Source organism: Eumetopias jubatus, unplaced genomic scaffold (assembly GCF_037043125.1).
Source record: "Eumetopias jubatus isolate StellerSeaLion01/CBP00866 unplaced genomic scaffold, mEumJub1_p1.0 scaffold_7, whole genome shotgun sequence".
NCBI lineage: Eukaryota > Metazoa > Chordata > Mammalia > Carnivora > Otariidae > Eumetopias > Eumetopias jubatus.
In genome coordinates, this window is record NW_028274813.1 from 135,049,933 (window position 1) to 135,500,970 (window position 451,038).

The following is a 451,038-nucleotide window of genomic DNA, read 5'->3' on the forward strand; positions in this document are numbered from 1 at the left end:
AGCATAAGGCTAGAGCTGGTGGGATACCTGGTCACAGAGCTGGTCTATCAGTCTGTCCTTGAGGCTTCCTACTTCCCCTACCCAACGCTGCAGCCAGGACTGGTGGCTGAATTGCTGTAATGTGGACAATACTCCATCTAGTGGTTAACAGGACAATTGCAAAAATACCTTCACGGATCACATGCCAAACTATTATTCCAAAGCTGGATTTCAGACGTAGGTTATCCCTGCCAGTGTTTGCTACACAATAAAAATCAATAGGGGAGCCTGTAAAAATCTGATGCCAGGTTACACAACATACCGATTAAATCATAATCTCTGGGGGTGGGGCCCAGGCATCAGCATCTTAAAAACTCTCCAGATGATCCTGGTCAGAGAACAAGGGATCTTTGCAACCAAAGGAACGCATTAAAATGTAGAAAAACTTCCCACATGTCTATCCTACTACACATTTCATTAAGAGTGTTTTCTGTGTAGTTGTTTCTCTCCTCCTCCTTCTTCTTTAAAATTGGATCATTTTTAAAAAATGGGATCAACATGCTGAACACCAGAGAGGTTACAAACACAGACTTGCCTCCGAGTGCTTGGGTTCCAATCCCAGCTCCACCGCCTATTGCTCTGTGACCTTTTGGTGCTACGGCTTCCCCATCAACAAACCAGGACTAATGGGAGCCCAACCTCACTGGTCAGTCTTGATGTTTCTATGAGTAAACAAATGTCTGTGAATCACTTAGAACTGACCCTACTGTATAATAAATGTTATTTTAATGTCTATTATTAAGAGTCTATAGCATTACTTTGCAACTTGCTTTTTCAACCTAAAGCTGCTATGGGCATCTCATATAGTACATACAATAGATCAAACTCATTCTTCAGTAGCTGCAGAAAACCATCTGTGAACATATGTCCTTTGAAGTATATCATCCACCAAATGGAAATGTTGGGTTAAATGGTATAAAGGTTTGACATTTTAACTGATGCTACAGACCAGTTTCCTTTACTGAAAGGAAGGAATTCACCCTCCCACTAGCATTGTATGAGACGGTCTGTTTCCTCTACAAGCCTTTTAATTCTTGCCAATATGATTGGTAAAAAAAATACTATCGTGTTGATATAAGTGGTAGTTCGCTGTCTAGAAGAGAGTGAACAGATCTTTTCAAACGTTTACCAGTTATTTTCATTTCCTTGCCTGGTCATACCCTTTGCTCATGTTTCCATTGGGTTTTTGTTTTTGTTTTTCCTTTAAATCAGCAGCAAGAGCTCCTTGTATATTAGGGATATTAACTCATCAGTCAAAAAAGTTGCAACTATTTTTCCCATTTTGTTTTTGCATTTTAACTTTGTAGAGTAGAACTTGTTAGCCTTCCTCCCTATGGATTCCCGATACTCTGTATTGTGTAAGTCTCTTTTGCCTTCCCAATCTTGAGGCTTTGCAAATTTTCTCCTAAAACTTTTCCATTGTTTTTTGGTTTATGTTTTTCGTTTCACGTTTTAATCCTTTCATTATAATTTTGGATCAATAACCAGTTATGCCAATAATGCTAATTAAATAAGCTATCTTTTCCCCACTGGACAAAAATGCTGTTGACATCATGTGTTAAATTAAATATATCCTCAGATCTTTTTGACTTTCTGGTCTTCCAATCTGTAAGTTTATTTATAAGTCAAACCATACAGCTTAAAAAATTTTTACATTAGCATTGTAGAACATTTTATACCTGGTAGAGAATTCTACCTTGATTTTCCTTTTTGAAATTAAAGAAAAAATCTTCTTTAAAAAGTTGTCGATTCTAAAACATTTAGAATTTCTTCAATATAAGTGCTAAAATGCTTTTTTTGTACAGCTCTAAGAAAACACATTGATATTCTGATTGGAAGTAACTTACGGTAAATATTTATTTGGAAATCATTAACACTTTTATGATTATCAATTCTTCCCATCCCAGGACATGTTGTGCCTCACCATTTTTTCAAATATTGTTTTTATGCCTTTAACAAAATGTTATGTCTCTCTTCAGGGAGGTCTCATAATTTTTGGCAAATTCTTATAATGAAATAAGATAATGTCCATAAAGCATATAATAACTATTTTTAAAGGTTAGCTGTTATTATTGTTGTTACTTTTTTTATCTTTATTTATTCTCATTAAATAAAATTCTAGAAAAGACAAAGCTTATAAAATTCCATACTGATGAACTCACACGGATCCTCAATATTGTAAAAATGTCAATTCTCTCCAAAACTGATCTATGGACTCAATGCAATCTCAATAAAAGTTTCAGAATTTGTGTGTGTCAATTCACAAGTTGATTGTAAAATTTATACAGCAATGCAACGTGCCAAAAATAGGCAAGCTAATCTTGAATAAAAATAACAAAATAAAAGGACTTACACTACAGGATGTCAAGACTTGTTATGAAACTCAGTCATTAAGACAATGTGTCACTGGAGCAAGATTAGACAAATACTCAGTGGACCAGAATAGACAGTCTAGAAGTACACATACATGCTCAATTTATGACAAAGGTGACACTTTTGTCATCAGAGTAATGGGAAAGGATGATCTTTTCAGTAAATAGTGCTGAGTCAAGTGGAAATCAATATGGAAAGAATTTATGTTGATCTCTATAAACACTCTACACAAAAATCAATTCTAGATGGATTGCAGATCCAAATGTGAAAGGTAAAAACAACAAAGCATGTAGAAGATAATATAGGAGAACACCTTCATGATCTTGGGATAGGCAAAGATCTCTTATACAAGGCACAAAAACATGAAACCTGAAGTAAATGATTGATAAATTGACCTATATTAAGAACCTCTGTTCACCAAAGGATACCATTAGTTGATTCAACATAAGAAGATCCATCAGTGTAATACATCATATTAGAATAAAATAGAATAGAATACAAAATAAAAAATATGATCATCTCAATAGATAAAGAAAAAGCATTTAACAAAATCCAACACTGCTTCATGATAAAAACACTCAACAAACCAGGAATAGAAGGTAATTCTTCTATTTGATAAAGGGCATCTATGAAAACCCCATAACTAATACTGTACTTAAGGTAGAAAGGCCGAATGGTGAAATGGTGAAATACCTAACATTCTCCTAAGATCAAGAACAAGGCAGGGATGTCTACTCCCACCCCTTCTATTCAACATTGTTCTAGAGGTTCTAGTCAGGAAATTAGGCAAGAAAGTAAAATAAAAGACATCCAGATTGGAAATGAAGAAGTAAAACTATCTCCTTTTGCAGATGATATGATCTTATATATAGAAAATTTTAAGTAATCCATATTAAAGAAGTCTACTAGAGATAATAAATGAGCTCAGCAAGGTTGCAGGATATAAGATCAATATACAAACCTCAGTTGAATTTCTACACATTAGCAATTTCTATGTACTAGTAACAACTATCTGGAAATAAAATCAAGAAAACGATTCCATTTACAATAGCATCACAGGAAATAACATACTTAGGAATAAATTTAACAAAAAAGGTGCAAGATTTACATACTGAAAACTACAAAATGCTGTTGAAAAAAATTAAAGAAGACCTAAATAAATGGAAAGACATCCCATGTTCATGGATTGGAACACTCAATATGTTAAGATGGCAATACCCCTCAAAGTGTTCAACAAATTCAACATAATCCCTATCAAAATCTCAGCCTCTTTTTCTGCAGAAATTGGCAAGCTGATCCTAAAATTGATATAGAAATGCAAGGGACCCAGAATAGCCTTAACAATCTTGTAAAAATCATGTACACTTTCTAATTTCAAAACTTACTATATAGTGATAGCAATGAAGACATTGTGGTAATGGCATAAGGATAGCCATATAGATCAATGGAATAGAATTAAAAGTAAAAAAAATAAACTCTTTTTTTTACTTTTACATTTACTCTTACATTTATGGTCAGGTAATTCTGACAAGGTTGCCAAGGCAATTCAGTAAGAGAAAGGGTAGTCTTTTCAACAAATAGTGTTGGGACAACTGAATATCTACATTCAGAGAAATGAAATCAGACACCTACCTCACACCATACCCAAAATTCACTCCAAATGGATTGTAGACCAAAGCTAAAAGTCAAAACTATAAAACCCTTAGAAGAAAACATAAGTGCAAATCTGTACAACCCTCAATTAGGCAATGGTTTCTTAGCTATAACACCAAAACCACAAGCAACCAAAGAAAACAATACATAAATTAGACTTCATCAAAATTAAAAATCTTGTGCTTCAGAGGACACTATCAAGAGAGTGAGAAGACAACCTACAGAATGGGAGAAAATATTTGCAAATCATATATGTGATAAGGGACTTACATCCAGAATATAAATAACTCTTATTACTCAATGATAAAAACAACAACAACAACCCAATTAAAAAATGGGCAGAGGATTTGAGTAAACATTTCACCAAAGAAGCTATACAAAAGGCCAGAAGGTACATGAAAAGATGCTAAACATCATTTGTCATTAGGAAAATGCAAATCAAAACCACTTCACATCCTCTAGGAGGGCATAACTAAAAAGATCAGCAATAAGCAAGTGTTGGCAAGAATGTGGGGAAATGGGAACTCTCATATCTTACTAGTGGGAATATAAAATGGTGAGACTGTTTTTGAGGAGGTTGGCCATTCCTCAAAAAGTTAAACATAGAGTTACCATATAACCCAGAAATTCCACTCCTAGTTTTAAATCCAAGAGAATTGAAAACATATGTTCCCAGAAAAACTTGTACACAAATGTTCATAGAAGCATTATTCATAATAACTAAATAGTGGAAAGAACCAAAATGTCCATCAAATGATGAATTGATGAACAAAATCTGTTTTATTTATACAACGGAGTAGTACGTAACCATAGAAAGAGATGAAGCGCTGGTAAATGCTACAATATGGATGAACCTTGAAAACATTTTGTTAAGTGATAGAAGCCATACACAAAAGAAGCATATTGTATGAGTCTCTTTATAATGAAGTGTTCAGAATAGGCAAATCTGCAAAAATAAAAAATAGATTAGTGGTTGCCAAGAGGGAATAAGAAGTGACATCAAATGGGAATGGGGTTCATTTTGGGTTGATAAAAATGTTCTGGGATTAGATACTAATGATGAAGGCACAAGCTTGCCCTGAAATGTACACTTTAAGTGGGTGTATTTTATGGTATGTGAATTATATCTCAATTTTATTTTTTAAAGATTTTATTTATTTATTTGAGAGAGAGAGAGTGAGAGAGTGCAAAAGCAGGGCGAGGGGCAGAGGGAGAAGCAGATTCCCGGCTGAGCAGGGAGCCCGATGTGGGGCTTGATCCTGGGACTCCAGGATCATGACCCGAGCCGAAGGCAGACCCTCAACTGACTGAGCCACCCAGGTGCCCATTTATATCTCAATTTTAAAGAGACACCATTAGGAGGAGAGAAGCAAGACCCAGAGTAGGAGAAAATATTTGCAACACATATAACCAGAGAAGTATAATCATAGATAGAATACAGAGGACTTATATCCAGAAAATGTAAAAAAGAAAACAAAAGAAATCAATGAGCAAAACACACAACCCTACAGAAAAAAATGGACCAAAGATGTTAACAGACATGTCAGAAAAGAGTAGCCAATAAATATATGACAAAAGTGTTCAACCTCACTAGCAATCACAATGTAAAACTCTAACCGTAAAACAACAGCCAGTCCAAAACCTAAACCCCTACTCATACATCTATTATAATGACTACAGTTGAAAATACTGAAAAACTCCTGGGACATTACTTTTTGTATCCACCCCCGCCCCAAACCCACAGGGAACCACAGCCCTGACTTCTAATCCCATAGCTTAGTTTTGTTTGTTTTTGAATTGCATATTTGTTTCAGTATGGCTTCTTTGGCCCAACATTATGTTTGTGAAATTAACCCATGCTGCTGCATGCAGCAACAGATCATTCATTTGGTTGCTGTGTTGTATTACCGTGTATGAATAGATTGCAATTTGCTTACTTATTATTTCTGTTGCTGAGCATTTGGGTTGTTTCCAGTTCTTGGTTGTTACAAATTAACACTGCTATGTGGAATGAAAGAAGTCAGATAGGTAAGAATGTATGGTCTATGATTCCATTATACTGGCTACACCAGTCTATGGTTTTAAAAGGGGGAGAGGGTGGTGCCTCGGAGGGGAGATGAGGGAGGCTTCTGGGTGCTGGCTATCTTCTATTTCTTTCTTTCTTTTTCTTTTTCTTTTTTTTTTTTAAAGATTTTATTTGGGGACATCTCGGTGGCTCAATTGGTTAAGCATCTGCCTATCCACGCTGGGTGTGGAGCCTGCTTAAGGTTCTCTCTCTCCCTCTGCCCCTCCCCTCCCACTCTCTCTGAAAAAAATAAATAAATAAAAATAAAACCTACTTCACAAACACAAAACTCACTTAGGATCCAACTGAGCAATATATTTCTTTGGCTGCCCGTAAGCTCCTAAAGCCACTTTATGAAGATGGGCTAGCTGGAGCTACTCCAGACAGAAGCCGGCCCTAGGGGTATTTGTCTTGCGTATTTATAAGCTTGAGTTTTCCTGCTAGGCTGACATGCCTTTTGGTTTTAGTGTCTGGGTATCCTATGTTTCCTTGATTCATCAGCTATATATAGTACTTCCTTGGATCTTCACCCCATCCTCAAAGTTGGTGGTGGTGGCTTTTCCATCCAGATGAACATAGGGGAAAGGAAGGAAAGATAAAATAAGATGAAATCAGAGAGGGAAACAAACTGTAAGAGACTCTTAATTATAAGGAACAAACAGGGTTGCTGGAGGAAAGGAGGTGGTTGGGGGGCTGGGGTAACTGGGTGATGGGCATTAAAGAGGGCACATGATGCAATGAGCACTGGGTGTTACACACAAATGATGAATCACTAAACTCTACCTCTGATACGAATAATACGCTATATGTTAATTAATTGATTTTTAATTAAAAAATTATTCATTCATTAATTGCCCCCAATTCCATCATATGACATAAATAAAGATATTTGTTCCAGTATAAATTGTTAGATAAATCAAAATGAAAATCTATATGCCAATATTATTGTAACAGGCCTTGAACCACCACACCAGTGGAACATATGAGAAAAGCTAATGACTCTACACATGGATTTTTCTCTGTCCACATCTCCACTTGGTTTTCTGATAACCACAGTGTTAGTTAAACACTATGTATTTTCATTTATTAGAATTTTTTTTGAAGCAGTGAGCTGGAAAACTGACACATGCACTGATTCGTATCACTTTGCCATATAAGGTTCTTTCTAAATTCAATGCCTTTCAGAAGAGGAGACAATTGCTTGGAAATTGATATTTACTTGATATTTAATAATATCTATTAAATTGATATTTCATAATACAACGAAGTCTCACTTGTCTCTAGTGGGGGTGTACATAGTTTTTATTATCTTACAATATTTTTAATCCCCAAATGGCTTTCAGTTCCTTGAAGCCACCCTACATCCCTCCCTGCCTGTTCATCTTCCACACTTCTGTCCGTAGTGATCCCTGACCACTTGTCGGCTCACTCCCTTCCACCCGACTCCCATCATGGCACCGAGAAGATGACACCCACTGCATCCTGTCAGGCTGACAGTGCCTACCTCAGACACTGGAAGCCATCTTGGACTGCCTTGTGTCCAATGGCCAAATATCTGGAATGAACAGACCCAAAGCTTAGCAATACTACCTCTCTTGCCCTTCTCGTCCAAGGTCTTTCTGGTCTAGATTCACTGTGACAGTTAGAAATTTCCTCTGGAATCTTGTCACTTTCCCCAACCAGTCTCCTGTCCTTCAGGATGCCCCAACTTCCCTGGGGTTCCTCTGCCAAAATCAGGGCACAGAAGCCCTGACTTGGAAACCACCCCTCTATTCCTGGCATCCTCAGCGACTCTTCTATCCACTAAGTGTGGGGACTCTTTTCTAGTCTGGGGGCCAAGGTCAGAGAACAAAAGGCACATTCTTTCTCAGGTGGAGTTCTCCCGGATCTGCTGCCTATGCCACGGCCCCTTCTATAACCCCCACGACCCACGGAAAAGCCAAGGCTGATGCCTGAATCTTTAATTTTCCTTTCTTTCTGCTGAGTCATCCCTTCCCTGAGCACTAGGGAAAGGGTTTGGCTGTTACTTCAAATGTTCTCCACTCTCACCCCCAGGATCAGCCATGAGTCTGTCATGCTTCATGCGCAATTAAATCCCAGATAAAGATCTAATCTCCACCTGACCCTATAATCATGTCTGTTCAAGCACCCTAACATGGTGTCTTGCTTTTACAAAGTTCAACATAACTTATTTCTGGGTTTATGTGTTATCTTGGGTTATCTTTGTGCCATAGCCCTCCACCAATTCAGCAGGTGAATTTTGCATCTGTTGCTCTTCACTGAGATCCCTGTGGGGACCCCAAGGGGGTCCCAGTGAAGAAACATACCTCGGACCCAAGACTTCTCCTGGAACTTGTTACCCCATGACACACTGAACCTGCTGCTAAAAACTCTGTGGCTTGGTTTCATTCCTGCAAAGTATCAGTGACATTTGCTTTCTTTCTTTGTGACAGTCAAGTTGCAAGAGTAAGGGAGATACGTGCTTCCATCACCAGTAAAACAACAGTTAAGATACCTTCACAACTATTACACATCTATCCTGAGACTCAGTTTCAGAAAAAAAATAATCCTCAAATGCTGTACAAATATAAAGAGGGAAAAACTGCTCTTTAATATACTAGAAAATGCCTACGTTTCCGTAGCTTCCTAAATTCCATTCCCTAGTATTTCCATTTTGACTGGATTTTTCTGCTCTTCATTCCACAAGCGTATCTTTATTCCATGAACAAAGGAAGCACTCATATAGGGCAGCAAAACTGTGTTCAGCCTTGGGTGGTCTAAGACTTTGAAAGACATCTCTTGGGAGGAGCAAGGGCTTTGCCTCAGTGGTTTTGGGGAAGTAAATTTGCTTGAATCCATAGGAGCACCCTTTGGACTTGAGTGGCCCCTGCAAGACTTGACCAGCAGGTTGGGCATGGAGTCAGCTCCTCCCTCAGCCCTCTGTCCTCACACCTCTTATTTTTTGCCCAGCCTCCTCCTTCATTTGGTAGCAATACCGGGACCTGATGAGGTTTCTCTCACTGTCAGTATTACTTACCGGAGAAAATACTGCAATAACAGCTGTTCAAAGAAGCAGATACTCTCAGAGGCATACACTTTCAATCTCCCAGACTCATCTCCCACCCATCCATGCCTCTTTTCCTAATTTCCTTATCACATTTACTTCCGTCCTTTCAATAACTCAGGAGTACGCGAGTGAGTCAATTAGACCTCTCGATGTGCTTTACCAGTTTCAGACATTCTCGGCCTCTTAGCCCCTTTTTACACTCCCCCCAGACTCATTACCTCCCTTGTTTTCCACTCAGATTCCTGAGGCCTTCAGCTGTTTGTTTTTCATGTGGGGCACCACCAGGGCTCCTGCCCACAGCCAGCGGAGACGCACACCTTTATTAACCATGCTCTTAATTTCCTTCCCATCCCCCTGTGTAACATGGGACCGTGGTCTCATTTTAGACAGAAAATCACTTCTTGTCACTTATTTTTTTTCTTGTTGATTTTTTAAAATTGAAGTATAGTTGACATACAATGTGATATATTAGTTCTCAGTGTCCAACACGTGATCTGACAATTCTATACATTATACAATGCTCAGTGTAATTACCATTTGTCCCCATACAACGTTATCACACTATTATTGACTGTATTCCCCATGCTGTACTTTTCATCCCTATGACTTATTTATTTTACAACTGGAAGTTTGTACCTCCTAATCCCCTTTACCAATTTTGCTCATCCCTCCACCTCCATCCCCTCTGGCAACCACCAGTTTGTTCTCTGTATTCATGAGTCTGCTTCTGTCTTTTTGTCTGTTTATTTGTTCTTTTAGATTCCACATATAAGTGAAATCATATGGTATTTGTTTTTCCTAGTCTGACTTATCACTTCTTGTAACTTCAAAAGAGTTTCCTTTTTCTTTTTTAAAGATTTGATTTTATTTATTTTTTAAAGTAGACTCCATGCCCAGCATGGAACCCAAAGCAGGGCCTGAACTCATGACCCTGAGATCAAGAGCTGAGCTGAGATCAAGAGTCGGATGCTTCACCGACTGAGCCACCCAGGTTCCCCTAGATTTTATTTTTTAAAGTAACATCTGCACCCAACATAGGGCTCGAACTTACACCCCCAAGATCAAGAGTCACATGCTCTACTGACTGAGCCAGCCAGGCACCCCTCAAAAGTCTTTTCTTAATCCAGGCTGACATGGTAGCCCCATTGCCAGGCTGTCCCCTCCAGCCTCCAGCTATTTTTCTGGAGGTGACTCAGCATGCTTCTCACTGCTGCCCTGCCTTACATCCCTTTAGGATTTCACTGGGCTTCTGGCCACCTGGGTAGACGTGCACAAGTGCTACCCCTGCTCAAGACAAGTTTCTCGAGATGAACCTGGAGACAAAAAGGTGACCTTGTACCGTGTTTTTATTCACCACTGAAGAAATGCAAATGTTGCAAAAATGAAAAACATCTGCATTATTCCAATCACCTAATTTATCTGTATTTCCACCCTCATCTGTGAAATAAAGGATTCAGTGAAGCAAAATCAACATAGCTTTGGGAACTTTTACAAACACAGATAAAATAAACATTGTTACTTAAAAATATATTTTGACATATTTTGTATTCTCTCTTTATGGATTCTAGCTGGGGTGGGAGGGGAAAGATTGACAATTGTTATAAATCAGGCTTTCCCTGAATGCAATCACTGTTATTTCAAAATAGGGACTTTTTAGGCTAATAGGATTTTAGAGCCTGAAACAGTTCATATTAGTTACCTATTGCTGTGTAACAGATGATCTCAAATCAACAAATATTTATTATCTCACAATTTCTGAGGTTCAGGAGTCCAGGCTTGTAAGCAGGCTTGTTCTGGCTTGGGTTCTTTCAAGTGGTTGCCGTCAAGCTGTGGGCCAGGCTGCCGTCATCTTAAAGATTGACTGGGGCTGGCGAATCCATTTCTGAGCTCACTCCCATGCTGTTGGCAGCCCTTCATTCCTTGAAGGCTGTTGGCTCGAGGTTTCAGTTCCTCACAGCAGGCCTCTCCAAAGGCTGCTCATGACATGGCATTTGACCTTGCCCAGAGTAGGTAATGCAAAGGAAAGAGTGACAAAGAATAACCCAAACTTAAGGGTCATTTTTCTTTTTTATTAAAAACATAGTACGTTTATTTAAACTGTTACTTTTCATAATTCACTGAATCTTATCACAGGTCAATATCTTCATTCTATTACTGAATACATTCATTAGTGTTACATAAAACTTCACATAAAATTAAGTAAGAATTAAAAGTACAGTAAGAACATAGTCATGATCTGTGTGAGAGGATTCACCATTATGCCACCCTAGACCCTGATGGGATTACTTTTTCTGTTTCATGGGCCTCTCAACCTTAAACTCCCTTTTGTTTTAAAGAAAATGAAGCAGCTCCTCTGAGCTCTATCCCACCGAGTGTCCAGCCACTGCAGTATCGGTTCATGTTGACCCAGTGGTACCTGTCCACCCGGGGGATGGCGGCAGGCCTCGGACCCTTGGGATTTTTATGCAGTGCCTGATAAGTGTTCCCTAGGAGGCCCACGTGGCCATCTGCCATATTCTTTTTGCGGGAGACATGGAACCAAGATTGAAAGGGCTGTTTCAAGTTTTCAGCTTTAGGAATGATCTGAGGTTCGTTGTTACAACACTCTTCATCAGAGGAAATGCCGGAGGAGTGGTCCAAAGTGGCTCTATTAACAGTGTGGCTGATCCGTCGGGAAAGTGCCCATCCCTCCCAACCTGCCTCCCACTCTCCCGGCAGAGTCAGGGGGTGAATAACAGAAAGGAGGACCGTTGGGAGCCGCCATGGCGGCTGGATACCACAGAACCTTAGAGATAACATAGTCCAGCTCCCTCAGTTACAGCCAAGGAAGCTGTGGCCCAGAGACGCCAAGTGAGTTGGCGAAGACTGTACCATTGGTCAATACCCAAACCAGGACTTGAACCTGGAGTTTCCATATTTTAGGACACTTCAATTTAGCAACTACTTATTTTACTTATTTGGTGATTATCAAAAGCAAGGACTGGACAAGGCAGCGTGGAGAATCCAGGGGGAAGTATATACTCAGGATGCCTGCCCCCGAGGTCATAGGAGTGGGGAGGAGCAGAACACACTAAACGGGATTACCTGGGAGATCAGAGAACGTTTCCCCCAAGTCACAACTGAAGATCCTCGAGTTCAAAGGAAGACCTGTAGTCACAGGCACCATCAGCAAAGGCTTTGTGGATATGGTGACATTTGAGTCGGGCCTGAAAGTAAGGGTGGATTTAGGCCAATGGGGACAAATGGCAGGGGGGGCTGCGCTGAGAGTCCATGCTTTGACCCTGATGTCTCCAAACCTAAATGCATGAGGTTCAAACACAGCGGTATTAGTCACAGGCCCAAGCTCTGAATCACTTTCTTGGTTACTGATGACTAAAATTTGGGGCTGTCCCCTCTCTTCTCTGGGAGTGCCACTTGCCTTAGCTGCCACTGCTATTTTTACAGTGGAGCCCATACTCTGTGATCAAGAAATTAAAGCAGTTACCTGACCATACCTATGTCATCAGACAGACCCCCAAATCCAGTGGAGAAAATTTTAAATACAGTTGCTGAGTCAGTGTCTGTTCATTTCAGAGAATCCTCTTTCCCACTGATTTACCTGCCTGTGAGTTGGTCTTTGAGATTTACCTCTGAGCAGGTGGGAAGAGGTTAGAAAGTATGGCCTGGGGTTGGGGTCTGCATTTCCCTGAAAGAACCTAGGAACCTTCAGAAAGGTGGGGGCAGAGGGATGACTAGTGGAGGTCCATTACAGAACGTTTTATACCTGACCCATTAGCCATCACATGTAGAAACACCAGAGGTGTTAACAACTGCCAGGTCAATGTTATGGATTAAAATTATAGATGGCATCCTTTCAGACGAGGAGTTTTGAAGTTATTGTTAACGTCCCATCAGTGAGTCCTAATATTAAATTTGTAGATCCAAACCAGCATCTAAGAAAGATGAAAGTACTGGAGGGATAAGTAAGGTTTTGTAGAACTTTTGTCTCACTTACTTGCAGTGTAACTGTGTTCAATGTAAACTGTATTTCCTTTCCATTGCGGTCATCAACAAAGCAGTTTGAAGGCCACTAATGGAGAACTATTTTACTCACCATGAGAGGGGAGAGAGGCAGCCAGCTCCAGCAGATCGTGTTGGATTCTCTGCTAAAATCCAACAGAGTCCACTATTGGAAACATACCATAATGAAAAGGGACATGATTTTAGGCAGATGTGGATGCAAACATGGAAAACTTTACCAATTATGTGTTTATCTAAAAATATTTTAGAAACATATAACTGACATTTCAAATGGGTGATATTGCTCCATATAAATGCCTTTTTTAAAAAAAAATCAACTTTATTTAGGTGTACTTAATATACAATAAGACCCATTCATGAGTCTCATCAATTTAAATTCAAGGAATTTTCACAAGTGTATGCAGTGGTGTTACCACCACCAAAGTCAAGGTATGGAATAGTTCTGCTACCCCTGAGAAGTTCTCTTATTGTCTTGTTTTCAGTCAAAACCCTTCTAGCACCTCCACTTCTGGGGTGCAGCAAGGAAACCAAAATATCTAGAGTAGAAGCACAAGGGAGAGCAGATCAATATGTATTAGGGAATCTATGTCTTGTAGGGCCTTGGAGGTCATAGGCGGTCAAGCCAAAGATTTGGGCTTTAGTCTAAGTGCAATGGGGAGGTGTGGGAGGGTTTTGAGCAGAGGAGTAATCTGACTTAGGTTTTAAAGAGAATACAGAAAAACTACATGTACACTAGGGTTGAACAAATAAGTTAATATACTGTAGATAATGAGAGCTAGGCTTCTCACTGTCAGAGAAGGAAATTACAAATAAGCAAAGGGGGAAAGAAGGCTATAATGAACCTTGTAGGTTGGGCATCAGTATGGACTCATGTTTGTGGATAGCAAGCTAGCCAGATGATAGAAAAATATAGATATATGTGTACACATGGGTTGTGTGTGTGTGTGTATTTTGCCATTTTAACAATATTAAGTCTTCCAATCCATCCATAAACATGGGATGTCTTTCCACTTACTTAGGTCTTCTTTAACTTATTTCGATAATGTTTTGTAATTTCCAGGGTTCAAATTTTGCACTTCTTTTGTTAACTTTATCCCTATGTGGGTTTTTTGGGGGGGAGGGGTTGGGGTGTGTGTGTGTGTGTGTGTGTGTGTGTGTGTGTATGTGTATGTTTTGTTTTTGGTGCCATCGCAAACGGAATTGTTTTCTTAACTTCATTTTTGGATTGTTCCCTGTTGTGGGTAAGAGTATTAATAGCTCCTGACATGCTGTCATGGTGCAATGGCTAAGACCTTGATGAATCGAAACAGGTTACAGGCAAAAGGGGAGGCACTAGCTGGTGTTATATTGTGGGCTTCTGCGAGGGTTGGAGGAAATGTTAACTAGAAGGACTGTGGGATCCAGTGATTTGCTAAGTGCCACTAAGTCAGTGAGAGAGGAAAAATCCATCCCAGACCTATTGCTCAGTGATTTAAAGCCAAATATGAGAGTCAGAGCACCTATTCACTTGTTCTGCAGGCTGGAGGCGGACTGAAGAGAAGACAAAACACAAGAGGTACACATAGAGGAGGCAATACTTCTGAGAAGCTTGGGTTCTCATTCCGGGCAAGTCTCCTATGTTGAAGTCAGGGCCCTGATGGGGAAGGAGTGGGACTCAGAGATTTGGGCCGGGGGTACCTGGGCACTGCAGGTAAGCACCTTGGGCCTCCCGATTCCCTTGCACCCATGAAGTGACCCACTCCCACTGCTGGAATATAAAGCCTCCTCCTGTCTCCTATGAAAAGGTGATACAGAGGCCACACATGAGGCAGCTGCCTTCCAGGACAATGCTTGCCCTTTGGGGTGACCACCACCTCCCTCCTGGCCCCCAGACCTATATCTAGGGAGAAACATCAGTATACCTGATAGGGGAGGTGCTGGGCCTTCGTAGGAAGGGAAGGATCTCCACCCCAGAGCTGCTATAGTCCCCGGCTGCCAGGAGGGATGAGCTGGGGGCTGGGTCAGTACCAGCTAGAAAGCTGGGTCAGGGGGAATCTATTGAGGTGGGGGAAACCTCTTGTCACAGGGGCCCTGGGTGACTGTGCCAGCATGCTGCTGGGCTGATCCACATTAAATGAAATAGAGATGGCAGGAGGATGGAGGCAAACTGGAGAAAGGAAACAAAAGATAGCAGAAGTGGGCATAAGACCAGAAACGCACCCACGTTCCATGGAGGCTGCATGGACACTCCATCTACCAAAGTGGAAAGGCACACACGGGTGACGGGCAACGCATCGTTGAGAAGCTCCTTGGTGGCCGTCTCCTGCAGACAAACGGTAGGAGAGGATATAGAGCTGGCTTCTCCGGTGGGGACGATAATGCAGCGGCAGTGTTCAAACTTCAACATGCATTAAAATCAACTGGAGGGCTTGTCAAAATACAGAGAATTTGTCAGTAGGTCTGGGTTTGGGGCTGGAGAATGTACATTTCTAAAATGTTCCTAGGTGATGCTGCCGGTGCTAATCCAGGAACCACTGACACACTGTGGACACAAGCCTAGTGGAGGGCCGGTGGTAGCCTTTTAAGTACCAGAAGCAAGATGAGTACAATTACCACAATGAGCTACAACTTTGGAATGGCAATCTGGGGTAGGGGAGATGACCTAAGGGATCTCCAGAGATGATTCATAGAACATGGTGTTCCTAACGGAAAGAGAAATGGGACTGCTGACAAAAACATCACTAATAAATACATAATCAAAACCACCCCTACGCTAAGTCATCACCCAATTTTCTAATGGTAAGTCATGGCCCGATATCCAGTCCTGAGTCAGTTCTCAGACGGAGAACACATCCGGCGAAGGCAGGACCTGGCAAACTCCATGGCAAATAAATACAGTTGTGTTCTCCAGGGTCATCCTGGAGAAAGGGGAATACTACTTCTTTCCAAAGTGGTTGCGTACCCACAGCCAGCTCCAAATTACCACGGATATTCAGGGACCCCAAGCACCCTTATGGCTCTCTTGTTAGAGTAGGGACCTCTGGGAGGAACCTAAGACACAACAGGCTCAAGAGAACAATCTGAGATGCAGTTATACATTTGAGGGTCACTGGCACGTGGTTGGAGTTTAAAGTCACAAGATAGGATTGGAGCATCAAGATGGAGACCAAGTCTTGCTGAGTGACGGGTGGCTGCCACCAAGGAGAGAAAGCACACACCTACAGGGGACACTGGGGAAAGACAGCATTCTTCTCCAAGCCTCTGCACTCCCCACACTGTGAGTCCATGAGCAAAGGGGCTGTGCTTCCCTCTGCTCTCTGTCCCCAGGGCCCAGCCCAGTCTCCAGCACAGAAAAGGGACTTAATAAACTAGCTTTTGCATGATCTGATCATGGCCACCACTAACGAACTCCATGGAAAATGTGTCGGTAAGGGCAATAATAGCAAACATGCTGTTCCTCTTTGATAGCAGATTCTTCTTTTTTTAGTTCTTAGGATGAAATGGGAGTCTTGTTTCTCTTAGGAAGATCAACCAGGGGAGGTCTCTTTGCCACTTGGAGCCCTTCCCAAGTTCATTTGTAATGTATATGACATGACGTCCCAAACTAAGAGAGGGAGGTTATGCAGGTTAAGTTACTGTGCATTTTTTTCATATGACAAATGCTATTTTTGTACCTTTTAAAAAGGCAGCCTATACGTATCCCCAATAAACACTTGCTGTGCTCTTATGAAACAGTGATAAACAAATGATCCGCCCTCTTGAAATAGCCAGAGAGCCGTGACAGAGTGGGGAACACTCTGGGCTCCAAGCAAGAGTGGCTGGATGCAAATCGTTTTTTGAATGAAGTGGGGCATAAAGATGGCCGAGTCCTGAAAGCCTTTATAGTCTCTTACTTAGTCTCTGTAGCGAACCTGTGAGGGAAGAGTTATCCTCACCTTACAAATGAAGAAATGGAGTCTGGGAAGTTCAAAGACTAGTCCACGCCTGCTCTCCTGGCCCCTAGCCCCATTCAGCTGTGGACTCTGTTGTGCTGTCTGTCCCCTGCATTGGCCGCCTGGGTCCTGGGCATCTCTTCCTGGCCTTCCTGAGACATACCCCTGGCTATGAACTTCTGTGTCATTCCTGGGCTTCAGGACTTGGCCCAGGAGGATGACCGATATTTTCTGGGTGCTGTGCACCAGGCACCGTGCGACAAGCATCACCCAGTATATACAACAGGCAGTCTAGTGGAATGGGTAGGGGCAGGGAGGGTTCGAATCCTGCTACTTTTTACTCGCAGGGCTTTGAGCAAAGTGGAAGGCTCTGTGGCTTAATTTCCTCATCGTTAAAATAGAGTCGCTAGTACCTACTTCATAGGTTGCTGTTAATCCACGTAAATCCCTCAGGACTGGGCCTGGCACATGGTAAGGGCTAATGCAAGGACTAGCTCATCCAACCCAAAGGCTCTCCATGTGTTATTCTGTCTTCATTGTGACATGGTGGTGGTGCCCAAAGTCATGCTGGTAGTAAGAGCCAGGACATGAAGCAGCTCAGTCTACTCTACACCCCTGTGCCCAGCCCAGCCCCACTGCATTTCCCCCACCCCACATGCTTCATTTGCCACCTAGCCAACCCTGCAGGGTGGCAAGTGTGCCTCCTAGACCAGACTTGGGTGTACAGGGAACAACAACAACAGATCTGTTTTTTGTTTTGTTTTGTTTTGTTTTTTCAATCTGATTTCTATTTAGGGCCCAGATTCCCACCAGGGTGATGAAAACTCAACCTCTATCAGTTCAAAGTTCTATCCTCCTTCCTTGGGGCTGCACTAGAATTATTGAGGACTTATCCAGTGCCAAGGCACTGAGGTTGGGGGCTACCTGGTTCTTGTGTCACCAGTCCGTTCTGGCATCCACCAACTTTCCACTCCATTCCATGGAGCCCTTGGTCTTCATCCACCCAGGCAGAGGCTGGGACAGTGGACTGCCATGGAGGAGGCTGGGACAGTGGGCTGCCATGGACAGTTGAGTGGGTTGTGCACTGCATTAAACATACCTGGCCGATGGGGTGAGCAGAAGTGAATTCCAGCCTGTGCTGTGCTTGCTAAGCTGTGGATGTAAGTGTAGGACCACTTCTACCCTGAGGAAGGGATACGTTTTCTTTGCACCAAAGGACTCTTCACTGGCCAGGCCATGTACCTCTGAGTCTTTCATCCACCTTTTTCTAATTTGTACAAAAGGCATCTTCAAGCTGGTTGTGGCCCTGCTGAAGTCACCCCTTCTCTGTCTGAATGGCTCCCTCAAGTCCTCTGCCACTTCTGGGTGGTGCTCTGGCTCCTGGCCTCACACATGCTGGGTGTGGGCACCTCCAGAAACCTTTCCTGGCCGTGACTGCAGCCCTTCCTCTCAGGCCTGCCACCCCCCCCAAAGGTACACCTGGGGAGTTGGGCACAAGGTCCCGGCTCTTGGAGCTCACGATACAGCTGGAATTTTGCTGTCTCCCTGGGGCTCTGCCCAGAAAGGGGTACAAGGCTCCTCCCTCTAGAAGCTCTCTAGGAACTACTGTGCTTTCGTCTCTCCTCCCTATCCCAGCTTAGGGAAACTTTTCTTGTTTCCTGGGAACCCCAACTTCCCTCAGCCTCCTGCTCTGCCATTCCTTAGGATTTCCTCCCCGTTTTGGTCTAGTCAGGCGTCCTCTTCAAGCTCTTAAAACTCGCCCGGAAGACATTTCTGTTTGGCTTTCTGTCTCCCCTCGGGCAATGGATTGGGGTGGGATGAACTACTTTAGGGACATCCATGAATCCTCCTCCCCGCATTGTTCCACCTTGCTTGGGAGGCCCATGGGCCCCGGGGCACTGTTCCGATCCTCCAAGGAGAGAAAAGGCCTGCTCTTCCCACTTCCCAAGCCCTACGCAAGCCCCACCCCATTTCTAGGGCTCTCCGTGAAATTCTTCTTGGGTGTCCTCTCTGCCTCCCGTCCACAGACTGGAGGAGGGAACCTTTGACAGAAGCGTCCCTGGAGCCCTTTCTAGGCTCGCCATCCTCACGCAGCGCCCCCTGCCGGGAGGTTGAGAAAATTGCCGCTCTCCTTCAAGGCGTGCGGTAAACTATAATTTTATTTTAACAACGGCTGTGTTTAACAACTGGCTCACAAAATTCCTGAAAGCTTAACATTTGGCTCTCACAAGCCGGTAGGAGCTGGCCCCAGCACACCACTGCTAGGTCCCGGTGACTTCCGGTTCCACAATGAGAGGCACGCAGGAGATGGGAGGGCAGGAAGAGAGGTTTAGGCTTTTCTTCACCTGCTCCCTCCTGGGGTGCATTCTGCAGCTCATTCTCCTCTAGGGCCCTCCCTTCCAGAGCTCCAGGCTCCTCCAGGCTCAGCCAACACTTTTCCCTCCGGCCCCCTAGAGTGCTAATGGCTTTTTGACTTCTAGCTCTTGCTAATTCCTGATGCATTGCATCCCATCAACGCCTTTGTAAATAGCCTTCTCATTACATCCCATTAATCATTCCCTTTCCTTTGAGTGTGCCTCTGTTTCCTGGCCAGACCCTGCCCGCTCAAGTTTGCTCCTGTGGTCACAACTTCTAATACTTCTGTTCCCCAATTTAGGGACTGTGTGTCCTCAGGCAAGTTGCTCAACTTCTCTGAGCTACAGTTTTGTGAGAATTAAGTGTGATGCAGCAGGACATTATTTTGAGGAATTAACCAGGGATACTCTTCCTATTCTCTTGCTATTTCCTGGTGCCCTATACCTCTTTTCCCAAACTAGGCCACTGCATCCTATAGCAGTCATTTCTCAAGGACAGGATTTAGAGCAGAAGTAGGGGGAAAGTTTTGACTTTCAAATTCTAAGATCCTGATGGGCATTGGGGCAAGGAAAACCTAATGAGTCAGAGCAAAGCATCGTGCTGGAAGACCCACCAGTCCCTGAGAAGGCCCTTCTATGCTGCCAAGCCAGGAGAGGTGGGCCCACAGAACCGCTGCTAGCCTGGCAGGTTGAAGAATTAAAAATAAATGGCTGCTGAGTCCAGGCAACTGTGCAAGCTTGAGCTTCCTCATAGTCCCCTGGTGTCCCAGTGTGGTCCCGAAAAGATGCTCATTACCGGTGGTACCCCCAGACAGGTCTGGGTGATGACATTGTAGCAGCTGTGTGGTCTGATTAGCAAGGGCCGGGTGTGATGTGCGCCCAAGTGAAAGGGAGAAGGACAAACAGTAACGGGGTCCAGAGTCCCGGCCCCACTCCCGGCCCCTTTACCTCCTCCCCCAACTTAGCCCTGGCAGAAACGGGGAAGAACTCTCAATGGAAGGATACTCACTTCTACCACCTGCAGAATGGGGTCTGTGATATGAGTCCTCTAGAAAAACGGAGGGCCACTGCTGCTCCATTTGTGGTTGGAGACTCATGCCTGTTGCAAGGCAAGCCCTGAAAGGTGTCTCAAGGGAACTTCTTTGGACCAACTTGCTGACTAACCCACCTTTCCATGCCAACTGCAAAATATCTGCCATCGGTGAGGGACTCTCCAGGCCTCCCCTAAGCATTTCTGTCCCCACCAGTCCAGGGGTCCTCCAACCAAGGGCCAGGTGTGTGTGTTCTCATGCCCCTCAAAGCCACCAGTACCGGTTAATTGTCATTTGTAACTTGAATAGCTGTCATGAAAACTAATGAAACGCAAGCGTGCAAAAGAGCTGTGGTTTCCGTGACAGTTGAGGCACGACGTTGGAAAAAAGACACCCGTCACATGAGGTGTAGCGGTGATAACTGTAAAAGTTCGGGGACATATGAGGTGTCTCGGGAAATTCTGCGCTGGGAGCACTTCACAATCTCTTTTAGTTCTCACTCTGAAAGAAAGAAACTGATATTGGAAAATGCAGACTATGTCCTTTAGGGGTAGTTTGTATAAGGCAGACGTGGAACCCGAGTCAACCCATGTCAAAAGAAAAGTCTTGGCTGTACATTGAAACACTGGCAAATGAATATGTATTTACGTATTAAGTTAAAATATACTATTTAACGTGCATCTGTGTATGTGTATGTATACTAGAGTTATATGTGTATATTATATGTGTATATATAATTTTTTAAAAATAGAACGGCCTCGGATCTTCAGGACCGCGGATGAGAAGTCTCCCGTAAGTGACCAGCTCTATCTCACTTACTGGAGGCTTCTGTTTCTTTCCAGCAGCGCCAGGACACCCGCGTGCTCCCGCTGCGCGTGTCGGGGCAGCAACTGGCACCTGTCCCCGGCATCCCTTCTCCGATCGCTGCCCAACGAGCGAGCCACCCGCCGGGCTGTTATAGCCTTACTGCCGGGGACCGGGACTCCAGGCCGCCCGGGTCCCGGGGCCGGGAGCCCGCGCGGCGCCGCTGACATTCCAGCAGGGGGCGCCGTCCGGCCGCAGTGGCCGCGCCGGGCAGCGCTCTGATTGGTTGGAGGCCGCGGCCCGCGCCCACTCCCGCCCTCCCCGTCCGCTAAGTGCCGCGGCGCGCCGGCTCCCGCCCCAGTCTGCGGGGCCTCCCGGGCAGCGGCGGGGCCGGAGCGGCTAAGAAGAGGGGATAAGACCAGGGCAGGAGGGAACCGGCCGGCCGGCAGAGCCCCGTACGCCCAGCAAGATGCTGTCCTGGCGGCTGCACACGGGCCCCGAGAAGGCCGAGCTGCAGGAGCTCAACGCCCGGCTCTACGACTACGTGTGCCGGGTGCGGGAGCTGGAGCGCGAAAACCTGCTCCTGGAGGAAGAGCTGCGCGGCCGGCGCGGGCAGGAGGGCCTGTGGGCCGAGGGGCAGGCGCGCTTCGCCGAGGAGGCGCGCGGCTTGCGGCAGCAGCTGGACGAGCTGAGCTGGGCCACGGCGCTGGCCGAGGGCGAGCGCGATGCGCTGCGGCGCGAGCTGTGGGAGCTGCAGCGCCTGGGCAAGGAGGAGCGCGCCGCCCGCGACCGCCTGGACGCCGAGCTGGGCGCACAGCGGCGCGAGCTGCAGGAGGAGCTGGGCGCGCGCGCCGCCCTCGAGGCGCTGCTGGGCCGGCTGCAGGCCGAGCGCCGCGGCCTGGAAGCGGCCCACGAGCGAGACGTGCGGGAGCTGCGCGCGCGCGCCGCCCGCCTGACCATGAGCTACCGCGCCCGCGCCCCCGGCCCCGCCGCGCCCCCGCCGCGCCTGCGGGAGGTGCACGACAGCTACGCGGTGCTGGTGGCCGAGTCGTGGCGGGAGACGGTGCAGCTGTACGAGGACGAGGTGCGCGAGCTGGAGGAGGCGCTGCGGCGCGGCCAGGAGAGCCGGCGCGAGGCCGAGGAGGAGACGCGGCTCTGCGCGCAGGAGGCGGAGGCGCTGCGGCGCGAGGCGCTCGAGTTGGAGCAGCTGCGCGCGCTGCTGGAGGAAGAGCTGCGGCGGGTGCAGGAGGACTACGGGCTGCAGGCGGAGGAACGGCAGGTCGGTGCGCGGGGACGGCCCCACCCCGGGCCGCGACCTGCGGTGAGGGCGGGGGAGCGGCGGGGCTCCCTGGAGCCGTTGCGTGCGCCCGGGGCGTGGCGCCGCCGACGGGTGGGGCCGGGCCAGAGCGGGGCCCGAAGGGCCCCCCCCCTCCGCGGCGGCTGGGCGCGGAAGGGCCCCCGCCCAGGTCTGCGTCGGGGCCTCGGGGTCCCGGCGTCTCACCAGCCGTGGAAGAGGAGCGCGGTTTGCGGGTTAGGGTGGCAGGTCCCGGCGGAGAGTCCCGTCCCTGTCATCTTGTTAGGTTGTCCGTTTCTTTAGATCTTGGCCAGGAGCGGGTGCATGCTGACAAAAGACCCAGGACCCAGCCAGCTCTAGGCGCTCTTTCAATTTCCTGTGCTTCGTGGACCGAATACGCATAAAAGTCCAGCAAGAAGCCCCCTCTGACTTCCAGAAGCGACGGCTCGTTCCTTCTCGGCTAGGTCTCGGTGTTGGGAGGTGTCTCAGCAATGTCAAGTCCTGACAGAGACAGCCCCTTGGCTCTAGGGCCGCCCTGGGAAAAACTTAAATAGTTTCCTAAAACGGTTTTTATTTTGCCAGAGTGATTTCCCAGGAGGAGGCAGCCGGTTTGGCTCTCTGGGCCACTGCCTTGTGTCTTCTTGGGAGGGGCAGTCACCTTCATGCAGAAACGAGCTCCACGGGAGATGTTTTTCTCACCGTCTCACAAGCAGACATCGGGTCTCTGGGTAGTGGAAACGTTGTGGAAAGGGGCTGGGTTCCTGTGGCAGGATGTAATATAAACGGGTACTATAAAAGTGCGCGGTAATAGAAACAGTTACTATTTCAGAGAAGCGAAGCCCAAACCTCTGACACTGACAGGGTGACACCTGTGGCCGATTATTGTCCCCGTTCAGTACTAGGCTTGGCCCTGGGCCTGCCTCCTGGAGGCCAGAGTTGAAAAATACCCCCAAATCGTACTCTCCGTGGTTCTCAGGGCGACAGTTTAAAATAACAGCCTCACAGATTCAGAAATATTTTAAGGGGATAATTTGTAGCTTGGAGTTAAAGATTTGTGGTAGAAGGATTGTGTGCTTTTTTTTTTTTTTTTAAACGCAGGGAGTAAAGGGAACACAGTGGCTTTGGCCTTGAGGACTGTGGTGATGTGACAGGTGTCCACAAATAATCAGCAAATATCTATTGACTACTCCTAGGTCCTGAGCACTGCCTTGGGGTTTCAGTATTCAAAGAGCTGGAGTCTAGATGGGAAATCCTATAAAGCACTACCATACGAAATTGTTTGGAATGTGGGTTTTGTTGGGCCTCTGCCTCATAATTTTCAAAATCACCCCCCCCCCCCCAGCCCGGGGTTGTAGGTGGAGCAAGGACAGGGACTGGCTGAAGTGTGTGCTGATTTCCAGCACTTACTCTAGACTCCGGAGTGCTTCCCTCGCCCATGATGAGGGCCAGAGAGGCTAGTTCCACAGGGCCCCATGCTCTGTTGAGCAGAAGTGAAATAAATAGCAGCTTAGTGTAGAAGAGACTTCCGTGGGGCTTTTAACCCAAAACAAGTGCCTGGAACCGCTGCTGCCGCCCCGAGGGCCCGAGCTGTTTCAGAAGGTTCGGAATCTGCTTCTTTGAGGTGTGTCAGGTGGGCCAAATCCTCACCATTCCCTTGTAGTCGGAACTCGCTTGGCTCATTTCGGACCCTGAAGCTCTGGTCACAGGGTTCTTTTTCAGGACCCATTCCCCCCTAACTAAATCTTAGTGCAACCTCAGATATGAACAGATAGAAACAGCATACTGCTCAGAGACAAAGCCCAAGTCCTGTACAGGCCACTCCCCCCCCCCCCCAGTCACCCCGCCCCAGCCACACCTGCCTCCGGGACACTATGCGCTGTTTCCATCTCAAGACCTTTGAAGGCAAGGGATTTTCTGTGTTTTGTTTTGTCCATTGCTTTATCCCCAGCACTCAAGAACCAGGCTCGGCACTCTACGTGCTCAGTAGTGGTCGGATGAATGAATGAACCGAATGTGTGTACCCTGTGAGCTGTTTTTATTACCCCTGTTCTGCAAATGGGGAAATGGAGACACAAACAGGGGCAGAGCCAGAATTCAGGCCCAGGCGGGGCGGCCAACTGATCCCCCCTCTAGACACTATAGAAACAGCAGAGGTGCGGGCTAGGGGTGTGCAGTCGCCATCACTGTCCGGCCCTCTGACACAGAGCTGGGAGGCTGCACCTGATGGGGACTAGCGGCGTAGTCCGCCTGGTGATACCTCTCTCATTGGAATTTGCTTCTTTGCCGTAAAAGTAGGGAGCAAGGAATGTTGACGGGACTTGGAATTTTTTTCACTTCCAATTTGTGTAGGTTTCATCACACTGAATGTTCCCTTATCCGTAGCTCGAATCTTTCCCCAGTTAGTTTTAAAGCCACCAAATTTCAAATTGCATTCCCAAAGATTCAACACCAAACCATGAGCATTTTTTTTTTAAAGGGTAAAAATACCAGGAGTTTTGTTAAAGAGTAAGTATCCGTGATTTAACCCCGAGCCCTTGATTTCTTCAGGTTCTACAGAAGCTCGTTCTGGGGAGACTGAAAATATCATAAAACCGGGTTTAACTGATATACTTTAGTAAATGTTTCATTACTAAGAGTTAGCCTTTATCAAGTGCTTCTCACGTGCCAGGTACCCCAGGAACCAGGCCCTTCACACGTATTCACTCTTAGTCCTCAGCGCGATCTTATGAGGTGGATACTATATTAGCCCCATTTCACAGATGATGAAACTGAGGCACATAGGTCACCTAGTGGGTAAGTAGCTAAGCCAGGGTTCTCCTCAGGTGCCAGTGTCTGAGCAACTAAAAAGGGACCCAACATTTCCTCTCTACCTTTAACCAGGATTCTCTCTGCCTTCAGAGAATAATGGTAATTGTGCTTCCTAAGGGCCAGCCCAGAGGGCCCCCATCCATCGGAAGCCCCTAAAATACTTTTTGACCCTCCCAGCTGGGTGTTGTCAGAATAGTTTTCGGGTCAGATGTGTTTCATTTACTTTTTGGGTACCCTGTGGTTTAGTGGGAACTCTCCCCTCCCCCACTCAGTGCCCACTGCCTTCCTGGTTCGGGGCCTCCTCGGCAGCCCAAGATCACCAGATGACGGCCGGGACTCTCTTTCTGGGAAAAGTGGTTCTTCCCCTAAGGCCTATGTGTTAGCCCCACCCCCCAGACCTGCCAGAGAGGTTTGCTGAACTGACATCCGAGATCACTTGAAGCCAGAGTAATAGACCCTGTCTCCCAGTTTGCCGGAAGAAGTTTGGACAAAAACTCAAGACACTTTTGGTTGACTCTAGCCTTACCCCTATAAACACTGAGATTTTTGCTTATGAAACTGAGCTCTTAGCCTTTTGAGGCTGACTATAAAAGGCGTCCAAGTCCCCAAAATGTGACTGAATGAGAACTTTCTTTTGACTGGAAGGGGGATGGGTTAGCTGCCCCACCTGGGCCTGAATTCTGGCTCTGCCCCTGTTTGTGTCTCCGTTTCCCCATTTGTGGAACAGGGGTAATAAAAACAGCGCACAGAGTACACACATTTGGTTCATTCATTCATCCGACCACTATTGAGCATGTCATGTGCCGAGACTGGTTCTTGAGTGCTGGGGATAAAGCCGTGGACAAAACAAAACACAGAAAATCCCTTGCCTTCGAAGGTCTTGAGATGGAAACAGTGCATGGTGCCCCGGAGGCAGGTGTGGCTGGGGCGGGGTGACTGGGGGGAGAGTGGCCTCTTCGGGACTTGGGCTTTGGCTCTGAGCAGCATGGGGAGCCGCTCGGTGACTCAGAGCAGAGCTGAGTGGTGACCCGACTGTATCTAAACGCAGTTTCTCTGGGAGCTCTGTGGGACAAGAGTGGGAGCAGGGAGAACTTTTTAGGGGACCTGTGTACTAATCAAGGCAGGACATGCTGGACGCTTGGGCCAGGGGCAGCAATGAGGGGCTGAGAGGGAGCTCTCCTCTGAGGTTGAAGCCCACCAGGGTCTGTGGATGGATGCAGTGGAAGAGAGGGGGAGAAATCCCAAGTCGACTCCAGTGCTTGTGGCCTCAACCACTGAAAAAAGGGAGTGCTCTTTGCTGAAGGGAGTTGGGAGCAGGAGATTTGGCCGATTTGGGTGGGAGATCAGAGTTCACTCTGAGATGCCTCTTAGATGCCCACCTGGTATTATAAGACATAATTCTGAGTCTGGAGTTGAGAGTATTATCTGGACTAGAGTTAGAAAAACTTAGCATTCCACTAATGCTTGTTATTCCAAATACATTGAGGTTTTGTGTCTCAGTGAGGTTATCACAGTATTTAAATTCCCTCAAGCTCTACCAGGCAGGATTCTGAGTGACTGTGACATTTGCAGGCTCTTCCTGTTTTGGCCGTGGGACTTGCTCAGCAGAGAGCAGCTCCCGTTGGGTGACGAGAAGGAGCTTTCTTTGGATCCACACCCCATCACGCTCTCCCTGGTACAGACCTACGTTGCATCATCACTTGTGATACCATCCAGAAGTTCCCGAAATAGCAACTAAAAAAGGTGACCTCTCTCCCCAGCTTTTATAACATTAGGTGGGACTGCTTTTGCTTGGTTAGAATCAGCATGCCGGGTCTCTTGCTCTAGTACCTCTGGCCCGGCCCACGGTTTGGAAACTTCTGGCAAAGTCAAAGCCGAGTTGAAGCTTGCTTCAACCGGCAGGATCAGTTACAGTCTCTGCGGAGACTGTTAAGAGCCAATAAGTTGTACTTACGTTCCCGCTTCCAAAAGTCAAGTAATTTTCCTGTGACAGTTTCAGGAGAGTGGAATCACACGGAAATGTGGTTGGAACTATACTTATTTTAACTGCAACACAATTTGGGTTTTTTTTTCCCCCTCGTATTTTGTGGGGTGCAGACCTATTCTGTGCCCTCTGGGAAGAGAGAGAATCTTTGTGCCTACCTCTGGTTTGGCATGACGGGGAGATCCTGACCTGCTCAGGAGGTTTGTGGATAGAGAATTGAGTGCACGTGATACTTTTTTTTCCTAAGCAGTTTAAAAATAATTGAAGTTCTCTTTAAAGAAAAAATTAGTACAGATTTCCAAGTGTTGATATTCAGGTTGCGTTTCTTGCAGTAGAAAGGAGTAATCTCTGGATGTTTATGGCTTATACTCCAACCTTAGACCTGGCATTATACTCCCTCTAAAATGGATTTTAACACCAAGACTTAACTATAGAATATCTGAATGTCATGGTTAAATTCTGGCAACCCTGTCAACTGAAATCAAGACTGAAATGGTCTGCGTTGGCGAACCTCACTGTCTACAATGCCAGTTTTGGAGGATATTAACATAGATCTACTCTGGGATACCACCCAGAGGTTCTTAAATTTACTCCTTTGCTTTAAAAGCTAAATGGTTTCAATTTTTGTTTTGAGCACGCTTTACATACACAAAGAGAACCTTAGCAGCAATCATTAGCTGATATAGAACTCTTAGGGAGGCAGGATTATTTACATGCTGATTGTGCATCTTTTAAAATGGTGGATCCAGTGTGAGATCTTAGTTTATTCGTTGGTTTTGCAGACCTTACGTATTTATTGCGGACCTTTAGCCTGGTGCCTTTGCTGGAGGGATTACAAGAGGAATGGAAATAGACTGTCTTACTTGAATTCCACAAAGATAAATGTCTAAAAATGTAGCCAGTTTAGTTAATTGTATTCAGAAATAAGGCTGTTTTCCATTACAGACCAGAAGTTAGAGAATATGGACTCATTTCAGTGTTTAAATATTTGCTCAGTTAATTATTCCCCAGAGCAACTAAAAAGTGTTGATGCAAAACTGTAACACAGAGTAATGCAAAACTATAAAATGGTACCGATGAAGCCACTGTGGTTATTAACTGAAAGATACTGTCGATTTAAAATAGCACATTTTTAAGGGGGTAGCAGGCAGTCTCTTGATCATTTCAAGTCCAGTTCACTGATTGTGTGCTGTGCGACTTCTAGGAGATGGGCATTTTTCTAGAGAGGGGGGGATGCCCGAGGTGGCAGGCCATGCCTTTCAGTGTCTCCCAGCCCAGGGGGGAGAGAGAGAGAGATGGACAGACACGGACAGACATAATTAGCCAGGTGTGAGTGGACGTGCCCTAAGGGCTGGGAGCATGACGTGAACACGTGAGGAGGGAGTGCTCATTAACGACGTCTGCTAAGTACAGTCAAGAAAGAAGATTTATATCCTGGTCCGCATTGACATTTATGCCCGGAAGATATTCCTGTTTCATCCGTGTAGCTTTTCTAGGTGAAACAAAGAGTTCTGTGAGTGTACCTGCTTAGTGTTGGGGGAAATCATGAGTGTAGGGGAAATTCTGCTTCAAATTGGAGGGACTTCGTTTTAGATATTGCAGAAGCCCTTCGTTCTGGTCGGGGCTCACTGAATAGCATCCTCATTGACCGGGGTGAGGTGTTGACTTTCCTAAGCAGCTGATGTCTGAACAGCAGAAATGCTTCCGTGAACTTCAAGGCATTCCTTCTCCCTAGAGAGTAGGAACAGAACAGCCAGTGCCCTGCCAAAATTGTCCATGTGCAATAATAATAATTAAAAAAAATGGGGAAGAAATACTGTATTTAAAATCACCCTTACAATGACTGCATCTTTTTTTTTTTTTTAAGGATTTTATTTATTTATTTGACAGAGACACAGCGAGAGAGGGAACCCAAGCAGGGGGAGTGGGAGAGGGAGAAGCAGGCCTCCTGCCGAGCAGGGAGCCCGATGCAGGGCTCGATCCCAGGACCCTGGGATCAGGACCTGAGCTGAAGGCAGACGCTTAACGACTGAGCCACCCAGGCGCCCCTAATGACTGCATCTTTAATAAGCCTAGAGATTTTTTTTTTCCATTTTGCATCCTGAACCGTTGGTACCTTCATTTGACCAGTCGGAGCTCCAGCCCTCTGATCTAAAAGCCCTTTGTTCTCTTTAGAGAGTGATCGCCTGCCTGGAGGATGAGAAGGCGGCCCTCACCTTGGCCATGGCTGACCGGCTGCGGGACTACCAGGAGCTCGTGCAGGTGAAGACCGGCCTCAGCCTGGAGGTGGCCACGTATCGGTAAGGTTGCCATACAGGGGCTGCCTGGGCGAAATCCCCCGTAGCCTCCGGAGTCCCCAGGGCTGTGTGATAGTCAGAGAGCAAACCCCTGGCATGGCCAGGCGAGGAGTCCAGGGCCAAAAAGAGAGGAGGAAGATTGGCGCCGCACTTAGACCGCCAAGCAGATGCCCCCCACGCTCCCCGTGATGGGGAGCTCGCGCTCTTGCCTGGGGTTTGTGTGTCCTGGGCACCGGGCAAGAGGTTTGCACCTGTCAACTCCTTGGATCCTAGCAATCAGGTACTGTATTTATAGGGGGACGAACTTCGTTCAGAGAAGAGAGGGAGCTAGAAACTGGAGGGCCAGGACTCAGACCCGGAAAGTTCTGCGTCCACGTGCCCGTCACACTGTGGCTTCAAATCCCAGGGCCCTGACGCCACTCCCCATGGGTTTGGCCTTGAGGCGCCGCATTTCTGCCAGATGAGCCTGGTACTCCAGGCAGTTGGCTTTGTTTGTTAAGATGATGACTTGAATTGGGGGTGAATGATCCGGATGAAAAATCTCAAAGCCCTCAAAGGGGCTGGATGCTGGGCGGGGCAGAGAACACAGTCTGGATTCCTCGGAGCTGCCTGTGGGCCAGAAAGTGATGCTACTCCTTGGCTTTTCCCCTTCCTGTCCCGGGGAGGGGGGGGGGGGCTGAAGTGACCTTTGGTTGGGGGTGGTGCCCCATATTTCCTGCAGATGTCATGCTCAGTGAGGACTGGTACAGGGGGCGCCAGATCTCAGATACTTAGAGCAGAATGACTTTTGAGACACCCACGTTCCCCACTTGTGAGGATAGTAACAGCAACTAACATCCTCGAGCATTTACTACAAGCCCTTTGCGGCTGTTCACTGCCCACGGTACCCTCGTGGGTGGATGGAAACCTCTCGCCCCTCTCACAGGTGAGGGCGGGGGGCCTGGAAGCCAGGGGCCCGGGCTGGTGAGAGATCTGTGCCTTGCCCACCAAACCATGTAAAGTGGGCACGATGCCCCCTTCATTCCCAGAGAGTATCAGAACATGAATCAGTCGTGGGTGTGACCGAGCTCTGGAAACTCTGCCTCTCGGCAGGTGGGTAAAAGACATGGTCATAATGCCATCTTCTGACAGCATCACCTGGAGGGGCTGCAAAGGGGACTAAGGTCCACTCCCTTGGTGAGAGGCAGAGCCCAGGCCTTGTTCAGCACTCCCTGCGGGCTGCCTATGCAGTCTTCTGACCATGACTTTGCTCTCAGAATATCCAAGTGGCCTGGGTTAAAAGACCGTATCTGGCTGGGGCATGCAGGTAGTCCGCCTTGCAGCCCTGGGCTAGCCTCCCTGTGTATTGCCTCAACCAGCCTCTCATCAGGGCCCTTCTGACCATCAGGGAAGAGGGAGCAGGCTATCGGGCAGTCCCTGGCCCGGGCCCCAGGCAGCCACTAAGGGGCCACCTGGTGGGCCAGTCGGTGACCAGGGAAGACACCAGTGCCTCGAGATAGAGCATGAGAGGGGGGAGGGTCAGAGGGAGAAGCAGACTCCCTGCTGAGCAGGGAGCCCAGTGCGGGACTCGATCCCGGAACTCCAGGATCATGACCTGAGCCAAAGGCAGTCGCCCAACCGAGCTACCCAGGCGCCCTCTTACGTGACTCTTCCTGTATTTCGTCTTGCTGCCTGCATTCTGAGAACAGGGAGGAAGTGCCCTGCCTAGGGCAAAGCAGCTCTTGGAAGAGCCTCCAGCTGGACGGAGGGGTGGGCAAGCCACTGGGGGCTCTGCTGGGTCCCCCTCTGAGAGCCGGGCTGTGGCTGGGTCCTGCGGAGGGGAGGGTCCTCAGAGGAGGCACCGGCCAGCTTGTCCTTCTCAAGGTCCATCTCCCACAATCTCCTTGGAAATCTCACGTGGTGGAAAAATCACAAAATGCAATCAAGCTGGGTCAGGTGATCGAAATTACTAATAAGGAAAACTTCAAAACAGGCTTTATTTGGGGGAAGGAAGCATTAATCAGGACTTTTTTCACTTACTAGTGACCGAAGCCCTTCTCAGACTGGCTCAAGCCAACAAAGGCATTTATTACTCGCTTGATGGAGAAAGTCCCTAGTTTCAGGCACAGTAGGTCCAAGCGCCGTTGACAGGGACAGTCCCTGCTGCTTTCCCTGGTCTCTTCCTCCTTTGCTCTGCCCACGCCATGGCAGGATGGGCCCCAGCCAGCTCCTGGCTTTGTCCTTGTACGCTTGCCTCCCTACTCAGAGGGAGGGGCTCTTTGTCATCCGTCTCAGCCGAACTCCTGGGCCCTGCAGTCTGGCTCCATTGGGCCATGTGCCTGTCCCTGCCCCTGGTCAGGGGGACAAAGTGCTCTGGAGCTCGGAAGGCCCCACCCTTCCAGGAGCCACACGGGTTGACCCTGGGATAGGAGGTGCCCCCAAACTGGCACTGTCCTAGAGCAGTTACGAGGTTGTCCCAGAAGACCCACATCTGTGCCCGTTTTAGGTGACATCAATGTCCCGTGACTTTTCCCTACAGAGGCAGTTGGGTCTTCCTTGTTGTAATAGTTCTGTATGTTGGATTTGGAGACTTTGATCTTGTGCTTTGTCTCTCTGGGATTTGAGCCCTTTCCTTCCTTGCTCAGTCCTGCCCCTCGTGCTCTGTCGTGAGAAGTCGGAGCGCCTGGTGGGCGTCTTGCCTGAGCATCCAGGGCCTGACTTTTTTGGGAGGTATTCCCACCCTAGCTTTTCTCAAGGGCATTGACGGGCAGCCTCTGTGCTCGTGTCGGCAGCCTGATTGTCAGCAGAGACAGTTGACGGCCTCTGTCTGTTCCTGGCATTGCTCTAACCCAATTAGGGATTGACTTGGCTACCTCCTAGGAATTTAGAAGGCCACAGGATTTCCAGGGAAGCGGGTGATTGATTTCACTGTATGTCTTTCTGACGTCCCAAGTTCGCACAGGGAAAATGAGGAGCCTGGCTGTGCCCAGCTGCAGATACCAAGCCCAGGGGTTAGAACAGCTCCATGCCTACCCACCTCCCCGCGCTCAGGATTTAGTCTGGGAGGTGCCCACAGACCTAAAAGACATACGGGCAGTGCAATATAACCCATTTCTTTGTACAAGCCGAACACCTAGTGTTTTTATCACTGCCTTGTGTCCTGCAGATAAGCCCTTGGCATCTCTTACGTGCTCTTTTTTTTTTTTTAAAGATTTTATTTATTTATTTGAGAGAGAGAATGAGATAGAGCATGAGGGGGGGAGGGTCAGAGGGAGAAGCAGACTCCCTGCTGAGCAGGGAGCCCAGTGCGGGACTTGATCCCGGAACTCCAGGATCATGACCTGAGCCAAAGGCAGTCGCCCAACCGAGCTACCCAGGCGCCCTCTTACGTGACTCTTCCTGTATTTCGTCTTGCTGCCTGCATTCTGAGAACAGGGAGGAAAATGCGTATTTGTGTTAGTGCCCTTCTGCTCGTCTGACCCCTTCACAGGGGCCCACTTGATCTTTATAAATCACGACCCACTGTCTTTGAGGAAGTTGAGCTTCCTTCCATACCCTTGCCCCAAGGAGTGCAGCAGGGAACCGTCAGCCTCTTGGGGACCACAGCCCAGGGCCCCATGCAGTGTGACTCCTCACCAGCCCTGTCCCAAGGCTGGCTGACGGTGTGGCTGACTGAGATCAGGTGGATTTGTCTCAAGGTTTTCCCTGCAGTGGCCGTTCCCCTGGTGTTGCGGAGTTGATGATTAGTATCTCATGTGTAAGGGAAGGGGCTGTGGCTCCTTCGAGTTGGAAGCACAGCCCAGTATAACTGGAATTTGTCAGCTATGCTGAGGCCAGCTCTCAAGTGTCACACATGCTTCCGAACCCAGATATTTGGCCCTTTCCGATTAGCCTTCACAGTGAAGAAGAAATACTGCTAACAGAATAGTATCATTTATAACTAAAGGTACACTTAGAGTTGATAAGTAAAGATGCAGTTTAATAAAATAATAAAATTCGAACAAAGCAAACTCCAGCATCTAAGGCTGGAAGAGCTCCTCAAACCTGGTGGGCCAGTCGGTGACCAGGGAAGACACCAGTGCCTTGTTTGGCGGGTGGGCGTGAGAATGAGCCCTCTCCTCCCGGGGCTGGCTAATGCTGAGATACCAGGGAGAGCACAGGGGAAGGTGGGCTGGCCCAGGGGCCTGGGCTCGCCCTCATTGGCCTGACCCCAGTGAAGTTACGTGGGGCTGGAGGGGCGCGTCCAGCCCGTACGTAGTCACGAGGCTATTCCTGGAGTGGGAGTGTTTACACTGGCTGGCGAGCAGGGAGAGGGGAGATGCTCTGACAGGACAGCGTGTGGTTCTCAGCCTCATCAGTACCTGGGGGTCACCTGGAGAACCTGATAAAGCATCGGCCCCTGGGCCCATTCCTGGATGTTCCAATCAGCTTGGCACAGGATGAGCCCAGGCATGGTGCTTTTGCAGCTCCAAGGAGGATGGTCAGGTGCGGCCAGGATAGAGAACCACGGGTGCAGGGCCTCACCGCTCCAGGGGCCCACAGACTGACGGCTTTGGCATCGCTGGGCGTCTCAAGCCTGTGGGAAATGCAGAACCTCGGGCCCATTCCAGACCTTCTGGTCAAGGCCGGCCCTGCAACAAGATCCCAGGTGATTCAGGGTGCACGCCACTGTCTACAGAGCATCCCGGGAGCATCCCAAAGGCACCAAGCTGGTCTCACCGTGGCCCAGAGGCGGGTGAATGATGGGCAGCCTGAGTGGTGTGCAGGGTGCTGCAGGGGCAGGGATGATGGATGAGGCCTGCAGCTCCGGCTTCTAGAAGATCACGTGGGAAGGGCTTCCAGGCCAAGGGGCCAGTCTGGGTGAGGACCTGAGGACTGAGCTCGCGTGGTATCTGTGGTAATGCCAGGCAAGCTTGGGTGTGGGGGCCTGGCCTGGAGGCATGGAGGGCTGTGTGTGATGGATGCACAAGACCAACAGATGTGAGGCCATGTTTTGTGAGTGGGGCCCGTGCGCTCAGGCTGCTCCAGAGACGTTGGCAGGCAGGGGGGCGCACAAACCTACAGCTAAGTGTGGCTTGGTGTTGAGGGTCATGTGCTGTGGACCAGGCTGCGTGGACCTAAGTCGCCCCCCGCACTGTTGGAAACAAGAAATGCCTCATAAGACACACAAGGGCAGGGTTTCTGGGGAGGAGAAGGGAGTTGTGAGAATTTGGGAACGCTTCAGGAGGGAGGCGAGATTGATCGGGGTCTTGAAGGATGGTGGAGATTTGAACAGACATGCAGGAGATGGGGAGTGGGGGTGGCACGTGGGGAGGGACCAGTCCACTTAGGTAAAAAGCCAAACCAGATGATGAAAGAAAGTCCCATAGGCAGGTCACTGCCAACGAATAGGGTCAGATAAAGACGGTTCAGAGGAGGGACCGAGAGCTTCCAGCCCAGGTTGGCAGGAGAGATTTTCCAAAGAGGTGAGATTTAAGTTGGCCTTGGCGGGGTGGGCAAGTAGGCGGCAGGAAGCGGACTGGCAGGAAGGACTCGGGAAGGAGCTCCAGGTGGATGAGTCAGATCGGGAAACAAGGGGAAAAAGGAGAGTGCAAGGTGGATGAGCAGGGGCCTGGGAAAGGGGCAGCTGAGGCGGACTTCCACTGGCAGTGGGGGGTGGGGAGGAGGGGGCTGGCGGCCTGCTCGCAGGAGGACTGGGTGCAGGGAGGCCTCGGGAGGTCCCTGCAGTCCTTGGAGATTCAGGCGGGGAGGAGCTGACACGGGGGTAGCCAAGGCGGCCTCTGCGAAGGCTGACCAAGAGCCGGAGCCCGGCAGGGAGGAGCGCTGGGCGCGGATTGGGAGGCTCCTGGATGGAACCCCTGGAAAATCTCTCCTGCCAACCTGGGCTGGAAGCTGTCGGTCCCTCCTCTGAACCGTCGTTATCTGACCCTATTCATTGGCAGTGACCTGCCTATGGGACTTTCTTTCATCATCTGGTTTGGTTTTTTACCTAAGTGGACCTTGCCGTTCATCACGTGCTCTGCAGACCAGACCACCAGAGGCCAGCCCTCCCTATGAGGCAGCTGCTCATTCACACCTGGTCCCTAATCTGAATATGGTGAAAACTGGGGCAGGGGCGCCATCCCGAACCCGCCCCAAACCCTTCCCACCTGAAGATCTGCCCCCAAAGCTGCAGGTTGGGAATTTGCAGAAGCCTGGCTAGAACATAAATAGTCTCCTCTCCTCCAGCCCCTGCCCCTGCCCCCCCCCCCAAAGAAAGAGAACAGACCCCAGTCATCAGGAGTAAGGTGTTAGAAAATGTAATGGGAAAAAAAAAAAAATTCAGATCTGAAACAAAAAAAATGCAAAAACCCAGGAATAAACCGAGCCCCAAACCCACAAAACCGTGGGCTCTGAAAACCGTGTGCGCAAGAGGCCCATCCTGGCTTTCTGATCTGGGGGACAGATGATGCATTCTCCCTCAAAATTGAAAAAAGAGGCCTTTTTTTAAAAAAATACTTTGGGGCTGAAATATATAACAGTTGTTCTAAATGTCACCTGAAGAAATGGAAAGCAGAGCCAGACCAGTTTTCAAAAGAAAAGTACTGAAGGGAGTCTTGGCTGGCCAGATAAGAAAATGTAATGCAAAGATTTGCGGCCTGGGCTCTTTCAGGCAAAGTCCTTCTTTTTAAAGGTTAGGTTGGAAACAACAACGTCAGAACACGGTCTTTGTATGTCTGTACAGCGGGGGCGTGCGAGCTTCCTGTTTCCTCTTATGCTGGCTGGGAGCAGAAACCGCACGTTTCAACTGGAGGAAATAAATATTCCATCTCTGGATCCGGACTGCTCATAAAGCAATAGAGATAACTCCTGCCAATGGCAATTTGACCGTCATGATGGTATTTCTGGTCGCTGCATTATTGTGTTAGGCCCACCTACCCCTTTTCATGCACCTGTTCAAAGGAAAACAGTTCTTTGGAATTTCCCCAGCGCTTGGAGAAATACATTTTGTTTTGCTAAAACAAAATGTATTTTTGTTTTGCTCCTGTTTACTTAACAACCGTGTTTTAACACGGAAACTCAGCTGGTTATTAGGTGAAATACTTGAAATTAATAAAATCTTGTAGTTTCAAGGGGAGGAGGCTGAGGGGGGTAACCATACATTTGTTTCCCAGCCTTCCCCACATCACTGCAGAAACGGGTTGCTCTCTGTCCGCCAGGATTTTAGGTTATCCGCCTCTCTTCCCCTCTTGGGACTGTTTCAGTCAACTGAAAATCAGCTTTCTTCTCGGGTCAGTAGATGATGATGATCATGATGATTGTGACCATGGATTGAGCCCCTGTTCTGTGACAGCCGTTGTTGTGAGAACTTTCCAGGTAGCTACCACCACACACCTGTGAATCCTGCCTATTTCAGCAATGGGGAAACTGAGTGACAGAGGATTTGAGTGGCTTGCCCAAGGTCACAGAACTAGGAAGCGGCAGGCCCAGGATTTGAATCCAGGCAACCTGACTCGGGAAGTTTCTCCATCAACCACTCCCAGGGCTTCTTATCTCTGTTTTATTAGTAATCTTGGTCTATCTGTCAATCATTTGATTTTTTTTTTTCCCCCAGTCTCTAGAACAGATGGATAGGCTTTGATAAGTGATTTAGAGCTGAGCGCAGAAGGAATGACCCGGAGCAGCACGGCCTCAGTATTACCTTCCGTACGCCGCCTGAGGTGTGGGGCAGGGCCTTCCCAATTCGGATGGTGCTGCTCGTCGTCTCTCCCTGCTTCCCTTACTGCACCCAGCCGCTCGACCCCTCCAGTCAGGGCGGCAGGCTGTCCCCCACCCTCTCTGGAGCTTGGAGGCCAGGAGGCCCTTCTGAGGCTCCTTCTGCCAGCTCCCTCCCCTTTCCTCCCACCACTCCCCACCTGTGTTTAGCCAGGAAGCACTTTGTGAGCCATCCCGGCCGGCTCCACTGGCATCCCTTCTGGAAGCATCTTCCGACTGTCCCTCTTCCCTCACTCTTGTCCACGTGTATCGGGGACATGGGCGTGCCTTGTGCCCCCAGGGTGGCATTACAGCGGACATGCCCTGAAATTCCATTAGGATAATCTATCCTGGACAGAGAGCCCCAGCCCACCCTGGGCCCTGCTCGGATGACCAGTGACGTCTTTTAGGGCCTGGAGCCTGGCCAGAGGCCACATTATAGCTCACTTACGAGCTATGGATTGATCTCAGACTCCTTAATGAGGCCAGGGACTTGGTTTTCCCGCACATGTTTGCTTATTTTCCTGCTTAAGAGGCCACCAATCTGTGGGGCTGTATAAAATGTTCACTAATAGCTCATGATTCAGGGGGTTGGCATTTCACACAGTCACCACGGCTTGGAGGCCGTTCTCCTCCAGCGCTCTCAAAATAACCAGAGAACGCTCTACCCTTTTCTTTAAAGTTGCATGAGTCTGTTCCTTAAAAATGTGCCCTTTGGTGCTTTTGAGGAACTTTCTGGCATCTCCAGAGTGATTCTGTTTGTGCTCATCCCCTTAGTCCTGTGAGCTGTGCTGGTGGGGCGCAGGACGCCACCTGTGTCACGAGAGGTGACACTAATCCCGCTAATTAAGGCGGGAATTAAATGACCGGTGCCTCGACTGTGCCGGGTGCTGGGGGGCGAGGGGAGGGGGAGGTGACCCACGCCCCTGCCTCCCAGGAGCCAACCCTGCAGAGGGGGACTGAGTTCCTCCCCAGGAGGAGCTTCGTATGCTCTGGGAGAGCCCTGTAGGGGGCTTTTGATGGAAGTCACCAAAAGATGTCGAATATGCCCTGCATTAATACGTTCAGGGAGGGGGTGTCTCTGGGCAGGATTTGTTCTTTTGAAAGTTTGTACGCAGTGCTGTTGTCTTGGGCCTGGCAGGGAGGTCTGAGCAGCTCGTGGGGCCGGGTGCCCAGGCGGCCTGGGTTCCAGTGGACTCTCCCTGATGGGGAGGGAGCTGTGTGCCTTTGGCCAAGACGCTGTCCCTGCACTCAGTCCTCTAACCCCAGAGCTGGGGATGCTTACCGTTGGCCCTGTGTGGGGGTTGCTACAAGGGCTTCCTGGCGTAGCGGAGGGGAGGGTCCGAGCCATTGCTTTGTGCCCAGTCTTAGCCAGGCCTGGTGACCAGCACGTGACCACACACACGCCCTCGCGGGGGCATGGGCGCCCACTCCTAGGTAACCAGCGCATCCTACTCAGGGGCCTGAACTCAGTCAAACTTGGATGGTGGTTAGGATTTGCCCTGAGAGAGGAACTAAAGCTTTCGTCTTTGAGAGGCGAGGGAAGCTGTTTCCCCCAGCCCCCCTGTGCTGCCCTGTCACTGAGCTCTCCGCTGACCCGGACTCCTCACGAGCACTTTCTGTCCTGGCTGGGGCGGCTCGAGGCGGAGGCCCCGTGGTCCCCGGGGTCTGCCCACTGCTGAGCGGCCCTAGGGAAGATCTGAAGTGGAACTTGGCCTTCTCACCAAGCCCCGCCCTGGACGCTGTGGCTTGCCCCCTCCTCGGCGAGCTGTCATCCTGGGGCACACACCCCCAGTGTCCGACTGCTACCCTGACCCTCCCTCTTATTATATACAGACCGCAGAATTTTCTCGGTGATGGAAGCTATTTGTGTTCCTGGAACCTAAAACGCTTGGTCATGAGGATGTGGGATTAACGGTTTGGTGTCCTGTTTCCTGGCTTCTGCCCCGAGTGGAAGGCTCTGGACCCCGGCCCCTCGTCTTCCTAAGCGTTCACACGCGTGCACCTCAGCCTCTGCTTCCGAGTGGAGTCCCACTGGCCATTGTCTTTGCTTCCTGCCGCAGAAGGGGCGCTCCCTGGCTGTCCCCCCCGCCCCGCCTGCCCGTGGGGTTCTCGCCTTCACGGGGTTCGCTGCATCTGAAGCAGAGGGAATAGAGCTCAGCGCCGGTTTGCCCAGACCGCTGAGTCCCTCCCCGCATCTGGCGTCGCTCCCCTGACTCCGTGCCCAGCTCTCCGGGGTAATATCGCTATTTCCAAGTGGGCCCTGCTTCTGGTTGCCCTTTGCCATGCACAGTGTATTCCTTGGAACCGAAGGTAGTGACGACTTCCCACTCTGCTCTAGCGACCAAACAACTGTTGTTCCCATAGCAGCCGGCCTCCTAGGGGGTCTCTCCGAGTGACTGGCCTCCGGTGCCGACCTTCGGGGCCAAAGCCTGCCCCTCCGCTCTGTCCTTGGGGCTCCGAGTTGTGCCCGTGAATGACCGCTTAATGATGAGTCTGCAGTTTTAGACTTCTAGACGTGGCCGAACGGATCAGCCACCCAAGTGCTCTTTGCTGTTTTATTAAAGGAGATAATGGGATGCTTCTCTGGTTGCCCTGAGACCCCTGGGGTGGTGCTGGTGGAAGGAGGGGGGCGGTCTGCAGCTATTCATTCTCATCTGCCTGCCCGCCTGCCTTCCATTCTCTCTCCTTCCCTTTAGCTCTAAGACGTCCCCAGGGAACCCAGCATGAAAACACACATGCCATCTGGCCGCCTTACTTACTAACACATGGCAGTCCCTGCCCTGCTCCTAGTCAGCCCCCAGCCTGTGACTCCAGGACAACCCCAGTGGGGGTTGTATTCGCTCTGGGGCCCTCTGGCCCGGGGTGACCTGCCATGCATGGGCCCCTCCCCGCTTCCCAGACAAGCCAGACCCCTGACCTCCCCTCCTGGGCCCACACCCGGTTCTAGCTCCTCCTCTTTGTCCTGGGTTTGGAAGGGCTTGCCTCTCCAAAACTTCTGAAGCCTTCGCCGCTCATTAGGTTCATCGCTCTATCCAGCCAGGCCCACCGAGCGGGCTTTGCATCCTGGTGGTGCAGTATCTTCAGACACGGGTCCTAAAACACGGGACACTGTGACAGTGTGGTCACCAACCAAATAGTACATACTGTGGCTTACAGCAGCATTTCTCACTCTTCTGTTTCCTGATGAGGTTTTGTTTGTCTGTTTGTTTCAATTATTTTTACAGAGCCTTACTGGAAGGAGAGAGTAATCCAGAAGTATTGGTCTTGACTGAGCGCCTTGAAAACGTGCCACAAGGTAAATAGAAGAAAAGCTAATTATTTAATTTTAAGATGTCTTCCATCTGAGCAGGTTCATTCCATGGCTAAATAGTAAAGCATCATTTGTCTGGAAGAATTGGGGTTAGATATAATTTTTTTTCAGGTGAGTGTCATTCATCCCTCTCTTAAGTACCAAATAGATTTTATTTAATGGGTCATGGTTTAAATAAGAATGTACATGGGAATGCATGGAAAAGTGCTTAGTAAACTCATTTATTCATCTGGCCAGTGTGAGGAGGGAGGAGAAGGTGCTGCTGCAGAGGCGGGAAGCGTGAAGGGCGAGGAGCCTGGACGGGCACTCGTGTATCACCCCCTGTGGAGGGAACGCCTTTTACAGACCGAAAACTTGCAGCTTTAGCACAAGTATGGGGCGGTATTACTTTGTGGAGCAGGGAGTCAACATTCTGGAACTTGCTCCCCCGTGAGGGGCAGAGGTGGGAACAGTTATACCGTTCGTATTACCCCGGGTTGGCCTGGACAGCTCATGTTGATGCGTGTGGTGCAGGTGTCCCTGGGTGCCCTAAGGTCTGTCTTGATTGAGGCCAAAAGCTGTGGAATAAAGCTCATATTCCCTATAGCTGCAGAACCGACAGAACACGTTAGCATTCATTAGAAGGACCCTAAGAACCTGTAGGATAACTTTAGAAAGAGAAAAAAAAAAAGCTTTTAAAGTCCTGTAGAACTTAAAGGGCTTTCTGGCTGAGGAAGGGCAGACTGAATTACGTACAGTACGCTCAGGCTGTGACTCACTCAGCAGAGTTTCAGTCTCTTTGAGTGTTACCATATTTGAAATCATGGCACATTGGGAATGCGTGTATTTGGTACTTCTATCAGGAGAATATTTGGTTAACAGCTCATCTGGAGAGATGGCAGATTCAAACAAAACAAAACACTGTCCATTTTTATTTTTCCAAAAATTGCATCCCTCTTAGGCACGTCCCAGCTTTGAAAGGTCACTGGGTGCAGAACCACAGTTTTGGTTGTAGGTATCCGTGACTGGTTCGGGTTTGGTCATAGATGGCATCTTGACAAGTTTGCTTTCTGATCTTGAGAGTAAGGTTGAAAAAAGCCAAAGATATCATTCACCCGATTTCAAGGTTTACTTAGCTACATTTTTTTTACTTGAGGGTACATGAGTCTTCACTTAGAAGGGAGAGAGGAGAAAAGGGCTGGGGCCAGACTTGGAGGGGAACCAATGGTTAGGGGCCAGGGCTTAAGGGATCACTGACAGCTTTGATCGTGGAGCCTCGGAAGAGCTCAGCAAGAGGGCTCCTGGGAGCCTGTTAACTTGTTTCATTCACTGATTGTTTTGTCAAGCTTCTTAAAGGATAGAGAGACAGTATTTGTAAACTAAATTTAGTTTGGCAATTACGGATTATGCTAAAAGCAAGTAGCATTAGGAGAAAGAGGAAGGGGCGCCTGGGTGGCTCAGTTGTTAAGCGTCTACCTTCAGCTCAGGTTGTGATCCCAGGGTCCTGGGATCGAGCCCCGCATCGGGCTCCCTGCTCTGCGGGAAGCCTGCCTCTCCCTCTCCCACTCCCCCTGCTTCTGTTCCCTCTCTTGCTGTGTCTCTCTCTGTCAAATAAAATCTTAAGACAAAAGAGGACGGGTTGGGAACTCTTTTATGAGGCTTTGAGCTTCCAGATCATTCTGTGTCCTGTACGATATACGTGCCTATTGACTGTTCACTGAATAAATGTACAGATGTGTTCCTAGATAGTGAATTTATCAGTGCTTATGAAGACACTTACGTTTCTTTTGTGATATTGTCTAGAGTAATGCTGGCCACTTGCTCACAAGGTGATAGATCCTGAAACCAGTCTGTCATCTTTCGTATTTCTCGGTGGACCTTAATTAAAAACCAGATGGTTCCTGCACTTTTCCCTGGGTGTTCATCTTCTGGGGCCTCTCTGTTTAGGGAGTAGTATGTTGATCTGAAAAGAGGAATCTTCGTAGAAAATGTCCTGGCCTCGTCTCTCTCCTATGTCCTGGGATCTGTCCCAAAGGGGCGCCTGGCTTTGGCTGCGGTGACAGGGAGACCAAGCTGGGGGAGTAGGCTTTACCCCACTCCCCCGATGGGGTGTGGCAGGCACCAGGGGGCGCTCTCCGGGAGGATGGTGCTCCTGACCACCTTCTAACCACCAGAGGCCATTCCTAAGAGCAGGTGCCCTCGTGGTGGAGTTTGGACACGCCCAAGGTAGCACCCTCGGTGGACGATCCCGAGCCAAGCAGGAAGCCCAGTGGACTGCCTCCCACGCCCAGGATCATGATATTAAAACAGACCATAGGGTTGGTGCCTGGTTGGCTTCCTGCTCTGGCTCCTTGTCAAATGAGAAGTTTGTAAATATTGAAGTGTAAAAATAGATGAAGTCAGGGAGCTTTAGAAAAAGTTAAATTCTGCAGAACTTGTTGGCCCAACATGGAAACCAGTGGCGAATAAGAGCCCATGAAATGGTGGAGGGACAGTGCATTGGTGTTTAGTAATCCTGTACTTTGTAATTATAAAGCTCTTCTCCGCTGAAATGTGTTAAAGAAACTTAGGTCAACAAAGTAGAGATGAATGTTTCCAAACTATCAGGATATTGTAAAATTTCAGCCCCGGAAATGGGCACCCCTGACCTCTCTCTCTTTTTTTTTTTTTTAAAGATTTTATTGACTTATTTGACAGAGGGAACACAAGCAGGGGGAGTGGGAGAGGGAGAAGCAGGCTTCCCGCCGAGCAGGGAGCCCGATGCGGGGCTCGATCCCAGGACCCCGGGATCATGACCTGAGCTGAAGGCAGATGGTTAGTGAGTGGGCCACCCAGGCGCCCCCAGCCCTGACTTCTCTGATATGTGTACCATGCTCTGTGATCACGCGGTCGATGTTTGTTAAGATCAGTAAGTGGAGAAAGGTATTGGCTCGAAGCGCGTGTCATGCTCTATTTTATTGTAACAGGACTTTTTAAACTACCAAAAGAAATGATTTGGGGATTGAAAATCTCTCATTTTTACAATGGCCCTTCTGCCGTCATAGTACGCTTTTATGATGACCGATGGGATTTGACCTGTGGTGATGCTTTTAAGAAGAAAGAAGGTAACGATGCCTGTCCTTTTCCGCAGAGCTCGGGAGCGCGTCCTATCGCTACGCCAGCTCGGTGTTACAGAGGGAAAATGAAAGGAATCTGTTTGCCAGGCAGAAAGCACCCGCGGCCAGCTTCAGCCACAGCCTGGCGTGGCACCCGCACCTGCCGGCCCAGCCCGCCGCGGCAGGTGCTGCCGGAAGAGGCTTCCGAGGCTCAGAATATTCTTCCCGCACCACCACCCGGCAGGAAACAACTTACGAAGAAACTGCTGACAGGCGTGAGAAAACTGCCAAGAGTCAAACCAACTTCAGAACTTTCTCTCCAGCGCACAGTCTTTTAAGAGACCCTGAAGCTCTAGCGCAGACTTTCCCCGAGAGGCCAAGAACCGCAAGTACAAAGGACGCCTCCACTCGTGAGGCCCGAGAGTCTGCTGTGGCCCAGAAGTCCTACCAAGAGCAGCGGGACAATGGGCCGGCAGGCGCTTCCAGAAGCACTTGGTCAAGTGAGAGGACCGTCATTGTGGGAAAGAAGACAGAAGCTCATGCCACGAGGGAGCAAGACAGAAACAGGCCAGGAACCGTCCAGACAAAGCGGGAGGAGAAAATGTTTGATTCCAAAGAGAAGGCTTCCGAGGAGAGAAACCTAAGGTGGGAAGAGCTGACGAAGTTAGATAAAGAAGCAAGAAAGAGAGAAAGCCAGCAACTGAGGGAACAGGGGAGAGGGAAGGAGTCGGCGCAGGAGAAAAGCGTGAGAGAGAGAGAGGTGCCGATCAGTCTAGAAGTCTCCCGGGAGAGCGCGCCACAGGCGGCCCCGGAAGCTTGCCAGACGCCCCCCCAGGAGCACGCCCGGGATGGCACTGGGAGAGGCGTGGAAACCCGGGAGGCCCGGTTTAGGCTGGGCCCCGGCGACACTGCCAGCTCGCCGAGGGGCGAGTCCACGACCGAAACCATAGCGGAAAACATCGTGTCCAGTATCCTGAAGCAGTTCACCCAGTCTCCGGATGCAGAGGCATCTGCTGATGCTTTTCCAGACACAAAGGTCACTTACGTGGACAGGAAAGAGCTTGCCGGCGACAGGCAAACAAAGACCGAGATAGTCGTGGAGTCGAGACTGACGGAGGAGGTCGATGTTTCGGACGAAGCTGGCCTGGACTACCTTCTGAGCAAGGACGTGAAGGAGGTGAACCTGAAGGGAAAGTCGGCCGAGCGGATGATAGGAGACATAATCAACCTTGGTCTGAAAGGAAGAGAGGGGAGGGCAAGGGTCGTCAACGTGGAGATCATCGAGGAACCCATGAGCTACATCAGTGGTGAGAAGGCAGAGGAGTTTTCTACCCCGTTCAAAGTAGAGGAGGTGGACGATGTGTCTCCAGGCTCCAAGGGGCTTGTTGACGAGGGAGAAGGTTATGGAGGAGCAGATACCACGTTCTCAGGTAGTCGGCCTAAGGAGACCAAGTGGCCCCAAGAGAACGTAAGCCACGTCGAGGAAGTCACGGAGGCAGGCGACTCAGAAGGAGAACAGAGTTATTTTGTGTCGACGCCGGATGAGCACCCCGGGGGGCAGGACAGAGATGACGTCTCGGTGTATGGGCAGATCCACATTGAGGAAGAATCCACCATCAGGTACTCTTGGCAAGATGAGATTCTGCCAGGGACTCGGAGAAAAATAAAGAGGGATGATGGGTCGGAAGAGACGGTTGTGAGGCCACCGGATGTCTTAGAAGCTCCGCTGGAGGAAGACGTGGGTCGTACCCACTGGCAAGAACAAGCCAGGAGCGGTGAATTTCATGCCGAACCCACAGTCATCGAAAAGGAGATTAAAATACCACCCGAGTTCCACACGTCCATCAAGGGGGCCTTCAAGGAGCCCCGACACCAGCTGGTGGAGGTGATCGGGCAGCTAGAAGAAAGCCTTCCAGAGCGCATGAAGGAAGAGCTGTCGGCCCTCACCAGAGAGGGGCAGGGCGGGCCCGAGAACGTGTCCATCGACGTCAAGAAAGTGCACACCTCCGGCGGTAGGGCCGTGACCTTGGTTGCCGAAGTCAACCTCTCGAAAACCGTGGATGCCAATCAGTTAGACCTGGAGGAGCTGAGCAGAGATGAAGCCGGGGAGATCGAGAAGGCCGTGGAGTCGGTGGTACGAGACAGTTTGGCCAAGCGGCACAGCCCGGCAGCCCCCAGGAGCCCAGACGGGGAGAGCGCAGCGGAGGCCCCGGCTGCCGGCCTCCGCTTCAGGCGCTGGGCCACCCAGGAGCTGTACTGCCCCTACGGTGAGGAGGACGACGCCGGCAGGGCCTCCCCCGGCACCGAGCCGGCCACGTCCCAGGGGCCCGTGTCGGCCACCGTGGAAGTCACCAGCCCGACGGGGTTCGGCCAGTCGCACGTGCTCGAGGATGTAAGCCGGTCTGTCCGGCGCGTTCAGTTAGGCCCCACTGGGATCTGGAGGACTGAGCACATCTCTCACGAGGGACCCACGGCAGAGGTGGTAGAGGTAAGTGGGGAAGGTGACCCAAGTCAGACAGCCGGCTCGGCAGCCCCCGCTCCCCCCCCCCCGCCCCCCGCACCGGTCTGGGAGGCACCTCACCCTGGGTCCTGATCAAAGTCAAGGGGCCAAAGAAGTCCTCCTCCAGGGATCCGTCCCTGCCTTTCAGGGGGTGGGGCGGCCCAGGAGAGCACGGCCCCATAGAGCTTTCCACAGACACGGAGAGACACAGTGTGTTTGGCTCCAAACAGTCTCATGCTAAAAGGGAAGTCATTTTTCAGGGCCCCATTTCTAAGGGCGGGGAGGGGTGGTGATTATTTTCAAACTGCAGAGTCTGTGGGTACCCCAGACTTCTGTAAAGCTCCTTCAGGTAAGCCCTTGAGGGGGGTTCCATGAGTAAATCCAGGTCACGGCCCCCCTTTCAGACAGAAGGGTGATCAGGGAATGGCAGATCCACGAGGCAAGGTCAAAATTGGGTCTCTGAGGCATCTGGCCACTGAGCAGATCATTCCCTTGCCCGGAGCACTTAGGGACTCAGAAAGCAGTGCTCGCAGAGAGGGCTCGGCAGATGGGAGCCAGGCTGCTCGTAGGTACACAGTGGGCAGGGCGATCCTGGAGAGGGCGCCTTCCAAAGGGCCGGTTCCCCGTCACCTCTGGAGGCCAGTGTGGGAGATGCATCAGGGGCAGAAGAGGCATCGGGCATGAGCAGGTGCACTGGGCGGGGTCCCCGCAGCAAGAAGAACCTCTTGTTCTTCTTGAACAACAGGTTGTCTTCCAGGGACCCGTGTGTGAAACGCTTGCACCTGCTGGCTCAGTGGGTCCCCTGAGCGAGGCGAGTTAGCAGACAGTCGCAGAGTGCTAAGGCGGGTTGCGCTGGGGCCCCAAGACACTCCGTTTCCCTTTCAGGTGGACGTGAGCAACGTAGAGGTGACCCCTCGCTGGACACGAGAGACCACGGTCTTCTTCCCCGCAGGGACAGAAGCGGCTGCGCATGGCTCCCCTGACCGGGGTGCCTGGAGAGATGGGGGCAGTGGGAAGGCCTGGGTGGCCGGCGGGAGCTCGCAGGGCTCTGCTGGGGACGGACGCCAGGTCCCCGGGGAAAAGGGCAGGGAGCAGACTGAGTTTGACAAGACGGTGCAGCTACAGAGGATGGTAGACCAAAGGTCGGTGATTTCGGATGAAAAGAAAGTGGCCCTCCTCTACCTAGACAATCAGGAGGAGGGCAGTGAGGGCCACTGGTTTTGATAAATATTTTGTTTTCAGTGGTATCTTACTTGGTAACATGGCGACACACACACAGGCCTTTACTAATTGGAAGGAGGGAAGCTCACTCTTAAGACGCCCCCTTTTTCTTTCTCCGAATAGCGCTCCAGGCGATGTCAGTTTACTCTATAATCGGTAAAGGTTTCAAATTAATTCACGCCTTTAAAGGTGTTGGAATTTTATTTTTGAGTTGGAACTTTGACAGAAATATTTTTTTATTGTTTTAGTCTTCAAAGTTCCTTTTCCTGGAGTTTTCTCTCCACTGCTAGAGACAATTTCTACCAGTTTTGCTCCTGGTCACAGAAATGTCTCACATCTGCCTAAAATTATAATTAACTATCCATAAGGTCAGATGCCTTTATGGTAACAAGGTAAAAGTAATATATTTACGAGTCAATCTTATTTGCATGTGCTAATATGAAATAATAAACTAGCACTGAAAAGGAAAAGTGTATACGTTTTTCTAAGTCTTCTCGAAAAGAAATCCTAGGAAAGAAGCAGATTGCTTCCATTTAAAAAAAAAAATAAAGCTCTAAATGATTTTTTCTTTAGGAAAAAGTTAAATTCACTTTAAGACCTGAACGAATTGCTTTCTATGTGCAGAGCTTTAAAAAAATATATATATATATACTGTTTTATTTATGGAGAGGACAGCCTCAGCCGATGGTGATATTTCAAGTCCCTAATATATTTGCTATGTTTGCACAGGTCCCAGAACCCTGCACCGGTCCTGCGTGTGTAGGGGAAATGATTCTTGGGACTAGCTTCGAGTATTTTTTTTGCAGTACTAGGTGGTCAGGTAGCGCACGGTCTAAATACTCTTTTTTGTTACAACCCAAGTTCTGGAGTAGCCAGCTCCTATCAGAGTATTCTCGAGCTTCTCTGCACCTTAGCCCTTAGCACCTAAACATTTAATTTTCCTGGTGGGAGGCAGACCCCGAAGACCATAAAGAGAACGTTGATGCTCGGATGAGAACTTGGCTTCCCAGATGGTCGTGCAGTGACCCCCGGAAGCACAGGGCGGACGATGCCTCCCGAAGAAGCCCTTTCAACCCACCTCGAAAGGGGCCAAGGTCTTTCTGAGCTCAGAGACTTCGCGATAAAAAACCACCACCAATCTCAAGGAAGTTTTTGTGTTTTTAACAGAAATGATTACAGCTGGGGTGTTCCGTTCAGGGGAGTGAATACTAATATTGAATAGAAGAAGATGTTTTAGGGGAAGAAGCTGGGCTCCCCTCTGGCTGCCCAGCATTGACGCACCCAGGAGGGGCCCCCAGAAGAAGGTAAAGGCCCTACGCTCCTGGGCCACAGGATGCTGACCTTCACATCCATACCATCGAGTTTAAGACACTAGAGCGAGGGTGCTTTATTGGGTTTGTATAATTTTACATGAGGGCATTGCTTTTAAGGCTTCCATCTTCAGAGGTAGGGCCTCATGCAAAAATATTATCTCTAGCAGCACAGCGTTATTTTAATCCAAGCTAGTTTCTTGCACATAAAGTTGAAACTGTATTTTGCCTAACACAGAATCTAGAGCCGCAGGTAGCGAGCTGAAGAATAACGATTCGAGGTGACATCAGCCTCAAGTGGGTTATGGTGATGGGGGTGGTGGTTATGGCATGGGGGGGCAGGGTCACACAGTGGCTCTCCAGCCCCCAACACCTCCATCTCCTCGGCCTCCAGAAATGGCCACAGCAGAGAGTTGAGGGAGAGTGCAATTTCTTAATAAGCCAAGGAAAAATGCAGCAAAGCTTTCAGGGTGATCTGTCTTATAAACACTGTGAATCCGGGTGTAGACAAAGTTGATTTCCAAATTTAAAGCATTGTCGGCCAGATGAGCCAGTAACTGTCACAAACTGGTACAGAGGTGACAGCTTTGCATAGACTTCTCGTTTCTGATACAGTCAAGGATGGGCTGATTTTCTGTTAGCTGTAGTGGGTGATGGTGTTTGTAGAAGTGATTTATTGGTCAAGGTGACAGCCTACCGGTTTGATGGCAAGACAGACTGAGGATGGGGAGTCTGTTCTGTGAGTCCGAGCGGGCTTAGTTTTATGTCCCTCTCCTGCCTTGTGATCTGGTAAATGAGTGCTAACAGATTACTAATATCGTGACCCACCTCTGTTTGGAAAATAAGTATCTGAGGTCTTAATTTATATTTCCATGTTAGAACACGGATCTTCAAGGAGTAGCCTGCCAAGAGTATTCACCGATATGGACTCCCACGGTTATCTTTGGTTGCTCAGTCTCTGGATCACCCAGGAGCAGGGCAGGCCCTCCACACTGTGCAGATCACCCCACAGCTCCGGGTCCTTTAAAACCAGTCGCTCTGGAGACAAAAGAAATCAACTTTGGGGGTGGGACAGAACCGTATTAACAGAATGCTTTGCACCCTCCCACTGGTGGTTTTGATATTGTGTGCTTTCAAATGTATATTTAGGATGGAATCATTGAAAAAGCTGATCTTTCTAAGCTGTTCCCTACCTAGGGAAATGTCACAAGAATGTATAAAAATAAAAATCTAAGAAAAAAAAACCCACCTTGTTCCTGGAGAAAATGAATGTTTTCTAGTAGGTGTTTTTGTGCTTTCTATTTAATTAAAACCTGTATGTGTTTATATGCATTTTTTTTTTCTTTAAATGGTGGCACAGAATCACTGGGGAGACTCTGTACGAGAAGTTCCGGTTCCTTACCTGAATTAGAACTTGGTGGTGTTCACACACAACTAGAAAGCATGGCGGACAGAGCAAAAACCAGCTGGCTTGTATTCAAACACAGACTGGACAGTTTGTGGTAAGACTGTGGTCATCACAGCCTGGAAGGCTAGTGCTGCAGGGTGACCAGCCATCTCGTTGCCTGGGATGGAGGTGTCTCCCGGGACATGGGACGTTCAGTGCTAAAACCAGGACAGCCCAAGGCACGCCAACACGGCTGGTTCACTAAAGTGCAAATTGGAGGGGTTAGTAAATCATGGCTGTTTCTTGGTGCTTGAAAAACTTGCAGTTGTTGGAGACACAGAAGAGTTATTAGATACCCTTGCCTGTGTGTAACTTTTTTACCACAAAGACCATGAATATCTATGTTCTTCCTCTCGTGTTGAAGTTAACACATGTAATAGATGGGAGACATTTGGGTGGGACATTCCTAAGTTCATTCTTTCCTGGAGTAGGGACAAAATTTTTTAAAATGCGTTTTAGTTTCTGTGATTCCAAGACCTTCTCCTCCAAGAAACGCAGAAAGGAAGAAGTCACATTAGAATTCACTTTTTTTCCCCCAAAAGCCCGGCATGGACTCCTGTCTGCTCAGGCTGCGGCAACAACAGAGCAGACTGGGAGGCTCACACAAGGGACGTTTATGTCTCCCAGTTCCGGAGGCCGGAAGTCGAAGATCGAGGCGCTGGTGGTTTCGGTGCCTGGTTGGGGCTCTCTGGTTGCCTGACGGTCGTCTTGTGTCTTAACGTGGTGAAGAGCAATCACGTCTCGTGTCTCCTTTGATCAGGGCATTAATCCCATTCACGGGGTCTACTCATGTATCCATCACCTCCCAGAGGCCCCACCCCTAGTATTTTCACACTGGGGATTAGGGCTTCATCATGAATTTTGGAGGTACACATTCAGTCCCTGGCAGACTCCAGTGTGTGGTGTATACTTAAAATGCTTATTCCACCATCCATGTTGAAACCCACATCTTCAACTAGATGGAACACTTGGTGAGTAGTGGCCACGTCTTGTGCCTTCATCCCCCCACAGGCCTACCTGGGTGAGTGGGTACCAGTGGTGGTGGCCCGTGTGGGCAGCTCACAACTTCCAAGGGGGGCCAGGGACCCTGCCTCTCTCTCTCCCGTCATGAGCCTTTTTGGTTGATTTCCCCCATCAGTTCTTGAGGTGGCATCCTGCCCAAATGGAACCAGAGTGGCTTTGGGCTTCTCACTGGGTGCTGGGGTGGAAGGGGGCCCGTGCTGCATCCTGCTGCCATCTAAGCACCAGCCTCGTTGGACCGCGGTCCATGGGATGAGGGTGGGAAGGAGAAGGAACAGCGCCACCCACAGCCCATCCCCAGCCACTGTGTACTCTGTCCACCTTTATCTCGCCCCGGCTCTCATTGCTGACAGCACGAAGAGAGGTGCTCAGAACTTCCCACTCTGCTTTTCCGTTCTCGAGTGGCGATGGCCTCCCCCCGCGGGAGACTGAGGAGCCCTGTGGGACACGAGCGCTCGTCTCACTCCCACCCTCCCCACCTCACGTGCTGAACCCAGAGAAAGCTGGGAGAGCAGGGGGCCAAGGACTGGGCCAACTCAAAAAAAAAAAAAAAGAAAAAGAAGCTCCAGAGGGCAGCCATGTTTCTCCTGCCCGGGGTAGAGGCCACAGGAGTCAGCGGTCCTCCCCTGCAGCCTCTCCAGGCCGGCCTCACTCCTGCTCATCTCTCTTCACTCCCTTACCCCTGCCTCCCCTGACCTCTGGCCCCTTTACCACCATTCACTACCTGACTCGCTCTACAGGGTCTCTCCCTCTGTTACCAACTAATTGCACCATTATGTTTAGCGTAGCGTCCATGTTGGGTGGGTGGCAAGCTCTGAGGGGAGGGGGACAGTGTGTCTTGTTTACTGTTGTGTCCCCAGCTCTCACTGGGTGTTCAGCCACATTCAGTGAATGACTGATTGCATGAGTAAAGAGAAGCTTCTCCTGCCCCTCTCTAGGCTCGGAGCAACTCTGAGGCAGGCTTCATTTTAAAAACACATACCAACCCCCAGCACTCCCAAGTTTCCTCATTAGCATTTTATTCTCAATTCCTATTAGCTTCCTATAAGAAAGGGCTTTTTTCCAGAATTTTATTGCTCCAAATCTGACTCCAGATCTGTGCCAGGGGCTCTCCACTGTATTCACACACAGGAAGTTGTAAACTTTTGAAGAGAAGCCTTGCAGCCCCAGCAGTGCTGATGGGTAAAAATTTTTGTTGGCGAGAAAAACCACTTGGGTGGTAAAAAAAGAAAAATTCTTTGTAGAAGCACCAGATCACCCTGGAGGGGATCCACTGTCCAAATGTGGCCCACAGGAAGTCTGCAAACAGCAAACCTTGACCGGCTGTCGGATTCCACCTTCTTGTTGGAGAGGTTGATAGGGGACCCTCAGTGTTGGCGCCCAGGCATGACTAAAGCTCTCTCTGGGGGTGCGGGGGAGGGGGGGCTCAGTCCGCCGCGTTGGGCCGCGCCTTCCCCAGCACAGTGTGCGGGGCCACGCCGGTGTAGAAGGCTGGTTTGGCTTTCGGGGCCTGCCTAGACTTCACAGCCACCTCTGGGGTCCTGCCAAGGAGCAGAAGGTGGGGTGAGTGTGGTGCCCCTCAGACCTCCGCACGGTTTCCGCCCCCAGCCCAGCCCTTGCTGCGGTGAAGGGAAGCCTCACAATTGTGAGCTACAGGTCACGAAGGAGCCTGGGGAGGGAACGTAAATGAGAAGAGAATCCCGGCCCAGGACTTTTTTTCTCCCTCTTTCTAATTCCTTGTGACCATTCTCGCTGAGCTGAGAGCATCAGCCCTTGGCTGGCTCAGGGAGCAGAACACAAGCAGAGAGGTTGGGGCTGGAGGCCTTGCTGGCTCAAGGCTGAAGGGGCCCCGGCTCAGGGGGTGGGCTCTGAGACAGTGCTCCCTGCTGGTTGTCTCCTTGCCTTCCATGCTTCCATGATCTTTCCTTGGCAGTCCGCCCACAGGCTCTGTGAGGTGTAGCATCTCTGCAGCAGAGTGTGTGCCTCTTCTCTGCTCACTGGCTGCGAAAGGCCTGGGGTCAGCCTGCGAGGTGAAGTCAGGGGGCTCTCAGGCCCCCCCCCCATCCTGACAGGCCAGCCGGCCAAGCTAGGGCACTGCGCCCTTGCCTTCCCGCAGGGGAGGTGACCTGCAGGTGCTGGCCTGTAGGAGGGAGAATCCCAGTGTGTGTTTCTGACATTACTCAAGAGCTAATCTCTTCTTAGTATCTGGGCAAGGGAAGCTAGTTTACAGCTGGGTTTTCAAAGGAACCACTGGTCCTGTATAGGTGATGAGTTACAGGAAGTCAGTTAGTAAAACTTCCCACGGAAAGTTCACAGAACCTTACGGAACCAACTTCCTTTGAGATCCGGAATGGCAAAGGAAACAGTGCAAGCAGAGGCCAACTCACTTGGACAGGACGTCCACCGTCTGCTGGGTGGCCAGAGTCCTCTTGTTCTGTGGCCCGTACAAGAGGGTCTGAATCTGAAGACACTGCAGAACACCAAGTAGTGATCATGAGGTTATAACAGTGTCACTGAGAACGTTTCTCAGGAAAATCAAGTCTCCCTTGAATGAAATAAAGACCCATGCCTGACAGAATTGGTGCATGCTCAGGGTTTCTCAGGGACAGACCTTCAGGGACCTTCAATTTGGATGCTCTGAGGGATCCAGGGAACACATGTAAAGTTTTAACACTATTTTACAGAACTCCCTCTGACTAGCTGTATGCAAACTATGTTTACATCCATTTTAGAAAATAAAGGTAAGAACACTGGTATCGACTGGGGATGGTCTCTAGTTTCCATTATCAAATGAGCTTTATAATAGCCCAGAAAAGTTTTTTAATGCTTTTGCTTTTTGTTGTTGTTGTTGTTGTTGTTGTTAAAAAATGCTTTATATTATATGGGCTTTTTATATTCATTACTATACAGTAATTTCTTAGGAATTAATTTATTTAGGAGTTAACTATTTAGCTTATGTCTTACCCAGGGCTAACTCTGGCTTGATTTCTCCCCTCTGCTTACTGGGCTGCCATTTATTTGGTTGCCTGTACCAGGCCAAGGCAAACTCAAGGAAAGGATAAAGATGAAAGTTGTGCCCCCAAATGGCCAAAACCCAACGATGGTTTTCATCCAGAGATAGACAAATAGATCAACAGAACATGGCAGAGAGTCTAACACTTGATAGATGACAGAAGACCCTTCCCCCTGAAGGGTCTAGGGGGAAGAGCTGAACTAGTCAAAACATGGAACTTTTGGGTGAAAACATTGAAGGTTTATCTTTATCATCTTGAGGTAGGGAAGTATTTATTACTTCCAGACAAACCAAAAGTAAAAGACTGATAAAATTTAACTGTATTAAAATTCAAAACATCTATGCACCAAAATTCACCTTAAGCAAAGTACAAAGAGGGAAAGTACAAAGTACAGTGAGGGAAAATACTCGCACAATACCGAGAAGGGATTAGTATTAAGAACATATAAAGAACTCCTATAAGGTAATGAGAAAAACAACCTACCAATAGAAAATAATCAAAAGCCATAAAGAGATTATTCAAAGAAGTTGACAACTAAGTGGCTAATAAACACACCTAAGCTCACTAGTGATCAGAAATGCAAACTAAAACTTCAACAAGGTCATCCTTTCACCTATTCTATTGCAAAAATTAGTCTGATCATGATAACACCAAGCTTTGTCAAGGTATTAAGTAAGAAGAACACTTTTATATATTGATAGTGGGTGTTGAAATTGGTACAACTTTTTAGAACAATTTGGCAATATTTAGTAATGGATAGGTAAATTGTGATATATATATATATATATATGTATTGTATATGTACAATATCATACAGATTTTTGATGTGCTTGTATATATCCACATAGATGAATCTTGTGATTATAGGCAGAAAAAAAGCAAATTGCAGATGAATGCATTATATACTTTTATGTTATATATTATTATAACATATATTATATATACCATTTATACAAAGCTGAAGCATGTAAAACAAGTCCATAGTAAAACAGACAACATGGGAATGATATCAAATTCAGGACAGTAGTCATCTGGAGGGAATAGTGGGGCCTTCAACCGTATGGGTCATGTCTTATTGCTTATATTGAATTGTGAGCTCAAAGGTGTTTGTTACATTCCTCATGCTTTTCTGCATATCTGAAATACTTTATATTTTTAAAATATTGAATTGGTTTTTCTACATGGTAACAGCTTGAGTCAAAAAAAGTGTGAGGGTTTGAGGACTTTGTACTGAAGACTGTTTATTCGTTCTGATCTGCCAGCCATTTTTAGGTCTTTGAGAAAATTAAAATGCAAGCAGCCAAAATGCTTTGTCTTTATAAGATGTGGAAAATATCAAAACTGTCTGAATGTTTGGTTCAATCTGAGGAACTGAGAATGTGGTTCTGGAATCTGAGAATGGGGCTGTCTTCTGGAGGAAAGAAATATTATCAGACGAAGATATGACACGGTTCTTTTTTAAAATAACAGATCTTCACTCTGTTGGTTGAATTATGTAACACCAGGAAGTAATACCCTGGTTCTGTTATTCCATTTAGCATATGATCCAATTTCTCCAAAATCCCACCCCCTCCATCCAACAAACCCCAGCCTTTCTGGGGCCGTGGCCAGGCCTGGCCTAGGCAACGTGCTGCTCATTCCATGGGGTTGAGCCAGCACTGTTTTAATCCACAGATAAACTGTGAACTCGGGAAATTTGGGAACCTGAGAAAGTCCTGTACTGCTTTGGGGGACAGGTTTCCAACCCTCCTCTTCTGCGTGGCTCCCCGCTGTTGGAAGCCTGGGGGTGTCTCCATGCAGGGCCCAGCAGAGAAGGTGCTCAGGAAGGGACTGCAAGCAGGAAGCAAGCAGGCTTTCCCATCACTCCTGCTTGGCAGTGAGAGACCTCTGTCCAGGGCTAACATTCTTGCCAGAATGGACTTCATTTTCTCCTACATGGCCAGAAATACCTTAACTTAGTGTAAAAGATCAGGTCTAATTTTAAACCCACCTGACTCCTCTGTTTACATATTTATGAGTGCTTCTGATGCAGCTCATTTTGAGATGAGCTGATGTCAACATGCTTTGGTGCTAACTTGTTCATCGTGACATTAGAATTTTACTGACATTATAGCGATTATTTGAGACGGTCTGAGGTCTCAGTTTACCCTGCCTTAACAGATGGCCTCCAAAATCCAAAAGTCAGGAGGAATTTCCATCCTATCCCATTGGTTACCAAAGTTTCTCTCTGGCCCCTCATTCCCTAGGGAAAGACATACTAGTAGCTAAATATTCACAGATTCCTGGGAGCAATGACATGGCAAATGACAGAGCTTATACAAATTCTCACTGGTTTTACTAACTACCTCCATTCCAGACCTTGTGTGCTGATCCTTTTCCCCGGGGAAAATGTTTGTAGAGAGAGCAGAGGTGGGAGAGAGGGTCATGATCAATACTCAAGCCCAAGAGAGGTGAGCCCCTCCATCCCCATCCCTACTCCCTAGACCCCGGTAGTCAAGACTCTTCTCTCCCTGGCATGAATAGATTTTTGTAAAGGCTACTTATCCTCATTAAGAAGATTTGCCCCAAATTCTAGCTGAAGCGAGAAGATATGTAAAGGGATGCCAGCTAAGAGAGGGAAACAGGTCCTCAGCCCCTGCCTAATCTCCTCTATGATGACAGAGCCCAGGGACGCCATACCAGGCACCACAACAGGAAAGAATCATTCACCCATTAGCTGGAATAGTCTTCAACAGCTACCTTTTTAAGAGTGAAATCACCCCTCACTGATCCTTACTAGAAAATGTTTACATAGCCGCGTATTTATCTAAGAAACGTAAATTGAATTTCTCAACGTTCTGCTCCTCTTAGCTAAATTTGTTTAAGCATTTTTGCATGAAATAGGTATTTCGATTCTTCTGTTAAAAATATAGACATCGACAGACACAAAGTCAATAAATTGTTAATTGAACCTACTGGGAGTCAGGCATTGTAAACACCTCTCTGAACTAAGTAAAGAACTCCCAAACACTGGCAACAGAACATTCAACACCATAAATAAAAGCTGTTTGGTGTCCTCCAGATTCTTCCAAGGCCAGCGCACTCCGGTCTGATATCAGTCCCTACATGGGTGTTTCTCATTTTTCTTTAAGTCGACAAAAAACCCTGAGGTTTCCAGGATCCAGATGAATTTGGGGGAGCCATGACATTACTGTATTTCTCTTTGATTTTATCTGCAGGACTTGGGAGAAGTCATTTGTGTTTCTATTATTCCTTAAACATCAAACAAGAAGCTTTCCTCCCGCCGCATAAAGACAAAAGGGGACGTTGGCTTCTACACTAGCCTGCAAGCTGTCCCCAGAGGGACCAAGTTTGTGTTGCTTGTCTTTGTGCCCCAGGGCCCTGCCCGGTCCCTGGCACCGGAGTGTGTGCCATATTTGCTAGATGAATGAATAAGGACACAAGTGGACAAGGAGGTCATCTGAGGAAATTCTTATACGGAGCCTGAAGACATGGCTGGACCACATGGCTCCAGGGATCCATCAGCTACCGAAACCTCCAGTAAGGGAACTTCACTGTGGGTACAGCATTACAAACTTTCGCCCTCCAAATCCAGGCAAGTTCAGGGGTTGCAAGAGTGCTGTTGGCTGGGTGCTCCTCCTCCTAGCAGTCATTCATGGCTGCCGGGGTCGTTAAGACACAACCTTAAGCATCTGATGTGGAATTAAAAAAATTCTTTTTGACATGACTGAGTTTGGAGAGCTAGGTTCCTAAGGGGCCCCGGAGACAAAGCAGCTGAGACAGGAGCCATCAGTTGGTGTCTTCCTAGCTCTGGTCTACCTCTGTGCCCCAGAGCTCACGCCTTCCCAGTGTGGTTGGAGGGGTGGCTTGGTGGGGGCAGCTCTGGCATGGAGGTTAGCTGACTCAGTCACTCTGGCTTTAGAAAACCACAACAGCTAAATACCCAAACTCACAAAGAAGCGTATCTTCTGGTTTGGGCAGGAATCCCTCACCTTCTGCAGTCAGAACTCAAGGCCATTCATTATTTTCACAGCAGCGCCTCTGCAGAGCTGTACTGGGGTGCCTTAGCCCTCCCTTCCGCCATCAACGTCCAGCCTTAAGTCCCAGAACTGCCGCATCCTTCCTATCAAGGAATGTCAGACAATGGAAGTGCTGATGGGACATATCCTTCTTACTAACGGAGGCCGAGCAGCAAGGCCGCTGCTCTAGAGCCAGCTGCAAGGTCGCGTGGCTCAATGATGGAAAACTGACAGACTTTGCCACGCCTGATAAGGGTCCATGCCAAGCCTGTCATGCTATCACATGTATTTTGTCTTTATATGAAATGAAGAACAAAGCCAGAGAAAGGTACATTTGTAAAGAATGACTCTAATGCTCAAGATCTGAAGTCACTACTCCTCTGTACACGTTATCTGCTGCAACAGTACACCCATGGCAGAGAATTACCCAGAAACTCATGAACTGTGCCTCTGTTTTCACGTCAGTTCTCAAGGCTGGTCTTAAGAAAAAAAGATATCAGAACCTAAAACACGTGGGAGTGCGAAATGTCTTCAAGGTTTAGAAAAACACCAATAGGCTTTCCTTTACGAATCTTTACCAGGCAGGCAGAAGTGATTTACTCAAATGATGACCTTGGGAGAACGGAAAGGACAAACCGAAACACAATTCATCAGCTCACATTTTCCTGCAGAAACCGGGGGAAAACCTGAGCCCTACGCAGGAACCAGCCTTGCCCTCACTGGGCCCACATCTTCCTCCACACCCACCCGTTCCTGTGGAGATGTTTGCAGAGCCCCTGCAATATGCCCCCGGTGTCCACCTCAGTGACAGGGCAGAGAGGGGCAGGCTGAAGGCCTTTGTGAGGTGACATGTGAGTTGAGGCTTGCAGGATGGGGGGAAGGTGGTGGTGGGGTCCCAGGCAGGAGGACTGGCAAGTGTTTGAGGAAGCATACTCTGATGCCCCTTCTCTCTCTCTCCCTCCCTCCCTCTCTCTCTGTCTCATGCATGCACACACACAGCCCTGCAGCTCCCTTAACCTGGAGACCCACTAATTCTGAGACCCACCTGCTGCATAGGTGGGTAGGCAGCCTCCCTTGACAGAAGGACAGATAAGGTCAGACCAGCGGCCCCAGGACAAGGGACATGGGAGATGAGGAAGAAAGGGGGGCCCAGGAACTGCCACTCACACAGCTGCTGAGAGTGGGCCCCATCTGCAAAGCTCTCCCCGAGTGTCTGAGTGCCAGCCTAGGAAGTGTGCTTGGCATCCTTGTCTCCCTCACTCCTCACCTCCGAGCTGCCATGTGCCGGGGCTTCTACATCTTTATCGACATCCCTCGACTCCCCCACGACTTTGCTCCATCCCCTGGCCACTGTCTTGGAGCAAGCTACCATCATCTTTCTCCAGGACAACTGCAACACAAATATTTAGAGGACAAACACATCAGTGGGACTTGCTATTGTGGGGAATCCAGCTGCGTACCCACATGTCAGTCAAAGCAGCCAGCTTTATGTATAGAAGCCAGACTTGCCCATTTCGGAGCCAGGAAGAGCAAGAGATTCACACCCTCTTCAAGCTAAGCCCTTTGGGCTGCCTTTTCATGGCCGGTTTCCCTTCTGATGTGGAGCTCAGCTGCGTTGCCCGAGTCCTTCCTGAGCCGGTGTGGTCACACCAGCCGTTCCTTTTTTAATTATTATTTTTTTTAAGATTTTATTTATTTATTTGTCAGAGAGAGAGTGAGCGAGCACAAGCAGGGGGAGCGGCAGGCAGAGGGAGAGGCAGGCTCCTTGCTGAGCAGGGAGCCCGATGTGGGGCTCGATCCCAGGACCCTGAGATCATGACCTGAGCCGAAGGCAGCCGCTTCACCGACTGAGCCACGCAGGCTGGCCCCTCACACCACCACTCTTTCCACTTGTTTAAGGTCACGCTGAATTTATGCAGGAGATTTTGCCTTTTCCTCCGTCGCTGGTCACGTGCCCATAAACTCACAGCTGTCCCGCCTCTAGTGAGGCTCTGACAAACGGCCAGTTTCGGGCCGGGACGGTCTGTGCAGACCCACAGTTCTGCGCCCTCCAGATTCTGACACCAGTTTAGGAACTTTGAAGGCACTGAGCACTCCACAAGAACAATAGTTCTAATAGTTGAGGAGCTTTCCACAGCAAACGTAGTCTTGTGTGGGGCCGTCTGTGTTTTCTAAGGGAGAACAAAGGTGGAAGGGTGCTGTGCGTGGGCTGTCCTCATGGGGCCTCTTCCTATGGCCAGCAGGGCCGGACTTCTCATTCCCACCTAGCCTATAGCGGGCAAGGGAGGCTCCACCTTTTCCCCACAGAAGGTCAAAACTGGATGACCTTGATCCCTTTAACCATCCACTCCCACGATTATCCTGTATCAACCCAACCGATGGAGTACCTGGAACGTCTTCAAGCGTGCTTCTCAACCCAAGAACAGAATTTTTTTTTTTTTTTTTTTAAGAACAGGATTTTTTTGATGTGAAATTCATGTCATGACCTTCCTCTCTTTCCAAAAAGGATGGGAGGAGACCTGCTGCAGCCCGGCAATGGGTTTAGTCAATGACCATTAGGAAAATCAGGATCAAGGACAGTAAATAAGACCACACCTGAAAACAGTGTGGGCTAACATGAGGCTGTGTGGGGACTCCAAACTTGCTCTGGATTTCCTGGTATCCGGGGCAACCAGGAAAACACCACACGGGCTAAAGGGAAAGTAAAACTCAGTGGTCGGCTGACAGAATGACAGTGCGTGAATTATGTATAAAAGACAGCTGTCAACCAGAAGGCTCTGGGTGCTTGGCCGGCTGGAGGAACGGCTGGTCTTGGGTCTTGATCCATGATCACATGAGACCCTTCCAGGGATGGCTTTCTCATCTACAATCTATGAATAAAAACCATTTTCCTCTGCCTTTCTTCAAATGATTCATCATAGTGGGTTTTGAATTTCTTGGAGAGCGGTCACTCACGTAACATCATGTTATTCTTTTATGGAAATGTTTAATGTTGGAAGCTGTGAAGCAGTCAGGCAGTGGACTGACCCTGAAGAGGAAAGTACTCACTAGGGAGGCCAGATGAAGGGGGGAGGCCACCCCAACTTCACCCTGTCACTGGGTCCAGGGTGAGTCCCGAGAGGCTACTGCCCTGGGAAACAGTCTTTAGGAACGCTTTTTTGCAGCCTTTCCCCTGGATGAAAATGTTGGCAGTGACGCCCATCCTAGAATCAAACCAGGTCTCTATGTTGCAAAAGCATACGGAACTTTTGCTATGGAAATTTCCATCTGGAGCCAACAGATTTCTCCCATTGCACCCTGCAGGCAGATGCCTTTGAAAAACAGATCAATAATATGGTTTTCCTCTCAGTAATTTAATCCCATGGTCTGCTTTGTTTCTCGTGCCTTCCTGTTTTCTTTGTGCCCACAGGACCATGCCCAGGCCATTCAGCACATGAGGGCACATCTGGAAAAGCCAGTGTTCACTGGATTTCTGTTCCAGAGTTGAAAACTTGGGGAACAGAGCTGTTGTTGTGATAAAAAGGAGAGAAACACTCCGCCTGTAGCTTTACTTTAGAAAGCTGCTGCCGGCTCCGCGGAGCCCGGTGCTAAGTACGGCAACTGAGAAAGTCGGGCTCAGCAGCACAGACGTGCAGGACGGGTTTTAAGTCTTGTGTGCGTGCCCCAGCGTTCACAGCGTGGCCAGCCCTGTCCTCAGATGGGCACACGCAGAGGAGTGTCAGTGGGGACCACGTGCACGTGGACCACAGCACGCGCGACTGACGGACATACCAGTTTCAACCCTTTCTTCCCGCATTCTGGCAAATGGCCCGTTAGCTTTAAAATGTCAAAGCCATGGTGTTTGGGACTGATGGTTAATGAGGCCAAACTAAAGGGAAAAAATTTCACTAACTTCCATGGCAGTCTTTGGGAGTGATGAAATTTGACAGTTTCTTGAGGCTGAGCTGATTTTAAGCCCCGTGGGTGGGCATGGGGCCCAGAGCAGTGATCTCAACCTTCCCCCAGAAGCTAAAATGCAGATCCTTGGGCCCAGGGACCCCTGCCCCAGAGTCGGATTCAGAAGGTCACCCTCATGCAGGGCTTTAACATCCCATGCTTGGTGAACCTTACTTAAGAGGAACCTGCCCATATACAACTTACTTGTTTCCAGGTGCCTCAGGCCCCTTGCCAGTAAGACAGGGCTACTAAGGTCTAACCTGCTGGGCTGTGAGGATTAGGAATGACGTACGAGCTGCCCTGGGCTGCAGCCAGCCTGGCTCTGAGCCTGTGATCGGTCGTGGTACCTGCCCCACCCCACCGGGGACAGCGGGGGGCCCTCATGAAGGTCCCCGTGGCCCCTGCTCAAGTTTCTTGGGCATCTGCTAACATTTGCCAGCTTCCGCCATTCCTGGGGTCCCTCCCCGGCCCAGAGTTGAGTGGCTAGGCTGAACCCTCGGAAGAGGAATCACAGTGGAGGCTCCCAAGGCAGGCAGTGTCTCGGCCAGGAAAGTTCTGTCCTCTCCTTCTTCTGGTGCTCTGTGGCCCCCTGAGCCCCACTGGATCCTGCGACTCTCAATAAAGCAGACTCACTTCCCTCCCCTCACTCTACCCCTGGGACAGTGTAGGGGCAAGAAAGTCTGGGTGTTGCTGTTACCACCATTTCACAGAGGTTTCTCATCTTTCTCAAGCCTCTTGCCTTGATTCTTGGCCCATTCCAGTCCATTCTCCACACTGTCCTCACTGTTTCTTTTTTTTTAAATCCAAAGTACAAATATAGACCTGTGGTGCCCTGCTTAAAATTCCCTTCACTGCACCCAGCTGCTTAGAGCAATGTTCAGAAAACTTTTTCTGCAAAGGGCCACACGGTAAATACTGTGGGCTTTTGTCTCTAAATATAGAGACAAACATTGAGGCTTACTGTATAGGCACATATGTAACAAGAGCAAGAGCAAACTTCCTCGAGTTTGTTTTATCAATGAAACTACGAGTAGGTGTTTTTGTAATCTAGTGTTAGGAGAAGAATAGGTTTCTTTTTTGGCGCAGCTAAGATTTCACTCAGTGGGGGCTCAGTTTATGTTCCCTATACTCCAATCAATTTATGATCACCTGTACAATGATGACAGGTTTTATGATTATCTGTGAAAACCATTCTTAACTTGACTTATATCCTTAACTGTAATGAAATAAACACAGGCAGTGAACTGGTCATTGTTTGGGACCCCTGCTTAAAGGATCAAGTCTCAGGCCCTTAACCTACAAACAGGGCTGCAGAGACCTGCCCCATGTCTTTCCCAGACGATTTCCCGACAGACGGTCAGCCCTAACTGGTTTTTGCGTCTTTTTTTTTTTTTTTTAAAGATTTTATTTATTTATTAGAGAACGAGCGAGAGAGAAATAGCATGAGAGGGGAGAGGGTCAGAGGGAGAAACAGGCTCTCCCCTGAGCCAGGAGCCTAATGTGGGACTTGATCCCAGGACCCCAGGATCATGACCTGAGCCGAAGGCAGTCGCTTAACCAACTGAGCCACCCAGGCGCCCACTAGTTTTTGCTTCTTAAAGAGGCTTCACTCTCTCGCCCCTGAACCTCTTCTCCCGCCCCTTTTCCAACCTGGAAATTCCTATCTCTGCTAGGCTACACTCTTTTTCAGGACTACTTATCTATGGACACCTTCCCTAAGCCCCTTCCCTCCCATAGAGCCCAATGTGGACCGGGAGAACTCAGCACACAATACCACAGTTGGGGGTTTACAATCTGCAACTCCCTCACTGGCCTGGAATATTCTCAGGGAGGAAGGTACTGGATGCCTACTGGGCTCATTGCACAGGCTTCAAAACCAGGAAGGGGCTCTAGGGACCCTGTCCCAGGTCTTCTGACTATGGGACCGTGTTTACCGCACCATCTCCACGCTGGGCCACCCAGCTGCCTTGAGGGCACCATGTTCTTACATCCTGCCACACCCCCGGCTAACTGATCCAGGGTGAGCACTTGATTCAGGCCAGATCTATAGCCCTTTCCCTAAGATCTTTCAAGCTATGACTGAGAAATGGCACAAGAGTAGGAAGTAAAACTCTGGAGGGCGGGCAGCCATGACCTCCATCTTGAAGGGAGTGACTACCATGACACAGGAGGAGGAGGATGTGGAGGGAGAAGCAGGCAGGAGTCCAGGCAGAGACAGCCTTGGAACATTCTCCTCAGGCTCAGCTGCATCCTGCTCTGCTAATCATCTGCCTATTGGCCCTTCCCTGGAGACCACAGGACAATGGATACCTCTTTATACCTGAGCTAGTTTGACTGTTTTCTGTCAGCGGTAATCCAAAGACTCCTTTTTATCCTGATCTTGGCATTCTCCCCACTGTGTCACTGGTTCTCAGATGTTTTTTAAGGATAGGAAGCCCTCGTTCAAACAAAATCTTACTGAGAAGCCCGAGATGTGAACTGGGTGAAGTGCAGGATAGATCGCATAGCCCGTACTCCTTGGTGCCAAAGCCCCACTCCAACAACTCCTGACCTTGCAATCAATGCTGAGACACTTAGCCTTTTAGCCTCAGTTTTCCTCTTTGTAAAAAACAGTAGAGGTATCCGACTCTTCAGGTTGCTAAAGGGTTTAAATAAGTTAATATATGTAAATCGTTCAACACAGTGCCAGGGATATAACAATCAGTCAATAAGTATGAGCTCATAAGTGGAGGATGGAAGAAAGCAGTATGGAGGTTCCTCAAACAGTTGAAAATAGAGCTACCATACGATCCAGCAATTGCACTACTGGGTATTTACCCCAAAGATACAAATGTAGGGATCCGAAGGGGTACGTGCACCCCGATGTTTATAGCAGCAATGTCCACAATAGCCAAACTGTGGAAAGAGCCAAGATGTCCATCGACAGATGAATGGATAAAGAAGATGTGGTATATATACACAATGGAATATTATGCAGCCATCAAAAGGAATGAGATCTTGCCATTTGCAACGACGTTGATGGAACTGGAGGGTGTTATGCTGAGTGAAATAAGTCAATCAGAGAAAGACATGTATCATATGACCTCACTGATATGAGGAATTCTTAATCTGAGGAAACAAACTGAGGGTTGCTGGAGTGGTGGGGGGTGGGAGGGATGGGGTGGCTGGGTGATAGACACTGGGGAGGGTATGTGCTATGGTGAGTGCTGTGAATTGTGCAAGACTGTTGAATCACAGATCTGTACCTCTGAAACAAATAATGCAACATATGTTAAGAAAAAAAAAGAAGAAGAAGAAGATAGCAGGAGGGGAAGAATGAAGGGGAGTAAATCGGAGGGGGAGACGAACCATGAGAGACGATGGACTCTGAAAAACAACCTGAGGGTTCTAGAGGGGAGGGGGGTGGGGGGATGGGTTAGCCTGGTGATGGGTATTAAAGAGGGCACGTTCTGTGTGGAGCACTGGGTGTTATGCACAAACAATGAATCATGGAACACTACATTAAAAACCAATGATGTAATGTATGGTGATTAACATAACAATAAAAAATTAAAAAAAAAAAGAAAGAAGTGGAGGATGGAGAAACCCAGGGCAACTGCCACCTCAGCTTCCCTCCTCCATCTTCCCTCAATCATATCTTTGGCACATGTATAATGTTTAAATTATTTGAAATGATTAGTTTAACATATCTTCCGGGTTAGGCTGGAAAGTCTTATGGAGACAAGAAGCATATCTGTCTTGATCATTGTTTCCCCAAGTCTGCAGACCACAGCTACTGGCGTACAGAAGGTGACCGATAACTGCCGTTGACCGTGTGATAACAGGTATATGTATCATCTTGTTAAAAACTAGGCACCACACGTCACCAAACCTGATGCCTTCTGCCACAGATTCAGAAAAATCGTAAGGGAAGAAGGCTCAACGCACAGGGCAGCCCACTCAGAACTAAAGTTAATTTCTTTTGGTTTGGTCAGTTATGTTACTTAGAGGTTCCCAGGTTTTCCCCATTTTAAAACTAATTCATGTAATGAAAACACAACATGACAATATTTATGAGATGCATCTAAAGCAATAAGAAAAGGAAAAGTCACAGCCTAAAACACTGTCTCAGTAAAAATGAAAACAAATGAATTCAATTCCCAAATCAAAAAGGAAAAACTCCAACAAAGTAAAACAAAATAAGTCATGAGAAAAGAAATAATAAAGATAAAATCAGAAATTAGTAAAACAGAATAGGAAGGCTATTGACCTATGGAGTTTGAAAAATTGACAAAATAGACAAACCGCTAACTGAGTCAATGAAAAAAGTGAGGAAATACAAATACAAAATGAAGAAATTACAATGGGAAGATAACTATGAAAAAAGTGGAAATTTTAAAAATTCATGAGATTACTTTGCAAATCCCCATGCAAATCAATCTGAAAATGATAGTGAAATAGATAAATACAGTTTACTAAAATGACCTCATCGGAGATAGAAAGCTTCAACAGAGGCAATTTTTTATAGAGAAATAGAGAAGAGCGTCAAGAAATTTCCCACCATTCAAATTAACACCAGACCTAAAGAGTTTCACGGGGGTACAAACTTTCAAAGGCTAGATAGTTTTAGTGCTGTATAAATTCCTTCAGGCATAGAAAATAAAGGTAAACGTCCAAATTATTTTTATGAAGCAAATATAACATTGTTACTTAAACAAATATCACTTACCAATACTGGTGCAAAAAAATCCTAAAATAAATGTTAGCAAACAGAATCAACATTGTATTGAGAAAATAGTTCAATATGACTAAGGGGATTTATTTCAGGAATGCAAGGTTGGTTCAATATTATAATAAAATATACCATATTAAGTAATCTAACAATAATCATATGATTATTTCCATTGATGCTGAAAAACTCTTTAATAAAATCCAGCATTTATTTCTAATAAAAAACACTCATGAAAATAGAAATTGATGGATGTTTCCTTATCATGATAAAATATATAAACCTTGGTCCAAAGCCAGCATTTACTATATGAAGAATCACTAGAGGCATTTCCACTAGGATCAAAACAAGAAAAGGATGCCTATTATCTCTACCCTTACTTATTACTGTACTAGAGGTAACAGTCAATGCAATTAGACAAGAGAAATCAATTAGAGTCATAAGAACTGGAAAACAGAAAGTAAAATTATTTGCAAATGATGTAATAGTACACTGAAAAACCTGAAAGAACTAATGCTCAAATTAACTCAAAGAAGAAAAGAATTAAGCTAGCAAAACAAAAAATAACAGAGAGAAACCAACAGTTTGCACACACATACACACATATACAGTCAAAAGGTATAATACTAGATAAAACTCCATTTATAACAGCATTAAGGAAGAGGAAATGCTTAGAAATCCGCCTAATAAGAAATGTGCAGAACTTATATAGGGAACACTTTAAAATGTGCCTGAATGATACATAAGTAGACATGAACAAATACAAAGACATCCCTTGTTCTTGGGTAGAATGACTGTACATCATAAAGGTGTCAGTCTTCCAGAAGTTTATAAATAACACGATCCTCCAAAAAATACCACCAAACTTCTTATGGAGCTAGACAAGTTGATACTAAAATTCATGTGGAAAAATAAATATGCAAAAATGTCTAGAAAACCTGATACTCTAGGGAGATAAAAAACCATGAGGGGAGTCGAGTCCTACCAGCTATTAAATCATGCTATGAAATCTCTATAATTAAGACAATGAGGCACTGGAATTTGAATAAACAAAAAGACAAATGGAAGAGAACAGAAATCCAGAAATCCACTCAAGTATATATAGAAGTGTAGTACATGATGAAAGTGTTCTCTCAGATCACTGGAGCACAGATGGGCTCTTTAATAAAATGGTGCTGGGCAACTAGGTAGCCATTGGAAAAAAAGATAACATTAGATCCTTACCTCACACCTTCCACACAAACAAACCCCAGATTTTAAAAAGAAACAAACATATAAACACCAGAAGAACACACACAAGGATTCAAGAATTCCTCCATAAACTGTACAAAAAAGAGTACAATAAAATAAAAGATGGATAAATTGCCCTAGGCAAAAACTTGAAAATATCTGCATGGTAAAAAATCATTGATAATTCATTTAACAACATATGTGCATATTAGGATGACTATATCATTCTTCCAAAAAGTGTTGGCTTAGCTTGACTGCAAAAGTGACGTCATCTTACTTAAATTAGCCACTGATAAAGTTTCATTTAAAAACAGCATGGTGGAGGGAGAAAAAGTGCCCTGTGGGGAGAGTTTTCTCCACGTTAGTACTGGCTCCTGCTTTACCTTCTTCAGTTTCTTGTGGGCCCCACTGTGGTTCCCCTGTGCCAGGTCAGCCCCACCCAACAGCCGGTAGGTCTCCGCCACCTCGGGACTGAGATCACCAAACATGGCCACTTTAGCTTCCAGGGACTCTCTCAGGATTGAGGTTGCTCTCTGTGAAAGGAACAAAGATCAAAGTTTGGTTGGAAAGTTCAAAGGCTGATAAAGATCAACGCCCCTTAAGGCTGGGTGGCTCAGTCAGTTAAGCGTCCGTCTTGGATTTCTCTTGGATGTTCTCTCCCTCTGCCCCTTCCCCAACATGCGCACATGCACCTTCCCTCTCTCTCTCAAAAAAGAAAATGATGTAACTGATGTGTATTTTCACTTTTCAGGGATTGGGTTTGGGTAGTGTCTCATGAGCTGAGCCTACTTTTCTCTTTAAACAGGACACGGGAAATAGCATATACGAGGGCAGGGAGGTGTTAACCATGGAGACAGAATGCATGAAGGACACCTGTAGAACAAAGCCACCTCAGGTATTACAGGAATTCATTTTAGCTGAGTAGTTAAGACAGAAGCTAACATGTATCGCATCCTTTAGGTGCCAAGAACTGCGCTGAACAGTTTACCTGCCTGAGCTCATTTAATTCTGTCTCCTTTAGATAAGTACAATGTTAATCCTCACTGTCCAGAGGAGGAAACTGAGGCACAGAGCAGTCGGAATTTCGCTCAGGATCAGACAGTTCCCCTGTGTTTGACCTAGGATCTGAATCTGGCCTGTAATTTTAATCCTTTTCAGTTGCAGGCTCTTTTTCCCTCTGTGCACAGTGACGTTCTTATGTAAGTGAAAATTAGAGTTTCCTGGCAATTTATGTACTTACAAAACATCCAGAATATATTCCGGGGGTTTCTATTTCTCATAAGAAATAGTTTAGGAAACCAAAAGCAAACATTCTAACATGGCAAAAAAAAATTAAATATATTTGACATTTTGTGTGGTTTATCAGATTTATTTACACCAATGTGGAATAAAAAACATGAGTTGGTCAGAAACCAGGATCTTCTGACATTAATCTCTTCAGTCAGACCCCAAGACGTACAGAGGGAAAGTCCTGCCTGTCCATTCCCCACATTTCTTCTGAAATTCTTCCATGGCCTTGTACTTTCATGAAAGCATGATTATGGCAATGGAATACAAACGCTGAATTTGAGAGCCAAATAAGGCTGGAACCCGTTAAAGGGCTTCCCCCACCAAACAGCCCTGAAGGCATCCTGATAAGCGCTCCATGGGCAGAAGGAGCTGACAAAGCTTTACTCAGTTTATGGGCAATAATATGAGTTAAGTGCTTGGGGTGGGGTGTGGGGTGTGGAACAGCGAAGGCATTGATAAGGCAGAAACAATTTCTTCGTGGAAAGATGAAACACCCTAGGAGCACAGCAACTGTAAATTGTGAAGTGTGTGACCCACCTTGGTGTGTGGGGAACCTGCCTGATGCTGAAGCCCACCCCCGGCATCTGTGAGCAAGGATTTGGCAAGGTGCAGGTGCTGGGCTTGGCAACTTGTCCATGGAAACTGGTTGTCAGGTTTTGAGGAGCCAATGATGGAAAGAAGAGCCAGACTCTTTTTGCTAAATGAGGCTTTCGATGCCATTTCTAGCCTGGTGGGGGAAACTAGAGAGAGATGTGCATGAACTTGAACGGCAGGTGGAGATGGCAATGGAAGAGATGTCACATGGGTGGAAACAGATGGCGTCAGTCTGTGAGAGGTAGAACAGCGTAACGGACAGGAATGAAGGAAAAATAGGACCCGGGTGGGCTGAGGAGAGGGCGCATGGGAAACTGGGAGCCCAGGGGTGAGGTGGGAGAAGGGCAGGGCCAGCCAGCGGGCTCATCTGACTGCAGCACAGAGTAGGAAGGGGAGCAGGGGGAGATGAGGCAGGAGTTGCAGGCAGGGCTGGTGGTTGGTGGACGGCCTTCATGCCAGGCTCGGGAGTTTGGATTTTCTTATGGGGAATAAGAAGCTGGAGAAGGTTCTGGAGCAGAAAACTAGAAGAGAAGCCCCACACAAGTGTCTTAATCTGTGGCAGAGTGACCTTCACTTACATTTTACCTTAAAAGTCATTGTCCTTCCCAAAGATCACCTTCACGCTAGCACAGGGCTCTAGCCCATGCAGGGGCAATGACCGCATCTGGGGTGGTCTGAGCACAGGGCCGTGCTCATGCCTGGGACTGTCCTCGGACCCAGCCTTGTTGGCCACCTGCGAGAACCCATAGGGAGAGGGCTGCAGCCAGGGTGAGCACCGTGCAAGGCTGCCACGTCCGGTTGGTTGAGTTGTGTCATGCACAAGGACAGGAGAGCGAGGACAGCTGAAATCCAGCCTGTGTGCCACTCTCCAAGCAATGTGCTCTGGCACAAGCTGCGTCCACCTGAGGAAGATGCAGCTTTTTCTGTTCTTGCCAGGGCACTAGAAGGGCTGGCAGGGACAGAACGGAAAGAGCCAGTTTGCTAAAATCTCCAAGGGAGGTCGAGGGGAGCAAGGTACATCTCTAGTTCAATACCACTGATTTGGGTGACTAGGGCAAGGGCGGTGAAGTGTGGCATCGGTGACAGATACCAGGGCAGGAAGCCAGACAAAAACGGGGGAGAGGGTAGATGCCCTGTGGTAGCTGGAGCAGTCAGGCGACCCACAGCCAAGAATCCACCCACCCACCTGCTCATGGCTCCCCACCAGGAGCAAGAGGGTCCCTGCTCTCACGGAATTCGGTCCAGTCAGGGGAGAGAGGGTACACATCCACACATAACTTACTATTCTTATTATGTTGTTACGTTATTCCTATACTGTGCTTATCATATTTTTTTAAATTATCTGAGAGAGAGAGAGAGAGAGAGAGAGAGCGAGTGCATGTGTGGGAGGGGCAGAAGGAGAGGGAGAGAGAGTCCCAGGGTGACTCTGCGCCCAGCGCAGAGCCCAACATGGGGCTCGAACTCACGATCCCAAGATCATGACCTGACCCGAACCAAGAGTTGGACGCTCAAGCCACTGTGCCACCCAAGCGCCCCTTATCCTATTATTATGTCAAAAATGATTCTATACAATAATGGGAAGAATCAAATGAAGACTGGGGAAAGGAATTAGTCAAGCTGATGGGTCCTCAAAGATGGATCTGTATTAGCCAGGTGATCAGTGAGGAAGAGCCTTCCAAGAGCAGGAAACGAAAGTTGGTACTTCCTGGAAGTGAGGATTAGAAAAGGTCAATGTGGCCAGAACAGATTGAGGGAAGGGGGAAAATAAGACCGGAAATGTCAGCAGAATCCAGATTGCATTGAAGGTATTGTGAGACATACAGGATTCTGATTTATTTTAAGGGCACTGAGAAGCCATTGGAGTAATTTGAAAATGGGGGTTCACTGACCAGATCTGCGTTCTGAAAAGATCGCCATTGCTTCCTTATTCAGAATGGACAAGAAAAAGGCAAGAGTGGAAAAGGCAGCTGGGGGACCAGAGTCTGTTCGAGTGGTCCAGGCAGGAGGTGATGACTGGCAGAGGTGGACATGATAGCCAGTACATTCTAGAGGTAAAAGTGACTGCTGAGCTGGAAGGTGTAGGCATGATGTGGGCAGACTCCCCTTCTTCCCCTCCAGACTTCTGACCTGAGCGCTCTCCACAGAACTTCTCCAGATATTCTAGAAGCTGAGGCCCCTGGAAGGCCCCTTTCTACTTAGTTGGGTGATCCAAAAAAATATGGGAACTCCATTTGTTATGGTTACCGCAGTCCTACTTTGGCCTGACGAACATGGGTGCATCTAGATTAAAAACTCACGTTCCTTAAGCTCATATCAATTGAGAGAAGGGTGAGGGGTTAAGGGCTAGGGCAGAGCCGTGGGGGAGGTCTACAGAATAGCAGAGGAAATACAAGCTTTTCATCTCAAGGATTTGCCTTGATAGGTTAAAGTTGAACAAAAAATCTATATAAATCAAGCCACATCAACTGGCTTTCTGGTAACTGTTAGGCTTTGCATGGAATAAGTCCCCAAAGGTTTATTTAATTGCCAGTGAATATAAACTCTGGGTCTTGTTCCATTTTTACAAGCCATAAGAAACGCATGCTTGTCTGGTTCAATGGACTGTAAGCTGTAACTTCTGTGCTGTGTAGCTCTCATTAGATATGTAAATTCCTTCCATAACCCAAAATAAGGAGAGAGGAATCAGTCCCATTAACTGCCTTCCTCTATCCTAGCCAGAACCACAGGCTGTGAGAAGCAGGGTTTGCCCACTGGGTTTTCAAGGTTTCTAGCCCTTTAGGATCCCTTGTGGGGAGTCGGGGGCTACGGCATCTACATTCTTATAAATAGTTTTTGTTTCCCAAGACTGAGTATCTGGGAGCTGCCTAAGAGAGGCCACCTGGGTTTATTTATCCCTATTCCTATGCGAGCCTGGTACATGCCTTAGGCTTAATGGATGCTTGCAAAGCGAAGGAGTAGCACTTCGGATATTAATTCATGTAAACAGTCAACTCTGGGCCAAACTCACTTACCTCTTTTTGTCCAGTGACTTGTAGAAAACGGCAATAATCATCTTGAATTGAAAGAAATCTGGCTTTTCCCGTCCCTTCAGCATCCTTAAGATTAGCCATGCTCTCTTGAAAATACTGCTCGGCCACATCTGAAGAAAAGCATCAAAACAACATTTGAAGAGTTGAAATGGAAACAGGATAAAAATGCTTTTAGCGGTGGTGAACTATTTGAAGATAGTATTTAGACAAGAGGACCTAGTTAATGTGCCTGTTTTTCAGAAAAGATTTAGGTCTCAGAGGGATATGGCTTTCATACATTTTAGCTCTCCCAGCAATACAGTAAGCAAAGCTAATGCAAACGTAAAATATTCCCCAGACCTGAACACACTGGTAACGTTTTCTGGTTGATTAACCATTAATTCTTCCTTTAACTTGGGTTGCTGCCCACTGAGGGTATGGCTTCAAGGATCCACTTACTTTAATGGACTCTGTTATCTTAGAACCTAGTTTTACAACATTAAAATTTGGGAAAATATGGCTGACATGCCACTGAAGGAAGGAACCCAACCATTCCAAACACATAAACATAGTGGTCATAATATAATGAACATATTTTTAAATGTATGCCAACCTCGAAAGCAAGAAAAGGAAAACCTCAGGTATAGAAAATGAAGAAGGAACTAGAAGCCAGAGCAGTGAGTGGGAGCCGAATGTTCCATGAGGGTATTAGAAAACAGGTATATTCCATAAGGATGAGGACTAGAGATGAGGCCTGAGGACTGGGTGTGGTAAGAAGATGGAATAGAGCTCCGTACAACAAGCCAGTGTGGTAGGCAGCATTCTAGGATGGCGCCATATGCCCTTCACCTTTGTCTAATCCCTCCCCTGTGATGATAGGTGGAACTTGCCGATATGATGAGATATTACTCCTGTGATGAGGTTTTGTGATATGACATGGTTGACTTTAAGAAAGCGAGATTATCCCTTGGGCTTAACCAACTCACCCGAGCCCTTTAAAAGCCGAGTTTTCTCCACTCGGTAACAAAAAAGGCAGCCAGAGAGATTCAAAGCACAAGAGGGATTTGACAAGGAGGTTCTCCATTGGTGAGATGGAAGGAACCATGGTGTAAGGACCCAAGAGTGGTCCATAGATGACGAGAGAGGTCCCTGGCCAATAGCCAGCAAGCAAATGGGGATTTCAGTCCTACAACCGAAAGGAAGTGAATTGTGCTAATAATAGGAATGAGTTGGGAAAAGGACCCCATGCTCCAGAGGAGAATGTAGCTGGCCGATGGCTTGCTTTTAGGCTGACAGCTTGATTTCAGCCTGAGCTCGATTTAAGCCAGCCTTACAAGACTAGACTTCTGACCTACAGAACCAAGTTAATAAATGGGTTTAAGCAACCATCATTGGTTATGCAGCAGAAGAAAACTAACACAGTCAGGAATCCCTACAATGGAGATAAAAGCAACTGTATTGGTGTGAGGTGAGGCCTCACAGTTGTCCCACCAGAGGCCATCCTGGCTAGAAAAATAGCATCTAAAACGGGGACACCATATATGGGGCAGGCACACATGTGAAGTCTGAATCTACATCAACTACTTGGTTCGGTAATTCTGAACCGAGAAATTAACTAGGAACGAGTCTGAAACTGGAGAAATCACAGGGCTCCGGCATAGGGGTCAGCAAAGTTCTTCTGTGAAGGACCAGATGGTAAATATTTTAGGCTTTGGGGAGCACATGGGCTCTGTCTCAGCTATTCAACTCTGCTGTTGAGGCACAAAAGCTTCCATAAATGAATGGTAACACATAAATGAATGAGCGTGGCTGTATACAGTGGCCAACTGGACATTTCCTTTTGGAAATCTCATGTGTATCATGTAGTGCAAATACATACGAGCAAAAAGATAAAACATAATCTTCTGCTTCTCTGCATTTCCTCTGCATTGGCTTATTTCCCCTTTATCACCTCCAATTTTGTATTTGTGTGTCCTTGCTATTTTCTTGATTAGACCAGCTAGTATTTTCTCTATTTTAATACCTTTTCCAAAGAATCACCCCTTGAATTCATTTTTCTCATACTGTGATATGGAGTGCCAGGTGCTTCCAAAGAGGCCTGTATGAATACAGCATTCCGGAAGTCACAGAGGAACAGGAATTGGGTCAGCCTGTGCAGAGAGGGTGGCTGTTCCTGAGGCTGCACTCGGGAGATTGCCCGGGTTCGGGCTCTGACTTTGCTGCCTAGTTCTAGCTGTGTAAGGGTTAGACCTCAAAGCCCTCATCTGGAAAGGGGGAACATAACACTAGTGCCTTCTTTATAGGGTTGTTGTCAGGAGTAAATGGGTTCATGCATATAAACAACTGAGGGCATGCCTAACACCTAGTCCATGCTCAATAAATGGTTATCATTTGAATTCGGGGACAGCTTTGAGGATCATGGTTATGGACCTCTCTCGCTCATGCGTGGCTGACCAGGAGGGACACAGGAAGTGGAGGTGGACATTGAGACATTAACAGGACGGGAGCACTATGAAAAGAAGAGTGGTCAAAAGGCACAGAAGGGCTCATCTGCACCTCAGGCACATCTCGAAGAGTTTTGAGAGCATCTGAAATTCACCCTGAGCATGCTGGGTCTCAAGAAATGATTCAAGTATACTCCATGTGACCTGTTTTAGAAAGGAGACACCTGCACAGTGTGTCTTTCGAATCTAGTCAATCAAGAGAAAAATTAGGTCTGAGAACAAGTAAGTTTCATTTCTCTGCAAGATTTACTTTGCTTGGAACCTAGGCCGTTGCCAGAAAGAAGCAGGAATTCTGCTGTGAGGTCAAGTCTTCTGGAGAGGTCTCAGTGCCCACTGCCCCCCGAGTTTGTAGCGAGACAGAAGTTGGATTGAATGGGAGTCCCCTGTTCCTTTCTTTCAATGGGGGTCTGTCCACTGCTGGACCAGCAGATGGATTTCTAGGGTATTTACTCAGAATTTTCTCTTGGTAGGAGAAAATTCTGCCAAGTAGAAAATGTCTTTACTTGTAGTGGACTCATGGGAGAAAGCATTACAGATTTAATGAGCAAACTAAGTATCAATTTTGGCTACTTTGATAATCTCATGACAGTAAATGTGGGGATGATGTGGCATTTATTTTGTTGATTTTAAAAGCATTACAGAGATGAACATTCCAGGTCTAAAAATTAACAAGGATATTCAAGAGTGGAGCACTCTTGCTATTTTAATTTTCTGTCTAATTGGGAATTAACCAAAGAATGCAACTGAGCCCTTCTTTAAGACTAGAGATCTTTCATGAGTCTCAGCCTTGTTCCCCTGAGATGAGCCCTTACCATAAAGACTGGCAGATGTCAAGCATGTGAAGGAATTGGGGCTGGACAAGCAGGGACTGAGTTTCAGGCCCTGGGCTTTGGCAGAAGTGGTGCCCTACTCAGATAGAGGAGGAGGCAAAAGAGATGGGTAGCATTTCCCTCGCCTTCCTGAGTAAGGAGCTGGTCTCTCAGACACAGGAGGACACAGTGCACTTGATAGCTTTCTAGCCCCATGTCCTGTTACCTCTTGGTATCCCTTCTCCCAGCAGTCACATGCTGACCAACTGCAGGTGCCCTAGACCCAAGTGCCACCTACTCCTTTCCCTTAGTGCAGCTGATCTCACAAAGATGCTAGGAGAGAGGGCGCTGCTTGGCCTAACAAACCAGTGCATAAATGGCTCAACCTCTAACTCAGGGAGGCGTATTCATACTTTCCAAAGAGGATGCTTGTTAGCACACATGGATTTCTGGAAGAGCGAGTGAGAGTGAGGGAAGAAGGAAGGGAGGGGAAGGGAGGAAGGGATTTATTACTGAAACAAAGGCAGCAGGGTTACTGAAGTGAATGCAAACCAGGGGTGGTGGTGGGACGTCGGAGATGGGCTCTGCCCTGGAGTCTGCCCTCTGAAGGTGCTGCCTGCAAGGTCGCTGGTCAGATGGGGTGAGGGCGAGGGAGGGGTTCTCTGACGGTTGTTGGCCCATATAAGTTGGCCACATGTTGGACATCCTGGCAGGGCCCTTGTAGATCAGAAGAGCCTTGAGTCTGGGAACAGAGGAAGGTATTGGGCATCCACTGCGGGTGCCTTCCCTGCCTCTAAATTTGAAACTACTTTTATCTTTACCTGGGATACAGGAAAACTCCTTTACTGTAAGACCCTGATGTATTTCCCTCACCTAACCCCCAAATTAGGTTTCTGAAGTGGGAGCCACATGATCAGTCTTCGTGGGGAGAGCAAATTTGTCCTGTTACTACAGCTAAGGAGTGACTCCCTAATGAGCAGTTTGTTCTTCTGGGGGTGGACACCCCCCTGGAGGTCCATGGCGGACAAATGATTTCCAGAAAGATGGAAGGTCAAGCAGGGTGAGGAGATGCCATGCCCCAGCATGGACCTGGTGCCCTGAAGCCGGGTGTGGGTTCACAAAGAGCCAGCCATTTCAGTGAGCTCACAATGGCCACCCCCAACTTTGAAAACCTCTTCTAGAATCATCTGCAACCTGATGCCTGTGGCCTTGGCAGAAGATGAGGTCATTTTCTAAAGCACAGAAGCATGACTTAGCTTGTGAATCCGAGCCCCGGTGGCACAGGTGTCCCAAGGCCATGGGTCCTCTCCCGTTTCCACTGCAACACGGTGATTAGGCTGTCTGTGAGTGAGCACGAGGGCAAAGTGTGGCCCAGTGTGCAGGGGGGCTTAATGTCTCTTGGAGGCCCTGCCAGACTCTGTTTGGTTCTATGTTCATATACAGGCAAAAACAACAACAACAACAAAAACAAAAACGGGCTTCGTTCAAAGAGCAAGAGGAATGTGGGGTTGCACATTGACACGCTGGAGGTTAGGAGGCTTTTAATTAAAACAAATGCCGGTAACCCTGGGCTCATTTTCTTGAGGCTGTCCTAAGGCAAGAGCTGAACAGTGAGGGCAGCTTTCATGAAGAGGGAGGCCTACATGTACAATGTGACAATTATCTTTTGTTAACAGTCTTGGGAAAGAGTCTGTACTATGTACTCACAGCAAAAGCATTAAGGACCGCAGGGAATTTAGCCTGACATTAACCCCAGAGGAGGTCCATCACCCAGCAAACAAACAGACTGGACCCATTTAGACCCTGTTGGGGGCTGCTACAGGCCCTGCACAGGCAGCTGCCCCGAGGCCACCTGCCAGCCCTGGTGGGAGTGGGGGCAAAGGGGGGGGATGAGGACTTAGGAAGCCCAGGTCAGGCTCTCTCCTCACCTCAAGGCCTTTGGTGGTCCACACTGGAGACCCTCTTTGGGAAGAACACTTTCACAGGCCCTGGACACGGCTTCTGGGAGAGGCACACCTGCTGCTCACTAGCTGTGTGATCCCAGGAAGTCCAAGGCCATCTCTGGGGGGCAGGTTTGCATCAGTAGCATAAGGTGACCAAGATGGCAGCAGGCTGGGTGAGGCTTGCGTGGAAGAGCATAGATAAAGTGCGCGCACAATGCCAGGAACCCACAGGCCCAGTAAGGGGCTCGGTCACCGTGGGGATCTGCTTGCCTCCAACATCCTTGCCACCAGGAAGCTGACCCCATGTCTACCTCCCCACCACTCATAGTCCCACCCACTAGTGGACCCCCAGGGGTGGTCAGGTATCCAGCAGCCTCCAGCCCGTTACCTGTCTTGGTGAAGTATATATGTTTTCCAGAAACTGCCCTAAAAATCTTTTTTGAAGCCAAGTCAGGGTATAAATAACATAGGTTTTTCTGAAAAGTTCTGAACACAAATTATTAGCCAGTAGAAGAGTGAAAAATGGGATATCACAGAGGGCATGTATTTCATCGTCCCTAGCAGAGGAGTGAAGCCACAGACTTTGTTCTCAGACACAAAGATGAAAGGCAGTTTGTAAGCTAGGCTTGATGAGGTTTTAGTTTGCCCCAGGTTGTCCCTTTGTGAAGAGAGACCAACATCACAGACTTGGAGGGAGGAAGAGGCCACCCCTTCTAATCCTCTGCTGGCCCCAAGAGCGGCCGACCCTGCAGCCCCCACCTGTCCGTTCTCTGGGCTCCCTGGACTTCTGGGGACAGTGTCACTCACTCTCCAGTTCCGGAGTGGGTTAAGGAGTCTGTGGTTGGCCTCTGTCTAAGCCTTGCTTTGCCTCTACCTTGCAGAGTGACCCTGGACATGCCCTGGTCCTTGGTCCTCTAGATGGGATGTACAGTAAGGTACTTTCCAGAAGTTTCTGAGACGGGGCCCTACTAAAATGGTGGGAGACAGGGTAAGGGTTCTTCTTTGGCCTCACCCAACCTGCTCTCTGCAGCTTCTCCTTCCTCACCTGGCCTCTAGAGCACAGAGCAGGCATGGATGCTGACATCTGCTTGCGGAGCTCAGAGGCAGGCCAGGCTCAGGCTGGCTGGGCATTTTGTAGCAAGAAATGGGCCTTGCCTAGGAGCTGAGGAAAGGTCTCTCAGAGCACACGGGGCTCGAGGGGGTTTGGGAAGGCTAAGGAGGAAGGAAGATGGAGAGGGAAGAATGAAGAGGAAGGGAGAGAGCTGGGTAGGTGTGGCCAGCCGTGGCTTACACTCATTTCCACCAGCAGGGCTGTACCACAGACCCCACCCAGAGGCCTCCCCAGGTTGGAGGTGGGGTGAGGGAGCCAGCTGGGGCAGATGAGGAGGGCCACAGGCAGGTGAAGGCCACCTGACTGTGGCTGCTCCTGGGTGGCCAGGTTACCACTGTCAGGAGTCCACTGGAGCTGGGCGTGTGCGTGTTCCAGAGCCTGTCTGACTTCCTGTCTCTGTCGGACACACAGGGCCCAAGGAGCATCGATAACTCAGTGGGCGGGGAGTGGGCTGGGGGTGGGACAGGACCCAGCAGAGGGGCAGGCTGAGAAGGCAGTCCACAGGAGGAAGAGTTGAGAAAAGGGAGGATCATGGAGGTATATAAAACATGAGACTTCCTCAAGAGGCAATGCCTAGCTTCAGGTGCTTATATATTTTATGTCTACTGTGCAAAATGTGGGGGAGAGCCTAGGATAAGTGGGGGCCAAGGAAATATATATCTTTGTGCATGGGGAATTACAGCTTGGGAATGCACCTACACCCATGAGTCTGGTTCCTATAGCCAGGGATCCCACCGCCAGCCCCCAAGGCTCTGACAGGGCCCCTTCCATCCTGCTGGGTCCGGACCCTACAGAGCCCAGGCTGTAGATGGAGCCACTTCCAAACAAGGCCGCCTGTGCTCGGCAGCCTCTGCCTCTCAAAGGTTTACACTGAAATGTACTTGGCTTCCGCCCATTTCATTTTAATATCCTTTAGGAGAAGAGTTATGAAGGCAAGGCCAATGCTCTGAACACTTAGCAGGGTTGGGAGAGCTGTTAATACCAAGTTTGTCTATGGCCGCTCCGGGAAGTGGGCCAGGCTCAGGTTAGTGACATTCCAGGAGCCTGAATTGGAAGTCCTTATGCAATCACAATCCTTCGTGACTTCTAGGGCAGTTTTGTCTGCATAAGGAATGCAGGAAAGGCACAGGGCAAAGGGATTCGCTTGAGCGTGGAGCCTGAAACATGCTAGCTTCTTGGCCAGTGGCATTTTGTTTATCAGAGGGCAATGCCTTCAATGGGCATTTATCGAGCAGGCTATGGAGAATCCCCAAATGAGAAATTTTTCTCATTAATGATTCTTAAAAAAAAAAAAAATCTACTCTACATAGACAGGTTTAAGCACAGGGAAGCAGAGCTGAGGTCCCCATGCCTGTGGATTTCCATGGCACTGGATGGAATATGCAGATTTTCCCCCAGGGGATCTGGCTGGGATTACTACACTCAAAGTCACTAAGGTCCAGTGTGTGTGTGTGTGTGCGCGCGCGCGCGCGTGTGTTGCGAGGTGGTCTCCCCTTAGCTCTGCCGTCCTGGGGGAAAGCCAACCAGTGTGTGTGTGTGTGTGTGTGTGTGTGCGCGCGCATGTGTGTGTGTGTGTTGCGGGGTGGTCTCCCCTTAGCTCCCCTTAGTTGCTGGAGGCAGCAGAGGCCTGGGTGGGTTTCCCTCATTCCCACTGTGGGGGGCACTGGCCTGTGAGGGGGTCACAGAGAGATGACTAGAAAACCCAGGCTCCCTGAATGCGCCCACCCACTCCCACTGCAGCTCCTGGCTGGGCAGGGCCCAGCTCATTCCTGCTTCCAAAGGCACACTGACTCCATGCCTGTAACATGGGTCCCCTCGGCCCACACCACACTTAGGCATTGTGGGTAAGAGCCAGAACAAACTCTGGATCTCACGATGCCGGACGATCAGTTGATTTGCCACAGCCTTTTCCACGTTCACCACCAAGGGAACCAGGATTCTGACAGATGCAGTTTTCAAACTGGTGAACACAGTAGGAAGAGTTTGGGGTTTCTCCTTGCTTGTGTTTGTTTCTAACATGCCCATTTAGACGACTTGAGGCCTTAGGGATGGGGGCTGGGCTCCTCTCTGCACCTGTTCCCAGGATTCATGTTGCTGCCCAACAAGCAGCTGTTCTGATCCCACGGTTTCACTGCCCAACCTCACTTAGCACTGACTCGCCTTTAAGGCTTCAGTAAACTTTCTTCCTAATGTCATCTAGGTGCAAGCCATTTCCACTGTCTTCTGATGTGCAGAAGCTGAGCCTGAGAAGGGCTCATCTAGAGGCACCCTACAGACGGAGAGGGACTATGTCCTTTTTGGGTAGAGCAATGAGTAGACAGAATATAGATGGATGGACTGGGCAGGGATGGGGAGCTGGCTGTGTTCGCTCACTTATAAAATTCAGGCTTGTGAAAAGGATTAAGTGAGCACGTGTGTGAGAGTTCCAGCATCTGCAGACAAGGCCAGCTCGATTCCTGCTACTAATTGTTACTAGTAACGCTATGCTTACCATGATTCCTGCTGCCTATGTTTCTAGCAACCAATCCACTAAGCCTCAAGCAGAAGTGACCCCCTTCCCTAGTCTGTAAAGCCAATTGCAGCTCCCTGCTCCTGGGGGGAAGTTTTCTTCCTTCTTTACACTCCTCTTGTAGTTGAAATTCTGACTGTCAAGGCAGCTTGCAGGGTTCAGGCTGCCAAAGACAGAGGGGGAACCGAGAGCCCATGTGTGCTCCTGGACTGGCCCCTGCCCCCTGGCTCTCCCAACCCATCTCTCTGGGCTGCCTCCGCTTTTCTAGTCCTTTCTCTGTCCCAAATGCCGTAGACTCCTCGGCGGGCCTAAGCGGGTGGAGGGTGGCAGGGCAAGGAAGGAAAGGTGGTGTTTGCAGACCTTTTAATGTAACAAGGAGGTCAAGAGCCTAGGTTCAAATCTGCTAATCCCGGGCTATGCGCCCCTGGGGAAATTGCCTAATCTCTCCGTGCCTCCGTTTCTCCACCAGAAACTGGAAGTACTTATACCAACCTCATGGAGATGTTGTGAGGATTAACTGAGTTAATAAATGTAACTGGTTAGAACCATGCCCATATGAACCATGTAAGCATTAGCTGTTACTACCATTATTACTGTGTGAGGTCATTAAATTCTCACAGATCTTATTATGGTATCACTGTCATTCTCAATTTATAATACCCACACTATATGTAGACTAAAAACTATAAATAAAAATATAGGTATATATATATTTGGATTGTCTGATTCTGTGAGTCATGCAAAACGGAGTGGCTTAACTTTGCAGTTAGAGGGGAAAAACATTTCAGGACACAAGTTCTATCGGTCCTCACCCAATACATACAGTTTTTAACTAGCGGAGATGCTGGCAAATGGGAATCCCTCTAGGCATAGAGGGTCTTTGGGCCTTGGTCTCCTAGCTGTTTGGTATTCTCTCTCTCTCTCTTCTTTTCTTTAAGAGAGAGAGATTGAGAGAACAAGTGGGAGGAGGGGCAGAGGAGGAAGCAGACTCCCCGCTGAGCAGGGAGCCCGATGTGGGGCTCAATCCCAGAACCCCAGGATTATGACCTGAGCCGAAGGCAGCCGCTTAACTGCCTGAGCCACCCAGGCGCCCTTAGCCGTTTGGCATTGTCCTGGGAATACCCACGACTCCCCGATCCCTAGCCCACCAGTTTAAATGCTCAGAACCCTCTGGTTGTCTGAAACCCATGAGGCCTTGAGGAAAACAGGAAGAGTCTGACAAGCATTCATTATACACCCGCTCTCCGGGTCAGAAGTTATAGGTCTGGCCCTCACACTGGTTTTGCCCCACTCAGAGTCTGAAACATATTTGAGCTAGTTAGCATCAATTACACATAAAAATCTAGATTTCTGCCTTCTCTTGAAAAAGCAGATCTGCCATAGAAGCCTGCCTTCCACTTGATGGTAATGGGCGAAAGTGAGAGGCTGCTGCTCACTTTCCATGGGGTATGGCTTCTCCAGTTTGCTACAGTCCTCAGCACTCCGTATTGTCTTGCTGCTGTTACTGTATTGTCATGATTATCTGTGTCACTCACACGGCTTACTTGGTTCCTACAGACATGTAGATTTGTGACTCCTGCTAGTCTAGGAATTTTCATCAAACCTGCATTGGCATCTTAACTGTCTCAATAGTTGGGAGTGGAAGGTTCTTTTCCCCCATTAAAGAAATTTTAAGCACCAATAAGCTGGTCAAAAAACTGCTAGCTCTTTGAAGGTTTTGAAGTTGATTGTTATATATGGAGTGTTCCAGAGAGAGGGGATCTGAAAGTTTGCCGGCCTCTGAAAGGTGCTCAAAGCTCCAGGAGACCAGAATGAGGAGTCTGTAAGGTGGGATGGACAGATGGATAAACTCCAAATCCCCTTCACCAGCTCCACCCTGGACTTGAGCCCCTGCCTGGCCTGGGGATCTGTGCAGACCAAGCTGCTCATAGAGGTGCCCCCCTCATCTTTGCCTACCCACCAGCCTCTACATCATAGCCCAACTCCTCCTTCCTGAACCTCAATTATTTTGGATCTCAATTTTAGGCTTGCTGGCACATTGGATCTTATTTTACTATAGTACATGATTATTTTTATCTGATATTTTGGAATATACCCCTAGGTCTTCTTCACGAGTTATACTCTGTTTCTGAATATTCTGAACCCCCCCCCAAAAAAAAGTCACTGGAATGTGTGTTCTCCATCAACAGAGGCATATGGTATGCTCGGAGTCCAGAAGGGTGGGTTAAAGAACTCCCCAAGCTCGCTCCTCTACCTATTACATGGGGCTAAGAAAAACCATATGAGTCATAAATGGCAACTTCCTCTTGGACTCCTGAAACCATGTAAGTTCATCCTGATGGAAAGCCCGGTGCTGTGAAAGTCTGTGGGCTGGGTTCTGACAAGCCAGATCTGTTGCCACAGTAGCTCCACAACAAATCTTTAAAAATAGATCACCTTTGAAAGCAGAGCAGATTTTCCCGTTAAGCCCAGCATGGATTCTCTTGGGCTCTTAATAGCTCCGCTTGGAGGAAGATTCCCTGGATTTGAAAGTAAAAGACTGGAGAAAGGCCGAACAGGATAGAAACCAAAAGACACTGGCGAAGCTGAGGGAGTGGCCCAGCTAGGAACGGCCACATAAAGCCGCCAAAGCTCTCCAAGGGGCTTATGTCCCAGCTCCGCCACCTGCTGGCCTGTCCTAAAGGCAGCTGGTTACAGACCCAGCCACGCCTGCGCAGACAGGCAGGCAGCGAGCCCCGCCCACAGAGGGTTTGAGCTCACCGTGGTGCTCGGTCCTCCCAGAAGCGATGCCAGCGTGGGCGACAAAATGTGCGGAGACTGCTGCCTCCTCTTGGGAGGGGCTTCTGCTCAGCACGATGAGATGCGCCTGTCACCAGGGAAAGAAGAAACACGTTCGTTTACCTGCTTGGCGGCAGCAGTAGGGAACTAACCGTTCTTGCAGCGATAAGCAGAAAGTTAAGGAACTTTCTAGCCAGCTAGACAATATGATTTATGTGGAAGCACAGTCGATTCTTAGAAGACCTGGATCTTAAAGGCATCATGAAGTGGAGAGGGAAAGGCTGGGTCCAGATGGCGTGAAGCTGTGACCAGGGCACATCGCTAAGTAAATCATGTAAAAGTCTCTGCTCCTAGGAGTGTGGTAGTGTGGTGTCAGCCGAGGGGGCACGGGGAGGCGGGGAGGAAGGTTTCAAGAAGGAGATGGGTTACCAGGAAGTGGGCGAACCCAGCCCCCTGCCGGCGCTCAGCCCAGAAAGGGGGATCCCCCCGCAGGTGTTCGCAGCCTCCCCAGGGCCTGATCCACCAAGCCCATTGGCCTGCACGCTCTTCAAACCGGCCCATGGGGCTGCCTGAGCACAGAAAACAGCTCAGTTCCTTGAAAATAAAACCCAATTTAAAATTCTTTAAGAGGAAAAAAAAAATAAAACCTATGATCCTGTGAATATAAAATAATAACAGTCCTCTCAAATAAAATGCAAAATATGTCTCTCCAAATAAAAAGATAGTAAATAAAAAATAAATGAGAAAATAAAGCTATATTCATCTGACTGTGGACATTTAAAGTTTTAAAAAGCTATCAGTAATAGGTTTACATTCATTCAATAAACATAATTATTGATCGCCTATGGCAGGAGGGGCCCGGTCTAGAAAGTGTGGGCAGTAGGGAAAGGAACAGGAAGTGAGCATGACATCATACAATGCACTAATGCGAGATGGTAGGTAGTTTGCAACTAAATGCCAAAAGGGTGACAGAAATACTAAAATATCGCAAACCTAAAGGAGAAATGCCAGACTGGGATAGGCAAGACATGCTAACAGCAAGTAAGATTTCTTTCTCATTTGTGGTATTGATTTTAATTTTCTTAAATTTTTTTTTAAGATTTTATTTATTTGTCAGAGAGAGACAGAGAGGGAACACAAGCTGGGGTGGGGGGGGGAGCGGCAGGCAAAGGGAAAGCAGACTGCCAGCGGAGCAACTGACTGCTCAACTGACTGAGCTACCCAGGCGTCCCAATTTTCTTAATTTTTGTTATCCATGTTTTGTAGATGAGAAAGCTGAGGTTGCAGAATGGGTGACTTGCCCAAGATAGCTCACACCTAATAAAGGCTGGAGATAAGACTCTGACCTTGATACTCTGACTTCAGATTTGCTTTTTATTCCGCCCTGGCCCCTGGTGCATCACTAATTGATGCCAGCATACTCCGCACAGCCCCCAGGAGCTATGACTGATGCATGGGATCTGGCCTAGGAGATAAAGCCATACCATTATAACTTTTTAGTCCAGGGGCACCTGGGTGGCTCAGTCGGTTAAGCGTCTGCCTTCGGCTCACGTCACGTTCTCCAGGTCCTGGGATCGAGCCCCGCATCGGGCTCCCTGCTTTGCGGGGAGTCTGCTTCTCTCTCTCTCTCTCTCTCCCTCCCTCTGTCCCTCCCCACTGCTCCTTCTCTCTCTCTCAAATAAATAAATAAAATCTTAAAAAAAAAAAACAAACTTTCTAGTCCAGACCAAACAGTGAGACGGCAAAGACTTAGAGACTTGGTCCGCTGATGATCAGCTGAACCCATTTCTGAGCTGATAATCAGGGTAGACGCTAGACTGTCGCCTCATTTGTCATATTTAAAATCAGCTGAGTTACTAGCTCTCGGCTTTTTATGATAGGGGTTATTCCAAATCAAGATTGCTGGCCATAACTTTAATTGTTATGTTAGAACAACCAGAATTTCATATTCATAAATGCTAACAATATCCTCTGTTTTAAAATTACTTTTCTTATTATAGGATATAAATAAATATATAAATTGAACAAGTAATTTCAGTGACCTCCCAATTAGTCATTATTCTCAGTTTGGCCTGAAGCTCTGACTGGAAATGGTTTTCAAATAATGCACACTCCAAAAAGTAAAGACAATCGGAGCCACAGGGATAGAGTCAAAGCATCACGTGGTCAGGGTTTGCAGAGAGGAAAAAAGAGAGAGGAAAAGCCTGCCCCACCCCAAATGCAAACTGAATCCTGTTTACTTGGGGTTTTCCCCTGGCTAACTATCTCTACAATCCACCACTGGGGACAACACCCAGCGATGCAAGAAATGATTTAAATCACATTGTCACAAAGACTTTTAACATATACAGTACTTTAGATTGGTTAAAACCCAAATTCAAATTAAAAAAATTTCGTATGTAGTTTCCACTCAATATTATAATTCAAGGCAATGTAAAAGATAGATGTCTACCAAAATTATTTTCAAATTAATAATTACACGTTCTGAAAGTTCTGTAGGTTGCCTTTTGCTTCTGGAGACAGGAAGCAAAATCTTCCAAGAGCAGAAATGCTCACGATATCAAGAAAGTGGATCCTGAGAGCTTAAGGGGATCTGAATTTCACAAAATTGTCATAACCTCAACATTTTTCTGTAATTAGTGAGATACTAATATAAGCAAACATTTATTATTCATTTTTCAGAAACTCCATCCCTGATCTAATTTATATTTGATGTTCTTGAAGCTTCTAAAAACCATATGCTGGTTTAACATTGAGGGAGTTGGGGTGGGGGAGGAAAAGGGAACCATGATGTTTAAAATGTGCAAGATTAGCATCTCATTGACCAGATTGTGTCCTCCATCACACTTGGGGCCTTATCATGGCTTATTCTCTGCTACCTCTGGATCATGCAGCTGACAGACCCCCTTGCCCTATCACGTCCTGCCTCGATCACGTCCATGCAATTTCTAGTCCTCTATCCACTCCCCGCTTCTCACTATCCACCTGCCCCCTCCTGCTGTCTCTTCCCTTCCTGGCCAGCTCGGAGATCACCACCTCTCACTCTTGATATAAAAAAAAAAAAATGTCCTCAACTTCACTGAGGCATTATTTCAAATGGTGAAAAAGGGGAAATCATCTAAATATCCATGAGAAGGGGAATGAAATATTATGGTGTATTCATACAAGGATTGAACTCTACCTAGGTATACCAACATGGTTACATTTCAGAAACGTACCAGTGAGGGGAAAAGTAACTTACAAAAGGTTGTGAACATCATGGCACCACTGAGTTTCAAGTTTCTGTTCTGAAGCAACCCCCCCCCCAAAAAACCCTTTCATTCCAAATAGAATCTTCCATGTTCTCTAAAGTGCAGAGCAGGTAAGAGTGGAGCGGCTGTCCCTGAAGCAGGTGGAGAGGGCCTAGAAGTTTACCCAGCTGCGCCCACCCAGCTGTGCCCTAAAGACCCTCCATGGAACGTGAGGGCTCCGGAGGATGCAGACTGAGAACCACAGCTCAGCAGGGAACAGGAGGCCCCCTTAGCAAGTAAGTACAAAGGCAGCTGACAAAGCTAGTGATTAGATTACCCAATTCGCCAAACTAAATCACTGTTCACGATTCTGGAACAACACTCTGTTTGCTAAGAGAATATAAATACCCCTGTTGTATACATCTGAGAGCATTTAAGGACTAGTTGTTAGTGTTAACAGAATTATAGGAGCTAGGCTTGCCTCTCTGGCTTTATGCAGGAGCCCAAGTAATGGGCCCCGCTGGGGATCTGTGGCTTGACTACACTCGCTCCTCATTATTTATTAATCTCCCAGGGCTCAAATCTTTCCTCCCGTTCTTTGTTGTCTTCAGTATCTTATGGTTATATGTTTATCAACTGTCATCTTGAAGCTGAGAGGGAGTGTTTAATATTCCTAAATCTCTTGAGCTGTTAGCGTGTTGTACTGGGTTAATAACAAAAACAAAAACCAAACCTTTAATATCCCATATTGAGCAAGGCCCTTAATTGAAAAACCTCATTCACCAGACAAACCACCTCCAGCCCTGCCAAGGTACAGAGCAGCTGTTGCCTTCTGGTCCTTCTGCGCGTTTTTGGGGGAAACCACCGAGTCCGCAGCGCCAATCCAGCTGTCAAGAATTGGAGCTGGCAGACTCTTATCGAACTGAGCCTGTCCCCTTGGATTTACGAAATGTGTAATAGCTCTTGAAGAGAAAACTTGATGACTAGTAAAAAGGATGTTTCTATTTATGCAAGCAGACCCCATCATGTGAACACTCAACTTAAAACATGCATGGTTCTGACGGCAGAACCCCAGCTCTTGGCAGAAGGGAGGGACAGATTCTTTTCCCATTCGGTAATAAGTAGGGGATCACTGACTCAGAGAGAACTCTCTCCCATAGCCAAGCGGAGAGTACACAAGTCGTTCAAGGAACATTTGTGGACCTAAGCTGGGTCTCTTTACCCTGGGGACATGAACACTCATGGGGAAGGCAAGAAAAGTCTCCAACTCAGTAACTGCCAGGATCTCTTTGTACAGCTGAGGGCTAGCACTGGACAGGACAGTGGCAAGGCGGAAACTCACACTGATTCAGCACCTACTTTTGTCAGGCGTAGTGCTATGTGAATTATATACACCAGCTCGCTTAGTCGCGGAAGGAGTGGTTAAGAGTGATGTCAACAGCCCAACTGATAGACGGGAAAATGAAGCATCCAGGAGATCAAGCAACTAACTGAAGGTCATATAGAGGGGTCCGTGGTAGGACAGGGATTCAAACCAAGGCCTGTGATTCCCAGTTGCATCCTTTTCTAGTCTAACATCTGGTTTTCAAGAGAGTCGAATTTACAGAATGATGATTTTCTAATCAACGTAATGAAGTATTATTTGAGAGTCAGAGAAATAGTTGCTAGGTAGTAGGTTTGGCCCAGAAGTTGAATGGGCTGGCCAGGGGGAGACCGGGCTGCCAATATGTGGATCCCGAAGCAGCTTCTGAGAACTAACCGCAGAGGGACGACACCACAGTAGGGAGTTAGGCAGTGGGTGACGGATGGAGATGATAAATGTGCCTTCCACCACGTGTCTGTGTGTCTGTTTTGATTCAAGTTAGTGCCTCAATTCCACTGAAGCTCAAGTCCCCTTGTCACTGTGAGGTGTGAGCTTGCTGTGTTTCTTCTAGAACTGACCAGCCGTGTAGTTACATGGCTTTCCCTCCTGGCTTCGCCGGAGCTGGCCATCCCCACCCTTCAGCTTTGGGCTGATGGCCTTGTCCAGGACAGGGTCATGCTGCAGCTTGAGGTTGACACTTCCTTTTCTCTCCAATCTCTGGCCAGGAGGGAAGCCTCTCATGGCTACCCACACCGCAGGGGCCTGGGGCAGCTGGGAGAGCCTTGGCAAAGAGAAAGATGTTGCTGGAGCTCCCCGGGGGTGGGGGTGGGGGTGGGGAGTAGATGAAAGGGAAGTCACTGGGTGCAGAGGGCAATGAAAAATAGTTCCGAGGGCCCCAGAGGAAGCCAGTTTCTTTTAATAGAGAGAGTCCTCTGTGGCAGCTCTCCAGTTGTCAATTATAGCTCCTCCAAAGGGCTGGGGGAGAAAAGGTCCTGCTCTCCGTAAGGGTTCACACCAAAATAGATATGTTGGGAACTTAGATTTTCATCCTCTCTTGGTGATAAGTGTGTGTTTTCTTAAAATGTAGTGGGATTTTTTTAGATTTATAGGAGTAATACCACTATATAATTTTGAAAGATCCTAAGTGGTAAGTTAAAACGCCCTCTCCCTTCTGTCTATAAGGCTCACCCTCTTCTCCCGATTTGCAGTCTGATGCCTTATAGCTATCACTATCAAGTTTCCCGTGTGTCCTCTTAGAAACACTGACATGTTCATACAAACGCACAGATGCACAGACGCGCATGCGTGATCGTAACCTGACTCTGCCCTGCCCTCCTCCCCCAGCTTTATCTGCCACCATCCCCCTGGGCTCTGCCACAGGGGCCCCGCTCCCCTCTCCTCAATCTTTGGGGTGTCCCAGGTCACTCTGCTGGGAGCTCTCACAGCACTCGGTACCTCTCCCCATGTGCATGTCACAGTTGCCTTTCACATTCATCTGGGTGACTATTCAGCTAAGACCTATGTCACTCCCTAGTCTGCTCCTCGAGGGCGGGACCCTCCATCATAGTCCCAGTGCGGGCCACTGTGCCTTGGCACGTTGCCGGGTCTGACCAGTTGTTGACTGAGTAAACATTCTGGTCTACATCTGGCTTTTTAAAAATAATAATGCACTCCAGGCATCTTTCAAGTGAGAACATACACATCCATCTCATTCTTTTCAGTGCTCCTATGGTGTTCCACCACATGGGTATATCATCATTTCATAACCAGTCCCCTATTAATGGATTTTAAGAGTATGTCTAATTTCTAAAGGCTTGCTTTTGCCAGTGACACAGTTTCACTGCTTATACATCTTCGCACATGTGTACACATCTATCTGTTGTATAAGTTTCTAGATGTGAATTGGCTGGTCCAAGGGTCAGTGCATTATAAAATTAGAAAGAGAATATCAACTGTTTTCTCCCAAAGTGGTGCCAATCCCCACTCCTTCCAGCAGTGCACAGGGATGCCGGCTTTCTTGTACCCTTGTCACCATGGGCATCCTCAAACTCTTTTATTTTGCTCACAGCAGGTGAAAATGGCCTTTCTTCAATTAAAGTGCCTTTCTTAAATAGCAAATGACATTGACGATTATTTTTGTATGGTTATTGGCTATTTGTAGTTCTTCTGTAAACTGACCGTTCCTGCCTTTTGTCTATATTTCTACTGAGTTGTCTTTTTCTAGATTTTTTAAAAAGATTTATTTATTTATTTTAGAGAGAGAGAGCATGAGCAGGAAGGGCAGAGGGTGAAGGAGAGAGAATCTCAAGCAGACTCCCCGCTGAGTGCAGAGCCCAACACAGGCTCCATCTCAGGACCCCGAGATCATGACCTGAGCTGAAACCAGGAGTTGGATGCTTAACCAACTGAGCCATCCAGGCACCCCTCACCTAGCTTTTATAAGAGCATTATTATTTTATAATAATAAAGAGCATTATTATTTTATAAAAAAATAGTTACTTAAAAAGAAACAGTATAGCACCTGGATTTATGTCATTCTTAGAAAATTTTTATAATGCACAGAATCATAATTGCATTCTGCACCTTTTCTAATTTTAAACAAGAAAAGGCTAGTATTTTCAGAGCTTTGGGAAATTATAAATAGCATATTACAGCAAATACACAGCGATGAACCAGAACCAATCAGAGGCGTTGCCATTTGCCGTGTGGTCTGAAGCTGGCAGAAGCCCAGTGTGAGCACCTGTCAGCCGTCCCCTGGGCCTGGCCAAGGCTGATAACCTGCCCAGAGGAACCTGAAGCCACATTTTCTGACCTCCAAGTTTATGGTAGAATGACTGATAAATTAGTTCGCAATACTCCGTGAATCCAACTGCCCCCAAATCTGGGAACTACTGAGAGGCAGAGCTGCCTTGAAAACTGAAAAGAAAGATAGACAATTCAACTGTCAGAGATGTCAAAAAGCAGCCAAAGCTCGTGGGGCGTTAATTTATCCCCCCTGAACACATACATCCATGAACATCCTCACAGAAATGAGATCCTGCGGGTTTTCTTTTGGATGGGCAAACACGGGTCTCTTGCCCAAATCTGCCATGAATAGTTTAAACAATCACGCCTGCAGGCTGTCTCGCAGATCCCTGATGCAGGGGGACCAATGGGGCCCAGAGCAGTCCGGTCACCAGCCCCTGGGACCACCGCTTTCCCCAGGTGGTGGGCTCATGGGGCTTGGTAGTTTTCTCCACTTGAATGGCTTAGTTCCTAAAATACTTTAGGAACTTGTCAACATTCTACAGAAAATAAAAGGTCTTTTCTCTCTGGGCGTTTCTCTCACTCCAAAGGAATGAAGAGTGGAAAAACTAGAGGGGGAAATAACAAAACCCCTTTTCTTTGTGGGTACTTACTAAATGGCTTTTAGGCAAGGGCTCCCATGCGGAACTGCAGCGACACTGTATCTTTCTATATCTAGGTAAGTCTCTGACAGAAAAGAGGGGCCTTGATAAATGTTTAATAATTACTGTTAATAAATAAAAGGAGCTTATACTGACAACATGCCTAATGGTTCATAAAGCACTTTCCATTTTGAACCTTGGAGCAGTTCTGAAATAGATAGGGCCTTTTGTAGGACTGTTCTTTTTTTGTTTTGTTTTTTGCTTTTTGGAGAGGTTAAATGACTTGTATAATCAAACTGCAGACAAAGAGAAGAATCTGGACTCCCACTCAGATTTTCTGACTTCACACCCAATGCTATTTCAACTTCACAAAGCTATCTCTTTAATAATGATTGGTAACCGTTTATTTAAACACTCTCCAATCTTTATTAAACTCAAGAATAAACAACAATAAAAGTCACCGATTAAACTTTACAAGTATTATAGAAATGAGTGAATTACTCTATAACTCTAACACAGAGAAATCCTTATAAAAGATTCAAAATCCAAACGTAGTGAAAGGAAATGTTGAAAATGTGAAAGCTTTTGCATGGCAAAAAAGCATTATGAATCTACAAAAAAAGATATTAGAGCTAATGAATGAGTTCAGCAGGGTTGCAGCATGCAACCATTTGTATTTCTACACACTAAAAATGAACAGTAGGGAGAAGAAATTAAGAGGAAAAAAAAAAAACCACTTTTGTTTCTAAGAGCATCAAAAGAAAAAAATACCTGGGAATAAATCTCCCAAAAGGAGTATAAAACTTATACTACAAAACATAGTTGAAAGAAACTAGGGAAGAACTAAATAAATAAAGGTATCTTATTTTCATGTATTGAAAGCCTTAATATTGTGATGATATCAATACTTTCCAGTTGAAATAGAGACTCATTGTTTTTTTCCCAGAAATTGATTAGCTTAACCTAAAATTCATATAAAAATGTAAGGAAGCCAGAATAGCCAAAACAATCTTAAAAAAGACTAAAGAAGTTGGAGATGTCATACTTACGGATTTCAAAACTTACCATAAAACTTGTACATTAATGTTCATAGTAGCATTATTTATAATATCCATAAACTTACCACAAAACAACATTGATTGAGAGTGTGGTGCTGGCATAAGGATAGGCATATGGATCAATGAAATAGAATCAAAAGTCCAAAAGTAAACCCTTACATTTATGGTCAATTGGTTTTGACACAGGTCCCAAGGTAATTCAGTGGTGGAAAGATAGTCCTTTTAATAAATTATTCTGGAACAACTGAATATTCACATGCAAAAGAATGAAGTTGGAGCCCTACATTATATCCTATAAAAAATTAACTCAAAATGGATCCAAGACTTAAATGTAAAAACGGAAACTATAAAACTCTTAGAGGGAAACAGATACAAGCCTTCATGAACTTGGATTAAGCGATGGTTTCTTAGACATGAGGCTGAAAGCACAAGCAACAAAAGAAAAAAAGGATAAATTTGACTTCAATTAAAAAAAAAAAAAACTTTTGTGCTTCAGAGGATGCGATCAAGAAAGTGAGAAGACAACCCACGGGATGGGAGAAAATATTTACACATCATGTATCTGATAAGGGTCTAGTATCTAATATCCTATATGAAGGACTCTTGTAAGTCAACAATAAAAAGACAACCCTATTTAAAAAATGGGCAAAGGATTTGGATAGACATTTCTCCAAAGATGGACACATGGTCACATGCATATACACAGAGGCAGAACATCATGAGTCAATAGAGAAATTCAAATCAAAAGCATAGTGGAATACCACTCCACATTCACTAGGATGGTTGAAATAAAAAGGACAGATACTAATGCGTATTGGTGAGGTTGTGAAAAAGGTAGAACTCTAAGGCATTGCTGATGGGAATATCAGATGCCCGATGCCGGACTTCTCCGCCTCCTTCACTCCCCCAACTCCTAAACCCACTGTTTCTACTCTCTATGCATCTCTCAAGTCTTTCCACGTTCTTTATCCCCATGACAACACCTGAGTCCAAGTGTCATCATCCCCTACCTGGTCTGCTGCGGCCGTCTCCTGATACCTCCCTGATTACTTCTCTGTCATCCAGTCCATTCTCCATACTGCGGAGCGACCCTTCTAGACTGATAATCTCATGATGTCGGTCTCCTTGCTTGAAAACCCTTAACTCCCCTCAGGATGAAGCTCAAATTCCTTAGCATGACTTTCAAAACCCTACTTGAATGATAGCGAACTACCACCTTCACCATCCCCACTGCCCAGGCAGAGGGAACTTGGTTCGGTTCCCTGAAGTCAAGCTACATCTCACTTTCAGACTTTTGCACATGCTCTTCCCTCTGCCTGGGCTGGTCTTCCTCACCTCTTAGTACTTTGTGAAATAGGTATCTATAATTAACAACTCAGGAAACAACAGATGTTGCTGAGGATGTGGAGAAAGGGGAACCCTCTTAACACTGTTGGTGGTGTTGGAAACTGGTGCAGCTACTCTGGAAAACACTATGGGGTTTCCTCAAAGTTAAAAATAGGGCTACCCTATGACCCAGCAATTGCACTACTAGGTATTTATCCAAAGGATACAAAAATAGTGATTCAAAGGGGTACCTGCACCTCGATGTTTACAGCAGCAATGTCCACAATAGCCAAACCATGGAAAGAGCCAAGATGTCCATCGACAGATGAATGGATAAAGAAGATGTAGGGTATTTGTACAATGGAATATTACTCAGCCACCAAAAAGCATGAAATCTTGCCATTTGCAACGATATGGATGGAACTAGAGGGTATTAGGCTAAGTGAAATAAGTCATTCAGAGAAAGACAAATACCATATGATTTCACTGATATGTGGAATTTAAGAAACAAAACAGATGAACATAGAGGAAGGGAAGAAAAAATAAAATAAGAGAAAAACAGAAAGGAAGACAAACCATAAGAGACTCTGAACTCTAGGAAACAAACTGAGGATTGATGGAGGGGAGGTGGCTGGGGGGATGGGGTAACTGGGTGATGGGGATTAAGGAGGACATGTGATGTAATGAGTACTGGGTGTTACATGCAACTGATGAATCACTAAATTCTACCCCAGAAACTAATAATATACTGTGTGTTAAAAATTGAATTTAAATTACAAAATTAAAAAAAACAGGTACCTATGTTTATGACCTTTGCTTCCTCACATCTCACTCACCACACAATCTGGTTTCTGCCTCTTCACTGCCCCAGTGTTTCCCTTGACCAAGTCATCAAGGAAAGAAAAAGAAAAAGGAAAGGAAAGAGGGGAATTTTTAAAATTCTGTGTAGCACTATGTATCAGGCACTGTGCTAAGCACTTTATGAATACTCATTCATTTATTCTCCCAACAGCTCTGTGTCCTTCATAACAGCAAAAGGTATCAAAAGACACAGAAGATACCACTTTCACTTTTACTCATGTTTTTCTGCCAAATTCTTCTCTGCTTTCTTTGCCAGGTTACCCTTCTTGACTTGACCAATGAACACTGAAGTTACTTAAGGCTCTGTCATGTCCTTTTCTCTTCTGACTCAATAAACCCCCCTGGTGATCTCATCCTCTCCCAAGGCGACCACTGCGTATAAGTAGATGACTTCCTGACCTTTTTCTGAGCTCTAGTCCTGATTATCTAACTGACATTTCCACCTGTATGGGCATCTCAGACCTGCCATTGAAACCTGAGCTCACCAGCTCTCCATCACCCGTCAACACCTGCTCCCCAACCACCACTGTACCTGGCACAAACATTCATGCAGTTGTTCAGACCAGAAACCCAGGAGTCATCACTGATTCTTCCCCATTCCCTCTTTTCCCCACATCCAATCTATCTCCATACCTCATCAATTCTACCCACCTGCTTTGCTTCATCCCTACTATCATCATCCTTGTCCAAGGCATCATCACCTTTAGCCTTTGCTATTTCAGTAGTCTCCTAACTGGTCTCCCTACTTCCACTGTTGGCACATTTTTCCTGGTCCATTCTCTTACAAAGCAGCTAGAAAAATCTTTCTAAAAACAACTGGGTTTGAATCTGGGCTATGCCATTTATTGGCATCAATCGTACTCCTAGGCATATCACTCAACCTCTCTAATTCTTGACTTCCTTATCTATAAACTGGACATAATACTATGTCACAGGGTGATAGTAATTAAGAGAGATAATCCAGATAGAGTGACAGAATGGGACATTCTAAAAACTATGCATGGGCGTATACACGGTCCGACAATTTTAAAAAGAAAGAGCAATCCAGGGGCGCCTGGGTGGCTCAGTCGTTAAGCGTCTCCTTCGGCTCAGGTCATGGTCCCAAGGTCCTAGGATCAAGCCCCGCATTGGGCTCCCTGCTCGGTGGGAAGCCTGCTTCTCCCTCTCCCGCTCCCCCTTCTTGTGTTCCCTCTCTCGCTATGTCTCTGTCAAATAAATAAATAAAATCTTTAAAAAAAAAAAAAAGAAAGAAAGAGCAATCCAGAACTCTTAGTCCCATGTCATTTCATCTCATTTGAAATAACAAGAATGAGTTCAATCTATATTTTACAGTTTTAACAGGGAAAAATTCAGACAAAACAATTTAAAATGTGCTCTTAGCAAATGCTGCAATACAAAACATCAAACTCACCGTGAGGGTTAATTTTATGTGTCATCTTGGCAAGGCCATGGTGCCCGGTTTTTAGGTCAAACACTAGTTTAGATGTTTCTGTGAATGTATTTTGTAGATGTGATTAACATTTACAATCAGACTTGGAGTAAAGGAGACTGCCCTCAGTAATGTGGGTGGGCCTTAGCCAATCAGTTGAAGGCCAAAAGAGCAAAAAGCCGAGGTTTCCTGGAGAAGAAGGAATTCTGTCTCCAGACTATAATACAGAGATCCTGCCTGAGTTTTCAGCTGGCCTGCCTACCCTATGGATTTCAGACTTGTGCGCCGCCATAGCTGTGTCAGCCAATTCCCTAAAATCAATCCCTCTCTCTCTTTCTCTCTATATATCCTATTGCTTCTGTCTCTCTGGAGAACCTTGACTGACACACTCACAGAGGACTCCTATGATGATAAAGTAGATCAGCAGCTAACAAATGACAACTCTAAGTGGCTTCAAGTGAAGATTTTAGAATATAGTAGAAAAGAAACCTAATCAGTTTGATAACATAAGCTCTAAATGGATAAACGTGAAAAGATAAAGAACTTCAGAAAATAAAACTTGAATCATGCCACTAACATGAGAAAAGCTGTCTTCAGGGAGTCTCGGGCTATCTGAGGACATGCACCTGGTAACAGAGGACCCCTATCCCATACTCATCCACTCGGACATCTATAGGAAGATGTTTATTGAACATCTACTCCCGGCCAAGTGTTCTTATCCAGAGCAAATAACAAAACCAGGCATTCTCAGAGCTGCTATTCCACTTGTATCTATGAAAAGCACTGGGTCCAGAAGAGCTTTGGGGGCCAGCATATTGCAGCTTACCTGTAGAAAATGGTTGATAGATGCGTCATGAAGTCCCAGGGCTTGCTCAACACCTGCTAATTCCCTCAATATTGGTACACACTCAAGACTTTTTTCACCTCTACTGATCTCAATATATTCTAAAGCCTCTTGGTAGTGGGGCAGAGCTTCTTTTGGTTTCTTCTGACTTTGATATATCCTAAAAAAAAAAAAATATCAAAGAGATTATTTCTTAAATAATTAGAAAACATATAGGTGGGAAAATATATAGGTCTGGTGGTTAGGATTTGGCTCTCTGACCCCTGTTGTCCAGGTTCACTTCCTAGCCAGCTAGGTTTTTGTTTCCTCCAAAGAGGCAGCAGGGCATGATGATCAAGTGGATAGACTTTAGAATAATGAGGAAGTTTTGAATCCTGGCTCCACTAGCTACCAGATGTGTGAATTTCCAGTTGCTTCACAGCTTTCTCATCTCTAAATTAAGAATAATAACAGTGCCTACTTTATTGGGTTACAATGAAGATTAAATTAGTTAATACTCATAAAAACACCTAGAACAGTCTCTGACACATAGTAAGTGCTATGTAGGTATTGGTTTAAAGAACATAAAATACTTTAACAAACAATAATAGCAACCACACAGGATGCCGAGATGCTGATAACTGATCTGTTGAGAAATTATAGAAATTTCCCAGTATTGGTGAGGGTATAAAGCACTCTCATGAACTGTTAGAATATAATTTGAGCATAAACTTTTCTATATCAAGATTATACATATATAAGTACACACATATTTCTGCTAGTGGCACTTTATTAGTTTATCATAAAGAGATACTCTGGCAGGACAAGAAGATATGTACAAGAATGTTTACCTAAGCACTCTTTGTAATAGTGGAAAAGTACAAAGCACTTAAAATACACAAATAGGAGATCATCAAGCAGATTACAGTAAGTACATCTATACTGTGGAATGCCACATAGCCCTTAAAGTTAATGTTGATCCAGATTTACCAACATAGAAGTATAAAAGGCAGAATACAAAAATGCTTTGTATAGTATCTCATGCTGGTGAAAATGTTACATTTAATCTATATATACACATATGCATCAAGAGCTATCTAAATGAACAGTAAAATGTGAGCAAGAGTTATCTTTAAGGGGTTGGCTGTGATTTTATTTTCCATTTATGCTTTCTAAATTTCCCATTTTTTTTCTATAAAATGATATTACTTTGACATTAGAAAAATGTTAATTTAAAAATTGTAAGTTAAGGTGGCGGGGCAAAGGTTCTTGTCGCTTTTCAGGATAAAATGCTGTCACATTAAAAAATATATCGCTTTATTTTATTCAGAAAACATAACAGCAGACATTTAAAAACAATCTTCTCTAAAATATTTGTTAAGAAATAGAAACATTTTCTTGCATGGAAAAACTTTATACATAAAATTCATCATGAAAGGTTACCAACCCTTTCTATTGTTACCCTTTACTCTAGAATCTTTACTACAAAAAGGTCTTATAATTCCCATCTGCACATCAGTAAACAGAGACATAATGTGAGAAAGTAACTAGGAAACCACAAAAAAAGAGGTCTCATTTGCAACTCAGTCATTGGAATTTTTTCACAACCATTTTTGTTCTCTAATAAATTTCAAAGGAATTGATTGATAGAAGTAAAGATGTTCTTCAGATCTGTGGTTCAGATGGCCACAGTGAAATAAAATCCTGACTGGACAGCTTATGAACTGGGATACCTTCTCCAATCGGAAAGAGGTTTAAAACATGGGCAGCAGTCAGCGATATGTTCCTAGACCAAATAGGGTCCAGGTTGCAGCTTGCAGCAACTCTTCATCTTAGAAAGGAAGAGATAAATAGGTGACTGAGTAATACCGGACTTGCTTTCTGATTCTTACCAAGCTTTGGATGTTGTGAGTAATAATTAGCTTTGTAAGTATCATATTTTATTTTTGAAGAGAAAATCCACTAGCATCTTGAGGTGATAGAAAGAGGCTTTGAAACATATGGCTGATAACAAATCACTCAGGCAAAAATTAGTTCCTGGTAGACAAATGTTTCAGAACAATTGAAAACAGGAGTCAGCAAACCATGGCCTGTATACCAAATATGCTCACTGTCTATTTTTGTAAATAAAGTTTTATTAGCACACAGCCATGCCCACTTGTTTACGAATTGTCTCTGGCTGCTTTTGCACCAATGGCAGAGTTGTGTAGTTGCAAGACACCTACAAAGTCTGAAATATTTACTGTCTGGGCCTTTACAGAAGAAGTTTACTAACCTCTGGTCTAGAATCTAGAGAAAGCTACATACTTTCAAAATGACTTCAGATTTTTTTCTGTCTAATTTAGCCTAGAGAACTCCAACAATGCCACAAATATTTGAGCAAAGGAAAAAAAATCATCTTCCTTTCTCGGGTACATAAATGATGAAGCCTGTGCCAAGGAAATAACAGGTCTTTTGTTTGCAAGGCCGCTGTAAAAATCATAGAAGGGTAATAAAGCAAATACAAATGTCAAGATGACTTCATTTGAGGAACAGCTTTAAAAGAAAGAAAGCAATATTCAAAGCTTAGTGATCAAGCTTATAAATGAAAAAAAGTAAACAATAACAAGACATAAGTTAATTCATATAATAACAATCGTTCCTTTCCTGAGATAGAGCATGAAAGAAAAGCATTTGAGAGTTTGTAATGGTGGAAAACAGGGACAACTTGTAGCCATTTACCTACTCTTAGCCAAAAGCATGGCATATTGCTCCAGGTTGACACACTTTTTCAGGTATCAGAAAGTCATCCTTCAGATACCTGACCCTTGGAGACAATTTTATAAAAAGAAGAACCCAGGATGAGAGGCAGGACCATCAGTTACAAGTACTGCAGCAGGAGTAGAAAACCCAAACTGTAGGTTTTTTTGTTTTTAGGAGAGAGAGAGAGAGTGCAAGCCACAGAGGGAGACACAGAGAGAAAATTCTAGCAGGCTGCATGCCCAGTGTGGAGGCTGATGCAGGGCTCGATCTCATGAGTCGGATGTTCAACCAACTGAGCTACCCAGATGCCCCCCCAAACTGTAGTTGGAGCATCCTTACAGACAAGACTGTACAACCTTGGGCAAAAGCATAATGTCTCTGACCCTTGGTGTCCAATACAGTTGATGTAGAACCAAGGAAGATGTCTGAAATGATTTGCAAACTGAGGCAAGTCATACAGATTGGTATTAAGTGCCTATACGTCATCATACCTTTTACCCCTTCCCCTCCCAACCACTGGTCTACATGGAACTGAGTGCTACAGCTTCAGGTTGGGTTCTTCTTTTGAAATGGGCTCCACTGTGGTTTCACACTCACCATATAAGATTTTGGAAAGTCCAAATGATAAGCATAATCAGTCAAACTCATGTGCCAGCTGAGCTTTTAAAGAATTTGAGAATAATTTATTATAGGAATAATACATATTCATCATTAAAAGAAAAGATACAGAAATTTATATATATGTATATATAATTGCAATAACCAAAGATGAGTACTGCACACCTTGATATATATGCTTTCAGATGATTTTCTATGAATATTTTTTTAAATGGATCATAATGTTTGAGAACCTGCTTCTTTCACTTAATCATATAACAAAATGTGGCAATGAATGCTATCACATCACTTTTAGTGGCTGAGTGGTGTCACGTCAGATTTAATTGACCACTCATCTTCAAAAATAGTATTAGTTAGGAAGTTTAAAAAATGTTTTGTGGAAAATTTTTACCAATCATATTTCTGATGAGGGACTTACATCCAGAATATATAAACAACTCTTGCAACATAATAAAAAGACAACGCAATTTAAATATGAATAAAGTTTCTACGTAGTCATTTTTCCATAGAAGATATACAAATGGTCAATAAGCACATAAGAAGATGTTCATCATCATTAATCATCAAGGAGATGCACATCGAAACTACAGTGAGGTACTACTTCATACCCACTAGGACAGTGGCTGTAATAATGATAAAGAAAGATAGTAACAAGTGTTGGCAAGGATGTGGGAAAACTGGAACCTTATGTACTGCTGGTGGGAATATAAAATGGTGCAGCTACTTTGGAAAATAGGAGCAGTTCCTCAAAAGTTTAAACATAGAATTACAGTATGACCCATTAATTCCACTCCTATATATATGTCCCCCCAAATGAAGACATGTATCCACATAAAAACTTGTACACAATGTTCATAACAGTACTATTCATAAGAGTCAAAAAGCCCAAACAACCCAAACCTCCCCGAAGGAATGTTCATTCTGAGCAATGAGTAAATAAAATCTGGTATATCCATACAATGGAATATTGCTCAATCATCAAAAGGAAGTACTGATACATGTTAAAGTATGGATGAACCTTGAAAAAAGTACGCCAAAGGAAAAAGGGCAGTTACAAATAACCTAATCTTATACCTAAAGGAGCTACAAAAAGAACAACAAATAAAACTTAAAACCAGCAGAAGGACGGAAACAAGATGAGAGCAGAAATAAATGATGCAGAAACTAAAAAAACAACAGAACAAATCAATGAGACCAGGACCTGGTTCTTTGAAAAAAATCAATAAAATTGATAAACCTCTAGCCAGACTTACCAAGAAAAAAAGAGAAAGGACTTGAATAAATAAAATTACAATTGAGCGAGAAGAAATAACAACCAACACCACAGAAATACAAACAATTATAAGAGAATATTATGGAAAACTATATGCCAAGAAACTGGACAACCTAGAAGAAATGGATAAATTCCTAGAAACATATAAACTACTGAAACTGAAATAGGAAGAAATAGAAAACTTGAACAGACCCATAACCAGGAATGAAACTGAATCGGTAATCAAAAAACTCCCAACAAACAGAAGTCCAGGACCAGATGGCTTCACAGGAGAATTCTACCAAACATTTAAAGAACAGTTAATACCTATTCTTCTCAAACTATTCCAAAAGTTAGGAAAACTTCCAAATTCATTCTCTGAGGCCAGCATTGCCCTGATACCAAAACCAGACAGAAGACTCCACTAAAAAAGAGAACTAGAGGCCAATATCCCTGATGAACACAGATGCAAAAATCCTCAACAAAATACTAGCAAACCAAATCCAACAACACATTAAAAAATCATTCACCACAATCAAGTAGGATTTATTCCTGAGCTGTAAGGTGGTTCAATGTTCACAAATCAATCAACTTGATACATCACATCATTAAGAGAAAGGATAAGAACTAGATGATAATTTCATAGATTCAGAAAAAATATGTGACAAAGTATAACATCTACTCATGATAAAAATCATCAATAAAGTAGGTTTAGAGGGAATATAGCTCAACATAATAAAGGCCATATATGAAAAACCCACAGCTAGCATCATCATTAATGGAGAAAAACTGAGAGCTTTTCCCCAAAGTCAGGAAAAAGACAAGGATGTTCACTATCACCACTTTTATTCAACACAGTACTGGAAGTCCTAGCCACAGCAAGAGACAACAAAAAGAAATAAAGGTCATCCAAATCAGTAAGGAAGTAAAACCTTCACTCTGTGCACATGATATGATACTGTATATAGAAAACCCAAAGATTCCATCAAAAAACTGCTAGAACTGACAAATTCAGTAAAGTTGCAGGATACAAAATCAATGTACAGAAATCCATTGCATTTCTATACACCAGTAATGAAGCCATAGAAAAAGAAATGAAGGAAACAGTCCCATTCACAATTGCACCAAAAATAATAAGATATCAAGGGATAAACCTAAATAAAGAGGTCAAAGACTTGTACTTGAAAACTATAGAATACTGATGAAAGAAACTGAAGACAATACAAAGAAATGGAAAGACATTCCATGCTCATGATTGCAAGAACAAATATTGTTAAAATGTCTATACTGCCCAAAGCAATCTGCACATTTAATGCAATCCCTATCAAAATACATTTTGATTGCATTTTTCACAGAAGAACAATCCTAAAATTTGTATGAAACCACAAAAGACCCCAAATAGCCAAAGCATTCTTGAAAAAGAAAAGCAAAGCTGGAGGCATCACAATTTCAGACTTCAAGTTATATTATAAAGCTGTAGTAATCAAAATGGTATGGTATTGGCACAAAAATAGACACATGGATCAATGGAACAGAACAGAAAACTCAGAAATAAACCCACAACTGCATGGTCAATTAATCTTCAACAAAGCAGGAAAGAATATCTAATGGAAGAAAGACAGTCTTGTCAACAAATGGTGTTGGGAAAACTGGACAGCAACATGCAGAAGAATGAAACTGGGGGCACCTGGGTGGCTCAGTTAGTTAAGCATCTGACTCTTGGTTTCAGCTCAGGTCATGATCTCAGGGTTGTAGGATCAAGCCCCTCACTGGGCTCCGCACTGAGTGCAGAGTCTGCTTAAGACTCTCCCTCTTCCTCTGCCCCTCCCCCTGCTTGTGTGCACGCTCTCTCTAAAATAAATAAATAAATCTTAAAAAAAGAGAGAGAATGAAACTTGACCGCTTACTTACACCATATACAAAAACAAATTAAAAATGGATTAAAGATATAAATGTGAGACCCGAAATAAAAAAATCCTAGAAGAGAACACAGGCAGTAACTTCTCTGACATTGGCTGAAGGAACTTCTTCTCAGTTATGTCTCCAGAGACAAGGGAAACAAAAGCAAAAATAAACTATTGGGACTGCATCAAAATAAAAAGCTTCTGCATGGTGAAGAAAACAATCAACAAAACTAAAAGGCAACCTAGGGAATGGGAGAAGATATTTGCAAATGACATATCCAATAAAGGGTTAGTATCCAAAATATATAAAGAACTTATAAAACTCAACACACAAAAAATGAATAATCCAATTATAAAATGGGCAGAAGACATGAACAGAGATATCTCCAAAGAAGATACACAGATGGCCAACAGACACATAAAAAGATGTTCACCATCACTCACCATTAGGGAAATACAAATCAAAACCACAATGAGATACGACCTCACACCTGTCAGAATGGCTAAAATCAACAACACAAGAAACAACAGTTGTTGGTGAGGATGTGGAGAAAAAGGAACACTCATGCACTGTTTATGGGAATGTGAACTGGTAGAGCCACTGTGGAAAACAGTATGGAGGTTCCTCAAAAAGTTAAAAATAGAACTATCCTACCATCCAGCAATCCCACTACTGGGTATTTACCCAAAGAATACAAAAATGCTAATTCAAAGGGATACATGCACCCCTATGTTTATAGTAGCATTAATTACAATAGCCAAATTGTAGAAACAGCCTAAATGTCCACTGATTGATGATCGTGATGTATATATTAATGGAATTTTATTCAGCCATAAAAAAAGAATGAAATCTTGCCATTTGCACTGACATGGATGGAGCTAGAGAGCATAATGAAAATGCTAAGCAAAGTAAGTCAGACAAAGACAAATACCATACGACTGCACTCATAGGTGGAATTTATTTTTTTTTTTTTAAAGATTTTATTTATTCATTTGACAGAGAGAGAGACAGCGAGAGAGGGAACACAAGCAGGGGGAGTGGGAGAGGGAGAAGCGGGCTTCCCGCGGAGCAGGGAGCCCGATAGGGGGCTCGATCCCAGGACCCTGGGATTATGACCTGAGCCGAAGGCAGATGCTTAATGACTGAGCCACCCAGGCGCCCCTCATATGTGGAATTTAAGAAACAAAACAAACGAGCAAAGGGGAAAAAAAAAAGAGAAGAGACAAATCAAGAAACGGACTCCTGGGGTGCCTGGCTGGCTCAGTGCGTAGTGCATGTGACTCTTGATCTCGGGGTTGTAAGTTTGAGCCAAATGGTTGGTGTAGAAGATTAGTTAAAAAAAATCTCTGGGTTCCTGGCTGGCTCAGTTGGTTAAGCATCCGCTTTTGGCTCACGTCATGATCCCAGAGTCCTGGGATTGAGCCCTGCATCGGGCTCCCTGTTCAGTGAGGAGTATGTTTCTCCCTCTCCTTCTGCCCCGCCCCCTGCTTGTACTCTCTCTCGCAAATACATAAAAATCTTTAAAATAAAAAAAATTTAATTGTTTTTTAAAAATTAAAAAAAAACCAGACTCTTAACTCTAGAGAACAAACTGATGGTTGCTGGGGGGAGGTGGGTGGGGGACGGTTAAAGTAGGTGACGGGTAGAAGGAGTGCGCTTGTTGTGATGAGCACCGGCTGATATACGGAAGTACTGAATCACTCTATTATACACCTGAAACTAACACTGTGTTAAAAAAAGAAAATGGAAAAAAAAAAAAGCCAAGTCACAAAAGGCCACACATTGTATGATTCCATATATATGAAATGTCCCAAATAGGCAATTCCACAGAGACAGAAAATAGATTAGTAGTTGTCAGGGGCTGGGGGAACATGGTAACAGAGATTGTTAATGGGATGAAAAAGCCAAAATGATTGTGGTAATGCTTGCACAACTCTTGTTAATATACTGAAAACCACTGAATTGTGTATTTCAATTGGGTGAGTTGTACGGTATGTTAATTACAGCTCAATATATCTGTCCTTTAAAAAAGTTTGTTAACAGGGGCGCCTGGGTGGCTCAGTTGGTTAAGCGACGGCCTTCGGCTCAGGTCATGATCCTGGAGTCCCGGGATCGAGTCCCGCATCGGGCTCCCCGCTCAGCAGGGAGTCTGCTTCTCCCTCTGACCCTCTTCCCTCTCGTGCTCTCTCTCTCATTCTCTCTCTCAAATAAATAAATAAAATCTATAAAAAAAAAAAGTTTGTTAACATTTGGAAGCGAAACTAAATATAGGTGAGATTTAGCGGTACCCGTAAAGCTAGTAATTTTTGTTTAAAAAATAATTGTAATAATGTTAAACAAAAATCAAAATATTTTTCTCCTAATATCATTCTTGGGCCAGTCATAGCTAACCAGCACAAAGCAGTTCAGAAAAAGATGTGTGCTGGCTTTAAATTGGTCCTGCATGATTAGGCGATCCTACCCATCTGTTTTAGGGCAGAGGATTAGGAGAGCAGAGAATGCTGTGGGTCCTGATGCACCTGACACTCAGCAATGGGCATTCCCAAGGGGAGGCCATAAATTGGGCTTGGACACTGAGCTACTGGCTTCACTCTAATCTTTCAGAGCTGTAAGCATACTTCCTGATGAGCTCTAAGGCTAGGGTCTCCTGGGGGAATGCCTAGGTCTATGAAAAGTATAATCCTAATGAGAAAGCAGGAAATTCATGGAGAGAAAAGCCATAGAAAATCATTCTTAACATTGTATTCTGGTAAATACTCCGTAAGCTGAAATATGTTCATATATTTCTTATTATGACCTCTGCAGAATGCAGATATGGAAGAATCCATTAACTGGTGATAAACCCAGAATTTTTTTCCTTTGGCTGATTGTGTCAAGCCAATAAGCTGAGGTTAAGGAAATTAGTTGGAGGACCGGTGAGTCATAGAAGAAAGGTAAGTTCTACATAGCTTCCAAAGTTACCCAGATGAGCGGAATTCAGAGTGTGTCAAAGATGGGCCAGAATAGAAAGGCCAATCCCCCCGCCAAGTCAGTGCTGTCCCCCAGGCCATCTGGGGGCACAGTTTTGGAGTACTGGTCCAGCAGTAAGGAGCTCAAACTCCTGCCTGCAGGGCCTGGCTCTGCACCCACAGCCTCCTGCTCCTTCCTCTGTGCCTAAGTTCTGATGGACACCTGCCCGAGGGGGCAAATGGCAGTTTCGGTTCAGCCCATGCTCTGCAGAATGAGCTGTGCACTTAGATACAAGGCTATCTTTGCCTGGAAGAGAGGGCACCCTTTCCAATTCTCGCAAAGACTCTGTCCCTCATCCAACCATGCACAACGGTGGCACAGAGGTGACAGTGACTTTGCTGGGACCTGACTTTCCCTGGACTTGATGAGTTCAGATGACTCTTGAATGTCACCTAAACCTTCCCCTCTGGCTTCCCTGATGCCAGCCTCCTTTCAGCTCCTTCTTTGTGTCTTGTGGCTCTTTCCCCTGGGTGTTTGCTGGAACTTCTAGCTGGAATGTTCTTTCTTTCTTCCATCTCTGCCTGGCAAACTTCCATTCATCTTCTTAACTACTGTTCCTCTTTTAGTTTTAGCTTAGCAGTCTCCTCCTTTAGGAAGGCTTCCCTGACAAGGGCGAGGATAAGAGTGCGACCATGGAGACACCTAGGACACATCATTGAAGGTGGCACTCATTCTCAGGGGCAGGCAAGTGTAGGGTGGGCATCTGAGAGTAAGTGCCTCCTTAAATGGTGTGGCTTGGGCACTTAGCTTTCTCATCTTAATCCCTGCTCTGTTCCCTGACACCCCAGTCTAGGTTGGGTGCCTCCAAGAACACCTGACTGCGCTCCCATGGAGCTGTGAACCTTCCCTGCTCAGGAAACATCCCCCATGCTATAGTATAAGTGCCTGGTAACTTGGTGCCAATCCTTTTAGTGCTGGGCTCTATGAAGGTAGGGTCCAAGGCTGCCTCCCTGGTCTTGGCAGCCCAGCACCTTGCAGTACCTGACACAAAGTGCACGCCAGCTGCCTGATGGAAGGAAGGAGGAGAAGCTGAGGAGGGAGGGAAGAAGAAACAACCTACAAATACAAATCCATTAGCTTAGAGACTCTGAGGCTATAGTTCATAACTGAATTTTCATAGATTCCAGAATAAAGTTTATGACAAAAATCTTCACACACACACACACACACACACACACACACAAAAGCACATATTTTCACATTGATTTGGTAGCAAGAATATTATAGACTACTGATCTAATTAAAGGCTGGAGAAGTTGTTGATATTTTATAAAAGGTGGAATAAAAGAAACCTTGTAGGAACCTAATAGGGCTTGAATTGTATCCTCCCACCCAAATTCATATGTTCAAGTCCTCACCTCCAGTACTTGAGAATGTGACTTTATTTGGGAATAAGGTTGTTGTAGATATAATTAGTTAAATTAAGAAGATGTCATACTAGAGTAGGGGGACCCCTAATCCAAAACGACTGGTGTCCTTACAAAAAGGACACAAAGACACAAACAGAGGGAGAAGGCCACGTGAAGATGAGGCAAGATTGGGGTCATGCATCTATAAGCCAAGGAATGCCAAAGATTGCCAGGAACCCCCCAGAAGCTGGGAGACAGGCCTGGAACAGATCCTCCCTCACAGTCCCCAGAAGGAACCAATCCTGTCAACACTTTTATCTCAGATTTCCAGCCTCCAGCACTATGAGAGAACTTTCTGTTGTTCACGTCACCTAGTTGGTGGTACTTTGTTACGGCAGCCCTTGCAAACTAATATGGAACACCCCTCCCCGCCCCCGGCCAACTCCAGGCCCAGAGATTTCTCTTCCTTCAGCCCCCTAATAGAACGAACACTGGGTATACTCACTCAGAGCAGCTACTTTGACATGGGAGCACCATTTTTTTTTTCTCTTTAATCACACTATGCTCAAGTCCCACTTTGTATTATCTCCCTGCCTAGAAATTTAATTTGAATATTGCAGGGAAGAAGACCCAGAAGCAGGCAAATTCAGCAGGAAAAAACACGTGATTTTCACTGGCCATAGTTCTGCCTTTGAAACCAGAATGTCCAAATGAAAGCACATCTCACGAATCCCATGACATCCAGCCAGCTGAACTTAGCAGGGAGCCAGCCCCAAAGGGACACAATCACACACAAGGTGTCCATATTTGAAGGTGACCTGTTGCCATTTCTGAACACACTAAACTTAAAAGATTTTTTTGTCAGCCTATTATTGGCCCCAAGTTTCAAACCACTGAATTCTTCAAACCCTGAGTCCTTCTTTCTCTTGTAGCTGAAACGACTTACCCCCTTACTTAGGTCATCCACAGGGGAAAAAAATTAGATCCCTCACATTATGTACACAAGGGTTCTAAGTGGACTAGAGAGGCCTAAATTTAAAAAGCAAAACTGTGATATGTTTGAGAGAAAAATATAAGAAAAAGTAATTTCATGACTTTGGGAAGAGAAGGATTTTTTTAAACAAGATACAAAAAAATATAAATCAGAACAGAAAAGTTGGGTATATTGAGTCACCTTAAAAATAAAAACTCCCAGGGGCACCTGGGTGGCTCAGTTGTTAAGTATCTGCCTTCAGCTCAGGTCATAATCCCAGGGTCCTGGGATCGAGCCCCGCATCGGGCTCCCTGCTCAGCAGGAAGCCTGCTTCTCCCTCTCCCACTCCCTCTGCTTGTGTTCCCTCTCTCGCTGTGTCTCTTTCTGTCAAATAAATAAATAAAATCTTAAAAAAACAAAAACAAAAAACTCCCGTACATCAAAAGTCAACATAAAGAAAGTGAAAAGCCCAAACTATGCCCGCCCTGGGAATACATACAATATATGTAAGCATCAAATAACCTGTGAGAAATATGAAGAATGTCTACAAATTAATAAGAAAAATACAAACAGCCCAATTTAAAAAATGAGCAAAAGATATGAATAGACAATTCACAGAACATGATTTCCAAATGTCCAGCAAACATATGAAAAGATGTTCAAACTTGCTATTAGGGAAATGCAGTTAAGGAAACCATACGATTGGCACAGATAATAAGTCTGACGGTATCGAGTGTTGGCAAGGATGTGGAGTATTGGGGAATTTCCATATCCTACTGGCGAGAGCATAGATTGGTGTTTGGCAAACCTGGTAAAGTTGAGAATGTGGATATTTGTCAAGTGAGGAACTCCACTCCTGGGCATAGACCTCAGAGATAATCTTGAACGTGTGCCCAAAGAGACATGTACAAGAGTGAAACTGGAATTTCATCTCACTGAATTTATAGGTTTGCCCTGTGAACACTGATGATTAAGTTAGGGGAAAATAGATGGATAAAACACAATGTGTGGGTTTAAAAGCAAAAGACTAGAAGGGAGCCTGGGTGGCTCAGGTGGTTAAACACCTGACTTGATTTCAGCTCAGGTCATGAACTTGGGGTTGCGATTCAAGCCCCGTGATGGGCTCCACACTGGGTGTGGAGCTCTACTTAAAAAAAAAAAATAAATAAATAAAATGAAGAGATAGAGATATATGTAATAGCTGACATGGGTACATCTCAAAAATACAAATGTAATTGGGGGGGAGCAAGCTACAGAAGGAAATATACATAGAAAGTTTGAAAAGTGAGAAATAACACTGCATATTTTCATGGCTATATATATGTATATGTATATATACGTATTTCATTCAGAGGAATGAAAAACACTAAATTAAGGATAATAACTGCCTGTAGAGTTAGGGGGTGGGGGGAAGGACACAGAACAGGCTTCCACGTACCTGAAATGTCCTATTTGGTAAGCTTGGAGTGTGTATGTATTTGCCTAACAACATCTGTACTTTTATGCTATTCCAAAGATGAACAAATACAACCCTCTCTGGTTTAGTGTATGCAAAGAATGAAGCACGTTCTAGGCCTCGCCCCTTGAGGCTGCTGCCGGCACCCTGATCCAGGGTCCTGGCACCCACAAGACCTCCAGAAACAGAGGCTTATCAAGCTAACATCATCTCCAATGAGGCTTCTGGAGCTCATCAAGGATATGCTGTTCATGTAAAAGAAAAGACAAAATAGAAAATAAAATTACTTTAGCTTCACAATATATTTAATAAAAAAGGAATGGAGGAGGTACGGTCTCCGGAAATGCCTACATAATTGCCTTGTCTTTGCTGCCAACTCCCTTAAAGCCTCAGTCAATTTCAGGTAATCTCGACTGTCTCCTTGTGCTGCTAGTAATGTTTGGGATGTAACATTGTCTCCTTTCTGCTTCCCTCTGCCTGCTGGGAATGCTTTGAGGATTTATTGTCTCCTTGTGCCCATAATATGTTTAGGCAGCTTTAGGAAACACCAGACAGATGAAAAGATAGAGAGTTTTGAACAACAGAATGTGGCAGTATGTGAATTTGGCTGGTCTGCAACTTCAACCACAACATATTTTATTGAATGAAAATACATCCACAGTAATTCTCCAAAGCGCGTGATGAGACACTATCTAATTTCAGATGGGCTTCAGAAGAGCTCACAGGGACGGAGACTTGTTTCAACAGGCCATAGACAAATGCAAGCTCTTTGGTATTACCAAGACAACAGAGAGTGTCTTTTTAACAGCTCTGGAATTTGGGGGCACCTGGGTGGCTCAGTTGGTTAAGCACCTGCCTTAGGCTCAGGTCATGATCCCTGGGATCATAAGTCCTGGGATTGGGCTCCCTGCTCAGCAGGGATTCTGCTTCTCCCTTTCTCCCTGCTCTCCCCCTACTCATGCTCTCTCTCTCTCAAATAAATAAATAAAATCTTTAAAAATAAATAAATATTTGCAATGACGTGGATGGAACTAGAGGGTACTATGCTAAGTGAAATAAGTCAATCGGAGAAAGACAAGTATCATATGATCTCACTGATATGAGGAATTTGAGAAACAAGGCAGAGGATCATAGGGGAAGGGAGGGAAAAATGAAACAAGATGAAACCAGACAGGGAGACAAACCATAAGAGACTCTTAATCACAGGAAACAAATTGAGGGCTGCTGGAGTGGAGGGGGTGGGAGGGATGGGGTGGCTGGGTGATGGACATTGGGGAGGGTAGGTGCTAGGGTGAGCGCTGTGAATTGTGTAAGACTGATGAATCACAGACCTGTACCCCGAAACAAATAATACATTATATGTTAATTAAAAAATTAAAAATAGAAATAAATAAATAAATAAAAGCTCTGGAACTTGGCAAGAATATGGAGCAACAACGAAAAGCAAAGGTTGCTGATAATTGAAATCTGATGAGAAATCAATCCGGAAAGAGGACAAGTGGGATTTTCCAGAGGCAGAGGGAGAAAAAGCTTACGTCTGGATCTCTTTGTCTACCCTCTGGCACACACAGCTAAAGGCTTTGCTCTGTAGACTGTATTGTAAGGTGTCTGTTCTGCACAGCGAATGTGATCTGGGCCGTGGTGAGGAGCTGGGGCACCCAAGTTTGGTAGACCTGGCTCTGCTCTGCCATTCCCAGCTGTGTGACCTTGGGAAATGACCTCCCTTCTCCTCGGTTGCTCCATTTGAAAATGGTACTAGGAAGAGTGACCAGCACATAGGACTAAATGAGACCAGATCTAAAAGGCACCTTGCAAGAGCCTGACACAGAAGGTGGTCAAGAGTTAGTAGCTGGTGTCATTGCCTAAAATCATCGTTATCACTTGTAGTTGTGTAAGGAAATATGTATTATAAGGAGGTAGTGTTAGAAAGGGAAAGAGAAAAATATAGTGCTCTGAAATTTAAGACTTTAAGGGACTGAAGAAATAGAAAGCAGATAAAATATATGAAGGTAATCTGTGCCATGTAGGGTTTGGTGCTTCTCCACATTAAAAAAAACCCTGATTTTTCAAAAATCAGATTTTGTGTAAGGGTAGCACATTTCTTTAATCAAAGGAATACAGGACAAAGAAGAGCACCAGAAAAAAATAAATCATTTCCTTCTTTGTGAAACAAGCATAAGGCATGCCAGGCAAATAGTGTCCATTGGGAGGAGCTGACAGGAGAAACATCTTGGGAGAAGAACAGGGCATTTCCCAGAGGAGGAGAGAAGCAGGGCTTTGGACACATGAGCATTTGTCAGAGCCTTTATACTCAAAAAAGAGATGTAGAGAAGGTGATTTTTTTTTCGTAAGATTTTATTTATTTATTTGACACAGAGAGAGAGACAACTAGAGAGGGAACACAAGCAGGGGGAGTGGGAGAGGGAGAAGCAGGCTTCCTGCTGAGCAGGGTGCTCAATGCGAGGCTTGATCCCAGGACCATGGGATCATGACCTGAGCCAAAGGCAGGTGCTTAACAACTGAGCCACCCAGGTGCCCCGAGAAGGTGATTCTTTAAAGACACACATCGACAGAGGTATAAGCTTAACACCAAGGACCTCCACATGATGGTATAAACTTAAAAACAAAACAAAACGGTTGAGTCCTGAAAGTAAGATTTAGAGATTACTGAACACCGTAGGACCTAAAAGCAAGAGAGTAAAGATGATTACTGAAGTATCAAAAATTCTCAATAAAAGCCACTGGGGATGCTTTATGGGGAAGCCCATGGAACTAAGTCGAATTTCAGCATCCCAATGACGTGGTAGCAGGTAGATACACATGAGGTCCCACATACCGTTGTTTACTCCATTACCTCTACCCCTTCCCAGGAAGTCCTGGCCAAGGGAGGAAACTTCCTCATCTCCTTTCCTCTTGGGAAAGCTTATGTTAGAATCACTTTCCAAATCTCACGGCTATAATGGATCAAGAAGAAGCAAGACAAAGAAACAAAGTCAAGCTTAAAAAAAAACAAACGTAAGACTATCTTAATTTTAATGTAGGTGGTTCACAAAAGTAAAGACAAAGAGTGCTTAGCCTTTCCCAAGTCACAGGATAAGAACAGGAAAGAATATTGCATTCCAGGGGCAGTCTGGAAGTATAGAATCTTAGTCTGCGATATAAGCACATGCTTTAAAACCAAATTGTTTCTGAGATGAAACTGCACAAAGAGAAATGTTCCACTGGATAGTAACTATAATAACTACTTTTTAAAAAGGGTCTACCAGGGCTCCTGGCTGGCTCAGTCTGTAGGGCATGCCACTCTTGATCTCAGGGTCATGAGTTTGAGCCCCACACTGGGTGTAGAGATTACTTAAAAAAATAAAATCTTGGGGCACCTGGGTGGCTCAGTTGGTTGGGCAGCTGACTCTTGATTTCAGGTTAGGTCATGATCTCAGGGTCATGAGATCCAGCCCTGCCTCAGCTCCATGCTGGGCATGGAGCCTGCTTAAGATTCTTTCTCTTCCTCTCCCTCTACCCCTCCTCCTGCCCCCTTCCAACTCCCCCCGCCACCACTACTTGTATACGCATGCGCACTCTCTCTTAAAAATAAATAGACAAAGTCTAAAAAAAAAAAAAGGTCTACCATGTACCCAGATGCTTTAATGTGCGGTCTATTTCGTCATCACAGCAAACCTTGGAGGTCTGATCATTCCTCCCTTAACAGGAGAGGAGAGTGGGGGACTTGCCCATAGTCCTACAGCTGGGAGGGTGGAATGGATGCTGATTTGAACTCGGGGCTACCTGACTGTAAAGCCGACACTGTTGACTACACCACTTCCCATTCCTTTGAGATACAGGAGATATCCTGTTGATGCTCTAGTTACCCCAAGTGCACTGAGAGCTAGTCAGCACAGCAACACCAGGCCAAGTGCTCACCAAGCAAGCTGTGGAGGACTCCAAAGATGACCTGTCACACAGTCCTAGGGAAAACCTAGACAGGTCACACGTTCTGGAGCAGCAGTAACTGGGGCAGAAAATAATTCTTAACACAGGAGAACGGTGTGCCCATATTTACTAGCGAGTTTCTTGATCACATTTAGAAAAACAAGGGGGTTTTTTAGGAACACGTTTTGGACTTAGTCTCCAAAGTTAATGAATGATTAGTGAATAGGAAGTAGTGCTAGAACGGAGGAGGGCAGGTAAAAGGGACAAAGCTTCAGCCCACAGTTAGGGATAGAAGGCACGGACCATGAGTCACCGGCAGCATTCATCTATCAGCCCAAGGAGAAAAGAACCAGCCTGGCCTGATGGGCACCATAAAAGGTGAGGCAGAAGGAGGGGGAGGATGCATGAAAGATGTTTTCTTCCTTTTAAGAGGAACACAAATCCCATGAGAGCTGCCTGAGACATTATCCTGGTCTTCTATGACCAAGACCTGGTAAAAGAAAAGGACCTTGGGGTTGTGAATATAAGCTGAAATGTACAAAAGCAAAGCCTCATACATTTCTAAAGCGGCTCTGTGTAGGCAAAATATTCATAACTCAATGAGGAAACGAGGCAGAGTGATCAAATGAAAACCATGCTGTTGAAACACACAAGTTCCAGTGACTATGTCACTGCGAAGAACCAGGACTGAAAGAAGTTAAGTTTAAAACAACTCAGCTAGACACAAAGTAACTTTGTACAACAGCTGGAAACATTGACTTAATTCTTTTTTTTTTTTTTAAGATTTTATTTATTTATTTGACAGAGAGACGGCGAGAGAGAAGGAACACAAGCAGGGGGAGTGGGAGAGGGAGAAGCAGGCTTCCCGCGGAGCAGGGAGACCGATGGGGGGCTCTATCCTAGGACCCTGGGTCAGGACCTGAGCCGAAGGCATACACTTAACGACTGAGCCACCATTCTTGGTGGGTAGATGTGTACGAGGCGCCATCTGCTGGCAAGATTTAGTACTGCTATTTGGAAAGAAATCTTAGAGGAGATGCCCCATTCTGGCCAAGGAGAGTTTACCCTCTTTTTGTAGTAATACCGCTGGACATTAAATTCTCATAACACTGGTTAGGTTTCAACAGATGCAACGAGTATCAGATCTGGGACCTCCGAGTTGCTTCTTTCCTCTCTTCCAATACAAGATAGAATACCTACTTCTGGGCGGGAAGAAATTCTGGACTGACAGGTCCTCCCAGTGATTCCTCTCTTTGGGTCTGGCTTCTTGCACGACCCATTATGTTTGTGAGAGTCATCCCTGATGTGAAGCAAAGGGGCAGTCTGATTATTTCCTTTGTACAAACAGATCACAATTTTATCTATTCTGCTTTGGTGAACAGTTGGGTTGTTTCTGATTCTTGGCTTTTACAAATAATGTAGCTTTGGACATTCTTGGCTGTCTTTTGGTGAACATACATGTGCATTTCTGTTCTATTTATGAGTGATACTGCTGTCATAGAGTAGATGAACATTACAATTTTGAAGATAAAGCCAGTTTTCTAAAGTAGTTATACCAAATATATTCACAACAACAACATATGAGAAAGCCTCTAAGAGCCTGACATCCTTACCAACACTTGATATTATTATCAGTCTTTTAAAAAACTTTAGCCAACCTTACGACCCAGCAATTGCACTTCTAGGTATTTACCCCAAGGACACAGATGTAGTGAAAAGAAGGGGCACCTGCACCTCAATGTTCATAGCAGCAATGTCCACAATAGCCAAACTGTGGAAGGAGCCGAGATGCCCTTCAACAGATTAATGGATAAAGAAGATGTGGTCCACATATACAATGGAATATTAATCAGCCATCAGAAAGGATGAATACCTGCCATTTGCATTGACATGAATGGAGCTGGAGGGGATTATGCTAAGTGAAATGAGTAAAGCAGAGAAAGACAATTATGACATCGTTTCACTCATATGTGGAACATAAGGAATAGTGAGTGCGGAGGACCATAGGGGAAGGGAGGGAAAACTGAATGGGAAGAAATCTGAGAGGAAGACAAACCATGAGAGACTCTGGACTCCAGGAAACAAACTGAGGGTTTCAGAGCTGAGGGGGTCGGGGAATGGGGTAACCTGGTGATAAGTATTAAGGAGGGCATGTGTGGTGATGAGCACTGGGTGTTATATGCAACTAATGAGTCGTTGAACACGATTCAAAAACTAATGATGTGCTATATGTTGGCTTATTTAACATAATAAAAAAAAGATAAAAAAAAAACTTTAGCCATTCTAGTGGAGCTGTAGTAGTGGCTCATGACTTTAATTTTCACTTCCCTGAAGACTGATGAGGTGGAATATTTAGAATGCTTATTAGCTATGTGGGCATCCTTTTTTTTTTTTTTGTGGTCTCTTGCCCACTTTTCTATTGTTTGTCTTTGTTTTATTGATACATAGGAGTTCTTTACAGATTCTAGATATGAGCTCTCTGCCAGTTATGCATGTAATAAATATCTTCTTCCTCTCTATGGTATGAAATACATGGTGATTTAAACACAGAGGAGGGGGTCCAGGAGAGCAGACAAGAAATAGAAAGTCAAGAGAATGACATCAGAACTCTAGGACCCAGGGGTGGATGTGTCAGCACCACATTATTTAGTGAACAGTGTCACTGATGGGGACGCCTGGGTGGCTCAGTTGGTTAAGCATCTGCCTTCGGCTCAGGTCCTGGGAGGAGCCTGCTTCTCCCTCTCCTCCTGCTCTCTCTCTCTCCCCCCCCTCTCTCGTGTGCGTGTGCACGCGCTCTCTCTCTAATAAATAAATAAAATCTTTAAAAAAAATGTCACTGATGTATGTGCCTTGGTTGTGGCTGCTGTGACATGACCATGGTCCTCTTTTGCTTCTGGACAACAGCCATGGAGAAGCCACGGACACAGCATCGTGGAGAAGCTCCTTCTGCTTGAAGACAGACTGTTCTGGCAGAGAACCTCCGGCCATGAGGTATCCAAAACGTCCTAAACTGGAAACTTACTGTGCAGATGACAATTTGATCCGTGCTTGAATTTCTATCCATTCCTCCTTTATAATCCTTCCACACTGCAGCAGCTCCTTTGCAAGTCGCTCTGCCTTTGACAAATTCTCTGAAGCTTCCTTAAATCTGGGCTGGGTTCAGGAAACTTCACACATGGCTCTAGATTCTGGGCCCCCAGTTCCTGGACATCCTTGGCTCTGAAACTTCCCATCACCCATCCTGAGCCATTTGTCACTTTTTGATTTGGCCTTGAAAATGAGGGGCCTCTGGGTGGCTCAGTTGGTTAAAAGCGTCTGCCTCCGGCTCAGGTCGTGATCTCAGGGTCGGGCTCCCTGCTCCGCGGGGAGTCGGCTTCCCCGTTGGCCTCTGCCCCCTGCTCATGCTCTCTCTCTCTTGTTCTATCTCAAAGAAAGAAATAAAATCTTAAAAAAAAAAAAGAAAATTAAATATAAGCATTATGGGGGTCTTTTCTAGGTGGAAATATTGGAAACAGAAGGATACTTTTGAAGGGAGAGTAAGGCTCTCCCCATGGTATGGAACAGCTCGATCGAACACCTGAAAACATCCGTATTGTCGTCATAGGGAGGCACAATGGAGCTGGTAAGGATTTCTTTGGCTTTTTCTGCATGTTGCTTTGCTTGCAGTGACAGTCCTGTGGACAAAGAAAAAGCGGTCTCAGTTTCTCTTTCACTATAATTACCTCTGGCTGGGAAACTGAACGAAGTCTCCTTCACATATTGACAAGTGACACATAGAGATGGATCAGGGTGACATGAAATATTGTCCCGACTGTAAAAACCAAAGGAGTGGTTTACACCTAGTACTCAAGATAAATTTTTCCCCAAATGGCCTTTCTAGAAGTAAACAGAACGAGCAGGAACTGAACAACTTTGACACCTCACCAATATCAGATATAAAATATGTTCTAAATAATTATAAAAAGCAAGGACTATAGATAGCATTCTGGGCAGGAAATAAGATATTCAATTCTGGCTTTGTGACAGCGATCTTAATGAAATACTAAAAATTCTGAATCTTCTGCTTGTCTATAATCACAACTTCAGAGAGTTATTTTAACAGAATACAAATACGGTGATAATCTACAAAAATTTACAAATATAATTTCAATGACAGAATGGGCTAATAGGCTACAATCTCTTATTCCTACAAGGTTATCGACTAACATGAAACAAAATGGGACAACAATGAGAAAAATAATCACTACCAAGCTCTAATTCCCCAGTGCGCTCCAGAGTTCTCCCATGGGCTTATTAGTTTGTGGTAAGGGTGACATGGGGGGTCACCGGTTAGGTTTCAGGGCTTTTCACTTCCCTACACTCCCATCCTCCTCTCCCACACCGACATCCTCTCCCACCCACATCCATACACCCCTGGTCTTATGTTTTTCCATTATATGAAATTGTATCTCAAATCTCTAAAACAGCTGCCAAAAATCTGAAATTAATTCTGTTCCTGTGTCTATAAAACGTAAGAATACATCTTCACATGGAAAAAATCCAGGGTATGTTCTCCATGTGGGAACTCTTAGAGAACTTTGTCTAATTTTTGTTTGTTTGAATGTTTAATTTAAATTCAATTTAATTAACATATATTGTATTATTAGTTGCAGAGGTAGAATTTAGTGATTCATCAGTTGCATACAACACCCAGTGCTCATTATTTCAGAGAATTTTGTCTAATTTTTTTAAAGCACACATTTAATCAACCTACAAGAAATTTATTAGTGCCAATTACACATGCAATATTACAAAAGATAAAGGCACGCTGTATTATCAACTTTGGTACATTCCCTCAAGGAACTCAGGCAACAGGAGGCAGTGTGGGTTGAGGTTTAAAAGCACCAGCTCTGACCTCAAACTGCCCAGAATGAGTTCCCTGAACTACCACTTACTCCGAAAACATTGGCTTCAGCTTCCTCAGCTGTAAACAGTGATGATAATATTACCCCCCTTATAGGACTGTGATGAAGAATGAATGAGAACATGCATGGGAGATAGTTAGCATGATGCCTGGCATTCAATAAGACCTTAAGGAAGGGGCACCTGGGTGGCTCAGTTGTTAAGCGTCTGCCTTCGGCTCAGGTCATGATCCCAGGGTCCTGGGATCGAGCCCCGCATTGGGCTCTCTGCTCGGTGGGAAGCCTGCTTCTCCCTCTCCCACTCCCCTTGCTTGTGTTCCCTCTCTCGCTGTCTCTCTCTCTCTGTCAAATAAATAAATAAATAAAATCTAAAAAATAAAAAAGACCTTAAGGAAGAGTAGATGCTGCTTTCACTTTAAATTGAGAAAGAAAGACTATCATGCAGAAAGGTAGCAGGCTGTGGAAGAAAAGCATCATTTGAAATCCCAGATGCCAGGCCACTGGCGCTGGCGTGCAAAATCTAAGGTCTAAGCCTCGGATCATCTACTTACTAACAATGTAAATCGGGGCAAGCTGTTTCAGCTCACTCGTTCCCTCTGAAGCTAAAAATATAGGAGGGGGTTAGGGTTTGAACTAGATGATCTCCAGGGTCCCCTCTGGCTCCAACAGTCTTTGATCTAATAGGTAGGACCAGCCGATAATCAGATTTAGCCAAATTTATTGGGTGGCAATTCTGTGCTGAGCATTGCGGTGTTTTCTACTTCTTGTTATTTTATGTATTCACTGGATCCATGCTGGGAAGTTAAGTACCACCATCATCATTATCATTGCTTTTCAGTTGAAGAAAGGAGTAACGGAGATGTACTCTTATACAGCCATCCTAGGATGCCTAGTCAAAAGGAGAAGACATGCTATCCTTCCCTGCGTCTATCCCCCTTTCTCTGTTTTCTTCTGGGGACACCTGGCCCCTGCATACCCGATCCATTCGATTTACCAAGGCCAGCTTGTCCCCCAGGATCCAGTGGAGCCAAAAGGCAGATCTAGCCAATCAGACTATTCCTTGCCTTTGACATACCATCCAAGTCAGCCCAATTAGAACCCCCAAATCCTGAGATTTGGGGGGAAAGATGTTCTTTCTTTCCTGGGAATGCTGATGAGGGAAGGTTACAGCTTCTGCAAGACTTGCTGCTGCCACGTGGGCAGAGCCTGGGTAAAAATGAAGTCCATACAAGGGCACCTGGGTGGCTCAGTTGGTTAAGTTGGCTGCCTTCAGCTTGGGTCATGATCCCGGGGTCCTGGGATCGAGCCCGACAGCGGGCTTCCTGCTCGGCGGGGAGCCTGCTTCTCCATCTCCCTCTGCCTGCCTCTCTGCCTACTTGTGCTCTCTCTCTATCTCTCTGTCAAATCAATAAATAAAATCTTAAAAAAAAAAAATGAAGTCCATACAGAGAAAAACAGAGCCAAGCAGTGGGATAAGAGAGAAACACGGAACGATGACATTGTTTGAATGCCCGGATCTGGCTAAGTCTACAGCAAGTTTTACCCTTGGCTTTTCAAGTTGTATAAGCCAATACATTACCTTTTGTTCACTGCCAGCTTGATTTAGTCTCTTATTTATGTATTTTGCGGGGGGAAGGGGAGGGGTCACTTACAGGAAAGTGATTCTCCATCAAAACAAATGTGGATGGATCCTATTTTAGGCCCCTACTCCATGCATTGGGCCCCTCCTACAATGCCTTCCAAGCTAACAAATTCTCTTCCAAGAACCTTACATTTAAGATCATAAAAAAAGGGTCCGACAAAAAAAAAAAGACAAAACCAGAGAGGGAGACAAACCATAAGAGACTCTTAATCATAGGAAACAAACTGAGGGTTGCTGGAGGGGAGGAGGGGGGATGGGGTAACTGGGTGATGGACATTAAGGAGGGCATGTGATGCAATAAGCACCAGGTGTTATATAAGACTGATGTATCACAGGCCTCCACCTCTGAAACCAATAATACATTATATGTTAATTAATTGAATTTAAATTTTCAAAAAGGGTCCTCAAAAGCCATCCAAAGGGCTAAAATCTTCCTTCTCTTTTTTAGATATCACAGAAAAAATCTCATTGACTCTTTCTGAAAGGAGATGGCTCTTCAATGTGTGGACAGGAGAATATTCAAGAAAACCTAATGAATCCTTCTAGGTAAGTGGGAGTCAAATTTCCATGAAAGAGCAGAAACCCATGGACTAACCTCCCCCCACCCCCCGTCTGAGAGGAACTCACCTTTCAGCTGGAGGTAGCCCTGAGCCAGATTAATGTGTGCCTCCGCTAGTTTCCAATGGGAGTCGCCATAGCAAATTCTTGTCAGCGCTATGCAGCGCACCAGCTCATGGACAGCCTGTTTATACTGCGACGGAGAGAAATTGGGCTTTACTAGTCAGCGACAACTGAAAATGGAGAGTGACAAAGCACAAAGTCAACTTGCACTTTAATCCAGTGTGTATTTCCTGAGTGCCTACTATGTGCGGGACGTGGTTGTAAGCACTTGGGATCCATCAGAGAACAAAACAGGCAAAGATCTGTTTTGGGTGGGGTGAAACAGACAATAAATGGCAGAAACAAATAAAACAAGAAACAAGTAAAATTTATAGTACATTTCAATTTCTAAAACATTTAAGCTTGTAGTACATTATGAAAAATATAATAAATCAAGAAGACATAGAAAAACTAGAGCAGACTTGTCACCATTCCCCAGGGTTTCCAGCTGCCCAGCTATGAACACCATTCAGGCACCAGTGGGCAAGTTGGTAGTGGGTTTTGAAATAACACTCGCTAGTTCTCAATTCAAATACCCTTCTTAGCAGCCTAGGATATCAGCATGGCAATGAGGTTGGCAGGACTGACAAGCAAATTTCACTAAAGGAGTGAGAAGTCCATTTATATTCCGTGTCAGAACAAAGAGAACAGGGAGCTGGCCCCTCCAGCTCCAGGTCAGCTCAGAGTAACAATACATTCAAAGCGAGGCTGGTAGTTTTAAAATGTCACTCCAGAATTCCCTGACTCTTTCCGTCCAGCGGTGGGGGTCTAGGTCTCCTTCCCTTTGAATCTGGGCTTTATGACTGACTGATGGAATATGGAGGAAATGATGTGGTGCCAGGTCTGGGGGCCCACACTTTAAGGAACTACAGGCTTCCAGTTTCTGTTTCTATTTAGAACCTTTTATGGGCTGACTTGTGTGCTCCCATTCCCCAAACCCAAATGTTGGAGGCCCAAGTACTTCAGAATGTGACAGTATATGGAGAGAAGGCATAAAGTTGATGTTTAAAGACGTCAGTTGAAATGAGGTCGTTACAGTAGAGCCTTACTCCAATGTGACCAATGTCCTTATAAGACAAGGAAGAGACACCAGGGAGAGGCACGCACAAAGAAAGAAGTGGGGACAGTGAGAGGACACCCTCTGCAAGCTAGCCCTCCAAATGACATCAACCTTGCCAACACTTTGATCTTGGACTTGCAGCCTGTGGAACTCTGAGGAGATAAACTTCTGTTGTTGAAGCCACCCAGTCTGAGGTATTTGGGTATGGCAGCCCCAGCAAACTAATAACCTTACCACCATGCCATGAGGAAGCCTAAGTGGTCCCACGGAGAGGCCCAGGTAGGAAGGCATCAGCAGCTAACACCAATCAGTCAAAAATCTTGGCAGTGGATTCCCTCTTGGCAGATGGAGCCCAGCAAATGCTGGGAGTTAAGGGAATAGCTTCCATGGGGAGACAGCAAATGAATAGTGTATGAAAAAGAAAGAGATGATGAAAACATTGGGGAGTCTAGAGAGAGAGTCTACCAAAAAGAGAGAGGACCTGATCTGATAATGGGTCTATCCAACCACAGATTTCTAAGAAGGGGGCTATGTAGACCGGAAGTCAGTCCCCCCCCACCCCCCTGCCCCCCAATCATAGCCTTGGTCCTCACTACCTGCAACTGGGACAGGGGTAGAGAAGAGCAGCCTGTCCTCCCCTCCACCTTCTTACTTGCTAGAACACAAAGTTCAAGTGTCCCTTTGGCTTTCTGATCTTTATTCTGCCAGTTCCGGTGGCTTCATCCAACAGGCATGGGGAGGAGGTAGAGAGGAGAGAAGTACAAGTAGGCAGACAATTTCATAACTGGGATGAGCCTTGGAAATAATATAATCTGATGGAGCAGAGCATGGATTTAATTTTTTTTCTGCCAAAGACATGATTGTGATAATTTGAGAAATATGGATAAGGTTTATAGATTAGATGATAATACTGTACCAATGTTAGTTTCCTAACTTTAATCACTGTACCGTGGTTACCTGGAGAGTATCCTCCAAGATATTCAGGGGGTAAAGGACCGTAATACCTATAATTTACTCTCAGTTCAGAAAAATAATGACACACACAGAGACAAATAAAGCCATAATGCAAATGTTAAAAATTGGTGAATCTTATAGACTTTCCTGTAAGTCTGAAAATATTTTAAAATTCAAAAGTAGAAAAAAAATGGAAATTTTAAAAAGCCAATTACATCATGTTAATACTTTCCTGCAAACACTTTTAAGGCCTCCCAAGACACTCAGCTGGAGACCTGTGAGGTCCTAAGTGAACTCCCTGCCTCTCCAACTGCATTTCACATCAGACCATGGTCTCTTCTTTTACTCCAAACACCTCAACTCGTTCCCACCTCATAGACTTTACATGTGCTGTTCCCTCACCCTGGAACTCTTTTCGCTTAGCTCCTCCACACTGGCTCCTTCACTTCTTAAGGTCTCAGCTCGCCTCTTTATAGACCGGCCCACTCTTTCCTTAACAGCACTTGACACAACCTCTAGCTCACTAGTGTATTTACAATGCTGATTGCCCCTCAGCAACATGAGGGCATTCAACCTGTCCATGCTGTTCACCACGGTATCCAGGGGTTCCTCACCTGAACTCCAGAACACAGAAAATAATTTAGTACCACTCCAGATCCACAGAAGAGATGTTACTTCTTTATGGACAGTAAATGATTTGGGGCATTCAGGCTTAATTCTCCTGCAGAACTCTGGTTGAGAAAGGCTGCCAGCCTACTGCCTACCTAGTACAGAGCTTGGCACGTAGTGGGTACTGAATAAATATGTGCTGCATAATGAATAAGCACATGTTCAAAACCAAATTCATGTCTCCTCTCCATAATCCTGCTCTTCCTCCTGTATTCATTACAATGGCAAAGGCACTGGCAAGCTTCCCACCACCCAAGCTGACTGAGACATAAGTCATGAATTGTATACACCCTCTGTGATTGGCTCTTGCTTCTACAACTCCTATGTCCCCTTAATCACCAGGCCCCACTGATTCACGTTTCCAAATTCCTGTCAGATCTTGGCATCTCTACTGCCTCTGTTGTAGTTCAGGCTCTTACAATTCCTTGCTGGGATTATTATTTTTTAAAGATTTATTTACTGGGGTGCCTGGGTGGCTCAGTCGTTAAGCGTCTGCCTTCAGCTCGGGTCATGATCCCAGGATCCTGGGATCGAGCCCCGCATCTGACTCCCTGCTCAGCGGGAAGCCTGCTTCTCCCTCTCCCACTCCGCCTGCTTGTGTTCCCTCTCTCACTGTGTCTCTCTCTGTCAAATAAATAAATAAAATCTTTAAACAAAATAAATAAAGATTCATTTACTTATTTGAGAGAGAGAGAGAGACAGAGGGGGAAGGGCAGCAGGAGAGAGAGAATCTCCAGCTGACTCCTCACTGAGAAAGGAGCCCTCCATCCCAGGACCCGGAGTCAAAATCAAGAGGTGCACGCTCAACCAATAGAGGACCTGACATGTAAGTGGTGGTAGAGAAATGCATATTGAATGAGCGAGTGAATAAGTAAAACTTTGAGGAGAGAATGAGAAAGGTGTATGAAGAAAACAAGAAGATCAAGAACATAAGAATTGTAAGCTCTATAGAAGTTTCATCGGCTTTGTGTTAGATTCCAGTGCTTAGACCCGGCACTAGGGAGAGCACAATAAATGTGTATACACTGATGGAAAAAGACTGCAGTAGGTCAAACCTATAACCAACTGGTCTAGTATATGCTTGCCAGAGGTCAGGGTAAACCTGTTTGTTCATTTGTGCATTCATTCTGCAAGAATGATGTTGACTGTGCCAAGTGCTGTGCCTGGAGCCCTGAGGGGCTACACCCACTCATTCTGTGAGAAAGTGTAGAAATGTAACCTAAACTCTCGTCAATTACCAGAGTGCAGGTATAGAAAATGAAGGGTCCTTACTTCGTGACTGCTGGAGTAGGACTTCGCTTTCTCTTCACAGAGGTGTAGTTTCTCTCGAGGAGGCTGGAATAGCGCTGTCTGAGGCAGCTTGTTTTGGATCTTCTTTCTAGGCGTTATGCTGATAGCAGCAACAATTTCATCTAGGTGACTGGATATGGGGGTTTCCTTTGATTCTTGCATATTTTTATATACATTGTCCTCTAATTTTTAAATAAGAAAATAAAGGTGTTAAATGATAATTTCTGTACTTACTTATACAAATACACATTTTTCCTAGAGACTGATGCTAGATCTAGGAAAATTTCAACACTCTACCCATGAGTTCTTTGAAATTAGTAGCACTCCATCCAAAAAGATCCTGATAACTAGTATTAACTTCTTTGTAAAACTTTCAGGCTGATTTCCACTTTTAACTAAACCAAACATTCCTTGTTCATTAAAATATACATATTTATATATGTATTTTATATATGTATATACAGGAGGAATCAGGCAAGCCCAACCAACTCTCAAAGAACCCAGATTAGATCACCTGAACCCCAACTAACCTTGAAGCAGTGAAAAAATGACTTATTAAACTTTCACTTCTTGTCAAGATGGGGTAATAGGGACCAGATTTATTCTCTTGCCTGAAATAGCCAACCAACCAACAAACACACAAAAACAAAAAACAGCAACAAAAACTCCACACAAACAAAAATATTATGGAACAATGGTTTTCAAGAGACAGGATATCAGATTTGATCAATGGAAAAAAGAAACAAAGTGTGGGCGCCTGGGTGGCTCAGTTGGTTAAGCAACTGCCTTCGGCTCAGGTCATGATCCTGGAGTCCCAGGATCGAGTCCCACATCGGGCTCCCTGCTCAGCAGGGAGTCTGCTTCTCCCTCTGACCCTCCCCCCTCTCATGTGCTCTCTCTCTCTCTCATTCTCTCTCTCAAACAAATAAATAAAATCTTTAAAAGAAAAAAAAAAGAAACAAAGTGAGACCCATGATTACCCCAGCTTATCACTTTGAGAAAGTTTCTAGGACATGCAAGGATTGGAAACACAGAAGTAACCAGGTAGACTCTCTGAGCTGAAGAACTAGAGCTGAGGATCTGGGGAGAACAAGGTGGCTAGAGTTCATAGGATAGCTTACTGGAGAGGATAGAGATGTACTGAGAGAGGATCCTGGAGATTAGGAGAGGGATCCTCACAATACGGGGAGAAAATACTGATCAGCATGTGTATAAGAAAAATATTTCAGTCTGGGGAAAGAATCCTTTAATAATATTGACAGAACAGTGTCTGGCATTACTCAGGGCTGGCAATGCCTGTCCCCACCAAACTGACTGGAAAACTCGTAATTCATAACATTGGGTAAAGCACTCAGAAGGGTTTTGTTTCAGTAGTGTGAAATTATTACCCCTAGACTGAGCACTGCTTAGACTCACCTAACAAAGCATAAAAATAAGACCTAAAAGGATCAGCCCATTTCTAAGTAACTTAACTGCCCCATAAGACAAAACTCAAGGATGTATAGGAATACAAAAATAGCTAGCATGCAACAAGGTAAAATTCACAAAGTCTGACATCCAATCAAAGATTACAAGGCATGCAAAGGCACAGGAAAACATGGGCCATAATGAGAATGATAATCAATGACTCAAAACCCAGAATTGACACAGATATTAAATTAGGAGAAAAGAGTATTAAAATTGTTATTATAATTGCATTCCATATGCTTCAACAGTTAAGTAGAGACATAGAAGATACAAAAAAGGCCCAAATTGAACTTCTAGATATGAAAAGTATATGTGAGATGAAAAATACACTAGATGGGATTAATGACAGATTAGATATTACAGATGAAAAGATGACTGAACTTGTAGACATAGCAACAGAAACTATCTAAAAAAGATCACGAGGGGCGCCTGGGTGGCTCAGTTGTTAAGCGTCTGCCTTCGGCTCAGGTCATGATCCCAGGGTTCTGGGATCGAGGCCCGCATCAGGCTCCCCGCTCAGTGGGAGGCCTGCTTCTCCCTCTCCCACTCCCCCTGCTTGTATTCCCTCTCTCCCTGTGTCTCTCTGTCAAATAAACAAGTAAAATCTTTAAAAAATAAAAAATAAACAAGATCACGAGCTGTGAAACAACTTCAAATTGCCTAATATATATGTAATTTGAGTCTCTATAGGAAAGCAGATTGTAGCAGGGACAGAAAAAATATTTGAAGAAATAATAGCCCAAAATTTTCCCAATTTGAGGAAAAGTAAAGAGCTAGAGACCCAAGAAGTTCAATGAACACTAAACACAAGAAACAGAGAAAACTACACCAAGACACATCATAAACAAACTGCTCAAAACCAAGGTAAAGAGAAAATCTTAAATGTAGGGGGAAAAACATATTAGTATGAAAAAATAAAGATACAGATGACAGCAGATTTCTTGGAGGAAAAAAGCACATGAAAAGGGAGTAAAACATACTTAAAGTATGGAAAGAAAAAACTGTCAAGCTAAAATTCTGCACCAGTGAAATTATCTTTCAAAACCAAAAACTGAAAGAATTAATCATCAGCAGATTTGCACTCTAATGTTCTCCACAAATTATTAAAGGAAGTCTTTCAGAAGGAAGGAACATGATAGCAAATGGAAATCTAGATCTACACAAAGGAATGAAGACAATGGGAATGATACTTACATGGGCAAATATATAAGACTTTTCATATTACTTAAATCTCTTTAAAAGATAATCAACTTTTTTTAACAAAAAAATAATTTACTGTGGGGCTTATAACATGTATAAGTGAAATGTAGAACAGTAGCATAAAGGCTAGGAAGGAAGGAATGGAATTGTGAGTTCTTACACTGTATGTGGAGTGGTATAATATTAATTGAAGGTAGACTTAGTCAAAGATGTATAGTATAAACCCTAAGTAACCATTAAAATAACCAAATAAAGAATTATAGGTAATAAGCCAACAAAGGAGATAAAAGGACTCATAAAAACAATCCAGTAGAAACTCAAAAAAAGTGGGGAAAGGGAACAAAGAACATATGGGACGAATAGAAAATAAATAGCAAGATGACAGACTTAAATCTAACTATATCAGCAATCACATTAAATGTAAATGGTCTAAACACCCCACTTAAGAGATAGACATTGCCAGATTGGATAAAAATGCAAAACCCAACTGTATGTTGCCTACAAGAAATTCATTTCAAGTAGAGAAAGACAATTAGATTAAAGGTAAAATGATGGAAAATTATATACTAAAATTAATGAAAAGCAAAGCTGGATTGTCTCTATTAATATCAAAGTAAATTGTACAGCAAAGAATATTATCAGAAAAAAGGTCATTTTATAATTATAAAAAGTCAATTACTCAAGAAGATATAATCATTCTGAGTGTTTATACACTTAATAACAGTTTTGCAATACGGGACCCCAAACTGATGGAATTGCAAGGAGAAATAGATAAACCCTCAATTACAAGTCTGAGATTTAAATACCTTGCTCTTAGTAGTTGATACACCAAATAGGCAAAAAATCAGTTAAGGATACATAAGACTTGAACTACATCATCAACCAACTTGATTTGACATTTACTAGAACACTCTACTCAAGGAGAGTAGAATAACATTCTTTTCAAGTGCACATGGACATTAACTAAGACAGGTTCTATTCTGGGTCATAAAACAAGTTTTGGTAAATTTATAAGGATTTAAGACATACAAAATATATGACTACAAAGGAATTAAATTTTAAATCAATAACAGAAAGATACCTGGAAAACACTCAAATATTTGGAAATTAAACAACACACTTCTAAAAAAAAAAAAACAAAACCCAACCATAGTTCAAAGAAGAAATCAAAAAAGAAATTTGAAAGTAGTTTTAACTGAATGAATATAAACACAACACATAAAAATTTGAGAATGCCACTAAAGCAGTCCTTATGGAGAATTTTATGACATTAAATGCCTATATAAGAAAAGTAGATTACCTCTCAAGTTCATGACCTTCAGCAACTAGAAAAAAAGAGCAAATTAAATTCTAGGTAAACAGAAGAAAAAAATTAATAAAATAAATAATAAAGCTCACCTCACAAATCAATGAAATAGACATAGAAAAACAAGAGAAAAAGCAATGAAACCAAAATTTGCTTTGTCCCTCTCCCTATGTAGATCCTTCAAACTCCAATTCTATTATTTACTACAGATAAATTATTTCAAATTTCACCTTATTATCATTCATTCATCAAATATTTATTGAATTCCTACTATAAGCAATGCACTATGTGGAAAACAGTAACTCCGAGAAATGTAAAATCCAGCAGGAAAAAAGATCAGGTACACAACTACCATGATACTGGGTGGTAAAAAATGCTGGAAGAGCAGAACATGGTAAGACTTCAGAAATAGGAACCATTACTGTTGTGAGAAATCAGTTTGCTTGGTTGAAAAGATTTTGAGAACAAGGGCAGAGAGGAGAAAGCACCCCAAGTAGAGTGAATAATTAGCAAGGGCTTAGAAGCGCAAGGTGAAATGGGTATATAGCTAGCTATGGGTGGTTCAGTTTGGTTGGTATGTGTCGGGGGTTGGGGACATGGATATAGAACAGCATATTCCAAACCAACCTCTCTAGTACACTAGACCTAGAAGACATTAAGGCACCATCTATAAGAAAGGGTTATTCACAATGATGATCAAGGAAGCTGGTAAACACAAACATTGTTTCTAGAAAAGTAGGGTTCTACCATAAACATGGACAAGTTTTATTACCTCAAGTTTTCTCAAAGGCTTTAATGTCGTATAATTCCTTGTGAATATACCTCCAAGGGATGTAGTATGCAATGCTTTCCCTAACTTTTCTGGGACACTCATTAAATCTTATGCAGCTGGTACTTTTTGAGCAGTGTTTGGGAAGCCAGGAGGTAGAGGAAAACTGGAAGGCTGGAGCCAGGTTTAGAAGACATTGATTTTAAGCTAAGAGTTTGATTGACTTTATTTGGCAGGGAGTGATGAGCCCCTGAAGGTTTTATCAAGAAAGAGAAATGAAAATACTGAGACTGATCTGTTAATTAGTAGACAAATATAATGGAAACTAGGGGGGCAAAGTGGCCACTGATTTTCAAACTTTACATAGTCTCCTACCATCTTGATGACTGTTAGCATATCTGTGATCTGCCTACAATATTAACTTTTTCTTTAAGACTACAACTTTTAAAAAACCTAATACTTACTTCAGCTTCACCCTAATAAATAATCACTGATATTATGGGTTTGATGTCATATTTTCTCCAATGCACATTAAAATAAAAACAGAAGTATTAATATTTTAAAAGTTGGTCTGTGTTCCACCTAATATCACATTAGGCATCACCAATTGTAAACACTGCATACCTTGGGAAATTCTAAATTTGAGCAATGTCTGATGACCATTTTTAACCATGATCCACCATCTAGAGAGATTTCATCAGGTTTTACTTTCTATAGTTTATATTCTGACAAAGTAGGCATTTTCCCTAAAAATAAAATTAGAATATTCTATATGCTTCTTAAAACTTCTCCCTAGAAATTCTGGTACCCTCTTCAATAAGTGGGTATGGTCCTGCAGCCACTCCTTACCACCAGTCAAACGAATCACTGAATATTGCACAGAATGAATTCAGGTGCATAGTAGAAGCGAGAAAGGAAGTGAAGGGAAGGATAAGAAGAATTACTGAAAGAAATAATTACAACTTGAGAGCTGCTTGGATGTAAAAATTAAAGAAGGGAGATAGTCAACACTGACTCTGACATTTTTTTTTTTTAAGATTTTATTTATTTATTTGACAGAAACATACACACAGAGAGAGGGAACACAAGCAGGGGGAGAGGGAGAGGGAGAAGGAGGCCTCCTGCGGAGCAGGGAGCCCGATGTGGGGCTCGATCCCAGGAGCCCGGGATCATGACCCGAGCCGAAGGCAGACGCTTAACGACTGAGCCACCCAGGCACCCCCTGACTCTGACATTTTCATCCAGGAACTCTAGATAGGCATCGGCACACTACGGCATGGGCCAAGTGCTGCCCACTGTTTGTTTTTATAAATAAAGCTTTCTTGGAACACAACACAATAATTTACATATTATCTATGGCCACTTTTGTACTACAACGGCAGAGTTGAGTATTTGTGACAGAAACCTTATCGCACCTAAAGTGTTTACTGTCTGGCCCTTTACAGAAAAAGTTTACTGATCCCTAAGACACAGTGATGCCATGGACAGAAGCAGTGAGTAAAGGGGAATGGTCATTTTGATAAGACAATTTGGTTTCCCAGGTTGAATTTGAGGCTGTGGGAGAAAATTTATATAAGAATGTCCAACTTAGAAGTTAGAAATATACTGGGTCACCCGGCTGGCTTGAACTCAGGGTCCTGAGTTCAAGCCCCATGTTGGGCATAAGGCTTACTTAAAAAAATTTAAAAAATAAAAAGTTAAAAATATATCACTAGTTCTGAGTGACATCTTTTTAAAGATCGTATTTTTTCCTTTCCTTTTTAAAACAGTTAGTAACTTATTCCATGCCTACATACAAATAGGATTTGAGATGGCTAGAGGTGAGTGTTGGAGCAGTTAGACGGGACATAGTTACCAAGGTAAAGTGTGGCCACTCCTTAATAATCCAAAATAGAGCTTTACAGTTTAACCAAGAAGGAAGAAAGTGGGAGCTTTTCTTTCCTTCATGAAATAATATAGAGTGAAAACATGAGAGAGGGAAGAAACTAGCTGAAGGCCAGGCTGTGAGAAAGTTACAGAGGCCAATCTATCCCAGCAAAACTCATTCCTGGGTAGCCCTTCAAAACGTGAAAGGCTAATCTTTTCATTCAACATCTAAGCTTTGCTTAAATCCCGCTGTACAGAGACTCCGTGTTATCGCTGATGCCAAGATGGTGGCTGACTTTTTTTCTAATACGTTCTTGACTTAAGCTTTCTCATCTATTCATCCCACTGGTTGATGATTTGATCATTTCAGTTAGTGTTGTGGTCTATAAAAAGAGCAGGAGATTGGGAGGGGGAATCTGAGATTGTGGAAGCTGTGCCAGCCCAACTACTCATGGAATTTGGGCAATACCAACAACTGATATTTATGTAACACCTTATGCTTTCCCATATTTTACCTTCTGTGGTCCTTACCACAGCCATGTGAGGTATGGAGGAAGGTATGATTTATCCCTATTTTATAACTGAGGACAATGAAGCTGACAGAAGCTAAATTACTTGTCCAATGTCACACAAGCAGAATCAGGACTTGGGTCTTCCAATAATTTGGTGGTTTCTCACCACATAATCCTGACTTTCCAATGAAAGTCGTTAGCACTGGGAAGCAAATACTCTTGCTTTGGAAACCTAAGACTGCACTTTAAAAAGTAATCATATGCTTTTATAACCAGGAGATGTGACCTCTTCAACAGATTTAACCACACTTTCTTATCTTCTACTTAGGGGAGGCAGAGATGAAATTTTAGAAGATACGCAAGTAATATGTTCTGTAATATTTGCTATTCTGGGCCTTGAACCTAGTGCTAAACTTTGAAATTGAGCTGATTTTTCTTTCTTTTTTGGCTTAACTGTAAAAAAGTGGTTTGTCTCATGTTGCCTATAATATTAAATCCTTAAAACAGCAATTATTATCCAAGCACTCATAGACTGGATCTAACTTGCACACACTTTTTTTTCCTTTTTGGCCAGAGAGTGAAAAAAATTAAGCCATTATTTTAAAATTAGAAGTTTCACAGACCCGTACCTCTGAAACAAATAATATATTACATGTTAAAAAAAAAAAAGAAGAAGAAGATAGCAGGAGGGGAAAAATGAAGGGGGGGAAATCGGAGGGGGAGATGAACCATGAGAGACTATGGACTCTGAGAAACAAACTGAGGGTTCTAGAGGGGAGGGGGTGGGGGGATGGGTCAGCCTGGTGACGGGTATTAAAGAGGGCACGCTCTGCATGGAGCACTGGGTGTTATATGCAAACAATGGATCGTGGAACACTATATCAAAAACTAATGATGTAATATATGGTGATTAACATAACATAATAAAAAAAAGTTTCAAATATGTGTAAAGATCTAGCTTTTGGGATTTCTGGCTTCCTGTGAAAACTCAAAACACCTTCCACACTGGGCCTATGTCATCACAGGTAACACCAGCGAGGGGGGGAAGGCAGAAGCCTAGAGGTAAGGTGTCAGCAGCTACCACTCCCTACCACTCCTAGACACGAGGCAGCAAAGTAATGGCCATTTGTCATTGCTCCTGTGTTGCTTTTTTTCTCATTGTAGAGAACCATACCTGGTTCTTTACATGGTGAAAGGCTGACATAAAGGGATGTGGTTTTCCCAGCCCATGTCACTTGCCACTCATTTCCTAAATTTAATCTAACCTAAATTACCATCACTTACATAAGATTATCAGATACATCACTATTTTATAACCACTAAGAATAGAACAACACTGCTACTGCACGATCACTTACCGTCCAATGTAACATGCATTCCAATTTCAGAGATGTTTAAACACCAAAATGTGCATCTCTGAGCCCATTAAATGAATCATGTTACCTGCCTGGCTTCTGGAAACATTTGAATCCAGGACCTTGCTTTTAATTATGGGTCTGTTTCCATGTGTTGCATCTTATAGTAACATCTGTAGCACAAAGACATACTCTTCAGTTTACTTACTTGGAGCTACATGCTTATCATCAGCCACTTTTCTTATCTTTGTAATAGCCATAGCTGGGGGTTAAATTTTCATTAGAAATCAGCCCAGGCCCCACAAACCAGCCCGCTCCCTGCCAGCCTTGGGGAGAGCTTCCCAGGCCTCTCAAATCAGTGCCCACAACTGCCAGTCAGACATATCCAATCAATTGATGCTATTCCTTCTGCCAGACCTGTCCAGTGGAATGCTGAAGCACATGATCAGCCTCAGATCAAAAGGGGAGGAAGAAGTCTGAAGTAGGGTCTCAGTCTTCCATTTCCAAGAGGTGATGTTCAAAAACTTAATAACTGGTATAGCAGGAGGACCAACCAATCTATATAGATGGCAACTATGCTGGAACTAGGTTCAGAAGGTCCCCTGCTGTTACAGGTGTTAACCATTAGGTGCTGACTTGTTGTGGGGGATGCAGGGAGGCTTGAGGGAGGGGCAGGAGTCCCCAGGGCAGTGGCTCCTGTGAAATAACCATTGTGACTGTATGACAGTGTACTAGTTAAAAAGCAACGTTGCCCATATGTAAGCTGAGGCATCAAAAAGCCATGAGATGGAAAAACATCCTAGAAGGATACAAAATACCAAAACTGAATTAAAAGGAAATAAAAAATCTGAGTGGAACTATAACAAGTAAATAATTTAACAATTTAAAATATTTACACAAAGCTAAGCCCAGGCCAAGATGGCTTCAGTGGTAGGGGCACCTGGGTGGCTCTGTTGTTAAGTGTCTGCCTTCGGCTCAGGTCATGATCCCAGGGTTCTGGGATCGAGCCCAGCATCGGGCTCCCTGCTCGGTGGGAAGCCTGCTTCTCCCTCTCCCACTCCCCCTGCTTGTGTTCCCTCTCTCTGTGTGTCTCTCTCTGTCAAATAAATAAATAAAATCTTTATTTTTAAAAAAAGATGGCTTCAGTGGTAAATCCTACTAAATCTTTAAAGAAGTAATATGAATCTTTTGCAAACTCTATCCGAAAATAGAGGGAATCCCTTCCAACTCATTCTGTGAGGCCAATATTACCCTGATACCAAAGCCAGACAAAGATGTAATAACACAATAAATCAATATCTTTATGATTATAAACACAAAAAGTCCTCAACAAAATATCAGAAAACCAAATCAAGCAACATATAAAAAGGATTACACATTATGACTAAGGGAGATTTATCCCACGAATGTAAAGTCGGTTTAACATCTGAAATCACTAATGTAATACACCATATTAAGAGAAGAGAGGGCAAAAACTGTATGATCATTTTAATAAATGCAGAAAAAAACATTTGGCAAAATCCAACACCTACTCATGATAAAACTTCCTTAACCTGATAAAGGGCTAATAAAAACTTTAAAAAAAACCTAATGCTAACAACACACTTAATGGGGTATGTTTGAATGCTTCTCTTTTAAGACTGGGAACAAGGCAAGGATGTTTGCTGTCACCACTTGTATTTAAGACTATAATGGATATTCTAATCAGCGTAATAAAGCAGGAAAAAGAAATAAAAGGCAAGCAGATTAGAAAGGAAGAAATAAAATTTTATTATTGGGTGGTATGATCTTATATGTAGAAAATTTTAAGGGAGACACCACACACACACACACACACACACACACACACACCCACACACCCACCCCAAAACAAAATGAAAACAACAGCAAAATCCTACTAGAACTATTAAACAATTCCAGCAAGGTCACAGGATACAAAATAAACAAAAACTGAATATCAATCTGAAAATGAAATTAAGAAAACATTTCCATTCACAGTTGCATCAAAAAGAATAAAATACTTAGGAATATATTTCACAAACGAAGTATAAAACTTTTACCCTGAAAATTATATAACATTGCTGAAAGAAATCAAAGGAGACCTGAATAAATGAGATACATTCTATGTTCATGGACTAGAAGCCTTAATATTATTAAGATAGCAATACCCCCCAAGGTGATCCATAGATTTTATATAAGCCCTATCAAAATCCCAGCTGTCTTTTTTTTTTTTTCAGAATTTGACCTTAAATTTATATGGAACTGTAAAAGACCTAGAATAGTTAAAACAGTCTTGAAAAAGAACAAAGTTGGAGGACTCACACTTCCCATTTTTAAAACTTACTACAAAGCTACACTAATCAAAATAGTGTGGTACTGGCATACAGACTGACATACAGATTAATGGAATAGGATTGAGAGTCCAGAAATAAACCTCTATGTTTATAGTCAATTATTTTTTGACAAGAGTACCAGGTAATTCAATGGGGACAGAATAGTCCTTTTAATAAATGATGTTGGAACAACTGGATAGGTGCATGCAAAGTAACGAAGTTGGGCCCCTACCTCACACTATATGCAAAAATGAACTCCAACTAGATTAAAGACCTAAAAGTAAGAGCTAAAACTGTAAAGCTCTTAGGAAACAAAGGGCTATGTATGAGCTTGGGTTAGACAAAGATTTCTCATGTACAATACCAAAGGCACAACTGATAAAAGAAAAAGATAAACTAGACTTCATCAAAATTAAAAACTTTTGTTGTTTCAAAAGACACCATATGAAAGTTAAAACAACTCACAAAATAGGAGAATATATTTGCAAATATTTGTAGATATAGGACATATTTGATAATGGGACTTTATTTTTATTATTTTTTTAAGATTTTATTTATTTATTTGAGAGAGAGAATGAGAGAGAGTGCACATGAGAGGCGGGCAGGTCAGAGGGAGAAGCAGACTCCCCGCTGAGCAGGGAGCCCGATGAGGGACTTGATCCAGGGACTCCAGGATCATGACCTGAGCCGAAGGCAGTCGCTTAACCAACTGAGCCACCCAGGTGCCTGATAATGGGACTTTAATCCAAAATATGTAACAAACACAATTCAATAAGACAAATAACCCAAGTAAGCAATAGGCAAAAGATTTGAAAAGACAATTTACCAAAGATATATGAATGACTAATAAGCTCATGAAATGTTCAAAATCACTAGTCATTAGGAAAATGAAAATCAAAACTATAAGGAGAACTACTTACACCCACCAGAATGACTATAATCAAAGAGACAGACAATAAGAAGAACTGGCAAAGATGTAGCAAAACTGGACTCTTCAAACATCACTCATGGAACGTAAAATTGTATAGTCATTTTAGAATGAGTAATTCCTCACAAAGTCAAACATATATAGAATTACCCATAAATCAGCAATTCCATGCCTAGGTACATACCCAAGAGACTGAAAACACCTGATCACACAAAGACTTGTACACAAATTCAGAGAAGCATTATTTATAATAGCTAAAAACTGAAAGCAATCCAAATGTCCATCAACTGGATAAATAAAATGTGGTATATCATATGTATGGCACAATATTATTTGGCAGTGAAAAGGAATGTACTCATACAAGCTACAACGTGGATAAACTTTAAAAATGTTATGCTATAGGGCGCCTGGGTGGCTCAGTTGGTTAAGCGACTGCCTTCGGCTCAGGTCATGATCCTGGAGTCCCGGGATCGAGTCCCACATCGGGCTCCCTGCTCAGCAGGAAGTCTGCTTCTCCCTCTGACCCTTTCCCCTCTCATGCTCTCCCTCTATCTCCTTCTCTCTCTCAAATAAATAAATAAAATCTTTAAAAAAAAAAAATAAAAACGTTATGCTATGTGAAAGCCAGACGCAAAGACCACATATTGTATGATGTCATTTACATTAAATGTCCAGAAAAGGCAAACCTATAGAAACAAAGTTTAGTAGTGATTGCCTGGGCCTGGGTAGGAATAGGGAGTGCCTGCAAATGGGCACAAAGAATCTTTTTAGAGTGATGCAAATTTTCTAAAATTCGAATGTGGTAATACTTGCACAACTTTGTAAATTTTCTAAAAACTCATTGAGTTGTAGCCTTAAAATGAGTGAATTTTATGGTATGTAAATAACACCTCACTAAAGCTATTAAAAATAGCCATGAAACCACAAAGCAGTTTTATGTGTAATTCTGGCTTTTAAATATCTATGACTACCTGACTTTTATTTATTTATTTATTATTTATTTTATTATTTTTCTTAAAGATTTTATTTATTCATTTGAGAGAGTGAGGGAGAGAGAGAGAGTGAGGGGGAGAGAGAGAGAGAAAAAGAATGAGTGGGGGAGGGGCAGAGGGAGAAGGAGAAGCGACAACCTGCTGAGCAGGGAGCCCCACACAGGCCTTCACCCCACGACCCATAAGATCATGACCTGAGCCAAAGGCAGGCGCTTAACTGAATGAACCACCCAGGTGCCCCATAAGACTTTTCTAAGTTAGGTCAGCCCCAATTCCCAAAGATAATGTGGCAGAGGCTCCCAAATCTTGAAAACCAATCCTAAATTAATATTACGGTTCTATGAATAAATAGATCAAATGCATTAGTGCCTGGCACCTATTAGGCCTCAGTAAATGTTTACTGGATGAACAATTAAACAATCTTCCTGGTGTGATTTTTCTCTCCAAATACCTCATACACCTGATACCTGAAACTCAGTTACTTAGGGCAATTTTTTTTTTAAACTAAAGAAAAGTTAAATAAATGCAATGTCCCGAGGAAAACCTGCTAACAGTCGGGTGGGCAGGATTCGATGGGCTAAAATGAGGTAACATATTAACTCCTTCATGCTACTGACTCACTTGGTTTAGGAGTACGGCTTGGGGAGTGGGAATGTGTGATTCACAGAGTGACTCAGAGATCCAAGCTGACCAGGCTTTAACAAGCAGGTGTCAGGGCAGACCAAGAGATTGGAAATCTGTGGATGAACTTTTCACCACCATTGGCCAGAAGTGACACAGGCCACCTGTGCTAACATTTTTTTTTTCCCCTGCACTGCAGAGGGCTAGGATATACAGGGGAGTAAAGAGATATTTGAGTAGATTTGATGAGCATTGCAGCCCACCACATCAGTCATCTGCAGCAGGGGACCCTGTCTCAGAGTTCTTTGCCAGAACCAAAGATTCCTCCTTCTGGGTCCACCTAAGTAAGAACCACTGATCAACAACTTAGGATCCTTTGAAGCAAGTTTTGAGTCAGGAGACAAACACCTTGCTTGGTGTCTCTGAAGCACTCTGCTTTTTTGCGGGGGAGCTAATCCTTGATTCACTTTTATTTGCCCAACACTAAGGAAAGTATCTGGTACATGGTGGCAACTCACTGAGTGTATGTAATTTAGTTTCATCTCAGAGAAACAGGTCAAGTGAAAGCCTACCGTCTGAGTAAGAACTCCTCCCATCCTACCATGGCGTTCTTCAATCATAAGGTTGTTTTTTTGCTCTTTTTGTTGTTGTTGTTGTTGTTGTTGAAATTCCTTCAATTCAGTTAGATAGAACAAGAAACACACTTAAATCCTGAGGCAAAAGGAGCAAGAACGGATCCAAGGTAAATAAATAACAATCATGGTTACTGTGTTAACTGCACCACCACTACCACCACACTTAGTAAAATTTGTATTTGTACCACTAAACAAAAAAATAAGCTCAATGCTTTAGAAGAATACAAGGCAATGCCTTAACATCTGTTAGTCCACCATGGGAAAGTGAAGTTACTTGGATAACATCTCTTATGAGGCTGTGACCAATCTGTAGTCCATTATCTACAGTATTTAATCCTTTAATTTCCAGTCTCTGTTCTTGGAACCACCTTAATTTACATTATCAGTTTAATCTTTTCCCATTACTACTTTCATTAGGTCTCACTCCTGCTGAAAACCCAGGACCAAACCCTTTAACTCTAGCAATTTTGACTCTTCATGTAACTTCTTACATCCTTTTTGCCTTCAACAACAACAACAACAAACCAAGGCCCCAAATGAAGTCTGTGCTGCAGTCTGAGCCAATGATTTTTTAAGCTTGCACATATTTGCTAACAACTCATCCACTACCTGGGATGCCACATCCCTTCTTTTCGATCTACTGAAATTTTGCCTATTGCTCAGGACTGAATTGGTCGTAAGCTCACTGTGAAGCTCACCCTGAATAGTTCAGCTCACACTGACCTACACTCTTGAAGCACCTGTGGTCTACAATAGGCATCTATGCATCAAGAACTGTCCAGAAGGGGTGCCTGGGGGCTCAGTCGGTTAAGCGACTACCTCCGGCTCAGGTCGTGATCCTGGAGTCCTGGGATGGAGTCCCAAATAGGGCTCCCTGTTGGGTGGGGAGCCTGCTTCTCCCTCTGGCCCTTCCCCTTCTCATCCTCTCTCTCTGTCTCTCTCTCTCAAATAAATAAAATCTTAAAAATAAAAAAAAAGAACTGTCCAGAAGTTTTGAGTTAAATGTTTTGAGCCTCATTTTCCCAGCTAGAGTATGAGCTTGAGGGACTTAATTTTATTATTTTATATCCCCATATAATAGAAGCCATTCAAGAAATATTTATTGCATATCTACTATAAGTTATGCCCTATAGAGATATAGATGTGCCACTAGGTATATTTGTTAGTTGAATTAATACCTGAAGAATCTTTAAGATGCTGTATTTTGGAATTTTATATTGGGCCGAGTCCTAAAAAAGTATTATGTTGCTATTTCAAATATAAGTTATTCTTGTTTATCAATATTTTCCTGAACTTTCATGTTTTAGTTTTAATGAAAATCTCATTTTGAAAATATAAATGGATTTCTTTTTTGAGAATTTATCCTTACATTAATTACCTACCGATTCTGCTTCATATAACAGTATTATGTTTTCCTTGGTCATTAGCAGATTTGTCTCTGAATTTCCTAATCTACAAATATACAAAATTTGGATGCAAAGCTGATTCTAATTTTCTATCTTCTGATAGATGAATTGTCTATTATGCTAGGTATAATATACAAAAATACCCATTTCACTTAAAAATTACAATAATATGACTAAGTGTCCCTTTAAATTCGTATTAATGCAACAACAACAAACCACGGCTTTTTAGGGTATATAATAATCTATAATTATTCTTATTACCTTGTTCCCTTTACCATTCAAAAATCCAGATTTGGAAATAACATTCTTCCAACCTCACCCAAAAAACACTTTCTGAAAACTCCTCTTCCTGCCACTCTTAGATTATTCTGTACGTTAAATTCTCCTTTGACGCTTATTCCTTCAAAACTATCGAAAAACCGGAAAAGTTTCTTTAACTCTCAAATCTCTGTGTCGTAAAATCCTTTGTTAAATTTACCCCGTACGCAGGAGAGGTTCTCCATTTCCAGCGAATTACACAGTCGTCTCGGCAGCCTGATTTGCGTTTGGTTCCCGCTGTATCAGTTTGTGATTCTTTGTACAAATTAATAACCATGAAAAAGTCTAAAGCAGGGCAGTTCCAGAGTAAATTACAGCAGTCTTTTCCCGTAAAGCAACCTGGTACTTCACCAAACTCCGGCGAAGAACGAATGATAGAGCATGCACCAATAGGGAGTGGAGAACAGTATTTTGTCGAAGTTTGCAACCCAATCCTGGGGAGCCAGAGGTGGGAATTTTAAAATGGGGTTGTTTTTTCCTCGGAATTTTCTTAAAGTGGTATCGCTGCCTGTTGATGTTAAAGTTTGTCAAAGATTGCAAAATCGCTAGCTTAAAGAATTTTGAGTAACTGTTTTGAGTGAAGCAAGATGTGAAAATAGACACACACTCAAATGGCCATTCTGACACATAGAATCACTTGGTTATTTTTGTGTCAGTTTCAGGGGCCTAGAAGTTATTGTAAGATGTTTCATTTTTTGTGATCAAACATCAGATGTTAAATTAATGCGTTAAAATATTTCATGTTTTTAAGAAATGAAAACTACGTGGCTAACATTGATTGCTTTAAAAATTTGTCATTCTATTGTCAATCATTTTGGGAGTCACTTTCCAAGATTAGGAGCAAGTTTTATTATTTGGGTCGATCCTTAACACCCTATTTTTGTTTTTACACAAACTTTAGGTTTCCTCATTATAAGCCTAGCAAAAAGTTCTTAAGTACTACAAATTCTTAGGTATTTAGAAATGTGTATCAAAGTTCTTAGAGCTACATGACATTCCCCATGCCATATACTTCAGTAACTTCTGGAGACCAGGTTTAATAAACAGGAAATTAGTATTTCATTATAACTCGTATCTTGTTTTGGAGTACGTGTTATTCTTATTTAGTATAACTGCTTTTTAGATTATTCATCTCTAACAGTAATTAAATAAACCAACGGGAAACTAGTTATAAAGTCAAGGTTGCTCGACAATGCATCGCTAATAAATTAATCAACAGCAAGCTTTTCAAAGAACAATGACAGCAGTTTGAGAGGAAATTTAAAAAACTCATTTCAGAAAGTTGCCATATTAACAAAATATTTAAAAAATAAAATGTTTTTAAAATGTTCCCTAACAATGTTTGGAATTCTTTTCTTTTTACCAGCATAAAGCTCTCTTCTTTGATGTCTCCTTCCGCTGACATAGGAATTTTCGTCTTGAAGAAATATTTATTGACGGCCTACTCAGTCATGCTAGGAACTGAGGTAATATTTAAGCTGTTATTGTCCTTTTAAGCGATGGTTTCTCACAATAGACCTCAGGTATTTCAAGAGTAGAGACTAGATTACCCGCCTCATCGTTGGAACAAACCTGTCAGCGCGCACAGTGAGCCCTTAAATCCTATGCTTAGGCTCACCACCTGATACTAACCTTGGCCATATTACAAACCCACCAGACCTCAGCTTTTCACTCGTTAAACGAGTGTAATAATAGTACCTGTGTCATGAGATTGCTGTGAGGATTTAGTGAGAATATGCATAGCTCTTAGAACATTGCCTGGTACACAATAAGCGCTCGGGTGTTATTATTGTTGTGTGCCCCCAATGCGTACAATGAATGAGAGCGGGAGTGCCTGAATGAATGTATGAATGAAAGAACACATCAGTTATTGGCAATGCCTGAGGTTGGAGGGGGCTAAACGGCCCCCACAAAGAGCAAAGCAAAAGACTGCGATCAACATAGTAAAACTACAGCCGCAGCCGGAAGCCAATGTTGAGCGGGGGGCGGGGCCAGTCTGGAGGAAGTCGCGCTCTTGGCCAATAGGCACATCGCTTGGAAAACGAACTTCTCGTCCGTGCAGTTTTGAAACCGCGAGAACAGGGACGACTTATCGCGATGCTCCGTCTTTCTCTCCGCAGCTCCCTCTGCCCCCACTCTCCGTCGTGCGGGTTCCGCCCCGTCCCGCCCCGCCCCTCGCCGTCCGCCCTCGCCCCGCCCCCCAGGCTCCCCGCCCCTCCCGCAGACCCTCGGCTTGCAGTCCAGCGCCGCCTGCGTCCGGAGCGCTGGTTCTGCCGGCGCCGAGGTGAGTGCGGCCGCCTGTCGCGTCGGTGGCTCGCGAGGTTAAGGGCCCCCCTGGCCCGGCCCCCGGCCAGCACGCCGGGTCCGGCAGAAGCGTCGGGGCAGCGGCGAGTGGTTCCTGGCCCGAGCGGGCCCGTCCCGGCCTCGGGTCGCCATAGCTGCCAGGCCCTCCCCGCCCTCTGTGGCCGGAGAATCCCGACACCGGGTCTGTGAAATCCCTACCACTGGGCTCGCTGCTTCCAAACCGTAACGACCTTAGTGTTTGGTTAACTCGGGCAAAGCGGCAGGTGTTTTGCTTCAGACTTACTGAGAAAACAACCTTTTACAAATGCTTTTAGTGTACAGTTTTTAATTCTCTAATCTCCAATGTTAGGAAATTGGAGTGGGTGTTCTACTGAATTAAATATGGAAGTCAGTTTGAGGGTCTTTCCTTTTACACACACCTGCTTAAAATGTATGGGATTTTCTTAGGGTGGGAGGGTTTATTTGTTTTAAACAATAAAGTGGCTTGGTGTTTACATGTCAGAAAACTTGTGGAGGTTCTGTTGAATATGTTCAGTTAATATTGTTAAGTATACCATTTATCTTTAACTGTAGATAAGAGGTAGTGAAGGGAATTTATGTAAGAAAATTACCCATCCTGGTAAGGGCTGTATATTGCCAATGAATGCGTTTTGGAAAACCATTAGCATTATTTATTATTGGCAGCTTTCAGATTTCATTTGTGTAGATTTTATCTCCCAAACTGCCTTGGTAGCCAGATGCATTTTAATAGGGTGTAATGATGTTTTAAAGGCAGCCGATTCCCAGCCGTCAGGATTCAGAAGAAAAACAATTAGGTTACACCAAATTCTCTTCCTGGATCTTCCATCAATGAGTGTGGGTTTTGGATATAGTTTTGCTTTGTAGTCTTACATTTGTATAAGCTTCACCTACCACTTAAATGATGATGGGGAGAAACACAGGCCCCATTGAAGTGCCTGAAAGGCTATATTGTAAGGCAGGGCACCAGCTTTGGAGTTGGTCCACCTGGGTTAGAATTCTGGCAAGTTACCCTCTGAGAAACTGCTTCCTTATCTATGAAACAGACTGAATACTGTCTATCACAATGCAGGGTTGTATGGATTAGGGATCTTTATGGTCCATAGCAAGCACTTGGGATATAGTATCTACAAGAGGACCATAGATTACAGAGTGAAAAATATTTACCTTGTAGTATTACATGTCCTACTTTCATCAACTGTTTGAGGGCCTGCTTTGTGCTAGATACTGTGCACAGGCAGGTATACAAGAGTGAAGAAAGCAAGATCTCTGCCCTCAGGAGCTTACAGCCTCTTGGCTAGTTTGACAATAGATGGGTACACCAATAAATATTTAGATTACAGGTTGGGAGGAGTCCTACATATAAAAGAAATAGGTTTCTCTGAAAGAATAACAGAATAGTTTTGGATAGGGAAGTGATTTTTACTTAGAAACTCAAAGTTGACGGGACAGTGCTTTCCAGGCTAAAAGGAGACCTGCAGCTGGTGTGAAGAGTTTGGCTCTTGAAAGAGACTGGAAAAAAAGGCCTAGAGAAGCCCAGGAGCTTGATGAGAAGCCAGGGAGGGTGCTGCCGGATAAGGCTAGAGAGGTGCATGGGGCCAGACTGTGAGGAGCCCTCAGTGCCTGATCAGAGTTTGGTTTTCTAAAAAAGCTTTTGAAGGCTGTGTTTAGTTGATATGTGTGCGCTAGGGAGTGAGTTTACCCGAGAGAGGTATGGGATTTACATTTTAAAGGCTCCCTGCTAAGTGATTAAGGTATTAGAATATGACTAGAGTGGCACCAGGAGACCAGTAATACAGATGGCCAGGCAGGAGATGACAGTGGCTTTTGGCTGGAGGGAAAGATGTCGATGGATTTGAGATGTGTTTTGGAGCTGGAAACCGCCAGCGTTAAGACAAATTGGAGTGCGCAGGTGAATGACAGGATGGAATCATTCATGACTTCCAGCTCTTCGGCTTACACAGCTAGGTGGATAGAGGTGTGTGCCATTAATTGAGATGAGAAGCACTGGGGAGAATTCGGATCGGTGATGCAGATAAAATGTGTTAAGTTTGAGGCACTTGTGAGACTTCTAACCTGCTTCAAGTTTACTACTTTGAGTGAACTGTAACCCGGGAAACTTCTCTTTCCACACAGAATCATTGATATTATTTCTAGTTTAGTTCCCCTTTGCTTTACAGGTGAGAGAATTAAGATGTAGAAAGATTGAGTGTGTTGCTCAAAGTCACATATGTCTCACAAAAATAGGTAGGTGTGTAGGTAGAATCAGTATGGGAAAGTTTTGAATTCTCATGTTGCATTGGGAATATTATTGACTATTCCATGTTGTCTGCTCTTTTAGATAAAATGGCAAGTCCTTTCTTATTAGCTAGGAGTTGGAGTTTGGAAATAATAGAAAATAACCAAAAAAGTTATCAAAACTACTTATCAAAAGCTTGTTACTACATTTTGCACTAACTTGGTGTTAATTCCCAGTGAAAATAGTTTTTCTTAAAAAAAAAAAAAATTCTGTTTGAAAGGTACTTTCTATTGGGGAGTTTGAGAAAGGATGCCCAGGAAAATGAGAGTAGAGTCATGGAACAAAGCTCAACTTTTTAGTGTTTTCACATTTCCTTAGTATCCTGTGGAGGACTTTGAGTCTATGTATGTAAAGAACCCAGGCTTTAAAATCACTGGACAGCCTCTTTACCCCAAGGGGGGAAAAATCCTTGCTTTTATCCCTTATGAGCTCTTTGACCTTGGACAAATTATTGAAGCTCTGAGTTTGTTTCTTACGTTAAGTGATTGTGAATGAAGTTTGTTTCTGCTCTGTGCCTAGTTGGTAAGATGGCAAATGTTATTTCTCTTCCTACCCTGTCACTTTCAGAGCTAGGAGGGAATTTAATCTGTTCTGGGTTCTGGCCTTTACCAATAAATTGCTATCTCCATTGCTTTTAGGCAACTGAGGCCTGGAAAGATTGTAATAATACAAGTTTCTTATTTCCTAGTCAGTATTTCTTCTTTCATTGAAATAATAAAACCATATATTCTTGGACATGCTTCTTTACTACTTCTGATAATCTACAAAGCTAGGAAGAAAAAAAAACAAAGAGATAAAAGAAAGAAAATTAGAATATAGGACAATATAGATACTAAGAAATGAAGAAAATGAAGCTGTTAGTGATCTAGATATATTTTGTATGTGTTTATCAATATTTTTGAAATACCTTAAGGTAAACATAAAATGAGGTAGTTCAAGAAGGAAATGGGTTTGCTATATTTGATTTTTCAGCTTTCTTTGGTTGCAGGTTATGAAACTGGTCTCTGTTCTGTTCGGCATTCCTGTCTCAAATTCAAGACATATTTTTTTCAGTTAGGACTGTTGCTGCGAAATGCTAAGTAAGCTTAAATAGTGAGGGTATTTTTAATAGTTGTCATTTTAATCTAAATATGTGTGATAAACTTAGTTGTTAGAAAAGAAAAATAATAGGGATTGAATGTGTAATTCTCTTTTTAATGTCTGCAAATAGCTATATGTGCTAACTGGTTTATTTGGTAATGCATATGAGCAGTATCATAATTATTCAATTTTCTTGTTCTCTTTAGAAATGGACCAATTTTGACAAGATGTAGTGCTGCAGTGTGCCTGATGGGATATGTTCAGTCATGGCATCTGAACTCTGTAAGACGATCTCTGTGGCAAGGCTGGAAAAACACAAGAATTTGTTCTTAAATTATAGGAATCTGCACCATTTTCCATTGGAGTTACTGAAAGATGAGGGACTACAGTACTTGGAGAGGCTCTATATGAAAAGGAACTCCCTTACAACCTTGGTACAGTATTATATTGCATTTAAAAAAATCATTTATAATTTTACCAAGATATAGTTTACATATCCTAAGATATCCAGAGCAAGATGTACATCCCTCTTGTTATATAAACAGGTGATAAAAATGCAAATACAGGGGGTTCTCATTAGCTGAGGATTCATTATCCAAGTCCCTGCAGTATAGGGTTGTGGGAGGAGTTGTATAGGAAAGCAAAATATTCGCTCAATATACCACTCATAGAATTAGTCTCCATTCCAAAACCCCACTTCACTTAGCCTGTGCATCTTTCTCTGCTTTCTTTGTGTGATAAGCTTCCTAGATGATTTTTGGATGTTACCATATCCAGTGGACCAGTTAAAAAGTAAAGAAGAGAAAGGCCAACAAAGATGAATGACCCTGAGTTAGAGGCATTTAAAAAGAGATGATTTGAAGATTAAAATATTAAGACAGGCATTTGGGAAGCTTGATGTAGCCTTTCTCTTTGGGGGGAAAAAACATAACAGAAACATCCTCCCAAACCAAAAAACCTTTATGATTGCACTGTGAAAATCAAATGATGTTGAATTGGACTATCATCCAGTTTGTTGAAAAAATTTTTGCCACAGAAGCAACATTTGATTCACTTTTCATGTTGTAAGAATAAGCAGTTATCATTATAACCTGATTTTTTTATTACATATAGGGCTTTATTAAATATTTTATTACATATAAGATTAAGTTTTATTACATATCAGATTAAAAAAACTTTAAATTTTTTTTCAAGAGAATTTGTTACTCTGGCTTCTTATTTCCACTCATTGTAAAATTTGGTCTCTGTTTTAAATGTATGTGCTTTATGTGGTCTTTTCTGGTTATCACTTAACCTCATTTGAGTCTTATGCTTGAATTCTTATTCTTACTCCTTTTATGATGACTTCTTTGTGAACAGACCTATTTTTCATTCCCTTCTCTATATTGGACCATCCCAAAGATCTGAAAGTATGCTTTACTGGCTTCATTTAGATGGAGTGTTTTTGTGGAAAAGTTTTATTTAATCTATCTAAAATACCTCCAATGAGTAGAAAACATAAAATTTGGTTATCTTTGCTGTATCTGATAGTAAATGGAAATACGCCTTTCATTTTTAGTGTTTGGCATTTTGGTGTATATGTTATTTTGAGTGCCTAGTTAGGTTTTTTTTTAAGTAGATTTTTCAGTTTTAAAATTCTAATTATCTTACTAATCAAACTTTAATAACACAATTATAGTAATCCTTTTGGCAAAATCATCATTGCATGAGGTAAAACCACATTTACTAAGTGTTTTTCCCCCCCTTTGAGGAAGAAGTGTTGTGAGAAATAATTTGTTAAGGATTATAGCCTAGATTTTCCCTTGTTTGTTACTGATGTACAAAGGAACAGTTGTGAGTGGATTATTTCTTAACTATTAGTCAAAGTCCACTGGAGTGAGTTTGTTCAAAGAAATCGACCTTCGTTTATAAAAGTTACAGTGAGCTTTTGGTTTTGTGGCAGTTCCTCAGCTGCAGTTTTCAATTTGTGAAAGTATTTAGGTATCAGCTCTACAGTTGTAACCAATAATTCATAATGGCTCACAAGCACACATTTCAAGTTCGTGCTTTGCCACCTTTTTTTCATCAGAGGTTAAATTGTTGCATATATTTACAATGACAGGTGTATGTGTTTTATTTGAATGTCTTTTAATGAGCTGGAGCATTTGATTCATGTGTATCAAAGAGCTTTTAAATTGTAGAGTGCTATACAGATATCAGAGTGGTAGGGCTTGTAGCAGCCCGGCCATCCCATTCCCTGACGGTACTGATATCCAGCACAGCCTAGGAGTGGCTTACCACCCAGGGTTTGAAAGCAGATGAAGAAATACTTACCCTAGAGTGCTCTAAACTCGTGACTTCAGGCTTTTAGAATGTTTGCTGATGTTATTGATAAAGTATATTTCCTAAAGAAGATTTGGTTTTTGGAATGTGACTTACGACTACAATACTGTCCAAAGGAAAAACAAAACAAAACATGTTATTGGAAACAGATGGTATCTTAACACCATTATGGGTTAATTGGCCCCCCTTTTTTTTAAAGGAAGCTTGGGAATCTGCCAATAATTTTCATTTTCACATTGTTTTATTATTATTTATTGACATTGTTTTATTGTGTTTAAATTCCTTCTCCTCGACATTCACCCTCCCTTCTCTCCCCACCCCTCACTCTGTGAAGCCTTTCTGTGTAAAGAGAAGTCACTAATGCACCACCTCTGCCCTTCTTCCTTTCCCCGCGTCAAGGTGCTTGGTATAGCACAGTGGTTTATATTTTGCAGGATGATTGTATGTTAAATACTCAGAATTTGGAGAATGTCATATTAAAACTAAAACAGAGCAAAAGCCTTTTTTATACATTTAAAAGACTAAATTTCTCATATTTTAAATACAAAAACGATACATGCCCTAATATCAGTGAATATAGAGGAACACATGGAAAATAGTTGTCTCTTCATCCAGTTTTATACTGTGGAGTAACCAATGTTAATAGTTTGGTTGTGTCCTTCTGCTTTGCTTGTATTTATGTAATTATATCCTTTATCCCCTTTATAAACAACAAAATAGAATCATACTACGTGTATTTCTTTGCAGATTTCTCTTTTTACTTTACGGTATTCTCATTCCATTAACCTCTAGGCCAGGAGATACATATACGTCCTTATATATACATGTGTGTTTGTGTATAGGATCCGGTCTTAAAAGTAGGATTAATGGGTCAATGGTAGGCACATTTTACGTTTTAAAGTACTTTAAAAAAAAAAGATGTAGCTATTTATTTGAGAGAGAACGAGCACAAGTGGGAAGGGTAGAGAGGGAGAGGGAGAGAAAATCTGAAGCAGGCTGAGCGCAAGCCCGAGACCACAGGTCAAGCTGAAACCAAGAGTCAGACGCTTAACCAACTGTGCCACCTAGGCACCCCGTTTTAAAGTACTTTTTATCAGTACAGTTGACACTTGAGCAATGCCAGGGTTGGGGTGCCGACCCCCTGCTCAGTCAAAAATCCACATATAACTTTTTTTTTTTAAAGATTTTATTTATTGAGAGAGAGAGAGAATGAGAGAGAGCACGAGAGGGAAGAGGGTCAGAGGGAGAAGCAGACTCCCCGCTGAGCAGGGAGCCCGATGCGGGACTCGATCCCGGGACCCCAGGATCATGACCTGAGCCGAAGGCAGTCGCTTAACCAACTGAGCCACCCAGGCGCCCCACATATAACTTTTGATTCCCCTAAAACTTAACTAATAGCCTTCTGTTGACCTGGAGCCTTCCTGATAACATCAGCAGTTGATTAACACATAGTTTGCATGTTATAGGTATCATATACTGTATTCTTACAATAAAGTAAGCTAGAGAAAAGAAAATGTTATTAAGGGGGCACCTGGGTGGCTCAGTTGAGCATCTGACTGTTGAATTAAACTAGGGTCATGATCTCAGCGTCATGAGATCAAGCCCCATGTGGGCTCCATGCTCAGCGGGGAGTTGGCTTGAGATTCTCTCCCTCTACTCCTCCCCCCTAACCCCATGCACGCTCATGCACACTCTCTCTCTCTCAAATAAATAATAGTCTTAAAAATAATAAGGAATAATCTTAAAAAAATCATAAGGAAGAAAAAATACAGTGGCAATTATACTGTATTGAAAAAATTCGTGTTATTAGTGGACCCATGTATTACAAGCCTGTGTTACATAAAGGTCAACTGTATTTCATTATGCAATATTACCATTTATTTGTATAACTGAGAAATCTTAAAAAAATTTTTTTTAAAGATTTTATTTATTTGAGAGAGTGAGAGAGAGCATGAGAGCAGGGTGAGGGGCAGAGGAAGAAGCAGACTTCCCGCTGAGCAGGGAGCCTGATGTGGGGCTTGATGTGGGGCTGGATCCCATCATGACCTGAGCCGAAGGCAGCTGCTTAACTGACTGAGCCACCCAGGTGCCCCTTAAAACTTTTTTTAACATTAGTCAATTTATATAGGAATTCAGTTATGTAATGAATAGGTGAATAAGTAGTAGTTAGGAAACATGATTTTGGTTCCTAACATTTATCTTAGAAAAATTTTTTTAAAGAATTTGTCTGTAATTATTTTAAATGCAGCTCAAGAATTGTGAAGTCTTTTTTTTTTTTTTTAAGATTTTTGTCTGTTTATTTGTTTGAGAGAGAGAATGAGATGGAGAGAACATGAGAGGGAGGAGGGTCAGAGGGAGAAGCAAACTCCCCACTGAGCAGGGAGCCTGACGCGGAACTCGATCCCGGGACTCCAGTATCATGACCTGAGCCGAAGGCAGTCGCTTAACCAACTGAGCCACCCAGGTGCCCCAAGAATTGTGAAGTCTTACCTTCATGGAAGTTAGAAGATAATTAGAATAGGAGATATAGGTTCTTTGTCATGTGACAGGTATTCACATAGTTGTTGAATAATAAATGAATATAAAGTAGATTAAGATAAGGACTATTAATACAGGTATAAGAGTCCCAGACTGAGAGCCTTCAAGGGCAGGGACTCTGTCTTAAATTCTGTATCCCTATGCCTGGCCTACTGCCCAACATTTGTAGAACACAGAATCTAATTCTCTGTAGCAGGATTGTAGAAGATTTTTTTAAGAAGATGCTTTTTGCATTGACACTGAGGAATGACATTGGCAGGAGTTTGGAAGGAAAAGTATTCATTCAGCGTGTACTTATTGATTATTTACTGTGTACCCAGTACTCTTCGAGGCACTGATTTGGAACAAATTCTTGTGGAATTCTCATGGAATTTTTTATTTGTTGACATCCCAAGCTGAAGGGAAAGTATGAACTAAGACTCAGTGGCAGAAGGTTTAGGGGACAAGTCTAGGCACCTGTTTTGCATAGAGCAGTGTTTCTGTTTTTTTGTTTTTTGTTTTTTAATGTGTTCTTCAGAGCCTGAGGGTTCCTAAATAGAGCTGAGGTGGAGAATTATGGGGAGATGGAGCAGTAGTGTGTCTCCACTTCAGCCAGAGCAGCTCTCCATCTGTTTGCTTTGTATATTGGTGCTCTCTACACCAACCCCCACATGGGTGGGATGTGTTGATCTGGTTAATGTTTTCAGACTCCTTTTAGCAGAACCATTTATTCAGAAAGTTCACTAAATAGGTAGAACTGGAATTATTTTTATTTAGGGGATGGGATTGGCGAGAATCTTGCCCAATCCATACCTCCTTCCCTTCCAAGGAGCTGTATGGATTGTCTAGGAAACCACAGAGTGGAATAGAAAGCCACTAACTGAGCACAGCTGACATGAGAATTCTGCATTCTGCCCGGCAAGGCCATCTGCTTGGGAACTGAAGATTTGTAGAGAATGCAGGTTTGAAATGATGTGAAGAATCACATGGCAGTTTGGCTAGAGAAAGGTAGTAGGATTGTTGGCATTAGTCAGCAGGCTGTTGGTTGCTAGGCTTATGGTGGAACCATCTGCTTATTTAGGGTATTTTCTCCTGCAGTACCCAACTCTCTGAGGTGTGAAGAAGGTGGACTGTTGCATTCCTGCAGGCTTAGGTTTTTTCCAGGTGGATACAACACAAGTGCAGAGGGACTAAGGAGGTTCAGGAATTTGGCAGGAGTGTTTGGGGACATGGAGGATGGAATACGGAATGTGAGCTGGATTGGAGGCAAAGAAAGAAAGGAGGAGCGAATGGACAGGGAGAATGGAGAGGGGGCCAAAGGACCCACTGACGTTGAAGAATTGTATTGGGCATGACTGAGCCAGCCATCTAGGGGGATGGGACATGTGGTTGTGGAGGGAGACTTCAATTGTGGAGAAGTTTCAGATGAAGGCCAGATATGAGTGTGCAGGATGTAGGAGGCTGAGGGGAAGCTTCCTCCTTTCCCCCCTCCATACCCCCACCAGAAGAAGCTGGAGTCTTTCTAATTGTTGGAAATTGCTTGGAAGCAGCAAGCACCAGTTCGGACTCTAACCTGGGGGTTCATGAAGGAGGCAATCAGCAGTGGAAGCATTTGAGGACTGCGGTCTCAGGAAGGGGGTGTTTCAGTGTTTGGTAGCAAAACCTAATATTAGGAGATAACAGACCCCCAGGTTCTTGTGCTTAACCTCTTTGGACTTCAGTTTTTTTTTCATTTATAAAATAAAAGGCCACAAGAGCCTTGAGGGGAAGAAAAGAAATCTCAGTGTGGAAGCAAAATCACTGAATGGATCTGCCAACTTCTCTTAATGAGAATAGCGGGCAGGAGGTTTTCCTGGGGACCTACCCAAATGCTAATGGAACTCTCACCAGTTGCCAATTTTACTTATACATATGAATAGACAAGGAAGAGACATCTAAATTTTAATGAAAGAGGGGAGTTTGGCTTATGTCTGAGCAATAAGAGCAGATAGATCTTGATTAATCAATTAATCTATGCAACAAGAGAGAACTTAAGAGTGATATCCTCCTGGGACTGAGGGGAAGAAGAGGCCTGTTCACTCCCCAGATCGGGGTGGGGCATAAGACGGAGAGGATGCAGGACCCGGGAGAAGACATTCTTTTTTTTTTTTTTTAATTTTTTATTGTTATGTTAATCACCATACATCATATCATTAGTTTTGGATGTAGTGTTTCATGATTCATTGTTTGTGCATAACACCCAGTGCTCCACGCAGAATGTGCCCTCTTTAATACCCATCACCAGGCTAACCCATCCCCCCACCCCCCTCCCCTCTAGAACCCTCAGTTTGTTTTTCAGAGTCCATCATCTCTCATGGTTCGTCTCCCCCTCTGATTTACTCCCCTTCATTCTTCCCCTCCTGCTATCTTCTTCTTCTTTTTTTTTCTTAACATATATTGCATTATTTGTTTCAGAGGTACAGATCTGTGATTCAACAGTCTTGCACAATTCACAGCGCTCACCATAGCACGTACCCTCCCCAATGTCTATCACCCAGCCACCCCATCCCTCCCACCCCCACCACTCCAGCAACCCTCAGTTTGTTTCCTGAGATTAAGAATTCCTCATATCAGTGAGGTCCTATGATACATGTCTTTCTCTGATTGATTTATTTCACTCAGCATAACACCCTCCAGTTCCATCCACGTCGTTGCCAATGGCAAGATCTCATTCCTTTTGATGGCTGCAGAATATTCCATTGTGTATATATACCACAGCTTTTTTATCCATTCACAGGAGAAGACATTCTTGACCTTCCCTATAAAATATAAACAGGCAAATCATAAAAGAATATAGAGAGTCAAAACACAAAAAGATGTTTTCTTCCAATAGAAGGTAAAACATTGATCATCCTTTCCTACTAGATTAGCAAAAACTGGTATCTAGTGTTGAAGATACTTGATGTGGGAGACTAAGAAGATACTCTTACACACTATCAGATGGAGCGGAACTGGCTGAATATTTTTGGTGGGTGGTTTGACCACATCTGGCAACATTTTGCATAAGTATGTGTTTGAATCAGCATTTTTCACTTATAAGAATTTACACAATGGAACAAATGTCAAGTGAACCAGGATGTTCATCACAGCACTGGATAGAATGAAAAATTGTGAAAACCTAAATGTTCATCATTATGGGATTGGTAAAAATCTGATAAAATGATCTAACATCATTTGAGTCTTTAGTAAGTTCCAGGTACTGTCTTAAGTAATTTACATGTATTAAGATTAATTAATCCTCAAGACAATCCTGTGAAGTAGGCACTATTATTATCCCTACTTTATAGGCAATAAACTAAGGCATTGAAAAGGACACAGATCCAACTTAATAGTGATTGTAGTTGTGGATGAGGGGCAGGCAAGAGAGTGGGGGTGGGAGCTGAAGAGAAAGAGCCTTACTTAAGTATGTAGAGTAAAAAGGAAAGACTCTATTAAGTTTGGTTTATATTTTTTCACTAAATACTTATTTTTACAATTAAAAAAATCAATTAAATGAGATTATTGGGGGTGCCTGGGTGGCTCAGTCGGTCGAGTGGCTGCCTTCAGCTCAGGTCATGATCCCAGGGTCCCGGATCGAGCTTATCCTGCTCAGGGGTGAGTCTGCATCCCCTCTCCCTTTGCCCCCCCCCCCCCGGTTGTGCTCCCTCGCCCCGCTCAAATGAATAAATAAAATCTTAAAAACCCTAAAAATGAAATTGTTGGAATATAGTACTGCTAAGATCTTAGCCGGCTCTCAAGTCGTATTAATCAGTGCGTCTAGCTATTTGATTTACAATGATGGGATGCCTGCCCTTATGTTGACATTGATGGCTCCTGCAGCTGGTGGCTGGGTTGAGGGTGAAAAGGGTCAATGTCTGGGAAAGTTACATAGCGGTGCCCTCCACCCCCTTGGAATTTGGTAAGAGTAGGATCTGGATTAAATGAACATCAGAACACCTTCAAGGCAAAACAGTAAGGAAATGGTAAAAGAGCATCCTGCCATCAAGTGTGGCAGAAAAATCTGGGAGAAAGAATTAAGTTTTGTTTTTGTTTGTTTGGTTCACTTTGAATTCCAACATAAGGGGCTTCTTGTTTTTCTGTAACTTGTTGGACCCTCCCAGATTTAACCACTGCTGGGGTGCAGGGCCTCCATAATCATTGCAATTGCTCTGTCCTTGAGCTAGTTCTATTTAAAAGCATCTTAGTTCTTTCCTTTTTTAAGATTAAATTATTTGAGAGAGAGAGAGGGAACAGGGGGAGGGGCAGAGGGAGAGGGAGAGGATCTCAAGCAGACACCCTGCTGAGCATGGATCCCAGTGCAGGCTTGATCTCTCAACCCTGAGATCGTGACCTGAGCTGAAAGAGTCTGACGCTGAGCCGACTGAGCCATCTAGGTGCCCTGCACCTTAGTCATTTCTTAAATTGAATATGTGGAAATGGTATGTCAAGTGGTAAAGCATTCAGATACTCTGTGTTTTAATGCTGATGTGATATGTAATATGTGATACAGTCCTGTAAAACATTCATTACAAATATATCCTGTCTTAGTAATCCATATATACCTGAAGAGTATAAGTTTTATTATAAATCAAAGCTGCTTTTCCTATTTGATTTTCAGATTTCATTGTTTTTCCCCTCATTGTTACTGGTTAATTGACAGTAGTTCCCTGTCAAATAGTTACCAAAGTATTTGAAATAGTTTGGAAAATGAAAGTCTGACCTATAACCTAATTCTGTTTATTGAATCATAGAATTTCAAAGCTGGATGGAGCTTTATAGATAATTTAGGCAATTTTTCAAGGGAAGTAAGCTTAGAAAAGGTTAATGGATGGGTCCAAAGTCACTTTTATGGCCAGTTAGCGCAAATACCAGGTCTCCTAATTGGTCATCTGGTCAGTCTTTCATTTTCCTTCTGCAGGTGTTTATTGATGACCCATTTCTAGCCTAGCACCATCTAAATTTTAACCATCTTTATTCACTGAGGAGTATTGAGGTGTTCCATGTTAAAGTGAGTTTTCTTAGTTACCTCTGTGAAATTTACCTTTCAGATCCACCATGTAACTTTTCTTGATAGAAATGTTTTTAAAACATGTATCATTCTATGCTTTCTTAAATAAAATATGGGGAACATGATTTAGCCTACTCTTTGTGACTCGGTTCTGCCTTGAGAGTTAGGAAGAGAGGGTTTAGGAAGAGGTGGCAGGGATAGAGGTCTTCCCTTTACACGAGACCATATCCTTGTGCACTGGAAGGGTTCTGTTTGCAAGCAGAAGCCTCAAAAACCATTGCTATGTATGTGTTTCCACAAGTTGAAATTCATTTTCAAGCATTCACTATACTAAAATGAGGCATCTGTGCATTAAAAATGAGATACCAGTTTCTAAATGTTAGCCCCATCAAGTCAACAAATACATATATAAGTGAGACACTTGAAATATACATTGAGCTTGAGATATCTCCCCCCACACACAATAAACAATTATGTCTTAGTCTTATAGAATTATTCATGCTAGGTGTAATTTTAATGTTTCATCTGGTTTTATGGGAGTAAGTGTTCAGTATTCTTTTTTGTGTGTACTTTCCTGTTGCTTTGAGAATTCCATTCATAAAATGATACTTATTGGATGCATATTAAATAGGTTTTCAAAAAAATAGAAACTAGGGGCAAATGGTTCTCTAACCTTCAACCCTTGTTTATGATATTTATGTAACTTGCATTTTTAAACAAATATTGTTGAGATTAATACTTGAAGAAACATTTCAGTAATTTTTGTTTTTCTTCTTTTGAAAAATGTTTTCCTTGGTAATTAAATTTTTATCACAATCCAAATGCCTATTTCAGTTTTGTAAATGTACTGGATATACAGTCTTTAAAATTTTTAGCGTATTTTCTCTATGGGTGTTTGCTAAGGAAAAAATATCAGTCTTTAGATTTTACATTTTGGCAGTAAAACCTTTGCAGTTTTGTAGATACTTAAAATACTCTTATTTTCATTTTTTCAGAACATGACAGTTTTATCCTCTATGAATGCCAAATAAATATTTCATCATTTCTAAGAAAGATAATTTAAAAATTTATCATTTATACAGTTAAGTAGTTCTTTTTCATGTTTTACATCTAAAAGAGCTGAGTTTACGTGAAAAATCGGTAGTATCAAGAAACAAATTTTGTACTGATTTGATAGCTGCCAACACATGCAGCTATTAATGTTTAAATTATAATGAAGCGGTATTAAAAATACAATTCCTTAGTCATTATAACCACATTTTAAATGCTTGGTGGCCACCATATCAGACAGTGTAAGATAGGGGATATTTCTATCATTGCAGAAAGTTCTATTGGACCAGTGGTGTGTTTGGGGAAGAGAAAGAATGCATTAAAATCAATAATGCCCAAATGTACATCGACTGATGAATGGATAGAGAAGATGTGTGGTGTATACACACACACACACACACGCGCACGCATACATATACACAATGGCATATTACTCAGCCGTCAAAAAGAATGAAATCTTGCCATTTGCAATGACATGGATGGAGCTAGAGTGTATTATGCTAAGCGAAATAAGTCAGAGAAAGACAAATACCGTATGATTTCACTCATGTGGAATTTAAGAAAACATGAACATAGGGGAAAAGAAGAGAAGCAAAGCAGAAAATAGACTCTTAATATAGAGAACAAACTGAGGGCTGTTGGAGGGGAAGTGGGCAGGGAGATGGGTGAAATGGGTGATGGGCATTAAGGAAGGCACTTGTGATAAGCGCTGGGTGTTGTATGGAATTGATGAATCACTAAATTCTGCACCTGAGACTAATACTACTGGAATTTGAATAAAAACTTGATAAAGAAAAAAAATCAGTAATGTCATTTTTATCATTTTTGTCATGGAAGTCCAATTGCAACTATAGTTAGTGCTACATATTTTTAGTGCAAAGCAGGGAAGAAAAATTATCTCAGGGTTCTTTTTAGGCACCTCAAAGACAACTTAAGAAACAAAAGAATTTGTCCACATATTTGAAAAATTTTCTGTACCTCATTTTCCTCCTTTCTTTCCCTTTTGAAGTGACTGTTAATATTTGTAATGCTTTGTATTCAAGCATTCCATGAATTTCCAATGGAATTTTTCTTTTAACGAACTTGGGACATAAGATGCCTATGATTATTTTGGAAGACATACGCCAAGAAATTTGGATATTTGCTGCAGATTTTTCACTGCTTTCCTTTTGGATAGATTAAAACAAACAACTAAAGATGTTATGCTCACATTTCCGAATAATCATAATTAGTATTTTCCCATAAAACTCTGACATATTTTGGATTATCTTTTTTGTATTGCTTATGAATAAATTACCTACATTTGCATTTGCATATTTGCACAGCATAGTCACATTTTTTTTCTGGGAAACAGGATGTCAGTGGTAGCTTACAAAATGTATATAAATTTGCAGTGGTACTTGACCTATCAGTGATTGCACAGCCCTTCCTAGGAATGGTCTTCTCTTCGCAAGACGGGTTAATGAGCTGTTAATGCTCTCGAGCGCGTTTCTTCTCGACCCCTTCTCCCTCTCTCTAGCAACCCCTTTCCTCCCCTACACCTCCCTCCCCAAAAAAGTATATAATGCTTCATAGGATAATTCAAATGAAAACCATAGGTAATACCATTCCTTCGTGCTGCTCATTTCAGAAGAAATTAACTTCACCACCAGAGATGTGATGTTGGTAGATGCAAGTATTGAGAATCCACTGTGTTTTTCTGTCTCCAGGAAACACCAAGGAAATAGGACAAGCGTTTAAGCAAGACTGATGCTTTTTTGGGTCATTTAAAGTTTATTTGGAGAGAAATTTAAAAAGAGGAAAATGAGTAATTAACAGGAAGTGAACCAAGAGACAAGTGGGTAAATGGTAATAGACATTAGGGAGCAAATGGTAACAGGTCTCCGGAAAGCCTTTATAGGACTGCGGAAGAGGAAAGGGTGTGCTGGTTATCTCTCTGTTCCCATTAGCATGCTAGTTAGCGTCTGACTCCTCTGTGGAGAAGTAGTGCTCTATGATAAATATTAAAAGGGGGCGCCTGGGTGGCTCAGTTGTTAAGTGTCTGCCTTCGGCTCAGGTCATGATCCCAGGGTCCTGGGATTGAACCCCGTGTCGGGCTCCCTGCTTGGCGGGAAGCCTGCTTCTCCCTCTCCCTCCCTCCCTGCTTTGTGTTCCCTCTCTCAACTCTCTCTCTCTCTGTCAAATAAATAAAATCTAAAAAAAAAAAAAAAAAAAAGACAAGAGGATGAATGGGTTATGCTGTTGGCAGCAAAAGAGGTCTACCTTATTTGTTCCCATACAGTCACCTAGTACTTAACTCACACCAGTATACTTGCTTGGAAACAGTGACATCAAATTACTGATTCAACTAGGAAGCTTGTTGAGTAATGTTGTGATGGTTTGTAAATGAAGTGCTTTTTTTCCTTCAATACCAAAACTTGATTAACTTTTTTTTATTAAAAAAATAATAAAGGGGCACCTGGGTGGCTCAGTTGGTTAAGTGTCTGGCTTTGGCTCAGGTCATGATCTTGGGGTCCTGGGATCAACCCCAAGGTCCCTGTTCAGGGGGGAGTCTGCTTTTCTCTCTCCCTCTGCCCCTCCCCCTGACCATGCTCTCTCTCTCCCTCTCTCAAATAAGTAAAAATAATAATTTTTGAGGTGAAATGAACTTAATGTAAAATTAACCATTTTAGAGGGAACAATTCAGTAGTATTCAGTACACTCGCAGAGTTGTACGACTACTGCCTCTGTCTAGTTCCATACATTTCCATCACTGCAAACTAAAACCCCTTGCTCATTAAGCAGTTTCTCCTCATCCCCTTCTAAACCCCAGCTCTGTAACCACCAATCTGTGTTCTGTCTTTATGGATTTATCTATTCTGGATAGTTCATGTAAATGGGATTATTCAATATGTGACCTTTTGTGTCCGGCTTCTTTTCACTTGGCAGTGTCCTCAGGGTTCATCCAAGTTGTATTGTATATCAGTCCTTTATTACTTTTTATGTCTCAGTAAGTTCCCATTGCATGTGCATACCACAGTTTATTTACCCATCCATCTACTGATGGATGTTTGGGCTCTTTCCACCTTTTTGCTGTTGTGAACAGTGCAGCTATGAATATGGATTACAGTTACATGTTTGAGTACCTGTTTTTAATTCTTTTGGGTATATACCTAGGTGTGGAATTATGGGGTCATATGGTAACTCTAATTTTTTGAGGAACTCCTGAACCACTTTACCAGCAAGGTACAAGTGTTCCAAATTTCTCCATATCTTCACCAACACTCGTTCTTTTCTAGTTTTTAAAATATTATTATTACAGTGGGTTGAAGTGGTAGGTGTGAGATGATACTGCATTGTGGTTTGGATTTGCATTTCCCTAATGCTAATGATGTTGAACATCTCTTCATGTGCTTGTTGGCCATTTGTATATATTTAGAGAATATTCAAATCCTTTGCCCATTTTCCAGTTGGGTTGTTTGGGGGTTTTTTGGTAAGAGTTCTTTATATATTCTGGATGTTAGACCTTGAACAGATACATGATTCATAAATATTTTCTCCCATTTTAAATGTTGTCTTCACTTTCTTGTAATTCCTTTTTTTGGTACTTGATATGTATTTTTTAAATTATGTTAGTCACCATACAGTACTTCATTAGTGTAATTCACTTTCTTAAAATATTCTTTGTTGCACAAAAGTTTTTTAATTTTGGTGAAGTCCATTGTATTTATCTTTTCTGTTGCTCCTCATGCTTTTGGTGTCCGATCTCTGAATCCATTGCCAAATCCACAATGATAAAAGATTTACTTCTATATTTTTTCCTGTGTTTTATGGTTTTAGCGGTTATATTTAAGTTGCTGATCCATTTTTAATTAATTTTTGTATGTAGTGTGAGGTAGAGGTCCAGCTTCATTCGACTTTTTTATAAATGCTGTAAAAACTAAAATACATTTAATTCATGACTTCTTTTAAATATGTTTTTAGAGGTCAGAATGGAGCAGGTTTTGCTGAACCCTGAATCCTAGTGGTTTTTAACAGCACAATTATTTCTTTTACTCATACTGCATGACTCTCCTGTTGCTTGGGGACTCTGGTTTATGGTATCCACAGTCAGGGATGAAGGCTGACAAAGCTTCCATCATGTGGTCACTATGAACTTTATGAACTTTTATGTAACTTTTTGTATTTCACCTCAAAATTTTATTTTTTTAACTAAAAAAAATAAGTTTTGGTACTGAAGGAAAAAAAACATTTAGTTTACAGACCAGCACAATACACTCACTAAGCTTTCTAGTTTTTGTAACAACACCTCTCAAAGTCATGAATTAAGTGCATTTTAGTTCTTATAGCTCAGGCTCTTTAAGGCTACCACTTCAACATAATTTCACTCACCAGAGTAAGTCATTTAGCTATATCCAGCTTGAAGAGAAAAATGCAATCCTACCAGGTGCCCAGAAGGAGAAGAAGAAAAAAATTGGTGGTGCACAGTGCCCACCAGATAACATCACTGAACTAGTGTTTGCAACATATTTGGAAGTGTTGGTTCCAAGATACACAATTGAGAAACATTCCCATTTAAGGGGGTTGGCAATTTTTCTTAAAAGGGTATAGTAAAACATCATTGATTCAAAATTAGAGGTAAATTTTATGTTTAACTGTGCTTGCTGAAGTTTACTTTTACATTATTTGGAAAGAAAAATTATTTAGCTAAATGTAATGTGGGATTTAGTGATGAGAATTTTGGCTTAATTTAGAAAATAATTTTTAACTAGTTTAATAGGAAGTAATTCAGTGATGCTTACCAGTAGGTGTCAGCCACAGCCCATGCAAAGTGCTGCTTATTTGTCAAAGCTTTTTGGACAGGTACTAATAAGGGGTTGGGTTTTTTTTTTTCCCCACCCAGTATTCTAATGAACAGTTTTCTTAAGGTCAACTTGCTTATTTTTAAATAAAAACAGAGTGTATCTACTCGTTAATAAAGATAGGGTAACACACCATTAGCAGGAGAAACATTATTCCGTGCTTAATTGCGTGTGGAGCTGTATAGCTTGAAAGAGCTAACTAAGTTCTCATGGGAAGATTAGAATAATGTTTGATGGCACCAAGTAGGCATCTGGAAAGAATGACCGCAGGTCCTATGAGTCAGCCAGATGCGATACCAATTGTTGCAGATAGAACAGATGAGGTTTTTTTTTTATTGGATAAGTCTTTCCTTTTCAGAGAAACAGCTGTTATTATATTAAACCTTTTATTGAACCCCCCCCCATATTCCCCCATCCTCAGCTGCCTAGTTTGCCTAGGAAGCTTTGTATGTATGTCCATAAATGGAAGTGCATATTCTCCTTAATAGAGGAGATACCAATACTAAAAGAAACATTTTGAGGATTTGGACAGATCAAAGAGTAACATATGAGGAAAGACTTGTTGTGAAGGATCTCATTGCATATATTAATATCAAAACATATAAAACAGGGGCACCTGGGTGGCTCAGTCGGTTAGGCAGCTGCCTTGGGCTCAGGTCATGATCCCAGGGTCCTGGGAGCGAGCCCCGCATCTGGCTCCCTGCTCCGCGGGAAGCCTGCTTCTCCCTCCCCCACTCCCCCTGCTTGTGCTCCCTCTCTCGCTGTGTCTCTCTCTGTCAAATAAATAAATGAAATTTTAATATATATATATATAAAACAAAAAAGAATCAGCATTTGAAAATGAAATACAAGTGATTTTATAAAAAATGAGTACTCAGTAAATGCTTCTTTGTCTTCATAACAATATTTGTATTCAGTATTTGGCTATCAAAAGGACAAGGGTATATGTATATATAAGCAGCTTTGGATGCTGTTGTGATGTATTTAAATACATCAGTATATCAACTGAAATTAGTGATGTCATTTCCTTGTTTAAAATAAACAGTGGATTTTTATTGTGTTCAGAATTTTTTTAAAAAGTTTTCCCATAGTATAAGATATAAGCTCTAATGATGTTTTCCATGCCACTCTCTGCAAAATCATTATAGACCTTCGTACCCTATGGCCCAGACATAACAAATTAATGGTATTTCTCTTACTGAGTGTTTATAGCCCAAATTGGATAAATTATGATTGATTACTCAATTATGGAGCAGTTCATGCTGTGGGTACTACATTTTTTAATTTTTAATGTAATGTTTTTCAATTATATGAGACATAACATGCTTACCATTAAAAATTCAAATTATACTAAAGTAGATGGAAAATAGCAACCCTAGTCCTTTCCCTAATGATAATCATTGTTACTAAGTTTCTGTATGAAAATTTACTTTCTTACAAATATAAAACTGTCTAGTCTTTCACTTTTGTTTTTCCATTAACACGACTTTTTTAGAGGTGGGTGGGGCAGAGAGAGGGAGAGAGAGAAAGAGAGTGAGAACCTTAAGCAGGCTCCATGCCCACCGAGCCCTACACAGGGCTCTATCTCACAACCCTGAGATCTTGACCCGAGCTGAAATCAAGAGCTGGACGCTTAACCGACGGAGCCATCCAGGTGCCTCTAACACAATTGTTTTTATGGCAAGATTTTTGAAAATGAAAGATCTGTTGAGAAGTACTATTAGGGAATTAAAGCAGAAGAGATTGTATTTGCAATTTCCCAGACATACCTCCCTCTCTCACCTTTTCTGTTGCTTCTCGTGCTTAGAAAGCTAACGGGAACTCTTCCTCCCTGCCCCACAGCACCCTCTGAAAATTTGTCTTTCAGGACTCAAGCCACACCTAATTACTACTAAAAAACTATTCCTGATTCTTTGTTGTTGATATCTAGCCTACGCTACAGTATGTTTGAGTGTAGAATAAAATATATATACATATACTTTTTAAAAAAATATGTAAGTGTATATATATATATATATATATTACTCCTGACTCAGTATGCTCCTCTAGTCTCAGCAACTCCTGTCTTTGTGTAAATTTGAACTGTGTGTGTGTGCCCGTATGCACGCACACATGAGCGAGAGAGAGAGGGGAGAGGCTTTCAGTTACTTGTAGGAGGCTTTTCCTTTTACCCAGTGCCTTCAGCAGAGACCTGCTTGCAGTCTGTGAGTGGAATTTCTGATCTTTACATGGAAGGGCCAGTCCTTCCAAAACTCAATCTTGTAAGGCACCTAGATTCGTCCCAATCTGTCTTCCCAATGGCCTGTTTCCTATCCCTGCCATACCACACCCCTTAGGACCTGTGGCAGGGTCTGCCACTCCTCTGGATCATGAGCTCCAGCTTACTCTGGTTACCCTGAGCTTAGTTAGGTCTTGGTTTCTGGCACCTGGGGATTTCCCTTATTTTTTTCCGAGGCACGTGATTTGCGAGTTTGGGGGGGGTGAGTGTTAGTTTTCTAGGGCTGCTTTACCAAATGACACAGGCTAGGTGGCTTAAAACAGAAATTTATTCTCTCACAATTCTGGGGGCCGGAAGTCCAAAATCAAGGTGTGGGCAGGGTGGGTTCCCTCTCAGGGCTCTGAGAGAGAGAATCTGTTCCTTCCTTTCTCTTTGCTTCTGGTGGTTGCCAATGATCATTGATGTTCTGTTGGCTGTGTCACTCCATTATCTGGCTCCATTGTCAGATGGCTTTCTTCCCTCTGTGTCTGTTAAGAACAGTCTAGTTTCTTCCATGACTGTGGTGGAATACAAGGTTTCTGGTTTTTCCGAGAGAGATTGATTTTTAAATGTTCAAATGTATAGGTTTAAATTATAGTATGAGCTATGTAAGCATAAAACCCAGACCTGCTGCTTTATTATTTTTGCATTATTTTCTCCAAATTTACAACCCCCCCCAAAGATAGTACTTTGTGTTTAAGCTCATTAGAAATGTTTATACATTTTTCAAAAATAAAATTTAATTCTGAGTTTTTAATTTTCAGCCAGAAAACCTTGCTCAGAAGCTTCCAAACCTTGTGGAACTGTGAGTCTGTTTATTCAAATTTTTTAAAAAAACAAGAATGAAAATAATTTTAAGTTATTTGAAATAATAGGATATATCATTTTAATGTATTATTTTTTGGTATCATGGTCATAGTGTTCATGTAGGTAGTTCTGCTAAACCCAATAATATTTTAAAGTATTTTACCATTTAAATTTGTGTTTTAAATATCTCACCTTAAGGTAGTAAAGATAAACTTTTTAAAACTATGAAAGATACATTTTTTTCTCGGTGCAGCCTCTTGGTCACAAAATCCTTCTGGACAGTCAGTGTAATTGGAAAAGTTTATTGCTGTTACTACTACTATATTTGTTACTTGATATAAACAGTTCAACAGTGTTTAAAAGCGTTAACGTAAAGAGTGAAAACCTACTTCCCTGTGTCCTCCATACCTCATTTGTTTTTTAGTTCTTTTGATGATCACCTCCATAATGCTAAATAATATGTTTACACCTTTGTTTTTTAGTGCATCAACTTTAAGTATCTATTGATTTCCCTCTAAGGAGGATATTTAGAATCTTTCCCTTCTTTCCAGCTCCCTCCTAATTTTGTTGAAGGAGGAGTTTGCTTTGCCATTTCTTGTTCTCTTTATTATTTGGCATGATTTTCAAAAGGTAAAGGAAGGAAAACTAACATTACACCTCCATCTTTAAGCTGGGAGTTTGTCATTTCCACTCCCCCCCATCCTTTTATTTTGAAAAATTTCAAACTAACAGAAAAGTTGAGAGCATAAGACAATGAATACCCATATATGCTTCATCTAAATTTAACAGTTAACATTTTGACACATTTGCTTTCTCTTTCTGTCTGCTCTCATCTTCCTCCCTCCTTCCCTTTCCAGTCCTCTCCCGTGCACACACACACACACACACACACAAATTTCAGACATTATGATACTTTACCCCTAAATATATCAGTATATATCTCCCAAGAATAAGGGCAGTCTTGCACATAATTCTAATATTATCACACATTAATATTAATTCAGGGGCACCTGAGTGGCTCCGTCGGTTAAGCATCCTACTCTTGGTTTGGCTCAGGTCATGATCTCAGGGTCGTGAGATCGAGCCCCGTGTAGGGCTCCACACCGGACGTGGAGCCTGCTTAAGATTCTCTCTCTCCCTTTGCCCCTCCCCCTGCTCATACTCTCTCTTTCTCTCTCTCTTAAAAAAAAAAAGTAGTATGAGTTCAGTAATATCATCTAATGTACATTGCATATTTAAATTATCCAAATCTCTCTCTCCCCCACCCAGTGTTTTAAACTACTGTACAGATTTGTCTGATTTAAATATCTTTGGTAATTTTTCTACCCCACTGCTTTATCAAGTTTTTAATTTCATTCTTTTTATATATGTGTATATATATGTGTGTATTTTTTGAAGCTTTTGAGAGTGTTGCATGCATCATGTTGGTTTTTTTTTTTACCTCTAAATTCGTCAGTGTATATTTTCAAGAAGAAAGAGGTCTTAACATTATTTTAAGTCTACTTTTTGTTTTTATAGGTTCTTTACAGTTTCCTTCATACAGGTTTTGAACATTTCTAAAGTTTATTCCTAAACATTTATATATGTTTTTTGCTAGTGTAAATGAATTTTCCTACCTGTTACCTCTTTTAAGTGGTTATTTTTGAATATATGAGCACTGTTTGTTTTCATGTGTTAACTTTATATCTTGCTACTTTGCTGAAATCTTATTATTTGAGTTAGTTGTATGGTTGATTCCTCAGGGTCTTTCAGGTATACTCTCTTCTGAAAATATAATGTTTCTTTTTTTCTAAACCTTATGCCTTTAATTATTTCCTCTAGTCTGATCGCATTGGCTAGTCCTTCCAGAACAGTGTGAAGTTAAACTTGAGACAGTGGGCATCCTTGTTTCTTTCTGACCTTAGTGGGAATGCCTCCAGGGTTGCCCCATAAGAAAGATACTGGCTTTACAATTAATGTATATGTATTCTATTGTGTTAAGTAAATACCCATTTGTATTAATCTATTGCTGCTTAACAAATTATCCGTAATATAGTGGCTTAAACTGTGGGTAGGGGTGCTTAAAAGAATAAATACTTATTATCTCATATTTTCTGAAGATCTAGAATCGGGACTTGGCTTAGCTGGGTGTCTTGGCCTCAATGTCTCTTTCAAGGCTTGCAATCAAGGTTGTTGCGCAGAGCTGCTGTTTTCCCTAAAGGCTCAACTAAAGAAGTGTCCTCTTTGTTTACTTATGTCGTTGTTGGCAAGATTCAGTTAATCTCAGGTTGTTGGTCTGAAGGTTGACTCAGTTCCTTGCTGGCTGTTGGCCAGAGGACTGACTCCCTTACTTCCTTGCCATTGGCCTCTCTGTAGTGTCGTTCCCAACATGGCAGCTGGCTTCCATCAGTGCAAGGAAAAAAAGAGCAAGAGAGGGTATGCAAGACAGGATCCACAGTCTCTTTTTAATCTAATCATGAAAGTGACATCCCATCACTTTTACTATATTCTGTTCATTAGAAACAAGTCAGTAGGCCCAGCCCACACCTAAGGAGAGGCTACTACCCAAGGGCTTAAATGCCAGGTAGTGGAGATCAGTGGGGACCATCTTGGAGGCTACCTACCACACCATTAATTCCTACTTTCTCAAGAATTTTTTATTAGTAATGGATGTGGAATTTATTCAAAGCCTTTTTCAGACTTTAAAGAAAAAAATTCTTGAGGCCTTCAGGCAAAAAAGTGAAACAATCATGAAGATGAAGAAGACTGCAAAGTAATACTCCAGACTGTATTATGTATACAGTGGTGGTTGCATTCACACTTGACAGTGTTTTTCTTTGAGCGCTTTAAAAGTATTTTTATATAATATATATGTAATTAATTATATATAACATTTGTTTTACATAAGAAATAACAATACGTAAATATATTTGTTATAAATAAGTTATATAATATAAATGAAAAAATAATGTATAATTCTGTGTTATGTATATTATATATAATAAATTAGGGGGATTTTAATCATTTTCCACATGTGTTAATATATCATTTTTCTATGGCTACTTTCAAGATTTTCTTTTTTGGTTTTCAGAAATTTAACTATGATATACCTCAGTATAATTTTGTTTGTATTTATGTTGGAGTTTGCTGAGCTTCTTGAATCTGTGAATTTATGTCTTTTCCCAAATTTGAATATCTTCAACCATTATTTCTTTGAATATTTTTTATGCACTATTCCCTTTCTCCTTCCTGGGCACCGTTTACACATCTGCTGATGTCCTGTGTTCCTCTAAGGCACTGTTCATGTTTCCTTAGTCTTTTTTTCTCTCTGCATTTTATTTTCTTTTAAGATTTTAAAAGAAGAGAGAGAGAGAGAGCACAAGCAGTGTCGGGGGGGAGGTGGAGAGGGGCAGAGGGAGAAGCAGGCTCCCTGCTTGATGTGGGGCTTGATCCCAGGACTCTGGGATCATGACCTGAGCCAAAGGCAGACGCTTAACTGACTGAGCCACCCAGGTGCCCCTTCTCTTTGCGTTTTAGATAAGATCATTTATATTGATCTTTCTTCAAGTTCATAAACTCTTTCCTTTGTCATATTTTGTTATTCAGCTTTATCAGTAACTTTTTTCAATTTTAGATCTTTCTTTTGTTTGTTCGTTCATTCATCTCTCCATCCTTCCTACCTCCCTCCCTTTTTTCCTTCCTACCTAAATTTCCCATCTTTACATTACAGGCATATTTTACTTTAGATCACTAGGTATAGCTGTAATAACTACATAAAAATTTCTTGTCTGCTGATCCCAACATCTTGGTCATCTTGAGCTTGATATCTATTGTTTGTTGTTGTTAATGGATCACATTTTTTTGTGTTTTCATATGTTGAATAACTTTAGATTATATCCTGACAGTTGGGAATGTTGTGTTTTGGAGACTGGAATCTGTTATATACGTTCAAAGGGTGTTGATATTTTTGCTTAGCAGGCAATTTACCTGGTTTGACTTAAGCAGTAAATGTTTCCTGGAGGGCAGTTGAAATCACAGTGCACTTCTTTTACCTTTAGCTGGAGTTTTTTCTATATTTGCATGGTTCTGGGATTGCCATTGATTTAGGCAAAGTTTAGAAATAGAATTTGGGGTTCCCCTTCCCTGGCTCTTTTTTTGTGGTATTTTCCCTTTATTTGCCAGGTTGTGGTTGCCCTGAACTCTGTCTTCCTGTTCTTTAGGCTAGTAAGACTGAAGTTTTCTATCAGAATTTTAGCTGCTTTGCATGGTAACTGTACCCTGCCTTAAACTAAATCTCTTTAAAAAACAAAACAAAACTCAAACTCACCCAGTGCCATTCCTTCTTCTAAGTTTAGACTCTTCACCAGAATTGGCTTGTTTTTGTTTACTCTGCAGTGTAGAGTCGTGTGTGTGTGCGTGTGTGTGTGTTCTTTAGCATTTTAGTAGTTATCTGCCAAAGGATCAGTCCAGTAGGAGTATATTCTGCTGTACTGAATTGGAACTTGCATTCTTTTCTTTTAACCGCTCTGTGTCTTTATAATTCAAGTGGGTTTCTTGAAGTCATCATTAGTTGGTTCTTTGATTTTTGACCAATCTCACAATCTCAGCTGTTTAACTGGAGTGTTTAGATCATGTTCCATTTAATGTGATTACTGTTATGATTGAGTTTAAGTCAACCATCTTACAACTTGTGTTCTATTTGTCTCAGCTGTTGTTTATTTTTTCCCTCTTTCTTTCTTTAAAATTATTTTAGTGTTATGTAGGATCCCATTTTACTACCACTATTGGCTTATTAACTATTTCAATGTTTTAAGGTTTATATTGTGCTTCTTTAGCCTGTTACAGTCTACCTTCACATAATATACCACTTCACATGTAACATAGGAACCTTACATCAGTACTTCATTCTTCGTGCTATTGTACATCTTATGCATGTGTGTGTTTGTAGGTATCTGTCAGTATACATATATATGTACTTATCATGTGTATGCCAGTCAGGGTCCAGTTAGGAGATAGGAACCGTATCTGTAGCTTAAACAGGGAAAATTAATATAAAGAATTGCTGACTAGTAAAATGTTATTAGCTACTAAAAGAAGATAAGAGGACTCTATGGTATTCAGAATTAGTAGTACAAAAAGCAGGTATTACTTTTGGGCTGACGGAAAGTAGGTAATGAAAGGACTAGTGACTTAGGAGAGCTCCATCCCCTAGGTTGATATTTAGACCTCTTCAGTGGAGGTCTGGTTGCCACAAAAACATACAGCCTGCTGGTGGTGAAGGAGCCTGCCAGATGATTTAGGCTGGAGCTGCTCTGTGATACCAGCTCACTGTTGCAGGAAGGTTTTGGTAGTCTGAGCTGATCTGTAGAAGCAGCCTGGCTAGTGGGGAGACAGTTGCCTGAAGTGTGAGCAGAACTACCACAGAAGTGGCCACAGGGTGGTAAGACCATTGCCTGAGGCTAGTTGAAGCTGGTCTGTTGTGGTACATTGCTGGATGGGGGAGAGTGTGGCCTGACTGTGCCACCAAGAACTGCTACAGAGCTGGGTGGGGAGTTCATAGTTTGAGAATGTGGCTTGAGGTTTTCCAAGAGGGCTGCTGAGGTGAGTGCTTCTGGGCCTTGGCCCCTGTGCTAAATAAACAATTGAAGGGGAGCTGGCCCCAGAAGGGAGGGCCTTCCTGCGTCTGTCATCTGGCAGCGTCACTCCAGTGCCCTCTTTTGACAACCTAACATTAGGCCAGTTGACAAAGGAGACGGGTTGTCAGGATCCAGCACTAGCAGGCAAAGAAGGTAGATTTGGAGCTGACAGACTAAACTGATAAGTGGCAGAAGTCATTTTAATTTTGAATTTAGATTGTTAATTTAAAGAAATTTAAAATGAGAGAAGTTATCAAATAAGAAAAGTTGTTTTATATTAATTCCGATATTACTCTCTCAGATTTGGTTTACCTGAATAAAGCCTTTATTTCTCCATCTTTTTTTAATGAGATTTTTTACTTTGAGATAGTGTTGGATCCACATGTAATTGTAAGAAATAATACAGAAAGATCCTGTGTACCTTTCTAGTTTCCAGCACTGTTCACGTCTTACATAAACATAGTACAAGGTCAGCACCAGAAAATTGACCCTGGTGTTATCTTACTCGGTGTTCATCATTTTCTGTGTACTCGTGTGTGTGTGTGTGTGTGTGTGTGTGTGTTTTCTGTGCAGTTTTATCATGTGTGTAGATTTGTGTAATCACTACCATAGTCAAGGTGGAGAGAGTACTTTCATCACTGCAAGGATTGCTTGAGCTACCCTTCTATAATCACATTTCCTGTCCCCCAAACCTTGGCAGCTACTACTCTGTTCTCCATCTCTATCATTTTATTATTTTGTTGCTGAATTCTATTTCATGGTATGGATGAAATGCAGATTCTTCAGTCGTTTACCCATTGAAGGACATATTGGCGGTTTTGTTTTTATCTGTAATAAATAATGCTGCTTGGTGCATTTGTATACATTTTTTGGGGGGAGTAAGTTTTCATTTCTCTGAGATAAATGACTAAGACAGCAGTTGCTGAGTCATATGGTAATTACATGTTTCATTTTGTTGTTGTTGAGATATAATTCACATACTATAAAATTCGCCCTTCTAAGTATACAATTCAGTGGTGTTTAGTATAATCATAAGGTTAAGCAACCATTAGTACTATCTAATTCTGGAACATTTTCATCACCTCAAAAGAAACCCATTTAGCATTCATTCCTCTCTTCCTTCAATCCCTAATAACTCCTTGGTGACCAGTGATCTGCTTTCTATTTCTATGGTTATGCTGTCCAGGACATTTCATGTAAATGGAATCATACAATATGTGGCTTTTTAGGTCTTGCTGCTTTAACATTGCATGTTTTCAGGCTTCATCTATGTCCTAGCATGTTTCAGAATTCATTATTTTTTATGGATGTGTAATGTTCCATTGCATGGCTATACCATGTTTTGTTTATCCAGTCTCTAGTTGATAAGACATTTCAGTTTTCACACATTTTGGCAAGTGTGAATGCAGGTGTGAACATTCATGTAGGAGTTTATGTATGAACATATATTTTCAGTTCTTTAGGGTTTATACCTAGGAGTGGAATTGCAGTGCTAACTGTTTAACCTTTTGGAACTGCCAAACTGTTTTCCAAAGCTGCATCATTTTACAGTTCCACAAACAATATATGAGGATCCTAATTTCTCCACATCCTCATCAACATTTGTTATTATCGCTCCTTTTGATTACAGTCATCCTAGTAGGTGTGAATTGGTACCATAGTTTTGATTTATATTTTTCTGATTAATGATGTCTTTTCATGGATTTACTGGCTATTTGTTTATTTGTTTGGAGAAATGTCTATTCAAATCTGTTGTCCATTTTAAAATTATAATATTTGTCTTTTTATTGAGTTCTAAGAGTTCTTTGAGTGCTTTAGATATTTGTTTTATATATTTGAGATAGCTTTATATATTTGAGATATATAATTTATACACTTGAATGCTTTATATATTTGATACTTTATCAGGTACATGCTTTTCAAATATTTTCTCCCATTCTGTGGTTTATCTTTTCACTTTCTTGATAATTTTTTATCTGGCAGCTTGTGTTCTGGTATCATATCTAAGAAGCTGTTTTTAATCTATCATCATGAAGATTTAATTTAACTTTTTCTTACTCAGGTTGTATAATTTTAGCTCTTGCATTTAGGTCTTTGATCCATTTTGAGTTAATTTTTGCATATGCTGCAATATAAAGGCCTAACTTCTGTTTTGCGTGTGCAGGTCCAAATATCTTAGCACAATCATTGAAAAGGATACTCTTTCTCCATTGAATTGTTTCAGCACCTTTGTCAAAAATCATCTGGCCATGGACATGTGGGCAGATTTCTGGATTCTCAATTTTATTCCATTGATCTATATGTCTTTTTGCCAGTAGTACACAAGCTTGATTACTGTAGCTTCATCGTAAGTTTTGAAATTGAGAAGTGTGATTCCAGCATTATTCCTGTTTTTCAAAATTGTTTTAGCTCTTCGTCCCTTGCATTTCCATATGCTTGTCAAGTTATTAAAGAAAAAAGTCATCTGCAATTGATGATAGCGATTGCATTGAATGTTTAGATCAGTATGTAGTGTTGCCATCTTAATAATATTATATCTTCTAATCTGTGAATGTGAGATGTCTTTCTATTTAGGTCTTCAGTTTCTTTCAACATTCTTTTGTTTGAACATTGAATACTTTTCAGTGTAAAAATCTTGAATTTCTTTTGTTAAATTTATTCCTTAGTATTTATTCTTTTTGATTTTATTATACATAGAATGATTTTCTTAATTCATGTTAGAATTACTCATTGTCTAGTATATAAAAATGCAAGTGATTTTTGTATGTTGGTCTTTTATTGTTCAATCTTGCTGAACTCATTTATTAACTCTTTTTTTTGTTGTTGTTGGCGGATTCCTTAGGATTTTCCATATACAAGATCATGTCATCTGTCAATGAAGATAGCTTTCTTTCTTTAAGATTTTATTTATTTGAGAGAGAGAGCATGAGCAGGGAGAGGAGGGAGAAGCAGTTTCCCTGTGAACAGGGAGCCTGACCTGAGGCTCAATCCCAGGACCCTGAAATCATGACCTGAGCCGAAGGCAGATGCTTAACTGACTGAGCCACCCAGGCACCCCAGTAGCTTTATTTCTTACTTTCCAATCAGTATCCCTGTTATTTCTTTTTCTTGCTTAATTTCCTTCGCTATAACATAGAATGTTGAATAAATGTGGTGAGACCAGATATCTTTGTGTTGCTCCTGCCTAATGTTAAGGGAAAAGCTTTTGGTCTTTTGCCATTCAGTATGATGATAGCTTTAGATTTTTCATAGGTACCCTCTATGTAATTGAGGAAATTCCCTTCTACTGCTTGCTTCTTGAGTGTTTTTCACACAAAAGGGTGTTTGATTTTGTCAAATGGTCTTTTTTTCATCTATTGATGATGATACATTTTTTTTCTTTATTCTGTTAATATGGTGTATTACATTGATTGATGTTTCTATGTTGAAGGAACCAACCTTGCATCAGTGGGGGTAAATCCCATTTGGTCGTGGAATATAATCCTTTTTATGTGTTGCTACATTTGACTTACTAGTATATTGTTGAGGAATTTTGCTTCTGTTTTTTTTTTTAAGATTTTATTTAATTTATTTGAGAGAGAGAGAGAGCATGAGAGGGGGGAGGGTCAGAGGGAGAAGCAGATTACCTGCCAAGCAGGGAGCCCGATATGGGACTCGATCCTAGGACTCCAGGATCATGACCTGAGCCAAAGGCAGTCGCTTAACCAACTGAGCCACTCAGGTGCCCTGCTTCTGTATTCTTTTTTTTTTTTTTTAAAGATTTATTTATTTGAGAGAGCCAGAATGAGAGAGAGAGTACATGAGAGGGGGGAGGGTCAGAGGGAGAAGCAGGCTCCTCGCCAAGCAGGGAGCCCGATGCGGGACTCGATCCCGGAACTCCGGGATCATGACCTGAGCCGAAGGCAGTCGCCCAACCAACTGAGCCACCCAGGCACCCCTGCTTCTGTATTCTTAAGGGAAATTGGTCTGTGGTCTTCTTGTGATGTCTTTGGTTTTGGTATCAAGGTAATATTGGCCTCATAGAATGAGTTGAAAGAGTTCTCTCCTTTCTTTTCCTTTTCTTTTTTCTTTATTATTATTATTTTTTAAGTATCTTCTCAGTTACCTTAGTGGTCAACTAATGATTAGGTAGAGATTTCCTTAGCTGCCTGAATCCAGTAAGTCTCCCAGTCTTTCCTGAGGAGCTTTATTTTTGTGTGGCGGTAGGCCTCCACCTCTCAGCCTGGCATTTGATAACTTTGCCTTAGCCTTCGCTTGCTTATGTAGGAGCCTCCAGTTCAGCAGAGGTGATTGCTTAGGGTCTTTTCAACACTTTCCTGTGCACTTGCACATTTCTGGACCTGCCTTAGACCTTCTTATTTCCAGAAATATGCCAGAGCTTTCAGAGCTCCTATTGACATCTTACCCAACTTTTCCATTTAAAGTTTTTGGTTGTCTCTTGTTTGCTCCAGCTGTTATCTATTGGCTCGGGTGGCTGTGAAGTTAAACAATTGCCCATAATTTGTTTCACCTGGGTAAACGGCAAGTTTCTAGTCAGATCCAATTAAAAATAGTATAGCAAGTGTGGTCTTCCAGGGAACCATGAAACAAGTCAAATGATGACAGTTCTCGGAGTGAGCTCTACCCTGGTTCTGTCCCTTCAGATGTTAGCCAGGCTGCTGCTTTTCACTTTGATTGGGAGCTAGGTTTTTTGTTGGTTTGTTTGGTTTTGCTTTTTTTTTTTTTTCTTTCCATGCTTCTGCAGAGCTGGAGAGTGAGGGATAGAATTAGAGGAAGTGAAGATGCCCCAAAGTTCACAGGTCACTGCGCTTATTGAGATTTTGCCATTTTTCTTAAATTAACCCTCCCTCTCTCACTTTGGTTAATTTCCAGAGTTTTGTACATAAGCTTCTTACCATTTTTGCCAATATTCTTGTTGATTTTATGTAAAAGAATTTTTGGAGGTCCTTATTCTTTCACTTTTGCTCTGGATTTGTAGTTTCCTAAGAAATTGCCAAATAATTTTCCAGGTTGGCTGCACCTTTTTACATTCTCCCCCAGCAAGATGTGCTTGTTCTCATTTCTCATTGTGGCTGTCATTTATTTTTCTCTAGTGGTTAAAGATACTGAACATCTTTTCAAGTATTTATTGGTTATCTGTATCTTTTCTTCAGTAACATGTGTCTGTTGCTCATATTCTTTTTGGATTTATTTTTAGTTTTAAGAGTTTTTAAATATTATAGAAACCAGCTCTTTGTTGTATATTTTGTTTACAAATATTTTCTCCCGATGTGTAATTTGGCTTTTCATCTTCTTTATATTCTTTTGCAGAGCAAAAGTTTTACCTTTTGATGAGGTCCAGCTTATCGATTTTTGCTTTTATGTATCATGTTTTTAGTGTCAATTCTAAGAACTCCTGGTCTAGCCTTAGGCCCTGAAGGTTTTCTCCTGTGAGAAAAATCTCATAATAGTTTTTTCCCTGAAAGTCTTATAGTTTTTGTTTTACATTCATCTTCATAGTTTTGAAGTTTTGTTTAGGTCTTCTGAAATTAGAATTCTTTTTTTTTTTTTAAAGATTTTTATTTATATATTTGAGAGAGAGAGTGAGAGAGAGAGAGCACATGAGATGGGGGAAGGTCAGAGGGAGAAGCAGACTCCCTGCTGAGCAGGGAGCCCGATGTGGGACTCGATCCCGGGACTCCAGGATCATGACCTGAGCCGAAGGCAGTCGCTTAACCAACTGAGCCACCCAGGCGCCCTGAAATTGGAATTCTTGATGACTTTTTTTTTCTTTCAGCACTTTTATGATGTTCATTATCTTCTGGCTTGTATTGTTTCTGAAGCGGCATCTGCTGTCGTTCTTATATTTGTTCCTGTGCATGTAATGTATTTTTTTTCCTTAGGCTACTTTGAAGATTTTTATTTTTACACTGTTTTTCAGGGATTTGATTTTGATATACCTTGTTGTGGTTTTCTTTTTTCTTATGCTTGACATTCATTGAGCTTCTTGGGTTTGTCTTTATAGTTTTCATCAAATTTAGCAATTTTTGGACATTATTTCTTCAGATATTTATTTCTATACTCCTCTCTCTGGTCCCTGTTTCCAGGACTCTTACATGTTTGTTAGATTAACATTTTCGCCTAATCACCGACATTCTTTTCAGTCTTTTTTTCTTCTCTGTGCTTCAGCATGGACAGATTGTATTTCTCTGTCTTCAGTGTCTAATTTGCTGTTAACCCCATCTAGTGAAGCTTTCACTTTGTTCATTTTATTTTTGATCTCTAGAAGTTCTGTTTGGTTCTTCTTCATACCTCAACACTTCTCTGGCAATGTTCATATTTTGCTTTAAATGCCTGAATATACTTTTTATAGTTGTTTTTATGTCCTTGTTTGCTGATTTTATTGTCTCTGTTCTACTGGATCCACTGGTGTTGACTCTTAAATCATGGTTATTGGTCACATTTTCATGATTTATTGGCATGTCTAATACTTTTTGATTGGACACTGGACCTTACAAGTTTTACATTGCTGATCTCTAGACTGTTTTCTTTCTTTTTCTTGTGCCTTATTCTGGCATGAGGTTATTTGCAATTTAGTTTGATCCTTTCATGGCTTGTGTTTACATTTCATTAGGACAGGTCTGGAGTAACCTTTTAGGGGTAGTTTAGCCCTGTAACTAGGGCATGGCCTTTATAGGATCTGATTTGAACGTGCCAAATAATCAACAGGGACTTGGTACACTTGCTGCTCAGAACTTAAATGCCTCCAGCCCTGTGTGAGCTCTGTGGACCCCCCAGCTGATAGGTTTTCCGTCACTTTTTGCCTAGGCTACATTTTAGAATTCAGCAATGAGTCAAAGTATCCTTACTTAAATTTTTAAAGGTTTTTTTTTTTCCTGTAGCATCCTCTCCTCCAGAACTCCAGCCCACTGCCCCACAACTTCCAGCTGCCTCAGTTTCCCTGAATTCTGACTTGTGTCTCCATAAGTCAGTGAGACTTACATACTTTGTTTGGGATCCCATTTATGTACCACAGTTCACAGTTTGCTTCCGGGTAGAAAGCTAGGGACATTGTGTGGCTTGCCTTGTCCCTTCTTTCTCAGGTAACATCCTAATTGCCTGTTTTTTATATCTGAAAATAATTGTTTCATGTATTACATTCAATTTTCCTGTTGCTTATAGCAGCCAGGTAAATCTGGTCCCTATTATTCCATCATGGCTGGAAATAAAAGCCCTGTTCTTTTAATTAAAAAAAAAATTCTTTATTTTGGAACAATTTTATATTTATAGGAAAGTTGTAAAGAGAGTAGAGAGTTCTAGACATCTCTCACCCAGTTTCTCCTGTTGTTAGTATCTTAAAATTCCATGATACATTTGTCAAAAATAAGCTGACATTGGCATATCACTATTAAGTAAATGTCCATATTTAATTTTATTTAAAAAACTGCCAAACTACTTTCCAACGTGACCATATTGTTTTGCATTGTTGCCAGCAATGAATGAAAGCTCCTGCACTGTAGGAGAACATGATGAAAACTAGTCACGTTGAAACACCAACATTTCAACTACTTTGAAATTACAAAAAACAAGTAAAGAGACTTAAAATTGCTAAACCTTTGATTATAGATGACTCACAATAACTATAACAGTAACAACGGCATTCATGATCCTCTGATCTAAGAGCTTTACATTTATTGATTCATTTAATCCTTACAATATCCTGATGTTGTTGGTGTTACTATTCTCTCCTTCTATAGATTATGCAAGGGAAAAGTTGAGTAATTTTCCCTTGGGCACATGGCTACTGAGGTGCACTCATTTCCGGCTCCAGAGCCTGTTCTCTGATCCATCCCACCAGTGATGATTATCACTTGCACATCAGAATAACTTGAGTTGAGATGGTGTTTCACTTGGTAGGGATGGCCCTGCACACCTATGTTTTGTAGTTAGATTGGGAATATTCTATTCTTTCTGTAGACTGTATCTTGATTTTAGTGTAGGTAAATTTAATATGTTAAAATATATATTTAATTTCCTTCATAACAATGATACTTTAGTTCATGTTTTGATTTGGGCATTCATTTTAAGGTCCTTTTGCATATGTAGAACTTGAGTTTAGGCAAATATTTTGTGGGTAACTGAAAAATCAGTTGTCTCTTTATTTTGGTGTCCAGGCACCTTGGCTTTTGTGTAACAAATGCAAATATGTGTATATGTGTGTGTGCTTACACATTTATTTACATATGGTCTTTTGGCACCAAAGAAATTTTAGGGTCATCTGATAAATCAGTTAGGTATTCCTTCCTAAAATTAATGCTTAAAGAATATTGATTTTAAAATGTGAAATCATTTTATATACACAAAGCAAGGAATAAAATATAGAATGGAATAATTGTTTAAATTGTGTAGACCCAGCAGGTTAATACCTACACAAAAATCTATTTAGTGCAGCATTAAATAACCTTAAATGTATTACTTTTGTGTCTTTCTTTTGTGTCAGTGACATTTGAACATTTGATGTTAGGCTTAAAAATGTAGAAAAATTCAAAATTCTTTTAAAAATATTTTATGAAGATTTATGAGGTATAACAAATACAATGATAGATTTGAAAACATAAAAAAATCTAGGTCTCTTGTCTCAGAATCAGTGATATAAATTTATTTTTAAAATTATGTGATCTCCTGTTGTCACTGTTGTTCTGCTCTGAATAGTTGGCTGCTGCTGATTGCATAAAGTCTCCACCAGAGTGTGCTAAAGATACTTCAGTGGGGAAAGTGTTATTTACTAGGCTTGTCTGGACTTGTCAGCGGGGTAACTTTTTTTTTTTTTAAGAAAAGAATTTGATTCTTGTTTATGAGATTCCTTTTGCTGTGAAATAAATTATGTAGCTTGACAGTTGAGTATTTTTACAGATACTGTAAATGATCGGTATTTAATCTCTCCATTCTTCGTTCTCAGTCAGCATATTAGCTGGAAATAGCTTTGATTTATTTTGTGAAGTTATTCTTTAGAAATTGAAAGTTGCATTTTCATTTACGTAACAAGTGTTGATTTTCTTTACCCAATACGTGTTTTTCTGAAAACCTGAACACTTTAAAATGAACTAGGAAAACTAGTAATTTGTTTTATAAGTTTAAAAAAATACCTCAAAATATATCCATTGTGCATGCTTTTATTTTAAAATAACTTAAATCAGTAAATGGGTTTAATATTTGCAATTCCAGCATAAAATATCATTCTCAAGCTGTTAGTTATCTGTGATGACCGCAGGTTTTGTGTCGTGCACTTAGAGTAGGGTATGATAGAAAGCTTTGGTTCCTTTATGTTTGATAAATTTCTAAGTGAGCATTTTACAGATTGGTTATCTAGCAAAAGTACTGGATGATAGCAAGTTTTTTTTTTCTTCTTTCCCCCCAGGTACCTTCACTCGAATAACATAGTTGTGGTTCCAGAAGGTAAGTCCACTTCCAATTTTTAGTTAGGAGGTACCATAGTTTATGCTTTCCTTTATAATAGTAGAACAAATTTTGATGAGTATTAGGGAATTTTACTTATAAAGCATCTTTATTAGTTTCAAAGATTAGTAAGTTCAGTTTAACAATTTTGATTAAATAGTAAGTCTAAAATGGTTATAATGGTTAGGTAAATTATTATTGGATAAATTGTTAGGTAAATAATAAAATGATAAATTCAAAAAATTTTTATTTTTAATCTATTTTTATTATTTTTTAAGTATTTTGTACACCCAACATGGGCTCGAACTCACAACCCTGAGATCAAGAGTCATATACTCCACTGACTGAGCCAGCCAGGCACCCCAAAATTTTTATTTTTTTTAAAGATTTATTTATTTTAGAGAGAGAGAGAAGAGCACAGCATGTGTATAGGGGAGGCGCAGAGGGAGAAGGAGAGAGAGAATCTCAAGCTGACTCCCTTCCAAGTGTGCAGCCCAACATGGGGCTCAGTCCCACAACCCCGAGATCATGACCTGAGCCAAAATCAAGAGTCGGTCACTCAAGTGACTGAGCCACCCAGGCGGTCTTTTAAGTTTTAAATTGAATAAATCCAGCTAAGAATTTTGTTTAGACAGAAAGACCTTATATATCGTTTCATCATTTATTTATTTAAGCAATGCTTTACAGTGTAACATTTTTATATGGGCTTTTTAACTTATCATATTTTATATCAAGGTTGAAGTCTTATCACTCCTATAAAATTTACTTTGATCTATGTTTTTACTATTTTTGCAACAGAAGCAGGGATATTAAGATATTATAATTAGCAGTACTTGCGTTAAAGATTTGTCATAACACTTGGGTCAAATTAATTTTGCCTTTTCTTTTCTCTTTGAAGCCATTGGATCTCTTGTAAAACTCCAGTGTTTGGATCTTAGTGACAATGCCTTAGAAATTGTTTGCCCAGAAATTGGTCGTCTGAGAGCTTTACGTCATCTTCGATTAGCTAATAACCAACTGCAATTCCTACCTCCAGGTAATCCTAGTCTGTAGCACACAATAGTTTGTCTATTTACAAATCTGTTTTTATTTCTGTTTCTTGCTGTGTGTCTAGGCAGTGAGCTTTGGGTGTATTTGTGATATGGGATGGTCCATTTGTTTCAAGATGAAACTAAAGAATGTGGGTGAAATGTGTCTAAGGGTATTTTACCTGATATGGACATAAAAAGGTGGCATTTATGTTTTTAGCTACAATTACTACAATTATGCATTGCGATCAGTGCCCCTTCAAGTCACTCCTCTGGTGAAATATTTGTACAAAAAGGTAATTCAGTTCTGGATATTTTACATAAGAGAGTTTAGATGAACTTTGCATGATGTAATCATTTTAGTACCCAAAAAGGAAATACAGTGTTTTCTGTCATTCTCTAGTGAGATAAATGATGTACAGTAATTTTGATTTAATCTTACTAGAATTTCATAGTAGAATTTAAATTTGAATCCTAGAACTAATTGTCAGTTCTGCCTACTGAACATCCTCCTAGAATGTGATGTATATATGTATAGTACTGACATTCTGCGTTCTCCTGAGCTACCATTAAACCCACTGACTTTCTTACAAGGGGCATAAAGGGGCCTTCCTTTGTGAATCCACACATTTGCAAATTCTGTCATATGTCATTTCCCATATTTAAAAAAAAAGGTGAAGTATGTTAAAATAAAAAAACTTGTGCCTTAAATATTATATGAAAGTTACTTTGCATTCAAGAATGAGCAGAGAAAAATGCAGATGTCACATTGTCGAAGATTATTTCTACTTAGTAACTTAGGAACACCAACCAGTCTCTTAGTGTATCCAGGTGAAATGTGTGACTCAACCAAAATTACAAATTACTACCTGCTGTGGAACTTCAGGGTCACATGAGAATGATAAAAACTACTCATGCTTAACCCATGAATGAAAAAGTCTGTAATATTTCTTTGTGATATAAAAAAGACTTTCTCTAAAGTCTTTTAAATACAAACATTTCTAAGTGAAACACAGTAACTCATTAATTTTTAAACTTTATGTGCGGCCTTAATAATATAGGTTCAATATTGTTTACAAAAATAGTACAGTCTGCTTAAAAAATTCTTTAACCCTATATAATTACTGTCTTACATTTTCCAACGATAGTTAATACAAAAATTTCAATATGGTGTAGGAATCTGATCTTTCTTTTAGAGTTTATTGTATGAAATCAGGCTCAGTGGTGTTTTATCATTCTAGCTTTCATCAAGTTTATATATTCAGATACTCAGGAAATTAGATTCTCTTTGGGAGATTGCCTAGGAAATGTATCAGTAAAGATAATACTTTGGGTTTTCGTATTTTCATATATGAAACTTCTACAAGATCTCTTGTAAAATCAAGATACATGGATATAATACTGTATTCAGAAGCCCCTTTTTATATATACTTAAAGAGCATATGAGAAATACACTTCTGTTAAACCATTGTTCTTTTATTCTGTTTTTTCCTGTAATATAAGACCATTTTGTGGTAGAATGTGGTCATTTCCTTCCATTATATACTCTTAGAGGTTAAGGATGTGCTACTAATATCATTGACTACTTCCTAATGACCAGTGAAGGGTATAGGTTTTCTGACTGCTTGCTTCTAATTTTTAATTTATATCTCACGTGTTGCATAATAGATTTTAAGCATTTACTGCTGGTTTTATTTCCATAGCTTTCATCTGTTGTATATGTTTGGTTTTGTCTGTTTTGGGTAAAATTATATACAGTAATAGCTGTACTTTGAATAGAAACTTTTGACTGAGCCGTGTGTAGATTTTTTTCTTTCTAGGCCATCATCAGTAGCAGTGGACTAGACCTTACTCATTATTTGATTCACTTTATTTATCTCTATGAGGTAATTTCATATGTTATGATTTGAATGGGAGGGGCTAGGTACATATCCCCCAGGTTTCTGATCATGTTGGGCATATAAAATGGGAAGGTAGTCTAAGTGTAGCAAAAAAAAAAAAAAAAAAAAAAAGTGAGGGACTCCCGTGTTATCTCTATTTGATGACAATAGACTCCAGTTGATATTTGATTGTTAGTTAGCCCCTTCTACCTAGTCCAGGCTATTATGTATAGACTTCTACTTCTTGAAAGACTTAACATTTCATTATGTGCATTTGTTGTAGTTGAAAAACCTTTGAATATAATTTCATTCTCAATATTTAAAATTTTGAAAAATTTTATACCAGTATTTGAAAAATCTGAAACATTTGAAAAATCCAGATGCATATATAGAGAGTTTTAAGATTAGGCTCTAAGAATGAATTGTAGGGGTTTCATGAATGCCCTGAAATTTGCACATAGTTTGATATTTATGAGTATGTCCTTGTTGCTGTGACGAAGGTCGAGTATTTTCAACAGTTTCTCAACCACATGCATGACTCATATGGTTGATTCTGTTGAGTTGTCTGCCAGTACCTACCTGGTAGCAGCCATGTGGATGGGACCCATTTTCTGGGATGTCCCTTTTCCCCATTCTGTTAGCTTGAATGTACTGCCTTTTTCCTTCCTTGTGACATGGCTTTATCTCTACAGTTGATTAGTGCTGGTGTAGGTACCTGATGCAAACAGAACAGTTCTTATCCTGGGAATTTTGGAAGAGGCTGGTGGGGGAGAAGGAAAGAAAGTAAGACACATCAGGGGAAATGGGAAAAAGAAAATCAGTCTCTTTTTCTCTCTGGGCTATTGCACAATGCTGTGTAATCTTGTGAGGTGCTGGGAAGTAGCCATACAGACTGGGAAACAGAAAAAAGGAAGAAAGATGAAGCAGATATACAGAGAGAAGATGGAGGCAGACCCTTACTAAGTTTTCTTTAGTATCCCAATCACTGGTTGTGTCCTTAAGGCCCATAGGCTCTGTGCTTATTAAGATAGCTCTACAACATTCTTTGCACCCTTTTTCTTAGATGTTCTCCCCCCCACCACCACCTCACACTGAGCACAGGTAGTTTTTTGGGAGGAACAGAGAACACTGGTGTGAAGTGGTGACAGGATAGAGGAATGTAGAGACAGATTAGAGTATGTTACTAAGCCCGTGTAGGGGAGGTACAATTTTTCCTCTGCGCTCTTAGGGTCTCCAGCTGGGCCCAAGAATTAACTAACAGGTCAGCAGGAGAATTAAGACAGATCAACAGGAGGGCGCCTGGGTGGCTCAGTTGGTTAAGCGACTGCCTTCAGCTCAGGTCATGATCCTGGAGTCCCAGGATCGAGTCCTGCATCGGACTTCCTGCTCAGCAGGGAGTCTGCTTCTCCTCTGACCCTCTTCCCTCTCATGTGCTCTCTCTCTCTCTCAAATAAATAAATAAAATCTTTAAAAAAAAAAAAAAAGATCAACAGGAGAAAAGTATACAAATTTTATTTAGTAATTTTTACCTGTGCAAAGGAAGCTTTATCAGAGAAATGAAGACCCAAAGAAGCAGTTAAAGCCAAACACCTATACACTAGGTTGGACAAAGAGTTGTAGTTGTGAAAATGTGGTAAGACAAAGGGGTTTGGCTTAGGGCAGTTAATTGTGAAACAGTGACTAGGAATGTAAGGGTTGTTTAACAAGGTTGGTTGGTAAGATCTCCCTTGGCCTCTACTCTCCATCTCTGGTGATAAGAATGTCTTCCTTCCTCCTGGTACAGGGAAGACACCTTTTACATGGGAATTTTATTTTGTGCTTTTAGGAAGGGAAGGTCAAAGTGCCTTCTTGCATCTGCCAGTTTTCAGCGCCTTTAACTCAAAATAATTAATATGCTAGACTGGCATATTTTGGGGTGGCACGCTCTAAACTCCTCCACCAGCCACCATAGTGGGCACTGAGAGCTTAATCCTGTGTAAAACACAAGGAATCATCCTGCTCAAGTGTTAAGAGGCCTAAGCATTTAAACATCAGCTCCCAAAAAGTATTGGTTCAGAGTTGCTTAGATGAGGGGGTACTTGTCCCTACACATGTGGTGGAGCAGCAGCCTTCTGTAGAGAAAGCCTCAGCCCCAGAGGTATGGATACTGGCAGCGGAGCACTGACCAGAGAACACCCAAGGGGTAGCTCCGAGTCATCTGTGCGTGGGGCTCCAACAAACTCAGACAGACACGCACCTTGGACTGAAGAAAGGTTCTTGATACACCTGCTTTAAATATCTTCCTGACTTAGTCCATAATCCAGCCTGAAAGATAAGGCTAATTTAATAATATGGATTTAACTGGTTCCAAGAAGAATAAATAATCATCACTCAAAAAAAATCTCCCTGGCTAAAATTATTGAGTCATGGTTTATGGTATAAGAACTTTGGAATCTGGAAGTACTTTTTCTGAGCAGGCCTCATTCCCCTTTTAAAAAGTTACTATTTTAATAACTTTGTATTTTGTTTGGCAATGAGTTTTGTAGGTTTGTATCCAAATACCATAAGGGAAAGGTTAAATGAATATTTTTTTTACTGTGATATTTAAAATTTTTACTTTTGATCTTTATTTTTCACACATAAAAATCATATTTTTACAGTATGCAACGTTTTTTTGATATGTGTATACAGTGTGAAATGATTACCACAATGAAACTAAGTAACATACCCATCACCTCCTGCAGTTACCCTGTGTGTGTTGAGAACACTTGAGATCTACTCTCTTAGTAAATTTCAAATATACAAAATATTGTGTATTAATAATACATTGCACAATACATTAACTTAAATGTATTAATACATTATTATTGCCTTTGCCTTTAAAAAACTTTTTATTATGGAAAATTCGAAATACAAAAGTAGACAATTGAATGATGAATCCCCGTATACCCAACACTGAACTTGAACAGTTATCCTTGAAGACCCTCTTGTATTTTTCTTTTAATTTTTGTTCTTCATATTTTTGTCTTCTCTTACAGTTTTTTTTAATTGAGGTAAAATTTACATATAGTGAAATGCACAGATGTACAATTCTGAGTTTTGACAAATGTATATACCCATGTAATCAGCATCTTTGTCAAGATATAGAACATCTCCATTACCCCAGAGAGTACTCTCATGTCTCTTCCAGTCTGTTTGCCATAGGTGAACACTCTTCTGATTTCTGTGACCACAGATTAATGGGATCTGCTGTTGAACATAGTATAAGTGGAGCCATATATTCAAGATGCATCCATTCCCTTACATGTATCTGTAGTCCATTCTTCTATAATTTGCAGGGTAGTATTCAAATGTTTGAATATACAGTTCATATATTTATTTCCCTCTTGATGGACATATGGGTTTCTTCTAACTTTGGACTATGATGAATACAGCTAATATTAAACATTCTTGTGTAAGGCTTTTTATGGATATATGTTTTCATATATATATACTTATTACAATTTACTTAGGATGTTGTACCACTTAATATAAATTTTAAGACTCTTCCCAGTGGTATACTTCCATTTACCCTCCTTGTGTTCTTATATAGTATTTTTCCTTTATGTTATGAGCCCTACAATATAGTGTCAATTTTGCAACAGTCAATTGTCTTTAAAGGAAATCAAGGTAATAAAAAAGATATTCTTTGTTTTTAACCCAGATATTTACTATTACCCATGCTCTTCATTCTTTCCTGTGGATGTATTTTCTCTTTGGTATCATTTCTCTTCAGCCTGAAGTCCTTCCTTGTAGTGCAGGTCCTCAGGCAATCAACTATCTCAGTTTTCTTTATGCAAAACTGTCATTATCTTTGAAGAATATTTTCTCTGGATATAGAATTCTCAATTGACAGGATTTCTTTCTGGCACTTTATGAAGGTGACCTTCCATTGTCTTCTGACCCCATTGTTTCTAATGAGAAATCAGTTGCAATTTGTATCATTGTTACCTTGTATATAATACCTTTTTCTATGGCTCTGTTAAAATTTTTCTCTTTATCTTTTGTTAGCAGTTTGTTTAGGATGTGCCACAATGCAGGATTTTAAAAATATCCTGGTTGGGGTTTTCTTGATTCCCAAATTGGGAAGTTTTCTGTCATTATTTCTTCAGATATTTTTCTGCCCCGTTTCCTCTCTTTTTTGGGAGCTCTAGTCACACACATGAAATCGTTTGATATTGTGTCACAGGTCACTGAGGCTTTGTTCTTCTAAAACAATTTTTTTCCTCTTGATCTGAACGTTGCATGATACATCTGCTGATCTGTCTTCTGCTCACTGACTCCTTTTGCTCTCTCCAGTATGCCATTGATTAAGCACTTTTTCACCTCACAGTTTTGTCCCCTTTGCTCCGCTGTCCTACATTTTCCGGCTGCTTCAGCTCTCCAGGTCGGATCTCTGGTCCTTCTGCTCTCTGAGACTGCTGAGCTCCGCCTGGGTTCCACTTCCCTGTGCTGTGGCCCAGAGTGCACCCCTTGGCAGAAAGCCACATTCCAACACAGGACTCACCTCTTCAAGGATCAAAGGTCTGTGTTTCCAGTCTGTTGCTTGAACACAGTTGCCTCATCTGTTTTTGAGTAGTTTTATTGTATTTTGGTGGGGAGCAAGTCTGGTGTCAGTGACCCTGTCATGTTTGGAAGTGGGAGTCCATTACATTTTCTTTGATTTCTCATCTGATTGCTAACCTGCATGCTTTCATATATATGAATTACATACCACTTAAACATTTATATGTTGCCTTCTACTTGGAAGAGTATTTGTTAGAGAACAAATTTAAACTCATTTTATTCCAAAGACTTTTTCTAACTTGATCAAGTAAAATTATGTATGTGATTTATTAGGAAGACAAATACCATGCACTTGCAAATAAAGGAATATTAAGGAAAGATTTCCATCAGTGCAGAGCTGCTTGCCAAACATTTTGTGATTCACCCTTTGGTAAAGACCACAAGGGCCAGTGGATATTAGAAGCATCCGCTCACTCCTGATAGTCAACAGAAGCCTGATGCTTTTGTGATTTGCTGTAAACTCCCATGAGAGAAGATTGTGGTAACAAACAAACAACAAAATGTAACCAGGAGTCAGAAAAGATGTTGCTGACATCTGGCATAAAAATCAGCCTATTTAAAAAAAAATTTTTTTTTATCCCTGAAAGTTGTTTTGCATACCAAAAAAGGAAAGACTTTTAGTCCAAATTAAAAACATTAAAGCAGTCTATGTTGTATTTTAATAATAAAAATTTTAAAAAATAGTGAAAGCACACAAAAGCACATATGTCTGCAAAAATAAAATACTCAAACACAGAAATATGTGCTACATATAACTAGCCTGAATTGTTCCAAAAACTCAGCCTTCAAGTATGGTCAAGTTTGTTATTTTTTTCTTAAAATGTGTTTTTCTTCTAGTTGAGCCTCTCATTGCTTTATTGAAATGAAATTTAGTATCTCTTCTTAGACCCGTCCTGTCGCCACCTAAATTGTTTTGAAATTTTTGTGCTCATTGGTCTAACGTGGAGGCAGGGAGGAACAGATCAGCCTTCTTCCTGGAGAGCACACAGCAGGAATGGAGCCTGGTCATGCTAGGCTTCCACTGTTGCTCACACCCCGATTGTTGAGACGTCATTGGTGTACTCTGACAGATGATAGCACAGGCTGTAGTGCTTCTTCAGAAGTGCCGACCCCGTTCCTGTGGGTATAGACTGGTCACTGGTGATCCACATTGGCGTTCCCTGGGTTAGTTTCTAGGGATGCTGGGTGGCTTCAGGAACATGGGGGCAGCCCTGGTTTCATTGCCATCTCTTCGTGCCTGCCACTCAGAGATCAACTCAAAGGGAATCCTCAAAACACAAAGGATCTTATTGTACCCCCTTCCCTCAAATTATCATGGCTCTTCACCCTCTGTTACCCTCCTTGGTGGCTACCATAGTAATTTGGGGGTAATTTACCCTCCTAGGGAGACTCAGCTTTTCACTGATTCCACATCAGTGCTGGTAAATTAACTAGCTAGCACATTTTTTCACTAATAAAGAATCTAAATAATTAATCTCTGGTAGAGCACCCCTCTGGTGTCACCAGGCCATATATATATATATATGGTCAGCATTATATATAAATAGACTTTATTTTGTAGGGTTATCTAGATTACCTGGGGCACTGACTTACTGTTCATCTGCCCAACAAAAAATATTTGTTGGTTCAAAGTACCATGCTATGTACTAGAGGAAGTGGAAATGGTGAAGGTGCACAAAATCTAGACCCAGATTTCAAAGGAGCTTATGATGTTTTATTGTCTAATACTTTAGGCTAATATTTGTACTTTCAAGGAAGAGAGTAGACAGGATAGAGAAAGAATTATTGAGTGTGTTTAGTACTGAGTTATCTGGGTACAGTACAGAGTGGTTAAGTTACCTATTTGACAACTAATGGACAGAGGGATAAAATCTAACAATTTACCCATCCTCAGCTTGCTAGATGACCACGGGGTAATTGAATAAATTGTCTACCAGAGTTCTAAACTCATCTTCACAATCTGTTCTTTCATTGTCTCTTATAGGCATATAAATTACTTTATTAGTATCTTTGTTACACATAACACTCTATTAGTAAGATAACTTTATACCATAGCTAAATACATATTACTTTATAGAAACATAAAGATTTTTTATTCAGGTTTTTACATAACATTATCTCAGTATACTAAAATGCATGGGTTTCTCAGAAAAAATATTTTTATATTTGATACTATTACATATTGTACAATCTGGTTACAAATGGAGCTAAAACTTTTAAAGTTTTATTTACAAACTTTCCCAAGATTTAAAAATTGGGCAAAAACCTTGGAATAAAAATGGCCATTAAGATTCTTCTAAAAGAAAAAAAGTTTTGTTTTCTGGACCATGCATCCTTTTCAGTGTCAAGTTAATACAGAAAGTACTCCTTTTTAGGAAAGATGTGAAGGGAATTGGCGGAACACATGCCAAGCATCTGAAAAACAAAAGTTCATTGTGATGATACTTTTTAAAAAAAGGCAAAAGGAGAAAAGTTAGTCCTTCAGACTTGGAAAGCCTCTCCCATCAATCATACTACTGGCTAAGGGATGTTGAATTCCTTTCCATGGTCCATTCCTTTGTGAAAAGATTTAAAAGCAGCTAACATCATAATAGCAGCGACCCAATTTGAAATCCCAAGGGGAATACTTCCAAATTTACTTTACATGCAGTACTGTTATTCTTCCCTTTCTGTGTACAATTAATTTTCTCCACCATGGTCTATTATGAGCATGGTGCTGGTGGGAGCCGTGGAGACAGTGCAGAGGTCAGCTGAAGAGGATTTAAGGAAAAGTCATGCATAACGTTGAGAGACTGAGCTGATGTGTAAGTGGTGTTCAGGATCCAATGATTTGGATTCGAGTATTTCCCATTGTTTTATCTCTGCAATATATTCAACTCCTAGTCTGTCACACACACTCCTTTTGGGATTATCTTTCTAAATTACAGATTTGAAAAATGACTTCGGCAGTTAAAATGCTCCACTTAAATAATTTGCCAAAAGTGTTGTGGTTGCAGTGAGAGAAGCCCATAATGGGTTCATAACCATATGTTTATCATGAATACCAGGAATTGGTATTAAAAGCTGATGAATATAAATGATCTTAATCTTTTGGAGTGAATGTTACTGAGAACTTATAAAATGTATTTTTTTAGGCACAACTTAATGGGAATTCAGAGATTGAATTGTTATTTTTGGACATAAATCAACTTGCAGTACTTTTAAGGTAGTGTGAGTAATTTCTATCATAGCTTTGATATCTTGGCAAAACTTGGGGTTCGTAGTTCATTTTTACTAAAGAGCTTTTGAGCATTAAATATGTTTTTTTATATTTTAATTTGTATTGTATTTGCGATTTGATTTGTATTTGTGAACCAGTCTTGGAAAAGACAAGTTTTAAAATAGATACATTTAAAAAGATTATATTTTCATTGTTATTTTATAGCTGTCTTTTTTTTTTTTTTTAACCTTGATTTCAATATGCTGTTTTAGGTCAAACTGTATATAATTGTGGAGAAAAACTAACTGGTAGAATATAGGTTATATGCTGAATAGGTATTTCCTAAAAATATTGTCTTCAGGGTATAAAACCTTTATTTTGTTTCATATTTTATTTGAACATACTCATTGCTTACTTCATCTTTACATTGTTTTAACCTGTTAAAGGTTTTAAGTCATATTGTCTACTGTACAAGTAATTTTAAAGGTAATGATTGTTTTAGTAAATGAAAAGCTTTATGATTTGCCAAGGGTTGATGTAATGAGAAGTAATTAAAATTTAGTTTGATATGGTTTGTTACCAACTCCCTGACACACAATTGACATCACAGTTCTTTGTTTAATCCTCCTATTCCTTTTAAAAAAAATCAAAATCGTACGCAGATATGTTGTTTTTAAACGACTTGTGTTAGTTTTCATTGTGTATTTATTTGTAAATGAGGAAACTTGAAGTAAAAACTGGCTGTTGAAGTGTCAAAGGATTTTAAAAATGAATGTCCATTAGCTGGTTTTATATATTCTCTGTTTCTTCACTAGATTTGCTGACATTCTGAAAGAGAAAGTCTGGCAGGTCTTGTTTTGATGACTTTTTTATTTTTAGTTTCAAAAGTTTGGCATTCATTACTTTAGTGTGAACTTACAGTATCAGTATCAGTGTCTTAGTATTTATTTTTTTGGGAGTAACAGCAGGTTTTGTAGAAGTCATATTATTTACTTATACATTTAGGTTCTTAACACGAATCTGTTGTCCTTAAACGAGTTTTTGCTGTAATTTTATAGTCATTTTGTAAAATGTTGAAATAATCGAGTTTATTGGAAATAATAGCTGAAAGATACACATGGATGTTTAATCTCAGAATTTTTTTTCCCGTATCCATTTTTGCCTCCTTTTAAAATTTAAATGTATATTTTCATGAATGAAAGTTTAAGTTTTTATAAGTCGAATAAGATTAAATTGAATTATTAAGTCTTCAGTTGAGTAACCAAAGAAATATTTTTATGATTTTCTCTTTGCATGACTTGAAAAGGATGTTTACTCTAAAGCAGAGCAAATATAGCTTGGAAAACATTTTCAAAAAGTAGGCACAATTATGCATATTGTTGTATATATCCCAAACCCAAATTATGATTTCTGTGGTGCAGTTCTTCATATTGCCTGCTCTCTCTAGGTGACTGAATATTACCTATTTGAGTATGTGAGATAACTTTTCTTTACTAATTTTTCTGCATAATCAGTGGAGAGTCACAAATACTGTCTTATATACATGGAATATTGTCTTACAGTCTGTATACACACAAGAGGAGCTGCTCTTGTTCAGAGATAAATTTCCATGCTTTGTTCACTTAAAGTGAAATGATCCAGTGGCATAATTGAAAATATATTTCACACATATCAAATCGCTGAATTATTTAGCAGTTTAAGAACCAAAAATTTATATCACATTTAGTGAGTGATATATTAAATATAGACTATAGAATACTGTTAATTTTAAACGAAAGAGAAAAATGAAAGTTTTAGTCTGTTTGTCTTTTGAGATTCTTAACACAGTAGATCAAATCAGCTTTGTAATTCGACAGTTAGCACAATCTTACCTATTCTGTACTTAAGAACTTTTTTCTAAAGTGCCAATCATTGTGTCTATTTTATTTGAATGCTCTTGGTTTGCCTATGATATCCTGTGAAATTGCTTTTGGACTTTATGGCTAAAGCTATTTGAATTTCCTACAGTTAGAATTCCATGGAGCTTTAAGAACTGTGAACTTTCAATAAAGCAAAAGCCTATAAACTTAATGTCACTGAATCCCTATGTCTCCATTTTCTTACTCAGCGTGGTACATAGTTTTAACTTGATGGGTTCTAATATACCTTCTACCACTAAAATCCAACATTCTTAAATTTATGCTAATGCTAACAGGTTTCATTTTATGAAGGGCATGGAGTGAGTGTCAAAAATCTGTTTCTGATGCTAAAAGACATGACATAATACAAGGCATGAGCATTTGTGTATCATGTCTGTTTATCTCCTATTGATAGTTTAAATTTCTAACTACTTCTAAGTCAGAAACTCTGTAAAGTTATGATATAGAAACAGTAAAGCAAGAAATGGCACCTTGATTTCCTTATCTCCAGAGCTCTCTGTGTAATCAATTTACAAAGTGTGACCCGTACACAACTTGTTTTCCTCCACATCACTTTTTTTTAAAGTCCTCTAAGTAGTATCTTGTTAATCTTTATAACAATGTCAGTAATGTTCCTGGCATGAGTTACTAATTTATTTAAACTACTGCCCATTGATTTTTTAAAAACATCTTTATAGAGGTATAATTTACACAGCATAAAATTTACCATTTTACATGTTCCATTTGATGAATTTTATTTAAATGTACACAGTTGAGGAACCCTCATCGCAATCGAGTTCTAGAATTTGTCCATTGTCCCCAAAAGTTCCCCAGTTCCTGTTTGTCACCAGCCCCTGTTCTTACCCCCAGCCAACTGCTCATCTTCCTATAGTTTCACCTTTTCTAGAAATTACGTATGAATGGAATCATGTAATATGTAGCCTTTTGTGTCTGGCTTATTTTACTTAGCATAATGTTCTTGTATACAGTTTTGTGTTTTAGTAGTTTGGGTTTTTTTTATTGCTGAGTAACATTTTATTGTATGGATATGCCATATTTTGTTTATTCACTAGGTGATTGACCATTTAAATTGTTTTTAATTTGGGCTGTTCTGAATAATATTGCTGTGAAGCTTTGTGCACAAGCTTTTTGTGGGCAAATGTTTTCCTTACTCTTGGGTAAATGCCTAGGAGTAGAATTGCTGGGTTGTGTGATTAACTATATTTTTCACTTTGAAAGAAAGTGCTAAGCTGTTTTCCAAAGTGGCTATACCATTTACATTCCTGCTAGCAATGTATAAGGGTTCTAGTCCCTCCATATCCTTGCCAGCATTTGGTATTTTCAGTCTTTTTATTGTGGCTGTTCTAGTAGCTGTATAGTAGCAACTCGTTATGATTTTATTTTGCATTTCCCTAGTAACTGAAGATTAAGCATCCTTTTATGTCCTCACAAATTTCGTATGTTGAAATCCTAACCCCCAAGATGATGGTATTAGGAAGTGGGGCCTTTGGGAGGTAATTAGGTCATCAGGGCAGAGCCCTCAAGAATGAGAGTAGTGCCCTTATCAAGGAAGCCCAAGAAGGCTCCCTCACCCTTTCCACCACGTCAGGTCACCATGAGAAAATAGGTGTTAATGAGAAAGCAGGCCCTCACTAGACACTGGGTCTGCCAGCACCTTGATCTCGGCTTCCCCAGCCTCCACAACAGTGAGAAATTTCTGTTGTTTTTAAGCCACCCTATTTATGGTATTTTGTTATAGCAGCCTGAACAGACTAAGATGGTATCTTTTTCTTGTGCTTATTTGCCATTTCTTTGGTGAAGTATATCTATTTAGAAATCTTTTGCTCAATTTTGTTGTGTTCTTTTTTTTTAAAGATTTATCCATTTTAGAGAGAGCGAGCGGGGTGGGGGAGGGGCAGAGAGAGGGAGACAGGCAGACTCCCTGCTGAGTGGGGAGCCCAACAGGGGACTCGATCCCAGGACCCTGAGATCATGACCTGAGCTGAAACCGAGAGTTGGACGCTCGATCAACTGAGCCACCCAGGTGCCCCTAAGTTGTTTGTGTTCTTATTAATAGTTGTTAAGAGTTCTTAATACGTTCTGATGTTAAAGGATAGTTTTCACAAAAAAAAGGTAAGATCGTGATTTCCATACAGATATAAAAATTTTAAAATGTATTAAACCTTTAATTTAACCTGTTAATAAGGAGACTGCTAAGGTATTATAACCAGTTCAAAGGAGGATGCAAAGAACAGAACATTTAGAGATTAAGAATATTGAAATGGGAACAAAGCTGGTTTTCTCCACAGGGACAGAGGGTTGTCTCTCCATGGGAAATAATTTATTTTTGTGTTTATGAACAAGGATTATTTTACATTGCTATCAGTGATCTACAACTTACAGAGTTGTGAAATTGCTCTCATAGAATGAGAATCAGCTAACCTGGAAGGAGATGTTAGAGACCAGGGGTTAGCAAACTCTGACCTATGGGCCAAATCTGACCCTCCACTTGATTTTGTAAATAAAGTTTTATTGGAAGACCGCCATGCCCATTCATACACATATTGTCTATGGCTGCTTTTGTGCTACAGTGTCAGAGTTGAGTAGTTGTGACAGTGACTCTATGATTCACAAAGCCTAAATTGTTTACTAAGTGGCCCCTTAGAGCAAGTTTGCCAACCCTACTCTTGTCTGAATGCAAGTCCTTTATCAGAGGTATTATGTATAAATATTTTCTCCTAGTCTGTGGCTTGCCTCTTCATGTTCTTTTATTTTATATATGGGATATTCAGTTGTTCCAGCACAATTTGTTAAAAAGACTTTCCTTTCTTTGTTGAATTTTCTTGGTAACTTTGTTGAAAATCAGTTGTCTGTAAACATATGGGTTGATTTCTAATGTTCTGTTAGTCTTTATGTCTCTCCTTATGACAACACCACATTGGCTTGATTAGTGTAACTCTATAGGAAGTTTGGAAATACCATGTAGGTCTTTCAGTTTTGTTGTTTTTCTTTTCAAATTTCTTTTGAAAAATAAATTTCATTGATTTTTTACAACCAGAGAAAATCAATTTTTCCTTCTTTTTGGGTATTTCATCTATATACATGTTTCTTTATGTTGCAGTAAGGAGGTAAAAATGAGGGCCTGGAAGACCTTTTACTGCACTGATCAATGGGGATTATTATACTTTTGAGTATAATTTCTGATCAATCTATTACTTGCTTTTTATTTATGTAACTTATGACTTGAAGCTTTTGTCTCTAATTTTACTGTGCCTCCCGCAGCATTGTGCCTCTTATCAATAATATAGGGACAGTGAAGGGCCAGACAAGGGGGCCAGATGGACATGGTTTGCATTGTGACTTCAGTAGGATGGACAATTGAAGGATGCCTTGAGACTGAGGGAGATTGCTTCTGCTTGTCCAACCCCTGTGGACCTGCTTCTGCTCCTCACTGATGGCCAGATCGTGGTGGTGGGAGTTAAGCAAAAAGAAGAGAAAGACTCAGGGTTTTGTCTCACACCAGACTACCTAAATGCATTTCGTTGTTGAATAAAAATCATGGAAATATGTGTAAAAAGATTAGTTGAAAGGATACCAAACAATTAGGATGGTTACTAGAAGAGTTCTCTTTGTGGCTTCTTTATAAATATAAAAGTCTATATTGCTTAAGGTTGGGAAGTAAACTGCGAACATCATTTTCTTTTAAGTCATATTTTATAATCAAGCCTTTCAGGGCCTATTATAGTGCTCAAATTTTAATCTTTCTATAAATGTGTAAATTCTGGTATTTATGTACATTTCATCCATATAAAATATAGATTTTATAGCATATATTTAAATTTTTAAGTTCTTGCATAGAAGGAACTAAAGTAAAATAAATACTACTTTGAAATGTCTCAATATTTAACAAAATGTTTATAAGAAATATCACTCAGATATTGCAAGAACTAAAGTTCTACCAGCACCCTTCGAGTCAAGCTTTAGCTTTTGAGAAAGTATCAGGTGTGTTTAAAATACTTTAAGGAATGTTATTTAACAACTATCGTCTTTTGAAACACCCTGATATGCTAATTAGGGGAAAATGAAATTTGGAATGTGGAAAATTGGATTTTCCCTTCTGTATTTTTCTGTCATTCTAAAATTTGTAAATAAACAAAGTGATTTTGTTCTTTTGAAATCCTGCTTTGTGTTCCTTTACTCAGGTCTCTGAATGCTCCACTTAGTTTCTCTAAACAGTGCTCTACATAAAGTATGTTAGTAGATCTTTGTAAAAATTGTGATGAATAACTTCCTATTTCTTCCTCACTGCTTAAAAAAATAAGGTAGTATTTCAGTAGCCATCATTGAGACATTAAGCCTTGAATGGTAGTAGTTTATTTTCAACATCATTAAGGCTATTCAGAAGAATACTTTGTTAAACGTTTGTATTTCTCCCTTTGTCTTCATTTAATTATTTCTTAGTATTGCTCCTTATTAGGCTAAATTATTTTGGTATCTCTAATTAAAAATTAAATATCTTATAATGATCTGGCTTTTAAGAAGACAAGCCGACTAATGATGCCGAGCCTTTTCTCTTTGCTGTTGGCCCAGACATTGCCCGCTTTGGTTTCCTAATTTAGTAACAGAAATAAAACTATGCACGACTGGGCAGGTTTGGCATGCCGGCATCCAGCCAGGAAGCATGGGTTCTTAAGTAAGTAGACCGATGGGGATTTGCGGAAAACACAGATTACGTTACATGAGCTTTGCGCTTCGCAAATCCCTAACTATTTAAAGGAACTCAGCTAACCCACGGCCACCGAAATAAAAGTCCATTTTGTTTAAACACACATGTACACTAAATGATGTATTGTTTCCTTTCCCAAAATTACCCTTCATCTTTATGTTTTTAACTTCTTACCTTTGTAAACTTAAAAAAAAAAAACTTTCCTTTTTTAGTAAATAATACATCAAATTTAGTTAACTCCATTCAGTTATTTTATACATTTGTATTGCCTTTCAAAATAGCATACTATGAAAGAGTTGGTAATATACATACGTAATGTGCTTCTGTGTGAGGAAATGAAAGAAAACTCTGAGATGTAAAAAAACCAAAAAAACCCAAAAGGCTTGATTTTAGACAGCATGTCTGGCCCCTGCTTGCTGGATGTCTCTGCTGCACGGTGTGGGCATCATAATTCTCTGCATCATGCAGTGCTCCCTGTCCTCTCAGTGGGTCTGCAGTGGCTGCTTGCTTGAATATTTGAGCACTGGCTGCTTTTCCTCCTTGTTGGGGCCTCTTGTCTGGCATATCCGCAGTCGTCTTAAGTCTGTTGCCTCTGAATTTAGAGAAGAGCCTTGAGGCCTAAGGATTTTTTTCCCCCGCTTTTTTTCTCCTTCAAACTTTTATGTATTTCTTTTAGGCTCTGTCTTTCATTGTCAGATGAGGGCCGGTTATCCACCCTCGTGATCTTTTTTAAATTGGCTTTAGACTGTATGGAAACGCTGGAGGCAGGTAATTCTGAAGTATGTTTTCACGGAGAGAGGGAGAGACTATCTCATCCCTTATAAGGCTTTTGACAAATAGGGATGAACAATTGACTCTTTATTCACATTTGGGAGGATGTGGGTAGGGTATGGAGGAGAATATAATGTGCGTGCTCCAAATTATACTAAAGCTTTATTAGTTGTAATATGGAACAAAATGGATTTAATATAAATTTAAGTTGTCAAATTACATCAACTTTAGAATCAGTAAGATTTCTCATTGTAAAAATGCCATCTAAAAGAAGAAGAAAGAGTACTGATACGTCACAAACTTCTTGACCAAAAGTGGTCAGAAGGTTATTAATGTATAAAAAACATTTTCTAAAATGGCCTGTTCCTCACATCAGGATTCCTCCCTTGTTCTTCCCTTCCCTATCTCATTCTTCTGCTATTCAGTTATTCCCGTGCTCTTAACATCCACATTCTGGGGCGCCTGGGTAGCTCAGTTGGTTAAGCGTCTGACTCTTGATTTTGGCTTAGGTCGTGATCTCAGGGTCGTGAGATCGAGCCCCGTGTCGGGCTCCATGCTCAGTGGGGAATCTGCTTGAGATTCTCCCTCTCCCTCTGCCCCTCACCCCCACGTGCTCTCTCTCTTCCTTTTTCTCTCTAAAAATAAATAAATCTTCTAAAAAAAAAAATCCACATCCCATGGAGACTGACTGACTTTGCTTTCCTGAGAGAGGGGGCACTGTTCTAACAAGGTTTTGGCTAACTTAGAGATGGGCGGAGGGGAGGTCTCTGTTGTCAGAGACAGAAAGTGGTATCTAGTGGTTACTGTGTAATTCTGAACATGAGTGCAATCTGGTATGTAGTTATTTTTGCTTAGTAAATTTAATCTTTTAAATGCATTGGACTCATTGTTACTGCTAGTAGTACTAGTGGTAGTAATAACAATAATAATATCTTAACAGTTACTCTAAAACGTGGTATATTTTGCTCCTTCTCCATATAATCAAGAGATTATTGTTATTGGTGGCACATTTACTAAGTATTTAAACTAGGCCGGGCATGCTATTAAGTGCTTAACTCTGTTTTTTCTGTTAATTTATCAGTTTAATAGTATGGGATAGGTATTATTGTTTTTTTACTTCTTTTTAAGATGAGGAACCTGCAGCTTAGATAGACTGTCTTGCTAGAAATTACACAGCCAGTAAGTGGGGGGATCAAAGATTCTAATCCAGTTCATTCATTTTTTTAATGTAAAACAATGTACGTGTAGAAAAGTATACAGATTAAAAGTATATACATTGGGGGGGAGTGCCTGGGTGGCTCAGTTGGTTAAGAATCTGACTCTTGATTTTGGCTCAGGTCATGATCTCAGGGTCATGAGATTGAGCCCCAGGTTGCACTCCGCACTCGGCAGGGAGTCTGCTTGGGATTCTCCACCCCCCTCATCCCCCCAAATAAATAAATCTTAAAAAAAAATAAAAAGCATATTCTCAGTGAGTTTTCACAAAATAAATATAACTTTGTAACTAGCACCCCAATCAATAAATGAAATGTTACCAGAGCTCCACAAGCACCCTTGTGCTTCTTTCTAGTCACTGTTACCCCTTCCAAGGGCACTCTTCCAAGGCACCACTATTCTGACTTCCATTACCATTTCAGTTGTAAAGGTAAGTTAAAGATACTGCAATTGAGAATCTTGCTAAGGTGCAATATACTGTACTTATTAACAGTAAAAGACTTATTATGTCTGACCGTGGTCATTATGGACTTTTATTCCACATGTGATGCAAAGTCACTGGAGGATTCTGAGCAGAGGAGTGAGATGAAGTGACTTAAGTTTAAAAGGATCACTTAGGCGTCTGTGTACAGAAGGAGCCCAGGACAAACACTAGGAGTCAAGTTAGGAGACCAAGGAAATAACCCAGGTGAGAGATGATGGTAGCAGAACTATTGACTAGAAGCCTTTGGATTTGGGTTTATTTAGTGCTTTATAACTTTCACAATGTTTCACTCATTTTCTTTTATTCTCAGGGCAGGTTTTATCCCTGGTTATAGGTAAGGAATCTTGAGGCACGGAAAGGTTATTCAGGTACAATCAAGACTTACACCAGGTTCTGATTCTCAGTCCAGTGTTTTTTCCAAGCTGTTAGCAGAAATACATAGTAAATTTTTTAGGCATTGTACTAACCTGTGGTACTATATTAGTTATCTATTGCTGCATAAAAATTACCACAAATTTAGCAGTTTAAGAAAGCCCATACATTTCTTATGTCAGTGTCTGTGGATCAGGGGTCTAGACAGAGCTTACCTGATCCTCCAGCCTAGGATCTCACAAGGCTGCAGTCAGGGTTGGGTGAGCCATGGCTGTGGGCTCATCTGAGACTCAACTGCAGAAGGGTATGCTTTTTACTAAAGATCCATTAATACTGTTTCTTGTGTGTGAGACTGGAACAAAAATGGCTGAAGTCATATAGTGAATCTCATATATTTTTGTATGTTAGCCATCTAACAAAGGAGTTCCTGACTATTTTTGCTGCTCAAGGGAGAGAATCCTAAAGGTTCTTGAAAGAATGGTGCCCTTGTCTTTTTTTTCTGTAGGATCCTTCCCTTCTTACATCAGCTTTAGATACATACACTTAGCATTTGGAGTACTAAAAACTTGTTCGTTACAGTCTGTAAGAATCTTAGCGTCCAGACAGTGTGTTGGTGGGTGTTACCTGACTCCTCATTTTGCTGCCACTCCTAAACGTACTAATTAGGCCTGTTAATGGTTATTTTCTGTTTTGCTTCCTAACTGACTTTTACTTTTGCTCTTAGTCCAGTGTGAGGGTGATATTTTGCAGATTCTTAAGCTGATGAATTAAGAAAACTACCTTTGGAACCAACCTCTGGGTTCAGGAACAAAACCACTCTGAACCAAGATCTGAATCTCCAGTCCTGCAGCTTTTCTGAATTCTGTCACAGCCAGTTGATTATTCTGAACTAGGCTTTCTTTTTATGGCATACAGCTGAGGGAAGCTGTCTGTAAAAAACTTTTTGGTACTCTCCTTCACAGATTTTTCGATTAGTCTGTTTCCTTATGCTTTTTGCTTTACTTATTTGAAGAAGAACTTCTGTTTACAAGATTGACAGACTGGATAATTCAGCCCAACCCCCTTTTAAGGACAATTAGAAAAACTGGATAGGGGGAAAAAGTCTGTTTTGAAGGCACTGCTGAGCTCACAAGGTGGTAGAGAATTCCCACACCAAAGAGACTGCAATCTTTACAAGCTATTTCCCATAGAAACAAACCTGAGTTGCTTGGTTGAGGCACAAGACATGTGCCTGAAAACAGGGAACTAATCAAAGACTGCTGGGGTCATGTGAAAATAATACAGAAGTCAAAGGTAGTTTGACCATCAAAGAGAATGATAATTGAAATGGATTGAAATGCATCAGATATATAAACTTTTCTGTGTTCATAATATTGCTCTTTAAAAAAAACAAAAAACTTATTGGTAAACTCCAGAGGTTGGTAGGATACCAACTTGTTCTTTGAAAAATTTAAAGGGAAAGAATTAAACATTATTCTGCCTTTTCTAAACTAATTATATTTCAGGGTAACTAGTTGAATGAAGGAGAGTTTTTCTATATGGAACAATTAGAGCTAATAAATATAGAATGTTGAAATTAGGAAAATCAATACTTTGTAGTATCTAGCAGCAAAGATGATTAATAGCTTCCTGAACCACTAGGTAAAAAGTCGATAGAGAACTTTGTATTGGATGGATCAGGCTGGTGACACCTAGATCCATTAATTAATCTTGACATCACTGAAAGTAGGTCAAGCAGACATTATATCCTTCCCAGTGTGATGCAACTGGAAGTAGATAGCCCTGCCCTTAAGATACAGTCTTACCAAAGAAAATTGAACCTGGATCTATTTAAGCTTTTCTAACTATCATTTTACAGGGAATATAAGGGATAGGTAAATATTTTAAATGACACCATGAAGACACAATAAATCATATTTAGAATGCTGGAAATTCTGGAATAGATATCAAGTTTTTTTAAGATTTTGTTTATTAGAGAACACGCACAAGCAGGGGAAGCAGTGGAGGCAGAGGGAGAAGCAGGCTCCTCGCGGAGCAGGGAGCCCGACGTGGGGCTCGATCCCAGGACCCCGGGACCGTGACCTGAGCCGAAGGCAGACGCTTACCTGACTGAGCCACCCAGGTGCCCCTTAGTTATCCAATATTTTAAATGAAAACATGAAAAAAAGCAGGAAGGAACTATTATAAATCAAAAGGGACTTAAGAATCCTATCATCCAAATGCAGTTATTGGGCTTTCTTTGGATTTTGATTTAAATGAATTTGGCAAAAAACATGTTTTGTAAATACCAGGGCAAGTTGATCGTGGATAGTGTATTAGACAATATTAAGAAATTCTTGATTTTTTTAAGGTATAATAATAGTATTGTGGGTTTATTTTTAAAAAGTCCTTACCTGTTAGAATATATACTGAGGTATTTTTGCAGGTGAAACACTTCATAAGGTGAATCTGAAAGAAAGCCTTTGTATGGACTGCAGCCCAGCTTCCAGTCACCTGGGCTGTCAAAACCATAAAACTTCCTGACATTGCATTCAGATTGCTTATGTCCCCAAGTGCCTGACAGCAGCAAATAGAAATTTTCTCAGGCAGAAGATAATATTATCCTAGGTCTCAAATTATTTCTGTAACCTGTTTTTCAAATCTAAAGCTCACCTAATGGAATGCGTAAAACATATTCTGCAACTGAAGAATACACATTCTTCTCAAGCACTTGGAACGTTTACAAAAATTGAACAGGAAGCGGAATACCATCTTTGTCCCAGCCACTCTGCCATTGTAGCCTGAAAGTGATCAAGGACAATGTGTTAATGATGCATATAAATAATAAGGGAAACTTTGTATAGAAACTTGGATGGTGGGGCACCTGGGTGGCTCAGTCGTTAAGCGTCTGCCTTCGGCTCAGGTCATGGTCCCAGGGTCCTGGGATCGAGCCCCACATTGGGCTCCCTGCTCCGCGGGAAGCCTGCTTCTCCCTCTCCCACGCCCCTGCTTGTGTTCCATCTCTCGCTGTGTCTCTGTCTGTCAAATAAAATCTTAAAAAAAAAAAAAAAAAAAGAAACTTGGATGGTCAGCCAGAATTGACATGGGGGTGGTGGACAGAGTTTGCTGCTATTTGACATAGATGGTCAAATAATGAAAAGGTAAGTCTCACCATGGGAGAAAACATTTGCAGTACATGTAACTGACAAAGGCTTATATCTGTAGTGAACTCCTACAAATCAATATTGAAAAAGACCAACAACCTAGCTTTAAAAATCACCAGGAGTCTTAAATAGATACTTCCCTAAAGAGGAAATCTAAATGCTTAATAAATGCATGTTAATATGTTGAGCTTCATTAATCACCAGGGTCATGCAAATTGAAACCACAGTAGGATTCCACTAAATAACAACTAGACCCCAAAAGGTTGACAAAACTAAGCATTTATGAACTCGTAGAGCAATAGGGACTGTCATACCCTATAGTGTTGATGATGTTCATATATAATGAGCCAAAAGACAGGTATTGTAATGTCCATTAAGTTCACAAGATTCATAATGGCCCCAAACAAGAAACAACACATGTCCTTTAACAAGAAAAAAGATCAAAGTGGTTAATTTAGGCAATGAAATATTATACAACAGTGAAAAGAGGCAGGCAGCTACATTTCACAGTATGTTTAAATCTCACAAATAAGCAAAAGAAGCCAGTCACAAAGAATGCGTGGTATATGATTCCAATTATATAAAGTTATAAAATAAGCAAAACTAAATCGTAGTCTTCAGGGATGCTTACTTGGGTGGTAAAAGTGAAAGGACAAGTGAAGAGGTGATTTTCATAAAAGTCAGGATTGTGTCTTTTAGGGACTTCCAACTTCCAGGGAGGTTATAGTTAGTTGAGTCAGGCAAATGATTCCACTGTTTTTTTAAAAAAAAAGAAAAAAAGGAAAAACTGGGCAACTTTCAAAAATCCTATTTTTAGAAGTATCAGAAACCATAGAAGCAATTTGAGACATTAGGTGATTAATCTTACTTATCTTTGTATCTCCCACAGCTTTTGGTTCCCTGCTTTTCACATGGGTAGTCAATTAATATTAAATGAATGAAAACAAAGTCAGAGGGAAAAGGCACATATCTGGAAAGGAAGATGGAGAAAAATGTTTGCTGCTTCCTATAGTCAAAGTTTAAGGAGAAAGGACTATATTATCTGGGCACCCAAGGGAGAGAGACTTGTCACACTTGATCCTGCATGGGACCCAAAGATATCATGCTATAAAAATTTGACAGTCCTGTTTCAGTCATCTGATAATATGTATGTGTGTGATATATGATATGCCTTTAAAAACATACCCATTATTGGGGCACCTGGGTGGCTCAGTCGGTTAAGCATCTGCCTTCGGCTGAGGTCATGATCCCAGGGTCCTGGGATCGAGTCCCGCATTGGTCTCCCAGCTCAGCAGAGAGTCTGCTTGTCCCAATCTCTGCTCCTCCTCCCCTTGCTCTTGCCCTCTCTCTCAAATAAATAAATAAAATCCTAAAAAGAAAACAAAAAGCAAAAAAAAAAAAAAATACCCATTATTTCTGTTTTGGGAAATTAAATTTTTCTGTCTTGTAGTCTTACCTCTTATTATCTTTTGTAGTTTTCTTCCTAGGGAGATTTTGGTGAAGCCATGATACTGATTTGGAATCCTAGAGTCTTAGCACAGGAATAGACCTTATATGGAACATGCTATTTCCTCATGATTAGATTGAGGTTATATATTTTTGGCAAGAATACCACTAAAGTGATCTTGTGTTCTTCTCAGCGCATTATGTTCGGGGGTACAGGATATCACTGTGTCTTATTACTTGTGATTGCTGGTGATTAACCTTGATCTCTCGGTTAAGCTGATGGCTTTTGGGTTTCTCCACTTTTCATTTTCCCTTTGTAATTTGAAAAGTATCTTGGAAATACTTCAAAACTATGTCATTAAGCTGTTTCTCCTCAGACCTTCACTTTCTGATTTTAGCATTCATCAGCATTCTTGACTGCAATGGTGATTACTGTGATGTTTGCTTAATGTAACATTTGTATTTCCCTTGTTTCTTCTACATCTATTAATTGAAATTCTTTTTTTAAAGATTTTATTTATTTAAGAGAGAGAGAGAGAGCACGAGCTGGGGGAAAGGGACAAACAGACTCCCTGCTGAGCAGGGAGCCCAAGATGGGGGTCATGGGATCATGACCTGAGCCGAAGTCAAAGACTTAACTGACTGAGCCACCCAGGTGCCTATATTAATTGAAATCTGTAAGGAATTTTCCCTCTTTTATTTCTTCACGCCAGTAAGAACTCATAGATATTTATTTTATTCTATGGGTTATAATCCAGTGCCATTATTTTGTTGTTCAAATTGTCCTAATGTTAGCCATTGGGAGCTCCTTCTGGTTGGCTCCTGTGTCTTTTTGACATTTCCCCATCCTTTTTCAAGTACTTCCTTATTTTGTCCCATCACAAGATGTTTCAGGCTTATTTTGTATTTTCTGTGTCTCAAACCTGGTTTCTTTCATTGGAGAGTGATACTTAGAAACCCAGATCTGGGTTGTTTTTGCCAGTAATATTTTGTCTAAAGCTTGGCATTGTGAAACTGATTTTTTTGCTAATAAATGGGTATGAAATCATTTTCAGTCATGATTTTATCAGCTGTCAAGTTACCTGTCCCTCCCACTCTTAAATCACTTACACATTGGAAAAGCAAGTCCTCTATCAAAGTAATGTATAAAAATGTCTAATAGCATAGAGGCATACAGAAGAAACCTGTAGTACTTTCTTTACCTTTACATCAAGAATTTTAATGCTGCAATCTTGATGTACTATGATTATGGTCTTCTAGTAACCTTGTCAAAAAGCAAATGAAGTTAGATTGTTTTAGTTTATTCTTAATAGCTCGTCTATATTGGTTCCAAATTCATACCACGTTCCTTTTTGTAAACATTTCTAAACAGATTTATTGTATATTTTACTGCATACCATAAAATTCACGATACAAGGATTCAGGGTGTTTCAAATGGGCATTGTAAATTCTAAATTTTTGGTAAACTTTGCAGTTGTACCACCATCACCATGATCTAGTTTTAGAACACTTTCATCCTCACAAAAAGTTTCCTCATGCGCAATTGTAATCTGTCTCCACTCCCACTCTAAGACACAGATAGGTTCTGATCTGTTTCTCTAGTTTTGCTTTTTATGGAGATTTCACATAAATAGAATCATACAATATATAGTATTTTGTATTTGGGTACTTTTACTTAGCTTAATGTTTTTGTTGTTAGTTTATGTAGTTGTGTGTCTTGGTAGTTCATTCCTTTGTGTATATCTGATTTATATTTTGTTGTGTGGATATATAGTGTTTTCTTTGTGCATTTGCCAGTTGATGAGTTGTTTGCAGTTTTTGGCAATTATGAATAGTGTCGTTTAGGGACATTTGTGTACAAGTGTTTGTGGGACATACCTCTTAATTTTTCTTGGGTAAATACCTAGAAATAGAATTTCTGAGTGTATCATAAATGTAGATTACCTTTTGAAGAAACAAACTCTTTCAAAGTAGCTGTACCATTTCACATTCCTACAGCAACGTGTGAGGGTTCTTTTTTTTTTTTTTTTTTTTGCCATATACTCCCCAGCACTTGGTTTGTCAGTCTTTTGATTAGTGGGTTAGGTAGTGATGTCTCATTGTGGTTTTAAGCTGAACTTCCCTAATCACTAATGATATTGAGCATCTTTTTACATGATAATTTTCCATTTCTGTGTGTTCCTAGGTGAAGGGTGAAGTATCCATTTCTTTTTTTTTTTTTTTAAGATTTTATTTATTTATTTGACAGAGAGAGACACAGCAAGAGAGGGAACACAAGCAGGGGAGTGGGAGAGGGAGAAGCAGGCTTCCCGCGGAGCAGGGAGCCCGATGTGGGGCTCGATCCCAGGACCCTGGGATCATGACCTGAGCCAAAGGCAGATGCTTAACGACTGAGCCACCCAGGCGCCCCGAAGTATCCATTTCTTAATTGTGTTGTTCCTCTTCTTACTTTTACAAGTTCTTTATTGATTTCAGATACAAGCCTTTTATCAAATGTATGATTTGCAAATATTTTCTTCCAGTCTCTGGCTTCCCTTTTAATTTTCCTAATGTTGTCTTTTGAAGAGCAAAAATTTTCAATTTTTATGAAGCCCAGTTTGTAAATTTTCTCCTCAATTCTCTTGTAGGATTCATAGTTTTATCTTTTACATTTAGTCTGGCCAATTTTCAGTTGACCTTTTTGTGTGATGGAGGTTATGTCTAAGTTCATTTGTTTTTGCATGTGGATATCTACCTATTCTAGCACCATTTGTTAAAAAGCAAACTATCTTTACGTCATTGTCTTGGTACCTGTATCAAAAATCATTTGGCTATAATTACAAGAGTTTATTTCTAGACTCTGTATTAACCCACTCATCTGGCATTATGTCACTATCACACTGTCCTGTTTACCGTGGTTTTATAGTAAGTCTTAAAATGAGGTAGAACCAGTTCTCCAACTTTTTTCTTCTTTTCTAAATTGCTTTACCTATTTTGGGTGCTTTCTTTTCCATATAAATATTAGGATTAGGAAATTGTTAATTTTCTTTAGGATCAGTACTGTTTATAAAAAATTGTTTGAAAAAATTTACCTATGAAGCAATATGTGCTTGGCTTTTTCATTGTGTAAATATTTTAAATTACTAATTTAATTTCTTTACTTGTTATAGCTCTATTAAGATTTTCTATTTCTCCTTTAATCTCTTTTTTAAAAAAGATTTTAAGTAATCTCTGTACCCAGTGTGGGACTCGAACTTACAACCCAGAGATCAAGAGTTTCATGTTCTACTGACTGAGCCAGCCAGGCACCCCATCTCCTTTAATCTCTCTCTTTTTTCTTTTTTTAAAGATTTTATCCATTTAATTGACAGAGAGAGACAGCGAGAGAGGGAACACAAGCAGGGGGAGTGCAAGAGGGAGAAGCAGGCTTCCCGCCGAGCAGGGAGCCCGATGCGGGGCTCGATCCCAGGACCCCAGGATCATGACCTGAGCCAAAGGCAGTTGCTTAACCAGCTAAACCACCCAGGCGCCCCTCCTTTAATCTCTTTGATAATTTTTAAGGAATTTGTCCGTTTCATCTACACTCACTGGTTTTTCGCATGAAGTTATTCATAATGTTCTCATACAATTATTTTAATTTCTGTAGAGTTATTCCTAATTTTGGTAATATGTGTTCTTTCTCTCTCCCTTTCTTGCTCTCATTCTCTTTGGTTAGTCTAGCTAAAAATGTTTGCCAATTTTGTTGTTCTTTTAAAAGAACCAACTTTTGGTTTCGTTGGCTTTCTCTGTTATTTTTCTGTTTTATAATTTATGGATTGTTACTCTGATTTTATTTCCTTCAACTTTGGATTTGATTTACTTTTCTCATTCTAGCTTCTTGAGGTGGAAACTTATATATTTTTAGATCTTTCTAGCTAACACAAGCATTTTAAAAAGTATAAATACGCTTATTAAAGCACTACTTTTGCGGCTTCTCATGAATTTTTAGTGTATTTTTTTCATTCAATTCAAGATATTTTCTAATTCTCTTCATGATTTCTTTTTCACTCATGAGCTATTGAGAAGTGTGTTATTCAATTTCCAAATGTTTGGGGACTTCCCAAATTTCTCTCTTGATTTCTGATATAATTCTGTTGTGGTCAGAGAATATACTTGCATGTCTTTCCTTTTCTTTTTTTTAATTTAATAAGACTTATTTTATAGTCTAACACAGGGTTTGGGAAACTATGACCCACAGGCCAGTTGTGGCCTGTGGCCTTTTTTTAAAATGGCTTACAAGATAAGAAAGGGTTTTAAAGGGTACTTTAAAAAAAAAAAAAAGGTTATTATATAGTGTTAAAGGTGTAAATACATCAAGAAGATATAATAATTGTAAATGTTTAATGGGTTCAACAGTAGAGCACCCAAATATACAAAGCAAAACCAACAGAGCTAAAAGAAATAAACAGTAATAAAGTAATATTGGGGACATTAATACTCCATTCTCAATAACGGGTGCATCATCCAGACCGGAAATCAAATAAGCTTCAGATTTGAACAACACTGTAGACAAATGGACCTAACAGTCATTTACGGAAAATTCTATCCAACAACAGCAGAATACATTTTCTTCTCAAGTGCACATAGATCATATGTTGAGCCACAAAACTAGTCTTAGAAAATTCAAGAAGATTGAAATAATACCCAGTATCTTCTCTGACCACAATGGCATGAAACTAGAAATCAACCAGAGGAAAACTGGAAAATTCACAAACACATGGACATTAAGCCAGACTCTCCTAAATGCGCAGTAGAATAAGGAAGAAATTATAGAAGACATTCAAAATTTGCTTGAGAGAAAAATGAAAATACAACATAACAGAGCTTATGGGGTGCAGTAAAAAGCAGTTTTAGGAGCAAAGTTTGTAGCAGTAAACATCTACATTAAGAAACGGTAGGGGCACCTGGGTGGCTCAGTTAGTTAAGCACTGGACTCTTGCTTTTGGCTCAGGTCATGATCTCACAGTCCTAAGATTGAGACCTGAGTCAAGCTCTGTGCTCAGCAGGGAGTCTGCTCTCCCTCTGCCCCTCCCCCTGCTCTTGTGAGCTCTCTCTCTCTCAAAATAAATAATAAACATTTTTTTTAAAAAGTAGAAGGTAGAAATAGTAAAGATCTAAAATTTCTTAGAAACATACAACTTACCAAGGCTGAATCAGGAAGAAATAGAAAATCCAAATAGACCAATTAGTAAGGAGATTGATTCTGGAATCAAATGTCTCCCAGTGAAAAAAAGCCTAGGACCAGATGCCTCCACTGGTGAATTTTTCAAACATTTAAAGAAAAATTAACACCAACCCTTCTAATACTCTTCCAAAATATTGAAGAGGAGAGAACACCCCTTACTCATTTTACAAGGCCAGCATTTTTCTTTTCCTTTTTTTTTTTTTAAAGATTTTATTTATTTATTTGACAGAGAGAATATAAGCAGGGGGAGCAAGAATGGGAGAAGGAGAAGCAGACTCCCTGCTGAGCAGGGAACCTGACGTGGGGCTCGATCCCAGGACCCCGGGATCATGACCTGAGCCAAAGGCAGACGCTTAACCAACTGAGCCACTCAGGCGCACCAAGTCCAGCATTTTTCTGATACCAAAACCATAAAAAGGACTCTACTAAAAAGGTAAACTACTGGCCGTTATTTCTGATGACTATACATGCAAAAATTCTCAATAAAATACTAGCAAACCAAGTTCAGCAGCACAGTAAAAGGATCATTCACCTTGATTATGTGAGATTTATCCCTGGGATGCCAGGATAGTTCAACATACACAAATCTGTCAATGTGATACATCACATTAATAAAATGAAAAAAAATCATAATTATCTCAATAGACGCATAAAAAGCATTTGCCAAAATTCAACATCCATTCGTGGTAAAAACTCTTTAACAAATTAGGCATGGAAAGAACATATTTCAAATGATAAAGATCATGTATGATAAGCTCACAGCTAACATCATACCCAACGGTGAAAGGTTATAACTTTTCCTCTGAGATCAGGAAAAACACAGGGTTGCACACTTTTACTACTTTTATTCAACATAGTACTGGAATTCCTCACTAGAGCAATAGGCAAGTAAAAGACATATAAGTTATCAGAATTGGAAAGGTAAAAATAAAATTTCTATTGGCGGATGACATTTTATATAGAGAAAAATTTAAAGACTCAAACTATTAGATCTAATAAAGGAATTCAGTAAAGTTGCAGGATACAAAATTAGCATTAAAAAATCAGTAGCATTTCTATACACTAATAAAATTTCTGAAAAAGAAATAAATAGAACCCATTTACAATAGCGTCAAAAACAATAAATACCTAGGAATAAATTTAACTAAGGAGGCCAAAGATTGCTGTACTCAAAACTATAAGACATTGATGGAAGAGATTGAAGACTCATATATAAGTAGCAAAGTATCCTGTATTTATGGTTGGAAAAATTGCTATTGTTAAAATGTTAATACTATTGAAAGTCAGCTATACATTCAGTGCAATCCCTACCAAGATTCCAGTGGCATTTTTTACAGAAGTAGGAAAAACACTCCTAAAATATATGGAACCACAAAAGATCCCAAATAGCCAAAGAAATCCTGAGAAAGAAGAACAAAGCAGGAAGTATCACACTTCCTGATTTCAAGGTATACTATAAAGCTCTAGTCATCAAAACAGTATGGTACTGGCGTAAAAACAGACAAATGGACCAATGGAACAGAATTGAAAGCCCAGAAATAAACCCAAGCATATACAGTCAACTAAGGTATGACAAAGGAGCTAAGAGTACTCAATGGAGAAAAAACATTCACTTTATTAAGTGGTGCTGGGATAATTGGATAATTGGATATTCACATATAAAACAATTGAACTCAGCCATATTTTACACCACTTAACAAAAATTAAACTTGAAATGAATTAAAGACTTAAATGCAAAACCTGAAACCATGAAACTCCAAGAAGAAAAAATGGGAATAAGACCATGGACATGGGTGTTGGTAATGATTTTTTGGATATGACACCTAAAACTAAAGCAATAACATAAAAAATAAACAAGTGAGACTGATTAAAAAGCTTCTGCACAGCAAAAGAAACCATTAACAAAATGAAAAGACAATCTACAGAATGGGAAAAAATATTTGCAGACTTCATACCTGATAAGGGGATAATAAGCAAAATATATAAAGAACTCCTACAACTCTATAACAAAAAACCCAAATAACCCAATTTAAAAATGGGCAAAAGACCTGAATAGCTGTTTCTCCATAGAAGATATACAAAAGGCCAACAGGTACATGAAAAGATGCTCAACATCACTAGTCATTAGGGAAATGTAGTTTCCTTAACCATAATGAGATACCACTTCATGCCTGTTACAGTGGCCATCATGAAAAAGGCAAGAGATAGCAAATGCTGGCCTGGATGTGGAGGAAAGGGAAACCTTGTCCACTGTTGGTGGGATTGTAAGTTAATATGACCACCCTGGAAAACTCTGTGGAGGATCCTCAAAAAATTAAGAATGTAAATACCATATGATCCAACAAAAGAAATAAAAATTCTAACTCGAAAAGGTATCTACCTTTATATTCATAGCAGTGTTATTTACAATAGGCAAGACATGGAAACAACTTAAGTGTCCATTGGTGAATGAATTGATAAATTGTCGGGTGTGTGTGTGTGGGTGGGAGACCGATCTGAATATTACTTAGCCCTAAAAAACAAGGAAATCCTGCCACTTGCAAAAACATGGATAGAATGTGAAGACATTATGCTAAGTGAAATAAATCAGACAGAAAAAGACAAGTGTGTATGATCTCACTTCTCTGTGTAATTAAAAAAAAAAAGAAAACTCAATGAAACAGATTAGACTTGTTACCAGAGTCAGAGCATGGTAGGAGGGGGAAATGGAGGAAGATGGTCATAAGGTACAAACTTGCAGTTATAAGGTAAATTGAAGTACCAGGGATGTAATGTACAACATGATGACTATTGCCAACCCTGCCAAATGATTTATAAGAAAGTTGTGAAGAGTCACTTCTAAGAGTTCTCATCATAAACATTTTTTCCTTTTTTCTCTTTTTAAATTTTATCTATATGAGATGTAGAATGTTAGCTGAAACTATTGTGGTAATCGTTTCACAGTATATGTAAATAAAACCATCATGCTGTATGTCTTTAGTTTATACAGTGATATATATCAATTGTTTGATAGATAGATCATGTACTATGCATAAAACAAGTCTCAGTAAATTTAAAAGAACTGGATTCCTTCCTGTTGATTTTAGTAACCATCTGGTATCGTTTTGTTTCAGCTCTACACACTTTCTTTAATATTTCTTACAGGGCGAGTCTACTAGCAAATGGTTTTTTCACTTCTTGTTCATCTGAGAATGTCTTTATTTTGACTTTATTTTTGAAGGATAGTTTTACTGAATAAATAATTCTTGATTAGATTTTTTCAGCTTTTTAAATATGTCATTTTAGTGTCTTCTGACTTCCATGGTGTCTGATAAGAACTCAGTTTTTGTATTGTTCTCTATGTTTGAATCATTTTTCTCTTTTGGCTTTCAAGATTTCTTGTTTGTATTTATCTTTCAGGAATGGGACTATTATATGTCTTAAGTATGGATCTTTTTATGGTTGTCCTACTTGGCATTAATTGAACTTCTTGGATATGTAGATTAATATTTTTCATCAAATATGGGACATCTTTGGCCATTGTTCTTTCACATTCTTTCTACCACTTTCTCCCATTTCTCTCCTTCTGGGACCCCCATTATGCATATGATAGTATCTCACAGGTCTCTGAGGCTCTGTTCAGTTTCCTTTGATTTTTTTTCTCTGTACTCCAAATTTGATAATTTCTGATGATATGTCTTTGAGTTTATTGATTCTTTCCTCTGCCATCTCAAATCCACTCCTAAGACCATCTAGTACATTTTTCATTTCTGTTACTATATTTTCACTTTTAGAATTTTTCTTTGGTTCTTTTTATGGTTTGTATTTTTATGTTTAAATTCTCTATCAATTGAGTCATTGTCATCATATTTTTCTTTAGTTTTTTGGACATGGTTTCCACTGATTCTTTAAACATATTTATAACAACTGCTTTGAAATCTTTGCCAAGTTCAACATCTGGACTTATTCAGAGTCGGTTTCTGTTGACTGCCTAAAATTTGTTTTCTCCTGGCGGTGGGTCACATTTTGCTGTTTTTTTCCATGTCTTGTATTTTGTTGTTGTTATTGTTGAAAACCGAAAAGTGTAGGTAATATATTGTGGTGACTTTGGATTTTGATTGATTTTTCTGAGAGTTGTTTTTATTTATTTGTTTATTTTTTGTTAATTTCCTGGGTTTAAATCACAGAAGCCCCCCCCCACACACCCGTGGTATAGCCTCTGAAGACTCCACTCAGATTTTAGTCTTATTTTTATTTTTTAACCTGGATTTGTAGCTGTTGCCACTGTGTATAGTTTAGGAGTAGTCATTGATTTGGAAAGAGCTTTGCTAAAACATTTCAAGGCCGTAAGACTTCTGTCTTCTGCTGACTGAAATGTGTTTGGACTAGAGTGTGCACTCAAAGGCAGTCAGTTATCACATCTACCTTGGCTTTTACTTTCCATGGATTCTCTTGGGTTCTCCTGCACTATACTTAGTTTCCCGGTTGTCAAAGGACTTGTGGAGAACTTATCAAACACTTATTTGGCTCTCATTTCCAGAATCTCTTAATTAAATTTCTGGCTGTTCAACCACTTATTCCAACTGGGTCTGCAGTCCCAGGGTAACAAAACAGATGCTGTTTATTTTCCTCATTCTTTTCCTATAGTTTGACTACTTGTAGCTGAAAAAAGCTGTGGAATTTTGTCCACTGCCCCAAATCAAGGATGCCCTCTCTGACTGCCTGGCTGGTGGTTTTCAGTCAGCCCTGCCTTGGTATAAACTAATGTTCTTGAGATTGAGCTTGGTGGTAGGATGGGATAGGAGCCACCTCAAGCAAGAAAAGGCTGCAGGCTCCCACTGTTCTTGAATGAAGCTTTAATAGGTTTTCAAGAACAAACTTTTCCGAATTTATTGTCTGCCTTTGATTGATTTCCAGAGCCCTGAAATAGTTTTGTTTTTTAGTTTTGTCCAGTGTTAATGCTTGGTTTTGGTGGAGAGACTGCACCAAATTCTTCATATCACAATAGGTGCCCCACTCTTTTTAAATATTCACAAGCCATTTATTTAATTAACTGTTTAAAATGTTGAAGGGGCTCCTGGAGCTGCAGACCTGCTATTTTTATAATGCATTTTGTGGCAATATCTTTCTATTCCTGGTTCTCTGGCACTTATATTCTAAAGTTACTGGACAAGGTTCTGTGTCTATAGTTATTGATAAAAACAGTTGAGAATATACTTTTTATATTCTTTCAGTATCTTGGGATGCTATTTCTCTGGCTAAATAAACTGCTTTAAAGTGTGTGAAAGTCTTCATAGCTCCTTTACCCAACCTGGGCTTTAAGTTCCTCTCTAGGATAAGTTTGAACAACACCCTCTTTAGTGGAAAAGGTGGAATTTTGTCATGTGTTACCTAATTATTCTTGCTTCAAGCATAGCTTGAGAAGTCTTTTTGGTATCCTTAGTACTTTTCTGAAGTGTGGCTCATCTGGGACAATGGAGTTTGCTCCATTCTTGCGGGTAGATTCATGTCTAAAACTATTATCATAGACAAGTGTAAATCTTTGATTATAGTTTTCTCAGAAAGCAGTAAGATATATATATAACTTCAGACCTTGGATTTTATGTACTTAGGGCACGATTGATTGATTGATTGATGGTATTATTTAACATCAGTTTTTATTCCTTTTTACTCCAAAAGAATAAAGTAATAATAGCTGGAAAATGGCTTTTGTAGATTTTCCGCTTTTCAGAGAGTGAATAGATTAAAACAAGTAAGCCTGCAATTCGTGTAATAATTCCCAGAAGAGCACCATATAACTTTATTGTTGGCTATTTAACACACAAAGCATTATTGAGTTATTGAGGACAACAGCAGATCAACAGACAATAGTATCCAGGCAACAGAAAAGTAAATTCATTCATTTTATTGTTTTAGGTGCTACTATTCCTGTATTGTTCCTGTGATGCCAAGAGTGTTTTGGTGTTTTGAATCACTAACCTAATTAACTTTCTTACAGTCTAATTATAGGCTGAACTTGCAGTGCAAAGTTGCTCCTATCCTAAAATGTTTGTGGTGGGAAACAGTTCCTACATCCCATTGAAGTGCCACTGGCAGTCCATATGTTTGTTTGCTTTTTTGTTGAAGTTTTAATTTTGAGATAAGTATAGATTCCCATGTCCATATGCTTTGACCCAATCATATTTTTCTTTTTAATTTTTTCCAACTATTACCTAATTTTGCAAAAACTGGCTACTGCTACTTTGTGTGTAATGAGAAAGGGTCATGTAGAAAGGTTAGAAGTCTGAAACTCAGCGACCCTCATTTTGTTAAGCACCAACTAGGACAATGGTCATGATTAAGACAAGGTATTAGAAACATCTTTGCCTACTAGTAGTCTGTTTCCTATCCATGAAACTTTATTTTAAAGTATGAATTTGTAACAAAAAATATTACATTTTGAAAAATTGAAGAAAGCACCAAATTAGCAACTTTTATGTGCCATTAATGGAATGTGCTTATACTTTCTGCAAATGTTAATACTGTACAGGTGTAATTAAGTTCTAATGCCATATTGGCTCAAATAGTAAGCCTTTTGTAAAGTTTTTAGTTACTGTGTTGACAGTTTTTCTAAACTTCAAAGTTGCTTAAAAATCATTTTATTCATAGTCACTCATAAAAATGTAACTTGTGTGATATATACTGTTTTTTTATAGATTTTATTCATTTATTCATGAGAGACAGAGATGTAATATATACTGTTCTTATCTGTTAGTGAAAGCAAATACAGAGGGAATAGAAAATTATTGGATCAGTAGTTATACCCATATTTTTGTTGGGTCATTTCAAACTAGAATGGCCTTTTTTCTCCTTTGATTTCATTTATTAGTATTCCACCTGAAACTTTTCTGAAGAATTTCTACGGTAGAAGCCATTTCTCTAGGAATAATGAAAATCATATCTTTGTGAAAGAATTTGAAGGGTTATGGATATGGTTTGTTCCATATGTTTTTAGTAACTTTAAATTACTGCTACTGTAATGGCAGGATTGGGCATGAAGGGCTAATGCCTGTTTGCCTAGTAGGAAGGAAGCAAAAAGTTGATATGTGTTGGGAAAGAGTTATAAAGACAGATGGGAGGTAAGATTTAATTTTAAAATTCTTTGAACATTCTTCAGAAGGGCTGCAAGGATAAAATAAAGATATCTGCAAAATTGTATTGAAAAGCCCATGGCTGATACAGGCTTGGACCTCAGGGCAGTGTTTTTTTAAGCAGACAGCCTGTAGTTATAATAATCAAGAGTCTCACAAATGTCATATGTACATATAAGTGTTACATTGACCACTAGTATTAAAATAAAGCCAGAATTTCCTATCACATCTTTATTTTCTTTCTCTTCAGCAGAGTTCAAGATAATTCCTTTTTCTTTTCCGATAGTACTAAAACTTAGAGTGCTAGACTCTTCTTATGGAGTAATAGGAGAAAACATGCCTTAAATGTTGATGATCAGCATTTTCTAAACTTTCTCTACATACTTTGTGAAAAAAGTGTGCCATGGCCAAATGAATGGGAAAGTGTTGGTGTATCACAATTAAATGAGTTTCCTTCTTGATAACTCTTCTTTAACATGCTAAAGTGCATTTGATAAACAGTTTAGCATATTGTTTTTCCTAAACTTACTCAACCGTGGGAGCATTGCTCTAAAGTAGTATTCTTGTGAACATATTTGGGAATAAACACTGCTCTAGATAAATGATATTCCAGAAGCTCTACCACAACTATTATTGCAAACATTTGGTTAAGATAAAATTAATGGAAAAAGTAAATATGGGTTTTTTTTTTTTTAAGTTGCTTCTAGGGTGTTGTTTTGACATAATTTCTTATTTTTTACTAAACTGCCACTTCAAACAATTAAATGAAAAACATATAAATATAAATTAATTTAGAAAATATTAATATTCTTGGAAATTTTATGTGCAACTAACTCATTTCTGAAGGAAATACAGCTTATAGGGCACAAATTATCTGTTCATATTGAACTCTTTGGTACTCTTTATGTGCTTATAAGTTTTTATTGTTCTTTGTTCCACTGTTCTGCTACTTCTTGTTATTGAGGGGCATTTGAAAGATTTCTTAATGTAGCACACAACAAAATATTTATAGAGTACAATCAAAGGTTTTCAACTCCGATGTATATTGACTGGCTTACAGCAAAGCAGTGGTACTACTTTGTAGTATTTTTCCAAAGGGTTAGGAATATATGGAAATCTGAAGAAATATATTTTTGTGTTTTCTTTGGAAGGAGCATACAGTTTTGTGTAATACTTCTATTTAACAGAAACTGTTTAAACTTTGACTTTTTTCATTTTATAATGAAAGAATTTATAGGACCCTCAGCAATATAGATTTGCATTGCAGCAAGTATATATATATATATACTTACTAAAATTTGGTTTTTATTGCGTTGTATTTTAGTGAACTGAAATGTCATTAGGAAGTCCACATTCTTAGAATTTGAATCACAGATCTCTGTGTGATCATTCCTAGCCAAAGTAAACACAACTAAAAAAATGTATATCTATATTACAGATGTTTAGAATTGTTGCATCTCTTGTTCTAAGGAATTCCAAAGTGTGTGATGTAGCATTTAATTTTATATTATTATAAAAGTGACATGTGAGCATAGAAATAAATAATTAAACATTATAGGAAAGTTTAAAAATGAAAAGTTAACATTTTTCTGTGCCCTCATTTCATCTGTATCCCCGATATTAATCACTATTGGGTACTTTTTGTTTTCATTCTGCTGGTGATTTCCACTAGAACTCTAAATAATTGCAGGTCATAAATCTAGAAACTTGTTGCTTTTCTATTAAGATTGACAGCGAATATGGCCAAATTCAGAATTCTCTAATGTCAGATTTCTCATATTGATAGTGATAATGTAAGTTTCTTATAAAGGGTGCACATTTAGAAATCAGAGTTATAGTTTGAATTTAATGTGGAATTATTTTAATTAATGGAGAATTTTTTTAAAACTCAGGTTCACATGTCCATGACATGTTTTTTCTGTGGTTTCTAAGTGTTCTGTCAGTATCATTGGAGGTCATTCTTTTTATCAACCATTTTCTATTTTTCAAGGTAGTTACTTTTCTTATGGGAATTTCAAATAAACTGGAATGGATCAATTTGAAATGTATACACACTAACATTTTTCTCTTTAAAATTTTTCCCTCTTTTAATTTGAGTTTAGAAAGTGAGATGAAAGCAATCATTATAATAATATCCTTTTCAGGTAGTGAAATATGGATTGCTTTTAGCTATTCTCTGCAAAGTAGTAAAATAAAAAAATAAATGTTTATTCTGGATCATGATGCTATGATATTTATGCCAGCAGTGGTCACCTAGTGACTTCATTCAAAAACCCCATTCTGCTACCTCAGTGAAGAGGTACAAAGCCTCACTAGAAGAAATCTGTGAAACAGGCAATCACTGAAACATAACATAAAAGGAAGATCTGCATATGTTGTCTTCATGACTGCAGAATGAGGCAGATAAAGGATTTTTCCAAGTAGTAATCCATGTACTGACATAAAACAGTAATAAAGATGTTAAGTTTTAGAATAAATGCTCTTAAGTTTTAAAGACAATATATCTGAAGAAGAGCTATATGCCATTTCTTTCTGGCAGTTAGTTATAATTGCCACTTAGCAAGAATACTTTCTAGATACTTTTTCTTCTACAAAATTCTCATTGACATTTTCCTAGCTACTTCAAATGCCAAATTGACTATTTGGTTAGATAACCGATAAACACCTGGTAAATTACTTATTTTGAAGAACATTGAATTAGAGTCTAGTGTATAATTTAATCACACACAGAGCACCAGGTAAAATGTTAAAACAATGTTATTTTATACTGTCTTTAACATTTAAAAATTTCTGTTGGGAATTAATTGGCAAGCTTGACACTCAGACATAAATATTTAAGTCAAATCAGTTTCTTTTGTGTTTTTCAGATGTCGTATGTTTCAGAGCATTTTATTTTAAAGCTCCCAAATAACACTTAATTATTTTCATAACTAAGAGAAGGTCTTAACTTTAAAAAGTTCTTGTATATTACCTATACTTTCTGGTATTGTTAATTTTATTCTCCATTGTGATTATGTGTTATTAAACATAACCTGCCACACATTCAGAGTTATATATAGCAAGCTCCTTATGATATTGGACAGTTTTGTCCTATACTGGAAGACCCTAAGTCATGTATTACAAAGGGTATTAAAAATGTTATTTATAAGTTCCTGTTAATTTGTAAACCGTTTTCCCTTGGAAATAATATAATTGGTGAGTAGGTTCTGAAGCAAGTCTCCTAACACTCATTTAGCTCATGGTGTCCTAGAAATACATTATGCACCTGCATAGGAGGGAGCGTGTGCACGTAAGCATGCAACTGCAGTGTGATAGGATAAGAGTGAAGATGGAGAAACACACTGGTACTCTTTGGGTCCCCAAAATAGTCACTCCCCTTCAGTCTTTATCCCGACGCGAACCAAATTCAGGCTGTTTCTGGTCCATCAAATGGACGAATTAAGGAATGGATTTAGTTTTTCCAAACCGGGTAGATGTGATTATGTCTTGCCAAATGTGAAAAGGATGTCATACTTGAACAAATCTACCCAGATTCTGAACTCACGAAGTCAAATTATTGTTAATTCCTTCAAATTAATTATCTTAAAGACACACTCATTCCAACAAGAGTCTGTGGTTTCTAAGTTTAAATAAGATCTGCTGATAAAGTTTTTAAATAATTTCCAAAAACATGAAAGCAGCATTGTTATAAGAATGCCCCTAAGCTGGGGCGCCTGGGTGGCTCAGTCATTAAGCGTCTGCCTTCGGCTCAGGTCATGATCCCAGGGTCCTGGGATTGAGCCCCACATCGGGCTCCCTCCTCGCCAGGAAGCCTGCTTCTCCTTCTCCTGCTCCCCCTGCTTATGTTCCCTCTCTAGCTGTCTCTCTCCCTGTGTCAAATAAATAAATAAAATCTTAAAAAAAAATGCCCCTAAGCTGTCATTGGACGTATTCAACGTATGTGACTCTGTGGATGCCAATCTTATTTAAATTTTTTTTTCCTTTTGGCTATGCCTTCAGAGTTTGAGGCATGTTCATAACAAAATTGGTGATGGAAAATTCTACCCTTTTTAGGGTGGATTTGAGTCCTGGATTTCATGAAGCAATTCTGTATCAAGATCTTAAGACAATTCCAAAACAGGAATTTCAAAAGATATGAGTGAAAACATATAATTGGATTTGCTTTGCTGGCTGAGGACCTTGACTGACAATATTTGCTTATATACCTTCTGAAATTTTTGCTGAAATTTTAGTTACGTTATTTCATGATCATTCTTTGTAAATTATGTATATTATATTTCTCTACAATTGTATCAACTATAGGAAATCATACATAAGAATTTGAAGATGCTTAATAGTCTGGGGCTATTTAATATGTGAGTTGCTAGTCCTTCTGTCAGTAATTTCTCTTACCGGATATTCCCATCACTTGCATCCACAGAGATAATTATAAGGCACTAGGGGGAATTTAAATTCTCTTCAACGTGTGATAAACCTCTGGCGGTCTTGGATTTCACATTTTCTTTTTCAAGGATTTGTGAGTCGTCTCGAAGTTCTAAAACAGTTGTAATTTTGATAAACAAATTGAAATCATAACTTGTGAGGGTTTTCGCAGCTGCAAGTCTAGTCTGTGGTTGCTTAACAAGTGAGACAGTTTAAGGGATTCATTAATTAACTCAAAGAATATTTACTGAACACCTACCTTGAATTAGAAACCGTGAGGTGCTCAGGCTATGGCAGTAAATAAGGCAGTCAGTACTCCTGCTCTTGTGTTTATTTTCTAATGGGAGGCACTGACTGTGGTTTAATAGGTGAATCAATGAATAAAATAAGTAAAGATCGTGGTAAATGCAGGGAAGGAAATAAATGGGATCCTATAATTGAGAAAATGTGGTCCTGTTTAATTAGAGTGTCCAGGAAAGCCATTGTGAAAATATCATGAAGTTCCAAAAGACAAGAATGAGCCCACAGTTTGAGGAGCTGGGCAAGGGATATTCCTGGCAGAGGTAATAGCCAATTCAGAGTCTCTGAGGGAAGAAGTAATTTGGATACTTTCTTGGGCCAGAAAGAAGGTCAAGGTAATTGGATTGTCAGAGGTGGACAAGAGAGGCAGGCCAGGGGCTGATGGGGGGACTTCACTGCTAGTGACATGGTATGTAAGATTTGATGCATTGTACAGTAGGGAAGCCAGGGCAGAGTTTTGGACAGGGAAAGAATATGATCTGGCTTGCATTTTAATATCACCTTGGCTTCTGTGCAAAAAATTTATGGGAAGGGGGCAGAATGGAAGCAAGAAGGCGAGTTGAGGCTGTTGGGTGAATTCAGGCAGGAAATTATAAGGTGCTGAGCTCAGTGCAGAACAGTGGAGGTAGAGAGAAGACATTTGGGCAGATTTTGCAGTGTGGCCTGTCATAATTACTCAGCCTTTGTTCTCTGTTTATCTCTACCCTGTGGAGGAAATGACAGCTTCTAATGGTATTCCCAGATTTGGCCATTAGCCAGTTCATAAAATATCATCGATAGTAAAATAAAAGGCTTTATTAAATCATTTTTTGTTCTAGTAAAAAAAAATTTAAAGGGTTTAAAGGGTAAACTTTCTTTTTATCTATCTGTGAACATGTTTCAGCCCACCTGTGGAAAGCAGGCCATTTCTCTAGACAGACTGCTTATTGGCAGGCAGAGTGATCAGTCTGCATTTAAAAAAACAAGTACAGTATTCAGTGTTAAAGAATTCTAATTCTCATGTCAGATAAGTGGGTTAAGCTTCTTCTTATGGAAATATTAATTTGCATGTTTGTTATGACTTTAGAATATATGAGAATTTGACCCCAGTTGTCACAAGTAATATCTAAGTCGTTGTATCATTTGGTAATTGCTGTTAACCCAAGAGGATGAGACATCTGTATGCTGTTGTTAGCCCTTCTTCAAAATGGACTGATAGGTGATGGGAAAATGAGTTGGTTTTTATTTTTTTATTTGACCAAAAAAAGTAGTCCTGCCCATTTCCTTAATCTCCCTCCTTAGAGTCTCTTTCTCTGTGCTAGACATAACAAACACACATACTGCGTTTGCAATTGTTTCTGTGACAAAACTACATCAATTTAAAACATTTATATTCAGGATTTACGCTTAGAATGTTATGTGATATAATGAGCTAAGAATTATATTTATTGTTTTCTGCCATGCATTATTGAATTGTACTGGATATTTCATTTAATTACTTGAGGCGCATGTTCTTTTATCATTTCTTTTTACAGATGATTTTTTTAAACATCAAGCCAGTGATCTAAATATTTGAGTAAATAACCCAAAGTTGCACAGCTGATAAATAATAGGATTATGCTTTAAACCTGTACCTACATACCAGAGTATGTCTCTTCCTTCAAGAGAAAGAGAATGAATATAAAGAGAGACACTTACTGTATATAGAATGGAATTTGGCATTGCAATATTGTCTTTTATTTCTCTGTATGCTCTTCCTAACCCAGTGTGCTTTGGAGCTCAAATTAGAGCTGTTTCTCATGGTACCGGAAAAAGCCAGTGCTTGAAAACACCAAGCCTTGTTATTGACTCTCTGTGGTCATTGGCTTGGCATGGAGTGGGTGGCTTCCTTCCCATTCCCACTTAAATTTTAGGTTAGGTCAGTGTGTATCAGCAGAGAGTGATGATTTAAAGGGGACTTACTGTTTTTTCTTTTGAAATTGGCACTCTAATGTTATTCTTATGCTTAGTATAAATAATTACTATGTGGCAATAATGAAATTATTTTCAGGATATTCTATAAGTAGCTGAGAAGTTTTAAGGTATTGTATATTTAGTATAAAAGTAAAGAGTAGGAACAACTGTGAAGGTAGGATTATTCTAGGTACATTAAGGAAATAAAGTGTACACACTGATGTTTACTCCCTGGGGTGTGGTGTGGGGACAGGGAGACCAGCTGAAGAGTCAGATTTTACTAGTATTCCAGAAAGAATGCCTTGTAACCCTACATCAGTAATACTAGATTAATTTCAAGATAACCTAGCAATAACTATTTTTGAAGGTGTCCATGTTAAATGTATTAATGATAAAATTATAGAAATGTTATTAAAAGGGAAATGTAATAATGCCATATTTTTAAAAAGCCTTCAGAAAAATGCAAGTAGCACATTATGAGAAATAAAAACAGCTAAGGAACTGATTGAATTATATAAATTTTATACCAAGGATAATTATTCTACTTATTTCTAATGTCCAGAAAATCAATACTTGGAATTTTTAAAATTTTGCTTTAATATGCATTTTATTTTTAACTTTTAGAAAACTTTATTTTTGAAAATGTGTTACTGTTTTAAGTTTTTATTTTAACATATGTGAACATTTACCCTTGAGTTATGTAACCACCACCAGAATCAAACATGAAGGAGTTCCTGTATCCCCTAAGATTCCCCTGTGCCCCACGTATACCAGCCTTCACCCACCCCGTAGGACCTACATAACTTTTTTTTTTATGTTTTATTATTTATTTTCTTCTGCTTACTTTGGGTTTAGTTTTCAGTTCTTTTTCTCATTTCTTAAGGTGAAAGCTTAGGTAAGGATTTTGAAACTTGCTTTTCTACTGTAGGCATTTAAAACTTTAAATTTTACACTAAGCCCTTTCTTAACTGTGTCCCATAAATTTTGATATGTTGTATTGTTTTTATTTAGTCAAAAATGTTTTCTAATTTTCCTTGTAATTTCTTTTATTCATGGGTTATTGAGAAGTGTGTTGTTTAATTTCCAAATATTGGTGATTTCCCAGCCTCCTTCCTGCATACATTGTATGATTTCAATTCCTTTAAATATAAGATGTGTTTTTTGGTCTAATGAATGGTCTGTATGGAGAATGTACCATGTACACCTGGAAAGAATGTGTATTCTGCTATGGTACTCTGTAAATGTCAAATTAGGTCCGTGTGGTTTAAGTCTTTCGCATTCTTGCTTACGTTCTGACCAGATGTTCTATCAGTTATTGGGAGTGATGTGTTAAAATCTCCATCCATCATTGTTGAAATGTCTACTTTTCCTTTTGGTTCTGTCAGGTTTTGCTTTATGTACGTTTGGGTTTTTAGGGTGCATAAAGTTATAAATTGTTATATATTCCAGAAGCATTAATCACTTTACTGTCATGAAATGTTCCTATTTGTCTTTTTTTTTCCTATTTGTCTCTTAATAATATTTCCTGTCTTAATGTCTAACTTTTCTGATACGAATATAGCTAGTCTGTCACTCTTGTTGTTTTTTGCATGGTATGTATTTTTTGCATCCTTTTTACTTTCAGCCTATATGTACAGTTACATCTAAAGTGTGCTTCTTAGGGGCATCTGGGTGGCTCAGTCTAAGCGTCTGCCTTCGGCTCAGGTCATGATCCCGGGGTCCTGGGATCGAGCCCTACATCGGGCTCCCTGCTCCAAGGGAAGCCTGCTTCTCCCTCTCCTCCTCCCCCTGCTTGTGTTCCCTCTCTCACTGTCTCTCTCTCTCTGTCAAAAAATAAATAAAATCTTTAAAAAAATAAATAAAATGTGCTTCTTAAAGATAACATTGTTTTTTAGGGCCATCTGACATTCTTGTTAGATTTGCATTGTTTTGTTTGCTACATTTACTGTAATTGTTGGTATGGATATATTTACATCAACCATTTTGCTATTTGTATTTACACAACTCATATCTTTTATGTTCCTCTGTATCTCCTTTATTGCCTTCTATTATTTTAATATATTTTCATCTTTAACTGGGATGTAATTGACATAAAACATTGTATTAGTTTCAAGTGTACAACATAATTATTTGATATTTGTATATATTGCAAAACGATCACCACAATAAGTCAGTTAACATCCATCACCATAGTTATAAAATTTTTTTTCTTGTGATGAGGACTTTTAAGATTTACCATCTAGGGGTGCTTGGCTTGCTCAGTCAATGGACTGTGCGACTCTTGATCTTGAGGTTGTGAGTTCCAGCCCCATGTTGGATATAGAGGTTATTTAAAAATAAAATCTTTAAAAAAAAAAAGATTTACTCTCTACAAAGTTTCAAATATACAATATAGAATTATTAACTATAGTCACCAATGGTGTACATGAAATCCCCATGACTGATTTTATAACTGGAAATATGTACCTTTTGACCCTCTTTTCCCATTTTGCCTAACCTACCCCTACCCCCAGCCCTACCACTCTTCTCTGTATCTATGAACTTTTCTTTTTTTTAAGATTCCACATATAAGTGAGATCATATGGTATTTGTCTTTCTCTGACTTACTTCACTTAGCATAATGCCCTCAAGGTCCATCCATGTTGTCACAAATGGCAAGATTTTTTTTTTATGGCTGACTAATATTCCATTGCACATTTTCTTTATCCATTCATCCATCAATGGATACTTAGGTTGTTTCCATATCTTGGCTATTGATGTGGTGAACATGGGGATGCAGATATCTTTTTGAGTAAGTGTTTTTGTTTTCTTCAGATAAATGCCCAGACGTGGAATTGCTAGATCATATGGTAATTCTATTTTTATTTAATTTATTTCTTGAGGAACCTCCATACTGTTTTCCATAGTAGCAGCATCAGTTTATATTCCCAGCAAAAGTGCCTGAGGATTCCATTTTCTTCTCACCAACACTTGCTGTTTCTTGTCTTTTTTGATAATAAGCAATCTAACAGGTATCAGGTGACATAACATTGTGGTTTTGACTTGCATTTCCCTGATGATTAGTGAAGTTGAGGATCTTTTCATGTGTCTGTTGTCTGTCTGCATGTCTTCTTTGGAAAAATGTTTATTCCAGTCTGTCCATTTTAAAATCAGATTGTTTGGGATTTTTTACTCTTGAGTTGTAGGAGTTATTATTATTTTTTAAAGATTTTATTTATTTATTCGACTGAGAGAGAGAGAGACAGCGAGAGAGGGAACACAAGCAGGGGGAGTGGGAGAGGGAGAAGCAGGCTTCCCACGGAGCGGGGAGCCCGATGCGGGGCTCGATCCCAGGACCCTGGGATCATGACCGGAGCCGAAGGCAGCCGATTAACGACTGAGCCACCCAGGCGCCCCGTAGGAGTTATTATTATTATTTTTTATATTTCCCCCTTACCAGATATATGACTTGCAAATATTTTTCCCACTCATATGTTGCCTTTTCATCCTGTTGACGGTTTCCTTTGCTGTGTAGAAGTTTTTTAGTTTGATATAGTCCCACTTGTTTATATTTGCTCTGGTTGTCTTTGCTTTTGGTGTAAGATTCAAAAAATCATCACCAAGACTGATGTCAAGGAGCTTACCGCCTATTTTCTTACAGGAGTTTTATGGTTTCAGGTCTTACGTTCAAGTCTTAATCCATCTTGAGTTTATTTTTGTGTATGGTGTAAGATAATGGCCAGTTTCATTCTTTTAAATGTGGCTGTCCAGTTTTCCCAACACCATTTGTTGAAGAGACTATTCTTTCCTCATTGTATATTCTTGGCTCCTTTGTTGTAAATTAATTGACCATCTATGCATGAGTTTATTTCTGGGCTCTCTAATCTGTTCCATGGATTTATATGTCTGTTTTGTGCCAATACCGTGTTTTTTGATTACTATTGCTTTGTAATATAGCTTGAAACCAGGGGATGTGATACCTCCAGCTTTGTTCTTTTTCAAGATTATTTAGGCTTTTTGGGGTGTTTTGTGGTTCCATACAAACTTCAGGATTTTATGTTCTATTTCTGTGAAAGATGCCATTGATATTTTGATAAGGATTCCACTGAATCTGTAGATTGCTCTGGGTAGTATGGACATTTAAAAAAATTTTTTTTTAATTTTATTTTATTATGTTAATCACCATACATTATATCATTAGTTTTTGATGTAGTATTCCATGATTCATTGTTTGTGTATAACACCCAGTGCTCCATTCAATATGTGCCCTCTTTAATACCCATCACCAAGCTAACCCATCCCCCACACCCCTCCCCTCTAGAACCCTCAGTTTCTTTCTCAGACTCCATAGTCTCTCATGGTTCATCTCCCCCTCTGATTCCCCCCCTTCATTTTTCCCTTCTTGCTATCTTCTTTTTTTTTTAACATATAATGTATTATTTGTTTCAGAGGTACAGGTCTATGATTGAACAGTCTTACACAATTCACAGTGCTCACCATAGCCCATACCCTCCCCAATGTCTGTCACCCAGCCACCCCATCCCTCCCACCCCACCCCCACTCCAGCAACCCTCAGTTTGTTTCCTGAGATTAAGAATTCCTCATATCAGTGAGATCATATGATACACGTCTTTCTCTGACTGACTTATTTTGCTTAGCATAATACCCTCTAGTTCCATCCACATTGTTGCAAATGGCAAGATTTCAGGGTTTTTTATGGCTGCATAATACTCCATTGTGTATATATACACCACATCTTCTTTATCCATTCATCTGTCGATGGACATCTTGGCTCTTTCCATAGTTTGGCTATTGTGGACATTGCTGCTATAAACATCGAGGTGCATGTACCCCTTCGGATCCCTACATTTGTATCTTTGTGGTAAATACCCAGTAGTGCAATTGCTGGATCGTATGGTAGCTCTATTTTCAACTGTTTGAGGAACCTCCATACTGTTTTCCAGAGTGGTTGCACCAGCTTGCATTCCCACCAACAGTGTAGGAGGGTTCCCCTTTCTCCACATTCCCACCAACATCTGTTGTTTCCTGACTTGTTAATTTTAGCCGTTCTGACTGCTGTGAGGTGGTATCTCATTGAGGTTTTGATTTGGATTTCCCTGATGCCGAGCGATGTGGAGCACTTTTTCATGTGTCTGTTGGCCATTTAGATGTCTTCTTTAGAAAAATGTCTGTTCATGTCTTCTGCCCATTTCTTGATTGGATTATTTGTTCTTTGGGTGTTGAGTTTGATCAGTTCTTTATAGATTTTGGATACCAGCCCTTTATCTGATATGTCATTTGCAAATATCTTCTCCCATTCTGTCGTTTGTCTTTTGGTTTTGTTGACTGTTTCTTTTGCTGTGTAAAAGATAGGGATTGCATTAAATGTGTAGATTGCTCTAGGTAGCATTGACATCTTCACAATATTTTTCTGCCAATCCATGAATATGGAACGTTTTTCCATTTCTTTGTGTCTTCCTCAATTTCTTTCATGAGTATTTTATAGTGTTCTGAGTACAGATTCTTTGCCTCTTTGGTTAGATTTATTCCTAGGTATCTTATGGTTTTGGGTGCAATTGTAAATGGGATCAACTCCTTAATTTCTCTTTGTTCTGTCTTGTTGGTATATAGGAATGCCACTGATTTCTGGGCATTGATTTTATATCCTACCACTTTACTGAATTCCTGTATGAGTTCTAGCAGTTTTGGGGTGGAGTCTTTTAGGTTTTCCACATAAAGTATCATATCATCTGCAAACAGTGAGAGTTTGACTTCTTCTTTGCCGATTCGGATGCCTTTGATTTCTTTTTGTTGTCTGATTGCTGTGGCTAGGACTTCTAATACTATGTTGAATAGCGGTGGTGATAGTAGACATCCCTGCCGTGTTCCTGACCTTAGGGGGAAAGCTCTCAGTTTTTCCCCATTGAGAATGATATTCACTGTGGGTTTTTCATAGGTGGCTTTTATGATATTGAGGTATATACCCTCTATCCCTATACTCTGAAGAGTTTTGATCAGGAAAGGATGCTGTACTTTGTCAAATGCTTTTTCTGCATCTATTGAGAGGATGCTTTTTCTGCATCCCATGGTTCTTATTCTTTCTTTTATTAATGTATTGTATCACATTGATTGATTTGCGGATGTTGAACCAACCTTGCAGCCCAGGAATAAATCCCACTTGGTCGTGGTGAATAATCCTCTAATATACTGTTGGATCCTATTGGCTAGTATTTTGGTGAGAATTTTTGCATCCATGTTCATCAGGGATATTGGTCTGTAATTCTCCTTTTTGATGGGGTCTTTGTCTGGTTTTGGGATCAAGGTAATGCTGGCCTCATAAAATGAGATTGGAAGTTTTCCTTCCCTTTCTATTTTTTGGAACAGTTTCAGAAGAATAGGTATTAATTCTTCTTTAAATGTTTGGTAGAATTCCCCTGGGAAGCCATCTGGCCCTGTGCTTTTGTCTGTTGGGAGGTTTTTGATGACTGCTTCACTTTCCTTAGCGGTTATAGGTCTGTTCAGGTTTTCTATTTCTTCCTGGTTCAGTTTTGGTAGTTGATACATCTCTAGGAATGCATCCATTTCTTCCAGATTATGTAATTTCCTGGCATATAGTTGCTCGGAAGATGTTCTTATTAATTGTTTGTATTTCTTTGGTGTTGGTTGTGATCTCCTCTTTCATTCATGATTTTATTTATTTGGGTCCTTTCTCTTTTCTTTTTTTTTTTTCTTTTCTTTAAAGATTTTATTTATTTATTTGACAGAGAGAGTCACAGCGAGAGAGGGAACAGAAGCAGGGGGAGTGGGAGAGGGAGAAGCAGGCTTCTCGTAGAGCAGAGAGCCCGATGTGGGGCTCGATCCCAGGACCCCGGGACCATGACCCAAGCTGAAGGCAGACGCTTAAAGGACTGAGCCACCCAGGCGCCCCCTCCTTTCTCTTTTCTTTTTGATAAGTCTGGCCAGGGGTTTCTCAATCTCATTCATTCTTTCAAAGAACCAGCTCCTAGTTTCGTTGATCTCTTCTACTATCATTTTGGTTTTTATTTCATTGATTTCTGCTCTGATCATTATTTCTCTTCTCCTGCTGGTCTTAGGCTTTATTTGCTGTTCTTTCTCTAGCTCCTTTAGGTGTAGGGTTAGGTTGTGTATTTGAGACCTTTCTTGTTTCTTGAGAAAGGCTTGTACTGCTCTAAACTTTCCTCTTAGGACTGCTTTGCTGTATCCCAAAGATTTTGAACAATTGTGTTTTCATTTTCATTTGTTTCCATGAATTTTTTAAATTCCTCTTTCATTTCCTGTTTGACCCATTCATTCTTTAGTAGGATGCTCTTTAAGCCTCCATGAGTTCTTTCCAACTTCCCTCTTGTGATTGAGTTCTAGTTTCAAAGCATTGTGGTCCGAAAATATGCAGGGAATGATCCCAATCTTTTGGTACTGGTTGAGACCTGATTCGTGACCTAGGATGTGATCTATTCTCGAGAATGTTCCATGGGCACTAGAGAAGAATGTGTATTCTGTTGCTTTGGGATGGAATGTTCTGAATATATCTGTGAAGTCCATTTGGTCCAATGTATCATTTAAAGTCTTTATTTCCTTGCTGATCTTTTGCTTAGATGATCTGTCCATTTCAGTCAGGGGGGTGTTAAAGTCCCCTACTATTACTATATTGTTGTCAATGTGTTTCTTTGATTTTGTTATTAAGTGGCTTATATAATTGGCTGCTGCCATGTTAGGGGCATAGATATTTACAATTGTTAGATCTTCTTGTTGGAGAGACCCTTTAAGTAGGATATAGTGTCCTTCCTCATCTCTTATTATTGTCTTCGGTTTAAAATCTAATTTGTCTGATATAAGGATTGCCACCCCAGCTTTCTTTTGGTGTCCATTAGCATGGTAAATGGTTTTCCACCCCCTCACTTTCAATCTGGAGGTGTCTTTGGGTCTAAAATGAGTCTCTTGCAGACAGCATATTGATGGGTCTTGTTTTTTAATCCAATCTGATAGCCTGTGTCTTTTGATTGGGACATTTAGCCCATTTACATTCAAGGTAACTATTGAAAGATATGAATTTAGTGCCATTGTATTGCCTGTAAGGTGACTGTTATTGTATATTGTCTGTGTTCCTTTCTGGTCTATGTTACTTTTAGGCTCTCTCTTTGCTTAGAGGACCCCTTTCAATATTTCTTGTAGGGCTGGTTTTGTGTTTGCAAATTCCTTTAGTTTTTGTTTGTCCTGGAAGCTTTTTATCTCTCCTTCTATTTTCGATGACAGCCTAGCTGGATACGATATTCTTGGCTGCATATTTTTCTCATTTAGTGCTCTGAAGATATCATGCCAGTCCTTTCTGGCCTGCCAGGTCTCTGTGGATAGGTCTGTTGCCAGTCGAATGTTTCTACCATTGTAGGTTACAGACCTCTTGTCCCGAGCTGCTTTTGGGATTTTCTCTTTGTAAGTTTTACTGTTAGGTGTCAGGGTGTTGACCTATTTTTATTGATTTTGAGGAGGGTTCTCCGCTCTGAAGGAGCCGAGAACTCGGGGCCGCACTCCTCAGTGAGCCCCCAGAGAAAAGCAGTCAATCACTTCTGTCTCCCCAGTCTCTGGCTGCAGTCCGTGCTCACCCAGCCTGTGACCGAGCATTTCTATCTCTGGCACCTGACCCTGTTTGGAGTCTCCAAACCCGGCAGATTCCTATGGTGCACTGCTGCATGGCTTCTCCCAAAGAAGAAAGGGGAGTCTCCCCGGGTCTGCCGCTTGTTGGGTCCCTGCTGGAAGAGCAGTGGCCCAACTGTACCATGGTCATGGTTTATGGCAACCCCAAGCTCCGAGCACATTCCTGGGCTCCGTCTTTGCAGCGGTCTCCCTGCTCTGATACCTGGGAGCTCTGCCGCACTTGGGCACCCACAGTCTTTCTGTGACCCCGAGGGTCCTGAGACCACACTGTCCCAGGGAGGGTTCCACCCCCCGCTTAGCCACTGGAGCAACGTCCCTCAGTGGAGCAAACTTCTAAAAAAAAAGTTCCGATTTTGTACTCCGCTGCTTTATCACTTGCCGGTAGTCGGCTGACAGAGGCTCCCTCCCCCCACGATCTAGCTTCCCAAATACCGCCTCAGATTCACTTCTCCGCATGTCCTTCCTTCCAGAAAGTGGTTGCTTCCTATTCAGAGAGTTGCTGCTATTCTTTTCTTCTATCTCCTGTTGAGTTTGTAGGTGTTCAGAAAGGTTTGATACCTATCTAGCTGAATTCCTGGGACCATATGAAATTTAGGTCTCCTACTCCTCTGACATCTTGCTCCTCCCCTCTCTAGTATGTTCATTTTAACAATATTCTTTAAATTCATGAGCATAGTATATCTTTCCATTTATTTGTGTCTCCCTCAGTTTCTTTCATCAGTGTCTTACAGTTTTCAGTGTACAGGCCTTTGACCTCCTTGATTAAATTTATTTCTAGGTTTTTGCTTTTTTATGCAATTGGAAATGAAATTGTTTTTTAAATTTCTCTTTCTGATAGTTCATTATTCTTCTGGATTGTCAAATTTGTTGTCATGTTATTGTTCATAGTAGTCTTGTATGATCTTTTGTAGTTTTGTGGTATCAGTTGTAAGTCTCTTTTGTTTCTGATCTATTTATTTGAGTCCTCCTATTTTTTCTTGGTGAATCTAGCCAAAGGTTTGTCAATTTTCTTTACCTTTTCAAAGAACCAGCTCTTAGTTTCATTGATCTTTTCTATTTTTAATCTCTATATCATTTATTTATGCTCTGATCTTTAATATTTCCTTCTTTCTATGAACTTTGGGCTTCATTTGTTCTTTTTCTAGTTCCTTAAGATATAAAATTAAGTTTGTGTATTTGAGTTTTTTCTTGTTTCTTGATGTAGGCATTATTTGCTATGAACTTCCCTCTTAGAACTGCTTTTGCTGTGTATCATAAGGTTTGGTATATTGTATTTTCATTTTCAGTTTTTCATTTTTTAAAACTTGATTTCTTTTTTGACTCATTGGCTGTTCAGTAGCATGTTTAATTTCCACATATTTGTGAATTTTCCAGTTTTCATCTTGTAATTGATTTTTAGTGGGGGTTTTTTTTTTTGAGTCACTGTCATCATACTTTCCTTCTTTGAACTTGTTCTTTTTAGTTCATTCGTTCATTCCTTCCCTCCCTCCCTCCTTCCTTCCTTCCTTCCGTCCCTAGGCCCAATGTGGACCTTGAACTCATGACCCTTAGATCAAGAGTTGCATGCTCTACCCAACTGAGCCAGCCAGGCGCCACTCTTTTTAGTTCTTTCAGTGTGTTTATTATGGCTGATTTGAGGTAATTGTCTGCTAAATTCAACATCTGGATCCACTTAGAATCATTTTCTATTTACTCCTTTTTTTCCTGAGTATGGATTACACTTTCTTGTTTTATTGAATGTTTTGTAATTTTTTTAAATGGACATTTTAAATAATATAATAGCAGTAACTCCGAATTCTGATTTTTTCCCCTACCTGAGGATTATTGCTATTTCTTTTTACTTATTTGATATTCATAGTAATTTGCCTGGACTAAAAATTTGAAATCCTTTTCCTCCACAGTATATGACCATTGATGTCTCTGTGGGTTTTTTTTTTTTTCTCCTTATTTTTGTTTAAATTTTTAAGCCTAGCTTATTAGGAATTATTCCTGTTTCTGTATAGCTTGGCAGTTGAACACCTTGAGGTATGACTTCTGTCCTCTGTCAGTAGATCTGTGTGTGGGTTTAAGAAGCCCATTTAACATTTAGGCAGTTTTCAGATGTACCCTATTTTTTTTCTCTTAGGCTCTGTCTTTTCTCCTCTATCCATGTGTGCAAGCTCTCTGTAGATCTAGAATTTGTAAATTGCTTGAGCCCTCTCTGGTCTCCCCTGTGTTTGCTCATGACTTCCTCTCAGTCTGATATATGTAGAGAGTCTATCAAATATCTTCCTGCTTCATAGCCCATACCTCCTGGTTAAATTTCTGGCCTGTCTGCCCAATTCATTCCTTGCCTCAACCAAGAACATCCCTTAGCCTCATAAAATCATTAGCCTCTCATTTCACTTGCAACCAAGATTTTACTAATTATTAAGTACCGGGTGTGGGTTTTTCACCTTTTGTTCTAAATCATGTCAGCCCCCTCCAGCAGTGAAGCTGCTGGTTGTTTGCACTCTGCCCTGCCATATTAGAAATGTTGTACTAACCAAGTGGGGTAGAAGGATGCGAGCCACCCCAAGTGAGCTTGTCACATATTTCTGCTCTTCTGATTGGAAGTGTCGTAGTTTTTCATGAATATATGCTTTTCCATTTGTTGAAAACTTTTGGTCAGTTTCCAGAGTACTGAAATGTTTGCTTTTGACAATTTTCTGTAATTTTATAGTTACTTTCTGGGCAGAGGATTTGGCAGCCTCCTCACTCCATCACTGGAAGGTCCAGCTTTTCTTTTTGTTTCTTTTTTGGCTATGGTTTGCCTGGCATATGTTTTTATCACTTTATATTTAATGTATCCATGTATTTATATTTTAAATGGATTCTTTTTATACTAGGATCTTCTATTTAAATCCAGTCTGGTAATCTCTTTTAATTGGTGTCCTCAGGCTATTTGCTTTTAATGTTATTGTTGACCTTATTAGATTTAGGCTTACTGTTTTATTATTAGTTTTCTGCTTGTCGCCTCTAATTTTGTCTCTTTATTCCCTCTTTCCTGCCTTGCTATTATTCAAATATATTTTAGTATTTTCTTTGAATTAATTTATTGGCTTTTGGGGCTTATCTCTTTTTATTTTATTTATTTTTTGAAGATTTTATTTATTTATTTGAGAGGGAAAGAGCACACAAGTTGCGGGAAGAGCAGGGGTGAGCTGAGTTTGGAGCCCGACTTAGGGCTTGACCCCAGATCATGACCTGAGCTGAAATCAAGAGTTGGACACTCAACCGACTGAGCCATCCAGGTGCCCTAGGCTTACCTCTTTTTAAGATGTGTTTTATTTTAGTTTTCCCATTAGAAATTACATTATACATATCTTTCAAAATCTACTTGGAAATTCCTTTTGCTTTCCTCCACCAACCTTTGTGTTATACTTATCAGAAGTAGTACATCTATATACATTGAAAATCTTACCAGATAATGCTATGATTTTTGCCTTTAGCAGTCATGCATATCTTGAAACACTTAAAAGGAGAAAAGTAAATAGTCTGTTATATTTACTCAGTTATAATAACTCTTATATTTGAAGACATAATGGCTTAACTGAGAAAATTTGGTGAAAGATATAAATTTATAGATTTAAAAAGCTCAGCTAAGAGGGCCTGGCTGGCTCCATCAGTAGAGCATGTGACTCTTGATCCTGGGGTTGTGGGCCCCACATTGGGTATAGGGTTTACTTAAAAAGCTCAGCTGACCCCAACTAGGATAAATTCAAAAAAGTCATTTACAGGTACATCATAATCAACCTGCTAACAACTAAAGTTAAAGAACAAATCTTGAAAGCACCTAAAGAAACAATGATTCAAATGGCTGTAGAGTTTTCCTTGGACACCATGGAGGCTGAAGACAATAGAACAGCATCTTTAAATTACTGAGAGGAAAACATGGTCACCCCAGAATTCTGTATCTAATGAAATTAATCTTTAGGAATCACAATGATAGGAGGACACTCCCAAGTGTAGGAAAACTAAGAGAATTTGTTGTCAGCATACCTGCTCTATGAGAAATGCTAAAAGTTTTTTAGTCTGACTGAACTGATAGAAGAAGGAATCTTGGATTTTCAGGAGTGAAGGAAGAGTTACTTAATGAGCATCCGGTTGTCCTGGCCTTGGTGCCATCTTTAGACTTGACCACTTTTGCTAGATTTACGTTTGGCTGAGAGTTTTCAAGTTTTTAACTTGAGCCCACACTTTGGATTCTCTTTCTTTATTTCTGCCTGATATATTGCTACCCCAGGCTTATTTCCTATTTTTTTTTTAAAGATTTTATTTATTTGAGAAAGAGAGAATGAGAGATAGCACGAGAGGGAAGAGGGTCAGAGGGAGAAGCAGACTCCCTGCTGAGCAGGGAGCCCGATGTGGGACTCTATCCCGGGACTCCAGGATCATGACCTGAGCCAAAGGCAGTCGCTTAACCAACTGAGCCACCCAGGCACCCTGATTTCCTATTTTTTTGTATTTAAGTTAGAATCTTAGATAAATTTTGACTCAATTGCTTTCTAAAAATGTGCTTCCACTACCCCCACCAAAAAAAAAAAAAAAGGAAGGAAGAGAGAGGGAAACAAACTATAAAAGATTCTTAGAGAACAAACAGAGGGGTGCTGAAGGGGAGTTGGTGGGGCATGGGCTAGATGGGGGATGGGTATTAAAGAGAGCACTTGATGTAATGAGCACTGAGTGTTGTATGTGGGTGATGAATCATTGAATTCTGCTCCTGAAGCCAACATTGCATATGTTATCTAACTAGAACTTGAATAAAAATTTGAAAAAAAAATGTATTTTTGTGTTGGCTGAGCTTAAGCAAGTATATTTTTTAATAAATTATTGAAGTTAAGATGTCATATGTAGTCCTAGATTTGAAGCCTGGTGTAAAATGGTCATGAAAATTATGTTTAATTGAGTCTACCTGAGAAGCTATTTAATTTTTATTTCTCTGTTTCCCACATACTTTCACAGTTTGACAAAATCATTAATTTTCCAATCACATTATAGACAGTATTCAACTCAATACTTTAATTGGAATAATAGTTAGCTTAAGTTTTTTTATAACAATTGAAAAGGCCAAAATAGTAAGCTACTGAGAATAATGTCCTTTTGTTGTACTCATTCATTTAATATGTGCAGTCCTGCATGTTTCAGATTTAATAAAATGCTTTTATTCATCTCACATAGGAAGTAAGAAATGTCAGCTTTTCGTTCTCCTTCCCATTCCTCAGTACTTTGACCTTTGGTACTGACATTATGTGTTTCCCCTTTTTGGTCAAAAGTGTTATTAATTTTAGTATCTGAAATATGTGTGCATGTCTGCCAAAGCAGAGTGGAAATATTGATCTGTTACCACTGTAAAAAGTAAATCATCACGTTATGGAAAATTTAGAATTATAATCACATATTATTTCCCCATCTCACAATACAATAAGGCAATGCTGAATTGAAATGGTGGGCAGTTGGGGCGCCTGGCTGGCTCAGTTGGTTAAGTGCCCGACTTTTAGTTTCGGCTCAGGTCATGATCTCAGGGTCTTGGGATCGAGCCCTGTGTAGGGCTTCTGCTCAGCGCAGAGTCTCCTTGTCCTTCTGCCTTCCCCTCTATCTCTCCTCCCACTCGTGACTGCTCACATGCTTGCTTGCACTTTCTTTAAATAAATAAATAAATAAATAAATAAATAAATCTTTATTAAAAAAATAAGTAGTGGGCAATTGCAAGCTTTAGTAATTTTTGCAACCACATCAAAACACTTCTTTACACATTTAATTATTTTGTAACTAATGATTAAAATAATTTCTTTTGCTTGCTCCCATGTGATTTTTAATGGATTTTTCAAATTTCTTTCAATATGTGGTTTAATAGATACTGCAATTCAGAATTATTGATATAATTTTAATTTTTTCATAAAATTAAGTTTTTAGCATTGGCATCACCATACTTAGAGTATAATAATCTAGAAGCACTAACATTATCTTTGACCATTTTTTATTTTACTATTTTCTGTTTCTAGTCAAGTACCCCTGATGCTTTTCTTAAAATATCTCTGGAATTCTTTAAATTTGTCACACTGCCTCTGTTCTAGTCAAATGTCTACTTGTTTTCTCAGCCTAGAATCTCCTTCCATTCCACTGCTGCTTTATATATCCATCATTCTAGTTTTTTCAAAAGAGTGCTGTTATTCTGTATGAATCTTCAGGAGATGTCATATTCTCACTGCTGTGAGTCCAAGTCTCTCTACCCAGAATTCATTATCACTCACATCTGCATGAAGGCCTTCATAAGGTACTTATTTCCTACCCTTCTCCCATGGGCATCTTTGATACTGGTTGGGCTCCAAATAGCCCGTTGTGCATGCTGCATTTATATTTTCACTTACATGCCTTTCCTGATCTTTCAGCCCCACCCCCAGCCCCTGCTGGCAGGGCTGTATCCATTTTCCTTTTCAGTTTTTCAAGTGCTGGTCTTCTCCAGTACATTTTGCAAAAGTTTCTCCCACCCCTCATCTACCTCTTCTTTCTCTGACCTTCCTATCACACATCATCTTTTTTTTGTTTTTTAGGATTTTATTTATTTTACAGAGAGATCAAGAGATCACATGTGAGTTGGGGGAGGGGCAGAGGGAGAGGAAGAGAATCTCAAGCAGAGCAGACTCTGCACTGAGCCCAGAGCCCAAGGTGGGGCTTGATCTCATGACCCTGATATCATGAGCTGAGCCACCCAGGTGCCCCACACATTGTCTCTTATATGTACTGGGATTCTCAAAGGTGGAGACCTTATCTTATTCTCTCTGCACCTGGCCCCGTGGTGTGTAGCTGATTCGTCGCACTTCTGTCCCATTTCATTTCTGTAGTAACTTTATAAAGCGAGGTGAGGAAGGTTTCTTGTTGCTCTTTATCCAGTGCTAGGACATGATGATTCTTCCCTCAACTGCCTCACCCCACACATCCCAAATTAGAGGCATTTTTTGTGTGTGAATTAGATAGGTAGATTGGCAAGCATACCTAAATGAAACACTGTGCTAATGGAACCAAGAATGAAATTGACTCCTGTGTGCATCAGTTAGGTTCAAATAGAACAAAACTCCAATTAAGCATCACAGACTGTTCCCTGAATCCTTCCTGCCCATATTCAAATGCATATGTTGCTCAGTATTGGGGAAATTGGGCAATAAAGTATGAATTTCCCAGCACAAATCCCTTATAATATTATAAAAATAACTAGAAATTAATACATTTTGCACTTGTATTACTTTCATTAAAAATAGTTACTAAAAATGCTCTGGGTAACAGTCTCTAACAAAGATTGACAAACTTTTTCTGTAAATGGCAAGGTAGTATTTTTAAGCTTTGCAGGCCACATATGGTCTCTGCTACATATTCTTTTTTGTTTTTGTTTTTGCTGTTTTTTTGCCACCTTTTAGAAATGTAAAAACCAGTCTTAGCTTGCAGACAGTATAGAAGCGGGCCACAGGCCAGATTCTCCTGTGAGCCCTAGTTTGCCAACCCGTGGTCTGTAGCAGTAAGAAAAGGTAGTCTGTGTAATTGGGCATCCAATAGGGCAGAAGATGGTCTGTCCGGTAGAGAAGACATTGCTAATACTAACCCAACCCCTGAACAAACTGGGATGTGCCCAGGGGGTGCAGTAAAGTGGCCAGAACGTGGGAAACCTTACCCTGAGGGGAATGGCTCATGGAACAGGGTCAGGATTAGAGAAGGCCAAGAGACAGCCTCCGTGGACTTCAACTTAGAAGTTCCATAATGTGGAAGAAGTAGATTTGCCCTACACAGTGCTTCCTGTGGAACCTTGAGTAGATGGTACTATCTTCACAGAGTAAACGTCCATTCCCTAGAGATTGCTTAGCAGAGCTTACTCGGCTCAGAGAGGCTTCATGGCAGTGATTTTTCCTGAAAAGAATGGAGTACCTTGTAAAGAACTTCCCAACCTTTAGACTTAGTGATTTGGTGTAATACAGGGACATAATTATAGTCACCATGGAACAGATTACAACTACAGGTAGCATTAATAAGGGAATATTAAAGTATAAATGGAAGGACTTCATTTGGATGAAATTAAATCTTCATAAGATGTGTATACTTTGAGTGGGTTTTTAAAAAAAGAACAATATGGCTCAACAGTATCCAAAAAATATTGCCTACCAACAATTTTATCTTACTATATTCTTCGCCATTGTGAAATTTTCCAAAAGACATCTTAACTCTCAGTCCAGATATTTTTCTGTCTAGTTCATATAAACAAGGTACACTTGGTGGGATACTATAATTTATTTTTAAAGCTCCCACTCTTTACTTAGATAGAAGGTAAAATCGCAAAATTATCAAAGACCAGGTACCTGGAAGTGACTATAATTGTTCTTTTCCCACACTAGCAACAACTTTTGATTCATCAAGCATCAGAAACCGGGGTATCAGACTTCTGGCTCATATTCACTACTTTGTGTCTCCTTTTTCTAGGCGAGCACTCTTCTCCATTAAAAAAAAAAAATTCCAGCAGGCTAATTAAAGACAGCTACCTCTGTTGGATTATTTGCATATTTCGGCATTCATGTCTGTGGAAATTGCTACAGCTACTGATTTTATTTGTTTTGAACTGTTAACAGTATTGATTCATTTTATTTAATTTAATCAGGATGCGATTTATCTTAATTTTGATTTTGGTTGTAGAGGTTGGCGATTTGAAGGAGCTGCAGACACTAGACATTTCTACCAATCGTTTGCTAACTTTACCCGAGAGGCTTCACCTGTGCCTTTCTCTGCAGTACCTCACCGTGGACCGCAATCGTCTACGGTGCGTGCCGCGCCATCTCTGCCACCTGCCCAGCCTCAATGAGCTCTCCATGGCTGGAAACCGTCTCGCATTTTTGCCACTTGGTAAGTGATCGTATTCATCTGGCAAAGCAAAAAAGCCAAAGACTAAGACGGAAAGCCTTTGTGTCCTTGACTAGGAAGGATAGGGTAGTTGCCTTCTTTCTGTTTATCCTAAATTGCCTCTCTAAATCCATTTTTATAGTGAACAAAGCATCAGTCCCAGTTAACAAAGTTTATTTCAGTCTGGAATTTCATATTTTAAAACAGAAATCTGTGCATAAATGTTGTTTAGGGACAAAATATAGGCAATATGAGATGATTTGCTCTAAAAAAGGAATGAAAACGTGTGTATATATTATATATATATGACCGTAAAATTGATGGGGGGTATTGAGCAATATGAAAGGACAGCTGCTGGTACAAAGATACCTGTCTAGATGTTGAATTCTACAGAGAAAAATTTGTATTGGGTATCCTAATGATTAATATTGTCAGATAACCAGACTACACAATTTTAAAAACTTTACAATTGGCCGAACTGCCTGCTGAGCTAGAAATGTCACACTGGCTAACAAATAACATATTATTCACTGTAGGTTTCTGTGGCAGGCCCATTTTAATAAAAGAATACATTTATTTTCACTGAGAATTGAATTATTTTGTTAACTTGTAAGAAACAAAGGTGCCATTTTAAAAAAATTAAAATATGAGGCCCCACAGAACCCTAAGCTGTCATAGTAAGCCTCCTATGATTTTACTCATAAAAGCATTTTTTATTAATGAATAATTTATTCCTGATGGCAGTGAAGTGAATAATTTACTAGTCCCTGAGAAGAAATATTTTCTACCATAATACAGTACACATATTATTTTCAACTAAAAATAACTGGGAAATGTGAAAATCAATTTGAATAATACCAAATAATTATCCAATTTAAAAAGATTACTTTTCTATAAATATAATTAAATTCTATACTTATAAAATTAACAAAATGAAATAAAACCATTTCAGAAACAAGTTACATTTCTCAGAAACCAGAGCTTTCTTTTAAGTGAGAAAAATGTCACATATAAATAGATTAAAAAAATAAAAGTACCTGCTGGTTTAACCACAGGTTATAAAACAATTACAGCAGTCAAGCACTAACCTACAAATTGAGAGATCCAGGTTCTAGCCTGGTTCCCCCACCTCACAGTGCATGACCTGGAGTAAATCACTAAAACCTCTCTGAGCTTCATTTACCTTATCCATAAACCAGAAATAATAACATTTATCCTGTTGACTTTAGAGTTATTTTGAAGTCCAATAAGATAGCGTGTATGTAGGAACTCTGAAGCACTGTACAAATGCAGACGACTCAACTGAGGAGATAAAACTTGTGGATTATCATATCCTGCTTTTTTAAAAGTTCCATCCTCCTCCTCATATTCATACCCTCTGTAGTAACCACCAAACTTGTGTTTCCCACTTCCTAAGAGCTGTTGCCTGTACCAGTGCTGACTCCCTGCCAAGGGATGGCGAGGATGGCGCAGTCAGTGCTGATTGGTGAATCAGGGAAGGGAGGGCGGAGGGAAGTAAAGGATGTGACAATTTGATCTGCGTGGTGTAGAACTCAATGGTCTAACGTCAGCATTCAAGGTAAAGCTGGACGTCCCATTATAGGCAACCATGCTTTGACTCTCAGGTGTTCCCAGAAACAGATTCGCTTGTTAAGTCTGGAGTTGCCCATACTATTGTTCATAGAATTATTTTTATTACTGTTGTTGTTACTACTGACCACATCTATAAGGAGTGTCTCCATGAGTAATACTACTGCAACTCTTTGTAAGAACAATCATTTATTGAATTAGATATTCTGTTAGGCACGGTACAGAGGCTCTCTAATTTAATCATTACAGAGCCTGTTATTACAAAACCTATTGACAACCTGTTTACAGATGAGGAAATTGAGATTCAGAGAATCACAGCTAGTGAGAGACAGAACTGAGTTTCAGAATCACAGCTAGTGAGAGACAGAACTGAGTTTCAGACTCTGTCTGATTCTAAACTCCACATTTTTTCCACCTTGACATGCTATCTCCACATCCCAGGCATGATCCCTCTGCGAAGGGACCTCATTTGGAATAGGGCTGAACTTGGGGCGCCTGGGTGGCTCATTTGGATAAGCACCCAACTCTTGATTTCAGCTCAGGTCATGATCTCAGGTTTGTGAGATCGAGCCCCACGTCAGGCTCTCTGCTGGGCATGGAGCCTGCTTAAGATTCTCTCTCTGCCCCTCCACCTACCCCTCTCTCCCTCCTCTAAAAACAAAATAAGAAAGAAAAGAAAAAAGGAATAGGGCTGAACCATACTGAGCATCTTTCTAATTGTATAGCCACCTCCAGTGTCAAATTTGGGCAGCCATTTTGTATTCAAATACTCGTATGGACACTCTAGTTGGCCCAATTCAGTCTCTGTCTCTACTCACTTAGGAGGGTCTGTCTGCCAGGGGGTATAGCTTTGTCTCACCTACCCACTCTGGACATCAGCCAGGTGCTCCCAGTTACTTATTTCTAATCTATCATCAGCAGGTTCTACAACAAGAAAAATCTTATAAAAGCTTAGGCCAGAGACCTGTTACCTAGTTCTTTCTTGGTGTTAGCCATTCTTCTTACTTTGCCTGGCCCCTTCAACCTCCGTGGAGTTCCTGATTCCTTACTTTTGTGCTGTTCACAACTTGTTTTTCTTGTCTTCTTGTTTCTTCTTTCAGATATGCTTTGTCTCAAGTCTAAACCATTCATCAGCAACTGACTACATGCTGCCTGTGGCTCTGATCCACAGCCCTGTTCTCATGTCCAGAGGTACACTTACCAGAATGCCATCTAGCTCGAGAGCCCGGGTTCTGCCTAGAATCCCGTATACAATCGGACTTTTTAAACTACATGAATCTTGTTTACCAGTCTTTAGCCTGTGGGTCCTGCCTCAGGTCCAGCCAGGCTCCATGCCCTTCATCTTACCTGTTCTCCCTACCTCACTGTAGTTCATCCAGCCATGACTCCTTATTACCATGGTCATTTGCCACTCTTCTAACCTGTCGTTTTAGCAGTGACACAGCCAAGCATGTGCTGTGGTGGCAGTGGCAGTGGTGTTGGGAGAAGAGAGAAGCCATTCCAATAGGAACTTGATGGCTGTTGGTTTGTAGTGCCGAGGAGTAACCTTGTGTATCATGCTGCATGCCTACAGCAGTAGATGGCAGGCGTGGCAGTGGCTGGTGCAAGGTGATACAAATGATCATTAGGTAGAAGGTAGAGTCCACGACACATTGCCTTGCTGCTCTTCTGCTTTGGCACCTCAGTCAGTTATTTGCTGGGGCATCTTCTGTGTGCCCTGTGGTAAGTGCTGGTGTGGGCGAGGATGTGGGCGTCTCTTCTTCAGCACTGGGGTTCAGTGGTGAGTAGAGCCTTGCAGATTGGTCTCTGTCTCTAGGGGTCTTGTCAACCCCAAAACCTTGCCTCTGTGTTTGGAGAGATTTTCCTTTGTGAACTGGTCGATATGGTGTCAAAGAGCATAAGAGGCAGGAGGATCTGCTCTGGGTTCTGAGGAGGGTCCCTCGCAACATCAAGGTGACCACAGCTCTCCAGCCTGGGGCCACAGAGAGCCCAGGAGATAGAAGCAGTTTCACATTCCTCTGGGTGCCATCCCAGCTCACAAGGCTCCTGGCCCTGGCAGGACACAGACCTGTGGGTAAGGGTTGATTTTACCAGAGAAAGACATATAAGCAAGAGGAGGAGGAGAAAAATTGTCCACTTAGAAAGAAACAGGCTGCCTGAAGCAGTGCTCAGGCCTGGTCTCAGACTGATTCTTTGAGAACAGCAGGAGCCCAAGGTTAGGAAGCAAATATGAGCACTAGTGGCCTTTCTCCCCTGTTACACTGCGTGAACCTTTGTAAAGAAGTGGGTGAGACCGCCAGAGAGGGCTTCGGGAGATTGGAGACAGGATAATCTGTGAAGATGATGAAAATGAATCTGACAGAAATATCAGCAATCTTCTCCATGTTGTTTTTCGGTTTTGTGGGAGTTTTTGTTTTCCTTTTTGTTTTTTAATACCACGAGGGTGGCTTTGGAAAGGGGGTTCAACTAGATCTTTCGGAGAAAAATAATTAAATCCATAGCTGTCTTTCCACAGAGTTTGTGCACTTGAAACATTTCTTTGAACTCCTTTCTGATAAACAAAAGCTGTCTAATGCTATGAACTATGGCGGACAGAGTCAAATGAAGCATGCGGCTGCAGGCACTGCCTTTCCTCAGACAACTGAACTGTTCTTGGAAACCTAGCAAATAAGGATGTCTCTTTACAGTAGTTAGGAGATACTGTGTGTATACATGCATGCACACACACAACTGAAGTTTTCAAATAGAAGTCTCTTATGTTTAAATGTGATTCTGTGAGCATAGTACAGGAACTTGAAGGCTTATGAAATGGGTGCTATAATATCTCTGCCTGGGATTGAACGTAGGAATCCTATTTTGGGGAGTTACTTACTGAATTTGGTTGCTCACCAAAGAAGGTTGGCTTAGAAGAAAAGCAAGTTTTTATCTCTGGCTTCATGGGGGGGGGGGGGAAGAATGTCATATTTCAGCATCTTCAGAAAGCAACTACAGAAGGTATATATAGGGTGACTTAAATAATGTGTAAGACTAGCTAAGCCATAACACTCTTCGAGGACATTCTTTTAAAGATGAAGAGATGCATCAAGAAAGAAGAATGCTCCTATTCTAACGATATCATGATAATTGAGTGACAGATCAGTCTACAAACAAGCTTTTTCCACAGTGGTGACTATCGGTGAGGAGGAGAGGGAAACTAATCACTTGAGCCTCATGCTATGATATTTACTAGAGGTTTTGAAATGAGAGTATTTGTTGTTGATTCAATATAGTTCTGCATACTAAATAGTTCTCAGAGTTGTGACTCACCTCTGGGCTTCTGAAAGGTAGGAAAATACAAAGGAAAGGGTTTTTTTCCTCTAAGTCTTTTTTACCAGGTGTTCCTGGTCTCTCTTGTATAATTAAATAAGCCTGATTATTCAGTAATGTTCACAACTTATTTAATGATGAATAATAGATATAAGTACTGTGAGGTTGCCCAGGCACAAATTGGCTATGGAAGAGCATCCTTTAGTTAGCCCCCAGGAAGTGCTGTGTCATCTAAACTCAATGTCAGTAACTCCTGTAGTTTAAGAAAATGAGAAGACAAAAGTTACCCCCACGTGAGAAGGTAGAATTTTTTTAAAGATTTTTATTTGAGAGAGAGAGAACATGGGTGACAGGGAGGGGCAGAGGGAGAGAGAGAAGATTCCCCACTGAGCAGTGAGTCCAATGTGGGGCCTGATCGCAGGACCCTGAGATATGACCTGAGCTGAAGGCAGACGCTTAACTGACGGAGCCACTCAGGCGCCCCACCAGGTGGAATTTTTGCCTGTTAGAAAAACAGTGAACGAATTCTTAACGAAGAACATTTGGCAAATGACACTGAGATATATAGAATATTCTAGTACATAAACTACCATGTACTGAAGCCAAAACTTAGTGGAGAATAGCTTCCTACTAACAGGAAACTGTTTCGGTTTCTAAACCAGTCCTAGAGCCGGTCCTTGGAGATTCTGGTAGTGCAGTGTGTATTTTCTCTGGAAGAGTTATTCTGTGTGACTGTTCCATTGTTGCTATGGGTCATATACCGTGACTTTGATAGGGAGGTAAAACTGGCCTTTTATCCCATAACAGGCAGTCACTTCAGTTTTCTGTAGTAGTTGTAGTTGCTTTTTCCTTTATAGGGTTTAGATACCTTGTCTAGAAAAAACAAAATGGTTTATAACAAGTAGGGTGCAGTTTGAGAAAGTAGCTTCTAGGCATTTTCAAAACTTACGCTGAAGTCCCTTCTTTCATTGCAAATGGCGTATTAGACACAAATATGTTAACTATACTTGGTTTTTCTATTGCTTCTTGTTCTATTTTGCTCTGTATCAGCTTAGAAAGTCAGGAAGAGAATTGCTCTTTCCTATTTTTTAAGAAAATATTTCAGTCCAAGCAAAGCCAGTATGGAAACTAGATGGAAACCAGGTAATAATTCTGTAATCTCAGACTTCGAGATGCAAACTGTACTTTGCTGAACCATGAATGTATTTGATCTGCAGTTTGAAGAACTACTGCCTTGAGGTCTTTGTTTAATGGGAACTATTTGCAAAGTTGTGTAGCCTTAAATAAGTCTCCGTGCTTAAAACGTTTGTTCTAGTACAGATCAGAAATCCCAGTGGTTGGAACTAGTCCTGTGTTTGAGTAGAAGTCATGATGACTGCTTTCCAAGGAGAGACCCGAACATTCCACTAAAATCATGTTCTGTTCCGTGTTCTGTGGGGATTGTTGGGTACGTCTCTAATCAAAGGCATAATGAACAGGGAGGAAAAAAGGGTTTGAAAACAAGGCTCAAAAATTGTAATGGGAAATAGTGAGAGTTATTCTGTTAATTAAAGCCCATGCAGACCTTGTTTCAGGAATAAAGTTATGACTCTTGTATTTCTTTAAGAAAATGGATATTCAGTGCTCTTTTTTGGACTCTGTCTTCTTGCAAGTATTTGTAACAAAAATTGTTTATTTGTCTTTGTGCTGCTTACTCATCTGACCCTTTTCCACTGTCTTAATGATACCTCTGCTTTGTTTTTCTTTCATCACATTGGGTCTTTGCTGTTGCCTTAAGGTTTTCTTAGGAAGTTAGTATGGTTATTTAATATGGCTTCTGTAGCATGGGCCAACATTGACTGTACTGTGCTAATGTGTGAAGAGAAAAGTCACCTAGAGTATATTTTTTCTCTAAAGTTTTGGAATAGGATTTGGGGATGAGGAAGTGATTAATACGAAAAAGCCGTTTTCTTAAATACCAGTTTAAAACAAGAGAGAACTGCTGCTCATTCTTTAAAGGGTACAAATGTGATATTGTTCTAATGTCCATACCACCCAAAGCAGCCTACAGATTCAGTACAATTCCTATCAAAATACCAATGGCATTTTTCATAGAACTAGAAAAAATTACCCTAAAATTTGTATGGAACCACAAAAGACCCCAAATAGCCAAAGCAATCCTGAGAAAAGAACAAAGCTGGAAGTATCATGCTACCTGATTTTAAACCATGTTACAAAGCTGTAGTAATCAAAACAGTATGGTGCGGGCACAAAAACAGATGCATAAATCAATAGAATAGAATAGAAAGCCCAGAAATAAGCCCACACTTACTGGTCAGTTAATTTTCGACAAAGTGGACAAGAATAGACAGTGAGGAAAAGATAGTCTCTTCAAGAAATGGTATTAGGAAAACTGTATAGCAACATGCGAAAGAATGAAACTGGACCACTTTCTTATACCATATATGAAAATAAACTCAGAATGGATTAAAGACTTAGATATAAGACCTTAAAGCATAAAACACCTAGAAGAAAACATAGGCAGTTAACCCCTTTGACATTCGTTTTAGTGATTTTTTTTTTTTGATCCGTCTCCTCAGGCAAAAATAAACAAATGGGATTATATCAAACTAAAAGCTTTTGCACAGTGAAGGAAACCACCAAAAAAAAAAAAAAAAAAAAAAACCAAAAAAACAAAAAACCCTGAAAAGGCAGCCTACTGAATGGGAGAAGATATTTGCAAATGATGTATCTGATAAAGGGTTCACATCCAAAATATACAAAGAGCTCCTAAACCTCAATATCAAAAAATAAACTGATTAAAAAATGGGCAAAGGGCCCGAATAGACATTTGTCCAAAGAAGACATCCAGATGGCAAACAGACACATGAAAAGATGCTCAACATCATTCATCATCAGGGAAATGCAAATCAAAACCACAGTTTGATATATCACCTCACACCTGTCAGAATGACTAGCATCAAAAAGACAAGAAATAACAAGTGTTGGCAAGGAACATGTTAGATGTGGAGAAAAGGGAACACTGTGCACTGTTGGTGGGAATGTAAATTGGTGCAGCCACTCTGGAAAACGGTATGGTGGTTCCTCAAAAAATTAAAAATAGAAGTATCTTATGACCCAGCAATTCCACTTCTAGATATTTATCCAAAGAAAAGGAAGACACTAATTCAAAAAGACATATATACCCTTATGTTCATTGCAGCATTATTTACAATAGCTAAGATATGAGAGCCACCTAAGTGTCTATTGATAGATGAGTAGATAAAGAAGATGTAATATGTACATACAATGGAATATTAGTCATAAAAAAGAATGAAATCTTGCTATTGGTGACAACATCGATGGACCTAGAGGATATTATGCTAAGTGAAATAAATCAGAGAAAGACAAATACTGTATGAATTCACTTATATGTGGAATCTAAAAAACAACACAAACTAACAGTCTAACAAACTTATTAACTGTCTGAGTTTTGTTCATAAATACAGAGAACGTGATTGCTACAGAGAATAAACTTATGGTTGCCAGAGTAGAGGGGATGGAGTGATGGACACAATAGGTGAAGGGGATTAAGAGGTACAGTCTACCAGTAATAAAATAAATACACACAGTGATGTAATGTACAGCATAGGAAATATGAGATTTTATTTATTTTTGAGAGAGAAAGTGCGCACACAGGCATGGGGCATAGCAGGCAGAGGGAGAGGGAGACACAGGCTCCCTGTTGAGCAGAGAGCCTGATGCAGGGCTCCAACCCAGGACCCTGGGATCATGACCTGAGCCGAAGGCAGACGCTTCACCAACTGAGCCACCCAGGCGCCCCAGCATAGGGAATATAGTAATACAGATGTGAAATTCAGAAAAATAAATAGGAGGGCTAGATCTTTGAGCAGAATCTTTGCCAGCAAAGTTTTCGTTAATTTGATTGTGGAACTCAGAGTTTTTAAAATAGTGACAAGAATGTACAGTCCTAGAAAAATCTGGAAGATGTCAGTGGACTCTAAAGCAAACACCTGGAGTTTCTATCAGTCATAGTTTTTAGTAAAAGTCTTCAGTTTTGGGGGGCAGGAAAAAAACAGGTATAAGTCCAGCTGGGCAACAGCTCAGGATGAGATGCAAAATGAGGGCATTGTTTTCTCCATGCCGGCGGCCACGGTGCTCAGAGACTCGCTGTTGTAATTCCTGAGTCTGCTGGACAGTCAGCATGAAGTCTCCTACTCTGAGGTCTTCTCTGAGGGAATTCTTGGTATTTCTTGAAATTACTGCTGTAAATCTGTAAGTTAGAACTACCCTCACCAGTTTTCTGGTCTTTTAAAGGGAGCAAAGGGGAAAAAAAAGATAAAAAAATAAAGGAAGCAAAGGGATATTTTGTTCATCATGTATCTCCTTGGCAGTATATCCTCACATCACACCTGGATGCTTGGGCACAGTGCCTGTCCTCTGGCACCCACACCACCCACACCCATGCAGCTTGCTGGGGAGTATCGCCTCCTCCGTGATGTGGGAGTTCCCTGCTTATATGGAAATGATGTGTTTGGGGAGGCTGTCGAGCTAACATCATGGTGAACCAGGCCATCTGCTTTTAAATTCTGGGCCTGCCATTTAATTGCTGTGTGATCTTAGGCTTAAAAAGGCTAATTAATCTGTCTTAAGTTTTAGGAACAGGGCAAAATGAATACCTACTTCATAGCACTATTGTGAGAATTAAATAAGATCCATTTAAAACACTATCACTCATAAGTACTACGTAAGCATGTGGTCAACGTGAGCTATTTTTATTGTTTTGCTAGACCGTTAGAAAGAGTTGGGCGCCTGGGTAGCTCAGTCGTTAAGTGTCTGCCTTTGGCACAGGTCATGATCCCAGGGTCCTGGGATCGAGTCCCACCCACATCAGGCTCCCTCCTCGGCGGGAAGCCTGCTCTCCCTCTTCCACTCCTGCTGCTTGTGTTCCTGCTCTTGCTATCTCTGTCTCTATCAAATAAATAAATAAAATCTTAAAAAAAAGAAAGGGTTGGGACTGTGTGTGTCTTCACTTTTATACCCCAAGCATCTAGTACAGTGTCTCGCTCGTTGCTCATTATAATTTCTCTGTCACCTGAACTATGCAACACAAATAGAGATGCTGAAAAAAAAAAAAAGAAAGAAAAAAAAAGAATTAGAGATGCTGATGCTTGAATATTTAAACCAACAGCAAAAGAAGCCTTCAGTCATTCAAATTCATTAAAATCCATTTATTTTAACAGTTGTTGATGATCTATGTAGAAAGCATCTTATTGAATTATAATTCACGGTGAAATCTTTGTACAAGTTGAGTAGATCGGAAAGAATATGGTTATGTAAAAGATTTAATGGAGTATGTGTGCATATGTTTAAAGAAACTAACACTATGTCAACTGTGCTTCAATAATTAAAAAAGAAACTAACACTTAAAAAAAGTCATTCTTCTGGAAAAGTGGTTGAAAAGTTCTCTTCATAAAAGCCATATAGGTAAATTTTTAAACTTGTTTTAAAGACAGTTTTGGAATACACTTGTATATTAGTCTGAATTCATTGTAAAGAAACCCACACTTTATAATTACATTTAAAAATGTAATCGTGACTAGTAATACATCTGACTGATTGAAGTACGATACTTGATGTGACATGGACAGTCTTGCAAACAAACTCTGTGGGTCTGTGCTTTGATGTTGTAGTTTCTGTTACCCCATCATTTTGTGGAAGAGGATGCATCATTCACCTTCTGATAAAATAAATGAGTTTCATACTGGTAAGTGTGCAGTAAACAGATCCTGTGAAGTTCTGGCCCATGCTGGCATCCCGCGCCTGCTTTTACAGTTTAGTTAAAAGAGCAGTAACCTAGATACATAGGAGCTTTTGTTCCATCTTCAGCCATGTGGACTGCATATGCCAGGGCCTTGAAGTTGAAAAAAAAAAGAATTGGAGTTTGTGCAGGACCGCTAGCTTTTGCTAATTTCTAAGTTAACAATACTTTGATCTGTGCGTCTGGGAAAAAAGGGGAAACATTTTAGACACAGTACAGCCCTTTTAAAAGCCACATGAAAAAGTTCTTTGTTGCTTTAGCATCTATGCATATGGGCAACTTCCTTGCTTTATAAAGTTCAAGTACTGAGCATTTTTGCACAGGAACTTTAAAAAATATTATTACCTGGTATATTTATTGCAAGGTAGTAGTATATTAAAATTAACAGAAGGAAGAAAACAAACCAGCTTGTTAGCTAGTACACAAATGGCCTCTTCCAAAGTTAATTATCGAGTGAAGGTTTTTCTCTCTTAAAAACAGAAGAAATATTTCAAACTTTTTCAGAGAGAAATACTTACATTTCATCCTCATTATGATTATAAAATGCCATTCCATTGTGCTTGGGGTTTTGCCAGTGGAAGGGTCTTTGGCCGAGAGCATGCCCTCATGAGACTGTCACAGCTCTGCCCGGACAGCCTGTGATCTAGCCGGCTGTTTAGGGGTCTTGGCCTGGCCATTAGGCTGTGCTGGGTCAGCTAAAGCAAGAGTTGCCTGCTTCTCTTTATGATCTTGCACTCTGTTTTGTGATCTTCTCTTTACATTCAGAGGACAGAGGTAAAAGACTAAGCTATATCGAGAACCAGTTATTATGCAAGGGATCAGGCTGGTGTTGTATACATTGTTGAGGCTTCTTGACAAGCCTGTGAGATAAGTATTACTGTCTGGTTTTGCAGAGGAGGTAACAGGCTAGGAGCGTTTGATTTGCCCCTGTCCCTGTGTCTTGAAGCAGTTAGAAAGTAGAAAGCCAGGATTCAGACTCCGTTCTGACTCCTAGCCCACCACATCCTGTACTCTGTATGAGATTGTGTTATTTGGAAAGGTTAAGTGTTTATATTAAATATTCATGTCCGTGTGGTGTTACACTTACTACTGTGTGATAGATTTGATCACAACTGAGTCATGTTTTCTTTCAGCTTCGGTAGAAAATCATTCATTCCATGAAGGGCATATATAAAAAAGAACATTCCCCAAAGTGGTCAGGAGATACAAAAAGAATTCTCTGGACTATCGAAAAATCTAAGATAAGATTGAAACCATATAGTATTTTTAAATCACTGACTCTTCATTTTTTCCCCTATAAAACTAGGGTAGGAAAGAAGACAAAACCATACAGGAAGTAGCCAGTGTCAGCTTTTATTTAATTTTGTATTATGATCCTTGCATGTAGCCTCTTTTCATTTGCACAAGCTCTTTTGTGTGTATTAGAGGGGAGAGGTGCTTCCTCTGTCATGTCCCATTTTGTGTCCTTGACTCAAGGGGATGAATCACTGTCTCTAGAGGCTGTTGCCTCCAACTCTTTTCTGTGCAATTAAACTATAGAAAAGTGTTAGTGCCTTTTGCTGCATGCCAAGGAGAATTCTCTTAATTGGCCTTCTGCTATAGGGCCACTCTTCCAAATATGTCACCTATTAATAATGAGAATAATAATAATTGCCATATATGGGGGAAGGTGTATGCCAAGGATTCTGCTTGATAATCTAGAAACTTTGTTAGTAATTCTTACCAAACTTAAGAGACAGCATTATTGGGGCACCTGAGTGGCTCAGTTGGTTGAGTGTCCAACTCTTGGTTTTGGCTCAAGTCACAGTCTCAGGGTCGTGGGATCGAGCCCCACGTCGGGCTCTGCGCTCAGCAGAGAGTCCACTGGGGATTCTCTCTCCCCCACCTTGTGTTTTCTCTCTAAAATAAATAAATAAATCTTTAAAAAAAAAAATAGAGCATTATTTTCTCCTTTATATGGTTAGGGAAACTGAGGACACCCATTTAGTAAATAGAAGAATGGGGATTCAGACCCAGGTTGTCTGACTCCAAGACTGTTCTTACTCCATTAATTAGTATCCTACACTCTTCACTGCTGCAGAAGCTCAAGTAAAGAATCTTTCCTCGAGTCCCATAGGGACTCTGAAAGGCAAATCTGAAACCAGAGCTTTTTGCGTTTTATCAATGTAGTTTCATTTTTTGGAAAAATTCCAGTTTTCTATATGCCTTTCAAGTCTACAGATGTCTATTTGTGATGATAGGATTTGTAGTAACATCAGAGAAGTAGTGAAGAAATCTAGAAGAGGAATTCTTTGGGTAATGTTGAGGCCTTTTTCAATGCAAGTGGATTCTGTATTTTTATCTCTATTTTTTCCATCTATGTTCTATAAATTTATACCCTTTTATGCCGGCAGATATGTTTCTACACATTTACTAATGTAAGAGTATACATTATTTACATGTAGTATATATTCTTATGCTTCAAAAAATATTGTGTAGTGATTTAACTTTCACAGATTACATTCACATTCAGTTGTCATAACAACCTGGTAAGGTTGAGGGGCTAGGCACTGCTGTGCCATTTAACGTCTCACAGACTGAAGCTCTGCTCCCGTGGCTAATAAGTGAAAGAACAGACACATAAACTATGAACAATTCACAAAAATATATGTAAAAATGGCCCTCAGACATATTTGAAAACGTTCACACTCATAATTAGAGAAATGCAAATGAAGACAATGCCAAGGTATCACTTCTCATCTATCAGAATGACAAAAACTTTTAAATAGGATAACATGTTTTGAAAGTTGAGGGTGTGAGAAAGGCAGTGCCTTCATACATTGCTGGAGGGGAAGCAGATTGGTAGAATCCTTCAGGAGGGAAGTACCAGGAATCCACCCATCTTTTGACCCAGCAAGTCTACTTCGAGGGATCGATGCTGAGGGTATGCCTCCAGCAATACCGATGTAGATGTATATGCAGATGCTTATACTTCCATATGTTTTATAGGTCTGTCCGCTAAGAGATTCTAGAAGGAATGGCACTCCCATAGTAATGAGCACACACAGCACTCAGATCATGGTTTATAAACACTTATGCCCCAAGAAAAGGAATCAAGACTCCTTGAAGAAAGTAGTTGATGTCAGGGTTTGAGGAGGGAAAATACAAGCTGAGCTTGGGACATCTTGTGCCAGAAAGTAAGGAAGTGCTCAAAAAGGGATGAAAATTTGTTAAAAGAACGTAAGAACCAACCTTAAGCTGCTCCTAGTTGCCAAAACTGGAACATTTTGACTGATAAAATAAATCATAATGGTATTGGGTTTTTAGTCCTTATGATAAAATAAATATCCATGAATCCATACTGATATAAAAAATAAATGGGAAGGAAGGGAAGGCTCTTCCTTACAGAAGGACGGTAATGAGAAATCACTGTTAGATAAATACCATACAGTAATTATTGCAAACAAGATCCATTGGTGGATGCTAAAATTAATATGCAAGATTTTGAGGAGGAACAGAATATTTACATAGGCTTGGGACTGTAGTAATCAGAACACTTCACCTGGGGTGGGGGTGGGGAGCTGCTTCCAAGATGGCCCCATTTCCTCTCCAGAGATCTCTGGGAGGGCCCTCATGACCAGGAAGTTGTCTTCTTCCAGAATGAGTGATCCAAGGCAGCAAAGAGGAAGCCACGTTGCCTTCTGTGGTTTACTGTCTGAAATCACGCACCATTTCTGCCTATTCTGTTTGTTAGATCTTGTTAAGCGACCACACTGGGGAGGGGCATCTCTAGCCAGTAGCCCGGAAATTATTTTTTCTCCCTGAGAGTTGCCACTTCCCCTTTTGATGCCTCCCAGCACTCCCAGCTTTGGTTCCTCTTTTTGTGTCTTGCTCCTGTGCTAGTCCTGGACAGGATTATCAGGCTCATTGTGATAGGACGAGCGGTGGGAAGGAGGCGGCTAGATGGACCCTTCCCGCCCTCTCCTGCGAGGAACCCTTCTTCACCTCAGTCTTCTGTCACCCCTCCCACTTTCTGTAACAGATTGTCCAGAACCCACTGTGAACCCATGAGACTTTCTACAAGCCTCCCTAGAGCAGTGATTTTTATCATTTTTCCTGCCTGTCTACATCTATATTATATCATATTCATATCTCTATCCTTAAGGTCCTTAATGGGTAAATGGGTTTCCTTTTGAAATGTAAATATTTTGAAGAACCTCCTAATTCAGCTATCTGGGCCTCTGTCTTTTCCCAAACTGTGGGTCTAGAGGGAAGAGATGTCCTTCAGCCTATTGCCTGTTGGCACAAGCAAAACTCCAGAAGATTTTTCCAAGATTGTGTTCTTGATTCAGGGAGTGGAGGGTTTAGCAAGGCTGCAGAGGACTCTGTTCTGTGACAGTGAAGACAAAGAGCCCCACACAGTGAGCACTAGGAGTAGAAAGGAAAGCTGGTGGAACATTCTTGGGCACACAGTAGGCAGGAAGGGATGACCTCAACACTTGGAAGTGTCTCTGACTGCTGCCTGTGTTGGCCAGAGATCGCCTTCAGTACTCCGTGCTTGTCTCTTCACCGAGTCCTCCTCCAGCCGTTGCTCCCTCATTGCCCGCTGCTTCTGGAAAACATCTGGATTCTCTCTCTTTCTGGCACACCTGTTCTTGTTGCAGACCCCTCTTTTTGGACCCCCTTTCTTACCTCTTCCCATCCCTCCTACATACTGTTAAATAACAGAAAGTCAACTGAGTACATTTGAAGAGCTAATTGGCTTTATTAAGTGATAACGGGGCAGCATTCCACCTAGCAAGTCGAAAGGAGCTCCGTCAAGCTGCAGAAAATGAAAAGTTTTTAAAGGCAGAGAGGGCGCAGTGAAAAGGAAATTATTAGGAAAGAATGCATTGTTTTAGGCAAGGTAGCCCTGCTGAGGGGAACAGATGGGGTCTAGCAGTAAATTTCTTAGTGCTTACCAGGAAATTCCATGTTGACCGGTTAAAGGTTACATTCCTGAGGGAGGTTGAAACTGTAATTAGGTTAGGTATTAAGGCCTGGTTTGGTGACGTGGCCTAGCATAAGTGACTCCATTCTGGGCCTGTGGTCTTCTTTGTAGCAATACCCATTCCAGTCCTTACTCACTGGCCTGCAGGAATTGTCCACCTCATCTTCACCCCTCACTAGGGGACTGGGATTTACGGTTCCCTTTGCTTCTTCCTCCCCCTACAGCCTTGGGCAGTCTGTCCTTTCCGACACTGACCTAGCTCCAGAGACTTCAGCCCAGCCAGGGCCTGATCCCTAGCCCTCCCTCACCTCTGCTCCCCTCTCTGTACCCGGGGGAGGTGAGACGCAGTAGGTGATACAGGGGTAGAACTAAGCCGGGCTAGGCTGACCAGTCAGCTTTGTTCATATCACCTTTTTTCCATTGGAGAAAAATGAAACTGAATGCAGACCTACAACAACCACTATTCTTAAATTAAAATTGTCTATAAAAGGTCACAGAATTTTTAGGTGGGAACTCTATAATCATATTCTCTTCCCAGTTATCTCATTTCACAGTCCAAGGAATCAAGTCCAGGTGGGTTAAGTTATTTTTCTACAGTCACGTTTTCTGATGCAGAGTCTAATATTCCAGCTGACATAATTTCACACTCAGAGTTCAGTTAAATCTATAACAATTTATCCTCCAGAATAGAAATTTTGACGTATTCTAATATTATGGATTACATTTTACATTTCACATCGTACTGGTACATATTTCTAGGAATTATAGTACTTTTCTTTCTAATCCAGATTTAGGTCGATCTCGAGAACTACAGTATGTGTACGTGGATAACAACATTCACCTGAAAGGCTTGCCGTCCTATCTGTACAATAAAGTCATCGGGTGCAGTGGGTAAGGCGGATTTCATTTTTTTACGCTATAGCTAAACTCTTTGCCACATTCATTTCGATTTTATTTTTTGGTCCTAATGTAACTTAGAAATAGGTGAACTACTTTGGATCATCCTGGTCAGTTCTGTCTTTGGCCTTACTTTGCTAAACCAAGTACCTTTAGAAGCTAAGAATATTGAGCACGCGATTTACAGTATTATAGGTCGAGTTCAGTTAGTAAGCAAGTTGTTGATCATTTTCCAGTCAAAGATGAATCCATGTATACCGTTATAAACTCCATAGTATCAGTCACTGAAACTGGAGGAATCGGCATGAACTTAAAAGCTTTCCTTTCTCTGCACTCCACTACAGTGACAATTCTATAGGAATAGCTTTAGTATCTAGAACTTGACCATTTCGAAATATTTAGAATGCAACACTTGAAATATCCTCTTAATACAACTCATGATTCTAGCAACCAAAACAGATGTTTCAGTTCAAGGGAAATAATAGGCTTTTATTTTCAGAGCAGCACTAATCTTTCCTTCTCAACCAGGCTTCTAGAAAGGTGTTTTCAGCTGCTCTGTCTATAACTTTGGGACAGAACCACCTTAAAGGGTTTCCAAGGGTGGTGTGAGATTAATAAAAGACAACTCAACTACCAGAGCCTGCTTTTAACTGGCCTGCCCTTCCTCACATAAACAGCCGAAGGATACTTGGGATACATTCAAGGCCACTTAGCCAGCATATTTGACTCTGTCCTTGTGATGCCAATACCCTGCATCAGCTGGCTCATACTATATGTAGTTCTGGCAAGAAGAGAGCTGACCATAAGCCTGTGTGTAGAGGACAGCCACTCTCCTGTTGGCCTGGCTCCAGGGGATGGGCCCTGAGCAGCGATTACCCCAGAGAGGGCATTCCTTGGAGCAGTGGCCTTCCCTTAGGAAAAATTATACCATTGTTATCTTGGAAGAGCCTTCGATGACGCTTCAAAGTGCCTGTATAGGCTGACAAAATGCAACCCCAGAGATGTATTTCAGAACCTTCCGTGAAACAGATAATAGAACATGCTGTGGGGTTTTTAGCTCAGTGATTTTTCGACAGCTGGTTATGTGACTGCTGTGGTACTCAGTAGTACTCAGTCATTAATCCTAATGAGTTCTTTTTTTTTTTTTTTTAAAGATTTTATTTATTTATTTGAGAGAGAGAGAATGAGAGATAGAGAGCACGAGAGGGAAGAGGGTCAGAGGGAGAAGCAGACTCCCTGCTGAGCAGGGAGCCCAATGCGGGACTCGATCCCGGGACTCCAGGATCATGACCTGAGCCGAAGGCAGTCGCTTAACCAACTGAGCCACCCAGGCGCCCAATCCTAATGAGTTCTTAAAGGATCTGTAATACAGCCTAATTCTTCCAAGTAGTAAGTTAAATACCCTCCATCACCAAGATACACGGAACAATGCAAGCAAGCTCCAAGGCTGAAGGCAGTTCTTCCCACATCTAAGCCTTCAGAGACTGCACTGAAGTCTCTACCACAATTAATGAATAGCTTTTACTTAAGATAAAGAGCCTTCTACTTTGTTGTGTAGATATGGATGTTATCGATGGCCAGAAAGTTCTATACGTGCTGAGTAGAGAGACATTTTTTAATCCTTGACTTGGTATCTGGTAGCAGGAGTAACGAATTTTATAATTAATTTTCTTTGAGAAAATAAATAGTAGGACAAAATATGCAAATTATCAGCTAGTAGTCTAAAGTTATTATAATTTATTATAACATCTTCCTTTGGAAGTAGTAATAAGAAAATAAATAATTATTCAAAGAACAGTATCAAACAATTGGTTTTGTAATATTAGTCGTTTTTGGAATAGAGGCAACCCCACTTACAAATGAACTGTGATACAAAAGGCATTTTTAGTCTTGTTGGTTTAACTCAGAATACATTTCTCTTTAGAAGAAACTCTGGTGGTTATATTCCTAGCCAGCTCATTAAAACGTCATTTAACCCATTTTGCACCCCCAAAATTATATTTTATGGCAAAACATACTCTGAATTCTAATAGATGGTGGCTACTAAAGGCTTGGCAACAGAATTAAGGGGCCTCCTTTGATCTCCTTTATCTCTCTTGATGAAAGGGTCTCCCCCATTCCAAATCAAAGCGGGGGCTGCTTTGGGAGAAGGAAGGGTCAGGAGTAGAGCAAGTTTCTGAGGTAAACCTAATAATAAAGAGCAAAAGGGTACTTGAGGCCTAGGAAGTGCACTTCTTGATTCTAAACAAGGATCTTGGTTCACTTAGTTCATTCAGTGAATATTTATTGAGCAACTACTCTGGTCACTATGTTAAACAATGGCCATACAGTGATGAGTAAAGCAAATTCTTAGTACCTGGCCTTGTGGACCATATAATCTAGCCAGGAATCCAAATAAACAAATAATTGATCAAACCTGGTGTCAGTTCTCTTTAAGGAGATGATATTTAAGCTGAGAACCTAAGGATCAACATACTTGGTTCTCCACTGCTCTCACATGTTGCTTCTTAGATGTAGGCCTAGAATATAAGAACCCACTAGCTTCTGCTGTACTGTACCATCTCTGAAACAATTACATTACTTATTCCGATGGGGAGTCTAAGAGAATTAGAGCAACAGAGCAAAATAAACACAGCTTTAGGGACTGTGGCACAATATGAAAAGTTTGCTGTAATTCGCATCTTCAAAGGAAAATGCAGAATCAGATATAAAACTGTAAACAAGTATAAATATAGCAAATAACAAATGTACAGTTTCAAGAAACCTTAGAAGTCTCACATAATTATCTTTGGTATTCATGGAAATAAAGTTAACACCTCCTTATTACGTGTTCACTTATTTGTCATATAATTATTGAGCATTAACTAGCAAGTCAGCACTATGCTGAGAATTGTGGAAAAGACAAAGATAACTTAGATGTTTATCCTAATATATAAAAATAACTGTTAATACAAAAAATAAATAGCTCAAGAGAGGTAGAATGATAGAAATTTAGAGCCTGGGACTATCTTTTATGACCTAGCCGTGAAGTTATACACTGTCATTTCTGTTATACCCTCTTGATTACACAGGTCAACCCTGTTCATTATGGGAGGAGACTATGAGTACTAGGAGGGGAGGCTCATGGGTGCCATCTTAGAGACTGGCTAGCACAGCTTCCTTGCATCCAGTGCTCTTTGCCAGCTTCATAGAGAAGTAGGATTTTTATTTTGTCTTTGACTTTCTTACTATTAGTATAGAAGTAAATGTCTTTAGTTCTTCCGTATTTTACCCAGAAAGAGAAGTCCTTCCTGTTAGAATTTTAGAGAATGGTAATTGGCACATTTGTTTCCTTAGGAGAACTTAATGGTAAAAGTGATCCTATACCAGTTATTTTTTTCAGTTGTCTGATTTTTTGCAGAAAAGAAAACTGAGCCATTGCTTTGCTTTTTCTTATGTAAATAAGCAATTACAGCTGGATTTGGTACAAATTGGTTAAATGACTTGATTAAATGGTTTGTTAATATAACCACTTAAGGTAACAGAGTTGTTTTTATGAGAAATGCATTCTGAGTTCTGAGTTAAACCAGCAGTCTGAAAAAAATAGCCTTGGGGCACCTGGGTGGCTCAGTTGGTTGAGCGTTGGACTCTTGGTTTGGCTGAGGTTATGATCTTGGGCTCGGCGCTCAGCGCAGAGTCTGCTTGAGATTCTCTCCTTCTCTCTCTTCCCTCCTCCCCCTCAAATAAATAAATAAATCTTTAAAAATAAAATATTAATAAATAGCCCGTACATCATAGTCTGTTTTTTTGTGGGGGCTGCCCCCCATCTAATAACAAGCAATATTAGATACCTGAACCCGAACCACACCTCGTGGGGCAAACACAAAGCAGTGTGGCTACAGATAAAAATACTAAAGTATGACTTGAGCTGTCAGTTGAGAGACAGAGTTTGCAGTTTGATTCCAAACAAAGTAATTGTTTATTAAAACAAAAATATTAACACTCCTTTTAAGTTTAAGAGGAATGTAACAGAATCTAGCATCTTTACAATATAACTTTCACAGTGTCCAGGATGCAACCCAAAATTACATGACATATGAATAATAAGAAAAATGTGGCCCATTCTCAAGGAAAAAGACAGTCAGCAGAGACTGACCTGAGAGGACCCAAACTGTTGGAATTGACAGATGAGGATTTTAAACCAACTATTCACAATGAAGTAAAGAAAAGTAAGTTTGCAGTGAATGAAAAGACCAGGAAAAAAAAAAAAGAAACTGTAGGAAAGAAACAAGTGGAAATTCTAGAGTTGAAATACAGTATCTGAAATAAAAATTTTTCTTGATGGGCTTAACAACCAAATGGGTATAACAGAGGAAAAGTCAGTGAGCTTGGAGGTAGATCAATAGAAATGATTCAGTGTGAAGAACACAGAGAAAAAAGATTGAAAAGAAAAATTAACCCAGCATCAGGGATCTGTCAGACAATATAAAAAAGCCTGATAGCAGTATAATTGGTGTCCCAGAAGGAACAGAATTTTCTTAATTTTTCTCTTTTCTAAGAGAAATGCAGCAAAAATGTTTGAAGAAATAACGTCTGAAAATTTTCCAAATATGATGAAAGACTTAAGTTTACATTTTCAAGAAGCTTAGCGAACCGTAAGCAATATAAATTACAAAGAAAACGATGCCTAGGCAAAGCTGCCGAAAACCAAAGATAAAAAGAAAATCATGAAAGCAACCAGAGAAAAATGACAAATTATGTACAAAAGACTGTTACCTTCTCATCAGAGACTATGAGGGCCAGAAAACAGTGGAACAACATTTTTAAGGTGCTAAACAAACAAACAAACAAAAATTGTTAACCTAGCAGCCAGCAAAAATACTTTTCAAGAATGAAGGCAAAATAAATGCGTTCTCAGACGGAACATAAGTAAGCCTTAAATGAGGCCCTGCCAAGATGGCAGACTCTTTATCCAGACCAGGGCCATCCTCTGGGTGGCATAGTGTCCACTTCTCCCGTTCCATTTCCTGTAACTTAAGCCGAAGAAAAACCTTTTTGTTAAAAGGGAGGGTAAGTCTAGTAGCAGTTCCCACAATAGTGAACAAACGGATGACTTCATGTGCTTTCTGAAGAATTAAAAGATAGTTATTCGGGTGCTTTCAGTAAGAGTATTTAATTCTTTTAACATGCTGTTAGGTGAAATGGAAAGTGTGAAAACGCACGTGAGTTAATGTGCTAAATAACACATGTTCTGGAGCACAATCTTAGTGGCAAAATGTTGTCACTATTCACTTTGCTTTTAGGGTTAGATGTTGAATGGCAGCTCTGAAAACATTGAGTTGAAAGAAAATCGTGTGATAATTGTTATAAATTATTCTGCATAACTAAGCCCAAAGTACTAACATTTGTAACAGATTTCAACTCATTTTTATAACTCACTTAAGGATTCAGATGTACAATTTTTTGGTAACCACCCTGGCATTTAATCTAAAGTCATAAAAACTACCGAGTTGGAAGTCAAAGACACCAAGGCTCAATAATTGCCAGCTGATAATGATTTCAATTCATTGTGAACAGAGGCATATATGGGGCTTCCATCCCTCCTTGCTAGCAATTCATTTCATAACTACTTTTTCTGGAGATGAGTGACCCTAGCTTCCAAGGCAGATACCTGTCCGGCCTGCTCCCCCGCTTGTCATTCTCTTCCATGTGCCAGACACTGGCCAGTAGGAACTGTTGAACCACCCTGTACCCTGCGCATTCACAGAGCTGAATCCCTGTTCTGTTTCCCTGGAACATCATCATGCTGATGTTAATTCGTAACAATAGATTCCTTCATGGCAACATCTTAGACCGGTGTTTTGTTTTGTTTTTAAAGATTTTATTTATTTATTTGAGAGAGATATTTAGTGAGAGAGACAACACAAGAGGGGGGAGAGGGAGAAGCAGGCTTCCCGTGGAGCAGGGAGTCTGATGCGGGGCTCAATCCCAGGACCCCAGGATCATGACCTGAGCCGAAGGCAGACACTTAACCAACTGAGCCACCCAGGCATCCCTGGACAGGTATTTGACCAAATGTCTGTGTACTGTGATCTAGGCAAGTTGAATCAGAAGTTTAACCATCATACACTGTATTGTAGCAGATTAACAAGACTCATTTACTCTAACAGTAGAAAACAAGAACAGCTATAAACCTGACTTACCCGTTACTGTGTGCAAGGCAGTGTGCTCAGGGATTTATCTGCATATTGCATGTAATCTTCCCAGCAATCCTTGTGATGTTGTCCCCATTTCAGAAATGAAGAAACTGAAGCTCAGAGAGATTATGTAAACTATCCCAGCTCACCAAGCTGGGCAGCGGTAGATTTGTCATCTGCTTCATTGTCCATACTCTTAACCGCTCTCTCCTCTTTGGTCTAGAATCACCTCTGTATGTTTGAGCCTCTCTGCTAGCTCCTTGAGAGCAGAGACGGAAAATACCTTTCTCACTCCTGCATCATTTTGTGTAATAGGACTGGATATTTCATCTCTGATGAGGTCGAGGGAGGTTGGCCATGACCAGCAGAAAGATCCCCTAACTCGTGTGAATTCCTCCCTTCCAGTCTGCCTTCCTCATATAGCTGAGGCTCTTCTCCACTGTGAAGCAGAGAAGGCATTTAATAGACATATCCTAAAATGAATTTAATTAGCCCTTTATATCCAGTGGTGAAGAGTAGGAACTTCTGCTGAAGGAATTGTCAAACGGAAATTAGACCTTGTATAAAAAGAGAATCCACTTACTTGTTAATGTGAGCCTTTTCAGTGGTTTTAGTCAGACACCTGTCTTTTTAATTATGGGAGATGAGGAAAGCATTAGGAAAAATCTGCCTTTCAGTTCCCTCAACCTTTATTTGTTACTCTATATTGTTAAATTCCTTGGGCAGTGTCCATGTACAGTTCACGCACAATTGTATTAAGAAGCAGCAGCTGTTAAGGCAATAGCAGTATGAGGTAAATATTCACAAATGACTTGCTAGGTTTTTATTCTGCATTTTCATTGTTTTATGGTTTTGCTCAGGGTTCTTACACTACAGCATGGCTATAAAGTTTGAAAACAAATAATATTATTTTACCACGTACATTAGTCAGGGTTCTCCACAGCAACAGATCCAATAGGATGTATGCGGGGGTGAAGGGGAGAGGGAGGTTGATTTATTTTGAGGAATTGGCTCATAGGACTGTGGGGGCTAGCGAGTCTGAAATCTGCAGGGCTGGCTGGAGACCCAGGGAAGAGTTGATGTGACAGCTTGAGGCTGAAGGCAGTTTGGAAGGGGACCTCACTCAGTCTTTTTCTTTGAAGGCCTTCAGCTGATTGGATGAGGCCCACCCACATGGTAGAGGGTGATCGGCTTTATTTACAGTCTACCGATTTCAGTGGTCATCTCATCCAAAAACTACCTTCACAAAAACACCTAGTCTGGTGTTGGGCCAAATATCTGGCTACCGTGGCCTAGCCATCTTAATACAAAAATTTAATCATCACCCCATGTGTTGTAGTAGATCATCAAAAGAATCATTTATTGTGTGTTTGCCTGTGTTTCCACACTTCATGGCCACACTGCGTAGTAGCATTTTGGATATGATTCCCTCATCTTAATTTTCTTTGTATTATGAAAGAAACAGTCATTATAAAGTGAACTTGAGATTCATTTCCTCATCTTCACAGAATGGTTCATAAGCTTAATATCCTTCCCACCCACGGAAATATTCATACCAAGCCACAGGTGTGCGTCTACAAACTCTCGTGCTGATGTGATCACACAGGCTGAACAGAGGTTTTGAAAGCGAGAGGGATAAAGGCAAAGTCAACATCAAAGGCAAAAATCGCAAGAATTTGTCTGTAAACTTTGACATGATTTGACAGGCCAGTGTGTAGCTGATTTGCCCCATGCACCCATGCCGGCTGTTAGATTATTGACAGTACTGACGTATTTCTACCCATGTTGGTGAAGAGCTGTTGGGCTAAGTCCCCCAAATCCCCCAACTTCCAAGTCGGCCTCTCCCTAAGGTCTCATAATCCACAACAAAAGGCTAATGACTAACAGAGCAGAGGGCTCCAGGACCGTGCCCCAGCAGCATGATACTGTTTGTTTTTGTTTTAATAAGGTGTAATTTACAGACAGTAACATTCACACTTTTTAGTGAACATTTCTGTGAATTGTGACAAATGCATGCAGTCATAAAGCCGCAACAATAACGAAGACACAGGACAAGTCATTCACCTCAAAAATGTCCTCCGTGTCCCTTTGAAATGAACCTCCCCCCTTCCACCCCAGCTCCTGGAAGCAGTGGTCTGTTTTGTGTCCCTATATTTTACCCTTTCTAGACTGTCCTATAAAATGAAGTAATAGAAACTTCCATAAACATTCATATATGGGGTTTTGTGTGAACATAAATTTTCATTTCACTTGGATAGAATTCCTAAGAATGCATTTGCTGGGTCATATGGTAGGTGTATGTTTAGTTTTATAAAAAACTGCTGGACTGCTTTCCAACGTGGCTGTGCTATTTTGTATTTCCGTCAGCAACTTAAGAGAGTTCTTGTCAGTTTTTTTTAATCTTTCAGACATCCTAATAGGTGAATAATGATATCTCATGGTTTTAATTTGCGTTTCTCTAATGACTACTGATGTTGGACCTCTTTTCATTTGCTGATTTGCCATCCATCTATTTTCTTTGGTAAAGTGTGTTCCAATCTTTCACTCACTTTTTACAGATTGGATTGTTTTAAATTATTGACTCTTGAGAGTTCTTTATATATTCTGAATACATGTCTTTCATCAGATAGGTGATTTGCACATATTCTGTCCTGGTCTGTGGCTTGTCTATCAATTTATCCGACTTAACTGGTGTGTATCGTGGCACTTCATAGTACCCACCCACCCAACACACATGACTCAAGATACATTTAATTTAATCCATAAATAAGACACTTTCCAAAATCCTGTTTGACAGATTACTGTCATTTTTCCTATATAATCATTTCCTTAAATGTAGTGATCTTGTAATGTAACCAAATATAGATATTTGTAATGCTTAGGAGGTCATTAGCACATCTCCTGGTCCTGAGACTTCTGATGGACCCCTGCAAGCACCCCCAGCTTATTTCCTTTTTGGCAGCATGTAGATGCCTTGGTATTCTTTTTCCCATTTCCTTTTTATCTTTTCTCTTTCAGACTTCTTTATCTATGTGTGATGACTCAAAACAACCAATCTGTGTTTGGAACTGCTTAGCAATCGATATGGAAACTGCTAGATAGAAGAGAAAATTGAACACGTTAGATGAGTTCACAGCAAAAGAACGCCTATAATACAGTTAGAAAATGTGTGATAGAAACTTCAAATGTTGTGGTAGATCATTGGTAAGAGAGGATATCAGGGAAGACTTTATAAAAGAATTAGATTTGGGGATGAGTAAGATTTGTATTTGGAATGCCCCGATGTAGAAATTTTCAGGCCCAATTTGGCCTGTAGGCAGGAGTGGCCATGATGCATTTTAATAAAGACAGCATTGCCTAGAGTAAGGTGTGTGATTCAGAATCCACAAGGAAACGGTAAAGCCACACACATCCATAGGCACCTCTCTGCTTACGTTCTCCTCCTTTTGAATCAACTAAGGGAAGAGGGTCATTTCTTAAAATTTGGTTAGAAGGCTTCCATATTTTGACCCTGCACATCAGTGTAAATTTCATTAGCTTACCAAAGGAACATTACCAATAACTTTGAAGTTCCTGTATCCCCCTTTCCAATTGTATGTTCTTCCCCAAGGTTAGCCACTATTCTGAATTTTATATTTATCATTCATTTATACTTAGTTATGATTTTGATATATGTAAATATCTCCCCATATAGTATATTGTCAAGTTTTGTATCTTTGTGTAAATGGATCATGCTGTATGTATGCTCCTGTGACTTGCTTTTTTTCATGTAACATTTTGTTCTTAGTGTTCAGCTTCTTCCCCATTTTTCTGCTCCTTTTTAGAGAAAAACTGTTTGAAAGAGATGTCTATACTTACTGTCACCACTTCCTTCCATTCTCACATCCACCTACACCGGTTAGGCTTTGATAACCCAATTCTACACCAAAGCCAGCATTTTCAGTGTCACTAGTCCCTTCCACTTTGCCAAATTCACTTCTCAGTTCTAATCTTTCTTGACCTGTCCAACACTTGATCAATTTCTCCTTCTTGAAACACCTTCTTCACCTCACTTTCAGAACACCTGGCTTTCAGAACACCATCTCTCTCGTTCCGCTCCTCTGTCACTATGCACCCCTTCTCAGCCTTTTCTACTGGTTCATCCTCATTCCCCCGTTCATGACATACTGGGCTCAGGACTCAAAACTCTTCTCCATCTGTATCCAAAAATTGCAATTCTCCACTCCAGGGTATTTGGAAATGTGTATAATTTGGGCAGGGGGTTGGCTTTAAGACTGGGTCTCTAGTGACATTTGGTGGAATGCTAAATATCTTGCAACACACACAGAAGTTCTAAACGATTATGAATATGTGTCCCCCTAAAATGCCAAGAGCGTCTCTGATGAGAAACATTTCTAGGTTGGTTATTTCATACCAACATGATTATGCTTTAAATATTACACATGCACGACTCCCACGTACAGAGTTTCAGCCTGGAACACTCGCCTGACCTCCAGATTCCTACATCCAACAGCATCCAATTGGCATTTCCACATGGATGTGTACAGTTAAATGTTAACATGTCCATAATTAAATCCCCCAACTCATTCTTCCACAATCTGCTATACGTCAGTTGATGGAAACCATTCTTCCAGTTATTCTGCCTAAAAGCTTGGGGGTCGTCTTTGATTTCTCTTTCTCTTGCATCCACAGCCAACTCATTATATAGCCTGTTGGCTGTACATTCAAAAATATATCTGGGCTCTTGCCACTTCTCACCACTTCTATTTACTATATCTCCTTGACCTAAGTTACCATCATCTCCCAACTGTATTATAGCAGTCGTCTTCTCACTTCTGTCTCAACCACCTTGAGTCTATTTTCTACATAGTATCTGGCAATCCCAGCCAGGTCATAACCCAGATCCAGTTATCTCTATTCAGCCATCACCCTTGGTATTCCATGTACTTAGCATAAGAGCCAGAGCCCTTCCAGTGACCTGTGAGCCTGTACATGACTTGTCTTCTAGGTCGTACCTTCAAACTCTTCTCCTACCACTCTCTCCCTTCCTACCTCCACTTCAGCCATATTTACCTCCTCCCTTCTTCTGGAGCACACCAGACTCCTGCCTCTTTGCATCTGTTCCTCCTCTATCTGAATACTGTTCTCTCAGATTTCTTCATAGTCTTAACACCACAGGTATTACAGCTTCCATCAGAATTCGCAATCTTAGCACTTATTAGACATATTAAGAATGGTTATTGTAAAATTTGTATCAGATAATTTCATCATCTGGCATCTTTTTTAAAAATTCTTTTTTTAATATCTTGTTTCTCTTGATTTTCTTTTAGGCTGTTTTATCTACCCTTATACCTCGTTAGTTTTTTTTTTTTTAAGATTTTTTATTTTTAATTTTATTTATTTGACATAGAGACAGAGAGAGAGGGAACACAAGCAGGGGGAGTAGGAGAGGGAGAAGCAGGCTTCTGGCTGAGCAGGGAGCCCAATGCGGGGCTCGATCCCAGGACCCTGGGATCATGACCTGAGCTGAAGGCAGACGCTTAACCATCTGAGCCACCCAGGCGCCCCATACCTCATTAGTTTTGATTGCCTACCAAAATTGGTATATGAAGAACTGTTATATTATCTTAGGCCTCAAATTATATTCTCTCCCTGTAGAGCAGCCTCAAGTACGTGTGTCTTTTTATCAGTCTGTTGCTTCTCAACTCTGAATCTACCCTTTTTCCTGGAACTGGCTCCTATAGAACTTTCTCCTTTGTCATGTGGATTAATATAAGGTTTTTTCAGTAGAGGGCCATGGAGGGATACATCAAGGTCAGAAGAGGAGGAAGGCATTTCCCTTCTTGCTTCCGGGGTGCTGTTTTCTGCACAGTGGCTGGCAAAGGGAGACCTGGGAACAGTGATGCTGAAACTCACACTTTCCAGCCAGTTTCTCTGTTCCTTGGCAGACCACTCTTGCAGACCACCTGGTCATCTGCCACCCAGGCAGCTGATTCTGTGACCCAGCTCTAGCCCCCAGTATGTTTTCCATCCCCCAGCAGCCGGCCAGCTTCTCCAGCAAGTTTCTCCGCTACCTGGTGGGCTGCTTCTGTGGACTGCCTCCACAGCACTGCGTGTTCCTGTGGCAGCCATGCCCCCAAATAGGTCTAGAGGGGGGAAGCTTTCCAAGTAACTTTCTTGTTCATGCTCCCTACATTCTGGAGATTTCTTTCCGCTTAACAATTCTTATAATTTTCCCTCTTCAAATTCCTGGTGTGGTTTTGCCTCCCGACTGGACACTGACCAATACAATGACCTTCTGGCCGTTTGGGAGGCTCTTTTCAGTGGCTGGCAGTTTCAAATCCATTTCAGGAATTGAGAAGATTTGAAGTTAGGCTTCAGTCCTTGAGATGGCCGCTACCTTCAGTTCCTCCTTACTCTAGGGGCCCTTTGTGTAGATGATTTTTCAGTCCTGCATCTGCCTTAATGGGCTCTGGATGCCAATATTTGTCCCTGTAGGTCCCTTTAGGCGGTTAAATGCTGCTCTGCTTCAAGCAGTCTTTTCAGTAATAATTGACAAACACCCTTAGGAAAGAAATAGCCCCAAATGCCGGTTTGTTCCTCAGGTTCTATCTTGTCTTGGATCTTGGCTCTATAATTTTTCCTGAATGTTCTCCGAGGCCGTGAAGCAGATATTTCATCCAGCTTTTGATATTGTCTTCAGTTGGTTACTGTTACCTGGCTTGCCATCACAAGAAGTGAAACTTCTTTATAAATCTGTTCATCTCTTTCATATCTGTCTTACTAGTTCCTCTTTTATTCTTTTTTTTTTTTTAAGATTATTTATTTGAGAGAGAGAGAGTGGAGAGAGGGAGAGGAAATCTTAAGCAGACTCTGCCTTGAGCATGGAGCCCAACATGGGGCTCCATCTCGTGACCCTGAGATCATGACTCTGAGATCATGACCTGAGCCGAAACCAAGAGTTGGGCGTTTAACCGACTGCACTACCCAGTTGCCCCAGCTGCTCTTTTATTCTAATGTTGTATATTTTTAATTTCTCTCTTTAATCAGTACATGCCAGGCATATTTTTTTATTTGAAAGAATGAGATTTTGGGTTTATTTATACTTTCTATTCTTTTCATCAATTTCAGCTCTTAGGTTTTTCAATATCCTATTCATACTTTGTATTTATTTTGCTTTGCTTTTCCGGGTATATATATATATATAGCACGTGCGCATGCACACATATACACACACACCTCTGAAACCATCAGTACAATTAAGATAATAAACATATCCATCACTCCCAAAGTTTTCTCATGCCCCTTGGTAATCATTCCTTCTGCCCCCATCCTATCTCCGGACAACCACTGATCTGTGTTCTGTTACTGTACATTAATTTGTATTTTCTAGAGTTTTATATGAATGCAATCAAACAATATATTCTCTGTTTTGGTCTGGCTTCTTTCACTCAGCGTAAGGATTTGGAGATTTATTCATGATGTAGTGTGTATCAGTAGTTCATTCCTTTTTATCGCCATGTAGAATTCCATTCTATGGATATACTACAGATTACTTCCATTCACTTGTTATGGACATTTGTGTTGGTTCTAGTTTTTTACTTCATTACAAATAAAGCTGCTGTGGACATATGTAGACTGTCCTTTAATGGTCCTAGTCTTAAATTTACTTGGATAAATAGTAGTAGAGAGTCTGGATCATAGATATCCTTAATTTTTGAAGGAACTGCAAACTTTCAAAAAATAACTACCATTTTGCATTCCCACCTCAATAGAGAGATTTTCAGTTCTTCCCTATTTTTGCCACTTTTGGAATAGTCAGTCTTTTAAATTTTATCCATTCTAATTGTTCTGCAGTGGTATTTCATTATGTTTTTAAATTATATTTCTCCAGTGAATAAGAAGATTAACATAACATAAAAAAAAAGAATGCACATCTTTGCTTGTCTTATTTGCCGTCCATATATCTGCTTTGACGTAGTGTCTATATAAGTCTTTTCCCCATTTTTTTCTTGGGTATTTGTGTTCTCATAGAGTTTTGAAAGTTTTTTTTATAGATTCTAGATACAAGTCTTTGTATATATACTTCCCACATATTTTCTCCCAGTCCATGGCTTGTCTTTTCCTTGTCCTAATAAGGCCTTTTAAAGAGCAGACATTTTTTATTTTGATAAAGTCCATTTTATCAATTTGTGCCTTTATGGATCTTGCCTTTGGTGTAACCCAAATCACAAAGGTTTTTTTCCTGGGTTGTCTTCTAGAATTTTTAAGGTTTGGGTTTCCATTTTGATCTGTGATTCATTTTGAGTTAATTTTTTATATGGTACAGGTATGGCTGAAGTTCCTTTTTTTTCACATATGGATATACAGTTGTTCCGGTACCATCTCTTAAAAATACTATTCTTTCTCCACTGTATTGCCTTTGTACTTTTGTTGAAAATTAGTTGTCCTGGGGCGCCTGGGTGACTCAGTCGTTAAGTGTCTGCCTTCGGCTGAGGTCATGATCCCAGGGTCCTGGGATCGAGCCCCACATCGGGCTCCCTGCTCGGCGGGAAGCCTGCTTCTCCCTCCCCCACTCCCCCTGCTTGTGTTCCCTCTCTCGCTGTGTCTCTCTCTGTCAAATAAATAAATAAAATATTAAAAAAAAATAGGAAAGAAAATTAGTTGTCCTTATAATGTATGGGTCTATGTCCAGAAACTCTCTTTGCTCCATTGATCTATTGGTCTGTTTTGACACCAATACCACATTGTTTTGATGACCATAGTTTTACTGTAAATCTTAAAATTAGGTAGTGTTAGTCCTTGAAATTTTTTTTCAAAGTTGTTTGGCTATTCTAATTGTTTAGCATTTCCCCATAAATTTTAGAATCAGAGTTTCAATTTATATTTTTTAAAAAACCTATGGTTTTGACTGTTGAATCTGTAGATCAATTTGAGGAGAATTACTATCTTAGCAGTTTTGAGCCTTTCAATCCATGATCACAATACAAATCTTCATTTCTCAGCAGTATTTTGTAGTTTTCAGTGAACAGGTTGTGGGCATCTTTTGTCAGATTTATCCCTAATTATTTTCATATTTTTCATTCTATTGTATATGGCATTTAAATTTTTTTTCAATTTCCAATGATTATTGCTACCATATAGAAGTACAAATAATTTTGTATACTGACTTTGTGTGCTCCAGACTTGCTAAGTTCACTTAATAGTTCCAGTAGTTTTTTGTTGTTCTTGTTGTTTTGTTTTGCTTTTTGTTTTTTTGTAGATTCTGTTGGACTTTCTACATACACAGTAATGTCTTTGGGGAATAAAGGCAGTTTTACTTCTTCCTTACAAACCTGGTTGCCTTTATTTCTTTTTCTTTATTACCCTGGCTATAAGCTCTATACAATGTTAAATAGAAGTAGTGAGAGAAGACATGTTTTTCTTGCTGAACTTTCTGTGAAAACAGTCTTTCACCAGGTATAATATTAACTGTTGTTTTGTCGTAGATAGCTTTTATCAGATGAATAAATTCCCTTCTATTCCTAATTTGCTAAGATTTTTTTTGAATGGGTGTTGAATTTTGTTAGACAACTTTTCTGTATCTGTTGAAATGATTATGTGATTTTTCTTTTTTTAAAGTTTTAGTATAATGAATTACATTGATTTCTAATGTTAATGCAATCTTAATTGGCAAGATAAACCTCATTTGGTCATACTGACTTGATACATTGTTGAATTTAATTTGCTAAAATCTTGTTTAGATTTTTTCCAACTATGTTCAACAGTGATGCTGGGTTTTTCGGGGTTTTTTCCTCTTATAATGTGTTTGTCTGGTTTTTGTATCAGGATAATGCTGGCTTCATAGATTGAGTTGAGAAGTATTCCAACCTTTTAACTACAAGTTGAGTTGAGAAGTATTCCAACCTTTTAACTACAAATTCAACTTCTTTAATAAATATAGGGCTGTTCATCTTACCTCTCTCTTGAGTGAAGTTTGGTAATCTTTGCCCTTCAAGGACTTTGTATTGGCATAAAATTGCTTATTGCCTTTTTGTTATCTGTAGAAACTGGGCAATGTCTCCATTCTCATTCCTGATAGTAATAATTTGTGTCTTCTCTCTGATTAGTCTTGTTAGAAATTTATCAATTTTATTCATTTTTTCAAAGTTCTACCTTTTAATTGATTTTTCTTTATTACTATCCCGTTGTCTATGTCATTAATTTTTTTAATTCTTTATTTAAATTCAATTTAGTTAACGTATATGTATTCTTAGTTTCAGGGGTAGAATTTAGTGATTCATCAGTTGCATATAACATCCAGTGCTCATTATATCAAGTGCCCTCCTTAATGCCCATCACCCAGTTACCCCATACCCCCAACCCACCTCCCCTCTAGCAACCCTCAGTTTGTTTCTGATAGTTAAGAATCTCTTATGGTTTGCCTCCCTCTCTGTTTTTATCTTATTTTATTTTTCCTTCCCTTTTCCTATGTTCATCTGTTTTGTTTCTTAAATTCCACCTATGGGTGAGATCATGTGGTATTTGACTTTCTCTGACTTATTTTGCTTAGCATAATACCCTCTGGTTCCATCCACGTTGTTGCAAATGGCAAGATCTCATTCTGTATGATGGCTGAGTGATATTCCATTGTGTGTGTGTATCTTCTTTATCCATCTGTCTATGGACATCTGGGCTCTTTCCATATTTTGGCTATTTTGGACATTGCTGCTATAAACATTGGGGTGCATGTGCCTCTTTAAATCACTATGTTTGTATCCTTTGGATAAATACCTAGTAGTGTCATGAATTTTCTTGATGCTCTTTATTTCTTTTCTTCTATTAAGTTTTAATTTGCTCTTTTATCTCCAGTTTCTTTAGATGAGAGCTCTGTATGTAACATGTCCTTGTTCTAGGCAGTGATTATAATTATTATTATAATGACCTTTACTGCCAGTTCTGTCAGTCCTTGGTTGATTTCACTTGCATGATTTTTCTCATTATAGGTCATATTTTCCTGTTTATTGGAAAGTCTGGTAATTTTTTTATTGGATGCTGGATGGTGTGAATTTTACCACATTGAGTGCTGGATGTTTTTGTATTCATACAACTATTCTTGATATATGTCCTAGGACACCATTAAGTTCATTGGGAACAGTTTTAGCTTTTAAGATAGGGCTTTTAGGATTTGTTAATGGGAATTAACAAATGGGAATAGAATAGTGTTCAGTCTAGTGCTAATTATTTCCCACTGCTGAGATAACACCCTTCCATGCACTCTACCTAATGCATCATGAACTGTGAGGTTCAAGTCTGATTGATAAGAACAAGCACTGTATTCAACCTTGCATGAAAAAGATAAACCTTTCATCTTTTCAACTGGTTCTTCCTCCAGCCCCAGACAGTTTCCTCACATGGCTGTGCTGATCAGTACTCATCTGAATACTCAAGGGGGACCCTCTGCAGATATCCACAGTTCTCTCTTTGTGCATCCCTCTACTCTGAGGTTCTCTCTCCTGCAACCTCTAGCTGCTTTGGACTCCCTGAGCTCTTAGTTCCTTGTGCTCAATTTAAGGTGCCTGTCATCCTGTGACGGAGTTCCTCTTCCCTGATTCAACTGTTCTCTTCAGTTGGGTCTCTGCTCAGATGTCACCTCCTCAGAAAGACTTACTTTGATTAATACAGCTCTCACTCCCCTCTCACTCTGTTTTATTGTAGATTTACCTTTTCATCGTCTGGCTCTCCTCACTATAAGAAGCCCAATTCTGATCTTACATATGTACCTAAAAGGACTGTATGCTCCTATGTATCAAATAATAGACACAAAAATGTTCATAAGAGCACAACACTAGAAACAGTCCGAATGTTTATCAGTTACTACACAGCAATGAAAAGGAATAAACTGTAGTACATGCAGCAACATGGAGGAATCCCAGAAATATAATGTTGACAAAAGGAGCCAGATACAGAATGCGTCATGCTGTTGAAAAAGGCAAAACCAAACCAGAATGTTCGCATTTGAAATAGTGGCTCCCTTTTAGATATGGGTTTTGCTCAGGAGGGTGTCCCAAAGTAGTCTTCTGAGGTTCTTTCTTTTGAGCCAAGTGGAGAAATTGGTTGGGTGAAGTCAGTTGTGTCAGATATTGTCTCCTCTGCAAAATCTTCCCTAATTCCCTGGGTGGTCGGTCACTGTCTTCTCTGACCCAACATTAGACCAATGATATTGTAATTATTACATTTTCCAAGGGAAGGAGTTATTTTGTTTTGGTTTTGGTTTGGTTTTTGTTGTTTTACTTTAAGTATCTTTAACTGGCTGGTGTAGAGCTGATGCTCTGGAGACATTTTCTGGTGGAAGGAATGAGCAAATGAAGGAACCTCAAACACACAAGCCACAGGCTTCTGCAGCCCCAGCCTGTGCCCTCTCCCTCATTGCCAGAATTCTAGTGGAGGGCAGAGAGATTACCTCATATTGTATCTGGAGAGCCAAAGTTTGTTGGCACCTGTTTGTCCTTAGAGAAGAAAAGTCTTAAGACTTTTAGGTAACCTGGTGGTCTCAGAGAGGAGGTAGGATGAGGTCGGACTGCTTAGTTTTGGCAACCATGCAGCTGTAGGAACAAAGCTGCCTCCGCCTTCTTTCCAGTTATGAGTGGCTACAGGGGCTAGGCTACAGGGGCTAGGCTTCACTATGAATCTTTTCCCACAAGTTTATGGAAGGATCCGATAAAGTTATTTTACACCATTAAGAATCAATTTGCTTTGTGGGGTTTCTTCCCCTGCCACAAAAATTCAGTTAAACCAAAGTGCTATAACTTAACAGAGTACTCTTTTTGCCTTTTCATTTTGAAAATTTCAATAAGCATGAACTCGGAAAGGGTAATAAAATGAGGATAAAGGGAGCTTCCAGAGCAAATTGTGCAGATCTCCTGAAGGAAAGTTCCCTCAGAGTTTGTCCTTACTGGAAGTAACTGACCCTCAGCAATGCTATAGCTGAGTTCCAGCTGATGAGTTTACATTTCTGTGCCAGGCTTTATTAAGGAACCCAGGCTAGCATCTGTTCACTTTGAAAAGGATTCTGGCAATTCAGCAGTGTCTTAAAATTTTAAACGTATATTTTGATTAACACATTTTTATTGGCACATGTATTCTTTTCCTATTTTGCTAATACTACTGTGAATGTGCCTTTCTGTAGCTGTGGTGCTCCCATTCAAGTTTCCGAGGTGAAGCTGCTTTCTTTTTCATCGGGGCAGCTCACCGTTTTCCTCCCTGCCGAGGTGAAGGCCATAGGGACCGAGAATGATCACGTCCTGCCTCTGCAAGAGTTGGCCATGAGGAGTCTCCATCACACCTACCACAGTTTTCTTAAAGGTACATGGGACTTTCTTTCTGCCTCTTACTCGGTGACCTTAGGAATTGTGCTTCATGCTGCCTATTGGGGTGTCCGTGTTTGTTATTGTGGTGAAATATACATAACATAAAATTTGCCATTTTAACCAGTTTTAAAATGCTCTGTTCAGTGGCATTAAGCACATTCACATTGTTATGCAATGGGACTTTTTTGTCATTAAAAAAAAAATTTTAATATTTTATCAACACTGATCCTTCTGCACCAGCCCTAAAGGACCGAGGTTAGAAGTTAAACCATGTGGTTTAAATGGAGGAAATTGGTGTTTGGGCATGTATCTGGGGGAAGTGAGAAGGCTGGCAGAGGCACTTTCTTGAGGAGGGAAAAAAAAATGCCAAAGGCTTATCCTTAAAGCAAAGTTGGGTCCCTTCCAGCAGAGCAGGTTTTTGCCATGCGGCCTCCTCACATCTGAGAAATTATAGACCTGGTATTTCGGGAGAAATACCAGGAGTTTCAGGCAGTATTGTAGATCTCGGAGATGCTTTAAGAAAGCAGTAGGCAATTTTAATAAGGTATGTTCCAAGTGTTTTTAAAACTGCTAAATGTTTAATCTTTGCTCTAAAAAAAAGAATAAAGATCCATTCAAAACATCTCCTATTAACCTTCTAGAAATGCCTAACACAAAGTTATTTTTTAATACTAAAAAAAGCCCTGTAATTATTCACCTATGGAGAAATTCCATTTTTATAAATGGTTATTGATAAAGTCCAGACAGATATAAAGGATGATAACATCATTTGTAGTTCCTTCCCAAAGATGACTCAGTAATTTTTTTAGGTTTCACCTCAGTGTGACCCATTTCCCTCTCTGTCTTCTGGATGTTTACCATCCGTGGCAATCCAGTGGACACTTGTGCTCAAGATTGCCTGGGCCACTGGGATGTTTTGCTTTAAACGTTTCTCTTGTATAGCTCAGGCCAGGCTGACAAGGAGGCACCCTCTCTATAAATGACAGCTCGCGGGAGTGAAACAAGGAGAAGCTTGGTTTCATTATTTTTCTTTTCCTTTGATTTCTTTGTTTCCCATTTTCATTCTTTTCAGTAAATATAATTTAGCTTGAGTAATGCTAAATGCCCAATCAATTTAGGAAGAATTTAATCAAGGTCAATGTTAGTCTTTGGTGCCAGTCCTTTTTTATTCTCGGTCTCCCATAGAAAGTTTTACAAACCCTCCCTGGGTAAATCAGTGCCTTTTTTTAAATCTTTGTTCCTAAAGAATATTTGGTCATATTCTTTTCTTGCTTCTACCTCAGGACAGCTTCTGTTTGCTCTTAAAAGAGTAGATTTAGGTTTTTCTCTTAGTATCAAAAAAGTTAAAAAAATCTTTCATTTCCAAATAATTCAGTGCCTATCAGATAATAGTATTTTCAACATGCAATACTTTTTAACTAACCGAACTGACTTAGTAACAAAGAAACATATTTTAAGCCTAGTTGAAGGAAATCTGATTTTTTTTTTCATGCATGTTTTTTCTCTTGTGTTCCAGATTTGAACTTTCTGTCTCCAATCTCATTACCCAGAAGTCTCCTGGAGCTGCTGCACTGCCCCCTGGGGCACTGTCACCGGTGTAGTGAGCCCATGTTTACGATTGTCTACCCCAAGCTCTTTCCCTTGAGAGAGACACCGATGGCAGGGCTGCACCAGGGGTAATCACGCTTAAGTGGGCACCAGGGCTTACACCTGGGCAATGGGGGGAGGGGGAGGCCATGCATGAAAGTATTGTTAGGTCAGCAGCTGTCAAGGTGCATAGAATGCTTCCTGAGATACAGCTGAACAAAACAAAAGCACATTTTCAGTATCACGAGAAAACTGGACTTCCCTTTATTACTTTTTTGATCATATGCAGAACAGTTTTATTGTATATACTATTTAGAGTAGCTCATTCTTTGTAGGAGCATTTTCCTGCTATTCCCCTATTCACAATAGACTTTAGGCAATAAGGAATGTAAGAAGAAAATATTTGTTATATAATGGGACCAGCCCAGCCCTTCTATTTAATTGGCGTGGCTAACTGAAAGTGCATGGCTGAACATCGTGTGTGTGTGTGTGTGTGTGTGTGTGTGTGTGTGTTTGTGTGTGTGTGTGTTTCTGTTTTGAATTTCTAACACTTCCAAATGCCATTCTCTTGCCACTCTCTATTTCTTGGCACAGTGCCTTGAATTTGCTAAGAATGTTCACCAAGTAAAAACCCCTATACTGGTAGTTTAAAAAAAGAAAACCAGACAATTAAAATTAGGACATCAAATGAAAAATCCCCCATTGGCACAACCTCAGCATATAGATATTCTAAATTTAGGATTTTCTAAGTTTACATTTTTTAAAGTTTAAAAAAAAACTCTAACACCTCACTTATCCATCAGCTGGTATTTTGGGTTAGTAACTTTTTCAGATAACTTGTTACCCTATTCAGTGCCAAGAAGCGTTTCCTTTGTAAGCATTTTTATAGCATGAGGAGGGAGCCTGGGCGGGGTGCTGAACCTTTCTGAGCCTCAGGATGGGAATAGAAGAGCCTGCCGGAGGAGGGGGGGCATCGTGAGGATTAGCAGACGGTGAAGGTAAAACCTTGACCTATAATGGGTGTTCAACAAACGGTAGTTCCTTCTACTATCTGTCTACCCCACTCCCTTGCAAAACTGCGTTTATCTTGTTCCTACCCTGAATAATCCTGTTTTGTTAGACTTTTCAGTTCCCATTTCCCCTTTGTGTATTTTTAATGTCTCCTGCTTCATTGTGCCTGCCCACAAGAAGCCTTCTTCCAAACCTTTCTAAATTTGCTACTTCCAGTCCGAGGTGGTCACATCGCCAAATGTGGTGGAATGCCATTTAGAATAGAGTTAAAAGCACTGAGTCAGCGTCTGAGGGTGTCACTCCACGAATAAAAGGAACAGATGAAATCGGCACGGTGCCTAGCAGTCAGGTGCACAATCCCTGACTCCCACTCCTCCACTGGGAGCCTTTGGGCCAGGCACTTAACATCTCTGAGCTTCAGCCTCTCATTAATAAAGTGAGCATAATAATAATATCTACTTAATAAGGTCATTGTGAGGCTAAATGAGATCATTCATGGGAAGAGCCCAGGCATGTAATAAATACTAATATTAACTATTGTAATCTATTTTTTTTTTTAGCTCAGAGACTTTTTGAAATTTCTTATATGTGTTTAGCAAATGCTCTTCATATCAGTAAGATACCATCATAGGATAATCTTACCTAATTCATTAAACTATAGTAAAACCCTTATGCATTATTGTATAATTTTCTATTGAAGACGTTTTCTTACTGAAAATATGAAAATGAAGACAATTCCGTATGGTCAGGATACGCTATCGGTAGCTGATAAAATTCTGAATACCTATATTCAAAAAGTTAGACTCTCTTTTTATCATGGTAATTAATTTGTGAAAATAAAGTAGATCCTTCAAATGAAGTCATTTTTTTGTGTTATCTTTATGTGAAATTTGGGGAATGTATTCAGTATTTGAATATTTTATTTGCTGTTACTTATTTCTCTGCTACAACCTAGAAATTCAGTGTGAATAATCTTATATTGTTTCAGAACAGAAATATAATAGTATTAGCTTAATAAAATGAATATATCCAGTACATAGGACTTAGGCAATGCCTGTTTGTTGAGCAAAGCCAGAAGTGCCTGTGTTTATAGCAAAGATGAAATGCCAAGATATAAACATGGCTTTCTGTGGTGAGTTAATGCTAGGGTTGAAATTGAGAGTTTGTGGCTTTCATTTGGTCCACCAGACTTTGTTCCTTCCCATGTTGCTATGGAGATTGTATTAAAAGCATTGACATCAGTTTCTATCATAGTCTTTAAAGTACTTTCTTTTGTAACTGAAAACCAAATACTTGAATTCAGTAGCTTACTGCTGAAAATAAAAGCAGCATTTTTTAATATCATAAACTCTAAAAGGTCTTGATAATAATATTTTTAAGTTTTATAATATATTCAGTTTAGTTTGCATTGCTTGTCCTAAAATAATACATTGTATCAGCCAATATCTAAATTAATGTGGACATCTGGCATTATTTTAAAAGAACATATTGGATATTCTTCTAAAATACCAAGCCCCATACAAGTGTTAGTTTCAACCTAAATTTAATACAGAGTGCAGTAAAAAGAAATTATAGTATTTTGCCTAAACAATAAATACCCAAACCTTCAAATATCCGTAACAGAGAAGAATGACTAGTATATTCATGATTTTGAATCCTTATAGTCATAGCAAATGTTCATTCCCCAAACTTACGTTCATTTATTAAAATGGAGAACATCAACACAGAGGGTTATTTATTATGATAATAACGTGTCTGGCTTCTCCTCACACAGTCATGGTTTACACAAGTTCTGTATTTCCCATTAGGAATTCAGGTTACTCAAGGTTTCTCAGATGTATGCATTCGTTTGCTAGGAATGCCACAACAAAATGCCACAAAACTGGGTGACTTAAATAAAAGGATATCTGTTGTCTCACAGTTCTGGAGGTGAGAAGTCTGAAATCAGCATGTTGGCAGGGCCAGTTCCTTCTGAGGGCTGTTGAGGGAAGGGTCTGTTCCTGGCCTCTCTCCTTGGCTTGGAGATGGCTCTCTTTTCTCTGAGTCTTCACATCATGTTCTCTCTCTCTATGTCTGTCTGTGTTTACACCTCCCCCCCTTTCTAAGGACACCAGTGATACTGCAGTAGGGCCCAACCTACTGACTCATCCTCCGTTCACTGATTACACCTGCAATGTTCCTGACTCCAAATAATGTTACCATATTATTCTGCTCAGGCTCCTGTAACAAAATACCATATCTCAGTGGCTCAACCAACAGAAATTCATTCCTCGCAGTTCTGAGGCTGGAAGTCTGAAATCAGGGTGCACGTGGTCAGGGTGTGGAGAGAGCTTTCTTCTTGGTTTGCAGATGGCCGCCCTTTTGCTGCCTCGTGTGGCAGAGAGAGTGTGAGCACACACACACAAGCTCTCTGGTGTCTCTTCTTTTTATAAGGGCACTCATCCCATTATCCCTGTCCTCATGACCTCATCTAAACCTGATTATCTCCAGAAGGCCCCAACTCCAAATACCATCACATTGGAGGTTAGGGCTACAACATACGAATTTGGGAGGATACAGTTCAACCCATAACAATCTGGTCCAAAAATTCATGTCTTTCTTACATGCAAAATAAATTCATCCCATCCCAGCACCCCCAAAATCCTAACCCATTCCAACATCAACTCGTAAGTTCAAAAATCTCATTTCAAAGATCTAAATCAGGTATGGGTAAAACTTGGGTATAATTCAAGCGGGACTCCTCTGCAGGTAATGAACCAAGTTCTCTGCCGCAATATGTAACGTTTGGACAGGCACAGGATAGACATTCCCATCGCAAAAGGGAGAACATCGGAAGGGAAAAAGAGGTAATGAGTTCCAAACAAGTCCAAAACCTAGAAGGGCCAATTCCATTAGATTTTTAATGCTTGAGAATCATTCTTTGGCTAGATGCTCTGTCCTTTGGGCCCGCCACAGTGGTGCCTCCTCCCCCCACCCCAGCCTTGGGTGGAGCCCTGCCCTCTAAAACCAAGAAAGTTGCCCCATCCCTGGGCTCATTCTTCCCTTTCCCTGATAGCTCTCTTGCCCCTTTCCTGGTGGGAGAATTCCAGAAGCCTGACAGCCTTTCTTCACTCTGTCCCATCTCTGTCCCCTTCAGTCCAAGCTGTCAGCATTTCTGCTGATGTGGTTGATCGTGTAAACAGTTGTCCCTTGGTGTTCCCCCCCAGAGCAAGCTTTCTCATTATTTATAATACGGATAGGCTGAGAACTTTCCAAATCTTCAAATTCTGCTTCCTTTTTGCCTAACAGTTCCTTCAGTTTTAGTTCCCTCCTCTACCATTTTACTGTAAGCGGCAAAGAGGAACCAGGCCATTTGCTTTTGCTTAGAAATCTCCTCAGCTAAACATCCAGGTTCATTGCTTACAAGTTCTGCTTTCCATCCAGCAGAACACAATTCGGTCAAGTCCTGTGTGCTTTATGACCAGGGTCACCTTTCTTTCTAATAACACATTCCCCCTTTTTGCCCAAGACCTCAGCAAACGCACCTTCAACACAGCCTTCTGGTGATGCAATGTATGTATTCTGTAGGACAGTTAGAAGCTCTGTCTACAGCTCCGCTTTCCTTTGTGAGCCTCACCAGATACTCTTTAATATCTGCATTTCTACCAACAGTTTCTTCAAGGCAGGATAGGCTTTGTCTACCATGCAGCTCAGAATTCTTTCATCCTCTACCTGTTACCCAGTTTCGAAGCCACGTCTAGATTTTTAAGTATTTGTTACAGCAGCTTCTCACTTCCCAATATCTATATCTGTATAGAGAGAGATCGATTTATTTTAAGGAATTGACTCACACAGTTGTGGGGGCTGGCAAATCCAAAACCGTAGGGCAGCCTGGCAGGCCAGAAATTCAGGAGCTGATGTGATCTTGAGTCCAAATTCTGCAGGGCATGGGCTTGAAACTCAAGCAGGTCACTGCCTTAAAGAAAAGTCCTTCCACCTCTTTACTTTTTCTGTAAGGTCTTCAACTGATTGGGTGAGGCCCACCCACACCACGGAGCGGAATCAGCTTTATTCAAAGCCTACTGAATTAAACGTTAATCGCATCTAAAAACCACTTTGGCAACGGCATCTAGATTGGTGTTTGATCAAATAATCGAGCACCGTGGCCCAGCCAAGTTGACAACTAAAATTCATCATCATAGACCTTCAAAAGGTTTCATTTAAATCCCCAGAATGTTTTGGGGCAGGAATACAAATGGCCCAGAATCCCAGTGGTTCTTTGCATACCACGGGGGGAAGGTTCGGCTGTAGCAGATACTGCGGTGCACACTCAGGTAGCAGTGCCATGGTGTCTCTGCTTTTGTACTTTGATGCTCGAATGGAAAGAACTTCCTGCCCTTAGGGGTCAGGAGATCCAGCTTGGAAGCTGAGCTGTGTTACTTCTCTAAGTACTATAAGATAGGTCTGTTATTAGATGGAATCATAAAAAAAAAAAAAAAATTTAATAAAATTTAAAAACTTGAAAACAAGATTGGATCATAGCAATCATGTGCCTTGGTACTTACGTGTGGTTCAACCTAATATCATCTCCATTTTATAGAGGCTAGAGGGAGGTGGGACTGAGGCCCAGGAATATTAGAACCTGGGCCAAGGTCTCATAGCAGAGCTGGAATTTGAACCCTAGCAGTGTTGCTTCAAATCTGTGTTTCAGACGCTATGCTGCAGTTAGCTACTAATTGAATCACCATATAGCATGAAGAAATGTTGAAGCAGTATTCAAATACAAAATGAAGATACGCTCCAATATTCTGAACAAGATAACTTTTGAAAGATGGGTGTGTGTGCACTAAGAGGTCCAGCAGGATATATATCTAACTCTTAACTATGGTTGTCTTGGGAGGGAGGAATGTGGGGTTATAGGGTAGTCAGGGGGGACTTTAATTTTCAGTTCTATATACTATAGAATCATTTGAATATTGTTAGGGTATATTTTTACAAATACACAAAACCAACGATTTGAAAAATATAGAGGGATTTTTAAAAAAAAGCTTTGGCTTAAAACTTTATACAGGTTAAAGAAGAAAAGATTCTTTAGCAAAAATTTTTCAGTTTAGTTAAAAATGTTTTTTAGGGGCGCCTGGGTAGCTTAGTTGGTTAAGCATCTGACTCTTGATGTTGGCTCGGGTCATGATCTCAGGATGGTGAGATCGAGCCTCAAGTCAGGCTCCACATGGGGCATGGAGCCTGCTTAAGATTCTCTCTCTCCCTCTGCCCCTGCACCCCCCACCTCCCTTTCTTTAAAAAAAAAAAAAAGTTTCAAACAGGTTGCATAGTGTGATCCAATGTTTGTCAAATAGGGGTATGAATATATATATACTGTATATAGTAAAACGTGCTTTCAATGTAACAGTGGTTTCATTTGAGTAGAATTGAGTTTTTACAACAAACTGGTATTGCTTTAGAAATTAAAAATATGTTTAATTATTAAAATATTAGTAGACCGGTGGTTTCTTTTTTATTTTTATTTTTTGGGTGGGGACAAAGTGTATCTGTTCAATTCATACATTATCATTAAAGCAAAATTAGAAAATACAATTTTGCAAAAGGAAACTATTTCAAATGGAAGTACTACCACTAGAAATGACCACTGGCAATATTTTAGGTTAAAGTAGAATCTCTCTCAATTGACTTTTTAACTAAGGATCCATTGAATCAGATGATTGGTACTCTCTCTATACTTGTGTTGTTTTTGGTTTTTGGTTTTGTTTTTTTGCTTGTGGTAAGAACATTTAAACATGAGATCTAGCCTCCTAACAAATTTCCAAGGGCACAGTACAATATTATTCAGCTATAGGCACTCCATTCCACAGCAGCATTCTAGAACTTGTTCAGTTTGCGTAACTGAAACTGAACAGCTCCCATTTCTTCCTCCCCCCAGCCCTTGGCAACCCCCATTCTACTCTCTGCTTCTATGAGTTTTGCTTTTTCAGATACCTCATAAAAGTGAAATCCTGTCCCTCGGTGGCTGGCTTATTGCACTGAGCCAACATCCTGCAGGTTTGTCCCTGTTGTTGCCTATGCCAGGACATCCTTCTTTTTTTAAGTCTAAATAATACTCCATTGTATATTTATATCCATGAAGACATTGTCTACACTTAAGTTGTTTTCATACCTTGAATATTGTGAATAATACCATAATGAACATGGCCATGCAGGTATTTCTTGGAGACTGATTTCAATTCTTTTGGTTCTGTACTGAGGAGTGGGATTTCTGGATCATATGATAGTTCTATTTTAACTTTTTGAGGAACTGCCATACGATTTTCCACAGCAGCTGCACCATTTTACACTCCCACCAAGAGTACACACAAGATTCCAGTTTCTCTACATCTTTTCCAACACTTATTTTTTGTTTGGTTGGTTCCTGTTTTTATAATAGCCATCCTAACAGGTATGAGGTGAGATCTTGTGGTTTTGATTTGTATTTCCCTGATGATGAATGATGTTGAGCACCTTTTCATGTACCTATTGGCCATTTGTATGTCTTTGGAGAAATGTCTGTGTAAGTTCTTTGCCCATTTTTAAATCAGAAATTTGTATTTTGCTATTGAGTTATAGAAGTTTCTTATATTTTAGATATTAACCCATTATCAAATGTGGGGCCATTAAATATTTTTCCCTATTTCCTAAGTTGCTTTTTCCTTTTGTTGATTGTGTCCTTTGCTGTGCAGAAGCTTTTTAGTTTGATGTAGTCCCACTTGCCTATTTTTGTCTGTTGCTGTGCTTTTGGTGTCCTATCCAAGAAATCATTGCCAAGTCCAATGTCAAGGAGATTTCCCCTTATTTATACCACATTTCTTCTGGGAGTTTTATCATTTCAGGTCTTGCATATGTCTTTGATCCATTTTGAGTTGATCTTTTTATGTACAGTATAGGATAAAGGTCCAGTTTCATTCTTTTGCATGTGGTCCAGTTCCCCACCACCATTTGTTGAAGAGACTGTCCCTTTCCCATCGTGTGTTCTTGGCTTCCTTGTGAAAGATCCGTTGACAGTGTGTGTGTGGGTTTTGTTCTAGGCTCTGTGTCCTGTTCCATTTGTCTGTGTATCTGTCTTTACGCCAGTACCATACTGTTTTGATTACTGAAGCTTTGTAAAATACTTTGAAGTCAGGAAGTGAGATGCCTCCAGCCTTGTTCTTTCTCAAGATATGTTTGGCTATTTGGGATCTTTTGTTGGTTCCACGTGAATTTTAGAATTTTTTTTCTATTCCTGCTTAAAAAGTGTCATTGGAGTTACTTCCAAATAGCTCAGAATAACTCACCCACTCGTTTATTAATTTGTCCAGTCAGTCAACAGATACACAGTGAACCTCCCCTGCAAGCAGGTAGGTAGGTAGTGACGCCATGGCTTCAGTCCGCTGCTTTCAAGCTCAGAGTTAGAGTTCGGTTTTCTTCAGGAATTCTCCTTGGTCTTTTACGCCAGAGTGATGACACAAGAGAGCCAGATGCCTGGGTGACTGTTGTGCCTTGGGATAGAGGCCTGTTTGTGAGAGGCATGTAGAACTCTTTGTTTTATGGCTTCCCTCTGTCTTTAGGAACAGCTTAGCACTCCCTTCTCCCACATACTATAGTTTTATCTGTAAATAATCTCTTCGGATGCTTTTATGATCAAATTGCTTATGAGATGTTTCTCATTTCCTTACCCTTGCTTTTTATGGCTATTACTTTCTTCTGTGAAACAATTAACATCAGTTATACTGACATTATTTGCTCACTTGTGTTTGGGATTTTTGTGTTTCTCTCAGCAGAAGTCTTCACTGGCACCCTCCTAAGGTGACTTATGAAATTTTGCACAGGCAAAATATTCTTCAAGAAATGAAGTAAATTGTTCTTAACTGTTTTTTTCCTCCTTGTATCACTCAACAATTATGTATTGACCGTGTGCTATGTGCCAAACTCAGTACTAGGTCCTGGGGATTCAGCTATGACCAAATCAGCTGATACTTCTTTCCCCATACATATTTCACCCCTAACATTCTAGGGCATGGACCCATCAAGTAAAGAAGCCAATATGTAATATGTAAGCCTCTAGTTCTGCATGCAGGATCTTCCCATGAGAGACAGTCACTGTTAATATAAATGTAACAAGCAGTTACATATATGTAACAAGTTACAAATGTAACAAGCACTGTTAACACAAATGTAAGTGTGTCGTAAGATGATTCTCCCTTAAGTTAATATGTGCACAGCCTTGGGATGTCATCTGATAAATTCTGTCTAATAAGTATTATTTTTCTTCTGGCCTGAATTTCTGTATGAGTCAAGTCTATGCTTTTTGTTTCTAATCAGGAAACACGTTTGCAAAGAAAATACCATATTTCTTGTGATATTTTGGGCTCCAGTATGTGCCAACCACATTGTGATTTTTTTTTTTAAGAATAGTGGTATTTCTGTCTTTTAAAACTAAGCTGAAATGCTCTTTTTCCTGCCTCGCCTATAAATAAGTTCAGAGATTCTAAAGCAACAAATGTCATGGCTGATGTTCTTTGTAGAATTTACTAGCATCTTTTTCCTAACTATAGAGTTTATTGCTTAGCTCAGAATTTCTCCTCTAAAACTATCATGTCTCTGGTGCCACAGTTCTGGAATTTGAAAGGATCAAACCAGCACCAATCCATTCTTAAGGCAGTAGATTTGGTGTACTTGTAACAACTTAGATCATTAATGCAACAATCAGTACAATGAGTTGTTAGATGTATCTCCCAAATGTAAGAACACAGAGCTGGGATTTTTTTATAGCACAAATATTACACCTCCTCGTTACCCACCCTACTCCTTTGAGCATCATAAGGAGTTAATGATTCCAGTGGGCATGATGCTTCAGTAAGTTAAAAACAAAACAAACAAATCTTTATGGGTATTAAAGAGGGCACATTCTGCGTGGAGCACTGGGTGTTATGCACAAACAATGAATCATGGAACACTACATCAAAAACTAATGATGTAATATATGGTGATTAACATAACAATAAAAATTATTTAAAAAATCTTTATGGAGTTGGATTCTTTTGCTAAGAACCTTTATTTTTAAAAACTCAGTGACATGAAATATATTGCTTCTATGAATGATTTTCACATAATTATTTTTTTAAGAAAAGGAGAGTTAAGTTTGATTAGCTGATCCTCAAAAATCCACTAGCAATTTAAGATTATTTTGTGTCTGAGTTTCATTTCAGTTGTGATATATACAAATATATACACTCTGGTGTAGCAAATTATCTGAAATAGGGTTCTAACCAACTTTAATTTTTTTAAATTAAGGTAATACAATGTATCTAATGACTTAAAATTTATATAGTTTCCTGAATTGAGGAAATCTCAAAAGTGGTGCTTGCCTTTCCATTTTCTTATGAGTGTAATTTGCAAAGCAGAAGGTTTTAATTTTGATCGAGTCAAAATTTTCCATTTTAATTTTATATTTAGTGCTTTTTGTGTCCTAAGTAATCTTTACTTACCCCAAGATCATAAGGATGCTCCCTATTCCATTCCATTGATCTGTGTCTGTCTCTTAGTGCCAGACTGTGTTGATTCTGTAGTTCTATATTAGGCCTTAATATCAGATAAAGTGATATTTCTACTTTATTCTTCTCTTTCCAGATTGTATCAACTATTCTAGGGCCTCTGCGTTTCCATATACATTTTAGAATAAGCTTATCTTTGTCTCAAAAAAAAGACCCTTGTGCTGGATTGTGAAAAGAACTGCATTCAATCTATAGATCACCTTGGAGAGAATTAACATCTTTGCTATGTTGATTCTGCCAGTGTATAAATACTATGACCCTCCATTTATTTAGGTACTCTTTATTTCTCCCATCAGTATTTAATAATTTTCAGGACTCAGGCCCTTAAATGTTTTGTTAAATTTACACCCAAATATTTCACTTTCTTTGTGACTATAAATGATATTATTATATTTTTAAATTCCAACTTCTATGTGTTCATTACTGGTATGTGGAAATGTGATTTATTTTTGTGTTTTGATCTAATGTGCCTGCAACCTTGTTGAACTTGCTTAAGAGTCTAGGAGTATTTTTTGTAGATCCCTTGTATTTTCTATGTAGACAATCATATCATGCCATCTGAAAGTAGAAATAGTTTTACTTCTCCCCTTTCCAGTCTGTACGCCTTTTATTTCTTTTTCTTGCCTTATTGCAGTGGTTAAAACTTCAAGTACCACATTGCTTAAGGTGGTGAAAGTAGACATTACTTTAAAGTGTGATGTTAACAGTAGGGTTTTTTTGTAGATTCTAATTATCAAACTGAGAAAGATTCCCCTCTGTTCCTAGTTTGCTGAGACTTTTTATCATGAATGGATGTTGTATTTTGTCAAACGCTTTTTCTGAGTCCACTGATACCATACACATTTTTTCTCCATTCACCTGTTGAAATAGTGGATGAAATTGATTTTCAAATATTAAACAGCCTTACATACCCAGAATAACTCCCATTTGATCATGGTGTGTAGTTCTTTTTCTACATTTCTGTATTAATTTAGTTGAGGATTACTTTGTTGAGGATTTTTGTATCTATGTTCATGAGAGATATGGTCTGTAGTTTTCTGGATTTTTACTCTTTGGCTTTAGAGTCAAAATAATACTGGCCTCATAAAATGAGTTGGGAAGTGTCCCTCTTCTATTTTTCTGCAAGACATTGTGTAAAAATTCCTCTTAGCTCTTCTTTAAATGTTTGATAGAATTCTTCAGTGGAAATTTTTTTAATTACAAAGTCAGTTTCTTTAATAGTTATAAGACTATTCAGGCTGGATATTTCATCTTGGTTGAGTATTGGTAGTTTGTAGTTTTCAAGGAATTCATCAATAGATGAATTCTCAGTTCACAAATTTATGACTATGAAGTTGTTCATAGTATGCTCATTTTTTAATGGCTTCAGGATCTATACTGATATCACCTGTTTCATTTCTTATACTAAGAGAGTCTTCCCTCTGTTTGTCAGTCTTGCTGAAAATGTATCAATTTTATTGATCTTCTTAATCCTAGTGAAATTTTCAATTTCATTGATTTCTTTATTATTTCTTCCTTCTGCTTGCTTTGGGTTTACTTTGCCTTTTTGGGGGGGTAGGGGTTAGAGTAGAAGCTCAGATTATTGATTTGAGACCTTTCCTTTTTAACAAGCATTTAAGCACTCTTAATTTCTCTCTCAGCGCTGCTTTACTATGTCTTAAAAATTTTAATATATTTTATTTTCATTTCCATTCAGTTCATGTAAATTTTTATATCCTTTGAGACTGCCTCTTTAATCCATGGGAAAGTAGTCATGTGACCCATGGGTCAGAGAAAGTCAAAGAACTGTGTTATTTTATTTCCACATTTGGAGATTTTCCTCTTGTGTTTCTGTTATGGATTTCTAATTTGATTCCATTATGGACAGAGAACATGCTCTGTGATTTTTACTTACTTTTGACTTCCTTCATAAATTGTTCTGCATTCTCTGACTTCCTGATGGAAGCTCAGGTTATTGATTTTAGAGCTGTCTTCCTTTCTAATACATGTGTTTCATGTGCTACGAGCTTCCCTTTAATACTGCTGCTGCTGCATCCCACAATTTTTTGATCAGTTGTATTTCATTTTCATTCAGTTCAAAATATTTTTTTAAAGATTCTTTATTTTTTTTTTGAGAGAGAGACTGCACACGAGCTGGGGGAGGGGCAGAGGCAGAGGGAGAGAGAGAATCTCAAGCAGACTGCACGGGGCTCAATCCCATGACCCTGAGACCATGACCTGAGCCAAAATTAAGAGTTGAACACTTAACCAACTGAGCCACCCAGGTCCCTCAGTTCAAAATATTTTAATTTCTCTGGAGACTTGTTCTTTCACCCATGTATTATTTAGAATTGTTTAATTTTCAAATATTTGGGGATTTTCCACCTGTCTTTCTATTACTGATTTCTAGTTTAATTTCAGTAGTGGTCTGGTAACAAAGTTTGTATGATTTCCTTTAAATTTTTTATGCTGTGATTTTATGTCCTAGAATGTGGTCTGTCTTGCTGAATAATGTTACACGGGAGCTTGAGAAGAATGTGTATTTCTCTGTTGTTGGATAGAGTATCTATAAATGTCAGGCCCGGTTGATTAATGATGTTGAGTTCAACTATATTTTCTCTTATTTTCTGCTTTCTGGATCTATCAGTTACTTAAAGAGGGGTGTTGAAATCTCCAGCTCTAATAGTGGGTTTGTCTGTTTCTTCTTAGAGTTCTATCATTTTGTGCTTCAGATGTTTTGATGCTCTGTTATTAGGTTCATACACATTGCACATTGTTATGTCCTTTTGGAGAATTAACACCGGTATCATGATGTCATGCCCCTCCTTATGTCTGATACTTTTTCTTGTCCTGAAGTTCACTTCATCCAAAATTGATATAGCTATTCCATCTTTCTTTTGATTAGTGTTAACATGCTTTATCTTTCCCCCTCCCTTTACTCTTAACCTGTCCGCATCTATATGTCTGAAGTGGGTTTCTTGTCCACAGCATAGTTGGGTCTTGTTTTTTCATCCACTGATATAGTCTCTGTCTTTTAATTGGTATAGTTAGACAATTCAAATTTAAAGCAATCATTGATTTAGTTGGATTAATATCTACTATGTTTATAATTGTTTTTTATTTTTTATATTTGTTCTTTATTCCCCCCCCCATTTTCTGCCTACTCTGGTTTTAATTGAGCATTTTACATAATTCCATTTTATCTCCTCTCTTAGCATACCAATTATACTCCTTTTTCAAACATGTATAGTTGTTTCCATAGAGTTTGCAATATACATTTTTTCACTAAAGCTCATCTTCAAAGGACACTATATTATTCAATGTGTAGTACAGGTGTCTTGTGACAGAACATTCCACATTGCTTCCTGTCATCCTTTATGAAATTGCTGTCGTTCATGTGACTATCCATCTGTGGTACTCATACTATACGTTGCTACCCTTATTACTTTAAGCAAATTATACTTTAGATCAATTGAAAATTAGAAAAAGAAAGTATTTTATGTTACCTTTATTTATTCCTTCTTCAGTAGGCTTCCTGGTTTTTTTTAGATCTAAGTTCTGACCTATATCATTTTCCTCCTCACTGAAGAACTCTTCCTTGCAGGGCAAATCTGCCTGGTAATGAATTTTGCTCAGTTATCATTTTGTCTGAAAAAGTCTTTATACTCCTTTACTTTTGAAGGATAATTTTACTGGGTATAGAATTCTAAGGTAGTGATTTTTTTTTTTCCTTTGAGCACACTAAATATTTTACTCCACTCTTTTCTTGCTTGCATGGTCTCTAGTAAGTCCACTGTAGTTCATCTACTTGTTCTTCTATAGGTAAGGGTTTTTTTTCCCCCCCTCTGATTTTTTAAAAATGTCCTTTTTCTTTTTTTCTAGTTTGAATATGATATGCCTGTGTGTTGTTTTGAGGTTGTTTTGTTTTTGATATTTATCCTGCTCAGTGCTGTTACACTACTGGATCTGTTACTAATTTTGTAAAGCTCTTCACCATTACTACTTCAAGTTTCTTTTCCTTTCTGTTCTTCTTCTTCTGGTATGCTAGTTATGCATATGTTGCATCTTTAGAAATTGTCCCCCAGATCTTGGATTTTCTGTTCTACTCTTCAAAATTCTCTGTCTGTTAATACCAATATCTGTGTCATATCTGGCTCTGGTTCTGAAGTTTTGTCTATTCAACATGTGCTTTTTCTTGCCTTATGTCATGTCTGTAATTTTCTGTTGAAAGTGAGCCATGTTGTAGTGGGTAAAAAGAACTGAGGTAAATAGTTATTTTAGTGTGAAATTTTATATTAATCAGGCTAGGAGTTGGGCCGTGTCTCACATTTGCTGAAGCTGTAGGTGCCAGAGGCTTCAAATGCAAATTCTTTTAGTGTCCTTGTTTTAGTCTCCTCACTTGACTTTGGGCTGCCCTGTGCACTCCTCAGAGAGTCAGCATGTTGCAGGTGTTTTATCTGTAATCCACTGTTCTTATGCTGGGAACCATTGCTCCAGTGCTAAGGTGTGAGGTAAGGAAGCGTTCTGAAACTTTATGAGTATATCTCAGTATTTTAGTGGGCCTGTATATCTGCGCTGTGACTTTCCCAAGTCTCCCTCATGTTTCATAGCTTGCTTTTCCCCCTTAGGTGTTATGGGTAGACTAGAGGGGGCTGGAGTAGGAACAGTGTGCCCTTCTCCAGCTGGGACAAGGCTCTGATAAACTCTTTTCCTCTGGAGAGCAGTCCTTTGTTCTGGACGATGCTCTGGGCATATTACACAGTTACTACTTCTTTCCTCCTCCTGACTGAGCTGCGAGGGGATTTTTTTTTTTACCATAACAGCCTATAGGGTTTCTTTTTTTTTTTAAGATTTTATTTATTTATTTGAGAGAGAGAATGAGAGAGAGAGCACAAGGGGGGTGGGAGGGTCAGAGGGAGAAGTAGACTCCCTGCTGAGCAGGGGGCCTGATGTGGGACTCAATCCCGGGACTCCAGGATCATGACCTGAGCCGAAGGCAGTCGCTTAACCAACTGAACCACCCAGGCGCCCGTCAGCCTATAGGGTTTCTGTAGGTAAAACCCAAGAATGTGTGGGACAATGCTAAGATTGCAGCCCCAGGACTATCTGATTCCCAGGCTAGCCCACATTCAGCCTCCAGCAGTTCTAGTGTGTTCTGTCCAGGTGAGCAAATCTCAGCTGTGACTCTCCAGATTCACCTGTCTCTCCAGACTTTGAGGTTGCTCTTTGCCCTACACCCTCAACTCCCTGGTGGCTGAAAGAAAAGCTGTTGATTTTCCATTTGTTCAGCTTGTTCTTGTATGAACAGGAGTGACAACTTCTACGCTCTTTATCAGGGATGAAACCTCATGTGTCCTCCGTATAATTTTAGTCCTTTCCAAATTGTTGAAATATGTTTTATAGCCAAGGATACAGTCCATCCTTGAATGTCCCATGGACATTTTTGGGGGGTGGGAAAGTATATTCTGTTGTTGGGCAGAGTGTTCTATATACATCAATTAGATTCTTTGGTTCAATTGAGTTGTTTGGTTTTTCTGTACCTTTGCTGATTTTCTGTCTGCTAGTTCTGTCAGTTGCTATGAGTGGGATGTTGAAGTATCCACTCTAATTGTGGATTTGTCTATTTCTCCTTTCAGTGCTGTTATTTTTTAAACAGCTTTAATGAGATGATTCACATACCATACAATTTACCTGTTTAAAGTATACAATTCAGTAGTTTTTACTATATTCATGGATATGTGCAGCCAGCACCACAGTCCATTTTAAAATATTTTTCTCACCCTACAAAAAACCTTGTACGCTTGAGTTATCACTCTCAATCCCCCCATACCCAGCATGAAGCAAGTACTTACTTTGTCTCTAGAGATTTCTCTGTCCTGGTCCTTTGGCTAGGGGGAACAGGCTTTTCTTGGAGATTTTTTTTTTTTTTTTAACCTGTGCCTGTTGGTGGTTCTGAGTTTCTACAAGCATTCTATCTAGCTATTGGGGAGGCAGTAAGAAAACCTAGGGAACTCACCACTGCTGTGTTGCCCCTCAAGTCCCAAGGTCCCTAAGCTGTCCACCTTTTTTCTGTTCTTCAGAGCCTTCCTATACTTGTTTGTTGTGTTATGGCCAGTTTATTGTGTTTTAATGTAAGAGGAAGGACCTGGAAGAACTGGACTACTCCATCTTGGCAGAACCAAAAGTCCCCACCCAAATACATTTTGCCCCGAAAATCCAAAGGGACCCACAGTGTGTATCAGTTTCTTCATAGTGCAGTTCCAGATGTCACTCTTCTGAAACTTTACCAATGCAGCAGACACCTGACCTTTCAGAGGATTTGGAGGATTTCTCTCTCACCTCTAGTAGGCGTGTGTCATATTAAGTATCAAGTGTGTGTGCTACTTCCCCTCATCAATACATACTTTTGTGTCTTGGTGAAGGAAATGCCTTCCTGGATCTCCCAAAGGTTTTCAGGAGGTGGCTGAGCAAGTTGCACCACATTGGATCCACTTCAAAGTTCCCATTTCTCTAAATCTTTGATCTCTTCCCTCTAGAGTGTGCAGTGGGAGTTTCAGCATCGCTGTTCCCTTGCCTGTGGGCCTTTACTGACTCAGGACTTCTGTCAACCATTACAGGTGCTCAGGCTAACACGTTAAATCCTGAGGCATATGTGAACACTCTCGTTGGCCTGATCCAACCTTAGATTTAGTCTTGCTGGCTAATTAGAATCCATTTGCATGCTTGCTCTCCAGGCTCCTGCTAATAAAATTTGGCAAGATCCTGCCACTTCTTGGTGTATGTTCTCTCCCCCAGTAGCAGGCCTTGCAATGAATTCTCTGGATCATGCTGGGATTTTACACCTTTCACGGCCCTAAAGACAGTGACTGTTGTTGTTGGTGGGTTCTGAAGAGAATAGGCATTTCCTTTTTAGGTGAACACCCCAGATGAAGTCAGTGAAATATTGTTATGCAAGGAAATGCTTGTTGTGTCAGAAGGTAAGAAAGGCTGTTTCTGATGTGAAGAAATATTTAGAGATATTAGAAGTTCAAGGTTCTTAGCTTTGTGTCTGGACAGAGCTGTGAATTTCAAGTCTCAAGGTCCTACCCCTTCCCAGCTCGCACCTTTACCTTAGTATAAGAGACTCCGCATAAGGGTACTCTTACCCGGATGGCATGGGTTCTGTACCTTGTATGTTCAGGCTTCAGACATGTCCGTCCCATAGCTTCACAGAATAATTCCTTTAGCCACCACAGAAATGTTGATTCTCTACCTATGGCTTGAGTTGAGAGTTCAAGCCACTGCGCTTAACTGGGGGTGGGGATGGAGATGGGGGCGGGGGAGCGATCATCTCATTAGCCGTCAGAAGAAAGCATCTCATGCACAATCTCTGAATTCACTGTGATGCCATAACAACCAAGTACCACAGCCGCTTGGCCTCCCAGCGCCTTACCCTCTCCCTTGGCAGTCTGCTCAAGTGACACTTTTGAGTGTTCGTGATGCCACACCACACTGCATGCTAGCAGTGTCCCATTTTTCCCTAGTAAGAAGGCCATTCATGCACTGACCAACCCAGTTCCAGAATTCCATCTGGATGGACTGTTTTCTTAGGCCCCTTCTTGTAACACTTACTAAATCAGTTGGGAAACTGGCTGGAAAACACACATTAGCTGGGATTTTGAAGAGAAAAGAATGGAGAGGGACTATTTGCAGAAGCTGAGGCAGAATTCAGAGCACCCACAAGGATGATAAAGCCCCTGGAAACTTACAACAGTAGGAAGCTTTACCATCCTTACCCTTTAGGCCTGAAGGACAAGGGGCTCTGGAAGCTGCTGAGAACCAGAGCCAACAGAAGGGCTGCCCAGTAGGAGCTCTAGTCAGAGAGGTAGAGATGGAGTACAAATACTCAATCTTTCCACAAAAGCAAAGAGAAAACCAGCAAAAATGGTCACAATCAAATTTTCCAGAACTCTGGAAATTAACAAAAGCCTTAAACAGCAGTCTGGCATGCATTTACTCAAGAAGAGTGGTGAAATCTCAGAACAGAGACCTTTGTGATGTGATAAGCTCTCATAGCCCCATCTTGTAGTCTTAACCTTGAAAAGTGAGAATTTGCAATCACAGGTAAAACCAGCCTTCTGGCAGCAACTGAAAAGGGGCAGAAGGGGGCTAGGGCTTCTTCAAAGGTCCATGGCCAGAGAGCACTGTCCTTGTCCTATCTGGTGGTTCACTGACAGCCTATCTTTATTTGACTTCAGTCAAAGCTCACCAGTGCAATAAGCCTCTTCTCTGAGGGTGTTTGTCAAAAATTGTCAAACCAGTTATAGGCAACTGCTTCACATCACAGCTGCCAGAGGCAGTGAAGAACTGTTGGGGCCAAAAATAGACTAACCATAAAGCTGAAAAGGGGAATTGGGGAAATGAGGGTTCTGTAGGGGCTTTAAGAAGCACTAACATATCCCTGGGAGTCTGGGTGGCCATATGCATGCATACAGGGCTGAGCATGCTCAGGGAAAAGCCAGGAAGGCCCTGAGCTCTTGCTGATGTTGCGGCCCTTTGCAAGCAGGAAGGCAGGGTGGGCACCACCCAGCTGGGTGCTGAAGTGTTACTGGAGCCGTACAAGAAGGGCCACCCAGGAGAGCGTTATCCTCCCGTCAGCCAAAACTAGCTGGAAGCCAGCTGGTAAGGGAATCCAGGATTGACCCAGAAATACAAGACAAAAGTATCCACAGAGGTAGGGCTAGCTCTTGCCTTGAAGGCATTTATCCATCAAGATGAAAATGGTAGTAAAGCTTCTTTTGGAAGACTGTCAGAGCGTGCGCAGGGAAAAGTAAATCAAAACCCACAGAGAAACAAAATGCCCAGTGGTTGCCAGAGACTTGGTGGGGAGCGGGTTGAGGAGGGGGGCGGTGGCAGTTGGCTGCAAATGACAACAAGGAACTTTGGGGAATAAAAAATATTTCCTATCTTGATTTTGGTGTTAAATAATTGCATATTTTTCAAATCTCAACTGTGTACTTAAAGCAGGTGAATTTTCTCGTATGTACGTTAATATACCTCAATTAACTAGACTTTAAAAAGAGGAAGAAAAGAAAAATACTCAGCTTTTCTCTCTTCCTGCCCTTCATCCTCTGCTGACCTAATCCGGTCAAAAACTACCCATCAGGCTGCTTTCCTGATAGGATCTGTAGAGGTGACCTTCTTGGGCAACAGAGAAAGGCAAAGACTGGATTAAGGGGTGGGGAAACAGAAGACAGTCAGCACAGGAGGTCTTGTGGAAAACAACAGTAAACTATTTTCTCCTCACCAGAGGCTAGGACTTATGGTGGGAAAACCAGGCCTCTCGTAGCTGGAGCTGTGCAGAGTGGGTCAGAGGGCTCATGACTCAGTATGGAAAGGTGCCAAATGGGAGTTTGAGATGGGATTCCTCCGCTATCTGGGAAGAAGACCCTCAAATTCTCTTACTGAGATTCTGAAATTACCTCTGCAAACAATCCTGTGCTGGATAAAGTCCTTAAAATCATGTTGTTGTTGTTGTTGTTTAAGTTCTTCAATAATATTAAGTGTTCTAGCTAAATTGGTGATGTTTTCTGTGATGTGATTTTTTTCATAATGTATTTCAAATTCTATTATTGCATTGTTGGTTCTAATAAGCAGAATTCAGACCATAACATGGAAAAAGCTTATTTTTTTTCCCTAGCTGCCCACTTGGGGGATATTATGTAATTTGAAAACCGCTAATAAAGTGAGTCCACGCATACCTCACCTGATTCCAGCGCTCAGTTTTAAAAGGAAATTTACATTTCTGTGGTGTACTTTTTTTGGCCATGCCTAATTCTTTAACAAAGAAAAAGACTGCCTCTAATGGAAAGAATCCTGAGACTTGAACCGTGGCCTCACAGTGTTCTCTCCCTTTTCTCCCTTTCCAGGAGGACACCGGTTAGTTTTGTGGCTTACTGCTGCTCCGCCCGGTGCCTGCAGACGTTTGACCTACTGAGTTGATAAACACTCAAGAGCCTCAGGAGTTTTGCCAACTTGACACTGCAGTTGCCTGCACATCGCACACTGTTTGTGTGGCAGAGGGACGGGACAGTCCAGCCTAGCGGAACAGGCCCTCACACCCTGTCCTGTCAAGTGCGGGGCGGGGCGGGGGGCGGGGGGAATGCAGAACTCTCTGGAAATGTCATGAGTGAGCCTCAGAGCTGACATGCCTTCACCCTTCCCTCCAAGTTGGAATATATCCCCCCCCCAAATTAAGGACCCTTTGTCTTCTGTGTTTTTCTTTTCATGTGAGTGTGTCTCATAAGCAAACTATTTAGTGTGATGTGCCTCCCCAAATCCTGAAAGCCAAGTTTCTGTTCCCTGAAGAACTCTAATTTGATAACAGAGCCAGATTAACTTTTGAACACATATACCTTCAAGATACTTTTATTCTTTTCCTCTTTTTTTTTTTTTTTTAACCCAGGGAATTATTTCCCCCAGAGATTATCCTCCCATGTTTTTGCCAAAGTTCAGCAAACTCTATGGCCTCCATAATATTGAATAACAGGCCCTCGGAGGGGATGGGGGGGTGGGGGGAGGGAAAGAGCCTGAGTTGGCAGCCAAGTTAGACTCCAGTGGAGGCCCTGCTAGGGTCCTTGCATACACCCTCCAGAAAGTTACAACCCTGTTTGTAAGTTTTGCAGCAGATTAAGAGAGCTTTGTGAGGGTTTTTAAATATAAAAATGTAGATGATAAATGAAATACACTCTTATTTTGAAAGGCTTTTTCGAAATGATTTTTTTTTTATATGAGAAGAGTTAGAGGAATATTTGAGGCTTTACAAGATCTGATCTTTCTAGATTTAAACATTTTTCTGGCTAATGAGAAAGGGAGAGATAAAACACATCAAAATATGTCCTCCGGTGCTTCTTCCTAGATGGGCTTATGATTAAATTTATATTAACTTTGAAATATTTTTGTTACATGTGAAAAACAGGCCCCAGCTACTTCTCCCAGTTTTTCACCAGGTGATTCTAAGTATAACCTGTGCACATTTATTTAAATACCTGGTGCATTAGATTATCCTCATTTTGACCCTAGATTTCTTATGTGCTTAACACACTATTGTCCAGATATCACTGAGAAAATACAGAAAAACTCGGGTCCAAATTCAGCCTTGGACTTTAAAAAAAAAAAAAAAAGACCATAAATGGAAAGTCTGTGAGCTTATTCTCTGACAGAAGAAATGCTCTTAATGGAAGAGCCACATATTTGCTCTTCCTTTGAAAGGAAAGCATTTTAATGTGGCTTTGCTGCCAGATGTTCATCTGGTTGCTGCGAAGCGATTCTTTTTTAATTTTAATTATACAGAGTTTTCTCTAGCGCAGAACTAAAAGGGGAACCAAGAAGACTTACTTGGTAGGAAAATGATTTCCAAAAAATTTCAGACTTGTCAAAAACTCGGTCTCTGGAATTTTATTAGCTGCCCTAAATCTGTAATGCTAAGCTCTAACAGTGCTAAAAATCCTACACGGTTCCTGACAAATGTGTGATCTTTTCAGTCACACCACCTGCTGCCCGGAAAGCAGACTCCCTCCCCGTAGAACGGCGAAGACAGAACGTTACCGTGTGTGCCCACTGCATTTCCACTGTTCTTCCTTCCTCTTGTCCCTTTCATAACTTGGCCTGGTCAGCCCTCACATTTCAAAGGCTTTTAGTATAATAGGAACTGAAGATCTATATCAAAATATAACACTTCTTTCATCTTTGGGATAACTGAAGTTTTAGCGTAACCTCTACATGGATATAAGTTGGCAGCGGAAAAATGCGGCATGAAACTTGACAAATGTCACTGGGGCTGAGTGGCAGCTGCCTTCTCATTTAAGTGACAGTAAACACACCGCAACATCTTCTGTTTGACCCTTGACGATCCTGTGTCTTAAAAACGGAGCTCTGAAAGGCGCTAACCCAATGTTCAGGATGTTTGATGAGGTAAGGATATGTAACACTTCTGCCTTAACTTGTTTGAAACTTTACAAAGACGCTCAAACAGTCCGAGCATCCTCTCTGTACCCATTATGTATGGCGCGCATCCCCCAACCTTTTAGGGCAGTCTCAATCTCAATCCTCGGTGCGGCCCCCAGCCTAACTGATGAGAAATGGGATTTGTAATCTGGCTTCTTCCTTGGTGCTGTTGAGTATGAAAGATTTTGTATCGCAGTCGCTGATGTCATTCTGAACCCTCTGATACTCTAAAGGAATGTTGGAGACTGGAGAAAAGTGGCCCATGTGCTACGTCTTTGAATTGAGTCCAGAGCTTTGCAGAAAACTCTAAAGTTAGTATGTATGTGTTTTCTTAAGTAACAGGTACACTAGGTGGAGAAATACTTTATGCAATTATAGGAATGCAAAAAAAAAAGTGACTTACTTGGAAAATATAGTCTGTTCGGGTAAGTTTACCTCAGTAATCTGAGGTGTGGCTCCACGTGGGGCTCAAACTCATGACCGAGATCAAGACCCGAGCTGAGGTCAAGAGTCAGCCGCTTAACCGACTAAGCCACCCAGGTGCCCCTTAATGGTAAATTTTTAAATCTAGGATACCCTGATGGGTATAGGCCTTCTTATGACACAGTGCAAAGCGGGTCCATTTTAAGTGTATTACCCTATCAGTGTTCCTCAAAATGCCTAAGTGTTATCACACCAAAATCCTTGATTACATAACATTGTGTAGATGAAATGTTGCATCTTCAGTGAATAAAATATATATTTTGAGCACACTTTAAAAACTTTTAGGGGCGCCTGGGTGGCTCAGTTGGTTAAGCAGCTGCCTTCAGCTCAGGTCATGTTTCCACAGTCCTGGGATCGAGCCCCACATCAGGCTCCTTGCTCTGCGAGGAGCCTGCTTCTCCCTCTGCCTGCCGCTCCCCCTGCTTGTGAGCTCTCTCTGTCACTATCTCTCTCTGTGTGTCAAATAAATAAATAAAATCTTTAATAAATAAATAAATAAATAATAAAATAAATAAATAAATAAGTAAAAACTTTTAAAACAGAAGAGCTCTGGCTGGTGGATGAGCCACTCAGGTTAATAGAGAACAGTGATGACCTCCTTTGTTATCTGGCCCTTCTCTTCCAGAAAAGCGAGGTTCACATTAAATATCTTGGTCAACGTACTTACCACTCCCTAAAACCTTTCATATCTGGCTTGTCTGACTAATGTGCATCTCACTTCTTTTCCACATTTAGCATTATGAATTAAAATGTTTACAGTCAGAAAAATGACTTGAACATCAGTTAGCTATGAGGCTTTGCATATAGGTTTTCCTAAAATACATACCTATTTTGTAATCTCTGAGGACTTTGACAGCCAACTTAAAAAATTATTAATAGTAAAATTAGGTTTCTCTTTCCTGAATTGAAAAATCAAACATTTTTATCTTTACTGCGGAAAGATTAAATTGATGCATTACTTTAGCAGAAGTCAAAACATTTTTATTCCGATGATTAATGAACATGGATTCCTAACTGGGCCAACACTAATGCAACCTGATGTAATTAAATATTGAGATGTAAATTCATTTCACAGACTTGTAAACACACTCTTTTGAGGAATCTTATTTAAAAACGTATCCTTACATAACCTTGGCCATTTTACTATGCTTTTATTATTTTTGTGGTTTCCACTGACTCCTGCTTACTCCTAATGAGGTTCTCCTACATTTCTCCAGGAATTCAGTGAATATCTTGCTTGCCTTCTCTTAAACAGAGGGAATTTTTTTTATAAAGTCTGTATTTTTGGAAAATACCTCCATGTCTATCTACAAATCATTCAAGTCTCACTGTCCCTACCCAGAAAGTACCTCCCTGTGTCATCAGCTAATAGAGCTGAATGTAATGCAAATGTCTCTAAAAAAGGGACCATCATAGCTCAGTGACTGGTATCCTTGGTTAGGAAAAGAGATTGCTTTACAGCCTAAGATGTTCTCTTTGAAGCATGACTATATGGTCCCTTGTACTTTGGAGACACAGAAATACTGGCTGCCCTGTGTGGTGGCTGGGCAGAAGGTAGAGCATTTAAATATCATTTCTATATGTAGTTAAGAGACGTGCAAGGATTGACAAGTTTTTTTTTTTCCACTCACCTTACAGTAGAGTGTGGAGTATTCTTGCTACCTGTGTTAAAGAATATCAGGTTTTGTTTCTCATAGGATTTTTGAGACTAATAATCCATGATTGATCAATCTGTCTTCCTTCCTTTTTTCTTTTTGCATATGAAAGGATTTTTTAAAACTCTGAGTCTGTCTACTGCAAAACTATGGCAGTATTCACTTGGACTGTGGACATTTGCTAAAACTTGTATCCAGTTTGGTTGTTCTCACAGCTATTTCTGTTTATAGAATAGTTAAGCTTGAATCATGTGGATGCCTAGAAATGTTGATGATGGTGGCTTCATTGTTGTAGCCAGATTAATTTTGTTAAAAATAAAAGGGCATTAAATGCTTAAAGCCAGCAAAAATGATGGAGTAAGGACCTCCAAAAATTCTCCCCTCCATAAAAGCAAGGAGGAAATTGTCAAAACATGTCAAAATCAACTTTTTTTCAGAACTCTGGAAATTAACCAAAGGTTTACAGCAATCCAAGGAATATTTATTCAAGAGAAATAGCTGAATCTCAGTAAGAACAGTAAGAACATTCTGATTTGCCCATTTTCCATCCCACCCCCCAACTCTGCTATATCCTTGAAAACCAACAATCTACAATCAAGGTAGAAGCACCTGCGTAGAAGCCACTGGAGGAGATGGAAGGGGGTTAGAGCTCCTTCAAAGCCTCATTTCCAGAGAATTGTCACTATTTAGTTTGTCTGGTGACTCCCTGAAAGATCTCATTTGCAAGGCTGTCTTTATATTGCCTGAGCAGAGCTCGCTGGGTGTGAAAAGCCTCTTCCACAAGGACATTTATTAAAAAAAAAAAAAATCAGAGGCGGGGCACCTGGGTGGCTCAGTTGGTTAAGTGTCTGCCTTTGGCTCAGATCATGATACCAGGGTCCTGGGATTGAGCCCCCACATCAGGCTCTCTGCTCAGCGGGAGCCTGCTTCTCCCTCTGCCTCTACCTGCCTCTCCCCCTGCTTGTGCTCTCGTGCTCTTGCGCTCTCGCTCTCTGTCAAATAAGTAAATAAAATCTTAAAAAAAAAATCAGAGGCAGTTGTGGCTGCCTGAAGCAGTGGATAACCATCAGAGCAAACACTAGGCTAACTAAAAACTTAAAAGGAAAAGCTGAGGAATGAGATATCCATAGCAGCTTTGAAAATCTCTGACATTCTCATGAATTTGGATGCTAATGCTCATGCATGGAACTTTGCACAAGCCAAAGGTTATATGCCTCAGGAAAGACCTGAGAACATCCTAAATTCTCACCTGAGGTTTGAGGATCTGCACAAAGTAAAGCCTAAGTGAACATTCCTGGCTGGATGTTGAAAGATGTCCCAACATGCACACAAAGCCCTCAACAAAGACTAGGAGGATTATTGGTTTCAGGTTCCAATCATTAGCTCACCACAAAACCACCCAAGAGAAACATAAGTGACCATCATTACAAAGAATATAAACTTACAGAAATGAGTCCCTATACAAACAAAACCCAACAACTTCATCCAATCCTTGGCAAAAGGTAAACAAATCTAATTTCCAGAGTTCCCCCATTATTATTTAACATATCTCGTTTTCCTCAAAAACTCATGAGACATGCAAAGAAACAAGAAGCTATGTCCCATATACAGGGGTAAAAGTGAATAAACTGTACCCGAGGAAGTCCAGACATTGGACTTTGTAAACGAAAACTGTAAGTCAGCTATTTAAAATATGTTTAAAAAGCTCAAGTATGGAAATGATGTCTCACTAAATAGAGAATATCAATAAAAATATAGAGATTATAAAAAACCAAATATAAATCCTGGGATTTATTGAGATATAATAACTGAAATGAAAAATTCCTGAGAGGTGCTCAGCATCAGATTTGAGCAGACAGAAGAAAGAATCCACAAACTTGAATATAGGTCAATTTGAGGAACAGAAATTGTAAAAGAATGAAGAAAAATGAATAGAGCCTCAGACACCCATGAAATACCATCAAATGTACCAACAGGTATAATGAGAGTCCCATCAAGGGAGAAGAGAAAGATACAGAATATTTGAAAAAATGACTAAAGACTTCAAAATATAGTGAAAAACATTAATTTACATGCCCAAGAAACTCAATGAATCCCAAGTAGGATGAACTCAAGAGATCCATGCCTGGACACATAATCACACTGTCAAAAGATAAAGACAAGGAGAGAATCTTGAAAGCAGCAAGAGAGAAGCTATTCATGTACAGCAGATTCTCATCAGAAATCATGGAGGCAGAAAGCAGTGGGATGACATACTCAAAGTGCTAAAGTACATGACTATCGAACAATTCTATATCCAACAAAACTATCTTTCAAAAATGAAGGCGAAATTAGGACATTTCCAGTAAACAAAAAATTCATCATTAGCAAGCCCTCCCTACAAAAAATAATAAAGAGAGCCCTTCCAGCCAAAATGAAAGGATAATAGACAATAACTCAAATCCACATGAAGAAATAAAGAGCACTAATAAAGGTAACTACATAGGTAAATATAAAATACTCCAGAAATGCATTTTTTGTTTGTAATGCTTTTTTTCTCTAATTTGAGACAACTGCAAATATATATCTGTTGATGGGCACAAAGTGAAAAAACACAAAATTTGTATGACAATACCAGTACAAAGGAAAGGGGAGGGAACAAACTTATATGGGAACAAAATTTTTGTATACTGCTGAAATTAAGTTAATATTAATCCAAACTAGATTGTTATACATTAAGATGTTAGTTGTAATACTCAGAGAAACCACTAAGAAAATAACTAAAGAATATATAGCAAAAAATATAACAATGGAGTTAAAATGGTACACTAGAAAATATCAACACAACAGAAGGCATGGAAGTAATGGGAGAATAGAGGAACAAAAAGACAAAATGGCAGACTAAATCCTACCTTATCAGTAGTTCCATGAAAAATAAATGGACCAAGCACTCCAGTTAAAAAGCAAAGATAGCAGAATGTGTAAAAATCATGATCCAATTAAATGCTGTGTATAAGAGACACATTTTTTTTTCAATGACACAACTAGGTTGAAAGTAAAAGGGTGGAAAAAGATCTACCATGCAAACTAAAAGCTGGAGTGTGTATATTAATATCAGACAAAATAGACTTGACAAAAATTGTTACTAGAGACCATTATTACATAGTGATAAAGGATCAATCCATCAAGAAGTAATTATGCACATATATGCACCTAACAACAGAGCTCCAAATACATGAAGCAAAAACTAATAGAATTGAAGGGAGAAATAGGCAATTCAATAATGGCATTTAGAGACTTTAGTGCCTCACTTGCAGCAATGGATAGAACAACTAGACAGAAAGTCAACAAAGAATTAGAAGACTTGAACAACACTTTAAGCCAGGTAGGCTTAACAGACATCCTTAGGACATTATACTCAATAACAGTAAAATGTACATCCTTTTAAAGTGCACATGGAACATTCCCTGGGGCAAATCATATGCTAGGTCATTAAACAAGTCTTAATATTTTTAATAGGATTTCAAATCATACAAAATATGTTCTCTTACCACAATGGAATGGAATTAGAAATAAATAGAAGATGGAAATTTGGGAAATTCACAAATATGTGAATATTAAACAATGCATTCCTAATTTAACCAATGGATCAAAGAAGAAATCACAAAGGAAATTAGAAAATTCCTTAAGATTAATGAAAATGAAGACACCACACATATCAAAACATATGGGATCCAGCTAGAGCAGTACTTAAAGGGTAAAATATAGCTATAAATGCCTCTGTTTACAAGATAAAGGTCTTAGATGAATAACTTAAGCTGCAACCTCAAGAAACCAGAAAAAAATAGCAAACTAAACCTAAAGGAAGCAGAACAAAGAAATAATACAGATTTTAGTCAGAATAAATGAAGTAAAGAGTAGGAAAAATAACAGAAAAGTGAAACCAAAACTTCAATAAAAGAATAAATAAAAAGAACAAAAGTTGGTTCTTAGAAAAAAATCTACAAAGTAGATACGCCCTTAGGGATGCCTGGGTAGCTCAATAGGTTAAGCCTCCAACTCTTGATTTCAGCTCAGGTCATGATCTCAGGGTCATGAGATCAAACCCCACATCAGGTTCTGCACTCAGCGGGGAGTCTGCTTGAGATTCTCCCTCTCCCTCTACCCTTTCCCCCATTTGTGCTCTCTCAGTTAATTAATTAACAAATAAATAAAATCTCTTTCTTTACAAAAAGAAATGCCCTTAGCTAGACTAGAAAAAAAATAAAGAAGACTCAAATTACTAAAATTAGGAATGAAAGGTTACTACCGACCCTTTAAAAATAAAAGAATTATAACGGAATTTGTATGCCAACAACTTAGGAAACTTAGATGAAATAAATAAATTTACAAAAAGACACAAACCACCAAACTGACTCAAGAAGGAAAAAAATTAAATAGATCGAGAAAAGATCAAATTAGTAATCAAAAAGTTCCCATAAAGAAAGGTCTGAGAATGAATATATCTTCACTGGTGAGTTCTATAAAACATCTGAAGAATAATTAACACCAGTTATTCACAAACTCTTGTAAAAAATAATGTAAAACCCTGCATTAGTAGAATGAAGGACAAAAACAACATGATTATCCCAATAGATGCAGAAAAAACATTTGATATTTGACAAATGTTTTAACATTAAGATATTTAACAAAGCAAAACTAGAAGGGAACTTTCTCAACCTGATGAAAGACATCTATGAAAAACCTATAGCTAACATATTGGCAGCAGAATGTTGTAAGCTTTCACCCTGATATCAAGAACAAGACAAAGCTATCACCTCTCACCGCTTCTAATCAACTTTGTAATAGAGGCTCTACCCCAGGCAATAAGCAAGAAGAAGAAATATAAAATCCTTTTGGAAACAAAGAATTAAAACTATATTTTCAGATGACATGATCTTGTATATACAAAATCATAAGGAATACACACACACACACAAGTAGAGCTAATAAAAGTTCAACAGGACACAGAATTAACATATGAAAGTTAATTGATTTTTACACATTAGCAATGAACAATCCGAAAAGGAAATGGAGGAAATTAAATTACATTTACAATAGTATTAAAAAGGATAAAATACCTAGGAATAAATTAATGAAAGTAGTATGAGACTTACCCACTGAAAACTACAAAGCGTCACTGAAAAAATGAAAAACCTGAAAAAATATAAAGAAGTGCTATGTTCATGGATTGGGAAACTGCCATATTGTTAGGATGGCAATACCCCCCAGACTAATCTTTAGATTCAGTGCAAATCCCTATCAAAATACCAGCTGCCTTTTTTGCAGAAATGAATAAGCTGATCCTAAAATTCATATGGAAATACAAAAGACCCAGGACAGCCAAAATAATCTTGAAAAGAGGAACAAACTGGTAGGACACACACTTCCCAATTTCAAAACCTCCTACACAGCTACATTAACTAAGACTGTGTGGTCCTGGCATAAAGATAGACATGCACCTCAGTGGAATAAAACTGAGAATCCATATAAACCATTAACATTTATAGTTAATTTTTGACAAGTGTGCCAAGACTACTCAATGGGGGAATGAATAATCTTTTTAACAAATGATGCTAGAACAACTGGATATTCACATGCAAAAGAATTAAACTGGACGATTACTACACACCACCTGCAAAAATTAACTCAAAGGGATTATCGACCTAAATGTAATAACTAAGATAAAAAACTCTCAGAAGAAAACATAGGTGTAAATCTTCACAATGTTGGACTAAGCAAATTTCTTAGATATGACACCAAAAGCATAAGCAACCAAAGAAAAAAATAAATAAATTATACTTCATCAAGATTAATATCTTTTGTTCCTCAAAGGACACTGTCAGGAGGATGAAAAAACCCCCACAGAATGGGAACTATTATTTCAAATCATATATCTGATAAGGCCTAGTGTATAAAGAAGTCTAACAACTCAACAATGAACAGAACTCCAAATACAAATTAGGTAAAGGATTAGAATCAGCATTTCTCCAAAAAAGATATCTAAGTGTCCAATAAGCACATGAAAGGATGCTCCACATCATTAGTCATTGATTTTGACATGCAAGTCAAAATCACAATGAGATACCACTTCACACCCACTAGGATGGCTATAAACAAAAAGGTGGCCAATAACTTGGGTTGCCAAGGACATGAAGTAACTGAAACGTAATTGCTGGAGGAGATTATCAACTGTACAATGCTGACTCAGCTGTTTTGGAAAACAGATCGTCAGTTCCTCAAAAGGTTAAACACACAGCTACCCTATGACCCAGCAATTCCACCCCTCTGTACCTAAGAGAATTGCAAACATACATCCACACAAAAATTTATACATAGATGTTTATATTCACAAGAGCCAAAAAGGAGAAGGAATCAAATGCCCATCCGTGAATGGATGGATGAATACCATGTGGTCTATCCATGTGAGGAAATATTACCAGCCATGAAAAGGAATGAAGTACTCACACATGCTACATCCATGGCTGAACCTTGAAAACAGGACAAAAGCCAGACACAAAAGAATACATATTGTATGTTTCCATTTATATGAAATGTTCAGAATAAGCACATTCATAGAAACAAAGGGTTGCCGGGGGTGGGGGGGAGGGGGAAATGGGTACTGACTGCTAATGGGTGTGTACTTTCTTTTTGGGGTGATGAAAATGATCTGGAGTTAGTGGTGATGGTTGCACAACTTTGTGACTATCCTAAAAGCCACCGAGTCTCACAGTTTAAAGGGGTGAATTTATGGTATCTGAATTTTATCTCAGTTTTATTTTATGTATTGATTGATTTTGAAAGCATGCGCGTGTGGGTGCACAAGGGGGTGGGGGATGGAGGGGCAGAGGGAGAGGGAGATTCTTCAAGCAGACTCCACGCCCAGCACGGAGACCAACTTGGGCTTGATCTCACAACCCCGAGACCATGACCTGAGCAGAAATCAAGAGTCCTGACACTTAACCGACTGAGCCAGACTGAGCACCATAATTCAGGCACCCTGAATTATATCTCAATTTTAAAATCAAAGACAGTGATGCAACTTTACAAATCTGTCAATAAACTATTTTTAGATAGACCAGTAATCCTTCCAGAAGCCATGAATGGGAGTTGCTGTCCCCATGGCTGTGAAATGGATGGACACTCAGCATTAACAATGTATCAAGTTTCAGAGTCTGTCCTTACTGGTTAACACCGACATCAAGCCACTGCTGCAGTAATTAAAAAATTATAGTTGGTAAGCCTTCCAACTCACTTAATTCACTGATCAGCCACCATTCCAGCACGGACCCCTCAGACCAAAGCCCAGTGCAAGTTAAACACCATGAAATTAATGTGTGAAAATACAGTCATGTGGAAAATTCTGTAAAGTACTAGGAAGTCCTATTTGCTTTTTTCCTGGTTTGCAGTATTGTCTTGGTACCATTCTTTACCTCGAACAAAAATGTACGGGAGGTATTCTTTCCTAAAGGTCTTATCTTTTAAGCATAGTTATTAAATATTTGTGTTTATTTTATCTGGTATTCCAAAAATACCTTAATCCAAGGCTGTTCATAATTCTCTGAAACTGATAAAAGGCACTGTTAGATTTATTGGCCAAATAACTATCCCCTCTTTGAGGATATGCAGTCTAATTTAGTAAACCAAAACTATGTCTAAATTTTAAATAAAATATAAGGAGTTTTAAATGCTATGTAAGAAATAGTACTTACATCTTGCTCTCTCCGGATATATGCTCTTTATTTTTAGTTGATTGGACTGGTAGAGAAAAAAATAGAAAATCCAATTGTAATATTGTTAGTATGATCTTACTATTTGAAATAATCTGGGTAAATTGTGTTTTGAGCTATTACTGATGAGTCCTGTACATTGATTAGATAATTCAATCACGCATAAAAGCACTTGGTAGACTTTCCTAAAAGGAAAAACCTTCTCTTTTTTACTTACCATAGGAATACCCCTTAATCTCAGTCTTCCTGAGAGAATCCTCTATACATGTAATTTTTTTATAGTTTATAATTCATATTAGTCTTTTTCTGATTACAAAAGCAACACGACAGGCTAAAGGGAAGAAGCATCCCATCCCAGGAACCCTCCAACCCACGCCAATCTTTGAATGAATATTTGTCTACCTTTTTATTCAGAAATTGTCTATGAATCCCACACATACACATGTGGGCTTACTTACATGGCATCTTAGTATACATACTGTTTTATAACTTGCTTTCTTCACCTAATATATTGTGAAAACCCACATCGATAAATACAGATATATATAATCACTCACTGTATAGTATTCCATTTCTACCAATATTATGTAATGTAACACACATATTTAATGTGAGACAAAAATATATTTTTGTTTCTACTGTAGTTGAAAATAAAACATTTTTGCAGTTTCTTTAGGACCAACTCATTTGGGAAAACATACGGAAAGTGACCCTTCTCTAAGCAGGCATTTGATTGCTACTAGTCTTATAAGCACACATCATCAGTTTAACTCTTTGCAACCAGAGCAATCTTGGAAAACTTCACCCTTTTATTTAATGTCACATTCTCTGGGACTAGAGACCTGAAATAGGGTTTAATTCAATATGTGCTTTTATTTGTGTCACTAATATGCCACGGCCACTTACAGCTTTCAATAAAGAGGTTTCCCCAAAACATTGCCATGTGGCTTATTTTGTTTAGAAAAACGACAAAAAATGAGCTGGAATTTGACCAATTAAGCTGTTGTTTCATATGAAATTCACAGCCTTTACATCCGATTCACAACCAAAATATTTACAGTTAGCCTAATAATCTGGGGTCACTGCAAAAATAAGATCTGGAATCCAGCTTTCAAACCAGCAACTTGCAGACAGAGCTGAACTCCTGGCAATGAGAAAAAGGGCATCGAAAAGACCAGGTAGCAGCAAGAGGGGCGTGAGTCAGCCGCGGAGGAGCAAACCACGCCCTTTGGGGGAGTTTTCCGGCTCACGTCCAAGTGACAGGAATTCTAGAGATTTAGGAAGTGTAAAGAGCAAAAAGATTAGATTAAGGAGAAAAGAAAACGGGGAAAATGATGAAAAATACCACCGTGTGGGGAAGAAGGCATTACTTAAAATGTAGGCATATGGGCATCATTTTACCAGCACCTATGTTTTCTTCTCATACTCTTTTTTAAAAAAATATTTTATTTATTTATTTTAGAGAAGTGAGAGAGCACAGCGGGGGTGGGGTACGAGGAGCAGAGGGGGGAGCGGGGACGGAGGAGGAAAGAATCCCAAGCAGACTCCCCGCTGAGCGTGGAACCTGACTTGGGGCTGGATCTCACCATCCTGAGATCATGACCTAAGGTGAAACCAAGAGTGATGCTTCACCGACTGAGCCACCCAGGGGCCCCTCTTCTCATCCCTTTTTGCTTTAACAATATGTACCCCGCTTAGTGAAATAGAGTCCACATTTAAGGAAGGAAATTGCATTTAACGCCACTGGTATTCTCTGCCTCTGGCAAACCACGGTGCTGCTAAGACTCGCAGGACCCTGTGCTGGGGCCAGGTGCTCCCCTCCCTGAGGCTGAGACTGCTTACAGGTGGGGGTGGGGGCGTGGGGGGTGCCCTGCAGGATGTCTTGCTGGCTCTGTGGGTGGCAGCGGCTCTCCTGAGTCACTTGGGTTCGGTAATTCACCTTAGACAGAAAGGGAGCGTGTCTCCCTGTACCCAGGAGGAGGCTAAGCCAGGGGAATATCTGAAGATGAGAAGAAGCCTTGACATTTTTGCAGGTCTGTGAAACAAGCCCTACTTGAATGAGGTCTACGATTTCAGAAGAAAAGGTGCATGATCCTTTCCAAAAGGTTCCTGGATTTGTAGCAGAGGAAGAGGGATGGGGGAGTTCTGAAACTCACTCTAAAGGCAAGCGTGGGGGGCGCCCGGGTGGCTCAGTCGGTTAAGCATCTGCTTTTGGCTCAGGTCATGATCCCAGGGTCCTGGGATGGAGCCCCATATGGGGCTCCTTGCTCAGGAGCCTGCTTCTCCCTCTGCCTCTCCCTCCCTGCCGTTTGTGCTCTCTCTCTCTGGCAAATAAATAAAATATTAAAAAAATAAAGTAAAGGCAAGCGTGGAAATGTGGCTTTCAGGAACAACAGCATCTGATACCATAACTATCAAAAAGAACAAGAAATGACTTGAGTTTTGCCTGTGCCCTGTGGCCACCTCAAGGAGTTGTCTTCACATGCCACCTTCCGTTGGGACAGTCTTGCCCAGTCCCGTATCTTTGCGTGGATCTCACGGATGGATCTGAACCGGCAAACTCATTTCAGAGAATGTGGAGAATTCCTTAAATAGAATTCATCGTGCCCCACCCCGCCCCACCCTCAGGTTTCTCGCACGTTCTTCTCAGCCCCGTTGCCAAACTCGTGGATGATTTATGCCAACGTGGATCACGTCTACTTCAGATCAGTTACTCTATTTCTGTTAGATGATTCCCATTATTTGCACAGAAATATTTCATTGATCCTAACCAGGAGTTGTAGTGGCCATAATTTGCAAACTGCATTTTCCACATTATCAATACTAAAATCACCTTTACTCTATTTGGATACCAGGAGCCTTTGCGACAAATCTGAAAGTTTATTTTGGGCCACTGTTTATGTCCTGTTTTTCACTAGAGGCTGAAAGGTCCAATCTAGCTCGAGCCTTCATCTGAAAACATGCCATCTGGTACTTTGTCACCATAAGTTGCTGAGACACCGCACACTTCGTAGTTCCAGTTAAGTGGCTGCTTTCTTTTTAACCAGCAGCTCCCTCAGACCAAAACTTTTTAATGTTGTTTTTACTATTCGAAGTAACATACAAAACATTCGCCTCTACGTGATATCCTGGTTCCTCTCAATAAAAGAAAAAAAAAATCAGACCGAAAGCTATGAAGGGAGCTCACCCAGACCAGCAAACCCAGAGGGAATTGGGGGGGGGGGAAGAAAGAAAATAAAAACAAACAAACAAACATTCAATGCCGGCCAACTTTGTAAAGCATTTAAAAAAATTCTCCTCTCAACCCCACCCCATCTTGTACTTAGGAAGAAAGAATGCAGGGTATAAATAATGAATGAATGGAATAAGTAGATATGACAATGATGATGTGTGTAAAAACAACTGGTCATACTTGGGGACTTGTGAAGTCAACTCTTCAGTTATGTTTTGCCCTAGATAGAGGCTTAAGAATATTCATATGTGTATCTGTTACACGAAATAATCACTTCAGTTCTAAAAATACTCTCCTGCTACTAACTCAATTAAAAAAATAAAAGTGCAGCAGGAAAGCTTAATTAAGCTTTCTAGGTTGTTAAAACTCTGCTTCCAGAAAAAAAATATACTATTCTTAGAGTCCCACAGTCCGATTGCAAAAAACAGCTAATGTATTATCAGTCAAGAAATGGTTTCTTTCTTGTGCTTAGCACTGAGACCATTGCCTAGGATTTTAATCGAGTAATCCCAGACTGTGCTGGGCTGTGGACGAGAACCTTGTTCTACTAGTAACGTCAGCCTCAAGAGAGGAGAATTGATGAGAGGCCAAATTCCTTCAGGAAATTTGGGACTAGTTGAAACCATCCTACCCCACCTTGCTTTGATGATGGCGATTGATGATAAGTTTAATTTTTCAGCACCTGGTGTTAATAGCACAGACTCCACGGCTCCAAAATAACAACAAAGAAAGAACTAAAACATCATTGACAGATGGGCAACATGTCCCAGAATCCACAGAGGGAGCAGAAAGTGGCAGGGTGAGGAGAGAAACTTGATTCCCTTTCCAGACAGCAGAAATGAGAAAATCCAACCTGCTGTAAAACCGCACCAAAGAGTCAAGAAGTGAGATGTTTGGCTTCTGGGAAAGAAACCCCCAGGCAGGGCTGGAAATGGCTTTGGGTGGCTTCAAAGGACGTGCCCCCAGGAGATGCAGCCTGGGGGACAACACCACCTTTGGGTTTCAGGCCAGACCCCCTGTGGTGCGGGGCACAACTTGGTGTGGGGATCCACAGGGGACCAAGTCTGCGAGGACAAAGAGCCCCAAGATCAGAAGAAAGCCAAAAGTCTTTCCCATGCCCTAAAAAACCAGCCAGAGCCACACAACAATACAGCAAAGAAGGTTCTCTCCTTAGTGGTCCTGAGAGATTGGGAGGGTGGATATTTTGGCCCACATCTGTCATAACAGGAAAGCGGTGCCAAGGAAAACTATGAGATACAGTTAAGGTTTCTCCATCCATTCTTTCGATCGCAGGACGCACTTCTAAGGGGCAGGCATGGTGCTAGGCTCTGGGGATTCAAAGGTGAACAGTCCGGAGCTGGGGCCTGTCTCCAGGGAGCTGATAGTCTAGTGAAAGAAAATAGACAGTAAAACAAAAATATACCCAAATGGCAAGTGTCAGGAAGGCACACAGAAGGTACCAGGAAAGGGGCTAAATGGACCGGTCCCGCCAGGGAGTCTGAAAGATGAGAAGAAACCAGCCATGGGAAGAGCTGGGGGAAGTATGTTCCAGTCAGAGGAACTGCATGGTGGGGAAGCGCCTGGCTCGCTCCGGGAGGGACCGAGGGAAGACCGGCGACTGGAGTGCGGTGAGCAGACTGGGCAGACTGGGCAGGCAGGCGGGCGGGCCGGGGGCCCACGGAGAAGCAGGACCGCTGGGGTCTGGCAGCAGCACTACTAACACGACTGAAGTTCTCTCCCAGGGACCGTGAGAAGCCGTGAAGCAGCGTTTGGGGCAGGATGACATGTCATCACACTTCTGGATGCCACATTGCGGACAGGGGACTGGAGGAGGCCCAGGGGAATGGGGCAGGCCCCGGGGTGGGGGTGGGGGAGGGTGGCGGTGGTGAGGAAGAGGCCGGTTTGGAGATGAAGGGAAATGGATGGAGGGGAGAGGACAGCAGGAGGGAACTCGGCCAGGACTGGTGACGAGGGCGGGGCTAGGGAGACCGAGGTGCCCAGGTTTCTGTGACATCTTCCCGTTCCCGCTCCATCTCCATCGGCCTCTCACTCCACTCTCGGTGGGGGCTGGCCGCCCACCTCCCGCACTGCAGCCACCCAGCCCTCTGATCTTCCTTCTGCATCACCTGTGGTGTCACCCTCGGTCTCTGGCCCGATAGGCTTCTCCTCCCACCTCTTTCTGTCCTTGGCTCCTCCTTCCCCTTCCACTCACAGTCAACACAGTGTCCAAGGCGTTGAACTAAGGGTCTGCTCGGTACTCTGTCTTGACCATTCTGCATCAACCACCGCAAAGAGCTTCCACCTTCGCCTTAAACAAAGGGCCTTCTCAACTCCGCATCCACCCCGGACCAGGTCCCTGAGGCCTGACCTGACCACGCCCCGAGGCGTAGGCCGACCACGCCCCTGAGGCAGGCTTGACCACGCCCCCAGGCCTGACCAGACTCCGGGGTCTCAGGAAAGCTCCAGGGCTCATTAAAACAAGGTTGTGGTGATAGCCGCGCAACTCCGTACATACACTAATAACCGCTGAATTCTACACTTGAAAACAGGCGAGTTTTATAATATGTAAATTATCCTTCAGCGAAGCTTTAGGAAACAAAGGGAAAAGTCCAACAGCACCCGGCTCTGGCCCCCCTCCCAAACTTCCATATCCATGCCCTTGTCACCAGGGAGCCCCCCCCCCACCCGCTGGCCTCAGACATGAATCACGCTTGACTCCTCCCTCCGAGTAATTTCCCAAGTCCAGAAAGTTACCAGCCAGCCAACTCTCACCCACCAGAATTCCTCAGATCAGGTCCGCCCCATCCTCATCCCTCCTGAGCCCCCACCATCACTCCACAAACTCCCCCCCGCCCCCCCCCCCGCCAGGGAGTGGTGGGACGTTTGGCAGAGTGCTTCGGCGTTGTCCTGTGGATCGGAGGCGCTGGGCTTTAGTGGGTGCGAAAGGAGGCTGGAGAGCTTCACGCATCAAACGTCCGCGGTCCTACAGGACTTTAGACTGTCCTCGCCACTCTGTTACCTACACACAAGTCTGGCCGGCTGTTACTTCTCCTAACGCTAAGTCATTCTTGTATCCACTTGTTCTTCTGTTCTTTGTTTTCCTGAATTTTCTTGTGCAGAATGCCTTCTTATCCCTTTATTTTCTCAAATTCAAAATTACTCACTCTGTCTAGATGTCAGCAGCTGATGACCTCACCGTGTCTTTACAATGAAGGAGCAGGGCAGTCGACAAACACTCAGGCTCTGCTGCTTGGACCTGGAGCCCGCCGGGCCCCGGGCCCCCTCCTCCCCAACTAGAGGGGCTGCCCCCAGGGCTCGGCCCTTCCCCGGGGACAGGTGGTTTCTCTGCACCTTTCCTGGGCCCAGGATCTCCAGTTGCCAAGCAGCTGGTGCTCCCAGCCTACTCCTACAAAGAGCTGGCCCTACAAACCAGACTTCCTGGCACCAAGAGGCCTGGGTACTCCCCCTATAACGAGGCTCACATGGGCCCTATAAAAAGGGAGAGTAACAGGAGGAGGGAGTCTCCACCAGCACATCCACCTGCCAGGCCTTATCCCGCGCTGTGTGGGATGCAGGAGGGTAGGGTCATGCCTCCCCGTCTCTGGCTGACCCTGGCTTGGTAAGGGTTTACATCCCCAGGTAAGGTCTGTTCCTTAACTGAGCTGGTGACAGTGACAGTGTAGAACCCAACCTGAGCCCTGGGACATGCACTGCCTCGCTTTGCTTACTCTGCTCCCTGGGTCAGATGCCTTAGGACTTCTTCATGGCCCCCTCCTCAGGGGCTCAGCACTACTGGTCAGGGCGAGCTCTCCCTTCCCTGACTCAGAACATTTTATTCATAGCTCTGTGAGGCTATAGATCACTTCCTTCTTTCCATAGGAGCGTTCCATTCCTCCCACGGCAGTCCTTCCCATTCAGGGTCCTATCATTGCAGAAATATTTACTGAGTAGCTGTGATATTTAAGAGACTATTCTAGGCCCCGCAGAGACTCGTCCCTAGGGAATGTGGCCCGTACCTTTGAGAAGTTCGTAATGTATTCATGTATAGCCCTTGGAGCGAAAAGACCTCAGTAGAAAAGGGAAATGGAGAGAGGAAAGAAACAACATTTATAATCAGATAAGGATAAATGTGACCCTGTTTAAATCCATTCTGTGCTCCCGGCCAGGACATTGCGACATGGCAACTAAGCTAGGGAGTCTGGGGGTGCTGGCCATAGCAATCCTCCCCAGGAACGCCCCCCCCCAAGCTCAGCAAGGACAATATTCCATCCTGTGGGCCTCATGAAGTCCCCTCAGTACTGCCCTGTGCTGCTGGATTGGAGAAAGCAGTTTACTTAGGGGAGGAAGAGAGCCCTCCATGAGAGTCTCTGGGGTCCTCGCTTCCTTCTTTCTAAGACCCAGATGGGGGAGAGGGGGAGGGGCAGCTTCTGGCCACGACAGAGGGAAGCCCAGCTGCCACCCCTCTAGGGACCCCTACCATCCTGGCTAACGGCAAAGGCCAGGCAAGCGTCTTCTAGAGTGAACGAATGAATGAAGAGAACAAATGAGAACATAAATCATATGAAATGAAATGATGCCCGCCGTGCTGGGGCATGGGCTTGGGCTTCTGGCTGAACACTCATCGTCCCACAGCATCACGTCACTACAAAGCAAAAGGGTGGACTGGGCCCAGGGGAAGGGAGGAGAGGCCCCAAGAAACTTCTCTGTTCTTTGGCAGACATTGCCATTTCCAGCTAAGGCATGCTGGGCATCTGGACAGGCTGTGGCCAGAGGAATTGGTCATAACATGGTCAAGGGACAAAAGGCACCCGTGCTCATTACTGGGAAGTGAGAGAAGCTAGATAGGACACTATCAGACTGAGCGACATGCATCTCCTGGGCTATGTGATGCTTGCAGATATCAAAAGGTGGCATCAACATCTTCTTGCTCAGAAAAGTAATCCTTGCCCCTAAAAATGTTTCAGTCAAAAAACATTTGCTTTGTCCAGAGGCATTCAGTGGGCTTTACAGGGCCAGAGGTTTGTGACAAGAATGTTCATCCTTGTTCTGAAAGCAATGGCAACCTTCCAGGTGTCCTGCATGGCCCTATCCGGTCTCCCCGGGCTCCCCACCAACTGTGACTTGGATGTGCCAGGGTTAGCATCTTAAAAATAAAGACTCCTTCCCAATGAAAGATAGAACAGACTCAGTGATATTTCTGCAGACAAGAAAGAGGAAAAGAGCAGATTCTCCAAAAAAACATGAGTCCTGATGCTTACCCAGACCTGACCTAGGGAGCTGGATGGTTCCATAGGCTCAGGTTATCCCTCTCAATTTCTCAGCTTCAAATTGGCAGTGTCCCCACCTTCATCCGGCACGGTGCTGCGTGTTGCTCTGAGAAAGCTTTCAGTCCATCCAGGTGGACAGCTGGGAGCGGATGGACAAACACACACAGCGGGAGGCACCCGGATTGGGTGGACAGGGTATGGAACCAGCCAGCTCTTCCCTCCCATCTGGTCGGGCATGCTGTGTGGGGCCTGCCCACCCTGCCCCATGTCACATACCTCTCAGCTTCCCCGCCGGGCGGTCAACAAGTCTGTACGGACGTCCATCCTGTGCAGATCCCTTGCCTGGCTGGAACCGCAGGGAGGCATGAGGGCCAGTGGTGAGCAGCGAGAGAGCAGGAAGCTTCCAGCCACAGGCCAGTGAGGGCTCAGAGAGACCCTCTGATGTCTGTTCCCCAGGACCCAACCTGGTCTCCATGTGCCTTAGAGATTCATTCCAGGCACACAGGTCCCGGGGTGCCTTGGAAACCTGCTTTTATTAAGTAACAACGGTTTTATTGTTCCATGTTTCTCGACAATCTTCCAGCAGAGCCTCAGGTCAGGCTGAGTGGCTTGTGGGTACATGTAAAGCCCTCCTAAAGCAGATGTGCGTGGCCTGTGACATGGGCACCCATTTGCCTCTGCTCAATTCATACTCCCCCAAGCCCAGGGCCACCTTCCCTTTCCTCCTGCTTTGTACTTTGGAGACACTTGGCCTGACGTACTTCTAACTGCTGACACAAGTTACTTGGCTGCCTTGAAACCCCAAACAAGGTCAGACAGCAAACCACATCTGCCTGTGCTGCCAGGCCTCCACTCCCGCCAACCCCAGGAATGACTTGGAAAGAATAAAATATTAGTGACAGTATTAATACTGTGCCCTCCCAAGACTCTGGCCCCTTCAACAGGGGCAGCCTGTCTTGTGAATGTGGTCTGGAGTTTCTCTGCCGCTTTGTCATATGTTTACCAACAGGAAAGTGCCACGTGCGATATGGTATGGTTTTGTGGGCACTGTGGGGATAATATCACTCTTCGACCATTTCCTTCACTTACTTGGCTTTGCTGAGAAGGAGCCTGTCAATCCATTTTTGCATGTGGTTCTCCTGAGCTCCTGGCTGCCGCCTGCACCCCCAGAAAGGACCAGCGTGTGCTGACTCTGAGGCTAGGAGTCTGGCCAAGTTGCCACGTGGCTCCTTCCACACCACAACACGATCATTTTAGTGATAATGATAATGTCACATAAAGAAATAAGCAAGTTGCGGTTGCCCAATTTGAAGTTGATGGTGGGTTCTGCAGGCTGCTTTGGGGGGCACAAAGGCCTTCAGAGCCAGCGGACACCTAAATGACACTGTTTCCAGATCTGGTGACAGCCCCAGCCCCCTGAATAGCACCCGTGCCTCATCCTGGCCAGGAGCAGAGGGAGCTTGGGAGCCCAGGGGAGGTTGGAGACTGATGCTTGACCTGCTTCTCCTGCCTCCCCAGCTGCTGCCTTGTTTAAACACACCTTTAATCTGTACCTGTCAAAAGCATTCCGCAGAGCACTGGTCTGATAGCCAGCAGGGGCTCCTTCCATGCCATCAGCCCCCCTGATAAGCCGGGCCCCGCTTAACAGGCAATCCTTCTAGAAAGGCTCTATGAATGGTAAATGCCCCTCCAACCCGGGGGATGTTGGCAGGAGGGTCCTCAGTGAGGATCCAGGCCTCGGCCAATCAGCACACGGCATTACCCTGGGCCCCAGAACTGGTCCTCGAATGGTTGGGTGAGACTATGTGACCCAGGTGGAGACAATGAGATGTGAAAACAATTCTTCCCTCCTAACAGCAAGCAGGGAAAGAAACACCTTTCCTTTCTCTGGATATCTGGGCATGTGGGTGTGAGGTGTGGGACTGTTACCACCATTTTGCCACCCTGAAGGAAGCCAGACTGAGGATGAAGCCCATATAGTTAGGGAGGGAAAGCAGAGAGAATCACTGAGATATGGGGCCAGAGGCCCTGGATTAAGCCAGCCCTGACACCCACCCTAATACTGGCATTTACTTATGTGAGAACAGAGTTTCCTGTGGTTTGGCGTCTTCATGGAGGCAGGTTCCTTTGAATGTAGGTGAGCAAGGGCTGGGGGCCTCCTCAGGGCACTCCCCCCCCAACACACATACACCCATAAACTCACTTTCTGGCAAAGATACCTTCTCTGAGTAGTCTGGGTGACTCGGGGATCACTGTTGTACATTGATGCCATGGACCGGTTTGCCTGAATTAACAGGTGTGTCAAAGTTACCTTTGGCCCTGGCTTTGCCCATCCTGGATCTCTCTCCAAATGCTCCTTTCTGGCTCCTGTGAAGACCCTCAGCAGAAAGACTGAGGGCAGTGAGTTCTAAGATCAAAGAAGAGAGTGAAGGCCAGCCTCCAGTCCCTGGTGAGAGCACTCTCTGATCGTAGGGAGGAAGCCCAGATTCACCACTTGGCAATCCCAGCGCAGGCTGTGTCTCTCTTCAGAGAGGCCAGAGAGCAGGTCAAATGTTGCAGGCTACCTGGATTCAAATCCTAGCTCTGACCCTTGTTAGCTACTTGACCTTGGACAAATTGCTTGTACCACTGTGCCTCAGTTCCCTCACCTGTAAAATGGGAGTAATTCTGGCCTCATAGAGTTGTTGTGAGAACCCATTGAGTTAATTTTTTGTAAGAAACTTAGAACAATGCTAGAAATATAGTAAGTGGGCAATCGAATTTAGTGATTATTACTTATAGGAATGGAGACTCAGTTGAGTTGCATTCTTTATATTTTTTCGTGATGCTAATTTGTTTTCTTCCCTGGGGAGAAGTGTCTGAAAGACCCGGGCAGTGGACATCTGAGCCCTCCCAGCTATACGTGGAGGTGTGAGGCTTGCAGAACTCCTCCACTCGTCCGGATTGGAAGGAGGACATGAAGAGAAAGACAGGCTGGGGGCCAGGATCCCCCTACACCCAGGGGCGGACCAATGACACAGAGCTGGGACCCCTGCGCCTCCTGAGGCAGAAGTCCCCAGATGACTGCAGTCACATTCTCTCCAGCCCGGCATGATGAAGCCTGGAGCTCAAGGTAAACTGATCAATAGAAACTAAAATGCAGACTTCTTCCACCCCGAGTTAACGCCCAGCACGTGGGTATGAATCACGGCATCGATAATCACGGAGGACTTGAATGCCCTGAGTCCCTGTGTTTGTTTCACGTTCTGAATCCCCCCTGGAGGTACCTTGTGTGGAGATACATTTCATTCCAGCACAAAGGTTAGAAGAAGTCTTAGAGGAGGAAACTTGCAGAGACACAGCAGGGCCAGTAAGTGGGGACATCACAGAAAGCTGACAAGGAGTCACCACTGGAGGGACCTGAGCTATCTGGGGCAGACACCCCACACCCTGCACCGCCTCACACCCAAGCATCCAGTGCAGGGAAGGCCCTCTCCTCCTCACCTTGCCTGCACCTGACGCACTTCCCAGACACACCCCTGTCTGTCCTCACTCCCCTCGTGGGGCCCGCCCTCTTTGACCCAAAGCAGTCACATGACCTTGCTTTGGCCAATGGGCTATTAGCAACTATGATGCAAGTAGAAGCTTGAAGAGTTTTGGCAAAATGGAGCTTGCTCATTCTGCTTCTCTGGCACGGCCACGAAAACGTGCCTCACCAGCCTGCTCGTTGCAGAGACATGTGGAACAGAACTAGTATCCCCAGTTGCCCCAGATGAGGCCACCCTAGACCGGTCAACAGCCGGCGTGATCTCCAGACACGTGAGCGAGCCCAGCCTAAGTCACCAGCCTGCAGACTTGTGAGATACATAAATGCTTATTGCTTCAGGCCACTGAGTTTTGGGCTGATGTGTTACCCAGCATCATTGTGTAATAGTCACTGATACAGGAGCCCGGGCCAGCGCGGGGGGGGGGGGGGGGGCGTGGTAGGGAGGAGGTGTGGCGCAGTTCCCACTGGTGCCACGAGGCGGGGCTAACTCTTACCAGAGAGGAGCTACAGGCAGCCAGCCTGGAGCATCAGGAAGTGGGTGGCCCTTAAATTAAGGGTCTCCAGGCACCCTCCAAGGCTGATCCTCACACGCGGTCATTACCAAAGTGCACAGAAAGTGGCAGGAAACGAGGAGGCAAAGACAAACGCTGGTCATGAGCACCTGCAATGGGCAAAGCTCGGTGGAGGGGCCACGGACCCCCAGGGATGGGTCAGATCCAGGCTCTGCTGCTGGAGCTCATCTCCCTGAGGTTCTGGGCTCACCATGAGAGTCCACCAGACAGTGTCCACTTCCATCCCTTCCCTCCTCTGCTCCCACAGACGGTGACTTCCTTCCCTTGCCACCCTGCACCTCCCTGGCCAAGCCACGAGGCCTACAGCTCGGGGAAGGAGAAGCCTAGAACCTCAAGGTCTGTGCTGCAGAGCTGCCAGCCCTCCAGGCTGAGGAGAGCTGCCTTACCCAAGGGCGTAGCCCTTTTGAAGGGCAGCCCACATCTAGTGACTGATCCCCTTAGGATATAAACCTTGGCCCCCTCACCCCCAACTTGGGACAACCCCAGCACCAAACCACCCGGAGACTGTATCTCAGTTCACCTTCTCCCTCTGCCTAGTCCTGCTCTGTCACCTTCCCTTCCTTCCACCAGGCTGACCCCCAGAGGACACCCTGACAGCCTTCCTGCAGGCCAATCTCCACCTCACAGGCTTCCCTGGGAAACCAGCTGTGGGAGGTTTCTGGTCAGGGGGAGACTCAGTGTCTGTCTCTGTCACCCTTTCAGTCCCCTCAGAGTTGGGAAGAAGCCCACAATCTCAGTGCTTCCCAGGAAGGCCTCAGATGGCACCTGTAGGGAGTGAGGTGGGCCAAGTCTGCATGGGGACAAACAGGTCCTGACCGAGCCACGGTGGAAGAGACTCGAGGTCTCCAGGGCTCAGCAGAATCCCAGACTCAGGACCGACCCACCTCACTTCAGCTGTCACCCTCCCAGGGGTGAGACATCTGTCTTTGCCCCCTGCTATGGGAAATGGAGAATCTGTATAATCTTTGCCCACCTGAGGGGAGTGTATGTCAGTTGCCTTGACACCATAGTAGGACTGGTGTGAGGGCCGTCACATCCGAGAAAGTAGGTCTAGCAGGGACAGTGCTACAGACTGAATGTTGTGTCCCCCCAAAACTCAGTTGTTGAAATCCCAACCGCCAATGGGATGGTGTGAGGAGGTGCGGCCTTTGGCAGGTGATTAGGTCCTGAGGGGGGAGCCCTCATGAAGGAGATTAGTGCCTTCACAGAAGAGACCCCAGAGAGCCCCCTCTTCCTTTCCAACACGGGAGGACACAAGGAGGAGACAGCCGTCCGGGAACCAGTAGCCGAATCAGCTGGCACCTCGATCTAGGACTTCCAAGCTCCAGAACTGTGAGAAGATAAATGTCTGTTATTTATAAGGCACCCCGTCTGTGGTATTTGGTTATATCTGCCCAAATAGACCAAGACAGAGGGTAAGAAGGGGATCCCGGGGAAGTTCTCTGGGGTCCCAATGGCTTGCCCATGCCTAGGGAGCCACCAGTTTGGATGCTGAGCTTCAGAGACCTACTCTGTAGTAGAAGAGATGGGATTTAGACACCCCAACTCTAATTCCATCTTTGGATACCTCCTAGTGCCAAGAGCCAGGCTGGGCACTTGAGGGACGCTAGCTGACCCCTTTAAACTGATGGAAAGTCACCCATGTGCACCTTTATCCCTTGTTCTGGTTCGATTCTGCCCACGGCTCAGTGGACAGAGAGCACCGTCCCTCTCTCTGCCTTTGCTCAGGTGTCCCCCCAGACTGACCCACGACAAGGACTTGGTTGCGGATGATGTATTTTATTTTATTTATTTATTTTTTCTTTTTTTCTGCTGCCCCCATGGGTGATTTATTTTTGAGGTGATCCCAGGTGCACCGGGAAGGGAGATGAAGGAGGGAGGGTGGGGGACCCCAGAAGAATGTACAATGAGGTGTGTCCCCCTGCCAGCAACAGGATCAACCCACTGGACCCTAGAGAGAAACAGGCCTCCAGTGGGCATTTATCCCTAAGCCCCCATCCCCGTGAGATGAGAGACCATCGGGAGCACGATCCGCCCTGGCACTTCTGGACGGTACATGTAGTAGGGGGATGGACCTGGGACACTTCCCAAGATGGCGGGGGAGAAAAGAAAAGTTGCCAGTAGGTGTCTCCTGCCCAGTGGAGGCTGGACAGGCATCACAGCCTCTGCTCTATGCTCCATCAGGGAGGCCTCAATTTCCTTGTCTGTAAAGTGGGGCTGGAGGGAGTAATCATAAACACACTCCCTGGCTTACATGCAAGGGCTCTCTGAGCACTGGCTGCGTGCACGGCATCTCCTTAAGCAAGGAAGGCATCTGCTGTGTGAGGATGGCTGGGTGTGACGCGGGGTTCTGTTATCTGTCCTGCCACCCGCCCCCCCACGCCCTGCTCCTGCACTGCCGGCAGCCCGTGGCTAGGCCCTGTGCTGAGGTGTCCCAGCACGGGGGTGGGGAGAATGCCATTGGGCATGCCGTCTGTTCCGTGTCCGCAGCCGGGACCCGGACGGATCTGCAGAGTCACTGCCACCCACCTGTGCCCGCAGGCCACGTCACTTGGCCCTCTGGCCTGAGCAGCCACCTGCTTCCGGCCATGGGAGGCCCAGCACCTGACCTTTCCCTCCCAACATCATTTTCCATTCTGTTGCGTTTTTGGCCAGGCCTGAAATACTTCTCTGGGAGCCGGGAAGGATTGTTCCAAGGCTTGTCATTGTTTCAAGATCAGGTTGCCTGAGCCTCAAGAATCTGACAGAAACCAGAACCTCCTCTGAGTCACTGACACCCACAATGAGGCCTTGGGTGGATGGCGGGGAATTGGGTGGAGGGCGGTGGGCGGCTCCCCGGCCCCCATCTGAGCCCCGGGTGCTTTAGCAGTGCCCTCCCCGCCTGCAGTGGAGCTTGGATTTTCTAGCTCAGGCCAAGTGCCAAATTGGCACGAGGGTCTGGCCCCCAGCCTGGGCCTTGCTCTTCCTTAGCCAAGAGGGGAAGGTGGAGGCCCCTCTTGGGCAGGGAGAATGCAACTGGCCCACCACGGAGCCAGGAGGAAGGAGGTTTCCTGGCCTGGAGTTGATGTGGCCAGGCCCACGGGAAGCCCTTTGCCATTTTCCTGGCGAGGGCATGGGAACTCCAGAGCCCCAGGACTCATTGCTGCTCTGTCCTGGAGCCTACTGACCAGGTCTCCATCCGTCACCCTGGCGGGGCAGTCCATCACTTGGGCTCTCTCTAAACTGTCTTCTGGACATCTGTGTCCCACATGTACTTTGAGGAGGGGAGGAGTTGTCCACTGGGGGTGCCCAGCCCCTCCCCCCAGCCCCCTCCCCCTGGAAGAAGTAGCTCTAGAAGTTAGCTCCTGGGTTGGCAGGCAGCAAACGAAAGCTCTTCTCGTCGTCTGCCCCACATTCCTTCAGGAACCTGGGAAACATCTGTGGTTCCAGGTGTGTGCCATTCGGGGGCCCAGCCCCAGCCCCAGCCCAGGCTGCCTGTCTGGTTATTTCAAGCTAAGGCACACTGTTCCAGCCACTTCTCTAGCCAGTGGGAGGCCGAGCTCCGCTTTCCCACTGACTTCCTGGCCTCTCCGAATGTCCTCAGGTGGGGAGCGCAGACCACTCCTCCTGACACTCCTGGCTTCCCGACCAGGAAGCAGGCAAAGAAGCGGCACTGTGTCTGAGCCAGCGTCCCCGAGAGCAGGGCCACCTGTCCTGTCTCTGTCACTCCCTTGGCCTTTCCTGTGGTGTTGCCTCTTAGCACCTCAGCAGAATCTGACCTGCCCACCCTTCGGCCCTGCTTCACGGTCACCTGCATTGATTAAGTACCTATTGTGTACCATGAAATGGAGCAGACGTAAGCGGCAGGGGCCTTTCGGTCACAGCACGGGCATCAGAAAGACATTTCCGGCTTGACACACATTCTTTTGGTCCTATGACTCCCTCTGGGTACCGAGTTTATGAAATCTCCCATTTTCCAGGTGAGGAAAGGGAAGCTTGCATGAGGTCACATGATCGTAGAATCAGAATCGAGCTGTTTTGAGCCATCATCTTTTCAACGATGCCGAGTGGCCTTTCTTTTTTCAAGGAGTTTATTGGTGAGTTTGAAGAAAACGTGTCCCCGGTGAGAGCTCCCTTGGGCCACTGAAGCTGGTCAATAACCCATGCAAGCGTAATCATAACCATGGGCCTTCCAGAGGACCTTGCTGGGAAGGGTCCCTGTCATAGGGTCTGGCGGGGAGAAACAGGTGCAGCCCAGAGTACAGTGCCCAGCCGGGCCGCTCTCAAGGGAGGCAGGGGTGGGACAGCCCCACGCACACAGTGCACAGGTGGGCCGGCGGGCTGCAGCCTGTGGCTGACCCGGCTGGGCCGTGGTCGAGGCTGGAGTGCGGGCTGAGCGAGGGGTCGTGACTCCCCAGTAGATTTTGATCTGGGAAACGGCCCCCCATATGTGCCTGGGCTGGAGTAACCTGGGAGTGTGGCAGAGGGGAAAGGTTGCTGGTTAGAAGGATCACTTGGGCCACAGGAAGGTGACAAGGGCCTGGAAATGGCATTTTAAAAGGGGGAGGCAAGCAGATAATTTGGTAACAAGCTTGGCACACCTTACTCGTAGGCACCACAACCATCTGGCTCAGCAAATGTCCCCATAGGCTTCAAACTCTTTTCTCTTCCCACTCTTACGGAGAATAATGTCACCCTCTAGAGTGGCAGCTCCTCAACCCATGTCCTCTGTCAGTGGGTCTGGCAGGCCCCCACTCACCCCCACTCTGCACTCAGCAATGAGGGCAGCCCCACACCTGCCCTGGTAGGCTGTTCTTAGGCCTCCCAGACTCCTCTCTAGATGGGGTCTTGGCAGATGGTCAGTTTTGCTCCATCAACTGTGAGTAAAGCGACCACCCTCTGTAGCGTCAGCTTCACTGTTCTGTGCCACTCTCTTCCGTGTCTCCTCTTACAACTTGGGCCCCTTCTTCTGATCAAAATCTGCTCCCTGGAAGGATCAGAGAGCCATCATTTGTTCTCTTTTCGAACCAACATCTCAGCTTGGTCATCACTGCATCTTGAGTTGATACACATAGCACCTGGCATAGAGTAGATGTTCAGTAGGCTAGAAGAAGAAAGGGAAAATGTTTCTGGAATGGACGGATGCATGGATGGATGGATGGATGGCTGCTTGGATGGATGGATGGATGGATGGATGGATGGATGGATGGATGGATGGCTGCATGGATGGGTGGATGGATGGATGGCTGCTTGGATGGATGGATGGATGGATGGATGGATGGATGGATGGATGGATGGATGGTTGGATGGCTGCATGGATGGGTGGATGGATGGATGGCTGCTTGGATGGATGGATGGATGGATGGATGGATGGATGGATGGATACATGGAGGGATGGGTGTGTGAATGTGCGAAGGCTCTGCTAGGCGGAAAATCAACTGAAAATGTCCCCTTGTCTTGGAGACAGGTGGGGGGATGGTCCTGTTGGCTGCTTCACCTGTCCCCTCTTGAGTGTTACTCTTTGGGCTTTCTGGATTGTGAGTGGCAGGAAAGTAAGTTGACTAAGTGACTCACAGTCCCAGGTAGTAATGTGTGGTCTGGGGCTCTGGGTCAAACTGAGGCAGGGCGCAGCAATCCCAGGGGGACCTGAGTGTGAATGGATGCTGCAGAACAATGCATCAGATATCGCTTTGCAGGGTCCCAAATCCCCCCAGATAGAGTGGAAGTTGGCACCTCCCTATTCTAGCCAGTGATACTAGACATCTTTGACTTCCTGGCCCCATGTTTATCTCCTGGTCGTCTGCCTGATGAGACCTAGACTGGAGCAAGATGGTTTCCAGGGCACCTCCACTGTCCATGGACTGACCCTTGGGTTTCATGGGCCACAGTGATGAAGGTACTTGGATTCCACATTTTCTCAAGAGCTGCAAGCCAGACCCAAAGGAAAGCTGCCGTGAAATTTTTAAGATTTTATTTATTTATTTGATAGAGACAGCATGCGTGTGCACAAGCAGGGGGAGCGGCAGAGGGAGAGGGAGAAGCAGGCTCATCACGGAGCAGGAAGCCCGAATTCGGGGCTCCATCCCGGGAGCCGGAATCATGACCTGAGCTGAAAGCAGACTCTTAACTGACTGAGCCACCCAGGTGTCCGTGCTATGAAATTTTTATAGACATATAAAGTTTGAGGTCTTTGAAGACCTTTGCTGAATGTGTGTACATATGCATATATATATACATATATAAAACAAATGTATATGGTGTGTATACACACACACACATATACATATATAACTTTTTTATAAGAATAAGAAACAAGGTACATTAATCCCTGGAGGTCTGAGAACATTTTCAGAAGCTCGCAAGTGAATGTCTGAAACAGGAAGCTCATAGTGGTGGCCCTGCCAGGGGGTTTGGAGCAAGCTTGGCTCTGAGCTCCAAAATCAGATCCTGACGTGGGCTGTTGTGTGGCTTTGTGGTGGCAGGAGGGCCTGAGCAGCTGAGTAGGGGGTTTTCCTGGTTGAGTGGAGTCTGGAGCAGGCTGAGGGTATCATAAGTGCTGTCAACCACCCAGTAATTGAACACCCAGTGGGCTGCCTTCCTGACACCCCAGTGTCTGGGGAGGACCATGGCACTAGTACTGGCCAATGATCAAAGTGACCTGTGACACTTCCAGCCTTATGCATCTGAATGCTGGTGTGAGACCTTCCAGAGGCCCCTTTCCCTATGAAACAGAAGCTGGCAGAGTTCAAGATGGTGCTCTCCCATCAACCTGGGCCTGGAGAGACAACAATGGTCAATAATCCCCCTGCCAACCATCATGGGCATGAGCCGTGAGCAAGAAAGAAACCTTCGTTGCTATTAGCCACCAAGGTTTGGGGGTTGTTTGTTACTGCAGTGTAACTTAGCCTATCCTGGCAGGTTTGAGGTCCAAATATTCTCAATAATCCCAGAAAAATCGCCTGACTCTCCTTCCAGTCATGGCCAGAACATTGCTGGTTCTCAGGTTCTTCTTGGTGGATCTGGTCTAGTTTTCCTGGCCAATCCCTGCACTGTTTCAACACGTCCACCACAATCCTGACTCGGAAAGCCCCCCAACTGCTCACTCCGGGGTCTGGCCTCATCCGAAACAGTTCTTGCTGAGAGGGCTGTGATTTCAAGCCAGGCTGAGCAATGGCAGCGAACGGGTGACCTCCAGGGAAGGCCTCTCCTGGAAGTGTGGGCCCCAGTTGGCATAAAAAGCTGTTTTCACACTTGCCTTATTTTTTGCTGAGAGCTGCTGGTCTCCTCTGGATGTGAAGCTGGCAGGGAGAAATCTCTCTCCCCGGAATGCTCCCTGTTAAGCAGGGAGCGGAGGTGTGCGTGCATAACCTTGCGGGTGCAGCCCTGTCTCCTCGTCCCTGTGAACCCCATGCGCATGCTCTGCACACCCTGTGTGGACCAGCCCTATGTGCCCTCGGGCTGGGCAGCCCACAAAATGAGCATCCCTCAGCTCCTGACTCCGGCAAGCTCGATGGGGAGGTGGTTTTTAACAGCCTCCTGCTTATCGATTTCTGTGTGGTGAGGTCAACTTCAGCTCCCTCTGCCATGGAGGGAGGCTAGAAACCCCATCTATTTCCTGTGGGCTCTTGGCAGTGTGACGAGCTCCTTGCTGGCTGTGTGACCTTGGGCACGTCACCTCACCCTGGGTCTCAGTGGCTTCCACCTCCCTGTCCCCTGGTGATGTCATCTACTGAAAGCCCACAGGGCACTTTCTCAGTGGCCGACATGCAGGAGCATCTTACCTCCTCCCCACACAGGTGCGACTCTTACCCACTCCTGTTTTGCCAGATGAAGATATTGAGGCACAGGGAGGTTAAATGATATAATGGAGGTTGCACGGCTGGTGGCACTGGATGAGAGAAAGCGCTGATGCCGTGCTCACCTCTGAGGAGGGTTCAGTAGCTGACAGCTCACCACCCCCTTTACTTGGGGCACCACTTTCCCAGCGTGCATGCCCTGGCCCCGTTTGCCCCTGGCCTTTGTTATCACCTCCCCGACCTCATTCCCTGATGGGGAACAGCACCAGAAGGCTGTGGCCGGCTGTGTCCACAGCCACACGGAGACCTGACTGGCCGGCCTCCCTTCGGGCTTTGGGACCTCACCTGGGACTGGGCAGAAGACTGTGGCAGGCAGATAACAGGGAGCCAGGGCACCCACCGACACAGCGGGGACCACCCCACACACCCCCTCCATCCCCCAGGCGGCTGCCCCTCAGTCTGATTCCTGGGCTTCGCCTCTGCCTGTCCAGCACCCACTTGGGCCCCGGCTGAGAGCTCACGGCTTCTCCCAGTCCTGAGTCCCTCCGAGCAGCCAGCTGCCGTCCCATCTGCCGGGTGACCCTCCTCCCAGCTGCCCCAAGGTGGGCCCCCAGCACGTGGCACAGCCTTCAATCATAGGGAGCCCCATGGGGGCCAGGGGTGGCCCCCGCAGGTGAGCCCAGGACATGAACATGCCCCTGAGACCAGGAAGGGATGCCAAAGACAGGTTTCTCGGCCACACTCGTGCCTGGATCTGGTCTGTGCCCCGCTGGGGTCTGACGGAGTCTAGACACCAGCCAGGGACCCAGGTGTGCTGGGCACAGTGACACTCTGGTCACATCCCCTTCTCAGGGCCCCTGCCAGCAAGACACTGCCATCCCCTCCCAGTGGTGAAGTGATCAGTGAGAGGAGCCCCAGGCCGGAATGCGGGGCAAGGACCTCACCGAATGCGGGTCTTGACTCCTGGGGAAAGCGGCCCTGCCTCTGAGAAATCCACTCAGCCCCAGAGGATGGAGAACAACGCCCAGCGTGGGTGTTCGGCCTTCAGCGAGCACCACGCCCTCCCACCCCCTGAAAGCTATTTCTGCAGCTTCCTGGCTTGGTTCCTCTCATTCCACCCCCACCTCCGTCCTGGGTTAGACCTGAACGGATGGAAACAGAGGCCCCCAGAGGCGGCATGCAGGGCAGGCGCTGGCGAGGAATGGAAGGGGCCCCCTTGTGGAACAGCATGGGAGGGGTGTCAAGAGGCCCCTTGGCCAGGTGAAGACCCGATTTAACCCCTGGGATGCCAGTTAAAAGGGAAAACTGGGAGAATCAGAACAATCGTAACTCAATCCGCCTCTCTCCATCCGAGCAGAACCTGCTGGGGCTCCCCCCCGGCTCTTCCCTGGGCTCTGGGGGTTTCTGGTAACTTCTCCCATGGCAGGGACCTTACAAAGCTGCAGGGGCAGATGACCGTGTGCAGCCATTCCCCGTGGCTGGAGGGGCCAAGCACCTGTGACAGCCTCTATCTTACTTTCCCTAGAGCAAGGTGGAGGACCAGGAAGGCACCCCATTGTCAAGGGGACGAGCCGTGGGGATCATTAAATGACACCACAGACCCAAAGGTCCCAGCCCAGAGCTTGTCTCCCATCCCCACCACCTGCGAGCCCTGGGACAGCCTGACCACCACTCCTCCCCCCACCGTACCCCATGGCAGCCACCATGCAGACCCACCCTGGTGGCAAGCATGGGAAGAATGAGACCCCTCCCAGAGGGGTTCATGTTTTTGTCACACATTCAGAGATTATTTCTATTCGTTTTTTCTCTCTGCCTTTGACTCCTGTAAGAAATCTACCTTCTAAAAGTCCACCTGGGATCCTTGGGGAACTTCATGATCACCCTATTTAAAATAGCACCCCCTACCCCCATCTGCCTGGATTCCCAACGTCGCTCTGCTGCTTTATTTTTCTCCATGGCATTTGGCGCTTAAAACACACTCTGTGTTTATTTATCTTGTTCAGTATCCGTTCCTGTCCCCACTCCCAGTAGCACAGAAGCTCCCTGAGGGAGCGCTGTGTCTGCTTTGTTTACTCTGAATCCTCAGAACCCAAAAGCTGCCTGGCATGCCACGCAAGGGCTCAATCGATACCTCGGGAAGGAATCAAAACGATCCTTTCCTCAGAAGAGGTGGCACTCTCTCAGCAGGTTGGGGAAGGAGGACCTTGGGGTCCCCGTAGCTCTGGGATCCCTCCAGGCCGCACCTGTCCTGGGCTGGAGTCAAGTGCACCCCCATCCCCATCCTCACTGCAACTTGGGGGGCCCTGGGCCTGGACCTCCAGGTGGGGGGTGGGGTGGGGGGGCTTTCTCCAAGCTGCCCAGCAAGCGTTGGCTTCTGACTTCCACCGAACTCTTCCTCACCCCGACCAGACCGGCGCCCAGCAGGTGGTCAGCCACCCAGAGCCTCCAGCTCCGCCCCGGACCCGTGGCGCCAGACTCTGTGTTTTAGCAAAATCCCTGCGTCCTGCGAGTGCACGGTTCCGTTTCAGAAGCCCCGGTGGCCTGCCCGCAAATGTCCTCTTCTCCCAGGCTCAGGGAAATGCTTTGCTGAAACCATCCTGATTTTTATTCCCCCCTCTGCAGCTACCAAAACAGCGCCTGGAGCTGGGAGGGATGAGCCTTAGTGTTACCGCAGGCGGAAACGGTGAAGGGCAAACCCAGCAATTAGCCGCGGAGAGTGGGGGGCCGAGGCGGGCACGCTGGAGAGCCGAGCGCCAGGGAAGGGTAGCAGCCATAATTGCAGGGTGTGCCAGCCGTGGGGACGGGCAGGGGGAGGACGTATTGAGAAGGCAACCACCTCTGCTGGAGTGTCTGTCGTGAGGACCCGGGGGGATGGCAGGGGAGGAGTGGGTGACAGAGCTGCCGGAGAACGTGTGAACCCTGCGGCCCAGGGGCCTCCTGGGGCCTGCACCCAGCCCTTCCCCCAGGGGAAGGGCTTTGTTTCTGCTCGGCCGGACCCCTCGCTGCCCCACCCTCTGTGGACGACACCCAAGGAACGATACCCCGGGTACCTGCAGAGACCTGCTCCAGGCTTCTTGACGGCTGAGGGTCAGGCTTCCAGCTGGAGGCTCTGTTTGCCGCATCTGAATTGGTTCCAGAGAGTTCTAAGCCTTCAGAGTGATATTCAAATGGGAGGCCCCAGCACCCTGGGGGTTCCATGGAGGGGTGTGGAGGCAACCACCAGAGCAAGGAGGCCAACCTGGGGGGCTTCCTGCCCATCTTCCATGTGGCACACCCCAATTTCACCCAGGAAGCTCTGCTCTTGTCTGTTTTATATATTGGAATTCTGAATGAGGCTTCACTTCAGAAATAAGTTCCCGCTACTTGTAAAAGGAGAGAAGGAAAATGTGTTAATCCCATGCACTGTCTCCTTTTACAGATCGGAAGCGAAGGGCCATGCCCAAAGTGACTTGGTAAGAAGTAAGGTCTACCCTCCTCCCTCTACTTCGTGGCCACAGAGAAGGGAAGCCCACGTTTGTCTCCCCATGTAGATGACCAAACCTGCTCGTCTTCATTGCCTAAAAGAAGAGGAGGGTGCTATCTGGATAGTTAACTCCCCCAAAGGCACACAGAGCTTGGAGGCCCTTCAGCCTCTTCTTGCTCTCTCGACCCAGCTTTGCTTCATCCACTGCCCATCAATCATGGGGAGGGGGGCAGGCACCACGCTGGGTGCAGGCACCAAGGTGCCCCTCACCCTGGGCCACCCAGAAGTGGCCCTCGTGGGGCTTAGAGTCCCACAGGGGACCCAGACAGGAAACAAAAGTGGATTTGATTTCACCCGTGATCAGGGCATCCAAGAAAAATGGAACCAGTTGGGGTCAGAGGGGGTTAATCATCTACAGCTCAGGCTGCCCCTCGTCCCAGCCCCCAACCCGGGACCTGTCTGCCATCCCGAGGCCGTACAATCCAGTTCATCCTTCCTGCTTCCAGGTAAGGACCACTGCTTCCAGCAGCCTTCCCTGTACTCCCAGCCGCAGGACACTGCCTGCCTTGAGCTCCCAGGATGGCTGCCCCTCCCATGAAGAGGACCCCCTTCTGCCCGTCCGCACACTTGGCAAACCCTTTCTGCCGTGTACACAGGAGGCCCAGTCGGCCCTCTGTCGTGTTGAGCTACTGTAGGATGAGCCTCTGAGATTAATTTGAGCGTGACCTTGGGGAGATATGCAACTCCTCTGGGTCCCCCAGTCCTTGGCTGTAAAATAGAAAGCACCAGAAGATCTCTCAGTGACCTGACCTCTGTGGCCTGATGCTCTCCCTCCAGGGCCACCTTCATGGAGGTCGTCAAGTCATAGGGCCACGTGAGGACACTGGCACTTGGGCCACCCCAAAGGGGACTGTCTTCTGTTCCCCAGCGTTGCCCCAGTCACCCCCCTTCTCCCTACAGCATGGGTACATATCAAAGTCCCTCCGTGGCATCTTCTACCTGGCACTAGGCTGGAGCAGTAGAAGCGAAGGCCAAGGGCAGTCAGCCTCCCGAGTCTCCCTTGCACCCTGCTCCCAGGAGAGCTTGTCTCCAGTGGGAGAGTGAGGGACACACGCAGGCAAGGACAGTGCCAAGTGATGGAGGCAGCGCCAGTCAAGGCAGTAAGTCTGGGAGACCCGTGTGGCCTGAGCCGCGTCTTGCCAAAGGCACTCCGGCGCTCCCTGCTGCCTCCTGGCTTGGCTCTCCCTCCCCGACCCCTCCGATACCTGCTTTCTCTGCATCTTCGTGGGATGGTGGGCAGCCTGGTTGGGACAGCAGGAGCCACTGGCTTTTCCATGTCGCCCTCCTCGTGCGCCAAGCCTCATGCCAGGGCTATGATTTGGACCCATCTGGAGTGGGGCCTGGGGGTTGGGCAGCAAGGTGAGACCACGGCCCATGGGAGAGGAGCAGAGCTGGATGGAGAGATCAGCCCCATCACTGCCTGGGAAGCCCTCAGCCACAGCTCAGGAAGACCAGGGAGGGAGATGGGACCAGCTTCACAAAACCCCAGGATACAAGGCAGGCAGATGCCCTCGGGGCCAGAGACCCCACAGGGCTTCCTGGGGCCTCTCCCTATCACCCCTTCTGGCCCCCAGTTCCCAGGATCCTCCCCATGGACCCACTCCGATCACTGCTCCCCGCCTCACCCCGCCCGTGGCCCCCTCCGGCCATGAGGAAGCACCTGGCATCTGCTGCAAGCTGGGAGAGGCAGGAAAGCAGCCAGCCTGGAGCCTGGTGCCTGGGCTCTCACCAAGGGCCGGGCTTTCCTGCCTCCTTCATTTGCAATGACTTCCCACGTGGGAGGTACCCCGATGCCTGGAGTCAGGAGGTGAGGAGCAGGTTCAGCACTAGGTCACTGAGTCCAGGAGCCTGCCTCACCATCCCTGGTTGTCAAGGTTCGTTCCCAAGGGAACAGCAATCTTGTACAGTGGTTCCCCGAGCCACCCCCCACCCCCCAGTCTGTGGATTCACCTTCCACGGTTTCGGTTACCTGTGGTCAACCATGTTCTGGAAGCAGATGATCCTTCTTCTGACGTCATCGAAGGTCAGTAGGAGACTAATGCCATGTTGTCACTCACTTCATCTCATCAGAGGCAGCCCGGAGGCCCAGGATGACTCAGGAAAAGTCTCTGGACTTTAGGGTGAGATGCTGCTCATCACGTTAGCTGGGAAAAAGCACTTACGTTCGGCTAAAGGTGCTCTGAGAGGCAGGCCTGGGTCTGGAGTCCAGTAGACCCACCTTATCCACGAGGGATCCGTTCCAAGACCTCCAGTGCCTGCCTGAAACCACGGATTTCCAATACATACGTATCTACGATAAAGTTGAATTTATAAATTAGGCCAAGTAGGAGATGGACAACAGTAACTAATAATAAAATAAGGCAATTATAACAATACACTCTAATACAAGTTACGTGAATGTGGTTTCTGTCTCAAATTATCTTACTGTACTGTATGCAGCCTTCTGGAGATGACCTTTGGCTCAGGTCATGATCGCAGGGTCCTGGGATCGAGTCCGACGTCGGGCTTCCTGACCAGCTGGGAGTCTGCTTCTCCCTCTTCCTCTGCCCCTCCCCCTGCTCCTGCTCTCTCTCTCTCTCTCAAACAAATAAATAAAATCTGTAATAAATAAATAAATTTAAAAAAAAGGCCAAAGGCAGACTCTTAAGGGACTGAGCTTCCCAGGCGCCCCTCATCATGCAGGCATTTTTATCATCTCCAGAAGGCTGCATACAGTACAGTAAGATCATTTGAGACAGAAACCACATTCACGTAACTTGTATTAGAGTGTATTGTTATAATTGCCCTATTTTATTATTAGTTACTGTTGTCCATCTCCTACTTGGCCTAATTTATAAATTCAACTTTATCGTGGATACGTATGTATTGGAAATCCATGGTTTCAGGCAGGCACTGGAGGTCTTGGAACGGATCCCTCGGGGATAAGGTGGGTCTACTGGACTCCAGACCCAGGCCTGCCTCTCAGAGCACCTTTAGCCAAACGTAAGTGCTTTTTCCCAGCTAACGTGATGAGCAGCATCTCATCCTAAAGTCCAGAGACTTTTCCTGAGTCATCCTGGGCCTCCGGGCTGCCTGGAAAGGCCGTGTGGCTAACACAGTCCTCCCTGTCACCCTCCTGCTGCATCTGCTCCTTGCGTGATGTGGGGAGCCTGGGTCACGCTGCTAAGTGGGCTGTGTGACAATGATTTATTTTAACATCCAGATTTCCACCCAGTTGCACCAACTGTGTGATGACCGTCTCTGTGAATGCACGTTGCAAAGGAGGTGGCCAGGCGGCTCCCCGATTTGGGGATGGGGAGGGGTACCTGCACCATTATTGCTTTCCCTGGACTCATCTCATGCCCGACTGCCCAGATAAAAGCAGCCCCTTCACGATCCCCCAAACCAGAGCTGGCCTAAGACCAAGCGTCCTCAGACCCAGGCTGTAGGTCCCCATCTGGGGCGGGTTGGAGGCTCCTGTCCTCCCCACCCCCACCCTGGCCTCTAAGAAGTTCTGACATAATGAAAGGAGGTAAGGGGGGGTAGGTACCCAAAATAAAGGCCTCTGAGGATGAAAGCCCGAATCCAGTCTTTCCACTGAAAAAAGACTTCCATTTGTTCTTGGGTAGAGTTTAAAGAACAGAGTATTGTCCTTGTAAAATGGTTTCATTTTAAGCCTTTACTTTGGGGGTTTGTTCTGGTTTTGTGCTTTCTCTCCTCCCTGTGGCAGCTACGCATGAAAGGCCGGGGTCAGGCCAGGCATGTTGGGGGGCGGGAGCTGCCGGCTTCTCTTTGATTTGCCCAAGAACAGCGGGAAGCTCGTTCTACCTGGAGATGTCTGGCTGTCTCCTTCGGGCCGGTCCCAGACTTTGCTGAGAATAATTCCTCCTTGAAAAAAAACATAACAATTCCCATTAAATGTTTCAGATCGTCCACGCCAAACTCAAAGCTCAGAGAGAGGGCTTTGAAGGCTTTTCACTGAACAAAAATAAAACCCTTTGCAGACATTGGAGGAATGTTGCTGAAATAACTCCCAGGTATATAGGAAAACGGCCGAGATATGGGTGTGGCAGAACAACAGCCCCCCCGCGCCCCAGGTGGGGAAGTCTCGATGAGCAAATGGTAGAAACGAGGAACGTGGCTGGGAGACAGCCTGCTTCTCGGGAGATTTCAGTTTTTATGATTTGATCCAACACTGGGTCAGTGTTGCCACTACTGATTACCTCCATTAATGAGGGAAGCAGATAATCCTAAACAAGGAGTAATCCCCACGCCCGAGGCTCACCCCCTTTCCCACCTCCCACCTTCTGAAAAGATGGCTGGGGAGGAGGGGTCCCAGCCCCAGGGGAAACCCTGTAGTGACACAGGGCAGGGTCTGCGAGGTAGTTCTGAGCCTGGAGCCTAAACCAGACACACCCAAGTTTGGTTCACTCATCCATTGATTCATTCACTCAGTAAACATTTATTGAGCATCTACTCTGTGGCCAGGCATTACTCTAGGGGCTGGACATACGGTAGTAAACAAAAAAATTCCTGCCAGCCACGCTTGTAGACATCGGCTGCCTGGTCCAATAAACTCAGAACACCTGATGGTCTTCCCTCCAGAGCCCACTTCTCAAACTGAAGGTGCAGACAAATCACATGGGACTGTTAGAAGCAGAAGCAGAATCGGATCCGGAGCTGAAGAGGGGCCTGAGGCTCTGCACTTCTAACCACCTCCCAGGCGCTGTCGTGGCTGTTGGCTCATGGTTAGAGCAGCAAGCTGTCTGGGCTCCATCCCAGCCCTGTCATCTGCTGTGTGAGCTCGGGCAAGCATTTCAACCACAGTGCTCTCCTCTATACAAGAGAGGTTGAAATTGTCCCCACTGCACAGAAATGCATTATGGAAATAAATTTCCTTTTTTTTTTCTTCTTTCCTTAAGTATGCTTGAAACCTGCTTTTTCATCATTATACATAGGCTCAGCGATGCATCTTTGGAGCTTGGTCTTGCGCTGAATTTCCCTGTCTTTCCAGCCATACCACTACATCTGCTTAGTTCAGAAGGCTCCTTCCAGACCCGAGAAGGTGGAAGGGTGCACAGCTTTGTCCTCGAATGCCACCACTTGGGGTGGCTGGGCAAGGGGATGGGAGGGCTTCTCCATAACATTGGTGCAGAGAATTGCATCATCCACATCCACCTAGCCACTGGCAAACCAGAGCAGGAAGCTGTGGACGGCAACATCACACAAGGCCCACTGGGATCTCCCAGAAAGATGGAAGAGCAGAGGGTTATTCAGCACCCAGGATCTGGGGTCATACTGCCTGGGTGCAACTCTTGGCTCTTCCGCTGAAGATCTGGGTGATCTTAGGCAGGGTGCTTAACCTCCCCACACTTCGTTTTTCTTTTGGGTTAAATGGGTTCATACTAGTGCCGATTCCCAGGCTTGGTTGGTCCTCCGTTTCTCTACTTTCTTGAGACCCAATTTGGAAGCAGGTCTGCTAGGGATAGAGACCTCTGTCCCAGGTGGGTGGCATTTTGATTTGGAGCTTCAGCCTCCTGAGTGGGTGGGTTTGTGATGTGGATGCTCACAGTCACGGTCATGTGGACAAGGCAGAGGCACTCACTGATGCCAACCTCTCCAGCGGTGACAGTTCCAAAGGGGAAAGAATGAAGAGGAACCTAACGCTCGTGATCCCCTGGGCAGGGCAGGGCACACGTCATCCAGTGATGCCTGGGGATTCTTCATCTGAGAACCCGAGCTGGAGTCAGGAGCAGGCAGAATCAGCTGCTTCTCCCTGCCTTCAGCATCTTCCTGGGGTGCAGAGCAAGAGCCCCCCATCTCAGTGGGAACCCAGACCTGGCTCTGGTTGGGGGGCAACTACAAAGACACCGGGTAATTCGTTCAAGCCCCCTGGCTCTTGGGTTTTTATTGTATATAACGAGAACATTGGGATGCTGGCTCCAAATGACAAGGAGACCCTTGTCTCCTGTGGACCAGGGTCTGGAATATGGCTGTAGCGTGTGGGGGAGTTCACCTTGGTCTAGTCCCACCTCAAACCTAGGTGGAAGCTTCCTCGCCTACAGAAACACCATGCAGTATTTAAGACATACTCACACTTAAAAAGTATTACTTGTCTGAAATTCAGTGTTAACCAGCATCCTATATTTATTTGATTTGGCAACCCTACGGCAGACCCCATGCTCACCTGGAGTCTCCGCCCCCAGCTCCTCAGCCCCACCCCCAGCCCTCGGAAGCCCCGCCCACCCCGCCCAGGTGCCCCCCTCCCCGGTTAGGGAGAGAGGATGTTCTGTCTTGCCTCGACACTACTATTAACATACAAACTCTGTGCTTTTCTTGGGCTCCCTTTTGGATTTGCAAAAGCTATCTTGGATTTTTGTTGCTGCTGTTAAACACGGTGCCTATGTTCTGCTGTTTCCATTCCCACTAGAACTTTCTGAGAGTATTTCTGTGACTTCTTTTTTTTTTTTTTCCTTTTTTTTTATTTCTGTGACTTCTGAAAGTAATCAGTGTGTGGCCGCCTCCGACTGACCACAAGGGGAAAGGTTGGACGGGAGGACTTGAGGAGAAAAACAGTCCAGGGATGAATCCTTTGAGCCACGTCTCTCGGCATGAGCCCCCTACGAACGGCCGAAGCTGCCATTACTGTGGGGTGCGGTGGGGGGATGGGAAAGGAAGGAGTCATGCTGGCCACCCAAGGTGGGGGAGGACCAGATTTAAACGTTCTAAGGACATCTTGTTTGGAGTCCAGCTGCGTGCATGGGTGAGGCCCATTTAAATATTTAAAGTAATTAATAAGTTCCTTTTGGAACTGGAAATGCTTGCATGTCCTTTTTTTTTACTCAAACAGGACAAAGTGGAATTTAGTGAGGCCTCACTCCCACCCCATCTCCAAGCTCTTTGTTTATTCTCTGGAGGCCAATGCCTTTTGTCCAGCCAGACCCAAATCAAGCACCCTGGGGCACGTTTGCTCCTTTGTGCTTGGGTGTGTGTTGTGCATAGGCTGTGGCTTAGAGTGGGCATTGTTCTGCTTCCTTCCCTCACCCCCCTATCCTGGAGAGCATTCCACCCGCTCGCCCCCTGCCTCTGAGGTCATCTGCAGATGTGTCACCTAAGGCAGCAGGGAAGGTAGCCTCAGTGTCTACCCTGGGAGAGAACCTGGCACCAGACATTCGTGAAACACTTGGATAGGCCCAGGGAATGCCACCTCTTTTCTGGAACTATTGGTCCAGATCACTAATTAATATTTACAAGAATAACTTAAAACTTAACTTTGCATTCAGAAGAGAGTCCAGCCCATGGCATAGCTTTGAGATTCCATCTGATCTTTGTTGATGTACTTAGAGCTGTTTCTACACACTTTTAATTAGTGTACACACGCCAACTTTTGTTTTTGCCCCCCTCATAAACATTTCCCTGTACTAACACAAGATCATATCTTTTTGATTTGCAATGGAAAAACTGTGTCACTATTTTTTTTTTCCCCCTCTCTCAAGCATCTATGGAGTTGATCTTATTGCCAGGAGTTCTCACTGGTGTTTGAATACAAAAAGGAATGTGAAATATGTCATCTGAAAACTGATTAATCATTACAATGGCTCAGCTCTCATTTGCTCTACCTCTAAAGATTACAAGTAATAATCGTCACGTGGGCCCCTCTTCTGCTCCAGAGAACGGCAAGCAGAGGAACAGCCCACCCCATCTTCGTCACACGCGCCCTTCCTTGCAGGCTCTTGGCGTGGAAAGGATTAGCAAACTATGTCGGAGGCCAGGAGCCAAACCTCACACCACACACTTGCCAGGAAGACACACCCCTCCCCAGGCTGTGCCCTCTCCCCACCAGCTCCAACCGTGTTTTTCACTGAGCAGAACAGTGGGTGCTTTGGTGGCTAACTCTCCCCTTCATGAAATTTGCTTAAGTACTTACTGGACCAAGTTGGAAAAGAGCGTGTATGGTTTCTCCTTGGAGGATGACGAGGCTGAATCCTTAAGACAGATTGCCATGGGAAATTTTATTTAAAAATGGATCCTGAGCTCGGTGCAGACACGGGCAACAGGAGATGGCATGTCATGTGCTTAACCCTGGAGTGGGAGGGGCATCACCCAGTCAGAAGACGGGTCGGGGGTGGGCTGGTGTGGGATCGTGGAGTCCACTGCCTTGCGGGGGAAGGGGTTGGTGGGATGCAACAGGTGTTAATCCTTTAGATGTGGGTACCTGGAAGGGGCCCTGAGGCCATCCTCAGCCATCCTGTGTCTCACTCAAAGATCCAACTCCATAGCAGGTTAATAAAAAAGAGGTAACATACTGAAGATTTTAGGGGATCCAGGAGAGATCACCACCCAGCCTGTAACGACGCGTGATTCCCCAGGATCCATGGCCACTCTCCTGCCACCAGTGGCCTCATGTGTCCTGTCCATTTCTCTCACACACTCTCTAAAGTCCTTCCTAGTGGTCCTGAGCGACTCTGCTCTTACAGCAGTGGTCACATAATTTACGGTTCAAACCAGGGTGCTCTGGAAGTGAACAGGGGGCTTTTAGTAACCACACCAGGTCCAAACCCGGCGAACCATGAACTTCCGCCTCCTGGGCTCTGACTTATACACTCCACTTGGTGCAACAAAAGCCAGTGGTTTGCTAAATAGGTTTGCTATTTCCCCCATTCTCCTTGGAGACGAGAACAGCTTTCTCCCCATGGGTCGATTGGGCTGCTAAGAAAATATTTCCTCCCGAGCCTTCCATGTACGTTGTCAGAAGGAAGAAAGGAAATTTTAAAATGGACATTTTACGGGCAGTCTTTGTGTGCCAGGAGTTCCACGTTCAGTCCCCATTTAACTTAAGCCTCAGAGGCCTGGGGGAAGGTGGGAATGTCCCCATCTTAGAGACAAGGACACTGAGACGTAAGGAGGTCCCAGCCTGCTGGTGGCAGGGCCAGGATATTAACCAGCTAACCAGCTCAAAGAGGACACTTGGTCAATATTACTAAAAGGGAAGAAGGGAGGAATATTCAGAAGGGCCATCGACCCTAAAGCACGTGTTCTTCATAAAGGACTCCGCTTTCTGCCCCTGACACTTCACATTTTCCTCCACAGACCTATTTCCTTTCTCGCATTTGACCCTTTGGAAATTTTCTTCATCAGTGGGCTGTTTCTGCCGGGTTTTGATAGCCCCATTTTTATTTACATGCAAATTCACAGCAAGCAACTCGCATGCGAATACTATTCTAATTATTGAACTTCTATGGCTCATCAGAATGCTGTATCGTAATTGGCTGCAAGATTGTCGATAACCCACAATAGCCTGATTTGGAACAGAACCAATTTTTGCATCTGCATAATAAAAGGGAACAGGAGACCGGGAGAGTATACACCTATTTTATATGTGTTTCTTCAAGGTCAAATAATCTTTTATTCCCTTCCCAATCTACATATTCATAAAGACCTTTGTACAATTAATGAGACAGAAGATTAAATGGTTGCAGATTAAGAACAAACCCTACTGTTCTAATTAGAGTAAAAGTTACTCAGTCAATCAGATTGGAATTCCAAAGTCAAACCCGCTAACGCAGAGGTATAACCATGCCAACATTCACATTGTCTTTCAATCGGGAGCATGTGTGCAGCTGCCGGAGCCTGGGGAGGAAAGCGGGGAGCCCTGGTGATTGTTTCTACCTCCTGCCAGAGATGGACCCCGGTGGCTAAGTGCCCCCAGTGGTAGATGAATGGAGGAGAGGGGGGACGGAATCCCATTCATATCTCAGCAAGGCAACGTTGCTTGACCCTGTTGGTAATAGAAGAAGAAACAAAGTCTCCCCACCTTGGCTGGGTTGTAGATTTTTCCGGGGACTCCTCCTCTGGGAATCTTAAGGAGTTTTGACAACCTGGAGAACTTAATGGGGCACTGGGGCTGGATACAGAAAGAGTTAAGCTGAGGTCCCTTCTGTCCGGGAGCTTGTGACTTCCTTTGGGACGTCAAGTTCTGTACATCCGAAAAGGCAACAAATGGAGAGGGAATTTGAAGCAGAGCCTTCACTGGGGCTTCATGACTCCTCCAGTGGTGTTTCTCAAAGTTCCCTTCTGGAACCAGTGTCCCAACAACCTGGGACCTGGCCAGAGTGAAGATTCCTGGTCCTACCCCAGATCAGCTGGAAAGGTCGGGATGCCTTTGGTTTTGACAAGCCCCAGATGCTTCTGATGGACACAAAGGAAATCACAGGCTTGGAAGATCCATGGAGGGGCTGATTTGGAGAATCCATTAACTCCTAGATATGGAATACAACATTTTATTTTTACATCTTTCATCTGGAAAGACTTTGATAGCTTCCACGGGGTTCTCAAAAGTGGCCATGCATCCAAAAAAAAAAAAAAGGTAGGACTCCCCTGGATAGAGGAAAGAGATTAGGAGAACAGAATTTGGCCAAGCAGGGGACACTGGCGACCACACAATCCAGGACAAACTATAGAACTTCCCCCATGCAGTGAGGTGTTAGCCGTTCTTTCCTTCCAACCCCAATGGTGCCGGTGGCAGCCCCACACTCGTTCACGAGAGAGAGAGAGAGAGAGAGAGAGAGGGTGACAGGATGGCCTGGACGAGAGCCCGTCCCAGCAGAGGAGGGTTCATTTGGTCCAAGCAGGAGGGTGCATTGGGTGGGGACGCCGCGCAGAACCTCACAGGTGGGAATAGGCACGCCCAGGGGAGGAGCCAGCCGTACTCTGCCAGCCCAGGGAGCTGAGTGTTTTTCTCCTTCTTGGTTAAGCACGCCCAGTGTCCCTGCCGATCCCTCCATGATCTCCCACAGACTTGGAGCTTGGTCCCATCTGCACCTGGAGCAGACATTGCACCTTCTCTGGCTTGGAGCGCCTCCCCCACCCCAGAGAGCACGGAGTCTTAGTCCAACCTTCCATATGATCGCTCATGAGATCACGTCTGCCTCTCGGGGAAGGGGCGATTATCCTGCTGCACTGGGTCATTAGCTTTACAAGTGGCGCTCCGCCTGCCCGGCTATTTGCTTGCCCCGGGCCACACACACCTGGCTGGGGCCGGGGCAGTGGCTGACAGCCACTCCTCGGCAGCTGGCTTGCGAGCAGAGCAGACGTGGCCTTCGTGGTGGGCAGGGATGGGGGGAGGGTAGCACCCAGGCCTGTCTGGGCCTCGGCGCCAAATCACAGTAGGACTGACTGGCACATGTCCCACCATGCCATGCCCAACCTTGCTCAGCCCTGGGAAGCAGGTGGGGAATCAGCAGGCCCTCAGGGCCAGGGAGGATTCTTACCTATGCAGAGGTCCGGGTGTAGTAGAGTGGCCGGGCCCCCATCTTGCGGAAGGTTCCAGAAGCTTCTACCTTGCCCTGCATGGAGAAGCTTCATCAGAAGCCTGCAGGAATAGTAAAGGGGAGGCACCAACGGTCTCTTCATTAATGAACTTGGCCAGCAGGCCTGTCCTCCACACAGACGTGTTGTCCTCCAGCTTGTGGACGGACCCTCACTGCCACCCCTGATGCCACAATCCAGCTTTCCCAGATTGCCCTGCCTGTCCCTGTCCTTCCTCTCGGTTTGGCTCCCTCCCCATCTGGGATCCGGGTAGCCAGCTTGCAGGGGTCAGAGGAAGGGGGACAGACGCAGGAACATTCTGGTGGGGCTGGGGACATGACTGCCGCCCACAGAAGGCCCTGGCAAGCCAGGACGACCAGAAATCTCATCACAGGGGCCACACTGTCTTGTCCCCATCACCCCTCCCCCACATTAACCTCTGTCCACCTTCGTGTGCCGTCCACCCACCACGGGGCCTGTGGGGGCTGCCAGTTTCTTGTGTCCCCACACCTGTTTCTGCCACAGCTGTCAGTGGGCCTCAGGGGGTCTGCGGCGGGGGGAGCCACTTTCAGGAGGTCCCCATGGATGTCCCTGTCCACACCCGGTGACAGGAGGGTCCTCACGCTGTGCCTGAGCACCTCTCCCCTAGCTTTCATCTCGGTCCAAAGCCAAAGCCTCACATACTGTCTTTCTGGGAGGGCAACTGTGAGGGAGAAGAGAAAGCTGACAGAACAGTTGTCCACAACTGGGTCATGGTCTTCAGATCCGGGAAGGGGTACACGAGACCCCCAGATAACCCTCACCCCCACCTGGGGCCTGGAGAGTCACAGGCCCGACCTGGACTGCCCAGAGCGCATCCCCTGTGAGCCCCTGTGCCCGTCTGCTTGGGCACCTATAATAAAATAACCACAGACACCAGATTTAAACAGCAGAAGGTTGGGGACCCCTGGGTGGCTCAGTCTGTCAAGCGTCTGACTCTTGCTTGCAGCTCCGGTCATGATCTCAGGGTCGTGGGATCGAGCCCCACATCAGGCTCTGTGCTCAGCAGGGAGTTTGCTTGAGATTCTCTCTCTCTCCCTCTGCACTTCCCCCCACTCGTTCTCTCTCTCTCAAATAAGTAAATAAAAATCTTAAAAAAAATACAGCAGAAAGTTGTCTCCTCACAATTCTGGAGGCTGGAAGTCCAAGATCAAGGCATCTGCAGGGTTGGTTCCTTCTGAGGACCCCGAGGGAAGGATCTGTTCGGGATGGCCATCTTCTCCTATGTCTTCACATGGGCTTCCTTTGGTCCCTGTCTGTGTCCAAATTTCCTCTTCTTAGAAGGACACTAGTCATATTGGATTTGGGCCCACCTAATGACCTCATTTAAATTTAATTCCCACTTTGAAGGCCGTATCTTCAAATATCATTATGTTCAGAGGTCCTGGAAGTTAAGACTTTAATATGTGGCTTTTGAAGGGGAACATAGTTGAGCCCCTAATGGCATCCCAGAGACTCACAATTTCTCTGGGGCTTGCTGGCCTCCAGGACAGAACTGCTCCCTCTCCTGGGAGGTAGACAATCCATGGTGGAGGAAACAAACATGGAGCCAGGCTCAAGAAAAGCCACTCATTCTTCAAGCTGGGGGATCCTGGAGCCATCTCCTCCAGCCTCCTGTTCCAGTGGACCACCAGTTAATATTTCTGGTTAATCTGGAGCTTTTTACCTTCTTTGGGTTGAAAATGTGAGGAGAGAAGCACACATTCAACCTGGTTTGATGAAGTAGATGCCCTTACTCCTACTTTAAAGAGAAGCGAAGTGAGGCAAAGGGTCACCGTGGAGGTGGAAAGGCTGGGATTTGAACCCAGACTGTCTAGTCCTGGAACTCACAGCCTTACCCAAGAACTTGAAGAAAACGTAGGAAATGAAAAAAAAAATCTCAAGGTGAGAAAGACTTTTTAAAGCATGACAGAAATCTAGACGTATTAAAGGAACAGACTGATATATTTAACATTCAACAAAATTCCTTCATGGCCAGGGGAAACCACATGTAAAATGTGACAATTACCGGTCTCCTTAATATATAATGAGCTCTTCCAAATTAATAAGAAAAAGTCCAAGAACCCAAAAGAAAAATGGAGGCAGGGGAGGGAAGAAAGAAAGAAAAGCTGTGAACAGGGAGTTCACAGAAGAAATACAAGTAGCTACTCACATGCAAAGAGTCACCCAAGAGCACTCACAGTTAAAGAAATGCAAATCAAACACTGAGTCTCCATTTTTCACCTGTTGAGCAGCAAAAGGAAAAGGTTTTACAATTCCAGTACTAATGAGAGAGTGGAAAAGGGAAATTTTTCTATATTTTGGAAGGGAGTATAAGTTGATGGAACCTGTTTAAGAGGTACCTAGGGTCTGGCAGGATCCCAACAAGATTGGCATTGCAAATACCATTCTGCTCAGCAATGTTGCAGGGAGGTAGAGTTATCCCCTGCTTTCCGAAAGTTCACGTTACACCTCTTCACTTTTACGAAAGACCTATAAGTAACTGTTTTTGAAAAAAAAGAAACCTGAAAGGGTTTTTGCTTTTACTTGAAAAACAAAAATAACATCCAGTGTTTGTTTTGCAGCAAGCCCTTATAGAGGCAGTGTGCACCCCAAGCAACAAGGATGGCCCCACCATACCCCTTCCCTGCCAATTACACTCAGCATCTCAACAGCAGACCACCAGAGCTTTGAACTTATCTGGGAGCATCTGTGCCTTAACTCAATTTGTTCCTTGCATCCATTAGCATGATATGTCCTAAGGTATCCGAAAACCTAAGAAAGCTTTCTTTGGGGTCTGGGAACCCTCAAACAATTTTCCACATAAAGGAATGCTCATTGCTTCTTTGCTTTATGCCATTTGGGGCTTATGAAATGTTTCATAGGAAAAGCTCTGATTTCTGATAGTGGGGAAAACCTGTCTGTCTGCCCACAGATTCTCTAAGAATGCTCACTACACCAGCCTTTGAAATAGTAAAAAATCTAAAAACAACCTCAAAGCACTGATAGGGCAATGATTGGATGACATATGCCCCTCGCTCCCTGGAATGGAATTCCACCCAGGTGTTAAAAGGACTGAGGTTGCTTCATGAGTTCCGTGTTGGGGTGGGAGTGGGGGTGAGTGACCCAGGATATATTTATTAAGTGAAAAGGTGAAGTGCTTTCAGGAGCCCTGTGTAGAAGCCGCCTCCCATTAGTGTGAGAACAGGAATTGAGAAAGGTTCCCTCAGGGGAGGAGCACGGAGGGCAAGAAGTTGACCTTTACTGTCTCCTTCCATCTCAGTATGCTAGGGTTCTCAGAGTCTCAGGTGCATCGGGAGCCCCTTGGGGGGGTCTTGTTCAAATACAACCTGCCGGCCACCCCCAGCGTATCTGAGGAAGCAGGTCTAAATGTGCGTTTCCAACACGTTTCCAGGGACCGCATTTGAGAAACACTGTTGCACTGTATGAACTTTGAGCCATGTGAGGTACTGGTTTTATAAATTTTTTTATTAATAACTTATGAAGATAATCCCTGGCCTGGGACCAGGGCTGGCCTGTCCCTCTTCTGTACAACCCACGCAGCGATTAGTTTTCACCTTGTTGGTCAGCAAAACACTCACTGCCAGTGTCTAAACTCGGTCTCCTGCCTTCATCGGCACAGCCTCCCCCTCCTACCGTCCTGCTGGAGACAAGGAGCCAGGGGACCCTGCCACTGGAGGCTTCTCTCTAAGATCAAAGCCCCAAATCCCCTCACTGTTAGAACAGCCCTGTTTTGGTTGTGTAATTCCAAATCATGGAATCAGCGAACCTCTCTTCTCCCCCTCCCCTGCCCCCACCAAGTTAGAGGCAAATCATGGAATCAGCGAACCTCTCTTCTCCCCCTCCCCTGCCCCCACCAAGTTAGAGGAAGGCAAAAAAAGGAATGGTTGACACCTGTCCCTGCAGAAAGGTGACAACCTCACTGTGACAAACCGGAAACCTCGGAGCCTGAATCCTGGAAGCCTGGGGCGCCCAGAGACCCTCAGCTGTCAAAGCAACTGATTTCCCGCACCGGGAAGAGAGGTGCTTGCTAAGGAAGGCCACATTTACTGAGGAAGATGGGGTTCTCCTTCAGAAGGCTTGCTCTGTGTGATGAATGTCGTTTGGAACCTTCCCGCTGTGACAGCAAAATCGGGGTCCTTGAGACAGCCCCCAGGTCACCCCCAGGATGAAGGGGCAGAGGCTGTGACCCAGATTCCCTGCTCGGAGGCTGTGAATGCTCTCTGCCTCCTCCCTCCTAAATAAGTGGGATCGCATCACACCCACTGCCCCCTCCCTGTGAGGCAGAGCCCCGAGAAGGACCCCCCACCCCTGCAGATCACTCAGTAAGTAACACAATGCCTTGACCACACACCTGCTGAGTGGAGTGGCAGGGACCCTTGGCCACGCTGTCCCCTCTGCTGTACTTCCCAGCCTCCCAGGAGAGCTGTCCCCAGCCCCCTCCCACGCGCCCTCAACAGAGGGGCTCTCCCCCTCCTCACTCCCTCTCCTCCCTGCCCACCAAAGCTGTGACCTTGGTCCCCTCTCTCCATCCTTGCCATTCTCACTCCATTTCTGTTTTCAAAAGGGGGAGAAAGCAATTTGATTATGAAGCATTTTCAGGCCTGTCTAGGTTTGCCAAGTGCTGGGTCTTTGTTTGCCTTTCTTTCCCTGCCCCCTCCCCCCACCCGGAGTTGAGGTAACGTTAATATCTCCTCTTGACAGGTGAAGAAGTGCTGACTGAGGAAGGTCCCCGTGTGGGCCAAGGTCAGACAAGGCCAGGCACGGACACTGAGCGGGGAGCCTGGGGTGGGTGTGCAGGAGGAGGCTGCGGGACTGAGACCCCAGTCTGGGGGTGGGGGGTGGGGCTGCCGGGCTCCGGAGACACTAAGACACCAGCTCCCCCCACTCCCCCCGCCCAGCTCAGAAGAGTAGAGGACATGGATGCAAGTCCTACTGAGCAGGGAGGGTGGGGTCTGAATTGAGAGGCTCTGAGAACAAGGGGGGCAGGAAGTGGGTGAGTCAGGGTTTAATGCCTGGCGTTTTCAACCCTTCAGTCATGATCTTCATTGGATTCTTAGAAGTACCAATGGGCAGTCAGGGACCATCATTGAAATCAAGACTCCTGGGCACAGGGACATGTCCCAGAACACTCAGCTCATCCTTGGTGACCTCAGTGAGCTTTCCCCAGTGTCTTTCTCCCGATGGCACAGTCTGTCTGGATGCAGCCTGGGCTGTATGGGGCCACTCCCGGGCCCGGAAGAGCGGGAGGCTCTGGTCTGCCCCACAGTGGTCTGCGTGACCTCCATGCGGAGGCAGTCCTGGCAGGTGTCACAGCCCACGGTGACCAGCCAAGAGCCGACTCCACCTCTACCTCCTGCCTCCCTGCCTGGATCTTGTTTCAGAAAGCTGCACCTCCAGCTTCCCCGGTAGCTGGGACCTGCATGTGTTCGAGGTCACCAGTGTGACTGAGGTTGCCAATGAGTCGCACGTGGCAGGGTGCTGGGATGCGGGGGCGGGGAGGGGGGATGAGCTGGTTCCAGACACAGTCCCCGCCCTGTCTCCTGGCTGCTTCCTGCTCTTCCTGCCTGAATGCAGAAGCGAAATCCGGCCCAGGGTGGCCGCCTGGTGACTAAGGATGGCAGAGCCCAGAGCTCAAAGGAGTCTGGGACCCTGGTGCCCCCCCCCCCCGACAGCACCACCAGCCCTGTCGGCTTCTGGCCTCGTTCTGTGAGAAAACAAAACTATCAGGCGAAGTGGCTGTGGTCGATTGTGTTCAGGGGCAGCTGAAGAGAATCCCGAGTCCCGAAGGTGGAGGAGCCCATCAGAAAGGAGGGCCCCCCTGGTTACCTATGGCCATTGCGTGTCAGATCTGGCTCTCAGAACCTTGCACCTGCCCCCGCCCCCAGCACTCATCCCAAAACCTGGTTGGGGCCCACAGCCCCTCCCTGAAGCTGCCAGGAGCTGTGAGCCGTGCCCACCCACTCAGGTTCTGCTCGTTCAGCCACGGCTCCCTCCACCCCTGCGAGGCACTTTTATGAAGGACTTCCGTGTGAGCTCAATCCCAGGCAGACAGGGGGACAGTCCAGCAAACCTTTACCTCTGCCTTGCCCTCCACAATGATCCAACTTGACCGTCTCCGTGTGATCTCGGGACAACCCTAGGTCACCAGGCAGCCGCTGTTTACTCCTCCCCAGGCATATTTGAGCCAACAGTCGATGCCGTGACTTGCTGGAGACATGTGACTGGTGAATGGTGGAGATGGAACCAGAACCAGGTTTTCCTGACCTGTGGTTCTCAAAGGAGGGCTCCTTGAGCCCACGTCCCAATTGCCGGGCACTGCTCGTCAGGCAAATCCCTAGGTCCTACTCCAGACCCCTTGAATTAGGATCTGGGGGGAAGGTGCCCAAGGGAATCTGCATCAGCAAGCACCCACTCCCCCACAGCCTTGGCATGATTCTGGTGCACCCCAAAGCCCAAGGACCTCTCTCTTTGCTGAGCTGCCTCCCCAGCGTGAGGGTCAGACCTGTGACGCATCAGGTGCAGCTTCCACCTATGGACTGACCCACCCTCTGGTTCCAGATGACTCTGAGCCAAGGCCTTCAGGAAATGGAGTTCTCACCAGGGAAGCAGTGCAAGTCCAGATGCTCGGGCTGAACTCAGACCGACGAATACCAAATCTCTGCAGGTGGACCCAGGCCATCGGCAATTTTTGAAGGTCCTCAGGTGGTTCCAAGGCTGCGAGCCGGCTGTGCCCACACTGTGTTGAGTGTGGGGACCACTCAAGCTGGCAGACACTGGTACCCGCCAGAAAGGCAGCTGTCCAATGCAGGTGGCCGGCCCCGCCCGGGAGCGTCAAACTCAGCAGGCCTTCAGAGGGCCCAAGAATTTGTATTTTCGACTTCTCAGGTGCGACTGCTTCCGTACTGGGCAGCACACTCTGGGAGCCACTGGAATAGAAAACAGAAGGGGCAGAGGGAAAGCGAAGAAAGGTTCCACTTGGCCATTACTTACGACTTGCTCTATCGCGCGGGACCCACCTGGGCTTATTGTCCTAAGTGCTACATGTGGCTCCCCAGGGGTGGGTTCTCCGAAATCCACCTGCTGAGGATGGGAATCTGTCTCTTGTAACATAATTACAGCCATATAGATGGAGAATTGGGACCTGCACCTGGGGCCCCCAGGGAGGGCTGGGCAGGTTGTGCACTATACAAACCCAGGGACCACCAGGCCCATTGATGTGAGCTGTTGCCTCCCGGTACCGTCAAGCCCTACAGGCTTGCTGCTGAAAGCTCCGAGTGTCACCATGGAGATTTCCACTCAGTGCCTCAGAAATTGTGTGCCGACATTGGCTTTACCTTGTCTGCCCTGTACCTCTCTCCGTTTCTGCAGAAGCTTCGCCTCCCTTGTGGGTACCAACCCCGGAGCGACTAGGGCTGGGACTGATCTGGCTTGTGTGGGGGTGGGGGCCTCTCCCCTACATGGGCTCGCCAGATGCCCCCAACCCTGGTTCTAGAACCAGGTTCTCCCGGAAGCCCGGCTGACCCTGGCACAAGCCGTTCTATCTGCTGAGGCAGGAGTGCATGGCCTCCTTCGGTGGCCACTTCAGGCTGCCGATTACAGGAGATAAACCTGCTTGAGGAATTTATTTTCTCTGACAACAACACTGCTGCATCCCACGGACTGCAGGCTGAGTCACCAGCGCCAGTTTCCTGTGAGCCCCCCCTCGGCCCCCCCACCCCCACACCCTGTGGCCTGTGCAGGCTTCTCCCTTTCATGAGGCACCTCCTGGCCTGACATACGTGTGCTGGGTGTTTCTGTCTTGTGATTGGGGCCCAGCTGCCACTGCATTCCTTCCGTGACACTTGGCCTATGTGGGTGGGGAGCCATGAGTGGGCTGGAGGGATCTTATCGGAGGATGTTCTGTCTGGGGCCCAGACACACTGCCTACCAGCTTGCTTCTCTGCAGGGAAAGAGGGCCAGGTGGGGAGGGCACCCAAGGGAGTGAGCTTCTAACACACCGGAGGGTGGGGGGCGGGGAGCGGGGCCTTTGCCAGGTATGAAGTAGTTGGAGAAAGAATGTCCAAACCAGCTGATGCCTCCCAGCCTGGCCCTCTCCGCTGAACTCTGGGCTTATAAACCCACTGCCTCCTCCCCAGGCCAGCACTCCTGATTTCCACCCCCAAAGCTACTCCTCCTAATTCCTCAGCAACTCCGTCCTTCCTTAGCTCAGCCCAAAAGCCATGATGACGTCCTTGACTCCTCTATTTCTCTTACTGCTTATATCCAAAGCCTTGGCAGATTCTACTTGCCTTTGCTTCTTCACACCTGAGTGGGACTATGTCACCAAAGACTCTGGCCAGGGCCACAGGGACATCGTGAGAAGCCCTCCCTCTCTTTCAGCTTCTCCCCCAAGACAGAGAGAAGAACCTACAGTCACAGGACAGAGGCGGCCCACGGGGACACTCATGGTCCTGGGGTGGGACAGAGGGCTGGTGACATCGTTCGTAAAGTCCCGCGTGTGGGGCAAGGCCTAAAGAAGCCCCCTGGCGGGGCCACCTCCAGAAACTTCCTGAGAATGACTTCTCAGGTTGCTGTGCTCGGGCCAAGAGGACCACCTTCAGCAGACGTTGTTCTGGAGAGGCCAGCCTCCGCAGTGCCCTGCGCTGGGCAGGGCTGATGGCGGGCAGCCCCCTTGGCCTCAGCCAATGAGCTGAAGCCTAGCCAAGTGCCAGCAGAATGAGGCCTGGCTCATTAAAGCCAAGTCCCGCATTTCGCTCGATCCCAGGATGGGAGGCGGGAGTGTCAGAAGGGACGAGGCATACAGACCGGGTCCCCTGGCAGTCCCTGAAGCTTCGGAGCTGCCACCAGCTGCAATTAGTTCCTGCTGCCTTTAATTTCATGTCGAGAAGCCACGGGTGATGGAAAAAGAAATTGGTCCCATGGGCAGGATGCTTTTCCGATATGCATTTATTAGCAGCTCTTCTGAAGGTGTCACGAGCCGAATGTGAGGCAGCTGCGGCTAGAAGTGAGACCCACATGCGGGGTGAGAATGGTGGATGGGAGGTCACGGGGAGAGATGCTTGGGAAAAGACTTCTGTTAGCAAGGGACCTCTCTCTTAAGGTCTTAAGGGAACACTGCTGCAAGTACCTTCCTCCCCTGGCAGCCTCCTGAGCTGTCCCGCCCTTCAAATCCAGCAGTGCTCTCTGAGGGCCCATCCAAACAGCTGTTCTCCAAATCGCGAGCCCGGGAATTTTGGTACAGGTGCACCTTGCTTCATACAACCGATGTTAATTAGCTTTGTTATAAATCAAATGCTGTTTTAAATGCACCACGATGGTCTGATATTTTAAGATAATTCTACAGCAAACTATTTTCAAAGGCTTTCAGAGCCAGTTATACTCAAGTTCATGTCTCTTCTCCTGAAAGCAGCCTGGAAATGGGGCTGGGACATTTTATGATTCACACCAGACATTCACAAGTGGAAGGCAACGCAGACATTTTCACTGTGGTTCCCAAATGCCACCTCCCAACCCTCTTAGCCATGGAGCTACTTCTTCAAATGAAATCATATCCAGAAGCTGAGAGAATAGGACAGAGAAAAGGGGGAGCAGTTTCATTTGAATCAGGGTGGAGAACCCAAAGCCCCACCAGCCTAACACCTCATACAACTCCCTGTGAAGTCCCTAGCACCCCATGGACTTCTCAGTTTGAAAGCATTGCTCTCAAAGGACCATGAGAATTCTCTCTTACCTTCAGCGCTACCTCCAAGAATCTAGATCCTCCCGCTGGAGCACAAATGTTTCGCACAGCTTCATTTATGACAGCAATTTTTAAAAAAGGAAATCAATTTAGCTCTCTGCGCTCTGCATTGACAGTGGAAAATATAGGAAGAACCTAGACTTCGGCACCTGCTTGGCAGTAGTGAGGCATCCCTCCCCCTCCCTTTGGGGTAGTACCAGTGGAGACCTAATAGGGAATTGGAATTCCCACCTTGGACCAGCAGTCACATGGTACCCCCTCCGTCGAGGGTTAATAGAGACCAAGTCAGGGAACCTGGACTTCCATTTCTACCTGGCAGCAGTGAGGCAGCATCCCTACATTTGTTGCTGGAGCAATCTCAGAAGCCACCTAAAATCAAAAGCCTAAATAGGATCCAGAATCTCACAACATAATACCCAAAATGTCCAGATTTCAATTGGAAGTCACTTATTATATCAAGAACCAGGAAAACCTTAGCAAAAGGAAAGAAGACAATCAATACATGACAATACTGAGATGAGAGATATGTTGAAAGTATCCGACAAGGATTTTAAAGCAGCGATCATAAAAATGCTTCAATGAGCAAATTATAAACACATTTGAAACGAATGAAAAATAGAAAATCTAAGCAAAGAAATAAAGAAGTGCCAAATGGAAGGGGTCCCTGGGTGGCTCAGTCGGTTAAGTGTCTGACTCTTGATTTCAGCTTACGTCATGGTTTCAGGGTCATGAGATTGAGCCCCAGGTCAGGCTCCATGTTCAGTGGAGAGTCTGCTGGAAATTTTCTCCCTCTGCCCCTCGCCCTGCTTGTGCACATACGCATGCTGTCTCTCTCAAATAAATAAATCTTTAGAAAAAAGTGTCAAATGGAAATGTTAAGACTGAAAAATCCAATAACTGAAATAAGAAGCTCAGTGGAGATTGCAGAATGGAGAGGACAGAAGAATCAGTGAACTTGAAGGCAGAACAATAGAAATGGCCCAATCTGAATAAAAAAGGGAACACAGACTGAGGAAAAAAATGTGCAGAGCCTCAGGGATCTGTGGGATTATAGCAACAACAACAAAATCTCACATTTATGTCACTGAGGTCCCAGAAGGAAAGGAGAAAGCAGAAGGAAAGGAGAATGTACTTAAAAAGTACTTGAAGAAAAAAATAGCTGAAAACTTCCCAAATTTGGCAAAAGACTAAATATACAGATTCCCGAAATTGATCAAGTCCTAAAAAAGATAAACTCGAAGAAATCTTGGTATAGACACATTATAGTGATACTTCTGAAAACTAAAAGCTAAGGAAAAATCTTGAAAGCAGCAAGAGAGAAATTACACCTACTTACAGGAGAAAAACAATTCAAATGACAGTAGATTTCTTATTTAAAAAAAAAAAAAAACCCAATACCCAAGGACACCAAAAAAAAGTGTCACTACATTTTCCAAGTGCTAATAGAAAAAAGTTACTACCCAGAATTCTATATGCAGCCAAAGTATCCTTCAGGGATTAAGGGGAAATCAAGACATTCTTAGGTGAAGGAAAACTAAGAGAATTTGTCACCAGAGGCTTAAAAGAATGGGTGGAGGAATTTCCCTAAACAGAAAGGAAATGGTAAAAGAAGGAATCTTGGAACAACAGGAACAAAGAAAGAACAATGGAAATACATAAAATATAGGCAGATACAATATGTTTTCCTTCCCCTCTTGAGTGTTCTAAATTGTGTTTGACAGTTAAAGCCAAAATAATAACACTGTCTGATGCAATTCAACATGGATGTAGAGAACATATTTAAGACTATTATATTATGCATAGGGAGAGGTAAAGGATATAAAAGGAAGTACAGTTTCTAAACTTCCTCCTAACTGGTAAGATGTCAACACCAGTAGACTGTGATAAGTTAGATAGATCCAATGTAATAACTAAAGCGACCACTAAAAAAGCTACACAAAGAGATTCACAAAAATACTGCAGAAAAATCAAAATGGGATTCTAAAAAATGTTCAAGTACCCACTGGAAGATGGAAAGAAGAAAATAGAGAAATAAAAACCAGAGAGAACAAATAGAAAACAAAAAATAAAAATGGCAGCCAAGCCCTTGTTGGCCAATAATTACATTAAATATAAATGTTCTAAATGCACCAATTACAAGACAGAGACTGGCAGAGTGAATCTGACTATTTGACCAGACTATATGCTGTCTACAAGAAGCTCACTTCAAATGTAATGATATAAGTAGGTTGAAAATAGGATAGAAAAATATATGTTGTGCAAACATCACTTAAAAGAAAGCAGAGGTAAAAACTAATACCAATTGCTGTGGACCTTTTAAAAAACAGGAACTCTCATTCATTTTTGGTGGGAATGCAAAATGGTATAGCCAGTTTGGAAGACACGAAGTTTCTTATAAGGCTAAACATGGTTTTACCATACGATCCACAATAATGCCCCTAGTTATTTACACAGCAGACTTGAAAACCTCTGTTTACACAAAAGCATGCATGTGGATGTTGATAGCAGTTTTACTCCTAATTGGCAAAAACTGGAAGCAATCACGATGTCTTCAATAGGTGAATAGATAAACCATGGTACATCCAGACAATGGAGTACTATTCTGTGATACAAAGAAATTCGTTGTCGAGCCACAGAAAAATGGATGAATCCTAAATGCACATTGCTGATTGAAATAAGCCAATTTGAAAAACTGTATAAGTTCATTTATATGACTTCTGGAAATGGCAAAACTATGGATACAGTAAACAGATTGCTGATTGCTGGGGTTTTGAGTAGGAGGAGGGTTGAATAGGTGAAGAACAGGGTATTATTTTTAAGGCTAAGAAAGTATTCTGTATGAGACAGTAACGGTGGGTTTCTGACACTGTGCATTTGTCAAAAACATTGAACTTTACAGCACAGAGTGAACTTTAATGTATGCAAAATTTTGAAAATCATTTAGGAGGTCAAGAGATGCCAGGATGGAAGGCAGACTGTGACAAAACAATATAATTGTATTACAAATGCATGAAACAACATCCCTAAAGGGGATGGGGGAGAAGGTGCTGACCTTAGTAAGTCTGAGAGTGAATGGAAATTATATCACCAAAGGCAATAAGAACTGTATACAAGCACTGTACTTTCATTGATCAAGTTATTTCCCACAGCGATATGGGTTAAACATTCCTAAACAAATATACATGAATACTGGAATTGAACAATTACGTGAACGGATGGGTGGATGTTGGAAGTCAAGTTTCTCACTGTTGGAGTGGGACATTACAGACAAGCGAAGGGAGAAGGTTAGAACGATCCATGGGGTGATAGATTAGAGTTGGAAATATCAGTGTGAAATCATGTTTAACTTAATATAAATACAGACGCACACATATAGAAATATTTATAGATACATGTATGTATACACACAGATTAGTATAAATAAGTTTCAGGGATGAAAAGTAGAACATAGGGAATACAGTCAATAATATTGTCATAAAGTTGTATGGTGAAAGATGGTAACTATGCTTATCACGGTGAGCATTGCATATGTTTCAAATTGCCAATTTACTATGTTGTCTACCTGAAACTAATACAACATTGTATATTGACTATACATCAATTAAAAAAAAAAACACAGGTTAGTATACACACATAGACTTCCCTGCTCTCTCAGCCAAGAGGGCCGAGAAACACTGACATCCTGGGAGCACACCTAGTGCCCAGATCTTGGCTTCTAATACCAGTCTCCAGTGAAAGGAAGCAGAGTTCCCTGGAGAAATGGCCAATTTTACACCTGGGCAGGGAATATACTAGATGATCCTTGAGCATCCTGTAGGGCCAAAAAGTAAGTTAACCAAATTAACAGAAATAAAACACAATGATAGGAGTATGTCAAAGGGACACAAGAGGTGACTGAAAGGATTCCCAAGAACTAAAGCTGGAACAATTTGAGCAACAAAGTAAATCAGTCTTGTATTATAACCCAGAGTATAAAACAAATATCCTTGAGTCCATACAGATATAACAAGAATTGAATACAGGGGCACCTGGATGGCTCTAACTCTTGATTTTGGCTCAGGCCATGATCTCAAGGTCATGAGATGGAGCCCCGTATTGGACTCTGCACTGAGTGCAGACCCACCTTAAGATTCTCTCTCTCCCTCTCTCTTTGCACCTCCCTCCCCTTCTCACTGTCTCTTTCTCTAAAAAAAAAAAAAAAAAAAAAAAATGAATACACAAACAGAGAATATAGAGAAATGTCCCAAGCAGAAGAATTCTAAATGATTTGTAGATAACTCAGTCCTCAAGGAAGTAGAACATAACTCTCCACTCCTTAGGTGTGTGCTGTGCATAGTGATTTCCTTTTCAAAGAGGACAGTATGGAAAGGGAGTGAGGTGGGGGGAGAGTAACTTTATAATAAAGAAACCTGACAAACATGATCTCAGCTGGGTGATCAAGGTTAACATCAATAATAAATCATGTTGATAGTATGTACTGTTAATATGGTATGATGAGAATAGTACTTTATCTCCAAGATCTTCCTCCCCAAACTCATAATCCCAGTCTAATTATGAGAAAAGCATCAGACAAATCTCAACTGAGGGACATTCTATAATATACCTTTCTGGTACTCCTCAAAACTGTCAAGGTCACCCAAAACAACAAAGGTCCGAGAAACTGTCACATCTAAGAAAATTCTAAGGAGACACTGTGACTAAATGCAATGTGGTAACCTGAATGGAAAATGCTAGACAGGAAAAGGACATTAGCTAAAAACTAAGGAAATCTGAATAAAGTATGGACTTTAGTTAATAATAATGTATCAATATTGGTTCATTATTTGTGACAATCATTCTACACTAATTTAAGATATTAATAAGGAAAACTGGGCATGGGGCATAAGGAAATATTCACAACTCTTTTTTAACTCTAAATCTATCAAAAAATCAAAAGTTCATTTTTTAAAAAGAAAGCAAGAGTGGCCCTCTTATCAGATAAACTATACTTCAGAGTGAAGGAAGTTACCAGCCACAGAGAAGGACATTACATAAGGACAAAAGGGTAAATCCACCAAGAAAACATAATAGCCCTAAATGTCCCTGCACCAAACAACAGAGCTACAAAAATGTGAAGCAAAAACTGAGACAAGTGAGTGGAAAATAGACAAATTCATAATTACAGTTGGAGATTTTAGCACTCTTCTCTCAACAATTGATAGCACAATTAGAATTCAGCAAGCATATGAAAGAACAACATTATTGACCAGGAGGATCTCATGGATACTTATAAGGCATTTAATTCCACAAACAGCAGAGTATACATTATTAACAATAGCCCATGAAACAGATGGATTATATCCTGGGTCATAAAATAAGCCTCAACAGAACTAAAAGAATTGAACCCATACAGAATGTGCATTCTAACCACAACAGATCAAACTATGAATCAATAGTTTGATAACAGAAAGATAACAGGAAAATCTCTAGATACTCAAAAACTAAACCCACACTTTTAAATAATCCGTGGGTCAAACAAGAAATATCAAGGGAAAAAATTTAAAATATATTGAACTAAATAAAAATGAAAATACAATACGTCAAAATTCATGGTATACAGCTAAGGCAGTGCTCAGAGGAAAATATATAGCATTAAATGCTATATTAAATAAAAGGATAAGTCTCAGATCAATAATCTAAACTTCTATCTCAAAAACTAATAAAAAGAGTAACAACAACAAGAAAAATAACCAAAGTGAGAAGAAAGGAAATTATTAGGTCATGAGCATAAATCAATGGCATTGAAAACAGAAAAATGAGAGAAATTCAATGAAACCAAAAAGCTGATTCTTTGAAAAGATCAATAAATTGACAACTTTCTAGCAAGACTGACAAAGAAAAAAAAGACACAGACTAACAATATCAAGAACAAAATGGTAACTATCCCTACAAATAGGAAATAAACACTGTAGTCATCAAAAAGATAATAATGGGAGAGCATCAACAGTTCCAAAGATATAAATTTGACAACTTAGGGAAGTGGACCAATTTCTTGAAAAGTAAAAATTACCACAACTCATCCAATGTGAAATAGATCATTTGAATAACCCTGTAACTATTAAGAAAAAGAAATTCTTAATTTTAAAAATGCCCAAAAAAGGGATCTCCAGACCCAGATGGTTGCACCACAGAATTCTATCAAAACTTTAAAGAATTAACACCAGTTCTAAACAATCTCTTCCAGAAAACAGAAGAGGGAACACTTCTGAATTCATTTTCATAAAATGAAAGTAGTATGAAGCTACTATTAACCTGATACCAACACCAGACAAAACAGCATAAAAAAATAAAACTATAAAACTAATGTCACTCAAGAATGCAGTTGCAAAATTTTAGCACATAGAATTCAGCAATTCAATACACCATGATCAAACATATATCCCAGATATGCAAGGCTGGTTCAGTATTCAAATACCTATCAATGTAGTTCACCATGTTATAGGCTAAAGAAAAATCATATGATTATATCAATGGACTGAGAAAACACATTAGACAAAATACAATACCCACTCGTGGTTTAATCAAAAAAAAAAAACCCTCTCAGCAAACTAGGAATAACGATAACTCCCTCAGTTTATGTTTTTTTAGATTTATTTATTTATTTTAGAGAGAGAGAGAGAGAGAGAGAGCACACAAGCAGGGGGAGGGGCAGAAAGAGAGGGAGAGAGAGTCTTAAGCAGACTCCCCGCTGAGCAGGGAGCCCGACATGGAGCTCAATCTCATGAACCTGAAATCACGACATGAGCTGAAATCAAGAGTCAGAGGCTCAACCTACTGAGCCACCCAGGCACTCCACTCCCTCAGTTTAATAAAAAGCACCTACAGAATACCTACAGCTGATACTATACTTAACCATGAAAGACTGAACACTGGGAACAAAGCAAGGATATCCACTCTCATCACTCTTATGCAGCAGAATACTGGAACTTCTATCCACTGCAATAAGGCAAGAAAAGGAAATAAAAGGCATACAATTTATGAAGAAAGGAATAAAAATGTCCCCAATCTAAGACTATTAAATAAAAGTGACACAGATTAATCGCACGCAAAAAATAAAAATGTACTTATTTATAAGCGATGTAGAAAATCCCAAGGAATCTACAAAAAACCTTTTGGAACTAATAAGTGAGTTCAGAAAGGGTGCAGGATCCAAAATAACCATATAAAAATCAATTGTATTTATATATACCAACAGCATTAGCAATTAAAAATACAATACAATTTACAATTGCTCAAAAAATGAAATCCTTACATGCAGATTTAACAAAGCATAAAGACTTACATACTTTAAACTATAAAACTCTGATGAAGAAACCAAAGATCTAAAAAAAATGGAGAAACAAACCAGATCTATGTGTTGGAAAATTCATCATAGTAGACATCAGTTCTCCCCAATTTGATACACAGATTTAACACAGTTCCCATCAAAACCCCCTCACAGCTCTTTTTGTAGGTTCTGACAAAATTATTCTAAAATGTATATGAAAGGCAAATGAACTTCTAAGAATAGCTAAAACAATTTTGAAAAGAAAAGAGTAAATTATGAAAAAGAAGAGTAACCGAGACTGTGCAGTACTGGCAGAGAAATAGACAAATAGATGAACAGAACAGAACAGAGAACCCAGAAATAGACTCACACAAAAATGTCCAACTGATTTTTAACAAAGATGTGAAAGCGAGTCAATGGAGGAAGGATAGCCTTTTCAACAAAGAGTGCTGGGGCAGTTGAACATGTATAGGCAAAAAGTGAACTTGGACCCAAACTTCACACCTAATTCAAAATGGATCATGGGCTTCATGTAAAATGTAAAACCCTAAATCTTTTAGGAAAAAAAATAGGAAGAAATCTTCAGGATTTAGGGTGAAGCCAAGAGTTCCTAAGCTTGATACCAAAAGTGCAATCTATAAAGGAAAAAAACTGATAAATGGGACTTTGTCAAAATTTAAAATTCTGCTTTACACTGTACCTTGTTAAGAGAATGAAAAGACCAGCTAGAGACTGGGAGAAAATATTTGGAAACTACATATCTGACCAAGAATCAGTATCTAGAATAACATACAAAGAACTCGCAAAACTTAACTGTAGAACAAAGCAAAACAAAAGCCAATTAGAAAACGATACAAAGAGACATTGCACCAAAGATGCTCAACATCATTAAGCATTAGGGAAGTGCAAATGAAAATGATACCACAATAAGGTATCACTACATACCTGTTAGAATGACTGAAATAAAAAAATAGGAACAACACTGAATGTTAATAGAGAAACTGGATCACTTACCCATTGCTGGTGGGAATGGAAAATGGTACAGCCACTCTGGAAATCAGTTTGGTGGTTCCTTATAAAACAGAACATGCATATGCCATACGACCCCCTATTTGCACGTCTGTGAATTTATCCTAGAGAAATTAAATTTCTATTCCCACAAAAACCTGGACACAAATGTTTGTAGCAGCATTATTGGTAATATCCCCAGACTGTAAGCAAAAGGGGGCCCTTCTACCGTGAATTAAATAAACTGTGGCAGATCCGTCCCATGGAGCAGTACTCAGCAGTAAAAAAGAACAAAATACTGATACTTCCAACAAGCTGTGTGGATGTTCAGGGAATGATGCTAAGTGGAAAAAAACAATCTCAAAGGTGATATTCTGTATGCTCCCATTTATATAGTATTCTTGAAATGACAAAATTGTAGAAATGGACGGGTTCGTGATTGCCAGAGGTAAAGGATGAGGGATGAAGGGAGTCGGGGTGAGGATGGGAGGGAAGTAGGTAGGGCTGAAAGGGGGCAAAAGGAAGGCCCCTTGTGCGGATGGAAATCATCTGCATCTTGAGTGTTACCAAAGACAAGATCCTGGTGGTGACGTTGTACTAAGTTTTGCAAGAGGCCACCACTGGGGAGAAGCTGGGTAAAGGGTACACGGGATTTCTCTAGTATTTCTACAACTGCACGTGAATCTACAATTATCACAAAATAAAAACTTTAATAACAAAAATATTTTAAAGGGAAAGAGTTAAAAAGTCTATTGTGAAGAACCAAGCTAAACGGACTCTGGATCATTCATATGCAGCAAGGTAAGCGTCAAACGAAGGAGCATCAAATCCATTGGGTGAAAACAGCAAGGCATAGAAGAATATGTATATGGGATTCTTTTTGGACAAAACGCGATAAAATTTAAGTATTTTGTAAATGCACAGAAGAGGTCTGGGCAGGTACATCCGAAAGCGTTCGCAGTGATTGCTTGCAGGGAAAAGAACTGGTTGGGAGACACACTTTCACTTTTAACAACAAACTTCGGCGAAACAAACAAGAAAAGACTTCATTTTGTAGATTAAGACACTGAGGTTTCGCAGAGGTGAAATTAGTGGCCAAGGTCACCCCGCTGGAAAGAGGTTCAGAGCTTGTCTCTGAACTCAGACCTTCTGACTCAAATCCAGAGAGGCTGAGGCAGGAAATCGGCAGGACGGCTCGTCCGGGCGCACTGCTGTGCACTGGACCGTCCTCAGATAAGGAGCTCTCCGGAGAGGAAGAGCCCGGGACAAAGAAGATCTGTGCGGATGTGGAGAACAGGAAATGGCGCCAGCTGGGGTTTTCCCAGCCTCCCGAGGCAGGCAGCACCAGGAACCCAGCAGAAGGGCAGGCGGGCAGGAGCGTGGACTTCCGGAGCCGCCCAGCCACTGTGTCAGGCTCTGTGCAGGATGCTGGGCAACCGAAGTCCCCACTCTCCAGGATCTCACCATCCAGGCAGGAGGCCCACTGCGTTCAGGTCACCAGGGTGGAATGAGATCCTGAAATCACAGCTGCTTGGAGGTCGCCGGGAGCCTCAGAGGAGAGGCCACATTTGACAGGGTCCCTGAAAAAGGATGAACAAGAGTGAGCTGGGCGGAGTGGGAAAGAGGTGGTTTTCCAAGAAGGAAAGCATGAGAGTGGACCAAGGCATGGAGGCAGAGGGTCTACCTGTGGCTGAAACCAGAAGTGGGGGCATGCCACCAGCAGCAAGCTTGGGGTCCCATGTCGACATTCTCTTGTTCTGCAGGCGGTTGGGAGCCATGGGAGTTTTGTGAGCAGGAGGGTCACAAGGCCAGTGTGTGTTTCTGGAAGTGAGTCTGGCAGCTGGGTGGAGGGGAAGGGGAAGAAGCCCAGGAAGCTGGGAGGGCCTGTGCTGTAGCAGGTTAGGAACCCCTATGATAAGGTAAAGGCCAGGGAATCAGTAAGGCAGGAATGGTTTTGAGAAATATATTTGAAATATATCCGAAAAATACTTTGTAGGCAGAATAAACAGGACTTGGCATGTGGAACTGTGTTGATTTTTAGTTACCCAGCAGCCATGGTCCCCGACTCTGCTCGCAGAGCCATGATTTCCTTTGGTGACGTCTTGGAGCGGTTCTCAGTCAAGGGCCCTACTGCAACCCAAGCTCTTCCATCTTTACGTCGTGTCATGAGACTTTGATTCTTGAGAGGGGGGAGCAGATGTAAACGGAGCTGGTGAAATCCGTGCCCCTCCTCCCCTATTGCAGAGCTCTGAGTCTACATCTCCAGTCTTCCCTTCAAGCCCATGACCTTCCTTTTCTCAGTGGCCCCCTTGGTGATGGGCGGGCTGTGGCCGTACTGGAGACAGGATGGAATCCCCTTGGTTTTCAGTTCTAACCACTTTGAGAAGATTCTTTAGAAATTCTCCTGGGTCTTGTGGGCTTCTTTTTTCATTCTTTCTATGTGGTCTGATTTCTGCTAGGTTTTTGAATCCTCTATTAACACTGACTCATTTGCTCAACACACATAACTGAAAAATTAAAGAGTTGCCATGGCCCAGCCTCTCAGACTATGTCTCGGATGGTGGTTTCAAGGGAATGTTGTATCCATTCCACTCTCTGAGGCATGGGGTCAGGATGGCCTGCTTGACTACAAATGAATGAGCCTATTTAAATATTTATGACAGCCAATTATCCCATGTACCTGAACACACCTGAGTGATAAAGTCTAAGTCAACTTGTAGATGGCACTAATTGCCATAAGGACTTGGGCTGAAAGTCGCCCTGGTCGGGAAGGCACGGGAAGAACAACAATGTTGTCTTTGGAAGACCTCCAGTGGTAGGGAGGGGATTTAGGGGGCTGAGGTGTGTTGATCTCAGGAACAGGACATATCCTTTTTCAGAGTGTCTGACCTGCTCACAATGTCTGTTCTCTGAGTGCTGAGCCTTTTCATCCACCCACCCACGGAAGCGGGGGGTGGCGGCGGGGGCTCCTGGCGGCCATATCTAGACACACAACCCTGCCCTCCGGACCCCAGAGGGCTGGAACAGGCATGAACACTTACACCAGGCTGGACCGATTAGTGCTTGGTGATGGTGGCTAGTCTTTTGAAGAGAGGAAACTCAAGAGGCTTTGCAATGACCACCTTCTACCTAACCACATGCGACCCAGAAGACAGGTCAGTGGAAAGAAGCGGAGGCAAGAACAGGTGCAGCCCTGTGACAGAGACAGACAGGAAGTAGTTTCCTGCATTCTTGGCACCTTCTAGGCCTGGTTCTACCTCTCGGGGGGCCCAGTTGTTTGATTTCACCTTTGATTCCAAGGAAGCACCCAATTTCCTGCTAATAAATTTCATGGGCTTGTTTGAAGTCAAATTCTGTCACCTTTGACCAAAAGTGTCCCCTGACAGTCCCCGGTGAGGAGGATGTATCCTTTTGAAACACTAGACTTCTATTCCTCCAGGATCTTCCCCAAGGATCTCAGAGGGGCTGGGGAGAGAGGGGACCAGCCCGGTGGTGGTTGATCTCCTCATTCTGACATTAGGTGAAGGGAAACAGTTAAACTCCAAGGACATTTATCACAATAATTAAGCCCTATCAAAATTAAGCAGGCATCACTCTCCCTATGATAACTGAACCTTTCAATGTCAACTCCAAGGACTCATACACAGCTTCTGGGTGTAATTCATCTGTCGAGACTGTTCTGTATTAACCTACTAATCTATGTACGGCTAATGACTCAGGACTGCATGTTGACCTTGACTTCCGTTGAAGGTTTTCATCATAGCTGCCCTTGCAAATAAAAAGCAGGGATTGCAGGTAAGTAGCTTGTCATAACACTTTTTTCTCTTCACAACTTAAGTACGTAAAGCATTCTGTTTTACCTTTTGCCCAAAATTCCGCAATCCCTCCTTGGATCTTTCCTCTAATTCAGAGAACTCATGGTCCCCCCGGTGCCGGCTCTGCCAAGCCCTCCACTGTGACAGGGACATGCTTTGCTTTCCTTCTTCGGTCGCCGACTCCCCAAGACCCAGCCATTTCTAGCACCATATGCCCAACATGGGAAGGAGGCAAAGCAGCCTTCCCCTGGTTCCATGGGGTGGGGGCCCTCCCAGGAGCTCTGACACCCCCGTCAGCATTGTCAAACTTTGCTGGGGAAGCCAGTGGTGGCAAAAGGGCGTAAGGGATGGGAGGGCACGGGAGGGGTAGAGCTGGTCTGCGTCACCCTCTCCGGACCACTTTTGCAAAGGAGTGACCAAGAGGGCACGTCCACTGCTGCCCGAAGCAAGGTGCCTTCCCCTTTTCCTGCTTGGTCCCCGGGGTGGCCACCGTACAGAGGGTCCCGAGCAGCTGCGTTTTCCAAGGCTGTAGATCAAGGCACCAACACTGCTCGTGCTGTGACCAGAGGCCCGAGGATTGCCCTGGGTTCAGTGTGTGTAACCTCAAAGCAAAGACTTCGCCTTTTATCGGAAGCCCCACGCAAATCACAAGCCTCCAGAGGCATTTATTAAGTGCCTGTTTCTTCTTTGTCTACTTCGATGCTAGACCAAAGAGCTTACATTTTTAAATTTCATGGACTGATTTATACCCTGCCCATTTCCAAAACGGATGACAATAAAACCACAGGTACAGGATGGCCAGGAACACTGACTCAACAAAGGAGGGAAACAAAAGCGGAGAATTATACCCAGCCTCAGCCTTTCAGGAAGGAAAAAATCTAAGATTTCATTCTCTGGGTGTCTTTAAACTTCCCCAAGATGTAAGGGCGACTTTCATTTACTTCTGGAAAGCTCCTCCATCCCCCATCAGAAAGGCAGCACGCCCGCCCACCCCTCTTTCCCTCTGTGGCTTTGCTCTGAGGGCCCACTTGGAGGAATTGTTCCCACTTGGAGGAATTGTTCTGTTGCAGGCTGCCAGGCTGCAGCAGCTGAGGCCGAGGTGGGTTTTCTGCCCCATCACTGTCACTCAGCAGTCTTCTGCATGGCCAGCCACCTCAGCCCCGTGGGCTGCAGCGCCGGAAGCCTGGGTGGGATTGCATTTCTCAGCGAAGTCTCCACGGCCAGGTCTGCGGTGCATCCACATCTCCCTTATGGAAATCAAGGTGGAAAATGAGAGGGAGCACCCCGCCCCCATGGTAGTTCACTTTGCCTGGCACCACAGGCCCCAAGATGAGCACAGTAATCTGTCTGCCCTTGTGGGAGGCAGGCAGAGACCCAAATAGTGTCCGGAAGTGAAAGGGGAAGGGGAAGGCGGTGGAAAGTGCTGAGTGTGGGCTTCGGATGGAGCCCACCCACCATCTGCAGAGTTCCTGCAGGAGCCCGGAGCCCAGAGACATCCGGTGGACAGGGCCACTGGGTGGGCATCGCCCACTCGGGCAGAGAGGCGACAGGGGACCTTGTCGAATCTCCATTCCTTTCTGTTGACTCTCCTTGAACCTTCAAAACAGGAGACACAACACTCTCATTTCAGTCGGTAGAGCATGGTGAGATCTGTGATCGCGGAGAGGCCCGCCCAACACCACGGCTGTGTCCTTTTATTCCGTGGCCGTTGCTTGAAGGCACATGGAACACAGGGTTTGAACTTCTGTTCTACCACCTGCTTCCTGGCTTTAGTTTCTTCCGACCTCCTTCGGTCTCATTTTTCCTTACTTTTCAGATGGGGATAAACAATATAGCCTCTACCCAAGATCTTGGGAAATTAAATTAAATAAAAAAATACAAGAAATAAGTCCCATATATGTGTGTATATGCATTCATATTCATATATATATGTATCTCTACCCATATGCACTGCACTCTGTGTCCCCTCCCTGCAGAGCCTGGAGTACTCCCTGGCTGGGGTGTGACTCAGGTTCTTAGAAGAGGACAGCTGCCCCGGGGGCCCGCTTCTCTCCTTGCTTCCCCACACCCCTGCCTGGTAGCAGCTGAGGCCAACTGGGATGGGCCAAAGTTCCGGCAGCTGGCCCTGGACGGGAACTTGGAGGCCTGACCACGGGGGAGGGTGTTCCCTGTGTGGGCCCCAGACCTGGAATGCCTGCTTGTGAAACTCTAGCCAGCTGACCTTTGGGGCAGGGTAAGAAGCAGAGCCTGCCTGGGCCGCGGAGGCGGGGCATGGGGGTGGCGTGGCGGGATCCGACGCCCCCCCCCCCAATTGCAGTGTTGCCGTGTGCCCTTTACCCCTTAAGCTGCCTTCCTCCCAGCCCCTTCTTCCTTCCCTGGAGCATCTTCAGCCCCAAGCATATTTGCCCACTGGCAAAATCATAACAGTGCTCACGGTAGTGAGGACGTTTCCTGAGCTTCCCACGGTGTGCAACCCGGGACTTGTCCCTCCTCTTGCTCACGCTCCCTGGATCCCTCCTGCATTGCTGCCGGCGCCTTCTCGGCTCCCGGGCTGGACCCCCTCATTTCCCTGCTGTACGTAGCCCAAGAAGGCAAAGCCCGCCCGAGGCTCTCTGGCCCCCACCTCACTCTCTCTGTCTTCCGCTGAGTCCTTACCACCACCTGACGGGTGACGTATGCAGATGCTTGTGCTTATTTATGCAGTGTCTAGAATCTAAGTGCCAGGGGCGCGGGCTGGACCTGACAGAGAGGGAATGCTCAGAAAATAGGCACTAAATGCATGAATAGACGAGGACACGGGCTCAGAGAGGGTGAATCATTTGTCCAATGCCACAGAGCTGGAAAGTGGTGGAAGGCAGGCTTAAACTCCATTGTCTCTGAGTCCTGGAGACCCCAGGGTCTGAACTGTCATCCCCACTCCTCTCTGCTATTCAGAGGCCCCCTTCCCTTGCCCCTCACGCCTCTGCTATCGATGTCACCCCTTCTCCCACACCCCTACTCAGGTAGCATCACCCAGGGGTACCCCTGTGGGCTGAGGAGCCCCACCGGCCCAACTGGTGGCCTTTCCTAAGCAGACAAACCTGCTGAAGAAGAAAATGACCATGTCATCCACAAGCAGGGAGGGCCCAAGCAGGAACACAAGACAGCCACCTCCCGCCAGCTCCTTCCAAAACCCGGGAACCCCGGACATTGGCAGCCTTTTGAAGACAGGCGAGACAGCTCTACCTGTCCTGCAGATTTGGAATCTAGGTCATTCTGCTGCATCCTTTCCTGCTCTGGAAGACAAGCAGGATTTCTCCCTAGGGTCTCGGAATGAAACAGAGGGGACCACGGTTTGTGGGGGGGGATGTCTTAGTAGAACCCACACCCCGCCTGCCGCTGTCAGGAACATTTCATTTGGAGGCAGTATAATTTATGAGATGCAAATGGATTTAGCCCAAAAAAAAAAGAAAAAAAAACTTGGAAAAGGTACAAAGTGCACCTCACACCCTAGTGCTGAGGCGTGTTTGGGGCCTCATTAATCATCTCAGACAAAAGAGATTTAATCTGAGGCGAGCCGGCTCGAGAGCCCCGCATCTCTCCCGGAGCAGGGAGCTGCAGGCGTTGGTGGCGGGCCTGGCCTCCAGGGCCCGGCACTTGCGCCTCGCTCTGGTCTGAGTCACGCAGGAGATGAAATTACAGAGGTTCCTGCACATGATGAATCAGAAAGCAGGATCAAGCCAAATATTTGGACAAGCCTTGCCCCGCGTGGAGCAGGAGGGAGACTTAGCCAGCCGGCCAGCAGTCTGCCCAGAGATCCTTTCTGACCAAGCGCCGCCGTGGGGCAGGCTGCTTGCTGCTTCGGAGGGAATTCGCTCAGATCCCTAAAAGCACGCCGCCATCGGATCCGCGCTGGGGAAAGGGGCCGGGAGCCCATGATTCACCCGCACCCTTGGAGGAGGGGGTTCATCAGGGCGGCAGCCGTGCAGGGTTGCGGGGGCGTGGGAGGGGGGAGGAGATGGTACACTTTGAGTCACCCGGTCCGCCTTCTCTCTCCAAGGAGTCATCAGGGTGGCAGGCTGAATGTTTCCTGCACCAGCGAGGAAGGAGGAGGCCACGTGGCCCTCCCACCACTCCTGCCCATGCCCTGGTCGGCGACACAGGCAGACACAGTGGCCACAAATGGGGAAGGAAGTGAAGCCCTTTGCCTCATGGCCAGGCTTTTACTGCGGGGATGACTTTCACAAGAAGCCTAATTGCTACTCTTTGTAGCTTCAGAGCTACGAGGTTTTCAAGGCTGTTTGGAATAATAAAGCCAGTAATAATGATGCTACCTTAGGTTTGTCTGGCATCTTTTTTTCTTTTAGATAACTTTTGAAAGAGCTCAGCATTTGCGGGGGGCGGGGGAGGGGGTGCGTATTTTAAGCTACCTTCTCCTTTTTGCAGGGAAGCTCCCAGGAACTCCCCTCGTGGGCTTTGAACAGAGCAAACAAATTCCTACAGGCAAACAGTTGGTGTTGGGGAATGGGAGTAGTAGCTCACATACGCTGAGGGCTGACTCTGTGCTGGGTCCCAGCTCGATGCTTCCCATGAGAATATCCCGACTGAGCCTCACGAGAACCCCTACGAGGGGAGTGCTATTATTTTCCCATTTTGCAGATGAATAAACAGCCTTAGGGAGCTAATATGTTGCACGGCCAGGATTAAACCTGGGCAATCAGAGGTCCAGATTACAGTCGACCTCTCGGCAGCTCTCCTAGTTTACAAACCTATGAGCAACATGACCGTGAGAACAGCGGCAAGCAGCACCCACAGTTTGAGCCGTCAACCTAGGGATCAGACCTCGGAAAGACCAGACTTGATGGCAGCCTGTGATGCCCTCAAGCTTGAAGAAGGCTGAGCATAGCTGGCTTCCTCAGGGGCCAGACAGACCTCACTGGTTAATCAGAGTCTAGCCAGCCTGCTTCCTCGGAGACAAGACTCAGCAAAGACCTTCCTACCCAGACACACTCTGAGACAGCAAAGCTGCTGAGCTGGCTTCGGGGAGTAGAGCAAGGCCTGCATTCCTGAGTCACAGAGCCCCAGCTCTGGCCCTCACAGGCCGTGTGACTATTTCCATTTCCCTTGCTGTGTAAAGCCTCAAACCTTGGTGGCAGAAGAAACCTATTTTATTTTGCTCGCAGGTTCTCTGGGTTGAGAACTCAGGGATAGGGAATGATCCGCTTACTAGGTAACACTGGGCGCCTCATCTGGACATGGGTGGGCAGGGGTTCACTAGTAACTCTGTAGGTAGTGGGGGGGGTCATCTGGGGATAGCTTGGCTCATGTGTCTCACATACTGGCTCTCAGCTGGGACCTCAGCTGGGGCTGTCGCCAGAATACAGAAATGGGGCCTCTCCATGTGGCCTGGGCTTCCTCACAGCATGGTGGCCTCAGGGAAGTCAGGGTTCTTATATAAAAGCTGTTTTCGTTTGCGAGGACTGTCATAACAAGGTGCCACAAACTGGGTGGCTTAGTACAACAAAAATGGATTCTTTCACAGCTCTGGAGGCTAGAAGTCCAACTTCGGGGTGTCCACAGGGCCCCTTCTGAGGGCCATGAGGGAAGGATCTGCTCCAGGCCTCCCCTTGGCTTGTAGATGGACTTCTTCTTCTCATGTCTTCACATCATCTTCTCTTTATGAACGTCCCCGTGTCTGAATCTCCCCCCTTTCAAAGGACACTAGTCGTATTGGATTAGGGCCCATTTTACTGACTTCATTTTAACTTGATTACCTCTATAAAGATGCTATTTCCAAAGAAGGTCATATCCTGAGGTAATGAGGGCTAGCACTCCAACATATGAATCTGGGGGATAAGACACAATTCAACCCATCACAACAACTCAGGGCTCCAAAGGCAAGTGTTCCCAAGGGAACCAGGCAGACACCCACAGAGTCTTTCCTGAGTGGCCTTGGAAGTTGAGCTCCACACTGCTAGTCACAAGCAAGTCATTAAGGTCAGCTCGGATTTAAGGGGAGGGAATAGAGCCCTCCCCCCCCCCCCCTTGGCTGGAGGAAGGTCAAAGGATTTGCGGACTTTTTTTTTTTTTCAGTTGGTATTATTTCTTTTCCCCTTTTACAGACAGAGGAAGCACTTCTTAGAGGCAAGGAGTGTCTTGCCCAGGGTCAGTCAGTGGATGCAGGGCCCGTGTTGGATCTCGGTGTGGATGTGTTTTAAAACTCCCCCAGTGTCCTTGCACAAGTTACTCAACCTCTGTAAGCTTTGATGGTCCCAACTATGAGATGGTGATAATGATCCCCAATTCATAATGTTATTTCAAGGACTGAATGAGATAAGTTAAGTAAATTGGTTGGCACATTGTAGGAGCTCAATCAATGGTAGTTTCTCTCCCCCTCACACCAGCTAGCAGGGGACCGAACTCAGATTTGAACTCATGCTCCAATGCACCCTATGGCACCTCTATACCACCCCACTTCTGACGAACCATCTGTAGTCTTTTTCCAGCTATAAAAATATAGAACCCATAAAAATGTAACGACCCATGTAATAACATAATGATCCATGTTCTCCCGTGGGTAAAGATTCAACTTCATTTATTTTTCTAGACCTGAATCTATTTCCTATCTTCCATCCCTATTTCTCCCTGATGACAAAAATTGTAACCTAGTCATTTTCATCAAAACCCTGTAGAATTCAGTGATTTCTCAATTTAGGTTAAAGCTTGTTGCAATGTAGGGTTTCCTCCCTGGGATGACATCTCAGTTTCACGGTGGATTTATGGATTGTCATGTCCTGGATATGCCTGGTTCATGATGGTGGTAGAGACAATATGAGGCCTTCCTAATTCCTGTTTCATTTCGCTCCTCCTGGGCACAAAGGGAGGCTGCATTTCCCATCCTCACTTGTAGGTAGGTGGGGTCATGGGATTAGTTTGGCTGGAGGGGTTATGAGGGAGAATACATCTGTCATTTCTTTGCTAAGGTGATGAAAAACCCTCTGTGTAACTTGCCAGTCCTCTCTTCCCCTGCTGAAGACACCCCAGAAAGTCATAACTAAAATACAGCCTATCAGACCCCTGAGCTGTCACTTGGAAGGGAGCTACTCAGGAAGAGCTCCAATGGATCAGACTGAAATGAAAGAGAAGCAAACTTTTAGGGACTAAGCTACTCCAGGTGCTTGGTTTTACTACTATAGTCTGTTAGTAGAGTCTAGCCTATCCTGAGCAGGACAAGAGCCATCTTGTGCTGGCCCCCACTGTCCAATGTTAACTATCAACATTGATTTCCACCAATATCTGGAAGCAACCAACACTTCCTCATGTCAGTGTCTATGGGACTGAACATATGCCCATCTGGCCTCCGGTTTGTATATGGCTCAATCGGCCACTGATGACTGTGTCTTCTTGTCACACCCCTGGCATCTTTTGGGCCACCAACTTCCCCTCTCTGCTTACTGCCATATGCATCTCAGGGGCATACAGGGTTTTGGCTGCTCTCCCAACCTCTGTGGGGCTGCAGGAAACCCAAACCAGGCTCTCACTCAAATGTCCCCACACCACGGGCTCAGCAGGATGTCTACTTCTCCCTCTCCCACTGCTCCTCGCCCCCTTCGTGCTCTCTCTCTCTCTCGTTCACTCTCTCTTTCAAATAAATAAATAAAATCTTTAAAAAAAATGTCCCCACACCCCTCTCTTCTTGACTGTTCTCCTACCAGGAAGCTGGTGCAAGATTTCCCCAGATTCATCTAGGAGTGTCTTTATCTTCCCTGGACCCCGAGCCATCTTAGCAGGACAGGGAAAGTCACAGGCTTCTCTCTTGCAGCTCCTTTGTGCTTGGCCTTGGGAACCTGAATCTGGTCTACATGGCAGGTGGCTTATTTGGCTTCTTCTGTCCTCTTCCCATTCTACTATTTGGGGAATAAACCTTATGTTGCAATTCTTAAAATTCTTTTGTTTCTCTTTGAAACTCAGCAAACACCACCCCCCTCCAAAAAAGCTTCACTCTTTATAATAGTTAACTTTATATATGTCAACTAACTAGACTGGGGCCATGGGATGCCCTGATACTTGGTCAAACATTATTCTGGGTGTGTCTATGAGGATGTTTTGGATGAAATTAATTTTTTTCAAGATTTTATTTATTTATTTGAGAGAGAGAGAGAGAGAGAGAGAGAGAGAGAGAGAACAAGCGGGAGCTGCAGAGAAGAGGGAGAAGCAGACTCCCTGCGGAGCAGAGAACTCAGCAGGGCTCAATCCCAGGACCCTGAGACCATGACCTGAGCTGAAGGTAGAGGCTTAACTGACTGAGCCACCCAGGTGCCCTTGGATGAAATTAATATTTGAATCAGTAGACTCAGTAAAGCAGTTTGCCTTCCTTAATGTGGGTGGGCCTCACCCAATCAGTTGAAGGCCTGCATATAGAACAAAAGACTGAGAAAAAGGGAACTCCTCCAGCCTGACTGTTGAACTGGGCCAGTGGTCTTGTTCATTCCTCAGGCTAGAACTTGGCTAGAAATTACACCACCTGCTTGCCTAGTTCTCAGTCCTTCAGACTCAGATTGGAATGACACCATTGGGTTCTCTTGGGTCTCCAGCTTGCCAACTGTAGATCCTGGGGCTTTTCAACCTTCATAATCACATGAGCCAATCCCTTATAAATCTCAATAGGTAGATAGATAATAGATAAAAATTGAGATATCAATAGATAGATGATAGATTTAAGAGAGAGAGATCATATACATATATATATATACATACCCTACTGGTTCTATTTCTTTCTCAGGAGAAAGCTGACTAATAAACACTCTTGCATAGCAAAAAGTCTAGATTCACAGGACTATCTCCTCTTTTATAAGTTTTAAAAGTTGATCTTGAAACTTCAAAGCCAAGAATTTGATTCCTTGGTATTTATATTCTGTGGCACCTTCTCTTTCACAGGGAAAGGAGACCTGTGGAAGAATCAGGGCAATAAGAAAATGTTGGGGGGTGGTAGAAGGAGGACACTGAATTTTTATCTCTAACCATGATCGTGCGATGATAGTAAGGAACATTTGCCTCATGCTGATGTGCCTTACTCCACTTACAACTCACCACAGCCCGACATGGAGAATCTAGCTATCTTTAACAAGTAAGGAAAGGGGCTTAGGAACTTCAAGTGCCTTGTCTGGGATCAAGCAGCAATGCCTGGGCCTGGGGAGGATGGTCCTTCTTCAGGACATGTCAACACAGCTAGGAAACGAGGCCTCCACGAGGAGAAACCAAAGCCAAATTCATGGAGCCAGCGCAAGCTGGGGCAAGATCCAAGTGTGTGACTGTGCCTGAGGAAACCTCAAGAATCCTCAAGGCTAGCGTGTTTACAGGCACCCATTGCTACGTGAGTCAAGCAAAGAGAAAGGAGGCTCCAAGAGCATAGAAATTCTGTCTGGTCAGTGCTGTACCCCTGGGCCCTAGAACCGCGTCCGGCCCCCAGCAGGCCCTCCGGTGACGTTTATCCAATGTGTGAATGAAGCAAAAGAAATAGGTTCTACTCTCAGGTTTCTTGTCATTTGACCGAGAAAACCAATTTCACGAAGACGGGAAGTAGGAGAGATACACAGGCCAAAGAAACTCTAAGGGAATATGGATCCGAGGGAGAGAAAAAAAATCAGGATGTGGGTGAGGCCACCTGGCCTTCATAAATGGCACACATCTGTGTCAAGGACAGCCTCTGTGTGACTCTGCCGGAACCCTAACGCCTGGGAGTTCCATTTTCCGTTAGTAGCTGACATGAGAACTCCTAAGGAGAGGCTCACTTTGTTGGGAAAAGTCTGTTTTTACGCAAATCGGGATAAAGGGTGATTCTAAAGAGTGTGCTCAAGCCGCAGGAGATGGCTACTCCAGAAAGGGATGAAGGGTTGGGAATTTCTCTGAGGAAGACCTCATGAGGGAAAGGCCAGCAGGGTCAGATCCTGAAAGGAGATGGGAGGGGTGTGCCAGACGTAGAAGAAACCCCACAGTTGGGGTGAGGGGGAAGGCACTCTAGAGAAGAACTTTGTCTTCTGAGGCTTTTTCAACTGAAAATAATGTGTGTGCGATGCTCTGCACCACATACCACTGATGCGCCAAGGAGGTCAACAGAGTGCTCCCCTCCCCCGCTGAGAGGTTGGATTTCTTGTGGCAATGATGAAAGACGCAAGACTTCTAGTTCCTGGCTAAAGAGGAGCTGACCCAGAGTCCAATGCACATGACTATATCTCTCTCACAGGGATAGGGCACGTAAACAGTTAGGTTCTGGAGGATCCGGACCTGAACTTTAGTCCACTCTGTATAATGTCTAACCCAGTCATGGCAAACTCATGGCACAGATGCTGTCCTTCTTCCAGGCTGTGCCCATGGCAGACATTACTAATGGATGGCAGCACTTTGTCTCATGGAGGCCAGACTCACACTCAGAATCCTTCTCAACCTTACACTCGGTATAGCCACTACCAACGGAATGCTGACTTAGGAGATTCAGTCATTCTGCCTTTTCCTTGGCCTGAGCCAGAGGCCAGATGTGGATGGCGATAGGATAGAGGCATTTTTTCCTCACATAAGATTGTTAAAAGGTTTGAATTACTTGATGACAGTTTTCAATGGGGAAATTTCACATAGACATCCAGATTTCTGGTTTCTCTTGAAAAACAAGAGTGTCTGACAATACTGAGGCATTCCCTTGCATGGTAACAATGGCCTGAGGTTGAGCCGGTTGAGTGTGGCAAGACTCTGAAGATGGCCTGAGTTCGGGTCCCGCCTCTGCCACTTCTTCATTATGGGACTTTGGCGAGTCCCTTATCTTTAAGGGGCTTTAGCTTTCTCAGCTGTAAAATGAGGTTAACAGTAGTCCTTACCTCATGAGGTGGTTGTGAAGAGTAATTAGAACGGGGCTTGGTACCCAGGAATCACTTGAATAAGTTTAGTTCTCTTTGTTCAGCCTTTGCAGTTTCTATAAACACCCAAGAGCCTGTCTAGAATGTGGCACCATACGTCTTGCCTCACAGGTGAAGAATTGAGGCACAAAGGGGCCTGACAGTGTCCCCAGATATCGGAGGACTCAGGGTCCTTCCTAGAGGATAGTCTCTGAGGCCCACCTCAGGACTAGGGAGCAGCCTTCCGTGAGTATCTACAGTGCTTGGGCGCACTCAGGGTATGGGGGTGTATATTTGAGCTCAAGAAGATGAAAGAAAACTCTTGTTATTTGGATTTGCTGTTCAAGGGTTGGCCCGGAGAATGCTCCTGTCTAGGAAGAGTTAAAAAGATGAAGTTAATTGGAGTAGAAACGTTGGCTGGAACTCATACGCGAAGCTGTTGGAAGAGCGGTCAGGCCTTCTTCTCTTATGCCATACTTCAGTGGTACGGAGATAAAAAAACAGACAAAAAACCAAAAGCGAAAATAAACAAGCAAACAAAACCCCATAGCACCAAGGCAAGCCTGAAGAGCAAACGTCATCCACTTCTTCCCCTCAGCTCACTTGGCAGCTTCCTGTTCCCTTCTGAGTGACAAAGGGGAATGCCTTCTCTCTGATCCTCAGAGACCTCTGTCCCTCACTGAAAGACCCCTGGGTCTCACAGCCCCTCATCCCAGGGACATCCCGCTGCCTCTAGGCAAACTTCCAACAGCTTTGCGGGGCTCAGAGTGCTCGTGTTGGCCTCTGAGGCCCTGGGGGAGAGATCCTGGGGGAGGACACGCCTGGGTGGGGGCCTGGGCAGCCTGTGGTGCGGGGAGTGGACAGCCGGGGATGCGGGGGGCGGGGGGGGGGGGCGGACAGAAGGGTCATGCAAAGAAAGGGGTGTTTTAGGAAAAGGAACAGATCTCTCCTCCCTGGGGAGACTGAGCCCAGACTGCTTTTAAACTGCAGCCCTGTTCTCCTTTCTCCTTTGGAGAAAAAGGTCCCTGGTTCTTGTGGAAATTCAGCCGAATGGGTCCCTGACTGCCCGCTGGGCCTCACATTCTGCCCGCTGTGCCAGCCGGCGGTTTTGCAAGGGAGAGGCGCAAGGGACGCAGATCCTGCAGATTCTGCAAGTCGTCCAATCCCGGGGAGCACCCAGCCACGCTCCTCGTGTGCGGTGCTCGGTGGGCCAGCCTGGTGGCAGCGCGCGCAGCCCACCTCCCCAAGTTCTGGCTGCAGGAACCAAGTGCTCTGAGGTTGCCGGGGCTCCTATGGAGCCCGCCTTCATCTTCCTTCCCCTGCCTGCGTGTATTTCATGACAGGAGGGACATGCAATATCCAAGTACTTTTCCTGGAGACGGAGGGAGAGTTGGCCTGGTGAGGGGGGCAGGGGAGAAGAGAGGGTAGGAGGGGGGCAGGCGTTTGCGCGGGGTCTGAGCGGTGGAGGAGGTGCGGGGCCTGCGTGCGCGCTGCGCATAGCTGTCAGCAGTCCGTGCAGCGTGTGCGTGTGGCACACTGCCCAAGGGAGAAATCTGAAACAGCTTTCTACGTGGAGCTCCTGCTCCTGCATGCGGGCCCCACCCAGCTCGGAGCCAAACAGCCAGGGAAGCTGAGGGAAGCTAGCCTCAAACCCCTCAGGGGAGATGAAAACCTCTCTTGGGCCAGGGTATTTGTAGCGGGTATAAAACTGACAGTGACTCAGATGCACGGGAAAGTAACACTCCTTATTTTCTCCAGCAGAACTCAGTGTATTGGAGAGCTGCGTTCCTGCCCAGTAGTGAGAAGATGAACCTAATCCCTCCAGGAGGGCCTGGTCACAGAGTTTACAACCGAGCTCAGTCTCTATGGAGAAATGCTCAGCCTTTCCTATTGGCACTAGGAGCATGGGGACATCCGTGGACCATCTTATCAAAGGCTGAGCTTCTGGTTGGCATGCTGGCTTCCTTTTGTTGGGAGGCGCCAGGCAAACTCCCTCTATTCTGGGATTCCAAGCCTGCTGGGGGGTCCCTATCCTTCCTCACTCCAGGGACAGTGGATACAGAGGCCACACACTCAAGCCTCCACACTCTCACTTTCCCTCTTCCCTTTAAGAATGAAGGATGAGAGACGATGGACTCTGAAAAACAAACTGAGGGTTCTAGAGGGGAGGGGGGTGGGGGGATGGGTGAGCCTGGTGACGGGTATTAAAGAGGGCACGTTCTGTGTGGAGCACTGGGTGTTATGCACAAACAATGAATCATGGAACACTACATCAAAAACTAAGGATGTAATGTATGGTGATTAATATAACAATAAAAAAATTTTTAAAAAAAGAAGGAAGGGTGAGGAAAGAGATCTGGTGACCAAAGTGGCAGCTAATCTATTTTTTTAATCTTTAAATTTTTATTGTTATGTTAATCACCATACATTACATGCAGCTAATCTATTTATTTAAGAACTTACAGCACTCTGGGGCCCCTGGGTGGCACAGCCAGTTAAGCTTCTGACTCTTGGTTTCGGCTCAGGTCAGGATCTCAGGGTCAAGAGATCGAAACCCAACATTGGGCTCTGCGCTCAGCACGGAGTCTGCTTGGGATTCTCTCACCCTCTCCCTCTGCCCCTCTGGCTCGTGATCACTCACTCTCTCTCTAAAATAAATAAATGAATCTTAAAAAAAAAAAAGAACTTGCAGCACCTTGCCCTTCATTTCACTCAGCACCGGAAAGATACCATTCCATAGTCTGCCAACTCTTATAGTGTATTAGTTTGCTTTTGCTGCTGTAACAAATTACCACAAACCTAGAACCTAAAAAAATTAGATTTATTATCTTACAGTTCAAGTCAGAGGTCTGAAATGGGTCTCACTGGGCTAAACTCCAGATGCCGGCAGGGTGATGTTCCTAAAGGAAGGTCCAGGGGAGAATCTGTTTCCTTGGCTTTTCCGGCTCCTCAAGGCTGCCCACACTCTTTGCCTCCTGGCCCCTTCCCAGCAGTCACCCGACTCTGACCTCTGCCTCCATCATCACATTTCCTTCTCTGACTTTCTGCCTCCCTCTTATAAGGACACTTGTGAAGACATTGGGCCCACCTGGGCTACCAAGTGTCCTCTCCCCATCTCAGAATGCTTAACTTAATCATATCTGCCATCTCCCTCTTGCCATGTAAGATATTTATAGGTTCAATGATTAGGGCATGGATGTCTTTTTGGGGCCATTATCTGACTGCTACGTAGAGTTTCTGTTGAAAAGTCGGCCTACATCAGCCTTGGAGGCCCTGCTGGTGCCTACCACCATCACTCCAGCATTTGTTACGGGCCAGGTAGGTGCCTGTGGGTGAGGCTGTGCTCCCCTCTCTCTCAAGAGAACGTGAAGCAGACCCATCCCCACCCCCAAACGCACCTAAGGTGCAAGGAAAGCTGGGAAATGGATTCTTTTTTTGATTCAAGAATGGAAACGAGAGAAATGAGGGTGAATTTTAATGATATGTTGTTTGCCACGCCAGATTGTTAGCTTTTCCTGAGCAACTGCCATCAGCGGAGCTTGTGTTGGACCCGGGGAGGGCAGCACCATCAGCCCAGTTGTGTTTCATCCCACAGGTGGAGACGCCCCAAGTCCTCAGGTGGAGGGATGCCGCATCTCCCCGAGGAGCCCTTTGCCTCCAGAGAAATGCCCGCACTGGCTCACTCAGAGCTGCCCTTGGCCTCTCCCTCTACTGCCTCAGGACCATTAGGCCATGTGTTCAGGAGCACCCACTGGGCCTTACCCCCCAGGGCTGATTTCTGGGGAGCCCATCCACAAGTCAGCGGCTGATCCCGCTATCTCAGTATGGCTGCTTCACCCACTGGCTTCCTTCACCATTCCAGAAAAGCTGGCTTCTTCTCAAGAGTGGGGCCCCGCTGCTGTCAGCAATTACGACCAGGTCAGGTGTGGGATGCCCCTCACCAAGGACCCAGCAAACTTGAATGAACAACAGAGAGACTAGAAGTTCCAAGAAGATGAGTTGGGCTCTGGAAAGGAAGAGCCTGGCCCAGTGCTCAGCAGATGGACCAAGGGTGCTCTTCATTCCCTAAAGGGGGCTCAGCTTGTATCCGCAGGAAGGATGGCAAGCACCCAGCTTCCAGCCCCAGGTCAGCCCAGCCCACCAAGTCCACCGGCAGAGCTGGGCCGTGCAGGCAGGGCCTGGATTAATGGACGTCCAGTTTTGCTAGCTGGGATGGGGAGCAACCCTCAGAGGCTGAATTGGTACATCATTGGAGGGTGTGAGCCTCAGAATTCCTACAGTAAAGGAGGCAGGGGCTCAGAGCCATTGAGATTTGAACACTGACGTCAGTTATCTTTGTCGCCTGGGGCTGGTGACATGGCGTGCACTGACCCCGTGGAAAGGTCCACTCCCCCGGGAACCGTTTACACACTGGAACCTCCCACACAGACCCACAGGCTAGAGGGAGTGAGCCCAGCTGCCAAATTATGCTTCTGGCAAAGGGAGGCAGAGGGGAACCAGTGCACTTTCAACAAAGTGACCGAGCCCCAGCACCATGCTTGCCACACAGAGGGTGGGCACAGCTCTTCGTCTTGGGGGCAGGCTGATGGTGGCCGCTGGCTGCACTTGAGAAACAAGGAGGCAACCCAAAAGAGGCCGGTCCAATCCTTCAAAACAAGGAGATGTCCACATTTGTAATTGAGATGAGAGAGGGAGCTGCATTATTTATGAAACAGCTGAGCCTGGAGTTGACAAGGGAGGAGGAGGCCTTTAGAGGAGAAAGTGGTTTCAAAGGCATCCGTATGTCGCTGAAAAAAAACACACACAAACTATGATTTAGGGTGTGCTGAGGTTTCAAACCGGAGATGACTCTAGTGCAGTTGGAGACCATGGATGGGGGATGAGGGTGTGGGCAGCACTGGCTGAGGGACAGGGCGGCGGCGGGAGGGGGCGTGATCCTGCAGGCTCCCTACGAGGGAGGGGGCGTGCTGTGGGGCTACTCACGGGGGCTAAAGGGGTACGTGTGTGCGTGGGTGTGAGTGCGTGTGGACCAAGGGACAGAGGGAGAGAAGGTACACCCCCAAAGCCTCAGAGCCTTCTGAGACTTGTATGTTAATTCTGTTTGCCTGGCTAATTTGCTGTAAGAATTTGGGCCAAAACTGAGAAAAGAGTCTTTTTGAATATTCTTTTTTTTTTTAAATTAAAGTATAATAAATTAAGGTATAAGGTAGTCAGTTGGATGAGGTTTGATAACAAACTGCTACCAAAACCAAAATATGGAGCATATTCATCATCGAGAATGTTCCCACATGCCCCTGCCCACTTTCTGATTTGTGTCAACACAGATCAATCTTGCCTGTTCTAGGAACTCATACAAATGGAATTGTACGGTATGTACTCTTGTGTGTCTAGCTTCTTTCACTCAGCAAAATGTGTTTTGAGATTCATCCACGTTGTAGGTTTCACAGTAAATGGTTCTTTTCATTGCTGAGTAATATTCCATTAAAGGGAAATACCACATTCTTATCTGCTCAGTTGATGGGCGTTTGGGTGGTTTCCAGTTTTTGATTCTTATTCATATGATTACTATAAACAGTTGTGTACATGTTTCTGTGGAGACCTATGTTCTCATTTCTTTTGAGTTAATACCTGAGAGTGGAATTTCTAGGTCATGTGGAGATACACGTTCACCACTCAAAGAGACTGCTAACCAGTTCTTCATCCCCTGGATTATGAGTTCTAGTTGGCCCACATACTTCCCAGCCTTCACCGTAGTTTATTTTAGCCGTTCTGGTAGATGTGAAATGGTGTCTCAATGTGGTTTTAATTTGCATTTCCCTAATGGCTGATGGTGCTGAGCACCTTTTCATGTGCTTATTGGCCATTCATGGGACTTCTTCATGAGAGGCCTGTTGAACTCCTATGTCCACTTAGAAAATTGGGCTGTTCATCTTTTTGGTGTTATTGATTTATCGGCCTTCTTTATATATTCTAGACCCTCCAGAGGAAGCTTTGTAAATCAGTGGCCACTGATCATGCAACCCAGGTTCCTTAAGTTGAATAACTGCCACCCATCGGTCCCACTTCATATCATATCTCTTTGGGTGGTAAACTGAGTTTAAAAGGCACCCACTGTGACCCAAATGGCAGAAAGGCTAAATTCTTCTTAATCAAACTCAACTGCCTCATGAGGCTCTGTTTTCTCCTGAAAGCAGAAAACAAAACAAACGAACAAATAAAACAACTATTCTTACTGCTTGGAGGTAAATTCCCTCCCGTTTAACGACTTAATCTCTTTTGTATAATTACTCAGGTGATTCAGGATTTAATTTAGCCGAACAAAGTTTAAAGTCCCTTTTAGATTTCCATCCTCTCAAGAGTCTTTTTGTCCCCACAAAGGATGATCAGGAAGTGGCTTATACTCCTCATGGCAGCAAGGTTAGGCATACCTGGTCTGTTCTTTGTCCTCCAATTTTAAGTTGGATTGTATGGGGAGGGGCTTGTGGTCAGCCCGGCCTTGGTCTCTGGACAACAGCTCCCAACAGGACTCATGCTACAACTGACCATGACCTGGCCTTGGCCTCTAGCTGTAAGCTCTTGTCTCCTACCAGGCTACCACTTCCTCCTGTTCCCCCTGCCCGCTTAGCACATGACTTCTCCCCATTCCCAACCTCCACAGAAAGTTCTGGATGTCGTGCAAGCCACACGCTAGATGCAGGGAGCCTGATCTATAGGATCTCAGATTCCCTCTCTCCTAAACGTGCTACACCAGCATTTCTCTCTGCTGAGGTCACTCCATGTGGGTATAGGTTGCCCTGCAAGGCGTTGTCTGTCTGCCTGGAATTCTAAACCACAAGTAGAGCACAAGCTTTTGGACCTTTCCTCAGACTGTCTGATATAACCCCAATCTCACCCTGAACCCTACGAATAATATCTTTGTCTAATTTTATTGACTAAAAATATCTCCACTCTGCCCTCCACATCGCCATCCAGGAAGGGCAACCCTTACCTGTGAGATTGAGAACTTTTCTTGCCCATCCTTCCCTACTCTATGATACCTGGTAAAAACTTCACGTTCAGCCTCCAAGATCGTTATATTTAAAAAGAAGTCTATTTGGATTTAGGAAAACCTTTCCTCTTTCAATGGCCTGATCTTGCAGCTGAAAACTTGGCTTCAAGTCCCATTGTTTCTGAGCTTGTTTGGATGTCTGAAGCTGAATATTCTTTCTTCATTCCAGTCTCTCCCCTCTCCTTCATTCCAGCTACACTTGTGAAAGTAATGAAAACTGTGGCCAAATAAGGGGAAATAACAAGGAAGAAGTGAAAAAAGAAAGCACATTAATATAAGTCAAGGTCTTAATTCTAACACACTTACTTCAGTGGCAACTAGGAAGGACTTACTCCCTCCAAAAAAAAAAAAAAAAAAAAATCACGTGTTCCTGTACTTAGCTCCAGCTGTCATTTCTACTCTGCGGACTCTTACGTTGGCTGTGCCTCTAGATATTCCAAGGCCTTGGGTCCTCAAATCCCACTCTTGACTCCCGTTGTTCTGTTATTTCTGTACCCAGCATTGTTCCATGTCCCACAAGGATTTTTCTCTAGTATCCAGCTCCACGGGACCCATCCACTCTTGGGCAACAAAGCAGAAGGCCATGAGTGGAAACGCACTGTTGAGAAATCCCCAAACAGATTTCTCGGTAAGGCAGGTGAGCCTAACTAGATTTGGCCCGGGAGCCCTGTGACAGCCAGCCCCTAAGATGGCCGCCAATGAGCCACACCCCCTAGTATCTTGCTCTCGTACCCTCCCACAATGATCAGGGTTGGTCGGTGTGACTGATGGAATAAGGCACAGTGACGTATGTCATTTCTGAGGCTAGGTTAGGAAAGCATTGTGGTTTCTGCCCATCTCTCTCAGGTCCCTCGCTCTGTGGGAGGCCAGCAGCCACATTGTGAGGACACTAAAGTAGCCTTGTGGAAAAGTCCACATGGCAAGGAACTGGGGCCTCCTTTCAAAAGCCACAGGAATGAGCCATCTTGAAAGCAAGCCCAGAATCACAGTGGCAGGCTAATGTGGTAGACAAGGCTTATCCATCCAGCCCCATCAGCTCATAGCAGAGAAAGCAGAAGCCTACAGAGACTGGAGAACCCATCAACGTCACGTATCTGGTCAGTGCCTAAACCACACCCTGACTCATCCTCCCATTTTAGATGAACTGATTGATCTTTAGCTCACGGTGGTTTCTCAGACTTCACCATTCATGTTTCCCTTGTGCCCTGGTTTCTGTGTCCCGCTACGCTTTGTCATTAGGAGAGCCCAGGACATCCTCTTGCAGTAGGTAGGCTGGGAATGCAGGCAGAGGGTGATGGGCGTCTAGGTGGGAGGAGGCAACATGGCGAAGGCACAGGTGAGAAAACGTGTAGCTTTTTGGAGGTGAGTAAGTTGTCCCCTGCAGTGGAAGGCTGATGTTGTGTGACAGAGTTCCTTGAATATTGGTGTGATGAAGTGAGGCTCCTGAAGAAGTGAGCCAAGGCCACCCAGGACACCTGTCAAAACCCCTGCCTCGAGTTAACAACAGGCAGGGTGTCCATCCTCAAAGGTGGAGGGCGCCAAGCACCACGCACACAAAGGAAGATGTGTATCATCAGCCCAAGCATTGTGAAGTCTAAGGAAATGTGCGAGTAAAGCAAGGGCCATGGTGGGGTCCACCTGTCCACTTCTACTTGATCAGAGATGTTTCTAGAACAATGTGAAGCTGGAGGGCACAGAAGAGGGGCCCTGCAAAGCAAACTGGGGCTCTGGGACTAGCTCTGATGACCTAGGAATGCTGATCTTTAAAAAAAAAAAAAAACAACAAACTTGCTCAGCGGGCTCTCCACAGCCTGAGTCTGAACTTCCAAAAGCAGAGGCTGAAGTGGTGAAGGCGGAGGGAAACGTATCGATTTCTTTGGTTTTGTTTCACCTCGTTTTCATCGAAGGCAGCGTTTTCTTCCCAGGAAAGCCGAGAATTTCCCAGAATAAGGGTCCTGGCCCTTCTAGATGACCTGTCGGGAGGCATTACTTCTCAAGGCCAATTTGCAGTCATGGGCATCTTGCCAATAAGTTCAGAAATGTGACCACATCAGGTTCAGAAAGCCTGGAATTCTTAAGGAGAAAGACATAACTGAGTTGGCAGAAGGATGGGTCTCTAGCCCTAAACGCCATGCCCTTCCAGAGCCTGGCACACATCAAAGCTAGGGTATCCACAGATGCCCTTCGCCCCAAAATTCTTAGCAGCAAGCACCAGAAACCCATTATGGCCAAATTATGAGAAAACGAGTCTGTTAAAAGACTATATGATAGCCCACAGAATCATGGAGAGAACTAGAAAAAAGGTTCAATGCTGATCTTTGAAGAACAAGTTGAGCCACCACACAGAACAGGGCTGATGGAAAAGCCCACCACTGCCACGGAACACCACCCACCCTCTGTCCCAGGACCTGGGCTTGGCTGCCACCACTGAGGTGGCCACCCCTGGCTCTTGCCCCCTGAGTCGCTATGCTGCTGCATTTGCCTGGCAGAGGGGAGGCAACCTGCTTTGAGCCCCAGTTGCGAGGCAGGCTGGGAAAGGAAGCATCTGACCATGACAGTACCTATGGGAGAGGTGGTTTTGCTCCTCACGGACTCATATCATCGGCAGTTCTCCAAAGAAAGATGCTAGAAAAGCAAAATGAATGACCAGGGTCCTCTTTTTACATGAGAAACACATGAGAGGTGGGCTGAGAAGGTTCTCTCACCCGAGGATGGAAGCCAGCCAGCAGGTGGGAGGCTGAGGGCACAAAGACAGTCGGCCTTGGGGAGGGGACTGCTGAGGCGTGACAAGGGTCAAGGGCATGGGGAGCGGTAGAAGAGATGAGAACCGTAGTGGAAGAGCTCACCTGCTGAGGAGCCCTCCTCTGAGAACTGGCTGGAAGATACAACAGACCTGAAGGAAACACCATTGTGCCCAGGAGTGCTTGACTGGCCAAGAGTAAAGTTATTTAATAATAGACTGCACCCCCCCATTACTCAGGGTGAAACCAGTTTCTGCCAAAATAATTAGGGCCGGGCAATGCGGGGGGAGAGGCAAAGACCTCAACTTTTGGATGTGAATGTCAGAGACCCCCCCCTCCCATCCACCCCGAGAAGACGAGGAAGGGGCAGTCACTCCAAGGCTGAGGGACCGTAATGGCTGCATGTGGGGACACGAGGCAGCTCCCTGGGTTTCCACGTGGTGCCCTTTAGCCTGTGGCCTCTTGTTCCCAAGGATGGTATTTCCACTTAAAGTTCACCTCTCCCCTCCCCCCCCCGCCCCCCGCCGCGGGGAAGCAATCATTTCTGTTTTGCAGCCCATCGGGAAGCTCAGAGAGCAAGCCCTCAGGAGCCAAAGAAGACACAGGGCAGGAAGAGAAAGAATCAGTTCGGGGCGCTGGTCTGGCTGGTCCTCACCCATGGGAGCAGCCGATCGCCAGTGGAGACGGCTCCTGGCCCTTCGTCCAGCTGTCATCCTCACCCTGTGCCGGGGATTACCTTCCTTGCTGTTACCACCGGCTTCCTTTGGTTAGAAACAAAACAGCCCCATCAATTCAGGTTGCTGTTAGGAGCTTTTAAGAGAGATGTCGGTGGCACTTAATACACAGTTGGGGCCAAAGTAAAAGCTGGGGAAGTGCCCAGGCTATTCAGCTGGAAATTACATCCTGCTCAGGAACATAAATGTCACACTCCTCAGGCCCCAACACAGGCAAACGGCCTCACAGCGCCGGTTCCCCAGGACTCCAAATTTTCTGACCAATGGCCCTGTGCTTGCCTTCAGACACAACCTGTCTCTGTTAGGAAAGCCAAGCCAACAGGAAACACAGGAGCACTATCATCGACCTAATCTTTTTGTTTGGGAAACCAATCCAAATGAAAATGCATCACTTCAGAAAGTCTATAAAGGACGAGCTCCGTGAATTCTTTCAAAGGTCATCTTAATAATTCAAACCACTGGCATGACCAGGAAAAAATGCTAATCTCATATGGTTGAAAACACCCACAGGCAGGTGCTTATTGCTCAGGAAAATTAAGACCCACATGTCTTCGGAGCCTTAATTCCGAGAGATGGTGGGATGTTTACAGGTTTGTCCTTTTGTGGGCCTCATCACGCTGTTCCTTTTACTGGATGCAATCATCCCATGGCAAACCGAGTAAGTGAAATCAGAAACACAGCCCAAGAGAGATTTACAGACAAATTGGGAAGATGTTTCCTTTGGTTACACAAGTAAATCAGAGCCAGAAATGCAGCAATCTGAGGAAGACTGAGTGTGGCCATTTCTTCCAAGGATGAAGGAATCCCACCAAGTTAGTCCTTGGCACCCTCAGCCTCCCTTTTCTGAGGCCTTCCCATCTTTGGGTTCCCTTGGGGCTCCCACTCCCACTCCCACCACCATAGAGCAGAAGAGCCCAAAATTTATTCTCAGAATCATTTGCACTCAAGTGTGAGTGACCAATATTCAAATCTGAAAGGAAGAATCTTCCAGAGAAACTTCCTAGATCCTTGCTGGGAGATGGAGGGTGCGGGGGACTAGCCCCGGGAAAGTGTTCTGGATAGTCCTCATTTCCATGAGGTGACAGAATGACCAGACTCACTGGGTCTGAATAGAAACTCCAATTCTGAACCTTCCATCGCACTTGGCCTTGGGGTGACCACTTGGGGTGCTTCTAAGCTTCCTCATTACACCAACAGAAAAGGAGAAACCCTATAGACCTCTCAGGCTGGGGATGAAGTAGGACCCTATTTGTGAGGGTGTCTGGCACATCATGGTTTTCCCAGGACTTAAGAACCTGTACGAAGGTACCTGTGGCCAGAGCGGATCAAGTTCTGGTGGAAAACTTCGTGTCGGTCAAGGACCGTTCAGAGGTTGATGCTAAGGGACCCTCACACAGCCTCTGGGAGCTTCTGGGACCCATCATAGCAGTGTCTCTCGCTTCCACGGGTCCTGGGCATTAGCTCTCTTCATGAAATATTTATTCACTGCCCTCCTGGAGCTCGTCCCTGGAGGCCTGGCCTCAGAATGAGTCAGATTATGCGACACCCAGCTCTTTTGTTCAGAAGTGATACAGAACACGGAGTTCCCACGGAATTAGCTCAAAATTAATTTAGCCACAATGGCTTATTATTAGATTTAATTATAAATGAAATGATTCGCCAGGGAATTTTTACTTTGTAAACAGGCACCTCAGAGTCAGAAGGGAATTTGTGTGTGGCTTTTTTCTTTGTTTGTTTTTCGGGGTTTTTTTTTCTTCTATTCTCTAGTCTCTTTGCAGATTTTCACAAAATTGTGGCCACACAGAAAAAGTGATTGGGATGCGGCTTTGAATAAGAGACCATTGCTGTCAGCCACCCTTTTAGGGGTCCCTGCTTTTGATAGGAGGTTATCTGCTCCCACACAGCAGGCTGGGGCACAGGAAGGTGCTCTTTGCTGCAGTGAATACCTTGTCCAAAACTCATCCCGACTTCCCTCCAAAATCCCCTGTGCTTCTGCAGAAACATCAATGCTGCTGAAATTAAAGAGCCCAGGGGCACCTGGGTGGCTTTAGTCAGATGAGCATCTGACTTTTGGTGTCAGCTCAGGTCATGATCTCAGGGTCCTGGGATTGAGACCCGTGTTGGGCTCCGAGCTCAGTGGGGAGTCTGTTTAGCATTCTCTCTCTCCCTCTGCCCCTCTCCTAGCTCGTGCACACTCTCTCTCCCTAAAATAAGTAAATAAAATCTTAAAAAAAAGAGAGTCCAAAGAATAAGTCCTGGGCAGTCCAGACTATAGTTTCCTGCAGAATGCCTGTTACCAGGTTTCTTGGAACACGGTGCTATGCTATACCATTGGTGGAACATAAAATGATTGCAGACATCTGTTTCTTATTTTGATGGTGATGTGTTCATTTTAAGGCATATTAAAACAAAATTCACTCCTCAAAGCTGTGATTTCGTGGTAATACACATATATTGAAGCTAAATGCCAAGTCAATTTGAAGAAGAGTATTAGCTCAATAATTAAAAAAAAAAAAAAGATAGCATGCGACAAAAACCATGATGCAAGTCTGCTAAATCATGTCTTGGAGGCTAGCTTCTCAGAAAGTGGTCATCAGCATCGCTGGCATCGCCTAGGAGCTTGTTAGAACTGTGGCATCTCAGACCCCACCCCAGACTTACTCAATCAGAACCTGCATTTTTAACCAAGTCCCTGGGGGATTAAAATGCAAAGCAGAGTTTGAGAAGCGGAGCCTAAGAAAGCCCTGGGGTAGCATTCCACGGTGCGACTATTACTTGATGGATCAAATACGTCCAGTTGAGCCCCTTCTGGCGAAACTGGGTGAACGTCTGTCCAGCAGAAACATTAATTTTGAATATGGGTGCCCCCTCCTCCCCTATTACAGTAAGATGCCTGTGTTCCCAGAGCCCAAGGCTTCCCCATTGACTTCCTTTTGCTGCACAGAATCGTGAGCCCCACTGGCCCCAGAAACTGAGCCCAGAGGTGGTCTCACCTGCGAGTGGGCCAAGGGGCCCCTGGCAGAGGACAGCCTGGGATGGCCCAGGACGTGGCCGAACCTCAAGTGGAGGCCTCAAGGACCCATAGGCAGGCTGCCAGCTACAGGGGCCAGAAGATAAGAGTGTTAATTTAGCCTGGCCAGCGTCCAAAAAGCTGAGCAAAGCTAGGCCTCCAAGCTAAGGGTATAAATAAATAAATAAATAAATACATAAATACATAAATACATAAATAAATCGGTTGGCAGATGTTTACGCTTCCCTTTGTAACACTAGCTGCTTTTATTCGGCACATCCTATGTGCCAGGCACCGTGCCAGGACCTTTTTTTTTTAATTGTCATTCTCTGTCCCTCACCCAAACCCCCTGCAGGTCAGCCTTGTCGCGACCACGTCCCAGTGAAGTCGATGCGGCTGCAGCGGTCTTTAGCCTGTGGTCGCCCAGCCCTTCACTCACCCCCACTGCTTTCTGCTGAGAGCCTGCTCTGGGCAGGAAATGGAAACACTCCGGTCATTTTTTTTTTCTTCTTCTTTTTTTTTTCAAGGCAGCAGCCTAACCAGTTTTCCCTAGCGGATTCTGGATTGAAAGAACTCTCGGGTCATCCTAATAAGGTTTCAGAACAGAAAGGAGTGTCTTTATTGCGCTCAGCTTTGCCAACACCACCTCACCAACCCTCTCTGCACTTTGATGCAGGCACAATGGACTGTCAGCTTTGCACCTGGAAAGAGGGTGCCAGGCAGTCGCCAAGATGCCGGTCTTCTGGCGGGTGCATTGGTGACGAATAGCCCGAGACGCAGCACCTCGCTGGGATGCCAGGAGGAGGAGATGGGGCCGTTTTGGGAAAAGGCACCCGGTGTGCCTGATACAGAGTAGGCATGCAGTACGTGGGTGGCTCCCTCCGAATGCGGCTGACCATTTCGTGTCATATCCTCTGGGCACCCCACAGACGGCTGGAGAGGGCAAGTCAGCCTCCCTCCGGATAGGAATGGATTCTGCTGCTGGCAAGACAGCTGGAGAAGTTCCCTCTTCAAATGCTGTCCCTCCAATATGTTTTAATCCATGCCCCATTTTGATAAATGTAAACACTGTATGCCCTTCTTTGCTGTTATTGGAAACTTCACATCATATGAAATACTGTGCTTCAAAGCAAATCAAGTGAATCACATACTTGAACATGCTTTGTGAAAACTGCCTCTACCCCCTGAGATCCTGATAGGACCCTCAACAAGGGAAAGCCGGCTGCTCTCAGCTGAGTTTTGAGAGATTAAGCCATTGTCCGGGGTAAAAGACTTGCCCTTCCTCCCCCATAGATGGGCACACGGCCAAAGCCAGGCCCATCATGGTGCCTCACCTGCCCCTGGCTGCAGGGATTGGCCCAGGGTGTGGGCATAGGACCTAACCCTCCTAAGACTTTTCAAATTAAAAGGGTGGGGGAGAGGTAGAAGGTGCGGGGAGGGGAGGGGAGGGGAGGGAGTGGGAGAGGGACGATGGAATGGAGAGAAGTTTCCCTCTCTGGTCTGGAAGCTGGAGCAGAGAACCTAAAGCCCGGGCGCTGAATCTGCTGCCACAGGGAGGAACGGTCTGAGCCAGCAAAGCCCACTCACACAGAGAGGCCAAGATGAGAGGTAGGGGCAGTGCTGCGGGGCAGTGGACTCTCATCTGGGTCCTGGCTCCATTCGCCGCCACAGTTTGGCGGCTGGAGGCAGTACATTTCTCTTCTTGTAACTAGAAGTTGTTCACTTACGGTTCTTTCTGTGCCCCCAAGCAAGAGGAGCCTGACTAAAACAAGAAGTGTTGGGGAAGGTTCCAGAATATCCCTGGGCACTGAGGCAATTATCTCTGAATGCCAGGTAATTTGCGCTGACCCTTCCCTGCACAGACGCGGTTTTCTTCCTCTGCCTTTTCACACATCTCCCTAGATCTCACAGCCCCTTTCTTGCCATCATCCCCACACCTCCCCTAATTCTCTTCCTTTTCACTGCCTACTTTTATCCACCCAACACTTTGACTGCTATGTACTTTTGGCTGTTGGCTCATACCTCCCATAGTATTTTTTTCCCCTGGAAATGAGGGCGCCCATATGTCCTTGCTCCTGGGGCTCTCCCAGGGCTCCACAACTCTGCGCTGCTGGGCTTCTGTCTGGGCTGGACCCCCCCTGTACACCCAAAACACACTCTCTGGCCTGCTGTGCCTTGCTGGGGGTGGGGGAGGCTAAAGCCACAGCAGGCTTGACAAATGCACACAGGAAGCAGCCCCATTTCCTCAGAAGCTGCCCGAACTTCTGTGATACAATTTTAGCATCTGGCTAACCAAGCAAGTTGGGCCTGATATATTTATAAAATCATTTGTTGAAGAAATTATATTCTAGAATCCCATCTGGGAATTTTTTTTTTATTTTCTGTGTGGTGTTACACATGTTTGGGAGGAGAAGTGGATAAAAGCCGTCCTAATTTAATCTAAACTCACCTAAAGACAAGATATACCAACAAGCGACAGGGTATAAACCCAAAGGTTCAGGTAACAAATGCAAATGCATGTGAATGGCTGTATTATTAACTCTGGTGTCAGTGAGCCACGGGTTCCAAATCCCATTCAATCACATCAGCTCAGACAAGTTCCTTAACTTCTTCGAGCATCTTTTTCCTCATCTGTAAGCCAGTGGATACAGAACTTTGCTTGTGTGAATTCGAGGTGAAGTGAGACACTGACCCCATCGCTGTTATGGTCCTAGGCTTGCTTATGCTTCGTGTATGAGGGCTGAGGGTCAGATCAGGGATCCAGAAGCAGAACCAGATCTCAATTTCCAACTGAAGTGGAGCTCGTTGGGTTCAATAATGTCATAACTTGGGTGAAAATTTCTGTTAACCACATTGTGTTATATTACATAATGCTTTGTAAAGTTTTGGGGAACAGTAACTGTGCTCCCATAATTCAGCCTGCAAACAAACACCACATTTGAATCAAAGAATTAGAGAACTTTCTAAACCACTTGCCATCCAAGAGGAGTACAAACTTCCCATTTGTGTGGGCACTGACAGATTACGGATTCATTTGGGCTTTCCCCTGCATTTGGCACTCTCTTTCTTTGCATCTTCGTTAAGAATGGGTTTTAAAAATTTCCAATTGTCTAAGTAGCTAGAACTTTAAACCAATTAATTTTTCATTAAAAAAGAAAGTCTCCTAAGGTAACGGTAAATAATAAGACTAAAGTTTTCACTATGGCAGAAGGGAAAGAAAGCCTCATTTTAACTACTGCCCCTTTGTAAATTTTTTACACATTCTTCTAAAAGGCTATTTTTAAACTCCAGGGCTTAGAGTTAGTGAATATGCCCCCCCTTTTTTTAACAAAATATAATTTTGTGGTGAAATAACCAAATGGCTTAGGAGAAAAATAAGATCTTGTGAAGAAAATACTAGACTTCTAATAACTTTTCTCTGAGATCCATTCATATTGCTGACTTTTTATAAGTTAAATGTCGAATTCTAACCCACCTACGTACACCCTGACTCTATAAACACACACACACCTAACATACTTCTAAAAGAAGTAAATGTGTGCTGGGAAAATATTGGAACAATGAAGTTCCTGAGAGGAGCTTGTTTTTTCAAGTTATTAAAAGAAGGTGGCAAGCATTCATGAGGATATGAAAATTTAATGTCGTCTGAAGGAAACTCTTGAATATGGTTAACGTTGCTGCCAAAAAATCTCAGCTATGTTATGTCAGAATGTTCAATTGCAAGCTACACTTTAATGAATGGAAAGATAGGGTAACGGCAGGAAGTCTCTGCAGCAGCACACAGCAACCTGGAAAACCCAGTTCCCAACGTTGAACTCAACCGGTCAGGGGGCGCCGCCGTCAGGTCACGTGACCTCCGGGTTAACTATCAGGGGGACCAGATGCCCGTGAGTGCGGAGCCGAAAGAGCAGGAACAGTCTGCCCCTCTCCACGTTCTCCCAGACACGACTTCGATGGAAAATAAACTTGCTTTGCTCTTTCCGAATAAGTAGATGTTCCAAGAAACACAGCTCTGGACTCAGGGGAAAAAAAAAAAAAGTCAAATACTCGATTTCCCTCTTTTCCATTGCAGCTTGCTTGCAGTAGGATGTTGCTATTTTTATCAGCTCTCTTCAACCCAGCTGTTGCTTCATGTTAACATGGCGAATAGTGTGAAAATCCCAGCAGAGGCGCGTGAATCCCAGAGGGGCCTGTCTTCTGTCATTTCTAGAACAGATAAAATGTCATGAGCTTCAGTGGTGGTATGGGTCAGGGACATTTCACCAACGGAGGCAATGAGAACATTTCTGACATTTAAGTGATGTGAAGCCAGGAACCAAACTTCCTCCTTATCAGCCTCAACCAAAAGCGTCCATGTGCGCACACACGTCTAGTGGCCAATGAAGTACCATGGAGCTGCGAAGAAAAATTGGAAGCAGGAGTCTTCACACTTGAGAGGCAGGCCACGGCTGTCCCAGGTGCTGGATGTGTGGCATCATGAGGTTGGTAGGACGGCAGAGTCCAGCCTGGAGGTTGCCCCAGAGAACCCACTTCCTTTTTCTGACTTAAAATGTGACTTGTAATTTTAAACCCACTCTTTGTATTTCCTCTGTGAAAATAACAGCATTTTGGCGAGACTGTGTATAAGAGAAAAAAGTGCCACATAAAACTTGAGACAGTTTAAAAATACAACTCTAATTGCAGGTTTGTTTTTCCATGGTTTGGCAAATTAGGGGGGGCAAATTGGAGGGGCAGTTGGAATTTGCCCCAGGCATAAAAAGGCTGCTCAGTTACCCATCTAACATTATGGTCCATGAACTCTTTCAAAAGCCTATGAAAATATGATTTTTTAGGAGCTTCCTTCTAGAATAGCAACTGCTTTCTACTCCGGGATATTTTGTGTCTGAGTGCCCCAATTCTGAATATGAGTTTTGGGGATTTCGATTTCTCTCGTTTTTCCTTCTCCATTTTTAGTATGAGGACAACATGATATCCCTTATTCTCGGATTCTCAGATTCTCTTAGGTCTGATGAAATTCCATAAAGAAACCAATACTTCACAAAGCCCTTTAGGATTTGCAATCTACAGGAGACTGAGAACCATAGTTAGAGCTTCTAGATTTCGATGCAAATCTTGATCTGATGTTACTGTATAATACCTTGAAGATTAAGAAATAATTTAAAGGGTGGCTAAGGCAAGAAAGATACTGTGGTCTGGCATACAGTCCATTTGGCCCCCCTTGTGGGCCTTCTGTACCTCAAGCCTGGAGATCTAACAGTTGCTTTTTCCAGGATCCCTTACAGCTCAACTTTTGGATATGACTTCATTTTGGCCTTTTGAGAACGCTTGCATGAAGTTTGGGAGGCAGACGTAACGTGGACACCATATCTTTGTTGTTCTTGCTGACAAATGCCGCAGAAGATGTGTTAGATTGTCCTGAAGCATAAGCCCATCCATTTTCAATCTTGACCTCCAGAGACAGAGAACAGAACACTCAGTTCTTGCTGGTGGATGTCCTGAATCATGACTTGGCTTGAGAGCCAGTTTTGCAGTAGCTTTCTGAGCAATGGATTGCAACTAAAGAATTGCAACTGGATTGTGACCTACCCTACCGGCAGCATGTCTAGGACAGCTTCTGGATGCCCATTCCTCCTGTTTGTGGCAGCCCTCCGGCACCAGTCATGCCTTGATGTTCTGGAAATTGTTCCTCATGGCCCATCCTGGACCCTTCCAATGAATTTGTAAGCACTTTGTTCCTTGTATTAAATTTCTTCCTGCTCAACATAACTAAGGTGGTTTCAGATACCTACAAGTGAATCCTGACTTCGAAAGTGGGCATCTTAGGACTGTAAGAAATAGGGTCCCAGTCCCCCCCGTATCCTCGCTATTTGGGGCTGGTTGCCCTCTGCCAAATCCTTCCAGTGGCCGGGTCCTCTTCCCTGTCAGACAATGTCGTGGCCTCTACCTTCACAGAGAAAATTTGGGAAAATTAACTCCTTCCACTTTCAATTTTCACCGGTGACCAAACGAGTTTCACATCCTTATACGTTCCTCCATAGTCTAAAAGAAACAAATCTATCTCCAAAAATCTTTACAAGTAATGTAGAACTTTTGGTGTTTTCTAGAGGGTGCGTTTCTGAGCTTTCCCAGCAGACACCACAGAAAGCTTTCCCCAAATGCAGGCCCTTGTCGTCCTGTGGTTTCTTCCCACCACACAGCCCGTCTTCCTTCTCCTCCCCTCCATGGTGCTCTTTCCCCGAGGTTGTCCCCTCAACCTGTGTCATCCATCCATCGGCCCCACAGACGGCTGGTACCCTTTTGGCACCATATGCCTTGCCCCTCCTTCACCTCCACGTCAAGGAAGCTCAGAAAAGTCCAAAGCTTCTGAAGTAGAAGTTTTTGTATTACTCTGACTGGTTTTCTCACAAGAAAATTTCTGGTAAACCGCATTCCCTCCCTAGCCATATAACTTGATTGGAAGAAAATACATAAAAACAAGGTAGGTCTTTTCTAAAGCAGATGCCTGTAATCTAAAAAGGCAAGAGAATGTACTCATTCATTTTTTGTTTTTAAATGGACTCGGGTGAAATTCACAAAGCATAAAATCAACCATTTTAAAGTGATCATTCCAGTGGCATGCAGTACACTCACAACATTGTACAACCGCCTCTTTATTTGTTCCAAAACACTTCCATTATTCCAAAGTAAAACCCCTCACCCGCTAAGCAGTTATCCCTCACCTTCTCCTCCTCCAGCCATTGGAAACCACCAATCTTCTTTCCGTTTCTATAGATTTACTCAGTCTTGATATTTCATGTAAATGGAATCATACAATATGTGATCTTTGGGGTCTGGCTTCTTTCACTGAGCATAATGTTTTCAAAATTCTTTCACATTGTAGCATATATCAAAACTTCAAACCTTTTTATGGCTGAGTGATATTCTATTGCATGTGTATATCATAATTCCTTCATCCGTTCATCCACTGTTGGACATTTGGGTTTTTTTCAACCTTTTGGCCATTGGTAAGAGTGCTGCGTGGACGGTCATGTACAAGGATTTGTTTGAGAGCCTGTTTTCAATGTTTAGGGGCATATACCTCAGAGCAAAATTGCTGGATCATATGGTAATCTTATGTATGAAGTGGTATCTCAATGTCGCGTTGACTTGCATTTCCCTAATGACTAATGATGTTAAGCATCTTCTCATGTGCTTATTGGTCATTTGTGTATCTTCTTCAGAGGAATTATCCATCCATTTCTTTTAGTCTAAAAAGTTAACGGCCTTTGGAACTAGAGAGACTTGAGTTCCAATAGGTTCACAATTTAGGAGCACTGTAACTTTGTGCTGAGTACTTCTCAGGCTTCATTTTCATCCTCTGTGAGAGCACAGAGTAACTTCTCATTTCTGGCTCCTTGGCATCCTCCACATCTTGGCTTAAACTGTTGACTCACAGAGGTTTTCCTGATACTCTTCTTTAAAATAGGTTCAGGTGTTATTCTGTCTCAGTATATAATTCTTTCCTTCACAGCACTTGACACAGTCTGTGTTTACATACTCATTTGTTTGTAAGTTTTTGTCATCTGTTTCCTCTACCAGGTCATTCACTCTTTGTGATTAAGAACATCAACTACTTGTTCACAACTGTATATCCATATAGCACAACATTTAGCATGTAAGAGGCGATGTGATGTTTGTTGAATAAGAAAAAAAATAAATTACTAATGATATGTATAGGGAATTTAGCAGAGTGCCTCACACATATTAGATCAGTGGTTCACAATGGGAAATTTGGGGAATGTGGTTGGGGGTAGAGGGGAGTGTTTGTGGTTGCAACAATCATTAGGAAGACACTCCTGGCATTTAGAGGGTAGAGACCAAGAATACTAGCAATGCCTATGGGGCAACAATGCAATGCAAAGAATTGTCCCTCACCCCACACAACTTTGGAATATCCTCCCAGACGTTGATGTAGGGGGAAAACCTGTCTGTAATTATCTGCATTTGTAATACTCTCTTTTACATATAAACAGAAAGTAACATTTGCACATTTTAATATGCACTGAATTTTCCAGGAATGCAACTATCACATAAATTTAGAAAAGACTGTATTTCATTTTGTTTGAAACTCCATTGAGAATTGTTCACCTTTTCAGAAGATCACATCTCCATTAGCAGCACTGTTTATGTTATTCAAACCCTCAATATAACACTTTAGGCTCAGGCTGTATTTGTAAGTGTGATTCTACATATTGGTGCAAAAAAACTGATTAGTTCATTATGTCCCTCTAGCCTGGACATGCCTGAGTATCTACATATTGAAATGCATGCTATTTTATTATAAATTAATTTCTTCTTTCTTTCTTCTTTATACTGTATTTATTTACAGCATGCTAATCATTTTGAAATTATGTATATAGGTTATCCATGAATTTTATTGCAGGATCTTAAGAAAAGCAAAATTTTTGTTTTAAAGGAAAGCAATGAGTCTAATAGGGATTAGAACCGCTGTCTTAGAGACACAGTTGGTTAAGCATCCAACTCTTGGTTTTGGCTCAGGTCATGATCTAAAGGCCGTGAGATCGAGCCCTGTGTTGGGCTCCACACTCAGCATGGAGTTTGCTTGGGATTCTCTCTCCTTCTCCCCCGCCCCTCCCCCTCACACACATGCATGCACTCTCTCTCTCTAAAATAAATAAATTTTTTTTTTTTTAAAGAACTGCCACTGAGTATTTTTTCCTGCTTTGTCAAAGAGTATTTGACCATAGAGTTGAGGGTCCATATCTGGGGTCTCTACTCTGTTCCATTGGTCTATATGTCTGTTTTTGTGCCAGTACCATAATGTCTTGGTGATCACGGCTTTGTGATATAGCTTGAAATCTGGCAACGTGAGGCCCCCAGCTTTTTCTTTTTCAACATTTCCTTGGTAATTCGGGGTCTTTTCTGATTTCATGTAAATTTTAGGGTTGTTTGTTCCAGCACTTTGAAAAATGTCATTGGAACTTTGGGATGGTGTTGAAGGTATAGATTGCCCTGGGTAGCATAGACATTTTAACAATGTGTATTCTTCCGATCCATGAGCATGGAATGTTTTTCCATCTTTTCGTGTCTTCTTCAATTTCTTTCATGAGTGTTCTATAGTTCCTAGACTATAGATCCTTTACCTCTTTGGTTAGGTTTTTTCTGAGGTATCTTATGGTTTTTGTTGCTATTGTAAATGGAATCGTTTCTCTAATTTCTTTTTCTACAGTTGCATTGTTAGTGTATGAGAAAGCAACTGATTTCTGTGCATTGATTTTGTATCCTGCCACATTACTGAATTGCTGTAGGAGTTCTAGTAATTTGGGGGTGGAGTCTTCTGGATTTTCCACATAAAGTATCATGTCATTTGTGAAGAGAGAGAGTTTGACTTCTTTTTTTGCCAATTTGAATACTTTTTATTTCTTTTTGTTGTCTGATTGCTGTTGCTAGGACTTCTAGTACTATGTTGAACAATAGTGGGGAGAGTGGGCATCCTTGACATGTTCCTGATCTTAAGGGAAAGGCTCTCAGCTTTTCCCCATTGAGGATGATATTCGCTGTGGGTTTTTCATAGATGGATTTTATGAACTTGAGGAATGTTCCCTCTATCTCTATACTCTGAAGAATTTTAATTAGGAAAGTATGCTGTATTTTGTCAAATGCTTTTTCTGAATCAATTGAGAGGACCATATGGTTCTTCTCTCTCCTTTTATTAATGTGTTCTATCACACTGATTGATTTGCGAATGTTGAGCCACCCTTGCATCCCGGGGATAAATCCCACTTGGTCATAGTGGATGATCCTTTTAATGTATTGTTGGGTCCTACTAGCTAGGATTTTGTTGAGAATTTTGGAATCCGTATTCATCAGGGATATCGGTTTGAAATTCTCCTTTTTGATGGGGTCTTTGCCTGGTTTGGGGATTAAGATAATGCTGGCCTCATAGAATGAGTCTGGAAGCTTTCCTTCTGTTTCTTTTTTTTTTTTAAGATTTTATTTATTTATTTGACAGAGAGAGACACAGCGAGAGAGGGAACACAAGCAAGGGGAGTGGGAGAGGGAGAAGCAGGCTTCCCACGGAGCAGGGAGCCCGATGCAGGGCTTAATCCCAGGACCCTGGGATCATGACCTGAGCCGAAGGCAGACGCTTAACAACTGAGCCACCCAGGCGTCCCCGTTTCTATTTTTTGAAACAGCTTCAGTTCATGGCAGCAATGTCCGCAATAGCCAAACTGTGGAAAGAACAGAGATGCCCTTCAACAGATGAATGGATAAAGAAGATGTGGTCCATATATACAATGGAATATTACTCAGCCATCAGAAAGGATGAATACCCAACTTTTACACAAAAAACTAATAATGTGTTGTATGGGGACTAACATAACATAATAAAATTAAATTAAATTAAAAAAAAAAGAACTGCCCCCTTACACCAGTTAGAATGGCAAAAATTAACAAGGCAGGAAACAACAAATGCTGGAGAGGTTGTGGAGAAAGGGGAACCCTCCTGCACTGTTGGTGGGAATGCAAGTTGGTACAGCCACTTTGGAAAACAGTATGGAGGTTCCTCAAAAAGTTAAAAATAGAGCTATCCTATGACCCAGCAATTGCACTACTGGGTATTTACCCCAAAGATACAGAGGTAGTGAAAAGAAGGGGCACATGCACCCCAATGCTCATAGCACAATAACCAAACTGTGGAAGGAGCCAAGATGCCCTTCAACAGACAAATGGATAAAGAAGTTGTGGTTTATATATACAACGGAATATTACTCAGCCATCACAAAAGATAAATACCCACCATTTGCATTGACATGGATGGAGCTGGAGGGGATTATGTTAAGTGAAATAAGCCAAGCAGAGAAAGACAATTATTACATGGTTTCACTCATATGTGGAACATAAGGAATGGCATGGAGGACATTAGGAGAAGGAAGGAAAAAATGAAGGGGGGGAATTGGGGAGATGAACCATGAGAGACTATGGACTCTGGGAAACAAACTGAGGGTTTCAAAGGGGAAGAGGGTGGGGATATGGGTTAGCCCAGTGATGGGAGGGCACTTATTGCAATGAGCACTTGGTGTTATATGCAAATAATGAATCATGGAACACTGCATCAAAAACTAATGATGTACTGTATGGCGACTAACATAACATAATAAAAAAATTAAAAAAGAACTGCTGTATTAGATGCTCTCTTTCTAATAATAATAATAATAATGGAATTGTACAGCTTTGTCTGAGGTGAATGGCAAGAGAAACAAGATCTTTCTTACTTTTGTTCTAAGATCTCACTTTCTTATTCTTATTGCCAAAATGCTCCTTTACCACATGCCCAGGGACACTTTTCATAGTTTGTGCACTCCAAGTCTTGGAACCTAAAAGGAAAAGGTGCATTATAGGACTTGTGAGCAACATTTCTATACAGTCACCCAAAGTGAGGTTTGTGCAGCAATAGTTATACAAAGTTGGGCTAGTGTTTGAGAGGCATGTGGTATAGGAGAGAGTTCTAGAGCTTGCACACTGGACAGATATGGGTTTAAATCCTAAATCTACTCTTGAGTAATGGCATTACCTCAGACTAGTTGTTTAATTCCCTGAGTTTCATTTTCCTCAGCTACAGAATGGAGCCAATGACAGTTGACTCCAGAGTTGCTAGGTCATGAAATGGGATCCTGTGTACATGGGACCCTGTCCCATGCAGCTGTGTGGTAGGTAGGTACCCCATGTTAATTTCTTTCTTCATCCTCTAATCTCCCAGATTGTTCAAATAGTTACCACCCAGAGACACAGGTTCTATATAGCATATCCTGAATATGAACTCATAGAATGATCACACATGCTGACATCACTGGCTTGGAATAAACAAATATATTTTTACACTACATTTTATGCATCCTGCTCAATATAAACCTTAGTCCAAGGTTACTAAAACTGCAGTTTGCTGAGAAGCATTTTCCAGGAAATCCCTAGCTCTCATCATTCTGAAGGGGGACTGCAAGCTCCACAGGTTAGAAATAACCACCTTTGACAAAATTGCTTCATTACCTTTGAAGCAATTGTCAGATGAGCAAATTATTTTTTACTTTTACAGATACTTAGGAAGTATGTTAGATGGTAGTCAGCCACCAAGACCAACCACTGTCCATTGTGTTGAATCCTTCGTGGGTTGTTGGAAGAAACGAAAACATTCTCTGGCTCAAGGAACTGTTGAGTGAGTTTAGGAGACAAAAACTTCAGGCAGCTTCAGAACATTTAGCTGGATATGGTTCAAAATGAACATGTCAAAGCTGAAGACATTCAATGAGGAGAAGAATTCATAGAGAAACGATGAACTTGGAGGAGACGGGGTACTCGTGGCATCATCTGTGGATATGGATCTGGGACTTGCATGTATATGAAGAAAAAGATTACAAAGATCTCTTAATTGAATCAAATAAATATGTTACTGTATTGTGGTCAATTCAATCTTACTAGTAGAAACCGTAGTTGAAGCCAACACATTTTTTTTATGATTTTATTTATTTATTTATTTAAGAAAGAGACAGAGACAGAGAGAGCACAAGCAGGGGGAGAGGGAGAAGCAGATTCTCCGCTGAGCTGGAAGTCAAATGTGGGGCTCCATCCCAGGGCCTGGAGATCATGACCTGAGCTGATGCCCTACCATCTGAGCCACCCAGGTGACCCCAACTCATTGGTTTTGATGGAGGATTCATGCATTCATTCAACAAATATGTGTTGAGTTCCTGGTATATGTCAAGCACTGAATAAGAAAGTGGGGATTCCATCTGAGCAATCAGCCACAATCCCTGTCCCCAGAGAACACACATTCTAGAAGGGTAGATAGACATTCTCTAGTTATAAGTGTGCAGCTGCCTCCTGCAATACAGAAAAGAGCCAGGAGCTACGGGAACATAAAGCTGCACCAAATCTAGTCTGAGATATCCAGAAAGACTTTCCTGAGGTAGCGATGGCCCAGCTGAATTCTGAAGGATGAAATGAAGTTAGCTGCATAAGGGGGAAAAGAACACTCTTGACAGAAGGAACAACATATGTAAGGGTTATATTACTTTTACCTTTTACTATTTTTAAAGGTATCTGAAAGAAGACTTAAGATGTCTGATCCAGATAATTCTGTACAATATTATATATAATATCCATAATATTATAGGTATAATAATTCTGCAGAATCTAATTTTTCATGGTTTCAGTGTATTAAGAAAATATCCCCCCAGTTTTTTAAAATACTATCTGAGGACTCCAAAAAGACAACGGCGTAGAGTCCATAAACCATAAACGTTGTTGGGACAGGGATAACTGATATGACAAAACACTTGACTGGATCTTTCTCCAAGATGGGGACGTGGGTTGGAGAGAGGCAGAGAAGTTAGTCTTGGGGCAAGGGTTATCAGGATTCAGTAATGGTGGCCTGTAAACAGTGACGGAAGCTGCTCTTCATTCACTCTGAGTGGTAGCCAACTAGAGGCAACAGAGAATCATGGAATTTTAGATCCAGAAATGATCTGAGAAATATTTTTTTTCTCTTCTCTTTTACTCTCAAATAGCCAGATCTTTGTTGTACCATGCCATCTGGCTAAGAACTTTTTGTTACAACTTTTTAAAAGGATAAACATAATGCATATATTTATTTTGAAAATTGGAAATTATGAGAAAGAACGAAGAATCAAAAAAGCACTCATAATCTTTTTTTAAAAGGTATTTATTTATTTATTTATTTATTTATTTATCCATTTGCACGCACGTGCAGGCAGAGAGGCAGGCAGAGGGAGAGGGAAAAGCAGGCTCCCCACTGAGCAGAGAGCCTGATATGGGGCTAGATCCCAGGACCCTGGGATCATGACCTGAGCTGAAGGCAGACGCTTAACTGACTGAGCCACCCAGGTGCCCCAGCACTCATAATCTTAAACCTATTTTATTCCACTATGGAAAATACAGCCATTTTATAAACCATGTCTCTACTTGTTTTTTGGATTATCAGATCGCTTCTTTTTATTTTCCTTTTCTTTCCCTTTTCTTTCTTTTTCTTTCTTCTCTTTCTTTCTTTCTTTCTTTCTTTCTTTCTTTCTTTCTTTCTTCTTCTTCTCCTTCCTTCCTTCTTTCCTTTATCTTTTCTCATTTTTCTTTTCCTTTTCTTTGCTACTCAAATAAGGCTGCAACAAACATCTTTCTTCCTAAAGTTCTATTACATATAATATTATTCCCCCTTAGAATACATTTCTAGAAATTATATTTGGACTTAGAGAATTTAAGTACTTTTGATACATCCTGCAATGATTGTCAATGGGTGCTGAAGTCACAAGATGAAATGTTGATGAAGAACTTTGTAAAAGATGAATCAGGCAGAAAACAACTAAATATACTGACCAATCTTAACATCACTAAAAATGTGACAGCCAAACATTGGGTTCACCCCTTGATTTGATGCAACAGAAAATACACAGCCCCACCTATGAAATATTCTTGCCAAAAGTAAAAACAAACAAGCGTAAGAACTGAACAGAAATCAGGTTGCCTCAGTCAGTTAAGGTTCCAACTTTTGATTTCAGCTTAGGTCATGATCTCAGGGTTGTGAGATCAAGCACCACATTGGGCTCTGCACTGAGTGTGGAGCCTGCTTATGATTGTCTCTCTCTCCCTTTCCCTCTGCTCCTTCCCCCCCCACCCCCTGCTCATGCTCTCTCTCTCTCTAAAAAAAAAAGAAGAAAGAAAGAAAGAAAGAAAGAAAGAAAGAAAGAAAGAAAGAAAGAAAGAAAGAGAAAGAAAGAAAGAAAGAAAAAGAAAGAAAGAAAGAAAGAAAGAGAAAGAAAGAAAGAAAGAAAGAAACTGAACAGAAATCTATCAAGCTTCTAGGGTCTAATCCCAGTTTACAGGACAAATGAGAGGTAAAGGAATAAGTAAAACAATACCACAAAGAAATAATCAAATACAGAATCTGGGAAAGTATACTTCAGTACAAATAGTTCAGGTTTTTTTTTCAACAAATGGCATAAAGCAAAAGGAAGAGGGGGTTGCCTGGGTGGCTCCGTCAGTTAAGCGTCTGCTTTCAGCTCAGGTCATGATCCCAACAACCTGGGATCAAGTCCTGTATTGCTTTTCCCTCTGCCTCTCTGTCTCTCATGAATAAATAAATAAAATCTTTAAATAAGAAAAAGGAAGAGGGAATTCTTATGGATTAAAAGAGTTAGAGAGACATAACCAAATTCAATCTGTGGCCCTTTCATGGACCCTGATTAAAACAAGCAATTAATAAGGAGCATATTTGAAACAATGGGAGACATTTGATCATGGTCTGGGTTTTTGATGACCCTGGAGTAATTTCACTAGGAATGAGAATGGTATAATGGATGTGCAGAGTAGTCCTTATCCGTGAAAGATTCATATTTAAGAATATACAGGTGACATTAGATAATGTCAGGGATTTTATTTGAAACACTCAGGCAAAAAAAAAAATACTGATTGTAGGGGTGGATATATTAAACATGTTTGTCAAAATGTGGATAAATGGTGAAGCATACATGAAATTCACATTTGCCCATGTTGGAAATTTTCTATAATAAAAAGTAAAAATAAGGGTGTTAATAGGGTAGTGCTAAAAGAGTGAATTTTGTTTTGGAACTTAAAGGTTGGAACCTATTTTAGTTTTAAGGAGCAGCATTTTCTGCAAAATTATTTCATGTGTCTTTGGAAACTGGACTACAAGGAAAGCACTTTTTGCATAGCTCTGTGATTGCTGTGGAGGTCTAATGTTTGTCACCCCATACTGTGGACATCCCCAAGCTGCTGCTAAAATGAAAACTTGAAATGGTTCCTTCTTTAAGAGAACACTACATCAAAAACTAATGATGTCCTATATGTTGGCTAATTGAATTTAAATTTAAAAAAAGAGTAAATTCCAGATTATCATTGTGATCTATAGGTTCAACACAATCAAAGGTCGAATTCTTAGAGGAAATCTAAAGTATTTGGGGAGTACAAAGAACAGAAATAGTTTCCTGAATCTCTGTTGAGTGTTATAGATGCCCGAGTCCATACTGGTCCAGGACTGGTTCTTCATCCTTAAATGTCTAAAAAAGGTCAAATGAAATATCTTCAAAATGTGGGTGGCACACTATTTCTGAAAAAGTTTATTTGGTCAGTATATTAGACCAGGAAAGTAATGACCATCCTACAGGATTAAACTTGGGAGCTACAAGCTGAAGCCGACAGAGGGCCTTTGATTTGGGCATTTACAAAAACCAAGGATAAGGCTTGAAAGCATTACTCTAAGTGAAGTAAGCCAGACACAAAGAACAAACATTATATGATTGCACTTACATGAGATACCTAGACTAGACAAAGTCATGGAGGCAGAAAATAGAATAGAGTTTACAAGGGGTGGGAGAGGGGAGGAAATGGGAACTTGTTTCACGGGGACAGAGTTTCAGTTTAGGATGATGAAAAAGTCCTGGAGATGGACAGTGGTGATAACTGTACAACATTATGAATGTGCTTAAAATCGGTGAAAATGGTACATTTTATGTTATGTACATTTTACCACAATCAAGAATAAATAAACAAGTGTGCTGACAGAGGAGAAGGAAAGAAGTGTAGTGGACAGTGGAAAAGTTTCCTGCCTCACCTCATTTGCCCCACAAATGATGTCCTTTGTGATTGTGCCATGAATAACAAAGTATTTCTAGCTTGTGCCTATCAAACCACAGTCTATTTTATAGTCCAGTGCTTCACAGACTTGAGCGGGCATCAGAATCACCTACCTGGTTTGTCAAAACACAGGGTGTTTCACACCCAGATCTTGGGATTCAGTAGATCTGAGGTGAGGCCTGGGGATTTGTGTTTCTGCTAAGTTCCTAGTTGATGCTGATGCTCCTTGGGGACAGCTCTTTGAGAACCTCATTTCTATATAAAGAATCATGTATTCTTTCCATTGTTTAAAAAAAAGTTCCAAAATGCTTCCCTAGATGCCTGTCTACAATAATTGAGTCTTTCAGATGTAAACAGAGAAAATTCAACCCAAATGATCTAAAGTAAAAAAAAGATATTTAGTAACTCCAATAACTAAAAAGTCCAGCGGTAGGGCAATCTTCAGGTACTGTTTGATTAATTGACTCCCTCTTCTCAGAGTGAGGGCTCCATTTTGAGTCAAATCGTGTCCTCCCCCACCAAAAAGATACGTTGGAGTCCTAAACCCTGGGGCCTTAGAATGTGACATTATTTGGAAATAGGGCCTTTACAGAGGTAGCCAAGTTAAAATTAGATCACTGGAGAGGGCCCTGATTCACTATGACTGGTGTCCTTATACAAAGGGGAAATTTGGACATTCACACAGGGGGAACACCATGTAACGATGAAGGTAAAGATCAAGAAGATGTATCTACAGGCCAAAGATTGCTAGCAAACTGCCAGAAGCTAGCAGGAAGCCTGAAACAGTCCTCCTCACAGCCTTTCAGAAAGAAACAACCCTGCCAATACCTGGATTTCAGACTTCTAGCCTCCAGAACTGTGAGACAATAAAATTTTGTTGTTTAAGCTACCCAGTTTGTGGCACTTTGTTATAATAGCCCTAGGGGAAGCTAATATAGTTTTAAAAAGATTTTCTAGCTTGGCCTTCTGTGGTTAACTTTATCCCAGGCCAGCTCCCTTCCAGGTAGTAGCAATGACTTCAGCACATTCCAGACTTCACACCCTCACACATATCCTCAAATCCACCATCAGGAGGAAGAGTCTGTTCCCACAGGAGAGAAATGAAACTCTTTCCCAGAATCCCCCAGAAAACATCTCCTGAGTTTCATGTGTTCAAATCAGACCATGTCCCCATCCTGGAACCAATCACTGTGGTCAGGGGAATAGAATATGCTAACCGACCCAAGTCAATTCTTGAAGATGACTGATAAGAGGAAAGGTGTGCTTCCCCAGAGAAAAACCTGGTTGGTGGGAGAAGGGAAGCTGTGGAGACATAATTATATTGTCATCTGAGGGAATGGAGAAGGGATTAACATTAATGAGTTCCTGAGCTGAAGAAAAAATTAAATACAACTTTTTCTTCTTTATTGAAGTATAATTTACACACAATAAAATTCAGCACTTGTAAGTATACAGTTCAATGAGGTTTGACAAATATAACCACCATCACAAGAATGATCTAGAACATTTCTATGACCCCCACAAGAAGTTTGCTTCAACCCTTTTGCAATCAATTTATCTGTGTTGTTCCAGGTATCAGTAGTTTGTTACTCTCTGTTGCTGAGTGATAGTCTATTGAATGGATATACATGATTTGTCTAAACTTTCACCAGTTGATGGACATTTAGGCCTTTTCCAGCTTGGGAGCTATTATGAATAAAATTCCTATGTACATTTCAGTACCCATATTTTTGTAGAAATATATTTCTTTAGCTGGGTAAATATCTAGCATTGCTAGTTTTGTATGGGTTGTATGGTAAATGTACGTTAGCAATATAGTAAACTACCAAACTACTTCTTTTCCGAGTATCTATTCAATTTTGAATTCCTGCAAGCAGTGTGTGAGAGTTCCTATTGCTCCAATTTGGCATCGTCAAGTTTTTTCATTTTAGACATATTAGATGGTATGTAGTAGAATCCCATTGTGGCTTTAATGAATAATTATATTGAGCGTTTTCTCATGTACTTATTTACCATTTATATGTTTTTCAGTGATGTATCTGTTCAAATCTTTTGATCATGTTTAATTGGGTTATTCATCTTATCCTTACATTGTAAGTGTTCTTTATATAATTTGGATACAAGTCCTTTATCAGATAGATGTTTTGTAAATATTTTCTTTTAGTCTGTAGATTGCCTCTTCATTTTTTGAACAATATCTTTGAATAGCAAAAGATTTACACTTTGAGTAAGTTCAATTTATCATTTTTTCATTTATGTCTCATATTGAATGTCTTATTTAAGAAATCTTTCCTTAACCAAAGGACACGAAGATGCCTATGTCTCCTTCTAGAAATGTGGTAGCATTAGCTCTTATATTTAGGACTCTGATCCATTTCTAGGTAATTTTTGTGTATGATGTGATAAAAGGGATCTAGGTTTCTTTTTTGTATATGAATAGCCAATTGTTTCCACAGCATTTATTGAAGAGTCAGTCCTTTCCTTATAGGATTACCTGGTACCTTTGCTGAAATTTAATTGACCATATATGTATAAGTTACCTTATGGACTCTCTATGATGCTCTGTTGAAATATATTACTATCTTTAAACCAATAGCATGCTATCTCAATTACTGTAATTTTTTACTAAGTTTTAAACTCAGATAGTATGAAGGCTCAAACTTTGTGCTTTCTCAAGTTTGGCTACTGTGGATCCTTTGAATTGCCATATGTTTTAAAATCACTTAGTCAAATTCTACACACACAAAAACAAAGCCTGCTGGGATTTTAATTCATACCACGTTGAATCTATGGATTAATTTAGAAACTGTTAACATTGTAACAATGTTCCTATCCATGAATATGGTATATCTCTCCATTTATTCATGGCTCTTAAAATTTTCCTTAGCAATGATTTGGAGATTTTAGTCTACAGTTCTTTCATATATTTTGTAAATATATCCTTATTTCACATTTCTAGTATTATTATAATTGGTACTATCATTTTAACTGCCAATTTTATTTATAAATATAATTAATTATTTTTACATTGATTTTATGATACATCCTTGCCAAATGGATCAAATCTACACAACTTTTATCTCTTTCTCTTGCCTTATTGAATTGACTAGGACCATCAGTGTGACATTGAAAGGAAGTATTAAGAGTGAACATCTTTACCATGTTCTCCATTGTGATGAGAAAATGGCTATTTTGAGTTATTGCCTATGTATTTTACAGTATGACAACTCTGCTCACACCCAGAGTCTGGACATTTAGATAAGGACCTGAGATTAGGATTTCTACCATAAGTTCCCACTTTGCTTTCTCCAGAGCACCTTTTAAAATAACATAGAGTTGAGCCCCCCCAAAAGTTAATGACCTCCACCCCAACCACCTTATAAGTAATAGGTGCTTGCTACTCTGGTTTCTATCTCCTGCTCAATCATATCCTGGGATGGAGGACTACCCTTTTCTGGCTCATTGTGCCTCCCTTCCCCCATTTCTGGGATATGTAAGTAATAAATCTTGTGACTTTATTTCCTTTGTGTGAATATATTGAAACTGTACTTTCAGTTTTCACTTGCCCAAAGTGACAACTCAGATGCTGAGGGAGCTACCTTCTAACCCAGTGTGGGTGGTTTCTGCCTTCTCATTCAGCAGATCATAATCTGCATGTTCTTAATTTAATACACCAGCTATGCACTCTCCTACACTCTGATCTTAAGGGTAAGAATTCAGTCTTTCACAATTAAATATATTAGCTATAGGGTTTTTGTAGATTTTCCTTCTAATCCTAGATTACTGAAAGATTTATCATAAATGGAAGTTGAGTTTTTATCAGATACTTTCCCTAATTCTCTTGAAAAGATTATGAGTGGTTTTTTTTCCCCTTCAAACTGTAAATATAAAGAATTACTTTGGTTGAGGGGTACCTGGGTGGCTCAGTCAGTTAAGCATGTGCCTTTGGCTCAGGTCCTGTGATCAAGCCCTGAGTCTGGCTCCCTGCTTAGCTGGGAGCCTGCTTCTCCTTCTCCCTCTGCCATTCCCCCTGCTCATGTGCTCTCTCTCTCTTTGAAATAAATAAATAAAATCTTAAAAAAAATTACTTTGGTTGACTTGCAAATGTTAAAATTTGCATTCCTGGAATAAACATCGCTTGGCTATGATATGTTATTTATTTTATATAGTGCTAGTTTAAATCGGCTGAAATATTATTAGGGATTTTTATACCTATGTTCATGAAGGATATTGGTAGTTTTATTTTCTAGTATTGTCTTTATCTGGTGTTAGTATCAGGGCAACATGGACCTCATAAAATGAGTTGAGAAGTTCCCTCCACTTCTATTTTATGGACCAATTTGTATAGAATGTGTATTCATTCTTCCAGACTCCCAAAAGTTAAGCAGTTGTTCACCATAAGCCACATTATTTATACAAACAGTTTAGGCACAACAAACGACTTCTACCAATTCTGGAAACAATAATAACCCCCCAAAATTCGAGGTCTCAAACACCAGACAAAGACCAACCTTTCAAGAAGATCTGTATAAGGATAGCAGTCTTAGGCCTTCTATACTAACTCTTTTCTGCACACATGGTGTACCGTTTCCATCCTTTATTTTTAAAAATAAAAGTGACTTAATATTTTATTTTATTTTTTATTATTTTTTAAAGATTTTAATTATTTATTTGACAGAGAGAGAGATAGCGAGAGAGGGAACACAAGCAGGGGGAGTGGGAGAGGGAGAAGCAGGCTTCCCACTGAGCAGGGAGCTGGATGTGAGGCTCGATCCCAGGACCCTGGGATCATGACCTGAGCCGAAGGCAGACACTTAACGACTGAGCCACCCAGGTGCCCCTGTGACTTAATATTTTAAATGGCTTTCTTGTAAGCAGCATATATTTGGATTTTGCTTTTTTAAATCTAATATGAAAATCTCTGCCTTTTAATAGGAATGTTTATGTCTTTCATATTTAATATAACTATTAATATAGTTAGTTTAAACCTATCTTGCTATACTTTTACTATTTGTTCTATTTGATGTTTGTTCCTTTTTCTCCTTTTTTCCTGTTTTCTTTGGGATTAATTAATCATATTTCCACTAGCAGCTTGTCAGCTATACCTCTTGGTTTTATTTTTTAGTGGTTAGTGTTTGCTCTAGGGTTTACTATATAGAGAGAGAGTATACTATATATATGAATTTGAAATAAGAATAATTTATATATAAATTATACATCATAGTAAATTATAATAAAGTAAATTAATAAATTATAATAAATATATACATCATCTATAAAATTATTTTAATATTATATAACCTATATGATGGAGTAATCTTCCAACAGTATAGTTCCATTTCTACCCTCCTGACCTTTGTACTATGGTTGTCATACATTTTACTTTGACACATGCTAAAAAAAAAGAGTAGATTATTATTTTGCTATAAAAAACCAATATCTTTTAAGGAGATTAAAAACAAGCAATGTTTGCTATAATAATTAGCATTATTAAAGATTCTGGAAAATAAGATATTCATATCTGACAATAACAAATACCAAAACTAAATTTCAAAAACTGGTAGCCATTTTGATTTAACTTTAAGTAAATTCTCCATCGTTTAATTGAGCAATGTCCATGGTAAACAGTGAGTATTTGACAGGCATTATTTAATACACACTATTACCCTCTTTGTTTTCATTCACCAAATATTTATAGAGATTGTGGCAAGTATCTGGCATACAAACATTTCTTTCCTATAGAAAACATTTTTTTTCAATTGCTTTTGAAATTTTATTCACCAAACCAGTACCATCATGACCTTTGGATGCCCCAAATTATGACCTACATACTGCAAATACCCAACACTAAAAACTGGACCTTCATCTTTTACTGGTTTCTCTGAAAATTCTGGTTTCAGTGCAAGAAATCAAAGCATTTTTAAACAGCTCAAGTTACTATTTACTAACTACAGTGTCAGGTATATTGTTATATCCTCCTCCAAACTGTGCCAATCAACTCTTTGATTAAGTTACCTTTTCAGGGCACCTGGGGATCTCAGTTGGTTGAGCAGCTGAGTGTCTGACTCTTGATCTCAACTCAGGTCTTGATCTCAGGGTCATGAGTTCAAGCCTTGTTTTGGGCTCCACACTGGGCATGGAGCCTACATAAGAAAAAGGGAAAAAAAGAAAAAAGAAAAAAATATCTTTTTAATATTTTCATTGATACCATGCTATCATATTTTCTCTATTGAGGAAATGGCCATCAAAATGGTATTTCATATTTCTTTTTATTATTAAGTTCCAGCTTTTTTATTTACACAGGATATTGAAAGTTGTAGAGAAAGCTCTTTGTCCATGAAGGAATAGATAGAATAGATACAGGACTTCTGTTCAGGAGCCTTTCCATTGTGCTTACTGTTGTTGTATAATTTTGTTGCTTTCATTCATTTTACAACATAATAAATTATAAACTCACCTCTAAGGATATGGTCAGAGGACTATGAGTTTAAGTGACTTGAAATAATTATTTTCTCTGTATGAATATATTATCAATTTGATATAGTTTTCATTAGTTTATGTTTGGCTTCAATGTCTGCTCTTTTCCATTCCTTTAAATTGTCATTTTTTGAACATATAAAACACTTTTATCTTTTTAACATATTAATTATTATTTTTTTATTTAAATTCAATTAGCCAACATATAGGATATTATTAGTTTCAGATGTAGAGCTCAGGAATTCATCAGTTACATATAACACCCACTGCTCATCACATCGCGTATCCTCCCTAATGCCCATCACCCAATTACCCGATCCCCACCGACCTCCCCTCCAGCAACCCTCAGTTTGTTTCCTATAGTTAAGAGTCTCTCGTGGTTTGTCTACTTCTCTGATTTCTGCCCATTCAGTTTTCCCTCCATGCCCCTATGATCGTCTTTGCTGTCTCTTATATTCCACATATGAGTGAGACCATATAATTGTCTTCCTTTGATTGACTTATTTTGCTCTGCATAATACCCTCCAGTTCCTTCTACATTGATGTAAATGGTAAGTATTCATCCTTTCTGAGTAATATTCCAGTGTATGTGTGTGTGTGTGTGTGTGTGTGTGTGTGTGTGTATACACACCATGTCTTCTTTCTCCATTCCTCTGTCAATGGACATCTTGGCTCTTTCCATAGTTTGGTTAATGTGGACATTGCTGCTATAAACATTGGGGTGCATGTGCCCCTTAATCACTACATTTGTATCTTTGAGGTAAATACCTAGTAGTGCAATTGCTGGGTCATAGGGTAGCTCTTTTTTTTAACTTCTTGAGGAACCTCCGTACTGTTTTCCACAGTGGCTGCACCAGCTTGCATTCCCACCAACAGTGTAAGAGCGTTCCCCTTTCTCTGAATCCTTGCCAACATTTGTTGTTTCCTGACTTGTTAATTTTAGTCATTCTGACTAGTGTGAGGTGGTATCTCATTGTGGTTTTCATTTGTATTTCCCTGATGCCAAGTGATGTGGAGCATTTTTTCATGTGTCTGTTGGCCATTTGTTTGTCTGTTCATGTCTTCTGCCCATTTCTTGACTGGATTATTTATTTTTGGGGTGTTGTGTTTGATAAGTTCTTTATAGATCTTGGATACTAGCCCTTTATCTGATATGTCATTTGCAAATATCTTTTCCTATTCCATAGGTTGCCTTTTAGTTTTGTTGACTGTTTCCTTTGCTTTGCAGAAGATTTTATCTTGATGAAGTCCCAATAGTTCAGTTTTGCTTTTGTTTCCCTTGCCTTTGGAGATGTGTCTAGCAAGAAGTTGCTATGGCCAAGGTCAAAGAGCTTGCTGCCTGTGTTGTCCTCTAGGATTTTGATGGAGTCCAGTCTCAAATTTAGGTCTTTCATCCATTTTGAGTCTATTTTTGTGTATGGTGTAAGAAAATGGTCCAGTTTCGTTCTTCTACATGTGTCCAATTTTCCCAACACCATTTGTTAAAGCAACTGTCTTTTTCCCATTGGATCTTCTTTCCTGCTTTGTCAAAGATCGTTGACCATATAGCTGAGGGTCCATTTCTGGGTTCTCTATTCTGTTCCATTGATCTACATGTCTGTTTTTGTGCCAGTACCATACTCTTCTGATTATAGCTTTGTAATATAGCTTGTAGTCTGGCATTGTGATGCCCCAGCTTGAGTTTTCTTTTTTAACATTCCTCCGGCTATTCAGGGTCTTTTCTGGTTCCATACAAATTTTAGGATTATTTTTTCTAGCTCTGTGAAAAATGTCAATGGTATTTTGATAGGGATTGCATTGAATGTGTAGACTGCTCTGGGTAACATAAACATTTTAACAATATTTATTCTTCCAACCCATGAGCATGGAATGTTTTTCCATTTCTTTGTGTCTTCCTCAATTTCTTTCAAAAGTGTTCCATAGTTTTTAGAGTATAGATCCTTTACCTCTTTGGTTAGATTTATTCCTAGGTATCTGTGGTTTTTGTGCAATTGTAAATGGGATTGTTTCCTTAATTTCTCTTTCTTCTGTCTAGTTAGTGTACAGAAGTGCAACTAATTTCTGTGCATTGATTTTATATCCTGTCACTTTACTGAATTCCTGTGTGAGTGCTAGCAGTATTGGGGTGGAATCTTTTGGGTTTTTCACATAAAGTATCATATCATCTGTGAAAAGAGAGAGTTTGACTTCTTCTTTGCCCATTTGAATGCATTTTATTTCTTTTTTGTTGTCTGATTGTTGAGACTAGGACTTCTAGTATGATGCTGAACAACAGTGGTGAAAGTGGGCATCCCAGTCTTGTTCCTTACCTTAGGGGAAAAGCTCTAGTTTTTCCCATTTGAGAATGATATTCTCTGTGAGCTTTTCATAGATGGCTTTTATGATACTGAGGAATGTTCCCTCTGTCCCTATGCTGTGGAGAGTTTTAATCAAGAAAGGATGCTGTATTTTGTCAAAAACCTTGTTGGCATCAATTGACATGATCATACGGTTCTTGTCCTTTCTTTTATTAATGTGATCTATCACGTTGATTGATCTGTGAATGCTGACCCACCTTTGCATCCCAGGAATAAAACCCACTTGGTCATGGTGAATAACCCTTTTGATGTACTGTTGGATCCTATTGGCTAGTATCTTGGTGAGAATTTTGGCATCCATGTTCATCAGGGATATTGGTCTGGAATTCTCCTGTTTGGTGGGGTCTTTGTCTGGTTTTAGGATCAAGGGAATGCTGGCCTCATAGAATGAGTTTGGAAGTTTTCCTTCCATTTCCATTTTTTGAAAGAGCTTTAGAAGAATAGGTATAAGTTGTTCTTTAAATGTTTGGTAGAATTCCCCTGGGAAGCCATCCAGCCCTGGACTCTTACTTGTTGGGAGATTTTTGATTACTCTTTCAATTTCCCTACTGGTTATGGGTTTGTTCAGGTTTTCTATTTCTTCCTGTTTCCGTCTTGGTAGTTTATAAGTTTCTAGGAATGCATCCATTTCTTCCAGATTGCTTAATTTGTTGGCATATTGTTGTTCATAATATGTTCTTAAAATTGTTTGGATTTCTTTGATGTTGGTCATAAACTCTTCTCTTTCATTAATGATTTTATTAATTTGGGTCCTTTCTCTTTTCTTTTTGATAAGTCTGGCTAGGGGTTTATTGATCTTATTAATTCTTTCAAAGAGCCAGCTTCTAGTTTCATTGATCTGTTCTACTATTCTTTTGGTTTCTATTTCATTGATTTCTGCTCTGATCTGTATGATTTCTCATCTCCTGCTTGGTTTAGGCTCTATTTGCTGTTCTTTCTCCAGCTCCAAATTTCCTCGTGTGATTGAATTCCAGTTTCAAAGCATTGTGGTCTGAAAATATGCAGGGAATAATCCCAATCTTTTGGTACCAGGTGAGACCTGATTTGTGACCTGGTATGTGATCTATTCTGGAGAATGTTCCATGTGCACTTGAGAAGAATGTGTATTCTGTTGCTTTAGGATGGAATTCTCTGTGTATATCTATGAAGTCCATCTGGTCCAGTGTGTCATTCAAAGCCCTTATTTCCTTGTTGATCTGCTTAGATGATCTGTCCATCACTGTGAGTGGAGTGTTAAAGTCCTACTTTTAATGTATTAATAATCAATGTGTTTCTTTAATTTTGTTATTAATTGGTTTATATAATTGGCTACTCCCAAGTTAGATGCATGATTATTTACAATTGTTAGGTCTTCTTGTTGGGTAGGCCCTTTAAGTATGATATAGTGTCCCTCTTCATCTCTTACTACAATCTTTGGTTTAAAATCTAATTGTCTGATATAAGGATTGCTACCCCAGCTTTCTTTTGATGTCCTTAGCATGATACAGGGTTCTCCACCCCCTCACTTTCAATCTGGAGGTACCTTTGGGTCTAAAATGAGTCTCTTGTAGACAGCATATGGATGGGTCTTACCTTTTTATCCAATCTGATACCCTGTGTCTTTTGATTGGAGCATTTAGCCCATTTACATTCAGAGTAACTATTAAAAGATATGAATTTAGTGCCACTGTATTTCTTGTAAAGTAACTATTTCTGTATATTGTCTCTGCTCCATTCTGGTCTGTTACTTTTGGGGTCTCTCTTCACTTACAGGATGCCCTTTAATACTTCTTGCAGGGCTGGTTTAGTGATCACAAATTCCTTAAATTTCTGTTTGTCTTGGAAACTCTTTATCTCTCCTTCCATTCTGAGTTATGGCCTTGCTGGATAAAGTATTCTTGGCTCCATGTTTTTCTCATTTACTTCCCTGAATATATCATGCCAGCCCTTTCTGGCCTGCCAGTCTCTGTGGATAGGTCTGCTGCCAGTCAAATGTTTCTACCCTTGTAGGTTAAGGACTTCTTGTTTCAAGCTGCTTTCAGGATTTTCTCTTTACCTCTGAAATTTGCAAGCTTCACTATTACATGTCGGGGTGTTGATCTATTTTTGTTGATTTTGAGTGGGGTTCTCTGTCCCTCCTGGACTTGAATGCCTGTTCCCTTCCACAGATTAGGGAAATTCTCAGCTATGATTTGCTCAAATATACCTTCTGTCCTTCTCTCTCTTTTCTCTTCCTCTGGAACCCCGATCAATCTAATATTGTTTCTCTTTATGGTATTGCTGATTTCTTGAAGCCATCCCTCATGATCCATTAGTTGTTCTTCTCTCTTTTCCTCAGCTTCCTTACTTTTCAACATTTTGTCTTCTTTGTCACTGACTCTCTCTTATGCTTCATTTACCCTAGCCATTAGAACATCCATTTTAGACTGCATCTCAGTTAAAATATCTTTAATTTTAGCCTGATTATATTTTAGTTCTCTTATTTCTGCACTAAGGGATTCTCTACTGTCTTTTATGTTTTTTCAAGCCCAGCTTCTATCTTTATAATTGTTATCTGAATTCCAGGTCTGACATTTTACTTATATCCATATGGATTAAATCTGTGGCAAAGAGTATTACCTCTGGTTCTTTCTTTTGTGGTTAATTCTACCTTCTAGTCATTTTGTCCAGAGAAGAATAGACAAATGAGAGAACAAAAAAAGAAACAAAAAATAAAAAAATAAAAGTACCAACCACAACCCCAGCGAAATATACACTAGATTCCAGTCTTTAGTCTTAGGGTAATTTAGCCCCACTACTACCCAATGCCTTGTGTATCAAATGGTCTTTCCATGCTGGCTGGTAGGACCATGAATTAGTTCCAGTACTGTATTAGCTCCAAGAATTGTTTAGTTTACTACTATATTACTCTGCTCAGGCTGCCATAACAAAATGCCATGGCTGGGTGACTTACATAACAGAAATTTCTTTCTCACAGTTCCAAAGGCTAAAAATCCCAGATCAAAGTCTGGCAGCGTTTGGTTTCTGGTGATACCTCTCTTCCTGGCTTGAAGATGGGCACCTTTGTGCTATGTTTTCACATAGCCTTTTTTCGAAGTGTGCAAAGAGTGGGAGGGGGCAGTGCAGGGGAGAAAGAGTGAGAGAGAAAGAAAGAGGGAATGCTCTGGTGCCTTTACTTATAATGACACTAATCCTATCAAGTCAGGGCCCCACCCTTATGACCTCATTTAACCTTAATTACTTCCTTACTCCAGATAGAGCTACACTGATAGTTAGGATTTCAACATATGAATTTGAAGAGAATACAAACATTCAGTGTATAACAACTGCTTTCTAGTGATTATTTCTCTGGTCTTGAATAGTTTTTTTTCCCCATACAGATGCAGATGAATATTTAGCCAAAGATCCAAGGGTACTCCTTTGTATATCTCCAGTATCTTTTTCTGCACATCTCTCTCCTCTCTAGTATTCTGCTCTAGCTGTCTTGACCTCTCAAAACTCTGACTCCTTAACTCAGTAAGGCCACTGGCTCTGTGTAGGTTCCCCATTGCTGCACTGCAGCCTAAAACCTGCTTCCAGGCTATAAACTGAGGCAATCATAGGACTCGTCTGCTTTGTTTCCTCTCTCTCTCTCTTTTAATGATTTTAATTATTTATTTGACAGACAGCGAGCGAGTGAGAGCACAAACACGGGGAGTGGCAGGCAGAGGGAGAAGCAGGCTTCCTGCTGAGCAAGAAAGCCGATGTGGGGCTTGATCCCTGGACCCCGGGATTATGACCTGAGCTGAAGGCAGACGCTCAACCAACTGAGCCACCCAGGCGTCCCTGTTTCCTCTCTCTTGAGAATCATAGTCCTATGCTGCCTGTTGTCAATCTCTCAGAACCATTGTTTCATACACGTTTGTCTGGTTTTCTAGTTGTTTAGGTATGAGAATAAATATAATATCAGTTATGCCATCATGTCTAAAAGCAGAACTGTATGTTTAGCACAGATTACTTTAATAACAACTATTATTCTATGCATGGAAATTTGGGGCATTCAGCTTCTTTACTTTCCATAGACTCGTGGCTATCTGAAAGTGTTTGAATGTATTTGAAATTTTCCAATGGATGTAAAAGACAGTCATGTCTTTCCCTGGCATAGCATGGAAAGCAAAAAGCAGGAAATATGGTGGGTTTTAGAGACCTGGAGTTTCTAGTTTCTTACATTTTCACCCAATTAAAAATTATTTTGCCACAATGACATTTGTTCCTTAACCACCACAGGAACTGCTACACTCGAGTCTTTATTTTGCATGTTTCATTACAATACTGTGCTTATATAAATTACCAAAGCCTGTTACCACACTGTGGCAGGCAAGCGTGTATGCTATATGTCTATTTTTGTGGTAAGGTCTAAACTGTCTTTGTCCAACCTAACTGGGTAGGCAATTAACTGGAAAAACGAGCTGGTATAAGTGCAATAAAATGTGAATGTTAATTTTTATCTGAGAAGCACTTTTCCCCTCTTCTCCAGCTCCATTTTCAGAAATTAGGCTCTACAGCAAAACAATATTCATGAATGAATATGTCTTGAAAAGTTCTGTCTTCCTTCTATTTCCAATTTCAGACAAGAATCTTTTTCTATCAGGGCAGCTAGGTAGCTCAGTCAGTTGAGCATCCAACTCTTGGTTTTGGCTCGGGTCATGATCTTGTCATGGGATCAGGCTCCATGCTCATCATGTAGTCGGCTTGAGATTCTCTCTCTCCCTCTGCCCCTCCCCCAGCTTGCACTCTCTCTCTCTCTTAAATAAATAAATAAATAAATAAATAAAAATAAAATCTTTAAAAAAAGAATCTTTTTATATCAATATCACTTTCCAGGATTTGGACTCTTTCAGGTTCTCCTTATTTTACTTCTAACTATGGAAATAAATCTTAGTGCTAAGAAGACATATTAGTCCTTTTAGCTTCTTCTAAAAGCTTTGCCATTTACTTTGTGTTGGTTCTTTTTTTCATTTGAGTTCATTCCTCATTTGCATGTTGATCATCTACTATGTATAAAACCTTCTGTGAGGTGTTAGGGAGATTTAGAAATAAGACTCTACCTTGCACTTAATCTAGTAATGAAAAGTAACATGCAAGTAGTTAAAATGCAAGTGGTAAGGAGTGTTAGAGAAAATCCAAGTGGTCAAAACCACTGTGGCAATACCACTAAAGGAACTTTTATTCTGGTAGGAGATAAGTGGGAGAAAATGACTTGGGCAAACTTTCATAAAGAGTTTTTTATACAGAAATCGATGTCTAATGTTTTGATGGGAGCTGAAAATTTGGGACAATATTTCAGACTGAAGGTAAAACTAGAATATTCCTTAAGGAAAAGGTTTTATGTTCCTTAGCAAGCAGCAGAGCATGGATTCAAATCCAGTTAGTAGTTATGTGGCCTTGAGGACTTAACCTCTCTGAGTTTCATTTTCTTCATCTATGTAATATGATTAACAATAGCCACGTTCAAGGGTTTTCATTACATATATGTAGACACACAAAAACATATATATGTATGTATACACACACACACACACACACACAGATCTTTTTCGAGTTATGATGGAGTTATGTTACAATGAACCCACGGTTAAGGTGAAAATATTGTAAGTCAAAAATGCATTTAATGCACTTAATCTACCAGACAGTGTAGCTTAACTTAGTCTACCTTGAATGTGCTCAGAACACTTACATTAGCCTACAGTTGAGCAAAATCATCTAACAGAAAGCTATTTTCTAATAAAATGTTTAATGTCTAAGGTAATTTATTGAATACTATACTGAAAGTGAAAAGCAGAATGGTTGTAGAAGTACAGAATAGTTGTACCAGTTATTTATTCTTATGATGGCACGGCTGACTGGGAGATGTGGCTCACTGCTGCCACTGTCCAGCATCATGAGAGAATATTGTACCACATCTCACTAGCTCAGGCATAGATCAGAATTCAAAATTCGAAGTATGGTTTCTACTGAATGCTTACCACTTTCACATCATTGTAAAAATAAAAAAGCTGTAAGTCAAGCCATTGTAAGTTGGGATCGATCGATCGATCTATCTATCTATCTATCTATCTATCTATCTATCTATCTATCTATCTATCATCTATCTATCTATCTATCTCTATCTACCCATCCACACACAGAGAGACTGGCATTAGAGAAGATTCAATAGACAGAGACTAAACTGATGATTAATTAATAATTAAGAATATGAGGCCACCTGGGGAACTCTAGACTATTCAGAGGAAATACTTTGATTCACAAATACTTGTTTAAGATTTTTGCATCTATCTGCATGAAAGATTTGAGTCTGTGGTTTCTTGTATTGTAATGTCTTTGGTTTTGGTATCTGGGTGATGCAGACCTCATAGAATGAGTAGAGAAATATTCCTCCTCTTCAATTTGATATTATTTCTTCCTCAAATGCTTTGTAGAATAACAATGAAACTATCTAGGCCCTTAGATTTGTGCTTGTGTGTGCATGTTGCTCCCCCATCTTCTCATTTGCATTGTTTCAGATGATAAACATCTCATCTCATCATCATCTTTGTTCCTCTGTAAAGTGTCTTTTTTCTCTGGATATTGTAAGATTTTCTCTCTTTATTTTTTTTAAAGATTTATTTATTTATTTGAGAGAAAGCATGAGCAGGAGGAGCAGAGGCAGAGGGAGAGAGAATCTCAAGCAGACTCTGGGCTGGCACAGAGCCCAACACGGGGCTCAATCTCATTACCCTGAGATCACAACCCAAGCTGAAACCAAGAGTCTGCCTAACCAACTGTGCCACCCAGGTGCCCCAGATTTTCTCTTTATCATTGATTTTAAGCAATTTGATTATAATGTACTTTGGTTTTCTTGGTTTCTTGTGCTTGGGGTTTGCTCAGCTTTTTGGATTTAGATTGTATGTTTATAGTTTTCATCATTTTTTCTTAATTGGGGGCATTACTTCTTAAAGTATTTTTTCTACCCTCTCGTTTTACAGACAATCCAATTACACATATATTAGGCCACTTAAAGTTGTTCCACAGTATACAGAGTCTCTGTTTTTTTTTTTTTTTTCCATTTTTTTTTCTCTTGGTGTTTCATTTTGGATAGTTTTTATTGCTTTGTCTTCAACTTCCCTGAACTTTGGTCTACAGGATCTTATATGTCCCATCTTCTGCAGCATTAGTCCTATCCAGTATATTTTTCATTCCAGACGTGGTAATTCTCATCTCTTCAATTCTGAGATGTATATATATTTTTATGTGTATATAAATATGTATTTATGTACATATATTTTATATATTTTGTTGAGGTAAAGTTGGTATGTAACATTATATAAGCTTCAGTTTACAACTTTATAACTTGACATCCGATTGCACTACAAAGTGATCACCACTAAAAGTCTCGTTACCACCCATCACAGTACAATTGACCCTCTTCACCCATTTTTTCTACTCTCTCCCATCCCGTAACCACCAATCTGTTCTATGTATTTGTAAGTTTGTTTTGGTTTTCTTGTTTGCCTATATTCCACATATGAGTGAAATCATACAGTATTTGTCTTTCTCTATCTTACTTATTTCACTTAGCTTTTTTCAATTACTTTCAAGGCCCATTCATGTTGTTGCAAATGGCAAGTATCATTCTTTTTTATGTCTGGGTTATATATATATATATATACACATATATATAAATTCTTCTAATCCATGAGCATGGTGTATATTTTCATTTTTGTATGTCACCTTCAATTTCTTTCATCAGTGTCTTATAGTTTTTAATGTACAGGTCTTTCACCTTGGTTAAATTTATTCCTAGGTATTTTATTCTTTTTGATGCAATTATAAATGGAATTGTTTCTTTAATTTCTCTGATAATTCATTATTAGTATATAGAAATGCCACAAATTTTTATATGTCAATTTTGTATCTTGCTACTGAATTCATTTATTAGTATCAACTTTTATTTTTTTGGTGGAGTCTTTTGGGTTTTCTATATATAGTATGTCATTTGCAAATAGTGACAGTTTTCCTTTTTTCTTTTCAATGTGGTTGACTTTTGTTTCTTTTTCTTGCCTAATTGTTCTGGTTAGGACTTCCAATATTATGTTTTATATAAGTGGTAAGAGTATGCATCCTTATCTTATTCCAGATCTTAGAAGACAAACTTTCAGCTTTTCACCACTGTTTATGATGTTAGCTGTGGGTTTGTCATATATGCCCTTTATTATATTTAAGTATGTTCCCTCTTTACCCACTTTGTTGAATTTTACCATAAATTGATATTGAATTTAGTCAGATCCTTTTTCTGCATCTATTGAGACAATCATTGTGATTTTTATTCTTCATTTTGGTTTTTGAGGGGTTTTTAAAGATTTTATTTATTTATTTGAGAGAGAGAGTGTGAATGCAAGTGAGAGCAGGAGTGGTGAGGTGGGGCAGAGGGAGAGGGATAAGCAGGTTCCTGCTGAGCAGGGAACTTGATGCAGGATTTGATCCCAGAACCCCAGGATCATGACCTGAGCTGAATGTGTCCCTCTGAGCCACTCAGGTGTCCCTCTTCATTTTGTTAATGTGGCTTATCACATTCATTGATTTGCAGTTGTTGAACCATTCTTACATCCTTGGAATAAATCCCACTTGATCATAGCGTGATCTTTTAAATGTATTGTTGAATTTAGTATGCTAATATTTTTTTAAAGATTTTATTTATTTGACAGAGAGAGGCACAGCAAGAAAGGGAACACGAGCAGGGGGAGTGGGAGAGGGAGAAGCAGGATTCCCACCAAGCAAAGAGCCCGATGTGGGGCTCGATCCCAGGACCCTGGGACCATGACCTGAGCCGAATGCAGACGCTTAACAACTGAGCCACCCAGGCACCCCAGTATGCTAATATTTTGTTGAGGATTCTTGCATCAATGTTCATCAATGATATTGGTCTGTAATTTTCTTTTTTTGTGTTCCTTTGTTTGGCTTTGGAATCAGGGAAATGCTAGCTTCATAATATGAGTTTGGAAGTGTTTCTTCCTCTTTAAATTTTTGAAAGAGCTTTAAAAAGGTATTAAATCTTCTTTGAATGTTTGTTAGAATTTATCAGTAAAGCTGTCTATCTCTCGACTTTTGTTTGTTTGGAGGTTTCTGATTAAGGATTAAATCTCCTTAATAGTATTCTATCTATTCATATTTTCTATTTATTCATAATTCAGTCTTGGAAGACTTTATGTTTCAAGGAATCTATCCATTACTTCTAGGTTGGCCAATTGGTTGGTATATAATTGTTCATAGTAGTCTCTTACAATTCTTTGTATTTCTATGGTGTCAGTTGTAACTTCTCTTTCATTTCTGATTATGCTTATTAGAGTCTCATCTCTTTTCTTCTTGGTTAGTCTAGATAAAGTTTTTTCAATTTGTTTATCTTTTCAAATAGCCAGCTCTTAGTTTCATTGATCTTTTCTACTGATTTTTAGTCTCTATTTCATTTGCAGTTGACCCTTGAAAAACAACAGGCGTGTCAACCCCCCACACAGTCAAAAATCTCTGTATGGCTTTTTAGTCCCCCAAAACTTAACTACAAATAGACTTCTGTTGATCAGTAGCCTTACTGATAACATAAATAGTTAATTAACATATATTTTAATACAGATTATATTAACACATATTATATAATACATATAATATATACTGTATTCTACAATAAAGTAAGCTAGAGAAAAGAAAATGTTAGGAAAATCACAAGAAAGAGAAAATATGCTTACAGTACTGTACTGTCTTTATCAAAAAAAGTTCATGTGTAAATGGACATTTCAAATTTGTGTTGTTCAAAGGTCAGCTGTATTTCCTCTCTGATCTTTATTTCCTTCCTTGTACTGACTTTAAGCTTTGTTTTTTCTTTTTAATTTAAATTCAATTAGCTAACATACGATTCATTAGTTGTGTCTAACACCCAGTGCTCATCACATCATGTGCCCTCCTTAATGCCATCACCCAGTTCCCTCTTCCCCCCACCCACCTCCCTTTCCACAACCCTCAGTTTGTTTCCCAGAGTCAAGAGTCTCTCATGGTTTGTGTCCCTCTTTGATTTCTTCCCATTCTGTTTTTCCCTCCCCTCCCCTACGATCCTCTGTGCTGTTTCTTATATTCCTCATACGAGTGAAACCATATAATTGTCTTTCTCTAATTTATTTCACTCAGCATAATACCCTCCAGTTCCATCCATGTCGATGTAAATGGTAAGATTTCATCCTTTCTGATGGCTGAGTAATATTCCATTGTATATATATACCACATCTTCATTATTCATTCATCTGTCGATGGACAGCCTGGCTCTTTCCATAGTTTGGCTATTGCCTACACTGCCATCTTGAACCCAATTCTCTCTCTCTCTCTCTCTCTCTCTATATATATATATATATATATATATATATATGTATATATATATAATATATATATCTACCATGTATTTACTTCACATGTTTAATCTTTATTCTTTAATGCATGAAATAGTTATAATGAACTGTCTTTACTGGCTAGTAATCATATCATGTGTGTCATTTTGGGGTCAGTTTCTATTGATTTGTTTTTCTCATTATGATTCATATTTTCCTGCTCCTTTGCATGGTAGGTACTTTTTTTGGGTACCAGCATTGCGAATTCTACCTTGTTGCATACGGAGCATTTTGGTATTCCTAGTCCTATGAATATTCTTGGGTTTTGTTTTGAAATTCAGTTAAGTTACTTGGGGTCAGTTTCATTCTTTCAGATCTTACTTCTAACCTTAGATAGGAGAGACCAGAATGGTGTATATTTTAGGGCTCAATTTTTCCCCACAATTGAGGCAAAACCAATGCCCAATAAATTATAAACTCTTTCCTGCTCAGCTGAGCTCTGGAGATTGTTTCTTCTAATCCTTTAAGAAGCTTCTTTCTTCAGCTGTGGGTCATTTATTTTCTTTCACACATGTGCTGATCTATCCTCAGAGGAAGATTTGAGGAGATTCCTTGAAAATCTCCAGAGTCCCCTTTCCATGCAGCTCTCTCTTCTCTGATGATATTCTGCTCTGCAAATTGCAGCCACTTTGGCCTCTCAGACTTCTAGCTCCTCAATCCAGGGAGATTGCCAGACTCTACCTGTCTTCCCTCTCCCTGCATTGATGCCTGGAAAATCTCTTCTGGCAATATGCCTGGGGATTGTAGGGTTCCCTTTGTTCATTTCCCATCTCTCAGTATCACAATGCTTTGTCATGTGCCCATCACTAGTGTCCAGTGTCTTGAAAATGTTTTTTTTCATATATTTTCCCCAGTTTTTAAGTTTTATTAGTGGAGAGTAAATCCAGCCCCTGCTATTCCATCTTGGCTAGAAGCAGAAATCTTCAGAGGTAGTGAAATGCCAAAGATTTAGCCTCGTATTTAATGTGGGTGAAAGGGGTGCCTGGGTGGCTCAGTTGTTAAGCGTCTGCCTTTGGCTCAGGTCATGATCCCAGGGTCCTGGGATCGAGCCCCGCATCGGGCTCCCTGCTCAGTGGGAAGCTTGCTTCTCCCTCTCCCACTCCCCCTGCTTGTGTTTCCTCTCTTGCTGTGTCTCTCTCTGTCAAATAAATAAATAAAATCTTTTAAAAAAATTTAATGTGGGTGAAAAAGAAAGTACCACATTGTTTATTGCAGACATTTTAAATTATTTTTGTACCATGGACTCTCTGGACACCTTTTGAAACCTACGGACAACTTCTCAGAATAATGTTTTCAAGTACACAAAGTAAAACACAGACAAATACCAAAAAAAGAGAAAGAGATTATAGTAAATATAGTTATTAGAATATTTTTCTGTGATGTTGTTCTATAGTAATAGATATACTTCATAATTAATGCCTTAAGTGACAAGATCTAGCAATGTGTCTAAAAAGTTTTTTAACTTCAAGTAGTAATGAGCATAAAAGCATTCTGAAATATGTGAAACAATTGTAATGTGGTTTGAATATATCTCTACTCTCCATTGGTGACCATGTCAAGGTACTGTTAATATTACTGTGGTTTGTTGCCAAATGCATTATGAAAGGAAATACTAATTTCAGTCAGAAGCTAGTAAAAAGAAACATGCAATTGCTCTCTGATTCAAGTTGAAGGACCCCTGAATTCTATCCATAGACCACTTAGAAGTCTATAGATCCAGAGTGAGAACACCTATTTTAATAAATGGAAACTGGAGTGCCTGGAAGTTGTAGGTTTCCCACAATTGGTTGAACTTACGAAAAGGATGATTTTATTTGCATCTACCACGAGCATAATGAGGTACCATGGGGGGTAGTTTTGGGGCAAAACAGAAGAAACATGTTCACAGGACAACTGAGGGTGTCTTTTATGCCAAAGTGGGTCTTCTCTCTATGGCTCCCAGACCACGGAAGTTTATCCCCAGGGCTGAGGAGTCTACCTGTCAAATGGCTTCTTGCCCATCTCCTATTCTGATTCTCAAGTCCTATCACTCATAACTGACAATTTGGGCAGGTCTGCTTTATTTTTGCCTCTGGTCTTTTGGCCAGGCCACAGACTCTTGGATTTGTGAATACACAGTTCTGTTCCTACCCAGTGTGTCCCAACCAGAAAGTCACTGTAATTTTTGGTGTTGTTCCCATACTCCCTCCAAATGTCATTAGTCATATCCTCCTTCCCATTTCTGCCTTGAATAGGCAGTCATTATGATGAAGCCAGGCCTGTTTCAGAATTCCATGAGAACCACAGTGTCAGGCCATCACAACTCTGGAGCTGGAAGTGGCTGGCTGGCACAGTCCCTGTGAGTCATTATGGAAACACTGTCCCCAGATGCTGCTGAGAGGGACCGGGTTGCTGGTGAGTGCATCTGTCAAATGAGATCCTGACCCCCTGACATCTTAAAACATTCCAGAATATGTGGGATGCTGGGTCTTTCGTCTGGTATCCTGGTTACACTAAAATTTGGGTTGTTTTATTCTATTTTTGGTTCTCTTGCAGTTTCCAATGTGTTAAAAAAAACAAAATACATTTTTTTTCGGATTACAAAAATAATACATATTCATTGTACAGAGATTGAAAAAGGCAGAAAAGCCCACAGAAAAAAATTCTACCACCCAGAGAAGTAGATTTTTTTTTAATGTGTTGCATTTCCTGTAAGATGTTATTTGGATTCTAGTGTATATACTACTTTGGTAAGCTGTGGGGTTTTTTTTTTCAACTGTAACAGTATAACTCACATAGTCCCATTTTTAAAAAAATGAAATTATATCATTTTTGCCCCAAAGGAGATGTTACATAAGATACCTAGTCCAACACACTCGGAAAATGAGAAAACTGAAATCCCAGGAGGATAAGTAATTTGCTCAAGGCTCATGAGCCACAGAGTCAAAGTCAGGAATGGAACCCTGGGTTTTTGTCTTGGCATCCTTCTGCCTTGTGAGCTGCCCATGTCCGTGCTCATCTTCAGGCAGGAGCTGAAAGAGCTCTAGCTTCTCTGCCTCTTGACCTGGAGGAAATGTAATGGAATTCCTGGACTTACTGAATAGGAAATTTGCCCCTCCTTCGATCTTAAGTTAGGAAACTGTCTAATTTCTTTAAATTCAGTCCCTGTAAGAAACTTTAGAATTTGAGGGGGGAAATCTTTTTCCCTTGCAAGGATTAATTTTGATTATTACTTGGAAATTAAAAATGAAAGAAAAATAGTCAGTAAACCAAGAAACAGACTCTTAACTGTAGAGAACAAATTGATGGTGACCAGAGGGGCGGTGGGTGGGGGAATGGGTGAAATAGGGGATGGGGATGAAGGAGGGCACTTGTCCTGACGAGCACTGGGTGATGTATGGAAGTGTTGAATCACTCTATGGTACCCCTGAAACTAATAGTACACTGTACGCTAACCATACAGGAATTAAAATTAAAAAAATCAACTAAACTATCAGGACAATGAAAAAATAAGAATAAAAATTAACACCATATAAATATTTTTTTAAAAAAAGAAAAAGTCATTACTAGCAACCTAATGACTTGACTAACGTACCTGTCTTTAAACTCAACAGTGGCTATTTAATTGGCTTTTTTTTTAATTTTTAATTTTTTTAATTTTTTAATTTTATTTTTTTTCCAAAGAGGCAGACATCCCAAGAGCTTTAGTGAAAACCAATGTAACATTCACTTGTTTGACCAAGCTTTTAGAATAAATGAGCTATTAGATTCTTAAATTAGGACTAGAACATGAATGAGCTCTAGACCCCAGTACAGTTATAAGCCAACAAATTAGGCATTGTTTTGCTTAACAGTTTCAGCTTTAATGTAAATATATATTATTATTTAGAATATTAGCATCTGAACTACATAAAGACTTTATCATTTTACTTTAATTAAAACCAGGATTTCTGGAACCTCCAAGTAGCCTTTGAAGTTTTCCAGTATGAACACGGACTAACCCCCATTCCTTGCTACATATCAAAAGTGAAATAATTGTCACAATAGATCAACATTGTCATAAGGTGATTTCTAAGGCTTCTGGCACATAAATGTATAATATCTGTGTGACAACAATGTCATGATTATATACAAAAAATATTTAAAATGTTCTTTGTGCAATTTAAGTTCTAAAGATTAAAAAAACAAATGTTCCATGTTAATAAAATATTAAAATACTATGAGCTTCCCATAAATTTGATATTGATTTTGTAATTACATGAAGAACATACAAGACTTGCACACTAAGTGATTCATCATTTTAACTGTTGAACCGAATATACTTATTTGATATTAGTTCTCTATATTGTACTTTCAGCCAAAACAGACCTTAATATAACTTACAAACATTTCCAATTAAACTGTAACACTAAGGCAGCAAATGTCAGATCTATGTTTGCTTACCTATATATGTGTCACACAAATATAAGTCTATGAATCTCAATTTATCCTTTTGTCTAAGTCACCATTGTAGAGAATATGTAAGTGAAATCAACAAAAGGTGACTATTTCTCATTTGAAGAAAATGAAAGTCATTAACACCTTGTCTTAAAGTTCTAAAGCAGCATATTCAGCTTTTAAGGCAAAAAAAAAGGCCAAAAATATCATAACTTATAAATTCTGTAATTCTTCTTTTGGCATTAAAAGCCACAGCACAAATTCTTACACTTTAATAGACAATATATTAGTGTACATCTGAATATACATTTGAATTGGCTTTTTTTTAAAGATTTATTTATTTATTTGAGAGACAGGGAATGAGAGAGAGAGTACATGAGAGGGGGGAGGGTCAGAGGGAGAAGCAGGCTCCTTTGCTGAGCAGGGAGCCCGATGTGGGACTCGATCCGGGGACTCCGGGATCATGACCTGAGCCAAAGGCAGTCGCTTAACCAACTGAGCCACCCAGGCACCCTATTTAATTGGCCTTTATAGTATGTATATATTTCAAGAAGTGCAAATTCACCTTGGAAAGTAAGGAAACTGCATAGGACAGCATGGTATAGTAGAAGAGACCACATAGTGTAGATAGTACATGGTGCAATATGGCACAGCTTAGTATACAGTAGAGTACAGTAAAATGAATGTGAACTTCAGAGTTTGGTGGGTTTTGATTCAAATCCTATCTGGGCATCTTCCTGGCTATGGGATCTTGGGAACCAAAACTCTTTGACCTTTATTTCATCATCTGTAAAATGAAGATAATAGTAACAGTTATCCTAAGATATATCCTAAGATATAGATCTAGAAGAAAGAAAAACAAAAAAAGAGGTGAGATATGAACTTCTGAATTGGTGATTATGATATTTCTGAATTATTAGCTATGATATTTCCTACTGATTATTTGTATTACCATACCAGAGAGTTATGGTCAGAGGGATGGGGATAAGGCTTCCCCCTAAGTATCGACGCCAATTCCATAACAAGGAACCACTGAGAGTCAGATTGCCATCCCAATTCACTATTTCACTATTATCTTCTCATTCTTTTATTTTATAAAATAAAAATCAAATCAATAAAATTATAGAATTGAAATATTGAAAAACATAGGTCGGAATTCATTTTTCAGAATATTCAAGAGCAGTGGTAACAGGATGTTTTGACTTCAAGGTCAAAGAACAGGGTCAGACTTCAAATAAGAACATGGTTGAGTAAATCAACATCTTTCCCGTGGCCCTCCAGGAAATCCTGCAAAAGCAGAAAGGAGAAGGGAAAAAAAAGTTACTCTATTTTCAGTGAAACTAAGACGGCCAGATATTATATGCAGACACCAAAGTACATGCACGTAATGTCAAAACAGCTAATATTAAACAAAGCTACAAGAAGAATGGGCAGAAAAATGCTCATCAAGTGGCCGGATAGGCTGAGGTCCAGGGGGGCAGATCTGGAAGCATCAGTAAAAATAAATAAATTTTTATCTCCCATTTTCAGTAATAATATCAAGATCTACAGTAAGCAAGACTGGCAGCAGAAACACTCTTGAACCTGATCTGATTCAAAGAAGATTCTTTGAGTAGAGCCACTCAAGGAATTGCAAAGCTGAGCCGTGTTTGCAGGAAGCAGTCTGTCTCTGTGGTAGCGGAGACGGAGACAGTCTCTGAGTTATGAAGTTTGGAAGGCAATACTGGCCCAATTCCTCCTTTCTATACCGTCCCCTGCCAGAAATCTCTTAGTTCAGGAAAATCCAAGCCATTCAAAGATGGATAGTTTTTTAAATGAATTAACAAAACACCAATATAAAGATATTAAAATTCTAAGTACAATATTAGCAATCAAGTCCATTAGTGAATTAAAAATAATATATTACCTCCAACTAAGGGTAGGATTTGTCCCAATTCAAGAAGAAGAAGAAGAAAGATCCTCTTGAGAGGCCCAGAAAAAGCAGTTGAGAAAACTTAATATCTGTTCTTGTAAGAACTGCTTAGCAAATCAAATCATAAGGAAATTTTCATTACCTTGGCTAAAGGTAGTGGTAATTAGTACTGTTCACTAAATTTTCTGGTTTTTCTCCTTTCAAGCACAAGACATGGTACCAGAAAGATTGTGAATAAATTCAACAGGGCTCCTATTTCACACTATGATTAAAAAAATAATTTTTAGAGGAAATAACAAAGCAAATCTTGTAAATAGAAGAAAACACGGGGAGATGTGTTCACAACTTCTGAAGATTTTCTTAGCAAGATCCGTATAAAAATGATTAATGTATTTGGCCACATAAAAATGTATTCTTTCTGTACCACAATGGAAAGTACTCAAAAGTCAGAATATAAGGATGGACTAAGAGAAAATATTTCAATATCAATACAGGGAAAATATTACTATTTAGACCAAAACTGTCCAAAAGAACTTTCTGCAATGATGGAAATGTTCTCTCTGTGCTACTCAACAGGATAGCCATTAGCCACGTGTGCTACTGAGCACTTGAAATGTGACCAGTGTGACAGAGGAACTGAATTCTAAATTTTACTTAATTAAATTAATTTCAATTTAAGTAGACAAATATGGCTAGTGGTATTTTATTGGAGAGTGCGCTCTAGAAAATATAAAAAACTCGGCAGATAGAAGTCAAAATAGGTAAAAAATGGACAAACGAGCCAACAATATGAACTAATAAATCATAGAAGAAATACAGATGGCCAATAAATATGTAAAAAATACTTAACCATCCTCCTTATTAACAAGGAAAATGCAAATTTAAATGTAATCAGATTCTTTGTGGTAAAATTTCAGAATTCATTAATATCTGGGGTTAGTGAAGGTGAAGGGAAATGGTTACTTTTCTTCATTGTTGGTAGAACTATATATTCATACAGCCTTTTGGATGGACAGTTTAGCCAGATCCACCAAAATTGTAAATGTGCATATCTTTAAGCCAGCAATTACTAACATTTTTACAGAATTTAATAAATTTGTTCGAAGATTCACCTAGAATAGAAAGTACGAAAGGAGAAAACATCACCTAGAATAGAACATACGTAAAGAAAAAACATGAAACTTTTTGGAAAAGGAAAACAAGGAGGAGCCTTTTGTCTCACCAGAAATCTCTTTCCTAGAAAAAATACTAAATATGAGCACAAAGAGGCATAGATTAGGTATTCATTAAAAAACAACAACAACCAGACAAATTTGAGTTTTGATGATATTACAGGACAACTTGAACTCTCACTCACTGATGGAGGGAGTGGAAATTGGTACGGTCACTTCAGAAAACTGGCATTTATACAAAAGCTGAACAAATGTGTACCCTAGGGACATATGCAGCAGAAACGTACATATATATTTGCATCAAAAGACAGGACACAAGAACATTCAGCACAGCACCATTCATAATAGCCTCAAACTGGAGACTCCCCACATGTCCATCAATAGTATCATGGAATGATAAATTATAACATATTCATATGCTGGAAAACTCTATAGCAATGAAAATGAATGAACTATTGGTATGTGCAATCATATAAATAAAACTCACAAATAATGTTAAGTAAAACAAGCAAGACATAAGAATACCCTTCAAATGATACTATTTATGGAAGTGTCACAAACAAGCAAGAGTAATCAATGGGATGAGCAGAGGGGAGTGGTTATCTTCAAAGGAAGGGAGAGTAACTGGGAACGGCAGCCACGTCAGCAGGTCTGTCCCCTTATAGCATCTGGTCCCTGGTCTTTTCTAGAAGTGGGACGTGTTTTCCACAGGTCCATCTCCTACCAGGATGCTACATCAGAGGTAGAGGTTTATTTCTCCCTGGCTCACTTACTGCTGAGACCCATGCACTGAGAAACAGGAGCTTAATATTGTTTGCCCCCATGCTTCCCTGTTCATTTCACTTAGTTTGAGCTGGAAACCCCAGGAATGAAACCATTTTCTTGGTTGTGTTATCTGGTCCCCAGATGGAGGTTTGCACTGGCATCTAAATGAATAATGTGTTTAGAACTGTACCTAGCACATACTAAGCACATATGTAGATGTTTGCTCTAATTATTATTATGCCTTACATAACCAAATGGGATATTTACCTCCCTTGTCTCATCTCCAAGGCATAATAATCATATGAAGAACTTGAAGATATCCCAATACACACCTAAGTTCCAAAAAGTCTACTTCCTTCTATATCCCATCATTTAAAAAATGTTTATTTTGATTATAAATGTTTCAAAGTTAGGGGAAAAGTACAAAAAATAATATTACACACATCCAGAAAGCTTCCACCTCCCAGATTTAACAGATGTTGGTATTTTGTTATATTTGCTTTAGCTCTTTGCGGTTTGGGTTTTGTTTTTTTTTTTTAAGTAAACAGAAATAACTAAGAGTCCCTCTTCTTGATTCCTCTTTCCTCCCCTTTCCCTTCCCACCGCAGAGGGCTTCACTCTCCTAAAGTTAGTACATGTCATCCCCATTTTTATTGTAAATGCCTCAGTGAGACAATATAGAGTCCCAACTTAATTGTTAAGCTATTAACTGAAAGTTGAAATAATATACAATCCTGATGATAACCTTTTCAAAATGTCTTGAATAAGCAAAGGAAAAACAAAAACCTTCTTGAAACAAGAAACGTCCATTGATGGTAGATGTGATGGGGTGAAGGGGCCCTGATACCATCCAGGATATTTTCGGCTTGCACAGAAGCCTTTCTGTAAAAATAATTCCTGGGACCATAGCCCGTCTATAAACTCCTCTCAGAATTTTAAGCACTAGTTTCATCCACCACAGCGACCGACAACACATGCTTCCCAGAATGTCCAACAGCTGAATGATCAAGGTATCAACTTCTGGGCTACAGCATTATGGGTACCACCTGCTAGTGGCTATTGGCCTGTTTGCCCCAGGCCAGAGACAGCTGTGACCTGTAGGTGAAGCCCCTATGGTTACCCAACCCCCTTCTTACCTTCAGCTAGCTGACCCTGGGCTCTTTTTGTGACATTCACAGGAATTTGTAACAGCTATGCTGACAGGTGCCGCAGCACCTGTTTGGCTGAGGACTCTGGGCTGTTACATGTCACATGACATTAGATATGATGAGCTTTGCTGGTCCTCAAGTTTCCTGTATAACATGGATTCCCACCTCTCTGGAGGGGCTCCTTGGATGGGGTCCCTGCCTGTAGTACCTAGAGAGGGACTCCCTTGGGGCTTGTGAATGCCTTGGTCCCAGCATGACATCCATTTATTGTGCAGACAAGAATTTCTAGGGAGCTCTGTGTACAACCCCTCAGTAGCTTCTGTGCGCCCTGCCATCCAGGAGGAGAGACACAAGGTCCCTCCAGGGCACAGAAACAGGGCAGTGCTGAAGGAATCCAGGCAAGGAAAGATGTACCTCTAGAGCCCTCCCAATCAACTTTGGTCTCACCCCTATCAGTCACAGTCGCCAAGAAGATGAAATATGGGTGCTCCAACATCTCTGGAGGGTCCTTGGGAGAAACTCACAATGATGACCTTGCAGGTGGACTGTCCCTCCTGGCACCTTCTCAGTGATGTCACATATCAGGCTTTCGGCGGGGGGCGGGGGGGCGGTGCGTATCACCTGGCCCAGAACCTGGCTCCTGGTTCTTGGCTACCCTGAGATTACATGTAAATAAATACAGTAAATAAATTACATTCTTTTCAGCTGTTTTTCAAAGGCAACAGCCTATACTCCTACCTAATATTCCCTGCTTCTTCTCACTGTCCTCTATAAGCTTACCTTTCCTGGGTGCCTTCTTATTGAGGCTTTCTTGTTTTCTTGGTTGGTACTTTTAGTGATAACAGAGTAGTTGATATAAGAAAATGTATTACTGTAAGAATTTTAGAACTAAAATTTAGTTCTAGAATTATTCATCTAATTTCTGAGAGGATAGGCTCGTGGAGGCCCAGGGATTACCCACAACTGAATGCAATGTTATATGTGCATGATTTTTCGGGGGTGGGGGAAGGCCCAAAGCTTTCATCGGGTTCTTAAAGTTTCCTTGACCTAAAAACATAATACATAAATAAATGTTAAAACCATTAACCTAGGGATGCCTGGGTGGCTCAGTCGTTAAGCGTCTGCCTTCGGCTCAGATCATGACACTGTGGTCCTGGGATTGAGCCCCACATCGGGCACCCTGCTCCATGGGAAGCCCGCTTCTCTCTCTCCCACTTCCCCTGCTTGTGTTCCTTCTCTCGCTCTGTCTCTCTCTGTTAAATAAATAAATCAATCTTTTAAAAAACCCATTAACCTATTGCATTGCATCCGTTGATCTATGTTGCATCCAACCAATGTAGAGAGAACGTATCAGGCAATTAGGGACAGCCAGTAACAAAACAGACCTAGACCTACACTCTGATGTACCTAAGAATCTTATAGGTTGGAACAATAAACAAGTAAACACACACAACTAATGACAAATAGTTATGAGAGCTGTGAGGAAAGCAGAGTCATAGAGGTAATGGGCACCTGCTTGGAAGTGTGGTGAGGGAAGTCCTGTCCACAGGGGTTTAAACTGAGATGTAAAGGATGTTTAGGAGCTAGCCCTAAAAAGCAAGAGAAAAAAGCATTCTAGTCAGAGAGAACAGCAAGTGTGAAGAAGGAAAGAGAGTTGAGGCTTGAGGACTGGGAGGGGTGGGATGTTGGATGGGACTAGAGGGGTGGGAATTCTGCAGCGGGTACCATGTAAGCCACGGTAACCACGCCGAGTTCTACAGGTGCAATGAAAGTCACTCTAGGGGATCAAGGAGGGGAGTGATATGCTAGTGCTTCTATTTCAGGAATACCCACTCCTCCATGGCTGCCTATGGAGAACAGGCGGTGAGAGAGGCAAGAGCCAGTAGACTGCTCTCCAAGTGAGAGATACCGGTGATTTGGCCCAGAGAGGTGGGAGAGGGTAGAATTAGCACATGTTTTAGGGACAAAGCTAATGAAGAGACTTGAGATTTGTTGATGGTTTGGATGAGGGGGAGAGAATGAGGAAAATCAGAATGATGGCCACGTGTCTGGGTTGAGCAACTTGCTGGATGGTGCTGTTTCCCAAGATGGGGCAGCATGGGTGAGGACCACGTTTGGGTTTCTCAAGTCCAGTTTTCAACATACTGAGACTGAGAAGAGGTTGAGGTGTAAAGGGGTCACACGGGGCAGTAGGAGAGTCAGCTTACTAAGGAAATGCCCAATTGCCACAAGTGTTGGGTGCCCATTTGAGGTTTAAAATCGTGAACTAAATGTGAAACCATGTCTCGCCATATTCGGCTATTTAGGTGCAGTCAATAATGAGCTCATCACCAGTTAGAGTGTGGCCAGCTAATTATGATGAAGGCAAAGAGGGGCAGTAACTTCAGTTGACCCTTGAACAATGTGTTTGAACTGCATTTGAACTGTATCCAATTTTGTAAACAAATACAGCACAGTGCTCTACATGTATTTTCCCTTCCTTATGATTTTCTTCATCACGTTTTCTTTAGCTTACTTTACTGTAAGAATACAATCTACAATACATATACCATACCCAAAAGGTGCTAATCAACTGTTTCTGTTATCAGTAAGGCTACTGGTCAGCAGTGGGCTATTTGTAGTCAACTTTTGGGGGAGTCAAAGTTACACTTGGATGGCATCGCTCACTTCTGAAGACTCTTCTGTGCCCTCCTACTGTAAATTGACTTGGCTGTAATTTTTAAAAACCAGTTTTAATTAAATTGTCTCTTTAATTCCATTGTCTCTTGCCTCTTTTACATTCGTAGATGTTTTCTAAATTTGTATATATTTGTATATATGATATTGCATATTATATACATGTATAATATTTATACATTACGTACATTTCTATAAATAAAAAGTAATACTAAGAAAAATATTTTAGGTGGTCCATGCTACCATCCTGACAACCTCTGTTGAAAAATTTAAAATAATGCATGCACAGGTACACAATGTTTAAACAGTGTGTGAGGGCACGAAATGCCAACGGAAGCTGCCTGTGACACTCCTTCAGGCCCCCGGCCTCATTCTTTTCCCCAAAGAGGGGAAATTCTTATTATTCTTTCCAGAAAGTGAAATGTGCATATGCCAAGATGGAATTTAAAAGATTCTTTTTTTGTAATTCACACAGAAAGGAGCCTGATATATCTACTGTTCTGAAACTTGCTTTTTTCAAGTGACATATCTTAGAGATCATCTCATCACTTCAATATTTTTTATTTTAAAGATTTTGTTTATTTATTTGAGAGAGAGAGAGAGAGCATGAGCAGGGGGAGGAGCAGAGGAAGAGAGAGAGGAAGAAGCAGACTCCTAGCTAAGCTGGGAGCCCAACTCAGGGTCCAATCCCAGGATCCTGAGATCATGACCTGAGCCTAAGTCAGACACTTACCCAATTGAACCACCCAGGAACCCTGGATTGACTTCATTTTTTTTTTAAGATTTATTTATTTATTTATTTATTTATTTATTTATTTATTTATTTGAGAGAGCAAGAATGAGAGAGAGAGAGAGTACATGGGGGGGAGGGTCAGAGGGAGAAGCAGACTCCCCACTGAGCAGGGAGCCCAATGCGGGACTTGATCCCCGGACTCCAGGATCATGACCTGAGCCGAAGGCAGTTGCTTAACCAACTGAGCTACCCAGGCACCCGGACTTCATTTTTTGACAGTAGCAGAATATTCTGTAGAATGACTGGGATATAGTTTATATAACATTTCTCCTGGATCCCTCTCTTATATTCAGATTCTTGTCATTTATAAATAATGCTGCAATGGACATCCTTGTAGACCTACCTGGAAAAACTTTTGTGGCTAAATTTTATATGCTAAACTTGAATCCATGTTCAAAATATCTTAGAAGATCATTTATGGTTGGAACATAAAAACTGCACATTCAGGCCATAAGAGAGCTATATCCCTGAGGTTATTTATCTTACCAATACATGCGAGGCAGGAAAAGAGCATTTGCCTTTCTGCACTGCCAAGTTCTAGAGTCAACATGAGCAGAGGCAAGCAGTAAAGGAAAGCTACACTTTTCTTCACTTCTAGAGTCAACACATCAGGGATATTTCTGTCCTTGGATGACCAGAAATGGCCCAGGAACTTGTGAATTCAAAGCACTTTTCTCTTGTCCTCAGGCTTACTCACTGTGTCTGTCATTTGCTTGAAGCAAGGAGGAGATCTGAGACAGAAATAGAGAATTGCCTCTTGTGGAACCTGCTGCTTTCTGATACCCTGCCTGAAAGAGCTTGAGAATGCACATTTAAAAACTGCTTAATATGTAGTACGGCAAATATAGACTGTAGACACATGTAAAATTTCCATCGGTACAAAAGGGTTATATCTAGTCTTTCAGTTTCCCTTCTCAGAGGGAGCTACTGTTGTTACGTATGAAAATTTGAGAGAAGGATTTCTCAACCTTGGCACTGTTGACATTTTGTGCTGGATAATTTCTTTGCTGTTAGAGAGGAGGAGCTGTTGTGCACACTGTGGAATGGTTAGCAGCATCCCTGGCAACTACCCACCAGACGCCTATAGCATCTTCCCACTAGACGCCCCTTCCAGTTGTCTCCAAATATTATCAGATATTCTACCTGTTGAAAACCACTGATCTAGACAGACAGGCAGACAGACACACACACGTATACGCACACAACATATATTACTATATTATTAATTATGTATATATCATATAGTGAAATTTGGGGCCGAAATGTCTCAATGTGAACATCTTTCATGTTACAATAAGTAGAGGGTTTCTCATTGAATTTAAGCTTCGTTATTGAATTTTTAAAAAGGGCTATCCCTAGTGCTTAAGAAAAAAACCACTTGCAAACATTTAATTTAATGAGGATATACTATTTCTTTTTATACTGTAGCTTGAATTAATGTATTTTATATTCTTGTGTAGCCAAACATAACTTAGATTTCTACATACCTTAAAACCACAGAAGGTAGTTGCTATTGGAATTGCATCTTCTGGAACAGATTTCAACAAATTTGGACTATATATATATTTAATAAATATATATTCAATAAATGTGGACTATATATATTTAATAAACATATATTCAATAAATTTGGACTATATATAAATAAATATTCAATAAATTTGGACTATATATATACAGTATATTCTTATAGTATATACTGAATATATTCTCTTATACAGTTGTACTATACATTATTTACCCAACCTCACTTTGATGGGTATTCATTTCTTTTTTGAATTATTTTGCTGCCATAAGCAATTCTGCGATGAATATACATAGTTCTTTGGGGTAGATTCTTAGATATGGAATTGCTGGTTCAAGGGTATGTACATTTAAAATTCTGATAGGTATTAACCAAATTGCCTTTCAAAGAGATTGTACCAATTTTCACTCCCACTAACAATGCATGAGGGTGTCTGTTTCTATACATCCTTGCCAACTCAGTGTGTTAACAAACTTTTTCATATTTTTAAATCCAAAAGGTGAAAAAATGGAGTCTTTCTGTAACCTCAGCTTTGCCACTGTGTTCCACTCTAGAACAGGTATTCTGATGAGAAGTTGCTCAAAAATTCACCCTTTTGCAGATCCAAAGGCCAGGACACAGATCTAGGGAAGAATTTTGATGAAGTTCAAATCTTTTGAACTTCAATCTTTTATTTGGCAGGCTGAGTCCAACTTACCCAAGCTGCTGAGAATTTGCAAATGCTTCTCAAGGAGAAGACCCAGCTCCTTGAAACATTGTGCTTGTCACGCCCCAGCATGATTTCTGGAAAGATATGTATACGTTAAATACTTTGTTACCATTTTCTCTGGTATTCACCCTCTTGGTGCTGAGAGGTGCTGTCTGCTTTAATCTCTGTGCTGAATTACAGATATACATGATCAAATAAAGTCAAGACAAGAATCAAGCCTCATAAAAATCTTGCCTACAGCATGTACCAAAAAAAAGACAGTCATGCCAAGGCTATGCAGGCCAAGCAAAGCCAGGGGTTGTGCAATTACCCAGCAGAGGTTGAAATTTCTGACAAAAACAGGGACCTCATTGAAAATGTAAGCATAAAAAATGAAGCCTCATTAAAAAAAAAAGGCCATTTTGATACTTCTCTAATGTGAGCATTGAAAACCATGGCTTCTGACCTCCAGTATTTCCTTCCTCTGTAAAGCCCAGGATAAAATAGATTTTCCATTCTCAGATTTTCTGGGTTGGTCACTTTGGCTCTAACTTAAACCAAGTTTTCAAGCAGTTGCATCAGACCAAAATGTTCCACACTTTGCTATTGCCTGATTGAAGACAAAGATCCATTCTTTTACTCAGGGAATATTTATCCAAGCCTACTATGTGTTAGGTCCTCAGCTAGACTCTGACCAAGGCAATAATGCGTAAGATGCCATGGGGTTGGCACCAGGCCTCATGTTAAAGAAGATTGTCTGAGAGGAGAGGTTGGGAGCCAAGGGTATGGAGATGCTTTGCCAGTTTACACAGAGACCCGCTGAACCACCAGCAGGAGCTCTTGGGGGTCTACCAGAGTCCAAAGAGGGCTCAGTTAACAGAGCAGTGTGAATGGCTGGGCTCTGTCCACCCCATGCGGGGCCATATGGGGGCTGCACTGGGGAGGAGGGTGAACTAGGAAGAGTTGTAGGAGAAAAGTTTTTTAGTAACAGAAGGGTGAGATGCCCCCTGGTTCTTACAGGAGAATGTGATTTACGTGTTTGCATAATTGTGTGGACCGGCAGGGATATGAAACCTATTAGGTTCAGGACTAGGTTGGGTGTGGCTGATCTGGCTGATGAAGGAGCTAGCCGGGTAGTGGGCACACGTGTCTGGTGAGAACCAGAACTCAGGGTTAGAACTATGGGAGGGTCAAAGATGTCAAGGTAGTGCATGGAACTTCGTGCCCTATAATGTAATCTGTTAGGTTTCTTATTGACCATTTTCCTTTTGTGTCTCTTTGCCCTCAGGAGCCCAGGGTTAGCGCTCAGGTGAGGGACCAAATTTCTGTAACTGATAGTCTAACTACAAGCATACAACCGACACCTGCTGCTCAGATGTTGTGATGTCTATTTTCTTTCTGTCTGTCTGGCATGTAGGTGTCCTTCAGATAATAGCATCCCAATTTGGGGGAACTACACCCCTCACTCTGAGTCCATTTGGACCTGGAGTTTTGGTGAGTTCAACCCCCTCCCAGGACTCTGGGAGGGGCTTGTGACCTGAAAGTGACCAATCAGAGCATTCTATCACCCTGGCCACAGTGGGATGATAGATCAGAGCCAGACATGTGACCTAGGCCAGGCTCACCTTTGGGATCTTGCAAATAAAATTTAAAAAACACTCTTTCTCAGGGTTAATTGTCTTAGTCCATTCAGGCTGACATAGAAAAATATCATGGACTGGGTGGCTTATAAATAATAAATTTATTTCTCACAGTTCAGGAGACTGGAAAGTCTAAGATTAATGTCTGGACAGATTCAGTGTTTGGTGAGAGCCCATTTCCTGGTTCATAGGCTGCTGGATTCACTGTATCCTTGCGTGGCTGAAGGAGCAAGGGAGTCCTCTTTCACAAGGGCCCTAATCTCATTCATGAGGGCCCCACCCTCAATAACTTATTACCTCCCAAAGGCCCCACCCACCTCCTAATACCATCACACTGGGGATTAAGTGTCAACGCATGCATTTTGGGGCACAGAACAGAGTAAATGAGGAGAGAGAGAGGATGGATATGAAATTTTTAACTTCCCATTCAGCAATGCTGGAGTTGGAAATACTCCTGAATCTTTCGGTCAAACAAGCCAACAAAATTCTCCCTCTTTTAATTTTTGGCTTAAATTGATTTGACTTGGGTCCCTTTCATTTGCAGCTAAAAACTGCTGACTAACATTCTGACAGACAGTTGCCTCTCTTGCACCTTTTGAACGGGAAGGGAATAATTTGTGCCAACATGCTGGCAATTTAATTTATTGCTCTTTTATTATTATATTTTTACCAAGATAACAAAATGCACCAATGGCTTACAAACCACCCTGAGCCCCCAAACTTGCTCCAGCCATAATTGCTCTCTTTCTGTTCTTCGGACAAAATAAGCTCAGTTCCATCTTGGGGGACTTTATTCTTTCTTTCTGAGACACTCTTCCCCAGGTCTTCATTCATTTGGCAACTTTGTCACCCAGCTTATGTGCCACTGCTTCAGAGACGCCTTCCCTGAACCCCTAGCTAAGGTATCCACTCCTTTACTCTAGTGCATGGTCTTGTGTTATTTTTGTCATGGTCCTTATCATCATTCTCTGATGTTTTCTTGTTTATATATATTTTTACATATTATATATATATTATATAAAATATAATATATATTATATTTTTGTTTGTATATTTTTTATCGTTTGACTAGAAACTTCATGGGAACATGGATCTTCTCTGTAGTCCCAGGGCTTAGCAGGGTGCCTGGCACCCTGTAAGAGCTCAGGATAAGTTTGTGGAATGCATCAATGAGCAACCAAATGTGTGGCTACTACTGATGTGGGTACATGTAGGTGCTTATGTGAGTGCTTTATGTAAATTACTCGATCCTCAAAATAACCTTTAATAAGAATTGTTATCATCCTGCATGTGCAGAAATCAAGGTTTGGAGAGGTTGAGAAACTTGCCTGAAGTTACATGCCTGGGAAATGGCACAGGTGTGATTTAAACAAAGGACATTTTGACTCTAAATTGTGTGTTCTTACTTTTTCAGTGACTCCCAGATTTGTCTCAGTCTTCTAAAGTTCTGACAGACAAAAATCCTTGCTAGATTTTGAGATGCAATTTGGAAATGATTTGTATATTGTGGCCACCCCAGAGAGAACTGACTTTTCTATGAGATCTTGAGGGACATATAGGTCTAGAACAGGTCTAAATGGACATCCTATTAGAAATGGTAGAGTAGAGCCTGGTAATACTTGGGATGCGTATTGAAGAAATTACTAGGGGGAACTAGGACAGTTCCAGCCTTTAGAAGAAACACCGATGACAAAACTACACAAGCAAAGTGGACAATAGAGAGAGATCATGATCCCATATGCATGGGGTAGATGTGAATGGGATACTGGGGAGGGTAGTGAAATGCACCTCCTCTTTGGATGGAATGTAGAAAGTGAACAGAATAAACTCAAGGTTTGGAATGACTATAATTGACATGTGAATGTATTGTTGGTTGTGGAGAGAATCACAAAGTCTGAATAAACTCTGTGCGGAAGAAAAAAATACAATATAACAAAATGACAACATATAATAGAAATCGAAAGCCTTATTTGAAGTTCAATTGCATAAAACATCCAGCTGTCAAAGATTCAATTTCTTACATTTTTAAAGTTTATTTAATCTTTATGTAGACTTTGACACATAAGAATACAAATTGAGCAAAGGAAAGTTCTTTTATCCCCTTCTTTGAGAACCTGAATTCATCCTTTTCATCATCAGGCATTCAAGAATAAAAGCGAAAACATTTTTAAGGGCCTGAAAAAGATGTAATAGGCAACGTTAGAAGTTAAACGTGTGTGTGTGTGCGTGTGTGTGTGTGTTTGTGTGGGTATGTTTTACATTTTGATGTTTAGGAACAGCCACATGGCAGCCATGGACCTTATTGCTTTGTGTAGTAACTGGAAACATTGTATCTTCTGTGTTTTTTCCTCTTAATTCAGAACAATGATCATCTCAAAACATACATCAATATTTTACCAACAGTTTTAATGTTGGCCAATTTGAAGTTGAGCCTACTATTGTGAGATATTGTAAAAATGTTTTCTACCAGTTATATGAATTCCATATGATAGTTATTATTGCGGAGTTGAGTAAATTATAGGACACTAAAATATTCTATCACCTAAAAAATTTTTATCTTAAAATGATTTTAGACTTACCAAAAGTTGCAAACATCACACAGAGCATTCACCCAGCTTCCTCCAGTGTTATCTTATGTAAGGATAGTGCAATTATTAAAACCAGGAAATTAACATTGATGTAACACTATTAACTACAGGCCTTATTTGGATTTCGCCAGTTTTCTCACTATGGTCTCTTTTCTGCACCGGGATCCAATCCTGAATCCCATTTTGCACTGAGCTGTCAGTTATTTTATAGAACGTCCCTCAATTTGTATTTGTCTGATGTTCTTTCATGATTAGATTCAGGTTATAACTTTTTGGCAGGAACGCCAAAGAAGGGATGTGCCCCTCTCATTGCACCATATCACAGGGTCCACGGAGTCCATACACTTTGTTACTCCTTCACTTGGTTAAGGTGGTGTCTGCCGGGTTTTGCTATTGAGAAGTTACTATTTTCCTGATGTAATTAATAAATGTCTTGTAGGGAATTCCTTTGAGACTATGTGAATGTCCTGTTTCTCATCATCCTTTTACCCACTAATTTTTGCATCTATTGATAGTTCTTGCCTGCAACAGACTGTTAACAGTGGTGTTTGCCTGAAGGGGTTTTAGGTATTGCTCCCATTCCTTCTGAATTTTTTTTTTCTTGGTGGGAATTCTACTGTAAGTAAGATCTCTTTTTTCCCTCGTTTATTTATTCAATTAATTATTTTTATCAGTATGGGCTCATGGGTATTTATTTTATTCTATAAGTTATAGTCCAATGCTGGTGTTATTTGTTGCTCACATCTGTCCAGATTTGCCATCGGCAGCTTTTTCAGGTGAGCTCCTGTGTCTGACAGGCCCCCACCATTTTTTGAGCAAGTCCTTGCTTTCTGGCACCATTGGTTTATCTAGTTTGTTTTCCTTCTTCCAGTCCTGTATTCAACCATCTCTCCAAGGAGCTCTGGTTCCTTTTTACTGGAAAATGGCATTTATTTATTTTAAAGATTTTATTTATTTGAGAGAGAGAGAGAACGAAAGCTGGAGCATGCATGAGCAGGGGGTGGGTAGAGGGAGA

General features: G+C 42.4%; 3 protein-coding genes and 1 long non-coding RNA gene across 7 annotated transcripts; 3 read left to right on the forward strand and 1 right to left on the reverse strand.

Moving 5' to 3' along the window:
• Positions 1-21,687: 21,687 nt before the first annotated feature.
• SYNM (synemin) lies at positions 21,688-50,142 on the forward strand. The gene is made up of 5 exons (XM_028122822.2): positions 21,688-22,596; positions 29,579-29,703; positions 40,641-40,711; positions 43,836-46,288; positions 47,186-50,142. The coding sequence occupies exons 1-5, from the start codon at positions 21,787-21,789 to the stop codon at positions 47,522-47,524; spliced, it is 3,798 nt and encodes a 1,265-aa protein (XP_027978623.2). The 5' UTR covers positions 21,688-21,786; the 3' UTR covers positions 47,525-50,142.
• Positions 50,143-52,172: 2,030 nt separating this feature from the next.
• TTC23 (tetratricopeptide repeat domain 23) lies at positions 52,173-126,809 on the reverse strand. 2 transcript variants are annotated; one of them, XM_088024961.1, is made up of 11 exons: positions 126,617-126,809; positions 122,629-122,752; positions 118,982-119,132; positions 118,481-118,606; positions 98,231-98,408; positions 84,734-84,839; positions 73,101-73,228; positions 68,589-68,738; positions 59,599-59,721; positions 53,686-53,768; positions 52,173-52,839 (listed from the first exon to the last, which is right to left on the reverse strand). In XM_088024961.1, the coding sequence occupies exons 1-11, from the start codon at positions 126,794-126,796 to the stop codon at positions 52,725-52,727; spliced, it is 1,464 nt and encodes a 487-aa protein (XP_087881087.1). In that variant the 5' UTR covers positions 126,797-126,809; the 3' UTR covers positions 52,173-52,724. The 2 variants fall into 2 exon arrangements, with proteins under 2 accessions (XP_087881087.1, XP_027978644.1); XM_028122843.2 differs by lacking the exon at positions 59,599-59,721.
• On the forward strand, positions 85,714-118,445 carry LOC114223842 (uncharacterized). The gene is made up of 3 exons (XR_003612254.2): positions 85,714-85,792; positions 88,103-88,277; positions 118,363-118,445. It is a non-coding gene; the product is annotated as an uncharacterized LOC114223842 (long non-coding RNA).
• A 17,732-nt stretch (positions 126,810-144,541) lies between the features above and the next one.
• LRRC28 (leucine rich repeat containing 28) lies at positions 144,542-301,905 on the forward strand. Of its 3 annotated transcripts, none has more exons than XM_028122819.2 (10): positions 144,542-144,626; positions 148,250-148,477; positions 166,821-166,861; positions 181,876-181,913; positions 182,812-182,949; positions 242,969-243,175; positions 259,647-259,749; positions 279,100-279,275; positions 280,797-280,956; positions 301,326-301,896. In XM_028122819.2, the coding sequence occupies exons 2-10, from the start codon at positions 148,310-148,312 to the stop codon at positions 301,396-301,398; spliced, it is 1,104 nt and encodes a 367-aa protein (XP_027978620.1). In that variant the 5' UTR covers positions 144,542-144,626; positions 148,250-148,309; the 3' UTR covers positions 301,399-301,896. The 3 variants fall into 3 exon arrangements, with proteins under 3 accessions (XP_027978620.1, XP_027978622.1, XP_027978621.1); XM_028122820.2 differs by having other exon boundaries at positions 144,548-144,626; positions 148,250-148,325; positions 301,326-301,897; XM_028122821.2 differs by lacking the exon at positions 242,969-243,175 and having other exon boundaries at positions 301,326-301,905.
• Positions 301,906-451,038: the final 149,133 nt, after the last annotated feature.

Coding starts and splice junctions, on each gene's coding strand:
- TTC23 (XM_088024961.1), bottom strand. CDS start 126,796: ATGCAAGAATCAAAGGAAACCCCCATATCCAGTCACCTAGATGAAATT. Junction 119,133..122,628: donor GGGCTACCTCCAGCTGAAAG/GTGAGTTCCTCT, acceptor CTTTGTCCACAG/GACTGTCACTGCAAGCAAAG. Junction 52,840..53,685: donor ACGGTGGACGTCCTGTCCAA/GTGAGTTGGCCT, acceptor GCTCCTTGGCAG/GACCCCAGAGGTGGCTGTGA.
- LRRC28 (XM_028122819.2), top strand. CDS start 148,310: ATGGCATCTGAACTCTGTAAGACGATCTCTGTGGCAAGGCTGGAAAAA. Junction 243,176..259,646: donor TCTCGCATTTTTGCCACTTG/GTAAGTGATCGT, acceptor TTTCTAATCCAG/ATTTAGGTCGATCTCGAGAA. Junction 280,957..301,325: donor ATGGCAGGGCTGCACCAGGG/GTAATCACGCTT, acceptor CTCCCTTTCCAG/GAGGACACCGGTTAGTTTTG.
- SYNM (XM_028122822.2), top strand. CDS start 21,787: ATGCTGTCCTGGCGGCTGCACACGGGCCCCGAGAAGGCCGAGCTGCAG. Junction 29,704..40,640: donor CTGGAGGTGGCCACGTATCG/GTAAGGTTGCCA, acceptor TTATTTTTACAG/AGCCTTACTGGAAGGAGAGA. Junction 46,289..47,185: donor CCACGGCAGAGGTGGTAGAG/GTAAGTGGGGAA, acceptor TTTCCCTTTCAG/GTGGACGTGAGCAACGTAGA.